This window comes from Bubalus kerabau, chromosome 11 (assembly GCF_029407905.1).
Source record: "Bubalus kerabau isolate K-KA32 ecotype Philippines breed swamp buffalo chromosome 11, PCC_UOA_SB_1v2, whole genome shotgun sequence".
NCBI classification, from domain to species: Eukaryota; Metazoa; Chordata; class Mammalia; order Artiodactyla; family Bovidae; genus Bubalus; species Bubalus kerabau.
The window spans coordinates 101,608,071-102,092,645 of NC_073634.1; the positions used below are offsets into that span (position 1 = coordinate 101,608,071).

General features: G+C 51.5%; 18 protein-coding genes, 3 long non-coding RNA genes, 4 other non-coding genes and 2 pseudogenes across 69 annotated transcripts; 18 read left to right on the forward strand and 9 right to left on the reverse strand.

Annotated features, from left to right (window-relative positions):
- Positions 1 to 2,172: 2,172 nt before the first annotated feature.
- Positions 2,173 to 6,993, forward strand: BBLN (bublin coiled coil protein). The gene is made up of 2 exons (XM_055541276.1): positions 2,173 to 2,443; positions 6,514 to 6,993. Exons 1-2 carry the CDS (start codon positions 2,365 to 2,367, stop codon positions 6,684 to 6,686), a joined length of 252 nt encoding a protein of 83 aa, XP_055397251.1. The 5' UTR covers positions 2,173 to 2,364; the 3' UTR covers positions 6,687 to 6,993.
- Positions 6,994 to 7,977: 984 nt separating this feature from the next.
- Positions 7,978 to 25,787, reverse strand: CIZ1 (CDKN1A interacting zinc finger protein 1). Of its 7 annotated transcripts, none has more exons than XM_055541269.1 (18): positions 25,645 to 25,787; positions 24,806 to 24,938; positions 24,462 to 24,577; positions 22,951 to 23,022; positions 20,715 to 20,944; positions 18,258 to 18,336; positions 17,942 to 18,050; positions 16,843 to 17,447; positions 16,470 to 16,582; positions 15,416 to 15,613; positions 14,545 to 14,669; positions 12,014 to 12,101; positions 11,403 to 11,516; positions 11,055 to 11,204; positions 10,012 to 10,123; positions 9,001 to 9,070; positions 8,692 to 8,813; positions 7,978 to 8,324 (listed from the first exon to the last, which is right to left on the reverse strand). In XM_055541269.1, exons 2-18 carry the CDS (start codon positions 24,931 to 24,933, stop codon positions 8,053 to 8,055), a joined length of 2,703 nt encoding a protein of 900 aa, XP_055397244.1. In that variant the 5' UTR covers positions 24,934 to 24,938; positions 25,645 to 25,787; the 3' UTR covers positions 7,978 to 8,052. The 7 variants fall into 7 exon arrangements, with proteins under 7 accessions (XP_055397244.1, XP_055397242.1, XP_055397243.1 ...); XM_055541267.1 differs by having other exon boundaries at positions 18,258 to 18,351; XM_055541268.1 differs by having other exon boundaries at positions 18,258 to 18,351; positions 25,671 to 25,776.
- A 10,107-nt stretch (positions 25,788 to 35,894) lies between these two features.
- On the forward strand, positions 35,895 to 79,414 carry DNM1 (dynamin 1). Of its 2 annotated transcripts, XM_055541283.1 has the most exons (20): positions 35,895 to 36,145; positions 50,189 to 50,262; positions 50,471 to 50,620; positions 50,958 to 51,161; positions 51,454 to 51,552; positions 51,658 to 51,818; positions 52,771 to 52,913; positions 53,050 to 53,185; positions 53,382 to 53,449; positions 54,575 to 54,713; positions 61,862 to 61,948; positions 63,907 to 63,977; positions 64,157 to 64,208; positions 66,708 to 66,821; positions 70,778 to 70,887; positions 71,793 to 71,904; positions 72,757 to 72,927; positions 74,203 to 74,444; positions 74,814 to 75,029; positions 78,143 to 79,414. In XM_055541283.1, the coding sequence occupies exons 1-20, from the start codon at positions 35,985 to 35,987 to the stop codon at positions 78,213 to 78,215; spliced, it is 2,583 nt and encodes an 860-aa protein (XP_055397258.1). In that variant the 5' UTR covers positions 35,895 to 35,984; the 3' UTR covers positions 78,216 to 79,414. The 2 variants fall into 2 exon arrangements, with proteins under 2 accessions (XP_055397258.1, XP_055397257.1); XM_055541282.1 differs by lacking the exon at positions 78,143 to 79,414 and having other exon boundaries at positions 74,814 to 75,033.
- A 592-nt stretch (positions 79,415 to 80,006) lies between these two features.
- GOLGA2 (golgin A2) lies at positions 80,007 to 96,766 on the reverse strand. 4 transcript variants are annotated; one of them, XM_055541277.1, is made up of 27 exons: positions 96,545 to 96,764; positions 94,892 to 95,014; positions 93,837 to 93,917; positions 90,696 to 90,812; positions 90,385 to 90,428; positions 90,219 to 90,282; positions 89,757 to 89,816; positions 89,487 to 89,567; positions 88,657 to 88,695; positions 88,097 to 88,159; positions 87,915 to 88,008; positions 87,718 to 87,824; positions 86,581 to 86,639; positions 86,149 to 86,290; positions 85,205 to 85,291; positions 84,995 to 85,102; positions 84,697 to 84,784; positions 84,007 to 84,344; positions 83,560 to 83,673; positions 82,684 to 82,929; positions 82,526 to 82,601; positions 82,185 to 82,273; positions 81,688 to 81,906; positions 81,492 to 81,594; positions 81,288 to 81,394; positions 81,061 to 81,214; positions 80,007 to 80,975 (listed from the first exon to the last, which is right to left on the reverse strand). In XM_055541277.1, exons 1-27 carry the CDS (start codon positions 96,623 to 96,625, stop codon positions 80,761 to 80,763), a joined length of 3,099 nt encoding a protein of 1,032 aa, XP_055397252.1. In that variant the 5' UTR covers positions 96,626 to 96,764; the 3' UTR covers positions 80,007 to 80,760. The 4 variants fall into 4 exon arrangements, with proteins under 4 accessions (XP_055397252.1, XP_055397255.1, XP_055397254.1 ...); XM_055541280.1 differs by lacking the exon at positions 89,487 to 89,567 and having other exon boundaries at positions 96,545 to 96,766; XM_055541279.1 differs by lacking the exon at positions 93,837 to 93,917 and having other exon boundaries at positions 96,545 to 96,763.
- Positions 91,847 to 92,883, forward strand: LOC129623602 (uncharacterized). The gene is made up of 3 exons (XR_008700601.1): positions 91,847 to 91,940; positions 92,589 to 92,678; positions 92,762 to 92,883. It is a non-coding gene; the product is annotated as an uncharacterized LOC129623602 (long non-coding RNA).
- A 172-nt stretch (positions 96,767 to 96,938) lies between the features above and the next one.
- Positions 96,939 to 103,221, forward strand: SWI5 (SWI5 homologous recombination repair protein; the record flags this gene model as incomplete). Its single annotated transcript, XM_055541776.1, has 8 exons — positions 96,939 to 97,082; positions 97,421 to 97,469; positions 97,661 to 97,758; positions 99,561 to 99,682; positions 100,755 to 100,849; positions 101,231 to 101,274; positions 101,840 to 101,877; positions 102,913 to 103,221. Coding segments are annotated over 8 exons (651 nt in total), but the record flags the coding sequence as incomplete, so codon positions are not given.
- A 17,306-nt stretch (positions 103,222 to 120,527) lies between these two features.
- Positions 120,528 to 132,153, reverse strand: TRUB2 (TruB pseudouridine synthase family member 2). Its single transcript, XM_055541284.1, has 8 exons — positions 131,995 to 132,153; positions 131,131 to 131,262; positions 127,659 to 127,733; positions 126,435 to 126,496; positions 125,040 to 125,121; positions 123,193 to 123,265; positions 122,198 to 122,334; positions 120,528 to 121,397 (listed from the first exon to the last, which is right to left on the reverse strand). The coding sequence occupies exons 1-8, from the start codon at positions 132,101 to 132,103 to the stop codon at positions 121,072 to 121,074; spliced, it is 996 nt and encodes a 331-aa protein (XP_055397259.1). The 5' UTR covers positions 132,104 to 132,153; the 3' UTR covers positions 120,528 to 121,071.
- On the forward strand, positions 131,997 to 146,345 carry COQ4 (coenzyme Q4). Of its 4 annotated transcripts, none has more exons than XM_055541289.1 (8): positions 131,997 to 132,330; positions 132,751 to 132,882; positions 134,211 to 134,307; positions 134,833 to 134,935; positions 142,780 to 142,839; positions 144,443 to 144,572; positions 145,172 to 145,265; positions 145,816 to 146,345. In XM_055541289.1, exons 2-8 carry the CDS (start codon positions 132,855 to 132,857, stop codon positions 145,985 to 145,987), a joined length of 684 nt encoding a protein of 227 aa, XP_055397264.1. In that variant the 5' UTR covers positions 131,997 to 132,330; positions 132,751 to 132,854; the 3' UTR covers positions 145,988 to 146,345. The 4 variants fall into 4 exon arrangements, with proteins under 4 accessions (XP_055397264.1, XP_055397263.1, XP_055397260.1 ...); XM_055541285.1 differs by lacking the exon at positions 131,997 to 132,330 and adding an exon at positions 132,460 to 132,665; XM_055541288.1 differs by lacking the exons at positions 131,997 to 132,330; positions 145,172 to 145,265; positions 145,816 to 146,345 and adding exons at positions 132,431 to 132,665; positions 144,962 to 145,155.
- Positions 146,346 to 155,838: 9,493 nt separating this feature from the next.
- TRNAW-CCA (transfer RNA tryptophan (anticodon CCA)) lies at positions 155,839 to 155,911 on the forward strand. Its single transcript has one exon. It is a non-coding gene; the product is annotated as a tRNA-Trp (tRNA).
- A 7,007-nt stretch (positions 155,912 to 162,918) lies between these two features.
- On the reverse strand, positions 162,919 to 163,009 carry TRNAR-UCU (transfer RNA arginine (anticodon UCU)). The gene is given in 2 exon segments: positions 162,919 to 162,954; positions 162,973 to 163,009. It is a non-coding gene; the product is annotated as a tRNA-Arg (tRNA).
- Positions 163,010 to 163,545: 536 nt separating this feature from the next.
- SLC27A4 (solute carrier family 27 member 4) lies at positions 163,546 to 177,875 on the forward strand. The gene is made up of 13 exons (XM_055539208.1): positions 163,546 to 163,674; positions 164,971 to 165,137; positions 166,699 to 167,093; positions 168,826 to 168,984; positions 170,370 to 170,439; positions 170,558 to 170,649; positions 171,707 to 171,816; positions 172,068 to 172,277; positions 172,453 to 172,579; positions 173,102 to 173,239; positions 173,376 to 173,540; positions 173,641 to 173,787; positions 177,587 to 177,875. Exons 2-13 carry the CDS (start codon positions 164,977 to 164,979, stop codon positions 177,742 to 177,744), a joined length of 1,932 nt encoding a protein of 643 aa, XP_055395183.1. The 5' UTR covers positions 163,546 to 163,674; positions 164,971 to 164,976; the 3' UTR covers positions 177,745 to 177,875.
- Positions 177,876 to 184,896: 7,021 nt separating this feature from the next.
- On the forward strand, positions 184,897 to 200,929 carry URM1 (ubiquitin related modifier 1). Of its 2 annotated transcripts, none has more exons than XM_055541290.1 (5): positions 184,897 to 184,999; positions 189,353 to 189,423; positions 197,620 to 197,701; positions 199,202 to 199,250; positions 199,620 to 200,929. In XM_055541290.1, the coding sequence occupies exons 1-5, from the start codon at positions 184,965 to 184,967 to the stop codon at positions 199,686 to 199,688; spliced, it is 306 nt and encodes a 101-aa protein (XP_055397265.1). In that variant the 5' UTR covers positions 184,897 to 184,964; the 3' UTR covers positions 199,689 to 200,929. The 2 variants fall into 2 exon arrangements, with proteins under 2 accessions (XP_055397265.1, XP_055397266.1); XM_055541291.1 differs by lacking the exon at positions 184,897 to 184,999 and adding an exon at positions 185,006 to 185,213.
- Positions 200,930 to 212,318: 11,389 nt separating this feature from the next.
- Positions 212,319 to 212,528, forward strand: LOC129623945 (small nucleolar RNA U3). The gene has a single exon (XR_008700691.1). It is a non-coding gene; the product is annotated as a small nucleolar RNA U3 (small nucleolar RNA).
- Positions 212,529 to 213,973: 1,445 nt separating this feature from the next.
- On the reverse strand, positions 213,974 to 214,046 carry TRNAW-CCA (transfer RNA tryptophan (anticodon CCA)). Its single transcript has one exon. It is a non-coding gene; the product is annotated as a tRNA-Trp (tRNA).
- A 9,024-nt stretch (positions 214,047 to 223,070) lies between these two features.
- On the forward strand, positions 223,071 to 234,875 carry CERCAM (cerebral endothelial cell adhesion molecule). Of its 2 annotated transcripts, XM_055541292.1 has the most exons (13): positions 223,071 to 223,311; positions 225,273 to 225,383; positions 225,533 to 225,650; positions 226,335 to 226,469; positions 226,607 to 226,811; positions 230,084 to 230,203; positions 230,520 to 230,596; positions 230,686 to 230,792; positions 231,866 to 231,998; positions 233,263 to 233,390; positions 233,573 to 233,776; positions 234,157 to 234,409; positions 234,681 to 234,875. In XM_055541292.1, exons 1-12 carry the CDS (start codon positions 223,115 to 223,117, stop codon positions 234,407 to 234,409), a joined length of 1,788 nt encoding a protein of 595 aa, XP_055397267.1. In that variant the 5' UTR covers positions 223,071 to 223,114; the 3' UTR covers positions 234,681 to 234,875. The 2 variants fall into 2 exon arrangements, with proteins under 2 accessions (XP_055397267.1, XP_055397268.1); XM_055541293.1 differs by lacking the exon at positions 225,273 to 225,383.
- LOC129623914 (uncharacterized) lies at positions 224,467 to 224,561 on the forward strand (annotated as a pseudogene).
- On the reverse strand, positions 230,728 to 232,256 carry LOC129623607 (uncharacterized). The gene is made up of 3 exons (XR_008700602.1): positions 232,157 to 232,256; positions 230,991 to 231,162; positions 230,728 to 230,861 (listed from the first exon to the last, which is right to left on the reverse strand). It is a non-coding gene; the product is annotated as an uncharacterized LOC129623607 (long non-coding RNA).
- A 3,965-nt stretch (positions 234,876 to 238,840) lies between the features above and the next one.
- Positions 238,841 to 239,280, forward strand: LOC129623873 (peptidyl-prolyl cis-trans isomerase A-like; annotated as a pseudogene).
- Positions 239,281 to 251,954: 12,674 nt separating this feature from the next.
- On the forward strand, positions 251,955 to 281,126 carry ODF2 (outer dense fiber of sperm tails 2). Of its 12 annotated transcripts, none has more exons than XM_055541297.1 (22): positions 252,024 to 252,133; positions 253,276 to 253,509; positions 254,846 to 254,936; positions 255,792 to 255,908; positions 256,120 to 256,245; positions 260,570 to 260,740; positions 261,621 to 261,781; positions 262,520 to 262,649; positions 263,182 to 263,313; positions 266,978 to 267,049; positions 268,103 to 268,174; positions 268,308 to 268,424; positions 269,036 to 269,221; positions 269,738 to 269,847; positions 271,181 to 271,316; positions 273,564 to 273,674; positions 273,834 to 273,938; positions 274,883 to 275,041; positions 276,369 to 276,469; positions 278,110 to 278,272; positions 278,695 to 278,820; positions 279,226 to 281,126. In XM_055541297.1, the coding sequence occupies exons 2-22, from the start codon at positions 253,478 to 253,480 to the stop codon at positions 279,412 to 279,414; spliced, it is 2,607 nt and encodes an 868-aa protein (XP_055397272.1). In that variant the 5' UTR covers positions 252,024 to 252,133; positions 253,276 to 253,477; the 3' UTR covers positions 279,415 to 281,126. The 12 variants fall into 12 exon arrangements, with proteins under 12 accessions (XP_055397269.1, XP_055397270.1, XP_055397271.1 ...); XM_055541300.1 differs by having other exon boundaries at positions 260,570 to 260,719; XM_055541299.1 differs by having other exon boundaries at positions 255,795 to 255,908.
- Positions 281,127 to 282,562: 1,436 nt separating this feature from the next.
- GLE1 (GLE1 RNA export mediator) lies at positions 282,563 to 308,251 on the forward strand. Its single transcript, XM_055541306.1, has 16 exons — positions 282,563 to 282,788; positions 286,135 to 286,356; positions 291,397 to 291,507; positions 293,738 to 293,886; positions 294,119 to 294,179; positions 294,362 to 294,616; positions 297,371 to 297,602; positions 298,235 to 298,347; positions 298,512 to 298,581; positions 302,389 to 302,531; positions 302,635 to 302,825; positions 303,378 to 303,507; positions 304,296 to 304,400; positions 305,520 to 305,602; positions 306,564 to 306,627; positions 307,889 to 308,251. The coding sequence occupies exons 1-16, from the start codon at positions 282,690 to 282,692 to the stop codon at positions 307,955 to 307,957; spliced, it is 2,097 nt and encodes a 698-aa protein (XP_055397281.1). The 5' UTR covers positions 282,563 to 282,689; the 3' UTR covers positions 307,958 to 308,251.
- A 9,857-nt stretch (positions 308,252 to 318,108) lies between these two features.
- Positions 318,109 to 376,326, forward strand: SPTAN1 (spectrin alpha, non-erythrocytic 1). 9 transcript variants are annotated; one of them, XM_055541309.1, is made up of 58 exons: positions 318,109 to 318,218; positions 328,661 to 328,900; positions 329,894 to 330,019; positions 333,705 to 333,845; positions 334,029 to 334,175; positions 335,478 to 335,611; positions 335,778 to 335,922; positions 336,005 to 336,159; positions 336,860 to 336,995; positions 338,655 to 338,756; positions 339,638 to 339,775; positions 340,272 to 340,382; positions 341,058 to 341,135; positions 341,244 to 341,399; positions 341,615 to 341,819; positions 342,323 to 342,504; positions 342,847 to 343,090; positions 343,261 to 343,383; positions 344,038 to 344,255; positions 344,972 to 345,064; positions 345,648 to 345,782; positions 346,856 to 347,004; positions 347,994 to 348,053; positions 349,163 to 349,361; positions 350,698 to 350,802; positions 351,225 to 351,248; positions 351,792 to 351,827; positions 353,899 to 353,946; positions 354,668 to 354,759; positions 355,064 to 355,208; positions 355,304 to 355,485; positions 356,080 to 356,179; positions 356,304 to 356,501; positions 356,605 to 356,751; positions 358,146 to 358,249; positions 358,355 to 358,517; positions 358,899 to 358,913; positions 360,522 to 360,653; positions 360,908 to 361,045; positions 361,936 to 362,040; positions 363,342 to 363,550; positions 364,620 to 364,740; positions 364,925 to 365,046; positions 365,458 to 365,590; positions 367,203 to 367,301; positions 368,888 to 369,047; positions 369,659 to 369,735; positions 370,330 to 370,539; positions 370,897 to 371,193; positions 371,676 to 371,788; positions 372,114 to 372,131; positions 373,228 to 373,290; positions 374,509 to 374,563; positions 374,985 to 375,181; positions 375,276 to 375,329; positions 375,414 to 375,560; positions 375,648 to 375,795; positions 376,099 to 376,326. In XM_055541309.1, the coding sequence occupies exons 2-58, from the start codon at positions 328,664 to 328,666 to the stop codon at positions 376,222 to 376,224; spliced, it is 7,497 nt and encodes a 2,498-aa protein (XP_055397284.1). In that variant the 5' UTR covers positions 318,109 to 318,218; positions 328,661 to 328,663; the 3' UTR covers positions 376,225 to 376,326. The 9 variants fall into 9 exon arrangements, with proteins under 9 accessions (XP_055397284.1, XP_055397282.1, XP_055397286.1 ...); XM_055541307.1 differs by lacking the exon at positions 318,109 to 318,218 and adding an exon at positions 320,956 to 321,003; XM_055541311.1 differs by lacking the exons at positions 318,109 to 318,218; positions 373,228 to 373,290 and adding an exon at positions 320,956 to 321,003.
- A 242-nt stretch (positions 376,327 to 376,568) lies between these two features.
- DYNC2I2 (dynein 2 intermediate chain 2) lies at positions 376,569 to 395,829 on the reverse strand. 2 transcript variants are annotated; one of them, XM_055541317.1, is made up of 9 exons: positions 395,618 to 395,829; positions 387,235 to 387,483; positions 379,879 to 379,988; positions 379,216 to 379,373; positions 378,598 to 378,707; positions 377,943 to 378,110; positions 377,508 to 377,740; positions 377,094 to 377,251; positions 376,569 to 376,881 (listed from the first exon to the last, which is right to left on the reverse strand). In XM_055541317.1, the coding sequence occupies exons 1-9, from the start codon at positions 395,801 to 395,803 to the stop codon at positions 376,634 to 376,636; spliced, it is 1,620 nt and encodes a 539-aa protein (XP_055397292.1). In that variant the 5' UTR covers positions 395,804 to 395,829; the 3' UTR covers positions 376,569 to 376,633. The 2 variants fall into 2 exon arrangements, with proteins under 2 accessions (XP_055397292.1, XP_055397293.1); XM_055541318.1 differs by having other exon boundaries at positions 376,748 to 376,881; positions 377,531 to 377,740.
- A 17,146-nt stretch (positions 395,830 to 412,975) lies between these two features.
- Positions 412,976 to 423,938, forward strand: SET (SET nuclear proto-oncogene). 2 transcript variants are annotated; one of them, XM_055541326.1, is made up of 8 exons: positions 412,976 to 413,170; positions 419,347 to 419,404; positions 420,037 to 420,179; positions 420,509 to 420,612; positions 420,713 to 420,826; positions 421,396 to 421,566; positions 421,662 to 421,808; positions 423,042 to 423,938. In XM_055541326.1, the coding sequence occupies exons 1-8, from the start codon at positions 413,053 to 413,055 to the stop codon at positions 423,063 to 423,065; spliced, it is 879 nt and encodes a 292-aa protein (XP_055397301.1). In that variant the 5' UTR covers positions 412,976 to 413,052; the 3' UTR covers positions 423,066 to 423,938. The 2 variants fall into 2 exon arrangements, with proteins under 2 accessions (XP_055397301.1, XP_055397302.1); XM_055541327.1 differs by lacking the exon at positions 412,976 to 413,170 and adding an exon at positions 417,457 to 417,910.
- Positions 423,939 to 428,009: 4,071 nt separating this feature from the next.
- On the forward strand, positions 428,010 to 441,706 carry PKN3 (protein kinase N3). Of its 6 annotated transcripts, none has more exons than XM_055541319.1 (22): positions 428,010 to 428,561; positions 430,849 to 431,089; positions 431,295 to 431,440; positions 432,585 to 432,696; positions 432,770 to 432,897; positions 433,920 to 434,103; positions 435,744 to 435,890; positions 435,977 to 436,086; positions 436,196 to 436,339; positions 436,766 to 436,841; positions 436,918 to 437,086; positions 437,283 to 437,385; positions 437,494 to 437,561; positions 437,880 to 437,943; positions 438,089 to 438,180; positions 438,611 to 438,787; positions 439,810 to 439,872; positions 440,015 to 440,091; positions 440,532 to 440,674; positions 440,763 to 440,870; positions 441,005 to 441,085; positions 441,191 to 441,706. In XM_055541319.1, exons 1-22 carry the CDS (start codon positions 428,538 to 428,540, stop codon positions 441,401 to 441,403), a joined length of 2,670 nt encoding a protein of 889 aa, XP_055397294.1. In that variant the 5' UTR covers positions 428,010 to 428,537; the 3' UTR covers positions 441,404 to 441,706. The 6 variants fall into 6 exon arrangements, with proteins under 6 accessions (XP_055397294.1, XP_055397300.1, XP_055397296.1 ...); XM_055541325.1 differs by having other exon boundaries at positions 441,005 to 441,041; XM_055541321.1 differs by having other exon boundaries at positions 440,776 to 440,870.
- ZDHHC12 (zinc finger DHHC-type palmitoyltransferase 12) lies at positions 441,642 to 445,162 on the reverse strand. 2 transcript variants are annotated; one of them, XM_055541328.1, is made up of 5 exons: positions 445,003 to 445,162; positions 443,211 to 443,347; positions 442,778 to 442,855; positions 442,443 to 442,609; positions 441,642 to 442,308 (listed from the first exon to the last, which is right to left on the reverse strand). In XM_055541328.1, exons 1-5 carry the CDS (start codon positions 445,100 to 445,102, stop codon positions 441,984 to 441,986), a joined length of 807 nt encoding a protein of 268 aa, XP_055397303.1. In that variant the 5' UTR covers positions 445,103 to 445,162; the 3' UTR covers positions 441,642 to 441,983. The 2 variants fall into 2 exon arrangements, with proteins under 2 accessions (XP_055397303.1, XP_055397304.1); XM_055541329.1 differs by having other exon boundaries at positions 442,085 to 442,286.
- A 128-nt stretch (positions 445,163 to 445,290) lies between these two features.
- On the forward strand, positions 445,291 to 457,867 carry LOC129623623 (uncharacterized). Of its 2 annotated transcripts, none has more exons than XR_008700603.1 (3): positions 445,291 to 445,635; positions 456,834 to 456,889; positions 457,241 to 457,867. It is a non-coding gene; the product is annotated as an uncharacterized LOC129623623 (long non-coding RNA). The 2 variants fall into 2 exon arrangements; XR_008700604.1 differs by lacking the exons at positions 456,834 to 456,889; positions 457,241 to 457,867 and adding exons at positions 453,905 to 454,011; positions 455,576 to 455,695.
- ZER1 (zyg-11 related cell cycle regulator) lies at positions 451,203 to 480,059 on the reverse strand. 2 transcript variants are annotated; one of them, XM_055541331.1, is made up of 16 exons: positions 479,846 to 480,059; positions 468,483 to 468,733; positions 467,065 to 467,215; positions 466,210 to 466,646; positions 465,769 to 465,945; positions 464,402 to 464,516; positions 464,110 to 464,256; positions 463,602 to 463,769; positions 460,123 to 460,338; positions 459,157 to 459,198; positions 458,878 to 458,997; positions 457,878 to 457,993; positions 457,059 to 457,247; positions 455,925 to 456,022; positions 453,195 to 453,297; positions 451,203 to 451,419 (listed from the first exon to the last, which is right to left on the reverse strand). In XM_055541331.1, the coding sequence occupies exons 2-16, from the start codon at positions 468,638 to 468,640 to the stop codon at positions 451,362 to 451,364; spliced, it is 2,295 nt and encodes a 764-aa protein (XP_055397306.1). In that variant the 5' UTR covers positions 468,641 to 468,733; positions 479,846 to 480,059; the 3' UTR covers positions 451,203 to 451,361. The 2 variants fall into 2 exon arrangements, with proteins under 2 accessions (XP_055397306.1, XP_055397305.1); XM_055541330.1 differs by having other exon boundaries at positions 463,596 to 463,769; positions 479,846 to 480,055.
- Positions 480,060 to 484,575: the final 4,516 nt, after the last annotated feature.

The following is a 484,575-nucleotide window of genomic DNA, read 5'->3' on the forward strand; positions in this document are numbered from 1 at the left end:
GGGAGTCCTGGGGTTGGGGAGAGAATTCTCTGGGGCTGGGTTGTCTCCCTGGAAAGAGGGGGTTGAATGCCTGGCAGAGGCGTGAGCAAGGCTGAGAAAGGAGGGCTGGGCACCTGCCTTTGGTTGACTGGTGAGACACCCTCCCAGCGACCATGGTATTTCACTAAAACAGAAGAGCCCTGTGTCCTCTGATGGGTACAGAAACACCTGCATCTGTGTGTGGCACACAAGTGGGCAGAGACACGGCAGAAACAGAGATCACATATGTGGACATGCTGATGCAATCCAAACACATGTATCCTTACAATCACAGGACACCCAAAGGAAAACACAGGCACATGTTTCCTCCCAGATGTGAAATCATACCTGGGATCACAGGGGCCCACTCTGTGTGTGAGTCCACAGACAAGGGGTGAAACACAAGGATACCCAGGCACAAGGAGCAGCAGACCTTCAGAGAGACATACAGGTTCCCAGAAACATGCCAACGCATGTAGGGATACACACCACACAGACATGGCAGGTGGATGGGAACGCTCATGCATGGGGCTTGTGCGGGGACACCTGATGGTACATGTCCACCCATCTGAGTGCCCAGTTCCCCAGGCACACTCCCAGCACCCTTCCGAAGCCAAGACTCTTCCCTCTCCAGTGGAAGAGGTGCCCAGGTGCTACCTGCCACCTGCTCCATCCATGGGCACAGTACCTTAAGAGAGGGCTGGGGAGTGTGGCCAGCAACAGGTGGTGGGGAGTAAGTGGAGGCCTGGCAGGCAGGGGAATGAGAGGAGGGATACCCAGCCCTTATAGTCAAGGAGGGTGAGCTGACCCGGGTGAGGGATTGTTCACTACAATTCTTCCCACCTGGTTCAGCATGGGCCTCGCCTCCACTCCACCTGGTTCAGGGAGAAGGTGGGGCTGCCATCGTGCAAGTCAGTGGTGGTGCTGACTTCAGGACATGACTGCATCTTCCACGTTCCTCAGGAGAAACAGCAAGGCAGCTTCCGGGACAGAGAGGATCCCTCCTTGTTATCATCAGGGAACACACCTGGGCCTGACCCCCACCTGAAGGATGGCCTTCTGGCAGGAACTACCAGTGTGAGACCAGAACCAGGCCTCGGAGCAGCTACAGTGACAGGAGTCCCAGTAAGTAAGCCCCTCTCCCCTGGATATGAGCCTGACTCAGCTGTGTCCTTGGCCAGGATCACACCGGTGGGGCCAGCTCAGGAGAGAGAATTTCTGGCTGGATGATTTGGGGCAGGGCTCCCTTTCCAAGCTGGTAAAAAGGGTAAGGTATCATGGCAGCTGGGCAGAGCTTATCTCGATGGCTTCCTTGACTGACAGCCACAAGCTGTACTCTGCTGACCATGACTCTCAAGGAGACTGTGAATGGATATCGTCCCTATACATTGTTGTTGTTGTTGTTCAGGCGCTCAGTCGTGTCCAACTCTTTGCAACCCCATGGACTGCAGTGTGCCAGGCTTCCCTGTCCTTCACCATTTCCTGGAGCTTGCTCAAACTCATATTGATCAAGTCGGTGACACCGTCCAACCATCTCGTCTTCTGTCTTCCCCTTCTCCTCCTGCTTTCAATCTGTCCCAGCATTAGGGTATTTTCCAATGAACCGGCTCTTTGCATCAGGTGGCCCAAGTATTGGAATTTCGGCTTCAGCATCAGTCCTTCCAATGAATATTCAAGGTTGATTTCCTTTAGGAGTGACTGGTTTGATCTCCTTGCTGTCCAAGGGACTCGCAAGTCTTCTCCAACACCACAGTTCGAAAGCATCAATTCTTCGGCGCTCAGCCTTCTTTATGGTTGAACTCTCATATCCATACATGACTACTGCAAAAATTATAGGCTCTATACATTGGGGCCTTAGAAACGCGTCTCAGGTTTCGCCCACGGGGAGGCGGCGGCTAGCTAGGGAAGAGTAGGGGTCCCAGCTGCCCTGCCTTCGTGCCAGGTCGCTCGCCCGAGGTGAAGGCCGAGCTTCCACCGCCTGTTTCTCTGGGGGTCACCCAGGATGGTCCAACTTGGCCGCCAGGACACGGGCGGGCCTGGGGAAACCGGCCAAAGTGGGCGGAGCTCGACTGTGAGGCAGAGTGTGGGCGGGGCTCTGTGGGGGCAGAGCCTTGCGCGCGGCCGGGGGCGGGGTTTTAGGGGCAGGGCACCGTGGAGGCGGAGCTCCAGCCTCCGGGCTCCGCCTTGGGGGCGGGTCCAGGCCGCCCCGGCGCGTTGTGCCGCGGCGTTCCACCCTTCCGGCTCGGAGTTCCATTCACCGCCTCCGCCTTCCGCCCCGCGCCGGCTGTCCGCGAGACCGTCGCCGCGTTCCATCTTCGCGCGGCCCTTGCGGCGCCCGAGCCCGCAATGTCGGGCCCCAACGGGGACCTGGGCACGCCGGTGGAGGCGGGCGCGGAAGGCGAGGAAGACGGCTTCGGGGAAGCAGGTGACTCGGAGTAGGGTAGGGTGGCGTGGGGGGAGCTGCTGAAGCTACGTTTGCTTTCTCGAGGGTGTCATTCTGGGAGGGGGAATCGGGGCCGGGAAGAAACTGCAGAGCCCTCCCATCCCCCGCCCCAGGGAGGGTCCGGAGCTGCAGGCGCTTTCCTGAAATTCGGGGCGAGCACCTGCGACCTGGCCCCTGGAAACCGCAGCCCTGGAGATCTGTGGTTAGCCGAGCCTGTTTTACAGATGAGGAAACTGAGGCCGCTTCAGGGATCACTCGCTTTGGGGGAGGGGGTGGATTAGGACCTGCTTCAGCCACCTCTTTCAGCCCCTGTGGAGATGGGGACTCCTAAGGGCGCTGAGCTGGGCGTGGACCCTCCTGGGTTAGCACGAGGGCTATCTGGGTGGGCGTGCCGCCCTGCTGAGTCAGCATCCCCAGCCACCTTTGCTGGTAGTGGTCTGGAGCCCTGGCGAATGTGACTTGCTTACCCATCATCCTGTTGCCTGCACAGCACTGCGCGGGGGAAGGGGTGGGGGTGGAGGTAGGAGGCTGGGGAGAGAGAAAGATCGGCTCCCTTCTCACCTTCTAGAGACTCAGTTTCCCCATCTGTAAAATAAGAATGGTTTAGTGTCCCCCCACATTGAGATGTATCAGGATTAAATGAGAAAACGAATGAAGAGTAGGCTCCAAGCATGCAAGTGTTCTGTAAATGGTTAGTCCCTTTAGTGTAATAAAGATTAGCGTATTAACTTAGAGGTCAGGACTTAGTAAATGCGGGGTAAGTATAGACTCTGCTTTTGGCTTTGTTTTGGGTACCAGCTTTATTGAGCGGTAATTCACACAGTATACAATTAACTCATTTAAATTGTACAATTCAATGGGTTTTAGGATATTCACAGAGTTGTGCACCCATCCATTGCCGGGGTCCAGCCCCGGCTGATCCAGGGTATTCGAAGCGGGGACGGCGTCGGCGACCTATTTAATTATTTATTCATCAAAGATATAAAGAGTAATAGAATGAGGATAGCTCAGTAGGAAAATTCAGTGGAGAAAAGAGGCTGAGTAGCTTGGTTTACGCGGGAGACCAATAAAACTTCAAGGCAAGAACTTTGCACCACTTACGTAGGCCGCAGGCGTCCTTCCGTTCTCCCGAAGGAGAGGAGACACTGAGGCCTCCCCGGTCGGATCTTAGAAGCCCAGGCATAATTAGCAAGCATGGTGGGTTCCGCGCTCCAGATGGAGACTCAGCCAGAATTTGAAAGAGAGAGTGACATGGGGAGACCAAGTTTCAGTGAACAAAGCCCGCACTTTATTTTCCAAAGTAGTTTTTATACCTTAAGTTATGCATAGAGGATAATGGGGGAAGGGGTAGAGTCATGCAGCAAGCCAGGCTTTCTTCCTGCAAACTTATCATATGCAAAAGTTCAGGTGATTGACATCATCTTGTGGCCCGGAGGCCTGTTAACATTTTAAGAAACTTATTTTTCTCTAAAGGTGATTATTCCAAAGTCAGGCACCAGCCTCCAAAAAAGCATTGGACAAAGCTGCATTTTACATTTCTATACACCCATTATATCAATCAATACACTGCCAAGGACACAGTAGGTAAGGAGTATGGAGACTTAGCAGCAAACATTGGCCCAACAAGTGAAAAACCCTTCACCAATACAATTTCTAATCAATCTTTTAACTACTCAAAGGAATCTGTGTTTAGGCAGTTTAGAACATCTCCTGCCTCTCACAGTTGGGAGGCTCTGAACAATCACATGTGGCCGGAAAAACCCATTCAGGCAGGCTAGAGGATTTCCAAAGGAGTTTGTAGGTTGAAACACTGTCACACCCAGGAATTATTAACTGGAGCTGTAAGCTAACTCTTTTTTTTTTCAAAGAGAGGTAGTGGGGGACAGCCCCCTGTAAAGTCAGAGGTGTAGGTGAAAGCACAAAGCAGAAAGTAGGTAGACTCTGGTTTGGGGGGTAGATGCTCGAGAATTTCCAGGGGGACTCCTGAGGCTCGATCCCGCCTTTGCGTATGCCGAGCCTCCTTCCTCATGACCTTTGTCATGGGCGGAGTTCCTCACGCTGGCTCCCGGCAGTGATAGAATTCCAGTTGAGCTATTCCAGATCCTGAAAGATGATGCTGTGGAAAGTGCTGCACTCAATATTCAATATGCACTCAATATGCAATATGCCGGCTCCCGGCAATCCATCAAGACCACAATAGTTGTAGAACACTTCCTCACTCAAGATCTACATTTTTATTAATAAAGAGGTAGAGTGAATGGGGTAAGCTGTGGGCTGCCAGGTTCCCCCCGGCCACTGCTGGTGAAGAGCAGCCAGGTGAGGTGCTGGGAGCTGTGATGGGGCATCGGGAAGGACCTCCCGGGAGTCATGTTGAGTGGAAGTTGGCAGATTGACAGGATTTAGGACATAGAGGAGGAGGGTGTCCTCAACGGAAGGCAAAGACTTGGAACTGAGAGGTACCCTTGACACTTGACTCAGACAAAGCCCAGCCCCAGGAGTGGAGACACCCACCTCCCCAGCCTCCTCTCCACTTGGGTCTCTTAACCAGAATATGAAATGTTGCTAATAGTGACCATCTACTAAGTGCTTGCTGTGGCCAGACCCTGAGTTCTTGATATATGTATTTGATGTCTCACAATAACCCACTTTGTCCCCTTTTCCCAGAAAAGTGCAGTAACTTGCTGGGATGGAGAGGAACTGGGACTGAAACCCAAGGGCCCCTGCTCCGCTAGCACCACCAACCAGCTGCAGGACCCTAGGCAGGTCTCTTCCTTCTTGGACCTCAGTTTCCCCATTTGTACCACAAGGGAGTTGGACTCTAAGATCCAACAGAGGCTTTCCAGGACTCTGTCCTCTGTGAGTTGGGACAACTCTGAGCAATGGGTACCCTTCCCCCAGAAGGCAGACACCTTTGCACCCTTATCCCAGACGCTCTTTTCTGACGCTGGCCATTCCCACACACCGCCAGCCACTTCCCCTTTGTCCCAAGCTGGCATCTGGGTGTATCTGAGTCATGGGCTGGCTCAGAACTGGGTCCCGCAGTGGGCACAGGCCCAGACCTTGGCTCCTAAGAGACACTGTGTTGCTGAGAGAGGCAGATCAGATGTGTCAGTGGAGGAGAGAGTGATGGTTTCTGATGGAGCCCAGGGAAGGCTTCTTGGAAGAAGAGGCTTTTGGAACTGGTCCTTGAATGGCTGTTGTGGTTGAAGCATTCAGGGTGGCAGGGTCAGTTGAGAAAAGGCAGAAGGCTGGAAAGTCAGGCTCCACTCATTCATCCATTCATTCAACAAACGCTCACCGTGTGACAGTGAGGGCACTGGGGGACGGCGGTGGAAACAAGCCCCCCTCTCGCGGAGCTCTCACTACAGGCTGGGGGAGACAGACCGGCACCTGATCACAGCAGTCGAGCTGGAGGTGAAGGCCATGGAGCTGTGAGAGCAAGGGGTCAGGAATAGAGGCCTGACCCAGGCTGGGGTCACATCCACGCTGACACTTGAAGGATGGGTGGGGCTCCTCCAGGAGAAGAGGAGGGAAGGAAGACAGAGGAGGACACAGCACACTCCAGGCAGAGGCCACAGCAGGTTCAAGGGGCCTGAGGTGGGCAAAGGCAGGTGTGAGAGAAGGGAGCAGGGCCTGGGAGTCTGCCAGGAGCCCTCTTCTGAGGGCAGGGGAGTCAAGCAGGGCTAGAGAGTAGGGTCTGCCTGAGGACAGAAACCTGGATTGCCCGACTCAGGCGCATGGGCTCTGGCCTCTAGGCAGTTGATGCAGGAAGTAGAGAGACTCGGCATCTGGCAGGACTTCCCAGGCTGGACACTGTCTGCCTGACCTCCCTATGACTACTCTAACCCTAGAAAAAGATGGCACACTAAGCTATTTCTCCAATGCCTTTCTTCTTTTGATATACACCCATTTTCCAGATGGTGACAGTGAGGCTCAAGGAGTAGGGACTTGCCTGAAGCCCTTTTAGAGACAGGCTGGCACACAGTGGTGGTGGGGAGGGTGCCTGGGAGCCCTGAGGAAATATGGGGCCTTGACTGTCTTTCCCCTTCCAGAATACGCTGCCATCAACTCCATGTTGGACCAGATCAACTCCTGTCTGGACCACCTGGAGGAGAAAAATGACCACCTCCATGCCCGCCTCCAAGAACTGCTTGAATCCAACCGGCAGACACGCCTTGAGTTCCAGCAGCAGCTTGGGGAGACCCCCAGCGATGCCAGCCCCTAGGCTCTGGGAGCCCCCCGCCAGGCCCCAGCCCTGCCTTGCTGGGCTGGGCTCTGGCCTGAACACTCACCACCTGGCTTAGATACTTTCTCAAGGGCTGGCCGACAGATCTCCTGGGGGTTCTGCCTGCCTAGGCCACCTTTCTGGTACTTCCTTTGGTGTGCCTAGGCCAGCCCCCACCTCCCAGCATCCCCTCCTGGAGCCAGGTGTGGGCCAGTGGCTCACCCACCATGCCTGCCTGTCCAACTCCTGGACACTCCCCACTCTGCCCAGGCCATGAGTGTCCACATTAAACGGGTCTCCAATACAACTGCGCCTCCTCTCTCTTCTGTATCCTGGGATGAGCACCCCAGTGGCCGCCAGAGATGACAGGGCAGTGGAGGCATTGATCACATGGGGCTGGGGTTCTTGGCCTTCTTGTATTTCTGGGCACAGAGGTGCAGGTGAGGTCAGGGCTTCCTCCCAACTGGATATGCTCCTGGCCAGAGGTTGCTCCCCCAGGCCAGCTGAGATAGCATTGGCCATGCTGTGTGACCCTGGGTGATGTGCTCAGCTTCCCTGGGCTCTAGGGCCTTTCACCAAGACAACCAACACCAAGACATGCTGTGCAGCCTTGGGTTCTGCCCTCTGGCTGTTGATTCTCAGTCTTGGTCCTTAGTCTCCCCATCTGGCCAGTCACAGGGCTGGTCTGGTTGTCTGTCTCTAAGGGTCCTTCCAGATGGGGAAGTAGAACTAAAGAGCTTGCTCAGCCAGGGCCCCACTCACTGATGATTCATCATAAGGTCTCCTGACAAGAAGGGTGGGGCCTCCACTAATGAACATGAACTTGGAGCCAGAGGGCCTGAGCAGTGAGGACCCCCCCACTCCCACACCAACTTTGGTAAGGTCCAGCTGGAGAGAGGCCAGGATGGGGGTCCAGAACTCAGGCTTGGGATCAAATCCTGGCCTGTCACCAGATGTATGACCTTTTCTGCAGGCACTGGACCTTGCTAGGCCTCAGTTTCTTCATCTGTAAATTGGGGATAACAACAAGACTTCCCTCCTGGGGACACTGTGAAGATTAAATGAGATCTTACTTAAAGGTAGTACTTTCCAAGGTTGGGTACATGCTTAAGAGGGAAACTGAGGCTCAGGAGGTGAAATACCTCATACTCCCAGAGTCCCTGGTGAGGGACCCTGTCTTCAGATTTCCAGTTGTGCCTCCTCACTACCTGCAGAGGCTGGGCGCCAGCTGGGAGCCGGCTGGGGGCCCCCCTTCCCCTATCCATGCAGACAGAAATGCTGGTGGAGACTATACAGGCCAAACTACCTTCCTTTATTGGATTTTCAGTAAAAATACCGACCATATCAAAGTCTCCACACAAGACTCCTAAAAAGCATAGCCGATTGGGACTGAGATGGGGCGGGCATGGGGTGCTTCCTCCATCAGGTTCTGAGGCGTCTGGAGCGCCGAGGCAGTGGGGGCCGAGGGGGTGTGGGCGTCACCTTGCTGGGGGTTTTGGCTGTGTCCTGGGTGCTGGGCTGGCTGGGTGCACGGCCGCCAGCGGTGAACAGAGCGGTCAGGGCGTTCCGGGCGTTGATGGCACACCGGCGGCTCAAGGGCCTGGCGGTGGGGCTGGGTTTCTTGGCCTTCTTGTATTTCTAGACACAGAGAGTGCAGGTGAGGTCCGGGCTTCCTCCCCACCTGGTGTGCTCCTGGCCACAGGCTGCTTCCCTGGCCCCACTGAGACAATGTTGGACATGCTGTGTGATCCTGTGTGACGTGCTCAGCCTCTCTGGGCAGACCTCTAGTGCTAATCCCTCAGCACCACCCGCTCCAGAACAATTGCAAAAAGACCTTGGCCCCAACCTGGTTTGGATTCCCTTTGTGGGTAGAGCCTCTTGTTGGGGGCTGTGCCCAGGGGCTGAGGCCAAGCCTAGAAGGGAGGTGGCCACTGGCTCTTCCCATCAGCTCGGACAGAGTCTGACCCCCCGGGCAGGGCGGAGCGGGGCGGGAGGCCGGACTCACCTGCAGGTTCTCGAAGTGGGCCAAGGACTTGCAGTGGGAGAGCTGCGCCCCCGAGTTGCTGTGGTAGAACTTGTGGCAGATGCGGCAGACATAGCCCATCACGGGCACCAGAAAGTCCACCCCTGAAGGACAGCAGGGTCTAAGCGCTCACATCCCCATGCCAGCTCGGTGCCTCCCCCCCACCTAGGGGCCTAGCCTCCCCTAATACCCTCCAGGTGCAGAAAGAGACCAGGACGAGGGGCCAGGCTACCTGGCCAGGATGCTGTGACTGGGACCCGAGGCCCGCCGCTCCTGCAGGTGGCGTCTTACCATATGCAGTGTTGGGGCTGTAGGTCTCCGAGCCTTTCCACTCCTCTATGGATATGTCTCTGGATCTCATCTGGAAACACACCAGTGTGGGCCCCAGTTGGTTCTGGCTTCCCTTAGTTTCCTCCTAAACACAGGCGGGGCCTGAACCCACCCATGCTCTGCAGTGCCAGCCCCTTGATTTCCAGGAGGAGGCTGTGGGTGGCATCCTCTAGGCCTTTGCCCATGCTGGTCCTGTCCCACAGAGTGCCCTTCCCAATCCATATTTTCCAGGTGCAGCTCAATCTGTCCCCTCCTCAGGGAAGCCCTCCTGTTCCCACAGTGGCCATAATCCACACCCAACACATCACACGTGGCACTTCATTGAATCCTCGTAACAACTGTCTATGGTTCACCCATTTCACATATGAGGAAACTAAAGCCCAGGCTCATTAACTCACTTGCCCAGGGTCACCCAGCTGGTTGATGGAGGAGTAGGGTAGTGAACCCCAAGCCCTGGTTAGCCTTTACCATGACCCCCCGCCAGCTCCTAGAGGCTGCAGAGACCACAGTCTCGGGCGGGGTGGGTTTCAAGTGATCACCTGCTTGACATGAGCCCCTTCCAGACAAGGCCATGCCAAGCAGTGCCCTCCACCACTTACCAGGCAAACAAACACAGCCTCTAAAAATGATGACCACCCCCAAGGCTGTGGCCCTTCCTTACAGTCTGAGTTGGGACTATTACTTCTAAGCAGAGAAAACGGAGGCTTAGAGAAACCAACGGGCTCACCCAGGGTCATGCCACTACTGATTTCTGAGCAGCAAAGCTGGCATCACCCCCAATTTGTTTAGGCCTGGAGGCCACGCCTGCAACCCTCCATCCACAGCCCCTCTGTGCATGCCCTCCTTGGCTGCCCCCTCACCACCCTGGACTGTGACTGGAAAGCTCTATGAGGACAGGGGCCAGGCCTTGGTCCTGGGTATTCCTGGTATCCAGGACCAGGGCCTGGCCCAGAACAGGTGCTCCAGAAACACCTGTCAAACTGAAAAGCTCCTCCAGCTCCTCACTCATGGGAGACAGCAGAGCTGATGTATTCCAAGCACAGGCTGTGGAGTCTCGCTTCCTCGCATCCAAATGGGTGAGAATCTGCCAGGAAAGTGCCTGGTTACACGCCTAGCATATAGTAAGCGCTCAACAAATGTTGACTGCGGGAGTTCCCTGGTACCCTAGCAGTTGGAATTCCAGGCATTCATTCCCATGGCTCAGGTTCAATCCCTGGTCAGGGAAATGAGATCCCACAAGCCATGTGGCATGCCAAAAAAAAAAAAAAAAAAGGTTGAGAGCTTCCCTAGTAGCTCAGTGATAAAAAATCCGCCTGCCAATGCAGGAGACATGGGTTTGATCCCCAGTCCAGGAAGATCCCACATGCCGAGGAGCAACTAAGCCTGCGTGCTACAACTACTGAAGCCCTAGCGCTCTAGAGCCTGTGCTCTGCAACTAGAGAAGCCACTCCAGTGAGATGCCTGTGCACCCAACTAGAGAGGAACCCCCACTCGTCACAACTAGAGAAAGCCCGTGCGGCAATGCAGACCCAGAACAGGCAAACATTAACAAATAAATAAAATTATTTTAAAAATTGGGCAATCTGGCAAGCTTTCTCTGTAAAGAACTTGATAATAGGTACTTAAAAAAAAATAAAGTTGACTGCTCTCGCCACCATCATCACCATCATCACCTTTCACGGACTTTCCCGTATGTACCACGTAGCTCCCCTCTCCATGTCTCTGCGATGCTATTCTCTTGGCCTAGGACGCCTTTCTCTTCCGCAACACAAGAAAAAATTTCAAGCAGGCTTTCAAGACCTTGCGTATTTCACCTGCCACCCTACCGTCGTCATCATGCATATTTACACATTGTCATGTTGAAGATAGTTCCTAATAATACTAGATTGAGGCATGTCTTTGTGCTTGCAAATGCCAGCACAGTGTCTCCTAGCCCCTGGGAGGTGGAGGGAGGTCTCTCCTGGTCTGGGAGTCCAGCCTCCAGCCTCCTTTCCACGCCCCCTCTCCCCAAGCACCTGCTTGCAGAATTCCTCCTCAGCCTCGATCTCTTCTTCCTCCTCGTCATCTTCCTCCTCTTCTTCATCGCCCTCAAAGCAGCCCACAGCGTCCACCGTGATGAAGTGGTCCTCGTCTTGGCCGGCTATATCCTTCTCCAATGTCTTCAGCTTCCCGGGGTGGGTAAGGGCTCAGGTCAGCTCTGGGCAGCCACAATGCGACACCCCAAGCACCTCACACCCCAGAGAGCTCCAATCCCTCCGGCCCTGCTATGAATTTGGACTGGAATACACCTCAACTTGCTCTGTAGCCTTGCCCAAGGCTCTATACTGCTCTGGGCCCCTGTCCTCTGAGGGAGCTGGGGTTACCTCATTGGCTTTGTCCTTGTGGCCCTGGGACTTCACGTGCTCCACAAATTTGCGGGGGGTCTTGAAGTAGCGGTTGCAAATGGTGCAGAAAGGTCGCAGGGATTGTTTGGCGAACTGAGGAATGGAAGGCAGGCCCAGTGGGTAGTGGGGGCGGGCAGTGTTCCCAGGTGCAGCTGGGCAGGGCCCAGCAAGACACCACCTCCCACCTGCAGGCCTCAGGTGTGCTACATCCAGTCTCAGGGTTAGGGTTAGAGTTAGGCCACTCTGCAATCAGCAGACTGTGCTCCACAGAACACAGGCAAACACAAGATGGGATGGCGGATGGCAACAGAGAGACCGGACAGTCAGAAGACAGACAGAGCAGGCGCCAGAGGACCCCATGAGCCCCGAGGCTGAATGTGGGGTGAGATGGTGCCTCGCCCACACTGGACAGATGGGGAAACTGAAGCCCAGAGAGGAAACATGACTGACTCATCACAAGCTACAGCCATGCAGGGACAAAGACTGACGTTTACTTTCTGCTTCCAACCTGGGCTACCTCCTCCCCAGCCCTGGGCCTGGAGACCACACACGGGGTGCCTTTACAGCCAGCGGCGGGGGCGCCCTGGTACCTTGTGGTCTTGTGTCCTGCGGTGCTGGATCAGGTCCCCCATGTAGTACAGCTGGCAGGTGTTGCACCAGCGCCTGGGTGGAGGCTCTCTGATGACAATCAAAACAAGTACGTGTGACACCGCATTCTTGTTGGAAAGACAGCCGCTCTTCCGGATGCTCCATAAAAGGAATGCAAGTCCAACAGAATCTGGTTTTTTTGGAACCTTAACAAATGGATTCTAGGGTTCGTCTAGAAGAATGCTTAAGAATAAGAGAGAAAACTTGGTGGGAGGGATGAGATTTAGAAGCACTGGGGACACCAGGAGGCCACCAGGACAGGTGACAGAGCTGAAAATATCTGGCCTTGAGAACTCTTTATCCTTCAGTTTGGACGCCCTGTCTTTCCCAGAGCTTGTCTGAGCCCTTCCCCAATTCCAGGACCTGTCTCCATGCCTGTTAAGTCAGGCCCCGCTCTGGGACCCCCAAAGTCCCACTGCCATAGCATTGCCCACAATGGATTGGGAGGACCTGATTCCCTCTCTGCCCTCACAGCACCCCGGCATCCCTGGGGTCTGGCAGGGGATCAGTTCAGAGCTTCTGACTGTGAGGGAAGGACAGACAGCCCAAAGGAAGGACGCCGCATTCTGGGCGGGCCGAGTCAGGATCCAGCAGTGTCAGGGCGCAGTGCAGCGCATCTTCTCCACCTGAAGCTTGTTTACAGCTTGGGCTACAGCTCTGCATTCTGTCGCAAGATCTATTTTTATATAGTCAAACTCATTCTGCATATGCAATTTTGGATCCTGTTTGGTCCTGACATTGCATCATGCATATGTTTCCACATTGTCAGCAATTCCCTGCCGTTGTCCTATATATTATTAGTTCTCCCACCAAGTGGAAGAACTGATCTAAGTCCCTAGTTTGGGATATTTTAGATCATTTCCAAGTAAATTTTTTCATCACTGCATGAACTCTGCAAGGAACATCTCTGTGTCACCTTTCTCCTGGCTTTATGCTAATTTGGCTCAAGTATAACTCCTAGGTTAGCAAGCCAGGGGAGGCTTAAGGGTGGAGAACATCCTACAAAGCCACGGGGAAGTTCCTCTCGAACTGAGACCAGCTAACAGAGACGCAGCCTTTGGAGAGAGCTCCCCGTCACTCAGGGAATGCAAGCAGAGGCCACCCAAGGGCCCTTCCTGTCCCCTCACCCCACCCAGGGAGCTGCAAGCTGTGACTCTCTGTAAAACCTCATGGCGGAGCCCCTGACCACTGACTCAGGGCCTATCCGACCAGGGAAAGGATCTGACTTGGCCTCCACAGGACTCGTTTCTTATTTTTTTAAGATTTTTTTTTGGGGGGGGGGGTTGTGAATCATTTTTCTAAAGTCTTTGTTAAATTTGTTACAATACTTCTTCTGTTTTATGTTTTGGTTTTTTGGCCACAAGGCACATGGGATCTTAGTTCCCCAACCGGGGATTGAACCCACACACTCTGCATTGGGAGGTGAAATCTTATCCACTGGGCCACCAGGGAAGTCTGCTGTTCTGGTTTTAATTCTGAACTAGCTGTTAACATCATGAAATTGGGAGATTCACATACAAATCAGTTTTTAGATGCTTCTGAGAAACCAGGAAATCTGGAGCTGAGTGGCAGCTGTTTGGTGAGACAGAGCCCATGTCCCTAGGATGGACTGAGCTAATGCCATCCTGTTTCTCTCACTGCTGAGGCCTCCCAACTTCTGCAGGCCTCAGTGGTTGCCCACTGAGCATCCCAAGAGCCAGTCCCAGCCTCTGGAGGGCTGACATTTCTAATGGAGCAAGCCCCTATGACTAAGAAAGGAGAAAACCCAGGGACGTTCTAGTCTCAGCCCATGAGATGAGCAGGTCCCGCCTGACCATCAGGCCCTGTGGTTGGAGGCAGCACATATGCCAGGGGAGTGGGGGGGTCTGTGCCACAGCCCAATTCCCTCCCACATAGGGGGTCAAACTGTTCCTGCCTGGATGGAGCCTTAAGAGACTGTCTAGGGGCTGCCCTGCTGGCCCAGGGATTAAGAATCCACCTACCAATGCAGGGGACACAGGTTCAATCTCTGATCCAGGAACGAAGATCCCACGGGCCATGGGACAACCAAGCCCACGAGCCACAACTACTGAAGCTGGCATGCTCTAGGGAATCTGCGCCCTGCAGTTTGAGAAGCCACTGCAACGAGAAGCCCGTACTCCACAGAGAGTAGCCCCACTTGCTGCAATTAGAGAAAGCCTGCACGCAGCAACAAAGACCTAGCACAGCCAGAAATAAATAAATACAAATTTTCTTTAAAAACATAGAGGCTGTCTAGTTCATGAGTTCCTGCCTTACACCCCTCGCCAGGCCATTTTACAGATAAGGAAAACTGAGGGCCCAGGCCACACAGTTAGTGAAGAAGTATTTGGGAGAGGGCGATCTTAATGCCTTAAGACCTTGTGGATGGTAGATCAGGGGTCCCCTCTGCCTGGGCTGGCTTGTGAGACCACCTCCCCTGCACCGTCCAGAGCCTCTGAGACCCCCCGCTCACTCGTCCTCTCTCTCCAGGACGTCCCGGGGCACAGGCAGCAGGGACAGCAGGTAGGCTTGGCTCATGTGCTGGATCTCGCCGAGCCGCTGCTCGTGCTGGGCTCCCGACATGTGTTCCTGGAACTCCTGCAGCAGGCGGGAGCGAGGAAGGGGCGTGAGGAGTGAGCCCCTGAACACTGGGGCTAGAGGAGGCCTCCAACCTGGGCTTCCTGGCCACCCCACTGCTGCTGGGAGGACCTTTCTCTTACGACCCTGTATGGGCCAGAGAAGGACAGTAAACTGGGGCCCAGAGTGAGCACACGCCAGCCAGAGCCTCTGCTCCCGCTGGAGACCATGAGCACCTCCGAGGTGAGGAGCAGTGTGATCAAATTCCAGGTCCCCGTGGCTCTGCTCAGGCCAGGCACAGAGGGGCAGCGCTAACAATAGTGACAGTAATCACACCAGTGTGATGCTGTTACTGAGGCTGCACGCGCTCTGGGCCAGCCCAGCGACTCAGGACTTCAATGTCAAGTTGCTGAATCCCCAGAACCCCTCTGGGAGGCAGTTTTTCTTTTTCTAGAGGTGGTTTCTAAAGGTTTCTTCTGATGCATGCAGAAACTGAGGCACCAATGCCTCAAAACCCTTGAATTCCACCTTCCAAAACCCACATAGTCAGTCAGGGCTGATTTGCACCAGGTCCACCCAACTTGGAAAGCCTGCCCCCTGGGCTGGTCCAGAGATGTTTTGTGATCTAAGGTACAGCTGCTGGAGGTGGGGCTTGGGGGCCCAAGTGGACACAGAGGCAGCCCTGGGAAAGGCAGGCTGGGCATCACATACAGGCCCCAAACCCTGCACCCGCCCCCGAGATCTCCCACCCCCACACCAGAGGGTACCTGCTGGCTACTGCAGCCGGCCTTGCAGATGTAGCAGAAGAACTGAAGGGCCTGCTTAGAGGGTGTGCTGGCCGCCGCAGGGGTGGCAGAGGTAGAGTCACTGGCCCGGGGACCGGGTGTGAGGGGTACGGTGCTAAAGGCCCGGCTGTCGCTGCTCTGCAGGATGGTGACCTTCAGGGATCCCCCGGCCCCCCACACCTGCACGGGGAGCAGGAGCAGAGCTACCACCAGCTGGGTGCTTATGGTGAGTCAGCCCTGTGCTAAACTTCTAGGAGCCCTCCTGACAGCCCATTTTACAGGCAGGAAAACTGAGGCTCTGAGCCATCAGGTGATCACCCAGGCTCGCTCAGCCAGGCAGCACCGCAGTCAGTATTCAAAAACCCAGGTCCCCCTCAGTTCTCCCTGCCTCCTGTGACAGATGGAGAAACGAAGATGCAAGGAAAGGAAGGGGGCTTTGCCACAGTTATACGGTAAGGTGCTCCAGGTGGCACCAGTGGTAAAGAACCCGCTTGCCAATGCAGGAGACATAAGAGATGCAGCTTCAGTCCCTGCGTCAAGATCCCCTGGAGGAGGGCATGGCTACCCACTCCAGCATTCTTGTCTGGGGAATCCTATGGACAGAGGAGCCTGGTGGGCTATAGTCCATACAGTCGCCAAGAGTTGGACAGGACTGAAGCGACTTAGCACACAGAACAAGTGGAAGGCAGAACTGGGCCCCAGGCCCCAGACACAGGCTTCCACACCACGCTCTCTCCGCTGGAGCAATGTAACTCATGTGGGGGCTCTAGTTTTGGGGTGAGCAAGCTGGAAGGGACCCTTATCACCAAAAGTGCCTCCAGACTGTCAGAGCAAAGGCACGTAAAGGCCCACATGAGAGCTGATGAACACTGTCAAACCCAATCTGGTCTGCCCGCAAACCCAGGAGGAGGGCTGCCGTCACATTTCACAGGAGGGGAAACACCAGGGGTCCCGGGAAGCGGGGGCATGCTGGGGCAGAAGGAGGCCATCCCACCACTGGGCGCACCATGTAGTCCTCATCAGCATCTCTACCCACCCCCAGCATCTCCCTCGCTCTTTTTTCACATTCTGCCACATCCAGGCCACCGGTCAGCTCCTCCTGGCTCTCCTCCAGGGCACCCCCTGGCTCTGGTGGGGCCTCCTCTGGGCCTGAAATGACAGAGGCGTGCTCCATTTCCCATGGTCCATCTCCCACCAGGGCCCTGAGGGATGTGGGCCTGAGAGCCACTTTCCCTGCCCACGGCCAGGACCTCAAAGCCTCCACTGCACATGGACCAGAACCCTGGATCCAAGCCCAACCCTCAGTAGCAGGCGGCACCCAGTCAGGGCTGGACAGTGCTGGGGGAGGAGCGGGGTCCCAGCAGAGCAAGTCCCATTACCGGGCCGGCTGGGAGTCACTGCTCACTTACCTGCTCTAGCTTCTACTGTATCAGGCAATGTTTCCAGTGCTGCAGAGCGAACCAGAACTGGGGCTTTCTCCGACGCTGGCACCGACGCCTGTGGCTGAGTCTGAGGCCGTCCCTGGGCCGGTTCCAGTGGCTGCACCGGTGATTGAACCAGAGGTTGCTTGGGTGGCTGCTCCGGCGGCTGGAGCCTCAGCTGTGCTTCCGCCTGGACCTGTGGGCACGTCTGCGTCTGTGCCTGCTTCTGCAGCAGTAGCTGCACGTGCCTGGGGGGCTGCGGCTGCGCCTGTCTCCGTGGCGCTGCCTCCTCCTGCGGCTGCCGCTGCACCTGCTGCGGTGCTAAGTGCTCTGGAGAGGTCTGCGTCTGTGCCTGCTTCTGTAGCTTTGGCTGCACCTGGGCATTTACGGGCAGCGTCTGTGGCTGGCTCTGTGGCTGCACCTGGGCTGTGATCTGCAGGACCCGGGGCTGAAATCGTGGCTGCACGTGGGCTTCCAGGGGCTCAGGCAGCAGCTCGGGTGTCTGTGTCTGCTTGGGTGCCATCATCCGGGTCTGCAGCTGGACCTCTGCCTGCAGTTGCCCTGGGGGCCCCTTCTCTGTGGGCTCCTCTGAGCTGGGAAGGGTCAGAAGATCATATTCATGTCTGCCAACTGGCCCCAGGGGCTCCCAAGAAAGGCCCTGACCTAGGCTCCAGTCCTGGCTCTGCTATGTACAAGCAAGCCCCTTAGACTCTCCAGGTCCCAGCTTCCTCTAAGCAAACTGATCACTTGCTCCCACCTCCCACAACTTGCTAGTATGTATTCAAGGCCCTGGAAGCCTGCCTACCCTCTGGCCATGCTCTGAGGTTCCAGGTACACATTTTCACCCCTCCACAATGGCCCCCTCACCTCACTGTGGCCCAGTCACAGTGAAGAAGCCAGAGTCCATTTGGCCAAGGGCCTTCCCGGGTAAGACGCAAAATTAGGTTTGACCTCCCCCCACGCCAGAAACCAAGGTCCTTGCCTTGTTCCCTTGAAGGATCTCACCCCACCTACCCCTACCCTTTGCCTTTGCAGGAATGAGGGTAGAGAACACCTGGGTACCAGACAGGTTTTCAGCCTCAGTTACCTCTTTGACTTTTTAGCTGGCGGCTCAGAGACTTCACAAGACTCAGGCTCAAGTGCTGGAGTGCATTTCTCCTTAGCGATGTCATCTGGGCACTGGGGAGGTTCTTGGTCTGGGATGGAGGGCAGGTGAGAGAATGCCATGCCAGGTGGAGCACGTATGAGCTCCCAGTTCCAGGACGTGGGGCCTGGGCTCACAATTCCCCCCACCCCCTGTAAGAGTCCTGCCTCCCAGATCTGCCTCCATGGCTGCTCCCCGCACCCACCTCCCCTCAACCCACATCCCTCTGAAGGACCAGCAGCTTCCCTCTCTCCCTCACCTTCGGGTGTTTCTGTTCGGGGCTCTGCGGCTTCTTCAGACCCCTCTGGGGGGTCTGACTTGTCCTCCACAGGCGTTGTCTGAGAAGAAGAATCCTACTTCCTTTCAGAAACCATTTCTGATATCTGCCACCCACCCCAGTAAATACCCCCTTGCCCAAGAGCAGCTCCAACATGTAGGCTCCAGGGGATGAAGGAGCCTGGCCCCAGAGCTGCCAAGGGAAGACCCTAAACACCCCGGGAATCACGTCCAGGAGTTCCATCTAGCTGCCAGCCTGTTAAGTAAATGCAGGTTTGGGCGACGCAATACTTCCTCCAGGTCCATGATGCTGCCCCCTGATTTCTTACCTTCTTCACGAAGCAGCCAGAAGGACCCTTCTCAAATGCAGACCTGATCATGCCTCTTGTCTCTTTCAGGCTGAGACCCTGCCATGACTTCCCATAGCCCTGGACTATTCCTTCCTTGCCCCAAGCCTGAAACTAACTCCCCTCCCCAGGCCCCTGCACAGTCTGGCCCCTACCTCAGGCCTGTTCCTCCAGCCTCAGCTCTCATGCCCCCTCTCCTCTCTGTGTCCATGGTGGCCTCTCTGGCTCCCCAAAGCCCTGGATCTTCTCCCACGGCCTCAAAGGCGCTTCTTGCAGGAAGCCCTCCTAACCCATAGTACAGGTTCCCGGGGGCCTTGGACTTCCATTTTGCGGCATTTCCCACAGCCATCATTCATCGGCTGGAGAATTATGTATATTAAGGTCTTGTCATCACTACCACCCTCCTCCCAGCCCAGAATCTCCAGGAGAGCTGGGCCAGATGCCTTCTCTGCCCCAGAGAGTCCTCTGCCGGGCCTTAACAGACATCTGCTAAGTGAACACAGTTCCAGATGGCTCCAGGGTACCCCAGGGAGCCCCAGGGGTCCACCTGCCGCTTCCCTCCCTCCTACTAAGCCCAAGGGACTAGCGGTGAGAGGAAACATGCAGCACTGCAGGGCTCCACGCCCTTCAGAAACTACCCAGCTCACCCTGCATGACACAGGCACTGGTCTGAGAGTCAGGAGGCCCGGACTCTGGGTCTGCCTGGACAGCTCTGCAGCCCAGGACAATCTCCACCCTCCTTTCTGAGCCTCTGGCTTCCCATATGTAAAATGGGGCAAGAAGGTAAACACTAGACAGGACCATGTTAGGACAGGCTCAACTGGAAGGTCAGAGGCTGTGACCCCTCTCTGGAGGGAAATGCCTCACCTCTGGATGTGGGTGGTGTCAGAGCCAGAAAAGGTGGGTGCTGCCCCCTCTCCCAATTGGGGTACTCTCAGGAATGTAGTGTGTATGAGGAGCTGTCTGGACATCCGGGGACAGGACAGACAAGGGAGCATATTATTTCCTCTGAAAACATCCTTGGTTCTTCCTGCTCAAGTCAGGGAGAGCTCACTAAAGGCTCAGAAACTTCAGCTGGCAACAGGGTAGAGTTTAGGATTTTATAACATTGTTTTACCCCAATCACTTTTGTTTTACTTCTATGCTTGGGGATTTATTCAGAGTTACTGTTACTGTGTTGCTTTTTTAAAAAAAATTTTTCAGATAGTGATTGTTCCTTTTTTAAATAAATGTAACAGAAAAGCAGTGTTCATTTAAAGCTATAATACCCCAGACAGTAGCCAGCAGGCACGTGCCTGACTTTCAAGCACTGGAATTGCAGCAAGCTGAGTCGAGATGTAAGAATAAAATATATACCAATTTTAAAGAATTAGTATTAAAAAAATAATCTCAAAAGAATATAAAATACCTTGTTCATTTTTTATATTGATTACATGTTGAAATGATCATTTTTAATATATTAGGTTAAATACAATATGTGAGTAAAATTAATTTTGCCTGTTTCTTTTTACTTTGTTACTGTGATTACCTGAAATTTTTATTTTTTTTTAATTTTTTTTAAAATTTAAATTTATTTATTTTAACTGGAGCTAATTACTTTTGAAACATGTATTCTATCATATAAGAAACGAATTGCCAGTCCAGGTTCGATGCAGGATACAGAAATTTTTTAATTACATGTGTGGCTCACATTTAATTTCCATGGGGCAGTGCTGATTTAAAGAAAGTTGGTAAAATATATCTACAATGAATACAGTATTATATGTCAATTACACCTCAGTCTTTTCAAAAAGAGAGAATTGTTAGCAAATAGTATTAGTAAATAATAGAAATGGTAAATAAAAAGGGAATGAATAGTTCGAGTGGTGTTCGGATATAGCAAAAATCACTTTGGGGTTCAGAAATATTTAAAGTTTTAGAAACACTAGACAAGTCTAACTCTCTCCCCTATCATTTTACTGATAAGGAAACTGAGGCACAGAGAGGGCTATGATCAGCCCCAAGGCCAGTGTGAGCTGGAGGGGGTACTGCTGGTGGGTCCCCAGATGTGTCCTCTCCCATCCACACCTGCTCCACACCCAGACACCACTCACCTTGCGATTGGGGGTCGTAGAGGAGGAGGTCCGGGCCTGTTTCTGGGGGGTTCGCCCTGAAAGGTTGAGCTGGGAGGGGTTGATGGGGACCCCGACGGGAGGAGGACCCAGCAGGGACTGCCGAGTGGCCTGAGGAAAGAATTGCTGGAGATTTGGGGTGGCCAGCTGTGGGGGTGTGAGGCTGGGGGGTGCCAGGTTGGGGGTGGCCAGGTTGTAGCCACGGAGGTTACCTGTGGGTGAAAGAGGGCAGAAGCGGGGTTACAACTGTGGTCGGGTGGTAAAGGTTAGGGTCAGGGGTCAGTGCCCCCAAGCATCATGGGGGCATCACGGATAACTTCAAAGGGGACCCTTCCCACCCAAGGGCAGCCAGAGGGGAAGAGATGAGAACCGAAGGCCCAGTCCCACCTGAAGCACTGGTGGGAGGGGGCTTTCAGGCTGGTTTTCTGCCCCAGCTTGTGAGGGAAGGGGCCCTTTTCCCTCCTCAAATGCCTCCCTAGTCAGTGGCTTGGGCACCCCCAGAAACTCTGCTCACCCCCAGGCATGCTTTAGGGTACACTTTCAGGTATATAAAAGATTCAGCACAAGATCCAAAGGGAGAACCAGCAAGATGACTGGTCTCTGGAATAACAAGATAACTCTCCTACCAACACCAGCTACCCATCATCAAAAGTCTCCTGGGGACCTCCCTGGAAGTCCAGGGGCTAAGACTCCACGTTCCCAATGCAGGGGGCCTGGGTTCCATCCCTGGTCAGGGAACTAGATCCCACAGGCCACAACTAAGACCTGGTGCTGCCAAATACATAAATAAATATTTTTTAAAAAAGGAAATGTCTTTTGGTGACTGGGCACTTGCTAAAAACAGCCTTAGTCACACCACCCAGCCACCATCAGGGTAACTATTATCCTCTCTACTGATGATAAACAGAGACACAAAGTGAAGGAGCGGCTTGTCCAGGATCTCCGGGAGTGGCACTGCTGTCCACTCACTGGCTCCCAGGTGGGACTCTTGGGGTCCTCCCGACTCCCCTCTCTCTTTACCCTCCCCCATATGAGCCAACACCATTTCTCTTAACCCTGACTCTTGCCCTCCTTCTCAGTCTAGCCTGACTCCCCTTCGGATCTCCACTCCTATCGCCCCTCTTCCTTCCAAAGCCGCTTCATCCCATGCGTGAATTTCAGCTACAGTCTTTGTACTGTGATACTTCTAAAAATCACATTCTGACTTTGCCCCTCCCTCTGCTGAACCCATCCATAGCTTCCTGATGCTCAGGAAGGAAGCCCACTCCTCACTCTGCAAGGTCCAGCCCTGCTCCCCTCGACCCCCTCTCTTGCAGTTCTCTCACACACACCCACTGTGCTCCAGCCACACGCTCCCATGCATGGGTCTGCCTCAAACAAGCCTGGGTCTGCCTGCCTCTGGGCCTTTGCACATGCTCTTCCTTCTGCTTGGAGTGTTCTGCCTCTGCATAACCAGTCATCCTTCATTCCCCCCTTTAGGTGATTCTCCTTTGAGAGGGCTTCTCAGACCCTCTCTCTGTCCCTAGAAACCCAGCTTCCCTGTTCCCAGGCCAGCTGCACAATTTCCTTGTCTGCTTCCCACTGTCCACCACTTAACCACCCTGGGAACTCCTTAAGGGCAGGCACTTCATCTGATTCAGAGCACTGGGGAAGTATCTGATCCAATAAAGGACAGTTTAAATCCTTGCCCCAGTGCTGGTATGGGAAACCCAGTGGTTACAGGCATGTATGGGTCAGATGTGCTGGGAGAAATGGTTCAAATGCAGGTTCCACAGTACAAGTTCTGTGACCCTGAGCAAATAAGTTTCCCTGTCTTAGCCTCAGTTCCCTCATCTGTAAAATGGGTATAGTAATAGTGCTTGACTCAATGTTTTATGAGGATTCAGTGAAATACACAAGTGTGCCTGGTATTTACTAAGCATTTTGTGAACATTAACTTAAACACATATACACGTATGTGCAAAGAGAACGCCAGCCAGCTCTTAAACAGTGAGATAAAAGATGGCACACTCTAAAAGAGAAATGGACAAAGAACATGGACAAGTCACAACATGAATTACAAACGTTCAGCAGACACAGAGAAATGTTCAAGCGCACTAAGAAATGTGACTAAAAGCACTACAAGAAATGTAAACTAAAGCGTTAGTGATATAGCTTTTTCGCCAAGCAAATTAGACTAGATGTATATACACATATATATTAGAAAAGAGTATAATACCCAGTGTTGCCGTGGGCATGGTGAAACTGGCACTGTCATACGTGGCTGGTGGCATTGCAAACTGGTCCAGTCCTTTGAGAAAGCAATTTGGCAATACTTATCAAGAACCATAAAACACGCATCCTCCCTGACCCAGTCATTCTACTTTTGAGAATCCATAATAAGAAAATATTCTCAAACATGATATTCACCCCATTATTTAAAGCAGCAAAAAAGAGAAAGAAAATAAGTAGAAGAAGGAAACAGCTGAGAAAGTTTAGGGACATAAGGGCACACACCTCCAGAGGAATATTAAACAGCTGTTAAAAATAATCTTTATAGAGACTGTCAAATCATATGGTAAATGAACATGCCATTCTGCTCAGTGAAAAACAAACAAAATACAGCTTTTCATGTATATCAGTAATCACAGTCATACATAAAGCCCCAATTCTGTGCCAGAAAAAAAATGGGAGGAGATATACCAACACTTTAATGGGTATTCTTTTTCTTTAGAAGTGAGTCTACATATGATTTGGATTTTCTTGTCCTCTTTTTAAAATATTTCTTTTGCTCTTTGAAGAGTGTGATTTTTAAAATGAGAAAGAAAAGAGTGAAAAAAAAATGTAAACGTTGTGGGTTTCCGTATGTGGTCTTATCTCTCTATCCATCCCTCTATAATTTATAAGCCGGCTCCTAGGATCATCCAGAGTGACAAGATCACATCTTCTGACCTGGCTGCATACCCTGCTGGGAGGCAGGATAGCCTGGTGTCTCAGAACAAAGCTCTGTAGTAAGACCTCTAATCAACACCTGGGCCTCAGTTTCTTCATCTGTAAAATGGGGCCATGAGTGTATCTCCCCTTAGGGTTGTCAGCAGAGTCAAGAAACTGGATTTGTAAGGGGCTCAGCATAGTGCTCAGCCCTGAAGGACCAGTCAGCATGTCACAGCTACCCTGTGGGAGGGGCTAGGTCTGAAGAAGAGCTGGCTCCATGTCTCTGGACCCCTGCCTCCTCCCACAGTGGCTGAAGTATTGGGAGCAGCATCATGGAAAGAAAAGCTGAAAGACTGCTCGCCACGTGGAGAAACCCGGGTGAGGGCACAGGCTTAATGCAGAGGGCTAGAGACACCTACTCAGAGATCCAGGGGTCAGGAGGCCCAGGCCTCCATCTAGCTCAGCCATTGCTGATGCTGTGTGACCCAGGGCGAATGACTTCCCTTCTCTGGACCTCAGTGTCCTCATCTGTCAAACAGGATGCAAAGGAGGGTGGTCAAAATAGATCTTTCTATCCATCGTATCATCTAATCTCTCAATGTCAGCAAAATATGTGCTGAGTAGCGCCCACAGAGCTAGCACTATGGCCAAGGGCACTCCTCTGTGATCAGACAGACCTGCATTCAGCTGAGCAACCTAGGGACTTCCACCTCCCAGAGCCTCAGTGTCCTCATCTGTAAACTGGGATATTGACAGTAGCTCCCTCTCAGAGTTGCTGTGTGGCTTGGATGAGATTCAATGAGCCCGCAGCCATACCTTGTAACTGCTGCAGAAGCAAAGCTCTCTGCAGCACAGAGCCGTTGAGGAGGGAGGTGGGGCTGGTCCCCTGGAGAGTCAGGAGCTGCTGCTGTGGCTGCTGCTGGGGGAGCCCCCTGTGTGTTGAGAGCGGGGGTCAGAGGGTCATGGGGAGAGGCAGACCCTCCCTCTCCCTCTTCTCTGACCCCCCTCCCCTCCATTCTCTGCCCCTCTCTACTGCAGAGAATCCCCTTGGGGTGGGAACTGATGACCTCCAGGGCTCAGACAGGGCTGCCCCTGGGCCAAAGGGCTGGAAAGGGGGCGACTCCAAGCAGAGTCACCCAGCCCTCCAGTGGGGAGCTCACCTGCTGACGGTCATGGGCAGTGGGGCCTGCGGTGGGGACTGCTGGAGCAGCTGCTGAAGCTGCAGCAACTGCTGCTGTTGAAGCTGCTGCTGCTGGAGCTGCTGGAACTGCTGCTGCTGGTTGAACATGGTGGCTGCGAGAAGGGAGGGAGTCAGGTCGATGGATCCCGGTCGCCCAGGCCCAGCCCGCGGCCCTCGCGCGCTGCAGACTGAGCTACACGGATACCCTCCCGGTTAGGCCCAGAGCGCGCCACGCGTGCGCTCCGTCCCTTCAATACTCCTCCAATCCCACCAGCCGCGAGGTTTAACCACCCTCCCGCCTACTGCCTCCAAATCATCCCAACAGTTCCTCCTCCAAAAGCCCAATCCCGCCCTCCGTCTCTCCACTCTCCACTCCGGTCCCTCCAGGAGCGGTGCCTGACACTGATACACCTCCCACCCCACCCTTTGGCCTTTCTTTAGGCCAATCACGTGCCGAACAAGCCAAGCCCCGGGCCATTCACACCCCTCTAATGCTCCCACCCCGTCCCGGGTGCGCGCGTTCCGTCAATAACATCACCCCACCCCCACCCTGCTGCCACCTTTGACTGTCTTACGCGAACAAAGTAGGAGGAAGGCTTCCCTCCACTCTAACCCAACCGCCGCCCCCGCCCCCATTCTACCAGCCTCTTCCTCTACCGACAGATCCAGCATCACATCCAAATGCGGCGTCCCCACCTGCCCACGAAGCCCTCAGTCTCCATCCGAGTGGCCCCTGGGTCCTCGGCCGTCCCCCCGAACAGTGCCCGGACCCGCGCACTTCGTCCCCGCCCCGGGAACCTCACTGCCACCTCCCCTCACCTGCTCTGCCGTCTCGTAGCCCTCACCGGCTCTGCCGTCTCGTAGCCCTCACCGGCAGGGCGGGGTGGGCCGGGCCGGGCAGCTCCGGCTCGAGGCTCCGCGGGTCCCCGTGTCTTCCCGCGGCTCCGCCCCGGCCTATCCACTCGGAGGGTCGGTCTGCGGGCCGGGCCAGGGCAGCGCCCCCTGGAGGACGGGAGGTCCAGGTCACGCTGCGGGGACGGCGGTGCGCGGTGGGGGTTGGGGGTGGGGGGAGACGGCTCACCCGGCAACGCGGCCGGCGGCGGGAGTGGTTCCAGGCTGCGAGCCGGCGCCGGGCACCGAGCAGACCTTCCGCATCAGGAAGGGAGGGCTCTGAGCCCCAGGTCTGTCTGTCGCCCAGAAGGGGGTCTGTCGTCTGGCGGGGACTTGGAGGGGGGCTTTGAGGAGGACTGTCCCCAACCGATCTCCCCGAAGACCCCACTGTCCCGCGATCCCGGGGGCCCCGCGTGGGGCTGGGGGTGGGAGGGGGTGAGGAGCCATCCGCTGTACATTTGGGGACCGAGACCCAGCGAGGGGACGCCCGGCACAAGAATTTGCCCTAGAAGGGGTGGTGGGGCCGGGGAGGGGTGCGGGTGGGGGCTCGGTTTGAAAGTGTTTTGTTTTTTTCTCGGGTTTGGCCGCGGAGCCGCGGAGGAGGGCAGAGTTCAAAGATTGAAAAAACGGCGCTCATCGTCCTGCTCTCAAAGACCCTTTAATTTCGCCTCTGTCCGGTGTCCCGGTGCCTCGCTCCTCGGTCCCTACACTGGGTCACAGTGTGCGGTTACTCGGGAGGGATCCTTTTTCTCTTTTCCGTAATACAAAGCCGACCACCGCTGTACCAGCCCTAGGCAACTCGCTCTTTGTATCCGGAGCAGACAGTGTGCCCCGCGGCGCACGCGGTGGGGCAAGGGACTGCAGGCCCGAGGTTGGCCCAGCGGAGACCGGAGGGGCAACCAGGCATCGCAATCACGTGGCCAGCGCTGCCCTAAAGCTAGGGACCCGCGCTACTACGGCCCCTGGGGCGGCAGCACAGGTGCCTAAACTCGGCCTGGATTTAGGCGCCAACAGGGCTGGACGTGGGTGGGACTAAAGGGGATGTCCCGCCTACGGGTGGAAGGGCGGCCCGGGCGCTTCGGACTTTGAAGCAGAGCCCGGTTTTATACCTGAAGGGCAGGAAGCGACAGCGTATTGTGTGACAGCATCACATCCGCCCAGATTCGGACACGGCTCGAGATTACCCCGGGCTTCCAACCAAGCAGATCTCGGCGCTAGCCGGGATTGAATTGGGGGTCCTCTGCCTCCTGGCTAGGCGACCCTGGCAGACGCGGGAGTCCTCTCTAAGCCTGTTTCTTCGTCTGTAAAATGAGTGGCCCCTCCCGGGGAGTGTGTGTGTCTGTATGATATTACATAATGTTTCGCACTGGCGTCTCGCACAGGGCGAGCTTAGCAAATGCCAAAGTAAAAATATATATACGGTTTAGTTCAGTTGCTCAGTCCTGTCTGACTCTTTGCGACCCCATAGACTGCAGCATGGCCAGGCCTCCCTGTCCATCACCAACTCCCAGAGCTTACTCAGAATCATGTCCATTGAGTCGGTGATGCCATCCAACCATCTCATCCTCTGTTGTCCTCTTCTCCTCCTGCCTTCAATCTTTCCCAGCATCAGGGTCTTTTCAAAGGAGTCAGTTCTTTGCATCAGGTGGCCAAAGTATTGGGGTTTCAGCTTCAGCATTAGTCCTTCCAATGAATATTTAGGACTGATTTCCTTTAGGATGGACTGTTTGGATCTCCTTGCTGTCCAACGGACTCTTAAGAGTCTTCTCCAACACCACAGTTCAAAAAATATATATATAAACCTGAAACTCATGCTGATGTTGGTGAAAATAGGGGCGCCAGCACTGGCTTCTTGTGTTGCTTCATCTTTCTGGGAAGTAATCTGCAAATTCTCTATCAAGACTCTTGAACATGTTCTGCCCCTTGACCTGGTAACTCCACTTGTAGGAATCTAGCCCAAGAAAATAATCAAAAACAAGTCTTTTTAAAAGCCAGCAGGTGCACAGAAACATCTATAATAGTGGCCAGAGAAATAACCAACTTTGGAGAATAGCTAAATAAATCACGGTGTCTGCCTCTTAAGGAATAGCACACAGCCTTCAGAAATTGCTATTTCAAATCCTGAAAGATGATGCTGTGAAAGTGCTGCACTCAATATGCCAGCAAATTTGGAAAACTCAGCAGTGGCCACAGGACTGGAAAAGGTCAGTTTTCATTCCAATCCCAAAGAAAGGCAATGCCAAAGAATGCTCAAACTACCACACAATTGCACTCATCTCACATGCTAGTAAAGTAATGCTCAAAATTCTCCAAGCCAGGCTTCAGCAATATGTGAGCTGTGAACTTCCTGATGTTCAAGCTGGTTTTAGAAAAGGCAGAGGAACCAGAGATCAAATTGCCAACATCCGCTGGATCATGGAAAAAGCAAGAGAGTTCCAGAAAAACATCTATTTCTGCTTTATTGACTATGCTAAAGCCTTTGACTGTGTGGATCACAAGAAACTGTGGGAAATTCTGAAAGAGATGGGAATACCAGACCACCTGATCTGCCTCTTGAGAAACCTGTATGCAGGTCAGGAAGCAACAGTTAGAACTGGACATGGAACAACAGACTGGTTCCAAATGGGAAAAGGAGTTCATCAAGGCTGTATATTGTCACCCTGCTTATTTAACTTATATGCAGAGTACGTCATGAGAAACACTGGACTGGAAGAAACACAAGCTGGAATCAAGATTGCTGGGAGAAGTATCAATCACCTCAGATATGCAGATGACACCACCCTTATGGCAGAAAGTGAAGAGGAACTAAAAAGCCTCTTGATGAAAGTGCAAGTGGAGAGTGAAAAAGTTGGCTTAAAGCTCAACATTCAGAAAACGAAGATCATGGCATCCGGTCCCATCACTTCATGGGAAATAGATGGGGAAACAGTGGAAACAGTGTCAGACTTTATTTTTTGGGCTCCAAAATCACTGCAGATGGTGACTGCAGCCATGACATTAAAAGACGCTTACTCCTTGGAAGGAAAGTTATGACCAACCTAGATAGCATACTCAAAAGCAGAAACATTACTTTGCCAACAAAGGTCCGTCTAGTCAAGGCTATGGTTTTTCCTGTGGTCATGTATGGATGTGAGAGTTGGACTGTGAAGAAGGCTGAGCGCCAAAGCATTGATGCTTTTGAACTGTGGTGTTGGAGAAGACTCTTGAGAGTCCCTTGGACTGCAAGGAGATCCAACCAGTCCATTCTGAAGGAGATCAGCCCTGAGATTTCTTTGGAAGGAATGATGCTAAAGCTGAAACTCCAGTACTTTGGCCACCTCATGCGAAGAGTTGACTCATTGGAAAAGACTCTGATGCTGGGAGGGATTGGGGGCAGGAGGAGAAGGGGACGACAGAGGATGAGATGGCTGGATGGCATCACTGACTCAATGGACGTGAGTCTGGGTGAACTCCGGGAGTTGGTGATGGACAGGGAGGCCTGGCGTGCTGCGATTCATGGGGTCACAAAGAGTCGGACACGACTGAGCGACTGAACTGAACTGAACTTTAGAAATTATGTCTTCAAAGGATATTTAAACACGATATGGTATGAAGTGAACTCAGCAGGTTACAAATCTGCATACACATTATGATCCCAGTTTTTGGAAAGAATAAATGTGTGTAGTGGGTTCATGGGGGCGGAGATTCACTTTCCTTTTTAAAAATAATTTGCTATGATCCGTTTGGATGACTCTTTCATGAGGAGGATGTGAACATTTTTTGGAATGTATGTGACCTTGCGCTGCCTCCCTGGAGATCAGAGAATGCTCTGAGGACACTGTTTGGGGCTAGACTCATGTTAATTGCTTTTTTTTTTTTTTTTTTTTTGCTGAACCTCGGGGCATGTGGGATCTAAGTTCCTAGACCCGCTCCAGTGGAAGCACCGATTCTTAACCACTGTACTGCCAGGGAAGTCCCTCGTGTTAATTCCTTTAAATCAACCCCTTGCAAGCAAAACCCCCCAATGAGGTATGTTCAGAGGGAGAAGAGAGGCCTCATCTCTGCATCCTAAATGAGGTCTGAGGATGTGGCATCACCTGGAGGCCTCATTCTTGCCTCCACGTTGAGATGTACCTTCACCATGAAATAGACTTGTACCCACGTGGCGCCATGTCCAGACCTATTTGCTCCAGGAATCTGTCTCTTCTCACGATGATATCATATAGTGTGATTATTATGGTGGTGGTGTAGTCGCTAAGTTGTGTCTGACTCTTGTCGCCCCATGGACTCTAGCCTGCCAGGCTCCTCTGTCCATGGGACTCTTCAGGCAAGAAGATTTCATCCATTTGTGCCTTTACCTACTACTAAGTGAGCTAAGGGGAGCAGAGAACAGAGGTAGGGAGCGGCAGGGTGGGCAGCCCCTTGTTGCTGCCCCTACCCTTCAGAGTGACCTGGGGCAGGGCCCCTCCCTACTTGGGATCTGAGTGTGGCCATCTCTGCTGGACAGGACTGACTTGTGTGTAACAGGCTCACCCAGCCCCCAGCCCCCAGCCCCCACTTACCAGATTCAGCCACAGTGGCAACCTTCTGTCCCCAGAGGAACCAAATCTCCCTCACAATCTCCCCTCTCCTCTCACTCATCACCAGGCTGATTCCTGTCCAGTCTTCACTGCTCCATTCAAACGTCACCTTCTCAGGAGGCCTTTCTTTTCTTTTAACTCCTTTTAAAATTTTTTATTTGTTTACTTTTGGCTATTCTGAGTCTTTGTTTCTGTGCAGGCTTTTCTGCAGTTGCAGGACGCGGGGGCTCCTCTCTCGTTGTGCTGCTCGGGCTTCTCCTTGCAGTGACTTCTCTTTTTGTAGAGCACACATTCTAGGGGGCGTGGGCTTCAGTAGCTGTGGCTCCCCGGCTCTAGAGCACAGGCTCAACAGTTGAGTGCACTGGCTTAGTTGCTCTGCAGCATGTGGGATCTTCCCAGATCAGGGATCGAACCCATGTCTCCTGCCCTAGCAGGTGGATTCTTTACCACTGAGCCACCAGGGAAGCCCAAGAGGCCTTTCTTGATTGTCAGATATACCCTCAAAGCTCTCTGTCCACATGGGGAATAACTGGACAATCTAGGGCTCACTGGGGCCTGAGATTCTCACAAGCTGAGCCATCCAGGGATAGAGTTGGCCCCCAATCCATGCCTCCAGACCTAGCTCTGTCTCTCCTGGACAAATCCTGGCGTGTCTACAATCCTTTAACCTTCCCACCAAGAGGTGACAGCCCAGGAATTCCCTGTTGGCCAAGTGGTTAAGACTCCACATTCCCAATGCAGGGAGCCCAGGTTCGATCCCTGCTCAGGGAACTAGATCCCACATGCTGCAGTTCAGAGTTCATATGCTGCAACTAAAGATCTCTCATACCACAACTAAGGCCCGGCACTGCTAAATGAATAAAATAAATTTTAAAAAAGAGAGGTGACATCCTTTGCTACCTTCATGAGGTTGAAGTTTCTTTAGACAGTACTGTGGTAATGATGATTATAATCACAGTAATCATGGCTCTAATTATTCACTGTTTCAGGCACTGTTCTCATATTTTCTCTGAATTATTACATCATTGAATCCTCCTCATATAACCCTATGAGATAGTTAATAGTCTTATCCCCTTTTTGCAGATGCAGAAACTGAGGGCCAGGTAGGTGAAATGACTTGTCCAAGGTCACTGGGTTAGATAGTGGTTGGGGTGGGATTTGAACACCGGGCGGTCTAGCAACGGAACTGTACCCTTGATCCTCAGTACACAAGAGTATGTGCCTTGTTCCAGACTTATGGGGAGTTCCTCATTGTAAGATGAGGCAGTGCAAGCACAGATGCCTGGACCACTGGTGCCCCAAAGCCCCTGGGAAATCTTGGTGCCCAGCCCCCAGCCACACGGAGAAAGGCACTATGTGGAGCCCCAGCCTGGCCCAGCTGGCTTCAGCAGTGACCTTGCCTGACACAGCCAGGTGTCTTGGCTTCATCCACCTGGACTACTTTCTTGTCTTTCTCTCCCCTGTGATCCACATTCTAGGAGGGTTCAACTTCTGCATCTTACTAACCTCTTCATCCCCTTATGTCTTGTTTGAGGCCTGGCATGAAGCACCTAATCAATACCTGTTGAAGAGGGACTTCCCTGGCGGTCCAGCGGCTAAGACTCCAAGCTCCCAATGCAGGGGGCCCAGCCTTGGTCCCTGGCCACGGAACTAGATCCCACATGCCACAACTAAAGATCCTGAATGCAGCAACTGAATAAAAAGATCACACCTGCAACGAAGATTGAAGACCCCACGTGCCACAGCTGAGACCTGGCACAGCCAAATATATAAGTAAACATTTTTTTTAAAAGCCTGTTGAAGAATGAATGAATCCAAAGGGCCGGACTCTGAGCAGACGTCATGACTAAATATAATGGCTGGGCTCAAGTGCTGCATAATAAAGCCACTGAGAAATTCAATACAGTCAGCATTTATTGAGCACCTGCTGTATGCCCAACAAAAACCCCATCAGAAGGGACTAGCATTTCATTTCATGTGCATTAAAAGCATGCAGATTACAACAGCTGGTGCAGTATAGGCTATAAACATGGAAGCCCAGAGTCTCACCAAGCTCCATTCACATCTTCACTCCATCATTTTCTGGCTTTGTGCCCTCAGCCACATTCTTCTCTGCGCCTCAGTTGCTTCATCTGTCAAGGAGAACTAATAGGAACTCCTCCCCCGTCCTGAGGGTTGACTCTCTCAGCCCGGTAATCTGGCCCAGGGAGAAATGCCCAATGAGTGTTCCTCTTGCTGATCTGCCAGTACAGTGGTGGTTACAGCTTCAAGGGCTCCAGAGAGAATTCTCCCTCGTTAGTGCTCAAAATAGAGGGTCAAAGCCATTTCTAAGACTCTCATTTAACTCATTGGCCTTCGGGACTCCCAGCTTCTCAGCACCTGGGAGAACCATCTGCAGTGTCCCTCCTTTGGTCCTCACCAAGCCCTGTGGGAATGAGTGTGTGTGTGTGTGTGTGTGTGTGTGTGTGTGTGTGCGCGCGCTCAGTCGCTCAGTCATGTCCGACTCTTTCTGACCTCATGGACTGTAGCTCTGCCAGGTTCCTCTGTCCATGGGATTTCCCAGGCAAGAATCCTGGAGTGGGTTGCCATTTCCTCCTCCAGGGCATCGTCTGACCCAGGGATTGAACCTTTGTCTCCTGCATCTTCTGCATTGGCAGGAGGTTTCCTTACCACTGAGCCACCTGGGAAGCCCCATGGGAATGAGGCCAGTGTAGATATCAGGTTCATTTCCTTTCTGATTACATACCTTTGCTTATGCTGATTCCTCTGCCCAGCAACCCTTCTCCGCACACACACCCCCAAGTGGCATTTTATCCCTCCATTCTTCAAGCCTGGCACAATCATTTTCACCGAACCCGAGAACAAAACCAAAGCACTACTAAACATCGGGAAATTATGCAGCTGCGAACAAGGAACTTGACCAATCTGTTCTTACACTGAGAGACCTCAAAGACTTACTGTTGCTAAAAAAAACAAGTTGCATATAATAATATATATTAGAGCTTCTCCAGCTCTGACGGGATTCCTGTGCACAGGAATCTCCGGGGCTCTTGATTCTTGTTAAATGCAGGTTGTGATCCAGCAGGTCATGAGTGAAGCATGAGATTGTGTATTTCTGACCAACTCAGGGTGATACCCAGGCTGCTCGTCTGGCATGGGTGATTCAGCAAGACAGGATTTATAGTATGATCCCATTTCTGTAAAAAACAAAATGAATATACATGGGATAAACCAGAGAATAAACTCTAAATAGTGGTTATCTCTGGGTGGAAGGATGATTAGAAGTTTTCAAATACTGTGTAAATTCTGATTAATACAATACGTTTCTCTACTGTAATTAGGAAAAACAAACCAGGCACAATGACGCCCCTCTAGGCAGAGTGTAACTGGCACCCTCTAAATAAATGAATGGCACCAATCCAGGCTTCATCTCTGCCCTCTCTGGTTCTCGGAGCATAACAACGGGCTCGCTGGGAGCAGCCACACAGGATGTGCAGTTCCACATCCACATCTAGTTCTCTGGAAGGTTGTGATCATCAGCATTCTCAAAGCAGTGGTTTAATAAGGGTCACCTGAGCCTCAGGCCAGGGCCATGCCCTTCACGGGCATTCCAGTCTATCATTATCCCCATTACCCAGATTAGATCACTGAGGCTCAAAGATATGGAGGAACCTGGATCACACAGCTCATCTAAGACCCAGGTCAGGCTCTTGGAATGGGATCCGCTTTTTCCTCTCTGCCCAGATGTTCCCCAGATGTCCACATGGGTTACTCCCGTACTTCCTTCAGGTCTGCTCAAATTTTTACCTTCCCAGAATCCTCCTCCAACCACTATATGCAAAACAGCAACACAGCCCCCACCTCCAGCTTCTCCAGCTTTCTTGTCTTCCAAAGTACTCATGACTATCTGACAGTCATATTCATTGGATCATTTGTACTTTGTCCTTCTTTTTCTACTAGACTATAAGCCACATGAAGGTAAAGGCTTCATCCATTTTGCTCCCTGCTTTATCTCTGAGGTCTAGCAAAGTTCCTGGCTTAATAAACATGTCTTAAATGAGTGAATGAACCACAGTCTCCAATTTACAGACTACTGATCTCGCAGCAGTGGCCCCCACTCGTTCACAGATGGTGACCTACTGACCCCCAGTAGAACAGGGCTGCTGTTGTTGCTCAGTCTCGAAGTCATGTCCAACTCTTTGCAACCTCATGGACTGTAGCTCTCCAGGCTCCTCTGTTCTCCAGGGTTCTCTCTCTGTTCTCTGTTCTCTCTTCCCTAGTCTCCTTGTGGGAAGTCCCAGTTAGGTTCCTTAAATGCAGAGGTGGACAGCTTGGCTTGGGGCCCCATGGTCTTTCTATGTGAAAAAAATAAATAGGGTAGGGTTTCAAGAGTCCTGGATTTGAGCCCTACTGTTTTACCACCATCCTGATGGTTTAGGGAGAAGACTTCACCTACCAGGACAAGACGTTCCAACTGTCCCAAGAAGGCCCTTCCAAGTGTCAGGGCCTTTGTACCTGCTGTTCATTTGGCCTGGCTAGCTGCTTCTCGGAGAAGGCAATGGCAACCCACTCCAGTACTCTTGCCTGGAAAATCCCATGGATGGAGGCGCCTGGTAGGCTGCAGTCCATGGGGTTGCTAAGAGTCGGACACTACTGAGCAACTTCACTTTCAATTTTCACTTTCATGCATTGGAGAAGGAAATGGCAACCCACTCCAGTGTTCTTGCCCGGAGAATCCCAGAGACAGTGGAGCCTGGTGGGCTGCCATCTATGGGGTCGCACAGAGTCGGACACGACTGAAGTGACTTAGCAGCAGCAGCAGCAGCTGCTTCTCATCATTCAGGTCTCTTCTCAACTGTCACCTCCACAGAGGTGGAGCAGCTAGCCAGGTTCTCCACAGAGAACCCTCCTAACCTGCCAGACTAAAGAGAACTCTTCATATGCTGTTTATTTCTCACGTCACTATTAGTATACACTATCTTCACTTGTACTGTTTCCTTTATCTGTTTATTCATTTACTGTCTGTCTCCACTGTAAGATCTATGAGGGTGGAGACCTGGTCTGTCTTGTTTACTGCTATATCTCTAACGCCTAGAACAGGATATGGCTTACAGTACGTGTTCAGTAAATATTTGTTAAATTAATGCTCTATATCTTTTCCTTCTAGAAACAGGGAGATTGAGGTCCAAAGGCGGGAAGGGAACTGCAGGAGATAAATTAGTGTTACACCCTAAAGTAGAAGGTAATGAAGCCGTGTGAAACTGAAGGTCAGAAGACTATGACCTTGGAGGAGGCCGTGCCTCCAAGCCTCAGTTTCCCCATCTGTAAGAGGGAGTGAGGCAGCCACGACTACTCTCCAAGGGGTCTGGTACTAAGGGCACCTAGGAGACCTTGCCCGTTTCCAGGAAAGATAACGTGCGGTGCAGCATCTGTGCCTCCCCCAGACACGGCTCGAGCGCCCCCTAAAAGCCGCAGAAGTTAAAAACTACAGTCCCCATAGCGCCACGGGCGGCGCCTGCGCACTGCTGCCGACCCGCGGCGCTGCGGGCGCCCCCTCGCGGCACCCCGGCGCAGCGCGGCGCTCCGATCCCCGAGGGGCGGGGGGACCCGCGGCGCAGAAAAGCGTCTGAGCGCGCTGCTGCATCCGCGGAGCCGAAGCCGGGAGCCCAAGCGGCGGCCGGATCGCAGCCTGCTGGGCCAGCCGCAGCCATGGGCAACCGTGGCATGGAGGATCTCATCCCGCTGGTCAACCGGCTGCAGGATGCCTTCTCCGCCATCGGCCAGAACGCGGACCTCGACCTGCCGCAGATCGCCGTGGTGGGCGGCCAGAGCGCCGGCAAGAGCTCGGTGCTCGAGAATTTCGTAGGCAGGTAGGAAGCGGCGCGCCCCTGGAACGCGGACTCCTCGCGCCCGGGTCCTCGGGATCTCGGGACCCGGCCCCGACGGCGCCGGGACCTCGGAGCCCCTGGCGCTGCACGGCGGACAGCGCGCCCCCCCCGCCGCCCCCACCTCCAGCCAGAAGGAGGAGGCGGCCCTCCCCCGCGACGAGAGCCCTTCGGGGGCGCAGCGCCCTCCACCCCCCTCACCCACGCTGGGCCGCAAACGTCAAGCCTGCGGCCGCGGGCTCACGCCCCCCTCCTCTGCTCCATCCTTTAGGAAGACAGCAGACCAGGGCAAAGGGCTGCTCCCCCACCCCGAACCCCCCATGGGTACCGAGGGGCCTGCATGACTCCCCTTGGTTCTGGGGGGGTCTCCTGAAGCGGGCAGCACCCCTGGGCCCGTGCCCCCAGGCTCTGTGGACAGCTCCCCCTCCTCTCATGGGGATTCCTGGACTGCGGTGGGGGGACTCCCCTCCCGTCGCCCCTGGGAGAGGACACGGCCCCTTGAGCATCGGGGACCAGATACAGTGTCCCCCGTCACACACACCTCTGCGGCTGCGGCCGCCATCCGTGCGCAGCGCGGAAGAGGGGGGAGGCGCGACTGCAGGATGAGGAAGAGGGGTGGGGGGAGCCAGCGCCTCTGAGCCTTCCCGGAGCCGCCGGCCCCTTGCCCTGCCGCCGCCCCTGAGTTGGGGGGGGGGGCGCCTGTCAGTGTCGTCCTCCCCGTGGCCTGGCAGAGGGATTGGAATGGAGGGAGAAGGCGGTGGAGTACAGAGATGACTAAGACAGGGAGGGAGGCGGGCTGGCGGGGAGGGGTGGGGGGAGCCATTTGCACGACCTAATCCCCCTCCTGCCTCGGATCCCACAAGGCGCCGGGAGGGCCAGGTGGCAAGGAGTCAGGGGCCACCACCAAGACAAAGAGCCCTGGGTTTAGGGAGACAGGCAGGGTCGTGACCACCCACCAGGCTCTCCCCAAGAAGGGGAGACAGAGATGGGCTTTCCGGGGGCTGAGAAGGAGAGAGAGGCCGGCGCTCTCCCGGGGGCGGGAGGGGGGGCGCTGGAGGCGGAGTTGGGGGGGCTGGGCAGACTGAGGGAGGAGGCAAGAGAATTGCCACTGACCTCCCCACTCTGTCATCTGCCTTCTTCACCTCCTTCAGAAACCCTAGCTTTCTTCCAATGACCTTCATAGGTAAAGAAGCGGATGACCTGTGCCAGAGAGGAAGGCAGGCAGAGAGGGCTTCCTCCTCCCCCCATCCCAGGGATGGCAGTTCTGGGCTGAGACATCCTGGGTCCCAAGCCATTTCTGCTGTGAAATCTCCAGCGAGTCACTGCCTTCTCTGAGCCTCAGTTTCCCCATCTCTAATATGGGCGATTAGACTGGATGGTCGTCCCCGCGCCTCAAATGACCTGGGAAGGCCCAGTGTTAGCCTCAGGGGTGAGAGAGAAGGATACTGCCCGGAACCATGTATCTGTGGGACGTGGGAGAGCCACTGTGGGGGCGGCTGGGCCCATCTGATCAGCGGGGGGGGCGCCGTCTGTCTCCCGGGGAAGGGCTTCCAGAGAACCTCTTTCCTGCTCATGTGACCCCACCTCCCCCCAGAGCTGCAGAGATGCAGACAAGAGACACAGAGACGGTCCCTGTCCCTATGGCCTGACAGTCAGAGCGAGGGGAGTGGGAGGACCCTGGAGGTAATACAGCCCCTGAGGCCGTCAGGCTTTAGATGACAGTCGTGGACATCCTGCACTTTTCAGGGTACAAACCACAGGCCTGCCTTTCCCCTCTCTGCTCACGCATGCTCTGTGCCTGCTGCGTGCTCTGGGCAGGGGGCACCAGAGGGCAGCTGACCTCAGCCACCGTCTGCTGGGCCCTTCCCCTGTGCCCCCTGCCAGGCTATATGGGACGGGTCACAAGAGCCCCGTGAGGCAGTTACTGTGATGACCACCCTGCAGGGGAGGAAACTGAGGCGCTGAGGTTAGAGGCACTGTCCAAGGTCACAGGGCCAAGAAGGACCGTGTCTGTCAGGCTCCAATCTGGGGCCTGCACCACCTCTAAGAGCCCAACTCAGCACTGAACACAGGGACGTGCAGGTGCATGGGCCCCCACTTTCCCCATCCGAGGAATGGGTCTACTGCCAGCTGCTGCCCTGCCTTCCTGAGACATGGGTGTGGGGCTCCAGAGAGTTCACAAGTGTAAAAGCCCCCTTTTATAGACTCGTGGAAGGGAGATATCGACGTTCAGTTAGGTTTGAGGCCTGTGTGGGCCAGGAGACCTAGCCGCTGCCCTCTCGGAGTCCACCATCCAGCCGAGAGAGGTACTGGGGGTAGACAGCACAGCAGGCCAGCCACAGCTGACTTCTGCAACTGTTAGCTTGTTGAGGGGTCAAATGAGATTCAGACTCTGCCCCCAGAGGCTTGGACCCTCTCACTGCCCTCCACAATCCAATAGCCTTTGACTGCGGCCCCGCGGGAGGATACTCGGTGTCCAGGTGCAGGTCTGGGGCAGAGTAGGGGCCTGGCATGCAGTGGCATGTGCGGGAATGCATCAGTTGATTCTCATAAAAGCTAGTGAGGAGACCAGGACTGGAGTGGGACACAGGTTCACTGGGGTCCCCACAGTCTGCCTCGCCATGGATCCCCACCTCTCCACCCTGGACCAGGTCCCCAGACCCGTGTGCATGGTAACAGCCGCCCTATCTCCTGGGGTTTCCCGGGAGTCAACCCCCCATGGAGAGGAAGTGGAAAATATATCAGAGGAAGCAGAGGCTGCTCCAGGCTTCCGGGCACCCAAGAGGGCCCTGTTGTAATCTCTGCAGTGGCGGTGGCCCAGGCAGCTGCCCAGGACCCTGGCAGGGCTGCTCTGGGTCTATGCTTTTTCTTTGTCTCCCTTTTACAGAAAGGAAGACTGAGGTTGATTCGTTCAGCCATCCAGCAGATGTACGTGAAGAAAACTGGGGGCCATAGTCAACGCTAGGAGTGAAAAGGGCCACTTTCCACAGGGAGGTCAGAGAAGGTGTCTGGGAATCCGTGGCGTCGGAGATGAGAACTGAGGGACAAGAAGTCATGTGACTATTTGGGGAGAAACATTCTAGGCTGACGGAACAGCACATGCAAAAGCCCTGGGGCAGTAATGAATTTGGTATCTTTGAAGAACAGAAAGGAAGCGCTGTGGCTGGTGTTTGGTGAGCAAGGTGAACACAGCATGGGAGAGGTAGACAGGGGCCTCAGATTAAGCTGAGGAGCTACGTTTGTTTTCATTATTATCAGAAGCTCTTAAGTAGTAGAATGACTTGAGCTGCTTCCAGCAAGTGTGTGACTTGGGAAGGGGGACAGAAAACAGGAGCAGAGGCTGCTGCGCTGGGCAAAGGGGGGCTGGACCGGGGCGTTAGCAGAGAGAAGGGGAGAACGGTGGAGTTCAGGATGTATTTTGGAGGATGGTCCCACAAAACCTGCTGGGGGATGAGATGTAGAAGGTGAGGAAAGAAGAATCCAGGATGACTTTAGCACCTCGACCCCAGTGGGCATTGGTACCATTAACGGAGTCTGGGAGGAGCAGGCTAGGGGTCGGGGGATAAGATCAGGAGCTTGGTTTTGAACTCATTGAGTCTGAGATGTCAGGTGGGCAGTGTGGTGATGCAAGTCGGAAGCTCAGAGGGAAGGCGGGCTGGAAATATAAATTTGGAAGAGATGGGATGTCAAGTCGTGAGTGTAGATGAGATCATCTCGGTGGTGAGCGCAGACAGTGGAGTGTGCGTGGGCCCCTGGACACCCCAGCACTTTGTGAGCAGATGTCTGGGGCCCCAGGTTTCCCTTCATCTGCCCCCAGCTGCGTGCCCCCTCCCCACTATACCCATCTGGCACCAAGTCAGGTGTCCTGGGACAGGCTTCCAGGCTCCGGCACCCCTGGCCTCACTCACTCGGAGGCCCAGGCATGCTGACTGTCGGGCACTGCCCATCTTCCCTCCTGTTTGGCCCCCCGGGCAGGCCAGGGCCAGCAGGGGTGTGGCAGAGGGGCTGAGTGCTCAGGCTCTGGAATCAGACCTGGGTTTGCAGCTTAGCTCTGGTACTTACACTCTGGGCAAACTTGGGCATGTTTTTTAAACCCTGCCCAGCTGCTATTTCCTCATCTGTAAAATGGGGATAATAATAGCACCTCCATCACGGGACTGTGGCGAGTGTTGACATCATGGCCATGAAGCACTCAGGGTCAGGTCTGGCCCAGAGGACGTGCCCATTCTGTTCCTGCCTGGGCATAGATCTCAGCTGGGAGGAGAGGCAAGGATGCAGGTGGGGCAGGGAGCCTGGTGAGTGAGCCTCTGCCCAGAGCCCAAAGGGTAGCCTGGGGGATAGGGTTTTGGTTTCCTCTGCTGACTCTGCCTACCCCAGCTCAGGCTTACTGAGTTGTTGGTCAGTCACTGAGTCGTGTCTAACTCTTTGCAACCCCATGGACTGACAGCAGCCTGCCAGGCTCCTCTGTCTATGGGATTTCCCAGGCAAGAATACTGGAGTGGGTTGCCATTTCCTTCTCCAGGGCATCTTCCCAACCCGGGGATCGAACCAGCATCTCCTATGGCTCCTGTGTTGGCAGGCAGATTTTTTACCCCTGAGCCAGCTGGGAAGCCTTTTGCTCAGGCCCCCTGCCTCCTGCCAATCCCCCGTCTCTGCATTCTGGTCCCAGCACAGACCTTGTGCCAGTCTCTGGCCTCTGAGAGCCCTTCTCTTGGTCAGCCCCAGCCCCTGCCATGGGGGACAGACCATTCTCCACTACTAGGATCTGTCTCTTCCTCTGAACACTTCAGGCTACATCCCATTTCCCAGATTCAGAGACTGAGGCCAAAGAGGATTAGGACATAATTGAGACATCGCAAGTAGAGGGGTGGAGGGAGCTGACATCTCCTTGGCATTTGCAGTGCGCCAGGCCCTGAGGATAGAGCTGTGAACAAGCCAGACCCATCCCTGTTCTCGGGGACTCACAGCTGAGTGGGACAGACAGAGGCTGCATTACACAAAGAGCTCTTATGTTGTGGGTTTGAAGAAGGGTACCAGGAGCCTGATGTTGTAGGGAGCAGGAGTCGTCAGGGGGACAGAGAAGGCATCTGAGCAGTTAGGTCTGTGCCTGAGCGAAAATAGGACTTGGTCAGGCAAAGGAGTGAACCACTCCAGGAGCAGGGTCCCCCCTGAGGAAAGGCCAGAGGTGGAACCCGGAGGAGAGAAGGGCAGTGAGGAGCAGAGATCGCAGTGAGATCAGGCTGGTCTGGGAGGCGCTTTGGGCCCTTCAGACACCCCGACCCAGAAAGTCCATGATGCTGTGCCCCTCCCTGCCCAGAGCATGCTCCTGGCACATGCCCTCAGCCAGACCTGTGTGCCCATCCCTGCCAGAGGACGTCTTCTCCAACCCCCTGCCCCACCCAGTGGCCCCAAGGAACTGGGAATGAAAGGTGACTCTGGCAGACAGCATCTGATCCCGGCATCAGGAGAATCGAGTTTCCCTGGCCTTGGCTGGGGTCGGAGGGTCAGAAACAGGGAGGGGACACAGGCCCGCCGATGCGGAGGGGTCAGGTGGGAGCAGAGGCTGCCAGTCACTGATGCGGCGTTACCAGGCCTGGAACAGGAGGCAGAAGTGGAGTCCACGTGCCGTATGTCTAAATATTCCAGTTATAAATCAAGCTAAGGAATTGCTAACTACAGTGTGTTCTGCCCTCCCACCTTGACAAACACACCTTCAAAACAACCTGGCAGGATGGTGTGGAATTTAGAATTTCAGACTCCTCAGTTCTGAGACGGGGTAGGGACTCCCCGGGCTGCCCTCATCTTCCAGCTCCATCAGCCTTAGCCTCGAGGTTGCCTCCTCACACTGAGGGCAGCCCGCAGGTGGGAAAGAACCTAGAGGTACACTTGAGACTGAGAGGAAGTTCCAGGGCACTTAAGTGTGGCCTAGGAGGGCTGCACAGGAGCCTCCCTGGTGGCTCAGCGGCAGAGAATCCACCTGCCAGTGCAGGAGATCCGGGTTTGATCCCTGGGTCAGGAAGATCCCCTGAAGGAGGAAATGGCAGCCCACTCCAGCATTCTTGCCTGGGAAATCCCATAGACAGAGAGCCTGGCGGGCCACAGCCCATGGGGTCGCAAAGAGTCAGGCTTGACTGAGCAACCGAAACAACAGCAACGAGGAGGGGTGCACAGGCTCCAGCTGGGCACCTTCCCTCCGTCCCTGGGAACCCCTTGCTTCGTGGGAAGGTGAGGCCAGGGATCCCAGCAAGGATGGGGCCCAAGGTCAGGGCCCCGAGCCCCCAGGTCCAAGGGCAGTGCTGCTTATCGTCCTCTTGGAACCAGCAACCTCTTAGTAGGAGGAGCATCATCCCCAGTTTCAAGTGGTGAAATGGCACAGAGAGGGTAAGGGACCTGCCTGAAGTCACAGAGCGGTGCATCGGAGGCAGGACAGGAACCAGCACGGGTCTTCTGTCTCCATGTGAATGTCCACCCTCTTCACCCCAACCCCCATGCCTGCCTCTCCATACACCTTGGCTTCTCCTCCTCTGCTCTCCTGGTTGTCTCTCGGGCACTCTTGCCCCCTTCCTGGACTGAACTCTGGCTAAGGAGTACCAACCGTTGGCAGCAGTCAGCTCTAGCAACTTGGAATTCCTATGTTGTTGTTCAGTCACCAAGTCGTGTCTGACTCTTTGCGAGCCCACAGACCACAGCACATCAGGCCTCCCTGTCCCTCACCATCTCCCAGAGTTTGCCCAAGCTCATGTCCGTTGAATCGGTGATGCCATCCAACCATCTCATCCTCTGTTGCCCTCCCAGTGCCCCAGCCGGAGGCCCCGGGGTCGGCTCCCAGCTCCTCTCGCATCCTCCCCATCCAATGCAGTCTACAGACCCTGTGGGTTCTGCCCGAGTCCATCCCTTCTGTACCTGGGCCATCATCACCTTTGTCCTACCCAACACCCAGGACAGACTCCTCTCTTTTTATTCTCCATCGGGCAGCTCGGAACTTTCTAGGGCTTCCCAATCCGATGCCTCTGCTTGAAGCCCTTCTTAGCTCCCTGCCCTCCAAGCAGGGCCTTATCTCCTGAGCTGGGCCCCTGAGGCTGGCCGTACCCAGCTGGGCTTCCCCTCCGGGGGCCACCTAAGTATCTTACAGCTCATGGGGAAATGGGCTATCCCTCTCCCTCACTCTCCTATTCTCTCTGCCAGGAAGGTGCCTCACCCCACTTCTGTCTTCTTCCTTCACTGGCTCAACCTCCAGATCTCACATCAGCCAACACCTCCTCTAGAATGCCTTCCCTGACCACCCTCGAGCCCGTGACCTTGGCATGTGGGGCAGGACTCAGTTTTCTCCCAGAATGAGGGACCACAGAGGAAGAAAGAGGCCCTTGACCTTGGGCTGAGAGCTCCTGGCAGAGGAGATCCAACCAAGGTTATTATGAACGTTTTACCTGTTTATCACTGTGCCACTCTTTTGTCCCCAATCTTAGCACAGGGAAATGAGGCCACCAGCCCAGAAGGGGAGAAACATCTCAGCAGGTGAATGCAGTGCTCCCTGGCACACGTAGGCACCAAGCCCAGGATGGGCACTCAGGTGACTCATGGCAGCACCAATGGGCAGTCTGCTAGTTAGATCCTTCTACAGTCAGGGTCTCGAGGCATCCCCTCATTGGCCATAGGAGGGAGCTGCTGGATTGTGTCCCACTTCACGGATGGGGAAACTGAGGTTCAGAGCAGGGAGATAATTTAGTGGAGCTGAGATCCTTCACCTCAGGCTGTTTGTGATAAGAAATAACAAGCCAGGGACTTCCCTGGTGGTCCAGTGGCTAAGACTCTGTGCTCCCAATGCAGGGGACTCGGGTTTGATCCCTGGTCAGGGGACTATATCCCACATGCCACAACTAAGAGTTTGCATGCTGCAACAAAGACCCAGCACAGCAAAATAAATGAAAGAAATGAGGATCCGAAAGTAACTCCATATTGAGCGACTTGGGAAAAGTCCACGCTGAACTGTTAGACAGACAGAGCTGCTACCCAAGTGTGGCTCAGAGCCCGGATCCATGAGGGGCACCTGACTTTGTCTCTCTGAGCCTGTTTATTCCCCTTCAAGTTGGGAAAACTGGCCACGCCAACCTCAAACGGCTGTTTGAGCATCAATCAAGAGGCTGCAGGTTTCTTCAACAACTTTATTAAGGTAGAATTTACATGCTGTAAGATTCGCCCATCTTTAGTGCACACTTCAACGATTTTTAGCATATTTGTGCAACCATCATCACAATCCAATTTTAGACCACTTCCATCACCCCCGAAAGAAACCTCGTGATGATGCAGATTTCAGAGCCCCCGGAAGCATCCTTGGCCAGCAATCAACAATCCATCAGGGTTTGCCTTGACTGTTCTTATAAGTGATAAAAACATTTACAATGCTGAGGCCCAGGTGTTGGGGGTGATGGTGGCTTTTTATTTTTTCAACATCTTATGTATTTTCCGAAAAAATATTTAATGAGAGAGCATATGATTTTTTTAAAGCAGGGGCAGAAGAAATCGTTTCCGTTTTGAAAGTATAAAGTCATCAACACTTGAAAGAAAGGGAGGGAGTGGGGAGGAAGACAGGGAGGGAGGAAGGAAAGAGGCAAAGAAGAATGGTAGGAGGGATGGAAGGATAAGGTGAAAAGCAAGACGGCATGTTTTCTTTAATATTGAAGAATGGTTGTTGTGGGGAGAGTGCCAGGCTTGGAATCCAGGGCCCAGGGCACCAGTCATACCCTGTCACCAACTCGCATTGTGAGCTGGACGACCCTCTTTCTTGTGCCTCAGTTTCCACATCTGTACAACGAGGGCGGTGATGGGAAAAATGGAGGAACTCCTTCCAATCATTCTTTCGGCCGACAAGGGTGTCCCGAGCGCCTGCTCCGTGCCAGGCTCCGAGCTGGGTGCTGGGAATACCATGGTAAATAGGGCCAACCCAGGCCCTGCTCTCAGGACATTAGAATACCAGGGGAAGTTAAGGCCAGGGCTGCCCTGAAATCTTCAAACCTCAGCTGAAAATTCATGGGCTGTGTGACATGGGCCAGCCCAGAGCCTCCTGGGGCGGCAGGAACAGAGAGGGACTTGTTGCCTGGGGGCAGTCTCACCTCCTCCCCACTGTATTTCTTGGCCCACCCACTCCCTGGCCTCCACCCTGGCTTCCTGCTTCAGAGGGCACCTCACAGTCTGCTGGGCCCCTTCCCTTCCACTTCCAAGGCAAGAGTGGGCTGGAAATATTCTGGCCTCCACCCACTCTTCTGGCCAGCCCCCAGGAAACCTATCGTCCTGGGAACTCAGGCTGTGTGCTCAGCTCCCTCAACAAGTTTTATTTCTCATCATTGCTACCATGCCTGAGTACAGACATTAAGTTATATAGGCCTCGCAGAAACCCATTTTACTGATAAGGAAACTGAGATTCAGAGATGTCTGATGATTTATCCATAGTCACACAGCTCAGACATCCAATGCCGGGCCTGTCTGACATCAGAGTCCAGGAAACGAGACTTACAAGGATGACCGCCGCTGGGCACACGCCAGCCCAAGCATGCTACTTTCTGGTGGTATTTGAGCTCAGCAGGACTTGGGAACCAGGGCCCCAGAGCAGTTGTCAGACTAGGAGTGGCAGCTCTGGGTATAATTCCTCCAGGCCTCTCTGGGGTGACAATGCCAGTTCAGATAGGCCGTATGTGGTGCCTGGAGGTGGTGAGATGTGTTTATTTCATCCTCCCTGTGCTTCAGGTTTGAAGGTACTTCTGCAGATGGCAAGGCAAGGCCTCCCCAGGAAACCACCATCTGTCCAAAATGAGTGGGAGGAGCTGGCATGTCCCCATCCACCCCTCCCACACGTCAGTCGAGGCTGGTGGGCCTGGCACACTTTTCTCTGAGCACCTGTTCTGTCCTCTCTTGGGCAAACCAGGAGCTGGGTGGGAGGTGCAGAGGTGGCTCTGGCGGGAGACCAGATCAGGCCCGAATCTCCAGTGCGAAGGCGTCAGGGGACACCTTCTTATTTTTTTAATATTTATTTATTTTTCTGCACCAGGTCTTAGTTGCAGCACAAGGGGGTCATCGTTTAGTTGCGGCGTGTGGGATCTAGTTCCCTGATTAAGGATCGAACCCAGGCCCCCTACCACTGGACCACCAGGGAAGTCCCCAGGAGGCACTTTAACTGAGGGTATGGGGCAGTCTGTCCAGGTGAAAGGAGGAAGCTGTGGAGTTGCTCAGCCATGCTTGCTCCTTCCAGGGTTGCCTGAGCCCCTACGATAGCCCATCCTGTGCCCAGCATGAGAATCCTGTGCCCAGCATGAGAATCCAGCGGCCAGTGAGGCACTGGGTCTGGATGTGGGAACAGCTGTGCTCATCACTGCCTGTCCAGGCATGAGCCTAGCTGAGAAGCAGGCTTCTGGGTCCTGGGCCCATCCCAGCCCATCCCTTCCATTGCTGTGCGGCCTCACAGCTCCCTGCCTGTCTCTGGGCCTCCATCCCACCCCCTGGACAATGACAGGGAATGAGATGTTCTCTGAAAACTCCTCTTCCTTGCGGTCCATCGTTTCCAGCCAACATTATGTGGTCAGGATCCTGAGATCCAATTCAGTGCCTGGAGGAGGTGAGGCAGACGGTTCTTCAGGATCTTGGATTCCTTGCTGAATTTTGGGAGGATTCTCCAAAGGAAGGGGGCTGAGGACAGGAGGCTCTCCTTGGCAGCCCCCTCCAGCTGCTGAGTGCCCACTGTGTTCCAGGCATGGGCTAAGGCTCTAGGAATCATTGTGCAGCCACGTGTGGTCATATATGATGCCTCTTTTAGATCATGTGGTTTACAACTGAGGACTCTGAGGTCCTGAGGGTGAAGCAACTGGCCCAGGGGCACCAGGCTGGGGAATGGCCAAGTCAAGACTCGAACCCAGGGCCTCTGCCTGGCGCTGGTTTCTCGTCACCGAGCCAGGAGCCTTAAACTTGATGGGAACATGGGGATTGTGTTTAGAATCCAGATGCCCTCCTCCCCTCCCCTGCGCCCCCCAACCCTGAAGATTCTAACCCAGCCTGTCTGAGGAACGTGCATTTGAACAAGCCACCCAGGGAATTCTGAGAGCCTGGGCCAGGGCCAAGATGGGGCCCCTCGCCACCTGGGCACCCATCCCCACCCCGGCCTGGGAAATCTGGGTCTGAGTAGGCACTGCTCCCACACATGCTCTGTGCTCTAATCTCTGCTTCCCATAAGCTGCTTGTCCTTTAAGTAGCCCTGGGAGGCAGCAACTCGGAACAGGCTGGCCCAGACCCCTGATCACCCCTCCAGCTGGGCTCTGGGTTCCCCACACCCTCTATGTGGCACCTCAGGGACCTCCACCCCTCAGGCCTGCCAGGGCCAAGTGGGTCCATCTGTGCAGGAAGGGGGTGAGGGGGGTGGTGCTCTCAGGCTAGAGCTCCAGGGAAGGTTCCTGTCTCTGCCTGGGGAGGGGCTCTTTGTGGGGAGTCCCATCCTTTCCAGCCTCGCCTGCAGTTTCCATGGCAACCACTGTTGCCATGGTATTGCTGGGTGAGGAGAAGGTGGGGAAGAAGGTAGACCCCAGGTCCCCATATCCTCCCCAGCCTCTGTGAGCCGAGATGCCCTATCTCTCCAGTCCTGGGGGGGCGGGTCCCAAGTACTAGAGGGTCACCCTTGCAAAGAAGTCAACGAGTAAGGGGTAAAGACAGAGACAGGAAGTCCCTCCCCCCCAAGTTAACCACCTCCCCCTCTGTGCTGCCTGGTGCTCCTCCATTCCAGCACATGTCACACTGCATCACATTATCTGTTTACTTGTCTGTCTCTCCCACCACGCTGTGAGTGCCTTGGGGTGGGAACCGTCTGACTCATCACCTCCTATCCCCCGGGCCCAGCACAGGGCCTGGCACAGAGCAGCTGCTCCCAAATATGTTCTACACTGAATTTAATTGAATTACATAAAAAGCCAAGTCTGGCTCCTCAGGTTTAGAGGGCAGCAGTTTGATGGGAAAGTTTCCAGGCTCTGGGGTCCGACAGCAGCGGGTTTGATTCCCCGGCTCTGCCATTCCTGACTGGGTGACTTTGAATGAGTCATTTCACCTCTCTGAGGCCTTGGTTACCTCATCCGTAAAGTTATCTTTTCCATATGAGAGCACTTTTTGAGGACTTGGGAATTCAGTTCGCTTTTATTATTTATTTTTGGTTCCATTGGGTTTTCACTGCTGCCCGCGGGCTTTCTCTAGCTGCAGTGATCAGGGCCTACTCTTCGTAGCAGCGCCCAGGCTTCTCACTGCGGTGGCTTCCCTTGTTGCAGAGCACAGGCTCTAGACACACAGGCTTCAGTAGTTGTGGCGCACTGGCTTAGTTGCTCTATGGCCTGTGGAATCTTCCCTGACCAGAGATCAAACCTGTATCTCCTGCCTGCATTGATAGATGGCTTCTTATCCACTGTACCACCAGGGAAGTCTCAGTGCCCATTTTTTTAATGTAATTTTCTGGCCATGCCACACGGCACGTGAGCTCTTTGTTCCCTGACAAGGAACTAAACCCGCGCTCCCTCAGTGCCATTTATTAAGCACCTCTTGTAATGGAAAAGTGTGAGCCCTGCCCTTCTGAACCTCACAGTCTTGCGCAAATGAAAAGCATTTGCCTGGCACCTAGAAATGATGGATAAATGCAGGATTTATCATGCTCCTTCCCCACAAAGTGGCTGACTCCTCCTCATTAGTCTCTGCTCTCCCCAGAGGTGGGGCAGGGTGAGGACAGAGAATGAAAGAGCCCTCCCCAGGGCCCCCAGATGAGGCCTTGAACCCAGAAGCCTGGGCGGATTCTGTTGTTCCGGGGACACTCTGCCCTTAACCTGAGGCACAGAAAGATTTGTGAGTCCAGGTCAGGCTCTGGGCTCGGGATAGGGCATCCAGGTTTCTGTTCTGGCTCTGTCCCAGCCCTATAGTATCTTGAGTGTATCCTTTCCCCTCCCTGGGCCTTCATGTGCCTCACCATGAAGGAGATCTCTGTGGCCCCTCAGCTCCCCTCTTTCCTGAATCCTGGCAATCCCGTGTTTCTAATCCCAGTAGCCTGATCCCTGAAGAAGCCTCCACCATCACCCTTGTGCTGGCTTGGGTGGGGCTGTGGGTGGACAGGTGGAGTGATGAAAAGAGCTGACAGGACAGAGAGAAGTGGCACCCTGAAGAGTTAGCCAGAAGGACTGCTGAGGCTGAAATTGACATAGCAGATGTCTGAGGAATAGAAATCAGGTCTACAGGCAGGAAGTGACTTTGGGACCCCCTCAGTCCAGTCATTCAAAGGGAGCTGGGTCTGCTGGGAGATGATGGGCAGAAAGCCTTCACCAGAGGGTCAAACAGATCTACTGCAGGGTCTAGTAGATACGGGCTGGGCAACATGAATATCTCTGAGCCTCAGTTTCCTCATCTGTAAAATGGGGATAATAATACTGTCTTCCTAGTGAGGCTATTGTGTAGAGTCCATGAAATATTGCCCACAAAGAGCCTGGCATGCGGTAGGCACTTAAGAAGCATGAGTCCTTTTCCTTGTTTTCCTTTTCCTGTTCCTCCTTCCCCTCATCCTCAACCCCAGCCAGATGGGGCCAGGAAAGGGGAAGTGAGATGCTGCCTTTCCCCACAGCGGAAAGGAGGGGACAAAGTGCAGCTCCGTTTCCTTGGCACCCACTCTGTGGCCACCGGACATTTGGGCATTGGGGTGGGGCACCTCATGCCTCAGTTTCTCCTGAGTTGAATGGCAGTGACTGAGTTGGGGCAGGGACTTCCTGTTGGCTCAGAACCAACACAGGGCAGACTGAGAGAGGTCTGAGGGTCAGTTCACACTCACAAATTCTGTGACCCAGAGGACTTGAGGGTGGTCTTTTCCACCTTTCTCAGCTGCCCTCTCCCCTTCATGAATCCCTTGGGCTCAGGTGTGGTGAGGCACTTCTGGGGAGCTTTGAGGCCCCCGGTGGCAGGACAGGCGTCCCTGGGACACAGGGAGCCTCCTCAGACCTTGACTCTCCTCTCACCCCCAATTCACTGCAGGGACTTCTTGCCCCGAGGATCTGGCATTGTCACGCGACGCCCCCTGGTCCTGCAGCTGGTCAATGCTACTACAGGTATGGGCTTCCCCTCTTTGGACCTCATTCCTCATCTGAACAGCAGGGATAAAAATGCCTAACGGAGAGGAGGCCTTGTTGTCGGGGGAGGAAGAAGGCAGTGTTGTGTGTGTGTGTGGGGGGGGGGTCTTTTCCCAGTGGGAGATGAGACCCAGATAAGCTTTGGTTATGATGCTTTCTCCCCCGCGCCCGGCTCCTTCTGGGGCAGAATATGCCGAGTTTCTGCACTGCAAGGGGAAGAAATTCACTGACTTCGAAGAGGTGCGCCTGGAGATTGAGGCTGAGACCGACCGGGTGACCGGCACTAACAAGGGAATCTCTCCAGTGCCCATCAACCTCCGCGTCTACTCGCCGCACGGTGAGATCTGACCCTGGCCCCGCCCCCGGCCTCTCAGCTCCCTCGCCGAGTCCCGCCCCTTGGGAAACCGTCTCCTTGGCCCCGCCCCTTATCTGACGCCTCAAGGGCTTCACTCCTCCGCGGGTCATATTCTGGGCCCCCAACCGAGCCGTGGCTCCGCCCACCTCTGGCCACGCCTCTAACGGGTCTCCGTTTTAGCCCTCCGCGATTCCCTAACCCCACCCACCTACGGCCACGCCCCCAAACACGTCCTCTCTAAGCCCGGCCCTGTTCCTTAATCCGCCCGCCTACGGCCACGCCCCTCGCCTTGAGCCCGCCCTCTCGCCGCCCTGTCCAGTGCTGAACCTGACCCTAGTGGACTTGCCTGGAATGACCAAGGTCCCGGTGGGGGACCAACCTCCTGACATCGAGTTCCAGATCCGGGACATGCTTATGCAGTTCGTCACCAAGGAGAACTGCCTCATCTTGGCCGTGTCCCCGGCCAACTCCGACCTGGCCAACTCTGATGCCCTCAAGGTCGCCAAGGAGGTGGACCCCCAGGGTAGGTTCCCGCAGGCGGCCGACACGCAGGGCCCCGGGGGTCTATTCACAGGGTAAGGGGGAGCCACTGGAGGGTCTAAGCGAATAGCAGTGGGATCATATTTATGCCTTAAAAGTCGTTTGGGCCACCGTGGAGAATGAATGGGGGGCGGGGCACAGGCAGGCAGTGAGTGAAGGAGGGAGAGGGCTGGGAGATAGAGGGAGTGTGGTGGGATCGGGAGTGCCTGGGGTCTTCTGTATGAGGGCGAGTGCAGGTGTAGACAGCCCTCTCCTGCCACATCCTCCCCACCCAGGTCAGCGCACCATCGGGGTCATCACTAAGCTGGACCTGATGGATGAGGGCACAGATGCCCGCGATGTTTTGGAAAACAAGCTGCTCCCGCTGCGCAGAGGTAGGTCGGCCATGCCCCTGACCCACATGATACCCCTTCCCTTTCACCTCCAGCCCCTCACTCCCTGCAAGGCTGAATGCCCCTTGACCTCCACCCCACCCACAGGCTACATTGGAGTCGTGAACCGAAGCCAGAAGGACATCGATGGTAAGAAAGATATCACAGCTGCCTTGGCTGCTGAACGCAAGTTCTTCCTCTCCCACCCTTCCTACCGCCACTTGGCTGACCGCATGGGCACGCCCTACCTGCAGAAGGTCCTCAACCAGGTAGGGGCTCAGGCCAGGATGAAGTCTGGGAAACCAGCCTGAGAACAGAGTCATTGAAGTGTATTTTGGGAGGGTTGCCCACTGTCCCACAGCGAGGTAGCACCCGAGCTTCGTTGCCCCTTCCCTGTCTGGGGCCAGGAAGGAGGGTGTCATTGACAAGGGCTTGGGCTTAGGGGCTAGGACTGGAGCATACTTGGCTGAAGACCTTGGTACCTTCTGAAATGGGGAGAGGCTGATCTGGGGACAGGTGATCCCAGGGGACTCCTTGGATATTTCTCTGCCTGGAATGGGGCTTCCAGAATCACTGAGGGGTGTGTGTGTGTGTGTTGACAGTAGGGAGGCAGTGTGACGTGGGGCAAAGTTGGGGTCCCTGGAGGCCATACACCTTGCTTCCAATCTCAGCTTCGCCTCATCCACCAAGACTTTCCAGCTCTCTGAGCTTCTATTTCTACATCTGTAAAATCGTGATAAGATCCATTTCTTACAGTCATTGTGCATTTCAGGGAGATACTGTGTGGGGTGACCTAACCAGAGTCCCAGAACTTGAGAATTACCTTAAGGGAGGCCTTAAACCTAGAGGGCACAAGGGGGCAGTCTTCCAGTCATCACTGCCCCTGATTTATTTCATCTGGTTCTTGTGGTGTCTAACACTATTGAATTAATCAAAACCAGGTGATTTCCAATAAAAATCTAAATTTCTGGCTTCTATTAAATATGGCATTATTGACTCATTAGTTCAATTAAAACACCTCTGTGAGCACCTACTGTGTGCCAGGCAACCTTCATTCCAGTGGGCAGGGCAGTGGTGGGCAGGGCAGTGGTGGGCAGGGCTGTGGCTCTGCACCTCACCACGTCCACACGGACCCCAGACATCCTGGTCCCTGCCTGGTCCTGTGGGCTTTCTGGGTCTCAGTGACCATGGTCTTCATGCTTTCCTCACCCCTACCCTCAGCAACTGACAAACCACATCCGGGACACGCTGCCAGGGCTGCGAAACAAACTCCAGAGCCAGCTGCTGTCCATCGAGAAGGAGGTGGAGGAGTACAAAAACTTCCGCCCTGATGACCCAGCACGGAAGACCAAGGCTCTGCTGCAGTGAGGCCCTCCCCAACCCCTGGCTCCCCACTGAGGAGCTGCCCCTCCCGCAGCCTCTCAGCACCACCAGGTCTCTCCCTGGGCTCCCTGCACTGGGTTGCTGCTGCCCCCTCAGGTGACACCACTCTCTCCCCAGGATGGTCCAGCAGTTTGCTGTAGACTTTGAGAAGCGCATCGAAGGCTCAGGGGACCAGATTGACACCTATGAACTGTCGGGGGGCGCCCGCATCAACCGGATCTTCCATGAGCGCTTCCCTTTCGAGTTGGTCAAGGTAGGCAGCCCCCTACCCTGGGGCAGGAGGGTTCACCTCCCTCCCACCCACTCACCTACCTAGAACTCTCTCACACGTATGTTGGCTGACTTCACTAGAGGCCCTGGTGCCAGTCCTGGGAGTGGGGTGGAGCCTGTCCTGACCTCCCAAGTACCAACAGAGGCGCTGACCAGCCATCTCTTGGTCTCCTACACAGATGGAGTTTGACGAGAAGGAACTCCGAAGAGAGATCAGCTATGCCATCAAGAATATCCATGGCATTAGGCACGTATGGGGACTGGGGAGGGAAGCCGAACCCTGGAAGGCAGAAAGGGTCTAGCGCAGAGGTAGAGGGAGTGATGGAGTGAGCTCCCCTCGGGAAGGATGAAGAGCCCTAGTGCTCAGTCTCCTCAACCCTGACTTTCTGGCTTCCAACTTGGACAGGCTCTGGCGAGGGGCACTGGATAGGAGACCCAGGCTACCCCAATACCTGCCGCCTGCTGCCTGCCTTTGCCTGTTCCTGGGTACAAGGCTTGGCGGCTAGAGTAGTTGGGTACAGCCCAAGGTACAGGTGGCAGGGGAAGCACCCTCTGGGCTTGGGTCCCCTGCCCATCCCCAAGGTGAGACAGCTCCCATCAGTCGTCTCCAGCACAAAGTTGCCCAAACCAATGGGTAGGGCCTGAGATAGGCTACCATGTGTTGGTCTGTGAACCTTTTGTGATGGAATGAGGCCTCTCAACCCTCCAGACCCTCCCATGATCCTGTTAGCCCAAAGTTGGCCCCATTCCGCCCTACTTCACTCCTTCCAGCCAACACCAAGGCCAATGGAGCAGGAAGGAAGACTGGGAAATAGACCGGTCCTTAAAATCTTAGCCTCTGCTCCAGGGATCCAGAGCTAAACTGGTCCTTCAACAAGAAAATTTAAAACACCCACTATGTGCCTAGGCAGTGAACCAGACCAAAATGTCGCTGCTTTCATGCAGGTTCCATTCCAAGGTTTGGCATGAATTTACAGACTGCATTGGCTAAAGCACAGCAAAAAAAAAAATCTCTCTCCTAGTCTTAAAATAAAATGCTTTCTTCCCAGTAAGGCTCTCAGAGACAACCCAGTTCAGCAGTTTTCAAACCATTTCTAGCCCCAGAACCTTTTGTAGGAACAGAATCTGAAGACAAAGCAGGACATATGCACCAACTATAAGCAAACCTCGTCTTACCCTGAAAAGCGTCAATTGAAAGACCTTCATTAGAGTCCCTCCTGCCCATTTTACAGATGGGAACACTGAAGCCCAGAGACGGGTAGTGGGAGGATCCCGAGGGCAGAGCTCAGGGGGCGGGATGCGGCTGTGGCCTGGTACTCCTGGCAGGAGCTGGCCTGTGACACTGTGCCCTTCTCCTGCTCCGGGCATTCAGAACCGGGCTCTTTACCCCAGACATGGCCTTTGAGACCATTGTGAAAAAGCAGGTGAAGAAGATCCGAGAACCTTGTCTCAAGTGTGTGGACATGGTTATCTCGGAGCTAATCAGCACCGTTAGACAGTGCACCAAGAAGGTAACTGGCGCCCGGCCAGCCCCTCCCACCTCTGCCCCGCCCTGCTCTGCTGCCAGGCGCTCCTTCCCCACCCCACCCCACTGCCCCCTAGTAGCATGTACAGACCTCAGCGGGGCGGGGGAGGCAGGCCACCGCAGTCCAGGAGAGCAGGACTCTCTGAGGGGGCTTCAACCAACCCCGGTCCCCAGGCTGGGGGAACCAAGGGATTAGACATTGGAAAGACAGATATGGTAGTGGTTATTTGCTCCGAGAGCCCACCAAGAGCTCCCCCAGCTCAGGGAGAAGAAGGGACTCAGTCCCCTTCCTGCTCCCAGAGGTGGGGTCATCTTTGGGGTCTCCAGGGAGGGGTCTCAGGGAAGTCTTGGCCCTGGAGACAGAAGAGGTACAGGACCTTCTTGGGTGCCGCCCAAGGGGCCTGGACAGCCAGAGGGATCCAGAGGACCCAGGTCAAGCAGGTACCCCAACTCCCTACCGTCCTTCATCTTCCCCATCTCACCCCCACTCTCACTCAGGACCCTCACTCAGGACCCTCACTCAGGACCTTCCCTGTCCCTTCCATCCACATCCAGCCTTCCAGGGACAGAATCCTCCTCCATCTGCCTCACAGAACCACTCAAGGAGGGCAGGGCAGGGCAGGGCAGGGAAAATGGTACCCATTTCACAGCAGGAAGACTGAGGCTCAGGAGATCAAGTGACTTGCCCAAGGTCATGTGAGCTCACAGGTGGCAGAGCTGTAACTCCGAGCCAAGGCTTTGGACTCCACCCCCCAGCCTCCCTTCCTCTCCCCTCCCCACAGCTGTCCTGGCCCCTCTCTATCACCATCTTCACTCTTTTCTGTCTTTCCTCTTCTCTCTCTGTCTTTCCAAACTGAGCTTCTCCAGACTCCACTGGAGGAGAGGCACAGGATGCCCCTTGAGGAGAAAGGGAAGGGCTGGAGTAGAGCAGGAAATAGAGAATGGAGACTAGGCATCTACACAGCAACTCTGGGAGGCGTCCTCTACCCCATAGTCTATGTAAATGGCGCCCCCTGGGGTTGTGCAGTGCACCGCCTGGGCGGCGGGCTGCCACGACCTTGGCAAATAGGGAACGGTGCTGGGCTTTGGAGGCGGGACGAAGCAAATAACGGAGGTTCTGGGAAACCTAGCATTGACCAGAATGGAGGTGAGTGGAGTCCGGGCCTGGGTCAGCTCCTCAGCAGGACCCCGGGCTGTGACAAAGACGGCGCTGGAAAAGAGAGAGGGGGCAGGCTTCAGGGTAGCTGAAGAGTCGCGGAGCCAAGCCCTGAGAAAGAATATGAACTCAGTAAGGGCCCTTGGATGGGGCCAGGGCTTGGTCCCTCAGACCCCTCCCATGCCCTCAGAGCCCTGGGGTGGGGGGGTGGCGCTTGGCAACACCCGGGAGGTGCCAGTCTGGGTGGTAAAAGGAGGGCCAGGCCCAGCGCTCACATTGTCTTCTCTCCTCTCTCTCTTTCTCTGTGTTGGTGTCTCTCTCTCTCTTCCCTCGTGCCCCTGCCATCCTCTGCCCCGCACCCTGGCTCCGCTTGGCCTTCACTCCCCTCCTTCTCCTCGCCCTCCCACCCCTGGCTGCACCCCATCCTGTCCCCGCTCCTCCTCCCGGGTGCAGGACGGGCCTCTTCACACCTGACCTCGCTTTTGAAGCCACAGTGAAAAAGCAGGTGCAGAAGCTTAAAGAGCCCAGTATCAAGTGTGTGGATATGGTAGTCAGTGAGCTCACGGCCACCATCAGAAAGTGTAGCGAAAAGGTATGATGGCCGCCTGGGAGGGGCTGGGCCTGGCCATGGCTTCCTCACGGCCAGGGCCTCCTGTGGTGGGCCGCAACCAGCTGCTGAGCAAGCCTGGCGACCTCTCAGCCACTCAGGTGGACCCAGGCCAGCCCGGGTGGCTCCTGGCTCTGAGATCCGGTGCCAGCTTCTAACCCTGGGTCTACAGTCCTCGTAATTCCTTCAGGTCCCCACCTCTGCCTAGCAGACTGCTCTCACCCAAGCACCCTCAGTGGTCCCTTTGACAACAATGATAATAAGGAGCTGGATGCTGTTTATTGAGCACCTACTGTGTGCTAAGCACTAGGCTAAGTGCCTGCCCTTGTTATCTGACCTCATCCTTCGAACAACCCCAAGCAGTGGATAGTCTTATCCCCATTTTACAGATGACAAAACCGAATCTCAGAAAAGAACAGCAGAATGGGATTCAGATTTACGGAGACCAGGGGAAGAGGTCTTGGATCAGGGCCTCCTGGGCCAGGGGAGCCATCCCAGTCCTTCAACACTAATTTGCCTAAAAGCATATTGGATTACTCCCTTGACTGCAATCCATACACGTTTGCCAGGGTCAGCCTCTTTTGAGTAGTCTCTGACCTTTCAGATGCCTTTTTCCTGTTTGTCTACTTCAGGGCATTTGGGGGATTTTTCACCAGATCATCTAAAGCAGTCCTTCCCAGAGGCCTGCATGAGTCCAGCCTTGCTTGTATTTGAGAAAGCTCCTATGCTGGGAGGTGGGGGAATTTTTGCCTTAACTTCATGTCTCAAGTAAGGTATAACAGTTTTTGTGGCTCGTACACAATTAGTCCTGTGCACCCCTTTCACAGTCCTGTCTCACTTTTGCTCACTTTTGTGCCAGATGGGAATGGATTAAGCAAATTAGTGTCCACTCAGTGCCTGATCCAGGTGGAATCAAATCTGAGCTGGATTCTCTATTGTAGAGTATATATCATGATATCTAAATCATGGTCCCACAACATCATGACTACTAAGCAATATGATCTTAACTTTCGTTAAACTAAAAAATACTGAGTTTTTTTTTTAATTTTTGGCTGCACCATGCATGTGAGATCTTAGTTCCCCAAACAGGGATCCAACCGAAGCCCCCTGCCATGGAGGCATGGAGTCTTAACCGTTAGACCACCAGGGAAGTCCCGTGCATTTATTTCAAGCTGCCTCAAATCTCCTTACGAAACAAGACAATATCTAATTTTTTTTTAATTTTGGTTTTTCCTAGTGAAAGTGATACATTCTCAAATAGAGAAAATATGGAAAACCCCTAAGAATAAAAAGGAGGCAACAACCCTCCCTTTCAAGAGAACCACACTGAGACTTTCATACATTTTCTGTAAAATACACTCCTCTTTTATTTATTTAGACTTAACTAGTTTATTTATTCTTTCAACTGTTTACTTTTATATTGGAGTATAGCCAATTCACAGTGTTGCAAGACTTTCAGGTGTGCAGCACAGCAACTCAGCCATACACGTATAAACTACATATAGAAAGTCCCCTCGCATCCAGGCTGCCACAACATGGTCCTTTAAAAAGAATGAGATTAGCAATATTGGTTTCATTCTGATCATACATGACTGTTACCAAAATATTCAAACTGCACAGAGAATGCAAAAGTCCCTGTAACCCCACAACCCTAGAGATAACTACTGGCAGCACTCCTTCCTTAACTAATTACACATATTCACCAGTTTTAACCAAAGAGATCACACTGACCACACTGATCCATGGGCTCTTCTTCTTTACTGAATAGTATGAACTGAAATCCTTGCAGTAGCTACATAAAGACTATGCCCTTGAACAACTGTACTGTATTCCAATGTAGAAATATGACATGATTTACATATTCAGTATCCTATTGACAGACACTTAGGTTGTCTCAATTTTTTGTTTTTCGTTTTACAAACAGTTCTGCAGTGAATAGCTTTATAAATGTATTTGCACATTTATCCTGTTGTTTCTTTATAGCAAATTTCTAGTATAGAACTAGCTAGCAATGGATGTAAGCATTCACACGTTTGGTAACTTCTGCAAGATTTGCCCTCCAAAAAGTTTTAACCAATTTATTCTTCCAAACTATTGTTTCTATACATAGACTTATGTACATTATTAGGTACTCACACTGTGAATATATTAGTATCCTGCTTTTTCTCCCAACATTTTGGTGGGTGTTATTACAAAGTCAATGTGAGCATTTCTAATGATTGCATAATATTCTGTTGAATTGATTTATTACTGTCATGGTTTATTTAACCATTTTCCTATTGATGAACGCTGAAATTGTTTCCTGTCTTTCAATATTATAAATACCCTGGCAATGAATATCTTTGTGTATAAGTAATTTTAATTTTCTTTCTCTAGGATTATTTCCTTAGGACAGATTCCTTGAAGACTGATTACTAGATATAGAAATTGTGAAACACTGCTGAATTGCATTCCAAAAAAGCAGTAATTAGGGTAAATTGTAATATGTTGGAAACAACCCAGATGTCCATCAAGAGGATATTGATTATAGTATTATACAATGAAAGACTAGTTGTTAAATGGGCAAGGGATATTTATTTCCATTCATATGTCCTTCTACAATGTACTGTGGGGGGAAAAGCAGGTTTCAGAAAATAATATATAGAATTTAGGGGGAAAGTAATATATATAAATGATAAATATACAAAAAGTAAAATACAATATAATAACCTACATAAATTATAAAGTTCTAAAGGCATAGTTATTAACCATTATTTTGAGAAGGCAAAGAACATAGGAATTTTTCTGTTTCTACTTCACAAACTTCAGTCATATTCAGATTTCTTATAGTGAGTTGGTAAGTTTTTGTAAGCAGGCAACTGATCAACAAAGACTTTAGAGAGGAAAGCTTGTAAATTATTTATTTTAAAAAATGTCCTTTGATTGATTTAATGCATAGTAGTTTTTTGGTTTACATAGTGAAATTCACCCATCTTCATCTTTTTTTTTTCCTCCCTAAGTCTTCCAAATTTAGCAACACCCTTCTGCTAATTATTCCTAGCCCTGCTGGGCTAAGCGTTTTCATCTCTGGATGAAATCTGGAGTTTACTGTCCAGCACAGGATGTGCTGCTCAGTCCTCTCAACAATGCCAAGAGGGAAGGTGCTATTATTACCCCATTTCACACATGGAAAAACTGAGGCTCAGAAGGGTCCAATCACTTTTCCAAGGACAGTCAGCAGGGCAGGGGGCTGGCTTTGAACCCAGAGCCATGTGGCTCCACGGCCTGCGTTCCTGACTCCTAAACAGTGGGCTCCAGGCTGACTGCCCCACTTAGCCAGAAACTGAGAGAGAAAAGATCCATTTTAAAAACTGGCTGAAAGTCCTGGAAATGCGCAGAGGCAGCCAGAATGGAAAAAGATGCTCAAAGGGAACAGAACTGCTCAAAGGGGCTGAGGCTGCCCTGTCACTTGCGACACATGGAAAACTTGACCAGTGTGGCATCCAGGAGGTTAGTGGGAGAGCTGGTCATGCTCTTTGGCAAACTGCTCCTCCTCCTCCCTCGCTGCCCCTACCCCAACCCCACCCTGGGAGGACGCACTTGGGACCATCTCAGAGGAGGCTTTTCTGGTGGCCGTGACTCAGTCTCGAAAAGGAGTGACAGCGCATCCTCGAGCTTTGTGGGGCAGCAGGGTCCACTGGACCCCTCCAGCCAGCATTTGTTTTTAAGCCCCTGGTCTCAGGCTGCCTCTCTCCCAGGTCCCCTGAGCTTGGCCACATGAGCCACACCCTTGGCACAGTCATGGGATGGTTGGGAGGATGTGGCATCTCTCAAGGCTGCTTCTCCTGGGCTGACATCCAGGACGCTGCTTTCTTCCCCACCCTCCTGCCTCTCCTGAAGACCTCACCCCATCTCCTTGGCCTCCTTCTTGCCCTCAGAATCCCTACTTGTGACCCAGGCACATTAACCTTCAACTCTCTTCCCACATAGGGGGATCCACCTGAGAGACCTGAGCCAGGCATAGGAAGAGGGACAAGGTGTGGGTCTAGTTTTGCCCGGCCTGAGCCCCGCCCAGCAGAGGAGCAGGTCCCTGGGAGTAGACTCCTGTCCTCAGCAGTGCAGCGAGTCCCCCTTTCTGAGGAGTTGCTGGTTCATGAGCCACAGGGCAAAGGAGCCCATGTCTGCTCACCTTGGCAAGGAGGGCAGAGACATCCATCCTTCATTCATTCACTCATTGCTTCAACATTGCCCTCTTTGAGCACCGTGGTGTGCCCAACCCTGCCTCTGCCTTCAGGGCAATTACAGTCCAGTTTGGTGAGGGAAGAGGGTGTGTGTTGCAGGGGGTGGGGGAGGGGACATAGAGGTTATCATAGTGAACTTTCTGGAAGAGGTGACATTCAACAGAATCTTGAAGGGGGAGTCCATCTGGGTTTTGTCCAGAGCCTGGCTGAGCTGGGGACAGAGTTCATAGGCCAAGGATTTGGAACAACTTCCCCTTTGGCCTCAGTTGATTAAAAACTAGGAGCGGAAGAAGGGTGCTGCTGAACTTCTATCCCAAAGGAGTGGGGCAGACACAGGCAGGCTGGCCAGCCAGCTTGGAGCCAGGCAAATGTGTCTGGGGGGGTGGTAGTGCCAGGCCAAGGCATGCAAAGGGAAGCAGAGTTGGGTGGATTCTACCATGAAGGCCTGGGGCCCAACCAGGCCCCCCGCAGGGTACTGCTCATGCTGCTGCCCCCCCCAACTCCGCATGCCGCCCCACCCCTCAAGCATGCCTGTGCCTCCTGCATGGCCCTTGTGTGACTGTTGGTTTTCCCCTACCTCCCCTCTCCCAGCTCTTACAAGGAGAATTGCCTGTCCCCAGCCTGACTCAGGAGGCCAGCTGGCACCTTGGGCCCTGCCCTCCCCAGATTCTCCCCGGATAGTAATCTGCAGGCTGTTACCTGCCTGGTTCCCCACTTGAGTGTGTCTGCAAGCCTTTGAGAAGGCAAAGCGTAGCCCTGAGGATGAGTGAACGTTTGGGGAGCTAATGTGCCCCCAAACAAAGGCCTCAATCGAATAGGTCTGTTTCCAAGATGGCTGCCAGCAAGATGGCTGCCGAGGAGCAGGCTGATTCCCAAGGCACTTGTGCGCATGGGAACTACCAGCCCCCATGAAGTTGCCCAGGTAGGCTAGTAAAGAGGGCCCAGACCCGGGAAGACCCTTGAATTGCCATTTGGCTCCCACGACTGAGGGAAAGGGGTGGCCGTGGCTTGGTGCCGTCAGCTTCCTGGGCCCCCAAGTCTTGGGCATTCGGTGTGTCCCTCCCACCCCACCCTGGATTCTGGTGGGCTTTGGGTGCCCCCTGCCCGTGCCCCCTGTGTACCTGGCTCTCTCCCCTGCCACCCTTTCTCAGCTCCAGCAGTACCCCCGGCTGCGGGAGGAGATGGAGCGCATTGTGACCACCCACATCCGGGAGCGCGAGGGTCGCACCAAGGAGCAGGTGAGCCCACTTGGCACTGCCCGCTCTTCCCTGGCCTTGAACTCCTGCCCCTGGGCTCACCTCCTTCTTCCCAGTTAGTCTCTTCTGTCTCAGTCTCTTGTATACGTTCTCTCCCCATATTAACTTTATGCTTCTCTCTTACTCTCTTTTATTGTGAGAAAAAAATACACATAACATAAATGTCACTGTTTTACCCACTTCAAATTGTGCAGTTCAGTGGTATTAAGGACATTCAGATTGCAACCATCACCACCATCCATGTCCAGAGCTTTTTCATCTTCCTAAAATGAAACTCTGCCCGCCTCCACCTTAAACAGTCCCTGGCAGTCCAGTGGTGTAGACTCTGCGCTCCCAATGCAGGGGGCTCAGGTTTGATTCCCAGTTGGGAAACCAAGATCCTGCATGCTGCATGGCGCAGCAAAAAAAAAAAACAAAAAAAAACACACAATGACTCCCATCCCACCCTCTTCCCAGCCCCTGGCAACCGCCATTTTCCTTTCTGTTTCTATGAATTTGACAAGTCTCGGTACCTCGTACAAATGGAAGCAAACAACAACTGTCATTGTGTGTCTGGCTTGCTTCACTCAGCGTGATGTTCTCAAGGTTCATCCATGTTGTAGCACGTGTCAGGATAACTCTCCTTTTTAAGGCTGAATCATATTCCATTGTTTGGGTAGACCACATTTTGCTTATCCATTTGAGTTGGGTTCCCCCCCCACCTTTGGGTTATTGTGAATAATGCTGCTATGAACATGGGTGCACAAATATCTCTTTGAGACCTTGCTTTCAATTCTTTGGAGTGTATTCCCAGAAATGGAATCGCTGGATCATATGGTAATTCTATGTTTAATTTTTTGAGGATCTGCCATAGAGTTTTCTACAGAAGCTGTTCCATTTTACAATCCTACCATCTGCTTCTCAACTTTCTATACTCTGGTCATCCCTATTTGGGCCTCTCTCTCTATTTCCTGTTTCTCTGGGTCCCCATACACCCCCTTATAGGCACCCTCCCTTCCTTTTATGTAGTCATCTGTCAAATACTCATTCATTCATTCAATAAGAGGCATGTCCACTGAGTGCTCCTCTGGGTTGAGAGGAACAGAAGTAAGCAGGCCCCCTTACAGCTCTCGCAGAGCTCACAGGTGAGTCCTTTTTCCTTGTCCATCTCCCTGTCATCCTTCCGTCTGTACTCACTTCTGGCTCCCAGTCCCCAGCCTCATCCTTATACACTCCTTCTCCACAATGGTGCTGTCCTCAGTCACTCACTTTTTTCAGTTTCAATTTTGGCTGTGCTGGATCTTTGTCGTGGCATGCACGGGCTTCCCTTGTTGAGCATGAGCTCTATGGCGCGTGGGCACAGTACTTAAGACACACAGGCTTTAGTTGCCCCACAGCATGTGGGATCTTAGTTCCCTGACCAGGGATCAAACCCACATCCCCTGCATTGGAAGGTAGATTCTTAACCACTAGACCATTGGGGAAGTCCCAAGTATATGCATTTTAATGTTGTCATATATTGCCAAACTGCCCTCCAAGAAGGTGATACACGTTTATACTTCCATCTATGGTATGTCTTCCTACAACTGTGCCCACATTGGTCCTAATATTTATTATTAATTTGAGAGGTCAAAAAGGGTCCCATTTTAATTTACATTTCTTTGTGAATAAGAGGGAGCATTTTTTACATATCCTTATTGGTTATCTACATTTCTTCTATGGATTACCCATTCAGGTTCTTTGACTATTTTGGTTTGTGTTTCTTGTCTTCCATTTATTGATTTCTAGGAACTCTTTATTTATTATGGATACTATTATGGATATCTTTGTTTATTATGGTTTATAGATTTATTTCTTATGGATTCTATATATGCTGCAAGTGTGCTTCTCCCAGATGTTCATGCATTTTAAAACTCTATGGTATCTTTTCCATTTGCCTTCTGACCTGTGTATCCTTGAAGGTCATGCTCCTCATCGATATTGAGCTGGCTTACATGAATACCAACCATGAGGACTTCATAGGCTTTGCCAAGTGAGTGCTCCTTGATCAGAGAAGGTGACAGTTTGTGTGACTGTGTGTGTGTGTGTGTGTGTGTATGTAGGGCCCAGGCCTGCTGGGGCAAGCCTCTGGGTCTGGTGCCCACTGAACAGTAGCAGTGAAGCTGGGCCTCTGGAGAGAGGTTCTGGGACTCTTCCTTCTCTCCTCATTAGTGCTCAGCAGAGAAGCAACCAGATGAACAAGAAGAAGGCTTCAGGGAACCAGGTGAGTGAACTCCAGTGCCCTAGCCGGAGGGATGGAGGGTGCCGGATGGACGCCAAGCTCTGAGAGCCCCCTCCCCCGAGGGGAAGGGTCCCACAGGGGCCAGGGAGACTGTCAGATGCCAGCCACAAGCCTCCCACTCTGCCTCAGTAACCCTCTCTCCTCTCTCCCGATGCTTCTCGTGGTTGCTATGGTTACCTCTTTGCAGGATGAGATTCTGGTGAGTACCAGGACTGGGGCTCTTGGTTTGTATAGTGAGGGGGGAGGAGGGGTCCCATTTGTAGCGGGGATGCTCAGGGGTCAAGAGGACACCTTTTGGTTTGAGCTGCTTGCACACAGCAACACATGAGTGTCCACACAGGCACTCAGACCAGAGGCAAGGCTTAGCCACACACAGAGTCCTACCAATCTGTCCTTTGGTGTGCATGAGCTAAGCATCTCCTTCATCTAGAGGGAGACCACATGGGCTGGAGTGGGCCAGAATGTTTGGCAGAGACCTGGCATTGAGTAGGAGCTCTTTAATATCTGTGAGATGGATGGATGGATGGATGAGAGAGAATGTTTTTAAGCTGGCATCCCTACCAGAGAGTTGAGAAAAGAGATGAATGAAATGTCAAGAAACCGGGGCCTCCTCACCTGCTCTGTCCTTCAGATCTCTGCTGAAACATCACTTCTCAGCCCCAGTTGTACCCCAAGCCATAGAGTCTGAGCTTTTCCAGAGGCCATAGTGTCTTTGTGATAATCTAGATGCTTGTGTGCTCACTGACATCATATTACTTCCCTCTTGAGCCCTCTAAGGGGAAGGGCTGGGTCTGTCTTGTTTACCAGTAAATCCTTGGCCCCCAGCGCAGTGCCTGGCACCCAGTAGGTGCTCATTAGAAGGAAGGAGTTCATGAATGCAATGTCCCAGGGCAATTCGATTCAGCAGACACTCACTGGGACCTACACTGTGCTGGCCCCCAGACAGGAGTCAGACTCTAGTCCTGCCCCTTGTAGGCTGGGCTTGCAGTCGGGCCCCAGGGGGAACAGGAGGTTCCCGGTGCCCAGGCTCTGGAAAGGGGTTTTGGATGAGCAGGGAGGAGCGCAGAGCTTCGGTGGCCGAGGGAGCACAAAGGCTGGGAGTCAAGGCGGGAGCAGGGCAGAGAGGTCTGCTGGTCAGATGCTGGAGATGGAGAGCCAGGGTACAGCATTCGGACTCAATTCCAAAGACAGTGACAAGACGCCGAGGGGGTCCTCTCCAGATGGGGACAGGGTGGGAGAGGGCTCATGGAGGCGCCTGGCTCTTTGTCCCTGTTAACCGCTAAGGCAGCTATTAGCTGTGATCTGCTGTGTGACTTGGGTTCTCCTCAGGCTTCTCAGGGAAGCCAGAGAGGGTCAAGCAGGCTTGACCCCAGAGGGCTTTCCTGCTAGCCTAAGTCTCCTCTGTCTTCTCTGGATGCTCAGGGGAGAAGCCAGGGAGGCCAGGGCTTGGGGGAGGGAGTGGAAGCAGCTCCCTCATCCCCTCAGTCTGGCCTGCCACCAGGGTCTAGTCGATGGCCCTGCCCTTGAACCAGGATCCACAGGCCCAGATCTGTGTTGATGGCTCAGTACGGTCCCAGGGCCAGCTGTTTCCTGCTGTGAAAAGAGACCTTTGCCCATTACTCTGGGTTTCCCCGGGGAAGAGGAGTCTAGACAATTTGTGCTCAGCAACCCCCCACTCCGGCCTCCCACTCTACCACCACCACCCCCCGTCTGGGACCTGGAGACAAAAACTCTTAGAATCCCACTGTGGCAGCCTTTGTGTATTCATGCCACAAATGTTTATTGATCACTTACTGTCTGCAGAGCACACTGACGAGTACTAGGATCACCAGTAGGAGAGAGTTCACAGTTTAGCAAGGCAGACGACACGAACTAATAATCACACACACACACAGATTCAAAATCCCAGTCACCATCGTAGACGAAAACTTCAGGGAATGATGAAAGATTATAATATGGGTTCTGATTATCCTGGGAGCCAGGGAGAGCCTGTCTGAGAATGTGACTTCTGAGCCTATATCCTGAGGATGGAGTCAGATTTGTCAGGCAAACAGGGAGAAGTGCCTTCTAGGCAGAGTCAACATCAGCATGTGCAAAGTCCCTGAGACAAGTCTTTGAATAAGCTGACTCTTAAGCTGAGAAGATATACTTTGGCTCATGTTGCCCAGTCAGCCACCTAAACTCAGCTTGCACACTTTTTAGTGCTGGGGAGCTCATCCCCTCCCAAGGCCACCAGTTGCCTACTCAGATGGCTCCGACTGTCAGAGGCTCTTTATCCTGAACTGACCTCTGTCTTGCACTCTGTTCACTTGTGGTTCAAACCAGGGCAGATCTGGCCCCTACCGTCCCTGACCAGCCAGGCCTCCAAGATCTGAGGGAGGGGTGGCCTTTTGAGTGTCTCTCTTTGCCTACCCCATCTTCCATGGGGAATCCTGGCCTCTGTCCAGTGACTTCCTGTCCCCCCACCACACCACCTTCCAGGTCATCCGGAAGGGCTGGCTGACCATCAACAACATCGGCATCATGAAGGGAGGCTCCAAGGAGTATTGGTTTGTGCTGACTGCCGAGAATCTGTCCTGGTACAAGGATGACGAGGTAAGTAAAGGGACACTTGTCATCAAGGGATTTGTCTGGTGGCCAGAGTCAGGCTTAGATCCTACCACAGGCTTGGAGTGGACTGGACCACCAAATAGGAGTATTTGGTATCTATTTCACTGACTGACTGACTTATTTTTGGCTGGGTCCAGTGCTAAGTTGCACTGCAAGGACTTCGTTGCCCCAGGGCTTGTGGAATCTTAGTTCCCCGACCAGAGATCAGACCCGTGTTCCCTGCCTTGGAAGGCGGATTCTTAACCACTGGACCACCAGGGAAGTCTCCCAACAGGGGCATTTAAAAATCCCACCAGAGAGCTTTGAGTGAAGGTGGGAAGTAAGGCCCATAAGCAGGCAGTTCTGGGGGCTCACCCAGGCAGGGTGGGGAAGATGGCTTGGCCGGATGGGGGAGCTTGGGGGCTGAGCACCCTGGAGAGGGTGGGCAGGGGTGCTGAGCATCCCTCTCTGACCCCACCAGCCCGCAGCCTTCCTGTTTTCTTGCTCCAGGGCGTGCCTGCTCCTCTGTGGCCCCCACAGGCCCATGACACACACAGTCCAGCTGCCAGACACAGTGTTAACCCCTGCACCCCAGTCCCCCAGGCCCCACAGTCCAAGCGAGATGCCCAGGGTGCCTCCAGCCGGAGGGTCCAAGACCAATGGGGCCCACAGAGGCGCCACACCGAACCTCTCCCTGCCCGCCAGGCATAGACCCCCCTGCCACTTCCCTCCCCTGCTGTTGGTCTCCTTTAAGAACCAGTCTATTTGGCTTCCACATCTGGATTCCAGAGGTGACCAAAGAGAGCAGGGAAGGCTGGGATGGAGTGGGGAGGGGGTGGGGGATGGCTTGTGGTAATGAACTCCAGCTGGCCAAGGAGTGGGGGAGGGGACCCTCTTCTTCCTGAGGGGGCCGTTGAAGGACAGCGGGGAGCAGAGCTTGGGGTGGTGGCCTGCGATTTTGGTCTCCAAGCCCCTCTCGGTGATCCCTGGCCCCCTCTGAGTTGCCCGAGGTAGGGCCCCCCTCCCCACCTTGGGCGGGCCCCCTCTGTCATCACTGGCAGGGGCGCCAAGCCATCTGGACCTCATTACCCCAACCCTGGCCTCTCCCAGAGCCCGGGGCCCCTTGAAGGGATGGAGCGTGAGGTGGCGGGGCATGCGGGGTGGGGGGCGGGGGGGTCGCTTCCTGCTCTGCCTCCCAGGGAGGCTCCCTAGATGTGTGCCGTGGATGGGGGCGTGCTGACTGCTGGCCCCCACAACTCCTGGTGCCCCTGTGCTGCGGTTCCTTACACAGGGCCGGGGGACATTGTGAGCTGGGGCTGAGGGCCAGCGACTGTCTACACTGTAGGGGAGAAAGAAGTGTATCTGAGAGGGCCCCCCCACCCCATCCTTGTACATGTGTACGTGGCAGGGTGTCTTTTGGGAGCTTTGTGTGTACATCTGAGTTGAGTCACATGTGATGCTGGCGCTGTCTGTGGGGGTGGGAGGGGGTGGGCAGAGAATGCCGGGAGGTGGGAGCCTGGTGGACGCAGCGTGTGGGTGTTTGACAGGAGAGCGTCTGGGTTATAAGCATCAGGGCATGTTTGGTATGTGAGGGTCTGCGTGTGCGTTTGGGGGCAGACCACGTGTGCCCGTGCTCAGCGTGTAAATGTCGGTGTGTATGTGCGGCGAGTGGGCTCCAGGAGCAAGGACGTGCGTGTGGCACGTTTGAGAATATGTATCGTATGTACTGGGGATGTAAGGATGGGAGAGGACCAGAGTTCCATTGTGAGTGGATGTGAGTGTGTGTCTGTGGGAGCTTGTGTGTGTGTGCACTTGTATGTGTGTGGGACATTGGATGTGCAATTTAAAACTTGAATGCAGGAATGTATGTTTCTGAGTTGGGGGTGGGTGTTGGTGCTGAGGTGAGGGTGCCTGTGTGTGTTGGATGTGAGTGGATTTTTTTTTTTTTGCACTAAAACTGCTGGGGTTACAGAGGTGGTCCAGACTGTGGGGAGGCTGATCTGTCCCCCTTCTCCACCCAGCCACCAGCCATCTGCTCTTCAGGACTTGGATGGCCCTCTGGGCAGACAGGCGGTCACCCACAGCCCAACCCTCACTGACCCCCCATCTTCTCAGTCTCCCTCCGCCACCCATCAGCACCCCCACCCCATCCCACAGCAGCGTGGCACCCCCCCACCCCCGCCTCCCTCGGTGCCTCCTCCCAGCCTCCACCCTGTGCCCCCCAAGCCCCCTGCCCCGGCTCCAGGCTCCGGTTGTGGGATGGCGGCCGGGGGTCGGTCCAGGTCTCCAGCGGCGGCGCCGAGGGTCTAACCCAGCCCAGCCTAACCAATGTGCAGACTACTGTACAATTTGGGAGTCCTGAACAGATAGTCTAAACACTGGGTAGACGGAGTGGAGGGGGTCCCACGATCCATCCAGGCAGCAGTGTCTGTCCGTCGGGTGTGAGTTCGGCCCCGTGTCCCGGAGATGCAAGGCCCCCCAGCCCAGCCCAACCAGTCCGGGGTCCCCTCTCTGCTCCGACTCCCCTTCTGCCTCTTTTGACGTGGCAGGGGCGAGCGGGAGCTGTGGCTGGGAAGGAGGGGCCTGGGGAGGGGGCCGGCCTGCGGGAAGGAGGAGGCTGCTCCTCACTGGATCCAACCCCAGGGCGGGTGGCGGCGGGGCCTCCCTCGAATGCTTCCAGATGTTCCCTGGCCGTGTGTGCGACTTCCTCCTCTCCTCCCCCAGCCGCCCTCCGAGGCTCCCAGCCACCCGCCTGGCATAAAGAGGGCTTTATGTGGCTGGTCGGTCCAGGCGGGTGGGTGGTGGGTGGGGGCAGGCAGAGGGAGGTGGGTAGGATGACACCAGGACGGGGAGCAGGGTCCTCTTAACCCAGCTCCCCTACCCCAGCCCGCCGCCCAAGATCCTGGGCGAGGCCGGAGTCCTCCAAACCCACACCGACACCTCGCCCCACCCGGGGGAATGGGTCCAGTGGAGTCGGGTGGGCTAATGGGGTACAGGCAGCAGACACCCTTCCCCTCCTCCCAGAGCCCCATCCCTGGGTACCTCCTCTGCAGACTCCGGAGCTCCTCCCTTCTGTCTGTAGGACAGAGCAGCCTACAGACACATGTGCACATAGGCCTGGCACCCGCATGCCACCCACAGATAAGCATAGCTCCTCCTAGACGATACAGATAAACCAGGTTCAGCCCATTATGTAAACGGTATGTACATGTCCCAGAGGCACATTCGTGCAAACACAGATATTTATAATTGCCGTGCACACCTAAAAACCTGTGCCCGCATACAAACATACTCACCCACACGGTCGGACTGGCACCTCCTCAGGCACCCTCATGCACACACAAGGACACACGGGCACAGGGACAATGGTGAGAGGGCACGTGCTCTGGCAGGCATGGATTTGCACAAACACAACCCCACACATTGCACACACTCACCACTCTAGGCTTGTGCTGTGTGTCTGTCTGATTGCTAACACATGGGTGGCTGTGGGGGGGGGCTGCTGAGCCAGCCCTTTGAAGACACCAGGCCCTGGTGGCCCCCCCCCTTTCCCTGTCTCTCCAGTCAGGAAATGAAGTCAGAGGCTTATCCAACGCAGGCCCCACTGGCCAGGCCGGGGGCGAGAGAGGCTGAGTGTGGGGGTCCCTGGCTGGGGCTGGCCTGGCTTGTATCCAGGGCTTGCTTGGGGCTGGATGTGGGAACCAAGCTCAGCCTCACTACCCCGGGCTCTTGAGCTCTGGCACGGATGCGGAGGTGGTGGGAAGGGCTTGAGCCAAGGTGTCCGGCAGGCCCAGAGCTCTGGGGCCAGGCTCTTACCAGATAGAGCCTGCACAGTTCTAGGGGGCTGGTGGTCCCTAGTCCCATTTGCCCACCCCAACCCCTTGCCCCAACGCAGAGCATCCTTACCGAGTGACGGGGGGGCAGAGAACAGCGCCTCACCATCACTCCTTGCTCTTCCTCAGGAGAAAGAGAAGAAGTACATGCTGTCCGTGGATAACCTGAAGTTGCGGGACGTGGAGAAGGGCTTCATGTCCAGCAAGCACATCTTTGCCCTCTTCAACACGGAGCAAAGGTGCCCACCTGCCCCCATGGGGCCCACAGATACAGAAGGGAGAGGGACCTGCCCCGAGCCCCCCAACAAGTCATTCATTTGACAAACATTTGTTGAGTTTCTCCTCTGTGCTAGACTCATGTCAAGATCTCATTCCTGGTCTGTGCTCCCCGCCCCCATTTCCTTTCTCCTTCCCACCTGACCTCCCTCCCTCTCCCCCTCTGTCTCTCCTTCCCTCCTTCCTCCCCTTCTGCAAGCACCTGGTTAGTAACTGCCCTGGGTAAGATACTGGCAGTACCAGGCCTCTCATCTCCCAACCCAGGGCTGACTCTAGGGGCCTTTCTCCCACTCAGAGATGTGGGTTCAATACAGCTGCCAAGAGGAGAAAGCCAGGGAGGGGGCAATGGCGCTTGCGATCTAAACCAAGGACTGCACTGTCATGGGTGCCCCTTTGATGAGGGCTCAGTCCCTTTCTAATAGAGTATTTTACTGCTTATTTCACTGAATTCTCACAATGACCCTAAAAGGCAGGACTTGTTACTATTTTTAACTTTTTATTAATTTATTTGGCTGTGCTGGGTCTTAGTTGCAACACACAAGATCTTCGATCTTGTGGCACACAAGTTCTCTAGTTGCAGCATGTGGATGTAGTTTCCTGACCAGGGATTGAACTTGGGCCCCTTGTATTGGGAGCATGGAGTCTTAACCACTGGACCACCAAGGAAGTCCCAGGAATTGTTATTATTAACCCATCTTCCAGATGAGAAAACTGAGGCTGGGAGAGAGGAAGGGACTTGCCGCAGCTGGGAAATAAGAAAGCCAGGACTGGCCCTGCAGGCATGATGACCCCTGTCCACGCGTGCCCTTAACTACCAAGGTGAATGGGCTTTGCCCTGTCTCCCCTCACCACCGGCCCCACCTTGCAGGAATGTCTACAAGGATTATCGGCAGCTGGAGCTGGCCTGCGAGACACAGGAGGAGGTGGATAGCTGGAAGGCCTCCTTTCTAAGGGCTGGCGTGTACCCTGAGCGTGTTGGGGTGAGTGGCAGGGGAGGTAAGGGAGGGGCAAGCTGCTTAAAATAAGGGGTCCTGTGGTGGGGCCACCCTCAGTGATGCCAGGTCGTGCCATATTTTCAAGATATTGGGCTCAGAAATAGCAGGAATCCTCCCCCGACCTGCCCCAGGGTGGGATCAGTTAAGCCTTCCTCCCATCCTTCTCCAGTGCCATTTTACATGACCCTTTCTCTGCTGCAGATGGCATTTCCTGTATCCCTTTCATATAATGGTGGTTTCTTGTGACTGCCCTCACTTTTCTCCCCTCTTTCACTGTGACAAAGTCAAGAGTTGCCTTCGAATTGGGGTGCAGTGCCCAGGTTGCTTACTCAGTCCCTCCTCTTTCCTCTGTGTGTGTGTCTGCTTCGGCTGTGCTCACTGGTGGCGGCGGCGGCGGTGGCAATGCTGATGTGGTGACCTCTGTGGCTTTGGTGTGGGCTTCCCAGGACAAAGAGAAAGTGAGTGTGCCCCTCCCTCACCCTCTGCCAGGCATCTCTAGCCTAGGGCCAGATCTGGTCAGGTCTTTAGAATCCGAAGGGACCTTGGAGATGTCCTTTTCCTAATTTACAGACTGGAAAAGTAAGGCAAATTCTAGGTACTAGAGTCAGAGCCAAGACGAGACTGAATGAGGGCCTGGGGTCCTGAGAGGCACCAGGGTGGGCACTCGTGCCCAGAGACCCAGAGCTATGGGGGAGCTGGTGTCTTTGTATATAGGCCAGCTGCATCTCTCTGTGCTCCAGCATTCTAGCCATCCTTGAAGGTGCTGGGACCCTGGGGATGCCTCGAACCTGGCTTTGAGGGCCCAGCCACCCTGATGCCCTCTGTTCTTAATTGCAGGCCAGTGAGACAGAGGAGAACGGCTCGGACAGCTTCATGCACTCCATGGACCCACAGCTGGAGCGGCAGGTGGAGACCATCCGGAACTTGGTGGATTCATACATGGCCATCGTCAACAAGACTGTCCGGGACCTCATGCCCAAGACGATCATGCATCTCATGATCAACAATGTGGGTTCACCACCATGTGGGGGGGCAGTAGGACCAGGGAAGTGGGTGGCTGGCTTGGCCTCAGGTAGACACAGGCCAGCCACGTGGGACTGAATCAGGAGGGAGGCAGGGGTCCATGCCAGAGCTGTCCGATAGAAACGTCGTGTGAGCTTCACATATTACTCTGTAGATTCACACAACCAAATTGTTCCAGACATGCTTAACATTTTCCAGAAAGGGCTCATAATCTGCATCTTTTGAGAACTCCCAGACCATGTTTTGAAATACATACCCCCCAGAACCACTTCTACCTGTAGCTTAATGAAAAAGCATGGCCCTAGGGGAATTAGAACTGAGTTGAAATCTTGGGTTTGCCACAAATTCCCTGTGTGATTCTAAGCAAACAACTACCCTCTCTGAGCCTATGTTTCCTTATTTGTAAAATATGGATAATAATGGAATTGAGAATTAAATGAGTATAAAGTGCATAACAACACAGTGCCCAGCATGTGCTAGGTGCTCAACGTATATTTAATGAATAAATGAGACACAAGCCAACGGCATAAAAAACCTCCACAAATATTCCAGAGCCTGGACCAGGTAACAATGAGGGATTTTTAAGAACGTTAACCCACCTCCTAAACACAGAGACTTGTATTTCACCCAGTCCTGGCCCACATTCACACCTGGTACTCAAGGGCTCAGAACATTTTAAACTGTCATCTTCCTTATTTTGGTCCAGTGGAACATACAAGTCTTTGGAAAGGGTGTAACTACCCATTTGGGGCTTCCCAGGTGGCATTAGTGGTAAAGAACCTGCCTGCCAATGTAGGAGACATAAGAGACGCAGGTTTGATCCCCCTGGAGGAGGGCATGGCAATCCACTCCAGTATTCTTGCCGGGAGAATCCCATGGACAAAAGAACCTGGTGGGCTACAGTCCATGGGGTCGCCAAAAGTCAGACACGACTGAAGCAACTTAGTACTCATTCACCTCATTTTACAGATGTGGAAACTGAGGCTGAATAAAGCGGAGTAATCATTCCTGATGCGTGATATTAATAGCCCTTGGGTGTCCCTCCTAGATCTATGACCTGAACAGTTCACTTTTCTTCTCTGGATCATCTGAGAAAAAGGGCAAGTGGGGGAGTGGGGGAAGCACGGGAGATCTCTAAGTTTAGGCAGTGGCAGAGCCCCATACCCGAGCTCCGATTCCTAGAAGGGCCGGGGAGGGGAGGGCAAATTGGTTGGTACAGGCCTCCGGGTCCAACCCTCTCCTCTCTTTGCCCACTCGCAGACCAAGGAATTCATCTTCTCGGAGCTGCTGGCCAACCTGTATTCGTGCGGGGACCAGAACACACTGATGGAGGAGTCGGCCGAGCAGGCACAGCGGCGTGACGAGATGCTGCGCATGTACCACGCACTGAAAGAGGCGCTCAGCATCATCGGCGACATCAACACAACCACTGTCAGCACGCCCATGCCCCCGCCTGTGGACGACTCCTGGCTGCAGGTGCAGAGCGTACCGACCGGACGCAGGTATCAGGGCCGGCTCCCACGGCCCCAAAGCCCCCCAGCCCGGGGCCCGCGGGAGGAGGGCCGGGACCGGGCAGTGGCGCGCCCGCGTCACCGGGGCGGCTCCCACCTGGAGCGAGGGGCGGAGCTTAGAGAGGGCGGGGCTTGTCGCGGGGCGGGGCTTGCCGTGGAGCGCTGGCTGCCGGGCGGGGTGGAGCAGGGAAGTTGGAGCCTCCAGGCGGGGGCGGGCTTAAACACCCGAGAGAACCCAGGGAAGAGCGGGGCGGGGGCTTGCGCGCATGGGCGTGGCCGGCACCAGGCTGGGGGCGGGGCCTCGGTATGAGGCAGAGCGGCTCATCTCTCTCCTGCTTGTCCTGTTTCTGTCGCCCGCAGGTCACCCACGTCCAGCCCCACGCCGCAGCGCCGAGCCCCTGCCGTGCCCCCAGCCCGGCCCGGGTCGCGGGGCCCTGCTCCTGGGCCTCCGCCTGCTGGGTCCGCCCTGGGGGGAGCGCCCCCCGTGCCCTCCAGGCCGGGGGCTTCCCCTGACCCCTTCGGTCCTCCCCCCCAGGTGCCCTCGCGCCCCAACCGCGCCCCGCCCGGGGTCCCCAGGTGAGTAGGGGCTGAAAGCGGTGGCAGAGATCGCCGGGCGGGCGAGGCCGGGAGGGAGGTGGGGCCGGATCCTGGAGCATCGGCCTGGGTCGCCAGAGCCGAGCCTCTCCGTCCAAGTCACTCGGACCGTGGGTGCCAGAGCCACCGGGGGTGTGGCCAAGGGCTGGCGGAGCCTGCCCCCAGGGAGCGCTGAGTCCCGCAGGTGGTCGTTTCTGGGAAGGGGGCCGTGGGGTTCATCCCACCTGCCCTCTTCTTTCCAGCACTTGCATGGCGCTTCCCTCCTTTTTCACTCTCTCTCCCCCACACTGCATCCCTTCTTTCCTTTCTAGCCGCTGTCCTTCGATTTCCATTCCATCCTTTACTGCTGTCTCCCAGCCCCTAGGGAGCCTACCTCAGGTCTGAGGATCTGAACCCAAATCCTATCTGGATGGGTAGATTTTGTTCACTTACACTCAGGGCTACCCTGGTGCCCCTACTTCCCCAGTCCTGAACCTTTGGACCTGTCCTTGAGGTTGTCCGGCCTCTGTCCCACAGGAAAAGAGGCCAGGTTGTGACTGTGTGACCAGTAAAGTGTGTGATATGTATGTGTGGGCGTGCACACGGGTGTGAGAGTGTAAGAATGGCACCCAGGCATGTGGTAGGGCATGGAGCAGCTGGGAAAGGGGTCTGGGAACCATGGGAGAGCCTGATGGTTTTCTTCCTTCCCCTTGCCTCTGGCCCCACCCAGCCTGGACCAAGGTGGTGGGTGTCAGAGCAGGAGTGGGTAAAGGCTGTTGATTCCCAGAAATTTCCAGGGAAAAGGATTCTGTGTCATCCCTTGCCTTTGCCTTCTTGACCCATGACCTTCTTTCAAGGAAGGTCACTCTGATATCTAACTCAGTCTGCCCTGTCTCCACTGGCCATGTTCTCTGAGGAAGAACTCATCAGACCAATAGCATCCATTTATGTTTCCAGATGGCTGGAGGGGAGGGCCATGGGTCTAACATCCATGGATCTAAAATGGAGCAGAGATGGGGCTTGCTCTGTGATGACCTGAGGGCCAAGGTGGAGGGGTTAAAGCAGGCAGCATGGTGGTGTTCAGGGACACTGGACTGGAGTAGGCCTTTAGGCAAGTCGCTTTCCCTTCCAGGGCCTCAGTTTCCCTTCTACGAAATGATATTTAACATTCTTCCTTCCCAGGGTTGGAGTCGGGATCAGGGGAGACAGTGACTATAGGTAGAGATACCACATTAACTGGAAAAGTGGCCATAGAAACTCTCTGCCAACTTCCAACCTGAGTTCAGATCCCTAAGGGTATTTGAGATGCCCAGGCCTGTGCTGAGGTGTGACATGAGAGCTGTAATATTTGGTACCTGCTACAACTATGGTCTGATTGACACATGGGAAGTCATGGCCTCAGGGAGAGAGCAGTCTGGGGAGCTTCAAGGCAGCTTGACTTCAGTGAGATCCCAGGGCTGATTGAGATAAGGTTCAGGTGGTGAGGAGCTGGGAGGGCTTTGGGATAAGGAGCAGCAGGTGGGCAAAGATTTAGTGTGGAATGCATTAAGAGCTGCTGGCCAGAGCAGAGTGCAGATAAAATGAGGAAGAATCGAAAAAGGTTGCTCTGGGTGGGGTGGAGCAGGTTGGAGAAACTTCAAAGTCCGCTGAAGAGGTTGTCTTGTTGGGATTCAATGCCGTGGGCAGTAGGGAGCCACATAAGGCTCTTGGGTGGAGATGTGAGAGCTGGACCCTAAGAAAGCAAGGCCTGTCCCCTCTGGAGCAACGCAGGTGGCCCTCTGAGCACGCCAGGCATGAGTGTGCAGGGAGCTGGTGCAAATTGCCTCCTGTGTGCGGGCAGGCGAGCAAGCTTCTGTGTTGTGACCGCAGCCCCGCGTGTGCTTCAGTGTGCCCAGTGGCTGCATGCCCCAGATCCACGCTGCACGTGCCGCCAGCCAGCAAGGTTGCTGGGCCTTGGTGGGGGGAGGGCGGTGTATGCGTGTTGTTTGTGGGCATGTGTGTCAGCGTGTGCATGCGGGGCCGTGGGGCCTCACCGCATGTGTGTGCACGCCCGGGCGTGTGCGTATGCGTGTCCCCCAGCCCCAGGCCCCGCCCCATCCGTGCGTGTGAACTGCCATGTTGATTTCGTGCTGTCTTTCAGAATCACTATCAGTGACCCCTGAGGAGCGTCAGCCACGGTAGGTACAGGCCTCTCCGCCTGCTGCATGAACGGTGTGTCTGCCCCCTGCCGCACCAGCTCCGCACTGCAGGGCGCACCTGGGACCTCAGAGGCAGGACCCCCCTCCCTCCGTCTCCCTTCCGCAGCTCCAGACTTACTCTTTCCTCTTCCTGTCCTTGCTGCCAGCTGGCTCTCTCACCTCCCTTCTCAGCGAGCCTCGGGACTCAGTGCCGCCGCCCACGAGCTCCTTGGCAAGAGCCTGGGGAGGTCCCGGGTCAGGCTCCGCACCCAAGCTGGCAGCCCCCCGTGGTGCCCTCTGGAGCCGCCAGAAAGAGCTCAGAGCTCATGGTTCACGGTGTCAGGAGCAGGGAGCTTGGTGAGGGTGGTGTGTAGGGCTGGACTCAGGTGGCAGAGAGGCCTTGGAACCTCACCCTGGGGTGCCACACTCCTTCCCCGACCTGAGTGAGCCCTGCTGCCCGGACGGGCAGCCGGCTCCCAGCCTGGGAGCTCTTCAGACCCGAAGAGCTTCAGGGCAGGGGCGGTCCAAGTCCCACCTCCTCAAGCATGCCAGCAGCTGAGCAGCAGTTGAGGGTGAAGGCTCTGACGGTCGAATGCTTTTGGAGGGCTCAGGTGTCCCATCCACACTGTCAGCCCAGAGCACACCTCACAGGCCAGGCAGGTCTCACAGCCCCTTCCCTGGCCTCCGTGGTCTCATCACTCCAGCGTCCTCCTCGGCCCCAGGTGGAGCATGCTAGGTAGCCCGCAGGCTCCCCCCAACCTGGACCTGTTGCTCCTAGAGGTGACCTACCCATTTCGGCCAAGGGGGTGACAGTGTCTGCGGACTTGGGCGAGTCGGCTTCTCCGAGTTCTGCCCCGGCTGGGCCCCCCCCAAACTCGCCCAGCGAACCACCTGCCGCTCTGCACCTGCGCTGACTCTCGCTCTTCTGCTTTTCCCCAGCAGGAAGGGCCCAGCCTCACCTACACGACCTGCGGTCCCCCGACCAGCCGAGGCTCCCCTCTTAGACTTATAAGCCTGTGGCCACTGGCATCCGGCCGCCTGCCCTCCCTGCCTCCCCAGGGTCCCTTCGGGGGACTCGTGGGCTTTCTGCCCACCCAGAGGGGCCTCTAGTGCTCCCTCCAGCCATGCTGTTAGCTTTAGCCTCCTGGTTCAGTGTTCTTTTTTTTTCCTGTCTTTCTCCATCAGGCCTGGGGGCTGTTGCGTGGGGCTCAGGGTCCCACACCCTCTGAGGCTAGGGATGGCCCCAGGCCAGTGGGTTGAAAGACATGGGGGAGAAGATCAGAGAAGAGGGATGTCAGAGGGGCTGAGCACGTGTCTGGAGCTGTGGGTGCACTGCCTGGTGTTGTGTGAGAGAATAGCGTGAGTGGCGGGCTGGGGGCTGCCCCCAGCTTTACCCCAGGCCCCCATGAAGCTCTGGCCCCTGCCCATCTCCAGTTTCTTCCCTTCCACCTTCCCTTTCTCGTCTCTCTCCTCTCTTCCAGAACCCTTGCCCATGCCCTCGTCTCCCCCCGCCACCTCCAGGCTTGGCTGCCTTTGCCTTACCAGCTTTCTCCTGCTTTTCTCTCTTCCATTCTCTCTTTGCTTTCTCTCCAACTGCCAGCCGATCGGGTCAGGCAAGTCCATCCCGTCCTGAGAGCCCCAGGCCCCCCTTCGACCTCTAACCAGATTCCTCCTATTCCTCGGAGACCTCCCTTTCCAAGCCTGCCCGGACGGCTGTTCTGTGACTTGACAGTGGCTACCCAGCCCCAGAGCCTCCCCTCCACCTGTGACTTAGTCTGTTGTAGTGGTGAGCTGACACATCCAGGCGTGATGTTGGTGAAATTTTGTGCCCCTCTGTGGTCTTGCTCCTGCCCCGTTCTATAAATATCTATAAATACTCATATATATATATATATACAAACGTATCTATGGCCAAGCCTCGCCTCTGGTGTCGGGAATCAATCACCGTGCTGTCCTTGAGGAGTCTTGCAGCCCAACTACAAGGGAACACCTGTCACCCTGACATCCCCCTCCAAAGCGTGCCACCTCCAATGAGCCCCAGTGTCATGCCCAGCCTGTGGGCAGCCAGCCCCCCTCTGCCATCCTCCCATCCCAACCCCCTCCTCGAGCGTGGGGGTACTGTGCTGGCAGCTGTATGGTTCTCTGACTGCTACCAGTCTTGCTGTCTCTCAGCTGAGAATAAAACCCATTTCTGGACGATGGGGAACAGCATGTCCTCTGCAGCCTTGTGTTTGCTGTGGTGCTTTGGGGGAGGTAAAGGTTTCAACATTGGGGTGAGGGATTGGGGGGGCCCAGCTGTTGATACGATGCTTTAAGATGTTGGGGGGCAGGGAAAGCCCCATCCTTTCCGAGGCCTACTGGGAAAGCACCTGGAGTCAGCTGATCCTGCGAACCCTGCTCTGGCCACCAGGGGGCCCGGGAGGAGAGGCACGGGCCAGCCAGGCACTGTGGAGGGACAGGGTGATGGAATGGACAACACTTGAGCCGGAAGTCAGCACTTGGTGCTGTGGCTCTCTGCTTCCCCTCCCTGACATCAGATCCAGCTTCTGAGTCACTCCGCTATTAAGGCAGGACGGCCCCTGAGAGCCCCTTGGGAGTCCCCCTGGGGTCCCCCAGGCTTCACCAGGCAGCAGTGGGTGACAGGCCTCAAAAGATCTCAGCCCCGCTGGACGTGCCCAGACACCCTGGAGATCGGCACAACCAGAAGCCTGCGCTCTGTTGGAAGGACCTGCTCCCTGTTCAGTGCTCATGGCACAGACCCCATGCCCAGTGACATAAAAAAGGCACACACCAGGACAAGCAGTATGGCTAAATTCATTTATTCAGAAATAAAAAGTGAAACGAAACAGGAGTCGAATCACCCGGGCACAAACCCGTCCCCGCCCTCCACCTTCTCTCTCTACCCTATACTATTAATAAATAAGTTTCCCCAGCCCCAAATATTTAATAGAAGTTCCTCCCCATTCACCAGCTCCAACCTCTGCTGAGATACCGGGGTGCTGCCCTACCTCCAGAATATACAAAATGTTACACAGTTACAGTATAAACACTGGGGAGGGAGCCCACTCCGCCACCAGCTTATGTCCTTGCCTAGCCTCAATTTGCCCAACTGTCCCAAGGCCTGTGAGAGTGCTGCCCAGTTGTCAAGCTGGGCAAGGAGGGGGCACTTGGCCCCAAAGTGCCTCTGAATAGAGGATGGATGAGCCCCTCTGAAAGGACTGCTTGGTAGGGGTAAGGAGGCCACCAGGGAGCCCCTGCTCCCCAGGAAGGCCCGCCTCTTAAATAAACTGCCTCTAACTGAGCCTCTGGCTCTTTGTTTCTCTGGAACTAGTAACAGTCCAGATATCAAGACACAGCCCTGGCCAAGATGGCAAGGGGTCTGCACCTGTTTGTCTCCCCTCATTGGATGGGGGGCTTATACCCCTTTCTTCAAGGGTTTCAGCGTGCTATTCTAGGGATGAGGGGGGGCCAGGAAGGAGGGACGGGGAGGCAGGGACAGGTGGGGGCAAAGCCCCCGGGCCCCACGTCTGTAGTCTCTGCCTGCCGGTGTCAGGCCACTAGATCACCATGATCTTCACTTCGTCATTGTCATCAGCTCGGTAGAAGAAGGGGATGCAAGGGTTGCTGCCCAAGCCTGGGTGCTCCTGGGGGTTTTGGATCTCACGCAGCAGCTGCATGATCTGTTGCGCAGTGGGGTTCTCAGGGGTGGTCTGGCCCGGCAGGGTCCCCTGCTGGGGCTCCACATTGTCGGCGAGGCTCACCTCTTGGAGACCTTTGGGGAGAGAGGGCGGCAGAGCTTAGAGTGGTGTGCCAGCTCGCCCCTGCCTGCCCACCAGTCCCCCAAAGGTGCTACTCACCACCCTCATTGTCAGCAGTGCCGGGCTCCTGGCAGGCGTGGGGCGCTGTAGTGGTCTCGCCAGCAGGGTTCTGGGCAGCCAGGAATTTGCCATACCATTCATTTCGTTCACTCACCAGGCATAAAACCAGTTCCTGGAGCTCCAACAGCTTCACCTGGAGGGAGAGGTACTCAGCAGCCCTGCCGCACCCCATCCTGGCTTGCAGAGACAGGCAGAAGGACCCCTACCTTCATCTCCTCCTTGTCCTGAGCCAGCCGGCTAATGTACTCCTCCTTCTCCTGATGCCGGGCCTTCAGCACCGCCCTCTGACTCTGATAGAGGGCGATATACTCTCCTGCGGGAGGTGGGGAGGGCAGACGGGCTCAGATGCGATGTGGCACTGCCCACATCCAGCCCCCCGCCCCCGCCCCGGGCCCGGCCTCCCCACTCACCTATAGTGTCCGTCTCTCCAGACAGCTGGATACAGCGATGCTCCAGCTCCTCCACCCGTTCCTTCAGATCCACTTTCTCCTGCATGAGCTCCGTAAAGCGGCCCTGAGGCCAGAAGGGCAGGGTCAGGGCTCAGCAGCGACCTGCCCACAGGGCCCCCCACCCTTCCTGGACCCCACTGGGGGGCAACTCACGCACCTGCAGCTTGTCCATGGCCACCTGGAGGGCCTGGTGGGCCTCCGCGGGCACACTGTCTCCCCCAGTCCTGGGGGCGGGGGCCTCTTTTTCCACCCCATCCTGGGCTGTGGCCGCCAGGTGACAGAGGCGCTGGCAGCGTAGCTTCTGCTCCTTCAGCTGCCTGCGTAGCCGGGCCTGCTCATCCTCAGCACTGGCCAAGGCCGAGTGGAAAAATTCCACCTGCGGGGGAGAGGGTACACATGCTTTTGTGGCAGACACGCAGGACCAGAGAGGGGTGGGCGGGCAGGCAGAGAGACACGCCCCTTCTCGGGGTCTCGGGGCGCACGCCTGTGGTTGGAGAATGACACACTGGCTGACCATGGCTCCCAGGGGAGGTTGGGGGATAACCAGAGATGGAGGGAGGAAACCGCAAAGGGTGTCTGAGAGGAACCGTTGGGGGTGGGGTGGGGTGGCGGTGGGGGGAATGAGACAGGCGAGGAGTGGGGAGGTCTGCTCACCAGGGCCTCTCGGCTCTCCAGCTCCTCCGGCACGCTCAGCTTAGGCCTCGGAGCCTCCTCATCCTGTTCCTCGCTCTCCAGTCCATCTCCTGTTGGGGACAGATAGAGGGTCTTCAGACCCCCCAATCACGGAGGCAGAGCAGGCCTGGAAGAAAGCTTGGAGCCCAGCTCTGCACCCAACCTCACTCTGCAGCCCTGGGCCGGCCAGTGGCCTGGGGGAAGGGGACCCGCAGTCCCCGTGGCCTCATGTAACTCAGAAATGAACAACCACTCAGTGCCATGCTGCCAGACGTCCCCCTGCTCCTCGGGCCAGTGTCCTCCCTCCAGGCCTCCCCACTGACCTTCCCCAGGCACAGCCATGAGGGTCAGCTGGGCCTGAAGCTGCTGGTTCTGCTGGTTGGCAGCTTCCAGGCGCTCCTAAGGGGCCAGGGAAGAGAGTGAGGAGGGACACAGGCCGCAGGCCTTCCCTCTCAGGGGCCCAGTGCTCCGACGCCCTCACCTGGGTCTCCTGTAACTCCTGGCGGGCCACCTCCATCGCCACCTTGCCTTGGACTTCCTCGTGCTGCAGCCGGTCCATGAGCTGGGTCTGCAGCAGCACCTGCTTGTGCAGCGTCTCCTTATCCGAGGCCAGCTGCTGGCAGGCAGCCATGTGCAGCTGGTAGGCGGCCACATAATACTGCAGGTGGTTCAGGTACTCGTCCCGCTGCTGCTGCAGATCTTGAACCTCCTGGCCCTTCACCTCCACCTGCGGGCAGACCCCGGGGGGTGAGGGCAGGGGGTGGCTTGCTTCCACAGTCTGAGCCCCTGGGCCGGGGAGGCCGGGCACAGACCCCTCGGTCGGAGACAGACACTGTGCAGGGCTTTGCTGGCTGCCTGGGCCCCGGCTTCCTCACCCAGAGCCCCGTGCCGCCTTCACCGAGCCTCACCCCTCATAGCAAGCTTCTTTCTATCTTAACTCGAGGCTGTGGATGAGTGGAAAAGCAGAACAGCTTTTCCAGCCAACAGCTGTGAGGTGCACACTTGAATGCCTGCGGCTTTCCCTGCAGGATTCTCCTTTAATCCCCAATGCTTCTAGGAGAAAAATACTAACTTCCTTTTAATATAAGGAAACTGAGCCTTAGAGATGCGAGGTTGGAATCCAGGGCTGAACCCAAGGAGCTAGCCACCGTATGTCTCTTTTCTCTAATTAGGGGCTTGATGCCTCTAGCAGGGACAAGGACCTACGGCATAGGGCTACCCAACTCTGAAAGTCAGAGGCCAGGGGGTAATCAGTCACAGGCTCTGAAGGACCCCAGGGTCACCTGTTCTGGCTGCCACCCACCCACCTGTCTGGGGGTGCCTGTCTCCTAGCCCTTCCTTTGGGGGCAGGGGTTACCGTCTCCTTCAGCTCCCCCAGCTTCTCCTGCAGCTGGCCCAGCTTCTTGGCCAGCTCCTTCTTGACGTGCTGCTCAGACTGTAGTGCACTGGTAACCTCCATGTTCTCATTGGACTGCACAGAGAGAAGGGCAGTGAGTGGCCACCCTATGCAGCTGGAGACTCCAGAACCTGGTGTCCACAGGGGAAGTGGAAGTGTGGAGCTCACAGAGCTCAGGTAAGTGTGGAGCCAGGTAGGAAAGATCACCCACCTTCACACCCTCCCACGTCCCTCCAAGCGGGGCTTTCTGGCTCCCAGGGTGCCTTTGTGGGCACCAGTCATGAAAGGTCCATAGCACCCATTTTACAGGTGGGAAAACCAAGGCCGCCAGAGGGGTTAAGTGTCTCACCCCACCCCTAAAGGGCTTGGCTAGGGAGGAGAGAGGGCTGGGCAGGCGGGGCTGCGCACCAGCCTGACGAATCCATTCTGCAGCTCGGCCAGCTGCTCCTTGAGCTCGCGGTTCTGGGAGAGCGCACGGCTGATGGTGGTGCGGTCGCTCTGCATGCTCTCCAGAATCTGCTTGCGCTCCTCCGCCTGCTCCCCCCAGCACTCGGCCTCCCGCTCCAGCTCCAGCAGCCGCTGCTCCTGCTCCTGATTCAGGTGACTCAGACTTTCGTTATCCTTCACCTGCGCCTGCAGCTGCCCAGCCAGGCTCTCTAGTTCCTTCTGGAGCCGCTCAGTCTCCGCCTGAAGCCGCTGTTCTGCCTCCGAGGGCCCTGCCGGGGGCTCCTGGGGCGGGGGCGCAGCTGAGGAAGGGAGCACACCATCAGGGTCTCTTGGCTGGGCCACGTCCAAAGCACCCTCTTCGGGGTCCACAGCTCCTAACTCGGCCTCCTTGCCCCCAATCTTGGCTTCCTGGCTCAATCTTTCAAGACACGTTCAGAGCTCTTTATGCTTCAGACCACAGTGGGCACACTTCACCCCTTTTTTTGCAGATGGGGACACTGAGGCTCAGAGAAGTTGCAAGCCTTGCCAACTGCTGGTACGGATCTCTTTCCCTGGGCCATGATGCCCTTCCATCCACCCACATCCAATCTCGGCCACCCTCACCAGCCCCAACACCGGCCTCCATCCCCAGGTCCCTGGGGCCCAGCTCACCAATCTGGTTCCTCAGTTCGGCCAAGCTGGTCTCCAGCTCCTGAGCCTGACACACGCTGTGCTCCTTTTCTTCCTTCAACTTGCTCATCTGCTCAAAGCACCAAGATGGGGGCAGGGGCGCACATGGAAGGAGAGGTCAAGTAAGGGCTGGGTGACCGTACCCCTGTCCACCCCCACCTCCAGATACACACATCCACCTCCAGCTATGCACAGCAAATGACATGATGCCCAGGAAGACCAAGTGACCTATCCAAGGTCGGGGGGGGGGGGGGGGCGGGAATTGAAGGTCACACCTCACCTGTCCCAACACCTGCTGCATCTTCTGCTGCCATATGGCATTCTCCTCCTTCAGATTTGTCACATACTGGTCTCTCTCTGCCTGCAGCTGCTTCAGCGAATCCTTCAGCTGCGAGAGGGGTGCAGAAGTTAGCAGGGGCTGTCACGGGGGGGCCTCACCTGCTCATGGTCACCTGGGGACTCCTGTACCCCTCCGTGTGTAAAGCCTCACCTGCTCCACGTGGGTCTCCAGCTGTGCCCTCTCCTCCAGGGCCTGCTGTAACTGCTGGCTGCTATCAGGGGCAGGTTGACTAGAAAACTGGATGGTGAAAAACAAGGTTAGATCGGGGGGCCCAGGCTGATCCATGCAACGCCCACCCCCAAAAGGTCAACATACAACTCAGGGTTATCCTTAATATTGTTAGTACCATGTCTACTTTATTTTCACTAAAAAATAGCTTTATTTTCACTAAATACTCAATGTGAGCAATTCTGATAGTAAGTGTTCAAAGTTCTCCCAACCTCCCCAATCCAGTGTGTATCCTTCTTGACCCTTTTCCACAGGTATGCAAACATGCTTCATTGATGCATAGTGCCAGGGATAGTATCATATATGGTTCTGCAACTTAATTTCACTTTGCTGAAAACAAGATAACTTTAAGTTTTTATAATGGTTACACAGTACTCCAATATATGAACGTGTCATACCCTTACAGGTGGCAGGAAGGCAGAAATTTGCTGGGCATGCCAAAACAATGAAGAAGAAACTGACCTGGGCACTCTGTCTACCTGGAGGCTTGGCATCCAAGAGGAAGGAAGCAGAAACTCACGGGCTGGCCTTACAACTATTGGTTTGGTCAGAAAGTTTGTTCAGGTTTTTCCATGCAATGTTATGGAAAAACTCGAAGGACCTTTTTGGCCAACCCAATATCATCCATAAAACAACGGTTTTCAATTAGGATGCTTTAAAAATATATATATATAAACAAATAAGCCATATCAGATTCCTGAGATCTGGGCAAGGTCCCACTTTTTCTCTTGTCTCTAGAGAAGTCTATGGCAGAACCAGAACAAGGATCCAAACTTTCTGGTTCCTGGTCGGAGGGCACCACAATGACCCCGAGAGGCCCTGGCCCTGCCAGGTGGGTCTCCCACACCCCAGGGCTTCAGCCCCACCTGCTGCAACAGCAGCTCCGACATCTCCAGCTTCTTCTGTAGCTCCTCCATGCCCAGCTGCATGGCTGACTTCTCTATCACCAGGAGCCGCAGCTTCTCCTCCAGCTCTGAGTTGTGCTGCTTCAGGTCCTCGTTGTTCTTACTGTGGCCAGAGGCGAGGGAGAGAGGTGTGAGTACTGAACAGAGAGGAACGCTCCCGTGATCCACCCACTACTCCTGCCATAAAAGTCGCTTTGGAAGGGACCCCAGCACCAGAAGTCTCAAGTGGCAGCCCAGAGAGAAGACACAAGCTGCCTGAGGCCATAGCAGGGGTTAGGGGCATGGCTGACCGACAGCCTGGCTCTGCACATGTCCAAACATGTACCCTCTTTCTCACCCCACTCCCTTGGATCTCCCCTACTTCCCAGTCCCCCCCATCACCCCCCATCCTACTTGTTCTTGTATAATTCCAGCTTGAGGGCATCTCGCTCTCTGGTTAATTCTTTGTTGTACTGCGAACACAGAAAGGCAAGGTCAAGAGAAGGCAGGCGGAAAATGCAGACCAACAACAGCAACAGAACAACTCCCAGCAACACGTCCTCACCTGGTGTGAGGCTTTACGTTTTTTCAAAGCACATCCAAGCTCATGCTCTCCTGTGGTTTTAGTAAGAACTTGGGAGGGTTGGAGAGGCAGGTGGGGCAGTCTGACTCTGGGCTGGCCACCGCTCTCACTGTTAGCAGCATCACATCTGAACCTTTTCTGAACACTTTCTTAGCCAGCGTTCCCATTTCCAACTCACAATCACCGTGGGAGGCAGCTACTATCTCCATTTTATCGGTGAATGCGGAATATTAGAGGTTAAGGGGCTCGCCTAAAATCACTTAGACCTGGGATTCTTCAACCTTGTTTTCTGCCCTGGGGTTGGGGAATGACTATGAGGGATGGATTAAATTGCATTGTAATCTTTTGTTCATTTTTTGAATGGATGGGACACTCACATAACCCCAAACTCAGAAGGTACAAAAGTGACAGGTCTCTAAGCTACCCTATTCCTCTCCCTTGGGCTTTCTAAAAATATTTATTTATTTGGCTGCGCTGGGTCTTAGTGGCAGCATGTGGGATCTAGTTCCCCCCTGCACTGGGAGCACAGTCTTAGCCTGTGGACCACCAGGGAAGTCCCTTCCTTGGGTTTTATATGAGTGCTTTCCAACATGTCATATATATTACACACATGTACTTCTCCCTTTTTAGTGTGGTCATGGACTAAAAATACTGATCTGAACCTTCACAGCCTGAACACCCAGCACCTGAGCCAGAGCCCATGTAGTTAAAGGCAGGGCTGGCTGGCACTCAGGCTCTGGGCTCATCTAGTGCTCGCTCTAGGTGGCACTCCCCCACCCCTCACCACAACTCGCCCATGGCAACCAACTCGTGTCCAGATCGCATTTCACAACCACCGAACTCTAAAGCAGCAAGAAACGGACAGTGCTGCCGTCTGGGCAGCCAGTCATTCCATCCTGCCGCAGAGACCTTTAGGCTCACAACCCTTCCACATGACCTCCAGGGGATGGGCAGGCTGCTGGGCTCACCCTGTCGGCCTGCTTCTGCTGCGTGGAGACGGCAGACAGCGTCCGCTCCAGCTCTCCTATGCGCTGCCTGGAAGACTGCAGGCGGTTAGCAAGATCCTCTGACTCCCCTAAAATGACAGCAGAGAGGGGAAGTCCAGAGAAGGAATCCCACCAAAGGCCTAGCCAGCCCAGGGGTAAAAGGGTGCCTAGATTCCCACCTGCTTTCTGCCTGGCTGCCTGCTGGGTGTGAGCCAGAGCTGTCTGTAACTCCGTCTTCTCTGACACCAAAATTCCAATAGTCTGAATGTGGACCTTTGGGAGAAAGGCCAAACGAGTGCTGAGAATGTGGAAAAGCAATGTTTCCTGGGGGCCACAAGGGACCCTGGAAGAGTCCGCTCACCTGGAGCTGTTCTCTCAGAGCCCCTTGTTCCTTTGCGAGCTTCTGCTCAAATTCCTTCTTTTCCTGCAGAAAGAGAGAAGAAACAACTCTTACTGGGAGGAGGCAAAAGTGAACGAGAAAAGGACATGTGCCCCGCCCGGGGATGCCACCACAGGCCCAGGACAGGCCTACCAATGAGAACAGATAACTGGCACCCCGGGAGTGGAAGACGGGCGAGGAGGGAAAGGGGGAAGCCCCCTATTCCTCCAGGCTGTAAGCAGCCAAGAGGAGAATGGTCCTCTACATCTGAATCCTCCCCCAAACCCATCAGCCATGGATTGTTTAGTCGCTAAGTCATGTCTGACTCTTTTGCGACCCCATGGACTGTAGCCCAAAAGGCTTCCTCTGTCCATGGGATTTCCCAGACAAGAACACTGGAGTGGGTTGCCATCTCCTTCTCCAGGGGATCTTCCTGACCCAGGGATTGAATCCTCATCTCCTGCATTGGCAGGTGGATTCTTTACCACTGAGCCACCAGGGAAGCCCCATTCGCCATGGAAGAAACAAAAAAATCGCATTACTTTTTCCAGCTGATCCAAAGTTTCCTGGTTCTCTTGTTTCTGCAGGGAGAGGCAAAGGAAGGTGACTGAGGTTGTCCTCCTCCCCCATGATCCTCAGACCAAGGAGGAGGGGCCACAGGCGGGGGCCAGGAAGGGGTTAGAAAGGGAGGGTTCACGGGGACATGAATGAACAAACGCTTCTCAAGCTAAGAGACTTTGAGCCTTGGCAGGTTTTGCTCATGGCTACAGCAGCAAGAGTCTGGATCTGATTCCCTTGAAGGGACAATGACATAAACCTCTAGAGATGGACTCTGAGAAGGTGAAGACCACCCTCTCTGCCAGCTCGCATTCAAGGAATGTTTGCTGAGCAAACACACCACAGGCCAGGTTCTGTTCTTAACACCGATATGACATGAATGAAAAGGACCTTGAAATCTTTTTTTGAGCTTAAAAGAGACCTTGGACACCCTCTGATTCTACCTCCTCAGGAAATTAAAGGCCAAGGAGGAGAGGTGACTTGTCCAAGGTTGAAGTGGGAACATATCAGGGGCCGGGTCAGGGCTGGAACACACCAGTCAAGCTAGTGCCTCCCCTACAGGCAACAGACCCATGGCAAGGTGGGGAGGACTCAAGCAGAGGTGCCTGGAGAACAGAGTAGGCAAGGATGGCAGCCACAGAGAGAGCCATGCTGCATGCCATGCTCCGGGGTCCCTCCAGCTGAGACCTAGGCCCCCCAGCACCCCCTTCTCCCTTGGCACCAGGGATCCCCAGCCCCTTTCTTCAAGAGCCCCAGGGTGAGACCGGAGCCCCATATTGGCAGCATGGATCAGGGGACAACACCGGACTCTTACCAATTCCTCTATCTTGCTACTGAGTTGTTTGTTTGTTAGATTGCTGGAGTCCAGGGCTACTGATAGTTCTTGGTACCGGCTCTGAGGCGCATGCAGAGAGGAGGAGGAGGAGGAGGTGGAGGGGTGGGGGAGAGGTAGAGAAAGCAATCATTAGGGTTGGGGGGTGTCTGGGCTGTCTCAGCTGGGTGGGGCACCCAGCCCCCGCCATGGGAGGAGGTGGGGGCAGGGCTGGCCTGCAGGGTCACTGGGCCACAGTGCAGGCCCACTTACCTCCAGATTCTTTATATTAGCAGGAGATGCTAGGCCCTCCCCATTGATGTAAGATGAAGACTAGGAGAGACGAAAGGGCTCACATGGAGATGTTCTCTGACCTCCTCCAGCACCTTGCCTTCCCCATCAACTGGCAACATTTCCTCTTCCTCCTAACTTGCCTCCTGCCCCTTAATCCCTCCCTGTGCCAATTTCTCCTGGTTCTTAGTTCCCCCTTGTCCCTCCCCTCCCAAAGAGCTCTCATCTGCAGGATCAAACGATGTAACCAATCTCATCATCCAACCCCTTCCTTTGCATGGCTTCAACGAGGAGACTCAGAGAAGTAATGATCAGCTAAACATTATCCAGCCAAGCTGCCCAGTCCCAGGATCTTCCCTTCCTCTGGGGAGTCTCTGCCTCAGTTTCTTTCTAGCATATTTTCCCTCCTACTCTAACCCATGCCAAGCTCCAGTTTTTGGGTACCTCGGACACAAGACCGTTGAGCTGCTGAGACAGCTGTCGCAGGCTCTCGGTGGATGAAAAGGATCTGGGGATGAACACAGCAGTCAGGGGTGCAGGAGGCTCGATGGGAAAGAGGGGGTCATGGGGCAGTGACCTAGGGACCGCTGCCCTCGTGGGAGACACTCACGTGCTTTCGTCAATGGGACCAGAACTGTTGTCGGCATCATGGTTCTGTTTGGGAAGAAACACAGGAATTGGTCATTCAGTTTTTAGTAGGAACCACCCCCAGGCACCAAGCTCATTCCAACCACCTTCCATCTCCCTGAAGCTTAAGGGGAGTCTGGTTTTGGGCTCCCCCATCCCAGTCCTCAGGAAGGGCACCTGGCTCACAGAGCCAAGATACCTGGAAAAAAAGGACGAAGTCCGCAGGAGGTCCAGTCCTCTGGGAAATAGGAGGGGGGCGAACACAGAGCTGGCCAAGGGGGAAGAGGCACAAACCTGAGTTGATGCCATGCTAGTGACACGGGGGGGACTAGCACTGGGGGAAGGGACACCGCCAGGCGACACGGTGTCATCAGCAGACGGTGTAACAGGAGCGGCGCGGTCTTTGGGCGCCTGTCACAGAACAGAGCAGGGGGTTAGGGGGCCGTGCAGGGCAAAGAGCGCCTCGCTGTCATGAGTGCAGGGGTGCAGAGCGGGCAGGACCGGTGCTGTGCAGTCGTGACAGTCACACGTGCGGAGAGCCACGCGGGGGTGTGGCTACGGCTCGCCTAGAACTCGGGCCATTCTGCCGCCTTCTGGGCCAAGGCTCAGGGCGAGGGCCATGAGGCCCGCTTCCTGAACATGGGGCATCATCCTCTGTGGAGCTCAGTCAGAGGCAGGGCCAGGCTGCCCTGTGGCAGCCGCAGCAGGTAAGAGGAAGGTGCGCCGGGTCAGGGAGAGGCAGACACTGCTTTTCCAGAGGGTCAGTCTGTGCCAGAGTGACCCTCCCCAGGGACCCTGCTGGGCAGAACGTGGCAGTGATAAAGGAAGAGAGCACCTGCCTCCTCCTCCTTGCTCTCCCTTCCATCCCTCCTCCCAACCACTGGGTGTGTCCTCGAGTCATGCCTTTTTTGGGAAAGAAGCCGCCAAACAAGAAGGCTCCTCCTGCTCCTGGAGGTGGAAAGAAAACTGGCCACTACCCCACCCCAAGCTCCTAGCTCCTAAACACCTACCCAACCGAGAACAGCTGAAAACCAGAGAGAAGACATCTACTCTTGGCCTCCTAGAGAAGAATCGTGGGTTTGAGGACCAGGGGCCACAGAGAAGTTCCCTCTTCCCCCACCCAGGTGGTTCCACCTGCTTGACCAGAGCCCCACTCAGCCTCTCTCCAGGCTCAGGCCTGACTGACACTGAGTCCAAGTTTCTGGCTCCTGAGAGCTAACGTTCAACAGGTGAGACTGAAGAAGACTGACCAGCTGAAGCTTGACCAGGGAAGAGCGCCAAGCAGCCAAGGCCTGGCCAGCCAAGGTGGATCTGGAAGGGAGAGGCTGCACCTCTCCTGAGGGAAAAGGCAGCCTACTCTCTGGATGCCGCAGCCCTGGCCTCTGAAAACTCAAATCTACTGCCCGCCTTAGAGCAAGCGCCACAGAGCCTGGGGAGCTGAAGAAGAATCAAACTGTCGGCATGGTAACTGTCCACACTGCGACCTCTGACCCCAGAACCTGGTGTTGCCTTGCCAACCTGTACTCCTGAATCTAATGGGTAAGAGCAGGGGTTCTGCAGCTGGCGAGGTGTGAGACTTCGGGGGTGGGGGGAGCACACTCTTAGCCATGGGCCCTGGGGAGCCCTGGGTCCCTCCTGGCATCTTGGCACCCAGGGATCCCTAGCATTAGAAACAAGAGAGCTCAGAAGGGGAAAAAAGGACTTGTCTGAAGACTGAAATATACAGAATATGACAATTTAGTGAACAACCAAGTTACTTCATAATTTTGAATCATAAAACTAAGTATGGAATTTCAAAAAACATTGTCCACTCCCCTCAAATGTCCTATTCCATTAAAAAAGAAAAAAAAAAACACTTTTTTCTATCCATTATTCCTCATTTCTGGAAATGTCATCAGCTCTGCCTAGGATACTGTAATCACAGGCCTAGTTTTTTTTTTTTTTTTTACTAGAGTAGAAAACTTAAGTGGGAAATGGTTACTGATATAAGAGAGGATTTTAAAACAACAAGAAAGGGAACTTCCCTGGTGGTCCAGTGGTTAAGACTCCATGCCTCCAATGCAAAGGACATGGGTTCAATAATCCCTGGTTGGGAACTAAGATCCCACAAGCTGTGCGGTGCAGCAAAAAAAAAGTATGACAAATAAAACACAAAGGGAACGTGGGGTTATGGGTCTTCATTTCCAGGACAGACGGATGCAGGCCAGGGCTTCGGGACTCCTGGAGGCCCATGTTCCCTCCCGAGGCCTCCCAGCATCTCCTCTGAGAGCCAACAGGGTGAGTCACAGCACCTGGACAGACCTGAGTGACTGGGTGTGAGCAGGCCTGATGACTGAAGACTCGCTCACCCCAGCCACCAGGGCCCTGGCCCCACCCCTCTCCCCCTGCCCATCTCCAGCAGGACCTGGCCCCCTTCCAGTCCTACTCCTCTGGCCTGGGAGATGTTCCCTGAGGAAGTTAATTAAGGAGGAAGTGCCAACATCATGTCTGGAGAAGGTCATCTCCTAGTCCACGTGCATCCCAGGCTCCCCTTCTTTCCGGAAAGTACTCTGTGAGATCATAGTCCTGGCAGTTACCTGTGACCACACCCTCTGCCTGGGTCCCCTACTCGCAATATGGATGAATGCTCCCCACTTCTAATCCTCAAACCAGCTTCAAATGCCACCCTCTCCAGCCTGGAATCCATTTAGAATGAACCTCTGCCTCCGTTGAGCATCTGGAATGCCGCCACGTCCTGGCTTGCTTCTTTCACCTGTTTTCTCCAGCACCTAGCACTAGCTGTCTGCTTTCAATGGCCCACTGAATACAGTTGTGTCCAGTGGATTTTTAAAAGAGAACAGGGGCAGAATGTCTTGATCACTCATGTGTTTGGGGAACCTCACATCCCTTACAGTGAGTTCTATTGAAAAAATAACCTCAATCCTTGTAACTATTATAAAGTAAGCTCCTTTTCTCTTAACTCTACATTCCCTACTGCCAAACCAAAAGGAACTGAGGAACTAAAAAAAAAAAATCACAAACTGCTTTGTGGTCTACTGGTCTTTTGGGGACAGATGCCCAGGGGGCAAGACTTGAAGGTATGGTTTTATTTAACCTCTACTAGTCTGAGAACACCACCGGGCATTCAAACTGAAGGCTCAAAGAGCCCTAATCCCACACACCTGCTCCAGAAACTATTCCCAAGTTACCTTTAACCTCCAAGGAGCATCTCACCTTCTCCAAGATGATAAAAGATGGTGGGGGCAGGGTAGGGGGGAGGCAAGGGGAAGAACCCAATCAACCAAGCAGGTGAAAAAGCAGACATGAACAGGCCAAGGGTTAATGACAGCAACATAAAATAAGCCAGAGACAAAGTCTCCCCCACAACAAAGACGCCTCAGGGCATGCAGAGCTGGGAGGGAGCAAGCCAGAGAGGGGGTCTTGGCACTGCCTCACCTTCCACTTGTCCAATGGGGGGATCGCTACCCCATTGGAGCGGTTAAGGTCGGACACCAGCACCTCCAGAATGTCCTGAATCTACAGGAGGCGAAAAGGGAAAAACAAGGGCAGGGGAGAAAGAGAAAAGTGGCTTAGAGAGGCAAGAGAGTCAAGGAAGGAAGGAAGACACTGGGTTGGGGCAATGGAATGCCGGAGAAGAGAGAAAGGGGTCAAAAGGGATCAATACCGGCCTGGGTCATTTTTCCAAGTAGCCACCTGCTGCCTTGCCGAAGGCAGAAATCAAGGGAAACAAACAGATGGAAAAGTCCCCTGAACCATGCAGTCACATAGCTCCTCAGATGAACAATGCAGCTCTTAAAAGCTTCTTAGACCATCAGGCCTAGACTCTTAAAAACCAGACTTCAGAAAAAGGGTCCACTTGAACAAAGTGGGGGGAGAGGGGCTACAGCTAAAAAATAAGCTTGAAAGACAACAATCTGATCCACCAGTATCATTTTACAGATGAGGAAACTGAGGCCCAGGGGAGGAAGTGATTTTCCCAGGGCCACCCAGCAAGCTGGTGGCAAAGATTGTCTTAAAACTCAGATGGTCTCCTAATCCAAGTGCCTGAGGCCGTCTCCTCAACACACTCCGGGGCTCTACTGGGGCCTCTAAATGGAAAGTCTGAGGGCAAGCAGCTGTTTTCACTGCCTGGCTTTCCCCATGAGGCTGGGGAAGATCACCAGAGCAGTTAAGTCAACTAGCAACTACGCTTTATTGAAAGTTTACTCTGCACCAGGCCCTATTTTAGGGGATTATTATAAAAACGACGACAATCTCATTTCAACTTCCTTGGTGTAAGACAGTATTACCCCAATTTTACTAATGTGGAAACAGAGATCTAACGAGCTTAAACAATTTGCCCAAAACCATATCCCTTGCAGAGGGAGAGGGAGAATTCAAACCCAAACTTCTTGGCCAATATCTGACATTTCTTCCACAATCTTAACCACTACCCTCTACTGTTGCCCCTTGAGAGCCTCATCCCCGGAAGGCAGTCAGGCAAGACTCACATCCTCAGGTGACGGACAATCACCAGAAGTGGTTGTCTCAGGGCTACTGCCATTCTTGATCTTTCTTTTTTTCTTAGCTCCTGCAGGAACACCAGGGCTGTTCTTCTGCTGATACTCCCTTAACTGTAAAAAGGAAAAGCAGTGAGGCTCATGAGAACTATACGCCCCCTGGATTCACATCCTACTTTGCAAAGTTTACAAAATACTCTTCGCCTTCTGATTTAACGCCCCAACAACCCTCCAAGGGCTGTCATCCTCAATGACTTGAAATGGACTGATGTTGTGGCTAGGAGCAAAAGGTGGCAATAAAAGGCAACAATGGAATTTAAACTCAGCCTTCTGACTCTGAGTTCTGGGATTACAACATCAATCCGCAGCTGCTAGGGGGCAAAATCAGCAGCAGAAGAGGAAAAGTAAACATTTAATCAGGCATCAGGGTCCCTTCTTCCATCTCTATTAGAGCTGCACATCAGTACATCTCAAAATTTTACATCAATGTATCGTAATGGCAGAAGGTAGAGAAGACACACACCCCTAGTGAATCTGGGAACGTAACAGAAAGAGGACAACCCAAACACATTTCAGAGAGAAGTCCATTATAATCATCCAGATCTATGCAAATGTCATCCCTAAGTATACTGAGTATAAAAGGCTTTTTCTCTCTCAAGAAAATCAAGCAAAACTGACCCATCAGTCCCATATTTATCCTGTGGCACTTGGGCTGCCCCACGTTGAGGTGATGACTTGTGAAAGATTCCCAGTTGTGAAGTTCAGGTTCCCTGGATGTGCTCCTCAGAGGAGCACTGAATGCTGAGTGACGGGCCCTCTGGTCTCAGAATCACAGAAAATTACAATGTGAAGTAAAAACTTCCGATTAAAAATGTGAAAGTCTCTCTGGATAGAGAGACCTGGGAGAAAACCAAACTAAACCAAACACCTCCCATGGCCACCCAGAGATACTGTCAATGTCTGGAGATCACTGGGGGAAGTGTAGGCTTTTTACACTATCAGCATCAAACGATGGGGGAACAAATCTAGAGGTGAGGGAGCCTGAAACCCAGGTCCCTCTGAAACCTAGGTCCCATAGCCCCCCGAGTCCCCTTTTTCAAGCTGCTGCCACGACCCAGAGAGACTGGAAAGGATGTGAACACAGTGGGAACTGGGTGGTAAAATTTAACACCGAGTTTTCTAGGCATTAATGACAGTTCCGAGGGGCATTATGACGTAGCCACATGGCACTCATCCCTAGCAACGTCCGAGTAGCCGCTCCGCGTTGAGGGGAGGGGGGCGGTTGGTGGGGGGAAAATGCAAAGGCCAGGACCGAGGTTTGCGGATTCCGGGAGTTAGGGAGACCAGGGAGCTGCGGAGGTCCGGTTCTGGGCGACAGGAGACGAAGGCCAAGCCTGGTGTGGGAAGCCATAGGGGTCACCGGCCCAAAGTCACCTGGGGGTGACGAGTGAAGGCGGCGGAGACTGGGCAGCCGGGGGGTGGAGAGGTGGGGGGGGCGGGACTGGCTGCGAAGACTTTGTTGGTCGGGGGGGCGCCAAGGGGCGCCGAGGGGCTCACCCCGTGTGCCTTGGAGGCAGCACAGAAACTCTGGCCATGGCCCGGCATTCGGAGGGGTCAGGGAGCCGCGAGCCCGCACATTTTTACCTTTTTCTTGGCCGCAGCCAATTTGCTCTGTCGGGTTTCTTCCGACATCCCGGGACGGGGCGGGGGAAGGGGGGGCCACATCAGCACGATCCCGTCAACCTCTGCGGAATCGCTTCCGGCAGCCACCGCGCCGCGGTGCCACTCAGCCAAGAGAAGGCGGTACCGGGGCGGTGCTAGGGGGCCGCGGCGTACGGGGGTGGCCTCAATTCTCTAGCCCCATTGGATAATAGAAAAGATACGGGGCGGAGACGCACGGCTAAAGCCGCCGCCTAGCCCGAAAGAGAGGGTGGAGTCACAAAAAAAACGCTAAAGGCGCAGCCGCAGAGTAAGCGGCCTCTGTCCTACCCAGCTCGCCGGAGAGGACTGAGCCGGCTCTCGCCAAGTGCATGCGTAGCTACGCTTTGTGACGTTCCTAGTCTCCGTCAGAGGATTCCAAGTACCTGGCAGACCTGAGGAGGCTCTTTTCCGTCCTCGCCCTGGACCCTCCTTCTCTGCAGCGCCCCCCGAGTCGGGGGCGCCGGACGCCAGGGCTGAGGAGGTGGGCGAGGAGCTGATAGCAGGGGGAAAGCACATCTTTTCCCAGTCCCTTTTCGTGACGCCCCTGTAGCTCTGCCTCAGACTTTCTCCCCTCAGAGATCACCTCCAGAGACGCGCCCCCCGCCCCGCCAATCCACGCCTCCAACACTCCTCCCTGTCAGAAACTCCCCCTTTTCCGAGAATCCCTACCCTGATCCCAGAACCATTCTCTGTCCCCTTCCCAACCGGATCCAGTCCCGGTTCATAGCTGTTCCTCCTCTGCACACCCCGACAGTACCCCTTTCCTCCCCAGGCGGCCTCTAGGTCCAATCAGACTTTTTCCCTCGGCTTCCTCTCCAGGATTCAACCAGGACTTTCCAAAAGTTGCGGCGGGGCCTTCCGATCCCCTGTGAGTATACCTGTGCCCCCTCCCTGCCCTCCACCCTGTATGCTGCTCCCAGCCCTTCCCTCCTTCCCTAGCAGCGGCTGACCCGCCCACCAGCCCTCTTCAGGGTCTTCCCCCCAGCTGACCTTATTCCACAGAGAAACTCCAGATCAATTCTCAGTCCTTCCGCATCATCTTTTCCTCCTGCCCGCCAGGCTTCAGAGAAGAAACAGCGTTCCTGTCCTTTGTCAGTGTTACCCCAGACCCTACAAAGGGGCTCTGTCTCTCCTCCTCCCTGACATCGCCACAAGTGGTTGGTTGGTTTTGTTCTTTTCACACCAGCCTCCTTCCCTCACCCATTCCACCTACGTGGAAACCACTCTCATTCCCTCAAACCCAGGTGCTCTCTCCTGCCCTACAGCACTTGCATATGCTGTCCCTTGTGTGGAATACTTTTTTCCAGCTTTTTGCCAAACTGATGCCTCCTCAGCCTTTGAAGTTGAGCTTCCTCGAAGGAGTCACAGCTCCACTTCAGGCTCAGGCCACTCGCTCTGTTAGGTGCCCCCTTAGCACACGGTACTTCAACTTCAAAACACTTTCCAGACTGCTGGTTAGTTGATTGGTTGTTTTTCCTTCATTCATTCATTGATGAATTCATTCGCAATAGTGCTTTCTATGTGCCAGGTCTGGGCTTCCCTGGTGGCTTAGACGGTAAGGAATCTACTTGCAGTGCAGGAGACCCAGGTTCGATTCCTGGGTTGGGAAGATTCCCCTGGAGAAAGGAATGGCTACCCACTCCGGTATTCTTTTTTTTTTTTTTTTTTCTTCCACTCCAGTATTCTTGCCTGGAGAATTCCATGGACAGAGGAGCCTGGCGGGCTACAGTCCATGGGGTCACAGAGTCTGACACTACTAAAGCGACTTACTTATGTGCTAGGTCCTATTGTAGACACAGGGCCATCAGCTGTGAAAAAACAGAGTCCCTGCCCTCATGGTGTTCACCCTCCAGTGGTATAAGGCCATCAGTGAAAATAATATTAATGAAATGTACAATTTGCCAGGTGGTGATAGATGTTAGAAAACATCAGGACAAGGGGTAGTGTGTGAGGTGGTTAGATGGGGTGGTCAGGGAAGGTCTTTCTGATGAAGTGTGACTGGTGAGCCCAGCTTTCCATGGAAATATCTGGAGGAAGAGCATCATTGTTGGGTGTTGTATGTCTGGGACTAGGCTCTATGTTCCATGAAGGCAGGGGGCCGGGCTTGACGTCTTCTCCACTGCCAAACCCCTGCAGCTTTTGGCAGTGCCTGGCAGCTAGTACTTACTCATGATTTGTTGACGGGTTAAAAACCCCAGTGTGGCCCCAACCAACATTTCCTGAAGATTGGCAGCATGTCAGGCACTGCCTTCGCAGCTTTTAGATGCAGAAAGGACAAAGATGAACTGTAGCCCCAAGGAAGCATTTTGTTACCCAATTAGATTTTTTTTGAATATTTATTTATTTATCTGGCTGCTCCAGGTCTTAGTTGCAGCATGTGGGTTCTAATTCCATGACCAGGGATCAAACCTGGGTTCCCTGTGTTGGGAGCATGGAGTCTTAGCCACTGGCCCACCAGGGAAATCCCCCATTGAGGTTATAATCATAGACTAGAGAGGAGAATCCAAGAGGTAGACCTGAAGTGGATTCACTAGGGTCAGATTGGGAACCAGGATGAGCCCTTTAGTTAAAGTTGGGTTTGGCTGAAAGTGAAAGGAAACCCTGAATAATGGTGGCTGAAACAGTCATCGGGGACCCATGCCTCTATCATCCAAGACACTGTTCAACTCCATCGTCCCTCCATTAGCAGGAAGGAAGAGGGCCACAGAAAGGTGTACCCTCTCCCTGGAAGGACAGTTCCCAGACATAGAATCCACTATTTCTGATTAAGTTCCGCTTGCCAGAACTTAGTTATAGGACCACATCTAATTCCAAGGGAAGCTGGGAAATGTAGTCTTATTCTGGGTAGAGGTTGTCTGTTACCATGCTGAAACAGGGAGTGGCTTTTGGGGGGACAATGTGGAGGTTCTGAATTGTAGATAATTGGTTAGTCTAGCTTCTGACTTTTTGTGCCACTCAGCGGCCATCTCCCAAACCTGGCCAGGCTGACAGGACCAGCAAGGATTCTCTACAGCTTGACATTCAGAAACTCAAGGAGAAGAAGGACATGTTGGACAAGGAGATCTCCCAACTATTATCAGAGTAAGTCTGGTTGGGTTCCTCAGTGTGCTTAGAATAACTTTTGTGTGTGTGTGTGGGCGGGGATCATACCATGTGGCTTGTGGGATCTAAGTTCCCCAACCAGGGTTTAAACCCAGGCCATAGCAGTGAAAGCACTGAGTCCTAATCACTGGACCACCCAGGAAGCTCTAGCAAACTTTTAACTAGTGCCCAGTAACTCATGGATGAGGATAAGAGGCTTGTGCAAGCTTCCTGATGGAAGTGAGTGGCAGATGAGATGATTAGATGAGATGATCTCATCTAATCAGATGAGATGATTAGATAGGATCACTGACTCGATATGGACATAAGTCTGAGCAAACTCAGGGAGATGGTGAAGGACAGGGAAGCCTGGCTTGCTGCAGTCCATGGGGTCTCAGAGAGTCCAACAGGACTTAGCAACTGAACAACAGCAATGGTAACTGAAACCTAGCTTAGCATAAAAACAGGACTGTGCCATTGGCATCCAGCAGCCTCAGCAGCTGCCTCAGGTAAGGTGTGGCCAGGCTCGGGAGGGCCAGGGGAACTGGGAACTGAAAAGGTATGGGTCTCCCACTCTCTGTCTGGAACCCACGGTCTCTGCCTCTGCTTCTGTCCACACGTGGGCCCTGCCCTCCCTCGGAAAGTGGGTTTTCAGTGCCAAGGGGACCCTGGCTCTTCCATACCTCCTGGGTTTTCCCACGCTTCTTGCTCCAGCCACAGGGCACAGACCAAGGAACCTTTGAATAGCCATGTTACACTTGAGGGGATTTGACTAACCACTCATGTGCCCATCTGTGAATCCCTAAGCTCTGACCAGGGTTACATAGTACCAGTAGTGCCTGGAGACCCCTCCCTAAGGATACAGGGAGAATTTGCCAGGAGTGAGACAGTGGGCAGATCCCCTGCCGTACCTTACGCTTCACGAGGGCGGGGTCTGTCTTGGCATTGCTGTGTTCCCAGTGCTGAGCACCCAGTAGGCCCTTACTGAGTAAGGGCCTTATTACCTCTGAAGCTGGGAGCTTTATCAGCTTTCTTAACGATTCTCTCTCTCTCTCCCCATTTCCCACCCCAGAGGCTACAGTGTAGATGAACTGGAAGACCACATCTCCCAGCTCCACGAGTATAATGACATCAAGGATGCGGCCCAGATGCTGCTGGGAAGACTAGGTGAGAGAGTCCCCATGGGCCAGGCTGGTAGGATTTTGCCCCTGGGTCTTCTGACTTACCATCCCTCGCCCACCCCCACCCCCAGTGTTCTCAGCTGCTGTGCTCCCGGAACGCCCCTGCCCTTCCTAGCAGAGCAGCTGTACGGCTCTTATTGAGTCCCTGGTGTTCTTTCCCTCATGTGTAGAGGCTGCTTTGGAGCTGCAGGCAGGTTGGAATCTGGGACTCGCCCGCCTGCCTGAGGACTAGGGTTCCTAGTGCCCCAGAGTCTACTAAGACCAATGGAGACCCCAGCCTTGCCTCAAGTGGCTGGCATGGTACAGAGGCGAAAGTACAAGGGTGACTCTTGGCTCAAAGGGGTATTTTGTTTTTCTTTGAGCAAAGTACCCACTATCCAGAGATCTGAGCCAGGGCACAGGCACCTGGAGGTAAGGAAATGTGTACGTGGCCTCGATCCCATCACCTGGCTTCCATTGTTGGACACGCTGATGTTTGACTGCCAGTGACCATCTGGGACAGTGCTCAGAGCTGGGCTGTCTGCCCACCGGCTGCCTCATTGGTAGCACTTGTCGCAGAATTCCCCGTCAACATCTGAGATTCCACAGCAGGAAGGGCTTCTCCGTATTTCACTGGGGAATGGGTCCCACAGGAGGGGAGGGAGAAAACGGAAAGAGGGAAAAAGAAGTGAAGAGAGGAGGATGATCTGAGCCCAAGAAGAATGGAATGTGGGGACTTCCCTGGTGGTCCAGTGGCTTAAGAGTCTACACTCCCAATGCAGGGGGACCAGGTTCGATCCCTGGTCAGAGAACCAGATCCCACATGCCACAACTAAGAGTTTGCAACTAAAGATCCCATGTTCTGCAAGTAAGACCTGGCACAGCCAAATATAAAAAAACGAAGAAAGGAATGCGAGGGGACTGTAGCCTAGAGGCCAAGGGGAGTAAGCTCTCGGTAGACAGAACCCAACTTGAGACCTGTCCCTCTGGGTTATAGGATCTGGAGCAGGCAGCCTACCGTCTTTCATTCATTCAGTGAGTATTTCCTGAGGACCTGCTCTGTGCTACTCCACTGGATATGGGGACACTTCGGTGAACCAGACATCTGAATGTCTCTATTCTCACGTGACTTATGTTTTGATGTTGGAGTTGGGAAGGGGAATAGTCACAAACTAAACAAACACAAATAAATGAATTATAAAATGCATGAAGTGCCATGAAGGAAACAAAGGTCAGAGATGGAAAATACTGAAGTGTTCACAGGGTGGTAGGTGGGGATGAAAGAAAGTGGTCAGGGCAGGCCTCTCAGGAGACAGACCCCTTTCCACGGGAGGAGAGACGAGTCTTTGAGGAAGCGGGAGGAATGGTATCACCAAATGGCAAGGGCAGAGACTTCCCTGGCGGTCCACCGGTTAGGACTTCACCTTCTCATGCAGGGGGTGCGGGTTCGATCCCTGGCCGGGGAGTTAAGATCCCACATGCCTCCAGGTCATAAAACAGAAACGATATTGTAACAAATTCAATAAAGACTTTTAAAATGTGCTGTGTGCTCTGCTTAGTTGCTTCAGTCACATCAAACTCTTTGTGACGTAAGCCCTCCGGGTTCCTCTGTCCATGGGATTCTCCAGGCAAGAATACTGGAAATCGCACCCATATCTCTTACATCTCCTGCATTGGCAAGTGGGTTCTTTACCACTAGTGGCACTTGGTCCACACTAAAAAAAAAAACCTTACAGTGGTCAGACATGCACACGGGCCAGCGTTTGCAGCTAGTCACAGACACACTGTCAGTGTAGATTTCCATTTGCAGCTGGTGACTCTTGTTGCTCTGTGTGGAGATAGGATTCTTGGGGAGCTTTGCCTCCTCTGCCAAGTGGGTGAGGGTTCAGTGAGTCCAGTTTGGAGTGAGTGGACAGGGCCCACAGTGGAGGAGCCTGGAAGGAATGGCAGGAAGATTATGTGGCCAACAAGGGAAACAGGAAAAAAGTCCAGGAGGAGGTCCTGGGTGGGCCAGGGCTTTGGCCATTCTCCCTCCCACTTGGCTCACTGGACATCCTTCCTTCCTTCCAGCTGTGATCCGAGGTGTCACCACCAAGGAGTTGTATCCAGAATTTGGCCTAGACATGAATGACTGAGCTCACAGCCCTTTGTCCACGGCCCACTGGGACAGGCAGATGCGGACATGAGAAGAAGCAGTGAAAGCCCAACCAGCGAACCCACAGGCTTTCCAGCAAGAAAACATCAAAAGCTCTTTTTCTAGAGAGCCCAAGCCGAGTCAGGAGGGAGCCCAGCTCCAAGGTTCCCGAAACATTCTAATGATACCTGTGTATGTGTATGTGTATCCTGTTTATAAATAAACATGAGCGATTTTGGTTCAAATCTCTATGATTCCCTCTCTTCTGATAGCCCCCTGATCCTAACCTGGAAAAAGAGAGCCTGCCGTATGTGATAACAGACTTCCACATGCCAGGGACTGTGCTAAGTGCTTTATATCCATTACTTCCAATGCTTCAATCCATCCTAAGAGGAATTAGTATTACTATCCCCATTTCACAGATGAGGAAATTGAGACTCAGAAAGGCACAGTGACTTACCTAAAGTTAGACACCCAGTAAGTGGCCACACAGAGATTTGAGCCCAAGTCTTAACTCTGAGGTTTCTAGTGTGCAACTCTGCCTTTGTGAGCTGGGAAATGAGCAGGTAAGAGCTGAGAGTGAAATAGCAACATTGGGAGGACTTCGTCCCTAATCCACAGAATTGGGGTTCCAGTCCCCAGTTGAAACCCTCTGCCAAGCGTGGGTGAGCCATGGTCGTTTCTTCATCGTGCGATGCTCACCATGAACAGCCATCAACTGGCAGAAATGCAACCTGAGTGTTGTGACCGCTCAGTGCAAACAAGAATAGCAGGATCTCACTATTAACTAGTTACCCTGGCTATTCCCACTGCCCGGTCCGTGCTGAACATTCTCAAGATTTCAGATGCGATAGCAGTGCTTAGGGACAGGCTGTCATGAGGTAAGTATAGTCTCTATCAATAAAAACCAGCCATGCAAGTCAGGTCTGGGTTTGAATTCCAGCTCTGCCCACTTACAAGCTGTGTGACCACAGGCAGCTAGCTTGGCCTCCATAAGTAGAAATGATAATAGTACTGTGTGCATCAGGGCAATTTGCCTCAGCTGCCTTAACAGTCAGACTCCCTTGTTAGTCACTCAGTCGTGTCCGACTCTGCAACCCCACGGGCTAGCCTGCCAGGCTCCTCTATCAGTGAGATTCTGACAAGAATACTGGAGTGGATAGCCATTCCCTTCTCCAAGGGGATCTTCCTGACCCAGGGATTGAACCTGGGTCTCCTGCATTGCAGGCAGATTCATTACTGTCTGAGCCACCAGACTCCTTGGCTGAATGTGATCAAGGTTCCTTTGTCTCACAAAGTCTGACAAGTGTCTGATAGCCCTCCTATATTTCAGAGCTTCACTGCTGGAATCCACAGTGGGGGTAAAGAGATGGAGACGACACATCAGCTCTGAACCGACTCACTCCCAAATGGGCAGACGTCACTTTTGCTCACAGACAAATGTTCCAGAGCTAGCTATGTGGTCTAAACTGACTGAAGGCACCTGGGAAATTAAACTGAGCACCCAGATATTTGATGGGGACTAGCCCACTCCAGTCAGAGAAGGCAATGGCACCCCACTCCAGTACTCTTGCCTGGAAAATCCCATGGACGGAGGAGCCTGGTAGGCTGCAGTCCATGGGGTCGCTAGGACTCAGACACGACTGAGCGACTTCACTTTCACTTTTCACTTTCATGCATTGGAGAAGGAAATGGCACCCCACTCCAGTGTTCTTGCCTGGAGAATCCCAGGGACAGGGGAGCCTGATGGGCTGCCGTCTATGGGGTCTTAGACTTAGCAGCAGCTGCTGCTGTTGGAGCCGCAAGTACTACCTCCAAAGAGTGCTTCAGGGATTTAATGAGCAATTGCCCTAGGACCCAGAGCCTGGGAAAGTGAGTCCAGCTCCCCTTTAATGCTGGACAGCAACTTGTCCTGCTCAGAGGACGGCATGACCCAGGCCCACACTCTGGTCCTGTTTCAGACTGCAGACAGGACGCTTGTCCTGCCTCTGTCTGAACAAAAAGGACCTGGGTCTCTGCCACACAGTGTTTATCTGCCAGCAGGAAGGAAGAAGCACTGACAGGGACTTCCCTGCTGGTCCAATGGCTAAGACTCTGTGTTCCCAATGCAGGGGACCCGGGTTTGATCCCTGCTTGGAGAACTAGGTCCCACGTGTGGCAACTAAGAGTTCGCTTGCCTCAGCTAAAGATCCCAAGTGCCACATACACTGCCACCGGCACAGCACTTACAGGACCATGTGTCCACACCCCACCACTTCTCACCTGCTTAGTTCTCAATCTAGCTCATGCTGACCTTTCTGTAGTTAATTGATCCTTTTATTTCTCTCACCTCATTTTGGTATCTAATTTCAAATCTTATAACAAGATACCTTTACCTCTTTCCTTTATACTAGTCATTTTGCTTAACTCTAAGGAGTACATCAAGGCTGTATATTGTCACCCTGCTTATTTAACTTCTATGCAGAGGACATCATGAGAAACGCTGGACTGGAAGAAGCACAAGCTGGAATCAAGATTGCCAGGAGAAATATCAATAACCTCAGATATGCAGATGACACCACCCTTATGGCAGAAAGTGAAGAGGAACTAAAAAGCCTCTTGATGAAAGTGAAAGTGGAGAGTGAAAAAGTTGGCTTAAAGCTCAACATTCAGAAAACGAAGGTCATGGCATCTGTTTCCATCAATTCATGGGAAATAGATGGGGAAACAGTGGAAACAGTGGCAGAGTTTATTTTTTTGGGCTCCAAAATCACTGCAGATGGTGACTGCAGCCATGAAATTAAAAGACGCTTACTCCTTGGAAGAAAAGTTATGACCAACCTGCTGCTGCTACTGCTGCTAAGTTGCTTCAGTCGTGTCCTACTCTGTGCGACCCCATAGACGGCAGCCCACCAGGCTCCCCCGTCCCTGGGATTCTCCAGGCAAGAACACTGGAGTGGGTTGCCATTTCCTTCTCCAATGCATGAAAGTGAAAAGTGAAAGTGAAGTCGCTCAGTCGTGTCCGACCCTCAGCGACCCCATGGACTGCAGCCTACCAGGCTCCTCCGTCCATGGGATTTTCCAGGCAAGAGTAGTGGAGTGGGGTGCCATTGCCTTCTCCGATGACCAACCTAGATAGCATATTAAAAAGCAGAGACATTACTTTGCCAACAAAGGTCCATCTAGTCAAGGCTATGGTGTTTCCAGTGGTCAAGTATGGATGTGAGAGTTGGACTGTGAAGAAAGCTGAGTGCCGAAGAATTGATGCTTTTGGACTGTGGTGTTGGAGAAGACTCTTCAGAGTCCTTTGGACTGCAAGGAGATCCAACCAGTCCATTCTGAAGGAGATCAGCCCTGGGTGTTCTTTGGAAGGAATGATGCTAAAGCTGAAACTCCAGTACTTTGGCCACCTCATGCGAAGAGTTGACTCATTGGAAAAGACTCTGATGCTGGGAGGGATTGGGGGCAGGAGGAGAAGGGGACGACAGAGGATGAGATGGCTGGATGGCACCACTGACTCGATGGATGTGAGTCTGAGTGAACTCTAGGAGTTGGTGATGGACAGGGAGGCCTGGAGTGCTGTGATTCATGGGGTCACAAAGAGTCGGACAAGACTGAGTGACTGAACTGAACTGAACTGAACTTTATCTTCAATTTCAAAAATTACTAGAAAGTAAGGACACTTCTCCCCAGTCCACTAAAACGCCTGCCTTTTCACATTTTGTCATGTTTTCTTTTGTGTATGTCTTCGTCAACTAGCTTGTGGGATCCTAATTTCCCAGCCAGCGATGAACCCTGGGCTCCTGGGCAGTGAGCACGCAAAGCCCTAACCACTGGGCCACCAGGGAATTCCCCGTCTCTTTGCAAATTATAGATCTCTAACAATTATGTGTTTGTTTTCTTTTTTTTTTTTTAAGACTGTACTTTGTTTGTTTGTCTTTGGCTGCACTGGGTCTTCGTTGCTGCTCATGGGCTTTCTCCAGTTGTAGTGGCTGGGCTTTGCATCGCGGTGGCTTCTCGTTGCAGAGCACGGGCTCTAGGCACATGGGTTCAGTAGTTGCGGCACACAGGCTGTTTCCCCAGGGCTTGTGGGATCTTCCCAGGTGAAGGATCAAACCTGTGTCCCCTGCGTTAGCAGGAGGATTCTCAACCACTGGACCACCAGGGAAGTCCTGTGTGCCTGTTTTCTGATGATTGCCCTGAGTTGTATTTCTTCTGGAAGGCAATATAAGGCACTGAGGTAGGTTCCAAGTTCTCCAGTTGAGAAGGACTACACTGCCAGTCCTCCAGAGACTTCTGCATTTGGGGCCAATTTTAAAGGCACCCTTGGAGGACGCTTGGAAAGTATAGCCCAGGTCCCTTTGAGTGAGGTCAGCGCTCCCAGGTGTCATGGTGGGAAGAGGCCTCAAGGGGGCAGTGTCTACTCAGAGATATGCCCAACTGCAGGGACGCTGCCTCTAGAAGGGCCCTGGCTGGGAAGGTCTGGTCCTACCAAGCCACTGGCCTCAGATCCTCAGAGTGCCCCACAGAGAAGAGGGGGTTCTCTGTGGCAGCACCCCCCCCCCCCCCGCCCCGAGTCTGAAGTGATCCCAACCGCCATCCCAGGCAGTAGGGAGCCAACTGGTGGTGGAATGCGGACAGTGATGGGTGCCATTGCTCAGGACGGGCCCAGATGGTGCTAGGGAACAGGCTGCAAAGGACAATTGACGCTGTGAGTGTGGAAATGTTGTTTGATCATCTCCAGTGTAAACCTTACCCCAAAACATTTGTCATTTGACATGTCCACTGGAGTTCAAAACACTAACAAAGGGCAATCTGTATTTTCATCCCTGAGGGCTGAAAGGGGTCATTTCCAGGCAGCCTGACCTCACCGATGCAGTGTCAACAAACAGGACACTTTGGGGAGGGGAGGAAGGCCAGATTGGGGCCCTCTTCTATGGGAGAATGGAGCCTGTGGGGCCCCAGGCTTGATGCTTGGAGCCAGTGTGATGAAAGTGCTGGTTACCGTCAGGCACATGGGTAGCCAATCAGGGGAAAGGTGACAACCACCACCCAAACCAGTCAGAAGCTGAAGGTTTCCCCAGAGCAGGGTTGACAGCAGTAACAACCTAACACTTCTGAAACCCTTTGGATCAGCTGGGAGATAAGAACTTGTCTCCAGCACCTCCCAACCAGACTGCCAGGAGGCGAGTGTCCGCATTTCCAAACTGAGGCTCCAAGGGGTGGAGCAACTTGCTCAAGGTCACAGATCCAAGAAGCAACCAAACTGTCTGGCTCCAAAGCCTAGCCGATGGTGGGCTGTCCTGCCTCCCAGCTGAGTCTCACCAAAGGTCACGCATTAATAGGAGTCAGAACTTGAATCCAGAACTCTGAGCCTTTAAGCCCAAGGTCTTAGCCACAGATCTCTGCTGCGCTTCTTGAAAGTTGTATCTGGGACTTCCCTGGTGGCGCAGTGAATAAGAATCCACCTGCCGAAGCAGGACACACGGGTTTGATCCCTGAGCCACAACTACTAAGCCTGAGCTCTAGGGCCCGTGAGTCACACACTGAAACCTGTGTGCCTAGAGCCTGTGCTCCGCAGCAAAAGAAGCCACCGCAACGAGAAGCCCTCGCGCCAAAACTAAAGACCGTGCAAAGCGACATAGACACAGCATAGCCATAAATAAATAAATATTTTTTTAAAAAAAAAGGTTATACCTGCCCAAGTGCTTCCCAGGTGGCGCTAGTAGAAAAGAACCTCCCTGCCAATGCAGGAGACTTAAGAGACATGAGTTCAATCCCTGAGTCAGGAAGATCCCCTGGAGGAGGGCATGGCAACCCACTCCATTATTCTTGCCTGGAGAATCCCATGGACAGAGAAGCCTGGTGGGCTACAGTCCACAGGGTTGTAAAAAGTCAGACACAACTGAAGCAACTCAGCACGCATGCATGTATCTGACCAAAGATCTGACCTAGAGGCCAGGCCAGTGACCAAAAATGAACAGCCTCACTCAGCCTTGAGTTTGGCGTTGGCCCCTCTGTCCTGATTCCTCTGAGTAGGAGGTTTTGCTCCTTTCCCAGAGAAGGGGAAGAGGTGGAAGCAGTGACAGATTTCCTCTTCTTGGGCTCTAAAATCACTGCACTGCCGATGGTAACCACAGTCATGAAATTAGAAGACGATTGTTTCTTGGCAGAAAAGCTATGACAAACCTAGACAGGGTGTTAAAAAGCAAAGACATCACTTTGCCAACAAAGGTCCGTCTCGTCAAAGCTATGGTTTTTCCAGTGGTCACGTATGGATGTGAGAGCTGAACCATAAAGAAAGCTGAGCACCGAAGAATTGATGCTTTCGAACTCTGGTGCTGGAGAAGACTCCTGAGAGTCCCTTGGACTACAAGGAGATCCAACCAGTCAATCTTTTTCTTTTAATTATTTATTTGTTATTTTTGGCCGTGTGGGGTCATCGTTACTATGCCAGCTCTTCTTTAGTTGCGGTGAGCTACTCTCTCGCTGTGGTGCGCAGGCTTCTTCTTGCAGTTGCTTCTCTTTGTGCAGAGCACTGGTTCTAGAGCACGCAGGCTTCAGCAGTTGCAGCCCATGGGCTCAGCAGTTGCAGCCCATGGGCTCAACAGTTGCACTTCTTGGGCTCTAGGGCACAGGCTAAACAGTTGTGGCACACAGGCTTAGTTGCTCCGTGGCATGTGAGATCTTTCTGTCTCAGGGATTGAACTCTTGTCTCCTGAATTGGCAGGCAGATTCTTTACTGCTAAGCCACCAGGGAAGCCCCAAACCAGTCAATCCTAAAGGAAATCAACCCTGAATGCTCATTGGGAGGACTGATACTAAAGCTGACGCTCCAGTAGTTTGGCCACCTGATGTAAACTGCCAACACATTGGAAAAGACCTTGATGCTAGGAAAGATTGAAGGCAGAAGAGGGCAACACAGGGTGAGATGGTTGGATAGCATCACCAATTCAGTGGACGTGAACTTGGGCTAACTCTGGGAGATGGTGAGGGACAGCGAGGCCTGTCATGCTGCAGTCCATGGGGTCGCAAGTAGTGGGACACAACTTAGCAACTGAACAACGATAATTTCCAAACCTCTGAGTGTCACAATTATCTGAGAGGGATTTTAAAGAAAAAGATTTGGGTCTCTAACCCCTCCTCGGGGACTGCACTTTGGCAGGCCAGGAACAGGGCTGTATTTTTTTTAACAAGCTCCCAAAGTGTTTCTGATATCTGAACTCCCCGGTTAGTGTACTTGGATAGTTGACAAGTTGCTTCTAACCACCACCAATGATGTCCAATCAAATGCTACCTCCAAACTGGCCATCTTCCAACTCATCTAGAGAGCCACTGGACCTTAAGAGCCAGCCCTGGATCAAAACCAGGTGAGATTATATCTGGCTTCTCCCCAGAGGCTTCTCATAGGCCCAACATTAGTTAGCTCTACTCCTGGGCTGGAGCTGACCTGCAGCTCCACCCTTCACCCTGGCACCAGCAGACCTGCCCAGCTGGTTTACCTGGGAGGAACTCGGCGGCCTGTTTTGCCATCTTAGGGATCTTCTGGCTTCTGATTTGCTAGGGGATCAGGAAGTACTGATAGGGTTGGGGTCAGCGAGAAGAAAGCTGGGCAACAGGGGTCAATCTGATCATGGGCTGCTTTGCAGACCCCTGAGGAGGCTAGAAGGCCCTGGGATAGCCTATCACCCCAACCATCACACCTGACCACCCACCTGATGCCTGCCTCTCTTAGTCAACCTCCACCGCCCTCACTTCATGGTGAGCCAGGTTTCACCCAGAGGGGAACTTCTTGGAGTGACTAATATCGGTCCCTCTGCCTAGCCAGCCCACCTCCAGATGAGTCCCATGCCTCCTGCTGAAGTGTTCAAAGCAGGGGGATCAGTTAGGGTCGGACAGGATATTGCAGAGGAAATCAGGTGATGATACAGTGGTGGAAACCGGGTTTTATTTGTTTTTATTCTGTGGCCAAACAGAGCTAATGCTCAGCAGGCCATGTCACGTATAGACAGATGTGGGAGGCTGGGCCAGTGGCTGAACACCCCAGGCTTCAGTTTCTACATCTATAAAGTAGGTAAAATAATACCTGCTGTGGCCACTTCACAAGTGATCACAGATATAAAAGCTGGTTTAATGACCATAATGAAATAGGCAAATATCAGCTCATTCTTACAATGATACATTTGTGTGTGCTAGGCATGTTCCTGGCTCCTCTGGGAAAGTAAGGTCCTTACAGCTCAAAGTGGGGCCTTAATGAGCTAACATTCTTGGTACAATAGTGGGGGGCAGGGGGAGTGAGCTGGGAAATGTAAAAAAACTCATATCTTGAAAACTGCAGTTATCTGGATATTGATGTTCATTCATTCAACAAGTAACATTGACTGAATATGCATTCACTGTCCACGGTGATTTTGGAACCCAAGAAAATAAAATCTGCCACTGTTTTCATTTTCCCCCCATCTATTGGCCATGAAGTGATGGGACTGCATGCCATGATCTTAGTTTTTTGAATGTGGAGTTTTAAGCCAGGTTTTTCACTCTCCTCTTTCACCTTCATCAAGCAGTTCTTTAGTTCCTCTTCACTTTCTGCCATTAGGGTAGAATCATATGCATATCTGAGGTTTTTGATATTTCTCCCAGCAATCTTGATTCCAGCTTGCGATTCATCCAGCCCAGCATTTCGCATGACGTACTCTACATATAAGTTAAATAACCAGTGTCACAATACATAAACTTCATGTACTCCGTTCCCAATTTTGAACCAGTCTGTTGTTCCATGTCTGGTTCTAACATAGTTGCTTCTTGCCCTGCATACAGGTTTCTCAGGAGGCTGGTAAGGTGGTCTGGTATTCCCATCTCTTTAAGAATTCTCCACAGTTTGCTGTGAGCCTCCCCTGGAGCAGGGAAAGGCTACCCACTCCAGTATTCTAGCCTGGGGAATTCCATGGGCTGTATAGTCCATGGGGTCGCAAAGTGTCGGACACGACTGAGCAACTTTCACTACTAATACACAGTCAAAGGGTTTAGCATACTCAATGAAGCAGAAGTAGATGTTTTTCTGGATAAGCAAAAGTCTCTTGCCTTTACTATGATCCAGCTGATGTTGGCAGTTTGATCTCCGGTTCCTCTGCCTTTTCTAAATCCAGCTCGTACACCTGGAAATTGTCTGTTCATATACTGTTGAAGCCTAGCTTGAAGGATTTTGAGCATTGCCTTGCCTTGTGAAATGAGTGCAATTGCGCAGTAGTTTGAACATTCTTTGGCATTGCCCTTCTTTTGGGATTGGAATGAAAACTGGGGGGTAAAATATACATAAGGTACTTATAAAATTAACCATTTTAACCATCATTAAGTGTACAATCTAGTGGCATTAAGTATTGGGCTGGCCAAAAAGTTTGTTCAGGTTTTTCCATTATGGAAATCCAATGCAACCCAACACATTCACAGTGTTGTGCGAATACCACTACTTTCTAGCTCTATAGTTTGTTTTTGTTGCTGTATGTGTGTGTGTGTGTGTGTGTGTGTGTGTGTGTGTGTTTTGCTGCCAAAACCCGGGATCAAACCAGGAACTATCTCTCTAACTTTTTAAAAAAAATTTTTATGTAACTGCACCGGATCTTAGTTGCAGCACACAGGATTGATTTTTTGTTTCGACATGTGGGATCTAGCTCCCTGACCAGGGATTGAACCCAGACCCCCTGCATTGGGAGCATAGAGGCTTAGCCACTGGACCACCCGGGAAGTCCCTCTCTATAGCTCTTTCTATCTTGCAAAACTGAAATTCTATACACATGAAACATGAACTCCCCACTTCCCAGCCCCTGGCAACCACCGTTCTATCTTCTGGCCCTTTGAATGTCTGCTTTAAGTACCTCATATAAATGGAATGGAACAGCACCTGTCTTCCTGTGATGGGTTTGTCTCACTTATAATACAATGATACCCATCATTAGCATAACGCCTTTAGGGTCCATCTATGCTGTGGCAGCTGTCACAGAGATCAAATCACCCAGTCAGTAAACAGGGCAAGTTGGGGTCCGCACCGAGGCCCCCCACCACCAAGGTCTAAGGCTGCAGCCCCTCCTCCCCATTGCACCCTAGTGGCCATGACCTCGACTGGCGACTGGCCAGCGCGGAGGCCGGCGGGCTTGTCAGTGACGTTGATGTTCTTGAGAGCCCACTCTGAGCATGGTAAGGACGATCTGGCACTTTCTTTGTCTTCAAAACAGTCTATTTCTTGAAATAAGAAACTCAATCATGTAACTTAAAATTTAAAGCCCAATTCCCAAATCTCCTGTTGCTTACATAGTTGGTACAATTTAACAATCGTTGTTAAGCGCTCTAAGGTTAGAGACATCGACTAAGGCAAATAAGGGACTTGGGGTGGTTTTCCTGGCAGACTGGGGCTACACATTGCCTGAATATTTGCCGTGACTCCAGGTTCTTTCTGCCCACCAAATCCTTCTATTGCCTTATGTACTGAGGTGCTCCTCTGTTGGATGCCTATTTATTTACAGTAGTTATATCTTCTTCTGGGATGGATCCCTGGATCATTATGTGGTGTTGTCTCTTGTAACAGTCTTTATTTTAAAGTCTATTTTGTCTGATGTAAGTATTGGTACTTTGGCTTTCTTTTAATTTCCATCTGCATGGAATACAACACAGAGATGCAGGAGGCATGCAGGCTAAACTGATGTCTTGAGTAACTATCTGTTCAGAAATGGGGGTGGGGGGCGGCAGGGTCCTACTGAGAGACAGATGCTCTGCTAGGCAGGAGGTCACTCCCTCCCTGGCAGCTTTCCTCACCTGCGAAGTGGAGGTAATCACAGTAACTTCCATACCATGTGAGACAGTCCCTGTAAGGGTCTTAGCACAGAGCCCAGCACACCAGAAGCCCCTAGGAAGTGATGCCATCATTGTCCCTTCAGGTTCACTGGTCTACTGATGCCAAACCTGCCCAGGCCCTGGGCTGGGCACTTCACCCTGGAAACAAATTATAGTGATGGTATCAGTCCAGCCATTAAGAAAAATAGAGTGGCCAGCTAGTTCTTCCCATCTGTAGGAGTCACTGGTGTAAATGCCAGAGGAAATGCCCCCAGCACTGGGGCCTCTTTGAAGGAACAAACACTGGTTGTGCTGACTCTTATCCCTGTGAAGTTAAATAAGTCACATGGAACCCAGGTTCAGATCTTCCATCCTGGCCCCGCAGCAGTTTCTGACTCAGAGGCAATTCTGATACAAAGGATCCAAGGCCCCAGTTTCTGAGAATGTGGAACACTGGAACATTCACCTTGAGTGTAAAGAACCCAAGGTGATTCTTATTCACAGGCTGTCAAGCTATTAGTCAGAGAAGGCAATGGCACCCCACTCCAGTACTCTTGCCTGGAAAATCCCATGGATGGAGGAAGGAGCCTGGTAGGGAGCAGTCCATGGGGTCGCTAAGAGTCGGACACGACTGAGCGACTTCACTTTCACTTTTCACTTTCATGCATTGGAGAAGGAAATGACAACCCACTCCAGTGTTCTTGCCTGGAGAATCCCAGGGACGGGGGAGCCTGGTGGGCTGCCGTCTATGGGGTCGCACAGAGTCGGACACGACTGAAGTGACTTAGCAGCAGCAGCAAGCTATCAGTGGGCACTGCATCTCCACCTGGGCCACTGTGGGCCCCAAATGTATCACACACCATTTGAACTGCACTGGCAGTTTTCTTGGCTGATGAGGGTGAAAGACAAGAGTGAAAAAGCTGGTTTAAAACTCAACATTCAAAAAACTAATATCACGGCATCCAGTCCCATCACTTCATGGCAAATAGATGGGGAAAAAGTGGAAACAGTGGCAGGTTTTCTCTTCTTGGGCTTCAAAATCACTGAGGATGGTAAATGCAGCCTCAGAAATAAAAGACGCTTGCTCCTTGGAAGAAAAATTATGAAAAACCTAGACAGTATATTAAAAAGCAGAAATATCACTTTGCAGACCAAGGTCCATATAGTCAAAGCTATGGTTTTTCCAGTAGTCATGTATGGATGTGAGAGTTGGACTGTGAAGAAGGCTGAGCGCCGAAGAATTGATGCTTTTGAACTGTGGTGTTGGAGAAGACTCTTGAGAGTCCCTTGGACTGCAAGGAGACCCAACCAGTCAAGCCTAAAGGAAATCAATCCTGAATATTTATTGGAAGGACTGATGCTGAAGCTGAAGCTCCAATACTTTGGCCACCTGATGTGATGAGCCAACTCACTGGGAAAGACCCTGATGCTGGGAAAGATTGAGGGCAAGAGAAGGGGGCAACAGAGGATGAGATGGTAGGATGGCATCACCAACTCACTGAACACGAGTTTGAGCAAGCTCCAGGAGATAGTGAAGGACAGGGAAGCCTGGCATGCTGCAGTCCATGGGGTCACAAAGAGTCAGACACGACTTAATGACTGAACAACAACTTCCAGGTTATTTCCTGAGTCAGCGGCTCACCCTGTTCAGCATTTTATTCAAAAGACTGCTCAGGCAGCCCTAGTTAACGTCACCAACTTCCCTTTCCTCATTTAGCATTTAGGCTGTCTTGTTTACTGATATACTCCTGGTGCCCATACCAGCGTGTGGCCAATAATATGTAGGCATCTAATGAGTATTTATTGAGTAAATGTTGAATAAACCACAGACCAGCTGGTGCAGTGGTAAAGAATCTGTGTGCCAAGCAGGAGACAAGGGTTCAATCCTGGAGTTAGGAAGACCCCCTGGAGGAGATGGTAACCCTTTGCAGTATTCTTGCCTGGAGAATCCCATGGACAGAGGAGCCTGGCGGGTTACAGTCCATGGGGTCACAGAGTCAGATACAACTGAGCAGCTGAGCACTGTTACCAAACTGGCTGAACCCAGGCCTTTGGGAAAGTTGCCACATCCTGGAATCACAGTTTGTACAATGGGAAGGAACAGCCCAAGAGGAGGGAAGAGGTCAGGGCTTTCCTCCCTGTGTCTCTGGGCACCCCCACGGAGTCTAGAGGAAGGAACATTCATACCTGACGGACAGACAGGGAGAGGCCCATGTTGTTATCGCTTAGTCACTCATTCGTGTCTGGACTGAGCAACTAAACAACCCCATAGACTGCAGCCCACCAGGATCCTCTGTCCACGGGATTCTCCAGGCAAGAATGCTGGAGTGGGCTGCCATTTCCTTCTCTAGGGGATCTTCCCAACCCAGGGATTGAACCCGTGTCTCCTGCACTGGCAGGCGGGTTCTTTACCCAGAGCCAACAGGGAGGGCCCAGAAAGGGCCACACCCTACTGCTGGATGAAAGAAGCCAATTGTGATAACTGTGTATATTGTAATTCCACTTTGTTACAAAATTAATCACTTGAGGGACTTCCCTGGCAGTCTAGCGGTTGAGACTTTGTGCTCCCAAGGCAGGGGGCATGGGTTCTATCCCTGGTTGGGGAACTAAGGTCTCTCATGTTGCACAGCCAAAGAAAACACAAAAGTAACCACTTCGGTTATTTATTCAGGTAATAGGTATACACTGAGCACATATACAAGTGAAAACTCCTGTTTCCTTTCTGTACACAGTACTTCTGACACCAAACGTGGAGGCTTTTCCATACCAAGCAATTCTGTAATTCCTGATGGACAGGACCGGGTGACTTACAATAGAACTCAGTTGACACTGCCTGCCTGGAGTCCCCCACACCATGCAGGTCAAGGGCGCAGTCCCAGCAGACTGCACCCCTCCGGACACTGCCCTCACGTCCTAGGCTGCCACTACACGCACTGCTGGCTGAAGCTGGGGATTCTCATGGCCTCCTCCCTAAGTTTGAAAGTTTGCTCAAACAGCTCACACATCTCAGAGAAACACTTAGGTTCACTAGTTTATTACAGAGGATACAACTCAGGAAGGACCAAATGGTGGAGGTCCGCAGGGCAAGCAAGCCATGTGGGAGGCGTGCTGGGCTTCCAAGCCCTCTTGGGCTGCTCCCCTTCCCCAGCACCCAGATGTGTTGGCAACTCAGCTCTCAAAACCCCATCCTTTGGGTTTTTTATGGTGTTTCTATTAAGTAGGCGGGTGTGGCTGAAAGGGGCTTGTTTTTGTTTATTTGGCTGTGTTGGGTCTTAGTTCTCAGGCTCTTTGCTGCGGCCTGAGGGCTTCTCTCTAGCTGTGGCGCATAGACTTAGTTGTCCCAAGGCAAGTGGGATTCTTAGTTCTTGGACCAGGGATCGAACCAGAGTTCCTTGCACTGGAAGCAGGGTCTTAACCACTGGAAAGTGAAATTCACTCAGTCGTGTCTGACTCTTTGGGACCCCATGGACTATACAGTCCATGGAATTCTCCAGGCCAGAATTCTGGAGTGGGTGCTGCTGCTGCTAAGTCGCTTCAGTCATGTCCGACTCTATGCGACCCCATAGACGGCAGCCCACCAGGTTCCCCCATCCCTGGGATTGTCCAGGCAAGAACACCGGAGTGGGTAGCCTTTCCCTTTTCCAGGGGATCTTCCCAACCCAGGGATCAAACTCAGGTCTCCTGCATTGCAAGCGGATTCTTTACTGACTGATTCACTAGGGAAGTTCTGAAAGGGGCTTGTTATAAGAAAAGATGCTTGCCACTCACCTTCTGGAGCTCTTTCAGGAACTGGGCATAAAACATACAACAGAAGATATTCAAGATGTTCTTTTCACCTTTATCGCTTAGGAAATTACAAGGGTTTTAGGAGCTCTGGCTAGAAGCTAGGGAGGAAGACCCAAAAATATACTTCTTTTTACATCACAGTATCACAATACATACTCAGTTCGTTTTTTTCCCTTTGGCTATGCTGGGTCTTCGTGGTCGCACAGATTTTTCTCTAGTTACGGCGAGGGGCTGCTAGTCTCTAGTTGTGGTGAATCCAGGCTTCTTGTTGAGGTGGCTTCTCTTACTGTAGAGGACAGGCCCTAGGGCACCCGGGCTTCAGTAGCTGCAGCGTGTGGGCTCAGTAATTGTGGCACATGGGCTTAGTTGCTCTGAAGCATATGGGATCCTCCCAGGCCAGGGATCGAACCCATGACACCTGCATTGGCAGGCAGAGTCTTTACCACTGAGCCACCAGGGAAGCCCAGGCACTCAGGTCCTTAAACAAAAAGTGCCTAAGCGCCTACCATGTGCCAGGCCTGGGACTTGGTTAGTAAACAACCCCACAAAAGCAGCAATAGCTCGAGAAGGGGCAGGATGGTGTGGCGGTCAGTAACGCTGACTCCGAACAGCACAGATGTGGTCTCGGGCTCGGGCCTCCCTTGTCAGGTGTCCTTTGGCTTGTTATTTGTCCCCTTCATGCCTCAGTTTCCTCATCTGTAAAACAGGGATTACTATAGTCTCTGAACTTCCCTGGTGGTCCAGTGGTGAAGAATCTGCCTGCCACTACAGGGGACGCAGGTTCGATCCCTGGTCCAGGAAGATTCCACATGCCATGGGGCACTAAGCCTCTGCACCGCAACTGCTGAAGCCCCCAAGCTCTAAGTCCCGACAGCCACAACTACTAAAGTCCATGCACTTACAGCCTGCGTTCCACAACAGGAGAAGCCACCGCAATGAGAAGCTGGTACACCACAATGAAGAGTAGCCCCGGCTCAGCGCAACTAAAGAAAGCCTGTGCGTAGCAATGAAGACTCAGCACAACCAGAAAATAATCACTTCAGTTCAGTCGCTCAGTCGTGTCTCTTTACAACCCCATGAACTGTAGCACACCAGGCTTCCCTGTCCATCACCAACTCCCAGAGCTTGCTCAAACTCATGTCCATCAAATCGGTGATGCCACCCAACCATCTCATCCTCTGTGGTCCCCTTCTCCTCCCGACCTCAATCTTTCCCAGCGTCAGGATCTTTTCAAATGAATCAGTTCTTTGCATCAGGTGGCCAAAGTATTGGAGTTTCAGCTTCAGCATCAGTCCTTCCAATGAATATTCAAGACTGATTTCCTTTAGGACTGACTGGTTGGATCTCCTTGCAGTCCAAGGGACTCTCAAGAGTCTTCTTTAATGCCACAGTTCGAAAGCATCAATTCTTTGGGGCTCAGCTTTATTTATAGTCCAACTCTCACATCCATACATGACTACTGGAAAAACCATAGGTTTGACTAGATGGACCTTTGTTGGCAAAGTAATGTCTCCGCTTTTTAATATGCTGTCTGGGTTGGTCATAGTTTTTCTTTCAAGGAGCGTCTTTTAATTTCATGGCTGCAGTCACTATCTGCAGTGATTTTGGAGTCCAAGAATAAAAAGTCTGTCGCTGTCTCCATTCCTTTAAGTAATAATTTTTTACCTGGCTGCACCAGTCTTAGTTACAGCACAGGGAAACTTCTAGCTGCAGTGTGCCAACTTTTAGTTGTGGAATGTGGGATCTAGTTGCTCTGAAGGAACCTGGGGTCCCTGCATTGGGAGTGTGGAATCTTAGTCACTGGACCACCAGGGAAGTCCCCAGATACACTTCTTATATACAGTGCAATAAAAACTTAAATTCTTATTTGGACCATGGAAGAGGAGCTGCTTGGTTAGTTACCAGGGGCATGTGGTATCTTAGTTCACAGAGCAGGGATCAAATACACGTCCCAGCTCCTCTTCCATGGTCCAGGGTCCCATGGAAGAGGCCCTGGAGGGGTCAGCTACAGTCCATGCCCCAGGGAGCCTCTCTGAGAGCCTCTGGGGCCCTGCGCCCTCGCCGCTTCCCTGGGCTGGCAGCGAGGAGTTTTGAACAGCCCTGGTCCTCAACGCTCCCATGAAGTTCTGGGGTAATGTTTATTAACCACAGCATAACACGTGCCCCAGTCAGCCACTGCTGTGGTGGTAACAGGGGTAGTGGAGGGGAAGAAGGGGCCTCCCCTGACCTCAGGGGGAGTTTTCTGGTTACAGGACAGCAGGGCTCTGAGAAGCACTGGGCCAGCCCAGGTGAGTATCTAACCACCTGTTATGAGTCAAGTCATGTCCCCGAAAAATTTACGTGTTAAAGTCCTAATCCCTGGGACCACAGAATACGACCTTGTTTTCATTCCTTTAAGAATGATTTCCTTCCAGGACTTCCCTGGCAGTCCAGTGGTTAAGACTCTATACTCCCAACAGAGGGAGCCCAAGTTTGATCCCTCTCTTGTTACAGAGCACAAGCTCAAGGACTCAGTCACTGTGGGGCTTAGCTACCCAGGGGCATGTGGTGTCTTAGTTCACAGAGCAGGAATCAAATCCACGTACCACGCACTGGCAGGCAGATTCTTAACCACCAGACCACCAAGGAAGTCCCAGGGCAGGAGTATTTTAAATGCTGATACATACCATCGAATTACTCCTGAAAGGTTACACAGTTGTGTATTCCTAGCAAGCGTATTCCCAGATGGCTCTGGTGGTAAAGAATCTGCCTGCCAACACAGGAGACGCTAGTTTCTGGCTTGGGAAGATCCCCTGGAGAAGGAAATGGCAACCCACTCATTTTCTTGCCTGGAAAATCCCATGGACAGAGCTAGCCCGGCAGGCTACAGTCTGTGGGTCACAAAGAGTCGGATATGACTGAAGCAACTTGGCACCAAGTGTATAAATCGCCCATCTTCTCACATCCTCCCCGATAATGGATGTTATCTTTTTCTTAATTTATTTGAAAGGCAAGGAAAAGTCATCTCATTTTCATCTGAATGTCTTTCATCATTAGAGTCTGAACATCATTTGAGGTTTACTAGCCATCTGGATTGCTTTTACAATACAAACACACAATTCACGTCATTTGATCAACTTTCTTGTCATGCTTTTCTTATTGTTTTGTAAGAACTCTTTATATATTATAAATATTATTGCTTAAACTTATAACAACTATTTTTTATCTGTCATTCATTTAGCATCTTTTCCTCTGTACAGAGTTTTTAACTGGGCCAAGTCTGTTGATCTTTTTTTTTCCTTTGGCAACACTACACAGCTTGCAGGATCTTAGTTCCCTGACTAGGGAACTCCCTGTTAATGGTTTCTCTTACAGCTTCAGGCTTTCTGTCATGTGCAAAAAAGCCCCTCCTGCTCTCGTGTTCTGCAGTTAGCAGTTCCAGCCACGAACAATTCTTATTTTTAGACACCCACTGTTCCACCAGCTCTTATTTTTAGACATCCACTGTTCCACCAGCTGCTGGCCTGTCAATGCCCCACGTGGCTCTCTGGCCCCAAGGCAGAGCGTGGCCTCTTGGAGTCCCAGGGCTGGCCTGGACCAGGGGGCTCCTGGGTGCCCAGCCAAGGCCTCAAGCTCTTCTCCAGCTCTGCCGCCACCCGGGGTGCTGCAGCCTGGATGGCATCCTGGATGTTCGGTAGGTCCCACTGGGTCCTCAGGAGGGCATCATCCAGGGTGAAGAAGCCGTCCCGTGTCCGCCGCACCTGGGTACACACAGCGGTGGTCTTCAGCTCCAGGCCGATTTCATGCACCAGCCTTCGCAGCTGCTTCTGTGTCTCATGCATGCACTGCACCTCTGCCAGGGACACACAGCAAGGTGGCGGTCAGGAGCACAGCCTCTGGTGTCACCGATCTAGGTCCACACCCCGGGAGCCCTCCTGGCTGTGTGATAACCTTAGCCAGACCCCTTCCTCCTCCAAGTGTAGCTCAGGGCAGGCCCTGAAAGTCTGTTAAGACAGGCAGAGTCTCAGGCCCCATCCAGACCTGCTCAATCAGAATCTGCCTTTTCAGAGGAACCCCCAGGTTGGGACTTTCCTTGTGGTCCAGTGGTTAGGACACCATGCTTCCACTGCAAGGGGCATGGGTTCAATCCCTAGTCAGTCAACTAAGATCTGGTAAGCCACATGGTGAAGCCAAAAAAAAAAAAAAAGGTGGTTGTTAGGAATCATTTCTGTAACACACTAAGCATCAGGAGAGTCTTGGTCAGCACTCAAGAAAGGAGCCCTTATTAACACAAGAAAGAAAGTGGTGAAGGAGCAGGTGCTGAGCTGGGTGGGATCAGGGTGGAGGGGAAAGTGGTGTCTGATGCCCCACAGTGACCTGAGACACTGGGCGGCTCTGGAGAGGAACCACTACATATAACCTCTGCTTGTTAAGGTCTGGCTTCAAAGGGGGACTTGGCAGGAGACATCTATCTGCTCTGTGAGCCGTGCGATCAGCCAAGTCCAGCTTCAGGCTGGGAAGGAAGAGGGCCCCTGCTGCCTCGACCAGCTGAGATCAGCGCTCACACATGCTGGCCTCTGCAAGGGTCTCCCACAGTGACTACATGAACTCGGGAGCCCCGTGGTGCTGTCCCAACTTCCTGGAGCAACTTACCTAAGAGGAATTCCGGAGGCACAAACTGGAGGCATCGGATGCCGGTGATCAGCATCGGGGACTTGTTCATGGGCCGGATCACGCCACTAACGGCCATCTCGTAGGCCTCCTGGGTCTGTAGGTCAAGGTTGGAGTATCTGGGGATCAGAAGGGGCCAGATCAGGCAGCTGACCGCCTACTCCAGCCCTGCCCCACTCATGCCTTTCCTGAAGCTCTTCATTCGCTTCCCACCTTCTCAGTCCCTCTAGCCACCTTCACAGCAGCCTCTTCCGGTGCCCTCCAATCCTGAACCGCAGGCTCTACCCCCGTTCAGTTGTACCTGCACTGACTACTTCCACCTGACTCTGTGCTGAGATGCTGTGGTCGCCTGGCTTTCTTCTGTTAGCTCATATATTCCCTATGAGCCCAGCCAGGGTCTCTTGTTCCCCTTGATCTCTCCAGGGGCTGGCCCATGCCCTGGCACAAGGAAACATTTCTGCACACCCTGAAAGGAGTGGGTGCTTGTGCCTGGTTTGGGGCTCAGAAAGGAAGATCCATGGAATCTGCCCCAGGGCAGGCAGAGCCTACAAGAGTCCTGTGGGTTAACTTCTTACCCTTCGAGCACTGCCCCACCCCCATCCCTGCCCACCCCCTCCCAGCACTTCCTAAAGGAAATCAACTCTGAATATTTGTTGGGAGGACTGATGCTGAAGCTGAAGCTCCAATACTTTGGCCACCTGATGCCAAGAGCCAACTCACTTGAAAAGACCCTGATGCTGGGAAAGACTGAAGGCAGGAGGAGAGGGGGGCAACAGAGGATGAGATGGTTGAATGGCATCAATGACTCAATGGACATGAGTTTGAGCAAACTCTGGGAGATGGTGAAGGACAGGGAAGCCTGGCATGCTGCTGTCCATGGCGTCATCAAGAGTTGGACACGACTTAGCCACTGAACAACCACCCAGCGCTTTCTTGAGGTCCCGCTTGCAGGGAGGTGTGGGCCAGGCCTCTCTTACGTCACCAGAGCCTTCTGATGGGAACCTTGGATCACAGCCAGGATGCGGTCCAACTTCTCTCTGGTCACGTGGTCTGGAAAAGCCAGGCAGTGGTAAGCACACAGGTGCCCACTGAGACAGCAAACTAGAAATTTCCTTCCCACAAATCAGCCCTGTCCTTGGAACCGAGAGGGGGTCCCACGCATCCTTAGGCCCCAGAGTTCCCATGTAGGGGGGTTGAGAGTCCTTTGAGAATCATATGAAAGCTCTGGACACTCTTCTCAGAAATATACACATGAACTCAATGTCTGGAGGACAAATTCAAGGGATTCACAGGCTCCAGGTTAAGAACGCTTTGTTCTTGGGACTTCCCTGATTGGTCTAGTCATTAAGACTCTGCTCTCCCAATGCAGGGGGCATGGGTTTGATCCCTGGTCAGGGAGCTAAGATCCGGCATGCCATGTGGCTCAGGGAAAAAAAAACCACACCATCCTCTCACCCCAAAAAAACCAACCAACCAAAAAAAAAAAAAATCCCACTTTTTTCTAGAAATGAGGCTCATAGTATGATATGACTTGCCTGCTCTTCTAAGCCAGGCCCCTTGAGCCCCAGTCCAAGGTTTTTCATGCCAGGCATCCCTGGAGGGAGGGTGCCACCTGTCCAAACACAGAAGTGGGTTGGCAAGAAGTGGGAGTGGCTCTGCATACTGGTCCCACCGAGGGATTCTAGGGAAGGCAGCAGCAAAGCCTAGGGATGCTCAAACCTGCGTGGGGCCGAGCCTGTGGGCCAGCTGGGACAGGCACCAACTTCTGACTCCACTGGCCAGAGCTCTGAGAGCAGGTGTAGGGACTAAAGATTGGCCAGCTGGGAAGGGCATGGGCCTCTCATCCCTCCTGTCTGGTTTCATTCGTGCTGTTGTCTCATCTGGAAGCTAGCAGCTTCCTCCTCCTGGCTCCTGACACTCTACCTGCTTCTCTTTCCTGGCACTTAGTTTTCCTGTGTGTTTACAATAGTTTTTAATGACTTAAGAATCTTCTTCCAGAAATTCAGACCAATACCAACAAACACCTCCCCTCCTCCAAATTCCAGCTTCCGCTCTCCCAAAAGCGTCAGCCTGGTAGCTGTCTTCAGAACATTTTGTTGGTAGTTGACACACACCTACAAGTACAAACACATAGCATTGCTTTGCTGTGTTTTTAATCTTCTCCAGAAGACGTAGCGGTGTGTCTGCTCTCCTTGCTAGACTGTGAGATCACTGATACTGGGGACCCCATCTGATCCACCATATGTGCGCCCCACAATGACTGGGGCATGTTGATGCTCAGAAACGTGTCAAACAAGCAAATGCAACAGATCCTACAGGACAGTTTAGAACATGGGGAGAGCAAGAAATGAAGAACAAGCCACCTATCCATCTACCCATCCATCCATCCATCCATCCATCACCCATCCAGTGATCCATCCAGCGCTTCCCACATCCCAGGCCCAGTGCCATGTGGGACCACAGGAGTGGAACTACACCATCCTGCTCTCGTGGGTGACATCCTGGTGGGAGACAGACATTAAAACCACTGATCATCAGCTGATGACTTCTGACAGTACACCTGGTCCAAGCCTGGGGGCTGGAGAAGCTTCCCTGGGGAGGTGACAGTTAAGCCAGGTGAGAAAGCGTGGGGAGGACAGGGCATTCTCGGAAGACAGAATCACGTGTCCATGCCCCCAGGAGCCAGCCCAGGCTTGGTGTGTCTGTGAGTGTTTGAGAGGGACCCTCACAGCCCACGTCGGGGTGAAGCATCAAGAAAGCAAGTGAAAGGGCGGGAGCACTCACTCTTCCTGCCCCCCCGCCCAGGACTCCCTTGGGCTCTTACCGTACGTCGTCTTCTCCACCAGCCGCCCGTCCTCACAGAAGTCGTCTGTGGCTTTGCCCAGGAGGCCGCGCACGGTGTAATCCTGGAGGACGGGGAGGCAAGGCATGGTCTAAGCCCTGCACAGAGGAAGGAGGTGTGGTCCAGCAGCTCAGACCCCCAGGGTGCTAGACTGAGGCTGGGGGTGGGGGGCGCTCAGGGAGCTTGGGCGCTCGGCCCCTGCCCAGCTGCCCCCTGGGGAAGGGCACCGGACTTTCCTGTGACAGCAAGCAGCATCGGCAGCCTGCACAGGGTGCCCAGAGCCACCCTGTGACCACCCCCAGCCTCCACGCCTCTCCACTTCCACCCAACCTGACACTGGAGCCTCCCAGGCCCCTCCCCGGAAACTGTCGGCTTCTCCCTTCCCTCCAAACATGATCTGTGCAGCTACCTGCCTCTGCCTCAGATGAGAGTAACGACAATGACAGCGAGGATGGCAGCGAGGACATCAACTGAGCACCCACCACGTGCGAGAGGCTGTGCTGGGCCCGTTACACACTGCCACTCATTTACTCTTCACAGTAAGCCCACGGAGGAGGTACTGTTTTCACTCCCATTTCAAAGATGAGGAAATGGACGCGCAGATGTTAAGTAATCCAGCCTAGGACACAGAGCTGGCTCCAACAGTGCTACAAGCTGCAGTCTCACGTGAAGCCGCTGGGCTCCACAGCCTCTGCTCTTAACCACGCACAGCCTGGGTCTCCTAACGTGGCATCTCTGCACACACTCGTGAAGCCAGACCCCACGGCTCAGCAGGGATGCAAGCTCCCTGACGCTGAGACAGTGGTATCCACTTCTCAGCGTTGCAGAGAGAATGCAGTGGTATCAAGATCAGGCTCTGGGGTCAGACAGACCCAGGTTCAAATCCCAGCTCTGCCTCCTTAGAGGCCATGTGAGGGAATTCCCTGGCAGTCCAATGGGTAGGACTCTGCACTTTCACCGCTGGGGCCAAGGGTTCAATCCCTGGTTGAGGAACTAAGATCCTGCAAGCCCAGTGGTGTGGCCAAAAAAATTTAAGAAATAAAGGCTGTGTGAGGCAGAACAAGTGTCATCTCCTCTTTGGGGCCTCATTCTTTCATCTGTAAAATGGGTTAACAGTAGATCCCATCTCACGGGGACGCTGTAAGGCATCCATGAGGGGGTCCACACATGGCTGGGCACAGAGCAGTCAGCATGGGACAACGCCAGCTGTCACGATGATGCTGTTGTTACAGCTTCCCCAGCACAAGACCTGCCCTGCCCCAAAATGCCGTCTGATGTCCGGGGTATCCCTCGTGGAATCCTCTCCACTTCAGAATCCTACCAGTGACCCCCAGGGAAAGGGCGGAGGAATAAGCAGGCAGTCCCCAGCCCCCGTACCTTGGTGAGGTGAGCGTTGTACATGTCAGTGAGGAGCCCGCGTCCGTGTCCCACGCCGAGCACTGAAAGGTACCCCAGCCTGATCTTACATTGGGCTCCCTCTTCCGGTTCCCCTGGGCTCTCCAACCCCCACCCCCTCCAGCAGAACACTCCCACGGCTGATGCGTGTGGCAGCCAGGGGGCAAGGAGAGCATCTTCTACTGGAAGCAAGGAAGCCTCTGGGCACGTGTATGAAAAGGCAGATTTCCGGGTCCCAACCACATATACTGACTCTGACTCAAAGTGGGAGTGGGAGTAGGGGGAGGGGTGGGGGTGGAGGGCTAGGATCCTTAGCAAGCTCCCTGGGGATCCTGACACTCAAAAGTAAGAGACCACCAGCCCAGTCACACAGACCTATACTCCCATCTGGGGATGGTTCTCAGCATGTCCTTTAACCTCCTGGGGTCTCAGGCTCCGCATCAGTAAAATGGGGATAAAATTACTGTCCGATCCCTGTGGGTGTTGTGATGACCGAGGCAATGAGCAGGAAGGAAGCGGTCAGCACAAAGGACAGGCCCAATAAGCGGGGGCATTGTGGCCACTCCCTGCCTTTCCTCGGGTCTGTTTCTCCCTCTGGCTGAAGGAAAGAATGACCCTCCATTCACTCCTGGAGAGGGTACCCCGGGAGGGGCACATGAGATCACGTCCGCCCGCCTGTGTCCCAGGAAGCAGGACAAGTTGCTGTGACTATTGTGCATGGAGGACGTGGCCACCGCCTGACCCTGGGGACACAGATGGCTCATGACTCAGGGCTTTGTGTGCCCAGTGACATCTAAAGCTCTGCCAGCGGGGCCAGGGCAGGCACTTAGCTACCCTACACAAGCAAGAGGCTTTCCCTCTCTGGTCCAGGGACTCACTCGCTACATGACCCAAGACAAATCATCTGTGCTCCTCGAGGCTTACTTTTCTTCCTAAAATCATACGGTATCTACCAAACAATGTTGTTATGGTGAATTCATGTGTACAAAGGGTTTCAAACCACATGTCACAGGCAAGAGTCACTTGATAAGGGTGAACGATCAGGACATCCCTCTTTCCACCAGTTGTCTTCCTAGAGATCAGACTTGGGAGGGATCAGGGGAAGAAGGCAGGAGTGGGAAGTGGCCGTCAGTTGAGAAGTGGACTGGGCTCCTCAGAGCTCCCCAGGCCTCTATCACTGTGCCCCAGGCTCACCACACCACCTACCAAGCACCCCAGACGCCTGGGAATCCAGCCGGTGTCCCACGCCAACCTTCAGGCTGGTGAATGCGAGTCCACGAACTGGAAAGAAACAAACAAGGTCTTTATCCAATGAACCCAGCCTCCAGAATGGCTTTAGGCCCACATGGCAATCTCATTCCTAGAATGTTGCCTCATGGAGCCCAAATCAGCATCAAGCTGGACTTTCAGGCTTCCCCACCAAGGAACCTGGGGTCCCAAACCATTCTTCAGTTTCCAGGGCCCAGAGAAAAGGCAACCCAAAAGGCCTGGTAAGTCTGCCTGTCACCATTCCCTCAATGAAGGGCTTTGAGTGCACTGGGAAGAACACTGGAATTAAGACTGGGGGGTTCCCTATCCAGCTCCTGTGGAAGGCGGGTTCTGGACAGTCTCCCAGTGAGAAAATGGAGGCTGCAGATTCCTGGGTCTGTGTGTTCACAGAGCCCAGAACTCACTAACTGCTCAGGAAATAACCCATTTCCCAAAAGAATGAATGACTCATCAAACTGATATAATTATGTACATGTTTTTGTACATAAATTATACTTCAAGAAAAGATGTCAAAAAAAAAAAATGAAGGATGCAGGAATGAGCTAGAAGCTTTTACATTTCTGAAGATCAAGAGGAACCTAGGGTAACAGTATGGGGTAGTTAAGAGCCTAATGAATCCAGGCTACATGATTTAACATTAGCCAACACTGAACTTCCATCTTATCATTTGTGAAATGGGACTAGGACCCAGTTCACAGGATTCAATGAGATGGTACTTGGGAAAAGCCTAACATAGTACCTAGTACAGAGTAGGCCCTCAACACATCATACTTGCTACTGCTGTTGTTATACTGTGGACTCACTGAATATTTCTGTCCAAGGGGTTTTGGAAATGGTGGAAAATTCTTAAAGAGATGAGAATACCAGACCACCTTACCTACCTCCTGAGAAACCTGTACGTAGGTCAAGAAGCAACAGTTACAACTGGACATGGAACAACAGACTGATTCCAAATTGGGAAAGGAGTACATTAAGGCTGTATATTGTAACCCTGCTTATTTAACTTATATGCAGAGTACATCATGTGAAATGCCGGGCTGGATGAATCATAAGCTGGAATCAAGACTGCCAGGAGAAATACCAATAACCTCAGATATGCAGATGACACCATCCTCATGGCAGAAAGCAGAGAAGAATTAAAGAGCTTCTTGATGAAAGTGAAAGAGGTGAGTGAAAAAGTTGGCTTAAAACTCAACATTCAGAACACTAAGATCATGGCATCTGGTCCCATCACTTCATGGCAAATAGATGGGGAAACAATGGAAATGGTGAGAGCCTTTATTTTTTTGAGCTCCAAAATCACTGCAGATGGTGACTGCAGCCATGAAATTAAAAGATGCTTGCTCACTGGAAGAAAAGCTATGACCAACCTAGACAGCATATTAAAAAGCAGAGACATTACTTTGCCAACAAAGGTCCCTTTAGTCAAAGCTATGGTTTTTCCAGTAGTTATGTATGGGTGGGAGAGTTGGACTTTAAAGAAAGCTGAGTGCCAAAGATTGATGCTTTTGAACTATGGTGTTTGAGAAGACTCTTCAGAGTCCTTTGGACTGCAAGGAGATCAAACCAATGAGTCCTAAAGGAAATCAGTCCTGAATATTCATTAGAAGGACTGATGGTGAAGCTGAAACTCCAGTACTTTGGCTACCTGATGCGAAGGACTGACTCACTAGAAAAGACCCTGATGCTGGGTAAGATTGAAGGCAGGAGGAGAAGGGGATGACAGAGGATGAGATGGTTGGGTGGCATCACCGACTGGATGGACATGAGTTTGAGCAAGCTCTGGGAGTTGGTGATGGACAGGGAAACCTGACCTGCTGCAGTCCATGGGGTCGCAAAGAGTTGGACACGACTGAGCAACTGAACTGAATACTGTTGACTCACTGAATATTTCTGTCAAAGCAGTTTTAGAGGTTCCTGGCCTCTAAGCTCCTTAGCCTTCCTATAGCCTCCCAAATATATACTTTAATTATATCTAATGATGGGGGCTCATTATTGGAACTAGTTTCACTGTTGGTTAGCTTCATTGACTATAAAATATCACTCTTCACAGACATAGAGAACAGATTTGTGGTTGTCAAAGGGGAAGGGAAGTAGGGGAATGATGAATTGCGAGTTTAGGATTAGCAGATGCAAACTATTTTATATAGAATGGGCTTCCCAGGTGGCACAGTGGGAAAGAATCCACCTGCCAATGCAACAGACACAAGAGATTCACACTTGATCCTGGCGTCTGGAAGACCCCCTGGAGAAGGAAATGGCAGCCCAGTCCAGTATTCTTGCCTGGAAAATTCCATGGACAGAGAAGCCTGGCTACAGTCCACGGGGTTGCAAAGAGTGGGACACAACTGAGCGACTGAGCGCGCGCACACACACACACACACATATGTAGAAAGGATAAATATCCTGTGATAAACCATAATGGAAAAGAATGTGAAATAGAATGTATACATACGTATAACTGAATCACTTTGCTGTACAGCACAGATTGACACAATATTGTAAATCAAATATCCTTCAATAAAATAAAAAAAAATTTTTTAAGTCACTCTTTCATAGGAGCTCCAAATTCTGTCCTTAGGACTTCTACCTGAGGGTCTCAATTTTTACCTGGAATCCCAGAATAATAAACGGGTCAGCAAACTACAGTCCACAGGTCAAATCCTCAAGTTTTGCTTTTTTACGGCCCACAAGTTAAAATGATAAGTGATTTTTAAAAAATGAAAAGAATACTATTTCATGATATATGAAAAATATATGAAATCCAAATGTCAGTATCCACAAGTAAGGGGCTTCCATGGTCAGTTCAGTTCAGTCGCTCAGTCATGTCCGACTCTTTGCGACCCCATGGACTCCAGCACACCAGGCCTCCCTGTCCATCACCAACTCCCAGAGTTTACTCTAACTCATGTCCATTCAGTCAGTGATGCCTGGTTTCCCTGGTGGCTCAGTGGTAAAGAATCCGGCCAATGCAGGAGATGCGGGTTCAATCCCCTTGAGAAGGAAATGGCAACGCATTCCAGGATTCTTGCCTGGGAAATCCTATGAACAGAGGAGCCTGGCAGGCTACAATTCACAAGGTCCCAAATGAATCAAACACAACTTAGAGAACACAACTTAGTGACTAAACAACAACAAATCCACAGGTAAAGTGTTACTGGAACACAGCCAGGCTCATTACACACTGTCGATAGCTGCTTCTGCACCACAACGACAGAAACCTGCAAAGCCTAAAACATTGACTATCTAGCCCTTTCCAGGAAATTCTGCCAATCTTTGGTCAAATACTTCATTGCCACTGTGGCCCGACATTGGTCTGGGACAGGAGGAGTCTGGCCGGGACACACTGACTTTGGGCAGGGATTTCCCGGGGAAGCGACACCCAGCCCCTGTCCCGAATGCGCATTACCCAGAGGATGGTCGATGAGTGTGGGCACACGGGTGGCTGTGAGGGTCAGCTCCTTCTCTTCGCTGCCTTCCACGGGTCCCAACAGGAAGCGAACACGCTGTTTAGGGGCAGGAGGCTTCCCAGCATTGAGACCTGAATACACATAAAGAACATCTCATCGATTCTGTTGTAGAAGACAGCTGAAAGCCCACGGTGCAGAGAAGAGCAGAAGTTAAGAAACAGACTTGGGTTCAAATCTTGACTTTCAGTTCAGTTCAGTCACTCAGTCCTGTCCGACTCTTTGTGACCCCATGAATTGCAGCACGCCAGGCCTCCCTGTCCATCACCAACTCCAGGAGTTCATTCAAACTCAGGTCCATCGAGTCGGTGATGCCATCCAGCCATCTCATCCTCTGTGGTCCCCTTCTCCTCTTGCCCCCAATCCCTCCCAGAATCAGAGTCTTTTCCAATGAGTGAACTCTTCGCATGAGGTGGCCAAAGTACTGGAGTTTCAGCTTTAGCATCAGTCCTTCCAAAGAACACCCAGGACTGATCTCCTTTAGAATGGACTGGTTGGATCTCCTTGCAGTCCAAGGGACTCTCAAGAGTCTTCTCCAACACCACAGTTCAAAAGCATCAATTCTTTGGCGCTCAGCTTTCTCGACTTTACCGCTTATTAATTACTTATGACCACTGACAGTACTGAATCTGTTTACCCATCTGAACACGGGAGAAAGCGAGGTACTGTGAACCGAAGAGACAATTAGGAAACGGCTCTGCCCAGACGACTGGGTCACACGATCTTATTTTGCAACAAGGATCAGAAGCTGAGATGGACTCCTGGGGAACGGGAGCGGGATCCTGGGTCTGGCTCGAGGCACTCACCTTTCAGAAGCTGCAGCTCCACGGTATCCCGTAGATGCTTCCATTTTAGCCCGGGGGGCTTGTAGACTGCGAAAAGCCCCTGCAGCCGAGCCAGGCCGGCGGACCCCATACCTGAAGCCCGCGAGACCGGAGCTCGCCGAACAGTTGAAAGCGGACGGAAGTGCTGTATGGTCCCGCCCCTAAATGTGCAATTACCAATGGGCGCCGCCATGTTTCACGGCCGGAAGAGGTTCGATTCTTATTGTCCTCGGGGGGAAAACGTACGAAGGAGAAGGACGTAGGGTCCGGTGCTGAACCCCAAACGTGGCGAGGCTTACTTGGAGACCTCTCTTGGAGGTGAGGTGAAATGAGGAGGATTTTATATCCGTGGGTGTAGGTGACAAAGGGGTTGCCTAGGTTTTCTCATGCTTAGTGAGAGACTTTTCCTGTCCGTGCTATTTTTCCCGCCCAAAAGGCCCTCCCCACTCAGCGTAGTAGGGCTCGAGTCCTTTTGACTTCTCCGGCGCGCCGTCGCCAGAGAAGTTTGAGGGCGGGTTGGGGGGGGTGGAGTCGGCCTTGCCCCGCTCATCCCCCACCAGGACGTCTGACGGTGCCCGCTGCCATGGCGACGCTGCTGCGCGGGGTCCTGCGCCCGCTCTGCGCCTTCCCGGGCAGTCCCGGCCCTCCTGCAGGCAAGCGGCCGGGGCCCGGGAAGGAGGGCCGGGGACGTGCCCCGCTCCGCTCTTTTGACCGCGCGGCTGTTTTCTTGCCCCGCAGGTGTTCCCTTCAGAGCCGTGAGCCATGGCGCCGGCCTGCTCTACCCCGAACACATCCCCACCTCCCTGCTGCAGAAGGTGCTGCTGGCCGCCGGCTCTGCCGGGATGGCGCTCTACGATCCCTATCGCCACGGTAAGGCAACCCGCGCCGCAGGTGCTTTATTGGGGGCAACTAGGGATCTGGAGTGATGCTGAAGCTCCAGTGCTTTGGCCACCTGATGCGAAGAGCCAACTCATTGGAAAAGACCCCGATGCTGGGAAAGATTGAAGGCAGGAAGAGAAGCGGGGCACAGAGGATGAGATGGTTGCATGGCATCACCGACTCAATGGACATGAGTTTGAGCAAACTGCAGGAGATAGTGAAGGACAGGTAAGGCTGGCCTGTTGCAGTCCATGAGGTCTCTAAGAGTCGGACAGGACTGAGCGACTGAACAACAACGGGGGTCCGGGGCCCGGTGTGCCCTTGCCTTGAAAGCCCGGCAGGTCCAGGCCATTGTCAGCCATTGTCAAAGCCTCCGCGTTTGCTTGGTTAACTGTAGATTAGACTAGGCCAGGGTACCCAAACCTGGCTGCAAGTCATAATCATCCGCAACATTCATAAAAATGTAGATGCCAGGGTCCCACCCTAAATTTACACAATTGGAATCTGCCAGGAGTGGGTAGGGGAGGATGGAAGGGAAGTGGGATCTGAGCTTCTGCCTTTTTAAACTGCTTCCTGGGAGATTCTGTTACCCAGACACACTAAGAACCTCTGGACTAGATAATTTATGAGCACCCATCAAATGATAACATCCAGTTAGCATTTGGGATCGTGCATGGCACATAATAAATGCTCGATAAATGTTTGCTGAATGTTTTAATGGGACACTTTGGGATCCTACAGTGTTTTCCTCATGCCCTCTAGGATTCTTAGACCTGAAAGCACTGTTATTCTTTCCAGTAAAAATGATAATGCTGACTGCTCACTGAGCCCTTATTTTACTTGTTCACTGTGTTAAGTGTTCTATATGTGTAACCTTCTTGACTTTTAACATTAACCCTAAAAGAAAGGTATTACCTGCACTTCACATATTAGGACACTGAAGATTGGAAACGTGAAGCAGTTTGCACACAGTCACCTACATAGTGATCAAAATGGGGCTCGAACCGAGCACTGTCTGATACCAGAGTCTATCCATCCACAGAGACGTGACATTCTGTCCTGATGATGGATGTGAAAGTGATTTATTAATTCTTTGGAACCTGGTGCTAGCTACAGCCACCTCACCCCATTAGACTGATAACAGGAATAACTGTAGCTGTACTGAGCTTTACTGGGTGTCAGGTGATTCACTGTTTAACTTGAATCTTCATAACTAAGAGCTAGATACTCTTATCATATATGAAATTAAGGTTTAGACCAGGTCAGATAATTTACCTAAGATCATAGCCTCCATTTGTCCCCATTTTTTTTCCTTTCAGACATGGTTGCAGTTCTGGGAGAGACCACAGGACGCCGTACCCTGAAGGTCCTCAGGGACCAGATGAAGAGAGATCCAGAGGGTGCCCAGATCCTGCAGTAGGTCCCAGCTCTGCCTGGGGGATTGAGGGCATTCTTTGGGGATTCTGATTTCTCTGGAATCACATGGTGTTCCTCTAGGGAACTCTTCTTGATACCATGGCCATGGATGGTTGCACAGGCTGGGCACTGCCCAGCTCCATGGCTGTCATTCACATAGACAACTCTGATGACCTCTGGACAGTGCAGTATGGTGGCCTCAGCCCTGTTCCAACAACAGGGCCCTTGTGCCTTCACTAACGTCCCATAGCATATGCTGCCTGTAACCCGCACCCCTGCAGTGCCCTGTGTGAATACCCAGATCACATCTGAGGCCTGTTTACCTAAGGCAGGAACCACAGCCTTAGCTTGTGGTAGTCTCTTCAGTCCCTGCCACTGGCCTGGCCAGTAGTAGAGGCTCCATTAGGACTTGACCCCGTTGCTGCCCTCTGCCCCTTCACCTCTCACACCCTTAATCTAGCTGGACCTTTCACCTGCCTTTGCTGGTGCCTTCCCAGTATCTGAGTCCTGCCTTCTGCTTCACAGGGAGCGTCCCCGGATCTCACTGTCCACTCTCGACATGGGCAAGCTCCGGAGTCTGCCCGAGGGCTCCTTTGGCTACGCGTATCTCCATTTCCTGGATGTGAATGTGAGTCTCCAGCTTCTGTGCATTTGGCAGTCACCAGGGGGGGCAGATGAATGGCACATGAGTAATGTCCTGAGGAACGAGGGGCCTGTGCTTCCACCATGGGCAGCACTGCCTTGCAGTCTCTTGTGCCAAGGCATTGGCATTTTCTGTGGTACAGGCACGTGGGCCAGGAACATTGCTCCAAGCAATTACACTGCCCTGCACTTACTAACCTCTACTGAGTGCCCCATGGCAGGTTCACATGTGATCTCACTGAATTCCACCCCAACAACTCGGCCACGATGAGGAAACTAAGGCTCAGAGAGGTTAAGCAACTTGCTGATTTCACAGGCCAGTATTAATGGAGGCAATATTCAAATCAGGATTATGCTCTTAACTATCACATTGTGTCCCCTGTTGTAGAGACAGTGTGCCACTTCGGTGTGACAAGTTGTGACACTCTCCAACCCCAGCCAGAGAGGACACGGACTAGGGGGTCAGGACCCCCAACTACTGAGGAACTCATTCATTTCTTCAGAATCAGTCATGCGCCATCCACTGATCCAAGTGTGGCAACTTAGACAAGGTCTTGCCCTCATGGAACTAATATTCTAGTGGGGGACGGGTAGACCATAAAGTAGTAAAAGAAGAAAACTTCAATATGAAAATTCAGGCAAAAATTTATTTAGTACTTAAAACATACCAGATGGGACTTTTCCCGTGGTCCAGTGGCTGCCTTCCAGTGGCTGCCTTCCAGTTCAGTGCCCGGTTAGGGAACTAAGATCCTGCATGCCTCACAGTGCAGCCAAAAGAAGAAAAATCACACCAGTGTCCTCAGCAGCTGGGACACAGTGAATCAAACCAGGAAAGCACCTGTCCTTTGGGGCTTCTGTTCTCGCAGGTGCTGCTGTGAGGACGCCAGTCTACCCAATAGAGGGCAAAGGTGGGGTCAGGGTGGCTGGTGGCCCCTTCCCACAGGGTGGTCATAGGAGGCCCTGCCGAAACACTGTGTACCTCAGACTAGGAAGTGAAAGAAAGTGAAGTTGCTCAGCCGTGTCCGACTCTTTGCGACCCCGTGGACTGTAGCTCACCAGGCTCCTCTGTCCATGGGATTCTCCGGGCAAGAATGCTGGAGCGGGGTGCCATTTCCTTCTCCAGGGGATCTTCCCAACCCAGGGATCGAACCCAGGTCTCCCGCATTGCAGGTGGACACTTTAACCTCTGAGCCACCAGGGAAGCACTCAGGCTAGGACTTGAACCCAGCCAAAACCCACAGTTGTGAAGCTCAGGTTCTTGATGTCTCATTACAGACAATTGAGAGGCAAAGTGGTAAGAAGTGGATTTATTCAGAGAGAAACTCACTTCACAGGCAGAGTGTGAGCCACCGCAGAAGGCGAGAGTGGTGGCCTCTAAATGTGGCAGACTTCGTTCTTTTACAGGCTGGATAATTTCATAGGCTAATGAGTGGGAGGATTATTGCAACCATTTTGGGGAAGGGGTGGAGATTTCCAGGAGGCTGAGGAGGAGTCAGTTCTGAGGAGAACTGGGGAAGAGCATTCTGAGTGGAGGAGCTGGCGAGTACCAGGCTATGTGTGTTTAGGACAAGGAAAACTGATCCATGTGGCCAGTATAGCTTCAGAGGAATGAGTTGTGGGGAGGCCCCCAGTAGGCTGGGAGGTCAGCCTAGCTCAGCCAGGCCCTGCACACCACAGGAAGTATTACCCCGAAACTGGGTTACCCCCAAAGCCATTTCTTGGTGGGTGTTGAGCCCGAAGATACAACCAAACCAAAGATCAGGAGAAGGAAGGATTTATTACTTGCAGTGTGTATCGGAGAAGGCAGTGGCAACCCACTCCAGTATTCTTGCCTAGAGAATCCCTTGGACAGAGGAGCTGGTGGGCTGCTGTCCATGGGGTCACACAGAATCGGACACAACTGAAGCGACTCAGCATGCATGCGTGCATGCATGGAGAAGACCAGGGATCTTTCCCAAAGCATTGTCTGTTAACAGCAAAACTGGGGAAACTTTAAGCTAACAGTATATTCATATTCATGAAGGGGCTTGTTGTAGTTCAGAATTCCATAGACAGAGGAGCCTGGTGGGTTACAGCCCAGTTCAGTTCAGTCGCTCAGTTGTGTCCGACTCTTTGCAACTCCATGGACTGCAGCACGCCAGGCTTCCCTGTCCATCACCAACTCCTAGAGCTTGCTTAAACTCATGTTTACTGAGTTGGTGATGCCATCCAACCATCTCCTCCTCTGTCATCCCTTTCTCCTCCTGCCTTCAATCATTCCCAGCACCAGGATCTTTTCTACTGAGTCAGCTCCTTGCATCAGGTGGCCAAAGGATTGGAGCTTCAGCTTCAGCATCAGTCCTTCCAATGAATATTCAGGACGGATTTCTTTGAGGATTGACTGGTTTGATCTCCTTGCAGTCCAAGGGACTCTCAAGAGTCTTCTCCAACACCACGGTTCAAAATCATAAATTCTTCGGTGCTCAGCTTTCTTTATGGTTCAACTCTCACACGCATAATCACTGGAAGAACCATAGCTTTGACTAGATGGACCTTTGTTGGCAAAGTAACGTCTCTGCTTTTAAGTATGCTGTCTAGGTTTATCATAGCTTTTCTTCCAAGGAGTAACCATCTTTTAATTTCATGGCTGCAGTCACCATCTGCAGTGATATTGGAGCCCAAGAAAATAAAAGTCTCACTTTTTCCATTGTTTCCCCATCTATTTGCCTTGAGGTGATGGGACCAGATGCCATGATCTTCATTTTCTGAATGTTGAATTTTAAGCCAGCTCTTTCACTCTCCTCTTTCACCTTCACCAAGAGGCTCTTTAGTTTCTCTTCGCTTTCTGCCATAATGGTGATGTCATCTGCATATCTGAGGTTATTGATATTTCTCCTGGCAATCTTGATTCCAGCTTCTGCTTCATCCAGCCTGGCATTTCACATGATGTACTCTGCATATACTCTTGCAAACTCTGGGAGTTGGTGATGGACAGGGAAGACTGGCATGCTACAGTCCTTGGGGTCACAGAGTCGAACATGAATGAGCAACTGAACTGAACTGTGCATATCAGTTAAATAAGCAGGGTGACAGTATACAGCCTTGACATACTCTTTTCCCAATTTTGTTGTTCCATGTCCAGTTCTAGCTGTTCTTTCTTGACCTGCATACAGATTTCTCAAGAGGCAGATAAGCTGGTCTGGTATTCCTATCTCTTGAAGAATTTTCGTTTGTTGTGATCTACACAGTCAAAGGCTTTAGCACAGTCAATGAAGCAGAGGTAGATATTTTTCTGAATTCTCTTGCTTTTTCTGTGATCCAACTGATGTTGCCAATTTGATCTCTGGTTCCTCTGCTTTTTCTAAATCCAGCTTGAACATCTGGAAGTTCTCAGTTCACATACTGTTGAAGCCTAGCTTGGAGAATTTTGAGCATTACTTTGCTAGCGTGTGAAATGAGTGCAATTGTGCAGTAGTTTGAACATCCTTTGGCATTGCCTTTCTTTGGGGTTGGAATGAAAACTGACCTTTTCTAGTCCTGTGGCCACTGCTGAGTTTTCCAAATTTGCTGGCATATTGAGTGCAGCACTTTCACAGCATCATCTTTCAGGATTTGAAATAGCTCAGCTGGAATTCCATCACCTCCACTAGCTTTGTTCATAGTGACGCTTCCTAAGGCCCACTTGACTTTGCATTCTAGGATGTCTGGCTCTAGGTGAGTGATCACACCATGGTAGTTATCTGGGTCATTAAGATTTTTTGTATAATTCTGTGTATTCTTGCCACCTCTTCTTGATATCTTCTACTTCTTTTAGTTCCATACTGTTTCTGTCCTTTATTGAGCCCATCTTTGCATGAAATGTTCCCTTGGTATCTCTAATTTTCTTGACAAGATCTCTCTAGTCTTTCCCATTCTATTGTTTCCTCTATTTCTTTGCATTGATCATTGAGCAAGTGATTCTCTCTCCTTGTTATTTTTTGGAACTCTGCATTCAAGTCGGTATATCTCTCCTTTTCCCCTTTGACTATCACTTCTCTTTTCTCAGCTATTTGTAAGGACTCCTCAGACAATCATTTTGCCTTTTTGCATTTCTTTTCCTTGGGGATTGTTTTGATCACTGCCCCCTGTATAGTGTCACGAACCTGTATCCATAGTTCTTCAGGCACTCTATCAGATCTTGAGCAGAGAATTCAGCATAGAATTGGGACAAAGGTCAACAGGGTCCAAGTCTTAGTTGATTGATATCAGGAGAGTCAGAGAAGGTCAACATCGTCATATCTTAGGTTTTAACTAGTCTGGAATCTTAGCATGTAGATACCACCCTCCACCTGGGTGGAGGCCTTAGTTCCTATAGAACAGTGTAAAGATACATATCAGATTGTTAATGTATATTCTTTGAGGTGGAACTGGGACTATTTTCTCATTGAACTGTTATCTCCTGATGGCTCAGACAGTAAGAAGTCTGCCTACAGTGTAGGAAAGCCAGATTCAATCCCTGGGTTGGGAAGATCCCCTGGAGAAGGAAATGGCAACCTACTCCAGTATTCTTGCCTGGAGAATCCCATGGACAGAGGAGCCTCAGATCAGATCAGTCTCTCAGTCGTGTCCCACTCTTTGAGACCCCATGAATCGCAGCACACCAGGCCTCCCTGTCCATCACCAACTCCCAGAGTTCACTCAGACTCACGTCCATCGAGTCAGTGATGCCATCCAGCCATCTCATCCTCTGTCGTCCCCTTCTCTTGCTCCCAATCCCTCCCAGCATCAGAGTCTTTTCCAATGAGTCAACTCGTCGCATGAGGTGGCCAAAGTACTGGAGTTTCAGCTTTAGCATCATTCCTTCCAAAGAAATCCCAGGGCTGATCTCCTTCACAATGGACTGGTTGGATCTCCTTGCAGTCCAAGGGACTCTCAAGAGTCTTCTCCAACACCACAGTTGAAAAGCATCAATTCTTCGACACTCAGCTTTCTTCACAGTCCAACTCTCACATCCATACATGACCACAGGAAAAACCATAGCCTTGACTAGACGGACCTTTGTTGGCAAAGTAATGTCTCTGCTTTTTAATATGCTATCTAGGTTGGTCATAACTTTTCTTCCAAGGAGTAAGCGTCTTTTAATTTCATGGCTGCAGTCACCATCTGCAGTGATTTTGGAGCCCAGAAAAATAAAGTCTGTCACTGTTTCCACTCTTTCCCCATCTATTTCCCATGAAGTAATGGGACCAAATGCCATGATCTTCGTTTTCTGAATGTTGAGCTTTAAGCCAACTTTTTCACTCTCCTCTTTCACTTTCATCAAGAGGCTTTTTAGTTCCTCTTCACTTTCTGCCATAAGGGTGGTGTCATCTGCATATCTGAGGTTATTGATATTTCTCCCGGCAATCTTGATTCCAGCTTGTGTTTCTTCCAGTCCAGCGTTTCTCATGATGTACTCTGCATAGAAGTTAAATAAGCAGGGTGACAATATACAGCCTTGACGTACTCCTTTTCCTATTTGGAACCAGTCTGTTGTTCCATGTCCAGTTCGAACTGTTGCTTCCTGACCTGCATACAGATTTCTCAAGAGGCAGGTCAGGTGGTCTGGTATTCCCATCTCTTTCAGAATTTTCCACGGTTTATTGTGATCCACACGGTCAAAAGCTTTGGCATAGACAATAAAGCAGAAATAGATGTTTTTCTGGAACTCTCTTGCTTTTTCCATGATCCAGCGGATGTTGGCAATTTGATCTCTGGTTCCTCTGCCTTTTCTAAAACCAGCTTGAACATCAGGAAGTTCACGGTTCACATATTGCTGAAGCCTGGCTTGCAGAATTTTGAGCATTACTTTACTAGCATGTGAGATGAGTGCAACTGTGTGGTAGTTTGAGCATTCTTTGGCATTGCCTTTCTTTGGGATTGGAATGAAAACTGACCTTTTCCAGTCCTGTGGCCACTGCTGAGTTTTCCAAATTTGCTGGTATATTGAGTGCAGCACTTTCACAGCATCATCTTTCAAGATTTGGAATAGCTCAACTGGAATTCTGTCACCTCCACTGGCTTTGTTCGTAGTGATACTTTCTAAGGCCCACTTGACTTCACATTCCAGGATGTCTGGCTCTAGGTGAGTGATCACACCATCGTGATTATCTGGGTCGTGAAGATCTTTTTTGTACAGTTCTGTGTATTCTTGCCACCTCTTCTTAATATCTTCTGCTTCTGTTAGGTCCGTACCATCTCTGTCCTTTATCGAGCCCATCTTTGCATGAAATGTTCCTTTGGTATCTCTGATTTTCTTGAAGAGATCTCTAGTCTTTCCCATTCTGTTGTTTTCCTCTATTTCTTTGCATTGATCGCTGAAGAAGGCTTTCTTATCTCTCCTTGCTATTCTTTGGAACTCTGCATTCAGATGTTTATATCTTTCCTTTTCTTATTTGCTTTTCGCTTCTCTTCTTTTCACAGCTATTTGTAAGTTCTCCCCAGCCTAGGGAGCTACAGTCTGTGGGGTCACAAAGAGTCGGACATGACTGAGCAACTAACACTTTCCCTTCTCTTTCATTGTTTCTTGACTGCTTTTCCTCTGTTCCTGCATCCCTTTATTCCTTTAAGATCATTAATTACTGAGACATTTTGAAGGGCAAGCATTGTGTCCAGGCTTAGATCCCAAGTTGACTTAGGTCAAAATGGCTTCTCTAATGAGAAGAATGTCATGCCTGGTTCTCTTTCTCCATGGGCCCCTTACCCTATCTGCTTAGAGACAAAGTCTGTATTTTGTAATAGAAGCAATAGGAAGTCATTGAAGTTTAGAGCCAGGTAGTAACATGATCTGCTTTATAAAAGGACCTTAGGATACAGCAGGGCAGAGTCCCTGTTCCTACCCTTCCCTGCTCCCCAGCACATCCACTTCTCATCAGAGCACCTGTGTCAGGTCGCCATCCAGTCCAGCTGCAGGAGCCAACCAGGCTGGAGGAGGTGAAAGAGTGAGCAAAGATTGCTCTCGAGCTGGGTTTTTCAACCTTGCCACTGTTGACTTTTGGGGCTGGAGAATTGTTTGTTGTAGGGCAGCGCTGTGCGTTGTAGGAAACATCCCTGGCTTCTACATACTAGATTCCAGTAGCACTTGCCCCACTAAGTTGTGACCACCTTAAATGGCTCCAGACACTGCAGCTATCCCCGGGTAGATGGTTGAGAACGTCTGCTTTAGATTATTGTCCCTGAGAAAATAATCATCTTCCTATCCTCTCCTGTACTGCTCCCTATTGCCCACGCCCCATTTTATACCATCACCCAGAAATTTCACCAAGATGCAAGTTTATTTCCTCAATGGGAAATCCACCAGGGTGACCTGCCCCAGGTGCCACCCAGAAAAGGATATTCTCCTGAAGCCCCCAGAGCCTTTTGTCCTATTGTTGTAGAGGGGATGGGACTGCCAAGGCCTCCCTGGGCACCTTGCTCAGCCACGGCCTTAAGTAACAGCCCTGGAGGTTGTGAGACGTCTCGAGTATGGAAACCTGGCAGCCCACAGGATGTAAGGGCCACCTTTGTCTCAGTGGGGGTGTAGACCAAAGGGCAAGGTCAGGCCACCTTCCCTGAGACTGGCTGCTAGCCTTTCTTTCCATCTTTAAAGCTCTGGGCAAATCACTTGACCTCTGAGCCTCAGACTCTTTATCTGAGGTAAGGAAACCTCATGTTTAACTTCCAGGGCACTTATATGGCTGATTAATAATGGATGTTAAGGCTTTGGAATCCAGCAGGCTGTGTTCGGAATCCTGACTCAGCCACTTGATTAGCTGTGTGATCTCTGACAAAGTTACTTTATCTCTCCTTTTTTTCTTATCTGTATCTGAGGCTGATAGCAATATCTCCTCCCAGGTGGCCTCAGGACGTGGCATGACAGTCTGTACAGAGGACTTCATACGGTGCTGGAACACAGTAGGTGCCAGCCGTCACTGACCACCTTCAGCTTCGCACAGCAGATAGAACTCTATAGAAGAAATTAGAACCAGGGACCCAATGAAGTCACAAACACAGACCGTGGCATTGGGCTAGCAGCCCCCAAAATAAAGACACCAAATCCCTTGACCTCTGGACAGGCTGAGCTCATGCTCTGAAACTAGGAAGACCTACTCTGCATGGTGCGGCTGAGAACTCGGAGAGGCAGTGGGCGGAAACAGAAGGACAGTTGCTATCCCTGCCTGGGGTCAGAAAGTGCCTGGGGCTGGCCTTTTACTCCTGCATTTACAGGAGGTTGATTCCCAGGCCTTGGAGACAGAACAAGAGAGCCCGGTCCTGGGCTGCTGACCAGCTGCTGCGGCTCTGTTGGCGGCGATAGCACGCACACCATGAAGGGAATTTAGAATCTGCTGCCATCAGATAAACAAAATAAAAACAGGTAGAATTACTTTTAATAACATATCTTGTTTTCGTGTGCTAAAATACCATTTCTGTATGTAATCGATACTATAAAATTATGAGATTTCACATTATTCTTGTCATGCTGAGTCTTGGAGCTCCAGTGTGTATTTCACACATGCAGCACATGTCAGTTGGCACTTGTCACATTCAAGCCTTGGTGGCTGCCACGATTGGCTGCTGTACCCGACAGTGCTGGTGTGAACGAGAGACATTAACGATCACGTGCACCAAACAGCACGACACAGTCATGTCAGGTGCCACAAAAAAGTACCAGGTGCTATAAGAGACCGTAACGTGGACCTGATCTGTCTGAAGGTCAGGGGTAGCCTCCTGCAGAAGGGACACTTAAGCCAGGTTGTAAAGGACAGGTAGGAATTGTCAAGGTGCAAGAGCACCCTAGGCTGGGAGCAGCTCATCTGAAGAAGTGGGGGCCTTGGGTGCTTCTTTGCTTCCCCCCTTCATTTTATTTCCAGTTGTGGTTCAAAAAAAAAAAAGCCACCACCATAAGATTTACTACGTTCACCGTCTCTAAATGGGCAGTTCAGTAGAGTGTGAAGTCTAGTCACACTGTTGTGAGACCAATCGCTGGGGCTTTTCATCTTGTGAAAACTGAAACTATATATATCAGTAAACACCTCCTGCTTCCCTCTTCCCGCCAGGGGTTTCTGAGATTCAGCAGGGGCTGTACATCCTGTGTGAGTTGGGGTAGACCAAGGGGGCGCCCCCTATATTCCCTGCCTGCAGACTCCCCTGTCAGCAGGTGCAGACAGACCTGAAGTCCGGAGATAGTTCTGGTGGGGTGTGAATTTAGTGGCGTGGTTGAGAGTCGAGGGGAGGCTGGAAAATTGGACCCCGGGAACCACGAGGAAGGGGTCTAGGGAGGGCTCGTGGTTGTCAGGGGGCTTCCCCAGTGGCTCAGACAGTAAAGAATCTGCCTGCAATGCAGGAGACCCGGGTTTGATCCCTAGGTCTGAAAGATTCCCCTGGAGAAGGAAATGGCAACCCACTCCAGTATTCTTGGCCTGGAAAATCCCATGGATGAAGAAGCCTGGCAGGCTACAGGCCATGGGGTCGCAAAGAGTCGGACACGACTGAGCAATTTCACTTTCATGATCATCAGAGGGTCTCCCCAGACACCCGCGCACCCACCCGCTTCGTGGACGATGAAGAGCTGGCATACGTGATCCAGCGGTACCGGGAGATCCATGACATGCTCCACACCCTGCTGGGCATGCCCACCAACATCCTGGGTGAGTGCTGGCCAACCGAAAGCCCCTGGATGCTTCCAGAGTGGGGGTGGGGCGGAGCATACCCAGTGAGGGGCCTGGGTGGGGCCGGGCCCTCCATTCAGCCTGTCTCCCGGTCTATCTGCAAGGCCAGGTCAGGGCACACCTGTTTCAGCTGCTCACCAGTTAGTTGACCTGGTGCCTCATTTTTCGCTTTACCCAAACATCATGGTGTATCTGGGCCACACATCCCCATCCTCCACCCCAGTGCCTCTGACAGCTCCTACACTGACGTGGCAGCGGCCAGACACCTGGGCTCCCCGCGCTCTGAAACCCTCAGCTGTTCCCGGAGGCCTGGACTCCTCAGCCTGGCTTTTGGAGTCCCGCATCCTGACCCCAAGCTTCCTTTCCAGCCCTTGCCTCCTCCTGCTCTTTCTTGGACCCTCTTCCCCCAACCCCAAGCCAAGTGCCCCAAGGACCAGCACAGGCCGGGACTGGGCACTGCTGACCCCCTCGGTAGAGATCGGAGCGGAGCAGATGCCTCACCATGTCCTGAGCATCACTGGCCTCTCCTCCCCCGGCCCATCCTCTCTTCTCACTCACTTCCCCACCCTGCCTGCCAGGGGAGATCGTGGTGAAATGGTTTGAGGCTGTCCAGACCGGCCTGCCCATGTGCGTCCTGAGTGCACTCTTTGGACCGATCCGACTCAACGCCCAGTAAGTTCTCAAGTGCTGAGGGGTCGGGGGAAGGTGCAGGGCTCCAGGAAATGGGAAGAGCCCCCAGCCTTTCTGAGCAGCCCCAGTGGATCTCAGGAAGCCAGGACGGGAGGGCTGGGGCAGAGCGTGAACGTGGCCCGGTGCAGGGGCTCCAGGATGAGGCCTCGTGAAGCCTGGACGCTTCATAGAACTTGAGGGTTTCTCGGGCCAGGCCCCAGTTATCAAGCGAGAACAGCTGGGTCAGGAAACCTGGGGCCGGGGGTGGGGGGTGCGGGTTCCTGGGGATGCAGTCTGGCATTAGTTTCTGGAGGTGGGGGAGCCCTCGATTTAAAGCTGGGCTTTGGTGTGTTCAAAATGTGTGGCTTTGAGCACAGGGCTTTTACCTCACTGAGCTTCTGCTTCCTCATCTGAAAAGTGGGGCTGGGAACTGCCTCCTCTTGTCTGTGTGCGGATTAACTGAGGACACGCCCGTCGGCTCAGGGCAGGTGGCGTGCCCCGCGCGCTCAGGACCCCGGGTCCTCTGTCTTCTCTCTCCTCTGTGGCCCCACAGGAGCCTGCAATTGCTGATCTCGGAGCTGATCCCATGGGCAGTTGAGAATGGCCGCAGAGCCCCATGTGTCCTCAACGTGTACTACGAGCGGCGCTGGGAACAGCCCCTGCAGGCTCTGCGGCAGGAGCTGGGCATCACGGAGCCACCCCTGCGTGTGGAGGGCCTGGTGTAGACCCCGAGTGCCTGAGGCCCCGCCCCACCCCCCGCTTCCCCCGGGGGTGGAGCACATCTGTGCCAGCACCCAGGTTCCTCTGTGAACTCTGACCCTTGGACGTCACTCATCATAATTTATCAGAGGGAGCAGCCAGTGGAGCTCCTGGGGGAGCCAGAAGTGAACCCCGAGTGCTCAGGGATTGCTCAAGTCCACAACCCATGTGCCCGACCCCTCCCTGCCTGCCAGCGTTCTCTGGGTGCCAGCCTGGGGGAGTCTTCACAGGGAGAAGGGCTGCCCTTGATTCCCAAGGCCTGAGGAAGAGGGAGGCAGAGGGGGAGGCGGGTCTCTGCTGTCTGAATAAAGTCTCCCATCAGGTCCCGAGTCTGCTTCTACCATCTCTTCCCAGTGCTACCCATGACCCTGGCAGGCTTGGACCTTCGAGCGCTGAGGGCAGACACTCCCTCCAGCCAGAGCTTCTGCTGCTTTTCCCTGCTCCTCTGGGATTCAAATTCCCCACTCCTCCTCCACCTTCTAGCAGAGGGACTTAGGGCCAATCCCTTCCGCTCTGTGGACCTGTTGCATCATCAGTAGAAGGGATTGAAGTGGCCCCCACCTCCCAGGGTTGCTCTGGGGGTTCATGAGGTGATGCCCAGAGAAGGGGCCCAAGCAGGAGCTCTTCTATTCTTGCTGTGTTCGCAGTGGGAGGAGGCAGCTGTGAGACTACAGGCTCCCTTTGGAGTAGCAGCCAGGCATTTTCCTCAAGTCAGAGCCAAGAAGTGTGGACAGGCAGGGTGAAGAGCATTGTCAGAAGGGTAGGTGGCCCTGTCTTGGGATTTACAGCCAGAAGGACTCCCAGAGTCTTTAGAAGTTTTGGAGGCCAGCTCCTCATTGTGTGGGTAGGGAGATGGAAGGCCCAGATGTAAGCAGGGAGGTGTCCGGAGAAAGCAGAACACAGGCCACACGGCCTGGCTGGTTCCGTGCTGCAGCCTCCCTGTAGATAATAAGGGCTGCGGTTTAGGGCCGTACCTCAGTGCGTTACCACGTCGACACCTCCAGCAACGCAAGGACAGAGGTGGTACCATCGCCTGTATTTCATTGAGACAGTAGGAGCGGAGATAGGGCTGGAGTCAGGGACTGTCCGGAGACCTGGCTGGCACAGCCACCCCAGTGCCTCAGCCTTCCTCACACCCATCATGTACCCAGTCCAGTGCTCCCAGAGGCAGAGGGAGGGTTTGGGAGGCTGGAGGCCTATGTTGAAACCATGGCCTTTTCAAGAGGGAAGCCTCATCCTAAGCGCTTTGAATTTCCACAGAAAGAGGGGCAGGTCGGGGTGAGCTCCCTGTAGCTCCAATACTTTGGCCACCTGATGCAAAGAGCCGACTCATTAGAAAAAGACCCTGATGCTGAGAAAGACTAATGGCAAAAGGAGAAGGGGCAAGTGGAGGATGAAACAGTTAGATAGCATCACTAACTCTTTCCAGACCTTCCAGCTGCTTCCCCGGGCCCCGAGCACCTCCACCCTGAGGTCTGGAAAAGTTGATGGTTGTAGGGGAAGGGCAGACCCTCAGATGGTCTCTGCCCAGCTAGCGAGCTCACCTACTCTGGCCACTCAGTGCCTGGTGACCCTGGGCCTTCACGACCCTCAAGAGATGGGCCCCCAGGCACCAGGGTGAGCTGGCGAGGGGGCCTGGTCTCGAGCTCATGGTGGGAAGAAAATGACAGTGGAATAGCTGCAACATCCTAAGCTCTTCCTGCAGCCCTGGAGGCCCGGAATCTTCCCTCCTTCGTCCGGATAAACCACGGTGGTGGTCTTCCTACCTTTGAGAACACCACGTCCTAGGTCATAACGTGGTCAGCTCCTTGTCATTCACACCGGTACTCAAACGTCACCTCCAAGGGGGCTTCCCAGACCACCCTGTCTGAAGTTGTCTCTTCACCCTCATGCCCTCTCATCAAGGATTTTCTTTACGGTGCTCACCACACCCGGGGATGACCTAGTTTGTTAGAGCTGGGTGCTCCCAGAGAGCAGTGACCTTTCTCTTCACTGTTGGGAACCACTGCCTGCCTGGCAGTTGGGGCTTGCTGCTTCGTGGCTGGAGTAATGGTGCTGAGCACCCCGCCGGCAAGATCTCATTCAGTCCCCACAACAACCGCATTTTGCAGTGAGGGTCTCAGGTCTGGGGAGTACCCTAAGGTCACACACAACAGACTTTCCATGATTATGAGTGTTTTATTTTTCTGAGAGATTTGAAGATTTTCTGGTGAGTGGTTCATTTGTATGTTTTTATTAGTAACCAATGTGAAAAATGTTCTCAGTTGCCTATAATGTAAAATAATGGAAATTTCTTAGAAGTATAATCAGTGTTATCTTTTTGAGCAGCAGTTTGGCAGTAACTATCAAAATTTTGAGTGTGTAAAGCTTTTGAAATGATATAACTTGCCAATGGGATTTTACGTCTTGTTCAGTTGCTAAGTTGTGTCCAACACTTTGGGACTCCATGGACTGCAGCACGCCAGGCTTCCCTGTCCTTCACTGTCGCCAGGAGTTTGCTCAAATTCATGTCTATTGAGTCAGTGATGCTATCTAACTGTTTCATCCTCTACTTGCCCCTTCTCCTTTTGCCATTAGTCTTTCTCAGCATCAGGGTCTTTTTCTAATGAGTCGTCTCTTTGCATCAGGTGGCCAAAGTATGGAGCTTCAGCTTTAGCACCAGTCCTTCCAATGAGTATTCAGGGTTGATTTCCCTTAGGATTGACTGGTTTGATCTTTCTGTCCAAGGGACTCTCAACAGTCTTTGCCAGCACCATAATTCAAAAGCATCCGCTCTTTGGCGCTCAGCCTTCTTTATGGTCCAACTCTCACATCCATACATGACTACTGGAAAAACCATAGTTTTGACTATAAGGACTTCTGTTGGCAAAGTGATATCTTTGCTTTTTAATATGCTGTCTAGGTTTGTCACAGACAAACCTTTCCTTCCAGTGAGCAAGTGTCTTTTAATTTCATGGCTCCAGTCACTGTCCACAGTGGTTTGTGAGCCCCAGAAAATAAAATCTCATTGCTTCCACTTTTCCCCCATCTGTTTGCTAAGAAGTGATGGGACCAGATGCCATGATCTTAGTTTTTTGAATGTTGAATTTTAAGCCAGGTTTTTTCACTCTCCTCTTTCACTCTTATCAAGAGGCTCTAGTTCCTCTTCGTTTTCTGCCATAAGGATGGTGTTATCTGCATATCTGAGGTTGTTTATATTTCTTCCAGCAATCTTGATTCCAGCTTGTGATTCATCCAGCCCAGGATTTTGAATGATGTACTCTGCATATAAGTTAAATGAACAGGAGGACAATATACAGCCTTGTTAGTAAATGAAGCAGAAGTATACGTTTTACTGTTCTCAAATTTGAGGCTTCCCAGGTGGCTCAGTGGTAAAGAATCCACTTGCCAATGCAGGAGACTTAAGAAACCCAGGTTTGCTCCCTGGGTTGGGAAGATCTCCTAGAGGAAGAAATGGCAACCCACTCCACTATTCTTGCCTGGAAAATTCCATGGACATAGGAGCCTGGCAGGCTACAGAGCTGGATGCGACTGAGCACTAGGGTCACACGGCTGGGGTGTGATGGAGCCTGTCCTGGGATGCGCAGGCCCTGCGTCCTCTCCCAGTAGCCAAGGGGGAAGCTCCCTTTCCCTCCATCTGTGTTTGGGGGGCACAGGCTCTTAAGACAGATCTGGCCCTGGCACCAACCAGCCCTGCACCCTTGTAGTAATCACATCACCCTTTGAACCTCTGTTTATCTCATCTGTAAAATGGGGAGAATACAGACCTATCCCACAACAGGACCATCATGCAAGTGTAATGCTTTAGCACAGAGTAAGAATTTAGCATGTGGAAGCTGTTATTTCCCATGAAGGCCCTTCGATGCCTCCTCTGAAGTCACTGTGTCCACAGTCCAGCCACAGGTACTTTGCACACACTCCAAGTAGGAGGACTTAACACAGCTACAAGGTCTTAATGCCAAATACAGCTGAACATCTATGGGGTAAGCACCTCTGTGCAGAGGCCAAATTACTCCACTCCCCAGTTCAGTTTAGTTCAGTCGCTGAGTCGTGTCCAGCTCTTTGCGACCCCATGAATTGCAGCATGCCAGGCCTCCCTGTCCATCACCAACTCCCGGAGTTCACTCAAACTCATGTCCATCAAGTCGGTGATGCCATCCAGCCATCTCATCCTCTGTCGTCCCCTTCTCCTCCTGCCCCCAATCACGTGAGCATCAGAGTCTTTTCCAATGAGTCAACTCTTCCCATGAGGTGGCCAAAGTTTTGGAGTTTCAGCTTTAGCATTAGTCCTTCCAATGAACACCCAGGACTGATCTCCTTTAAAATGGACTGGTTGGATCTCCTTGCAGTCCAAGGGACTCTCAAGAGTCTTCTCCAACACCACAGTTCAAAAGCATCAATTCTTCAGCACTCAGCTTTCTTCACAGTCCAACTCTCACATCCATACATGACCACAGGAAAAACCATAGCCTTGACTAGACGGACCTTTGTTGGCAAAGTAATGTCTCTGCTTTTCAATATGCTGCTAGGTTGGTCATAACTCTACTTCCAAGGAGTAGGCGTCTTTTAATTTCATTGCTGCAATCACCATCTGCAGTGATTTTGGAGCGCCCAAAATAAAATCTGACACTGTTTCCACTGTTTCTCCATCTATTTCCCATGAAGTGATGGGACCAGATGCCATAATCTTTGTTTTCTAAATGTTGAGCTTTAATCCAACTTTTTCACTCTCCTCTTTCACTTTCATCAAGATGCTTTTTAGTTCCTCTGCACTTTCTGCCATAAGGGTGGTGTCATCTGCATATCTGAGATTATTGATATTTCTCCCGCCAATCTTGATTCCAGCTTGTGCTTCTTCCACCCAGCGTTTCTCATGATGTACTCTGCATAGAAGTTAAATAAGCAGGGTGACAATATACAGCCTTGACGTACTCCTTTTCCTATTTGGAACCAGTCTGTTGTTCCCTGTCCAGTTCTAACTGTTGCTTCCAGACCTGCATATAGGTTTCCCAAGAAGCAGGTCAGGTGGTCTAGTATTCCCATCTCTTGAAGAATTTTCCACAGTTTATTGTGATCCACACAGTCAAAGGCTTTGGCATAGTCAATAAAGCAGAAATAGATGGTTTTTTTTGGAACTCTCTTGCTTTTTTGATGATCCAGTGGATGTTGGCAATTTGATCTCTGGTTCCTCTGCCTTTTCTAAAACCAGCTTGAACATCTGGAAGTTCACAGTTCATGTATTGCTGAAACCTGGCTTGCAGATTTTGAGCATTATTTTACTAGCATGTGAGATGAGTGCAATTGTGCAGTAGTTTGAATATTCTTTGGCATTGCCTTTCTTTGGGATTGGAATGAAAACTGACCATTTCCAGTCTTGTGGCCCCTGCTGAGTTTTCCAAATTTGCTGGCATATTGAGTGCAGCACTTTCACAGCATCATCTTTCAGGATTTGAAATAGCTCAACTGGAATTCCATCACCTCCACTAGCTTTGTTCGTAGTGATGCTTTCTAAGGCCCACTTGAATTCATATTCCAGGATGTCTGGCTCTAGGTCAGTGATCACACCATCATGATTATCTGGGTCATGAAGATCTTTTTTGTACAGTTCTTCTGTGTATTCTTGCCACCTCTTCCTAATATCTTCTGCTTCTGTTAGGTCCATACCATTTCTGTCCTTTATCAAGCCCATCTTTGCATGAAATGTTCCCTTGGTATCTCTAATTTTCTTGAAGAGATCTCTAGTCTTTCCCATTCTGTTGTTTTCCTCTATTTCTTTGCATTGATTGCTGAAGAAGGCTTTCTTATCTCTCCTTGCTATTCTTTGGAACTCTGCATTCAGATGCTTATATCTTTCCTTTTCTCCTTTGCTTTTCGCTTCTCTTCTTTTCACAGTTATTTGTAAGGCCTCCCCAGACAGCCATTTTATGTTTTTGCATTTCTTTTCCATGGGGATGGTCTTGATCCCTGTCTCCTGTACAATGTCACGAACCTCATTCCATAGTTCACCAGGCACTCTATCTATCAGATCTAGTCCCTTAAATCTATTTCTCACTTCCACTGTATAATCATAAGGGATTTGATTTAGGTCATACCTAAATGGTCTAGTGGTTTTCCCTCAGTTCAGTTCAGTTCAGTTCAGTTGCTCAGTCGTGTCCGACTCTTCGTGACCCCATGAATCACAGCACTCCAGGCCTCCCTGTCCATCACCAACTCCCAGAGTTCACCCAGACTCATGTCTATCGAGTCAGTGATGCCATCCAGCCATCTCATCCTCTGTCGTCCCCTTCTCCTCCTGCCCCCAATCCCTCCCAGCATCAGAGTCTTTTCCAATGAGTCAACTGTCCGCATGAGGTGGCCAAAGTACTGGAGTTTCAGCTTTAGCATCATTCCTTCCAAAGAAATCCCAGGGCTGATCTCCTTCAGAATGGACTGGTTGGATCTCCTTGCAGTCCAAGGGACTCTCAAGAGTCTTCTCCAACACCACAGTTCAAAAGCATCAATTCTTTGGTGCTCAGCTTTCTTCACAGTCCAACTCTCACATCCATACATGACCACAGGAAAAACCATAGCCTTGACTAGACGGACCTTTGTTGGCAAAGTAATGCCTCTGCTTTTTAATATGCTATCTAGGTTGGTCATAACTTTCCTTCCAAGGAGTAAGCGTCTTTTCATTTCATGGCTGTAATCACCATCTGCAGTGATTTTGGAGCCCCCAAAATTAAAGTCTGTCACTGTTTCCACTATTTCCCCATCTATTTCCCATGAAGTGATGGGACCGGATGCCATGATCTTCGTTTTCTGAATGTTGAGCTTTAAGCCAACTTTTTCACTCTCCTCTTTCACCTTCATCAAGAGGCTTTTAGTTCCTCTTCACTTTCTGCCATAAGGGTGGTGTCATCTGAGTATCTGAGGTTCTTGATATTTCTCCCAGCAATCTTGATTCCAGCTTGTGCTTCTTCCAGTCCAACATTTCTCATGATGTACTCTGCATAGAAGTTAAATAAGCAGGGTGACAATATGCAGCCTTGACATACTCCTTTTCCTATTTGGAACCAGTCTGTTGTTCCATGTCCAGTTCTAACTGTTGCTTCCTGACCTGCATACAGGCTTCTCAAGAGGCAGATCAGGTGGTCTGGTATTCCCATCTCTTTCAGAATTTCCCACAGTTTATTGTGATCCACACAGTCAAAGTCTTTGGCATAGTCAATAAAGCAGAAATAGATGTTTTTCTGGAACTCTCTTGCTTTTTCCACGATCCAGCAGATGTTGGCAATTTTATCTCTGGCTCCTCTGGCTTTTCTAAAACCAGCTTGAACATCTGGAAGTTCACGGTTCATGTATTGCTTAAGCCTGGCTTGGAGAATTTTGAGCATTACTTTACTAGCGTGTGAGATGAGTGCAATTGTGTGGTAGTGTGAGCATTCTTTGGCATTGCCTTTCTTTGGGATTGGAATGAAAACTGACCTTTTCCAGTCCTGTGGCCACTGCTGAGTTTTCCAAATTTGTTTCTACAATTTAAGTCTGAATTTGGCAATAAGGAGTTCATGATCTGAGCCACAATCAGCTTCCGGTCTTGTTTTTGCTGACTGTATAGAGCTTCTCCATCTTTGGCTGCAAAGAATATAATCAATCTGATTTCGGTGTTGACCACCTGGTGATGTCCATGTGTAGAGTCTTCTCTTGTGTTGTTGGAAGAGGGTGTTTGCTATGACCAGTGCATTTTCTTGGTAAAAATCTATTAGCCTTTGCCCTGCTTCATTTCGTATTCCAAGGCCAAATTTGCCTGTTACCCCAGGTGTTTCTTGACTTCCTACTTTTGCCTACCAGTCCCCTATAATGAAAAGGACATCTTTTTGGGGTGTTAGTTCTAAAAGGTCTTGTAGGTCTTCATAGAACCGTTCAACTTCAGCTTCTTCAGCATTACTGGTTGGGGCATAAGCTTGGATTACCATGATATTGAATGGTTTGCCTTGGAAACGAACAGAGATCATTCTGTTGTTTTTCAGATTGCATCCAAGTGAAAGAGGAGAGTGAAAATGTTGGCTTAAAGCTCAACATTCAGAAAATGAAGATCATGGCATCTGGTCCCATTACTTCATGGGAAATAGATGGAGAAACATTGGAAACAGTGTCAGACTTTATATTTTGGGGCTCCAAAATCACTGCAGATGGTGACTGCAGCCATGAAATTAAAAGACACTTACTCTTTGGAAGAAAAGTTATGACCAACCTACATAGCATATTGAAAAGCAGAGATATCACTTTGCCAACAAAGGTCCGTCTAGTCAAGGCTATGGTTTTTCCTGTGGTCATGTATGGATGTGAGAGTTGGACTGTGAAGAAAGCTGAGTGCTGAAGAATTGATGCTTTTGAACTGTGGTGTTGGAGAAGACTCTTGAGAGTCCCTTGGACTGCAAGGAGATCCAACCAGTCCATTCTAAAGGAGATCAGTCCTGGGTGTTCTTTGGAAGGAATGATGCTAAAGCTGAAACTCCAGTACTTTGGCCACCTCATGCGAAGAGTTGACTCATTGGAAAAGACTCTGATGCTGGGAGGGATTGGGGGCAGGAGGAGAAGGGGACGACAGAGGATGAGATGGCTGGATGGCATCACCGACTCGATGGACATGAGTTTGAGTGAACTCCGGGTGTTGGTGATGGACAGGGAGGCCTGGCGTGCTGCCATTCATGGGGTCACAAATAGTCGCACACGACTGAGTGACCGAACTGAACTGAACTGCATTTCAGACTCTTTTGTTGACCATGATGGCTACTCCATTTCTTCTAAGGGATTCCTGCCCACAGTAGTAGATATAATGGTCATCTGAGTTAAATTCACCCATTCCAGTCCATTTTAGTTTGCTGATTCCTAGAATGTCGACGTTCACTCTTGCCATCTCCTGTTTGACCACTTCCAATTTGCCTTGATTCATGGACCTGACATTCCAGGTTCTCATGTAATATTGACCTTTACAGCATCGGACCTTGCTTCTATCACCAGTCACATCCACAACCCAGTATTGTTTTTGCTTTGGCTCCATCCCTTCATTCTTTCTGGAGTTATTTCTCCACTGATCTGTAGCATATTGGGCACCTACTGACCTGGGGAGTTCCTTTTCCAGTATCCTATCATTTTGCCTTTTCATACTGTTCATGGGGTTCTCAAGGCAAGAATACTGAAGTGGTTTGCCATTCCCTTCTCCAGTGGACCACATTCTGTCAGACCTCTCCACCATGACCCACCCATCTTGGGTGGCCCCACAGGGCATGGCTTAGTTTCATTGAGTTAGACAAGGCTGTGGTCCGTGTGATTAGACTGACTAGTTTTCTGTGATTATGGTTTCAGTGTGTCTGCCCTCTGATGCCCTCTCGCAACACCTACCATCTTACTTGGATTTCTCTTACCTTGGATTTGGGGTATCTCCTCACGGCTGCTCCAGCAATGTGCAGCCGCTGCTCCTTACCTTGGACGAGGGGTATCTCCTCATGGCCACCCCTCCTGACCTTGAACATGAAGTAGCTCCTCTCGGCACTCCTGTGCCCATGCAGCTGCTGCTCCTTGAACATCGGGTTGCTTCTCTAGGCCACCACTCCTGACCTCAGACTCCAGCCCCCAGGGGAGGTTTAATTCCTTCACATGAGTTCTGATGTCCATCTCTGTTAAGTCTGGAGATTTAAGTGCTGATGTTAGTTCCCCAACACAGGGCAGATGGGGGTTCATGTCAGTGAAAAGGAGCCTGCTGTGAGATCAGCCTCAGTTCAGCAGGTCTTTCAAACCACAGCATCCAGCTTGCCCTTCTTAAGAACCCCCCAGAACTTCCCTGGTGGTCCATTGGTTAAGACTCTGTGCTCCAAATGCAGGGGACCTGGATTCGATCCCCAGTCAGGGAAGGAGATCCCACATGCTGCAACTAAGTGATCGCACGCCACAACTAAAGATCCTGTGTGTCGCCACTAAGTCCTGGCACAGTTTAAGTAGATAAATACATATTAAAAAAATAAAAACCATCAGTGGCTCTTCACTGCCCCAGTATAACCACCTCAGCCTAGCACACCAGGGTTTTTCCAGTTACTTCTCCCACTACGTGGCCCTCTTCTCCTCATGTAGCCTGGTGTACAATCCCACTAGTCTTCAGTCATGTCATCAAGGCCTTCTAAGTGTTTGCCAAATGCCAGCGTTAGGCAGTTAGACTAGGAAAAAGGAGTCCAGCATGGCGGTGGCTAAAAGACAAGAAAGGGAAAAGCCCGCGAAAATTGAACAAAGGAAGTTCTGAGGACCAGGGTGAGGACCTCAAGTAGAATAAACAGCACCTCTGGCTAGCCCAGTTTACATAGGGCAGGCCCAGGGAGAGGAAAAAACATATAAAAAGAGGAGCCAAAGGGCCGAGGGTCTCTCTCCAGCACACGCTCTCTCTCTCTTCTCTTTGGGTCTTTTGGGTCAGCATGCCCTCACACCTCAAGGATATATTTTCATTTTCTAAATAAAACTGCGCTGTAACACTGTCCGAGAGCTGTGATGCGCCGAGGGCTTTAACGTCTGTCACTTCAAATTTTTGTTGTGACAAGACAGAACCGAGGAAATTACACTCCCCTAACACCAGGGCTCCCTAGTCACTGAGACAGCGACACCCCAGCCTCATAGAATTGAGCAGCGGTGGCAGCTGAGGGCCTTGGACATGCCAGGCCTGTTCTGAGAGTTTGGCATGCATCAACTCACAGGATCCACACTCAGCCCGAGGCAGGACATAGGCAGAGACCGTGATGCCTCTAGTGCCATCCTACTGACAAGGACACACGGGAGGCTCCAGGGGGAGAGAAGACTTATCCACAACCTTATCCACACCCAGACCCACAGGTGTAAACATGATCACTGCCACATCAACCCCTGAGGTCCTATGCAAAGTGGGCGAGTGAGAATTTGGAGGAAGAGGTGGTGGTGTGACACATTGGTGTCACCTGGACACACTGGTGAAGCCAGAGCTGTACCTGGCCTGACGGGGGTGATGCCAGGGGACCTAGAGGAACAAGACAGTCTGCCCTAAAGTGGCTTATAGCCTATCTGGACACACCGAGGTGGGTACACGGAGATTATTTCTTCTCTGAATAGGTTGTCCCTCACCACGTGTGGAATAGCTGGTCCAGAGGGCAACTCAGGTGTGTCTGACTAGAAAGCAAAGAAGCTACATCACAGTAACGTGTGTGTGGTGGGTGTTGACTGAAGTAGAGTGAGCACATGGTGAGGGACAACCTTGTCTCATGTCTACCTGCACTGGGAGGCTGGTTCTTTACCACTAGTGCCCCTGGGCCAGGGCCTCCAATTCACTGTCTGTGTCATTCATTCAAGAAGCATTTATTTGAGCTTCTGTTATTCACTAAGACCTGTGGATACAATTAGAGGTAATCTTCAGGTACAGGTTTTGTATGTGCTTTGTGGTCAACAAGTCTGTAAGTTACAATAATAAAAATGTCAACTGCTAATTCAGATGCCCCCCGTGACGCTCCAAACCAACCGTCTGCGGTGAACACTATTAGCATGTCTTGATTTTTACATATAAGAAAAGGAAACTTTGAACATTCAACTGAGAAGCTGATCCAGGTCTGTTGGATGCCAAAGCCTAGGCCCATAACCACTACACCACACTGCCTCCCGAATGTCATACCCAAGGGGGAAGATGTGCTTTTATATACCTTGGTCCCTCAAAAGGATGCACCCTGTACTCTGAAAGAAATAGATCCAAGTACTTATCAGACCAAAATTTCATTAAAAACAAACAAACAAAAAAAGAAAACCTTGGCTATGCTGGGTCTCAGTTGCAGCATGCAGGATCTTCCTTGCACCATGCGAGATCTTATAGCATGCAGGTTTTAGTTCCCTGACAAGTAATCGAACTCAGGCCCTCTGCTTCAGGAGCTTGGAGTCTTAGCCACTAACTTACCAGGAAGATCAGTTCAGTTCAGTCGCTCAGTCGTGTCCGACTCTTTGTGACCCCATGAATCGAAGCACGCCAGGCCTCCCTGTCCATCACCAACTCCTGGAGTTCACGCAGACTCACGTCCATCGAGTCAGTGATGCCATCCAGCCATCTCATCCTCTGTCGTCCCCTTCTCCTCCTGCCCCCAATCCCTCCCAGCATCAGAGTCTTTTCCAATGAGTCAACTGTCTGCATGAGGTGGCCAAAGTACTGGAGTTTCAGCTTTAGCATCATTCCTTCCAAAGAAATCCCAGGGCTGATCTCCTTCAGAATGGACTGGTTGGATCTCCTTGCAGTCCAAGGGACTCTCAAGAGTCTTCTCCAACACCACAGTTCAAAAGCATCAATTCTTCGGCGCTCAGCCTTCTTCACAGTCCAACTCTCACATCCATACATGACCACAGGAAAAACCATAGCCTTGACTAGATGGACCTTTGTTGGCAAAGTGATGTCTCTGCTTTTTAATATGCTATCTAGGTTGGTCATAACTTTCCTTCCAAGGAGCAAGCGTCTTCTAATTTCATGGCTGCAGTCACCATCTGCAGTGATTTTGGAGCCCCAAAAAATAAAGTCTGTCACTGTTTCCACTGTTTCCCCATCTATTTCCCATGAAGTGATGGGACCGGATGCCATGATCTTCATTTTCTGAATGTTGAGCTTTAAGCCAACTTTTTCACTCTCCTCAAGAGGCTTTTTAGTTCCTCTTCACTTTCTGCCATAAGGGTGGTGTCATCTGCATATCTGAGATTATTGATATTTCTCCCAGCAATCTTGATTCCAGCTTGTGTTTCTTCCAGTCCAGCGTTTCTCATGATGTACTCTGCATAGAAGTTAAATAAGCAGGGTGACAATATACAGCCTTGACGTACTCCTTTTCCTATTTGGAACCAGTCTGTTGTTCCATGTCCAGTTCGAACTGTTGCTTCCTGACCTGCATACAGGTTTCCCAAGAAGCAGATCAGGTGCTCTGGTATTCCCACCTCTTTCAGAATTTTCCACAGTTTATTGTGATCCACACAGTCAAAGGCATTGGCATAGTCAATAAAGCAGAAATAGATGTTTTTCTGGAACTCTCTTGCTTTTTCCATGATCCAGCGGATGTTGGCAATTTGATCTCTGGTTCCTCTGCCTTTTCTAAAACCAGCTTGAACATCTGGAAGTTCACGGTTCACGTATTGCTGAAGGCTGGCTTGTAGAATTTTGAGCATTACTTTACTAGCATGTGAGATGAGTGCAATTGTGCGGTAGTTTGAGCATTCTTTGGCATTGCCTTTCTTTGGGATTGGAATGAAAACTGACCTTTTCCAGTCCTGTGGCCCCTGCTGAGTTTTCCAAATTTGCTGGCATATTGAGTGCAACACTTTCACAGCATCATCTTTCAGGATTTGAAATAGCTCAACTGGAATTCCATCACCTCCACTAGCTTTGTTCGTAGTGATGCTTTCTAAGGCCCACTTGACTTCATATTCCAGGATGTCTGGCTCTAGGTCAGTGATCACACCATCATGATTATCTGGGTCATGAAGATCTTTTTTGTACAGTTCTTCTGTGTATTCTTGCCACCTCTTCCTAATATCTTCTGCTTCTGTTAGGTCCATACCATTTCTGTCCTTTATCGAGCCCATCTTTGCATGAAATGTTCCCTTGGTATCTCTAATTTTCTTGAAGAGATCTCTAGTCTTTCCCATTCTGTTGTTTTCCTCTATTTCTTTGCATTGATCGCTGAAGAAGGCTGTCTTATCTCTCCTTGCTATTCTTTGGAACTCTGCATTCAGATGCTTATATCTTTCCTTTTCTCCTTTGCTTTTCGCTTCTCTTCTTTTCACAGCTATTTGTAAGGCCTCCCCAGACAGCCATTTTGTGTTTTTGCATTTCTTTTCCATGGGGATGGTCTTGATCCCTGTCTCCTGTACAATGTCACGAACCTCATTCCATAGTTCATCAGGCACTCTGTCTATCAGATCTAGGCCCTTAAATCTATTTCTCACTTCCACTGTATATTCATAAGGGATTTGATTTAGGTCATACCTGAATGGTCTAGTGGTTTTCCCTACTTTCTTCAATTTAAGCCGGAATTTGGCAATAGGAGTTCATGATCTGAGTCACAGTCAGCTCCTGGTCTTGTTTTTGCTGACTGTATAGAGCTTCTCCATCTTTGGCTGCAAAGAATATAATCAATCTGATGTTGGTGTTGACCATCTGGTGATGTCCATGTATAGAGTCTTCTCTTGTGTTGTTGGAAGAGGGTGTTTGTTATGACCAGTGCATTTTCTTGGCAAAACTCTATTAGTCTTTGCCCTGCTTCATTCCATATTCCAAGGCCAAATTTGCCTGTTACTCCAGGTGTTTCTTGACTTCCTACTTTTGCATTCCAGTCCCCTATAATGAAAAGGACATCTTTTTTGGGTGTTAGTTCTAAAAGGTCTTGTAGGTCTTCACAGAACCGTTCAACTTCAGCTTCTTCAGCATTACTGGTTGGGGCGTAGACTTGGATTACTGTGATATTGAATGGTTTGCCTTGGAAACAAACAGAGATCATTCTGTCGTTTTTGAGATTGCATCCAAGTACTGCATCTCCAAATTTCATTTCTAGTTTCTATAAACAGGCTCTGAAAATTGTCCCTCCTCACTTTTAAAGACTTGGACTGAATTAAGGGATTAAGGAGGGATCTATCTTTTTTAAGTTAAGAAAAAACTTTAGTTATTTTTAATTGAAGGATAATTGCTTTACAGTATTGTGTTGATTTCTGACAAACATCAACATGAATCAGCCATAAGTATACATGTGTCCCCTTCCTCTGGAACCTCGCTCCGGATTAAGGGATCTATTTAACGACAAGTGGCAATTGTGGATGCCCAACATGTTTCATTATCAAGGAGCCCAGTTTTGAGAGGTCCAGAGTGACACAAGGCGGGGAAGTTGGCAGGGGGCCCAGGGCTGGGCAGGTGCCACGACAAATGTGGTCATACTCTTCAGGGGCCAAAGATTTATAGAGGTCTCCAGGTCCGTGCCCTTTGTACTTACTACCAAGTATGCCAGGTTGCTTTCAAGGTAGTTAGTTTAGTCAGTTCAGTCGCTCAGTCGTGTCCGACTCTTTGTGACCCCATGAATCGAAGCACGCCAGGCCTCCCTGTCCATCACCAACTCCTGGAGTCCACTCAGACTCACGTCCATTGAGTTGGTGATGCCATCCAGCCATCTCATCCTCTGTCGTCCCCTTCTCCTCCTGCCCCCAATCCCTCCCAGCATCAGAGTCTTTTCCAATGAGTCAACTGTCTGCATGAGGTGGCCAAAGTACTGGAGTTTCAGCTTTAGCATCATTCCTTCCAAAGAAATCCCAGGGCTGATCTCCTTCAGAATGGACTGGTTGGATCTCCTTGCAGTCCAAGGGACTCTCAAGAGTCTTCTCCAACACCACAGTTCAAAAGCATCAATTCTTCGGCGCTCAGCCTTCTTCACAGTCCAACTCTCACATCCATACATGACCACAGGAAAAACCATAGCCTTGACTAGACGGACCTTTGTTGGCAAAGTGATGTCTCTGCTTTTCAATATGCTATCTAGGTTGGTCATAACTTTCCTTCCAAGGAGTAAGCGTCTTTTAATTTCATGGCTGCAGTCACCATCTGCAGTGATTTTGGAGCCCCCAAAAATAAAGTCTGACACTGTTTCCACTGTTTCCCCATCTATTTCCCATGAAGTGATGGGAACGGATGCCATGATCTTAGTTTTCTGAATGTTGAGTTTTAAGCCATCTCTTTCACTCTCCTCTTTCACTTTCATCAAGAGGCTTTTAGTTCCTCTTCACTTTCTGCCATAAGGGTGGTGTCATCTGCGTATCTGAGGTTATTGATATTTCTCCCGGCAATCTTGATTCCAGCTTGTGCTTCTTCCAGCCCAGCATTTCTTATGATATACTCTGCATAGAAGTTAAATAAGCAGGGTGACAATATACAGCCTTGACGTACTCCTTTTCCTATTTGGAACCAGTCTGTTGTTCCATGTCCAGTTCAAACTGTTGCTTCCTGACCTGCGTACAGGTTTCTCAAGAGGCAAATCAGGTGCTCTGGTATTCCCATCTCTTTCAGAATGTTCCACAGTTTATTGTGATCCACACAGTCAAAGGCTTTGGCATAGTCAATAAAGCAGAAATAGATGTTTTTCTGGAACTCTCTTGCTTTTTCTATGATCCAGTGGATGTTGGCAATTTGATCTCTGGTTCCTCTGCCTTTTCTAAAACCAGCTTGAACATCTGGAAGTTCACGGTACACATTGCTGAAGGCTGGCTTGTAGAATTTTGAGCATTTCTTGACTAGCGTGTGAGATGAGTGCAATTGTGCAGTAGTTGAGCATTCTTTGGCATTACCTTTCTTTGGGATTGGAATGAAAACTCCTTTTCCAGTTCTGTGGGCACTGCTGAGTTTTCCTAATTTGCTGGCATATTGAGTGCTTCAGGTAGCAAGGATAGCAAAGGGTTCCTACACAGCACTCCGGGCGCCAAGTTTATTACCGTCCCAGAAGCACTGGCGCTAGCCTGAGGTCTGCAGAAGCGTGGGGGGAGGTTTCTGAACCTTATGGCACTCAGTTCAGTCCACTTCAATCGCTCAGTCGTGTCCGACTCTTTGCGACCCCATGGACGGCAACACGCCAGGCCTCCCTGGCCATCACTACCTCCTGGAGTTTACTCAAACTCATGTCCATAGAGTTGGTGATGCCATCCAACAATCTCATCCTCTGTCATCCCCTTCTCCTCCCGCCTTCAATCTTTCCCAGGATCAGGGTCTTTTCAAATGAGTCATTTCTTCGCATCAGATGGCCAAAGTATTGGAGTTTTTCAGCTTCAGCTTCAGCATCAGTCCTTCCTTCTTATGGCACTGGAGGCCACAAAATATCCTAATGGAAGTGAGGAAAGAGCCGTCAAAATTCGACTCTGGTGGGACTCGAACCCACAACCTTTGAATAACCACACCCAGGCCGGCTAGAAGTCCAATGCGCTATCCATTGCGCCACAGAGCCGGTTGCTCGTCCTCCCCCGCGCCGGCATACCTCTGCCTGAAAACCCGCCCTTTTAGCGCCCTGCTAGGTGTGGCGCCGGGCCTTTGCCTCACTGTTTGTCAGTGTCTGGGCGCGGATTCCCGGAATCCCCGCCAGTGGTGCGGTGGGGGCGGTGGGGGGAGTTTTCCCCCCCTCGTCCGGGCGCCCACGAGTTGGGGGGAGTGGGGGTCCAGGAAGAGCCCTTCTGTCTCCTCCCGGCCTGGCGGGGGCGCGCGGCGCGCGAACTACAATCCCCAGCGTGCGGCGCTGCGCCGCGCCCGAGGCCGTCGCGCGCGTAGGGGGCGGGCTGAATCCGGCGGAGCCGGGCGCTCAGAGGCTGCGCGGCACCGGCCGGCTCTGCGGCTCGCTCGCTCGTGGGCAAGGCGCCGGAGGAGGTGTTGCCGGCCGGCGCAGCCGGTTTGGATGGCGGGAGGCGGGCGGAGGAGGAGCGCCGCGGGCGGGCGGAGCCGGGCGGCGGGCGGGGCCGGCCGAATGGCCCGGGCCAGCCGAGGCGCAAAGCCGGCAAAGCGCTGCTGAGAACCTGCTCCGCGCGCCCAGGAGTGGCTGATGCGCGCCGCGTTCCCTACTCTGCCACAGCCGGCGGGCCGTATCTGGACAAGGTGCCCCGCGGCGGGGGCTGACGCCAGGTGAGCACGGGCCAGAACAATGGGTCTCCGGGCGAGAGAATGCTCCCTGTCGAATCCGGGGGAGGTGGCAGTACCGGCTTGGGCTGGGGACGGGAGGGAAGGGGAAACGGGGCGCGCCCTACTGCTCTGTCTCCTTGCCGGGCGCTCTGTTACCCCGGCTTTTTAGGGGCCGGTGCGATCCGTAGTGACCCGGGATCGCGGCTCCGGGCGATCTGGGCATCCCATTCCTTCCTCGTCCACAACCCTGAGCCTTTCGGGACGGGTTCTTGCCTTCTGCCCTGACGGACTCTGGGAGACCACAGTTCTGGGGACCTTGGAGACCTTTGGCTTTGGAGTTGGAGGCGCTGGTGCAGTCCTCCTCCTGGTTTTTGCTTTTCGTGTGGAGGAGAGGGGAGATGGTCTAAGGGTCCAGACCATGTCTTCATCCTGGTTGGAGAATCTCAGGCTACCTCATAGCCGTGACCTTCAGCCCCTCCCCAGGATTAGGAGAGCCTGAAGGCAAACAGCCCAGTCTGCTGTCCCTTGAGCAAGTCTGAAAAGTGCTAGGAATAGAGTCCGAGAGCCCTAATCTCAGCCCTGCCAGCTGTTCCTCTTCCCTTAAGCCCCAGTTCCCGAAGAGTCATCAGAGTGGCTTGCTGAGTGTGTTTGTGGGGGTGCCTTCAAGGCCTTCTTTCTCTCAATACCTTTCTCCTCTGGGCGATCACCTCTCTGGCACCTCCAGGCTCTTACCTGTTTTCTCCATCGCCCCCTGTGGGCCAGCAGAGGCATGGTGCTCCCAGGCCTAAGGGCAGGGACTGAGCAAGGCCCCTTCCCAAGAAGCTGCCTCTCTGGGTGTTGTGGCTTGGCCTTATCATCCACAGAAACTCTCTAGGTCTTTGAGTGGGAAGTCAAGCCAGAAGTACTTAAGTCAATACCAAGCCATTTTGGTTGGGATCCTAGATGTCAGGCGAGTAGACTGTCCTCTGAGACCAATGGTCATTATACCCATTGCACAGAGGGGAAGACTAAGGACTAAAGTGGGAAAGGGACTTGTCCAAGATCATTCAGAGAGTCCTAGGCAGAGATGGGACTGGGAGGCTAGAACCAGGCTCTGACCCACAACCCAGCTCCTCACCTCAAGTCCAGGCCTCTAGCCTGACCCTTCCAGACTGTCCTGGGATGGGATCCAGTCCTCAGCTACCCTACTCCATCTGACCTCACTACACGTGACCATCTGAGACGATAGTGGCCTGGCTGCCCGGGCCAGGAGGTAGGGGACCCAGGCACTTGGGTCCACTGACTGCCTTGTGCCCACAGGCCACAATGCTGCTTGGGGCGTCTCTGTTGGGGGTGCTGCTGTTCTCCTGGCTGGTGCTGAAACTGCCCTGGACCCAAGTGGGGTTCTCCCTGTTCTTCCTCTACCTGGGGTCTGGCGGCTGGCGCTTCATCCGAATCTTTATCAAGACTGTCAGGCGTGATATCTTGTGAGTACTTGGAACAGCCCTTCCTGGGTCTCCTACACTCTTCTGGGTTTAATTTCCCCAAACCAGACCACATGGCCTTTACCAGCACAGAGCACCTGGGCCCCAAAGGAGCAGTCTTTGCTCCGCATCCTTCCCCTTGCAATAGTACATGGTACCTCCATTGCCACGGTCAAAGTGTCTTCCCAGGGTATCTCCCTAACCTGGTGCCCCTTGGCCTGGAGCAGACTTGGGGTCCTGGTCCATACACTGAACACCAGGCATGTTGAGGAGACCTCGGTAAGGGGTCCCGAGAAGATCCTGTAGCTTGTGAGAGAGTGAAGAGGAACCCTATGGGGAAGTCCCTGTCCTCCAGCTGGCACGGGTTCTGGAGCAGACCCTGAATCATGCCCACAAAGAACCTGCTCCACAAAGAAGGGCAGGTATGGTCCACAAGGAGGATATCCTGTAGAAACCCTGCCTGCCACCTGCTCTGCGCCAGACCTTGGGCTGACTCTGGGTGTGGGGTTGAGTGGACAGGGCAGTCCTGGACCTGGGACAGGCTCAGACTGGTCAGGGAGACTGGCAGGGGACACAGAAAACCTGCAGGCTAGCAGGGCCCTGCGAACAGAGCCCCTGGCAGTCTTGTCTTGCTCATGGTAGTGTCCCAGCAGTGTGACCTGCACCCAGAACAGGCAGCTCGGTGTTTGTCAATCTGAGCTGATTGCAAAAGGAGGTGTTGAGTGGCCACCGCAGGAAGGATGGTAGCAGCCCAGAGGTGTGGGGGCGTGAAGCAGAGAGACGGCTTCAGGCCTGGGCCCTGGGAAATCAGAGGAGGCCTCCGAGAGGAGAAGCAGGTATGCTTGAGAGTCACCTCCAGGAGGTGGAAGCAGGGGGTGCCAGTCGGAGGGCATGGCAGCAGCAAAGGCTGAGAGGCTGGGGAGCCAGGAGAGTTCAGGGGTCCGAGGTGGCAGGGCAAGGTAGGGGGATGTTGCCAAAAGCTTGTTGCACAAACATTTGTTGAACATCAATGCCCTGCCTGGCACCGACCGGGGTCCAGGAGCAAGATAGTGAGGCAGGACAGAGCCCCACCCTTGCCGGGCCCACAGGGAGGGAGACCGGACAAATTGCAAACTTGTCCTTTTTTACCAGAGTGGTGAGGGGGAGAGGGATGATCCGGGGGTGTGCCAGGTCCAAGACGAGGAGTTTGGACTTTGGCTTGGTCCCTGGAGTCTTGGAAGGCCATGACAGAGCCGCAGACTCCGAGCAGAGCTTAGAGGGCAATAGGGGTTGAACTCTGGAGTCAGAGGGGACTAAAGTACAAATGTCAGCACTGCCACGTCACCCCACCTTGAAGCCCAGGCCAAGTGCTGGGCACTGGTGTCTTCCTCTGTACCGGGTGGGGAGGAGTCGTCACCTGGGTGCCCGTGTTGTCGTGCATCATCAGTGAACCACTTCAGGTAACGCTGCCCCGCACACGGGTGCTGGGAAAGGGGGTGTCGCAAGCGATCAAACCAGGGTCTCGGGACCCCCTACTCCTAAGTCCGGCAGTCACGGCTCCTTTGCTCCTCCTCCCCTTCCCCAGCGGCGGCACCGTGCTCCTGAGGGTGAAGGCCAAGGTCCGACGGTACCTACGGGAGCGACGCACAGTGCCCATCCTGTTCGCCGCCACAGTCCAGCGCCACCCGGACAAGACAGCCCTGATCTTCGAGGGCACAGACACACACTGGACCTTCCGGCAGCTGGACGACTACTCAAACAGCGTGGCCAACTTCCTGCAGGCGCAGGGCCTGGCCTCGGGCGATGTGGTCGCCCTCTTCATGGAGAACCGCAACGAGTTTGTGGGTCTGTGGCTGGGCATGGCCAAGCTGGGCGTGGAGGCGGCGCTCATCAACACCAACCTCCGGCGGGATGCGTTGCTCCACTGCCTGACCTCCTCCCAGGCCCGGGCCCTCGTCTTCGGCAGCGAGATGGCCCCAGGTGAGCCCTAAAGTGGCAAGGGACAGGCAGGGAGTCCCATGGGACTGTCACAACCCACCTCCAGCCCCTGGGGGAGGCTGTGTGGCTCAGAGGTTAAGGGCATGAGCCCTTGGTGTGGGCTCTTCCCCCACAACGCCCGGGAGCCGGGAGACCCAGGGAGATGGCAGTCCTCTGCCGCAGTCTCCTCACCACAGCACCGTTTTCAGGGAGGTGCTTAACAGAGTGAAGCATTAACAAAGCAGCTGATGCTAGGTGAGCCCTCAGACACGATGGTAACCATTCTTGTGACTCACTTGGCTTCATCTCAATCAGTTCAGTCACTCAGTCAGTCTTGTCTGACTCTTTGCGACCCCATGGACTGCAGCACGCCAGGTCTCCCTGTCCATCACCAACTCCCAGAGCTTACTCAAACTCATGTCCATCGAGTCAGTGATGCCATCCAACCATCTCATCCTCTGTCATCCCCTTCTCCTCCCGCCTTCCATCTTTCCCAGCATCAGGGTCTTCCAGTGAGTTAGTTCTTCGCATCAGGTAGCCAAAGTATTGGAGCTTCAGCTTCAGCTTCAGTCCTTCCAATGAATATTCAGTACTGATTTCCTTTAGGATGGACTGGTTGGATCTCCTTGCAGTCCAAGGGACTCTCAAGAGTCTTTTCTAACACCACAGTTCAAAAACATCAGTTCTTTGGTGCTCAGCTTTCTTTATAGTCCAGCTCTCTCATCCATACATGGCCTCACCTACCTGCCCTGTAAAATGGGAGCAAGAAGCCGCTCCTTGCTGTGCCTCAGAGCTTATGTTGATTGGCTGCCGCGCTGGCACTGACCACGTGCTGAGCTCGGTGCTTCACAGAAGCAGCTCTAATCTTCACAAAGCCTGGTGAAAGCAGAGAGTGTCATCTTGGCTTTACAGAGAACGAGACCGAGGTTCAGAGTGGCGCGAGGCACTCACCCAGAGCCACACAGCTGTTAAGTGGGTGACAGAACCGAGATTTGACCTTGGGCTTGACCCCAGTGTGCCTATTCTCTCTCCCCACGCTGTTGTGACTAATGGGCTAATGTTGTGGGCTGATGGGCAGAAGAGGTTACAGAGATGCTGAAATGAGGAGAGGAAGGAGGCAGCAGAGAAAGAGTGAGAGGGTTGGAAGAAGTTAAGAGAAAGTATGGCTGAGTGGGCCAGGATCGGCCTGTGCTCCGGTTGCTGAGTATCTGGACATCTGTATTGCACAGGGGAGCCTGAGAGAAGGCCACCACCCTCTGAAGAGGCTGGAGGGCTGCCAGCCTCTGACCGCCCCCCGACTCCTCCCTCCTAACCAGTCCCCCACAGACTCGCATCATACAGTGGATAGAAGCGTAAACCTTGAGGTGAGGTAGAGCTGGCTTTGAACCCCAGATCTGGCACATTCTAGCTGTGACTCCCTGCTGTGCTTGGGGCCTCAGTGTTCCTATCTGTAAGATGGGCTGTTACTGGTACCTGTTTCCTGAGTTGTGTGAGCAGGAGCCTGCATGTAAAGAGCCTGCCACATGATCAGCCAGCAGCTCGCCGGAGCCCTTGCTTCTCTCAGCATCCTCCTTATAACAAGTCCCAAGCGCTTCACCCACCTCTCTGCCACACCCAGCCAGCATCCCCTGACACCATGCTCAGCCCCGACATGAGTAGAGGTCCCTGGAACACAGGGCCGGGGGAGGAAGGAGTGCCCTGGCCTGCCTGTGGATCTGTCTTGTTTCCCCTGCAGCTGTCCTTGAGATCCATGCCAACTTGGATCCCTCGCTCAACCTCTTCTGCTCCGGTCCCTGGGAGCCCAGCACGGTGCCCACCCACACGAAGCACCTGGACCCGCTCCTGGAAGATGCCCCCAAGCACCAGCCCAGCCGTCCCAACAAGGGCTTCGTAGGTGAGCCCCTCACCCCCACACAAGGGTTCAAAGATGGCCAAGAGACAGAGCGGGGGCCTCGGGGCCTGGGTTCTTCTGTAAACTTGCCACATGACCTGGAATGAGTCATGTCACATCCCTTTTCCATTCGGGGAAAATGAGCCACAGTCCCCAGCTTTTACTGTGAAGACTGGGTGAGCTGGCGTGTGTGAAAGTGGCAGGCAGTTCTTGAACAGCCTTCGCTGATGCCCGACGCATGCAGGAGCACATGAAGCCCGGGAGCCTGCCTTGTCCGAGTGTGGGCTGGGCTCAGGCCCTCGGCGAGCCCCTTTCATAGTCACCCAGCGCCCGTCCAGGGCAGACCCCTGTTGTGATCCTCCCCCTGCTCTGGGCTGCTTGCCCCCTGCCCCCTCCTCCAGGCAGCCTTCCAGACCCTCTCGCCTCTCTTCTTCTCCGCTCCACAAGCCTGCCTTGTGGACTTCACTGCTTGCCGCATGGCCTGGGGCCGGGGGTTTCACAGCCTGGGCCAAGTTCATGTCCCAGCTCTACTGTTTCCCTTGTGTGACCCTGAACACCTGAGCTGCTCTCTGAGCCTCGGTTCCCAGAGCCGTGAAATTGGGGATGGCAACTGAACCTATGCTTGAAGGCTGGAAAAGGTCCCATGGAGAGCTGGGGTCATTATCGTTTGACCTCTGCCATCAGTGGCTCTTGTGTGCTGGGTGCTTTTGTAAGCTCCTTGAGGGAAGGGCCTCTGGCTGGTTGAGTCTGGTGCCCAGCCTTGGGCTGACATGCCGTGGGCACCCTGTAACACGAGTTATTGCATAACATGTGGCATCACCCCGTGGCATGCCTGACCTCCTGGAACCTCCAGCCTGGTGGGACTGAGCCTCACACAGAGACCATGACGTGACTGTCCCTGGTCCTCAGATCTAGGGGGATAAAGACAGGGTTGCTGGTGCAAAAGCTGCCTCTGAGCCCCGCTGTCTGCAGCTGATACCTCCCACATAGCAGGCATCAGCTCCTCTGAGAAAGCCCTCCCTGGAGCTACCTCCCCTTCCTGGAGCCTGTGTCCAGTGCTGCCGCCAGGCTTTGGCAGGCCCTGTGCTTGCCAACACACAGTGCTCGCATTTCCAGTAGCCTCATCTTCCTGTCCCACTGGGCGGGCACCTCCCTCCTAGGCAAGGCCTGTGCTCATATTAGTCACTGATGTCACCCTGGCCCTGGCACAGAATGAGGGCTCAGAAGAGTGTGTTGAAGGAGCCAGCGCAGGTATTAGAGCAGGTAGTGATGTCTGGGGAGTAGGTGTGCCGGGAGTGGGTGTTAAGTGATACACACCTACCAATGTCTGACTCTGTGCCCAGCCTTGCACTGGCCCCTCTCACACCCGCTCCTGCCTGTTTCCTCAGATAAACTCTTCTACATCTACACGTCAGGCACCACCGGGCTGCCCAAAGCTGCCATCGTGGTGCACAGCAGGTAAGGAGACGGTGCCCTGGTGGGGAGACCTGGGGAGGTGGGACCTGGGGAGGTGGGGCCTGGGGCTCCTCTCCTGCCTTTCCAAGGGCCCATGGAGCCCTCAGCTCTGCCTTCCCAGGTATTACCGGATGGCTGCCCTGGTGTACTACGGCTTCCGCATGCGGCCCGACGACATCGTCTATGACTGCCTCCCCCTCTACCACTCTGCAGGTAGCCTGGGCCTGCCCCCTCGGTGCCCAGCTGCCCCTGAGCCTTCAGAGCCCTACCCCTCCTGGCAGGCTATACGTTGCAGTAGAAACATAACAAGCTTTGGAGTCAAATCTGGGTTCAAATCCAGATGTGGGCATTGACCTTGATGAGACTGGGCACACCAGCATAATTGGTGGGTGTGGTGGTGCCCCACAGGGCACCTGGGCTGGTCTGACCATTCAGTCCATTTCCATGGGTGTGGGCAGCCTGGCTGCTTGGTCTGGGGGCTTTCTAGAAAGACAGATGGACTAAATATAGTTCCTGCCCTTAAAGGTGCTTAGAGTTTAAGTGTGTGTTGGGGGCAGGCTGAATGATGAGAACCCTACCCTGAACTCTCAGGCAAGAAAGGGCATTGAGTGTGGAGAGGGGCAGGGAGCAAGGAGTTCAACTCAAGGAAGAGCCCAACTCCAGGAAGGCTTCCTAGAGGAAGGGCCCCCCAATACAGGCAGATGTGAAGCCAGGCAGGCTACCTCAGTTCCAGCTGGCTGAATGGCAGTGTTACAGCTTTGGGAAAAGGAGCTTGGGGCCAGCTCCAGAGGCTTCAGGGGACTGTCTGAGTAATGTGCACTTGAACCCGTAGGCACTGGGGAGCCATGGAAGGTGTCTGACTGGGGAGAGATGTGACCAGTTAGAGTTGGAGGGCAGGACAGGGGAAAGGGAGAGTCTTTGAGGGGATTGGACTATACAAGAGGAGGCTCTGGAGTATACGATATCTCTCCTTTGTCTGACGTACTTCACTCAGTACTGTATAGCCCCAGGGAACTCTGCTCAGTGTTACGTGGCAGCCTGGATGGGAGGGGAGTCTGGGGGAGAATGGTTACATATATTATGTATGGCTGAGTCCCTTCTCTCTTCACCTGAAACCATAACATTGTTGGTTAATCAGCTATACCCCAGTGCAAAATAAAGTTAAAAAAATAAAATGACATCTTTGGTGGCCAAAATAAACAAAAAGACGAGACTCTGGAAAGAAAGGGCTTCTGTCCCCCTGACCTCCGGGTCCCCCCTCTGCCTTCAGGAAACATCGTGGGAATAGGGCAGTGCCTGATCCACGGCATGACCGTGGTGATCCGGAAGAAGTTCTCGGCTTCCCGCTTCTGGGATGACTGTATCAAGTACAATTGCACGGTGAGTGAAAAGGGAAAGAGTGGAGCGCCCCGTGCCCCCCACCAGCTCTACTCAGGGATGCCCGTCTTTGAGCTGAAGGCAGCCAGCCGTTTACTCGGGGCAGCACTCCCATTGCTCAGATGGGGAGACTGAGGCCCAGAGAGGGAAGGGATCACGCAGCTGGCCCCGGGGATAGGAGGGGTGGGGGCTTGGGAGGGCAGCGAAGGCGGGGCAGCGTCCAGGGCCCAGACTCATGCCAGGTCCGCCCCCAGATCGTGCAGTACATCGGCGAACTGTGCCGCTACCTCCTGAACCAGCCACCCCGGGAGGCGGAGGGCCAGCACCGGGTGCGCATGGCGCTCGGCAATGGCCTCCGGCAGTGCATCTGGACCGACTTCTGTAGCCGCTTCCACATCCCCCAGGTGGCTGAGTTCTACGGGGCCACGGAGTGCAACTGCAGCCTGGGCAACTTCGACGGCCAGGTGCGGCCCAGGCTGGGGACGCAGCGGGCCCATGGGAGACACTGAGGTGGAGGGGAGGGCGGGCTTCCGGCATGGAGTGCGGTTGCGGGAGCCGGAACCCCGCTCGCAGCTCCCCAGGCTTTCCAGTTTGAGGCCCGTGGTGGGAGAGCCCGGGCCCAAGCCTTGGCCTTCGCAGGTGGGGGCCTGTGGCTTCAACAGCCGCATCCTGTCCTTCGTGTACCCCATCCGGCTGGTTCGCGTCAACGAGGACACCATGGAGCTGATCCGGGGCCCTGACGGCCTTTGCATTCCCTGCAAGCCAGGTCTGCCCGAGGGTTGCAACTCGGGGTCAGAGTGGGAGGGGCTGGCTTAGGAAGGGGACGGGGCGGGGATGGTTGGGTGAGTGAGGAGCCCCGTCCTGATCAGCGGCCAGATGTCAGCTCTTCTCTTAGGGCTGCATGGCATTTATTTCTTGATCCATCCATCCACTCAGTCACCATCCCATCCACCCATCAGCCCATTCGTGCACATTGGTGCTGTGGACCCTGGGCCCCGCCCGCCACAGCTCCCCAGCTCTGTGCCTGAGTCCCCTCCTGCAGGTTGTCCTGAGGAGGTGGTGTGGTACAGGATGCAGACCTCTGAGCAGAGCGGGACCTGGGGAGTGCTGGCTTTAGTCAGGCCGTCCACGTTGAGCTTGACCACCCTTTCATTTGTTCAGTGACCAAGTGTTACTGAGAAGCTCCCAGCCCTCGGGGCTCCCGGGCTGAGGGAGAAAGGGGGCATTGCTGGGGGTATTTTAGTATGGAGACCCCAGGGGGACCTGACCACGCCTCCCCTGGCCGCAGGTGAGCCGGGCCAGCTGGTGGGCGTCATCATCCAGCAAGACCCCCTGCGGCGCTTCGATGGCTACCTGAACCAGGGTGCCAACGACAAGAAGATTGCCGGGGATGTCTTCAAGAAGGGGGACCAGGCCTACCTCAGCGGTGGGTGGGCACCCCTCTGGAGGCCTTTGCTGCCCCCTGGGGAGGGGGGAAGGGATTGCAGGGCCCCACACTCAGAGAACACCTCCCCCCAACCAAGCCCCTGGGCCCCCCTGCCTCACACGACTCCTTTCTCTAGGTGATGTGCTGGTGATGGACGAGCTGGGCTACGTGTATTTCCGCGACCGCACGGGGGACACGTTCCGCTGGAAAGGCGAGAACGTGTCCACCACCGAGGTGGAGGGCACGCTCAGCCGCCTGCTGGACATGGCCGACGTGGCCGTGTACGGCGTCGAGGTGCCAGGTATCCCGAGAGGCGGGAGGGGCCGGGCGTGTGTGCGGAGCAGCCAGCGGGGCCGTGGCCAGCCAGCCACTCACCGTCCACTCTGCCGCCCCCCCCCCAGGGACCGAGGGCCGGGCCGGCATGGCTGCTGTGGCCAGCTCCTCTGGCAGCTGTGACCTGGAGCACTTAGCCCAGCTCCTGCAGAAGGAGCTGCCGCTGTACGCCCGCCCCATCTTCCTGCGCTTCCTGCCTGAGCTGCACAAGACAGGTCTGTCCCCCGACCCCCAGCTCCAAATCATGGGTGGGTGCCGGCCGAGGCCCCTTCCCGGGTCCTTCTAGGGAGATCAGCTGGCTGTTGTTCACCCTTCCCCACAGCCTTTCTGGGTGGTCGGCAACATGACCTAGCTGTGAGCTGACACTGCCTCCAGAGAGAGATGGTGTGTCCATTGTTAGTGGAACCAATACTGACTGAGTGTGGTAGTCTGCTCCAGGCACTGTGCTTGGGCCCTGGGGATAGAGACGACAAATCCAGCAGGACCTGTGTGCTTCCTGGGAGTTTCCAGAGCAGGAGGCAGCCACAGGATAAGCAATTGCTAAGATAAAAGAGTGGAATGCAGGTCAAACTGATAGGAAAGGGAACGTGACTTGGGGATGACTGGAAGGCTCCCCTGAGGATGCTCCAGTTCAGCGGGAGACCTAGTGAGAGAGAGAACTCTGTGGGGACGGGAGGCCCCCTGGGCTGTGGGAACAACCCGTGCTGAGTCCCTGAGGCAGGGAGGTGCTTGATTGCTAGGGGCCTGAAAGGAGGCCCCCGAAGCTGGGGCCAGTGAGGCGTGGGCAGCAGCGTGTGGTGGGATGGGAGGGCACGGGGGAGCCACAGGAGGGTTGGAGCAGGGTAGTGACCCAGTCAGACTCATGTCCTGCAAAGCCCGCCAATGTCCGAGGGGCTGCAGATGGCCCCGGGGGACGGGAAGATGAGAGAAGAGCAGGGTAAGCGGTGGGTCCAGACAGACAGCAAGCACCCCAAGGACCAGATGGCCACTGTGACTTCTGCATCCCGGAGGGACAGGGAGGCTGTCAGACCTTAGGCCTCAGACAGGCTTTGCTGCAGAACAAACAGCCCCCAAGCTTACTTAGGGCTCCAGACAGGTGTCTTAGTTGCTCACAATTTGTGAGTTGGCAATTTGGGGTGATGTTGAGCTGAGCGTTCTTCTGTTGGCCCCACCTAGCGTCGAATAGTGCCATCGACAGCTTCCCCGGCTATCCAGTGGTTAAGACTCCATCTTGCAGTGCAGGGGGTGTGTGGGTTCACATACACAGGATTAGATCCCTGATCAGGGAACTAAGGCCCCACATGCCTTGGGGTGTGGCCAAAAAACTAATTTTTTTTTAAGTTTTTAAAGAAATAGTGCCATTGGGTGTGAGGTGGCCTCCCTCATGTGGGGCTCCCAGCTGGTTGGCCCTGCAGTGGTGTCCACATACCTGTCTGCGGTGATGGTGGTGTTCTCTGACCACGCTCTCCAACACGGCAGCCGTCAGCCCCCAATAACTATTGAGCTCTTGAAGTGCAACTAGTGTGACGGGGAAACTGAATTTTAAATTTTGTTTAAATTTACATAGCCACACGTGGCCAGTGATGACCCACTTCAGTTCAGTCCAGTCGCTCAGTCGTGTCCGACTCTACAACCCCATGGATTGCAGCACGCCAGGCCTCCCTGTGCATCACCAACTCTCAGTTTATTCAGACTCATGTCCATTGAGTCGGTGATGCCATCCAACCGTCTCATCCTCTGTCATCCCCTTCTCCTCCCACGTTCAATCTTTCCCAGCATCAGGGTCTTTTCTAAGGAGTCAGTTCTTCACATCAGGTGGCCAAATCTTTTTATTTTATTTTATTTTTAAACTTTAGAATATTGTATTAGTTTTGCCAAATATCAAAATGAATCCGCCACAGGTGTACCTGTGTTCCCATCCTGAACCCTCTTCCCTCCTCCCTCCCCATACCCTCCCTCTGGGTCGTCCCAGTGCACCAGCCCCAAGCATCCGGTATCGTGCATCGAACCTGGACTGGTGACTCGTTTCATACATGATATTATACATGTTTCAATGTCATTCTCCCAAATCTCCCCACCCTCTCCCTCTCCCACAGAGTCCATAAGACTGATCTATACATCAGTGTCTCTTTTGCTGTCTCGTACACAGGGTTATTGTTATCATCTTTCTAAATTCCATATATATGCATTAGTATACTGTATTGGTGTTTTTCTTTCTGGCTTACTTCACTCTGTATAATAGGTTCCAGTTTCATCCACCTCATGAGAACTGATTCAAATGTATTCTTTTTAATGGCTGAGTAATACTCCATTGTGTTTATGTACCACAGCTTTCTTATCCACTCATCTGCTGATGGGCATCTAGGTTGCTTCCATGTCCTGGCTATTATAAACAGTGCTGTGATGAACATTGGGGTACACGTGTCTCTTTCCCTTCTGGTTTCCTCAGTGTGTATGCCCAGCAGTGGGATTGCTGGATCATAAGGCAGTTCTATTTCCAGTTTTTTAAGGAATCTCCACACTGTTCTCCATAGTGGCTGTACTAGTTTGCATTCCCACCAACAGTGTAAGAGGGTTCCCTTTTCTCCACACCCCCTCCAGCATTTATTGCTTGTAAACTTTTGGATCGCAGCCATTCTGACTGGCATGAAATGGTACCTCATAGTGGTTTTGATTTGCATTTCTCTGATAATGAGTGATGTTGAGCATCTTTTCATGTGTTTGTTAGCCATCTGTATGTAGTCATGTATGGATGTGAGAGTTGGACTATACAGAAAGCTGAGCACCGAAGAACTAATGTTTTGAACTGTGGTATTGGAGAAGACTCTTGAGAGTCCCTTGGACTGCAAGGAGATTGAACTAGTCCATCCTAAAGGAAATCAGTCCTGAATATTCATTGGAAGGACTCAGGACTGATTTCCTTTAGGATGGACTAGTTCAATCTCCTTGCAGTCCAAGGGACTCTCAAGAGTCTTCTCCAATACCACAGTTCAAAACATTAGTTCTTCGGTGCTCAGCTTTCTGTATAGTCCAACTCTCACATCCATACATGACTACTGGAAAAACCATAGCTTTGACTAGATGGACCTTGTCTAAGTGGCCTTTGCTGGGATGGTTCCCCTTTGTTCCACATGGCTTTCCATCCTTCAGAGGTCAGTCTGGTCTCAGGCGCCCCCAAGCGGGTAAGGATGGAAGCTTCAACACCCCTTAACTCACCCAGACCGCCCACAGTGTGGCTTCTGCCACATTCTCTGAGTCAGAGTAAGTTGTAAAACTAGTCTAAATTCAAGTAGGCGTTGAAAAAGACTCCAGCTCTTGGTGGGAGAATTGGCTGATGGACATGACAGAGGAGAAGCCAGGGCAGGAAGCTGTAGGCATTTCTGGTATCCATCATACCTGAGTTCAAATTCTTACTAGCTGTGTAACGTTGGCCCAGAGCTGTGCTTCTCTGAGCCTCAGTCTTCTCATCTGTCTAGTGGGGCTAATACTGTTGAGTGAAAGATACAGAATTTATTAAGGGGGAATATGGTAATTGAACTATTTCAGACATGCTGAAATCTTGTGCATCTCAGAATCCATAGGATATGGTTATGCCTGGCCCCCGGGGTTGAGGTGCAGATTACCTGAGATTACTTCTGTACCTGGGAGGTGCTCAGGTTAAAACAAGCCTTCAGGGAAGGCCTGTGTCCTGCCCTCAATCTGCTGTCACTCAAGCACGTGGCCCTGGACAAATAGCTTCCCTTCTTTGGGCCTCAGTTTCCCTTTTGCAAAGAGGGGTGGGTAACTCCACCCCCTCCCCTTTGCCAGGGCTGCTGAGGAGCGGTGCATACTGTAATGGATGAAGCCTTTGCAGACTGTAAAGGGCTGTGTCCCTCCTCCCACGATTCCCCTCACCTGTGTTCCCTCCAGCCCTCCTCCCTGCCCCTCCTCAACCCAGGTGGGCGGATTCTTGGAGCTCGGACCCCTGCCCCACACCCTCTGACCCTTCTCCCACTTGTCTTTTCCCTCCCTCAGGGACCTTCAAGCTACAGAAGACAGAACTGCGGAAGGAGGGCTTTGACCCAACAGTTGTAAAAGACCAGCTGTTCTACCTGGATGCCCGGAAGGGCCGCTACATCCCACTGGACCAAGAGGCCTACACTCGCATCCAGGCAGGCCAGGAGAAGCTGTGACTGGCCCCGAGTCCCTCTGAGGGCCAGCGGATACTGGATCTAGAGCCTCAGCTCCCACCCCGGAGGGGTCCTGGGTGAAGCCAGACCAAAGCAAGCAGAGCCTGGCACCACACACCCCGGGGTGCCAACACCTACCCCTCAAAACTGCCAAGGGACTCACTGCCACCTCCCTGCTCTGCCCTGAGGCTTTCTGTGAAAGCTTCAGATCCACTTTATGTCTTCGAGGCCATGTAGGGGTCTCTGGGCCTCAGGCTGAGACTCAGGTCAGGACAAGGGGAAATAGAGGGTCTCCAAGCACTTTGCAGAGAACAGGCAGCTTGTAAATGGGACCAGGGCAGAAGCCCCCAGACTCAGGAAGCCAGCACAATGGGCAGGGAGGGCCGGCGATTGGGCATCTGAAGAGGATCCAGGCCCTGGGCCCACGCAAGTGTTCCTCAGCCCTGCCAGGCAGAACGGGACCACCCTGCAGCAGGCAGCCTGGATGGGGCACCCCTCTCATCCTCTGAGTGGCTGCCTGGCTGTCCCTCAGGCAGCCTTTCTGTCTGCCAGTCTGTCCACATCTCCTCCTGGCCTGGCTGTGAGGGGAGAAGGGGTGTGGGGCACTCAGGGGCGAATAAACTCCGCCTTGCCTCCCCGAGCCTGTGTGCACACTCACCCCAGCCTGCTGGGACCCCAGCTCGTGCCCCATTCATCCTTCCCCTATTCCTTCGTTCATTTAGACCAAAGGATATGGCAGGTAAGATGCCATGGTCCCCACATCTCAGGTGAGGGGCAGTTCCCCCCTGAGCCCTGCAAGGTGTCACTTAGGAGCTTGTGGCCTTGGGCAAGTAACTGTCTCCTCTGTGAATCAGGAGGGTTCAGAGAGCCGAAGGGAGGCAGGCTGAGGAACGGGCCATTCAGAGCCACAGAAGGAGGAAGCCCTAGGCCAGCACAGGGTCCCAGCTCCACACTCCTGCTCATGGTGTTTCTTCTGCCAGGGCTGCACTTTCCCAAGGGGTTGGGGGCTCTCAGGGGACAGAGCAGGTGGTCTGGCCAGCCGGGTGGAGTCTGGGAAGGCTTCCTGGAGCCATCTTCCCAGAGCTGGTGAGTCTGGAGGGCCAGCTGTCCCCTGGAGCCCATCCCTGGAGTCACACCCAGGCTAGAAGTGCTCAGCCCAGTGGGAAGTGGGGGTGGGGGCTGGGGAGAGGAGACCGTTCACCCCAAGCCAGAGCTGCAGACAGGGCACGCACCCCAGGGTTTCATCTTCACTATTTAACCCTTACCACCATCCGTCACTTGACTGGGGTCACAGAGTGCACACTGGGGACTGCAATGCCAGCCCCATGCCCTTACCGCCTCCTCCTTGGTGCAGAAGGCAGCTTCCATGCCATGCATGCTTGTAGAGCCAACTGTGAGCCACACCCCAGGCCAGCAGCTGACTGGGTGATAGGTGGCCAGGATAAGTCTGGGGTACCTCCTGGGGTTGGAGGGTGACCTTTGAAAGACAGTGGAGTAATGGTGCCACTCTTGGGGGAAGTGAGGGGGCAGCAGAGCTGGAGTTGGCCCTTGGAGGGCGGTGATAACCTGGTGGGATTTGGGAGTGGCAGGCAAGGGTGCAGTGCCCAAGTATGACCAGCAGAGGGCACGTGGGTGCTGCAGAATCAGATCCAGCCCTTCACGCTCAGGCAAGGAAAGCGGGAAGGAGGGACAGAGTCCCCACTTGACCCCCAGGCAAGGGACCCAGCGCAGAGGACTCCGTGGTGGGCCTTTGATTGGGCTTCCAAGGGGCTGGATTTGACTGATGGTGAAGCTTTGTGTCTTTAACCTTCACCAATGGGAGGGCTCTCCGATGGGAAGGAGCCCCCAGGGGTGCCTGTTCCTTCCCTTTGGTTGAGCACAGTCACCAAGACCCAATATAGAGGAATGGTGGTCAAAAGCTCCTGCTCAGGCCTGCTCTCAAGTCCACTTACCAGGCTGAGCCTCAGTGTCCTCCCCTATAAATGATGGTCTAGGTGGGCTTCCCTGGTGGCTCAGTGGTTTAAGAACCCACCTGCCAATGCAGGAGACATGGGTGCGATCCGTGGGTCAGCAAGAGCCCCTAGAAAAAGAAGTGGCAACCCACTCCAGTATTCTTCCCTGGGAAATCCCATGGATGGAGGAGCCTGGCAGGCTACAGTCCATGAAGCTGCAAACAGTTGGACAAGACTGAGCAACTAAACACAACAGGAATCCCTGCCCCAGGACAGCTGTGGACATGTAATGCGATTGTGCTCGCAGATCTAGCCCAGGAACTGGTGCTGTTATCTTCCCGTGTTAAGATCCCAGCCTAGGCCTAAGTTTCCCACTTCCACACCAGCCCCTTTTCCCGAGCCCCTCCAAGAAGGGCTGGGGCTGGGGGGCCCCTGGGCCTCGCAGCTCCCCTGTCTGCCTCTGCTCACCCCAAACCAAGGCTGTACAGCATGGTGGTAGAGTGTTGAGCCCGGCTGCCTTCCAGACCATGGCTGAGTTGTCGCCCGTGCCGGTAGCAGGTGCCTGATACATGTTTGTGAGGTTAATTCACAAGAGTTATTGTATACTGGGCATTTCCTGACCTTTACATGGCGCTTCGACTTCCCAGTTGGTGACAGTTGGTAAAGAATCCACTTGCTCATGCAGGAGACACCCGAGACACAGGCTCGATCCCTGGGTCGGGAAGATCCCCTGGAGAAGGAAATGGCAACTCACTCCAGTCTTCTTTCCTGGAGACTCCCATGGACAGAGGAGCCTGGCGGTCTACACAGTTTACAAAGTACTGTGTCCACACATCTGTGGAGCAGATTCAAAAGGCCTCTGTGCCAGGGGCGGGGTTGGGGGTACACGGTGAGATCTGTCCTCAGGGAGCCCACTGTCTGGGGGCCGGGGAGAGGGGGCAGCCAGTCAGGAAGCCAAGGGCATGTGCTAAGCTGCACCCTAACCCCATGTCTTGGCCGGGGTAGGAGGTGAGGAAGCTGTGTTTCATGGCCACAGGCTTTTCAAGGAAGAGTCATTCAAGAAGAGGAGGGGGAAGAATGGCCCAGATAGAAGGGGCAGCGAAAGGTCTGGAGGTGAAGGGCGAGCAGCGCAGGTGAAAGAAGGGCCCGTGGGGCTGCAGGGGTGGGGCTGGGGAAGAGTCCAGGCAGGGTATGCAAAGTGAATCCGCTGCAGGCACTCCTTGCACACCTGGAGGACTGGGAGCTCTGCCAGGAAACCCTTCTATAAGCCCAAACGCACTCCTTTGACCTGCTAACAGCCGCCAGGAGTGGAGCGCTTCCTATGTGCTGGATGCGACGCCAGGCACTTGACCATCATCATTAAATCCGTAACACAAAGCAGCTATTTTATCCCCATTCCACAGATGAGGAATCTGAGGCTCAGAGAGGCTCCATCTCTCCAGACCACAGGGCCTGTGAATAACAGCGCTGGGAGGCACCGCCCTGCCCAGTCTCAGTATTCCCATCTGCAATCTGAGCCCAGGGAGGCTGCCAGAGGCCTGCCTTGAGCATCCCCGGAGGTCCTACCGCCCTTGGACAGGCAAGTGGCTGCCTAGGCCAGTGCTTGGCATATCACTTTCAATTCCTGGGAAGAAGGTTAAATACCGCCGAGGGGCCTATTGAGGCGCTGGCGGTAAGGGAAGGGGCGACCAAGCGACTTTCAAAGGAGCCTGAATGCGTGGCCAACCCCTCTGCTGGAGGAGGGGGGCCCCGCTTCCTCCCAGCCTAATGATATTCTGGGCTCAGCCCTCGTCTTTGGCGGCAGTTTAACCCGAGCCAGGGCGGATTCCTTTCTCACTGATCTCAGCTTGACACCCAATTAGCACAAGAATGGGAGGAGGAAGCCTGCGAGAGGCGCCTCCCAGCCTCCGGGGCGCACGAGGGAGCAGGCAGGGAGACAAAGGGCAGCGGGCAGGGGGGCGCCCGCGCCCTTGTCTCCCCCGCAGACCCCGCCTTTGTCTCCCTTTGGAGCTTCAGAAGGGATGCAGCCCAATGCCTGGCTGGCCGGCCTGCTGGAGGGACAGGAGTTGGGTCCACACCCCTCTTCTGCCTGGGTCCCAGAGGAAGGCATTTGGGTGAGCTGAGCCCAACAGGACGCGGTGAGGGTCAGGGGTCCCGAAGGCACGACAGCCTGGGGTTAAGGCCTGACATGTGGGGGTCCGTAAACGAGTCACCGGTTCTGAGCCTCAGTTTTTACATTTGAAAATGGAGGCTAACAGCCCCTGCGAGGAATCAAGCAGGTCATGCATGCGAAGCACCTGGCAGGTGCAGAGTCGGGGGTCATTACTCATTGAAAGAATACGTTAAAAAATGGTTGTTGCTATTGATTAGGCGGTTGAGAGGGGCTTCCCTGGTACCTCAGCTGGTGAAGAATCCGCCTGCAGTGCAGGAGACCCCGGTTCAATTCCTGGGTCGGGAAGACCCTCTGCAGACGAATTCTCCAGTATTCTTATCTGGAGAATCCCCAGGGACAGAGGAGGAGCCTGGCGGGCTACAATCCATGGGGTTGCAAAGACACAACTGAGCAACTTTCACTTCACTTCTCTTCAGGAGGTTGAGGCTTCCCCAGTAGCTCAGCAGTAAAGAATCGCCTGCAAAGTGGGAGATGCAGGTTCGAGCCCTGGGTTGGGAAGATCCCCTGAAGAAGGAAATGGCACCCCACTCCAGTAAAATCCCATGGACAGAGGAGCCTAGCAGGCTACAGTCCACAGGGTCAGAAAGCATAGGACAGGACTGAGGTCACAGGAGCACAAGAGGCTGAGGGCTTCCCAGGCGGCACAAGAATTTACCTCCCAGGTGGTGAAGAATCCCCCTGCCAATTTAGGACACCCAAGAGATGGGGGTTCGATCTCTGGGTTGGGAAGATCCCCTGAAGGAGGAAATGGCAACCCACTCCAGTATTCTTGCCTAGGAAATCCCATGGATAGAGGAGCCTGGCAGGGGTCTATAGGGTCCCAAGGAGTGCACACAACAGGAGGTTGAGTTAGGTAGGCTGGAGTCGGAGGAAGCACTTTCTAAGTATGAGAGCCAGGCATTCAGAGTGGGCTGACTTACCTAGAAGTGATGTGGGAAGGGTTTCCACTTCTCTGGGAAAAACGAACATCTCTGGCCTCCCTACCTGTCCTCTCCTGCCACCTCCACCTCCCATAATTTCCTGGGACTCGGGCTTAGATGTGACTTCCTTTGGGAAACCTTGCCTGACCCTGGGGCTGGACACAGGTCCCACGTTCGCCCTTCATAACAACTGATTGCACTGTGTGGTCCATTTTCACATGTGTCTTTTCCAAAATATCAGCCCCAGGAAAGCAGGGACCCCTTGGTTTTTTTTAAAAGTCCACCCTTGTGTTCCCAGTACCAGCCCTGGGCCTGGCACTTAATAGGTGTTCAATGAATGTTTGTCAAATGAATGAAGCTTTTCAAAAGCTCCTTAGCTCTCCCATGCCAGCTCAGCAGGCAGCAGTCTGCAGAGTTAGAAAATACTCAACTCTACATGGCCTAACTAAAGGTGGCATCAAATCAGAGGTCTTTACCTTGTTGGGAAAGAGAAGCCAGTGAATGACTGAGAAGGGAATTGATATGTGTTCTCTTATTCCTTCATTCATTAATTCAGCAAGCACTTACCAAACCCCTACAATGTATAAAGCTCCTTACCATGAGCTAAGGCTCTAAGGTGAATCAGGCAAGGTTTCTAGCCCTTGGAGGAGCCAATGAAATATCTTAGAATGTGTGTGTGTGTGTGTGTGTGTGTGTGTGTGTGTGTGTGTGTGTGTGAAGTGGCTCAGTGGTATTTGCACAGACGAGGAAACTGAGGCACAGATGTTAAAGGATTTAACCAAAGACGCACATGGCAAGTGGTGGGACATGGATGTAAAGCTGGCAGTTGAACTCTGAGCCCTTAGCGGTGACCACATCCTTACATCCACCCTTAACCACCAGGGTACACTACCTTAAGCTACCAACGATGAGTTCGGTTTTGGAAGTGTGGTTTAGCTGCCCTGGGCTTTTGTAACAGGTTCCAGTAGTCTCCCTATCGCCCTCCCTATTCCTTCCAGTTCTCACTGCAGCCAGGAAGAATGTTTTACTTATTTATTTATTTAGGCTACCCCCACGTAGTATGGGGGATCTTTGTTCTCTGAACAAGGATGAAACCTGCGCCCACTCCTGCGCCCCCTGCAGTGGTAGCACAGAATCTTAACCACTGGACCGCCAGGGAAGTCCCAGGAAGGACATTTTAAAACACAGTTCTAATAATGTCACACACACACACACACACACCCACCCCAAAATCCTTCCAAGGCCTACCACTGCTCTTAGGATAAGAGACTGAAATTCTTACCTGGCTCACAGTCATGATTTGGCCCCTGCCTACATGTCTAGCCTCATGTCCTATCAGGCCCTCTGCTCCCCAGTTTCTACCTTCTCTTGGTGCTTCAGCATGTCCTACTACCCAGAGTCTTTGCACTTTCCGTTCTCGGTGGAATGCTCCTAGCGGATTTTCTCTCCTCATATCCACCTACTTAGCTCGCCTCAGGCTTTAGAGCTCAGCCCAAGTCCAGTGCAGCCCATTTTCTTTCTGAAGTTCTTATGATGCCGGATCATTGTTCAGTTTGAGATATTACGCTTATTAGTATGTTTATTTGATTCGTTTCCCCTACGAGACTGTGAGTGCCCTAAAGACAGGAACCTTGCCGATCCGATTCACCACCGGCATCTTTTAGCACCGACCAAAATGTCAGGTACACGGAGGACGTGCAACAAACATCTGCTGAATGAATGAAATCTAAATCGACGGCGAAAGGGGGGTTGGATTGCGAGTCGATGGCTCAAGAGAGCTTATTTGGATGCCACTGATAATTCAAGACAAGTGGACGGGTTCGTCCAAGCGGTGTGCTGACAGAAGGTAATATGGTAACTAATGCAAGATAAACCGGAACGTGGCTCACGGTCACAGCGCAAAGATGCCAGGTCTCTCCTCCGCCGAGTTGTGGCTGATGTCAGTCGCTTCCGGCCCTAGCTGTTTAAGCGCCGTCCCGAAAAGAAACAGAACGACCAACCAAAACGCCCCTTAACAGGGCCCACGGTCCTCCGGCCTCAGCTTCCGGCTCCAAACCTTCCTCCAATAGCTGAGAAGGAGAGTTTCCTCGGCCCCGCCTCTTCCGTCCGCGGAAACCGGAAACGGGGGGGTAGAGCCGGAAGTTGAGGGGAGTTTCCTGTGAGCTCGGCTTCCTCAACATGGCAGCGCCCTTGTCAGTGGAGGTGGAATTCGGGTGAGTCACAGAGCTGGGGCGCCGTGGGGATGGATTGAAGTCGTCGGGCCCGGAACTCCCCTCCCTCTGCCTTGGGGCCTGTCACCACCGAATCGCCGAGGCCCCCGGCAACTTCCCTGAGCTACGCCATCCGCCTGGGAGAGCTTGAGGTTCGGTCTCCCTGGGCGACGAGGCCGTATGTCCGGGAATAGATGCGCATATCCGGGAGTTGTAGGTATGCTTCTGGCACTCCTCCATGCCCTGCGCCCTACGGGACTCAAAAGGTGTGACTTGTTCGCAGGCCTTCCGGCCTTGTTTGCCAGCTCCATTTTGGAGCAGGCCCGTGTGTCTGGCATTTGAGCTCCTAGGACCAAGACAGACCAACCTTTCCGAAGATTTGAGGGTGTTAAACCTGAACCCTTTCCGGTACATTTAGTAAACTTACTGAGTGCCTTCTGCAGGTTTTAAGTCAGGTGGGGATATGGGGCTAGGTAGCACAGTAGTGAAGACTAACCCTGACAGTACAGGGTTAGTGCGTGTACATAGTCACTCAATCGTGTCCGACCCTTTGGGACCACATAGACTGCAGCCCAGCAGACTCCTCTGTCCATGGGATTTTCCAGGCAAGAATACTGGACTGGGTTGCCACGTCCTTCTCAAGGCGATCTTCCTGATCCAGGGATCGAACCTGACTCTTGGGTCTCCTGCATTGGCAGGTAGATTCTTTACCTCTCTGCCACTGCAGAATGCTCAAGATAAAAAGTGCAGGATGGGGGAACACACGCTAATTACCAAAGAAACACAGACCAAGGAGGAAATCTCCTCAAGGCATTCTCTTCTACCTCTTACAGAAGGTTTTTCATGTGATTTCAGAGCTGGGGGGAAAGAAAAAAGTGCAAAGCTTAGAGAGAAGGCAGAGAAACAGATCTTAAGAGATGGACGGTATAATTTCTAGACTCAGGTGGAAAAGCTGGGACTAGATTTGTCTGTGTGTGTGAAGATAAACAAGCCAAGGCTTATGTGAAAGGGAAAGTCTGGGATGGGAATCGGAAACCTCTGCCTATAAATGCCTTTCCTTCTATTGGATGCCCCCAGTTTCTTTCATGGATTCCCTTCATTGCATAGTCCATTCACCAGTCATTTATTGAGTGCTTACCATGTGCCAGGCAGCGAGCCAGGCACAGAGGGTACAAAGATAAATAGAACTTTGTCCATGCCCTCCAGTGTTCAGCGTTGCTGTCCCTTACGAGGGGGTAGTCTCATGAATGTTAACTGCATTTTAATTGATGATATTGTCTGGCACCATGGATCCAATTAGAACTGTGCTAGTCTGGCCACCTGACTATTTTGCTTTATTGACCCTTTGCCCAGCTATATCCCCCATAGCCTGCAGGTTCCAGGAGGTCCCTGCTGTTTTGACAGGCCTCAGCAGAGCTGAAGACGGATAAGCTACAGATGACCAGTGTTGAGGCTTATCTACAGTTAGCTTGGCTTGGGCTTTCCAGGTGGCTCAGTGGTAAAGAATCCGCCTGTGAAGTTTTGATCCCTGGGTCAGGAAGATCCCTTGGAGAAGGAAATGGCAACCCACTCCAGTATTTCTTGCCTGGGAAATCCCATGGACAGAGGAGCCTGGCGGGCTATGGTCTTTGGGGTCGGAAAGTGTCAGACACGACTTAGTGACTAAACCACCACCACCACCCACAGCCGATTTACCTTTCATGTTCACTGAGTCAGACGTGGCATTTGTCTTCAGAAATGCCTTCTGTCTGCCAGGTCCTGTGCTGGCAGCAGTGGGGAAGTCATATGAGGAAGACGTGGTCCTTGCCCTCCAGGGCTTACAGACGTGCTGGAGTTCCTGTTTTCTGGCTCCACCATCTCGGTCTCCCTTACCCCAAGAGCAATAGTGAACACCAGCAAGGCAAGACAGGGTTCCCACCACCCACTGCCACAGGGTCCCATGAGAACTGCAGCTTCTTGGGAAGCAGGAATGCCCAATATGTAGGCTAAACCCAGAGTCCTTCTCTCTTTGTCTCTGTCAGTGCCTGTTTCTCCCCTTGGCCTTTCTTTAACTTTCTGTCTCTTAGCCCACTTCCTTCACCCTTTACCCTGAACTTAAGTAGATTTGCAGAGAAACCGGTTTGCCCATCAGGCTCTCCCTTTTGTCCCTGAGTGCCACCCTGATCCTTGAAGATTCCAAAGGGCTGGGCCTTTGCCTCTTTCCCGTGAGCAGCTGTGGCCCTGCAGCCCCACCGGTTCTCGTAGACACCCTGGAAGGCTGCTTTCCTTTCTCCCGCCTATCACTGACCGGGCCTGCCATCCTCGTCCTGCCAGAGCCGTTTCTCAGGTCACAGAGGATGCAGTGTAGGTGGTACAGGTGTGTGTGGTGCCACTGCAGCCCACAGAGGAGAGTCCCTCTTCCTTTTCCCTTTTTCTCTTCCTTGAGTCCAGGAGGTATTGGCAAAGGAAGGGAATGCCATTAGGGTCAGAGAAAAAGTGGGGAAATGGGCATGTTCACTCATTTCAGCAAATATTTCTTGAGTGTCTGCTGTGTACCAGGCCCTGTTTTAGGCAGAACTTGCATCCCCATAGGTAGAGGGGAAATGAACAAAAGTAAAATATATCAGATAAAAAGATGAAGGTAAACTTCAAAAAGTGAAGACCATTTGAAGAGTGTCTGTACCACTCACTGGTACCAACAGACACCTCCCACCAAGAGCTGGGAAGCGGAGGAAAGATGAGGTATCTTGGGTTGTGATGCCTTAATTGCGTTTGAGTCGCAAATCCTGTAGGACCTACGAGAGTTTGGCTTTGGTTTTCTTCTGGGACCAAATTGGTCCCCTTCTTGCCTCCCTGAGTCACTTCAGAGGCTGGGAGTGCACCTTCCTACCCTCCAAGTGTTCTGACCACAGAAATGCCAGCCCCTCCCTTGGGCGCTGGCAAACCCAGCAGTGACAGGTCAGTCGCTGAGCCAGACTGGTTCTTTATCCTCTTGTGAAGGGAAAACAGCGCTGGCCTCTGCGCCTGGCACCACCAGGTTTGGCCAATCTGGGTTGTTTGCTTGGGTGCCAGCGCTTCCAGTTCCCACTCCTCTGACCCCCCAACTCCTGTCGCCCCTTGCTTGTCGCCCTCCCCCACCCCAGCTGCTGCATGTGCCAGCCCCTACCCAAGAGAGAGTGGGGCTCTTGGAAGGGGATAAATGGAGGCTCTGTATGGGCTTGCAGCTGAAATGGCCCTGCGCGCGGCCACAGATGGGCCTCCTCTCCCCCTCCACATTTCTGCATCAACAAAGCGTGACCTTGTTTGGATGACAGTCGCCCCATGTTTCCCCCATGACAATGCGTGCCTTGCCTTTGCCTCCCAGTGGACCGTCTCAGGACACCTCTGTTCTCCGGCACTGGGGAAGGGTGGTGGGGTGGGAGTCATTGCACCCGTCTCAAGTCTGTTAAGGCTTCCCAGTTAAGGTCCACGTGAGGTCTGAGACGAGACGCTGGGGGAGGAGCAGCGTGGCGCTGGGAGAGCCCGAGTATCCGCACCAGGAGTCTGGCATCTGCACTTGGCGGAGCCTCTCTGCTGGCCCAGGCTCCCTTAGCCAGGTGTTGGGACCTAGAAGTGAGCCAGATTCTGCCCTCAAGGGGCTTCCTGACCTTCTGGGGAGTCAGTTGTTTCTGCCACAAACCAGTTAGAATTCAAATCCTAGTTCAGCCACTGCCTATCTGGCCTTGGACAAATCACTTAACTTCTCCTGGCCCCAGCTTGCTTCTCTGTTGGTCGGAGTTAATAATATTTGCCTCCCTCCTTCCTTCCCCAGGATTCCATGAAGGTGAAATGAGACGACGAATGTTTTTGTAAAGGGCAAGATTATTGCTAAGTCCAGTGGGGGTCTCTCACTCTCTTGCACTTTGGTTTGCCTACCAGGCCAGCAGCAGGGGTGGGGACAAGGCACAGGCAGGGGAATTTCAAAGTGTCACCTGGCCCTAGGAAAATACCCAGGGTCTCCGGTGTGCTGTGAGGTAGCTCCTCAACATGTTTGCAGACGGAAAGATTGAGGCTTGAGAAGATGTCATCCCATGCCTAGGGTCTCGCCAGTCAGGCCCGAGTGGGGCCTGGTCTCCACCTCAGGGCCTATGCTCTGCCCCTGTATGCTAAGCTACCTCTTGATTCAGAAAAGTCAAAGCAGAGTCTGAAAATTTGGGTACTTAAATGTTAAAAAACATTATTTCTGTCCTGCTTTACCATATCAAGAAGCCACATTTGAGAATTGATGGCTGATATCCAAGGTGTTCCTGAACGTTGGTCTGTGAATTTCCTGGGCACCTGGTGCCAGCCTCCTCAGCTTTCGGTCTCTGAGGCTCTTTCTCTGGCCCTCCTTTGCAGAGGCGGTGCGGAGCTCCTGTTCGACGGTGTGAAGAAGCATCAGGTCACCTTGCCTGGACAGGAGGAACCCTGTGAGTACGGGCTCTCTGAGCACCATTGAGCAGCAGCTGCTCCACAGGTCACTCAGCCTGGTCAAGTGAGAGTGGGTAGGATTTCCCGGGCCGTGGGGAGGAAGGGAGAGAGATCACCGGTTGTCTCCTCCGTACTTGCCAGAGTCAGCCAGCTTTGTAGGGAAGATATGGCATCGCTGCGTCCTTCCAAGCACAGGTTGTGTATTCAGGCTTGAGTTTGAATCCCCTTAGCACCTTCGGCTGGTCACCTCACCTTTCTGAGCTTCTGCGTTCTTATCTGTGAAAGGGGGAGATGGTAATCCCTATCTCTCAGGGTTGCTAAAAGGTGTCAGCCAGCCGTACCAGGCATCTCTGCCATCACTGGATGGCCGCAGAGGGGTGTCCTCACAAAGGAGATAACCTTTGTCAAGAATGGAACAATGCAGATGGACTTAAATGAATTTCAATGAGGAGAAAAGTGTCTAGCCAAGGAGGTTGGAGGGGAGAGGTTAACTAAGGGAGACAGAGGGTTTTTTCCATTTGTTCATTCAAATACCTGTTCGTCTTTTCTTTAGCAAACGCACCTGAGCACCTCCCATGCCGTAGACTATGTACCAGGCACTGGCAGACAGACCCTGCCTTCAGACTGGGGGAAGGGGGAGGAGGATTTCCAGAGGTCCAGCTGGCTAAATAGCAGCGTAGCCCAGAGGCAGGGGCTGGACACTGCCACTGTGGAGGGGCTTTGCAGCCCTAGCAAGAGCAGAACATTCAGGAGTGGCAGCCCATCTCACCTTGGGCTGAGATACTTCTGGGAAGAAGAGGAAGTCCGTTGTATGGGGAGCCAGGGGAATGAGGTTCCTGGAGGTGGGCAGTAGAGAAAGTCAAGTGAGGTTTGACAGGATTCTTCTGGAACTGGACATGCATCTGCCAGGTATCAGTTATTGCCCAGATTCACCCATTACCAAGGCTGTCTCTGACCCTCCCTTGGGGTTGAAGGGCAGTGGCATAGAGTGGGTCTCTGTGCCACCTTCAGAGGCTAGGGTACAGGGTGCTGCCCCGTGGAGCTGGGTGTGGGCATGAGGCTGAGGTTAAACGTCAGGACTGTGGAATTGTGTCCCTGATGGGGGAAGTTCCAAGATGATGTAGGTGATGGTTTCTTAGTTTGACAGATGGCTTTGCAGCCTTGGGAGGAAACAAGGGGCTGTCAGAAGCCTCTCAAAGATGCAGCCTTAAAGACTTATCAAGGACGTTATTAAAACATCACAAGTTAGGGTTTGTTTCCTCCTGCTTTTGCTCTGCATGAAGGTGCCCAAGTTTAATAATTCCAGTCCTTTTCATTTATTCATTGACTGAACGCTCACCAAGTGTCAGTCGTAGAAGAAAGTACTTTATTCTTTCCTGTGGTTGGCACCCGTGTTTTTGAACATGCACACATGTTTTACTTTGTGCCAGGCTTCCCAGGTGGCGCAGTGGTAAAGAATCTGCCTGCCAGTGCAGGAGGTGCAAGATATGTGGGTTCAATCCCTGGGTCGGAGATACCCTGGAGTAGGAAATGACAACCGACTCCAGTATTCTTGCCCGAAAAATTTTGTAAACAGAGGAGCCTGGACAGTCCAGGGGTTCACAAAGAGTTGGACACAACTGAGCGCATGCATACACTCTCTCACACGCACACACACACACACACACACACACACACGTGTTTTCCTTTGTGCCAATTTGATCTTAAGCAGAACTGATATGGTTCTTGCGCTAATGGAGCTAACAGAGGAACGGAAATGGAGCCAGGCAGTGAAGAAGTAAAGGCGCAGATGTATAACAGCACGAGTGGTCATCACTGGCATCAGAACAAAAGGGTGCTTTGAGTGAGACACCAGGGTGGCAAGGGAGGCCTCTTTAGAGCAGTGTCTTTGAGGGAATTCCCTGGTGCCCTAGTGGTTAGGAATCGGAACATTCAGTGCCATGGCCCAGGTTCAGTCCCTGGTCCAGGAACTGAGATCTCGCATGCTGCACGGCACTAAAAGAGAGAGAGAGAGAAGACTTTGAGGCGAAAGCCCTGAGGAATGGGAGGAAGCCAACCTAACAAATTGGAGGGAGAGCAGAGGTGCGTGTGGCCCATTCCAAGTAGAGAGGACGGTACTTGTGAAGCCCCCAGGCAGAAGGCCTCGTGGTGGTCAAGGACCTGAGGGAAGGCCAGTGTCCTCAGCACAGGTTGAGTTTGACAGGGTAGGCAGAACCCCAGTGTGTGGTACAAGTGATTGTCACAGATTCTTAGGTGGTAACTATCATTACTTCCACTTTAAAAAGTGGAACCCCCCCAAAAAAAAGTGGAAACCCAAACTCAGAAATGTCCAAGGTCTTACCCTTGACCATGTGCTTATGTCATTGACAGAGCTGGGGTTGAATCCGATGCTAGGGTCACCCCATCCTGCAGGGTGCCACTATCCCATCACCATTTATCCCAAGAGCTTCCCCGAATCACATCACATCTCAGACCTGCAGGATATTCTCCAGTTTTCACACTTTCATGCCTCCAACAGCTACTGATCTTAGTTTTCATAATGACCCCAGTAGATATTATCTATCGACAAGGAAACCAAACTTCACAGAGAGAGTGACCTGTCCAGAGTTACTCAAGCAGGGAAGCTGGCTAAGGCCTAGGTTTGTTTTTATTTTTATCTTTTGGCCATACTGCATGGCATGTGGAATCCTAGTTCCTCAACCGAGGATCAAACCCAAGGCCCCTCCATTGGAAACATGGAGTCTTAAACCAACGGACCACCAGGGAAGTCCCTAAGACCCAGGTTTTGGATCCCTCATCTACTGCCTCGGGGGCAGGTAGGGGGCTCTCCTCTCCTCTCTGGGATGAAATGAAAGGAAGCACGGGAGGCTAGCGGAAGTGGCCCACGTGCTTAGTTCTGGGCCCTTGGCCATGGGTCTCTACCTCTGGCTCCCACTTGGGCCCTGCTGTGCCCAGAGGCGTGGGTCACATCACAGCAGCAGAGCTGGTTGGCAGCTGCCAGGCCTCACCCTGGCACACAGAGCCCAACAGGAGGGCAGGGGCCTGGTGCCACGGGGAGAGCCTCACTCCTCCCCGAGCCCATGCCCAGATCTGCCGTCTGGCAGCCTTCCCAGCCCAGGGGCTGCCACTTGGCCAAGCAGGTCTTGGAGACTCCAGCAGAGAAAACAGCGGCCATAAGATTATGGATTGTGACAAGTCTCACAAACAAGGGGACTCCAGGGCCCTGGGTCCTGGGCCAGTGGAGAGCTTCCAACCCGGCCAACTTGGAATGAGAGGCTGGGAAAGGCCAAAGAGGGCGGGATGGCGAGACAGGCACCCTGGCAGCATGCACTGGCAAATTAGTTACTTCTGCGGGCCTCTTATCCCACCTGTAAAGCGGGAGGTTGGACTCGATTTAGTCTGTCTTGAGCTCATTATTGGGCTTCCCAGGTGGCTCATTGATAAAAAATCTGCCCGCCAGTGCAGGAGACGAGGGTTCAGTCCCTGGCTTGGGAAGATCCCCTGGAGAAGGAAATGGCACCCTACTCCAGTATTCTTACCGGGAAATCCCATGGACAGAGGAGACTGGCAGGCTGCTGTCCACAGGGTCGCAGAGTCGGACACGACCGAGTGCGAGCGCACACGAGTCGGTTATCAGTTTGACACCTGCAGTTTGGAAAAGTTGCTTCCAGATCTAAGCACATGGTTCTGGGAAGCAGGGTGCATTGATCCAGTGAGCGGCTGCCTGTGCAGGGAGGTGAGGGTTCTTAACAGCCACCTCCACTGAACAGGCCTTGAGTGGCTGAGTTTGGGAGGCACCCACCGGCTTTGGGGCCTGGCAACTGGGAGCTGGTTTTTAATGCATCAAGGATCCTTTCAACTCAAGGCTCGAAGACCAGGCTTGGTCAGGGGCCTGGAGCAAATCCCGAACCTCGATGGTCCCGGCATGGGCCTTACCTGCCCTGGTCCCAGGAGGAGACTCCGCCTCACCTTTCCCTGCTTCTCAGCCCCGCCTTTGTATTAAAGGGAGTCTGGCGCGGGAGGCAGGGGTGGCTTGGGCGCTCCCAGGCGCTTTAAACTGCTTAGCATGCATTTCACAGCCTCTCTGGGGCCAGCTGTTCCTTTCTCCGCTCTGGGGCCTGTTTGCTGATCCCCTCCCCACCACCCTCCTCTCCCCCTCACCCCTCCCAGTCCCTGTGCAAAATTGCTTTTGAAAAGATCCACTTTCTGCTTAATTAAACAATGAGGAGCTTCCCCTCGCACATCTGTAAACCTCCTTCTGAGGCCAGTTTAGCCCACAAACTGCTCCATTCTTACCTCCATTCACTTGTAAATGGACCCTCTGATGTTCCCTCTACCCTCTCTTCTCTTCTCCCCCCATCCCAGCTCTTTTTTCTCCCCTTTCAGCTGAGGCCTGGGGTAGACTCCCAGAGTCCTGTCCTGGAGCCTGGTGGACTTGGTGGGGACCAGAGCAGCTTAACCTGGGGGAGAGAAGACATAGGGGACCGCCTCTCCCGAGTCTGCACCGTTGGCGTGGTGGTCCCTAGGCCCAGCTAGGCTCTGTGGGTGGGAGGGACCGGAAGCCAGATTTCAGGCTGGGAGAAAATCTCCCCTTGGACGCCTGCAAGAAGAGGTTGGATGAGGGTCGGCTGTGAGACATCAGATGAGACCGGAAGTTCTGTTGACACCACTGAGAGTGGGGGGCACCACAGTGGGTGGTCGTTGTCCCCAGACAAGGACAAATCCACTGGGGCATGGGATTCTGGTGGGAGCCTCTGTAGGTCTAGGGGGTGTGCGTGGTGCCCTTTCCCAGCGGCCTTTAGGGGAAGGTTCTGGCAGCCCCCGGGATAAGGAATCCTGAATCACTGACATTCGTCTTGTCTGTTTGACACCATGCTAGGCCTGCCACTGGCATCAAGACCTGGGTTATTATCCCTCCCTTGTCCGAGGATGGCGCTGAGACTTAGGCGAAGTGACTTCTACCCAGGGCCGCCTAGCACACACCCCAGGGCCTTCCAGCTCCAGAACCCAGACTCATAAGCACTCCGCCATGAGAGCAGCAGCCCCGTCCCATCACTTGCTCTTCCCACAGTGGGCAGGCCAGGTCCCGAGGCCTTCTGCACGGGAAACCCGACATGGGGTTGTGCTCATCTCCCTGCCCTGGTGCTGCGTGCCCTCAGCGTATGAGTCCTTCCACTGGGGCTGTCCAGGGAGCCTCTGAGGAGTCTAAACATCTAAAGGGGGCAGCAAGGGAAACTGAAGGGTTCTTCCTCTGGCTGACTGAAGAATTACAGCATGGCCATGCCAGGCATAGTGCCAAGAGCTTTCCATGGATCATCTTATTTGAGCCTCACAACACCCCTCAGAGGCATTTTTACCATTCCCATTTTACAAAGAAGGAAGCTGAAGAGAGTTCCTTACCCATGGTCGTTTAACTAGGAAATGACAGTCAAACTCAGACCCATGTGCTCAGTAAATGTGTCCAGGGCGTTTTGTGTGCGAGGTTCTATGCTGTGTGCTAGGGCTCAGGCTCCCGAGGAGGGGGCCCTCTTCCCCAGCAGCCCCTCTTCAAGGCCCCTGCACGCCCTGCGCAGTCCAGCCAAGGCTGCCTCCCTGGCTGCATCTCATGCTGACCTTCCGGCCTTCTCAGTTCTATCACCTTGAACCTGCCAATTCCAGCCTGCCTCAGGTCTTCCCATATGTTCTTCCTTCTGCCCTAGCTTGCTCCCCCATCCCACCCGACTCATCCTTGGGGCCGCAGCTTCAAGGTGAACACCCTCAGAAAAACTCGTTCTGCTCCCACACAAAGGAGAGCGCATTTGTCACGACTAATGAAGTACCGTCCACCTCCCCTGCCAGACTGAGGCTCCACACGGGCAGGCTCTGTGTCCGCTTGTTCTCCGCCATCTCCGTGGCACCTGGCACATAGTAGCTGCTCAGTAAATATTTGTCTCCCGAGCGATTTCCTGAGATCGCCGGAGGGCAGCCACCATGGGAAGCCACGGAAGGCAGGAGGACGCAGAGAGGGAAGGTGACAGTGAGGTTCCCAGAGCCATCCCCAAGCCACCACCAGCCCCTGACTCTGCTTAACCCTTCCTCCTCCCCTGGGCGCCTTTGGAAGCCGACCATCTGGCTTGGAGGCTATTTGCATATTGTCTGGGCCTCAGCAAGCCTAGCAAGATGTCCCTGGGGGTGTGTTTCAGGCCAGGCCAAGTGGCCCTTGCTGCCTGCGAAGGGAGTCGGGAGTTCCACCTCTCCCCACCCCCAAATCCAGGCATGGGGGAACAATACGGGTGGTGATGCGGTGGCCTCACCATGGTAACAGGCTATCAAGAATGTGAGCAGGCCTGGGGGGTGCAGAGGAGGGAGGGAATGACCTCAGCAAAGAGGAGCATCATGATAAATGAGCCAGCACCCGCAGCAGACGCCCCCCCGGCCCAGCCCTCGGGGACACCATGACGCTGCCGTCACTGGGATGACCCCGACATGACCATTAGTCCTCCCCGCCGCTCTCAGCCTACGAGAGCAGAGCACAGGTCCTTCCTTAGAGGGAGCCAGGGCGGTGACCCAGGGAGTCCTGGTTCGGAACAGGCCGGCGGGGGCTGTGGAGGTGCAGCTGGTGGCCCTCAGGCCAGGCCCTGCCCAGGCCCTCTGAGCACCACGCACACAGTCAGAGCCCCGCCCGCGGGGGCTGGCTGACGGATGTGTCAGACCCCAGCAGCTCTATCGAGCGGCCACAAGATGTATGGGCTGGCGGCCTACCAGACAGTGCCAAGATGGAGGCCACGGGGAAACCTCTGAAACCCAGGCCTCGGGGAGGAACCCAGCCAGGAGTCGAAATGGACTACAGCTACTTGGAGGCAACACGCCCCATCCCTGCCCGCTCCAGGGACCCTGAGGATTCCAGTCGGCTTTGTTTAAAAGCAGGAATTAAAATGGAAAGGCGCAGTCTTAGCCCGTGGCCACTGCCCATGGCCCTGTGCTCTGCTGGCAGACGATCCAGGGGAGCTGGCACAGAGCAGAGTGAGCCAGGCCATCCAGGGTGTAGCCTGCCTGCCTCCTGAGGGGGTGGCAGGCAGGCCCGTAAGAGTGCCTTAAAACCCTGCCCAAGGCTGGTGCTGTGGGTGACACGCGCTGGGCCTAGCCTGGGGAGAGCCGGGCCCCTTCCTGACCCACAGCCTTTTCCTGGCCTGCATGCTAGGAGTCTGCCTCCAGTCAGGGAAACCAAGGCAGTGCGTGGGCCCTTCTCCATCTTAGCCCCTGAGCTTTGTCTTGGCACAGGCCCAGGACAGCAGTCCCCTCTGAGACTTTGACTCAGGAGGCGCATGGCTAACCTCCAGCCCCCTGCTGGGTTCCCAGAGACTAGTTGTCCTCTCAGGGAGAGAAAAGTCCTGCAGCCTCAGGGATGCTCTGCTTGAGGAGTGGATCATTGAGAGCCATAGCCTTCAAAGGGGTGATAGTGTGCGTGACCTGGGCCCTGACCCCCAGAAAAGGAGAGGTGGCCCTGGGGACATGTGGCCTCTAGCCTCCAGATGAGGTGCAGAGCTTGGTGGCTGCCCCAGAACCACACAGAGGCAGGTCTCAGTGTCCAGCCGAGCAGGAGAGGCTGTGTTGACCTTAGCCTCTCGCTTCCCCCTGGTAGCCGCCCCTGGCCTAGAGGGCTCTGCAAAGTGGGGAGCAGAGGGACTGTGATTTGTCAGCATCTCTGGCTGGTGAAGGATCCTTCTCCTTCTGCCAGAGGAAATTAACTGATGTTATCAGCTCAGCAATTGTTTTTCTTCCCTCACAAAGGGAAATATATGCAGACCTTCCCAGAGCAAAGCTGAATGCTCCCCATCTGGGACTGGCTGGGGAGATAGAGGTGGAGAGGCTCTCTGAGAAGCCTGCCCCTGGCAGTGTCAGACAATCTCCTAGGCCTCGTGAGTGGAGGTCTGTGTCTGCCCTTTCGGACGTGACTGTTCCGCCCACTATCCACCTTGAGTCCCCGTTACCTCTTCTTACAGCTTTCAGCAAGGCCAGGTGCCACTGCCTCTGAGAAGACCTCTCTGGTCTCTCCATTTCCTCACCTTGGAAACCACAAGTCCAGGCGCCATGGCAGCCAGGTCTAAAAGAGGCCCTCTGAGCCCCAAGGGCATGTCCTCCTGCTCCAGGCAGGGCCCTCAGGGCCAGAAGCACTTGAATTTGACGTTAGTTTTGTTCTGTGCCTTCCTCTGCAGGGGATATCCGCAGCCTCCTTGTCTGGATCAAGAAGAATTTGCTAAAAGAGCGGCCAGAGCTGTTCATCCAAGGAGACAGCGTGTGAGTCCCTTTCTCCCCTTCCCCAAGGAGGGCGGGCTGAGGGAAGGAGGTCTGAAGCCCTGGTTCAGACTCCGCCTCCTCCAGGCCCTCTCCCCTCGATCCTCTTCTTAGCCCTCCAAGGAAGGGCTGCTGCTGCCCAACTCTGTGGAAGTTTATTTCAGTTTTGTTGTTACTACATTGGACTGTTGGGTTTGTTTTTTTTTTCCCCCAAAAGTCCAGGTCAGGAGATTGGTAAATTTACCAAAAAACAACACACAAAAACTTAGATCCTGCCTTCTGGATGCCACAAACTTGCCAAAGAACCTTGCTCAAGTGACTTCCCTTCTCTGGGCTCAACGGTTCTCTCTGTACAGGTAGCACTGAGAAAAGATGATCCCCAAGGTCTCTCTCATCCTTTGACAGCCTGGGACAGACGGTGCCCTCCCAGTGATGGAAATGTTCTCTCTCTGTGCTATCCAGTGTGGTGGCTGCTAGGCGTTGAGGATATTGAAACCTCGAAATGTTGGTAGTGTGACTGAGGAACCAAGTGTTCAGTTTTACTTGAATGTAATTTAAATTGAAGTGTGCCTCATAGATTCCGGGCCGTACAATGCAGGTCTCGGGTTACAGGGGGTCACTGCACGCATGTGCACACACATGCATGTTTGTGCTCACTTGAGGACACCCCTCACCTGGCCCAAAGCTTCTGTGTCTGTCTCAGGCCCAGCTCAGCCTCCTGGGAAAGGATCCAGGTTCCGTGTGCCAAGAAGTCACTTTACCCCTACAACAGGGCCATCCTCATACTTCACAGAAGTGGGCAGGGCACCTGTGGCACTTGTTCCTCTGCGGAAGCAGAGGTTCACCAGCAGGCCCTGGGGGCTCAGGCTGCCATCCAGCCTGGAGCCCAGGTCATGGTCCAGCAGCTGTGGCAGCCACCCCCAAGGACAGCAGTGCTCTTTGGGTCCTTGCCAGCAGGAACCAGGTTAAGTAAGGTGCCTGTCCAGATGTCGGCCTACCCTGCCTTACTCCAGGGAGGGCGGCTCTCAGGCTGTCAGGGGCTCGGGGGCCACTGGCAGACTTCCCTGATTCAGAGCAGCCAAGATGGCCTCCTCCCCAGGATGCACATGCAGGAGGCCTGGGACAGTGAACTTAGACCCCTGGAAGGACAGGCTGCTGCCAGTGGTTCCCTGGCAGCTCCCACGTGACATCCTACTTCATCTTCCCCAGGGAGCTTGTGAGGAAGACACTTAGGATTTACCCTATTTTCAGATGAAGAAACTGATGCTCAGCGAAGCAATGCCCCAGATCTGGGAGGTGGCAGTGGAGTTCTCACATGTGTTCCATCTGGCCCTCAGACTTGCCTGTCACCTCCTCTCCCTGGGTGTTCTCTGACGGAACCCCCCAGAGCAAAGGCGCCCCTCCACCCCTTAGACTCTGCAGCCCAAACATCTAAGCTTCTGCCCCTGCTCTCGCCAGCTCCTGCCATTCACACCCTGCTACTCACCACCATCTTTCCCACAGGCGGCCAGGGATTCTGGTGCTGGTTAACGATGCCGACTGGGAACTGCTGGTCTGTACCTCGGGGAGCAGCCCTCCCTCAACCCCTCCCCAACCCACCGCTGTGGTAGGAAAGCCTTGGACCTCCCTCGCATCAGGCCCAGAGTGGCGGGGTCACCCTCTGTCCAAACCTGGTGTCCAGACGGCGGCTCCTCAAGCCTCCCACCCTGAGTGAGGAAGGCGTGGGTTGCTGGGGAAGTGGTGAGCTGCCCTCTATCCTGGAGGTTTGCTAGTTAGCAGATAGGGTACCCACTTCTTTCTGATAGATTCTGTCCTCCCCTCTCAAAGCAGCTAGCCCCCATGCCCCACTTCCCCTCTCAACACCCCGGGGAAAAACTGGAAAAGTGCCCTTGACGGTCTTCTTCTCTCTCTTCTGGACCAGGGTGAGCTGGACTACCAGCTTCAGGACCAAGACAGCGTCCTCTTCATCTCCACGCTGCATGGCGGCTAAGGGCCCCTCTCCCTGCCTGGACCCCCTTGGGGTCGGGAGAACAGAAGAATCAGACAATCCCCTGGGCCCTACTTCCAGATCTTCCTGTCCCCCTTGGCTGCTTTCTTCCCTACTCTGTCCCTTGAGCTCCCTCCAGGCAGGGAAAAGAGGCCAGGTGCTAAAAATGAGCCTTTCTCGGGCACGTGAGCAGGGGAAGGCAGGCGCCCGAGCCGGGCACTCCTCCTCCCAGCAGCTGAGGTGGGGGAGGGTACCCCTCCGCATGGCCGGAGTGGAGGGGGTCTGTGCGGCCAGGTGACCCAGCTGCTGTCCCTCCTGTGTCTCCCTGAGTGACTGCTGACAAGGCACTGCCGCTCCTGGGCTGCGGTGCCTTCCTGGGGAAGAGGAATGAACCTCACTAGCTGATGGCAGGCCCCTCCCCTCTCAAAGACAGGAGGAGCCTTCGCCTCAGTTTCCCCATCTGGACAGCAGAGGGCTCTGCCTGTCCCCCATTGATATAATTATGGAAACCCCAGCTGGGGTCCCCTATTCAGCACCGACTGCTCCCCACGCACACACACAGCAGCTGCTCCTCCAACCACACCCCTCCTCCTGCTCCCCCACCCACAGCCCTTGACCCTGGCCAGCCTCCCCCAACACAGGCCACCAGATGGGCTCCTGAAACCCTCCCCCCCACACACGGCAAAAGGCTGCCTGTGTGCAGCTCATTCCACTGGGAATGGAGAGCGGGAGGGTGTACGCTAGACCTTGGACTGGCAAATAGAGGCCTGGGGTGGGGGGTCAATGTGCCTCAGTTTCCTCCCTAACGACAATGGAATTTTTATAATATCTGAAAACTGAGGGGACTTCCCTGGTGGCTCAGACAGTAAAGAATCCACCTGCAATGCAGGAAATGTGGGTTCGATCCCTGGGTCTGGAAGATCCCCTGGAGAAGGAAATGGCAACCCTCTCCAGTACTCTTGCCTGGAGAATCCCTTGGACAGAGGAGCCTGGTGGGCTACAGTCCATGGGGTTGCAAGAGTCGGATACAACTGAGCAACTGACACACACACACAAATGAGATACTTGATGGTGCAAGGGCACACTTTCTCTACTCTCCCATCTCCTGCAGGAAGCAGGATGGGGCAGGCAGCACCTGGGAGGCAGGGTGACTCCCCCCACCCCCATCCCTTCTGGAAGTCTAGGGGCCTCAATGCCTGCAACAGCTGGCCTTGGGCAAATAAAAGACTAAGTTGTTTACTGGCCTTGCCTGGAACTTCATCCTTAGAAACCGAAACCGGTGGGACCCCACATTCCCCCAGTTGGCAGTCACTTCGCTGGTCCCACCCTCCCTGTCCTCACCCCAGGGCTTTCAGAACTGACCTTCACCCAAAAAAGAGCAGGAGTTGAAACCCAGACTATCCAGACACTGAGAAGGGATGATATGGTTGGGCCATCTGGAGAAGGGGTGGCAGGGCCAGTCTGTGCTGACCAGTCTGGGTCCCAGGACACTTCCCTACCCGTATGTCCGAGGCCAGGCTTTGTCCCACAAGCCGCAGCCAGCAGCCGCGGAATGGAGGAAGCATAGTTAAGACTGCTGAGCCCCACTTCCCAAGACCTGGAGAAAAAGCTTTGTTTGCTGGAGGGAGACCTCAAAAAAAAAAAAAAAAAATAGGGCATTAACATCATCCCGCCCCAAACATTGCTTTTCATTAAATGTTAATAATTTAAGGTGGAACTGCTCTCACTCTGCAGTGAGACGGAAGTGTCGAACAGTTGTCCTAGCAGTGCTGGGGGCTGTGCTCATTCTCAAGGCCTTGGGGACAGATGCCCCCCTGGCTGGTGAGCTCTCCGGCGCTGCTGCAGGTGGAGGAAGGCCCTCTGGGTGTGTGTGTGGGTGGGTGGGGGTAGCCATGTTGAGGTTATGGGTGCAAGGGAAGGCCAGCGTGGGTGCAGGTGCCCGTCAAGAGAGAGGATGTGTGACCAGCCGTTCTAGGTGCTGAGGTCAGGGTCTCCATGTTAGGCAGCAGGGCAAGGGACAGCCTCGCTTTAAGGATCAGCCTGTCCGGCTTCTTGTAACCTGGAAGGGAGGACTTCAGCCCCGCTGGGCTTTACGGTGCCCCATTATCCACTCCCTACCCCACCCCTCCCCACAGCATTCCAAGTCCTGGAAACTGGGTGAGAGGATTCCTTTCCTGCTTGCACTGGGGAGAGGAGGGGTAGAAACGGGCTAGCCCTTCCTCCCCAGTACCCGAATTAGTGCATTACTGCTGAGGAGTAGGGCAGGAAGACACGCTGCTGGGGAAAGCAGGTTCTCCACGCTAGGAGGGGTGCCCTGAAACTCGCCAGGGCCACACTCCACAGCATTTGGGGTCATTTTCCAGCTTGAGCACTTAAGGGTCAGGGATGGATGACCTGGGCTCAGACCCAACACCACCCAGCTGCCCCCCTGCCAAGGCAACTCCTGAACCCACTTTTGAGGAAATAAACAAATAAACCCCACTATCTCAGAAGATTTGTCTTTAATGAAAAGGATTCGTTTTCCAAGTTGTTTCCCAAGCCGAGGCGATTGCCCGGCTGGAGCGCATCGTTCTGGACGCTTCTCCGACTCCAGCAGCAGCCGGAGGAAGCTCTGGAGGAGCTGGCGGGAGGGGTCGGTTTATTGGAGATTTAGGGGTCGATTTAGGTTTGTTTTGGGGGTATTGGCAGGGGAAGCTAGGTTATAATCAATTCAAAACGAGTTAGCAAGCGCAGTCCGCCGGCATCTCCTTTCGCCCCCGACTTCCTGCGGCTCCGGCCGAGGACGAGCTCTCCGGACCACAATTGGGCCCCGCCGTGGCATGCCAGCTTCGTTCCCGGCCGAAATTTGAAAAAGGGGGGAGACGACGCTGTCGGCTGGAGGACCCCGCCAGCCAGGACTGGTCACCCGCAGAGGAGGAGGAGGACGACGACGACGACGACGAAGAGAGGAGGATGGCGGCGCTGGTGACAGGGACCGGCGTCCCTCCTTTGCGCTCCCGGCCGGGGCCGCGATGCTCGCGCTGGGGCCAGCCAGCCGCCACCCGAAGGGTCTTGCCTGCGCAGAGCTCGGTTCCCTGCGGCTCCCGCCCCTGTCGCTCCCAGAGCTCAGCCACAGATGTCCAGCCACAATTCTCGGTTGGCCGCAGACTCGTACAAGAATTGCGTTTGGACAATCAGTGGCGAAGCTCCTGAGTTCAGGGCCCCGGTCTCCTGCGGGGTTCCGCTTCGCTCCTGTAAAGCACCGGACCAGATCTCCGGAGCTGCGCGGACCTCGCAGACGCTCGGCGATCGCGGCCCATCCCGCGGTAAGGTGGACGAGCAAGCACGCGGATCCCGACCCTGCGTGGGGATACCCGTCGCCCCCGGCGTGCGTCTCCTTCGATCGCGGCCTGGGGTCCCTAGAGTAGCCCGCGCTGGGTCTCTGCGCCGCCCCAGGTCGGGGGAGCCTCCTGTGTCAGGCCTGGGGAACCCCGACTCCCCTCTCCCCGCCCCCAGCCTGGGCTCCCCGGGTTCGCTGGGAATCCGGAAAACGGGGGCCCGAGGCGGGGTCGCGTTTCCGAACCCGGGGTCCTGGCTGCTGCACCGTTGGGTCTCCCGCCCCCGCCCAGCCCCGCGCACGCACCGGCTCGGGCGCTTTCCCTCCCTGTGGCTGAGTCGCGGCCGGGGTGCCGGCGGTGGCAGCGGCGGCAGTGGCTGGGACGGCGGGGAGCGCTGGAATGCGCCGCCGGGTCACCTGCAGCGCCCGGGGAGCCGGGCTGGGAGCCGGCGGGCTGGCGAGGCGCAGGGCTGAGCCCGAGCGGGCGCCTCTGGCGGCTCGGGGCCGGGGCGGGCTTTTAGTGGGCCGCTCCAACAATACGGGCCTGGCGCGGAGAAAGGGGCTCGGCTGCAATTGGTACTGGATTTGAATAACGCCACGGGGCCATCAATGGTCATTGTGTCGGCGGGTAATGAATCTCCGCTGTCTCTCGGGCTGGCCAGGCAGCTGCAACCTGCGCTCAGGCAGCTCTTAAAGACATAGCGTGCCCCTCCCCGGGGGCCGCCCCCCTTCCCCGCACCGGCAGGACCCCTCGCCCTCCCACCCCCATCCTGCATCCTGGACTCCCAGTGCCCCGCCTGCTCCCTCGACTGAACCCTTTGCCCATCGCCCCCTCCCTCCTCCTGGGCCGGGCACCCGCATCTCGGCCCTGCACTCCCATGGACCTAACTTAGGCCCCTGACCTTGACTGAGATCCCCAAGAGTGCCCAGGGGACCCCAGAATCTTTGAAGGCTCAATCCTGCGCCACCCCCCCACCACACACACACAAACACATCTGCATTAAACCTGAGGCCTCAGGACCCCTCCTGCCTTAAGCTCCTGCCCCAGGGGCTTGGAGCTGGAGGGTGAGGGGAAACAGTATAGAGGTCAGAGGGTCACCCCCTTAAAAGGCTGTGCTGCCGGATAAGGGAGGGGAGATGCAGTCCCAAGCCCCCCTGGCTGAAGATACCATCTCCAGAGACCACACCCCCACTAGGGGTCTGGAGACTGCCCTCTCCCCAGCCAAGGACAAGGGCTTACTCCCAGGATACCTCCTGGCGGGCTCCTGGATATCTCAGCTCTGCCAGGGATGTGGGGGTGGGGTGGGGGAGCAGAAGGGCGTGAGAGGGGCGTGGAATCTATTCATTCTTGTCTGGTCATTGTCTTTTCCACTGGACAGCCACTCTGGTCCTGGAGGGCAGGGGCTCCATCTAGGTCTGATATGCGCCTACCCCAGCCCAGACCAGCCAGGTCTGATGCAGAGAAGGCTCTCAATCTACAGGGGGACATAGACCCAGTTCCTGACCCGCAGAGCTCACGCCTCGCCTCGCCATTCTTCCCTTTCCGCTCTCCATGTACTCCAGGGTTCCCCAGGCACCAAAGCAGCCTTGCCCCTGCTGCTGAAATCCTCTCCTCTGCCCACACTCCGTGGGCCACCACTCAACTGCAAGTCTCCGTCGGTCTGTGTTCTTCACTGGATCAGGAAGTAGGTCTTCCGGATCTTTTTGCATTGAGAGCCTAGTACCGTGCCCTGTCCCCAGACAATCACTGAATAGCCATCGCTGACTTCAACACGAACCCCATGAACTTCTTGGAATTTCATACGGAAGTTGAGAAAAAAGACTTCTGATGAGTAATACTCGAAGTTGAGGTTTTATAGAGAGGGAGCCCTGCTCACCAGGTCCTAACTCACTCCCTGGGAATGCTCCATCTGATAATAAAAACTGTGACAAGTGCCTTAAGTACCGAGCACTAAGCGCCTTGAAGGTAGGAGCCTGTTAACTCCTCACAACGACCCTGGGAAGTAGGCACTGTTGTCAGCCCCATATTACAGATGAAGAAACTGAGGTTGGTGGCTAGCTAAGTCCCTAGTCCCCAGTGGCAGGTGACAGAGCCAGAGCTGGAAGCCAACTCCCACCCTAGATTCCCACCCTTGATGTGAAATATGGATACCCAGAAGATACGGAGAGGACTTGCGTAAGTGCACACTCAGAACTGAAACCCAGGAGGCACCCTGTGTCTGTTTATAAATTATAATCCAGGCCCAGCCCCAGACCAGCCTGGCAGAAACACAACCTTGACAGAGAGAGCGAGAGGAGTCTCTACACGGGTGTCTGTCAGAGCTACTTAAAGCTGTCAGTCCCGGACAGAGGAGGGTCAGCTCCCCTCACCCTCAGGGAAAGGAAGGCGCCTTGAAGGGTCCTCCCGCCAGTCACTGAAGAGATATTTATAGCCTGCCTACTGTGTGCTAGGCGGGGACTCAGCCGTGGGCAGACATCCCCGGAGGAGATGCCCAGCAGAGGAAAGCGCCAGGAAAGGAGAGCCGTCCGGAGGAGAGGAGGGGCTGGCGAGGTGAAGGCGGGTGGGCGCTGAGGAGGAGGGAAGGGCACCTCCAAAGCCAACAGGCGAAAAAAGAACTTGGGGAGTTCTGGGAGGGAAAAAGCTCTGGCATGGCTGGAGCGCAAAGGGGAAGTGGCGTTAGAGCCAGGATTGACCCCCACAGGGCCCCGAAGGATGCTGGGAGGATCTGTGATTTTACCCTAAACGCAGTGGGGATCCTGGAAGGTCTGAGAAGTTCAGATTTACATATTTAAAGGTTTGCTGGCGCTGGAGTGTAGCAAGTAAGGGGGAGGGGAGGGGGGCGGAATATAGAAGCAAGCTGGCCTACAACGGAGACCAGTTAGGCTACTGGTGGTTTGCAGGTGAGAGCTGGTGGGGGAGCTGGGCTTAGGTGATGGCAAAGCAGAGCACCCGCGCCCCCCACCCCCAGTTCTTAACAGCAGTCCGGGTGACCTCAGGTTACTTGGCAATGAGTCACATTTAGGGAGCATTTGTACCATGTGTATGCCGGTACCTGGGAGGAGGGGGAAGGGGAAGATGAACAGAGTGACATTACCTGTCCAGAAGTATCTCCATCCAGTGGACAGACAGACAGGCACACAGAAAGGAACCAGCCCCAGTGAAAGGATGAGGGCCACAGGAAAACCCTTTAACTGAAGTTCTGGCAAAATCCTTTGCGACTGTACAGGACTAACTGATTCTCCCAGTAGGAAGGAGGTGAGCCGGTGTTTGGGAGAGGCAGCATCGCCTTGCACCTCCAGGCAAGTGAATTCCTACAGCCTGAACCTTAGTTGTTGCCTCTTTGAAATGGGGCCATCATGCCTGTTCTGCTTCCCTAGAGACGGTTAGATGGTCATGGTGTTGGGAAAGTCCATATACACCTTGCGTTTGCTTGCAGTCAGGTTTTGTCGTTATCTTCCAGCACACACACACACACGCACATTCACGTTCAGGCTCAAGGGCGCACGCAAATCTTCCGTCTCTGCTCTCTCCCTTCTCCCTTATTAAGAAAGACCAACTCTCAGGAAGAAGGTGGCCGAGCCACCCACACTGCCAGCTAGGCATGCCCTTCCTACCAGGACTGGCATCTGACCAAGGACTAGACCAGACACTGTGCCCGGCACAAAGGATATGCTCAAGTAATCGAATTGTTGAATGAATGGGTGAATGCTTTATAGGAGTCGTACTTCAGTGAATGGGTGGATGGACGGACAGATAGATGGATGAGAAAACAGACATTGGGACAGTTAATGGAAGATAAAGTGAATAAGGAATCCACTGTGGGTGCATAATATAGCCACTCAGCTGAGGTTCTAAGTGTGGGGCTGGAGGCACTGCCACGGGGGGCTCATTCAAGGGGGCTTCCTTCACGCTGCAGCTGTGATTCTGTGCTTCAGAGGCAGGCTCAGGACCAGAGTTTGGCGACAGGTGCATAGGAAGCAGCTGTGGCCACAGGTCAGTCAGGCTGCATCCCTGTTCCAGATATGTCCACCCCCGGAGTCCTGTCCCCGAATGCTCCCGTCAGTCCAGGTTTCACTGTGGCCTGGGAGAGAGAAAAGAGCCCAGTGATGACTCAGTGAGTCTCCCCAGCCTAGGCCCTTGCCGGCTCGGGGCTCCTACTGCCCCATCCGTGCGGAGTTCTCTAAGAGCAGCCAGTGTTCTTACATGGCGACAGGCTGAGTGGCCTGCCCTGGAAATGAATGGACAACCCGACACATCCCCAGTCTCAGAAGATGACACAGCCTGGCCACTGGCCCCACTCAGAGGGCACCCTCAGGGCCCCTCCACCCTGTGCAATAGATTGCAGTTTACGAAAGACGTTCTTCTCCATGAAACGAGCAGAGGCAGGAGAGAGAAACCTTCCACACTGAAGTAGCGACCTCCCCCACCTGCTTCATCCTCTCATGCTGTGCTGTTGTCTTTATTACACGTTGTCGTTGTCCTTCAGTCACTCAGTCGACTCTTTGGCGACCCCATGGACTGCAGCCCGCCAGGCTCCTCTGCCCATGGGATTTCCCAGGCAAGAATACTCAAGTGGGTTGCCAGTTCCTTCTCCAAGGGACCTTCCCAGATCAGGGATTGAACCCACATCTCCTGCACTGGCAGGTGGATTCTTTACCAGGGAAGCCCTTTATTACACGTAGCCCTCCCTGAAAGCCTGCTATTTACCCACTGTCGAATTTGTCTCTCCCCTAGAAAGTAAACCCTATGTGGACAGGGATCATGTCCTGTTCATTGCTCTGTCTCCAACTCCTAGAAGAATGCCTGACTCTTAGAAGGTGCTTTTATTAATTGCCAGGGTAAAGAGATAAATATTAATAGAGGGGTGGGCCAGATGTATGGGTTATTGTAATCTAGTTCAAAACAACCATATATTAAGTTCCAGGTGCTGGGCTAAACACTTCTTAAACATATTTATTTTTATTTATTTATTTGGGTGCACCAGGTCTTAGCTGCCACCTGTGGGATCTAGTTCCCTGACCAAGGATAGAACCTAGGCGCCCTGCATTGGGAGTGCACTCTTAGCCACTGGACCACCAGGGAAGTCCCCTGGGCCAAGCACTTCTCAAGGCTCACGGCTTTGTAAGGAACACTGTTAGCGTTCCCATTGTACACACCAGGAACCCGAGAACCAGACAAAGGAAGTGACTGCCCCCAGGTGCAGAGCCCAGGTTTAGAACCAAGTCTGCCTGTCAGCATAGGCCATGTTCTTAGCCAAGCCACCATCTGACACCCCTATTTCCCCAGAACCCGGTGATGTTGGAGCCACTGGAAGTTAAAAGTTGGGACTCAGACATATTGTCTGATTCCGTTTAAGGAAATATTCAGAATAGGCAGATCCATAGAGACAGAAAGCAAAAAGTGGTCACCTAGGGATGGAGAGAAGAGAAGTTGGGGGGAATAGGGAGTGAAAACTAATGGGTACGGGGTTTCTTTCTTGGGGTGATGTAAAGGTTTGAAAGTTGATTGTGGTGATGGTCACACAACTCTGAATACACTCAAAGCCATTACACTGTACATTTTGTGTTTTAAAACTATTTATTTATTTGGCTGTATCAGGTCTTAGTTGTGGCATGCGGCATCTTTCATCAGAGCACGCCCAGCCTTCTTTAGTTGGGGTGTGTGGGCTTCTCTCTAGTTGGGGTGCAGGCTCAGTTGCCCCATGACATGCGGGATCTTAGTTCCCCTACCAGGGATTGAACCTACATCCCCTGCATTGGAAGATGGATTCTTAATCCCTGGACCACCAAGGAAGTCCCCAAGTTGTACATTTTTAAATGGGCAAATTGTATGGTATGTGGGTTACATCACAATAAAGCTGGTGTTAAGAAAACGGTTGGGGCTCAGGAATCTTCACTTTCTGCCACTTCCCTGGGAAACACATCACATTCTCTCTGAGCCTCAGGTTCCTAAGCCGTTAAAAGGTGGAGGGGAATGAATGTCTCATGGGGTTAATGTGAGCATTAAATGAGATAATACACGTTATTATTCTCATTTTATCAAGGGGCAGAATTAGGCCAGGGAAGGGAAGTGACCTGGCCCAGGACGCAGAGCTGGTGGGTTACAGGTGAGGGCTCAGGCCTGGGCCACCGGGCTCCACCGCTTCTCCAGCGTTCTGTGGACTGGGTCCCCATTTGTGTCCCCGTCCACCTAGTCACCGCCACTCGCTTCCGCCTTCCCCTTTCTCTTGGGCTCTGAGGCTCTGTCTCCCCACTGCCCACACCCAGGAGCAGACCGAGGTAGCGAGGTCCCCCTAGAGCACAGCCCCCAGCCTACTCCCCTCCTGGGGCCATGATGCTGTCTTGCCTTTGCTTGTAATAAAGAAAATATCTCAGCTACCCTTCCACGGTTGCTTGGCAACCCCAAAGGGGGTGGAGGGGAGCAAAGGGGAGGAGGGAAGGGGGAGGACTCTGGAGCCAATCTGGAGACAAAGAGTAGGATTTGGGTGACATGGAGCCTGTTCTTAGTGCTAACCTGGCCTGGCCGGGGCGACGGGTGGGGGCGGGGGGCTTCCTCCCACCCCAGTGTCTCACACCAATAAATATGGATTAGGGAAATGGGCAGAGTTTTTCCCACGGGCCTGAAAGGCCACATCTGACCTTTCTACCCCCTTTATGTACCAACGTGACAGTCAGAGGGAGCAAAGAACGGGACCCCCCTGAGAATCCTCCCCCGTGGCCTTCTGACTTGGGGAAACTTTTCACCCTCCTCCCTCCCCCGGGGCCCCAGACCAGGTCACAGCACCCCCCCCCCCCCCCCGCCTCCCTGCCTGGGGCCCTGGGCCCAGGGATGAGGAAGAGGCTACTCTTCAGGTGGGAGTCAGGAGCTCCCAAGCCTTGAGGGCCCAGGGCCAGGCATGCGGCCCTGCGTCAGCCTGTCAAGGTGCTCCCCGCCTCCAGTGCCGTCCCCTGCTCCATTGCTCCAGCTCTGTGTGCGCCCCCCGCCCCACCCACCTCTGCCCCAGCCTCCTGTGTGAGGAGCCCTGCTCCCTGCCAGGCCCTCGTACAGCCCTGTCCCTCTTCTCTTCTTTCCTGACCTCACGTCACACCCCTCTTCCCCACCGCCTCGGCTCCATTTGGTTCCCCTCTTTTACTCTTCTCTGGGGTGGGCCCCCCTGCCCCAGTCCCCCCCAAATTCTGCAGTACGCCCCAAACCAGGAAGCCCTCGAGGAGGCTGACATTCCCGAGGGGAAGATGGCAGGAGGGGGTTGCAAACAGAGGAGGGTGGGGGCAGTGATCTCTCTCCCTGGTGCTCTGGCTCCCTGGCCACTGGCCGGGGGTGGAGAAAGGCCGCTCTGAATGGAGTCAGTGTGAAGACAGGAAAAACAAACACCTCAGCCTGAGCCCGTGCTGGCCTGCTGGGGCGGGGGCATGGAGGGGTGCGGGGGGCAGATGGGGCAGGGCCTGGGGCTCCTCTCAGCCTTGCTGCATCCACCCTCTCCAGGTTCTCAAGGGGCCATGGCTTCCTGGACCCCCAGCCCACAGTGTCCAGAGAAGGAGTGGGTTCAGGGACCGCAGACAAGCCCCCTAGGAGACACCTTTGCCCCAATCCTGCCCATCCCCATGGCCCAGCCCTCAGCCAGTGCCCTCCCTACCCGGCAGATGCCAGGAAAATCTGTGCCCAGGAAGGGTGGGCTGGCACCTGAAGGCCTGCCTGACCGGCCCTTCTCAGCAGCAGGAACTGGGTAGGGAAGTCACCTTGTGCCAGAGACGGCGGCTCCAGCAGTACCACCCGCCTCCAGGGCCGAGGGGACCCCAAGACAGATGCTCTGCCCCACAGGTGAGTGCTCCTCCCGCCCCCAAGCAGGCAGTGAGGGAGTGGGAGGCTGTCCTCGTTGGGGCTCCCAGGAGCCCCACGCATCCCCAGAAATCCGCGCCAGTTTCTGTCGGGCTGTCTCGCCCTCTGTCTGCGGTGCGCGTGGCACTGGTAGTTTGGTGAGAGGAGCCAAAGGGTGATTAGAGGAGCTGGAGCTGAAGTCTGCAGATGAAGGGAGGCAGAAGGGGCTGGAGTCTGGCAAGCAGGACTCTTGGATTCCAAGCCAACTTTTTGATTAGACCTGTGGAATCACAGAGGCTCCTGGGATGGTCTCCTCTGAACACTCTGGATCCTAAACGACCTTTGGGATGAGCTCAGAGAGGGGTAGCAACTCATCCTGGTGGCGGAGTTGGAACTCAAGCCCACCAGGCCCCCTGAGGACGCCAGGGGCAGTACCGTTTGTGCTGCGGATGCCGGCCATGCACAGGTCCCTGGCCGTCCCCCTCCACATACGGTTTGGTCCCTCTGGATTTTTCAGGGACAGCAGTGGGAGGGCAGACTGCAGACAGCACCTCCCAGGGCATCCTTCGCTTTCTGTCCTCTCTCCAGGCACCGTGCCCAGGGCCCAAGAGCCCCTGCCCAGGCATCAGAGAAGTCAGTCTCTTCTGATGGCCCCTCGGAAGCCATGGTTGGCCTCGGCTTTTCAGATCCCAGAATACAGGGCCTCCTTAGAGCTCAGGGTGTAACCATAGTGCCTCATGCTGTAATCAAAGCCCAACCACTCCCTGGAAAGCGAGGCCAACAGCTGCCTGCCTACCACAGGGTCCCCAAAGTGCCCACCTTGAGGTGTCCTGCCCTGTGTAGCAGACAGCCCTCACTGAGTCAGGGGCCATTCCAAAGCCTTGCTTGTACTTCGCTGAATGGTCTCCTTGAAGGTGGGTGCAGTTTTGCAGGCTGGAAAACCGAGGCGCAGAAAGTGGAAGTCACTTGTCTGTGGACACACTGCTAGGAAAAGTCAGAACTGGGATTCGAACTCACAGGCTGCCTCCAGCATCCTAAGCCTTTAAATGTCCCCCTATCCTGCCTCTAATTACTAGGAGGTCTCCACTAGAGGTCATTGTGTCCAATCCCCTGCATCTGGGTGTTTGGCCAAGCCAACCTCTGCTGACAGACAAGAATCAATCTAGTTTTTAAAGGCACCTGCTCCAAGGGTGGAATTCCCCCTGGGGGTAATCAGACATTTATTTATTCATAGCCTTCTGGCTGGGAGGAGAGGCCCTCCCACCCAGGACTCAGCAGGGTCCAGCTGCCTCTCGTTGTCCTTCTCTCCTTCCTTCCACAGTAGAATCTATAATCAGAGGGGAACCAGCCTTGCCTTGTATCTCGGCTCTGTAACCTCCACGCTGTGTGGCCTGGGACAAACAACTCAGCTTCTCTGAGCCTCAGTTATCAACTGCATACTAGGGTTAACGGTACACCCGCTTTGTGAGGTTGGTGAGGATTAAATGATCAAAGGGGATGAAAAACTCTCCTTTCAGGAATCCTGTCTATAGTTCATTACTAGAGAAGTTTCTCTGACCCTGTCAAACACCAGAAACCCCAAGGAAGAGGCTCTCCGTTCTCTCTCGAGTGTGCAACCTGCTCTGAGGGTTATTTCTGCAACTGCCACTGGCTGTTGATAATTCTCCTCTTCCTCTGGGTGAGTAAGAGGCAGAGGATGCTGCTGCATGGTCTCCATCATTTAAAAAAGAAAAAGAAGTGGTGGCTTAAGGTAGCAAGGGGTCAGTCAGTGATCTCAGTGCCTGGCTTCTGTGAAGCGCCCAGAATGAAGTGAGAAATCCTTTTCATGATCATCATCAAAGAGACCTCCTCTGTCTGCAGATCAGAGCCTCTTACTTTGAGCCTTATAGTTTAGCCACCTGGTTACAGAGAGAGAAACTGAGGCCCAGAGAGGAGAGGTACTCTCAGGAAAGCTCTCAGGTTCCCTCATTCCCAGTTGGATCCTCCATCCCTTTTCCTTCACTCCTGAGTCCTGCTCTGGCTTTCTATGCCCAGGGTCAGGCCCTGGTACCCAGTCCTGCCCAGGCAGGGCCCTGGAGAGGAGTGAACAGCGGTTGGAGGAGTAGGCGCAGAGGCCCTGCGCGTTCTCAGACCAGGCTCTTTGTCTGCCGCTTTGTGATGGTAAGCGCTGCTCCTAAATCAGGTCTGTGACACTGTTATTGTTGCCCAGGGCGCAGAGAGTCTAAACTTTTCCCCTGAGGTCAAGAATGTGGCCGGTCCCCAAGCTGCCCGGAGCAGGGGCCTGGGTGGCTGGGGGTGGGGCTGGGGCCTCACCCCAAGCTGGGGCGAGATGTTGGGGGGAGGGGGTCACCGGGAACAAAACGCTTTGAAATGCCTCCTCTCCATCACTGCCAACATTGTCCGCTGCCCGCGGGGGGCCTGGCACCGCCTTGCCGGGGCTCCGGCCCCCAGCCCTGGCCAGGCCCGGCCCGGCATCTGAAAATGGACAGAAGGTTATTGTCCCTCCTCACGGCCCTTTGTCTGTCCCAGTTCCAGATGTCTAGGCTGGGACCAGGGAGCTGACCCATGGTGGGCAGGGGGGAGGGGACAAAGGGGAAGAGCACGGGTCACTGCATCCTGAGGGGTCGTTCCCAGACCCTGGGATCCCACCCAGCATCGGCCCAGTCACCTTCTGGGCTGTCTCGGCCCTGGGATTGTCCCTGTTCCCTGGTCTCTCCTGCCCTTCCCGACAGGCCAGGTTCCGGCCTCAGGATGTGTTCAGAGCCGGGCACCTGGGGATTCCCACTGCTCTACCCCTGTAACTATGCGATGGGGACAACGGTGCACCCTCTCAAGCCTGCTGTGCCCGGGTGGGTATGAGTATCACTGGACCATGGTGCACGCATTCACAAGAAACGACAGAGCCCTCAAACATGCCAGCTCCGTGCTGGGCATGGGGGTGCACTATGGTGGGTGGACCATTCAGATCCTTCCAGATTGTGTTTATTCATTTATTTTTTAATATTTATTTTTATTTATTTATTTGACTGTGTTGGGTTTTAGTTGCAGTATGTGAGAATCCCAGGGACAGAGGAGCCTGTTGGGCGGCTGTCTATGGGGTCGCACAGAGTCGGACATGACTGAAGCGATTTAGCAGCAGCAGCATGTGGGATCTAGTTCCCTGACCAGGGATTGAACCTGGGTCCCCTGCATTGGGAGCATGGAGTCTTAGCCACTGGACCACCAGGGAAGTTCCCTATCTTATTTTTTTTAATATTTATTTATTGACTTTTAAAAAATTAATCTACTTTTGGCTGCGCTGGGTCTTCATTGCTGTGCAAGCTTTTGACTAGTTGCAGAAAGCAGGGGCTACTCTCTAGCTGTGGTGCGCGGACTTCCCATTGCAGTGGCTTTTCTTATTGTGGAGCTCGGGCTCCAGGGTGCACAGGCTCAGTAGTTGTGGTGCACAGGTTTTGTTGTTTGCTCCAAGGCATGTGGGGTCTTCCCGGATCAGAGATTGAACCCATGTCTCCTGTATTGGCAGGGCAGATCCTTTACCACTGAGCCACCAGGAAAGCCCTTATTGTTTATTTGGCTGCTCTGGGTCTTAGCTGCAGCATGTGGGATCTCGTCCTCTGCCCAGGGATCAAACCTGTGCCCCCTGCATTGAGAGAGTGGAACCTTAGCCACTGAACCGCCAGGCAAGTCCCCGGGTTGTGGTTTATAGTCATAATAGGAAGGAATAACATTTCCCACCCACTCTGTCTGTGTCTGTAAACCACTTTACCTGCTTTAGCTCATCCTTTTCACAAAAAATCAACAGTAGATACTGTTCGTATTTTCCAGCTTTGGATACGGAGATTCTGAGAGGTAAACTCCCTTGCCCAAACCCAGGCTGCTGGGAAGCAGGAAAGCTGGGATCTCAGCCCAGGCTGACCGCTGCCACCGAGAGGAATGATCCGCTAATAATACTTGGAAGGTGCTGAGCACAGAGCTTGGCATGGCTCCCGACTCAGCCCACGGAGCCGGTGGTGGTGTGATTCCACCCGTCAGCTTCCCATTTCACAGATGGCACTACTGAGGTTTAGACCAGAGAAAGAAAGCCTGGGGTGAGACGCTCAGGGAAGCTTAAACAGCAACCCACCAGGGCCAGCCGGAGGGGCAGTCAGCCTAGTTGGAGTTTCAAAGCCCAGTTCTGTGTGGGCTTGAGCTAGTGACTTAGCTTCACCGTGCCCTGGTGTTCTCATCTATAAAATTAAGATATTCCCTACTTTACAGGGTTGTTGTGAAAATTCAGTTTGATGATGCATTTCGAGCACTTAGCACAATGCCTGGCACACACAGCACACAGTTAATGAGAGCTATTCCCCTTATTATTCTGAATGGGGTAGCGTTTATCCTTTTGAACCCTCCTCTCACCTGGGGTCACCTGAGGACAAGGCCCTGTTGAGGGGAGGGGCTGCGGGTTGGGTTCGCAGTTGTTGAGTGGGGGTGGGGACAGTAATGCTTGGCCTGCTTAGGGGTCTCTAGAAGTGTGGCAGCAGGCTACTGCTGCAGGTTGTAGGTCGGAGGAAGGCCAGAGGGATCAGGCTGGGAGGGGCAGGGGCTGCCTGGGCCCAGAGGAGTTAACAGCTCCCAGGCCCTGGCCCAGCGGGGCTGCCACGCTGCAGTCCAGCCACAGCAACGCAGCAGGCAACGATCTTAGCAGAGGAGCCAGGGCGGCTTCGTGATGGGCAAAACAGCTGGCTGCCTGGGGAAAACAGCTGGCTGGGCCCCAGCCTCCTGAAGACCGGGGCAGAGCCTCAGAGGACAGCTCCACATCTGGGCTCCTGGGAGACGAGGGCCTGGCCAAGAGCAAGAGGGTGGTCCTTTGGGGTGGGGTGGGCGTTGGGTGGGACCCTTGGAGATGAGGGGCAGATTCCTGGAGCAAAGGCTGGAGCTATTCTAGGTCTAAGCAGAGTGGTGACTCCAGCTGGGATTTGGAGGGGGGGTCCTCAGTCTCCCCTCAAATAGGAAGGATGAGGGGCAGCAGAGCAGATGGGGGGCAAGACTGCGCTCGGCCCTGGGTCATCTTGGAACCCAGCTTGGAACCGGAGGTGGGAGGGAGCCCGGTGGGGGCTCCTGGACCCCCACCTGCCGAGCGGCATACCAGGATGAGGAGCCATGTGTGGGCCCCTCCTCCGGCTTGGAACCTGGGCTCCCTTGGCCACAAAGCAGGACAGGGGCCCAGAGAGCCCCCAACCCAGGAGACGTGAAGCTAGCAGCTGGTAAGAGCTCCATCCGTGCACCCCCTCTGCCGTGGGCTTCCCCTCCCCATCTACTTGGCTTCCAGGCTGTGAAGACCCCCAGCCCTGGGGCTCTGTCCAGGTCTTGGGGTACCTCTAGGCTGCCCCCACCCATTGGAAGGGAAACGGCACCTGAGACCTCACCTCACGGTAGGTTGGGCAAGGAAGGCAGAGGGTTAATGGGGGTGTGGCCAGGGTCCACCAGACCACAGCCACCTGCCAGGGTTCCTGACCCCCAAGTCCCATAGGCCAGAGACCCCTAATTTCTCTCTGACCTAAGGGTCTCCTCTTGCCCACCCTCTTAACCTCCAGGAAGAGGGGGTTGGCCCTCACCTTGGGTGTGCCAACCTCAGAGCCCCCTCTCTGATGAAGGCCACTCTGCAGAGCCTTTGCCAGTGGGCAGACCTTGGAGCTGAGGCTCCCAGAGGGAAGAAGAGGGTGCTGGGGAGGGGGATAGTCCTTCCAGGGTCTCTATTTCTGGAAGCCAGAGCGGAGCCTGAGGCACTGGCGCCACCGCCTGGCTTTGGCCAGAACTACCATAACTGAGGGATGGGGGTGAAGGTGCTAGTGGGGGGAGGAATCTAGAGCCCAGCTAGATGTTGGTCCAGGGTGGTCTGGGTCCTATTCAGCCAGATGGACCCAAACATTTTTTTCTAGGCATTACCCCAAGAGTGAGACCTTAGGCCCCATAGAATAGCAGCTTCAGTCTTGAGTCGGTACCAAAATCACCTGAAAGGCTTGTTGGTTTGTTTAACTTGAACTCCCAGAGGTTCTGATTCAGCGGGTATGGAGAGGTGCGGCTGCTGCTCAGTTGCTCAGTCGTGTCCAACTCTGAGACCCCTTGGACTGTAGTAGCCCGCCAGGCTCCTCTGTCCATGGGATTTTCCCTGCAAGAATACTGGAGTGGGTTGCCATTTCCTCCTCCAGGGGATCTTCCCAACCCAGGGATGGAACTGGCATCTCCCAAGTCTCCTGCATTCTTTACTGCTGAGCTACCAGGGAAGCCCAGGTATGGGGCGTGCATGCGTGTTCAGTCACTTCAGTCGTGTCTGACTCTTTGCGACCCCATGGACCATGGCCCGCCAGGCTCCTCTGTCCATGGGATTCTCCAGGCAAGAATACTGGAGTGGGTTGCCATTTCCTTCTCCAGTGATAAAGTATGAAGTGAGTGAAGTGAAGTCGCTCAGTCATGTCCAACTCTTTGCGACCCCATGGACTGTAGCCTACCAGGCTCCTCTGTCCATGGGATTTTCCAGGCAAGAGTACTGGAGTGGGTTGCCATTTCCTTCTCCACAGGTATGGGGAGGGAACTAGAAATTTGCATTTCTAACAGTTTCCAGGCGAGGCTGATGCTGGCTGGTCCAAGGACCATGCTTGGAGAATCACTGCTTTAGAGTTTCTGAGTTTGATGTCATATTACCTTTGAAGAGTATGTCCTATTTTTATATTATAAGGCAAAAAAAATACATATATATATATATGAGTGTCAGTAAGGGTACAGGCGCTTGATCAGCCCACCCTACTCAGTAACATCATATTTCTATCGAGAGCCTACCCAATGCCGGGCTAGCCCTGCTGTAGGGCTGGGATAAGTAGTGAGGAAGGCAGACGGGTCCTTGCCTCAGCACTCACAGCCAGGCAGGTCTGGCGTGTGATCTTTCCACCTGCAGGTCTGATAAAAGGCAGCTCACAACAAGGTCCAGAGCAGAACCTGGTTTCACATTCTACTGCCCCTGCATAGATCTTCTTCATTCAGTCCCAGCCCACATCACACCCTGTGAGTCACCTGACTCCTCCCTCCATTTCTCACGTCTAATCACTTATACATCTCAGCCCTGCCCATCATCAGCTCTCCTGGTAACATGCTTTCCCGGGCTTCCATCTTTGCCCCCAGAGTCCACCCTCTGAGCTGCAGCCAAAGCGATCTTTTTAAGACAAACCATGTTACTCCTCTGCTTACACTCTCCAATGTCTTCCTATTGCACTTAAAAAAAAAAAATCCAAAATCCCACCATAGCTTTAAGACCCTAAGTGGTCCCCACCTCTTACCACACTCCCCTTGCTCACTTTGCACTGACTGCCCTGGCCTCCTGGCTTGTTCCCACCACAGGGCCTTGGCCCCATGTCCATATGCAACAACTTCTCCCAGATCTCCTCCTGGCTGGCTCCCCTTATGCTCCGGAATGTCTTCACTGACCTGTCTACTCAGTGTTGCCTCCACCCTCGGATACTGTCTGTTCTCGTTAACTTGTTTTACTTCGTCCGTAGCATTTACTGTTCTCTGAAGTTATTTATTCATTTGTCAGTTTGCTCGTTTCCTGTCTGTCTTCCCTCATCGGAATGTGAGCACCCTAGGAACATAGACCGAACCTCTGTATCCCCAGTACCTAGAATTCTACCTGCATATGACTTGTGCTCGGTAAATATTTGCTGAGAGAACGGGACTATATAGGATGCAATGCAGTGGTAGGTCCCCAACATGACATCCGGGAAGGCTTTCCAGAGGGCTTGGAAGAGTTGACCAGAAAGAGAAAGATCAGTTCAAGCAGAAGAATTAAAAAAGAGACAGAGAGAATATGGGAAGGTCTTAAAGCACAGAGTGTTCTGGAACCTGTACATAGTCCAGTTTGGCTGGGGCAGGAGATAGGGGAGAGGAAGTCAGGGAAGATGGAGAAGCATCAGGCAGTCCATGAAGGGTCTCCTTGTTCCTGGAGGAATCTGAGCTCTATGCTGAGGGCATTGGCCGCCCCCAGTGGGTGTAACATCATGCCGATTAGAAAGGACCACTGAGGGAATTCCCTGGTGGTCCAACGGTTAGGACTTGGCTCTTTCACTGCAGAGCGAGGGACCCAGGTTCCATCCCTGGTTGGGGAATTAAGATCCCTCGTGTGAAGCCACTCAGTCGTGTCTGACTCTTTGTGACCCCATGGACTGTGCCCACCAGGCTCCTCTGTCTATGGGATTATACTGGAAAATTATACTGGAGTGGGTTGCCATTCCCTTCTCCAGGGGATCTTCCCAACCCAGGGATTGAACCTGGCTCTCCTGCGTTGCAGGCAGATTCTTTACTGTCTGAGCCACCAGGGAAGCCTCTCATGCTGTGCGGTGTGGCCAAATTTAAAAAAAAGAAAAAGAAAGGACCACTCAGTGCAGAACGGTTTCCAGGGAGAAGGCCTAGGGTAGGGGTGTGAGTACTGAGAGGTGCAGTGGCCTGGGGGAGTGGTGCTGATGCTCTGAGCCACAGGAGTGACCATGTGCAGGAGACACTGAGGTGGTCTGGCCATGATGAGAGTGTGGAGTGGGCGGAGAGAGAGGCACTTATCATCAGGTCCCCAAGTTGGAGGGAGGCCACTGGAGTGGGAGCTGGTTTGGAGGAAAGACTGGAGTTCTATTTTAGACAGATGGGTCCTGGTAGGAAGTGGAGAAGGCAGTGGCAACCGACTCCAGTACTCTTGCCTGGAGAATCCCATGGACGTGGGAGCCTGGTAGGCTGCAGTCCGTGGGGTCACTAAGAGTTGGATACGACTGAGCGACTTCACTTTCACTTTTCACTTTCATGCATTGGAGAAGGAAATGGCAACCCACTCCAGTGTTCTTGCCTGGAGAATCCCAGGGATGGGGGAGCCTGGTGGGCTGCCGTCTATGGGGTCACACAGAGTCAGACATGACTGAAGCGACTTAGCAGCAGCAGCAGCAGCAGGAAGGGGAGATACATGTCAGTTTTGCAGAAAGAAGGAGTGGTGTATGAGGTCAGGCGTCAGAGGGAGCCTTCTTGGATGAGGAGGAATTCCACTGGGGGAGGGGCCAGGAGGATGCAGGTCTTGGCAGCAGCAGTTTGGCTGGAGAAGCGTTGGTGTGTGTCAAGCAGGGAATGAAGGTGGAGAAGTGAGACCAGAAGCAAAGCATGGGTCACACCCCCTTTTCCAGAGGTTTGGAGGAAAGGAGAGAGATAGGGCTGCCACTGGGGGCCAGCAGGTGACTGTATTCATATTTTAAGTTGGGGGAACTTCAAGTCCTTTGGAATGTTGAAGGAAGGATCCAGAAGAGAGGAGTGTTGGTAATCCAGGAAGGGCAAAGGGATGGCTTTTTTTTGGAGTCCAAGGATGATTCTGAGAAAGGGGTGCTCTTCCGTGATAACAGGTGGTGAGAGAAGAGACTGGTTTGGCGGCAGGGGGTGGAAGGTTTGGAAACTGGAAATGAGAGTTCACAGGTGATGGTTTCTCTCTCTCTCTTTTATTTAAAAAGAATTATTATTTTTTTTTTTTTTGGATCATTGTTGCTGCGTGGGTTTTTCTCTCGTTGCAGTGAGCAGGGGCTCCTCTCTAGTTGCGGTGTACAGGCTTCTCATTGCAGTGGCTTCTCTCATTGCGGAGCACGGGCTCTAGGGCGTGCGGGCTTTGGTAGTTGCAGCTTGTGGGCTCCGCAGTTGTGGCTCCCAGGCTCTGGAGCACAGACTCCACAGTTGTGGCGCAAGGGCTTAGTTGGTCTGCGGCACGTGGGATCTTCCCAGATCAGGGATCGAACCTGTGTCTCCTGCATAGGCAGGAGGATTCTTTACCACTGAGCCACCAGGGAGGCCCCCCTCACTCTCTGAAAGATATTTATTTGGCTGCCTGGGGCCTTAGCTGCGACAGACACGCAGGCTTTTTGTTGTGGCTAGTTTTCTTTGTAGACCTAGTTTTGCCTGGAGGCATGTGGGATCCTAGACTCCACCAGGAATCAAGCCCAGGTCCCCTGCATTGGAAGGCGGACTGGTAACTCTGGACCACCAGGAAGTCCAAGGTGATGGCTTCTCTTTTCTCCAAGAAGGGCAGGGAGATTTTCACTGGGGTAGGGACAGGAGAGTGAGGGCATCAGAAGATCAAGCTGGTGAAATACCACTGGGGCGGCAGGGGGAGGGTGGGCAGGAGCCCAGGGAAACTGAATTGTTGGGCTCAGTGCAAGGCCAGTGGGGAGTGGAGATTGGGAGTGTGCCCCCAACGGAAGATGGCTATAGGGTTTTTCCAGGGAGGAGTGATGGGGGGAACCTGGGGCAAGGGAGTTAGCGACTGGATGGACCACTGTGGAAACTGGGGACAGAGGTGAAGTTTGGAGGGGTCAGTGCACTGGGAGAAGAAGGACGACTTGAGGTGAGGGAAGAATCAGGAAGCCCCTGTGACTAATAGCATAGGCAGAAGCTCTGGGATAACCCTGGGATGGGTGAAGCGGGGGACGCTGCTTTGCTTTAGAAGAGAGTATCCTAGGGACTTCCCCTGGCAGTCCAGTGGTTGGCTCCTTGCTTCCAATGCAGGGGGTGGTATGGTTTCAGTCCCTGGCTGTGGAACTAAGATTCCACACGCTTTGCAGCGCTGTTTGGCGGTGGGCTTCCCTTGTGGCTCAGCTGGTAAAGAATCCACTGGTAATGCAGGAGACCTGGGTTCGACCCCTGGGTTGGGAAGCTCCCCTGGAGAAGGGAAAGCCTGCTGCTGCTGCTGCTAAGTCGCTTCAGTCGTGTCCGACTCTGTGCGACCCCATAGATGGCAGCCCACCAGGCTCCCCCGTCTCTGGGATTCTCCAGGCAAGAACACTGGAGTGGGTTGCCATTTCCTTCTCCAATGCATGAATGTGAAAAGTGAAAGTGAAGTCACTCAGTCGTGTCCGACTCTTAGCGATCCCATGGATTGCAGCCTACCAGGCTCCTCCATCCTCCAGTATTCTGGCCTGCAGAATTCCATGGACTGTATAGTCCATGGGGTCGCAGAGTCGGACACGACTGAGCAACTTCCACTTTACTTCACTTCTAAGCCACCTCCAAGTCACTCAAGTTGGGGGTGGGGGATAGAAAGAAACAACCATGCAAGGGGAGGGACTCATTTGCCCATGATGTTTTGGGGAAGGGACCTCAGGCCTTCCATCGTGGGGCCACCTGGGTGAGGGGCTGAATGGAAGGAGAGCCTGTCTTCCAGCCCCAGGAATTCTTCTCCCCTGCCAGGCTCCATGCATAGAATTAAAGTGCATTCACGCACTCAAGGAATCCTTGCTAGATGGGCGCTGTTACAGCCCAATTCTACCCAGGAGGCCCTGAGGCTCAGGAGAAAAGTGACCTACCTGCCTGAGGTCGGTGGCAAAGGAGCTAGACCCCACCACTGGTGCCTCCAGGGCCCTCCTTTTCCCTAAGAGAGGCGGGAGACTCAGCAGGGGCCTCAGGACCCCGACTCTGACCAGACACCGGAGTCACCCTGCTTTGGAGGGGGGGTCTGGGACACCGTGAGGGGGCCGTGTGGTGTCCCCTGTTCTACACTCAGTCTAAGAGCAGGCTTTGCTCTCCTAAAGGCCCGGAGCGGTGCTGGTGCTGGTGCTGGTGACGGAGGCGAGGACGATGACCAGCGGGAGACGCCAGGCTCGGACCGCGGCGGGATGGCGCGCCCAGGTCAGGGGGACCACCCCACCTCCCCTCACCCCTTCGCGGGTCTGGCTCTGCGAAGTTCTGTCTCGGCCCGCTAGAGGGCGCCCGGGGGCGGGGCGGCGGAGGGGCCGGGAGCCCGAGAACCCAGGAAAGGGCCGTGGCGGTGTCGCCGGGTCCGCACGCAGCTCAGGACCGAGGGTCGGACGGATGGCCAGGCAGTACGGATTCAGGGGCGTTGAAGGAATCCGTGAAGCCGGATTCCGGGGATTGCACGCCCCAGAGGGGAGTCATAGTCGAGTATTCTGAGACGCCATGGAGGGCTCGGAAGCCGTCGCCCCACGACTCTCCAGCTGGGAAGAGGCTGCTCCCGGATCGCCTCTGGGGCGGGTGTCCGGGCCCTGGTCCTGCGATGCCCCGGGCCGAGAAGAGGACATCTGAGAATCTATGGATAGGGATGGGGAGGGGAGTGGGAGCCCATTCTTGGGAGGGGGTAGTACATACCCCCAACCCCACTCCTGGCCCGCCTCGGCCCCGCCCTGGGCTCAGGCCCCGCCCCGGGCCCCGCCCCGGGCCCAGCGGCACCGCCCACTCCCCTCGGCGCGGCCGGGAGCCCCGGGGGCCGCCGCCGCCGCCGCCCGAGCGCCCGCCATGCGCGCTGCCCCCGCCGCCCCGCTACTCCAGCTGCTGCTCCTGCTGGGGCCGCGGCCCGAGGCTGCGGGAGTCGCGGAGCCGCCGCTGCCCACTGTGGTCCTTGCCATCTTGGCCCGCAATGCCGAGCACTCACTGCCTCACTACCTGGGCGCGCTGGAGCGGCTGGACTACCCCAGGGCCAGGCTGGCCCTCTGGTGAGATAGACCCGGGCGTTGGCACCCACTCGGCATCTACCCCCCCCCCCCCCAAACCCCACCACCGACAGCCTGGGCTCCAGCTGGCCCCATCTGCTCCCTGCCCAGACACCACCCAGACAGGCCCCTCCCCTCGCAGACAGGCCCTCCAGCAACCCGAGCCCCCTGGCGGGTCCCCTTGTCCCCTTGGCCCTGCAGACTGACCTTGGAGGCCTTGGGTTGGCACAGGGACCCCCATCCCTCATTCTGGCCCCTGCTCCTCCTTCGGGACCTCCTCTAGGTGTAAGTTGGGCCCAGCCCCTCTTGCTCCAGCCCACCAGAGCTGAAACTTAAGCCTTGGGACCTGGGGTTGGCCTGATAGAGTGGAGCCAACAGGAGCAGCTGGCGTCCCCTGGGGCCCTATGTGGCAGAGTTCAGCAGGCCTGGGAGTTCCTGGGGAGCCCGTAGGGGTGCTGTCAGCCCTGGGCTCCATGCTGCTCTTTGGGGGGGTAGTGTCACACCCGCTTCCCCTTCCCCAGGCTGGTTCCAGCCTCTCTCAGAAGAGGGGCTGAGTCCTGCTGACCAAGGGCAAAGCCCCTTCCTGCCATCTCTCCCCCTAGGTGTCCGCACAGGGCCCTGGAATTAGAGGCCACAGTCTGTGGAAGCCAGAACAGGGAGGAGTCCCAAGCTGAGGTTGGGGATAAACTGAGAAAAGTGACCAAACTACCCTCCCCAACTCACCAGAATTGGGCTGGGGGTGGAGCTGTGGCCTGGGGAGGCCGCCCACAATTGCCAGTCCAGGAGTTTAGTCAGTTCCCACCCCCAAAAGACTTGACACGTAGTTAGTCTTCAGTTCTGGAGACTTGGCTTAAAGGGGCAGCATCACCGAAAACCTGGGCTCTTGGCTAAGGCCCCCTCGCCCAGCTCTGTCATGAGAGCTCCTTCGGAGAGGCTGTGCGAGGTGACCTTGGAGCTCAGACCTATCAGATCTTCTCAGGGATGCTCAGAGCGTGGTTTGGTTCTTATTACAACTTCCTGGTGGAGGGAAGCAGCAGCTCCTCTGTCCAGTCCTGACTCAGAGAGGGGAGTGGACTAACCTGAGGTCACACAGCAGGGAAGGAAGAAAACCAGGGAATATGGCAGGTGTGTTCCTCAAAGTTGAGGTTCTTCTCATCTTTCAAAATGCATTTGAGTGGCTGCAGACAGCCTCCTGGGGAGTGTGTGCAGCCTGTTGCCTATCCAGGTTGCCCTAAGGAGCCCTGGAGATAGCCCTTTCCAGTGGACATTCATGACTGGCATGCTGTCCCCAAATCTAGGCTTCAGACTGGTAAGTGTGGCGAAAAGCCCCAGGACACAGTGGCCAGGGTCCACACTGGCCAAGTCGTAATGCCTATCCATACCAAGCTTCTGAACAAGGAACATGTGACTGAGGCCCTCCGTAGGGCCAAGTTCAAGTTCCCTGGCCGCCAGTCGATCCACATCTCCAAGAAGTGGAGATTTACTAAGTTTAAGGCTGGTGAACTTGGAAACATGGTGGCAGAAAAACAGCTCATCCCGATGGCTCTGGGGTCAAAGACATCCTTCCTTCTGGACAAATGGCAGGTCTTGCACTCATGAGAGCCTTGGCGCTATCCCCTCCTTACTCATGCCCACCAATAAATCCTAGTTGCCTGTACAAAAAAAAAAAAAATGCATTTGAGTTCTGTCACCTCAGCCCCTGAGCTTGCCAGGATGGCTTTTAGTTACAGAGGGCAAACGTGAGCCCAGAGAGGGTCTGGACCTGCCTGGGGTCACACAGTGGAACACAGACCTATGATTGGGACCTGGCTGCCCACCTTCCTCTGTAGCACACCTACCTCCTCCGCTTCCAGGAGAGGCCAGTCCTGCAGGGGTTGGTGCCCCAGGGTCAAGGCTGCCTCAGGGTTTGGTCCTTTGGTGGCTGTGCCACCCCTCCCCCACACTTCTTCCTCCTGTGTCCCCAGGTGTGCCACAGACCACAATGTGGACAACACTACAGCGATGCTACGGGAGTGGCTGGCTGCTGTGGGCGATGACTATGCAGCTGTGGTCTGGAGGCCCGAGGGGGAGCCCAGGTGTGGCCTGAGGGCAAAGGTTCTGGGGAAGATGGGCAACAGGTGCAGCCCAGAGAGGGAAAGGGACAGTTCCGAGTCACAGCCTCCAGGCCAGGGCTCTGACCACATGCGCCTACCCCATGGAACATCTCATCTCTTTACCACCTCAGGTCCTACCCAGATGAAGAGGGCCCTAAGCACTGGACCAAAGAAAGGCATCAGTTCCTGATGGAGCTGAAACAAGAAGCCCTGACCTTTGCCAGGGACTGGGGGGCAGACTATATCCTGGTAAGAAAGCCTGGCCTACAACCGGGCTCCCCACAGGTGGTGGCACCTGTCTTTGACAGAAATCTGGGTGGAATTTAACCATCTGTAGCCTGGACCCTTCAGCTAGCAACCTGGATCGGAATCCAGATCAAGTATTGAACTGGGATCCCTTTGCTTGAGATCAGACTCTGTACTAAGCCTGGATCCCTGAGACAGAGCTCAAGGTGTACACTGAGACTCAATCCCAGAGTATAGAGTATAACTCAGTCTCAGAGTGTAGAGCCCAGAGTATTATCTGAGCCTAGTTCCCTGGACCAAAGATCAGGGTTGTTGTTGTTCAATCTGCTAAGGCTAAGTCATGTCTGATTCTTTGCGACCCCATGGACTGCAGCACGCCAGGCTTCCCCTGTTCAGAGGAGATCTGAGTAGGTCTTTGAATTTCCTTCCTAAGGCTTCAGATAAAGTTCTTAGATCAGCAACTCAGGCATAAAATCTCTGGACCCGGTCCCTGAGCCAGTGCTCCAGACTAGATCCTTGGTCCAGAAACAGATCTCCTGGTTTATAGGTTAGATCTCTCTGAGGGAACCCCATTGGATTGTGGGAGTTATCCTGGGTCCCTGAATATCTGGAGGGATCCCACTCAGTGAATCCTTGGGATGCTGCTGCCCAGACAAGAATGGGGCCTTGACATCCGCCTCCCCACAGTTTGCAGACACAGACAACATTCTGACCAACAACCAGACGCTGCGGCTTCTGATCGAGCAGGGGCTGCCCGTTGTGGCCCCGATGCTGGACTCTCAGACCTACTACTCCAATTTCTGGTGTGGAATCACCCCCCAGGTATGGCCAGGGACATGGGCCTCGGGAGGCTTGAGGTCTGGGAGGAGGGACATGGAGGGTAGCAAGCCCCAGCTGGGGAGCAGTGTGCTGGGGATGGAGGAGTGCCCTCTCACAGCCCGGGGCCACCCCTTCCCCAGGGCTACTACCGCCGCACCGCCGACTACTTTCCTACCAAGAACCGCCAGCGCCGGGGCTGCTTTCGCGTCCCCATGGTCCACTCCACCTTCCTGGTATCCCTGCGGGCTGAGGGGACGGCCCACCTGGCCTTCTACCCACCTCACCCCAACTATACCTGGCCCTTCGACGACATCATCGTCTTTGCCTACGCCTGTCAGGCTGCTGGTAAGGTCAACTTTTGTTGAGCCTTTTTTCAAGGTCTCTGGGCCTTTGCACATGCTGTTCCCTCTGCTCTGCATGCCCTTCCCCACTCCACAGTTTATCTTGCTAATTCCTAATTGTCCTTCGGGTCATAGGCTTTCTCGGGCCCACTGCCCCAGTAGGTTAGATGTCCTTCTTGCTGTGCCACCATGGCACTTGCATGTATTCCTTCATTAGGCAAATATTTATGGGACACCTACCAGTGCCAGGAGAAGGCAATGGCACCCCACTCCAGTACTCTTGCCTGGAAAATCCCATGGATGGAGGAGCCTAGAAGGCTGCAGTCCATGGGATCGCTGAGGGTCGGACAGGACTGAACGACTTCACTTTCACTTTTCACTTTCATGCATTGGAGAGGGAAATGGCAACCCACTCCAGTGTTCTTGCCTGGAGAATCCCAGGGACGGGGGAGCCTGGTGGGCTGCCGTCTATGGGGTCGCACAGAGTCGGACACGACTGAAGCAACTTAGCAGCAGCAGCAACCAGTGCCAAGGGCTTCCCAGGTGGCACTAGTGGTAAAGAACCCACCTGCCAATGCAGGAGACGGAAGAGACACAGATTCGATCCCTGAGTCGGGAAGATCCCCTGGAGGAGGGCATGGCCACCCATTCCAATATTCTTGCCTGGAGAATCCCAAGGACAGAAGAGCCTGGCGGGCTAAAGTCCATAGGGGTGTAAAGAGTCAGACACGACTGAGCAACTTAACACGCATGCACCAGGTGCCAGGCATCAGGGAGACAGTGGTGATAAAATCAGGTGGTCCTGGACTTCCTGGATCCTCCAGTCCAGTCAACCAAAGGATCACACAAATCAGTGTCAATCACAATGACAGGAAGAAGAGCTTCTTGATTATAGGCATTCTGGGAGCTTAGACTGGAGTTGACTTGGTCTCCAAGGAAGGCTTCCTGGAGGATGTAATCACTGGGACTGAGATCTAAAGTCTGGGCGGGCATTAACAAGGCAAACAGAGCAAGACAGAGCATTTCAAGCAACGGGACCAGCAGATGCAAAGGCCCTGTGGTGGCCGGGGACATAAAAAGGCAGGCAGCTAGAGCACAAAGAGGGGGCATAGTGCAGGCTGAGGCAGGAAAGGTGGGCAGGGGCCAGCTTGTGGGGACTTGATGGGCAAGCATCTGGCCATCAGCCTGTGAGTGTCAGGCAGCCATCAGAGAATCATCCAATTGGACTTGAACACTGAAAAAAAATCATTCTGCTGTGGGTAGTTATTTTTAAGATGAAAGTTACAAGGAAGTGTTTGGGTTTGGGGAATTCCCTGGTGGTCCAGTGGTTAGGACTCTATGCTTTCACTGTCGAGGGCACAGGTTCAGGCTCTGGTCAGGGAATTAAGATCCCGCAAGCCATGCAGCATGGCCAAAAAACAAAAAGAAAAGAAATGTTTGGATGTTTGGGTTTGGATCGGATAAACCGCAGTCCTGGGAAGAACTGAAGTTGAGAGCAAGACAGAGATGCTGCTGTTGACATAAGAACCTGGAGAAGGCGGCAGAGAATGTGGCTCACAGTGTGCACTCATGGGTGGCGAGAGAATGAAGGCTGTCCAGTGGGTGGGGAACTTTGCTCATGGTCAAGGTAAATCAGAAGTGACGATTCAGTCAGGAAATGCTGCACCTGGGCAAGCAGCGTGTGAGGACTGGCCAGGGAGAAGGGTGTCGTCATCATCATTTTGTGCACCAAGAGGTGACGTCTACAGTGCAAACGTGCAGGAAGAAAAAAGATCTTATCAAGTGCAAAACGTGAGTGAAGGTGAAACAAATACATGGATGAAAAATGAGAAGCAGCACAGATATTTTCTTTTTTTTTCCTTTTTCTTGCCACACTGGATGGCTCTTGAGATCTCACTTCCTCAACCAGGGACTGAACCCAGGCCACGACAGTGAAAGCACAGAACCTTCACCACTAGGCCGCCAGGGAACTCCCTGTTTCCTTATTTTTTCATTCCTGCCTCTACTTGGGGCTCAGCTGGTAAAGAATCTGCCTGCAATGTGGGAGACCTGGGTTTGAGCCCTGGGTTGGGAAGATCCCCTGGAGAAGGGAAAGGCTGCTCACTCCAGAATTCCATGGACTGTGTAGCTCTTGGGGTGGCAAAGAGTCGGACACGACTGAGCAACTTTGTTCACCTCTACTTGAGTGTCAGCCGCTGTTTACTGGTCAGTGGTTCAAAGGATTTTAGTGAATGATTTTGTAAAGTTTTTTATTTATATGCAGATATGCAATTTTTTTTTTTTTTAGCACCATATGTTTATTTATTTTTTGGCTGCATTGGGTCTTAGTTTTGGCTTGCAGGATCTTTTGTTGCAGCGTATGGGCTCAGTTGCCCCACGGCATTTGGGATCTAGTTCCCCAACCAGGGATCAAACCTGCATCCCCTGCACCGGAGGGTGGATTCCCAACCACTGGACAACCAAGGAAGTCCCGTGAACGGGGGTTTTGTCTCCATCATTCGTGCTTCCAGCCCCTGCACTCTGCTGGGCTGTGTACTCAGTGCTGGGCCTGGAGTGGACTTTTCAACAGACACCGTGTTATGAGCAAGCTCCGGGATGGACAGGGAGGCCTGGCGTGCTGCAGTTCACGGGGTTGCAAAGAGTTGGACACGACTGAGCGACTGAACTGAACTGACTGACTGACCGACTGACCTGCCCTGGAGTATTCACAGTCTGTAGAACACAAAGGCTAAATAAATGATTATAATAAAGATTACAAACACTGAAGGAATTAAAAAAAAAAAAAAGGCCACTCTGGTCGCCAGGTGAAGGACAGCGTGGCAGGGGCCGGAGAGGGGGAGGGGTTAAGTGTAGGGATCTGGGCCAGAGGTGATGGTGCTGGATTGGGTGAGCGGGATGGGCAGAGGCGGGTGAGATTTAGAGGGTGGAGCAAGGCCCCATGGCATCGGGTGGCCACAGCCAGATGGGAGTTTGCCTGCTTCTTCCTCACTTTAATCCTCTGAGGGCAGGGACGGTCTGTCTTGCTCACCACCATCGCCCCTGCCCCCAGCTGGTGCCCTGGAGGCATCTGTTGGATGAACATATACCATCCCGGCAGAAAGGTCCCTGAGATGTTGTTTGAGCCAAGCCCTATCTCCCTCCAACCCCACAGATGGGGACGCAGGCTCCCAGAGAGGACTCCTGTGGTGGGTACCGGTAGGACTGGGGCCCACACCTCCCGTCTGGGTTCCGAGAGCCCTGCCCTGCAGCCCACACTCACTCAGCCTCTCTCCGCAGGGGTCTCAGTCCACGTGTGCAATGAGCAGCGTTATGGGTACCTGAACGTGCCTGTGAAATCCCACCAGGGGCTGGAGGATGAGAGAGTCAACTTCATCCACCTGATCCTGGAAGCGCTGGGTGAGGCCGCCAGCCAGTGTTGTCCCTCCTCCCCATCACTCCCCGCTCCTCCCACGGGCCCCTTCTCCTTGGCCCCGGACCTGGCTGGGCAGGGGGCAGGGCTGGAGTCACAACTTCCCCTTCAAATCATTCCCTGACTCTGGGCAAGTCACTTTCCCCGCTGAGCTTCAGTCTGCCCCTCTGAACAGCAGAGGCAGGTGGAGTCTGTGATCTGCTGGGCGTCCTGCCAAGGGGCGGGAATGAGGAGGGCCTGGGACTCCAGGGTGCCACTGACTCTAGCCGGTGGGGACTCGTGACAGCGGGCTTTCCTCTGCAGTGGATGGGCCCCCCATGCGGGCCTCGGCTCATGTGTCCCGGCCCCCAAAGAGGCCCAGCAAGATGGGGTTTGATGAGGTGAGTCCTCCCGGCCTGCAGGACTGGGGTCAGGAGGCGGGCTCTCCCCTCCACCCGCAGCCTCCCCCCTGCCCCCCTGCCTCCTCCAGGTGTTTGTCATCAGCCTGGCCCGCCGGCCCGACCGCCGAGAGCGCATGCTGACTTCACTCTGGGAGATGGAGATCTCTGGGCGGGTGGTGGACGCCGTGGATGGCCGGTGAGGCTTCCGGGACGGGGACAGGGCCCTGTGCAGTGCAGGGGGCCCAGGGTGGCCCGTCTGGGCTCCCTGGGGGTGGGAAAAGCAGACGATGGGTTGATTTTCCTGTTCCAAGGAGTATTCAAAGAGAGCCTGAGTCATTGTGTCTCGGGGAGCCCAGGGCAGACAGAACAGGACAGGGGCCTTTCCTCAGCCTACCTGAGGGAGGAGGGTGCAGTGGTTAAGGCTTGGGGTCTGGAGCTCCTGGGCCTGGTCACCAGCTGTGTGGCCTCCGGCAAGTCCTCCCATCTCTCAGCCCTGCTGCGGAAATGGCGAGGAGCTGCCTTCCTCTTAGGGGTTTATAAGGGTTTAGTGAAGATTTCTCCAGGCCCTGACACACAGTAAGTATCCCAAAGTTTAATGGGGTCTTCATTCTGATTATCAGGTCTCTTCCTTTCCCTCCTGAACCTAGATCCCTGAAGGGTGGGGTGCGGGAGCAGGCCGCTCACAGTCCCCCATGTCCACTGCTGCTGGCTACATGTGCTCGTCTGCTGGACCGCAGAATGTCCAGCCTTTGCTTGGGCCCTTGCCTGAGAAGTGTCTGCCCTTCATCCTGGGTGTCTCCTCCTCAGACTGCCTGGCTCCCCTTAGGATGACCCACCCCGCCTGAGGCAGCTCCAGCCCCCTGGTCCAGTCATGATGATTTCAGACCGCATGAGGCAGTAATCAGGCCTCCTCCCTCCCAACTGGGAATCCCTGGTAGTTCAGCAATAAAGAATCCGCCTGCAATACAGGAGACCACTTGCAATACAGGAGTCTTGAGTTTGATCCCTGGGTCAGGAAGATCCCCTGGAGAAGGAAGTGGCAACCCACTCCATATTCTTGCCTGGGAAATCCCATGGGCAGAGGAGCCTGGCAAGCTACAGTCCAGGGGGTCACCAAGAGTGGGACATAACTTAGCAACTAAGCCAACACCACCTCCACCTCCTTCAAACCAGACTCCAGTGTGACGGTCCCCAACTTGCCCAGTACAGGCACCCCCAGGGGTGGGTCTCTGGTGAGCACCCCTGACCCCGTGACACTGTCTCCCTCAGGATGCTCAACAGCAGTGTCATGAGGACCCTCGGCGTGGACCTGCTTCCCGGCTACCAGGACCCCTACTCGGGCCGCACGCTGACCAAGGGCGAGGTGGGCTGCTTCCTCAGCCACTACTCCATCTGGGAGGAGGTGAGGACCCTGCCCCCTCGGCCTACACCCTTGGGGAAAGCAGGGCACCCCCTCCCACTCACGGCTCCATGCCAGCACTCATGTGACTGGTGGGTGACGGAGCACACTCATGAAGACCCGGGCGGCAGCTGTCAGCCTCCTGTGGGCGCGAGCCTTACCGTGCTGAGCCCGCGGTATGCACTGAGCGCCGGCTGTGTGCTGGGACGGCCTCTGCTCCAGGAACACAGAGGTGAACACGAAGAATGCAGCCACGCCCTCCTGGGGCAGAGGGAGGTACAGACAAATGGAGAAAGAACTGTTTGCCCTGGTCCGGGGAGGTACCGGCTGTGCGAGGGTGTGGACAGGCCTGGCCTCCGGTGGGGTCGGCTTGGGCCTCACTGTTGACGGGCAGGGAGAGGAGCCTTCTCAGCAGAAGAAGGCGGTGCAGGCCCAGACCCCTTGGCCAGGCAGCCTCGGCCTGAGGCTGGGGTGTGAGTGCCCAGGAGAGGGCACTGCTCGGACTTGGCCTGAGAGGACCAGGGATGGGGCCTCCGAGGGGCACCCCCTCCAGAAAGTGAAGCACAGACACCTTCCTTGTTTTCATTTTCTACTGTTGCCGAAATACGTTGTGTGTGAGCTGCTATTTCTATTTTTCTGAACTGAATGCTGCCTCTGAATGGATTGAAGGGTCATCATTTATTGAGCTGATTTCATGCTCTTCTCATACCTCCAAAAGTTACAGAAAGCATTTTTTTCTCAGGGTGCTGGGGGGGCTAGGCTCTCTCCCCAACCCCAGCCCAGCCTCACTTCCTTGAGGTGGTGGAAGTGAGGCTCAGGAGGCGGAAGTGAGGAGCCCGGCTCTGTAATGCAGCAGATGCGGGCTCAGAGCTGGGATCAGCCACGTCCGGGCTGGGTGTCCTTGGACTATCATGGGGTCACTTCCCGGTGTCTCCGTCTCCCTCCTGCCTCCCGAGGGTCCCTGGAGACAAGCCCTGAGATGAGGTCGTGCTCAGGACTGCAGCAAGTGTTCTGATTTCTCTCCTGATCTGCTTGGAGGGCAAGACTGGGAGCCTGGAGGCCCTTGAATACTAGAGCCAGGTGTTGGGGTTTCAATTCCCAGGCCGTGGGAAGCCCCAGCAGGCTTTGGAGCAGCTGAGCGACATAGCCAGGGCTGAGCAATTGGCCTGTAACTGAAGCCAGGAGTGTCTGTCAGCGTCAGCCAGGTGGGAGAGGACGACAGCCCAGGTCTAAAGAGCCACGCTCCCACCCCCACCTTGTGCCTCAGGTCGTCACCCGGGGCCTGGCCCAGGTCGTGGTATTTGAGGACGACGTACGCTTTGAGAGCAATTTCAAGGGGCGGCTGGAGCAGCTGATGGAGGAGGTGGAGGCGGAGAAACTTCCCTGGGACTTGATGTAGGCAGCCCGGGGCCCCAAGGGCCAGGGAGAAGGGTGGGCCTCCCGGGGTCTGCCTTTTCCTGCAGGAAGCCCTGGCCAGCCCTCGCCCCGCCCCGGGCTTGGCTCTGTAGATGGAGTTGGGGACAGGGAGGGCCCTGGGACATCAACAGTGACTCCTGGGACCCCTGGTGTCACTACAGCTACCTCGGCCGGAAGCAGGTGAACCCCGAGGAGGAGGCAGTTGTGGAGGGGCTGCCGCACCTGGTGGTGGCCGGCTACTCCTACTGGACACTGGCGTACGTCCTGAGCCTGGCGGGCGCCAGCAAGCTGCTGGCCTCCCAGCCGCTGCGCCGAATGCTGCCTGTGGATGAGTTCCTGCCCATCATGTTTGACCAGCACCCCAAGTGAGCCACAGGGCAGGGTCAGCCTGCCCTCAGAGCCCACCTCAGCAGGTAGTAAGTCCCCTCACTGGGCAGCTGGGGAGACTGAGGCTGGCAGGGCTGGGCCACTTCTGGTCACCAAGGAAGAGCCCAGCTTAGCCTTGGCATCGGCCCCACCTCTATGTGAATCCTGTGATGCCCTGTGGTTTCCAGGCAAGCGATTTTTCTATTCTGCACCTCAGTTTCCCCATCCGGAAAATGGGGATAAGAGAAATGCCACCTCAGGATTAGATAGGAAAGGCAGTCAGGTGCTTTGGGGGGTGAGGTGCCCGGCTCCAGGCTGGCATGGGTCTGGGGTGGGACAGTTCACCCCAGCCCCCCTGAGCCCCCCTCCCCCTTCCCAGTGAGCAGTACAAGGCACACTTCTGGCCACGGGACCTGCGGGCCTTCTCAGCCCGGCCCCTGCTCGCAGCCCCCACCCACTATGCGGGGGACTCCGAGTGGCTCAGCGACACCGAGACATCCTCGCCCTGGGACGATGACAGTGGCCGCCTCATCAGCTGGACCGGCTCCTACAAGACCCTGCGCGGCCCTCGCCTGGACCTGGCAGGCAGCAGCGGGCACAGCCTCCATCCCCACCCCCGGGATGAGCTCTAGGTGAGGGCGGGGCCTCGGTCTTCTCTCCGCATCTATGGCTGACTCTCTTTGGGTCTCAATTCCCCTTCTCAGCGTTCTCCTCTCCTCTCTTTCTTTCTGTGGCTTTGCCTCTGTTTGTTTCTTTGTGTCTGCCTTTCTCTACCTGCTCTCTCTCTCTCTAAGCCCATCTCCATCTCTCTGTCTCTGACTATCTCTGTCTGCATCTCTCTCCGTCTCTCTCTATTCAACTCTAATATTTTTTCTACTCCTCTTTCCTCTCCTGTCCCACCAGGGCTAGATGGTGACTCCAGAGGCACGCTCGGGAGCAGACCACAGCTGTCCAGGGGGCACAGCAAGAGCCGCTCCCAGGAACCACAGACCCAGTAGAGACCTGGCTGCCCCCTTGGGCATGGCCTCTCTGCCCTTTGGACCTGTCTTCCATCAGGAGAAACCACTGAGATGGGTCCCCTTCCGCCAATGCCACGTACCACAAGGGCAGGGCTCATAGGCCCTCTTCCTTGCCAATCTGATTCAGGGCCTCGGGTGGAGGGAGGAAGGGAGGCCCCACCCCCCCCAGCCTTCAGCGTCAAGCTGGGCAGACCCAGGAGGTGTGCCCCCGATGAGGACCCAGCTGCGGTGACCCCTCTGCCCCCTTCTACCTCGCCGTCAGCTCCCTACCCAGCTTATCAGCTGGGTCTCACCTGCCACCCTCTTGCCTGGCCAGTGGGAAGTGCAGGGAGATGGGAGGAGGCCCTAGCACACAGTTGGCCCTCAATAAAAGCTGGCTGGTGTTGCACTTTATACTTTTTAACTCCTGGCTGAGCCTCTTTGCGTGTCCTAAAAGGGCTGGGACGGGGGAGGCGTTCCCTATCTGTGGATGAGCAGGTGGAGAGACAGAGAGGAGAGGGCAGCCTCAGAGAGGAATCAGGTGATTTGGCATCACCTCCTTAGCCTGCTTATTGGTAATGGGGCAGTGGGAGCAGAAGTACCTCTTGGGCTGGGTGGGTAAGAAGGAGCCGGAACTGGAGCCCAGCCCACAGTGAGTACATACCCACTGCGGCTGGCGTGGTCATCGCTGGGCTCGCCTTGCTGGCCAGGGTGGGCCCAGGCCAGACCCAGGGCCGCCGGGGCCCCGCTCCCTGCCTTTGGACATTGCCCTGTTTAGTTGGAAGCCCTCTCCTGGAAGTGGCAGGGGAGGTCCAGGGCTCCCTTCCCGCCCTGACCAGTGTGGCCACCAGAGGGCGGCAGGTGGAGGAACCCGGACCTTGTGGTGCCAGGGCGCCCTCTGCTGGTTTGGTGCCAACAATGGGAAGGGCGCATATCATGCTTGAGTGCTAAGTAGCTTCAGTTGTGTCAGACGCTTTGCAACCCTGTGGATTTGTATAGCTCGCCAAGCTCCTCTGTCCATGGGATTCTCCAGGCAAGAATACTGGAGTGGGGTGCCGTGCCCTTCTCCAGGGTATCTTCCCTACCCTGGAATCGAACCTGGGTCTCCTGTGTCTCCTGCGTTGGCAGGTAGCTTCTTGACCACTAGCGCCACCTGGGAAACCCATGGAAGGGAGCCTGGGGCATCTGGAATCAGCCCATTGTCCTCTGGGTTACCCACAGCAGCTTCAGCTTGCGCTCTCCCGCTTGGAAACTGCTGGCCTTCCTCCCTGCCCACCCCTGTAGGGCCCAGGAGTGGAGACCCTGTAGGGTCTCTGGTGCCTGCACGCAGGCAGCCAGAAGGGATGGGGAGTGGCTCCTTGCCTTGGCCGCGGCCTCCACGAGTGCAGACCTCCCTCCGGCACTGCATTCTTCAGGTGTCCTTCTTCAGAGGAGCCCCTGCCCCCATACCCCGCCTTGGCTTGGTTTGTGTAAGCCCTCCTGGCAGAGTCAGTCAGGCGTCCTCTGGGGGCTGGGCTTTCCCTGTCAGTCCCAGGGATGAGAGCCCGCTGGCCTGGTTTTAGCCCCAGAGCCTGGCATGGCTCTGTGAAGGACTTAGGGCCAGAGCTGTGGAATCGATGCTTTGTTCATTCCAAGACCAGAAGCCATTGATTCTGGATGGCTATGACCTTGACTAAGTTGCTTCTCCTTTGCAGCTTCAGGCATCCCTTTCATTCATTAACATGAACTTTTTTTTTTTTTTTTTTTCCGGCTGCCCAGCTTGTGGGATCTTAGTTCCCCAGCCAGGAATTGAACCCGAGCCCTCAGCAGTGAAAGCTCGGCATCCTAATCACTGGACCACCAGGGAATTCCCTAAAGTGAACATTTATGGAGGACCCTCTGTGGGTCACGTTTAGGTTCTAGGGATACAGTGGTGAATACAAAGCTCCCAAAAAAATCACTGACCTTGTAGAGTTGACATTCTAGTGAGGGGGACAGACACAAACAGAGAAGTAAATATTGGAGGGTGGTTGAGTTCTACAGAACAAAATTAGGAAATACCAAGTATGATCGAGACATGAAGAACAAAGACGTGAAGAAAGGGGACAAGCTATGGGGATATAGGGAGGAAGACCATTCTAGGCCAAGGGGGAGCATCTGCAAAGGTCCTGAGGCAGGAGTGGGCTTCCCAGGTGGCTCAGATGGTAAAGAATCTGTCTGCAATGCAGGAGACCTGGGTTCGATCCCTGGGTTGGGAAGATCCCCTGCAGAAAGGAATGGCTACCCACTCCAGTATTCTGGCCTGGAGAACTCCATGGACAGAGGAGCCTGGTGGGCTACAGTCCATGGGGTTGCAAACAGTCGGACATGACTGAGCGAGTAACACTTCACTTTCACTGAGGCCAGGAGTGGGGCTGGCAGGTTTAAAAGACACCAAAGGGGTCAGTGTAGCTGGAACAGAATGAGCAAGGAGGAGCCAAGGCCTGGACGTGACGGAACCAAGGTTGGGGGCCAGAGCAGAAATGTCCTTGGCGGTCATTTTGGCTTTTATTCTGAAGTAACTTATATGCAGAGTACATCATAAGAAACGCTGGGCTGGATGAAGCACAAGCTGGAATCAAGATTGCTGGAAGAAATAGCCATAACCTCAGATATGCAGATGACACCACCCTTATGGCAGAAAGTGAAGAGGAACTAAAAAGCCTCTTGATGAAAATGAAAGAGGAGAGTGAAAAAGTTGCCTTAAGGCTCAACATTCAGAAAACGAAGATCATGGCATCTGGTCCCATCACTTCATGGCAAATAGACAGGAGAACAGTGGAAACAATGGCTGACTTTATTTTTGGGGGCTCCAAAATCACTGCAGATGGTGATTGCAGCCATGAAATTAAATGACGCTTACTCCTTAGAAGGAAAGTTATGACCAACCTAGACAGCATATTAAAAAGCAGAGACATTACTTTGTCAACAAAGGTTTGTCTAGTCAAGGCTTTTCCAGTAGTCATGTATGGATGTGAGAGTTGGATTATAAAGAAAGCTGAGCACTGAAGAATTGATGCTTTTGAACTGTGGTGTTGGAGAAGACTCTTGAGAGTCCGTTGAACTGTAAGGAGATCCAACCAGTCCATCCTAAAGGAAATCAGTCCTGGGTGTTCATTGGAAGGACTGATGTTGAACCTGAAACTCCAGTAATTTGGCCACCTCATGCGAAGAGCTGACTCACTTGAAAAGACCCTGATGCTGGGAAAGATTGAGGGCAGGAGGAGAAGGGGACGACAGAGGAGGAGATGGTTGGATGGCATCACCAACTCAATGGACATGGGTTTGGGTGGACTCCAGGAGTTGGTGATGGACAGGGAGGCCTAACATGCTGCGGTTCATGGGGTCGCAGAGTTGGACACGATTGAGCGACTGAACTGAACTGAAGGGGTTGAAAACCCCATGAACAGAGATGCCTGGCAGGCTGCAGTCCATGGGTTGCAAAGAGTCGGACACAGCTGAGTGACTAACACTAATGCAGCGAGCAGTCGGGGGGTTTGAGGCAGTGCACGTGTGTTCAATCACTGAGTTGTGTCCGAGTCTGCGACCCCACGGCCTGTAGCCCGCCAGGCTCCTCTGTCCATGGGATTTCCCAGACAGGGATACTGGAGCCGGTTGCCATCTCCTCCAGGCTGAGGCAGAGAATGATGCAATCTAATTTTTATTTTAATGTGAATACCCTGGCTCCTCTAATGAATTGTAGTTGGGTCCAGGGTAGAAATAGGGAGATGGGTTAGGAGGCCATCGTAACAATCCAGGGGAGACATGATGGTGCCTCAGACCAGGGTGTTTACCAGGGGTGGTGAGAGGCACCTCCAGCAGACACCTGTGGACCACAGCGGGGAGCCCCACACTGCCGAGTCTAGTCAGGGTCAACCCCACTGTGGTTCTTCCACGTTGTCAGCGAACCCTTGGGCTGCATCGCTTTCAAGCTGTTTGCAGTCAGTTTCAAAGACAGCAAAAAAAAAAAAAAAAAAAAATCTTGCGTGCTCAGAGCACTGGGTAGATACTGTTTGGTTACGAAGGTCCTGCTTTCACAGAATTCCAGGATTTATGTGTCATGGTGGTGACTTTCCAGACTATCATGGCACTGGTGGGGTCCAGCTACAGGAGAAATTTGATGAGACTTTCACCCTGTAGCACACGGGTCCTGGCATCGTGTCTGGGGCAAATGCTGGACCTGACGCAGCTGGTTCCCGGTTTCTCATCGGCACTGCCAAGGCTGCATGGCTGGATGGTGAGTGTGTGGTCTTTGGCAGGTGCAAAAGGGAGCGTGAAATGGTGTGGCAGGCGTGGAGGCTTCTGGTTCCAGGAACGGCAAGACCAGCACGAAGCTCACCGCTGCTGTCTGTGGACAACTTGAGTACACCTGGCTCGTGTTTTATCCTGAGCATCAGCCCTTTCCTTCTGTGACTCAGGAGAGCATTGCTCACCTATATCTGCTGGTGACAGCCTATGATCTTTGGGCTTTTGCTGCAGTTCCTTGAGTTTCATTATTTGTCTTTCCCTCCTCCAAGTCTAGCTGGATTCCAGAGTTAAGTTTATGATTAGGAAATAAAATCTAAACAACCACAAAGGAAAGAGACAGATTGAGCATGATGTCATGGTTTTGGAACTAGATTATTGGAAGACTGGTACTGCCATCAGCTGAAATGGAGAAAACTACAGAGTGAGGGGTGAAGAGCTGGATTGAAGCTGGTCTGGGGATCATTTATATCAATTTTTTTAAAAATTTTAAAGAAATAGGAATTTAGAAAGATGGTAACAATGACCCTATATGCGAGACAGCAAAAGAGACACAGATATAAAGAACAGACTTTTGGACTCTGTGGGAGAAGGTGAGGGTGGGATGATTTGAGAGAATAGCATTGAAACATGTATATTTCCATATGTGAAATAGATCAGCAGTCCAAGTTCGATGCATGAAACAGGGCACCCAAACCCGGTGCACTGGGACAACCCTGAGGGATGGGGAGGGAGGTGGGGGGGGATCAGGATGGGGGACACGTGTACACCCATGGCTGATTCATGTCAATGTATGGCCAAAACCACCACAATATTGTAATTAGCCTCCAATTAAAATAAATAATGTTTTAAAAACTTTAAAAATTGTTTTTTGCTGTGCGGGGGTCTTCATTGCTGTGAGGGCTTTTCTTTAGTTGCGCTGAGTGGGGGACTACTCTCTAGTTGAGGCGCACAGCTTTCTCATTGTGGTGGCCCCTCTTGTTGTGAGCACAGGCTCTAGGGTGCTCGGGCTTCTGTGGTTGTGGCTCCCGGGCTCTAGAGCACAGGCTCCGTAGTTGTGGTGCACGGGCTTAGTTGCTCTGATGCACGTGGGATCCTCTCGTATCAGGGATGGAACCCATGTCTCCTGCATTGGCAGGTGGGTTTTTTACCACTGAGCCACAAGGGAAGCCATTATTTTATTTTTTTTTTTTAATTTGATTTATTTTTGGCTGTGCTGGGTCTAATATCCCACATGTTGCACAATATGGCCAAAACAAGGAAAGTTTCACACACACGATTTCATATGATTCCATAACCCTTTTCTGTGGACAGAGGAGCCTGGCGAGCTACAGTCCATGGGGTCACAAAAAGTTGGACACAACTGAGAGACTAAGTGTGGGGGCTTCCCTGGTGGCTCAGATGGTAAAGAATATGCCTGCAATCCAGGACACCCAGGTTTGATCCCTGGGTCAAGAAGATCCCCTGGAGAAGGAAATGGCTACCCATTCCAGTATTCTTGCCTGGAGAATTCCATGCACAGAGGAGCCTGGTGGGCTACATTCCATGGCATTGCAAAGAGTCAGACATGACTGAGTGATTAACACTTTCACTTTTCCCCTCCCTCATCCCTGTATTGCCCCTTCCCCTTCCTTCTCCCTGCTAGTAACCTCTAGTTTGTTCTCTATGTCTGTGAGTCTGTTTCTTGTTTTATTCACTAGAAACCACAATCAGAGAAAACTAACCAATCTAATCACATAGATCACAGCCTTGTCTAACTATGAGCCATGCCATGTAGGGCCACCCAAGACGGACGGGTCACGGTGGAGAGTTCTGACAAAATGTGGTCCACTGGAGAAGAGAATGGCGAAACACTTCAGTATTCTTGCCTTTAGAACCCCATGAACAGTATGAAAAGGCAAAAAGGAAGGACACTGAAAGATGAACTCCCCAGGTCGGTAGGTGCCCAGTTTGCTACTGGAGATCAGTGGAGAAATAACTCCAGAAAGAATGAAGGGATGGAGCCAAAGCAAAAACAACACCCAGTTGTGGATGTGACTAGTGATGGACACAAGGTCCAATGCTGTAAATAGCAATATTGCCTAAGAACCTGGAATGTCAGGTCCATGAATCAAGGCAAACTGGAAGTGGTCAAAAAGGAGATGGCAAGAGTGAACATCAACATTTTAGGAGTCAGCAAACTAAAATGGACTGGAATGGGTGAATTTAACTCAGATGAACATTATATCTACTACTCTGGGCGAGAATCCCTTAGAAGAAATGGAGTAGCCATCATAGTCAACAAAAGAGTCCAAAATGCAGTACCTGGATGCAATCTCAAAAATGACAGAATGATCTCTATTCATTTCCAAGGCAAACCATTCAATATCACAGTAATCCAAGTCTATGCCCCGACCAGTAATGATGAAGAAGCTGAAGTTGAATGGTTCTATGAAGACTTACAAGACCTTTTAGAACTAACACCCAAAAAAGATGTCCTTTTCATTATAGGGGACTGGAATGCAAAAGTAGAAAGGCAAGAAACACCCAGAGTAACAGGCAAATTTGGCCGTGGAATACAGGATGAAGCAGGGCAAAGGCTAACAGAGTTTCGCCAAGAGAACACACTGGTCATAGCAAACACCCTCTTCCAACAACACAAGAGAAGACTCTACACATGGATATCACCAGATGGTCAACACCAAAATCAGATTGATTATATTCTTTGCAGCCAAAGATGGAGAAGCTCTGTACAGTCAGCAAAAACAAGACTGGAAGCTGACTGTGGCTTAGATTATGAACTCCTTATTGCCAAATTCAGACTTAAATTGAAGAAAGTAGGGAAAACCACTAAATCAAATCCCTCATGACAGCAAATTTGGAAAACTCAGCAGGGGCCACAGGACTAGAAAAGGTCAGTTTTCATTCCAATCCCTAAGAAAGGCAATGCCAAAGAATGCTCAAACTACCGCACAATTGCACTCATCTCACACGCTAGTAAAGTAATCCTCAAAATTCTCCACGCCAGGCTTCAGCAGTATGTGAACCGTGAACTTCCAGATGTTTAAGCTGGTTTTAGAAAAGGCAGAGGAACCAGAGATCAAATTGCCAACATCCGCTGGATCATGGAAAAAGCAAGAGAGTTCCAGAAAAACATCTACTTCTGCTTTATTGACTATGCCAAAGCCTTTGACTGTGTGGATCACGATAAACTGTGGAAGATTGTGAAAGAGATGGGAATACCAGACCACCTGACCTGCCTCTTGAGAAACCTGTATGCAGGTCAGGAAGCAACAGTTCAAACTGGACATAGAACAACAAACTGGTTCCAAATAGGAAAAGGAGTACGTCAAGGCTGTATATTGTCACCCTCCTTATTTAACTTACATGCAGAGTACATCATGAGAAACGCTGAGCTGGAAGAAGCACAAGCTGGAATCAAGATTGCCAGTCCAGTACCCTTGCCTGGAAAATCCCATGGATAGAGGAGCCTGGTAGGCTACAGTCCATGGGGTTGCAAAGAGTCTGACAGGACTGAGCGACGTCACTTTCACTTTCACTTTCCTCACCTCCTGCTCTTCTCTGTCTATAAAAGAAACTGGCATTCAGACCCAGATAAGATGATACGCTGGGGCACTAGCCTGCCATCTTCTAGGACACCTAGCTTTGCAAATAAAGTTGTATTCCTTGTTTCAGCAAAAAAAAAAAAAAAGATTGCCAGGAGAAATATCAATAACCTCAGATATGCAGATGACATCATCCTTATGGCAGAAGGTGGAGAAGAACTAAAAAGCCTCTTGATGAAAGTGAAAGAGTGAAAAAGTTGGCTTAAAGCTCAACATTCAGAAAACAAAGATCATGGCATCTGGTCCCATCACTTCATGGCAAATAGATGGGGAAACAATGGAAACAGTGACTGACTTTATTTTGGGGGGCTCCAAAATCACTGCAGATGGTGACTGCAGCCATGAAATTAAAAGACACTTACTTCTTGGAAGGAAAGTTATGACCAACCAACCTACACAGCATATTAAAAAGCAGAGACATTACTTTGCCAAGAAAGGTCTGTCTAATCAAGGCTATTGTTTTTCCAGTGGTCATGTATGGATGTGAGAGTTAGACTATAAAGAAAGCTGAGGGCAGAAGAATTGATGCTTTTGAACTGTGGTGTTGGAGAAGACTCTTGAGAGTCTCTTGGACTGCAAGGAGATTCAACCAGTCCATCCTAAAGGAAATCAGTCCTGATTTTCATTGGAAGGACTGATGCTGAAGCTGAAACTTCAATACTTTGGCCACCTGATGTGAAGAGCTGACTTATTTGAAAAGACCCTGATGCTGGGAAAGATTGAAGGTGGGAGGAGAAGGGGACGACAGAGGAGGAGATGGTTGGATGGCACCACTGACTCAATGGACATGAGTTTGAATAAACTCCGGGAGTTGGTTATGGACAGGGATGCCTAGCGTGCTGTAGTCCATGGGGTTGCAAAGAGTCGGATCCAACTGAGTGACTGAACTGAACTTGTATTTTTTTTAGATTCCACATATAAGTGATATCATACAGTATTTGTCTCTGTATATTGTGAAATATTTGGATAATATTTCACAAATGTAAACAGTCATGTCACCACTACTACACAGAAGATACGGAATATATACACGTGTCCCCCAAACCTCCCCTGTGCCTCTCTGCCATCAGTTCCCTTCTTCCACCCCAGTCCCTCAAAACCACTGATCTGTTAGCTGTCCCTGTGATTTTTTTTGCCTTTTCCAAACTGTCACCCAGATGGAATCATGCAGTGCCTGGCCTTTTGTGTCTGTCTTCTTTTACCCAGTTTTATTTGGAAGTTTTATACAAAACTGAGCTTTAAAATCTTCCCTAATACTTTATACTAGTTTCTAATCCTAATACATATTATGAAGAATGAATTTTGAAATTTTCACTAAGACTTTCAAACATCCCCCAATACCCACTAGACTACTCAGATGCTGTGTAAATATTTTGGTTTTCTGTGTGTGCCCAGCCATGAAAAAAGGCTGGGACACCTTGCCCCAAGGCACACTCACTGCTTGGTGGGTGCAAGGAAAGTGTGAGAAAGTGAGAGAGGGGATGGGGGCAGGGGGCAGGAACCGGGTCTCCTCCTCCTTCCTGGTGGACAATTTCTAATCGCTCTGCCTACCCAACCCATTACCCCCGACCCTACCCCAGGTCAGTACAACTGTGTGTAAACCAAGAGACAAGGGGCTTTGTTAAGCATAAAGGGCAGGAGCTTTGGGGCATTGGCTGTTTGCCAACTGTTTTGCCTGCTTAGGGAGCATTTTGTCTCCCTTCTGGTTTCTTAGCCAAATTGTAGATGCTGGAGAAGAGGGACTTCCCTGATGGTGCAGTGATTAGGACTCTGTGCTTTCACTGCTGAGGGCCCTGGTTCAGTCCCTGGTGGGGGAACTGGGATCCTGTAAACCATGGGGTGGCCAAAATAAAAAAATTAAAGGATGCTGGAGAAGAGCCCTTCCTGCAAACCTGCTAGCCACAGCATAGGCGCTGGGGGCAGAGAAATCTGGTTTGAGTTGTCTCAGCCAGCCCTTTCTAACTGTGACCAAGGGCAAGTGTCCTGACTTCTCTCTAGGTTCGGTTTTCTGCTCTGTAAAATGGGGTTACACTCAAGCCAGCCTCACCAAATATCTGGAGGATTCATTGAGCTAATGCAGGTGAGTGTGGCACCTGGCACACGGTGACACTCCAGACAACGTCAGAGAATCAGGATAGATATGAGCGGTCTGCCTGAGTCAGAGGAAAAAGTCAGATGGGGCGGGGGGTGGGGGGTGTCTCTAAGTAAGTAAGTGTTAGTCGCTCAGTTGTGCCTGACTCTTTGCGACCCCATAGACTGCAGCTCACCAGGCTCCTCTGTCCATGAGATTTTCCAGGCAAGGATACTGGAGTGGGTTGCCATTTCCTTCTCCAGGGGATCTTCCCAACCCAGGGATTGAACCCAGGTCTCCTGCACTGCAGGCAGATTCTTTACCAACTGAGATACAAGAGAAACTCCAATCTCTGGAAACAGGTAAATTCCAGTTTCACCTCTGCCACTTATGACTGGTCTCACCGACTCAATGGACATGAATTTGGGCAAATTCAAACTCAGGTCCGGGAGAAGGTGAGGTACAGGGAAGCCTGGCGTGCTGCAGTCCACGGGGTCGCAAAGTATCGGACACGACTTAGCAACTGAAAAACAATTATCTGTGGCCTTCAAGCCCGCTCCTTCTCCTCTCTTTGAAATGCCTGTTTCTCTTTATTAAAATGAAGAGGATGACTGGATTTGCCTTCCAACGTCCCTCCCTGATGGTCAAGCAAGTGGTTCTTAATCTCTACAGTGCATCCGAATTACCTGGAGAACTTGTTAACACAAGTTTGCTGCCTGGGAGAAATTTCTCTGCCTGCTCTGATCTATTCAGAACTTGAAATCTCTCAAATTAACCTGAAAGAAAAAGCCAGACCCCGTTTGGAGCACAGATTCCTTCTCTCCCAGGCAGTGTTTTGGTGGTTGCATCAGGGCCCTGGAGGAGGTGTTCTAGAATGGAGAGAGCTGGTAATTAGGCCCTTGGGCAAATGGAGAGCCCACTGCAGAGCCTGAGGACCCTTCAGGGAGCCTCACGCAGGGCTGGGGCCAGTGCTGGGGCTGACAGCTCCTCCTTCATCTGTGATTATTCCTAATGAGCCGGAAAAGCTCATGTTCATTGTTGAAATTTAGAGGAACAGAATGAGGAAACCAAAATTGTCAGTATTAACATTTTGAGATAGTACCTTCTGGGTTAAAAAAAAAAAACAACACTTTTTTTAACCTTTTATTACTTAAGCTGAGTTGTGGCTCCCTTAGTGTTTGTTTCATTATGCATCTTTTTTTTTTTTTTTTGCCATACTGCGCAGAATGTGGGAATTCTAATTCCCTGACCAGGGGTCAAACCTGGGCCCCTGTGGTGGAAGCTGGGAGTCCTAACTGCTGGACCACCAGGGAAGTCTTGATTTTTATTGTATATCTTTATATGGAACATACGTATTACGTTTGGGTTGGACTGTGTCCGTGAAAAGTTAATATGTTGAAGTCCTAGCCCCCAGTACCTCAGTATGCTACTTTATTTGGAAATTGAGTTGTTGTAGATGGAGCTAGTGAGGATGAAGTCATACTGGAAAAGGATGGGCCTCTAATCCACTACAGCTACTATCCTTATAAAATTGGGAAATTGAGACGCAGACAGGCACGCACGTGCAGAGGGCCATTGGTAGGCTGGATTCTGCTGCCTAGGAACTACCAAAGCCTAGGGTGAGCCCTGGACTAGATCCTTCCCAAGTGCCTTCAGAGGGAGTGTGGCCTTGCCAACCCTTTTTTTGTGTGTTAATTTTCTCATCTCTTTTCTTATTTTTGGCTGTGCTGGGTCTTCATCGCTGCTGGACGGCTTTCTCCAGGTTCGGTGAGCAGCGGCTACTCTTCCAGCCGGTTCGCTGGCTTCTCCTTGCAGTGTCTTCGCTTACTGCTGAGCATAGGCTCTAGTTGCACGGGCTTTAGCAGTTGCAGCATGTGGGCTCAGTTGCTCTGCAGCCCAGGAAATCTTCCCAGACTAGGGATCGAACCCATGTCCCCTACTTTGGCAGGCGGGTTCTTATCCACTGCATCACCAAGACAGTCCCTTGTCAACACCTTGACCTGACTTCTGGTCTTTGGAACAATTTGGCTCGGTTTAGTTTCTGTCGTTTTATTCACCTCGAGTGTGGTACTTTGTCACAGCAGCCCTAGCAAACTACATACCCCCTTTCGTTCATAAATTTTTAAAGAATATATAAGAATACTACAAGAAACATCCATGTATCCTCTACCCCAAACTTGCATTTTTTTTCCTCTGTGAATATATATCTACATCTCTCTTCAGCCTCCCAAATATATACATGGTCTTATATTGAACTTACTGTTCCTACAATATATTTTTTCAACCAATAGATCATGATTATTTTTCTCCAACAAGTTTTTGATCTGCTGATTTTTTTCTGACTAGAAACATATCCCTTTGCAAAAATACTTAAACATGATAGAAATTTACATCTTACAAGTGAAAATCTCTAACTCTACCTTCCAGAAATAATCAGTCCTGAGAGTTCAGTGTGTAGTCCTCCAGACTTTTTTTTACACGTATGTATCAACATGCTGCTGCTGCTGCTAAGTCGCTTCAGTCGTGTCCGACTCTGTGCGACCCCATAGATGGCAGCCCACCAGGCTCCCCCATCCCTGGGATTCTCCAGGCAAGAACACTGGAGTGGGTTGCCATTTCCTTCTCCAATGCATGAAAGTGAAAAAAGTAAATGTAAAGTTGCTTAGTCGTGTTCGATTCTTAGCAACCCCAGGGACTGCAGCCTACCAGGCTCCTCTGTCCATGGGATATTCCAGGCAAGAGTACTGGAGTGGGTTGCCATTTCCTTCTCCAGGGGATCTTCCCGACCCAGGGATGGAACCCAGGTCTCCTGCATTCCAGGCAGATGCTTTAGAACAATTGATCTGTCTTACTTTTAATGGCTCAGTCATCTTTCCTTGAATATATGTAATGTAATTTATCAAGTGTGCTTCCCAGGTGGCTCAGTGGTAAAGAACCCACCTGTCAATGCAGGAGATTTGAGATACTGGTTTGATCTCTGGGTTAGGAAGATCCCTAGTAGGAGGGCATGGCAACCCACTCCAGTATTCTTGCCTGGAGAATCCCATGGACAGAGGAGCCTGGTGGGCCACAATCCATAGGGTTGCAGAGAGTTGGATACAACTGAAGTGACTTAGCACTCATGCACAATTTATCAAGGAGCTAAAATTCTTCATCCTTTCACAAATATTAGTCATTTCAGTGAGACCTCAGGTTAGACAGATCTATGAGCTGGGATCCAGAATCTAGAAGTGCCCCATCCAACCCTACCCCAACTAGTCTGTATTCTCAACTGCACTGGACCAATCATTCTTTTTTATTTTTTAATCTTTATTTACTTGGCTGTACAGGTCTTAGTTGTGGCACACGGGATCTTCAGTCTTTATTGTGGTATGCAGGATCTTTAGTTGCAGCATGTGGGATCTAGTTCCTTGATCAGGGATCAAACCTGGGCCCCTTGCATTGGGAGAGTGAAATCTCAGCTACTGGACCACCAGGGAAGTCCCTGAATCAGTCATTCTTGCACCAGATTTTAGATAGAATATGCACAGGTGTACACTAGTCTTCCCAGGCGGCTCAGTGGTAAAAATTTTGCCTGCAATGCAGGAGAGCTGGGTTTGATCCCTGGGTTGGGAAGATCCCCTGGAGAAGGAAATGCAACTCACTGTAATATTCTTGCCTGGGAAATCCCATGGACAGAGGAGCCTGGTGGGCTACAGTCCATGGGGTTGCAAAAGAGTTGGACATGACTGAGCATGCACTGGGTAAATATATACTATCAATTACATTTTTTTTTAAATTCGGCTTTTGCTCTGAATCATACAAAGTTTCTTTTTCCAGAAGTCTGGACCACATGGAGCCCTTTTTTTGCCTAGTCTATAGGTGAGCTTGAGGGGACTCCTTTCTCCCTTTTCTCTGAGTAGTCTCTCACCTCTTGGGAAGGTAAAGAAGGGGGAGTTCAAGGAAAGTCATGTTAAAGACAACAAGGGCTGAAGGAGAATTTCTCTGAAATCTTCATATACCTCCATGGTTATTCCATTAAAATATATTCTCAAGTGTGTAATTTCTGGCTCAAAGAGGATGTTGGGTTTTAGGTTTTTGGTGTACAATGCTCAATCATCCTATCAAAAGGTTACATCAATTTTTAAACCTACCAGCGATGTATGGGACTGCTTGTTTCCCAACATCCTCATCAGTGTTGGGTGGTTCCCTTAAAAAAAAATAACAAAGTGGCTGGTGCTGACCAGGCTCTAAGTGGCTTGAATTCAGAAAATTCGATCCATCACTTCTTGTCCTTTTGGCTAAGATAAAGTGCAGATGACATCACTCTTATGGCAGAAAGTGAAGAGGAACTAGAAAGCCTCTTGATGAAAGTGAAAGAGGAGAGTGAAAAAGTTGGCTTAAAGCTCAACATTCAGAAAACGAAGATCATGGCATCTGGTCCCATCACTTCATGGGAAATAGATGGGGAAACAGTGGAAACAGTGTCAGACTTTGTTTTGGGGAGCTCCAGAATCACTGCAGATGGTGATTGCAGCCATGAAATTAAAAGACGCTTACTCCTTGGAAGGAAAGTTATGACCAACCTAGATAGCATATTGAAAAGCAGAGATAGTACTTTGCCAACAAAGGTCTGTCTAGTCAAGGCTATGGTTTTTCCAGTAGTCATGTATGGATGTGAGAGTTGGACTGTGAAGAAAGCTGAGCGCCGAAGAATTGATGCTTTTGAATTATGGTGTTGGAGAAGACTCTTGTGAGTCCCTTGGACTGCAAGGATATCCAACCAGGCCATCCTAAAGGAGACCAGTCCTGGGTGTTCATTGGAAGGACTGATGCTTAGGCCGAAACTCCAGTACTTTGGCCACCTCATGCGAAGAGTTGACACATTGGAAAAGACTAATGCTGGGAGGGATTGGGGGCAGGAGGAGAAGGGGACAACAGAGGATGAGATGGCTGGATGGCATCACTGACTCGATGGACGTGAGTCTGAGTGAACTCCGGGAGATGGTGATGGATAGGGAGGCCTGGCGTGCTGCGATCCATGGGGTCACAAAGAGTTGGACACGACTGAGCGACTGAACTGAACTGAAAGTGCATAAAACATGATCCAGATCCAAAGTGACATAGGGGAATTTCCTGGCAGTACAGTGGTTAGGACTCCTTGCTTCCACTGCAGGGGGCAGTGGGTTCGATGCCTGGTTGGGGAACTAAGAGTCTGCAAGCTGCATGGTGGAGCTAAAAAATATCAGAATCATTCGAATTCTATACCTGCATTTTTCAAATACCACAAAAGGGACAGATAGCCAGACCAGTTATACTTTAAAAGTCGCTCTTTTCTTCCCAACCACACGTCCTTCACACACTACAGGTGTCCCTGTTCCCCTGTCTTCAGCACCCCACCAATACCTCTCTGTTCCTCTTCTTGTGAGATTTTCCTCATCTTTCCTGTCATTCACCTCTAGCGCGTGTGTGTGCATGTGTGTATATTAAGGGGGTGAGCTCTCCACCCTTCTCTATCACAAAGGCCCCAAAGAACTGCACCAACTGAGATAGATTCTCCTAAGACGGTAGGTAGGGGACAAACCCACAGGCAGAATCCTCCAGTGGTTGGGGAGGAAGCATCCCATCTGGTCATGCTAAAGTGGTTGGCTGTGTGCTCCTTGAAGGCCAAGTGGGACATGTTAGTTTGGTGTCCCTTACACTGGCCTTAGCACGCAGTTAGGGACTTAATGTTCGTTCATTGAATGTGGGAGCACTGAGAATCGATCAACAGCTCTTGTGCTGGAGGTTGCAAGACACATTCCACAGAGATGTTTGACATAGGCCTGTAAACAAGGAGATTATCTTGGGCTGCTCAGAATGACGTCACCTCCTTTCAAGTCGGGGGATAAGGTGGTGGAAGTCAAAGGTGAGGGAAGGTGAAGAGAAGATGGAGGAAATTCCACTGGATGGCTTTTTTTTTTCCCTCTATGAAAAAGGAGAGTTGGTGTATGGGATGGGGAAGAGGCAAAGATTTAGAAAAGCCAGTGTGGTAAACACTTGCTGGACAGTGATAAAGGCTCAGCTGAGGGTGAAGGAAATGATTTGTGCGTTTGATCTTTGGGGAGACTCACTCAGGTGGTTGGATTAAGTAGTGATTGGGGCTCTATCACTTAACAGGGAGAAAATGAATGGATCAAGGGAGTGGATGGCTCCCTAACACCGAGGAATGACTACGCATTAGACAGTGGGGGTTGGGGGGGATGGCAGAAGTAGTAGTTTTGTTTGGACGGGGAGGGGACCTGGAACTTGAGATTTAGCGTGGACCGGTGTGTAGATCTTGGGCCTGCACGTCTGAGGTGCGGGCAAGGTTACGTAGATGAGGATGTTAAGGAACTGAGACCAGGCTGGCCCTGAGGATGTCCAAATCTTCCAGAATCCAGGGTGGTTCCATGAGCCACGTGACAGCAATCCCCCCACCCCGATTGGCTGACAGTGAAGCATAGTTGAGAAGATGGCGACTCAGCGAGAACTTCAGCGGAATAGGTCTGTACACACAGCGGGAGTATAGTGTGCAGGAGGGCGGTGAGGATCTAGGGGAATGCGCATCCCCTTCCTTCAGCCTGGACGAAGACAGATAGTGCAGGACGGCGAGAGAGTCTGGGTGGTGTGCAGAAGTGGGGGTCCATTTCTGCACTAACGGAGGGGGAGAATAGACAGGGCTGTATTTCCAGAAGCAGTGGGCAGCAGCTGCGGACACATGAACATATTTGGTGACCCCTCTCTGAGCCCAGACGGCAAAGCGTCTGCCTGTAATGCAGGAAGACCTGAGTTTGATCCCTGGGTAGGGAAGATCCCCTGGAGAAGGAAATGGCAACCCACTCCAGTCCTCTTGCCTGGAAAATTGTATGGATGGAGGAGCTGGTAGGCTCCAGTCCATGGGGCTCGCAAAGAGTCGGACAGGACTGAGCGACTTCACAGGTTCACTCTGAGCCCAGTGGCCCAATACGAACCAGAGAGAGCGGACTGGAATTTGGTTGCTACCCTGAGTGAGGGAAACCGAGGACGATAGGGTGAAAATGGCGGAGGCGGGGGGTTAAGCTCGGCCTTGAACGGCTAGACAAGCCGGGGCAGGGCCCGTCGGTGGCGTCGCGCGTCTCCATGGCGACGCGGCGCGGCGGCCGGAAGAGGGCGGGGCTTCTGCTGCGGCTGCTGCTGGCAAGGCATCTCTGTGACGCCGGGGGCTGGGCCTAAATGGCTAAACCCGAGAGGCTCCCGGGGGGGTTTGAACTGGCCAATGGGCGAGCTGCCGACCGGGTGTCGGAAAAGGAGGCGGAAGCGGGGAGGAGTCGCCGCCGGGGCCGGACTGCATCCGCCGCGGCGTCTCCATGGCACTGCCCTGGCCTCCGACTTCAACGACTTCATAAGGCGGCGTTTCTGGGCGCAGCCGTGTCGCTCCTGGTGAGAGGCCGCTGGGAGGCGGGACCCAGGCCGCTCCGGGTCGGGGTGGGGGGAGGGGGCGCTGTCCGTCGGGATCGCTTGGCCCCGCTGCCCAGACCCCCCGACCCACGCACCCAGGCCGCCCCCCGCCTGCACGCTTGTCCCTCTCCGGTCAGAATCTGGACAAGCACCCCCCGCCCCCGCCCCGCCCACCGGCGCGGGCCTTCTCCCGCTAACGGGCGGGTCTCTCCTCACCTGGCCACACCAGCAGGGCGCTCTGCCACCTCCTCCTCTGCTGCCCTCCGGCAGGGCTTCGCCCTCCTCTCTATGGGCAGAAACGGGGCCCTTCCAGCCCGCTGGTGGGTGGTCGTCCTTCCTCTCTCCACCGACGGAGACTGGGCTCGCACCCTCTTTTGCCCCGGCCGGTGGGCCCCGCCCCGTCCGCCTCGCCCTCCCTGGAGCGCCTCGGCCCGGCGGTTATTTGGGCCGGGCTCCTCGTAGGCAAGCGCTGTCCTCGGGGAACGCCTCTCGAGGCTTGCCTCCCTGGCTTGGAAGGGCCTCCCTGGTCCAGCGGGCCTCCCTACTGGGGAATCCTGCCCCCGGCTCCCTGCCATAACCCGGCGTCGAACCCGCTCTTAACTCGGATACTAAAATCCTAGCGGCCGCCGCTGCTGCGCCCCTGGAGTATTTTTTCCCTCGGCCGTCGGGGAGTTGCCCACTAGCTGCCCCCTTTGCCCCGCCCCGTCAGCCTCCGCTCCTCCCTCCTCCAAATGCTATTGGCCTCCTCGGGTGTCTATTCTGCCGGGAACGCCCCTTCTCCTAGGAGACTGTTGCCCTGGCCCCGCCCCGAATATCCCTCCAGCTCCCAGCGCCGGTTCCGGCCCTCTGGGGCCCACCTGGGGCCTAGCGGTTTTCTCCCAACTTCCTCGCAACGCTAGCCAGCATTTCAGGTTTCCACCACCCCCGCCGCTGGTGACCACCCCACCTTCCGTCTCGCTGGGGGGTCTGGGTGTGGTGGTCCTTTTCCCTCGAAGTTCCGCCCCCTGTTGTCCCTCCCTGGGGAGCGGAGCTCTCACCGCCCTTGTCCACCGGGTCGCTCAGCCTCTCTCCTATCTTCCTCCCCACCCCCACCCCCACCCCACCCCACCCCCCAACTTTGGCAGGACAGTTGCTGTGCGACTTGGACAGTAGAGGAGCGTCTCCCAAGTTTTCATCCAACAGCCACCCCTAAAGCTTCCACCCTCCTCCCCTGAGAGGACGTTTGATGCCGGGCCCCTGAGATTCTCATTGACAAGCCCCTCTGGGTCCCCCTGAGCCAGAGCCTGCTGACCCAATTGCCCACCTTTGCGGCTTTGATGCCTAACCATGTCTGCCTCATCCTCAGGCGGCTCCCCCAGGTACTGCCGTTGTGGGGGGCACCTCTGCCAACAGGGCAGGGAAACGTGGGCAGGGGCTCCCAGGCCGGGCTGGCTGAAGGATTCTTTTCTCAGCTTCCCTGTTTCTGTGTACTGAAGGCCTGGACCAAAACATTCAAAACTAATTTTTAGGAGGAAGGAGGAAATGCACTCACATGATACCCTCTCTGTCTCCCTCTGGCCCTCTCAGGTGCCCCAGTTCCTGGTAGCAAATAGGATCACCATTGTTATCACTGGAATACTAGGCTCAGATCTTTTTTGGAAGGAGGCTAGGTGTAAGTAAATAACCATGTAAGAAGTGGATGTTGCGGTTAGCCATATGTTGATGGAATCCAGGGAGTCTGATGGAAAGCCTACTGAGAAAGAGCTTTCCCACATCTATTGACTTTTAAGTGTTCACAAATAATCTGAGGAGGAGAAACAGCTGTCTACCCAGGTTTGGTAATTCCTTGGCTAGATGATTAGTAGGACTCTATTTTTTTTTCCTTTTTACCAAGGTGTGACATACATACAACAAAGTGTGTGTTAAAGTGCTTGAGAATTTTTCATTGCATTTTTATGTTGCGTTTTTTTCCCCAAAATAATGGAGGGTGAGGACAAGGTCGTATTTTGGGGATCTGTCTTTTAGGCAGTGGGATGGATCGCAAGTCCCTTCCTGTCTTGGAGTTCTTGGATGTACTGCTGCCAAAATTTGGAGATTAAATATTTGCTTTATTTGCATATTTGGTGAGGGGGCCATTTATGTATAAGATGTGGTATTACAAAAATTTTTAAAAATAATAACCCTACCTCTTAGGTGCTTAAAGGGTAGCAAGTGAAATATTTTAGGTAGTAATCATTTTTCATCCTCTTAGTTGAATATATGATGGTTAATTTTATGAGACTGAATCACAGAGACTATTCCAGAGCCTATGGCTCTGTCTTTTCTGGTCAATTGTTCACTGAGCATTGTTCCAGGCAGTATTCTGGGCACTTTGACCCTCATCCAGGCTACTATGTTGACTGTTAGCCACATGCTGTCTGCTTTTCATCTCCTGAAAGGATGACAGCTGGGCCTTTCAGTAAAAGGTCACAATACATGTGACGCAATGGCAGGCTAAAAAGCCAGCGCTGCTCATGCTCACTGCCCCATGTCTCCATCCTCCTGCCGGGCACACCATGAGTGTTTGGTGCTCGTGTCAAGGGAGCCAAGTAATTCCAGACTGGCTCTCCTAGCCGTGAACTCGTTAGCCATATGTAGTATATAGCTTCGGGAGAGCTAAGAAATAAAAGAGCCCTAGGTTTCTGCTTATAATCTGGTTCTTGTGCCTGGGTACAGGTTTCCATCGTGTGGAAAGAACGGAGTAACGAGTCTCACGCAGAAAAAGGTCTTGAGGACACCTTGTGGCGCACCCAGTGTTACCGTGACGGTAGGTGACATGCGCTCGGAGCAGCCCCTCCACCTGTGGCCCTGCCAGAAAAAAAACGCACGCTTCTGCTGGCACCCCGGTGGCCAGGCGCTCTGTTAAGTGCCTTCATACATAGACTGCTCATGGATCGATTTGGCTTTGCCTGTGGTAAGGCTGCCGGGTGTGAGGAGGTTGTCTTACTCTAATCTTTCTGGACAGATTTCAAAAATCATAAAAAAAAAAAATTTTCCAAAAGAAAAGAAGGGAAAAAATGTAAAAGAACTGGGACTGATAGGAGCTGCTGGTGGGCAAAGGGGTCTCTGTTTGGCCCTGCTTATGTTGTCTTTAGAATCTGTACAACCTTCTCATCTTGGCATTTCTTCCAGCTTTCTGTCTTGATCGTCTTTTACCTGCCTGCTGCTTGTTGTGCCTTGCACCCTAACCCTTCTGTATGTTTCCCATGCTAATCCGCATGCCCCGTTCAGAATTAGCGTGGCGGCCTCACCCACTTTCCAGCTGTGCTGTGCTGCGTCTCAGGAGGAGCCGTGCGTTCCAGCAGGCTTGCAAAGAGATGGAGCTCTGAGGACCCTGGGGCCTTGGGTTTAGGGCTCTTGTGTAGAACTTGCGGGTCGCTCAGCCCCTGTTCTTGGGTGGCCTTGGGTCTCCCCAGTGGTCTTCAGTTGGTATCTCTGCATGAGCCTGCTGAACGGCACACCCGCCTCGCTTCCCGCCTGCATGCCAGTAGTGCTGGTCGCTGTCCTGCTCGCTTGGTGGCTAGGCTTTCAGTGGCCCCCAGAGGCTGTGAGCTCGGTTTTTATGCCCAGTTTACTCATCCGCAGATCAACCTTTTTTGTGTTGTCCTCCCCCGCCTGCCAGAAGCGAACCATGAAGGACCGCTCTTCAACTCCCCCCTTACATGTTCACGTGGATGAGAACACCCCTGTCCACGTCCACATAAAAAAACTCTCCAAAACGTCAGCGACCAACAGCCAGGTAGGAGCATGCCAGGGGGGTGAGGCCAACGCACTCACTTTCAGAGGTCGGTCGCCTGGTTGGAAGGTAGGCAGGACAGTCACCCAGAAAAGGCAGCAGTAGCCTTGGTCAGAAGAGGCTCCCCTGCAGAGTTGGAAGTGGACGCCACTTGCAGAGTGACGCCACGGCCAGCTAGGTAGGGAAGTGACCCTGGGTTTGTCCCTTTCCACAGAAATCTCATAAGCGCGGAATGAAAGGGGACACCGTGAATGTGCGGCGGAGTGTCCGGGTGAAAACCAAGGTACCTTGGATGCCCCCTGGAAAATCATCCGCCCGGCATGTGGGATGCAAATGGGAGGTAGGCTCATTCTTGTTCAGGCTTTTCTTCTCGGACTGGTCAGGTTCTAGCAGGCCTCATGCTCGGTACTGTTCAGGGTTGGCTGTAGCTCTCAGAGACGTCCCAGTGGGTCCCACTTACTGAGTGCCTTGCTAAACCCTGAAAGTACGAGAATCTTCTCGAGTTCTTCCAACACCGTAACGTGGTAGCTGCACCCGCTCTCCCAAGGTGCAGATGAGAACCCAAGGCTCAGAGAGGTGAAGTGTCACAGAGGGAGTGGCAGAGCTGGAGGTAGGGCTCAGGGTGTCTCGTTCTAGAGGTGGTACCCGGAGCTTCTCTGATTTGTATGTGAGGAGCTAATACTGTGCCAGTGTCTGAAGCAGACTTGACAAATGTAAACCAGAATGTACACATCCAGGAAGGCATCTTCTCTTTTGTGGTCACCCACATAAGAGACCATGCACTTACTCCGTAGATAGTATCAGAACCACTGGAATAGGGACTTGCCTGGTGGTGCAGTGGTTAAGACTCAGCCCTCCCAATGCACAGGTGCTATCCCTGGTCAGGGAACTAAGATCCCACATGCCGCGTGGAGTGGCCAGAAACTTAAAAAAAACATACATTGGAACAATCTCCTGAGGAATAATTGCCTTCAGTATTAGTTGCCAAGGTACCAGGAGAACTGTTGTCTCTTTTTGGCCATGCCTCAACACGTTTTGCTTGTCCGTCCATCCTTCTGTGCAGTAATTCATGCATTTCTTGAGACATTGCTGTGCACTGGGGTTTCAGCTGCAAACTGGCAGCTCTGCCCTCTACGCTTACATTCTGGTCAATTGCAGTGAAGAAACCCAACCATAAGACAAGGCCTATGGCTGTGTTTTAGACCGAAGTCTCATGATTGAGACAATTAAAGGCCTTGAGACTGCAGTCGGCCAACCATATCCGCCGGTTCTGTGTCTGTGGAGTCAACCTTCCAGAGATAAAAAACAAAAATCCAGAAAGTTCCAAAAAGCAAAACTTGAATTTGCTGTGTGCAGCAACTATTTACATAGCATTTCCATTGTATCAAGTATTATAAATAATCTAGAGAGAATTTAAAGTGTACAGGAGGATGCGCCTAGGTTACATGCAAATACTACACCATTTTAAATAAGGGACTTGAGCACCCTCAGATTTCAGTATCCATGAGGGTCTTGAAACCAATCCCTGTGGATACCGAGGGATGACTATATCTTAAGAGGATGAGGCCTGCTCTATTTTGAAAGATTTATTCTTTTTATGAGAGCTTATTACTTTTAAAATTAGAAATAATCATAATTACTTTGAAGTTTAGAGTCATAATTCATGCTCTTGACTCCCTGATTCTTTAATCCCTAAGAGACAAAGGGAGTTTGGTATTCTCGGGAGTACATGAAAAGTTTTCTGACATATCTCCAAGGAAGATTGGAATTAAAATGATTTCTAAGATTTTTACCATGTGTGCCTCACTAGCAATCAGTGAAATGGAAATTAGAACCAACTACATTTTCGAAAAAATAACAAGCTGTCATTTTTGTTGAGTGGAAAGAAGTTGAAAAGATTCAGAATATCTCTGTTGACAAGCATATGGGGGTATCACCAAATCTTTTTAGATAGTTTTTGAGTGAATGGTTTGGCAGCATTTATCTAAACATGGATTCTATAGTTCTGCACTTGGGAATTGATGCTCAAAAAGTCACAGAAGAGCACAGGAATCTGTGTGTAACAGGATGTTTGCTGAAGCGTTGTTTGTATTAGGGAAAAATTAGACGCCATCTAACTGTTTGTTAGGAGGGTATTGGTTAAAGTTAAGATGCATCCATATAATGAAAGGCCACACAACCACTGCTAGATCGAGGTGGATGTCTCTATAAGCACCAAGCAGCACAGCATGGAGAGTGTGGCCCTGTTTGTGCAGAAAAGGACATCTGTGTGTCCACATGTGTATGAATATGTTTGTATGTACAAACATTTTCTGGGAGGTAATACTAGAAGTAGTAAGCAGTGATTACCTCTGGGTGTGGGAGGCTTTACTGCTTTATCTTTTTGTGGTCTGCCTAAATGTCTTTTTCACATAATATATTTTATAGTTTAAAGCACTTTTTAAATTTTTAGTGAAGAGACTTAGGTAGTTTTTTGAAATACAAATATCAAAAGTCATGCCACTGTGGAAATGGACTTCCTGTCGACATGGGTTACTAGGAGCTGTGGTCCCCTCTGGAAAGCTCAGTGCCTCTTCCAGGCCTGGGGCCACAGAATCCTGGAAATGGAGGGGCCCAGAGACGTGCCCGACCATCTCTTGAGCAGTAGCTGTCTCTCATGCTGTCCTCTCGGACTAGCTCCTCTCCACTTTTCAGTGGCCTTCCATGTTCCCAGCAGGCCTCAGCCCACCCTTTCCATTATCGACAAGAGAGAAAAGACCTTAGGAGGAGGAAGTTTGTGGTGGAGCTGGACATGGACTCCAGTAGCTGCTGTGTGATGTGGGGATTCTCGTTTGATTTTTTTTTTTTAATTCTTGTTTGATTTTTAAAACCTCTTCTGGTACCTAAGATATCTTTGGGAGAAAGCACGTCTGGGTTTTTTTTTCCTCTGTTATTAAGCAAGTCATCTGTTTTTATGATGGAAAGTTGAAAATACCATAAGAGAGACAATCACTTGTCGTTCGAGCACGCACGTCAGAAGCGTGCTGCTTGTTGGCTTTTTACAAACTGTGTATCTGTCACCTCCAGAGACAGCATCACCAGCTTCCCCAGAAGGTCCTCTCTGGTCCTGTTCTTCTTGCTCCCACCCCTGAACGAAACCAGTGAAACTGTTACTATTTTGGTGCATTTATTATCACTTTTTCTGATGCAGAGTTTTTTCTTTTTTTTAATTATAATCATACTATCTATATATTTTCCTATTGTCCTCCTTTTATAGATTAAGAATAACTTTTTTTCTTATAAAAGCAATGCACAGTCATTGTTGAAAAGTCAGAAAATCAAAATCAGCCCAGGGAAGAAAGTAAAAAAGACCTGTAATTCCACCACCCTGAGAAGACCCCTGTAACTTTAGGTGCCAGCTTTCCGGATCTTTTTTTGTGAATATACTCGTTCTTCTGATTTTTGTAGCAGTGGGATTATATTTTACTTATTGAACAACCTTTTTCTCCTCATATTTTGACTATATTTACATTGTTCATTATTTTTTTAAGGCCTTATTCCATTGTGTGTACATTTGTGTACTGTGAAGTTTTTAACCTGTACTATCTTCTTGTATGTTTATCTATATCCTAACTTGAATTTAAATATTGATTCATATTCTTAGTTATTCTTGATAAATCCCTCAAAATACAGTGTATTGGGATACAGAGCATATACATTTTAAAATTGCACCCTATGTGTCTTACTTGTTTGACATGACCAGCTACACGCTTGTAAAACACATCCTTTTATTCCTGATAGCCATCATCTTGCCCTAGAAATTGGCACAGAAGTTTAACCACCTTAGCTTAAGAGAAGCAAAAAACTGCAAATAGAAATAGCAATAACTTAAGGCACTGGAATAAATGTATAGAATGAGAAAGTCAAAAAAGTTCAATGTATCAAAACCCCATGGAAATGCTGGCCCCTAGATTAGAATTTCTTTTTGAAGTCTCAAAGGTCTTACTCAGCTTTACATAAACTTCTCCGAGGGGCACACGCATTTTTTAAAAATATTTTTTTCTGTTGATATATTTAAGCAAATATTTTCCAGACACACTATTTTAACCCTAAATTAGTCTGTATGCTTTTCTAATACCATTTTCTCCATGCCAAAATAACAATGATTAATCCTGAAAACTTCATTTCTATTTTTTTTTCCCCAACTTCATATATTAATCATATAGTGTTGGGTCAAAATTCAGATCTCCACTTGTCCTTAAAATACCTGTTAGAGAAGCTTTGTGTGCCTTTGCAGTTATCCACTATCATGTAGTCATATTCATTTAAAAAACTTGCCATATTTCATGTCTACCCGGGGTGTTTGAGAGTATCTCCTGCCCCAGACTCTTGCCAGCTTTGGGAATCACCGTTTTTGCCAATTTGTTATGTCCTTCATTTTAAACTTGACACTGTAACACAGGCTTTTTATTTCTATATTAGAAGAGCTTCAGAAACATCATTTAAACGAGGGTAGGTAATGAGATAACGTTCCGCCAAGAAGGTTGCTGTGTCCTTTCCTCCGGGTCCCCGTGGTTGCCCTTGAGCGGTTTTAGCTCTTCCTGCCCAGCGGACAGTCGGGGCTGGTGGGACCAGTGGCTGCAGTTCTGCCTTGTGAGCGCGTGTTTCTCCCTCCTCTACATCAGAATCCGCCTCACTGCCTGGAGATCACGCCACCATCTTCAGAAAAGCTGGTCTCCGTGATGCGGTTAAGTGACCTCTCTACAGAAGATGATGACTCCGGCCACTGTAAAATGAACCGTTACGATAAGAAGATTGACAGTTTAATGAACGCGGTTGGTTGTCTCAAGTCTGAGGTGAGGGAGGTAGGGGCTGGACTGTCTAGTGTCCCGAGGCCACTGGAGACTGTCAGGTGGGGTCATGGTGGACACCCCCTTCCAGCTGCCTCTGCAGGCCTCCCAGGGTTTCAGAGGCCCTTGTGGGGGCAGTCAGGGCAACCTGGGATTCCTCTCCATCAAGCATTTAGCCCGGGCCTGGCCCTGACCTTGCCAGGGGCTCTGTATGGATGGCCTGGTTTGATTTTTTTTTTTTTTGCAACAGTAAATGAAGTCGATGGTATTATTGTCCCTGTTTTGGAGATGAAATGACTGCAACTCTAGGGCCTCTGTTTTCCATTTTTATGCAGAAGTTTAAAAAAAAGAAGCAATGCCCCAGAGAGGCGAAGGAAGTTTGTCCTCAGTTTCTGGGCTGTGTCTTTGCGGGGACGTGGCAGTGGACTCCAGGCTGTGGCTGCCGGTGGGGCCTGTGTCCTTAGTCGCCCCCTACACCCAGGACCCACGGGCCCTCCCCAGAGAACCTGGGGCTGGTGGCTGCCTGGCAACAGGCCCGCCTTCCTCCACAGCCTGCGGGGCAGGGCCCTTTTGGTGACACCTCCTCTGGTGGTGTGCCAGCCGAACCACCGTTTGTATCCTGGCTCCGTGCCCGAGCAGAAAGTCGCCCAGGCACCGCCCCCTCCATTTCCTCAGTTTCGAGATGAGAGGAACAGTGACTGCCCAGGGTCCTTGTGACGCCTGACTGAGCCGCGCCCAGAGGACCCCCACCCCCACCCCCCACCCCCCACCATGACACTTGAGCGCTCAGTCCGAGGTGCCCTGCCTTGGTCCCGAGCGACAGGCCTCGAGATGCGGGGAGGGGCTGCCTCCCCTCAGTGGGCCCTGGCTGCATGCCCCCACACAGGTCAAGATGCAGAAGGGAGAGCGCCAGATGGCCAAAAGGTTCCTGGAGGAGCGGAAGGAGGAGCTGGAGGAGGTGGCCCAAGAGCTGGCCGAGACCGAGCACGAGAACACGGTGCTGCGGCACAACATCGAGCGCATCAAGGAGGAGAAGGACTACACCATGTGAGCGGCCCTGCCCCGGGCGCTGGCCCGCACGCCGGCCCGGTCCCCGGGCCAGCAAGGTCACTAATGCACTCCTGGTTCCCCGCAGAGTGCAGTGGGGGAGGGTATCGGGGAGACCTTTCTGAAGGAAAAAAACAGGAGTCCCACAGGACAGCTAGGAGCCAGCAGGTGGGTGCAGGGGCAGAAGACACGGCTGGTCGCAGGATCATGTCCCAGGAAGGCCCCAAGGTGGGAAGAGTCTGTGACTGAGAAGTGAAAACAGCAGGCCAGAGCGAGGGGAACAGGGTGCACCAAGGGCAGGGCTGCCACAGAGGTTGGCAGGGGCTCTCGGTGCCCACTTGGAGGCATTTGCATTGAGGGCGCTTGGGAGCCACTGAAGGGTGTTGGAAGCAAGGGAGCAGTGTGACCAGATGCGGGGAGAGTGGAGGGGAGAGCTCAGAAGTGGATCTGAAGGTGGTGGCTAGGTGGCCTTGGCAGTGGCCGGGGGCTGCGGTGACACTGGTTTCTGAGAGACAAGCAGGTGGCAGCACGTCACCCGGTGTGGAGGCCCTGCTCTGGTGACCGCATTTCCTTCCAGAAGGCCACGCAGGCCTGAAGGGCCATCCCTGCCCCCCTCCCCCACTCCTGTGCCCTGACCAGGAGATGAGGCTCTCAGGGCATTGTGAGGCGAGCCTCGGAGCGTCAGGTGGGCAGGGCCCTGGGTGGCGGCTCACGGGGTCCTGTTCTTTCTGGCCCCAGGCTGCAGAAAAAACACCTCCAGCAGGAGAAGGAGTGCCTCATGTCCAAGCTGGTGGAGGCTGAAATGGACGGGGCTGCTGCTGCCAAACAAGTCATTGCCCTGAAGGATACCATCGGGAAACTGAAATCGGTAAGCGGCCGCCAGAGCCGCCCAACCCGGGGCTGGGCCCAGAGAGGGGCCACGCAGTCATCATGCTGACTTTATGACATCTTCAGGCCAGTGCAGGACACTCTTAACTCCTCAGCACCCCCTCCCCTCTTCTCACTTTTGGGGCCTGACCCTCGAAGATGACCTTTGGTAGGTGGGGCCTCCGAGGAGATGTCATCATGGGTCTCCTGGGATCACAGTAAATCCAGGCATCTGTCTGATTCCTGCAAGTATCAGGCACCAAGTGTATCGTCCAGGAAGTGCACCTCTTCCAGGAAGCCTGCCGTAACTGCGCTCGCCCACACTGAGCGCTCCGGCCCCTTCTCCACCTGGCACTGTCGGCAGGCTCAGCTCCAGCCCATCCCTCCTGGTCTTCCTCCAGCAGCTGCCTTTGCCCAGCTCTTCTTGCCCAGGCTTCCTGGCACCAGGGACTCCTAAGTTCCCCATGGAAACTCCTTGTGCCAGCTCTTCCATTCTCCCCCTGTGCCTGGCAAGACTGCCTCCTGTCTTCCAGGAGAAACAGATGACCTGCTCGGACATCAACACCCTAACGAGGCAGAAGGAACTTCTCCTGCAGAAGCTGAGCACATTTGAAGAGACCAACCGCACTCTCCGAGACCTGCTGAGGGAACAACACTGCAAAGAGGTGAGCGGCAGCCCCCGCCCCACCCAGGCTCCCATGCAGAACCTGGGCCCTTCCAGCCCTGCAGGCTCCTGTCTTTAAAAAGAAAATATTCTCAGTGCCTGCCTGACCTGAGGGGTCATAGGAAAATTGGCTGAAATCAATCACATGAAATGCCGGGCGTCTGGTAAACAGGCTGGCTTCCTTTTTGAAGTGGGCCTGGCAGTACAAAAAGGACCTTGGAAGTCAGAAGGGCAGCGGGGAGTCAGGGAGGGGATTTAGCCCATCCCAGGGTTCATGTGGCAAAGCAGGCATGGGAGGAGACCTGAGTTTTAGGAAAGTAGGAGGCTTAATGGCTGGCAGATACATTGTATGATATCACTTTGTTTTCTTAAAAAAAAAAATGATCTTTGAAATATATTTTATGTTAGCAAATGATTCTGAAAAGATTGACAGTATAAACAGCTCTCTTCCCATTTGGTTCAACCCAAAGGGGTACCTGGAGTCTCAAAATGCCAGTCCTGACGAGATGGTATTTTTCTTAGATTTTGTTGGTTTGCTTCTTTAGGGTTGTTTTTTTTTTTTTTTTTTTTTTGCTGCCTCGTGCAGTCTGTGGGATCCTAGACCCCTGACCAGGGATCAAACCCATACCCCCTGCTGTGGAAGCTCAAAGTCCCAACCACTGAACTGCCAGGGAATTCCCTATTTTTCTTAGTTTACCATCTTTTTTTAAGAAGCAGTGTCAACTTCCTTTGTTTTTATTTAGAAAATTAGCGTTTAAAATGATAGTGTACCTGCTATCCAACTTTCCAAACAAAACCTTGTCCACATGGCTGAATCCCTCTAGGTCTCCTTTGTCAATAACCTCGTCTCCCTCCCATCAGCGGGGAACTTTATCTGCGATCCGATAGTTTTTCTCTTGGGTATGCATCCTCAGGCAACCTATGGTATAGTTTAGCATGTTCTCAAACTTGACATAAATGATATTGTTCCATATGTATTCTTCTGAGTTTGCTTTTTTCAGTCAATGTTTTTATGAGATCTATCCATTTTTAAACTTGAAACCTAAGGTGGTTCATTTTCCCTGCTCTATTCTGTTTTATGACAGTACCACAACTTATTTACTCACCCTTCCGTTGATGGAGACAATTTTTAGTTGTTTGCGTTCACAAGCAGTGAGTGTTATTTTGCACACTCGTCTGGACTATTCCTGGTGTACAGGAAACATGAGAGTTTCCAGAATATATTTCTATGACTTTTACTAGCTACAGCTAAATTATCCTCTTAAAATATTTCTGTCTCATTTCTGGTTCACTGTTCATGGGGCGTGATTTTTAACCTCTCTGGGCCTCAGTTTTCCCACCTATAAAATGGGAATAGCATCTTTCACATGGGGTGGTAAGAGATTTAGAGATGTTACCTGGATGAGGATTGTGCATACTCCCGGCACACGGTGGGTGCTTGATAAATGGTGGCTGATGCTACTGCTTGTCCTGGGACTGGAGGGGCTTTCAGAAAACCTCTTCCTACCAATTTTTTTCCTTTTTTGCCTTCTTACCTTCTATTATACCAGCCTGGAAGCCCAAATTCTCCAGTTGGAGGTGAAGGGTCAGCTAATTTAAACTCCCACCATAGCAGGTGTCCCCAGTTCTATCTCGGCGCTCACCTCCTCCTGCCTGTGTGGCCCTCGGGACTGCACCCCCATCTCAGTGCTTCCTGGGGAGTGCTCAGAGCGGTGAGGGCAGTGTTCTGGCTCTGGAGTCCTTTGGCTTCGGGCCCAGCTCTGCCGTTTCCGACTGTGTGATCTCAGGCAGCTGACTTCACTTCTCCCAGCCTCAGTCTCTTGGTCCATGAAATGGGTGTGGTGACTGTGCCTGGCTTCATAGGGTGGGGGATTTGCTGTGGTCACGTGTTAGTCTGTGTAGCGTCCCCCGGAGGCTCAGAGGGCGTCATGGCCTATCCTACAGTGATCAGCTGCAGGCTTTGGATCCCCGGTCCAGGCTTTTGTCCTGTGTTCTTTGTCTCTTGTTGCTGGAGAAACCACAGTGCTGTCTTCTTTCAGTTCCTGGGTCCTCGGGAAATTTTGGGACTGGGGAGCCTTTTCTCATGGTCCATGAGGGTGAACTGAGGGACTGAAACGGAAAGAGGAGTGAGCCTTCTGCTAGGGGTACTTTGTTCAGGTGCCCGGGAGGAAGAAGAGAGATGGTTCACAAAGACACAGCCCAGTGCAAAAGTGGGCAAGGGTGTGAGCAGGCAGTCTGGGGAAGGGGAAGCCTAAGTGGCTAAATAAGCATGAGAGTTATTTAGTAATTAGGGAAGTGCGAATTAACAGAAGGGTTCATGCTGGCAAGACTGGCAAGAGGTAGAGGCTGGCTGCTACCTGGTGTGCTCACGTCCTGCTTGAAGCCGTGTAAGTCAGTGCAGGCATCTTGCAGGGCGTGTCAGCTGTCACAAATCACAAACCTTCTGGCCCAGCCATTCTTACTCTTTGTGTCAGTCCTGGGGAGACACCATGGTATATGCTCAACGTGTCTATTGCTGCAGTATTTACAGTTGCAAAACCTGGTATTTATAGTTGCAAAACCCAGGAGCCACCTTATTGCCCAAAAGTTATGGGGAGAGGTTAGAAATACCACTGCAAAAAAAAAAAAGAAACAACAACAACAAAAAAGAAATACCACTGCATTTTAGAGACAGAAAGCAGATTATAGAGGTTGGGGAATTCCCTGATGGTCTAGTGGTTAGGACTTGGCACTTTTCACTGCTGGGGCCCGGGTTCAGTCCCTGGTCGAGGAACTAAGATCCTGCAAGTTGTGTGGCATGCCACCCCACCCCACCCCTACACACAGAAGAACAGATCGGGGGTTGCTGGGGGCAGGGAGGAAGAGAAAATGGAGACTGCTTGACAGGTGCGGGTTTCCTTTTAGGTGATGAAAAAATTCTGAAACTAGAGAGTAGTGGGTCTTCCCTGGTGGCTCAGACAGTAAAGAATCCTCCTGCAATGTAGGAGATCTGGGTTTGAGATCTGGCTTGGGAAGATCCCCTGGAGGAGGGCATGGCCACTCCAGTATTCTTGCCTGTAGAATTCCATGGACAGAGGAGCCTGGCAGGCTGCAGTCCATAGGGTCGCGAAGAATCGGACACGACTGAGCGAATAATACTTTCACTTTTCTCTTTCAGATGGTAGTGATGGTTACTCAACATTGTAAATGTACCATACGCCACTGAATTTTACACTTGAAAATGGTGGCAAAGTTTGTTACATTTTACCAAATATACCAAAAACTATTGAATTGTACCTTTTAAATGGATGACCTATATCTGAATTTCTATCTCAATAAAGATGTTTTCTAAAAATCCAGTTGTAGACAGAATTACAGTATGGTATAATTTTGGTAAAATTACACATTAATCCCTCCCCACCCCTCACCTCCCAAAAGCTGGTTCTCTAGGTGTAGCTCTGTGTAAGTGCAGAGAGGAAGGATGGGCAGGACAGTCACCAAACTCGCCACTGTAGGGCTGGGTTTGGAGGTGGGGATAAGGGGTTCATTAAGTATTTTATGATGAGTATATAATTCATTACTTCCCTCATGAGAAATGTAATTTTCAGGAAAGGAATAGGATCTAGAGGAAGTAGACCTCTCAGTTTATTGGTTAACAAGTTGGCTTTTCCCGTCTTCCCTTCAAGGATTCTGAAAGAATGATGGAGCAACAAGGGACACTACTGAAACGGCTGGCGGAGGCGGACTCTGAGAAAGCGGTAACACACAGCGCCCCCTGCCTGCCAGAGCGGGTATAGGCGACAGCATAGAGGTGCTGAGCGGCTGCCGAAGGGCTGGAGCCCTACTCTGATTTTTTGGGGGGTCTTAGTTTCAAATCTGTAAAAAATATGAAGCAGATATTCCCATCCCTCCTTCTCCACCGGGCTTGTCTAGCTGCTCACTTGAGAGCTTGAATCACCAAGTTGGACGCTAGCCTGAGGGATGGTGATGATGGTGATGGATTTGTAAGCCTTCAGTTTGTTCTCTGCATTTCCTCATTTGTATTACGGTGTAGACTTGTTGACCCCCAAATTCCAGTTCTCCCAAGGAATCTCTGCCAAGGCAGCACCTTCCAAAGTCTGTTCCATGGAACCTTGAGTTCCTCAAGTGTTAGTGGGTATAAGAAACAAAAGAGGGGGGAGTGATACATGGCCAAATAAATATGGGAAAATACTGACCAGCCTGAATGGCTCATTCAACAAGCTGCTTAACTTCAAGACTTTGTGGAGCGTTAGATACATTAATGTCTGTTGTGAGGTTCTGAGAGAGAAATAGAGACCATGATTCCCAAGGTTTGGCCATGGTGCCTGGCTGAATATCACTAGGATTCGGCAGTCATGGTAATGATGCCTAAACATGCATTCCCAGCTCGAGAGCCTTGTCAAATTATGATACATCAGAAAATGGAAATACTAAGGTGCTTTATCAAAAGATACATGTTTAATCACACTATGGTAAACATGGTTATACAGCAAAATATGTGTTTGGCTTTTTAATCTGTGTTAACAGTGGTTATCTCTGGGTGGGAGATTGCAGGCATTCCTTAGTGCTTTTTTGTTGTGTCAGTATTTCCAACAGTTAACATTATTTTAAATTGTTATAAAAAAAAATTGTGATACAGATGTTAGGTGCTTCCTGCCCAGATCTCTGTGATATGGGCCAGTGTCTTTGGGACTTGAGCCCAGTGGCCAGGCACTCACAGGAGTTTTGTCCTCCCTGGGCCGAGCCTCCTCTCCCTTCCCAGGGAGCTCATGACAGTGTGTTCTCCCCAGCGCCTGCTATTACTGCTGCAAGACAAAGACAAGGAGGTGGAAGAGCTCCTCCAGGAAATACAATGTGAGAAGGTACCATCCCCGACAGTCGCTCCTGCGTATGGGCCGGGAGAGTGTGCTCTCCCAGGTCATGGGTAGAGTGCGCTCTGGAATCGCAGAGCTGGGTTCAAATCCTGGCTCTGTCACTTTCTCTGTCTCTCCAAAGGCTCAAGCAAAGACAGCATCTGAGCTTTCCAAGTCCATGGAGACCATGCGGGGGCATTTGCAAGCACAGCTTCGGTGCAAAGAGGCAGAGAACAGTCGCCTGTGTATGCAGATCAAGGTACCTGCTTGGCCCCACCAATGGGAAAGGGAGAGGGCGGGGCCTGGCAGTCCAGGGCCCATGGCCTGGCCAAGGTGCTTACGTTCAGGATTTGCCCCCAAAGGTTTAGGGGGTGCTGCTGCCAAAGCACTCTGAGCCAGTGGCAAGGGATACTCTGGGCCAGGGGCAAGAGCAGGGGTTTGGGTGTTCTTCCCTGCAGTGACCAGTTGGGTGCCATGCTTCTGAGCCAGTCACTTAATCCCTTAGGCCTCCAGTTCTCCTAACTACCCATGGGGTGGGTAGAGGGTTGGAGGGAGCTGACGTCTTTGAGCCAGGGACCCTCTAAGGTCACAGCTCTGCTGAGTAACTGAGGAATATCTCTGACTACTGTACTGGGAGTTCAGGAAAGGATGCCAGAAGAGTTCTATCTTAACACTAAGAACCAGAGGGTTCCGTAATGGGGGAGGTGCTGTGGGGAACTGGGCAGGGCCCTCACATCTCTGGTCTGCATTGCCTCCCACACAGTTGACCTGATTTCTCTCTTCCTCATTCCTCCCCGCCCCACCTCACCCTCCCCCGGACTTTTTGTCTCTCTCCTCTGTCTCTCCTCCACCGTTGTCCCTGTCTCCCAGAACCTGGAGCGCAGCGGGAACCAACACAAGGCGGAAGTAGAGGCCATCATGGAGCAGCTGAAGGAACTGAAGCAGAAGGGAGAACGAGACAAAGAGTCCTTGAAGAAAGCCATCCGAGCCCAAAAAGAGAGAGCCGAGAAGAGCGAGGAGTATGCTGAGCAGCTGCATGTGCAACTTGCCGACAAGGTAGCGGCCTCCCCGAGGAGGGCAGGCCAATAAGGAAGGGAAGGAGGGGTGGGGCGGTGGATAGGCGAGGAGCGGATGGGCAGGTGGAGGTGAAAAGCTCAAGAGAGGTGGATGGGCGGGCAAATGGAGAAATAGATGGCAGTGGAGAGGGTGAATGAGCTGGGAGGATGGGTGGCTGGCTGGAGGAAGAGGCAGTCAGGGAGTTAACAGCTAAAAGGGTGGTGATGGGGAGGGCGGCTGGCTGGAGACAAGTGGAGGGTTTGTGGGACATTCTAACCGCATCAGTATCACGGGTGGGAGTGATGGTTATGGATTTGCAGTCAGGGTGCGTGTGATGCTGGAAACGGAAAAGTAGCATCTGGCTCCTGCTTTAGTCTCAGTGCTTCTAGAAAGGAATTACAGGAGGGGGGTTTATGTTATCAGGGTGAGGGGTGTGGCCTGGGCTGACCCTCGGCTCCCTTGGCCTCAGTGCTGACACCTGACCGACGGACCCTGTCTACTGTCCCCTATTCCCAGGATCTTTATGTCGCTGAAGCTTTATCCACTCTGGAGTCATGGAGGAGCCGCTATAACCAAGTTGTAAAAGACAAAGGAGACCTTGAGCTGGAAATTATTGTCCTGAACGAGTATGTCTGTGTGAGGAGAGGGCATGGGGCCGATTGGAGGAGGGGGTGAGCCGGTGCATGGTGCCAGGCATCCTGAGGCAGCTCGTGTGAGCCACACGGGTACCATCTGGTCTCCTCTGGTCCAGGGCGGCATTGTTCCAGCCCTGTCCCAGGGTCCTACCCGCTGGTGGGCACTATGGAGGGGCCTTCTCTGCTCAAACCTGGGCCAGAGTGGGGCCCTAACCTGCACAGCAGGGAAACAGGCCCAGCCTCAGTGGTGTCCTCCTTCCAGTTCTTGGGGGACAGCGCAGCTGGTTTCTGCCTTCACCCTGTCTTCTCTCAGCTTCTCTTTGTCTGCCAGTCAGTAGGTCAGAGGTACAGCCTGGGAGTAGGGGGCAAAAGTGGCCTTAAGTTGAAGGTGACTGAACACACCTTCCTCGTCACTGGTGAACTATCAACAGTGACCGTTCTCCGGCTCAGCCAAATTCATGTGTTCATTCATTTGTTTATTGAGCAGCTACTATGTACCAGGCTGTGTATTGACCTTTAAGGTTACAGCAGTTAAAAAACAAATGCATTGCCTTCCCCATGGCGTTAACCCTGTACTGCACTTATGCCAGGCACTGCCCTTGGGATTCTCCAGCTAGTGGGAGAAAATGGATAGTTAAGGCAGAAGGATCTGAGGTACAGATGAAAGGGATCACGGAAGACATGTCATGAGGTGGGATGTCTGAACTGGGTTTTTCAAGTTGAGCGGGCGTTTGCTGGTGAAGCAATAGAATGCGTTTGCTTGGGCCCAGTTAGTACTTGCAAAACATTTGCTGAATGGCAAACTATAATTTCTCAATACTCAAAAAAAAAGGAGCCGTGTGCCTTTTTACTGCTTTGTGGCACCTGCCCTCACCTAGGGGAGATGGAGCCCCAGTGCGATGTGTGTGTGAGGGAGATGGATGCCTGGGGTGCCCCTGACCTCTGAGCCTGGGAGTTCTGTCCTGACTTCAGTTCCTGATGGGCTAAGAGATCAGGAAGTGCTGTGGGAAGGGACTGCACCTGTGGCCCTTGTCTTCAGTGTCAGCCTTGTGGGACGATTAGAACAGAGAAGGCTTCTGGGAGGTGGGTGGTAAGGGATGTAGACCTTCAAGGCTATTATATGAAAGCGGGCTACCTGGGGACGCCATGGGCGCCAGTGCGGGGGCAGCTGCTCCCAGTGGAGACTGGGAGCAGGCCGGGTGCCAAGGAGAGGAGGGACATGGGTGCCCTGAGAAGGAACCCCAGGCCCCACTCCACACAAAGACGCAGGCTGCTCATAGCCCGTGGGGTTGATTGTGTCTGCTTTCGCTTTGTGACCTTCCAGCCGGGTGACAGATCTCGTAAACCAGCAACAGACCTTGGAGGAGAAGATGCGGGAAGACCGGGACAGCCTGGTGGAGAGACTACATCGGCAGACCGCCGAGTATTCCGCGTTCAAACTAGAGAACGAGAGGCTGAAGGTGGGTCGTGAGAGCCAGGCCAGGGACATTCGGGGAGAGAGCAAACGGCTGGGCACTCCTGGTTGGGCCCAGAGATGACCGCCAGGACCTCCCAAGGGCCTGGAGGCAGCAGTGGGCTAAGAGGGCTTCCTCTGGAGTCGGGGAGACCCGGATTCAAGTCCTGACCAAACCTTGTAGAGTTGGAGGACCCGAACAGGATGTCTGCCTCGCTGTCGCCGCAGTTTCCTTAGGGGGAGGAAGTGAGGTCCTGCGTGGAGGGTGAGGCGGGTGAAGTGCCCCACCTGACATTCAGCCCGTGCGTGTGAGGAGGATCTGACCTCCTGGCGCAGTGCTGGGACCATCCACTTGCATTCACTCTCACTGTAACCTCCCAATAATGTGATAATTACTCTACTTTCTAGAATAAGGAGACTGCTTAGAGCGAGTTTAAGTTTCTTGCCAAGAGTCTGCCCTTGGAAGTATTGGGAGTTCAGATTTGAACTTCAATCTGACTCTGGGGCTGTAACCACTAGCTTTTAACCACTCACTTTACACCCTCCAGCAACCTGGTGGTGAGAGGCAGCGAACAGAGGTTGACATTGCAGAGCCAGGTTTGATCTTGCTTTTTAACTGATCTGGGCAATAGTGTCTTTTTTTTTTTTTACTGATTTTTGTTAAGATAGATAGATTTAAGGAAGTATAATACAGAAAGGTACACAAAACAGACGTACTTTGTCCACCAGTCACCCTGATGGGACCTTAAAGCCAGCCACCCCGGTGACCTCACCTAGTTACAAACACCCGCTGCTAACGGAACGGTTATCCTGACTCTGTCACTCCGGATGAGTTGGCCTGGTTTTGCACTCTGAGCCTGGCCCTTGTGGCTTTTCCTCGGCATCTGTTTGTGGAAGTTATCCACGTCATGTGTGCTGGTGCATCCGTCTCTGTGCCGTGCATCGTGCCATTGCAGGAATTATACCACGACACGCTTGTCCATTCTGCTGCCAATGCACGTCCGGTGGTACAGCTTCCTATACCTTGAAGTAGAAATGCTCGGTCAGTAGGTGGTACGTTGACCTTCGGTAGGTGTCAGCGAACAACAGTAAAGCTGGGTGTACAGGTTTCCACGCTTATCAGGGGCGTCTGAGAAACATGCTCCGTGTCTCCTCAGCAGCACTTGGTGTTGTCCGTCTTTTTCATTTTAAAAAGGTGGGAGAGCACTCGTGTGTCATTGTTGCCGTGCAAGTGTTGGACAAGTGACAGACAACCCCACGTCTGACAGTTAACTGGGGTATGATTTGAAGGCCGGTATGTCTGTGTGGTGAAATAGTGTGGCTCTTCAAAATGTTTGTAGAAGTATATTTTCCCAGACATTAATTACAAAGGTAATCATAATTACAAAGGTAAAATATGCTTATATGAAAGTTGAAAACATCACAGAAATGTGGTGGCAGAACTGAAGGTCTCTGTGAACTGTATATGTACATTTATTCCAGTTTTTTTACCCTGATATTAACCTGCATATTCAAACATATGCACATTCATCCTTCCATCTGTTATTCTGCAGCTTGATTTTCCCACTCAACCACATTTCATGGATATCTTTTTTTTCTTTTGCTTTCTTTCTTTTGAATGAGTGCTTATTATTTTATTGAGATACCATGACTTTATTTCGTCCCATCTGCTAAGGTGAGCATTTATTGATGAGAGAAGTAGTTCTCAACATACTTGTTAATTGAAGAGTTTGTTGCAAAGCACTGGATATAATATAATCCCATGCTTACTGGAAAAAATAAAATATCTACACAGCTATCAATATATAGCCATATACTAAGGAATCATGATTTGTTTTTCTGGGTTTTATCTCCATTTTCTTTCATGATAATGTGTTGCCTTTTTCTCATTTTTTTCTTTATTTTGGTCATGCCATGAGGCATTCCTAAAAATCAAATCCTAGCTCCCAGGAGTGAAAGTGCTGAATCCTAACCATGGGACCGCCAAGGAATTCCCAATAATGCATTGCTTTTGTGATTAGAACAGAAAAACATGGGAATCTCTTACTTTCATCTGTCTTCACTTGAGTTGGTCATATTGGGAGCCCTGCCCTGGTGCCTGTCTGAGGAAACCTGCTGGTAGGGGTCGAGTAGGTGGGGCTTCCCTTTGCCAGCCCCTCAGAGTAAGAGTCAGGGCTTGGTTTGGCCACCTGCTCCGGGACGTTTCCTGCTGGTTACCCATGAGCTGGTTAACCTTGATCTGGTTCCCTTCCAGGCTAGCTTCGCCCCAATGGAGGACAAGCTCAACCAGGCGCACATCGAGGTCCAGCAGCTGAAGGCATCGGTTAAGAACTACGAGGGAATGATTGACAACTATAAGAGTCAGGTAGGCTGTCCGGTGCCAGCGGCCCTGCCAGGGCAGCAGCGCCTCCTGCTATGGAGAGAGGTTCACCCCAAGGCCTCCCCCCAAAAAGGTGTTTTTTGGTTTTTTTTCCACCAAAACTTGGCTCTACCCAAGATGGCCCAATGCTTTGTTGGTCCCCAGGTGATGAAGACCAGACTGGAGGCTGATGAAGTGGCTGCCCAGCTGGAACGCTGTGACAAAGAGAACAAGATCCTTAAAGATGAGATGAACAAAGAGATTGAAGCGGTATTGCTCCCTGTGCTCGCCTTCTTCCCCTCCCCAGTCCCAGGCCTGCAGTCTGTCCCTCCTGTCTGTCCTTGACGCTCTCCGATGTGCTTCTCATCTCTTCTTTCTCTCTCCTGCTTCCTCATTATTCCTCTTTCTCATCCTGGTTTTCCTTAAAAAAAAAATTTCCCCTGCTTGGAACATTCAGGTGGATTCAGATCCACAGATCTGGCAGGCCTTAGGTGTACCTGTTGCATGCCTTCTTTGTGATGTTTTAATTTTGTGCCAACCAAAAAATTGCCTCCTGTCCCCTTCCCTACAAAAAAGCATTATTATTCTAGAGACAGCTTGGCTGTCTGGAAGCAAAGAGATCATCTTAATAGTGACCTTGGAGACAGATTGAGTCCAGGCTCAGCCAGTACCTGGCTGCATATCCTTGGACACGTCACTGCCCCTCTGCAGTCCTCAGGCTCCTCCTTAATACAAGGATGGGTGAAGACCAGATAGGTGATAGCTTTCTCTCTGACCCAGAGTGTCGTGACTGCCTTCCTAGGAGCTTTTGGGTTACACTAGACTTGAATCCTGGCTCTGCCAGTTCCTAACCGAGTGACCTTGGGCAAGTGATCCTTTGATCCTCAGAGTCTTTAGGTGGGGCCAGCAGCACCTACTGTGTAAGTTGTATGAATTCAGGGAATAATGCCTGGGTCCTGGAGTTTGTTACATGGTCACCATTATTCTTCAGTGAGTAAAGGAGCAGCAGGCTGCAGTCACCAAGTGGCCAAATGCGTCCCCCCAGCGAACACCTAAGATGTTTTCAGTGGCCTGCCGGGTGCACTTCTGCCCGTGGGCCTTGCAGGACCCTTTCCAGGGGCCTGAGGGCGGCCTTGCCACACTCCCAAGGATTCTGTTTGGCTGCTGCAGCCACCAGGCCCTTCCCAACCGTGGGCTCCTCTCTCCCACTCCAGGCACGGAGGCAGTTCCAGTCCCAGCTGGCTGACCTGCAGCAGCTGCCCGATATCCTTAAGATCACAGAGGCTAAACTGGCTGAGTGCCAGGACCAGCTGCAGGGCTATGAGCGGAAGAACATTGACCTCACAGCCATCATATCAGACCTGCGCAGCCGGGTAAGGGACTGGCAGAAAGGGTCCCATGAACTGGCCCGAGCAGGGGCCCGCTTACCAAGATGAGCTGCACGCGCGCCGCCCCCCCCCAAGGGAGGACCACTTCCTTTTTCTTGGCTGCCGCTTTTTGAAAGGAGTGAGCTATCATCAGTGCTGTGAAATAAAAGTCTGGTGTGCCAAATGCCTTGTGTTTGCACAAAGTGATTGTAGTTATAGGAGCTGCCGGGCCCTCCTGCTCTCGCCGCTCCCCGAGTGCTCCAAGTCTCCGCCGGCCTTGCCCTTCAACGCTCTGCTGCTGTCCTCAAGCCTCATGCCACCAGTGGACACCAAGCCATAGGTTTTCTTTGTCTCCGTCTTTCTCTTGCTTTAGCTGCCTTTCCCTAGTCTGAATAGACCCCTTGCCTGAGCTTCTGTCCCAACAGAGGGCTGCTTTTCTCCCAGAGGCAATGTGCCTTTGGGTGCCTGGAACCAAGCCGGCAAGGTCTAAGAAATGGTACGCTTCTCATCTGCACTGTGACCTTGGGCGAGACCCTTCCCCTGTCTACACCTGCGTCCTTGCAGTAACGGTGGAAGTAGCTGCCATTTTTTGAGCACAGGCTCTGTGCTCCGGCATTCTCTCATTTAATTCTCCCAGTAACTTTGCAAAGGGTCTTATTTTCCCCATTTCACAAAAAGCAGCCAAGGGCAGAGAGCGGGAGAAGTCATTTCCTGAGGTCACAGGTCACACTCTCCTGAACTAATGCTTCTCAACAGGGACTGAAAACCAGCCGGCTCTGTCTGGTTCCCAAGCCCATGTTCTCAGTACTTTAAATCACCTGCCTACTCTTGAACCTGAGTATTCTCAGGGCCTTTCAGGCCTGGATGTCTGAGTCTTCTGGATAACTTCTCAAACCTGCCAGTCTGAAGGACTTGATAGATTTCCTATGGCCTTGCTTGCACTGGTCCCCAGTTAAGGAGAATGACATCAGCAGTCCCACCAACATCCTTGGTAAAGCTCAGTAGTGGGTTGCGTGGACCAGTTAGGCCTGCTGTCTGCTTCTGCCTTACGTCTCCCCAGATCCTACTGACTGGCCTCTCCTGAACCAGAATATGTCATCATGGCTATTCAGGATCGAAGCTGGCTTCTCTCAGCATGGGAGAGCCTTCGATCTCGGGGGTCGGGCCTAACCTGTCCCCACTCTCCTCTCTCCTCCAGGTTGTGCGTTGAGACTTGGATGCCTGCTGAGGGCAGCGTGCCTCTCTCCTGGGTGTGGATGACAGGTCACAGGGATAAGGGAGGGCTGTACCTGGAGGTTCTTTTGTAAACCAGTCTGTGTTCCTGTCATTTTAGATCGAACACCAGGGGGACAAGCTGGAGATGGCGAGAGAGAAACATCAGGCTTCCCAGAAGGAAAATAAACAGCTGAGTCTGAAGGTGGATGAACTGGAGAGGTTAGAGGCACTTGGTCCAATCTCTGTCCTCTTCCTAGGACCTGAGACTTTTCAGCCACTTAGCTGCTTTGGGCTCAGTGTGCAGAAATGTTTGAGGGACTCGAGGCCCTGGAAGGTACTAGGCAGACCTCAGAGGAAAAGCTGTTTCCACTGCAGTGGTAAGCATTGTGGGAGAGAGGAAGGTGGTCTCTGGCCAGGGGGGATGCTCCATGACAGTGTGATCAAGATCAGACCACCCAATGGTGGTCCAGTGGTTAAGACTCTGAGCTTCACTGCAGGGAACCTGGGTTTGATACCTGCTCGGGGAACTAAGATCCTGCATGCTTCATAGTGTGGCCAAGAAGTAAAAAGAAAAATTAAGAAAAGGATCAGACCACCCATAGGCACCACCTATCAAAAAGGCATGCTTCATCCAAGCAAACCAGCAGGGCCAGGTGCTGCAGTGGGAGACACTCCTCCGCATTCTGCTCTTTATTCCTGGTCACCCTTCCCAAGACCTTTCTGATCTATTCCGTTACTTATGGTCTATTGGAGGCAGTCAGGAAAAGAGTTCACGTTTTGGAATCAGAATCTTTGGCCTTTGATCACAACTTGGCCACTTTACCTGCATTGTGATCTTGAGCAAATCATTTCATCCTTTTGAACCTCATCACCCTGTTTACTCATCTTGAGAAAGGGAGCAAGGTAGGGAGAAGTCCAGTTCTTGGGGTTGTTGTGTATCTTCCTCGAGATAATCCTCAAAGGGCTTAGCACGTTACCTGGTGTGCAAAATCATGCTGTATAGAATAGTATATATGAGTTGGTATTACCCCCATTTTAGATACAAGGAAACTGAGCTTGGGGAGAGGTTAGGTGACTTGCCCAAGAGCACATAGCTGGTGACTCGCAAAGTTGTGGCTTAGACTGTCTTTGTCCAGAGCATTTAGTGTCCATAACATGAGGGCTGGAGCCCTCGTTTCAGTGATGAAAGACTTGGGGAATCCGAGGAGGCTGCAATTGGCCCAGGTGGCTCACACAGCCTGCCAGCAGGGACTTTAAGCAAGTGGTCTCCCCTGGGCTCCACCTTTACTCTGCTGGCCTCAAAGATGCAGCTGCAAGGTTGCAGGACTTACAGAACTCCTGAGATTGGAAGGTGTTCTGGAAGGGCAGCGGGGACCATGTGTGCACTCGAGATGGTCACTGCTGCCCCACGGCTGGGTCACAGATGATGCTGAGTGCTCCAGCTGAAGTCCCTTTGCTGAGGGTGGCAGCAGTGAAGAAGGGGGGGGCGGGTTTTGGTGACAGACCTACCAGCTGTGGTGACCTTGAGCCAATGACTTCACCTCTCTGTGGCACAGTTGCTTCATTTGTAAAGTGGGGATCAGAATGGAACCCACATTCCTGAGCTGCAAGCTGCCATATTACATGTGATGATACATGTACGCAGCACAGCCCACAGTCAGTCTGTGCTTGCTTCTCCCACTCTCCATACAGCTCCTTGCCGTCATGATGATCAGCAGATTTCTTTGATTTATTCCTGTTATTCCCTGGAGATGCTTGGTGTGATGTGAACCCCGGTCCAGCGTGGCTGGCAGCCCCCAGCCGTGTGGAACAGGACGCATAGTGGGGCGAGCAGACTCTGACTGAGTGCTTCCACCTAGGAAACTGGAGGCGACCAGTGCCCAGAATATCGAGTTCCTACAGGTGATTGCCAAGAGGGAGGAGGCAATCCACCAGTCCCAGCTGCGACTGGAGGAGAAAACACGGGAATGCGGAACCCTGGCGAGGCAGTTGGAGAGCGCCATTGAAGACGCCAGGAGGCAGGTCAGTCTCACATCTGTTGTTAAGCAGCTCTGCGTCTTTGGGCACATCGCTTAACTTCTCTGAGCCTATCTCCGCATCTGAAAAATGGGCATATCGTAGTAGTACCTGCCCCCACAGATTCATCATGAAGATCAAATGAGCAATGATTGTAAAGAACTTGGCACTGGATTCACAACTGCTCCTGTCATTGCTGCCAGAGTGGGCCTCAGACAGGTGTTCCACATCTGAGGTGGTAACTCATGGAGCGTTGGCAAAGGGCAGGTGAAGCAGGCTTGCAGAAGTTGTCTCCGTAGCTAGCTCCCGCCCTGAGGCTGCAGAGAATTCTCCACAGTGAGACTGGTCAGTGGGAGTGGTCCAGCCTCTTCCTTACCAGGTGTCCCCATGTCAGGTAAGCCAGCCCCACCTCTGTGCTTTCTGGGTAGGTGGAACAAACCAAGGAGCTCGCAGCCTCCAAGGAGCGAGCAGCCCAGAACAAAATCCTGGACCTTGAGACCCAGCTGAGCAGGACCAAGACTGAGCTCAGCCAGCTGCGGCGGAGCCGGGACGATGTGAGTCTGTCTGGGGGTAGGGGGGGTGGTAGCAGACAAGAAGGGTATGGGTTGAAGGTTGAGCTTCCTGGCGCCCGCAGGGCACTGTGTTCTGTTCTTTTTATGAATATGACATGGTTTTATTTTCCTCCCATCACTTTCCCGTCCCTTCAGGATATTCCAGGCCCCTCCCCTTGTTTATTACCAGCTTTGTTAAGAGGGCATTTACCATAAAACCCTCTCATTCAGATTGTACAATTCAGTGGTTTTGAGTACATTCTGAGTTGTGCAGTTATCACCACAATCCAGGTTGAGAATATTTTCAGAAAGAAAGCGACCCATTAGCAGCCCTCATCCCCTGGCCTCTAGGGGTGGTCTGTTCTGGGCGTTCCACACACTTGGGCCCCGGCCCGTTCCTCCTCTCAGGCTGATCGCCGCTACCAGAGCCGCCTGCAGGACCTGAAAGACCGCCTGGAGCAGTCGGAGAGCACCAACCGCAGCATGCAGAACTACGTCCAGTTCCTCAAGTCGTCCTACGCCAACGTGTTTGGGGACGGTCCCTACGCTTCCTACCTGACCAGCTCTCCCATCCGCTCTCGGTCTCCTCCCGCCTAAGCCACTGCTCTTGGGCTAGGGGCTCAGATGGATGCCGCGGCAATGGAGGTGTCGCTAAGCCATATCTGGAAAGCCTGTTGGTTTTCCTCTCTCTGCCTGAGATGAAGTATGATCAGGATCTTGTCTTAGCTACTAACTCCAGAAAAGTGCCTCGAGCAGCAGGGGATAGAGCTGAACCCACTTAGTTCTCTCCTCTCCGATAGCATCACCTGATGGAAAGTTCTAATTACCCCAACAGGCCTTAAAGCTACTACTATTAGGGTCAGGTTTTAACTCACTGTGATTGGCTCATTCCTTTCTCAGGAGAATATTTGGCCTGGACTTTCCCTCCAGACCGTTTTCCAGCTCTCTTCTATTTTAGGACTCTCTTGGGTTTTCCCTGACCCTAACCAGCAGGAGCTGCTAGGCAGAGGTCCTCACTGCGCCTCACCTTCTCGTGCTGCTTTCCTCATTGCATGGGTACGGTGTCCTCTCTAAGGTGCTCCCCTCCCACTTGTGGCCAAGTTTCCTCAAGGCCGCTTGCCCTCGCGCACTTCCCTACAGACGCTCGAGGGTTTATGTTTTACAAGTTCGCCTTGTAAAAGTACAATCCCAGTCTCGTTGATTTTTTTCCTAGCTAGGTTTGTGTCTGTGGAATGCATTTATTCTTGAAATGTATATGTTTTACAAAAGCTTTTATAATCAATATTTAAGTTTCCACGGGATAGTCTCCTTTACCCACATGATCCCTCTTCTAAAAATGATTCAGTAAGACGCTGCAGAAGAGCCAGTAAACATATTTTCAGGACATGGCACATGGAACATTAGGCTCTTTGATTCTGACTGGGTCGGCGCTTTCTCCTCTGCGTGCTTTCGCTTTATGATCCTGTGAAAGGGCCGGAGGAGATACATGGCAAGGTGCTGCTCAGTGTGTGAGGGCAGATGGCTTTAGCTCTTAGGAGGAAGATGGGCTGTGTCTGTCTTGCTATTTTTTAAATGTTAATTGCTTTCTGAAAGATGATGGGCTATTTTTGTCCTCCTCACATGTTCCTGTATTTAAAAGAACAACATATTCAGAGAGAACACACTTGGTGTTCTGTGCTGAATCCTAACCTTTCCATTCTAGATGGTAATTGTCCTCTGGGTGATCCAGTCTGGTTCCCTCTCAGCCACTCTAACCCAGGTCCGAACCTCTGGAGAATTCCCCTGTGTCCCCAAAAGCAATGGTCCCACACAGGCATCTGGATTGCACTCCCAGAACCGCACCCCCCGCCCCATCCCGCCCCAGTTTTGGAGACATTTGTAGTTTACAGCTTTCAATGATTTGTTTTTGTTAGTTTTGTTCTTAAATTTTATCTTCAGCTTTTAATTTTGCCAAGGAAGGTCCCTGAAATTACTACTACCAGCTACCATTGCCATAAAACCAAGCCTATTTTCACATCTTTAACATAGACTTGAATTTTCATACAATGTATGAAAGATCTTCCTAAGAAAAGACAGTTGACAAACTTACACCAATGTGCATACACTTCTGTATAACTCATCATTATTATCATCAAGCTAATGATAGCCCTTCAGTGTAGGATTCTGCTATCTGCGATGATGCTGTGGGAACTCTCTTTGGTTTCGTGGCTGGGATTCTCCTAACAATGTTTGGTTTTTCTTTGTAAAATATTGTATTACAAAAAGTCCAGAGATTTTGTGAAAATGAAAAATGTTTATATTGCTTCAAACTCGAGAGTTTTCCTTTCTGCCTCAAACTGAGACCCCATGAAATGGGCAAAAGGGTCAAAAGTTAGTGTCCTAGTTAAAGCTGGCCTCAGCAATGATGAGCTTTTCATTTATCGAGATAGATATAATTCACTCTTTTAAAGTGCATAATTCAGTAGTTTTTAATATATTCAAAGTTGTGTGATCCCCACCTTTGTCTTAATTCGCCAACATTTTCATCACACCCAAATGGAACTTCTCCTGAGAAGCCTGTATGCACAGCAAGATGTAACAGAACTGGACATGGAACAATAGACTCATTCAAAGTTGGGAAAGAAGTACATCTAGGCTGTATATTGTCACTCTGCTTATTTAACTTCTACACAGAGTATATCATGCTAAGTGCCGGGCTGGATGGTTCACAAGCTGGAATCAAGATAGCCAGGAGAAATATCAACAATCTCAGATATGTAGATGACACCACCCTTATGGTAGAAATTGAAGAGGAACTAAAGAGTCTCTTGATGAAGGTGTAAGAGGAGAGTAAAAAAGCTGTCTTAAAATTCAACATTGAAAAAACTAAGATCACGGCATCCAGTCCTATCAGTTGATGGCAAATAGATGGGGAAAAAGTTCAAACAGTGACAGGTTTTATTTTCTTGGGCTCCAAAATCACTGAGGACTGTGACTGTAGCCATGAAATTAAAAAATGCTTGCTCATTGGAAGAAAAGCTATGACAAACCTAGACAGCATATTAAAAAGCAGAGACATCACTTTGCTGACAAAGGTCCATCTTAGTCAAAACTATGGTTTTTCCAGTAGTCATGTATGGATGTGAGAGTTGGACTATAAAGAAAGCTGAGCGCTGACGAGTTGATGCTTTTGAACTGTGGTGTTGGAGAAGACTCTTGAGAGTCCCTTGGACTGCAAGGAGATCAAACCAGTTAGTCCTAAAGGAAATCAACCCTGAATATTCCTTGGAAAGACTGATGCTGAAACTGAAGCTCCAATACTTTGGCCACCTGATGCGAAGAGCCAACTCATTGGAAAGGACCCTGTTGCTGGGAAACATTGAGGGCAGGAGGAGAACGGGGCAAGAGGATGAGACGGTTGGATGGCAGGCTGAAGCTTAATGCCCTGACTTGGGATGGAACCCAAGCCTCCCCGGCAGTGGAACCCAAGCCTCCCCGGCAGTGGAAGGGCACAGTCAACCCCTGGAACTGCCAGACTGTCTTCCACAGGAGCTGCCTCATCTAAGAGTCCCACTGGTAGTGTATGAGGATTCCAACTTGACAACCTCATCAAACCTATTCACTTTTCTGTAACTTATAAGGCCCACCCAACCGAAGCTCCCAGGTCTAAACCCATGGCAGGAAGCAGGAGCCACGGGCCAAGTCCTGTGCGCAGGCGCATGGGTGGCGGGCTTGGTGCGAGAGGCGGGGCCACGCAGCCATGGGGGCGGAGTTGAACTGTGCTCCTGCCTGTGCGCCCCGGAAGCGGAAGCTAGGACCTGTTTCCGGGCGGCTGATTCGAGGATTTGTTTTGTCACAAGCGGGGCGTCTAAAGATCTGTAGCTGGGCAGGCCATGCCTTCTGAGGGTCGCTGCTGGGAAACTCTGCAGGCTCTGCGCAGTTCCGACAAAGGTCGCCTCTGCTACGACCGCGACTGGCTGCTGCGGGGTGAGGTGAGCAGTGGCCCCTAAGCGGGCGGCGGTCCCACCCGCCGCTCGTCCGGGGCCTCTGCCCTTCCTTAGCCTTTGGCAAGCCCTCCTCCGAGGAGGCCCTGCGTTCTTTGTCACAACACGCGTCCGCTTCTTGATTCCTGTGTGTGCGTCGCCGTGTCCTAGAGTTTGTTTCTCTCCACTATTCTAGCTTCTCAGGAGCTCCCCTTCAGAAATGCTCTTCTCTGAAGGCTTCATTGCTCCCCGCTGCCGAAGTTAGGCGCCTCCGCTCTGGTTGTCAAAGCAGCCCTGGCCTCTCAGGGTCAGTTTATTACTGCGCGTCTCTTGTGTTGGGAGATCCAGATTGAGCGGTGAGCGGTTGGTGGTGGTGGTTGTTCAGTCGCTCACTCGTGCCTGACTCTTGGCGACTGCAGCACGCCAGGCTTCCCTGTCCTTCACTATCTCCCGGAGCTTGCTCAGACTCATGTCCATTGAGTCAGTGATGCCATCCAACCGTCTCTTTCTCTGTGGCGCGCGCCCTTCTCCTCTTACCCTGACCAAATTTTTAGATGGCATCGGGCACACCTGAAAACAGTGGGGGCGTGGTCGCTGCATCTAAGATGTGCTAAACCGTGTAATAGACCGCGCAGGTGGGGAATGTCGCGATATTTAAGGCATAGCCTTTTCCCGCGTTGCTCGTAATCTAGCTACAGATATGAAGTCTCTTCAAACGGAAATATATAGCACTTATAAAGCATTTCTCTGTCTTTGACAGTTTTAAAGAGTATATATACCTTACATTCTATAGGATGAATTCCATCATGAGTCTGTTTGATGAATTCCATCAGTCTGTTCGATGTCGACTCGGGTTATGCATTCTTGGCACGAATAACGCAGAAATGATGAGGTGTTCTCAGTAACTTAAATCCGTAGCACATAATTGCTTCAGCCCATCCCAGCACTGGTGATGCTAACACTTATCAGTTGATCACAATGGTATCTGCTAGATATTTCCACTTAAAATTCATCATTTTTCCTAATACTAATGTACATAATTCGTATTTTGTCAAACCTCCACTCTTAGCGTTTTTTGGTGACTTCTCTCTTAATCAACCTTTTCTGTGATGTGCCCAAATGGTGTTAAGAGCCAATTTTATATCTTTATTTTTTAATTGCCAGTTTATATCTCTTAGGCTCATTTTGCTCATTTTCTTGTCGGGGTTTTGCCAGTATTGTGTAAGTTCTTTATGTATTAGGGGTAATATTACTTTATCTGAGTCATACATTGCATTTTTTTTTTCTAGTTAGTTAAAATTTATTCCTGTTTTATGGTGTTTTTTGTATGTGTGGTTTTATTTTTACATTTGAAGCATTGCTTCTGGAATTAATTTTGGTGTAAAGAATGAGGAGGAAGTTGTTGACTCAAATTCAACATCCATTCATGACAAAAATCCATTCTTACCAAAGTGTGTATAGAAGGAACCTATTTTAACATAATAAAAGCTACTTATGACATACTCACATGCCAGCACAATACTCCATAGTTGTAAAAAGCTGAAAAACTTCCTACTAAAATCTGGAACGAGACAGCGAGGCCTATTCTCACCACTTCTGTCCAGTATAGTATTGTAAGTCTTAGCCACAGCAGTCAGACAAGAAAAAATAAAAAGGTATCCAAATTGGAAGGGAAGAGGTAAAATTGTCATTATATACAGCTGCCATGATACTGTATGTAAAAAACCCTAAAGACTCCACACAAGAACTGCTTGAACTGATAAATAAATTTAGCAGGGGAGCAGGATACAAGATTAACACTCAGAAATCTGTTGCATTTCTTTACACTAACAATGAAATATCAGAAACGTAAAGTAAACAAAAAAACACCTTTTGAAATGGGATCCAAAAATAAAGGTACTAGGGATGTAAGATACAATTTGATGCCTGTAGCTAACACAGCTATACCATATATAAGAAAGTTAAGAGAGTACATGTTGAGAGTCCTTTTTTCTTTTGATTTTACCTATATGAGAAGATGGGCTTTCCAGATGGCACTAGTGGTAAAGAACCCGCCTGCCAGTGCAGATGTAAGAGATGTGGGAATCAATCTCTGGGTTGGGAAGATCTCCTGGAGGAGGACACAGCAGCCCACTCCAGTATTCTTGAGAATCCCATGGACAGGGGAACCTGCCAGGCTACAGTCCATAGAGTCACAAAGAGTTGCACACAACTGAACCGACTTGGCATGTGTGCACACATGTGATAAGATGCATGTTAGCTGAACCTATTTAATCATTTTATAATCTATGTAAATCAAACCATCATGTTTACACCTTACACTTTTATAGTGACGTATGTCTGTTTTTCAATAAAACTGAAAAAAAATTGAATCTTACATAGAATTCACAGCACTTTTAAATGACTAATATTCACTGAGTGTTTATGCCATCTGTTCAGTTCAGTCGCTCAGTCGTGTCCGACTCTTTGCGACCCCATGAATCGCAGCACGCCAGGCCTCCCTGTCCATCACCAACTCCCAGAGTTCACTCAGACTCATGTCGTGTGTATGCCATAGTTTACTTCAAAATTCCTCATACATTCTTCTCCATTCCAACGTTTTAGGTTGCTTTCAGGTCTACTTTAATGACCATCTTTGTGAATTGTTCCTTTTTCTGCAGTTAGGATGGTTTAGTCTGATACTCTAAAAAGATAGTAGTCAAGATCATTATCAAGAAACTATTGTACTTTCTTTTCATCTCTGATTGTTAATACAGTTACTTTGGGTCTTGGTATGTATGTATATTGGAGAAGGCAATGGCACTGCACTCCAGTACTCTTGCCTGGAAAATCCATGGATGGAGGAGCCTGGTAGGCTGCAATCCATGGGGTCGCTACGAGTCGGACACAACTGAGCGACTTCACTTTCACTTTTTACTTTCATGCATTGGAGAAGGAAATGGCAACCCACTCCAGTATTCTTGCCTGGAGAATCCCAGGGACAGAGGAGTCTAATGGGCTGCTGTCTATGGGGTCGCACAGAGTCAGACATGACTGAAGCGACTTAGCAGCAGCAGCAGCATATGTGTGTGTATATATATATATATATATATATACACACACATACATATGTATGTATATATACATATGCTGCTGCTAAGTCGCTATGAATGTATATGTGTATATATATGTATATATTAATGTATGTATATTAATGTATGTGTATGTATATATTAATGTATGTATATATTAATGCTTATTAGGACTTCTTAGGTTTTCAGTAAAGCATATAGTGGATTATAAGGACAAAATTATTTTTTGGTTTCTTAGATCAGTTAACATGCAAGTTGGACTTAACTTTTATCTTGTCTCCTAGGATGTTTTACAAGAATGTATGTCTCTTCCTAAGCTGTCTTCGTACTCTGGATGGGTAGTAGATCATGTCCTGCCCCACATACAAAAGAACGCACCTCCCTCTGAGACGTCAGCATCCTCTGTGTCTACTTCAGCCCTCGACCAACCTTCATCTGTTCCCAGATCTCCTCTCAGAAACCCTGCCTACTCACCGGTCTCCTCAGCAACATCAGATGGAACCAGGGTAAGGTTTTTACTCAGCTTAGGACAGAAGACAATGGTGGCTGCAAAGTTGGAGTGTCTAACTTATAATACCATTGTCGTGCTACAATGACTTTACTCTGAGAAAGTAATGATTGCTTCTTCTTCATGGAGCTATCTGTAGGAACAGTGTTTACCACATCTTTTTATGAAGACCAGAGAGAGAAATTCCTCTCTTAATACCAAGAATAGTGGTTAATTTCTTGAGCAGTTGGATTGTTTTTTCTCATAAGCATTACATTTGTTTAACTCTTAAGGTCTCCCTTTTTGTTGTTGCCTGCTGAAAGACTGAGAATGAATTTTATACTTGCTCTTAGATTTACATACCTTATCACTGGTTCCAAATGAGTTGGTACCTTTTTGGTTCGATTTTGTTCCTGCCTTTGTTTCTCTTACTTGTTGTTATTGTTGTCCAGTCACTGAGTTGTGTCCGACTCGGCAGTCCCATGAACTGTAGCATGCCAGGCTTCCCTGTCCTTCACTATCTCCTGGAGTTTGGTAAGACTCACATCCATTGAGCTGATGCTGCCATCTAACCATCTCATCCTCTGTCACCTCCATTGAGGGCAAGAGGAGAAGGGGGCAACAGACGGTGAGATAGTTCTCCCACTTAAAAACAAATTGTTATTGATGCTCTGCTGTGCTTTGCTCTTCTCTTTCTTCCTGTTTCCAGAGTTAGTTTGTATAAGTACAGATATGTAAGAACATATGTATTTTCTTTTTGGTAATTATATTTTTTTAAATTAATCTGTTGACTGTGTGGCATGTGGCCTGTGGGATCTTAGTTTTCTGACCACGGATCAAACACTTGCCCCCTACATTGGGAGCACAGAGTCTTAACCACTGGGTGGTCAGAGAGGCTCCCATGTATACTTCTTTTTCTTTATTTCTGTTTTTTTTTTTCTTTATTTTTAAACAAAGTTGCTAGAATATACTATTGTGAATCTTGTTTGTTTTCATTGGTTTCTGTGTTTCCACTTGACAATATATCTTTCTTTCTTTTTTTTTTTTTTAATATTTTATTTTTAAACTTTACATAATTGTATTAGTTTTTTGACAATATATCTTACAGATGATTCGTTTCTGTCTCTATCTCTATATATCTGCATCATTCTGTTTAATATGTTTTCTGATTGTTAATTTGTGCTTGTTATATTTTATGTTCTTTATAAGCTGCATTAAATCCTTTCTGGATCAAAGTAAGATATAGGAAGTAGTATTTGGCCTAAGAATGTAAAGAAGAAAAGCCTTCTAAACTAAAATAATGCATTATAGCATTATTTTGCTTTTTCAAGGTTTTTGTGTCAGCAGAATAAGACTAGGCAACTCTTTAGAAAGGTAGAGATTACTTTTTTCATGTTTGGGTTCCAAAAGACAAAGTCCTTTTTGTTCATACTCACTGAAAATTTTTGGTTACTGAAAGCATTGCATCAAAAGGAAGAAGTTAAATCTCCCTGTGATCTCATCATTTCAGTCAACAGTTACTCCTTTCCAGTCTCATAAGCCTGCATCCGTATACCTTTGCATAATTAAATTGTATGTGTACTTTCATGTTCTAATTTTCCTTCCTGACTTTACTTTGTTTGCTAACTATTTGAATTATTTGTTCATGTTATTTCCACCTTTGTAAATATCTACTTACAGGATATGTAATATCCTGTAATTTATTGAACTATTCCTTTATTATTTAGCATTTTTGTTTTTCCATTTCATTGCTTTTAAAAATACTTCTCTGAAAAACTTTGTGCAGAGAGATCTTTCTCTTTTTAATCTTAAAGTATATCTTCTAGCTGTCTTAAATGCCCGAATAACAGGCATCAAAGATAAAAGGGTGCAAACATATTTTTTTAATTAGCAAAATATTCATGACATAAAATTTACCATTTAACCATTTTTAATGTCACAGTTCAGTGGCATTAAGCACATTCATAGTGTTGTATAACCATCACCACTATTCATCTCCAGAACTTTTTCATCATCCCAAACTAAGAATACTCATTAATCAGTAACTCCTGATTTCCTCCCATCCCCAGTCTCTAAAAACCATCATGAATTTGACAGTTCTACATACTTGATTTAAGTGGAATCATATATGTCATTTTGTGACTGGTTTATTTCCCTTAGCATACTGTCTTCAGGGGTTCATCCATGTTGTAGCATGTGCTAGAATTTCCTTCCTTTTAAGGCTGAATAGTATTCCACTGTATTCACCTGTCACTGAACATTTGGATTGCTTCCACCTTTTGGCTGTTGGTGACTAGTGCTGCTATGAACATGCATGGACATCTATTAGTTTGAGTAGCTGTTTTCAGTTCTCTGGGGTATGTACCCAGAAGTGGAATTGATGGATCATGCGGTAGTTCTGTGTTTAAATTTTTGAGGACCCATCATATTGTTTTCCGCAGCAAGTGTACCGTTTTATATTCCTACTAGCAGCGCACAAGGGTTTCAGTTCTGCATACCTTTGCTAATATTTGTTATTTACTGTTGGTTTTTTTTCCTCCCCCACAGTGGCCGTCCTAGTGGGTAAGAAGTATATCTCCTATGGTGTTGATTTGCATTTCCTTAATGATTAGTGATGTGGTGCATATTTTCATGTTCTTATTAGCCATTTGTATAACTTCTTTGGGGAAATGTCTTTGTGAGAGTTATTTGCAATAAGTAACAATTTATTGTACAGTAAATAATAATCCTAAAAAGTAATATAGGACAGAGATGGTTATTCATATTATGAAAGACTGCATGATTCCATACATAAGAAGTTTACTTTTTAGTTTGTATTTTGCACCTCATCTTTAAAAATACTAGGCTTTAAATCTAGCAATTGAACATCATAGGTGCAAAAATGAACTTCAACCTAAACCTCATAACTTACATTAAAATTAACTCAAAATGTAAAACTATGAGAATTTAGGATAAAAAAACATTATCAGAGCCTAGGGCCAGTTGAAGGGTTTTTAGATTTGACACTAAAAACTAAATCCATAAAAGGAAAAATTAATACATTGGACCTCATCAAATAAAAAACCTTGGGACTTTCCTGATGGTCCAGTGACTAAAACTCCTCACAGCCCCACAGAGGGGCTGGGTTTGATCCCTGGTCAGGGAACTAGATCCCGCATGCTGCAAGACTCTGCGCAGCCAAATAAATAAGTAAATGTTTTTTTAAAAATTCTCAGTAGAAAAATAATATACTTGTGACTGGAAGAAAATAGTTGCAAATCACATGTCTGACAAAGGTTTATATATCTAGAATATATTTTTAAAACTCTCAAAGGTTAAACAGAAACTTTCTAACCTTCAATTAGAAAGTGACCAAAAGATATGAACAGACATTTTCACCTGAGACGATACACAGATGACAAAATAAGTGCACAGAAATATGTTCAGTCACTAGGCATTAACGGAATGCAAATTAAAACTGGGATGAAGGCTTCCAGTGCAGGGACGCAGGTTTGATCCCTGGTTGGGGAATTAAGATCCTACGTGGAGCAGCCAAAAGAAAAAAGATTATGTGCCATGTGGTTCCATTTATTTAAGGTTGTTGAAATACAGTCATTATAGAGTTGGAGAACGGGTAGGAGATGTAAAGGTGTGGCACCAGGGATCTCTGTGGTGAACAGTTCTGACCTTTATAATCGTTGTTATACATGAGATAAAATGGCATAAAACTACACACACCCAAATGAATTCCTGTCAGAACTGGTGAAATCTGAACAAGTTATGTGACTTGTACCATCAGTTTACTGTTTTTGATATTTTATTGCATTTATGAAAGACGTTACTATTTGAGGAAACTGGGTAAATATAGAGTGCGTGAGCCTCCCTGTACATTTTTTGCAGTTTCCAATGAGTTGTAATTATTTCAAGATTAAAAAAAAGTTTCTGTGAGCAGCTTCTCAGAGGCAGCAGTTTCCAGTTCTGATCGTGCCAGTATTGTGGCATACCCTCAGACAGGCATCTGAGGGAAAGATGCCTCTCTCCCTACAGTTTCTTCCCTTTTCCCTCAGTTTCTTCATCTGTAAATCTGGTACTGGACTAAATTGTTGAGGGCCTCTCCAGGTATAAAAATCCATAATTCTTAAGGTTTAAGTAAAGTTTTGGATGGCTTTAAATAACAAATTGTATCATTAGGAATTTCTGGTATTTAAGTAACAGAAAACCTAGTTTAGCTTAAATGAAACAAAGGGGTCAGGGGAGAAATTTAATAGTTCATATAACCAGGAAGTCTAGGAATGTGGAATCAGTTTGATCTGGAGGATCTATTTTCTGCTTGTCTCTCCTTGATATTATTTCTGACTTGATCCAGTGACTCAAACACGGGGCTTTGCTTCTCTTCTCTCAGTTCTGTGTAACTTCTTGATTTCATCTTTCAGATAGACTGTGTGGCAGGATGTCTGTTGATAGCCCTAGACAGATACCTGCTTAGGTTAGCGTTCCCAGAAGAAGAGAAAGCCCTCCAAAATACCTCCATTGGAAAAGTTCAGAAGTTGTAAAGCAGTCATCAATCAATTAAAAATAAATAAATATAATTATATATATAAAAAAGAAAAGTTCAGAGGTAGACTCTGGCTTAAGTCATAAGCCTCATTCCTGAAGTAGACACTGGGTACAGAGGGATAGAGTACTTTGATTGATGGGCTGATCTTATGGCTACTGACCCCTGAGGCTAGGGGCCATGGATGAACTAGGAATGTGGGCTGGGGTTTCTCTGTCCAATCCACCCCAGCAAAAATGGACACTTATTAGAAAAGAAAGGGGAATACGCTAGGCATATCAAAATAAAGAAGCAAGCAGAAAAAAATAACACAAAAAAACTGTCCAAAGCAAAAACACACACTTAATTTGCTAAGGAGAACAATTAGAATAAGGTCAATATCATGAAAAGCACCTTGGTTCTAACCTAAATTGTTTTGTTGTTATTGGTTGCTGATTGTAAGCAGGGATGTGGCTTTTGTTCAGACAGAATAATACCAACTTGACCATCTTAAAAGCTTAATTTTTCCGTCTTCTGTCTATACAGGACAAACGTGAGTCTCCACATACAGAGCCTATGGTACTTCAGTCCCCCCGGGGGATGAAAGTGGAAGGCTGCATCCGAATGTATGAGCTGGTGCACAGAATGAAAGGAGCAGTAAGTAACCTGTGAAGTAAGGCAGGCTTGACATTGACCCTAGGGAGCCACATTCAAATGCAGTTCCTCAGGGACTAAGAATGTCCACCACATGCTGATCACCGTGTGATCACAGTGCCCCACCTACTAGTGGCTTCATCTCAGTTAGGGGGATGGTTACAATGTAACAGTCACGGGTAAGCTCTCTCAAGTCAAAGCTGGTTTCAGGTCCTAGCTTTTCTATTTTACCTGTGACCCTAGGAAGATAACTGAGACTTTCCTGGCTTCCATTTACTTTTCCAAAATTTGAAGATGATCTGCATTGTCAGATAAGGTTATACTGAGAAGATGGACCTTAACAGCTTCTTGAAAAAAGGATAACACTATTTTAATGTTTATTTAACTTTATTATTTTTTTAATTTCTGTTTGGTACTAGGGTATAGCCGATTAACAATGGTGTGATACTTTCAGGTGACTACTTTTTTCATTAGAAAAACAATGCATGCTTTTGTAAAAATTTTTACAGATAGGTGAGTTTATAAAGTGAAATTCTAGCATCTACCCTCATCTGTTTATTCATGGAATCACCAAATATTTATTGAGCGCTTTTGTTCTCAGTTCAGTTCAGTTTGGTTGCTCAGTCGTGTCCGACTCTTTGTGACCCCATGGATCGCAGCACCCCAGGCCTCCCTGTCCATCACCAACTCCCGGAGTTCACCCAAACTCATGTGCATCAAGTTGGTGATGCCATCCAGCCACCTCATCCTCTGTCGTCCCCTTCTCCTCCTGCCCCCAATCCCTCCCAGCATCAGAGTCTTTTCCAATGAGTCAGCTCTTCGCATCAGGTGGCCAAAATATTGGAGTTTCAGCTTCAGCATCTGTCCTTCCAATGAATACCCAGGACTGATCTCCTTTAGAATGTAGGTCTAGATAAAACAATGAACAAAGGAGACACAATCCATATCCTCATAGAGTTTATTTGCTGGAGGGAGGGGCAGAAGTAAGCAAGAGAAATGAGTGAACTATAGTTAGAAGGCTATTATAGTCTGAGTAAGAGAGAGCAACACTCACTAAGCCGTCACTTTGACACTGGATGAAAAAGGGTGATGAGTGCTTAGATTCAAGGATGTAGCCGTGGAGACGGTGGGGGATGGTTAGAGGGAGACAGAGAGTGTGTGTGTTCGGGTTTTCTCAGCTCTGCTCTGTCAGTCATCACTTGTCCATGGTCTTTCTGTCTTCCAGACCTAAGTAGAGAGTTTTTCACTGTTGATAATCCCCCTCGTGTTGCAAAATAAGTTTCAAAATAGAATACCTTGATATCTTTTAACAGTATGTTTTGATATATCTCCATGCCTATATATATATATATAGTATGTCATTCTCTTTAAAGAACACAGAGTATTCTCTAGGATGACCTACTATACTTATTTCCTTGTTGATTTAAATTGTTTCAAATTCATTATCAACAGGGCTGTAATGAACATTTTTATGCATATATCATTGCACACATAGGCAAGTATATCCTCAGGACAAGTTCGTAAAATGGAACAAGTGTCAGAGGATATGTATACTTTAAATTTTGATAGTTAAAATGTCTAATTGCCCTTAAAAGTCAAATGTGAGTACTCTTGTAATAATAAATGAAATACCTGGTACCTTTAGGTACATAAGAAAGGGATGTTCCTAAGTGAAGATGGAGGAAAAGAATCTAGGCAGAGATAATAACTTATGGAAAGGAGTGAGATAGGAATAGCATAGTTACAGAATTAGAATACGAATTTCTGTAGATGACCCTGAAGCCCTCATCAGAATACACAGGATGGAAATTCCCTGGCAGTCCGGTTGTTCGGACACCCTGCCTTCACTGCTGAGAACCCAGGTTTGATCCCTGGTGGGAGAGCTAAGATCCCACAAGCCACAGGGCATGGCCAAAAAAAAAAAATGCACAGGTTGGAAAGTTAAAAGTGCAGGGCTATTTGATAATATATTGGTAAAATCCCGTCCATTCTTGCTTATGCTGGAGTGACAGGAACAGTATGGAGCAAACTGGAAAAGCTTTCCACAACAGCTGAATTTAAAGATTGACCCAAAGGGGACAGGTGACTCAAGCAAAGATTTTGAGAAGTAGGAAGATGATTCCATGCCCCGGAGTATCTTTGATGGGGTTAAGGCCTGATGGGAGGGCATCTCACAGGGGTAGATGAGCAGGGTATAATGGAGCTCCAGAGAGCAGGTACTGACCCTTTGCAGGAGGGCTTGAGGCAGTGGCAGGAGGAGCAGGAGAAGAAGGTGCGGGCCCTTTCTGAGATGGCATCTGAACAGCTGAAGCGGTTTGATGAACGAAAGGAACTGAAGCATCATAAAGAATTCCAGGACTTACGGGAAGTAATGGAGAAGAGGTAAGTCTCCCTGAATTACAAGGGGAATGTCAGCATGGTCAACCAGAGCTCTTTCCCAACATAAAACCCAGAGGGAAGAATCTGAGTCCTTACATGCCAAAATAAAATAGCCAGAGAAGCTTATAACCTAGAAAAAGGATCAACCTTGGAAAGATGACCAATGCAAATCAAAGAGAGGCAGAACAATTTTAGGAAGCGTCCCTGACTCTTCCTCCCTCCATATTTCGTTCAGCTCCAGAGAAGCCCTGGGGCAGCAAGAGAAGCTGAAAGCCGAGCATCGTCACAGAGCGAAGGTCAGCGCCTGGGAGAATCCGTGTGGGTGTTCACTGTCTGGCAGTCATAGATGACCCGCCCCTGTCTTGCCACTCTGTGGCTGACTTGGGGCCCATCTGTGAGAACAGGCAGTCCACGTGGGACTGGAGGAATGTAGAAGGAGAAGTCCAGGAGCCCCTTAACTTGACAGCCCTTTCTGTAGATTCTCAACCTGAAGCTGCGGGAAGCGGAGCAGCAGCGCCTGAAGCAAGAGGAGCAGGAGCGGCTCCGGAAGGAAGAAGGCCAGGCCCGCCTGCGCGGCCTCTACGCCCTGCAGGAGGAGGTGCTGCACCTCAGCCAGCAGCTGGACGCCTCGGACCAGCACAGGGACCTGCTCCAGGTCGACCTGTCTGCCTTCCGGACCCGAGGCAACCAGCTGTGCAGTCTTGTCTCAGGGATCATCCGGGCCACTTCTGAGGTGAGGGGGCTTCAAGAACATTCTCTCTCCTGTCTTTGAAATGAAGAGCTTTTAAAGCAAAATGGTTTTGTGATTTAAAAATATCACCTGCTTATTATCACTTGTCACCCTCTTACCTGGAGACAACCACAGTTAGCATTTATTTCTTCTCTGACAGAGTGTGTGTGTGTGTGTGTGTGTGTGTGTGTGTGTAAGTGAGAGATTCCCCACCCTAATTGGGCTTCTGTAGATAGAGAGTTTCTTACCTTAGGTTAAAAAAATATTTGTTTTGTCTAATTGCAGAACACTTTAGTTCATTAATATATACTGGACACCTGCCATGTTTATGATAAAAGTTAAAACCTTACAGAAATGTATGTTGCTTTTTCCAGTTAACATGACATTTTGAAAGCATAATTACTATAATCGTGCCACATACTTTGGTGTTTTTAAGGCAGTGTTAAAAACTGCAGCTATGGACACGTAATAGGTATTCAGTAAATATAAGTAACCTATCCCTTCTCTAGTGGATCTTCCCGACCCAGGAATTAAACCAGGGTCTCCTGCATTGCAGGCAGATTCTTTACGAACTGAACTATCAGGGAAGCCCAAATATTTGAACAGATGAAATCACATAACTTCCAACATAACCATACCAAATTTATTGAAAACACTTATTGTTGAACTGTTAACATCTCTAAGTTGTACCAGTTCATACTTTTATGAATTGTATGCTCTTTGTCCTTAGTTCATATCTCTATGAGAGTTTGTGTTTTAAAAAAATCAACTTGTATGAATTCTAAATATTAAGAACTTTAAGCACTGGGAATTCCCTAGTGGTCCAGTGGTTGGGACTCTGCTTTCACTGCCAAGGGCCCAGGTTCAGGCCCTCGGTGGGGAGCTAAGATCCCACAGGGTGCATGGCGTGGCTAAGAAAAAGAAAGAGCTTTAAGCATTCATCACATTTAAGGCAGAAGTTTATTGTTACCTTTCATATCTCTCTTTGGGGTTTTTGTTTGTCCTCCTTTTTGAAAAATATCAGACCTACATAGAAGTGGAGAGAACAGCATAATGTACATTGGGCACCCATTCCCCAGCTTCCACAAGAATCCATACATGACAGTCTCATTTTGTCTATGGTGCCACCTGCACCCCTTCCCTCAGACGGTTTTACAGTAAATCTCAGGCATTCTGCTTCATCTGGAAAGTTCTTTAGTATGTATCTCTGAAAGCTAAAACTCTGTATTAACATAACCAAAACGCTAATATCATACCTAAAAAACTAATAATTTCTTCAGTATGATCAAATGTCTAGTCAGTGTTCAAATCTCTCCAGTTATCTCAATAATTTTTTTTATAACTGATTGGAAAATTAGCATCCATACTCAGTTCAACTTTTTGGTGTGCTGTGTCTGTTACTTAATTAAGTCTTTTAATCTCAAGACTGCCCCTCCCTTCTCTCTCTCTATTTTCTTTTGCCATTGTTTAAGAATCTGATTGTTGTGAATAGAATCTTCTGCATTCTGAAAATTTCAGTGCAATTGCTAACCCTAACCCTTTGGTGTATTTTTATATGTTCTTTTATTCCCTGTATTTCTGTGAATTTGTAACTTTCTCTAGGGCAGAGCTAACAGATTTTCTGTGATGATGGAAACGTTCATATCTGTGCCATGCAGTAACTACACATGGCCATTGAGCACTTGAAATGTGACTGGTGTGACTGAAGAACTGTATCTTAATTTTTAGAAAGTTTTCAATTTAAATGTAAAGAGCCATGTGTGGCTACGTGTGCTGCCTTCCTGGACAGCATAGTCTAGAGGCTTGATCGGGTCACATTTGATTTTCCCCACAGCAGTACTTCATAGTTGGGGGTGTGTTTGTTAATGAATCACAGCAGGAGGCATAGAGTACTGACGGTCTTTCCGCCTGTGATGTTATTAAGGTCAACTGGTGGTTTCAGATACTGTCAGGGTTATTTTCCAGTTTAAAGATTTCAGTGAGTCTTTAGCTAATGATTTAGTAGCCATTGCTGATCCTTACTCATACTTGTTATTTCATTAGAGGTGGTAAATTTTAAGTTTTTCTATCATTTTTCTGTATTTTTTAGCTAGAATTCTACTACAAAGAAAATTTCCCCATAAACTTTCTTAAGTACAGTCTATATAGGGAAGGAAGGATAAATATTTGAGTCTTTCCTTTGATCAGTCTTCAGAGTATAGAGTTGCTATCCTAGCATTTTCCCACAGTGACTTGAGGTTTTGTTTTGTTTTGTTTTTTTACTATCATAGAACATGGGAACTTGATATACTTGATGTATAATGTCATCTATCGTAGTTTGTCGTTCAAATTGTGTATGGGAACACCTTCACGTTGGCTTCTCCGTCCCTTGGACATGGCCCCAGTAGTAGCTGTTGCAGCAGAAAACAAGCAAGGTGTTTTCTACCTCATCTTGAACATTTTCTTCTCCATATCTAAAATTGCGTGTTTCTTCACGAAGCCGTATCACTTATTAGTGGGAAAAGGTATTAGAAAACACAGGCTGGTTCCCAGTGCTGGTGAGAGCATTGAAAGCTCTCCCCTTCGGTACTGTGGATGTGATGGGAAATCAGTATTACCTTTAAGAGGACAGGAAAGCAGTAGGTATCAACATGTTGACCGTGGGTACTTCCTTGGCACAATTCCAGTTTAGAAATACATGGATTTGTGTGATGCATGATTCAGCACCTCAGGTGCTCAGGAAATAACCACTGAGCTCTGCTTCTGTCACCGTGACAGAACGGCTTTCCCACAGTAGAGGACCAAGCTGCGGCTGAGGGAGCGCTACAGGAAATGCGCGACCTCCTCTCAAACTTGCATCAGGAGATCCGTAGGGCCTGTGAGGAGAAGAGGAGGCGGGATGAAGAGGAGGCCCGGATAAAGCAGCAAGAGTCACAGATGCAGCAGAGGCCGGAGGCCCACAAAGAGTTGCCCGTTCCCAACCAGGGCCCAGGGGCGAAGCCGAACGAAGGTGGGTCTTGGCGTGGAAATGGTCCTTTAATGTGATGTGTAATTCAGAATGTGAAAAGAAGTGAGAACATGTTTTGAATACTGTATTAAGCTACAGGATAATTTATCAGAACTTTCACATAATGTAAGATTCGGTACTTTTAATGATTTCCATTCAGTTTTGATTGATGTGGAGCCTGGCTTCAGATTCCAACACTTGCCATGAGGACTTGAAATTCTCTATAATCCTAGTAGATACATTATTTCACATTGCTGCTACTGAGTATTTTAAATAAGTGTGTACAGAATATATGTTTAAACACGAGGGAATTGATACAGCATAATGGTTGAGAATGCTGCTTTTGGAGTCAGATCTGTGGGAATCTAGTTTTTCTACTTCCTGGCATTGTATCTTTGCTGAATTACCTAACCTTTCCATGCCTGTTTCCTTATCTATAAAATGAAGATGATAGAATGTACCTTATAGGATTATTATGACAGTGAAAGCAGTTAATACATATATAATTAGAACAGTACCTGACTCATATTAAATGTTCAGTAAATTCTACTTAAGTTCATTAGAACAGTACCTGGCTCATATTAAGTGTTCAGTCAATTCTCCTTTTATGGAAGCATCTTTCTTTCATTCCTCAGATCTCCAGGTGAAGGTGCAAGACAGTACAATGCAGTGGTACCAGCAGCTGCAGGAGGCCTCCAGTCAGTGTGTGCTGGCCTTCGAGGGCCTGAGCAACAGCAAAGACAGTCAGGTAGGAGGGAAGGAGTTGGGCATTCTCTGGGCCTGATGGTGCCCCCCCACAGCCTCATGTCCCCAGGAAATGTAGCTCACCTGTCACATCACATCCCTAATCCTAATGGCATGTACTCAGCTCTTCAAAACACTGTTGGCCTTCTCGCTACTTTCCTCTGGCAGGCCAAAAAGATCAAGATGGACCTCCAGAAGGCTGCCACTATTCCAGTGAGCCAGATCTCTACCATTGCAGGTTGGTCAGAGAGCTAAGAACATGGCCCTTCACCTCATTGTACCAGTGTTTATTGAGATTCCAAATCCACTTGTCTGTAAGGTTCCTATAAATAGATTATGTCTGAGCAAATGTTGACTGTTGGATCAGGTGTATAAGCTATGTGCCTTGGCTGGTTTACTCTCTGCGTGTAGAAGGTAATCATTATGTGTTTGTTGACTCTTTTTTCTTTTTAAATAAGTTGTGTACTAGTAGTAAATTATTTAGGAAGACTCTTAGCTACGATTGGAAGTTACTGTGGAAAGCACCCCTTAGGGAGCCTAGGATGTGACTTGCATTCTTTGCTTTTGTCCTACAACATTAGCTTTTCCAGACTCGAAACCTGCTTGTTAATACATGAGAATGCTGAGAATGCCTACTCAGTTTCTCCAGAGACTGAGATTTAGAGAGGAAGAACCACACAGGGGAAAGACCCCTCTTCTTTAGAAACAGAGGTTCATTTTCACAGAGCTCAGATGTGGAAGCCTCCACAGTATAGACTGCGCTGCCAAGTGGCTGGGGAGCTTGTGCAGCTGGGAAGCTGCTCTGACTTAACCTCTATCCAGGTTCCCTTGATTAACTTGTTACCTAAGAAGTGTGGCGGAGAAGGCAATGGCACCCCACTCCAGTACTCTTGCCTGGAAAATCCCATGGACGGAGGAGCCTGGTGTGCTGCAGTCCATGGGGTCGCTAAGAGTCGGACATGACTGAGTGACTTCACTTTCACTTTTCCCTTTCATGCATTGGAGAAGGAAATGGCAACCCACTCCAGTGTTCTTGCCTGGAGAATCCCAGGGACGGGGGAGCCTGGTGGGCTGCCGTCTGTGGGGTCACACAGAGTCAGACACGACTGAAGTGATGTAGCATAGCGTAGCATAGCATAAGAAGTGTGGAAAGTTGCACTTCTTGCCTTTGAGAGGCTCTGTGACTGAACTTACATATCACTTTGCTGCCTGAAATTCCTTCTGAAACAAAACAAGGTCTAAATAAGTAAATATGTATCACTTTCTAGAATTGAAAGTGCCATTTCCTTTAATAGCCATGGCATTGAGGGGCAAGGTTGACCAGACAGTTGTCGCACACCTTCGCTGGTCTGCTCAGGTTCGTCCTCGGTCTTTCCCCCTCAGTTGACCACAGGCACCCCTGCCTCCTCCTTCATCTGGAAAACTGAGACATCAGGTGTAAGATCCTCAGGTTCCCCCCTCAACCCCCCAACCACCCCCCCCCCCCCCCCGCAGTAATACACAGCTGTATTTACCTGCTTTGAAACCATCCTGTTTCAAAGAATGCAGTACCCTTCCGGCCCACACTTCCCCTTCCGCTCGGCCCTGAACGAGCCTCGGCAGCCTTGTTATTATCCCCTCCTATCTCTCTCAAGAGAGAGCTCTTCTGTTTTCTACAAAATGGCTTTCTTTACATGCTCCTTTCCCTTTAAACATGCTTGTCACTCACATTCTAAAACCTGTTTCTTTTGATTTTGTGTTTTCTCAGTCTTTTCTAATCTTCATGTTACCCTTTGGCCCTGTTGACTGTTCCCTTCTCTATCACTTCTAGTCCTCTGGCTTCTGAGGCAACATTAATTTCCAGCTTCTCCTCCTCCCTCCCCCTCTCTCTCTCGTGGGCTCCTCAGTCTCCTGCCCCCACCTGGCTGGTATGTGTGCTTTCACCCTGCAGTTCTCATTCTAAGATCCCCCTGGCTTCAAACTTCACCTCTGCAACATGACACCCAGCTCAGTCTCCGGGTCATTCCTTTCCTCTGAGCTTCGGGTTACCTTGCTCCAGCTACCTGCCGGGCATCTCTGCCTAGGTATCTCTCAGCTTCCTCAGGTTTAGCATGTTCCGAGCTGGCCTCTCATCGTCCTACTCTCGCCCAGCTTTTTTCTGGTTTGCTCTAAGTAACCAGTAGTAACACCTTATCTACTCAGTCACCTTAACTGAACCCGGGAGTCATCCCCATGACTGCTTCCTCTGGTTCACTGTCTGTATCTGATTAGGCTCTGGTTTTGCTGTTCTTCGGAGAAGGCAATGGCACCCCACTCCAGTACTCTTGCCTGGAAAATCCCATGGACGGAGGAGCCTGGTGTGCTGCAGTCCATGGGGTCGCTAAGAGTCGGACATGACTGAGCGACTTCACTTTCACTTTTCCCTTTCATGCATTGGAGAAGGAAATGGCAACCCACTCCAGTGTTCTTGCCTGGAGAATCCCAGGGACGGGGGAGCCTGGTGGGCTGCCGTCTATGGGGTCGCACAGAGTCGGACACGACTGAAGCGACTTAGCAGCAGCAGCAGTTGCTGTTCTTGATTTTCCTACCTACTTCACAACTGTGTCCCTTTGTTTCCATCAGTATCATAAGCTCTGTGAGAGCTTACAGCCCAGTCAGACACAGACATTCTGCAGAGTTAGTGCTCAGTAAGTGTGGAGTGACTGAGAAAGAGGTGACCTAATTCCTGCCTCTTTAAGGTGCATGTCCATGAGTAGTCAAATGTGGAGCAGAATTTAAAGACAGATATGGTGCCATTGTGGCATATGGGATGTGGGAGGCCATGTCAGGCACTGGGCTGGGATCTGATTTTCCTAATTCGAGGGGCACAGGGAGAGGGACTGAATGGGGATTTGGCCAGTGGGGCCCTCTGAAACCATCAGTAAAGAAATAGTAGGGTTATAGGTTGGCAGGAACGTGAGCTGAGTAAATTTGATGGAAACATACATATTTTAACATCTCAGGTTAGAGTCTCTGCTTCTGTTTTCAGGGAATTGTTGGCCTTGAAATTTCTATGACATCTCATTATTTAACTCTTGGTTTCTTCCTTTTTTTCTTAATTCCTAAGAAAGGTGCCACCCCTCTTCCCTGTTTTTTCAGTGAAACTGAATCAGTGGTCTAGGGAGGATATTTCTGAGATTTTTAAACGTTTCTTAAAATGATTATGAACTTAGTGCAGGATATTAGGAACTTGGCAGGTAAATTGGAGATGCTGTATTCATTCAAACATTAATTTTAAATAATAAAAACTAATTCATATCTGCTTAAGCCAAAAAAAAGGAAAGGAAGGAGAAATAGGTAGAGTGAGGAGTTTGTCCTAAAGATAAATCAGTTTCCTACGGCAGGAGTGGGGCTGGATCTCAGGAGCCAGAAATGTTGGGACCCTTTTCTCTCTTCTCTTAGGCTTCCCTCTGCCCACCTCATTCTCCTTTTGTGGACGGCTGTTCTTTGGTCCGCATGACAGCACCACTGCTTACATGTGTGTCACAGGACTGGCCGATTCGGGAGTTGACTCAGTCAACTGGCTGATTAGCTCAGCTTAACTCGTCTTGATCTAGCTAGCCAGTGTAGAAGGTGGGGCACACAGGATCTATAATATGAATGTAATAATAGCTTCTATGGAGGAAGGTAGGTCCAAGAGAAGGAGGGGGAGCCACTGTGAATTGGAGATCCTTTAGAAGGTTTTCCCTGGAGTTACAAGTGACTCCTTTAGGCACATCAGCCACACCTGTCGCATCTAGAACAATTCAACACTTATTTCTATACTATTCATCTCTGATGTGTCAGTTTCAGAATTAGTTCATTCTACCAATGACAAATTCCTTCAAAATAATACCACACCCTATGTACTTTCAGATCCTCCACAACATGTATTTGATTGTCATATGTTTCTGCATCTGTATTTTGGCTTTAGGCTCTGAACTTCTGTAGGGCTGGGTTTATACAGAGGCTTTGTTATTGCAGTGATGAAAAAAATAGATTGACTGCAGTTGTATCTTATCACTGACTCTATCTCTGTCATACCCAGGCTCGAAGCTGAAGGAGATCTTTGACAAGATCCACAGCTTACTTTCTGGAAAACCTGTTCAGTCTGGCGGGCGCTCCGTGTCTGTCACACTTAATCCACAGGGCCTGGACTTTGTCCAGTACAAACTGGCAGAGAAATTTGTGGTGAGAAACCCTGTTGCCAAAGGTATGGGAAGAAGAGGCTGGTGCCTAACCTTTAAGCCTTTCTTGAATATTAACTTAAAGTCTCCCCTCTCTGTGCTCCCAGAAACAAGGGGAGGAGGAAGTGGCCTCCCATCACGAAGCAGCATTCCCCATCGCGGTTGTGGCGTCCGGGATCTGGGAGCTCCACCCCAGAGTAGGGGCCCTCATCCTGGCTCACCTGCACAAGAAGTGTCCTTACTCTGTTCCTTTCTATCCAGCATTCAAAGAGGGAATGGCTTTGGAAGACTATCAGAGGTGAAGTGTTCTCCTTACTGTCCCCAGGTGATGAATGGAAGAGAGAGAGACTTGAGATTCATTTCCCCTCCTCAGAGCATCTCTTATGTACCTTGAACATTCTGTCAGAGAATACAGTGTCTTTCATGCAAACTGGGTGGCTTTTAGAATTTGTGGATTTAAGTATCAATAATCAATATAGTACAGCGGAAAGAATTCTGGATTTAGAATCCAGGGATCTTAGAATTTTACCCTTGTTTTGACTATTAATAGATTTTCAAAACTGGGGAGTTTTTTCATCTCCTTAAAGATTGTTTTTCATTGTTTGTAAATGGGGGTAATAATATTCATTACCTTCTGGGAATTTACCTCTCAAGGTTTATATGTTGCAGATTTGACAATGGATGTGAGTGTTTTGTAAGCAAAATTATATCTACCAATGTAGTCGTGTGTAATAATGTATTAATAATAATTTTAGATGTAATGGTATGTTGTTACTTTTAGCCATAAATAGTAATGGATTGGTCACCCTCACTTTGACTCTATCACATTGAATTTTTTCTTACCACATAGGATGCTTGGCTACCAAGTGAAGGATTCCAAAGTAGAGCAGCAGGACAACTTTCTCAAGCGCATGTCTGGGATGATCCGCCTCTATGCCGCCATCATCCAGCTCCGGTGGCCATATGGAAACCGACAAGAGGTAGCAGAGAAGGGTTACTATGGATAATGAGCGGTCGGACCAGGGTCTATGTTAGTATATCTTACCTGAAGGAAATACCGACCTTTCAGAGGAACAGTCCCATCATGTGACAAGTTAAAGAATAGTGCTGCTTCGTAGGTATTCTTTAGAGAAGTGGGTAGGAAACTTTTGGATCATCAGAGTCATTTGTTCAGAGACTAATTGATGCCTTAGAGACCAATTACATACCAAGGTTACATACCTTACTTCACAGAGGGACAGACGGAGGCTTAGCAAGTTGTAATGATACACACTTGTCAATGTCAGAGCCACAGCAGAGGGCCAGGGCTTTGACCTGCCTGCCTAGTTCATTTTGCAAGGAATGGAGATTAGAGAGATGGAGAAGTTAGTGGACTTGGAAACCCAAAGAGAAAGGAATATAAGCTGACTGAATCTAGGAACTTGTTACTGTGCACCTGCTATGTCCTAGGTGTTGTGCTAAAGGTACCAGGAATAATTAATAAAATGTCACTATAAGATAACTGTTTATAAGAGTAACTAGGATTCCTGAAACTGAGGCTGACAGCTGTGTGTTGAAGGAATCCAATGAAGAATGTGTGGGTCCCAGTGTGTTGCAATATTTAAAAACAGAATTTGTTTGGCCTCTGTTGTTTCTGCCCTGTGGCATGTGCTTAGGTTAGGTGATCAGGGGGTTCATGTCCCCTTGGTAATGGCTGGGTGATAACGTTGGCAATTTAGAACTCTTAATAAAATGAGATTAAATCCTGACCAAGCCTCTCTGCTCCCAGACTCACCCTCATGGCTTAAATCATGGTTGGCGCTGGTTGGCACAGATCTTAAACATGGAGCCCCTGTCAGATGTGACGGCCACCCTCCTCTTTGACTTCTTAGAGGTACGTAGTACAATAATCACACAAGAGAACGCCAGTGGGCCGCTGTATGACATGACGAATAAACAAATAGAGACTAATGGTGAACACCATTAGGGGCCAGTGTTACAAATTTTTCCCCAAGCTCCAAGAGAAAGCTAGCTTTGGATTTTTCTTCCCAGTGTACTTTCCTTTCTCTGTGTGGATGTCTTGTCATTATAAAGAACAGAAAACTGTACATCCCAGTACAGATGAAAAGGAATTTGCTTTGGGGATATAGAAGTGACTCACTTGGAGAATGGGGGCTAGGATGCATAGTTGAACCCCACCAGGGCCTGGAACCAGGAACTGGGATGTCGCCAGGGACCAAGGGAGCCCCTCTCTGGGACTGCATGGTCTTCTCATGTTTGATCCTCCTGCAGGTTGCCTCTGCTTGCTCTGCAGGCCACCCTTCTCTGCTTCTCGGCACACAGTGGAGAAGATGCTCCTGGGCTGTATCCCTCAGCCTCAGTGTGGTCACCCAGTGTAGTGGGACTAGTGCCCATCAGTGGGATTGCTAATAGACAGGAGAGAGAGTAAGTTTAACCAGCTTGGGTCAGGTACCTGTCTCATCTAGAAGGCTGTGTACAGTCCTGTCTGCCCATAAGGGGCCCCCACTATAGGGTATGAATAAGGGTTTCTGTGAAAAAGAGACGGTTCTTAAAGAATAAATGCTTGGAGCACATGCCGTAACATATCTGAGACCACTTGGGCCATAATGCCAACAGTTTCTACTCACCTGACAGCTCCTGCAGTCACAGTAAATGAACATTGATCCTGAGTCATTGAAAACATGGGGTATTCCTTCTACCTTGATTACCAAGGTTGGGAAGTAATGCTATTCCTTTAAAATCAATAGTAAATTAAGTTTGAGTCACAACCTCTCAAACACCTGGCTACCTGGCGGTCTGGTTAAATGTGGAGGTATTACCATACATGAGAATGCTTCAGAAGAAAGTTGGATTTTAATTCCCTTGCTTAGCTGGCTGAATGGCATTGCGGCTGAAATTCTTGATAGGAAAGAGAGGCAAAGGGCTGATTATCCTTTATGACTGAGTGTGCGTTTTCATTCCCTGCTCTGGTGGTGCGCACCTTCCCCTCTAGGTGTGTGGGAATGCCCTCATGAAGCAGTACCAGGTCCAGTTCTGGAAGATGATACTTCTCATCAAAGAGGACTACTTCCCCAGGTATTAGACTTGTTGAGTAGACACCAGAGAATTTGGTAGGTAAAAACTCATGAAATCAGATGCCTGTGGCTGCTGTCACATGCTGTTTCTTTTTTAAAAATTTTATTTTATTTGTTTTGGCTGCACTGAGTCTTTGTTGCTGTGCTCAGGCCTTCTCTAGTTGTTCTGATGGGGTCTCCTTTATTGTGGGGTGCGGGTTTATTGCAGAGATGGCTTCTCGTTGTGGAGCATGGGCTCTAAGGGCATGAGCTTAGCTGCTCCACAGCATGTCGAATCTTTCCAGATCAGGGATCAAACCCCTGTCCCCTGCATTGGCAGGCAGACTCTTATCCATTGTACCACCAGGGAAGTTCAGATACTGTTTCTGACTCAGTCAGAAGCACTTGTGTTGAGTGAGACATCTTCAGCTCCCGTCCTTCTCCTCTCTGTTATTTGAATAAACACTTTTGAACTCTACTAAGTCTCTCTTAAATATTATTGACTAAAAAAAAAAAAATTAGGAAGATCTTGGATTCAGATCCCATTTAAAACTCTCTTGTTTTCCAAACTCCCCCAGATAATCTGGGATGGTGACAACATGCAGTCATGAAGGAAGCCAAGGAGTCAAACCCGCTCAGTAAATCAGTTGGTGAAACTGATTGATTAGCCAGTTTGCTTGACTCTTTTGGGGGATTCAACTTCAAGCCCTTTCTCATCCCTCTCAACTCACTGAAGGGAGAAAGGCATTGGCGACACCCATCTCACCTGATGATAGAGACCTTGAGAAGCAACAGTGCTCTCTTCTCCTTTACCCCTTTGAAATAAAGTGCTGAGACCATTTAGTAGAGTGACAGCATCCTAAGTCTAAAAGACATCTCTGGGAATCATTTGTTCTGCCACTTCCTCCAGATCAGCAGGTCCCTAACCCCTCTCCAAAAGATATGTGTGAACCATAGGTACTGTCTTCTTTCTCTCCTTATAGGATTGAAGCCATCACAAGCTCAGGGCAGATGGGTTCCTTCATACGCCTCAAGCAGTTCTTGGAGGTAAGGTGCCCTTAGACCAGCATATCCCAAGCTGTTGTCAGCCTCCAGTGTCTGTGTCTGACAAGTCTTGGACCTCCCCTCCAGACTGATTGCAGTCTCTTACCCTTGATTTTTCTGAACCCTACTTTTTTTTGGCCGTGCCATGCGGCTTGTAGGATCTTCACTCCCCGACCGGGGCTTGAACCCAGACCCTCGGCATTGCAGCACCGAGTTCTAACCTCTAGGCCACCAGGAAACCACCCCCCCTTACTTTTTGTCCATCATTCCCTCTTTACCTTAAGGGCTGCCATTTCATTATTTTACTGTGTGTCACTGTCCATACTGCCTGTGCAGAATAAAATACATGTAAAATATATTTAATGAATCTTAGCTCACTGATAACTTTTTTTTGCATTTTGGCCAAGGTTCTTTTCTCAGTCTCAGGTCTAGGGAACTGGTCACTTTTCTTCATGAGAACAGACTGTACTTTGAGTTAGACTCCTTTCCTTTTTCCATGTGCCAAAAAAGTTGAAGAGGTAAATTCTGACAAATCATTGAGAACTCTGTGGTACATCTACCAAGACAACCTGCTGACGTCCAGTCTCCAGTAGCTCAGTTGGATAAACAGCACTAGTGAACCGCGAGGCCAGGGTGTGGAGACGAGGGTGGGGCAGACGCAAGGGCAGCCTGACCTTTGCCCTCCACTCCAGCTGATGCAGGAGAGGTCTTACCACAGCCTTTTCCTTTTAAACTAAGTGTTATCGGAGTGTGGTTAATTTACAGTGTTGTGTGGGTTTCTGTTGCATAGCAGAGTGAATCAGTTATACATATATCCACTCTTTTTTAGACTCTTTTCCCATATAGGTCATTACACAGTATTGAGTAGAGTTCCATATGCTATACAGAAGGTTCTTATTAACTATTTCATATTTAGTAGTGTGTATATGTCAGTCCCAATCTCCCAATTTATCCCCCTCCCCTTTCCCCCTTGGTAACCACAGTTTTCTACATCTATGACTCTAATTTCCGTTTTGTAATCAGTTCATTTGCACAATTTTTTTAGATTCCACATGTAAGTAATATATGATATTTATCTTTGTCTGACTTCCGTCAGTATGACAATCTCTAGATCCATTTATGTTGCTGTAAATGGCATGATTTTGTTCTTTTTTATGGCTAATATTCCACTATGTATTACGTACCACATCCTTCTTTAACTGTCAAGCGTTGGAAGCAGTGTTATCAGAGAGTCATCTGGTTTTCTTTATCTTTGCCTGACCAGAAATGTCTGCAGCACAGGGAGATTCCTGTCCCCAAGGGCTTCCTGACTGCCTCCTTCTGGCGTTCCTGATGTCACTCCAGCACCTACCATTACCATTTTGTTGCTGAGGGGCAATAATAAAGCAACTGAAGACAGCTGTACCTGCGAGAAGTCATGTCAATGTGTGTTTTGTGTATTTGTACCTTGTGACGAAGAGAGGAGATTTCCATGGGCCACAAATCTAAGAGGTCCCTTAATAGATCTGGTGACTCCTTAAAGAAGTCCGCATGACCGAGTAAACAAAGTTGGCCTTTCTCATTTTTATGGAAAATAAGAAAAAAAAAATTATGAGAATAAAAGGTTAATACTTGATCTTACCCTTTATTTCCTTTGTCTCTTAAGTGTCTTTCAGAAATTAGGTTAATACCTTGACTGTTTCACTCTGAGCTGAAGCGACCCACTGCTTTCACTCCCCTACACCCAACCCCTTCCTGCATGTTGCCCCTTTTCACAATTTCTGGAATGAACAAAGACTTGAGGTCCCTTGTAAAGCAGCACTTGATAGTTGAGGCCCAAATCTTCACATGCAGGCCTGGGTTATGGTTGTTCTGCCTTAGTCAGCTTGTGAAGTATTTATAAATTCAGAAGAAATGCCTGATGTAGACATGGACTAAGTCCCAAATTGCATCAGAGATAGCTTAGTGTCTGGGATTAGGACTGTTAACACATGTTATACTGAACCACGAAGAAATATTTATCCTCTTACTTTGGAATTTGGTTCCTGGATGACTCGGGATGCACGAACCAAACTTTGTTTCTCAGTTTGAATTAAGATGGGCTGAGATGGGGCTTGCAGCATTGTACTTGAGCTGAGCATCTGTAAGCAATGAATCAGGGCCTTATAATTCTTTACGTGTTCTGAGCAATGGATGACGACAGATTTGCCTGACTAAAGCCACTACAAAAATCCGGAGTCTGGCTGTTCAGATAAGAGTGAGATTTGCTCTATGAAAAGACTCCTTCATTCTGCAGAGGCGGCGGCCATGAATCTGTTCCTCTGTTCTAAATGTTGTATGTGGGGGTGTGTTTGTGAGGGGGTTCCCTGGTAATCTTGAACAGCTTGAAGCGACCCATTCTGTGAATTACTGACTATGGTGCCAAAATATAAATAATAAAGCTTGGTTTTTAAAAAAGGCCTGTTGCTGTATCTAGTTGGTTCAGTATGATCAGTTTTGTGTACCTGGAGCTGTGTAAATCATTAAGGGCATGGTGGTATCTCAGTCTGGGTATAGAGGAGTATGTTCCCCCCCACTTTTTTTTTTTTTTTTTGGTCTTCTTGACCTTCACCTTGGGAAAACTGCTTTTTTTCTGTTTTTGGAATTATATGCCAATAACTGACCCTGTTTTATCCAGCAGATGGGGAAGTATTTTTTGATGTGGACACAGTGGACTGAATACTAGGAGTCGGGAGACTTGGACTCAATTCACTGTTATGTCCGTGACCTTGAGTAGGTCATTCACCCTCTCTGAACCTCAGTATCCCTACCTGTGAAGCACAAGAATTGGGACCAGTCACCAGATGAGTAGTTTTCAAACTGTGCTTCATAGCAGTGCCTTAGGGCCGAGCCTCCCTGTGTGTCAGGGCATGTGGATCTCATGGCCACTTGTACTTCCTCTCTACTTGTGCTTGACAACTGGCAGTTTTCTGTGCATAATGACAGAACAACTTAGGAGCCACTGACAGGGAATAGGACTGAGCATATGAAGGCTTTGTGCAAATTTTTAAGACTTTCCTTCAAGATTCTACTGCCATCTGCTGGAAAACTGTCCTATTAACAATGAAAATCAATACCAGGAGGTAAGCAGTGCCTCTTAATGGAGTTAAGCAACTCACATTTGCAGTCTTGAGTGGAACTAATGGGCCCACATGGAACTCGGGGGTTCTCTCCGCCACAGCATTTTTGCTTTATGTGCTATATATATTGGAGTTCTTTGGAAGATTATACACAGCAAAGTTTTGCTCTGCTAAAAATGAAATTATGAAAGGTCACTGGACAAAATGATCTCTTAAGTTCTTTTCCACTTTAAATTTGTACCACTCTGTAGAAAACACCTCTTACAGTATTAGAATCTTCCTTCTCTAGACATGTTTAACAGCCTTGCAAGTGTCATTTGATGCTTGGTATTCCTGTTGGGTTCTTGATGGTAAACCAAGAAAGGAGAGCATCAGGGAGGCCAGGTTTTTGATGCTCACTGATAGGGTTGCCTCCAGAGGTAAAGATTGCTGGCTGATAGCAGCAACTTCTGGTGGGTAGTTGCATCAGATTCCTTCGAGTTAGAACACCCAGGACTGCATTCTGTTTTTAAATTCAAGTACTCACTTGCCTGCTTGCTTCCTTTCAAGTTTGACCTCATTTCTTAGGCTGAGTGCCCGTATTTTTGTCTTATCATTGTCCTACATCATTTTAAAGTAAATTTGATAGTGAACTGAAAATTCCAAAGGCAGAGAAATCCAGAACATGCCTTGGTTTGAAGAACGGAGCTGTTCTGGAGACTGCCCACCCGGCACTGCGGGCTTTTTCCCACTTGTCCAGCTTCCTATGCTGAAGGCAGTAACATGATTACATGTGGATCTCTTCTACCTCTGCCAGGAAAAGCAAAAGAGCCACAGAGCTTCACACAGGGGCCTTATCAGGCCTGGCCATTCACTTCCCTTTTCTCTGTGCCACCGAATGAATCCCTGTGCATTCATTCAGTTTCCTGTGGACCTGCGGAAAGCAGATGAGAGCCACGGTCTCCCAGAAGCACCCATTATAGAAGAATTCCTCATCTAGTTTACAACCAGGCTCCATTTTTTTAAAAAAACATCAGGCTCTAGAGATGATGTATTCAAGAAGTGTTTTCCTTTTATCTTCTTCAGGATGTTTACCCTAAGTAGAGTACATGATCCTGGATTGGAACCTGGTTCAGAAAAAGATCTGTGTGTTTGTCTTGTACAGGACATGGGGACAGTTGGCAAAACTTGAATAGAGTCTATATGTTAGATAATAGTAGTATGTTGAGACCTAGCTGCTGGCAGTTCAGTGGTTAAGACTATGCTTCCCCTGCAGTGGTTCAATGCAAGTTCAATCCCTGGTTAGGGAACTAAGATCCTGCATGCCTCATAGTGCAGGGGGAAAAAAAAAAGATAATAGTATTATGTCAATGTTAATTTCCATTTCATTGTATTGTGGTTATAATAATGAAAGTACTTGTTCTTAATGTACTTGTGGCTAAGTAGACATGATGTCCTCAATTTATTCTCAAGTAAATTCAGGTGGAAAATACATATCTACAAATATGTGTAAGAATAATAGAGCAAGTATGATCGAATGTTAACATATTGATAAATCTGGGTGAAAGGTGTATGGGATTTCTCTCTATTATTGTAACTTTTCTACAAAGTTGAAATTATTTCAAAATTAAAAGATAATCCTCAGGGTTCCCCTGGTGGTAAAGAATCTGCCTGCCAATGCAGGAAGTGCAAGAGACATGGGTTCGATCCCTGGATAGGGAAGATCCCCTGGAGTAGGAAATGGCAACCTGCTCCAGTATTCTTGCCTGGAAGATTCCACAGACAGAGGAACCTGGCGGGCTACAGTCCATGGGGTTGTAAAGAGTCAGAGGTGAGTGAGCAACCGAGCACATTAAAGTCCAACAGCCACACCTGCTGAGACCACCTGCCACAACTACTGAAGCCTGTGGGTCCTAGAGCCTTGCTCTACAACAAAAGAAGCCACCACAGCTGTGGGATGAGAAACCCGTGTACCTCATCCCCACAACCAGAGAAAGCCCATGCACAGCAGCGAAGACCCAGCACAGCGAAAAATACATTTTAAAAAAATGTTAAAGATAATCCTCTCCCCTCCTTAAAAACAACAACAACAAATCAGGCCTACAATTCTGATGAGGTGACAGATTGAACCCTGAAAACAGGATGGTGATGCCAAAGGTGACGGTGAAGGCAGCAACCTATACCACCCGTGGAAAGTTGAGTCTAAACCAGATTTTGCAAATGCTGCCTTCTTAAACTGAAATAGGTGACGTGGTGGGTAGAGTTTTAATTCAGTGGAGAATGATTTATGTACTTGCAGTGCTTGATGGTTTGAGCTAAAAGTGACAATAGCATTGAAGATAGCTCCATTTCATTTAGGGCAGCTTTTTCCAGGAAGTTTTTCTGGAGGATCCTCAAAAAGAGTGGAAGTCAACGAAGTTCGGCAGCTAGCTGTGTTGAAGGTAAACTCGGTGAAGTACTAGATGAAGTAAGAATGGTAGGGTGTCGATGCTGGTTGAAGCTGAGTGATAGGCAGATGGAAGTGCATTGTACTATTACAAGTCCTAGGTTTATCTTTGAAATCTGGGTGTCAGAAAAGAAGGACATGCTAATTTAAGGGGGAAATTATGAGCAAAAGTGTGACATTGGAAGAATAAATAACTTGTTTCAGAAGTGGCTAACCTCAGGTCTGGAGAAGAACATTAGGAAATTATGCTGTGGAAAGGTACATTGGCACATGTCTGTGGGGGCTCCAGAATATTAAAATAGTCTGGGTGATTCTGTAGGCAGCGGGGAGCTACTAGAATTTTTGAGAAGGTTTCATATAGTTTAAAAAATGAATTCTGTGTGTTTAGGATGAAGAGGAAGGAGAGAGACACTCATGGGACTGAAGGTCCCATGAGGGACTTCCCTTGGTGGCCCAGTGGTTAAGACTGCATTTCCAATGCAGAGGGCACAGGTTCAATCCCTGGTGAGGGAACTAAATCCCACAAGACTTGCAGTATGGCCAAAAAGTAAAAAATAAAAATATCCCATTAGAGTACATATGAGAAATAAGCAAACTGGATCAGGAATATGTGCCAGAGAGGGAGGGGCTCACCTCCCTGCCGCCTCCTACCATCCTGTTAAGCAAACCAACCTGTCAAGTCCATGCTCCCAGCAGGTATCAGTCCTGTTCTCTAATCTGGCCCCGGATTAAAGAGGAAGTCATCATAGAATAACGTAACATTAACAGTTCAAAATTTAACATGAAATTTACAGTGTAAACCTTTTTTTTTTTTTTGGTGTAATCCATTTTCAAGTGTACAATTCTGTGGTATCAGGCACACTCAGACTGTTGTGTTAACCATCAACACCATCCATCTCCAGAACTTTCTCATCTTGCAAAAGCCACTCTGCCCCTTGCTCCCCATTCTCCCCTGCCCGCAGCTCTGGCGACCCCTGCTCTGTCTCTGTGAATTCAACTGTTCCAGAGTTCTTCTGAAAGTGGCATCATACAGTATTTGTCCTTTTGTGTCTGGTTTCTTCCACTTAGCAGAACGTCTTCAAGGTTCTTCCTTCCAGTCACTGTTTTGAAGAGTTGTGCTATTCCTTGCCAGCTCTGACTCTGCAGAATCTCATCTGGGAAGAATACAGTCCACTTGCCAGTGTGACTTTCCACTCAGTTCCCTTCTTGGGGGGAAAAAGAGTAGCGCTTGCCTGTTAACTTTCCCGTGTGTGTGTGTGTGTGTGTGTGTGTGTTAGAGAGAGAGAGAGAGAGAGAGAGAGATTCCCCAGGGAACATGGGCAGGTAACTTGCCATGGCCAAAGCAAGTGAAAATGTCTATCATTACAGGCTTCCCTGGTGGCTCAGTGGTACAGAATCCACCTGCCAATGCAGGAGACAAGGGCTCTATCCCTGATCCAGGAAGATCCCACATGCTGCGGAGCAACCAAGTGCACCCCACTGTGCACCCCAGCTATTGGGCCTATGCTCTAGAGCCTGGGTCAAAGTGAAAGTGAAAGTCACTCAGTTGTGTCCGACTCTTTGCGATCCCATTGACTATACAGTCCATGGAATTCTCCAGGCCAAGATACTGGAGTGGGTAGTTATTCCCTTCTCCAGGGGATTGTCCCAACCCAGGGACTGAACCCAGAACCTGCATTCTTTACCAACTGAGCCACCAGGGAACCCAAAGAATACTGGAGTAGGTAGCCTATCCCTTCTCCAAAGGATCTTCCTGACCCAGGAATTGAACCTCGGTCTCCTTGCATTGCGGTCTCGGTTCATTGCATTGCATATGACCTCAGATACGCAGATGATACCACCTTTATGGCAGAAAGCAAAGAACTAAAGAGTCTCTTGATGAAAGTGAAAGAGGAGAGTGAAAAAGTTGGCTTACACTCAACATTCAGAAAACTAAGATCATGGCATCCAGTCCCATCACTTCATGGCAAATAGATGAGGAAACAGTGGAAACAGTGAGAGACTTTATTTTGGGGGGCTCCAAAATCACTGCAGATGGTGACCGCAGCCATGAAAATTAAAAGACGCTTGCTCCTTGGAAGAAAAGCTATGACCAACCTAGACAGCATATTAAAAAACCAGAGACATTACTTTGCTAACAGAGGTCCGTCTAATCAAAGCTATGGTTTTTCCAGTAGTCATGTATGGATGTGAGAGTTGAACTATAAAGAAACCTGAGCGTCAAAGAATTGATGCTTTTGAACTGTGGTGTTGGAGAAGACTCTTGAGAGTCCCTTGGACTGCAAGGAGATCCAACCAGTCCATCTTAAAGGAAATCAGTCCTGACTATTCATTGAAAGGACGGATGCTGAAGCTGAAACTCCAATCTTTGGCCACCTGATGCATAAAACCGACTCATTGGAAAAGACCCTGATGCTGGGAAAGATTGAAGGTGGGAGGAGAAGGGGACAACAGAGGATGAGATGGTTGGATGGCATCACCGACGCGATGGACATGAGTTTGAGTAGGCTCTGGGGGCCTGGTGTGCTGCAGTCCACGGGGTCGCGAAGAGCTGGACACGACTGAGTGACTGACTGAACTGAACTCCTGCATTGTAGGCAGATTCTTTACCAGCTGAGCTACCAGAGAAGGCCCCTGTGCTAGAGCCTGGGAGCCACAGTTAAATGCAGGGTTTTTGTTGCTGTGCAGGCTTTTCTCTAGTTGTGGTGAACAGGGGCTGCTCTCTAGTTGCCGTGTGTGGGCTTCCCTTTGCAGTGATTTCTCTTTATGTGGAGCACAGGCTCTAGGGCACACGAGCTTCAGTAGTTGCAGCACATGAGCTCATTAGTTGTGGCTCCTGGGCTCTAGCACACAGGCTCAAATGTTGTGGCCACTGGCTTAGTTGCTCCATGGCATGTGAGATCTGATCAGGGTATGGAACCCGTCTCCTGCATCGGCAGGCAGATTCTCTACCACTGAGCCTCCAGGGAAGCCCCTTAAATAAAATTATCTTAAAAAAAACATCATTACAGTTAGTGTGTTTCCCAATAGTTGACCTCTTGAATGACATGAAAAGGTTTTGAGACTACGTAAACGCCTAAGGGCACATATCAGTTCAGTCAGTTCAGTCGTTCAGTCATGTCCGACTCTTTGCGACCCCATCTGCCAGGCTTCCCTGTCCATCACCAACTCCCAGAGCTTGCTCAAACTCACGTCCATCGAGTCAGTGATGCCATCCAACCATCTCCTCCTCTGTCGTCCCCTTCTCCTCCCACCTTCAATCTTTCCCAGCATCAGGGTCTTTTCAAATGAGTCAGCTCTTTGAATGAGGTGGCCAAAGGATTGGAGTTTCAGCTTCAGCATCAGTCCTTCCAGTGAATGTTCAGGACTGATATCCTTTAGGATGGACTGGTTGGATCTCCTTGCAGTCCAAGGGACTCTCAAGAGTCTTTTCCAACTCTACAGTTCAAAAGCATCAAAAGGGCACATATCAAAGCTTTCTAAAACTGCTAGAATAGAAAAAGGAACTTGGAGGAGTGCCCAGGTGGCGAACTGGTTAGGATTCTGGGCTTTCACCACTGTGGCCTGGGGTCAATCCCTGGTCCCTGGTTGTGGAACTGAGAACCCACAAGTTGTGCAGTGCAGTAAAAAACAAAAAGAAAACAGAGAAGAAAGAAAAAGGAGTTTGGATTCAGTCATCCCCCACTCTCCTCTCACTGACTTTTCAAGAGGCTGGGATGGACATGACTGGATTGGTTACAGAGCTGCTATGCTGTTCTTTTATTTTTGTTCTGAATGAGCATCTCTCAGAAAACAAAGAGGGCCAGTATCTGCTTTATCATCTCCCTCCCCACACCTAGCAGAGTGTTAGGCATGTGGGGAAACTGGTGGGAGGTGAGGGAGGCCGACAATAGAACACGGGCTTTTTCAACTTCTTGTTTCCAGAGCTAGTGCCAGATGCCGACCAGGGCAGACGAGTGGGTGGGCACTGCAGAGGGCTGGAGAGGCTGGGTTTGGGCCATGGCTCAGATCAGACAAAGGATCAACGAGAAAGATTTTCGTTTCTGTATCAAGCTCTCTCTGAAGGTCTCAAATCTGTTTTGCATCTGGTAAATGCAGCCAACTGCCCCCCCACCCCCATCACTAAGAAGCCAGAATGATTTAAAAGAAAAATCTTTCCTTTTTTTTTTTTTTTTTTTTTTTAAACAGCTTCTGTCCATGGCCTTGAGACTCGTTCTTTGCTGGAGCAGGAGGTCTTGGGAATTTTGGAGAGCCATGATTGTGTTAGCCATTTTGCACCCAGACTTGAGTACTCAATTAAACATTTTGCTGCTACCCACTGGAGGAAAGGCCTTGGACGCCATCAGCTGTTCCCAGAAATGCACACCCCAGGGAGGAGTTACCCTGGCCTGTTTTCTCTGCATGGAGGATTGCAGGAAATGCCTCTCGGCCTCCTACGTTTTTCCTCCAGATTCTGTAAAGCTGCTTTTGGGGTGTGGCCACTCCTTTTCTTTTCTCTGCACTCTGGGGGAGTGAGGGAATAGGGGAGTTTTTCTTCATGATCAGGGCTCAAGCCAGAGCAGCTTAGAAACTTGATTGCAAATCCCAGTTACAGGGAAGAAGCCAAAACTACTGAGGACCAAGAAGGTCAGGGTTGGGCCCCGGGCCCAAGTCCTGGTGCAGTGCCTACTGTCTTTATATTTATTTAAAGGGGACGGTGCTTAGTAACCAGCAGGCAGAGGCCTTCCAGAGTTGCAGAGCTCCTGGTCTGCCTGACTGCACAGGAATGATCTGGGTGTTACTCTCTATGGCTGAGGCCCAGCTGTCGCCAGGAATGGGGGTGGGGAAAGGGCTTCCTAATCGAGGGCTTCTAGTTACAGAGCCAGGCCCTTAAACTGCTAAGACTGTAAGGAACAGAAATTCCACAAATCCTCTCTTTTTCTTTTCAGCATCCTAGCATCCACTATCACAATGCCTCCCTTTCCTATGGCAAAGCGCACTGTTTAAGAAGGTTCTGACTGCCTTCTGACTGCCTTCAGATTCAAATCCTTGCTTTTCCTCTTGCTAGCTGCCTGACCCAGGGCAAGAGACCCAGCTTCCATATCAGAGTGCTCTTTTGAGGAAATAATACTTGAATCATAAAATTATTGCAAAAAGATTTTTTAAAAAGGTAACACACTTGAAATGTTCAGCATAGTGCCTGGTACATGAAGGAAAGTCAGTTGTGGCAATTAGAGTCTTAATGTCTTTGTAAATAGAACTCATGCATCCTATTCTACTGGCGAACTGTCAGAAAGCTCTTGATGTAAGAATATACAAAGTCATTAACTCTTCAAATCTCAGAATGACGGGTGTAAACTGCATCCTTGCCCCTGCCTCACCAGAGAGAAAGCTGACTTGATTGAGTCCCGGGCACAAGTCTTCTCCTAGGGAAAGGGCACAGGAAGAAGAGAAGCACACGGGTGATCTCACCCTTTGGGACTGGGTGTTTTTCCGGCTGGGGCGCGCAGCATCCCCAGGCCGACTGCAGCAATGGCCCTGCCCCGCCCTTCACTGCAGTCCTGGAAGGGCTCCCAGGGGCGGAGGGATGGGGGTGCAGAAGATTTTCTGCAGGGCGGGGAGGGGCAGGTCTGGAGGATGCTAGCTGCGGGGAGGGCGGTGCGGTTGGAGCACCTCCACCATCCCGGGCGGAGGCAGCGACCTCCACTGCACCACCAACCCCTACCCGTGGCGAGCGCGCTCCTTGCCCATCCTCCCGCCGCCCTGCATCGCCGCTTCGGCTCCGTCCGGGTGCGCTCGGCCCTTTCCGCCGGTGATCGGGCGGCGAGCCGGCGGGAGCTCCGCCCCCTTTGCTCCGCCGGCGCAGCCCGCCCCCCGCCCCTCGCGCCGCGCCCGGGCTCTTCCCCCGCGCTCGCGCCCGCCCGCCGCAGGAACGCGCGCGGCCGCCTATAAAAGGGGCGGGGCGCGCGCATCGCCGCCACTACCCGCTGCGGAAGGGAACGGCGAGGAGCCGAGGCCGCCGAGCCCCGTCAGTTCCCCCAGCACCCCCGCCCCCGGCCCGACGCACCCACTGCCCTCACCCCCAGGAGCCGGTGAGACAGGGGAGCGGGCGAACCCGGGGAGGGAGCGGGGCCCGAGGGCGGCCGACCGCTGAGGGGGGAGCGGGACAGCCCCTGAGACGGGGCGGGGCCGGCGCGCGGACAGGTGAGCCTGGCCGGCCTCGCAGCTCTCTCTCAAGTGGGGCGGGGAGCCGAGCGAGCCGGCGGCGACCGGCTGGCGGCGCGTGGGCTGCGAAGGAGTCTCGGGGCCGAGTCTGGGCGCCGGCCGCTGGCCGCTGGAATGTCATTGACTGGGCGGAGGGGGCGGCGAGGCCGCCGAGTCCCTCCTCCCCCGCACCCCACCCCACCCCCGCCCCGCAAGCCTGACTGCGGCCCCGCCCGGCCCCATCCGGCAGCCGCAGGTGGGGCGGGGGCTGTGTGGCCCCGATCGTTTCGTTTCTCCCATCTTCCTCCCGTCAGAACGCTCCCCCGCCACCGCCCCCAGTCCCTTCCCTTGGTGGGGAGCGACTTCAGCAGCTCCTTTTCCCTGCTCTCCGCCAGCAATGTTTACCCAGCCCTGGAAGGAGGAAAAGCTGGGAGTAAAGGGCTCTTTGACCTTAATTGCATCCTCTGTGTCCGTTCTTTGGCCTTCTGTGGACGCCGAAGGGTCCAGGACTGGCCATCTCCTTTTCTTTCCTGTAATAAACATATCTTCCTTCCCCAACCGTGATTTGCGTGTAGATAGCAGGAAAATGCGGCGCTTGACTTTGTATGAGACCCAAATCAAATAATTTAAAAGCTTTAAGAGTCCCCCCCCCCCACCCCCCCGCCTCTTGCCGAGAGACCAAGTCTTTTGAGTCGAGGACATAATATTATTTGTATAAAATTCTGCAGCCTTGCCGGTGTTGAATGACGGAGCAGCCTTTTGTTTGAAGGACGTTCCTGCGAATTTGGTTTAGACGCTTCCCAAAGAAAATTGCTTTGAAAAGTCTCTTTGATGTACTGGGATAGAATGTATTTTAAACAAAGGGCTTGTTAAAGTTAAGGGTTGAATGTGTTTTAAATTAAATGGCTCAGAAAGCTGGGTTGAGATGGTGCAACACCTTGTCAAATCTCTTTTATATAATAGATCCTAAACTACGTAGGCCCTTTGTTCTGTCTTCCTCATGTTATTTTAGAAGAACTTACCATGATGGCTGTCATGGAAGAAGAGAAGAGAGAGCATATGAAATATTTTCATAATGTGTTGAGAAATGGCGTCGTCATAGCAATTGGACTTAACTAAAACAGAATATCAAAGATGGAAGGGTGGGGGTGTCTGCAGCCAGGAAACAGAAAATCTGAAGAACAGCAGTGGGAGCACTCAGCTGTATGAAACCATGGAGCCAAGGTTCCAGCTCATCAAACTAGTCATGTATTTTCCCTTTTGTTTGCAGCTAATGTCAGTTTTTTGAAAGGTCAGATTGAAGTCCAAGTTTTAGAAATGTGCAGCAGGAAAATAAAAATGTGCTGCAGGAAAGGCCTCTGCAGGAAATTAGCTATAAGCCTTTTTTAGTAACTGGGCCAGTATTACTCCCAGGGACCCTCAAAGTGTGTTAGCTGTTATCCAGGGACCTAGATGGAGAGCCAGTGGATTCGCTCTCTGCTGGACAGGTGTGAGGCAGGCCTGCAGTAAACCATCAGCCGGGTAACATTCTTTGATATGTTTTTGGTCTTTGGCAGGGTGTTTGTAGTAATCTAATAATTAGAGAAACCTGATACGTCACAGGCTCAGAATATGAGCTTGTCAAGCTATCTGATGAGCAGGTTTAGGTGGGGAGGACTGGTTTTTAAGTATATCTTTGGGGTCCCTGGCCTAGAATTTCCTCTGCTCTTCCTTTACCTGCCTTCTTCCCATGGTGGGGGCTGCCGACTGCAGATGCTGAGAAGTGGGTGTCAGGAATAGTCCACAGTCCTGGCATTGCTGAACCTGCGCTAAGGACAGTGGGCGCAAGGCCGGCCTTGTAATCTATCCTTCGTGGGCTATGCGAGGACTCTGCTAGTCATGCGCCGGCTCTGCTGCGGTCCATCAGCTGTGGTCAGAGGAGGTAGCAGAATGCAGTGTCCTGATGGCAAATGCTGACTCCAGGAATGCGGGGGAGGCATGCAGAGTGAGCACTTGGGGCCAGTGGACCCGAACAGCTGCACTTGTACCTCTTTTGCATGTTCCTTTCAAAGGGGCTTTGAACAGGAAGTAGTGTTTTGTGAAGGAAGTGTCCCAGTAAACTAGGCCCAGGTTAGATTTCTGTAGCTTGAGTTCTCTCTCGTTTCTAATGATTTCACAAAGTTATACTGTTTTATGACTGAAGGGAAAGGAAGACAGAAATCATCTAATACTGGCAATCCCAGCTCATTTATCGGGATGTGGGTTGGGCAGGAGGGCATGTCTAGTGTTAAAAAGGATATTCAGTATTATTCAGGATTATTTGAAAAGGGGGGAGACTGAGACCCAGAAGAGGGTATGACTTGGCCAAGGCAGCACCTCTGCTAATACCAGGGAACCTTGGTTCTTTCTCAGGGTTTTTTAAGGGTTTTTAAGTCCCTAATGGGCTTTAGGGTTTTTAAGTTTTTAAGTCACTAGTGGGATTTAGAAGCTCTGTAGAATGAAAAGGGCGCTGGGAGGATATCTGAAATTTGATTTGTACCTGTATTCATGTATCTTTCAGGATCTGTGTTCTTCGTTTTGAAATCACTGTGTTCAGTTTGCCCTTAGAAGCTTGTTATCTTGCTCTCCCTGCTCCCTCTTTAGACACCACATTCTTCCATCATGCTGTCATCGTTTCGTAAACGCAGAGTCCAGGTATTTGAGCAGCATGCAGGAGATGTGTTACTTTTTCGGTTTGGCCTGGCTTGCAGTGAAGACCATATGTCGCAGAGGTTGAATGATCCTAAGAGAGGGGGCGGAAAAAATCCCTGCCTGCATGACCTTTCTGTTAAGCACATTGCATAGGATATGGGCTTTTGTTTTTTTTCTCTGCTGTTACTTGAACAAAAGTCTTAGTAGATTTATTCTCAAATTTGCAAAGCTTTTTGTTTTTTTACCTTCCTCTCATTAAGGCATGAATGTATTAATTTCTTACCACTCTACTAGTGTTTGCATGTAGTGTTTGCTCATTTTTAAAATTTTAATTATGGTTCTTTATTAATTACTTGGTTCTTAAGAACCAAGGGACTAAACGCATTACCTTAGATATTTAGAAAGTATAATCTGAAAACATGTAAAAATAGTGTTTTTCAGTTTGACAAATATTGTAAACTTGGGTTTGTTCCCTGTTGCCATTGACTTACTTTTTTCGCCACAATTCTTACAATGAAATGGAGCTTGCATTATCATGTTTAAAAAACTCACTATGTTTTTATACACATACAGTATTTGAGTGTTTGCTAAATTGGACCTTTTTCCAAAAGAAAAGTGCTTAAAATTAGTGTCTTGATATCCCATAAGCCGAACTCTAAACTCTGCAAATTTCCTGTGATTATGGGTGATAAATCCAAGGCAAGCCCTTTTATAAATCAGACTGGATAATTAAGCAAGGTTTATAAAAATGGGCACATGATACCTTTTTCCTATTTTGAATCTCACTAACAATATTTTGCACTTAAATACCTCTCATCTGAATTTTACAGGTTATAAAAGGTAAGTAGCAGCAAGGTAGTGTTTGAGGCATTCAGAAGTAAGTTTTCTCAACCATGTTTCTGGATTTTGATGCAGTGCAGTATGAATGAATCTTTTGCTGCTTTAAGCTGAATCCCTGCTCACCTCTGCAGAATCCTTCTAACAAGTTCAAATGAATTAACCAAGCTGAAGGCTGACGTGCAGATCTACAATCCTGATTCGAATGTGGTTTAAGCAAAAATATTTCTGGCTTTCCCATGGTTGAAATTAAGTTATGTGCTAGTTACCTCTCTGCTTACCCTCAGGCCTACCACTAAAATCTGTAGCTGAGCTGGTTTTGAGTCAGTTCACTTAATCTGAGAATCAATTAGCATCAAATTTTATGGGTGCTGGCACTAATTAATTCTTTGGTGCTTTGTTCTGGAGGAGCTCTTCCACATCCATGGATGTCGTTCTCCTGCTTTGGAAATGTGCTGGCTTTCTAAGCCAGGGAGAAAGGGCATTGTTGGTTCTGCACCTTTGGGCTCTGACTAAGCAACAAACACAAAACCGATGGATGCTTCCTCTGACCTTTTGCTCTGGGTGATGTTTATGAATTTTCCTGTAGAACCAAATGCTCTCCTCATTCTGTTAGTCCCGAAAACCCCTTTGCCTGTGTAAAAAAAAAACAAAACAGTGTATCTGGTGTCCTGCCTGGGGTCTGAATTCATTCTGCACTGCTCCAAACGCCCCTGTCCTCAGGGCAAGCTCAGCTGGCTAAGATGTTCAGTTCACTAAGATGTCCGCAGTCCCCACCCTGTTTCCAAATAGTGACTCCTCTGGCTTTGGACACAATTGTATTCTCTTCTGAGGTTCCATAGAGAAACTCTCCTGACTGGATTCTTCCACTCTCTGAGATCGCGTGAAGGTGTCCTAAGCTGCTGTTTCACTGCAGGTACCCAGTGTGCAGGGTTCAAAGCGTTTGACCTTTGGTTTGAAAGTCCCTGCAGTCTTTTCCATTGCTTAACAGTATCCTTCCCTCCCACTTCTTCTCCCCACTCTCCAGGGACAGACCCCTCCCCTCACACCATGGTTTTGTAGCCTCTGTGGATTAGGATAAGGCTTTACAGAATTCCCTAGGTACCAAGGAGTGCCTCAAATAGCTGTCTGTGGGTGATCATCAGGAAGACAAAGATAGGAATTAATGGCCAGCTTCTTTTGTAGGGATCATTTCCAATTGATAATGTGTATTAAGTTGGTGTTGGTTATGAGGAATCCTTCTCATGCATGGCTTTAAATTGAACTAGAACTTTCTAGCCAAGATTCACATCTTTAGACACCCACTTTCTTCCCAGAGATCTAGCAGTGTTGTACGAATGCTGACAAGTCCTTTTGATTTATTATAATAGAGGACATAGTTGTAATTCCTGTGTTATCCCCTGTGCTCAATTCACATTACTTGCTGAATGATGCAGCTAACACTCTTGCTGCATTGCAGCATTTAAAAATAGCCAGTCTTCTCTAATAATTAGTTGCCAAAATCTGACCTTTTTTCCTTCAGTTACCTTAAATGGGAAGCTGTCCTTACACAGAGAATACATCCAGCCGTTCACTTCCCCTCCTTCATTCTCCACAAACATAGACCTGATTGACAAAATCAGAGTCCTTCTGGTGCTTTGAGATAAGCAGTCGGTTGATCACTGTCCTGGAATTTGGCCCCTTTGCGGTTTTTAGGCAGTTAGTGGAGTCTGTAGGTAGGTCTGTATGGTTGGAGATTGGTGTGTGTGTGTGTGTGTGTGTTTTAATGGCACATTTCCCAAAGTCTTCCTTTCTAGCTTTCAAAAGGTGTTAATCCCATTAAGGCTGGGAACAGCTCAGAGCTTTCTCTGTGGAGTCATCTTATCAGTCAGCTGCGAATTTCTGGCTGGGGGCGGAGTCCTTGCAGTGTGTGCAGCACGCTGGCTGACGGCAGAAAATTCCACCAACTCTCAGAGTTTTGGGCCAGAGGTCGTACGTAGTGCCTTTGAGTGGCAATAGTTTGTTGTTGATACGAAATTTGTTCTGGTGTTCAATGTAGTCTGTGGAAATGGCCTTCTTAGGAGCCAGAGAAACTGGAACTTGTATGGGGACAGCTCCCTGTCAGGCGAAGGAGTAGCAGGAGCTGCCGCGAACCTGTCTTTGGTGTCTGGTGTGATTACAGCAGAGGGCGAGCACGGCTGGCTTGCAGATGCCCGGCTGCCTGGAGACTTGGCAGAGCTCCCACCTCCTGACGTCAGCTGATCTACTGCAGGAAAGAAAAGTCCATTATTGCCTGACCAGAGCACTTGGTATAGAATTGACTTGTTCTACTTCACTGGGGTGACAAAGAGGGCCTTTTAGGTTGGTTAATTTCAGCAGGGCCTCGCTGGACTGTCTCCCTGGATTGGTAGGGTCAGATGGGCAAGTGCAACCCATGCAGGGGGGCTTGCTCAGGGGGACCCTTTGCAGTATTATGTTGGGCGTTCTTTTATTCATTGTAAAGGGCTGCTTCAAATGTGAGCAGAGATTTCCATGACAGCTAAGGGAAGTGCAGTGAATCCTCTGATAAGGGGTGGCAGGACAGACACCAGAGACTGGGCATCTTGCAGAAAGGCACCCACAGGGGAGTTGTAGTCACAGGCGTAACTACCAGTACATGCCTTGGAAACTTTATAAGCAATCAAAGTAGACACACAGTTTCCTGCTGTTTCTCCATCTTAACTGTTTCCGGAGAGATGAGAACAGAGCAAGTATATAAATTATTCTTAACCCTAATTGTTTACTAACTTTAAGAAGACTGAATCTTGAGACTTTGCTGGCAGTCCAGTGGTTAAGATTTCACCGTCCAGTACAGGGGGTGTAGGTTTAATCCCTGGTCAGGGAGCTAGGATCCCACATACCTCGTGGCCAAAAAAAAAAACAAAGCATAAAACAGAAGCAATTTTGTAACAAATTCAGTAAAGACATTAAAACTGGCCCTCATTAAAAAAAAAAAACACAACTTTTAAAGGAAAGGCTCAATCTCAAAAAAAGTAATTTTGATTTTTTATAAAATAATTCATATATCCTCCTTCCTTTTTCCTCCCCTTAGGTGGGGATGGACAAGATAAGCGGTAGTAAAAGGAATTAAAAAGTAACGGCATCAGCTCTGATCACGTTAGAATCCCTGTTTCTAGCATGCTGTTCTGGGAACCAGAGCATCCTGGGTCACCCTAGCTCCACCACTTGCTTATTACATGACCTTCTTTCTCCTGATCACTTAATAATGAAGTGATAGCAGCTTCTTTATTTCCAAATTCAGTGTGTAATTGACTTTCTAAATAGGTGCCAAGTTCTGTGGTCAGAGAGTAAGATAAGGTCTTTTTTTAATATAGTTCCTTAGGAACTCTCAATTCCCCAGTTCTTGTGGTTAGTCACTCAGTCATGTCCAACTCTTTGTGACCCCGTGGGCTGCAGCCTGCTAGGCTCCTCTGTCCATGGGGATTCTCCAGGCAAGAATGCTATAGTAGGTTGCCATGCCCTCCTCCAGGGGATCTTCCCAACCCAGGGATTGAACCCAGGTCTCAGGCACTGCAGGCGTATTCTTTACCATCTGAGCCACCTGGGAATTCCCTAGAGAACTTACCAAAACACAGGGGGAAAACAGTAATCACACGGCAGAATGGGACATGGTGATGCTCTAAGAGGGGGAGAGGGAGTGAGGGTGTCTGCTTCAGGACTGCAGAGAGGACAAGCTGCCTGAGGCTTGGAGGGATTGAATGGTATTAACTGATCAGGTTGGGGGCGGGGGGGTGGAGAACATTTGAGAGGGAGCTTTCTGCTCAGGGAATTGGACCCACCCAGGGTTGATGAGAGAGTCTGATGCAAGATCTGCCTGGAGCAGAAAACACAGGTGAATGAGTGAAGTGTTTACATTCTAGTAAATGTGGCGGACGCGGTAGTGATTCTTGTCAAGATCCGTGTCGGAAGTCAGCCTTCTCCCAAAGAAGCTGATGATCTAGGGCTGCAGCGTGAGCGAGCACCGCCCTGCTCTGAACAGATGTTTAGTTTGCCCAGACCACCCTCAGTTTTTGGTATGAAGGACTCTTGAAGCCTGTTTTCAGAATAGAAACTACTGTTTCAGACATGGGCTATCTATTCATGATACAGAACTGTGCCTTTAAAAAAATTTTTTTTTTAATTAAACTTTATTTTGTACTGGGGTATAGCCAGTTAACAATGTGATAGTTTCAGGTGAACAGTGAGGGGACTCAGCCATACACGTGTCCATTCTCCCCCAAACCCCTCCCATCCAGGCTGCCACATTACGTTGAGCAGTTCCCTTACCATACGGCAGGTCCTTGTTGGTTATCCACTTTAAGCACAGCACAGTGTACACGTCCATCCCAAACTCCCTAACTCTCCCTTCCCCCATCCCCTCCCACCAGCAACCAGATGCTCAAAACTGCCTTCTCGAACCAGATTTCCTAAGGTCCCACCCTGCCAAGGTGAAGGGTGCAGCTGTCCTGGGTGTGGGCCGCCCACGCTCAGTCATTCAGGTCTGGTCATTAAGTTGACACCCCGTGGTGTAGCTTCAGTCAGCATGTTCTAGCAGTTCATTCAGTCACAGAATCTAGCTGTTAACCTGAACAATATGGAAAATGAAACCCAGGTGGACTGCTGAGCTCTCTCTTTATTTTCACCAGTGAACTCGGGGCTGCTGCTCCAGGAGCACTCAGCAAACATTTGTTCATGACCTCTGTCTGCTAGGAATCAGGACACAACAGATACTGCATTGCTCAGTCTTAATTATACCGCGGGAAGTATGTGTAAGTGCCGTGTAAATCTACAGAGAAGTGTGATTAAATCTGAGAAGGAGGGAGGGAAGAAGCGAGTGCAGCTTCGTAAGGAGGCGAGATCCTGCAGCAGCTCATTTCAGCTCGTACTGACCTGAAGGGGAGTTATCTGGACAGAGGAAAGACAGAACATTCTGGCAAAGGAAGCCTGAGCAACCAGCCTGGAGTCTTTAGAGAGGATAATGTGTTTGGGAGGAGGGTATTTCTCTGTGCCAAGAGGGAGGGCGGGGGCCGTGGGTGAGACCTACCAGTCAGGTGTGTTGGGTCAGGTTGGAAGGTCCAGCTAAAGTTTAAGATGGGTTCTTTCCTCTCTGAGACGGAGCCAGGAAAGGTTTCAAAACGTGGAAATGACGTGGCAAAGAATCTGTTTCTCTTCACAGTCAAACAAATAAATAAATTGGACTTTGTGGTAGGAAAATAACAACAAAAATAACTGGTTGCTCTGTGGAGAGGAACTTGAAAGGAATGGCGGGTGATAAGGCTGAAGTGCCATCGTATTCTTTTCCCTCAGAAGACAGGTCTCCTCACAAAAAGATAGTCCTCAGAGTTGGCTGGGTGCATGCCCGTGCTTTTCTCGAAACCTCTTGAAGCTGCTTTAATCTCTCAAGAGCTGGAAACTGCCCAGAGCTCAGCAGTGCTGTTTAGCTCCCAGCAGTGGGGGCAGGGAGTGGAAGCGCACAGGGGCCTCTGTACCCAATCCTTGACCCACTAATCCTTTCCTGTTGGCTGGGCGAGGCGAACAGATCATGGGAAGAGCTCTCAAATGTTTCTCAGGCAGCACAATTTTTCTGTCTTGTGTAAATTATGCAAAAACAACTGGAGAGACCATAAAGCTTATTTGGTCTTTTTTTTTTTTTTTAAAACACCAAGTCACAGACTCTTCTCTGTAGAATATAAAGTTAGAAGGGTCTTGGGACCATCTCACTATCACCTGGCATTTTTAGTCGTTCTAGGAAATTGGGCTCAGGGCGGGAAGGCCGCTCAGACGAGGTCATGTGCTACTGACAGGCATACTTGCTCATTGTTGTTAGTCTGCACCTGTTTCCTTCTGGGCGTCCTTCCTTGGTTAGAGGATAAAATAGCTAATTCCTGAGATGAGCAAGTACTGTTTTCTGCCACAAATAGGTCAGGTTTTCTTTTTGACGTTAAAGTTTGGTGAAACTGTCTGGAAATCCGAGTTTAAAGTTGAGGTGGAGTGAGTGCTGTGGGGAAGTACCACCTACTCAATTGGCCTGAGTTTGTGGTTAACTGGAGCAGGTAAGAGTCAGGTAGGACAAATTTTTCATCTTTCTTGTTTTTAATATATAATGTGATTTTTAATTTTGTGCACTCAGAGGAAGTAAAGCCCGTTCGTTGCCCAGGCTCTTGGCACCCCTATGAAGACTTGTAGGATTGATTTTTTTTGCGGTAACTGAGAAATCCACTACTTTAGGTAAATTCTATTGCTTTGTGATGTTAAAGACTCACTTTATTTTTTTTAAGGGGACTTATTGTTTTATTTTTTAACACCGAAAAAAGACTGTTACTTTATAATCATTTCCCTTTTCTTCACTGAGTAACAGGCTGAGATGGAGAAAGATGGAAAAGCTGAGTTAAGAGTAAATGTTCTCTAATCTTCACACCATGAAATGCACAGGCTCAGATGAAAGGATTGTTGAGTGAATTTCTCAGTAATTCTTTGAGCTCTAAAGTTGGTGTTTCCTTTGAATTCTCAAAGCTCTGTAGAATTGACAGCACAGATCATAGTTCTTTCCTTCACATCTCTCACCTGGTCTCTTTTTTGCAGTGCTGGTGAAGTGTCCTATGAGGGACCCACATGGGCAGCTGTTCTTTACGAAGCATGGGGTCTGGGCTTCACCATTAAATCCTGAGAAGTGACGGCCTGCAATTCATTTATCTGCTCAGGCCCTCAGAATTCTTTATTTCCTTCCAAGAGGCTAATTCCATTAAATCTCCATTCAGTCTATTTTGGTGTCTTGCGCTTAACTCAGGGCTTGCTGCCTTTTCAGAAAATGGACCCAAGCGGGGTCAAAGTGCTGGAGACAGCAGAAGACATCCAGGAGAGGCGGCAGCAGGTCCTGGACAGATACCACCGCTTCAAGGAGCTCTCGACCCTGAGGCGCCAGAAGCTTGAAGACTCCTACCGATTCCAGTTTTTCCAAAGAGATGCTGAGGAGCTGGAGAAATGGATTCAGGAGAAGCTTCAGATTGCCTCGGATGAGAATTACAAAGACCCAACCAACCTGCAGGTACGTCTGAGATGCGAGCTCAAATGTCATTACTCAAAATTTGTACAAAGATAGGTACTGAGTTATGACCTTGAGAGATTGAGTGGCAGGGAGAACGTAGGCCAGACATCAGGAAGGACTGACTCACGATTCTGAAAAGCCTTTAGTGATTGTATCAGCGAGCATGAATGTGGAATCCTGCAGGTTCTAATTTCTCTTGTGGGGATGTTTTAAGCTGATGGTTCTCAGTCCACTGCTTGGCAACCATTGGTGATCCTTCAGTTTTTTTTCAGGAAAGATCTGGGTTGATCTCTTGGAGTATGTGTTTTTGAGACAGGTATGCTAACTCAGTGTTGTTGCTGGTGAAAGTTTATAAAGCTGTTTTTTGAAAAAAAGACAAAGCCTTTCTTCTCGTTCATTTTGGTGAGAGACTTCTTTTTAGTAAGTGGCGCAGTGGTTGTGCCCATGGTTCTTTTATTATGCCAGAGTCATCTGAGAAGAGAAAATGATGAACGCTGGTGAAGGGGCAGGCCCTGCCCAGCTCTGCATGTGATTAAACAGAGGTACTGAGAAATGGAATGTAGTGAATCAAGTCAGTCAAAGAGTATGGCTGCTAAAACAAGCTAAAAAAAGTGTCATGTAATGAATGAATGTGAGTGGCTTAGTCCAGGATAAACAGTACCTGCCAAGAAAAAGCTCTCAGTATGGTTCTGTACTTCTGAGAGGGATTGGATGTCCATAAAGGCTAGTTTCCTGATAGAGAAGCAAATGAGGATATTCTGTAGCATCTTGCTGTCTGCCAAGTTGCGGTCCTCAGTGCCAGGCTTCAGGGGGCAGGTGTAGATGCAGGCATAATTTTGCGTAATTGAGGTGGTAGGGGATGGGTGGGATGCTGCGTGAGGGTCCATCATGAGAGGCAGTGGGATGCAGGCGGGGAGGAATAGTCGTGGGGGGGGGACGGGGGGGCGGGAGGGAGCAGAAGGGTGTGCCGCTTACTTCACGATTCCCCGGCAGGGCAAGCTGCAGAAGCATCAAGCCTTTGAAGCTGAGGTGCAGGCCAACTCGGGCGCCATCGTGAAGCTGGATGAGACTGGTAACCTGATGATCTCAGAAGGGCACTTCGCATCCGAAACCATCCGGGTGAGTTGGGGCCCTCCTGGCGTGATGGCCTGCCTCTGTCTGGCTGGTGGATGGGTGTGGGTTAATGCTTACCCATATGTTTGGGTTCCTGAGGAGATAGATTTTCCTAGTTTCTTAAAGGAATTTGTGAAGTACCCTAATGGAGCTCCCTGTAGCCTGCCTTTGTAATACAAAGACTCAGTATGCCTGTAAAGAAGCATGCGTGTGCTCGATGAGGAAGTTAATGTTCTCCTTATAGAACAAACAAGGATGCAGGTAGACTGTGAAGAAGAGTGATCACTGGAGAGAAGAACATATTGGTGAATTTAGGGATTAGGACACAAAGATGAGTGCGATCAATCACAGACACCGTCAGGTTCTGTGTCAGGAAGCTCTCTCTGGATCTTGGTGCCTTGCCCCAGGAGGATTTACTGAGGTCTGGTCAGCAAGCCTGTTAAAGGTCCGGCTGTGAGGAATGACCTCACAGTGTGCTACCTGTTGGTCGGTGACCCTGGCTGTGTAACTGACTATGAAGCAGGAGTCCTCAGACTCTGTCTGACTTGTTTGGGTGCCATGCGTTGGGTTTGGGGCCATAATTAGTTTTTCTCTGTTTTGTTTTGACAATTCCAATGCCAAGGTATTAAGGGAAAACAAGGCTTTTTAGGGTGAGGTATGCAGACTTAGTTTCTCATGACTGGATGCTGTCTTCTGTCTTTGATTTCTTTCTTATCTACGTGTTTTGTTCTTTATTATCCTAAGTCTCATTCCATTGAGGGACCAGCCTTTTCAGTCCTTGATGTGTCAAGGCAGTCCCAAAGACTGAGATGGAAGCTACATTCTTAAGCCCCAGCTAGAAATATTCCTTCCTCTGCCGTTCCCTGAGTGAGATCCACGGTGGAACATCCACAGGGACGTCATTCCCTTAGGATCTCGTCTAGTGGTTTTTAGCAGTAAATACTTGTAGTGTCTCTTTTGCTCTCATATACTGTGCAGTCTCTTATTGAAGACTTGCAATTAGTCTTATATTGTTAATAATAAACTGTTAACTAGGAATGATTGTAAATAGGAAGTAAATTCTAATTGCCGTATGACCAATCATTTAATTACTACATTGAACCCATTTGGGCAGTGTAATACATGTCTCTGCAATTAAATACAAAGACATAGGACTTCCCTAGTGGTCCAGTGGTCAAGACTGCTCTTCCACTTCAGGGGGCCACGGGTTCAGACCTTGGTTGGGGAACTAAGGTCCTGCATGCCACATGGCACAGCCATATCTGCCCATTTCCCCACTCTTGTGTATAGTCTTACTGTAAATGAAATCAGCCAGAGTGAATGGGGCTGCTCTGGGCTAGTTTAATCAGGTTACAGGGAACGTGAGATACAGATGACGTGTTTGGCTTTAGTAATCAGTCCGAGGGCAGGAGACCCAGAGCTCCCTTCAGTCCCCTCTTCCCTCTTAAGAGATCTTATTAAAGCAGCATTAGAAAGCACTAGCTACTCTTTGTTGAGAAGCTGTGAGCAGCCATTTAGGTGCAAACACTTCACCAGGACTTTTACATCCATTATCTCTAATCTTCAAGGGAAGCTTGCGAGGGAACCGTAGCCTAGAAGGGTAGGAACAGAGGCTTAGAAGTTTGAGTGACTTGCCTAGGTTCCCACAGCTAACAGGTGACAGAACCAGTGTTTCAATCTCCGGTCACAATTACTCGCTTTATTTTCCCAGCCCATGTTTCACTCCTACCTTCTTTCCGTAATTTCTCCTGACTGCCCCTCAGAGCTGCTCCTGCTTGCTCAGGCCTCTGTTGAGAAACCCACCTGAGTCAGCCAGGAATTCCGCTCCACCCCGCCAGCTGTCGGCGCGTTTCCCCACGCACCTGCCGCCCTGCCCGCTCCCGCTCTCACACGCCAGTGAGCTTCTGAAACTGGCCTCTGTCAGACCTGCAGTGTTGACACGATGAGACACACAGCAGTGGGAAAGCTGCTTAGTCCTGAAACAGGCCTGGCCCCGGTTTTCCCTGGAGGGTGTGGCAGCGAGAGATGTGAGGGACTGACAGCTGACTTGTAGGGAAGGATTTTTGGAGCCTTCTGTGACCCCATTTTGAGTGAAGTGAGGGTTTCCTGGGTGGTCCAGTGATTAAGACTCCGCGCTTCCACTGCTGAGGGCACAGGTTCAGTTCCTGGTCGGGGAACTAAGATCCCACATGCCGTGCAGTGAGGCCAAAAGTTAATGAAGAAATTTTTTTTTCCCCTGAGCAAAAGGTTCTCATAGAATCCCAATGTTCATGCACCCAGATCCCACAGTCATCCCACTTGGTAATTGGTCTGGCCCGGTAACTCAGTAGCCTAGTTTGGGCAGTCAGTGTTAACATAGAGGAAGGTGGGTGGTGTGTGAAGGACCATGTCCTGGATAACCTGTCTGTCACCGGTTTAGACTTTCACACCATACCGGACGGCATGGCGCCCCATAGTGACTGCCACCCACATTGGCTCCCACATCCGAGTAGGTGGATATGGACTTGCCGTTGGTTGCCTTGCCCCTGCTTGCCTGGGAATGCCCGTCACTTCCTTCGCTTTGGTGGACTCTGGTTTAACCATTGGCAATGAAAGTGACTGTCGTGGTGGAAGTTGAATTGTGTGAGCATTTATTTTCCTCCCACTGTTTTCTCCTTTCAAATGAACCACCCGTACTTGTTTCTAAGAGAATCCACCCACGTCGACTCGCCTGTGGCTTTCACTCTTTCAGTTTGTGGGGAGTGGCGTCTCGACGATGGGTGGACCCCAGGCCTCTCTCCTGGCGGGGTGTGTGTGTGTGTCACTCGTTTCTGTCTGTGTGACCCAGAAACTCCCAGTATCTTGGGTAGGCATAATCAGCACCCTGAAATTGGGTTAGAATGCCAGAACACATCGCCTAAGCATGAACTGATGATAATTGCCCCAGTTCCCGACGAGTCCTTACTAGGGCTGTGCTATGAGAACCCAAGATGCTGGGAAGGGACTGTTTGGACCTGTGGCTGCCACCTGGGTGCAGCTTGCTGTCAGCCTTTCTTGGGATGAACTGTGTACCACACGCTGTATCTTCTCACAGAAGCACCAAAACAACTTAGGCCACGAATCCTCTTTGAACGTTGATTGTGTTTCAGGATGCCATCTTTTTTCCTTTGTACTAAGGCCTCTTCACTTGTGCCTTGTAATTATTTCTTTACACGTATGATGCCTTCAGGACCTCTTGTTCTTTCCACTTTACCTCTGTGAATTCAGGACACACCCTTCAGTGATTCCTGCTGCTGTTCCTCGATGACACCTCATCTTTCCCTCCCCAAGTCTTCTGACCTAGAAATCCCACTGTCATAACTTAACAATTAATAAGAACTAAAAACATTACCTAAAGACTTACCAATAATATATCAATAATAATTGGTAATTATAAGATAATAGTTAAGTTCTTTGGAGTAAACTAGAATACACATACTTACAAAAGGTCAGTTGTTTGATAGGTCAACTTTAAGACCTACCAAAACACTGTGAAGTATGCGTGTTTACGTCTTCTCAGTTCAGTTTACCATTTCCCTTCAGCGTAGGCATTATCTTGAAAAAGACTGGTTCAGAGCTCTGGGAGGTGTCTAGCTGGTTGGAGCTCCGTGGAGGAGCCAGGTCCCCCAGACGTGGCTCTCATGTGGGGGGTGTGGGGCTCTTTAACCTCCAGACTCGTCTGATGGAGCTGCACCGCCAGTGGGAATTGCTCCTGGAGAAGATGCGGGAGAAAGGCATCAAGCTGCTGCAGGCCCAGAAGCTGGTGCAGTACTTGCGGGAGTGTGAGGACGTGATGGACTGGATCAATGACAAGGTACGTTTGAGCAGGAGGGAGATGCCATGACCCTGACCTCCTAACTAGGAGAGGAGCACGCAGTAAACTGCACGACCCTGAAGTGGCTGCAGCCCCTCCGGCACCCATTTCATAATGGGTTTTGGGAGCCACTGTGCCCGAGTGTGTCTTGGTGACTCTGGCTCTGCTGTGGTCCCCAAACAGGAAGCCATTGTGACGTCTGAGGAGCTGGGCCAGGACCTGGAGCATGTGGAGGTGTTACAGAAGAAATTCGAAGAGTTTCAGACAGACATGGCTGCCCACGAAGAGAGAGTCAATGAAGTGAACCAGTTCGCTGCCAAGCTCATTCAGGTAAATGGGAAAGTGCTGCGTGTTCTCATAGCAGCGTTATGGTAACTGCCTTTACATTAATATTAATGTGATACAACTTCATTAATTTTTCCAGAAGGAAAATTTTGATTAGGTGCCTGGTTTCTGGGTGAGCAGGTTTTGATAAAGCATGTCTGAGTCCTGTTTAGATCTCAGTAAGGCAGCAGTATTGCTCACTCCTACGTTAGAATACACTTTTCAACTTGTGGCTGTGGGCAGGAAGGGCAGAGTTCATTTGATCTCTTTACTCCGCCCATTTTCAGGTAGAGCTTGGTGAAGCTTTTATGGGCTGTTGAAGTTGGGCATCAGGGTTTCTCAGACTAGGGTGTGGTGGCGAAAGTTGAAGAGGGTTGGCAGGAGTCCACCGCCACCTCAATACTCTTTTTGAGTCGGAGCTTCCCTGGACTCCTGGGAGCGGGGGAGCCCTGTAATGAAACAAGGCTCTCCCCTGGGAGCTCTGCAGCCAGAGGGGAGTGGGACCACCTATCGCTGCTGATTTATCATTGCCCACCCTGCATGGCTCCAGAGATGTCCAGTACAGTGACCACAGGAGTTTTTGCTTTAGGGAAAACTTGATTTGGGGGATGGGGGTGCACACTTGAAACCTGTAGATCCTTCAGGACTGGCATTTGTTTCCTCTTGGCTCAGTGATGAGAGGAGAACCAGCATTCCTCAGACATAACCTCGCCTTCCACATGACAGGATCATGGGATCCTCAGGATCCTGGGCCATCCCTGGGTCGTGCCAAGGAGAGCAGGCGGGCCAAACCCCAGATCCCACAGGGGGTCCCACAGCCCAGGAGTGCTTTGCCTTATCACTTTACCTGTTATTTAAACAAGACACAATGTGGTTAGTGAGGAAGGAGACTTTGAAAGGAGTGTCTCCAGTGTGAAGTCAGGAACAGATCTGAAAGCCATGTTTCTGGGCAGGCGTGCTTCTCGGTAGCCTGATGACAGCGGACACCCTGAACTTGGGGCGAGCAGTCGTTCGTGAGGCGCCCAGGCAGGCGCCGCTGCAGGATGTCAGTGCAGGGGCTGCTACAGACGTCCAGAACTGCTCTGGAGAAGCACCACATGGCTCCTGGGCGCAGACAAGGGCTCTCGCCTTTTTATAGAACAAGAAATGAAGCTCCCGTGGAAGGAGCTTCCCTCCATTCCACACAAAAAGCCAGTGATTCTTCAGAACAGTCAGGATTGCTGAGGCAGACATGTCAGGGAGCCAAGGCCAGGTGAGCAGTGACGGGGCCACAGGTGCCGGTCTGAGTGTCTGCCCTTCCTGGCCCAGGAGCAGCACCCTGAGGAGGAGCTGATCAAGACAAAGCAGGACGAGGTGAATGCGGCCTGGCAGCGGCTGAAGGGCCTGGCCCTCCAGCGGCAGGGGAAGCTGTTCGGGGCAGCTGAGGTCCAACGCTTTAACAGGTACCAAGCTGAGGGGGCTTGCAGGAATGGGGTCTCCCGGCCGGGCGTGGTGAAGCCTACGGGGAGTTGAAGAAAGTGTGGGGCTGACTGGGTCTCGGCCCTGTGTGGCATCCCAGTCCCGGATGGATGACGTAGCTACAGACAAACGGGTGCCTCTGTGTTGTAGGGATGTGGACGAGACCATCAGCTGGATTAAGGAGAAGGAACAGTTAATGGCCTCTGATGACTTTGGCCGGGACCTGGCCAGCGTCCAGGCTTTACTTCGGAAACACGAGGGTTTGGAGAGAGATCTTGCTGCCTTGGAGGACAAGGTGGGTTTGGAAGGCAGCTGTTTCTGTGACTGAGTTACTCGCCAGGGTCGGAAGAGCAGCCCTGACGAGCGTGTGTCTCCAGGTCAAAGCCCTGTGTGCCGAGGCTGACCGCCTGCAGCAGTCCCACCCTCTGAGTGCCACCCAGATCCAGGTGAAGCGAGAGGAGCTGATCACCAACTGGGAGCAGATCCGCACCCTGGCCGCGGAGAGACACGCACGTCTCAACGATTCCTACAGGTAGAAGCACTCCTCCAGGGCTCCACAGCCTGTACTGTGAAGTTTTTGTTTTAGAGTTGAGGTCAGAATTGATGGTTAGTTCTCTGTAACAAGGAGAACGTGTTACAGCTTTGGTATAGCTTCATAGCTTTCCTCTAGTAAGAAGATGCAGAAGACTTTTTCTTACTATATTTGTCATATATTTCCTTGTTGTATATTAATGTATTTCTATATTATATTTAGAGACGTGACAACTTTGTAGTGTTTGTATATAAATGCACAGTATTGATAACTTTGTAAATGTCTTTTTTCCAGTCCGTATCACTTTGTTAGAACCAATATAAGTGGAAATACCTATTAGCAATAAGTATTTAGCAATCTGAGCATCATGTAAAATATTCTGTTAAAATTGAGTAAATCAGAAATTGAAAGGGAAATAGTATTTCTTACTAGTAACTAGGAGTTGAATTTGGGAATCACAAGGAAGTTGAACATAAGGGACAAGCTCAGGGAATTACAGTGATGGACAGAGCCTAAATTCTGAAGGATTGATTTCAGTCGTCTTTTGCTAGTCTAGATTGGAAGAGTCCTCCCTTTCCCAGGGCTAGAGTTTGTATAACTTGTTAGACTCTTGAGGACATAGAATTTGGAGCTCTGGGGTGGCATCTTCCACCCGGGGCCTCCCCTGGAGACCTCTGCTTATGGACCTTTGGTTTCCCAGGCTTCAGCGCTTCCTTGCCGACTTCCGAGACCTCACCAGCTGGGTCACTGAGATGAAAGCCCTCATCAACGCAGATGAACTTGCCAACGATGTGGCCGGAGCCGAAGCCCTGCTGGATAGGCATCAGGAGCACAAGGTAGTGTTTCCAGGATCTTCCAGAAGTAAAGCCGTGAGCTTATAGTGTGTGGCTGTAGCTCTGTTACTTCCAGCCTGGAGTGGCTGAAACCTTGCTCACAGGTAGCTCTCACCATGGGGATTGGGGCTGGTTTTGCCTTTGGAGTCTTGCTTTTTCTGCTTCTAATAGATGGTTGCTGCTGCTGCTAAGTCGCTTCAGTCATGTCCGACTCTGTGCGACCCCATAGACGGCAGCTCACCAGGCTCCCCTGTCCCTGGGATTCTCCAGGCAAGAACACTGGAGTGGGTTGCCATTTCCTTCTCCAGTGCGTGAAAGTGAAAAGTGAAAGTGAAGTCGCTCAGTCGTGTCTGACTCTTAGCGACCCCATGGACTGCAGCCTACCAGGTTCCTCCATCCATGGGATTTTCCAGGCAAGAGTACTGGAGTGGGGTGCCATTGCCTTCTCCGAATAGATGGTTACTCTCCTGATATGTAACTCATTTAACCATGATTCATAAAATCAAAGGGCCAAGCTCTAGCAGGGTGGAGATGCTGCTGTTTTGCATATGTATCCTGTGCCATCTTGAAAAATCTTTAAATGCTGAACTTCGTGGTTGGTTTGAGTAAATCTAAACTTCATAATCTGCTCTTTTTCCAAAGTATGTCCATGGGAAATTAGTTTTATGAGATCTTAACAGGCTTTATACCTTAAGAAAAGGGTTTTCTGTGGCTAAGTAATTTTGGAAAACACTGTTAAGGTTTGAAAAATTATTACTATAAATCTTCTGAGGTGCTAGATATAAAAAATCAATATACAAAAGTCAGACAGTCCCCTCTGGACTAGCAGCAGTTAAAAGCGTAATTTTTAAAAATACTAATTATCGCATGAGAAAATATAAAGTCCTTGGGAATCTAACAAAAGTTGTTTAAGACATGTGTGCAGAAAGCTGTACAGTTTTGAGGAAAGGGGAGAAACAGAATAAAGGGGTGGGCATGGTGGAATGATTGCTTGTAGAGGCGCAAATTCTCCCCAGGATGTATGTATGCAGTGCAGTTCCAGGCAGAAGCCCAGAGGCCTTTGTGTCTGAGATGAAACATGCTGATTTTAAAATAAAATTGGAAGGGATTTCCCTGTGGTCCAGTGGCTAAGATTCCTCACTCCCAGTGCAGGGGGCCTGTGTGCAGCCCCTGGTCAGGGAGCTAGATCCTACCTGCCACAGCCAAAAGTACACATGCCACATCCAAGACCCACTAGAGCCACATAAATAAATGTGAAAGTAATTTAATTTGGAAGGAAAAAAAAATTAAAACCAGCTGAGACAATTATGAAGAACAGAGGAGGGACTCTTCCTACCAGTTATTATAAAATCATAAGTTTATCTGGCACAAGGAGACCTGAAATAGACCAGTGGAACAGATGATGGAGAGCTCGGGCCCTGTAGATATGTGGACACTTGATGGTTTGACAGATGGCACGAAAAGCCAGTAGGAAGCAGACTTGTTAGTAAGCTGTGCTCTCCGGTGTGGTTACCTGGGCTGATACTAGCAAACCTGGCGTCCTCTTTGGTTTGTCCTCATTCTAGATGTGATATTCCTGATTTGAATGGTTATACAAAATTCAACAACTTACTCTTTGTTACAAAGTGGTGGACATAAATTGTCCCTTTTCCCCCCCATTAGGGTGAAATTGACGCACATGAAGATAGCTTTAAATCTGCAGATGAGTCTGGACAGGCCCTGCTTGCAGCTGGTCACTACGCCTCAGATGAAGTGAGGGAGAAGGTATGAGAGGAGAAAGGGTCTTTTAATAAAAGTCTCTGAAAGCTGTTATCCATCCTTAAATATCCAGATGTTGCATTCGCCACAGTGTCAGAGAAAATTTAACGCAGGAGATTCTGCCTGGAAGTTAAGGAGCAGCAAACACTTCGAGAGATTTAAAAAGGAGATGCATGGTGATTGATTAAAGAAAGTTCCATTTGTGTGGGCCACATGCAACACATTTCCTACGACTTTGCAGAGAGCTGATTCCTGCATTGGTAGCTAGAGTTGAGAGGAAACATTAAATTATGTGTATGTGTATATAATTCCAAAGTTTCAAAGTATCTTTGTAAAGATACCTGAGGTACATTAAATAATGATTTTTATGTTTTTAATACTATATAGACCAGGAAGAGACATTTTAAAGACACACTTTATTGTCGTTAACTTTACAGCCTTCAAATTAGGTCTTAGGCATTGATGAATCTAGTGAGTGTGTTCTGAGGAGAACCCACTCAGTTGACACCTCTCACCTAAGAGTCCCTGCTCCTCCTATGCTGCCTCACTTTTACATACGTGCCCTTTTTCTTCCACCAGAGGTTTATTTGTCATGTCTACCTAACATTATATGTGATAATATGGCAATAAATTATTAATAATTCTAGGTTCATTCAAACAGGGCCAACTCTTAGGTTTAGCATGACCATGCAAACCCTCAGGATCTGTGGTGTGCGTGTGTGTGTGTGTGTGTGTGACTTGGCTGACACGTGCAAGTGAATGCTATCCTTCTTGTGCAAGTCAGAACCAAGGCCTGAAGGTTAGCAGAGGATTAGAAATGCCGGGAGCCTCTGTGTCTGACGTTCCCCTCCCCTCCCCTGTTCCCCACCCCACCACTGCCGCCCTAGCTGACCGTCCTGTCCGAGGAGCGGGCCGCGCTGCTGGAGCTCTGGGAGCTGCGACGGCAGCAGTATGAGCAGTGCATGGACCTGCAGCTCTTCTACCGTGACACGGAGCAGGTGGACAACTGGATGAGCAAGCAGGAGGTGAGTGGGGTAGGCAGCTGGCCACCTGTGCCGTGCTGTTCCGCTGGCCCGTTCGGTGCGGGTTTAGTTCTGCGTCATGCGGAGGGAGGCGTTGCCGGCTTCCATGGCCCCTATCAACACCATTCCTATTGCTGAGACTGAAGGGCCCTCAGGAAAGGATCCAGTTTTTCAGAGGACTGTGATGGTATAAAGTTTTTTGTTAGATTTTCTTTTCCCTTAAAATTTTGCATTTTGTGTGAATTAAATCTACTAGAGGTAATGAAAGCTATTGGAGCAAAGTTTCAGTAGAGGGTAGAACGAGGGTTTCATGCTCTTGCTGGATTGGTTTTAAGTGAATCTGGAAGGACCTCTGGCTTCCAGGGGAGACCTGAGAGTTTCATGGCCATAGTCATTGTTCCCCTCCTTTCTGTATTGTGGCCTCAGCAGCCTTTGCTTTCTAGCCCTGAGAGGTGAAGGGCGTCGGACATTATGTCAACACTGTGTTTCCTCCTGTAAGGCGTTCCTGTTGAACGAAGACCTGGGCGATTCCTTGGATAGTGTGGAAGCGCTTCTCAAGAAGCACGAAGACTTTGAGAAGTCCCTCAGCGCCCAGGAGGAGAAGATCACAGTAAGACACCTTCCTGGCGTCCATGCCGTCACGTGATCCTTAGTGTCAGCGGAGGTCTCTTGTTCTGAGAGGCTTCCGAGCAGAGTCAGAGAAGTCTCCGGGTGCTTACACCCTCGAGAGGGTGATCAGCCACCTTGCTGGAGACACAGCACAGCTTTTAGAATGAAATTGTTCTCTTGATGTAAACCTCCAGGTTGAGATTTCCTCCCTGTTAAAGTAGTTAAGAACTAAGGTAAAAGGTTTTTTCCCCATTGAGCACTGATCTTGGAAGTAGGAATTGAGGAGTTACCGTGATTATGATGCTCAGCTTCCACTGCAGGTGGTATGGATTTGATTCCTGGTCAGGGAAGTAAGATCCTGCATGCTATGTGGTTTGGCTGAAAAAAAGACTTAGGAATTGAAAGGCTGGTAACCTGTGTCTGACCCCGTCAGATCCTGCCCCGACATTAACTGCAGCCAGCGTCTGCAGTCCTGAGTGAAGCTAGCATTACTGAGCCATCTGACTGAGGACGTCAAGTAAAAACTCGGAAGTGAATGGATAAAGGTTGTCATAGCAAACCTCAGAGTGAAGTCCTTGACATGGTCTAGAGCGTTTTGTGCTGTGTTCTGCACTCCCCTCTGTGGGCCGAGCTGTGATGAGCCCTCACCAGTGACAAACCCTCTTCTTCCTCCTAGGCCTTAGATGAGTTTGCCACCAAGCTGATTCAGAACAACCACTACGCGATGGAAGATGTGGCCACCCGGCGAGACGCAGTGAGTGCACAACTTCCTCACTAGCCTCCTTTCCATCCATGGGTGTCCCTCCCAAGGCAGGTCAGTTAGGTGTGAGAGTGGAGACTCACAGGGGGCCTTGCTTTCCAGCTGCTGAGCCGTCGCAACGCCCTGCATGAGAGAGCCATGTACCGCCGTGCTCAGCTTGCAGATTCCTTCCACTTGCAGCAGTTTTTCCGTGACTCTGATGAGCTCAAGAGTTGGGTCAACGAGAAGATGAAAACAGCTACAGATGAAGCTTATAAAGTAAGATCCTGTCAGCAGTGTCATGTAGCCCTTGGTCTGTAAGCCAGACACCACGCTTACAAATAGATGTAGCTAAAGAAAGAGATTGGAAATTTCAAAAACACACTACGGAATGTAAGCTGGCGGTTTCATACGTCCCCTGGGAAGATACATGCGAGTGCAGTGCAGCGTAACTTGCTGTCCTGTGGTTCGAGAGAGAACCTCTTTCTTGGCAGGACCCATCCAACCTACAAGGGAAAGTGCAGAAGCACCAGGCCTTTGAGGCCGAGCTCTCGGCAAACCAGAGCCGCATTGATGCCCTGGAGAAAGCCGGGCAGAAGCTGATCGACGTCGACCACTATGCCAAGGACGAGGTGGCGGCTCGGATGAATGAGGTCATCAGTCTGTGGAAGAAGCTGCTGGAGGCCACGGAGCTGAAAGGTGAGGGGAAGCATGCACGGGGTTGTGGTAGGTTTAGAGAGTTAAATGCTCGTCCCTGGTTTAAGTACTTGGACCACCTAGGCGAGCTGCACCAGGTGACTGGGCACTGGGGCTCACTTCCTGAGGGAGTCAGCTGCGTGGGTGCCTAATGATGTGCAGGGTTGGCGGATGTGACTGTGTGTACTGGCTGGTGGGGGAACCTGAGAGAGGAGGGGCTGATTCGGTCAGTGGGCCTGGTTGGCTGGGGCCTCGTCACTAGAAGAGGTCTGCTGTGAGCCGAGGGCAGCTAACCATTCGTCAGCTCTTAACCCATGGGGCTCATTCCAGCTCCGCATTTGGAAGGCAGAGCCAAGCTTGCAGTTTTTCTTCACCTTGTGATAGACGTGAAGCCATCACTGAAACCCTGCCCCGCCGTGGTCCTTCCGAGAGGTGCCACTGTTTACGAGCAGCGCTGGCAGAAGGGTGATACTCACTCACAGACTCAACCTTGCTTCCTTGAGCAGGCATAAAGCTCCGCGAGGCTAACCAGCAGCAGCAGTTTAACCGCAATGTTGAGGACATCGAGCTGTGGCTGTATGAAGTGGAAGGTCATCTGGCCTCGGACGACTACGGCAAAGACCTCACCAATGTCCAGAACCTCCAGAAGAAGCACGCCCTGCTGGAGGCTGACGTGGCAGCTCACCAGGTACGGGCCCTGGACGTGGATGTGGGGCCATGGGCGCGGGAGCAAGAGGGGCCGGTCAGCCAAGGCCAGTCAGTTCGGGGGGTATGAAGTGTGTCGATGCCTTAGAGAATCGTGGATGCACCGCTTGCTTCTGTTCAGGTTGGTCTGCTTGCCCTTGGAGCTTCCTGGGAGCCCCAAATGGGGAAAGGGCGGCTGGAAGTGCACTCAGGGAAACAACTGTGTGCATTTTCTCAGTGTGTGAGCAAACCACACCTGAGGCAATGACGTCAGCCAAGAGATGTCCAGAACACACTTGGCCGGCCCCGGGCCAGGCTTTCAACACTCTGTCCTTCCCGTCTCCAGGATCGCATCGATGGCATCACTATCCAAGCCCGCCAGTTCCAGGACGCGGGCCACTTTGATGCTGAAAACATCAAGAAGAAGCAGGAGGCCCTGGTAGCTCGCTACGAGGCGCTCAAGGAGCCCATGGTTGCCCGGAAGCAGAAGCTGGCTGATTCCCTGCGGTTGCAGCAGCTCTTCCGTGACGTCGAGGATGAGGAGACGTGGATTCGGGAGAAAGAACCCATTGCCGCCTCCACCAACAGAGGTCAGCCTGCCTCTGTCAGACGGAAGTCCAGTTAGGAAAGGGAGGGGGACCCGTGTCCGAATGAGCAAAGTCAAGTTTCAGTTGAACTGGGTTTTTAAGTGAAACCGTGGGGAAAGCTGAGAGTGATGGGGTTGACTTTTCTCTTGACTCGGGAGTGGTTTCTCTTTCAGGCAAAGATTTAATTGGAGTCCAGAACCTGCTAAAGAAACACCAAGCGCTACAAGCAGAAATTGCTGGCCACGAGCCCCGCATCAAAGCAGTCACACAGAAGGGGAATGCCATGGTGGAGGAGGGTGAGTGTCATCAGGAAGTGGCTTTGTTCTCGTTTGTCGTTTCGCCCACTGAGTGCACGGTCCCGGGTCAGGCTGGGCTAGGGGTTGAAGAGTGTCCCCCCATCTCCTGACTGTGACTCTGACTAGTCCATAACCTTTCTGAACCTGAACTCACCCCCCAGCCGCCAGCTTCTCAACTTCTCCCACAGTTGAGAAGACTGCTGCTGCTGCTAGGTCGCTTCAGTCGTGTCCGACTCTGTGCGACCCCAGAGACGGCAGCCCACCAGGCTCCCCCGTGCCTGGGATTCTCCAGGCAAGAACACTAGAGTGGGTTGCCATTTCCTTCTCCTGTTGAGAAGACTGAGGTCAAATACTGAGGAGCCTGAGACAGTGCCCAGCACTCAACGAGTCTCCATGATGGAGAGTAGGCGGGGGCTGTGGGTCTTATTGTTTGTTTATGATGACATCACTAATGCCAAATAGGGCATCTGCTTAGAGTCTAGACAGACAGCGTGGTCTGAGGAGATCTGTTAAAGGGTTGGAACCTGGGCCTCATATAAAACTGGGAACATGAAGGGACCTGGCTCCCTGGACAGAGTCGCAGAGGCTGTGAGTGCTCAGAGGACCTTGTTTGTCCCCATGTTTCTCACTGTCCTTCCCCTGCCCGCCCTACAGGCCATTTTGCTGCCGAGGACGTGAAGGCCAAGCTCCATGAGCTGAACCAGAAGTGGGAGTCGCTGAAGTCCAAGGCCTCCCAGCGGCGGCAGGACCTGGAGGACTCGCTGCAGGCCCAGCAGTACTTTGCCGATGCCAACGAGGCTGAGTCCTGGATGCGGGAGAAGGAGCCCATCGTGGGCAGCACTGACTATGGCAAAGATGAGGACTCGGCCGAGGTGATGCTTACTGGGGGTACCAGGCTCGGGCTGGGGCCGGTTAGGAGAATGACCACGCGTGCAGGTCTCATGGCTTTTAAGGTGTTCCAGCATCTTCCGCTTTCCTCTGGTAATTCTATTATGCTCGCAAAAGAGAAGAGGCAGCCTTGGTCTTTCACTCTTAGCCGTGACCATGTCTCCGTTCTTCATTTTTTCTGTATACATATGTGTACATAAGCACAGTTTTTTGTTAGTCATCTTTTTTGAATGGAATTATTAAATTTTATTCGTGAAGGTCTAGATGTAGCCGTGTGCCTGCCTTTTCTTGCCTCTTCACATAAACCGTCATGAGCTGAGTATTGACCCAACCTGATAGGATTTGGAGAAGTAGGAAGCACCGAGGGTGGTGGGAAGGGGGTTTCTGGAGGAGGGTGGCATGTGCCCAGCTGCCACTTACCAGGAGTGTTCAATTCTCAGGATGGGTGGTGGATCACTACGTGTGATGATGTTCTTTATGACTCCTCATCTGTTTCAAGGATTGCATCATTAAGTATGGATGAAAAGATAATAGAAAACGTAATATTTTGTCCACGTTAAGTGTTTATCATATAAAGGGAGAGAGAGTGATCAAGTCGCCGGGTAGCTAAACAGATTTCAGAGGCAGATGGCGTGTTGGGGAGGCAGAGGGGCTGCTCTGGCTCCTTGCTCAGGGTCGCCTTGTGTGCCTTGGATTTCAGGCTCTGCTAAAGAAGCACGAGGCATTGATGTCGGATCTCAGCGCCTATGGCAGCAGCATCCAGGCCCTGCGAGAGCAGGCCCAGTCGTGCCGGGTAAGCGAGGCTTTTCCTGTCAGCAATTGCGAGATCCCAGGGGTTGGGTGGGGGCCAGGGAGCAGGGAGGCCAGAAGACCCAGATGCTGACAGCAGGTGGCATGATCATAGGTGACATTCTTTTATTTATGTGTTTTTAGCTGTGTTGGTTCTTCATTGCTTCATGGGCTTTCTCTAGTTGCAGAAAGCGGGGGCTGCTCTTCTCTGTGGTGCACAGTCTCTAGGGCATGTGGGCTCAGTAGTTGGGGTACCCAGGCTCAACAGTTGAGTGCACAGGCTTAGGTTTTCCAAGGCATGTGGGATCTTCCTGGACCAGAGATCAAACCTGTGTCTCCTGCATTGGCAGGCGGATTCTTAACCACTGACCCACCAGGGAAGCGCCTGTAGGTGACTTTCCTGTGACCTTAAAGGTCCCAGACCGCTGAGCTTCCTGAATCAGATCTTGTTGGTAGCTTCAGAGGAGAACTGTCACCAGCGTGTGTTTGGTGAATGTGGGTCTCCTGCTGAGGTTAGATCTGCAGTGGCTGAGACGGCACTCTGGAGACATCCCGTAACTGTGTTTGCCCTTCCTTTGGATTTTTAGCAACAAGTGGCCCCCATGGATGACGAGACTGGGAAGGAGCTGGTCTTGGCGCTCTATGACTATCAGGAGAAGAGTCCCCGAGAGGTTACCATGAAGAAAGGAGACATTCTCACCTTACTCAACAGCACCAACAAGGTAAGCACAGAGGATGACTGGGGGTGGTTTCCATGTATTAGGTGTCTTGGGAGCTTGTCTTTCCAGGATGAGGCTGGTTTAAAACTTGAAGTTACTAGAATTTCCAGGTCAGTCTGCCATGTCGTGTGGGTTTACTGTTTTGCCTGTGATTGAGATGACCAGTCTGTTTCCATATATACCTGAGAGCTAGGGTAGTGACTCGTACTCTCAAGGAGAGCTTTTTCATCATGGACCACTTCCAAGTGGAATTTTTTTCTCTTTTGAGCCAAAGTCTGCTTCTCTGTCACTGGTACCTGTTGGTTCTAGACTGAAGGGCCCCACAGCAGAGGGTTGAAGACAGGCTCCAGCATCACCCTGTAGGCTCCGCCTTCTCATCTTCTCCAAGTTCAGTGCTGCCTGGTTCATCAGTCTTTCTTCCTTAACGTATTCTGATTGACCATGGCCTTGGAATGAGGCCATCATCTGAAGAGCCCCCCAAGATCCTGCCCCCTGTCTTGGTGTAGGCTGGAGAAGTGTTAGGCACCTCCTGTTCCCAGCCACTCAGCTCACCTGGTTGTGGGACTTTGAGGAAACCCTGGCCAGTGTTGTTCTGCTGACTCTAAACCTAAGCTAACTGCCTGGTCTGACTCTGGTTTACTCAGGAGCAGCCTCCCCTAGTAGAAGCTGTGGTCATGGCAGACTGTGTGTCTGTGTTGGCCCCACAGAAGCCACTGGTCATAGGCAATCACGGGGGGCTTCGGAGGTCCCAGAGCATCTGAGGTTTTATTAAATTTCCTGAAGTATGGCTAGAGGCTGCCGTGTTAGCACAATCCTGGGGCATCTGTACAAAAGAGAAGGTGGCCTTCCTGCTCCAGTGAAGTCATGGCTGCCTCGCTTATGACCCTCCCCATACACGGCAGGTCACGAGGGGACCGAAATTCCCATCTTCACACCAGATGACTTTGGTACCGTCACTGGACCCTCATGACGTGACTAGAGCTCTTCATGTGTGCACGCGTGTGTGCACGGACCTCCTTGGGTTCTCCCTCCGTCGGGAGGAATTTGCCATGAAGACAGTCTCTTTTTCCCTGTAGGACTGGTGGAAAGTGGAAGTGAACGACCGGCAGGGCTTCGTGCCGGCTGCCTACGTGAAGAAGCTGGACCCCGCGCAGTCGGCCTCCCGGGAGAACCTCCTGGAAGAGCAGGGCAGCATCGCGCTGCGGCAGGAGCAGATCGACAGCCAGTAAGGACCTCGCGGGCGGTGGCAGAGGGCCGGTGGAGGTCTGCGCCTGCGCCGTGCGTTTGTGAGGGGCTGCGGTGGAGGCCTCCCTGAGCTGAGGCTCCAGGGCGGGGGCTCTCCCGGTGCCCATCTGCGCTCGAAGGTGTACTCTCCCCCCGTCCCCACGGCATAGCTTACCCACACAGCTCCGATCCTAGGAACCTACGATCCCTTTTTTATCCTCTGGTTTGTTGTTTTCCCTGCATTTGCCAGTTGCTTTTCCTAAACAACGTTTGCTAATTATCACCATCTGGATCTTTGTTCTCCAGTTCAGGAGGTGCGTTTCTCTACCATGGTTTTGTGCTCTAAGAGTGGAGTGTATGTTTTAGGAAATGGCTCTGCACTCTTTCCTGTGGCTAAGCTCCCTTAAAGACACGCACCCCTCTTTTAGGGTACATCTTGCACCACTAATGAGATCTAAAGCTCTGGACACCTGGGTGATAGCCGGGAAGTACACTCTGACGAGAGGCTGGAATGGTAGAACTTTTTTGACCCTGTTGATCCCTGCAGAGGTCAGTTTTTATACACTTACCGATGCTTTCTGTTACTGCTAAGAATGAGAGGTTTTGGCCTGGATCATAAATATGAGAGCAAAAAAGTGGACCAGATCACTGACTCCAGTTGCGTGTCAGCCCTCAGGAAAACCTCTAACTCCGGGCAGTCACTGTACCCTGGCCTGGCTCTGTGAAGCGACCAGTGTCTCTAGCCAAGGAATGTTTACTGCCTTAAGCACAAAGGTGAACTAACTCTCTCATGTCATTGGATTTGATTTTCTTGCTCTTTCCTTACTGTGACTTCATTCCCTGCCTAGCCTGCTTCCAAGAGCTCTCGAATGACTCCATCATTTCCCCCTTGAAGCGTCCACCGTCCTGGCCCCCATCGGAGCCGCTACCTCACACCCCGTGGATTAACCCACTAATCCATGCGTGCTTTTGCTGTGCCCCCCTGTGCAGGACGCGCGTAACTAAGGAGGCTGGCAGCGTGTCTCTGCGTATGAAACAGGTGGAAGAACTGTGAGTAGGCCGGAAGCCCTGCCGAGCACCACCCACCGCCCCTGTCCATCCTCCCTTCCCTGCTTCTCTTGAAGGCGCTCACTGGTCAAGGAAGGCGAGGTGGCGGGAGGGCCTGTCTCTGGCAGCAGCTTTGGCTCACGAGGGAAGGGGTTCGGGTGAAGCCGTGTCAGCTGTGGCCGCTTCTCTCGTTGGTGCTTCTGTGCAGCCGTGTGTTCAGAGCCTGGTCAGTTTGCCTGCTGTTAGCTTTCTTACTGGACTAGCCACTGTCAGCAGACCGCGCGGCCGGAACCCTAGTGCTCCTCTGTTGGCAGGAAACCAAATGCCTCTTAAAGTCTCTGGTTCTTGGTAACACGTTCCTGTTTTATTTCACTTTTGGAGACTTAGATTCTATTCTAGATCTTTTTTTAACTTTCAACTCAGTTGTATTAAGTTTGCTATTTTCACATCTGCAAGGATACCAGGAGTTCAGCCTTTTGTATTTTGGTTCCCAAGGGTTCGAGTGTTGTTGGATTCTTCATAAGAAACCCTCAGCTAATGAATTGTGCTTTATGTGATTTCTCCTTCCAAAGTGGCCAAAACTTCCTGAGAAATAAGTATATTAACATTAGAAACAGTAGGAATTCCCTACTGTTCCAGAGATACTAACACCCTGAATGAGGCTGTTGTAAAGCTCAGCGTGCCTTCCCCCACCACCTGGGGCCTGCTGGCAGAATCATACGACAGGAGAACAGGCCCTCTGCATACACCACGCCCAGCAAGTCCATCTCTCATCGGGCAGCTGTGGTCGCATGGAGCCTGTGTTGTGCTGAACGCTTGGTTTTGGTCATCTGTGGTTGTGGTGTTGTCAGTGCACACGCGGCCCCAGGGCTGAGTGTGCCGGGCCGTCCCCGCCACCCCATTGTGAACGGTGCAGTGTGTGCTTGTCCCGGAGGCTGTCCGTGGGTCCTCGGGGCCTGTGTCTTCACCTGCTGTCTGATACTCTGCCACCACAGCGTCATCCTTATCAACCCACAGCCTTGGACCGCCTCTCGAAGACAGAGGTGGTCTGCCTCCATAGGAAGTTAACCCACCTCCCCTCCCTCCCTCGTCACCCTCTTGAATTACTTCAGGTACCATTCTCTGCTGGAACTGGGAGAGAAGCGTAAAGGCATGTTGGAGAAGAGCTGTAAGAAGTTCATGTTGTTCCGTGAAGCGAACGAGCTACAGCAGTGGATCAATGAGAAAGAAGCAGCCCTGACAAGTGAGGAGGTTGGTGCGGACTTGGAGCAGGTTGAAGTGCTGCAGAAGAAGTTTGACGACTTCCAGAAGGTATGGGAGGTCTTGCAGCTGAGCGGAAAATTGTTCAAAGATTTGGATCTCTTGACATATGACTGTGGATTTCTGGAATGAAAATTACAGAGATTATATTCCTCTGTCTCTGTAGCCATTTTTAAGCAAGTTTAATCATAACTTTTCTTGCACCAGTTTAGTTCTGAGAAGACATCAATACATGCAGTTTTCTTTACATGTTGTTTTAAGAACTTTCCTAATCTATCATACAAAAATGTGTAAAAGTAGTTTTCCTCATTAGGGTTAAATTCACATAACATTGGGCTTCTCTAGTGGCTCAGTTGGTAAAGAATGTGCCTGCAACACAGGAGACCCAGGTTCAATCCCTGTGTTGGGAAGATCCCCTGGAGAAGGGAATGACGACTCACTCCAGTATTCTTTCTTGGAGAATGCCATGGGTAGAGGAGCCTGGTGGGCTACAGTCCATGGAGTCGCAAAGAGGCAGATATGACTGAGCGACTTTCATGTAACATACAGTTAACTATTTTAAAGGATGTAATTCAGAAGCATTTGGTTCGTTCACAGTGTCTATTTCGAAAGGAGACCACAGACCCATGAAGCAGCCTCTCCTTTCCCCCCTCCCCGCCTCCACACCAACACCTGGCAAACACCAAGCTGCTTTTTGTCTCTGGATGTATGTGTCCTGGACATTTCACATAAATGGAAGCACATATTGTGTTACTCTGTGGCTAGGGGCTTCACAGAAGGTTTTGAAAGTCTTGTCATTGTAGATGGATCAGTGATCTAGTGTTTATTGGCTAATGCTCTGTGGTGTGTATATATATACCACATATTGTGTATCCATTCCTCCAGTTTAAAAATACTCTTGTGGGACTTCCCTGGCCGGCCAGTGGTTAAGACTGTGCTTCCAGTGCAAAGGGTAGGGGTTTGATCCCTGATCAGCAGCGTTCCAGATGCCTGCGTACTATGGCCAAGAGGCATATATATATATTCTTAGGACCAGTTCAGTTGGGTAGGAGGGTGCCTCGTGGCAAGCTCTAAAATTTCATCACATTTTTAATATGTGTCCTCTCCCCCACAAAGGAAGGTTTTTAAAAAATCTCCAGCCAGAATAGTTTTTCATTAACTGCAGTTCGTTTAGTAAGTAAGAGACAGGTTATTTCCAATGCCATGTGGTTTTCTTACTTTTTCAGTAGCAGCAAGCAGGATTTTCTAATTTAGGTCATTGTTAAGGAGTAGAAAAACTACTTACGGGATACCTGTCAGATAGAAATTGATGTAGTTCATGAGTATCTGTGGTCCTCCTTTGGATTGCTGTTGTGAGTTCTAGTTACATTGTCTTTGTTCTTTGAAGGATCTCAAGGCCAATGAGTCACGGCTGAAGGACATTAACAAGGTGGCTGAAGACCTGGAGTCGGAAGGTCTGATGGCGGAGGAGGTGCAGGCCGTGCAGCAGCAGGTGGGGGTCTGGCTCCCGCATGGAGCCCGCTTGGGAGCAGCTTGGCCCCGGCCTGTGTTGTAGCCCAGCTCGCGTGCCCCGTAGTGCACGGTTTGGCCAGGGTGCAGGTTCTCCGTGTGACCTGCACTGTCTTGTTTACCTTCGACGGGAGGGAAAAACAGGTCTCCTTCTTAGGCCCCTTAAGTATCATGGTAGTTATTGAATCTTTTTTAAGCCTTAACTGGTAATAAATTCATGCAGTTCCTTAAATGAAAGGTTCTGTGTAAAAACACTTGGTCGCCTTGTAGACTTTAATAGCTCCTCTGGCCAGTCACGTTGCCTGTCTCTCTCTAATCTCTCCCGTGCCTCCAGTTTGACTTGACAGTGGCAGGTGTTACTGATGTTTCCTCTAATAACGTGATTGTTTCCTTCTCTGTTTGTAGGAGGTGTATGGCGCGATGCCCAGGGTAAGTGTCAGGTGCCCCGTCTATAACTTGAACTTGAGGATTAACTCTTGGGAAGGGTATACAGTCAAGAGTCCCATAAAGATTTCTGTTCTTGAACCTCTAGAGATGCATTTTGTGTGTAAAAGCCTGTGCAAAAGAAATAAGTTGATTTCTGTTTGTCATTCTCCAAAAATCAAAAAGTTTTTCTCTGTGTGGTTTCTTAGAACTTTTCTGCCAGCAGTTAACTTAGGTTTATTTATCCCTTTTCAAAGAATCCTCTGAGAATGATACAAAGAGAAGCAGGAAATTTTATTAAATTTCCTCATTCTCTCCATCTCTCCTACTGCATTTTAAAAAAAGAGAGAGACTTTTTCACTCCTGTTTGCTTCATTTCCCTCAGTCAGCCCTGCAATTTGCTGCCAGCCAGTGATAAGTTCTGACTCGCAGTGGGGAACACTGTTCTGATTTCTCTGAACTTCCCATCGTTCAGAGGAAAAGCTGATGCAGCTTTGTTTTGTGCTCAGTTTCTTGGCTGCCTAAATTCTTCCCTTTTTCTTCAAACAGGATGAATCGGATTCCAAGACAGCCTCCCCTTGGAAGGTAAGAGTTTGTCTGCAAATTGTTAATTCCAGAGGTTTTCCAGGACCAGAAATGCTTCATGTCCTTTTCTAGTGTGCCTGTTTCTGAGTAGTTAGGCTTGTCTGAGTGTGGTCATTTCTGGCCTTGTGTGGCCTGGTGTCTTTCTGACCCTGGTGTTAATATTCTTTGAATTGGTCACGTCTTGAAATGAGATGCTTAATAACATAGAAGCAGCATGTCTTCCTGTAGACGCTCAGCACAAGTTTAGGTAGGGGTTGAGCTTGTCACACACTGTCTCTGCCAGAGTGTACAGTTGGCCATCTGTGTTTGGATTCAACCAACCAGCAATTGAAAATGCTGGCATTTGATCCATGGTTGGTTGAATCCAAGGATTCAGAACCTGAGCACACAGGGCGTCAGCTCTGAGGGACTTGAGCATCCATGAATTTTAGTACCTTGGGGGGTCCTGGGACCCTTTCCCCTTAAGAACCAAGGATATGGGGATGACTGCAGTTTGCAGAGGTCACACTGCATAGTGAGGCATGGTTCCACCGGTAGGACTGCAGCTCAAAAGGAAATGACATGAAGATGAAAACGGGAGAAGAGTTTGTTTTCAACATCCGCCTGACCGCTTTCTCCTGGTGCCTAAGAAAGGCTTGATGGAAAGTCCATGTCCTGAGGCGAGATGTTTACAAGCTGCAGTAGACGTTGTTCCACAGAGACTGGGATGGTGCTTAGCCAAGGTGGACGTAACTCTGACCAGCAGGACCAAGGGAGTGTTCTCATGTGTAGTGCTTATAGCTGTGATTATGGAACTAGCTGCTCAATGCCAATTGGAGCATCTTTCCTCCTGACTCAGCTCTTCGGGAATACGTCCCTTAAGTTATAGACAAGCTGGAAAAAGCAGGTTTCTTCATGAAGTCATATCTTCCTAAAATATAAAGAAAGCATGAAAACCTAGCAACAGGCTCTCTCACCAGTCCCTCGTTTGGTACTTCGCAGCCCTGTCACCTGGCTTGTCGTGGGGACCTAGGTTGAACGGGATTTGTTTCTTTGGCCTCCTTATCTCCCCAGGCTCTGACCATTCTGCTTATTAAATAGACTGTAAATTGCTTGGAAAGATGCATGTTTCCTTTTATTCCACTTTCTCCTTTTTTCTCTGTCTTAATTTCCTTACATAACAAAATTTAGTCATTGGTGTCATGAATGGGCAGCATCCTTATCTATTTGACATCTGGCAGTTTGCCAGAGTTTTTTCTGGTAACAGATATTTTTTCAGAAATACATGTCAGATGATTTGATAAACACCAGTACTTCCTGATTCTGAAAAGAATGGGAAACAATGGCTGGCTGCTTTCTGACCCCTATACACACCCACACTGGTTGAAAACATCGTCTGGGTGTGTCCCTGGAACATTCCAGGAGCCCGACTTCCCTACATACACACTCGGCTCCTTTTTGTTATGTACTTGAGGATTACAGGCCTCACATGCCTGCCATGTAGGGTTTCTTTCTGATTAAACCAGGTCAGCTCTGAGAGCCAAGGGGCACGATTTTTAAAAGGGACATTGATGAGAGGAAGCTAATTCATCAGTGATTTTTCTTCTCATCCAGTAAGGTTGTTTCCCTTAGTTCAAGGGGCCACTGTTAGAAGGAGTAACAATCCAGTAACCATAAATAGAAATGAAATTATTGGTGCACTTGAGTGTTTAAATAGTCTCAGCTGGCAGCATTTCTTCCATTGAGTGTGTTTTCTGGACTCTTCTCCTATAGTAGGAACAAGAAAAAGACACAGTCAGTAGTCTTTGAGCCGCTTTTTTCTGTCCAGTGAACTTTTAATTGTGGGTTCCACTGTTCTTTCACTCTTCATGTAAAATTAACCATTGAGTTGGATGTGATTGTGCACTTGGGTTTCTGCCTGACTTTCTCCTTGTTGGTACTTTCTTGCTGCTCTGTTCAGAAATTTGACAATATTCTTTTACAATCATTTGGTGGACAATTGGGCCCTAATTAATGGCACTTGCATCTCAGATTTCTCTTGTAATCAGCAGACACGTGATTAGTTTGCTCTTCTGCTTCCCTCCCCACATAGTCTGCTCGCCTGATGGTTCACACCGTGGCCACCTTTAATTCCATCAAGGTAAGACGCCAGGACAGCTGCCCCGGCGCTGCCTGGCCCCCGTCCTCCTGGCCCGCTCCCGTCTTCGGCCCTTGTCCTCACGAGCTGTGTGGGCTGTAGCAGCCGTCACTCTCGTGGCTCCAAGGGTGTCCTGGTCACTGTTGTTCTCTGTGTGCGGCAGGAGCCATGATAGGCTCACCCAGTTCTGCTGGTGCCTCCCGGAGGGCTGGGAGCTGTGGGGAGCGTGTTATCCGGAAGGCAGTGAAGGCCTCTCCTGACTCCTTTTTGGGCCCCAGGCCAGTTTGTCCTCTGAGGACAGGGTCCTACAGCCATGCTGTGGTCAGGCTGCTTCCCCCGCCCCGGTGGTGCCGCCAAGATCAGTCTGGGGCGGCAGACGTGGGACTCTGTCCACTCGGCAGTTGTTCCGAAGCTGATGCTGTGAGGCAGGCACCAGGCTAGGCACTGAGATGAGGACAGATCAGCCTTCTCTTTCCTGCTGCTTCCACGGCCATTCCAAGCCGGGTGCTGGCAGAGTGTTTGCACCGTGGAGTCTGGCGAGCTGTGGCCAGATCTGACTTTCTGGACTTTGGCTATCACCGTGTGCTCACCGATTGAACTGGGAAGGTCGGAACCAGGAAGTCCTCGGTGCCCCAGGCTTTCCTTTCTTGTGAAGCCACCAGGGCTCTGGTTCTGCCCTTTTCCTGGAGTCGGGTGTGGGCTGATGCCTCCTGTCCTCCGGCAGGAGCTCAACGAGCGCTGGCGGTCCCTGCAGCAGCTGGCTGAGGAGCGGAGCCAACTCCTGGGCAGTGCCCACGAAGTGCAGCGGTTCCACAGGTGAGGGGTGGCTCCATGGGTAGGAGTGGTCCTGCGGCGGTGGGGAGTGGGCTCCATAGGTGAGGGGCAGCCCGGGCTGGCAGGAGAAGGAGCCGGCGACGATCAGGTTCACCTCGGCTGGATCTTCTCCGTGCTGGTGCTCTGGCACTTGATGGATGCTCAGTCAGTACTGCTGAGCGGGTGGACATGTGCTCCATGCCATTTAGAGTGCAGTTGGTGGGCCGCTGACACGTGCCAGTGAAACACCGGGGTCAAGGCAGCCATACTCTGCACTCATGAATGTGAACATGTGTCTTACCTACAGAGATGCTGACGAAACCAAAGAGTGGATCGAAGAGAAGAACCAGGCTCTAAACACAGACAACTATGGCCACGACCTGGCCAGTGTCCAGGCCCTGCAGCGCAAGCACGAGGGCTTCGAGAGGGACCTCGCGGCCCTTGGTGACAAGGTGAGAGGCGGCGCACGGATGCAGAGCTGGCTTTCCCCGATTCTGCCGGAGGCCACGCTCCCCGCTTCCCCACCTCTCACCTCTTTCTTCCCCAGGTGAACTCGCTCGGGGAGACAGCCGAGCGCCTGATCCAGTCCCACCCCGAGTCGGCAGAGGACCTGCAGGAGAAGTGCACCGAGCTGAACCAGGCATGGAGCAGCCTGGGCAAGCGTGCCGACCAGCGCAAGGCCAAGCTGGGCGACTCCCACGACCTGCAGCGCTTCCTCAGCGACTTCCGGTGAGAAGCCAGGCTCGGGCCAGAGGCCTTTCTAGCTGGATGAAATACATGCGTAGACTGAACACATCTCAGGTTTGATCCTGGGAATTACTTGGTGGTCCAGTGGTTAGGACCTGGTGCTTTCACTGGTGAGGGCCCAGGTTCAATTCCTGGTCAGGGAACTGAGATCCTGAGATCTTATATACCTGTTTGTTCTTTCTGTGAGGACTTCTTGATTTTTTAAAGTTATTAACTCAGTAAGACAAGAGGCTTCGGAATAATTTACTCAGAGCTCTGCTGCTGCTGCTGCTGCTAAGTCGCTTGAGTCATGTCCGACTCTATGCAACCCGATAGACGGCAGCCCACCAGGCTCCCCCGTCCCTGGGATTCTCCAAGAACACTGGAGTGGGTTGCCATTTCCTTCTCCAGTGCATGAGAGTGAAAAGTGAAAGTGAAGTCGCTCAGTCATGTCCAACTCAGAGCTCTAGCCCCATTCAATAGATTAATCCCAAATAACTTTCTGAGACAAGACTTAGGGAGTCCTCTCTTTTCCTGGGCAGAAGGCCCGCTTGCCAGGGAATGTAATAGCCATTCCTCTGTGGCTCTGGTTTCCAGGGACCTCATGTCTTGGATCAATGGAATCCGAGGTCTGGTGTCCTCAGATGAGCTAGCCAAGGATGTCACCGGAGCTGAGGCCCTGCTGGAGCGACACCAGGTGGGTTGGCCTGCTGAGCAGCACATACATGGTGACCCTGCCAGGCCAGGAGGGCTTCAGTGGTTGACGCGAGAGTGGGCAGCTCCTCCTGCCAGTTACCTAATCCCTCCCCTCCTCTTGGCAGGAACACCGGACAGAAATTGATGCCAGAGCTGGCACTTTCCAGGCATTTGAGCAGTTTGGGCAGCAGCTGTTGGCTCATGGGCACTATGCCAGCCCCGAGATCAAGGAGAAGCTCGATGTTCTAGACCAGGAGCGCGCAGACCTTGAGAAGGCCTGGGTCCAGCGCAGGATGATGCTGGATCAGTGCCTTGAATTGCAGGTACCTGCTCTGGATGGTAGCTTCCTGTTTGCCACAGGATTTCAGACCAGGTGTTTTGTGCCAGAGGCTCCTTGTCTCCTCACATCCCTCTCCCCTTCTTTAGCTGTTCCATCGGGATTGCGAGCAGGCCGAGAACTGGATGGCTGCCCGAGAGGCCTTCCTGAACACAGAAGACAAAGGGGACTCGCTAGACAGTGTGGAGGCTCTGATCAAAAAACACGAGGACTTTGACAAAGCAATTAATGTCCAGGTAGGGGCTTCCCCAGTGGCTCGGCGGTAAAGAATTCACCTGCTGTGCAGGAGACTGGTTTGACCCCTGGGTCGGGAAGATCCTCCAGAGGAGGAAGTGGCAACCCACTGCAGTATTCTTGTCTGGAAAATCCCACAGACAGAGGGGTCTGGTGGGCTACAGTCCATGGGGTCGTAAAGAGTCAGACCCAACTAAGCAACTAGACAAGAGCAAGAAGGCCTTTGTACCTTAGATCCTGTAGCTGGGTTTTCCCAGATTGATGTCTTCTGTCTCTGTTGGCATATTCTCTTTGCCTGCTCTCAGTGATTAGAACAAAAGATAGTTTCTGTTTGCTTAACTCGGCTGGAGAGCTTTGGCAACTTCCTCGAATTAGAATACTTGGTGGTGGGAATTCCCTGGTGGCGCAGTGGATAGGAATCTGCCTGTGAATGCAGAGGACGTGTGTTCACTCCCTGGTCTGGAAGATTCTTCACGCCGTGGAGCAGCTAAGCCCACGAGTTGCAGTTACTGAGCCTATGGCCTATGTGCCACAGCTGCTGAAGCCCGAGCGCCTAGAGTCTTGTGCTCTGCGACAAGAGAAGGGACTGCAGTGAGAATCCCACACACGACTAGAGAAAACCCACGTGTAGCAGCAAAGACCCAGCACAGCCAGAAGAAAGACGTGAATAAAGCACGTGGTGGTGACTGCACAGGAAGCAGTGTAGACCCCACTGGGTCTAGTGCAAACCTGTGCAGTCGAGAAAAAGTGACATACGTAAATAGTTTTTTTAAACTTTATATGTAAATTCTGGCACTTTAAAGATTTTGAGAACAGATGCCACAGGGGAAATTTTTTTATAGTGAAAGGGAAGAAAAGCAAATTTGTGGGTAGGTAAGTGCATATATGAAGATGAACCAGAAAGTTACAAAAGTCTTTGGCTTATAAACCATTTTGTTGAAAATCTGATGATCTTTTTCTGTGAAGCCTAAATTTTTTTGGCAACTCCTTGAGTCATGTAGGATCTTAGTTCCTCTACCAGGGGTTGAACCTGTGCCCTCTGCATTGGAAACATAGAGTCTTAACCATGGGACCACCCAGGAATTAATTCCCTGTGAAGCCCAATTTCCCTTTTCCAGTGGACTACGTCTCATAGGTGATGAAGCCTAGTTTCGTTTGTGATGTCTGCTGGTGTTCAAACCCCGGCCCCACCCCAGCATGACCTGGCACCTTCTTGAGTTAAACTCTACTCTAATAATGATTGAAATCAAGCTTTCCTCTGGCTTTTTACACTCCTGCTTCTAAAGTGTCGGTGTATTCTGATCCCATCACCAGCTAGTCACCCAAAATAACCGTTCTCTTCTCGGACCTGCAGTCATCTTGCCTGCCCTGACCTCACGATTCTCTTTGCCGACAGGAGGAGAAGATTGCTGCCCTGCAGTCCTTTGCCGACCAGCTCATCGCTGGCGGCCACTACGCCAAAGGTGACATCTCCAGCCGGCGCAATGAGGTTCTGGACAGGTGGGTGGTCAGTGCAGCTGACGGGTCCTGCTGCACTTGTGTGAGAGCCCCGGCCTGACTACCTCCTTGGGGTGCTCACCTTTGCTCTCGGTTCCACCTTCTCAGGTGGCGCCGTCTAAAAGCTCAGATGATTGAGAAGAGGTCAAAGCTGGGAGAATCACAGACCCTCCAGCAGTTCAGCCGGGATGTAGATGAGATTGAAGCTTGGATCAGTGAAAAATTACAGACTGCAAGTGATGAGTCATATAAGGACCCCACCAACATCCAGGTGAGCTGAACCCACAAGGTGTGTGTCTCCGAAGTAGCCTGTGCTCCTGAGTAGCTCTTGCTAAAAATAAGGCATCTTTAGAAGGGAGAGTTATCTCTAGGTACCTCCTCCTACCCACAGTAATGCCAAGATAAGTGTTTTAGTAAGTGAACCGGTGGGAAGACTTCCCCTAAATGATGAGAGCCAATTAAGAAGCTGCTTCCGTCACTTGACGCTGCTGAGGCGGTGCCTGCGTTAGAGCCTGTAGAAAAGGCCCCCTTAAAACCGCTGTTTCCAAATGCTGACCTTCCCAGGGGAAGTATGACAGTTTCTGTTGAATAGGTGATGTTGCATATTCACATCAGTGTACTGAACTCTTGTTATTTTAATCTGTTTTTGTAGCTTTCCAAGCTGCTGGTAAGTTTTATGTTTTCTTAAAGAGTTTTAGTTAAATGAGCTCCAGTGTCTGTGCTCTTGTGTATAGATTCTCATAATCGTGATCACAGTCTGCTGGTGTCTTCTTCATCCATGCTTTTTGTTTCTAATCATCCATCACACTCCATCCAAGTGTCCCTGTGGGATGTGGCTTTCTCTGTTGTAATTAGCCTGAGCCCTTCCCTTTCTCCTCCCTCCCCATGCCCGGCTCATCACTTAGGCAGGTTCTGTACAGTGTTTGATTTGGGGGGCAGCAGTGAACTGCTTTCTTTCCAAAGATGCACTGTTTTAAAACGAAACTACTTTTCTCCAAGTTTGGGCTCTTCTTGCTGTGGACTCAGGGCTCTCGGTGGATGGGGGCAGGGCCAGCTGGGAGAGTTTCGTTGCCCACGTGACCTTTTGTCCAGAAGTGCTGGTCACTGGAGAGGGACAGTGAGAGGTCCACAAAGTAGCAGGTGATAATGCTTCTAAGTCTACGAGAAGCCTGGTTTGAGAGGTTAAGATCAAAGTGGACATCACCAAAGGGGCAGTGAAAGGCTTTATAGTCAAAATGTAGCTTAGAAGTGGCTTAAATGGATGGGAATTGAGCCAAAGAGCAATCAGGAAAAGAGGGGACCTGGGCTTTTGTCAGGGTGTGTGGGCATCTGAGACCTTTTTTGTTCTGTATTTGGGCTCGAGTGTTAGAGTATGTGGCCAGGCTGCTTTATGTTGGCACTGCATTTCACCAGCCATGTGCCTCCATCTTCTGACAGTTGCTGCCCCTGAAATGAAACATTTGATGCAGAATCCTTCCCCAGTTGCACTGCTTTTTTCCTTTTATTTTTTCCCTGGATATCATCCTCACCCGAGACCCTGTGTTTCTCACCCAGAGCTGTCCCACAGCTGTGTCCTTTTGGTTGTCTCCTGTGGTGCCCCTGCAGCTTGTATCTCGATGGGGTTTTAAGTTCACTGTCAGGCCCCTGCCCCTCAGATGCCCATCATTCTTCCAGCCCTCTTTTCTAGCAAAATGAAGCTCTTACCTACAGTCAAGCCTGGATTTTGATAAATCCAGGAGTTTTGAATGATGACCACTGCCGAAGGAGAAGCTGGGAAAGCCCAGTTCTATGGCAGCTTCAGGGTTCTCTCTGGATGGTGGGGCAGGCTCACCCTCATATGCCTGGTGTCATGGGGACTGCCACCCTAGGTGATGAGAGGCCAGATGTGTTGTTCCTTATTGCTTCTGTTCCCTAAGGAGGAAGCCATGCATAGGAATTGATGCACAGGTAGATTAAGAACTACAATTGGCCATTGCCACTTCCTGCAAAAGTGTTGGAAAGCGTCTGCTTGTAGAATTTCACTCTGATTCAGGAGTTGAGTGAGCTCACCTGCTCCTGAGCTGGTGCCTTTCCTCTCTCTGAACTCCCACCAGACTGACTCCAGAAGCGTTTCTCACAGATTCTGTGACTGCCTTCTAGAATAGCGTTGCTGCCTGCTCCTAGTTCTCTTAAGTTCGCTACCACTCCTTTCTGAGAACCCCTTATTCCTGAAGACACTGCCTCGCAGGACCTGGTTTTGAAAGCTAGTGGGGGGGTTTGTTTTTGGTGTTTTCAGAGCAAGCATCAGAAGCACCAGGCCTTCGAGGCAGAACTGCACGCCAATGCGGACCGGATCCGCGGGGTCATCGACATGGGCAACTCCCTCATTGACCGCGGGGCCTGTGCCGGCAGCGAGGATGCCGTCAAGGTATGGTCCCCAGCTCCTCTCCTCCTGGCCCGGAAAGAAGAGGTGCTGGACTTCACTGTCAGCATTAGAGTCCACTTGATGGTGACTCTGAAACTCAATCTTAGGAAAATACCCAGGTGTCAGTCTGTGCTGCTGATGGGTGCTAGCGAGAGCAGCGCCTGTGAGCCTCATCATCAGCCTCGCTGAGGAGGGCTTCCCAAGAGGGCGCTGGCTGTGGGGCTGCCTGTCTCTGACGACTTGCTTCTCTCGCCTAGGCCCGGCTGGCCGCCTTAGCTGACCAGTGGCAGTTCCTGGTGCAGAAGTCGGCTGAGAAGAGCCAGAAGCTGAAAGAAGCCAACAAGCAGCAGAACTTCAACACTGGCATCAAGGACTTCGACTTCTGGCTCTCTGAGGTGATACCAGGCTCTCTCCCACCAAGGGGGTTCTGAGGTGACGCTGCGGTGCCCTTTCCACCAGGGGGGTCTGAGGTGACGCTGCGGCTCCCTTCCCCCCAGGGGCTTCTGTGAACAGGCAGGGCTCTCGCCGACATCCCCTTTAATAGGAACCTTCCTTGTCAGGTGTGAGCTGTGTGCTCCGGTGGGTTTCTAAGCAGAGGGAGGGAATGTGTAGAGAAGAGAGAGCTTATCTGTGTGGGATGTGGATCTGGATCACTTGTCTCCGCAAAGAATGCGCATAGGAGGAGGTGGTAGGGTTTGTGTGCAGGCCGCTCCCCCAAGCCTGCACCCAGGTGGAAATAGGACAGTGAAGGAAGGGCCAGGAAGCTGGAGTTAGTCATAGTCTCTGTAGACAGTGTAGAGAGGATAGAAAGCCTAAAAAGAAAATTTTAGAGACCACTGTTCTATATACATCTGGTCCACACTTATTTCCATGAGTTTTTGTGTAGCCGTGGCTCTGTGTGTATTTGAGCCCATGAGTAATTTATCGTTGGTATGTATTGGTAGTGCTATTTCAAGTCATGAAAAACTCTTTGTGAACGTTTGAATAACTGCCTCAGACCATCACGGAGTGAGGGCATAATTAAAGCGTTCCCGTGCCGTTCCTGTGCTGTCGGGCACACCGATGCTTTCTGCCCAAGGGAGGTTCCCGCTAGGAAAGTGGGGCTGCTGTGTGTTCCACCACTATGCCACAGTGAAGGCAGCTGGCGTGTTCACACTCATGGGCCCTTGAGTCTGTGCCTGACAGACAGGGAAGGCGTGGGCAGTGGGGCTGGTCACACCAAGTCAGAGCAGCAGCGTGTGGACAGACGTTTGCAGCCAACAGTGATCTCCCCTTTCACTCCCAGGTGGAAGCCCTGCTGGCCTCTGAGGATTATGGCAAAGACCTGGCTTCTGTGAACAACTTGCTAAAAAAACATCAGCTGCTGGAGGCAGATATCTCTGCCCACGAGGTGAGCAGAGTGGTGCCCAGGCAACGGTCTGGGGCATTATACATGCAAAAGTGAGAAATTATGCATAAGAAATGTTACTTATATTAACTTGTGATGGGTTTATTTTAACCGGGTTAATACATTTTTCTCAGTTATCTTACTTTGCTACAATTCATAGACCTTATTTGGACTTCACAGTTTTTGTATGCATTCAGTTTTGTTTCTGTGAGTGTATGCACATAGTTCCACGCAGTTGTATTAAGTATGTGGATCTGCGTCACTACCACCAAATTCAAGATACAGACCTTGTTCTGTGAGTGCGAAGGCTCCTGGCACCCGCTGATCTGTTCACTGTCTCTAGTTCATCATTAGAGAGTGTCATGTAAATGAAAATATACAGTAGGCAACGTGCTGAGATTTTTTTGACTTAAACATTTTTTTAAATGTAACCGTTTAATTTTTAATGGCAAATGTTGACATGTAAAATCTGTATAAACTGTCCTACGAGCTGTCAGAAGTAGTTTAGAGTATAAAATGGCTCTGAGACTCAGGGATGAACATTGCTGTCCTTCCCTGAATGCACCAGGTCCTTTAGAGTCAGTCTCAAGGGGGAAAAGGTCTTCAGGTATCTGAAAGTTGTCAGGCTCTTGGAGGTGGATGCCAATTGTCCAGAATTCTAATTTTCTCAGGAAAGTTTGAATTTTATCATTAGCAATAAACTCAGTTTTCTTTAAAGTGACAGGTTCACTTTATTCATCCGCAATAAAGTATTTGTCACTCCCAAAGTTAAGAATGACCATAGTTTATTGGCCGTTCTTCCGAGTGAAAATGATGGTCTGTGAAAGAAGTGGCCAGTTCAGCTCGGAACGTGCTTCTCCTCTGGACGGTCATGGACTTCAGCACCCACAGAAGTACTTCGTGTGGGTTCCCCGTTTTATCAGATAGGATATGAAAATGGCACGCACTCGAAGGTGGATATGTAATAAAGTTAACATCTTGGCTTCCTTTTAAGGATGTGCTTAAGTGAAGGAGCGGTTTTCTGAAAGGTGGCGGCAGTGAGGACCAGATCTCTGCCCGCGGCTGCCGCTGGCGTGAGCGGCGGCGCCTCTGCTGTGGGCTTTGCACCATCAGTGCAAATGCTCCCGCAGTGAAAGAGAAGAAAAAGGCCGATGTTTTTTATTGTTATGAAAATAGTTTTGATCGCTTAGAGCCCCAGGGGTCCACACCCCTAAACCAGCCCCTCAGTGAAGAAGTTCTGATTCACAAGCACATGCTCTTGGGAGACCCAGATTTCTGACCCTCTGCCGTGTCCCTGACCCCAGGACCGCCTGAAGGACCTCAACAGCCAGGCGGACAGCCTGATGACCAGCAGCGCCTTCGACACCTCCCAGGTGAAGGACAAGCGGGACACCATCAACGGCCGTTTCCAGAAGATCAAGAGCATGGCCGCCTCGCGGCGAGCTAGGCTGAATGAATCCCACCGCCTGCACCAGTTTTTCCGGGACATGGATGATGAGGAGTCCTGGATCAAGTACGTGCTCCCACTCGGTGTCCCCAGAGCCTTAGGAACCCTGGGGTTCATTCTCTCCTGGACCCTGGTGGCGAGGCGGACATGGGTCAGATTCTGGGCCCAGCTCGGCCCAGCCTTGCCACACACCTGTGGTGGGACGTCTCCGCTTCCCCTCCTGGTGATGGTGATGGCGACCAGCACAGACTCCCTGTGGGAGTGTGTGTGATGGCGCCCGGTGCTTGTCTAGACCCTGAGGTGACTGGGAACGCTAGTGAGGTCCACCTGGGGAAGACTGCTGCTTGGGGTAAGGGAAATTTGCTATGGTTTGTTTTTATCATCCCACCCCCAGAATTCTAGTGCACTTTTTTCAGATGAAAGAGCATGTAAACAGACCATTTTTAAGGACAGATTGTGATTGTTGATTGTCAGTCGCTTTGTCATGTCCGACTCTTCGTGACGCCATGGACTGCAGCACGCCAGGCATCCCTGTCCTTCACCAGCTTCTGGAGTTTGCTCAAACTCATGTCCATTGAGTTGGTGATGGCTGCCAACCATCTCATTCTTTGCTACCTGATTCTCTTTTTGCCAAGATCCTCTCAATTCCTCACTTCCTTAAAAAGCTATTTATGGGACTTCCCTGGTAGTCCAGCAGTTAAGACTTGGCGCTTCCACTTCAGGGGGTGCAGTTTTCATCCATGGTCTGGGATCGAAGATCCCACGTGCCACACAATGAGGCCAAAATTAAAAAAAAAAAGAGTTGTTTTAAAAAAGCTGTTTCTAGTCGCATCATCCCATGGCGCCACCTGCGGCAGGTGTATGTTTGATAAGGTGGGATTGATGGGGCGTCTGCAGTGGCTCCTCCTGTTCTCCTGCAGCCCTTGCAGAGCCGCTCACAGTGGGTGCTCCTTGACGTGTGCATGGACTCTGTGCATTGGGAAGTGGAGGCTTTGTTCCCTAGAAGAGTGGCACAGACGCTCCTGAAGGGGTGGGTAGGCGCAGGAAGGAGACCGTGGGATCTGTGAACGTCACAGCTCTGTGACCACGCAGCTCCAATTGACACGGAGGCTGACTGCCTACCTGTGTTGTCCAGGGAGAAGAAGCTGCTGGTGAGCTCGGAGGACTACGGCCGTGACCTGACGGGTGTCCAGAACCTGAGGAAGAAGCATAAACGGCTGGAAGCAGAGCTTGCTGCCCACGAGCCGGCCATTCAGGTGAGAGGGTGCCTCCTGGCTGAATGGGCCTAGATAAGCTCGTCTCACTGAGGTCTCTGCAGTGTTTATGGCCCCTTGTCCCAGAGAGCAGTGGGGAAAGTCTGAATTGGATTTTGAGACCCTTTCCTGGAAGCATGAAGAAGCAGGTGCGACCACTGTGAGTCTAATTGCTCTCGCCCGTCAGGGTGTCCTGGACACTGGAAAGAAGCTGTCTGATGACAACACCATCGGGAAGGAGGAGATTCAGCAGCGCCTGGCACAGTTTGTGGAGCACTGGAAGGAGCTGAAGCAGCTGGCAGCCGCCCGGTGAGTGGCTGGGGGCACAGTGGGTGGGGCTTGCTCAGGGCTCTGGGCGCGCCAGCCCTTCGGGACCTCTTCCCGGTGAGTGGCTGGGGGCACAGTGGGTGGGGCTTGCTCAGGGCTCTGGGCGCGCCAGCCCTTGGGGACCTCTTCCCGGGGGTGCTCGGTGCCACAGTCACCCTGCTTCAGAAGCATCTCTGACAGCCCCAGGCTGAGCTGGTCCCCTTACGTGTAGTCCCGAGCTGGACCCCACATGTGGTTCTAGAGCTTCCTGTTTGATCAGCACTGGCTGTTTCACGTTAAGAGGAGGAGAAGGGCTTGAATGAACCATTTATGACTCACACAGCACTCATGTTTTTAAGCGTCCAAGTTAGAGGAGCTTATGGCTGATTTTTTTTAACTATTACCTGCAATTAGGGGCCAGCGGCTAGAAGAATCTTTGGAATATCAGCAGTTTGTAGCCAATGTGGAGGAGGAGGAAGCCTGGATCAATGAGAAGATGACCCTGGTGGCCAGTGAAGATTATGGAGACACTCTTGCTGCCATCCAGGTCAGAGACCGGGGCTGCTGCCCGCTGACCACCCTTTTCGCCTGCTTGCTCAGTGGCCATGCTTTTACCAGGAGAGCATTCAGGGCTGTCAGGCAAGGTCTCCTTGGTGACTCTCAGTCCTCAGGAGCCCGTGTCAGAGACGCTTGCCTTTGTGTAAACAGAATTGGGGTGACTCTGTCTGCCTCGATTCATGGGGTTCTTGGAAGGAACCCTGTTGTCAGCCCAGCAGTATCGCTGGTATCATCACCACAGGTTGCCAGGACCTCTTCAGTGTCCTGTGACTGCCTTAACAATCACCACAAGCTAGGTGGCTTTAAAAACTACAGGAGCTTGTTTTGTCTTAGTTTGGGGAGCCAGAGGTCCAGGATCAAGGTGTCAGTAGGGCCTGCTGTTCCACTTTGCTGCCTCCTCCAGCTCCAGGAGCTCGGCTTGTAGCAGTGGAGCTCCACCTCTGTCCTGCTCTCCCAGGGCTGCTGGTCTTCCTTCTGTGTTTTCCATGGCGTTCTCTCTGGGTGTGTCCATATTCGGATTCCCCTCTTCTCATACATGTGGGACATCAGTCATACTGGATTAGGGCCACCCGGACACCCACGTCTTAACTCAGTCGCATCTGCAAAGACCTCGTTTCCACATTCCTGGGTGCTGGGTTAGGACTTGGTATCTTGAGCACACATTTCAACCCACAACACACCTCCTCAGTACATTGGTTAGCTATTGCTGTGGAACAACACTAAAGAGAACAGTTTCTTTCCCATGAATCTGAATTGATGGGCATTTTCTCAGCTGCTCTCCCTGGGACTGCTCACACAGCTGCACTGAGGCAGGGGGTCACTGGGCTGAGAAGTCCATGGTGACGTCATTCATGTGGCTCTGACTGGGACATCTCAGTGGCCTCTCACTGTCCAACAAGGTTAGATCAGCTTCTGTGGGCGGTGGTAATGGAGGCCAAGGCTGCAGGGACTTTAAGGCCTGGCCTGTGGGACAGAGCAGCCCGGCTTCCCTCTTCATAAGAGGAGTGGCACTTTGTAGTTGAGTGTTCCTCCATCTGTGCCCCCAGTTGTGGAAGCAGAGTTATGCATTCCTGATTGTTGAAGGGGCACCTGAGCCATGCTCCTGCCAGCGGGAATCCTCCCAGATGGTCGGGGGATGCAGGTAGATGGGAGAGGCAGGCAGTGGTCTCCTGTCTTCTGCATTGCTGAGTCTCCTGAAAGCCAACACAAGGGGCGCTGTCTCCAGTGCTTCAGCTGTGTGGAGGGAAAGACGAGACTTTGAAGGTTCCCCAGGAGACATGCTTGAGTTAAATCTTAGGGCAGGCATCACTGTACAGTTGGTGCTTATCTGAAGGTTCCTCCGTGTCCATTCTGTGGTCTCCAGGGAACAGAAGGCCTGTGCTGGTTGACAGAGCTTCACCTCTTCAGAAAGGCCTTCCCTGGCCCACCCACCTCTAGTCATGCTTAACACTTGATGATTTCCAGCTTATTCTGTATCCATTGTCGTCTTTGCCCCAGCTGACTGGGGTCCCTGTGAGGGCACCCCCAGTCCTGCTCCTCTGTGGTCCTGCCCACCGCCTGTGCCAGGCTCTCAGGAGTTGGCCTGGCTGCTCCCACTGCAGGGCTTGCTGAAGAAGCACGAAGCCTTCGAGACGGACTTCACTGTGCACAAGGACCGAGTGAACGACGTCTGCACCAACGGGCAGGACCTGGTGAAGAAGGTGAGCCTGGCTTCTTCCCAATAGCGGCTGCATCCCTGCACTCCATGAGTAACTGCACAGCCCTCCTTCTTTTTTTGTTCATATTTATTTATTTGGCTTTGCTGGGTTTCAGTGGCGGCATACAGGCTCTCAGTTGCAGCGTATGGGATCTAGTCCCCTGACCAGGGGGCCCCCTGCATTGGGAGCTTAGTCTTAGACACTGGACCACCAGGGAAATCCCCTCCTCTTCTGCAGTCAACAAGTAAAGCTGACTCTGTAGCACTTGAATTTTTCTGCCTTAATTAGGCAAAACAGTAGCCCTGCTGGTCCTTCTGGGACACTGGCGTTGCCATGGGGCTGCTCTTCTAGTTTCTTCTCCAGGAATTCAGCTCTTTATAGAGCTGGTAGAACACACAGGTCGTCACCCCTAAAGCCCCCGCCAGAGATGGCCCCAGCTGACACCTCCGGGTCAGACCCACCCCCCTCCCAGACTCTCCTCGTGCAGAGCCACCCACAAAGTTAAATGGCACCTGTTGGTGTACATCAGAGGGTAAAACCCGGCTGCTCTCCAGGACATTAGACAAACGCATCTGTTAAAACTCAAGGTTCATTGCATTCAAACAGCCTTTTAGGGTGAAAGCAAAAAATAAGGGAGATGTCTTGGTACTTCCTCAGCAGCAGTGAAGTGAGGTCACTCCCAGGTTGAAATCCGGGCTAAATGCAGTGCCTTCAGTCTGTCATGAGCTCTGCAAGACAGATGACTTCTACCAACTCTGATTGCCTATCACAAACATGTCATGAGTGAATAAGATTCCCCATCACAGAACTTGCCCTGGCGATCAGATGAGAGGTTTGCTCCTGGCGTTTGCTCCACAGGTGGTAACAGTGTAGTTAAAATCCATGTTTGCTGAGGAGCTTTACTTTTTGCCCTCATGGGCAGATAACCTGATAGAGGCTAATTTCAGATACAGACCAGTGTCCACAAAGACAAGGCGCGTGCAGGACTCGCCACACTCGTGCGCCCACACCAGCGTTCTCTGTCCTTTAAGCCTGTAAGATGGCGCTCTCCAGTGTTCTTTGATCTCCTGGCAAAGAGCCTGGTGCACTGTTCCCAACAACAGTCTTCATTTGCTCCCTGAGTTTCTTTTTAAATCTTACGCTGACTTAACAGTTCATGTTTTCACATACAGTTCTAACCAAGACTGAATCAAAGTGATTGGAACTTAATACATTTTAATATCCACAGTGTGAAAATATTGTTCTGAGACATTGTTTTTATAGGATATACATAGTAGCCAATAAGTCATAATTATTTTGGCTTTTTCTCATTTTTTGCTATCAAAAATAATACGAGTGAGTACCTCATTGTGACCAAACATTTTATCACATCCGCATTATTACTTGGAGGAGTGGCATTGCTAGTGCTCATCTCTGTAAGACTCTTACTCTGTGGTGTTCTCAGAAAAGCCTCCGCGCATCCTCGGGGCGGGGGGCAGAGGGGGCGCGGCCCGTCTGAGCAGCTGCGAGCCTGCCGGGCAGCGGGGAGTGCAGATCAGGTCACCACGGCAGGGGCAGGACTGACGGCGGCTGCCTTCTCCGTGTCCTAGAACAATCACCATGAGGAGAACATCTCTTCCAAGATGAAGGGCTTGAATGGGAAAGTGTCAGACTTGGAGAAGGCTGCCTCCCAGAGGAAGGCAAAGCTCGACGAGAACTCGGCCTTCCTCCAGTTCAACTGGAAAGCCGATGTGGTGGAGTCCTGGATCGGTAAGCGTAGCCTCGGTGCCGCCGGAATCTCGTTCCCTCCTGAGCAAATGATCTTCTTCTGTGGAGAAGAAACCGGCGGGATGTGGGCATACCAGAGACCCTCTCCCCTGGGCAGACCACTAGTAACAGCAGGAGACAGGGTCCTGAGGCAGAGAGCCAGGCCTCAGCGATGCCCCGGGCCAGTGTGGGGTTAACAAAACGAAGGTCCTGGGCGTCGCAGTACAAGGGCCACACCAGCAGGACCAGCCTGCATCAGCACTGCCCCCTGAACTACGTGGGTCCAGAGTGTGTGGTCCAGCCCCCTGGCGAGGGGACCTGCGCTGATATCAGGACCCACGTGACCCTGGTAATTGCTGTCTCATAAGTAGCAACTTAACCACATCCAGCACAGGCTGGAGGAGGGACCTCTTCATCAGGGATGTAGAGGAGGGGCCTGGATGCAGGAGGGAGCCAGCTCAGGTGTGTTCAGAGACTGCTGTTAATAGTACTGGAATTTAAATGTAAGCAAGACAATAGATGCCTGGGTGTTCTTGTCTTTTGGTTTGTTGTTGTTTTTAATTTATTTCTTAAATTGAGATGGGGTGGTTGATTACTCTTGCTTGGTTTTCCAGGTGAAAAGGAGAATAGCTTGAAGACAGATGATTATGGTCGAGATCTGTCTTCTGTCCAAACTCTCCTCACCAAACAGGTCAGTCACAGCTATTTGACTGATGATTGGATTTTACTCACATAGTATTCCCTGGTGAGTGAATGATGGTCAGCATGTTTTTTTTGACTGTGTTATGTTAGGCCCTGGGAATGATTGGTGAGAGCCTGGTCCTCAGGACGCTCTCAGATGAGGCCTCTGAGCTGCAGCCTGTTGGGTGCTAACAGAGCTGAGCACCGCAGGGGGTGGGCCTCACCCAAGCAGTGTCTGCCTTGGTTTCCAGCAGGTGAGGGTTGATTGGAGCATCTCCCCAGAGGAGACAACATCTAAGCTAGATCACGGAGGGTGATTTGAGAATGGTCAAGGGAGAGCCAGGTGGGCATTCTTGGCAGAGGTAGTGGGGCGAGTCCACGCTTGTGCATCAGCCCCAGGCTAAAAGCGGGGATGAGGGGGAGCTGCCACAGGACTTGTGGTCTGAGGCCACAAGTGGCCACAGAGGCAGAAAAGTGGCCAGGTTTGACCCAGTGTCAGGGGAAGGTGGGGACTTGAGGCTGCCATCCCAGCCAGGGCGCTGGACAGAGCGCAGTTGTCTCTCTCGCCCCCATGCGGTGCCTGCCTTCTCACCCCTCCTTCCAGGAAACCTTCGATGCTGGCCTGCAGGCCTTCCAGCAGGAGGGCATCGCGAACATCACTGCCCTCAAAGATCAGCTGCTGGCCGCCAAGCATGTCCAGTCCAAGGCCATCGAGGCCCGCCATGCTGCCCTCATGAAGAGGTGGAGCCAGCTCCTGGCCAACTCGGCCACCCGGAAGAAGAAGCTGCTGGAGGCACAGAGTCATTTCCGCAAGGTAAGCGCGGCCCTGGCCAGCTCTGCACACATGGACGGCAAACCCAGCTCTGCTCAGAGGCGTGGGATCAACATAAATCAGCCAGGTGGGGCCCTTGTCTTCATGAGGTTGCTGTTCTGGAAGCACCTGGGACACTGAGCTTGCACATCCCAGAGAGGGGAACATGGGAGAAAGGTGGAGGCCCCTCAGCAGTGGGAGACGGGAGGCAGACTGCCAAGCGAGCGAGCCCGATGCCCTGGGAACGAGCCCTGGCTTTCTGGGCCCCACACTGCCGCCTGCCATTCGCCCACCAAGGATGGTCCCTACGGCCCCGCACCGCACCTGCAGCTGTGCTCACTCGGTCACCTCTGCCTTCAGGTGGAGGATCTCTTCCTGACCTTTGCCAAAAAGGCTTCAGCCTTCAACAGCTGGTTTGAAAATGCAGAGGAGGACTTAACAGACCCGGTGCGCTGCAACTCTCTGGAAGAGATCAAGGCCTTGAGAGAGGCCCACGACGCCTTCCGCTCCTCGCTGAGCTCGGCCCAGGCCGACTTCAACCAGCTGGCTGAGCTGGACCGCCAGATCAAGAGCTTCCGCGTGGCCTCCAACCCCTACACCTGGTTCACCATGGAGGCCCTGGAGGAGACCTGGAGAAACCTACAGAAGATCATCAAGGTGCTTCCCCACAGGAGGGCCAGGCCCTGGCGGGGAAGCCCTTCCTCTGTGAGGAGCAAGCAGTCGGGGACAAGTCACTGTGTGTGGGTCCCCTCGCCCCACCCTGAGTCTGTGGTGCTGCAGGATGCCTCCCAGACGCCTTCTGTGCTGTCTTTGGGCTGAGGTTAATAGCTCGTCCTCCCTGGGCCCCCAAGGGCGTGGATCTTGTGTCCACCTTCAGAAAACTACTTCCTGTTTGTATCAGATGCTAAGACAAGCTGGCAGTTGCGGAGCCTGGGCCTGTCTGTGAAGGGGCGTGGTGACATGCCTCTGCCCCCTTGTTCAGTCGCTCAGCTGTGTCCAACTCTTTGCGACCCCGTGGAGTGCAGCATGCCCAGCCTCCCTGTACTTCATCGTCTCCCAGAGTTTACTCGAACTCCTGCCCATTGAATTGATGATGCCATCCAACCATCTCATCCTCTGCTTGCCTCCTTGGTCCTCAGGAAAGGGAGCTGGAGCTGCAGAAGGAGCAGCGACGGCAGGAGGAGAATGACAAGCTGCGCCAGGAGTTCGCACAGCACGCCAACGCCTTCCACCAGTGGATCCAGGAGACCAGGTGCGGCCCCACCGCTGGGAGCGCGGTCCTGGGCTCCGGGTGCCCAGGCCTGGGGTCAGGAGCCTGGCCTGGTCTGGCTGCAGCCAGAGGGGTGGGCAGACTGAGGAGCATTCGCCAGGAAACTGTTCCCGAGACGAGTCGCTGGTCCTGGATTGGGTGGGACAGCGTGGCCGCCCCGCACGGTGACAGAGGTGCAGAGTCGAGTCGACGCGGTACTGATGATCTGGTTTTGTCTCTCTCTCTCTTGTGTCTGCCTCTGCCCCTTGCGATCACTGCTGTCCGGACACCGCCCTGTCTTGTGGCTGCTTGGATCCCGCCTCCACAGAACGTACCTCCTCGATGGGTTAATATTGACTTCCTATTTCTGTGGGCTTGTGGTGTGGTGGTGTCTCATGTGCTTGTTCCTCTGCCCTTCGTCCCGTCGTGGCCTGGCTTGCAGAGGATCCCGGGATGGGCCCTCCCGTCCTGGGCGGGCTGCACGTTCCCCCACCCCGCCCCCTCCTGGCACCCACACCCCCGCCCCTGATGGCCTGCAGTCTGGGAAGGGGAGCCACTCCCACATTCCTTTCAGGTTCCAAAGGTTCCTTTAGGGAGAGAGACTAGGCCAAAGGCCAGACCGGGAGAGTGCCCATGCTCATTCAGCTGTGGGGATTACCCTGGACTTTTCTGCCTTTTTGGCCCATGTCTGATGGGACCATATTTAGTCCCACGAAGGTCAGGGGCATGAGACAGGACGACAGTGTTGAGGGGGCTCGGGCTGGCGTGTAAGTCCCCCTGTGCACTGTCCCCTGAGGGCTGAGGCTATCTTTCGCCTTCAAAGGAAGCGTAAGGGCCCAGGGTTTCTGAGTGATGGGGGAAAGGGCTTGGGAGGAGCCCTGAGAGGCATAGGGCCGTCCTGCCCAGCCCTGGGGGGGCCTCCTCTCCAGGCCGGGGCCTCTGCCCGGATCAGGCACGTTTGCATTGTCTCCCAGGACCATGGTGGCTTAGACTAGCGCTCCAGAGGCCCAGCAGGCAGGTCCATCAGGTGTTAGAGGAGGCAGCAGGAGGAGGTGCCCACTGATGAGAACCAGCTGAAGGCAGAGCAGGGGGGGAATTAGGGACCCCAGGTTCAGCTGGAGCTCGTGTGCTGCCCCGGTGTCGCTCTCCCCGCCCATTGCCCGTGGCTGTGTCTGCTGGTCTTGGTCTTTGTGTCCACAAGGTGCCGTGCTCCCCTTACCGTGTGGCTCCTCCTGGCCCTGTCCCGTCTTGCTCGGTCCCCTCGTGACCTGCCCGCCTGCAAGGCCGCCTGCCCTCCCAGGCCGACCATCGGCTCGGGTCCCTGCCGGGGCACCAGGTGGCCCTGCCTGTGCACTGCCAGCTTGGGCCTTGTGGGGTGTGTCTCGGTATGCTCTTGCCTCCCTTCCTTTGGTGTATTCATTTGGTTTCTTTTCTTTGAATAGCATAGCGTATCGTCGGGTCATTCGTGTCTATCAGTATGAAGTTGGGGATGATCTGTCTGGAAGGTTTTTCTCCTCTTATTTCTCTTCTTACCTCACTGTGGTTTTACCAATGCACTCTTGACTTCCCCAGGCGGCTCTGCTTTCTGACTAACCCACCGCCCGCGGCCGCGTGGGCAGGAGGGGTCTGTCCTCCCACTGCACCAGCACCCAGCCTCCTGCCCCCAGGTCCCGGGGGTGTGCTTTTCCCGGGGGGACATGGCGTGACTGTGAGTCTGACCTGCTGGGGTAGGAGGAAGCCTGGTGCCTTGCCTTGCTAGAGCACTTTGAACTTGGGGCAATTTCAGAGCTAACGCTGGCTCGCTGGGTGTTAAAAGGGTAGGTGGGGGCCAATGTGGGTACAGGGGAGGCTGGGCAAGACCCCATGAAGGACACGCACACAGTGTGACTCGTCCCTGCACGTAACCTCGTTTGTCTTTGTTCACTGGTGGCCTCTGTGACCTCACACTGTTATGTCGGGAAGATAGAGGCTCCCCAGAGGCCCCTCGCTCTTCAGAACTTGGCCTTGGAAGGAGCCTCTGGTGCTGTGTCTCTAGATGACAGAACCTGAACCTGGGGTTTAGTCACAGCCACCCCTCCTTTGGGCAGAATGAGAACAGTTTTCAAAATCAATCTGGCCACAATCTCCTCGGCATCCCAGTTTCCACGTCGAGGGGCCCTGTGACCACATCCCTGTTGCTGTCACTTCCCTGGAGCGTGGGTCCCCTCCTCGGGGACCTGAGACCCGGGGACCCCTGGGTGGCTGTCAGCTCGCCGGCCTCCCCTCCGCCCTCAGGCCTCCTGTCGGGGCGGGGCGGTGAGTGCAGGTGCCCTGCTCCCTGTGGCTGCAGCCCCACTCTGTCCCAGGGGAGCTTCAAGTCGGCTCCTCAGGTACCCTTCGAGGGCCCGGCTTGGCTCAGGCATCAGGTCACAGCCTGGCTGGGCCTGAGGAGCCAGCTGCCTGTGAAAGCGTCCTGGCCGGGGAGCAGAGGGCAGGCCGGGTGGGGTTCAGCCCGCCTCAGCTGCAGGTGAATGCCAGCTCAGGCCACAGCCTCCGAGCCCTGAAACTGGAGTAGCTGTACCTGCCCTCCCTGGCTCCCAGGGCTGCTAAGAAAAGATAGCCAATAGTAGATAGGTCTTGTTCCCTCAGTAAAAGGAATTTGAGAGTGCAGGTCCTTTAATCTGAGAAGAGTTCACTTCGCACTCGCGATCAGGCCTCTCGCCTCACTGCGCGTCTGTGTTTAGGTCCTGCATGGTGGAAGAATCCGGGACCCTCGAGTCACAGCTTGAAGCTACCAAAGTAAGTGCCCCTTCCGCCCACCCCTGCCAGCAGGCCTCCTTGGCTGCAGGTCAGGGACGAGGTGGTCTGCTTGGATGCCCCCCTTCTCCCTTGCCTTAAAGCAGCCCAGGACCGCTGTCACTTTAGAGGCTGCTGCCTGGAGCCCTGCTTGGACAGGAAGAGGCTCGTTGAGTCCTCAGTGTATCCTGTTGCCCTGGCAGGTCAACCCAATCAGTGCTTCTCACGCTGAAGGCTCTTCCTTTGTTGAGGCTGTAGGGTTTTAGCCTCACCCCATCCCTCCTTTCCCCTTGCAGGCAGCCCTACAGGCCTCAGGCTGGGGTGCTGAGACTGAGGAGGGCTGTTAAGGAGGCGTTTGAGCCCAGGGACCGAGGCAAGAACCCCTGAACCCCTGTCCCACGTGTCTTTGCCCTTCGCCCCACAGCGCAAACACCAGGAGATTCGAGCTATGAGAAGTCAGCTCAAGAAGATTGAAGACCTGGGGGCGGCCATGGAGGAAGCGCTGATCCTGGACAACAAGTACACGGAGCACAGCACTGTGGGCCTGGCCCAGCAGTGGGACCAGCTCGACCAGTTGGGCATGCGCATGCAGCACAACCTGGAGCAGCAGATCCAGGCCAGGTACCTGCGGCTGCCCTGGGCGGGGGCCGGGGGACACGTGCTGCCAGCTGCCTGGGCTGGAGGACCCGGTGCCTGACCCTGTTCCTCCTTCCAGGAACACGACAGGAGTAACTGAGGAGGCCCTCAAAGAATTCAGCATGATGTTCAAGTGAGTATCCCCGCGCCCTCCCCGGTGGGGGAGGTGGGCTCAGCAGCAGGGCCTCTGAGCTGAGGCCTCGGCTTTCTGCCACAGACACTTCGACAAGGACAAGTCCGGCCGGCTGAACCACCAGGAGTTCAAATCCTGTCTGCGCTCCCTGGGCTATGACCTGCCCATGGTGGAGGAAGGGGAGCCCGACCCTGAGTTTGAGGCCATCCTGGACACTGTGGATCCTAACAGGTGAGCGTGAGGGAAGGAGCAGAAGTGGCTCTGCCCAAGGCTCCTGCTGCACCCTCCCTACTCACTACACCTTGCCCACCACCCCAGGGACGGCCATGTCTCCCTGCAAGAGTACATGGCCTTTATGATCAGCCGCGAGACCGAGAACGTCAAGTCCAGCGAGGAGATTGAGAGTGCCTTCCGGGCCCTGAGCTCCGAAGGGAAGCCTTATGTGACCAAGGAGGAGCTGTACCAGGTCTGGAGCTGCTTCTGGGGCCGGGGGATGGGTGTGTCCTTTGAAAGGCAAAAGCCCAGGCAAGGCTGGCCCTGAGCTTTGGGGCAGAGCTGTCTAGAGTTGCAGCCCCCAGTCTTGAGCCTCAGCTGCTTGTGTGCAGACCCTCTTACCTGTTTTCAAGTGAAACTCAGCCCAGGCCAAAGGCCACTAATGGCAGAGATCCAGAAGCTCGGGCACGGATGTTTCTGAAGTTGGGCCCACTGCCCCCACAGCACAGTTGGTGTGGCTGGTCGGGGCTTGGCTGACGTGCACCTTTCCCTCCAGAACCTGACTCGGGAACAAGCCGACTACTGCGTCTCCCACATGAAGCCCTACGTGGATGGCAAGGGCCGCGAACTCCCCACTGCTTTTGACTACGTCGAGTTTACCCGCTCGCTCTTCGTGAACTGATCCTCTGCTCCTAGGTTAGCCTGGCCCACACTGCTTGCCCTACCGTCGCCTTGCTGCATGTCAACTCCTCTCTGTGCTCTTAAGAAAAATACTCCAGACAGTGTTGCTCTCCAGTGTAACCTTAACTTGCTTAGCTTGGTTTAAGATTTAGTAGAAAACGGTGCTTCAGTAACCGGCTTTAGGTCCAGTCGCCATTGCCATGTTGCTGTGGGGACCCAATTCTTGTCTCAAGGCCGGCTGCCCCATTCCGACTACAGAAAAATCTGAGCAGCCAGCTAGTTCCCCTCTTGTTCGCCCTCCCTCAGTTTTCATGTAAAAGACAAATAAATGACTTGACTCCCCCAAAAGCTTGTCACGTCTTCATTCAGCTTCCGTCAGAAACACACAGCGTAGAGGTAGCGTCCCCACCTCAGCTGGCCTCAGCTGCCACCTCCGAGGCCAGCTGGTCCAGGAGCTCTGTCTCCCGGGCTCCCTGTTCAGTGAACTCGCTGCTCAGCTGCCACACCTTTACCGTGCCCTTGGCATCACCAGCAGCCAGGAGGTGAGTCTGCTGGCAGTTGAATTCAAGACAGTAGACAGGGCTTTCATCCTCGGTTTGCTTGACTGAAACTGTGGGCTTCTGCGAGCTTTTCTGGAGATCAAACAGCTGCACATCACCTTCAGGGAGAGTCGTGGGGTGAGACAGAACCAGAGCCGCAGCCTCTGAGCCTCTTCGGTTCCCAAATACGTGAGAAGGCTGTGACTCAGTGCAGCTCTCCGTCCCACGTGAGGGAAGGCACCCTTGCCCACAGCCTCCCCAGCCCACAGCTGCAGGGACGCGCTGGGCTCATGTCCCTTCAGTGGATCCAAGCCTGGGGCCGGTGCCTTACCTTCCCCAGAAGCAGCCGCAAACACCAGGGGGCGCACCGGGGACCAGCGCACAGCAAACAGGTACTTGTGGGAGAGCTGCAGTGAGGTCAGGGGCTGGGCCTGCAGCATGGAGTACAGGTGGACGTGGCCGTCTGTCCCTGCACTCAGGAAGAGATTCCTAGATGGGACACAGGGCAGGCGAGGGGTGAGCGCTGGGGGTCCAGGTGTGGCTGGGGCCTTTCCGCCGGACTCCTAGTGGGCTGGTGGGCTCCCGAAAATAAGGAGCCGATTCCCTGGAGCCAACCACAGGAGCTCTGGGTACTGGAGCTCAGTGGGGAAGGCCCAGGGCAGACTGCAGGTTCTTCAGGCAGTTCTGAGTCCTAGTGGGACTCCCCCGCCCTCCCTGTGCCAGAGGCCCTGTGGGCCCTCCCTACCTGTGGAAGGGGGAGCAGCTCACAGAGTAGATGGGGCCGCCGTGGGGGGCGAAGGTGAACTGCGCTGGGGCCCGCAGGGGCACAGAGCTGGGCATCCGTGTGACAGCGGCCTCCTCTGCCGTCAGGGAGCACTTGAGCAGGAAGCCGCCTTCTGTGCCCAGCACGAAAAGGCTGGGGTCAAAGCTGGAGAAAGCCACCGCTGTGGTGCCCACCTCAGTCTCCCCACGGGAAGGCTGCGGAGGAAAACAACAGCAGGGAAGAGCGGGGAGGAGTCTGCTCGGTGTCCCCAAGGAGCCCGGGGCACGTGCATGACCACTGTGGCCCTCGGGGACTCCCACCAACCCGCCCGCCCCCAAGGCGCACTGGCTCGGGGGTCCCACGGCCCAGCGCTGCCCTGTGGGCCTATGTACGGGCTGGCAGCCTCACCCCTTGTACCTTCTTCAGCTTGGTGTTCCTGGGGAGCTGCTGCACGGCCAGGGCGAAGCCTGCGCTCAGCTGCAGCCGGCCGGCCCCGACCCCCTGCCAGAGCAGCACCTTCCCGTCAGCGGCCACGCTCAGCACCTGGAAGCGGTGGTTGTGCCGGGGCTCTGGGAGCCAGACCACCTGGGCGACCGGGAGAGGAGCCAGGTCACGAGAGGATACCTGCCCCACCTCCCGGCAAGGCCAGCTGTCAGCCTCCACACGACCTTCCCCTTCTCTTCCAGGAAGAAAAAAAAAAAAGGGAAACTTCTTGCAGAGGCTTGGGAGCCACCTGACCCACCAGGGGGCAGACCCAGAGGGTTCCGAGGTGCACCCAAGTCCCGGCAGAAAACCAGGACAACAGGGGCTCCATGGAGACGGCCGGGGCTCCATGGAGGCAGCCAGCGGCCCAGGGGGCTCCCTCTGGGGGTGAGTGTGACTCCGGACCCAGGAGCTCCAAGAATGCCAGAGACAGCTGGCCAAGCGCTGACTCCCTGGTGACCTTCCTCCTGGATGGTGGCCAGTGGGCACCCCCTCCCCTGCTCCGCGCTGTGGAGCAGACGCCCAGACGGCAAGGCCCGGCTCCGGAGGAGGTTACCTCCTGCCCCGCCCGGCAGGCCGCTGCCCTGACCTGGTACACGGGGTCCGTGTGGGTGTCGTCCGTCAGGCCCGTGCGCCAGACCAGTGGGTCCTCGGGGCGGCTCATGTCCCACACCAGCACCTCGCCACTGTACAGTCCACCTGGAGGCCAAGCGGGTGTGGGGAGCCGCCCACAGCCAACAGCCCCGCTTTGGGGATGGGCACCCACCCCCTCCTGCCCACTGCGCTAGGATGTGGGGCTGCTTCCTCAAAAAGAGTCCTGGTCCCCAGGCTGCCCGCTCTATCCAGCGGTGCCCACCCCGGGAAGCTCCCCCACCACCAGGCTGCTCTACCCTGCCCGCACCCGCCGTTCCTCCAGCTTCACCTGCCCCCTTTCCCAGCGTGCACATCACTATGGTCAGCGCCCCGAGACTGCCTGCTTTGCCCAGCCTCACGTCCTGACCAGGCTGTACCTCCGTGTGGCCCGCACCGCCCAAGACTCAGCTGAGGACCTGCCTCCTCCTCCATGCCCAGTGCCCCGACCCGAGCCCAGGGCTCAGGACACCCCGCGGTCCCTGCTTCTGGCCATGACCAGGGGCTGAGGGCCAAATGCAGGGCCTCGGCCGCCTGCTGCGGGATGCAGAGCAGAGACACAGGCTGGAAGGCTCACCTGCCACGAGGGACGGCCGCGTGGGGTGGAAGGCCAGGCACATGGCAGCGCTGGGCACCTCCACCACCGCCGACGGCTGCTGGGGGCTCAGGCCTCGCCGGTCCAAGTTCCAGGCACACACGAAGGACCTCAGCGTGCTCCAGTCCCCGTCATCCAGCCTGCGGGGACACACCCGTACTAGCTCAGCCCATGGCCTGGGCTCCATCCCAACCCGCACCACCCCAGCCCACCTTGCTCCTACTGCCTGACCCACTTCACCCCAACACAGATGAGTCTCTGTCCCATCACACATAGACACTGTGCTGGGTACCCAAGTGCCAGAGGCGCCTATATGGCACCCCAAGGTCATGACTTTCCCCAGAAAAGGGTTTCCAGGAACCAGGCACAGGGCCACATGTGGCAGGGGGAGGAAGCTGGGCATGTCTGACGCAGGCTGGGAGAGACGAGGCAGGCCCAGGGCTCACAGCCCGCTGCTGATAGTGGGCACTGGGAGAACCTTCCTTGACTTTTCCTGCCAACCCAAGGCTCGGGCAGCCTTGAGAAGGAAGATTCCCAGAAAGGGCAAGCTCTGGGCCCACCACTCTCTCTGCAGATGGGGAGACGGGTTCAGATGAGGGTCTCAGGGCCTCCTATCGCCCCACACACACCCCTGCTGCCACTCACCGGCCATAGGCGCAGGCCACCACAGAGCCAGTGGAGTTCCAGGAGACACCAGTCACGTGGAGACCCTGTCCTTGGGCTGGGGGGTAGCTCAGTGTATGCAGGCAGGTCACCTGCAAGAGACAAACCATCCCCAACTCCGAATCCCAAAGCCACCCAGCAGGGTAGCAAAAAGCAGACACAGGTGTGGGGCTCCCGATTCCGATAAGGATTCAAGTCCACTGCCCAGCCCGGGGACAGTGTGGAGCCTGCATCCCATCATTCCCCCTAACAGGATGCTTCCAGAAGGAAGAGCCTTGGGAACTGACACGGACACCAGGCTCCAGGTCAGAGCTGGACCCTGTACTCACGTCTGTTCCACACAAAATCTCCAAAGCCTTGGCTCCTGGAGTGGCACAGGGGTGATGGCTGCCCAACAATGTGAGTATCCTGGATGCCACATAACGGCACAGGTGAAAAATGGTCACGGGAGTGCATTTCATGTTAGGTGCATCTCAGTCAGTTCAGTCCAGTCGCTCAGTCATGTCCGACTCTTTGCGACCCCATTAATCGAAGCACGCCAGGCCTCCCCGTCCATCACCAACTCCCGGAGTTCACCCAGACTCACGTCCATCGAGTCAGTGATGCCATCCAGCCACCTCATCCTCTGTCGTCCCCTTCTCCTCCTGCCCCCAATCCCTCCCAGCATCAGAGTCTTTTCCAATGAGTCAACTCTTCGCATGAGGTGGCCAAAGTACTGGAGTTTCAGCTTTAGCATCATTCCTTCCAAAGAAATCCCAGGGCTGATCTCCTTCAGAATGAACTGGTTGGATCTCCTTGCAGTCCAAGGGACTCAAGAGTCTTCTCCAACACCGCAGTTCAAAAGCATCAATTATTCAGTGCTCAGCTTTCTTCACAGTCCAACTCTCACATCCATACATGACCACAGGAAAAACCATAGCCTTGACTAGACGGACCTTTGTTGGCAAAGTGATGTCTGTGCTTTTCAATATGCTATCTAGGTTGGTCATAACTTTTCTTCCAAGGAGTAAGCGTCTTTCAATTTCATGGCTGCAGTCACCATCTGCAGTGATTGTGGAGCCCAAAAAACTTAAGTCTGACACTGTTTCCACTGTTTCCCCATCTATTTCCCATGAAGTGATGGGACCGGATGCCATGATCTTAGTTTTCTGAATGTTGAGTTTTAAGCCAACTTTTTCACTTTCCGCTTTCACTTTCATCAAGAGGCTTTTTAGTTCCTCTTCACTTTCTGCCATAAGGGTGGTGTCATCTGCATATCTGAGGTTATTGATATTTCTCCCAGCAATCTTGAATCCAGCTTGTGCTTTTTCCAGTCCAGCGTTTCTCATGATGTACTCTGCATGTAAGTTAAATAAGCAGGGTGACAATATACAGCCTTGACGTACTCCTTTTCCTATTTGGAACCAGTCTGTTGTTCCATGTCCAGTTCTAACTGTTGCTTCCTGACCTGCATACAGATTTCTCAAGAGGCAGATCAGGTGGTCTGGTATTCCCATCTCTCTCAGAATTTTCCACAGTTTATTGTGATCCACACAGTCAAAGGCTTTGGCATAGTCAATAAAGTAGAAATAGATGTTTTCTGGAACTCTCTTGCTTTTTCCATGATCCAGAGGATGTTGGCAATTTGATCTCTGGTTCCTCTGCCTTTTCTAAAACCAGTTTGAACATCTGGAAGCTCACGGTTCACATATTCCTGAAGCCTGGCTTGGAGAATTTTGAGCATTACTTTACTAGCGTGTGAGATGAGTGCAATTGTGTGGTAGTTTGAGCATTCTTTGGCATTGCCTTTTGGGTTTGGAATGAAAACTGACCTTTTCCAGTCCTGTGGCCACTGCTGAGTTTTCCAAATTTGCTGGCATATTGAGTGCAGCACCTTCACAGCATCATCTTTCAGGGTGTGAAACAGCTCAACTGGAATTCCATCACCTCCACTAGCTTTGTTCGTAGTGATGCTTTCTAAGGCCCACCTGACTTCACATTCCAGGATATTTGGCTCTAGGTGAGTGATCACACCATCATGATTATCTTGGTCGTGAAGATCTTTTTTGTACAGTTCTTCTGTGTATTCTTGCCATCTCTTCATATCTCAACACACACTTTTTTTTAAAGCTCAGGCACCCTGTGGCTCAGCCCACAGCTGTCAGCAGCAGCTAACAAGAAGGCCAGCACTCCTGGCCACGGTGAGGGTCTGGTACACTTTCCAGGGGCTACTCCGCACCACAGGCCAAAACTCCTGCACAAAGTCTCATCCTTCTTGATCTCATAACCCCAAATAGAGAAACCATCCAATGGAAAAAATCCGAACTCTGTCAGAAGCTGCACTGTGCGCCTCTGGTGAGAATGCAGAATGTGCAGGCGTCGTGGGAAACAGCCCAGCAGTTCCGCAAAATGCTGAGTTACCACATGGACCGGCAATTCCACTCCGAGGGACATCCCAAGAGAACTGAAACAAGCACGCCGACACGAGCACTTGTACACAAGTGGTCACAGCATCATTGACGATAGCCAAAACCTCCAGCGACTGACGGACAAGTGTAGTATATCCCCACCACGGGCAACGATTCAGCCGTGGAAAGGAATGACATCCCAAAAGATGCTACGACACAAGGACCCTTGACAACACTCTGCTAAGCAGACACAGTTATATAATCATATGTTATATGAGTCCATTACGTTGAGATGTCCAGAAGAGACAAATCTACAGACAGAAAGGGGGTGAGCAGCTGCCAGGAGCTGTGGGGGAAATGGGGAGTGGCTGCTAGTGGATATGAATTTTTTGGGGGGAAGTGATGAAAATATCCTAAAATGGATTATGGCAAAGCTTACATCTCTCTGTGCTGTGCGCTTTGTCGCTTAGTCATGTCCGACTCTTTGTGACCCCATGGATTGCAGCCCTCCAGGCTCCTCTGTCCATAGGGGTTCTCCAGGCAAGAACACTGGAGTGGGTTGCCATGCCCTCCTCCAAGGGATATTCCCATCCCAGGGATCGAACCCAGGTCTCCCACATTGCAGGCGGACTCTACCGTCTAAGCCACCAGGGAAGCCCCTATTGGAAACATATTAAAACCCACTTCACACTTTAAATGATTTATATGGGTGAATTATATGGGTTGTAAACTACATCTCAATAAATTTGTTGGGTTTTTTTCCTTTTAATTTTTTGGTTGTGCCACTCGGATCTTAGTTTCCCACCTGGGGGTTGAACCTGTGCCCCCTGCAGTGGAAGCATGGTGTCTTCACCCCTGGACCACCAGGGAAGTCCTCAACAAATCTGTCCTTTTAAAACAAAGCCATGCAGTGGGGCCAGGAGGCAGAGGGGGCATGAGAAAAACTCTCAGGGTTCTGGTTCCACGACTGTTTGTGCTGTGTGAAAATTATGGGCCTGAACACTTGTGATCTGTGCCTGTGTTTACTCACATTTTATGAATTCAATAAAAGTTTGTATTAAAAAATAAACTGTAAGCATTATGTATCATAACAGCATTTATAACTGCAACGATCAGTACCCTTTAAAATCTAAAGATGAGAAGGCAGAGGGACAGAAAGATGGGCTGCTCCGCGCCTTCACTGGTGGGTGTCTGCCAAGACCCAACACAGCACACAGCACGCATACACCTGCGTGCAAAGCATCCCTCAACAAACCTGGCTCCATGCAAGTGTATGGGGAAACATCACACAGCAGTTTAAAAAGGACAAGAGTCTATAATGGAAAGGAATCTGAAAACAAAAAGCATGTATATTTATATACATATTATACATATATATACAACTGAATATATGTATAAAACTGAGTATATTTATGTACATGGGCTTCCCTGGTGGCTCATATGGTAAAGAATCTGCCTACAAGGCAGGAGACCCTGGGTTTGATCCCTGGAGAAGGGAATGGCTACCCACTCCAATATTCTTGCCTGGAGAATTCCATGGACAGAGGAGCCTGGCAGGCTACACTCCATGGGGTCACAGAGAGTCGGATATGACTAAGCGACTAACACTTTCACTATACACACACACACACACACACACACACAGAAAACTTGAATCGCTTTGCTGTACATCTGAAGCTATATAACATTAACTATACTTTGATTTTTTTTTTTGGCCACACCAAATGGCATGTGGGATCTTAGTTCCCCTACCTGGGATCCAACCCACATCCCCTGCAGTGGAAACACAGAGCCTTAACCAGTGGACCACCATGGAAATCCCTAACTATACTTCATTTTTAAAAAAATTATAATAGGGAATTCCTTGGTGCTCCAGTGTTTAGGACTCCACGCTTCCACTGCTGGGGGCCCAGGTTCAATTCCTGGTTGGGGAACTGAGATCCCACAAGCTATACCACATGGCCAAATAAATGAATAAAATAAAAATGGTAATAAATGAATAAAAAGGACGCAGGTGAAGTCTATGTAGCAGCCTGACAACAACAGAGCAGGCTTTGCTTCTGAAGAGACCCCAAGACCGGCCACAGTGCACCCGCTCTGAGCCACACGTGCACACAAGCGCCAGCCAGGACAAGGCAAAGGGTCAGAGGTTCCAGGGGTGCCCCCAGGTGGCCTCGTCCCCATCTCTCATTCCGAAGTGTTCGGCCAAGTCGTCACTGATTTTCCAGTTGTGAAGGCGCAGTACTCCACTGGGAGCAGTGGCTCAGCCTTTCCGGGGCTACGACAGCCAAGGACAGCAGGGAAATGTCAAGGCCAACACCCTGACAGCTGGAGTAGAGACAGAAGAGCCTGATGCCTCAGCCAACGCAGTGATTCCACTGGGAGGAAGAATCAAGAAATCCAAGCAAAAGAAAACCAAAGTGAGAGAGACAGCCTCGCTTCAGCTCTGCCACACAGCTGCAAAACTGGAAAGGGCTACTCCTCTGCCCAGCACCCAAGAAGGAAAGCAGCTTCAGGGCCGCCAGAGGCCCACACGCCCCACGGCCACCCAGGGGGTGCTGCCTAACCCCCCGCCTGCCACTGCTTCCGGAAGATATGCTTCTAGAAGCAACGCTGTGCTGGGATGTCCACCAAGGGGGACCCCAGGAAGGCTGCCTGTCTGCTCAGTGGCACGTCACACAGGTTCTGGGGTGTCTGGGGGCCTCCCCTACACGAACTGACAGGGAAAGCTCTGCTGAGCATGAAGGCCGCAGCCTGTACAGTGGTCTCCACTTTGGTCTAAGACGCTCTTGATGGCAAAGGTAGCAGCCGCAGCGCGGTGTGCCAGTGTCGAATGGGAAAGGCCTTTGAACCAGCGTTCCCACTCGCAGTGCATGTTCCGTATTTTTGCAATGACCGTTTGTTAAAATGAACGTGTAGTGCTTTTGTAATCAGAAGAGAGTATTTATCTTTCCTGTTTTGCAAATCTATTTTTAATCGGAGGATAACTACAAAATTGTGACGGTTTCTGCCATGTACCAATATGAATCAGGCATAGGCATATATATGTCCCCCTTCTCTTTTTTTTTTAATTTATTTTTATTTATTTAGCTACACTAGATCTTAGCTGTGGTATGTGGCATCTAGTTCCCTGATCGGGGATGGAACCTGGCACCCTGCATTGGGAGCACGGAGTCTTAGCCACTGGACCACCGGGAAGTCCCTGTCCTCTCCCTCTTGAACCTCCCTCCCCATCTCACCCCTTCAGGTTGTCACAGAGCGCCTCTGGGTTCCCACTGGCTGTCTGTTTTACATATGGTAACGTGAATGTTTCAGTGTTACTCTCCCAAATCATCCCACCCTCTTTCCTCCCGCTGTGTCCAAAAGTCTGTCCTTTATGTCTGCGTCTCCTTTGCTGCCCTACGAAGAGGACCATCACACCATGTGTATTTTCTAAAGGAGGAGAGTAATATACAGGTGGACCAAACCAGCGCACAGAAAAGTGGAAAAGCCTTAACAATTAAGAACAAGCCCTTGGGACTTCCCTGGTGGTCCAGTGGCTAAGACTTCGCGCTCCCAATGCAGGGGGTCCTGGTTTGATCCCTGGTCAGGGAACTAGATCCCACACACTGCGACTAAGACTCAGACACATACAAAAAAAATAAATAAATAACCAACAGCTCTCCTTCTTTGAATGCAACTGTAAAGGGGGCAGGTGAGCCCAGATTTTAACATTCATGACCTTCTTCTTGTGCTCCACTTAAAAAGATAAAGACGAGTCCATACTTACTGTGGCCTTGGCAACTGTTTTTCAGAAGGATTTTGAGGATTTCTCTCAAACAAATCCACTCTCCCAAACCTATCAACGATTTGGTGGGAACAGGGCAGCTGTATATCCAGAAACAGAAGAGGAAGGGCGGGAGAGAAGGGCTATGACCTCTGAATACAGAACTACTCGTCTCCATTTCTCGAGGAAGAAAACAATGCATAAGAAAAGCCTTTACTGCTCAGTCAGCAGCCTGTCCACAGGCAACAGCAGGGTGGAGCAGAAGTCAAGGGCCCGCCTTCCTTCAGAGGCTTCCTGATCTCAAAGCAGTGACTCCAACTGGACATTTGCGTTTACAGGGCTCTGAGCTCTGCCTCAAGACCAGAAAAGGCTTGGCAATGCAGAAGTCACTAGAGCGCAAAAGTGAAACCAGAGAGACTGGGACTCAAACTCCAGCTTAGCCAGTTACAGCTGTGTGACTGCAGACAAGTCCCTTAGCCTCTCTGAATCTCATCTATAAAATAGAGATCGTAGGAATTCCCTGGCAGTCCTGCGCTTTCGCTGCCAAGGGCCCTGAGTTAGACTCCTGGTCAGGGAACTAAGATTCTACAGGCTGTTCAGCGTGGACAAAAAATAAATATAAGATGGAGATCAGGAAAGAACTAGCTGTCTAGAAGGATCAACGAGTTGGCACAGAGCGTGCCTGGGGAACCAGAGCTGAGTGATCAAGGAAATAAGACCCAGAGTCAGACTGTCCAGCCTCAAACCCTGCCTCTACTGCCTACTAGCAGTGAATGGAAGTAACAAGGCACCACCAAGGGTAGCAGGGAAGCCCAGCGACTTCTTAGCTTAATATCTGGAAAAAAGAGCTTGGTGAACGCTGTTATGGTTGTTATTGGTGTTCCTATTATTTGGTGGGCCGGGGCTTCCCAGGTGGCATTACTGGTGAAGAACCTGCCTGCCAATGCAGGAGATGCTGGTTCGATCCCTGAGTGGGGAAGATCCCCTGGAAGAGGGCAGGGCCACTGACTCCAGTACTCTTGCCTGGAGAATCCCATGGACAGAGGGGCCTGGCGAGACCATCTATAGGTTCGCAAAGAGTCAGACACAACTGAAGTGACTTGGCATGCACGCTGTTAAGAAGGACTTAAAATGAGCTAGAGCCACAACCCAAGGCATCCCAGGCCCATACCAGCCCATCCCTACCGTTTGCTGCTGCTCGGCCCAGTTCACCTCGAAGCCGTCAAACGCATGGCTCTGCCAATTCTTGTTCAGCTCTCGGGTAACCATGGCCTCCACTTTCCGGAGAAAGGCCGCGAGCTGGGGGCCGTTGTACCGAGGCACAGATGGCAGGCTGACCGGCTCGGGGGCCTCGGTCTGCACCTCAGCATCCACATGCTTCCGGGCCTGCACGGATGCTTCAGCCGTGGCAATGCTGGCCGTCTGGCAACTTTTCTGGAGAACGAGATTGAAACGCAGTCACCAGCCAGCTCTCCTCACAGTACCACTGCCCAGGCACTCACCCACCCGCAGCTGCTGTTTATCCTTGGGCAACAGGACCACTCCTCACTCTGTCTGCCTGACGACCGTCCCCTTCCTCCAGCCCATCTTCCTTGGGAGGAACCCAATTGGTGTGGTGTGGGTGGGGATGACCCACAGGGAGTAACCCTGTCCAGCCAGAGAAACCCACTCACGTGGTGTCAACAGGCAGTGGGAAAACTTCAAGGTCATGAGTAGAAGAGAGTCACTTTTCTTATTACAAATATACCTCCTAGGGACTTCCTGATGATCCAGTGGCTAAGACTCCATGCTCCCAAGGCAGGCGGCCCCGGGTTCAATCCCTGGTCAGGGAACTAGGTCCCACATGCCTCGGTGAAGAGTTCACATGCCACAAAGACCCAGCACAGCCAGATAAAAAGAAATTAAATATATATATACACCTTCTATTAACAGATCTCCTTGACTACTGATTATAAAACATACCAATTATTTAGTAACAGCTCTTCAGGAGGAAACTGTATTAAGTATACACATCAGTTGTGAGACACACCCCTTTTAACACCTGTTAATGTAGAGGTTGAAGAGACATGTTCTAAATTGAGGACACACAGAGCCACATAGAGAGAGGACAGAGGTCTGGGGCGCTGTGTGGCTGGAGGCCGAGCCCCTCGCTGCCTGGGCAGTGACCACCACCAGCTAACATGGAGCGCACGGCCCCTCATTCCACCCTCCCGACACACCTGAGCTGCACACCTGACTCCACAGTGGAAGAGGACCTCAGAGACCACGCTAGATGGGTGGGCTCCCTGAGCAGGGTCCAACCACCAGGAGGCTGGCTAAGGGACAACCTGCTGCCTCCTCCCCATCAACAGAGCTTCTGATTCACTGGTCTAGGATGGGGTCTTTGCTAACAAGCCCCCAGGTAATGCCACAGGGTGGGTACTCAGATCCCATCTGTATGCTTCCTGCGGCCACACCCCAGGGCCCAGAGTCCATCACCTCTGCCCTCAAGGTGCAGACAGCACTCACGTCGCCCCCCACCCCCGCCTTGATCTGAGGACCTGGGTCTCACTTGGGGCAGCAGGACACCCCTCTCTCCCTCCATTGACCGCAGCCCTCTCCAGCGGGGCACCTTCCAAGGTGTCCCGTGATCAAAGGACGCATGCGTGTCTGCGGGGAGCGCTTGGCAGGAGGCAGCCTGCTCCCCAGCTGCCACTTCTCTCCACCCTGCCACCCGTCTCCAGTTCCTTGTCCCCCATTTAGCTGAGCAGAGGGACAGACGTCACATCAGGGAAGGAGACACAGCCTCCTCCCTTTCTGGAGGACACGGCCAACCTTTACCAAACGAGGGCTCCTATACGACTGAGGTTCCTGTCACCCACGAGAGGCTCTCCTCGTGTGGCCGCTTGCCAGGCGCCTGCACCTACAGGACAGCAACAGGGCCCCGACCCCCATTCTCCCCGTTTGGGCCTGAGCACCAGGCGAGTGTTAAGAGCGCCCAAAGAAAGGGGGCTGGCCCCACAGTGGGGCAGCTGGGGAGGACAGGGTGAGACAGGGCTCCTCGCCAGGGGCTGAGAAATGCTGCCAGTATGAACACGGCTCCCAGAAGTCCCCCTTCCCAGTCTTTCCATGTCCTTCCCTTTCTGAGTCCTGTACACACACCTGATGATACTTCGGCGTGATGGGAGCTGAGATGGTTCCTGACCTAATTCAGCACCTCTTTATCAGCACACCAACAAAATGTGATGCGCTATGAGACATTCTGATGTTAACTAGCAGAAACTGTACCATGGGAATATCTTGGATACAATGTTGATGGGAATTCCCTGGTGGTCTAGTGGTTAAGAATCCACCATACAGTGCAGGGAGCACCGGTTCGATCCCTGGCCGGGGAAGATTCCACCTGCCTCCGGCAATTAAGCCCACCACAACAACTGAACTCATGCACAGCAACTACTGAAGCCCATGAGCCCAGAACCCACGCTCCACAAGAGAAGCCACCACAATGACAAGGCTGTGCTTCACAACGAGAGAGTGGCCCCTGCTCGCCTCGACTAGAGAAGCCCGTGAGCAGCAACCAAGGCCCAGCACAGCCAAAGTTTAATAAATAAACAAAACTGATGGGACTTCCCTGGTGGTCCGGTGGTTAGGACTTGGCGCCGTCACTGCGGGGGCCCGGGTTCCATTCCTGGTCAGGGAACTAAGGCCCTGCAAGCCTCGCAGCACAGCAAAAAAAAACGAGTGGATTTTGTGATGCAACATGAACGTTTACGTTTCTCCTGTCTCACTCACATGAGACCTCCAAGAGTGTGGGGGTAACTGAACCCAGAACCAATATCAAAGTACTTCAGGGTATGACCTCCTTCTACTTGACCTTGCCTCGAGTATATCAGGGTGGTGGTGGTTTAGTTGCTAAGTTGTGTCCAACTGTGCGACCCCATGCCAGGATCCTCTGTCCATGGGATTCTCCAAGCCAGAATACTGGAGTGGATTGCCATTTCTGTCTCCAGGGAATCTTCCCAACCCAGGAATTGAACCCAGGTCTCCTGCACTGCAGGCAGATTCTTTACCAACTGAGCTATGAGGGAAGTCCGGATAGCAGGGTGGCAAACAGTTACTCAAAGGGTGACCTGGAGCTGAGAGTCAACCAATGAAGACGGCAATGATCAACATTTTCACTGAAGCTGGGAGGCCCTGTTATGCCTCAACACCTTTGACTTATAATTAGTGCCAGCTACTCTGGTGTTGTCTTCACATGTGTCTTGAAAAAAAAAAAATGTTTAGTATCAAAACTATTAGCAAACTCCAAAAGGTTGAGCACCACAAATCTAATTCCTGAAAACCTGTGAGAGGCCAAACCTCAGGGTAAAAACAAACACATCCAGCAGGGGGTGTCATCTGGTACAGAACCCAGACGGAGGAAGCAGCCCCGGGGCCAGGGAGAGGGAGGAGCCGACAGGCTGGCAAGCTTAACTCAAAGCAGGAGGGGAGAAATCCGGCAGAATCAGGCTGTGGATGACAGGACACAGAAAAGGATCCCATTCAGTATTTCCCGGAGGCCTCTGGGATATGCAAAAGTACACAAGACCCACTCCCAGCCCTCTGGGAGCTCACAGGCCAGAGACAGACCTGAATGCCCCAAAATGAATGCATCTGCTGATAAAGTTCTAGAACTAAATGGTAGCGATGGCTGCATGTTGTGAAGGTATTTAACATCACTGAACTGTACACTTTAATATGGTAAAATGTGTATGCATCTTACCACAAGGAAAGAATGCACCCTATATCCTTTTTTTTCTCACCCTACGGCATCTGGGGCCTTAGTTCCCTGACCACAGATCGCACCTGTGCCCCCTGTGTTGGTAGAACAGAGTCTTAATCACTGGACCACTAGGGAAGTCCCCCACTCTACATTCTGACAGGATTCAAATAGGCTTCAGAAAGGTAACGCTGTTGAAAAGGAGAGTGGATTATATTAATGGCTCTCAAGTTTTGCCACATATGACAATAACCTGAGGAGCTTTTATAAAACCAGATTCCCAGGTCACACCACATACCAATTAAACCAGAATCCCTGGAAGTAGGGACCAGATATTCATATTTTTCAAGACTCCCCAGGGCATTCCAGTGCCAGCCAAGTTTGAAAAAGCAGAGACCAGGATCGAAGCGATTAGGAGCCCTTCATCTCAAACACTTAGACGTGAGCCCCTCCAAACCTGAACAGTACTGGGCATCAGTCTCAAACTGTTTTCTTATTAGCAGTTTCATTTAATCCCACATAAGTATTCTAACAAGACCCACTTTGCAGATTACTTGACTGGCCCAAGGCCAAGTCCCCAAAGAGTCCCCATGCACTCAAAGCCAGGTCTGAATCCAAAGTCAAGGACCCTGTCCCTCTTAGAGATAAAGCAGTAAAAGTTAAATCAAGCCAAAGATCACTAATACTTCAACGACAACCAAAAATCCATCACTGGAACATAAAATTGCACTCCAGTACTGCATCACTACATGGGCCAAGCAAAGAACCACGTTTGGCTTTTCCAAAAGAACTTGCAAAAAAAAAAAAAAGAAGCTGCATATAAAAATTTAGCTAAGGGCCTCTATAACAATCTAGAAGGGTAGGATGGGGAGGGAGATGGGAGGCGAGGGAGGTTCAGGAGGGAGGGAGGTTCAGGAGGAAGGGGACATGGGTGTACCTATGGCTGATTCTTAAAGGTATCTGACAGGAAACAACAAAATTCTGTAAAGCAATTAACCTTCAATTAAAACATAAATAAAAAAAATTTTTTAATTTAGCTAAAACACTCATCACAGGGTTCTGATAAGAGAAAAATTGGAAACAATCCATCAAAAGGGACTGGTTAAATAAAATGAAGTTACAGTAAATGAGTGAAAAAGTGGGTCTACAAAATACCATGCACAGTGTGATTTCGTTTTTTTAAAAAAAAAAAAAAAATGGAGGAACACAGACAAAACAGAGAGGGAGCAGGTATAAAACAAACTGCCGGAAAATGAGATGGGGTGGTTTTTATTTCCAATTTTTCCTTATCCAGATGTTTTCCTAAATTTTGGATACAAGGACTTCCCTGGTGGTCCTTCCCTCTGAGCTCCCAGTACAGGGTGCTCAGGTTCAATCCCTGGTCAGGGAACTAGATTCCACATGCCACAGCTCGAGTTCACATGTCGTGACTAAACAACATCTGGCGTGCCACAACTAAGACCCAGCACATCCAAATTAAGAAATATTTAAAATAAATAATCAAATAAATTTTGGACACAGAAACTTTTATAAAGAGAAACAAGTTAATCTGGAAAATTAACTCTTTCTTTGGACCCCTTCAACAGTCTTAGAATCTTTATTCTGGCCATGCCAGGCAGGTTGCAGAATCTTAGTTCCCTGACCAGGGATCAAGTCCGCATCCTCTGCAGTGGAAAGGCAGAGTCTTAACCACTGGAGCACCAGGGAACTCCCAATACTCTTAAGACTTAATTAAGAATCCCCTTCAATAAAACTTCCCTGATAGCTCAGTTGGTAAAGAATCTGCTACCAATGCAGGAGACCCCAGTTTAATTCTTGGGTCAGGAAGATCCCTGGAGAAGGGATAGGCTACCCACTCCAGTATTCTTGGGCTTCCCTTGTGGTTCAGCCGGTAAAGAATCCGCCCGCAATGTGGGAGACCTGGGTTCAACCCCTGGGTTGGGAAGATCCCCTGGAGAAGGGAAAGGCTAGCCACTCCAGTATTCTGGCCTGGGGGATTCCATGGACTGTATAGTCCATGGGGTCACAAAGAGTCAGACACGACTGAGTGACTTTCACACACACACTTCAATAAAACAGCAGAGATTGATTCAAATGCACCCCTTATGATGAAAACTTTTATACCTCAAGTATTAGAATCAGTTCTTGGAGCCCTACTGGTTCAAATTATAGGTACAAGGAAATAAGCCTCAATCTCATTCTTTGTTTTAATAAAAAAAAGTAAAAAGTTTGACGGAGTCAGTGGTTCCCAATATGAACTCTTTTAAAATCTGAATCTTTGGCAAATAAGAGCTATTTCAAGTATTTTTAAAAGCCAGTGAATCTGAATTACACATTTACCTTCAATAAAGATGAACAGAAATAACTAAAATACCCACTGCCTTTGCTTTTTTTTTTTGCCATACCACACAGCATGTGGAACTTCCCTGACCAGGGGTCAAACCCGTGCCCCCTGCATTGGAAGCAAGGAGTCTTAACCACTAGGGCACTGGGGAAGTCCTGCCTTTGCTTTTTAACTACAATCTTTTCTATCCAGTATGATGAAGTGGGAAGTGCTCCGAAGCCAGATCAAATCTGGCTTGAGACCTGCAGACTGCTGGCCTGAGGCAAGAAACTTGTCCTCAAGTTCAGTTTAGTCACTCAGTCGGGTCCGACTCTTTGCCACCCCATGGAGTGCAGCATGCCAGGCTTCCCTGTCCATCACCAACTCCCTGAGCTTGCTCAAACTCATGTCTATCGAGTTAGTGATGCCATCCAACCATTTCATCCTGAAGAGTTAATCAAGAGTTACGACTTTAAGGATTCCCTGGTGTTTCAGTGTTTTAATAAGACTCCGAGCTTCTACTGTAAGGGGCTCAAGTTGTGATCCCACATGCTGTGTGGTACAGCCAAACATAAAATTTTAAAAAAGGAGAGAGGGTACGACTTCATGGAAATCTCACCGGTACTGGTGTTGGTGAGGAAATCATCTTCTGCAGGACCTCTCATTGGTGTGGAAAGCAAAGCCTCAGTTTCCTCTGTGGGAAAAATGCAGTCCCCTTCCAATGCTCATTTTCACTGAGGGAAAGCTAACATCCTTAAAATGATCTGCAAGCCCTATACTCGATCTGCCTCTCCTTACCCTCTCCGACCTCACCTGTGACCATCCTTGCCTGCTCATTCCTTTCCAGCCCCACCTGCCTCCTCACACACACCAGCTTTGCTTCGACCGCAGGACCTTGGTGCTCCCCGGGCTGTTCCACCTCAAATAACCTTGACTAACTCTCACTGCTCCAAGTCTTTGCTGGAACATCACCCTCTCAATAAGGGTTCAGTTCAGTTCAGTCGCTCAGTCGTGTCCGACTCTTTGCGACCCCATGAATCGAAGCACGCCAGGGCTCCCTGTCCATCACCAACTCCCAGAGTTCACTCAGACTCACGTCCATTGAGTCAGTGATGCCATCCAGCCATCTCATCCTCTGTCGTCCCCTTCTCCTCCTGCCCCCAATCCCTCCCAGCATCAGAGTCTTTTCCAATGAGTCAACTCTTCACATGAGGTGGCCAAAGTACTGGAGTTTCAGCTTTAGCATCATTCCCTCCAAAGAAATCCCAGGGCTGATCTCCTTCAGAATGGACTGGTTGGATCTCCTTGCAATCCAAGGGACTCACAAGAGTCTTCTCCAACACCACAGTTCAAAACCATCAGTTCTTCAGTGCTCAGCTTTCTTCACAGTCCAACTCTCACATCCATACATGACCACTGGAAAAACCATAGCCTTGACTAGATGGACCTTTGTTGCCAAAGTGATGTCTCTGCTTTTGAATACGCTATTTATGTTGGTCATAACTTTTCTTCCAAGGAGTAAGCGTCTTTTAATTTCATGGCTGCAGTCACCATCTGCAGTGATTGTGAAGCCCAAAAAAATAAAGTCTGTCACTGTTTCCACTGTTTCCCCATCTATTTCCCAAGAAGTGATGGGACCAGATGCCATGATCTCCCTTTTCTGAATGTTGAGTTTTAAGCCAACTTTTTCACTCTCCTCTTGCACCTTCATCAAGAGGCTTTTTAGTTCCTCTTCACTTTCTGCCATAAGGGTGGTGTCATCTGCATATCTGAGGTTATTGATATTTCTCCCGGCAATCTTGATTCCAGCTTGTGCTTCTTCCAGTCCAGCGTTTCTCATGATGTACTCCGCATAGAAGTTAAATAAGCAGGGTGACAATATACAGCCTTGACGTACTCCTTTTCCTATTTGGAACCACTGCAAACAACCCTTTCTCTCCCCAACCCAATCTTTCTAATCCCTCACCCTTTTTCTTTCACCCATGGAGCTATTCACCTCTAACACACTGTGTATTTACTTCTTATCTGCACTGTTTACCTTCTGTCCCCTGCAGGCGAGCGCCTCCTATAAGCTCAGGAGGGAGCTCACCCACTGATGACTGAGGAATCCCCAGGGACACAGCGGTGCTCGAAGTCCACACAGACAGACCCCTCAGGAGCCCTGCCCCCGTTTCAGACAACCTCGTTTGTGTGCTTTGGATTAAACGCCGTACTAGAAAACGTATCTCGACCTTAAGATGCAGTTTGGTCTTTTTTTTTTTTTTTTTTTTAAGTAAAAGTTTGAAATGCCTAAAAACTGCAGTTCACACAAAATCCTTCAAAACCTGGAGTCTTTAGAGTCTTTAAAAACCCTTTTGGTTGCTACTCAAAGACCAGGGAAATTGAGACGTGAGTACCCCCAAGGGTTAGTTTCTGTGGGTTACAATATAAAAATAACCTGGCCCGGCTGCCACGCGACGTCCCTCGCCCTCCCGCCGCGTCACCCCGAGGCGCGCCCGCGCCCTCACCGTCTCCCCGCGGATGCCCTGGACGCCCCTCCATTGCGAGGGCACGGACGCCACGCCCAGGGTCTCGTCCTGAAGCGGCCCGGGCCGCTCGGGGCCCTCGGTGCTCGCAGTCCCGCTTGTCGCCAGCGCCTCAGCTCCCGCGCTTCCCGCCAGGCCGAGCTGCCAGGGCTGAGCGCTGGTTGCCATGGAGACCGTTCCGCCAGCCCCACCCCACCCCCAACCTCCCCGCCTCGCGCCGACGCAGTCCGCCGCGACCTTCGCCCCCGCGCCTCCAGAGCGGAAGGCTGGGGCGATGAGGCTATCGGCGCCATTTTTCAGTTTGTCAGAGTGGACGCTCCGACACCCGAGAAGAAGAGATAAATTATTCTTTTCCTATGATGCGACAATCATTGCCAGTTTTTGGATTCTCCAACCGCAGAGGGAGCACGCCTGGGGCTTTCGCGGCTACTCTGGGTGGGGAGGGAAGTACGGAAGCGAGGCACCCGTGCCAAGCTCAAAGATGGCGCCGAGCGGCCCGGCGCAGAAGAGAGGGCGGGAGCCTGCTGCCGCGGCGGGCTTTAGAGTTGTGGGGTCTGGGGGTGCCGAGCTGGCGGAGTAGCCGAGCGCTCCAGGAGAGTCCCACTTGGCGGCCACCTCGAAGCCAAGTGTTCGGTCTCTGAGCTTCGGTTTCTGCCTCAATAGAATGGCGATTTTAAATATCCATATATGGATCCAGAGTGGGGTTGAGTAGTTGGAAGGCCCAAATGAAGTCGAACGTAGAAAAAATGCAATTTAAACCGAAGTTAAAGACTCGAACAACTACCAGTTATTGAGTGTCTACCGTATATGTTGATCTTAATAAATCCTTAAAATAACTTTATGAGAAATCAAATGTTATATGTCGCTTGAGGGTGCGGATTGTCCAAAAAAATAATTTACCCAGCTCACCCATAAAGTCCACATCACATTTGTCCAAGACCCCACAGACCCTTGCTTGGCCCGAAGACCCGGTTCTGAGCTTCTTGGCAAGAATCCTCTGGCCAGGTCCTCTGGGCTGCTTTCTTCCTGTCCCTGAACTCTCAGAGTGATGGAAACCCGCCCAATCAGAGGCTCCCCTGCACCGCCTCACGACTGAGTGCTCATTAGGACTCAGTTCAAGTCAAGGCCATGAGGCCCGATTAGCGACACTGGAGAGACATAATGCAATAGAAATTTCTTCCTAGAAAAAAAGTAGAACCAGACAAAATTCTCCTTGTAAGGCCCTTTCAACACTAGAAAAGTTTGCAAGCATCACCAGGGATGCAAAACTCATGTTCAAAAAGAAAGGCTGTGAGGGTCAGGAGGCTTGGATATGAAGACTAAACACCGCTATGTCCTGTTTTCAGACTTGACACCTCTTTGCACTTTGGTTTCCCAGCTATATAAATAGATAAAATAAAGTTGAAGCTAGTAGAATCTGCTTTATCGTAGTAAGGAAGGAGACTATTTCCAGAAGAGGAGGGTGGGACTTCCCTGGTGGTCCAGTGGCTAAGACTCTGTGCTCCCAATACAGGGACCAGGGTTTGATCCCTGGTCAGGGAACTAGGTCCCACCTGCCACAACTATAAGATCCCACATGCCACAGCTAAGACCCGGTGCAGTCAAATAAATAAAAAAAAATATTTTTAAGAAGAAAAGAAGGGTGACCCAAGGTATTAAACACCCCAAACAACTTCAGTAGAGTAGTGGGAACAAAAACCAGCCTGCAGAGGGTTTAGGAATGGAGAAAGTAGAGAAGGTAATGGACATTATTGGGAAGTTCAACATAGGAAGTAGGTGTGAGTGTAAATTGGTAAAACCTAATTGGAGGGTAACTTGACCTTTAAGTGTGGCTCCTCTTTAATCTAGAAATCCTACTTCTGGTAATTTTTCTTGAATTAACAATTACAGATTCACACAGATGTTGAGAGCCAAGGATATTCAGCAATTATTCATTCACAGTAGAATTATAGCAAGATCCTGCAGCCAGCCTAAATTTCCAAGCAAAGTCATGGCACACAACAGGTATTCACTAAATATTGAGAAAGAATGGACAGTGAGCCTTTAGTTAAGTGTGCTAGGTGGAATACAGTCTCAGGCGGCCATTAAGAGTGTTGCTGCTGCTGCTGCTGCTAAGTCACTTCAGTCGTGTCCGACTCTGTGTGACCCCATAGACAGCAGCCCACTAGGCTCCCCCCAAATGTGGCAAAATGTTTGCAGCATAATAAGGTTCTTATAAAATGCAATTTATATACATTGTTTCCAGGTGATGGAAGTGGTAAAGAACAGCCAGGCAATGCATTAGACATAAAAGAAACAGGTTTGATCCCTGGGTTGGGAAGACCCCCTGGAGAAGGAAATGGAAACCTGCTCCAGTATTCTTGCCTGGAGAATCCCATGGACAGAGGATTGTGGCAGATCATAGGGTCACACACAGTTGGACCCGACTGAAGTGACTTAGCATGCATCCTGGTTTTGTAACAATATGTTTCTTACAAAAAACCAGAGCTATAGATTCAAATATTGATAAGAGTTGCCTCTGGGTAATTAAAGTTTTTCTCTCTTTGTAGGGTTAAAGTTTTATGTGGTTTATTTGTGAAAAGAAAAGAGAGAATAAATGAACAGAGAGACGCTTAGCTGTGCTTGTGAGAGTATTATACCTTGAATGAGCAGGACAGTTTGAAACCGTTTACCTCAGACTGGGACTTGAACCCATGTGCTGAAACTTAAACTGAGCCCAAATCCCACAGTCTTCCAACTGAGATCACAGACCTGGTTTCAGGACCTAATGAAGCTCAGGTTCTTGATGTCTCATCTCAGAAAGAATTCAGTGAGAGAAAGTGATAGGTAAGAAGTGGATTTATTCAGAGAGAAACACACTGTGCAGACAAGAGTATGGGCCATCGCAGAGGCTGAGTACAGAGGCCCGGAAAGATGGCGTGGTTAATTTTTATGGGCTGGGTAATTTCATGGGCTAATGAGTGGGAGGAATATTCCAACTATTTGGGGGAAGGGGTGGAGATTTCCAGGAATTGGGCCACTGCCCACTTTTTGGTCTTTTACAGTGCCTTGAAACTGTCATGGCACCTCTGGGTGTGTCATTTAGCTTGCTGACTGAGGATCAAGGTCTGCCATCTTGGACCCATTTGATTCTAATCGGTTTATGGTTTGTCCTGGGGTGACATCATTCTTTCAAAAGTTGTGCCCTGCCCCCTTCCCTCCTGTTTCAAGTTGGGGAAACATTTCCAAGATGAGAGAGTCTTGAGCAGCTTATGTGCTAGAAAGGAGGGTACTCAAATGAAGAGCAGGACTCACTGGAGGAGGGAGAAGAAGGAGCTGTGGGATAGCAGGGATACCTGCATTATTTCTCAGCCCCCTTTCCCCCATCCTGAAGCTACAGGCTCTCTGGCCACACTCCCTGTTACCCTGACAGCCATTCAAACTCCTCCACCGACCTCTGCCTCCCTGTCCCTTCCCTTTACCTGGAGCACTCCTCCCTGCTCTCCTGTTTACCTCAGGACCAGATGCCAAGCCCATTGCTAACTCTCAGGGCACTGAGCTTCTCCACTCTGGAGCACTCCTCAAAACTGGAATTTAGTAACAAGGTAGTAGTCATGTCCTTGCCCCAGTAGTTCCGCTCCCCCGTCATGGGGACCGTAGCTGTCCCCAGAGCCCAGCACAGTGCCTGGAACACACAGTAAAAACGAACTGAATGAATGTCTAACCATCAGTAAGGACAGTTTCCAGCCTTATACATAGGACAGAGCCTCCCGCTCTTTTTTTTTTTCTGACTTGCAGCTTTTGGGATCTTTGTTCCTCAAACAGGGGTCAGCAGCGGAAACACGGTGTCCTACCCACTGGACCACCAGGGAATTCCTGAACACAGTGTGTGCTAAGTCGCTTCAGTAGAGTCTGACTCTTTGAGACCCAGTGGACTGTAGCCCGCCAGGCTCCTCTGCCCATGGGATTCTCCAGGCAAGAATACTAGAGTGGGTTGCCACGCCCTCCTCCATGGGATCTTCCCCACCCAAGGATCTTATGTATCCTGCACTGACAGGCAGATTCTTGACCACTGGCACCACCTGGCAAGCCTGAGGTCAGAGACCCTTCTAAATCTCCACTAGGCCTCACCCTGCCTACCGGATTGTTAAGGAAGCCTCCTGCTTCCTATCTCTACTTCTTGGTGTCAAAAAAAAGTTCAGTAACTGTGTGTCCAGAAAATGAAGTCGCTCAGTCATGTCCGACTCTTTGCGACCCCGTGGACTGTAGCCTACCACGCTCCTCCATCCATGGGATTTTCCAGGCAAGAATACTGGAGTGGGTTGCCATTTCCTTCTCCAGGGGATCTTCCCAACCCAGGGATCAAACCCTGGGTCGCCCGCATTGTAGGCAGATGGTTTACCATCTGAGTCACCAGGGAAGTCCTTGTGTGTTCAGAGAATGTTTAAATACATTCAAGGAGGCAAAAACTCAAAAAAGAAGCCATCCCCACTTTAAAACCCTGGTGGCAATTATTTTAGGAACTTTCAGTTCTTTTTAGTAAAATAACTCGAATTTTGAGTGTCTATACCGTGCTCCAAGGATGAAACAACTAATTACATAATAATAACACCTCCTGGAGTATGGAGTTCTCAACATGCACTGTAAGCACTTTGCATGAATTCTCACAACATCCTCATAGACCAGGTATTGTTACAATCCACATTTCACAGATACAGGGAAGAATGAACGCTCAGAGACCTTTGTGACTTACCCACGGTCGTGCATAGCTGGCAAAGTGGAGGTTGGACTAAAACCCAGAACTGCCTGATCCTTTCTTTAGGCAGCCCTATGCTCCTTTCTTTAAACCACTCCATGCCTCAATTTTCTTATTTATAAAATCGAGATGCTAGGCCTATCCCATTGGGTTGAAATAGGACTCGATGAGTTAACACTCGGAAAGCAAGCACACAAAGCCGCGCCTAGTATGTTATCAGTATTTATCAGTACTCTTTAATTATTACCATTATTATTACCACCAAGCCATAAGGGATCAAAGAGACCACACAGAGGGAGACTGGGCCTTAAAAGATGGGAAAGATTAGTCCTGTGTCACAGTGTAGGTTCTCAGTGTACACACGCACACATACACACATACACAACTGGTCATCTAAATAAGTGCCATCTGTCACCAAGTTGACATCTATTATGTGCTAGGCACCATGCTAGGTTCTGAGGTCTACGATGGTTTCTGCCCTCTACAAGCTTACAGCACAAGAGAGACGATCGTATAATAAAACCTTGCATCCACTCGGGGTGATGGCCAGGGATGTGTGACCAGCAGAGGGCCTCTGCAGTTTGGGATCAGAAAGAACCTTTGGGAGGTGAGGGCTTCTAGGCCAAGGTCTGAAGAAAAAGAAGTCAGTGTGGCAATGACAACTTGAAGGTGAAAATAGGAGTAGAAAGAGGGAGGCGGGGGAAAGAAAGAGAGAGGGAGTCTTCCAAGCAGAAGAAAGAACTCAGTACAGAAGTCTCAAGGGCGACAGAGAATCTGGTGCCTTGATGCTGCAGGTGGACAGGGGCCAGGTCATGAAGATGCTAAAGGGACATGAGGTTTGGACTTTATCACTAGATCACCAGGAAACCAGTGATGGATTTTTAGCAAGGGAGTGACTTAATTGGATTTATATATTTTAATAAGATGCTTGGCGGCAGAATGGATTGTGAACAACTAGATGCCCTTAGACCAGGACAGCCCTACTAATTCTTTATCTCTAAGCTGGGCTCTGGGATTTCCCAGGTCATTCTTTTGTGCTCTGAAATTTAAGAGTCACTTCTTCAAGAAGAATTCCAGAACTATTTAGAGTAAAAGCGGTACCAGAGAAAGAAGAACAGCTTGGAAGAGGAAAATCCCATGCAGTTCTAGGCAGTAGGCATTACCTCAAAGTTACATGGCAGGCTTCCCAGCTCAGTCCTGGGAGGCCTTTACCAGCCCAGGTAAGGGCTTCATTACTTCCTCCACTCATTCATTCATCAAATACTTATCCTACACCCCCTGAGAGTCAGACACTGTGCTCCAGAGTAGCCAACACCACCAGTTCCAGTTCTCTTGGAATATACACTCTGAGCTTTGACACAGAAGTGATTACGGGGCGGAAAGCACTTGGAAGAAGCCTAAGGTCATACCACTGGGGTGATGGAGAGTGGGGTGGGAAGGAAGTGGTGATAAAAGCCCCAACCCCAGGCCTTACACATGAAGAGCACAAATAACTAGTTATTCAACAAATATTAATTGAATGACTACCATAAGCCAAGGACCAGAAGGAAATCAAAACAAGGGAGGGAAACAGAGAAGGATAAGGGTGCATCCCTTGGACTGCAAGGAGATTAAACCAGTCAATCCTAAAGGAAATCAGTCTTGACTATTCATCAAGGACTGTGAAGCTGAAGCTGAAGCTGAAGCTCCAATCCTTTGGCCACCCGATTTGAAGGACTGACTCATTGGAAAAGACCCTGATGCTAGGAAAGATTGAAGGCAGGAGGAGAAGGGGACAACAGAAGATGAAACGGTTGGATGACATCACCGACTCGATGGACATGAGTTTGAGCAAGCTCTAGGAGTTGGTGATGGATAGGGAAGCCTGGCATGCTGTAGTCCACGGGATTGCAAAGAGTCAGACACCACTGAGCTACTGAACTAAACTGAACCGAGTTTTACCCAAGACAGACAAGGGAAGGCCTTTAGGAGGAGGTGACATTTGAGAAGTCAATTCAATCCCCCCAGGCTGCCCCTCCTTCTGCCCCTTGGCCTTTGCTTCCTCCCAGCACAGGCTCCATCCCACCCCCATGGGAAAGGCCTGCCTCAAAGGTGGACTAAGACAAAGGAGCCTTAATAAACTCATTAAAACAGCTTTGTCAGAGCTGGAGTTGGAGAGCTGGAAGGAAGGGAAGGACAATAGGGTAAAATTCCCGCCCCTTCCCCAGCTGGGGGCCCAGGAGGATAAATCCTCCTCCTGGTACTCAAAAGCATTGCTATAGGTTCAGCCCCATCCTGGAGCAGCCATCCGTCCACTCAAGATCAAACAAGGCGTTGCTTTCTCTTTGGACCTGCTGTGTGGGAGCCCCTACACTAGCCCAGTTAAGGATGATTATTAGAATGTCATGGAGGAGAGTTTGGCATCTGGCATTGGGGTTTAAAACCTTGGCTTATTCTACAGTTGCTGTGTGACTTTGTGTGCTTCCTGCCCTTCTCTGATGCTCAGTTTCCTTTCTCTTAGCTCTGCAAATGTTTTTGTTTCCTAGCTCTGCAAAGTGCTGGCTCTTTTTTTTTTTTTTTTTTAATTTGGCCAAACTGCATGGCTTTCAGGATCTTAGTTCCCCATCCAGAGACTGAACTCCACACCCAGTCCTAACCACTGGACTGCCAAGGAATTCTTTTTATTTTTTAAATCTGAGATTGAAGATTTTTCTTCTTAGACCAAGCTTCCCTGAAGACCTGATTGAAAGTCTTTCCTTGTTATTCTCCGTTGCAATCTTGTTTGACTGCTTTCTTGGCAGCATTCTTAATTCAGTATTACACATTGACTGTTTCCTCCTTTGCAATGTCTCCCTACTCTATTACACGCTGAGAACTCTGTCTCCTTGGCCTCCAGTTTACCTGTGCCAGGCCAGTGCTCACCCATGGTAGGCAGGTCATCAGTGTATGTGCCCACCTTGCATACACATAAGGGGCTTCCCTTATAGCTCGGTTGATAAAAAATCTGCCCGCAATGCGGGAGACCCTGGTTCGATTCCTGGGATGGGAAGATCCTCTGGAGAAGGGATAGGCTACAAACCTCAGTATTCTTGGGCTTCCCTAGTGGCTCAACTGGTAAAGAATCCGCCTCCAATGTGGGAGACCTGGGTTCGATCCCTAGGTTTGGGAAGATCCCCTGGAGAAGGGAAAGGCTACCCACTCCAGTATTATGGTCTGGAGACTTCCATGGACTGTACAGTCCATGGGGTCCCAAAGAGTTGGACTCGACTGAGTGACTTTCATTTCACTTCACTGCATACACAGAATGTGGGATGATTAAAATACTGGCCACATCTGGTTATTGTGAGGCTACAGGGCATCTGGCACCTGAAAGAGCTTAATAAAAGGTAGCTGTAATTAAAGTACCTGGTTCTGAGCATGCTTTTTGTGTTTGGGGGCTGGTGTGACCCCACAGAGGGAGACTGAAAGTAAAGCAAGTGAATATTCACTATTCCAAATGTTACAGTTTGCATTATACAGATTACAAACAAACAGCTGCGGTTCAGAAATAAAGAATGATTTGCTGTGCAGCTGAGTATATAGATTTGTTTTGTTTTTAGAAAGCAAACCAGAACTCAATACATGAAGTGCCCTTTAATCAGTTACCTTGTCAGGTTATCAGGTATGTATTTATTCTGGGACTAGAGTTTAATTCCGTGTGATAACAGTTTCTTTTGGAACAATCTTTTTAGTTTGATGGCCCTCAAAAATAAAAATATCCTCTGTCCCTTGAAGATGGATTTGATTTTGGGAGTCCAGAGTTATTCAGAGACAAAATAAATGATTAAATTAGGATTTAAAAGGTTGATCTTTTTTGATTTATAAAATGGGTTGTGAACACGACTTTTGTTCCAGTTCATTTAAAAGAATAAACCCATGAGAATGCCCTCAAATTTTCCGAAAATTGAAGCAAAATGAAAGAAGCCAGTTTCACTACATATTAAGAAATAAAGTAAAGCCAGACATATTTATTTATATGAAATACCCAGAAAAGGCAAATTTATAGAGACACAAAGTGGTTGCCTGGAGCTGGGGGTGAGAATGGCATGAAGTTTCTTTTTGGGGTGATGGAAATGTTCTAAAATCAGATTGTGGTAATGTTCACACAGCTTTGTGAATTTACCAACAATCATTGAATCGTATGCTTAAAATGAGGAAAGTATATGGCATATAAATTATACCTAAATGAAACTATTTTAAAAAGAGAGAAAATAAAATAATAACACAGAATGTGGAATTGTTCCTGGGATAATCACAGCATGCATGCATGCTAAGTCACTTCAGTCATGTCAGACTCTTTGTGACCCCATGGACTGTAGCCTGCCAGGCTCCTCTGTCCATGGGATTCTCCAAGCAAGAATACTGGAGTGGTTTGCCATGCCCTTCTCCAGGGGATTTTTCCGACCCAAGGATCAAACCCACGTCTCTTATGTCTCCTGCATTGGCAGGTGGATTCTTTACCACTAGTGCCACCTGCGAAGCCCTGGGATAATGATAGGTATCAATTTAACTGAACAGCAAGTCCAGAAACAGACTTAAGTATATGTTTAATGTATGTCAAAAGCAATATTTCAGAACGGAGTAGACGACTTAAATTGCTCAGTAAACTGTGCTTGAACACATGCACTTCACTAGTCTATGAGTTTTGTTTTTTCAAAATATTTATTTACTTTGTTGCATGCAAGAGACCCCGGTTTGATTCCTGGGTCAGGAAGATCCACTGGAGAAGGGATAGGCTACCCACTGTAGTATGCTTGGGCTTCCCTGGTGGCTAGCTGGTAAAGAATCTGCCTGCAATGCGGGAGACCTGGGTTCGATCCCTGGGTTGAGAAGATCCCCTGGAGTAGGGAACTGCTACCCACTCCACTATTCTGGCCTGGAAAATTCCATGGACTGCATAGTCCATGGGTCGCAAAGAGCTGGACACGACTGAGCCACTTTTACCTTCACCAGGTCTTAGTTGCGGCATGTGAAATCTTTAGTTGCAACATGTGGGATCTAGCTCCCCAACCAAGGATCAAACCCAGGCCCCCTGCATTGGGAGGGGAGAGTTTTAGCCACTTGATCACAGGGGAAGTCCCTCGTCTATGAGATTTGAATGATGGAACTATATTGTTTTCATTTGTGCAACTATAAGGCCTAGCTTAGTGCCCGACCACATATAATATCCATTCCTCAAAAGGCTGAGCTGTAAATTCCTTGCAGTTTTCAAAATCTTAGGCAAGGGAATTCTCATCTTCTAAAGAAAAGATTCCTTGCAAATACTGTCCCCAAACCAAAGCTTCTCTATCTAAAATGTACATCCAGGCCTCCTTGGTGGTCCAGCGGTTAAGAATCTTCCTGCCAATGCAGGGGATATGAGTTTGATCCCTGGGTTGGCATGATCCCACAAGCCATGGCGCAAGAAGGCCCATGGGCCACAACTACTGAGCCCATGCTCTAAAGCCGACGAGCCGCAACTACTGAAGCTTATGCCCTGCAACAAGAGAAGCCACCGAAAAGAAGCCGGTGCACCGCCGCTAGAGAGCAGCCCCTGCTCACAACTAGAGAAAGCCTGTGGGCGGCAATGAAGACCTGAAACTACATCCGTTCTGCTTGGAACTCATTCTTCTTGTTTTTAAACTCCAACAATTTTATTGAGATATACTTCACATACCATAGGCTTCCCTGGTTGGCTCAGACAGTAAAGCTTCTGTCTGCAACGTGGGAGACCTGGGTTCGATCCCTGGGTGGGGAAGATTCCCTAGAGAAGGAAATGGCAACCCACTCCAGTACTCTTGCCTGGAAAATTCCATGGACAGAGGAGCCTGGTAGGCTACAGTCCATGGGGTTACAAAGAGTAGGACACGACTGAGCGACTTTTCTTTCTTTCCTTCACATACCATATGTCAGTTGTTTAAAATGTATGGTTCGGTGATTTTTAGTATATTCACAGAATTGTGTAATCAACACAACTAATTTTAAGACATTTCATCATCCTGAAAAGAAATCCCATACCACCCACTCAATTATTGCTGATCCAGCTTACATCTCACCTTCTCTGATTTCTGCCAGTAGATTTGTTTGCTTTGTTTTCTCTAGTCCTATAGAACTATGTTCATATCTGTTATAGTTTTTGATATGAACTAGATCTCATTCAGGACACAGGCATGTCTTAATCAGCTGTGAGTTTTGTATGTTCAATATAGAAAACAGAGACCCTGTTACTACCCACAAGTCCTACAAGACCAGAGCCTCTAATACTATCTGAGCTCAGCAGCCATCATGTACCCCATTTCAGTGACCCGACCTCCTTGCTTCTCCTGGAAGGACTTAGTCTTTTTCGTTTCTCTGTCTAGAATGCCCTTTCTCCGAAGGTCACAAAGGCTGCTACTCACTTCTTTGAGGTCTTTCCCCAAATGCCAGCTCATTAGAAAGGCTTTACCTTATTATCTGTACTTGTCCATAGAACTTTTCATAATCATTGCTGCCTGGCATATATTAGCCATTCAATAAATACTGACTGATTGAATGAATGAATACGGTTCCATGTAAGCAAATTTCTTTTAAATATGTAAATTCCAGTATTTCTTTTGTCAACATTATGAATTGTATTATCAGTTCTATTGAAAACAAAAGTGATATGTAAACAGTTATTTGGGTAAAATTAAACCTTATGAACCTCAGTTACTCAGTGAGAGATGGCTTATGTCCCATCCATTCTTACATTTGCCATCACTCTTAACTGGAGCTTTCTCATAAAAAGACTAAATCAGTATATATTGACTAAAATTGTAATTTGAAAAGATATATGCACACCTATGTTCACAGCAGCATTATTATGGTAGCCAAGACATGGAAGCAACCTAAATGTCCATCATTAGATGAATAAAGAAGATGTGGTATATATATATATATATATATATATATACACAATGAAATACTACCCAGCCATTAAAAAAAGAATGAAATAGTGCCATTTGCAGCAAGCTGGATGGACCCAGAAATTACCATACTAAAGTGAAGTGAGTCAGAAAGAGAAAGACAAATATCATATGAAATCACTTATATGTGGAATCTAAAATATGACACAGGGAACTCCCTGGAGGTCCCAGTGGTTAGAACTCAGCAATTCCACTGCTGGGGGCCCCAGAGAGGGTGGCACAAACTCCCTGGTTGGGAAACTAAGAGCCTGTAAGTCACGCAGTGAGGTCAATTAATTAATTAAATATAAATAAAATAAAATACGACACAAATGAACTTATTAACAAAACAGACTCACAGACCACCAGGGAAGGCCTCTTAATTTTCTAAGTTTTAATACAAATACTACTGTTAACTTTTTGTATTTTGGGTACACCACATGAGACCTTAGTTCCGAGCCAGGATCAAAGCCAGCCCCACCCCCGCCTCCCACCTGGACCCTGGGAGTGAAAGCCCTGAGCCCTAACCATTGGACCACCAGGGAGTTCCCTACTATTAACTTTTTAATAAATGCTCAGGAGCCAGAGCACAGTGAGAAGGCAATGAAAGAGGTATCAAATGACCTTCAGGCCTTGGCACTCATTTAAGACAAAATACTGCCTTAATCCCTGTCTCCTTTGTGTAGTATGACAAGAAATTTAGCAGGAAACAACCATCTACCATCTCATAGACAACCCGTGGTGTGTTCTGGGCTCACCTGGCAATCGCGCTCTGGGTGGTAACCCATTTGCATCACATTAAGGCCAGCATTGGTGCAGAGGAATCAGAAAGACACTGGTTTTTTTGGTTGTTGGTTTTTTTTTTTTTCCCACAGTGATGGCAAGACCATTCAATGGTGTAAGAATGTTGTTGTTGACTTGTTAAGTCATGTCTAACTCCTTTCGACCCCCTGAACTGTAGCCTGCCAGGCTCCTCTGTCTATGGGATTTCCCAGGCAAGAATACTAGAATGGGTTATCATTTCCTTCTCCAGGGGATCTTCCTGACCCAGGGATCAAACCTTCATCTCCCCCATTGGCTGGTGGATTCTTTACCACTGAGCCACCAGGGAAGCCCAAGACACTGATTTGTTTGTTTATTATTATTATTCCCATGCCACAAGGCATGATCTTAGTTTTCTGATCAGCCTGTGCACCCTGCATTGCAAGCACAGAGTCTTAACCACTGGACCACCAAGGAAATCCAGAAAGATATTTGTTTGAATCCTGACTCTACTAACCCTGTTCCTTTGGTTTTTGGACAAGATTCTTTGAGTGTCAAGTTTTCATTTGGTTTGACTCTCCCATCTATAAAACAAGGACATAATACTGTCCTAGAAAGGTTGATTGGAGAAGGCAATGGCACCCCACTCCAGTACTCTTGCCTGGAAAATCCCATGGATGGAGGAGCCTGGTAGGCTGCAGTCCATGGGGTGGCTAAGAGTCAGACACGACTGAGCGACTTCACTTTCACTTTTTCACTTTCATGCTTTGGAGAAGGAAATGGCAACCCACTCCAGTGTTCTTGCCTGGAGAATCCCAGGGGCAGGAGAGCCTGGTGGGCTGACGTCTATGGGATCACACAGAGTCGGACATGACTGAAATGACTTAGCAGTAGCAGTAGAAAGGTTGATAGGGAGGGTTTAAAAGAATAATGCTATTGAAATCCTCTCATAAAGCTATGGGTATTAGGGGTGTTTTGGAAAATTCTGGTTCCCAGAGGCAGCCTGGCCTCAGGGTTATGGAACATCATGATCCTGTCAACTTTTGGGTGGGGCAGAGGGAGGCCTTTGCCTTGCCACCTTTTCTGCAGCCAGTTCTGGAGCAGAGGTACACGTTGCCTAGTAACACCTCTGGGAATCCAGGAAGTTCAAGTTTTGGAAGCTGCAGAGGAAAGGAAAGGTGGGGTCTTGCATGTTTGAATTTAAACTCACTAGTACCAAGTAGGTGCTGTACTTAGATGATTTAAGTGCCTCCAAGTACCAGAGCTCAGGTAATCTTTTGTTTTGCTTTAATGTGATACATACATAGGGGTTTCCCTGGTGGCTCAGTGGTAAAGAATCCACCTGCCAATTCATGAGATGCAGGTTTCATCCTGGGTTGGGAAGATTCTCCTGGAGAAGGAAATGGCAACCCACTCCAGTATTCTTGCCTGGGAAATCCCATGGACAGAGGAGCCTGGCAGGCTATAGTTTATGGGGTGGCAAAAGAGTCAGACATGACTTAGTGACTAAACAACATAGATACAGAAGGTTCAAAATGTACAACAGGGTGAAGAGCGAAACATCTCCCTGCATCCCTGTCCTTTCATTTCTTACCACCCAGTTCCCTCCCCAGGGATGACCAAGTTATCATGGTCACAGAAGTCCTTTAAGAGCTATTACAGGTATACAGGCAAATAAGTGAATGTGTATTTTTTTCCTACCCTCCCTTTTACGCAAATGGTAACATACTACCTACTTGGTAGGACTTTGTTATTTCACTTCACCACCTCCATTTGGTTCCACAGTTGCAGCTCACTCCACTGTATGGGTTACCCCTTTTGGTTCCCTGAAGCCAAAAGAAGTTATCAGGTTGTTTCCAATCTTTCACTTTTATGATGTTGCAATGAATTGCCTGGCACAGGTGCAATCTCATTTACCTATAAGATAAATACCTAGGAGGAGAATTTCTGGGTCAAGGGTATGTACGTCTGCACTTTTGATAGTTACTCTGATGGTTAGATTGCCCTCCAAAGGGACTGTATCTGTTTAAGGGGTGATTTTCCAGGTAAGGTGTTTTTAAACTTTTGGATCTCAGATTGGAGGGTTAAAAGAAAAAAGGAACCTCAAGATAGCTGGCATCTATATGGGTCTCAAGGAGAAGGCAATGGCAATCCACTCCAGTGTTCTTGCCTGGAGAATCCCAGGGACGGTGGAGCCTGATGGGCTGCCATCTATGGGGTCACACAGAGTTGGACACGACTGAAGCGACTTAGAAGCAGCAGCAGCAGCATATGGGTCTCAAGAAGCTCCTTTTGCTACTCCTAGTTGACCCCTTTGTTCTTTGTTTCTAAAAACTGAGCCAGTGCAGAATCCTGTTAGTACACACCCTCTGGCTGCTACAAGCAAGGGATTTAGGGTTTGCTCCTCAACTTTCAGAACTGTCCTTTGCTGATACTTCCAGTAATCTGCAGGTAGGGTGTCTGTCCTCTCTTCTTGCACACATCCTGCTCCTTCTCCACTGCTCTGACCATCCAGCCACCTATTCTGTGGCTTGGGGGTTAGCTAACTCCCAGTTTCATCAAAAGAGAGTTTGTTTCCCACAGTTTTTTTTTTAGGACAATTTCTTTGGTAAAAACAGGGGAAAAAATGACTGACTGTCCTTATATTGAAAATCCTAAAACAAAAATGTAGTATTATTATCACCCATTTTACAGGTGTGGACACTGACACTTAGGCTGATTAAGAAAGTGAATCTCTCTGAGAAAGTGACCCCAGAACTGTGGTTCCCACCATCATTCAGTTATTCCACTCATGACCTTAAGTGAATCCCTTCTGTCAGGTCTCAGTTTGCCCACCTGTGAAACCAACACACTTGAGACTTCCAAAATGTCTTAGAAGAAGCCCAAAGTTCCCCAGAAGCTGTCAGAGAAGGCGAGCAAGAGATGGTGATGGTGGTATGCAGTCTTTCACCAGAAAACAGCTCAGCTTTTTATCCGTATTGACATCACTGATTTATATTGATTTGTTAAAAAGGGTAATTAATTGGTGAAAAAAAGGAAAAAAATTTGCACTATCTCAGAGGTTGGAAACTCATGGCTCATAGGCTGCAAGTGGCCTGATAACAGGCTTTATTTGGTCCACAAAGTTTTTTTTAATATATATTTATTTATTTGGCTGTGCTGAGTCTTGGTTGAGGCATGTGGGATCTAGCTCCCTGATTAAGGATTGAACATGGGCCCCCTGCATTGGGAAGGCAGAGTCTTAGCCACTAGACCACCAGGGAGTGCCACAAAGTATGTTTTAAAAAGTTTAACTAAAAAAAAAGTTTAATTAGAGGATGAGATGGTTGGATGGTATCACCAACTCAAGGGACATGAGTTTGACTAAACTCCAGGAGATAATGAAAGACAGGAAAGCCTGGTGTGCTGCAGTCCATGGAGTCAAGAAGAGTTAGACATGACTTAGAGATTGAACAAACAAAACAAAAAGAATAGAGATTTCATATAAAAATGTGTATCTCTGCCTGATGTTGAGAAGATTCAGAGATATGGCAGCTTAGGGTTCACAAACCAAGCACATTGGTGTAGCAAACCCCGGATCCAAAACTGGATCTCCAGGAAGGACTCTATAAGGCCCTAAATGCCCACTTCGGATGATATCCCTCCCCAGGACGAAGGTAACCACGTTCAAACTTCTAATAGCACAGATCTGTTTCGCCCATTTTTCTGCTTTACGTAAGTGGAATTACACAGCCTGTCCTATTTCGTGCCTTGTGCCTTTACTCAACATTCTGTCTGCAGGCTGCATTCTCATTATGGATGTAGCTGTAGTTCATTTGCTTTCATAGTTTTAACACATTCCATTGCACTTATCTCACAACCTATTTATTTGGCTGTTGGTAGACACCTGTATCCTTTCCAGATCTTGACTGTTATGAATCTCGCTGCTTGTGCACATTCTTGTACACATTTATCATGCATATTGGTGCACACAGGTATGCACTTCTGTTGGGCATGCAGCCAGCTGTACATGGTTTTCCAGAGTGGTTGTATCAACCTATCTTTCTTCAACTGGTGCTTCCTTACTCAGTTATTATCTGACAAGCTCTGAAAGGCATTGGGTTTGGGGACTCCCAGACAAGATGCCTTCTACAGGTTCTTTTAACTTTTTTTCCCCCCTAGTTAATCTATTGATTTGACTGTGCTGGGTCTTAGTTGCGGCACTCAGGATCATTAATTGTGACATGCCAACCCTTACTTGAGGCCTGTGGGAGCTAGTTCCCTGAACAGGGATCGAACCTGGGCTTCCTTGCATTGGGAGCATGGAGTGGTAGCCACTGGACCACCAGGGAAGTCCCAACAGGTTCTTCAAACTCTTAATCTTCTAATCATATCTGAAAGGATGGATGGCTGCGCCCAGTTGTCTCAAGGATAACTGCTTTTGCTCTTCCTTTGTAATTTTTGACTGGATTCCTTCAACATTCATTTATTTCTCCAAGCTGAGATCTAACTACCGGGGAAGTAGTTAGCCAGACATGGGAGTGGGAGTGGAGAGACTGAAGAATGTTACAGGCTGAGGTAAGGCAAGAGCACGCTGAAATCCTCCAGAGGCCAGAGGAAAAAAAGAGGACAGGTCCAAGTTCTCAGTGAGGGCAGTGCTGCCTCCAGAGAAGATCTGAGAAAGGACCGGGGGATGGGTCATTGGGGTTTCAAATCGAGACCAAGAGGGTCCTAGAAAGAAGAGAACTGCTCCCTGCAGTTCTCCGAGGAAAACACCTTCCCCACCCACCCAAGGCCTAGAAAGCCCTGGGAGAGAAAAGAGAAAGGAAAAGAAGTTGATTTTGATTGGAGGGTGGGTAGTAGAGGCGGGGGAGTGGGGTGTGTCCCACTGTCTTGTAAATATCCCCTCCAGGCACATTCCCAGCATATTTAAACCTCTGTCACCTGGGAGAGCTTCAGTTCTCTGAGCTCGCAGTTCCTCTCTCTTCCCCTGGCAGGATTCTTGGCTTTTTTCCCCCAGCATGGCCCCCAAACACCAGTCTTCTCTTCCACCCCAAGCGAAGAAACTGAAGAAGGCCAGGCCGACTCCTGCCTCCAGGCCAGACGAGGCATCTGCTTCTTCAAACTTGCCGAAGGAAGGTATGTCCCAGTGCCACGTTTTACTGATTTAAGGGATTTGCAAGGATTGACTTCTAGGTGATTTCCCCCCGCCCCTCAAACCTTTGGAGTTGTGACTGCGAACTCCCCTGAAGGGTTTTCAGCATGGGGCACATGGGTTAGGTTTACGATTAGAAAGAACCAGAAGGGGTGAAAAGTGGGAGTCCTGGAGCACATGTGAGTTCAGTCCTGGCACTAACCCTACACCTATGTTCCTGCCCGCAAACTCTTCCCTTTGGTTTCTTAGTTAAAAGGCACCAGCAGCCAGCCTGAGGCTGAGTGGAAATGTAGGTGACCCCTCTCCTCTCCTTCATGGCTATCAGATCCATCCACCTCTCTTTCCTGCTGTGGCCGCCAGCCCAAAACTCTGGCCGGGATTACTGCTACCTCTTCCTCATCTTGCTTCCGGCTTCCTCCTCCTCCCTTCCAGCCACTGCGAAGCCAATCACGTGACTCCCAGGCCTTCCTATTGCCCTGGAGGTATGGACTAAGACTTCCGGGGCGCTGCCCACCTGGTCTCTGAGGACCTCTCCTGGTTCAGGCTCTCAGCACCTTTACCCTCTTTTCACCTCCTGGGGCTCTTCTCACCTTGGGGCCTGGAAAACCCACAGTCCTCTGCCTGGGTCACGCCCCTCTCCCTACCTGTGCATTCCTTCTGCTTCTGCAGTTTCCTACTGAAAAGTCACCTTTGGGGCTCTTCTTCTTTGAGCCACAGCTGCTAGGTGGCCCCTAGCAGGAGCCCCCATCTGACCCTGCAGCACCCAGAGTCACCCCAGTCTGGCCTTGACATTCTAATTGTTGGTTTCATGGTCTGCCCCACCCCCGCATTAACCCTTAACTTGGAGGGGAGGGCTGTGTTTTGCAGACACACGGCTTGGAGTAGAGCACAAAGTGCATTGTTCTGTTGATGAGGCCTCCCTGATAGGTTAGGGGTGTGGTGGAGCGTTCTGGGGGCGGGGTTGGAGGGGAGTGGGGGTGGGTTTGGATAGGTCCTAGAAGGCAGGAAAGCACTGCCCCAGGAAGTGACAGCAGGCTGGCTCAGTGCAGAGGGGAGGGACTTGGAGCCGGTGAATCTTCTTAATTTGCTGACCTGACTGAGGTCCAGCTTTGCTTGTGGAAGGAGCACTGGATAATGAGTCCTCATTGCAGAACTCCTGTGGGTTTGTTGGGTGATGTGGCAAGTTTAAATTTAAGGAGTCTCTGTCAATCCCCTTCCAAATGAGATGCAAAGACCTCCTGCCCAGCTGATTATACCCCGATGTGGTCAAGCTGGACAGCCAGGGTTTGCAGCCTGGCTGTGTCCAGCTGTGTGACCTTGTTGGGCAAGTGACATAAGCGTGCTTCTTTCCTCTTCTGTAAAATGGACTCAACAGTATGTGAGGCTTGCTGTGAGGCCGAAGTGGAAGTGAAAACAGCAATTGGCTCATGATCAGTGCTCTTGAGACGGATAGTAAATTCCTTCCCACTTGTGAGCAGCAAAATGTGGATGAGTCCTTCTGGTCGCCTTCTGTTTAGCTTCTTGGGAGAATTAACAGGACCAGAAGGGATGGCAAGGTGTAAGCACAGTCCCCTAAGGTGGTTCATCCTGGGACACCGCTGTCTTGTGGGGCATGCCAGCATCGCCCTGTTCCGATCTTTAAGTTGTGGGCTTCTCCTCCTTCAGAGAAAGCTGGGAAGGAGAGGTGAGAAGAATTCTGAGAGTGAGGTGAGAGGCCAAGGAGGGAATGCAGAGCTCCTAATGGTGAAGGGGGCGAGACCACGGAGAATAATTCACAGTGGGTGAATTATCTCTTGGTGTGTCCATGCCACTCCCTTGTTTACTGAAACTCTTGCCGTTTTTTGCTTTCTCTTTCTCTTCTACTTCCTAGTGTGTGCTCTTTGAATTCATCTTGAGGAGTGCTGTGGGAAAGGTCAGGAAGAACGGGATGGTCCTAAGGGCTGGGATGGAAACCTTGAAAGCCCACTGCCTAATCAGAAAGCTTTGGAAGACTCCCTGGAGCCACTGCCCACACAGGAGAAACACCAGTAGATCTGGTACTCAGGAGATGCTCTGGGTCATGGGTACCAAGCAGTGAGAGCAGGCTTAGTTGTATGGAAGCAGTACCCTTTAGCACGGTGTTTTTCAGATCTTTTCATCCCACTTGTGGGTTATGAAATCATTTTAGTTGATCGTGACCTGCATTTAAAGAAAATAAAATAGATTAAAAGAGTCATCACACTCAGTGAGGGTAAGCATTGTTTTGTCTGTAGGTGTGTTTGTGTGTGTGTGTGTGCGTGCGTGCACACATGCATGCTCAGTTGTGTCCAAATCTTCGCAGTCCCTTAGACTGTAGCCCGCCGGGCTTCTCAGTTCATTGCATTTCCCAGGAAAGAATACTGGAATGGGTTGCCATTTCCTTCTTCAGGGAATCTTCCTGACCCAGGGATTGAACCCACGTCTCCTGCTTGACAGGTGGATTCTTTACCACTGAGCCACCTGGGAAAGCCCACATCTTACTGTAGTTTGTGTCAAAAACTCTGTCCTTAGGGCAGGGGTTTTGTTCTTCATTAGCCTCGGTTCTGCCACATATATCAAAAAAGCTGAGTTCACCCGTGAAATGAGGCTATTAATACCTATCTTGTATTTTGTGAAGATTAAAAAAGAAGGAAATGCATATACTTATTACAATCTGTGGCCCATGCTACATGCTTCAGCAGTGCACTGGAGCCTGGTATTTCTTTCCAGCTCTATTCAGTGGCATCAAAGTGGTAGCAGGAAATTTGCCTTGGTGAGAGTATTTATACACTGCTGACGTCAGCCAATGCTACAATCAGAGTTTTTTGGTGTGTTTTTTTTCTCTTCTGGGAGCTGCCTGTCAAAGTTTCCCAGCTTCTTATTGGTGCTAATAATTCTTTCCTTAAAAAGCGTCCAACTGGGACAGGTTTGGATTGAGCTAATTGAGAATAATAGGGTTTGGAGGAGAAAGATTTCTCCTAATTTCTGGGTTTTGGGGAAAGTCCCAAGACGACGTCTGTTTTCTCTACCCATGGACGGTCCGCCATTTAACATTTATCAGTCACCCACCAATGGATGTGCTTGAACATTAAAGACACTGCTTGAGCTTTAAGAGCTGATAGTAAAATGTGACTCCTGGGAGGCAAATAATCCAACTCCTGGTTTTGGTTACAAATACCCAAAGAGATTTCAGGCCTTCTGTGGTCCAAGTTTTGGGGCCCTGCTGGACAGAGTAGAGCCTTGAGTAGTTCATGTACATTACTTGGAAAGCACATAGTTGAAATAGAAGTGCCCTGGCCTTCGTGTTTCAGGGCTTGATCTCTAAAGCAGGCCTTGTTGATCCTCTCTGACACAGTGAAATTAAATTTAAAATGAACACTTTCGACCCCATCTTTCAGTTGTTCGGCCTCAATGAGACGCAGGCGCAGTTAGCTGGGATTTGCACTTAGCGCTGTCCGATTTCTCTTAAGCTCTGTGAATTGCATACTGAATCGGGCCAAAAGGACCCAGAGACGAATGTGGCCACTCCATGCCTTTGGAGGACTTCCACTTTGTTAGTCTTCTGTGAAGTTTATAATTTCCTAGCAGAAATAGGTTATTCATAGAGTGCAAACGACTTGCCCAGGTGTACACAGCCTGCTGGGCAGAGCTGAGACTAAGAACCAGGAAAAGGCCCTGTGCCCTGTGGACTAGGCAGCTTCGGGCTTTGCCAATGGCAAGCCTGATTCCGAAGGCAGCTTCCCCGTCTCGTAAATAGGATGGAGGTGCCGCCTTGCTTCACCCGCGAAGAGGGGCGCCCCAGTGAACCCGGGGTTGATATATTTCTAGGCCAGATATACTGAAGCAAGGGTACTCCGAGGCCTGCCCTTTTTTGGTGGGGGTGTCTGCGGACACTCCCCTCCCCGCGTACCCCCGGCGGAGGAGGGAAGCCGCTTCAGCCACCACGCGACGGCACCCGCCCGGGAGCCTGCGCGCAGCCCGGCGAGGTCCCGCCCCTCGGGCCGCCGCGCGCCCGTAGCGCGCAAATGTCCCGGGTCGGGCTGGAGAAGGGGAAAGCGGGGGAGGGGAGCGCGGCGCAGGGGGGCCGGGCCCCGTACGTCGCGGCGTTCCTTCCTCCCGCCTCTTCGCCAAGCCCAGTGTCTCCTCGCTGCCGCTCCGCCCCCCTGGGTCCCGGCGCCCTCAGCCAATGACGAGGCGGCGCGAGCCTCTTCGGCCGGGGGCGGGGCGTGCGCGCGAGGCCTGGCGCGCCTGCGCCCTGCCGCCCGCCCCTCGCCGTGAGGAGGAGGAGGTGGAGGAGGAGGCGGCTGGGAGAGATCGAGCAGCGAGCTGGAGCGCGGAGCGTGAGTGAGGGAGCCTAGCCGCCTGCCCGCCCGCCACCGCCGCCGCCGCCTCTCCTCCGTAAGCAGGAGCCCGGGCCGGGGCCCGGCACGCCGCCCGCCCCCCACCACAGCCCCTCCCTCGTCGTCAGGCCGCGAGGGCAGCGCGCGCGAGCCCAGGGGGAGGGACAGCGAGCGAGCGAAAGAGCGCCGGGAGGAGGCGGCCGGACCGAGCGAGCGCCCGCGCGTGTGGCGTGAGGGGAAGCCGCTGCCCGCCCCCCCCTTCGCCTTCCCTTCTTTCCCCCTCCCCGCTCCCCCCCCGACCGCGGAGCAGCACCATGTCGGCGCCGGCGGCCAAAGTCAGTAAAAAGGAGCTCAACTCCAACCACGACGGGGCCGACGAGACCTCAGGTGAGGAGCAGGCGAGGCGGGGGCCGGCCCGCGCCGCCATCTTCGCCGTCCGCCCGGCCGCAGGCCGCCGGCGGGGCCCGGGGCGCGCGGGGCGGGGGGTGGGGGGGCCCCAGCCGGGCGGACGGGCCGGCGCGCGCCTCGGCGCCCTTTTTTTTTTTTTATTTTTTTTATTTTGTGCGCGCGAGGCCCGGGGCCGGGTGGCGCCGCGGCGGCGAACAGCGCTGCGAGGCGGGGGCGCTGCGGCCTGCTCGGCGCGGGCGGAGGAGACCCCCCCTTCCTCTCCCCCCCCTCCCTCACTCTCCTCCCCCTCCCTCCCTCCCGAGAAGCCTCTCTTTATTGTGCTCCGCCATGATGCCTCGCTCCCATCAGCCGCCGCCGCCGCCGCCACATGGTGCGGCCGGACGCGGCCCCGCGCCCGGGCCTTCGCGCGGCTATCCCCCGCCACCCCGCCGGCCCCTCCGCGCCCAGCCCTGCGGGCGGCGCCCCCCGCACCCCCATCCCGGAGGCCGGCCCCGGCTCGGCCCTTGGCCTCGAGTTGGGGCGGGGTGGGGGCGCGGGGAAGCACGCGGCCGGTGGCGCCGCGGCCACGGGGCCGCTCGGAGGATGCTCTGGCCGGCCTCGGGCCGTCCCCCACGTGGGGTGGCCAACCCCGTGGCGGCAGCGCGCTGAGAAACCCGGCGCGGCGGCCCCGGGGTGTCGGAGGAGGGTCTTTACAATGGCTCGTTGGCAGAATCTCCTGGCCTTGTCCGTGAAGGCTTTTCTCGGCAGGGGGGCTACACCTACCCGGGCTGGTTGCCGGAAATGAACCGCGCGAACCGGCCCCTTCACGCCCACTTAGCTTTGTAGGTTTTGCGGTCTTCACCCGACAAAAGGGCACCTTTCCCTTAGCACACCCCCCACCCCCCACTTTGCTTCTCTCGGTTCTTTGGCTCAGTTTCTGACTGCATGCTTGCTCGTTGTAAGTGCTCCAAAGTCGTGTGGGGCTGCCTCTGAGATCAGCCCGCCTGAAAATGGGGTTGGAAGATAAACTGGAGTGTTTACAGTGTTGGGGTAGTTTTAAGGCCTTCCCCGTCTTGTAGGCATGTCTGATGTCTTAACAGTAATCGATACTGAGCAATATTTTCGATGTTATAAAAGGTACTTCCAACATGGAGATAGGTGGTGTCCTAATTTTTGATATTGTTGGTTTCCGTATTCTAGCTACTCTTTCGTAGTCTTAACAGTATGATTTGTGAGCACTCTTCTAATTGAAAAGTAGTTTGTCAACTGCACGCATGAACACGTGGAGAGCATGCCTTGTAGTAGTAGGCAGGTTTTTTTTTTAAAGGAGCTTTATTGATAAAACTCACGTCACAGACTGTTAACATCAGGAAGGAAAACTAGTTAAATTTATCTTCAAATTTAGTATTGAGTCTTCATGCACCTTTTTCTTGCAGAAAAAGAACAGCAAGAAGCAATTGAACATATTGATGAAGTACAAAATGAAATAGACAGGTAAAGTTTTTCTCAGTTTACTTTGAAGTTTTCTGACCTGATTATGTTTTGGTAATCATTGAAACTATGGTCAAGTAAATCTGTATCTATTGGCTAAGTGAAGATGACTATAACTGGGAAATATTAGGATTCAGTGTTATTTTTTCTGTGATATATTTGTAGGTCACCAAAAAGTTGGTAATGAAAGTACATTGACCTTGTATAAAGATTGGGATTGCTTTCATAGGGTGAGGAATTGTTGCAGTGTGTGGACTTGTGATAGTGTAGTATTTTAGCATTAGTGTTGCTCTTACTTGCCTAATAACTGTTACTTGATTGGCAGCTTTTTCTTCTTGAGAGAAACAATTGAGATTAGCCTAGTAATGGAGTTAGATAAAGTATAAAATATTACCAAAATGCTGTTTTGGCACTTTAAGAACTGTCAGTTACTGAGTGCCTGTTGGCAAAGCTTATTAGATTGCCATCTCAATTTTGAGTTGAGTCTCTGACTGCAAAAATTTAGGTGATTTGGTTATTACAAATATGTACTTTGCATTGTTCTAAGGCTAACAAGAGTCAATAATTTTAATCTCAGCCGTTTTTGTATTTGTTAAGTACCATCGTTGGTCAGTGTGTCTTTTCATTTGCTTCAGACTTAATGAACAAGCCAGTGAGGAGATTTTGAAAGTAGAACAGAAATATAACAAACTCCGCCAACCATTTTTTCAGAAGAGGTCAGAATTGATCGCCAAAATCCCAAATTTTTGGGTAACAACATTTGTTAACCATCCACAAGGTATGTGATAGCAGGGCATTATTGAAGGATATGGGATGTCAACTTGTTGTAAAGGGGAGGGATCTTGGTTGAGGACTTGATCCCGCATGTTGGTTACCTGCAGAGGTTGAAACAGGGAGAGGCTTGCAATTAATGCCTTGTGTTTAGAAGAGATCATATGCTAATGTAGGGTTGTGTTTAATTACTTGATAAAAGATGATGGTAGCTCTGACTCTGAGCCATTTGGTTATTCAGTTAATAGTGGATTTATGAAACCAAATTTGGGCAATCTTAAAAGGGATCGCTGAGTTGTACGTTTGTATAATCACTTGGTCTCCTTGCGGGTCTAGTGTCTGCACTGCTTGGGGAGGAGGATGAAGAGGCGCTGCATTATTTGACAAGAGTTGAAGTGACAGAATTTGAAGACATTAAATCAGGTTACAGAATAGATTTTGTAAGTATCTGTAACTCATTTGTCACTATGGAAATTAACTTGAGCTTTGCTTAGAAGGGCTATTTGTACTGACTTCTAATTCTCTTATTGTTTATTGTAGTATTTTGATGAAAACCCTTACTTCGAAAATAAAATTCTCTCCAAAGAATTTCATCTGAATGAGAGTGGTGATCCATCTTCAAAGTCCACTGAAATCAAATGGAAATCTGGAAAGGTATTTGAGGACTTGGGCATTAATATTTTGTATAGTTTGATTTAGTTGAACCATTTTACTAATACTTGGTATTTTGATGATGTGTTAAATGCAGATCCTTAAAAAAGATTTGTGTTAAGGCCAGATACAATAGCTTATGGTCTTATAAGTTAATGGAGCAAGTTTTTATAGACATGGACTTAAATCATTTTGAATTTTACATTGGTGGCTTTGTTTCCGAAGACCTATTTTTGTCTGCATTTAAGTAGTAAATATAAATATTTTAAATTATACTGTCTCAAGATACTGGTTGTTGAAGTAGAACTAATTTTATATGTATTAAAAAACCAAATCTAGACACTAACTTTCAAGAAAAGGTGGCATACAAATTTGACAGCATTCTTTGCAGACTTAAAATCCTAAGGTTTCTTCTCTTTATTAACTGTACTTTTTATAATTTCAGATGAGAATAATAGTGTGGATCATATAATGTCCAGATTTTGCTCTGCTTTTGGGTTAAAACTTTATTTAAGTTGTAGAGATGAGGTATAGAGAGCCTATATATCATAAGTTCTTCCGTCTTCATTTAGGATTTGACGAAACGATCAAGTCAAACACAGAATAAAGCCAGCAGGAAGAGACAGCATGAGGAACCAGAAAGCTTCTTCACCTGGTTTACTGATCATTCTGATGCAGGTGCAGATGAGTTAGGAGAGGTCATCAAAGATGATATTTGGCCAAATCCATTACAGTACTACTTGGTGAGTTGAGAATGTTCTTTTATTCAAGGTTTTACTTGTTCCATTTGTTTGAAAGTGAGTTTGAAAGGTAACCTTCGGTCTTGGTTTTTCCCTAGGTTCCTGACATGGATGATGAGGAAGGGGAAGGAGAAGAGGATGACGACGACGACGAAGAGGAAGAAGGATTGGAAGACATTGATGAAGAAGGGGATGAGGATGAAGGTGAAGAAGATGAAGATGATGATGAGGGGGAGGAAGGAGAGGTAAAAAGATTTGGTTAAATCCAAACAGATAATCAAAAAATTCACCGTGTTACTTTGGAGATTACATATATTGTGTAGTGAAACTGATTCAACTAGTTGTGGGAAGATTTGTAGAAAGGATAGGCTGTTTTGTCCAGGATTGAAGGAAATTTTGGTAAGTTTATTATATCATTGATGTAATTGGTTCTACTTTTGTGGTTAGTTTTTATGACTAGTCAGTTATGTCATTCCCTAGCCAGTACTCAGTGTAAGCACTGTGGACATTGCAGCTGCCCAAACTCTGACAAATCTCCCAAATAACAAAAATAGGCATGTTTTGGACAAGCTATTATTAAATTCTTTGAGTCAAATTGAGATAGATTAGGTTTTGGTTTGATTACTTTGCTGAAAGATGTCTGATTTGATTAGTGTTGGAAGTTAATACATCTGAAACATCACTAGGTCTTTCAAGAATCAGATTGGGATGCAGATTGGGAAATTCTCTGGTCCAGTGGGTAGGATTCAGCCCTCTCACTGCTAGGGTGTGGGTTTGATCCCTGGTCAAGAAACAGATCCTAAAAAAAAAAAAAAAAAACAGATCCTGTGAGCTTCGTGGCTTGAGGGGGAAAAAGTAGTTCATGCAGACTGGTGTATAGTTGGCCCTTCATATCAGTTGTATCTGTCCGTTCCTGTTCTTCAGATTCAACCAACAGCTGACTTTTTTCTTTTAATTCTCGAAAGTTCCAAAAAGCAGAACTTGAATTTGCTGAGTGTTGGCAACTATTTATGTTGTATTCACAACCATTTACAGTGTACTATTACAATTAATCTGGGATAATTTAAAGTACATGGGGGAATGTGAGTAGGTTGCATGAAAGTACTGTGCCCTTTTATTTAAGAGACTTGAGCATTCAGAGGGTTGTGTTGTTTTGTTTTGAAAATTTGTATTGGCTCTGCTGAGCTGTATGTGGGATCTGAGCTCCCCAGCCAGGGATTGAACCTGTGCTTCTTGCAATGGAAGCATGGAGTCTTAACCACTGAACTACCAGGGAAGTACCCCTGAGGATTTTTGTCGGTGGAGGAGGTTCTGAACCATCCCTCACACATACCAAGGGACCACTGTGGAGGTTCATAAAATTCATTTCAGCTGGCATGTCATTATGTTCTGTGGGGTCCATCATGGTCCATATGAATATTGGGGACTGACCTTAGAATTAATCCTAAAGATTAACTGCCTGCTTTTTTTTCTTACAGGAAGATGAAGGAGAAGATGACTAATGGAACACTGATGGATTCCAACCTTTTTTAATTTTCTCCAGTCCCTGGGAGCAAGTTGCAGTCTTTTTTTTTTTTTTTTTTTTTTCCTCCTCTTGTGCTCAGTCGCCCTGTTTTTGAGGTCTCTTTTCTCCTTTATACCATGGTTCACAACTTATTTGGGGGGGAAATACCTTGAGCAGAATTCAGTGGGACAAGAATCTCTACCCCTTTCTGTTCCAAATTCATTTTTATCCCTTCCTGTCTCAACAAAAACTATGGAATCAACACCACCATGCTCTGTGGGAAAAAAAGAAAAACCTTCTGCTCCCTTAGCTCTGCTGGAAGCTGGAGGGTGCTAGGCCCCTGTGTAGTAGTGCATAGAATTCTAGCTTTTTTCCTCCTTTCTCTGTATATTGGGCTCAGAGATTACACTGTGTCTCTATGTGAATATGGACAGTTAGCATTTACCAACATGTATCTGTCTACTTTCTCTTGTTTAAAAAAAGAAAAAAAAAAAACTTAAAAAAATGGGGTTATAGAAGGTCAGCAGAGGGTGGGTTTGAGATGTTTGGGTGGGTTAAGTGGGCATTTTGACAACATGGCTTCTCCTTTGGCATGTTTAATTGTGATGTTTAACGGACATCCTTGCAGTTTAAGATGACACTTTTAAAATAAAATTCTCTCCTAATGATGACTTGAGCCCTGCCACTCGATGGGAGAATCAGCAGAACCTGTAGGATCTTATTTGCAATTGACATTCTCTATTGTAATTTTGTTCCTGTTTATTTTTAAATTTTTCTTTTTGTTTCACTGGAAAGGAAAGATGATGCTCAGTTTTAAACGTTAAAAGTGTACAAGTTGCTTTGTTACAATAAAACTAAATGTGTACACAAAGGATTTGATGCTTTTCTCTCAGATAAACTTAATAATATGACTTTCCAAGTTTGACTTGTGTAATGTTATTGTCAAACTTTTTGTCACCCTATCTTCGTATTTTTTGATACGCACTTTGCAGGATGACCTCAGGGCTATATTGATTGAGTAAAGGGATTTGAATCAATGTATTAATGTCTCCATAGCTGGGAACCCATCATGGGTACAATTTGCCATTAGTTTCTGAAATTTTTCACATCATTGAGGATACCAGATTGCTGAAAACTCGGTTCTGAATGTGTTGTATCTTTGATTTGTATCTCAAATCATCATTTCAAAGTACGGGCTTTTATTTACTTAGATATTAATAGTGCCTGCCACCACCATCAGACAGACCTGGTGCTCCTCTGCCGAGTTAACACAGGGCAATTGTTCGCATGTCTTCACTGGCGCTGTAAGATGTGGCCGAGAAGACAGGCTTTCAGAGTAAGAAGTCCATGTTGGTGGTAAGAAACTCAGGTTAGGAGTACTTTTATCTCAAAGTACCAGCTTTTTAGCATATAGCTCTCCAATGAGACCTGTCTGTGTGAATCCGAAGGAGATGATGGACTGCTCTATCTGCTAAATGCCATTGTGCATAAATCACATTTTGAGAAGCTACCTAATGCATAAGCTTTTTAATGCTGTAAAATATAGTAGCTAAAATTAAATGCCACTTAGCTTTTTCAGAGATGAATTAATGGACAGCCGGGTCAAATTCAAAGCTTTTTGATGTATAAAAACTTTATAAATGGGACTACTCCATCAGTAGGCAAAGTGTAACAAAAGCCTGTCTAGATGGATAGTGTGTAATTTCTGCACAGGTCTCTGTAGCAAATACATCACTGTATACCGGTCAGGAATCTTGCTCCAATAAAGGAACATAAAGATTTTTTTTGACTGGGGTCATTCTCCTTGTTTCATAGAGAAATGTTACTACTTACTTTCGGATTTAGATGATAAGCCAGTTTTTCTGCTTTGTTTTTATTTGTGTTCATTGTGACTGGGAAATGGGGAGAACTGCCCCTTCAAGTAGCTCAGTAAGTATAGCATAGGTCCATACAACTACATGGAAAGGTATGTTTGGAAGTCGTGGGCAAATTACTTGAAATGTAGTCAATTCCTGAGGGGATTCAGTCTTCAATTTTGAGGTCTCAACATTTGAAGGGCTTTTTGCTACAGAAAAAACAGTAGTCACTTGAAACAATATTTATAAAGTAATAATTATGTTTCACAAAGTGACATCTTAACCAAAACTTGTTTTTGTATGCTGGTGCTGTTAGGTCATTTAATGAAACTACTATGTTCTGGGGAATGTGCTCACAAGGTAGGACCCCTTACAGGAAATTTCGTCCCGATTAGACTGAGACTACCCTTTAGATTACCTTATTCCCAGTGAGGGAGTGCTAGGCTGTGAGAAGGCAGAAGGGGCAAATTTGGTTTACTGGAAAAACGGCTGCAAAGTAGTCTGCGTTCCCAACTGCAAGCAGAGTTTTGGGGCGGGCCCTTAGGTATGTTTCGAAAACTACCAGGTGAGTGGCTTAAAGCTCCTTCCATACCAGGACATCTAAACAAAAGGGGAATAGTGCCTGTTTCGGTAGTTTCTCTGGGGCATCTACTTGCCAAGCTGTGCTATAGTTCTGCTTATGAGGAGAGCTTAATGCTACATGAATTGGGATATAGAGCTTATGTGTTTTACATTTTAAAATTTCAAGGATTCTCTGCAGTCGAGGTGGTCTGACCGCCATGACAGGTACTTAGGATTTCAAGCAAGTGACTCTGAAATGCAGTTTGTAACCCTAACCTAAATGTCTTTGGCTGACAAGTTTGCTTTAACATCTGTCCTGCTTCACAACTGTGTTAGCTGTTTGCAGGCTTCGGATGAATGTATAATCGTGTTTGTGAATTAATTTAGTAATCTTTATCATTACTGTTTCATGGTTTGACTTGAGCTCATAAACAGATTTGGTTTTTCTGCCTTTTTTGTTAGATTTTGCTATAAACCGTTTCTAGTTATTGCAAGAATGGAATTCTTTGGGGGGGGAAATGAAGATGTTCAGGATTTCTTGAAAATTGAGACAAACTCGTTAGGAGACAAATAGCAAATTATTTCAGTTTAAAAGGACAACAGCTTATTTTGATAAGTCTCCCTCACCATAGCAAAAGTCTATTCTCTTTTGTATGCGTGGCTGTATTTAATGGAGATTTACAAGTTCTGTTTTTAATGAATCTTGAGGGGAAAGGGACTACAGTTTTGTGATGAGAAGAATAGGAAGTGGAGGGTGTGTGCCAACTTGATTAGTTAGTGACATTGCATACTCAGATGCAAATCTAAGGGAGGCAAGTCTAAATGTAGGTGGAGTGATGTCTGCCATACCCAGAAGGAAAAAGAGGTATGAAAGGGGTAGATGTAGATGTTCACTTTTGCAGCCTGCTGGGACAGTTCCTTTCAAGTTGATGTTACACAACTTTAATGGTTCATTAGCCAGAGTTGGTTTGGGCTGTTCACTATCCTCTGGATGTTAAATGTGAACTTCAGTTTTTCTAAGAATTAATGATTTTGTGAAACACCATCACCCATCAGACATCTACATAAGATGCAGCTCTCTCTCCATACTTCGCCATCAGCTGAGGGCTGTAGGTTTGTCCAGCCTGGGGTTCCTTCGGAAAGGTGGATGTATTCTACTTTGGAACCCTTTTTCCCCTTAGTGGCCACAAAGCAATGAAACACTTGAACGCAAACTTGAAAAATCATTGAGCTCTTCTACATAATTCAGGTGCTGTCGTAACCTCTCAGTTATTTGTTAGCATCAACATTCAGCTAAGGGCACCTCAATAAACCCCACCTGAAAGAGTCTACCATGTACCTCCTAGCGTACTAGGTGTTAAATGTCTAGCCTTCAACAACTCTGGTTTGTATATATGTAAAAGTGTCACTTGTCTCTGATTATGAAGTCATCATTTCCCCCTCTGAACCATGTTGCCTTTGCATATGTTGGTGTAATTTGGTTGATTTCCCATTGCAGGACTATCCCGGGATTGTCCACATTATGCCACATTTCACTTTTCATTCACTGTGAAGGAATTGGTCAAAGAGGAACTGACGTGGTTTCTCCTGTCATTGGAGGGTACCTCTTCAAAGTCAGCAAATAAGCCACCTTCAGTATTTGACCCTTATTCGTTTCTGGCCCCGTGGAGGAGGCTCCTTCCAGTGAAGTCGTGGCAAAAGGTGCTGGTGAGCATAGGATGACAGGAATTGGCTGAACAACCCTATGTTATTCAGTCCCTCAGTCGTGTCCGACTGCCTGTGACTCCATGGACTGCAGCACTCCTGCTTCCCTGTCCTTCACTATCTCCTGGAGTTTGCTTAAACTGAGTCAGTGATGCTGTCTAACCATTTCATCCTCTGCTGCCCTCCTTTCCTTTTGCCTTCAATCTTTCCCAGCATCAGGGTCTTTACCATTGAGTCAGCTCTTCCTGTCAGGTGGCCAAAGTATTGGAGCTACAACCTTAGCGTTGCTCAGTCTGGCTGGCTGGCTCTTTGTGACCCCATGGACTGTAGCCTGGCTTAGCGATTAAACCTCCACCTCCTCCAGACTGTAGCCTGTCAGGCTCCTCTGTCCATGGGTTTTTTCCAGGCAAGAATACTGGAGTGGGTTGCCATTCCCTTCTCCAGACAATCCTAGACTAGTGGGCAATAAAGAACCAGGGTCCCCTAGAAAGCCATTGTCAGAATACCTAGCTCAGCCTATTTTCCTGAGATGGTGTTTTTTTTTTCTCCTCAAGGTTTAAATGTGTATTCTGTCTAGATGAGTGCTTTGGAGCAAAGGCTGAATGAACAGCACTGGCTGAACCAGAGTTCCAGTCTAGTCAAATGATGGAGGGGGTGGGGGGGGTAGGTCCTGAGAGATTTTGGATTCATTCCTAATTTGGTATCGATTGGGTAAGGCTTTATTTTCCCACATATACATTTTTACAGTGTCTAGCGACAGGGCCAAGACTTCTTAGGGGGCGACAGGTATGATATTAGCCCATTTTACACCAATGACATGGGAGAGAAGGAGAGATTTCTTCGGGCGGGAGCCAGGTCGTGGCGGGGTTCCGAGGAAGAGGAGGCTGACCCGGCCCGGAGTGGACCGGCCACACAGGCCTTGCCCCGAGGCCGGCAGGCGGCGCTGTCCGCACCTGGGCCTGCCCCTTTGGCTGCTGCGACCCGGCGGCGACTGGAGAACCCCCGGCCCGGGAAATGTCCCTTTCTGGCCTTGTATCCCGGGGCGGGGCCCAGTGTCGCACGGGAGCGGGAACCTCGGCCCCAGATGAGGCGCCCTGAGTTCCAAATTCCGCGGGGACGTCGGATCCGGGGCCTCGGGGTCTGCAGTGGGGCTCGATCCCGCGCTGCCGAGGGGCGGCGCTGATCCCCGGCTCCTGTTAGGGCCAGCGGAGCTCGGGAGGGGGCGCCGGATTCCGCGTCTCCGGCGCGACTTCCCGGGAAGTTTCAAGTTGGAAAGCCCTGGCGGCGGGGGCCGGGGCTTCCGGAACCGGAGTGGTCGAGAGGAGGGGCCGAGCAGCGGGAGCGGCGCCATGGAGGAGGGGGCGCAGCGGCAGGTGAACGGCGCCCGGAAAGGACGGGCTGTGGGCGTGGGCCAGGGTGGGGGGTGGATTCGGGGGGGTGCTCGTTCACTGCCCCGGGCTCCGGCCGCGCCCCCCAGACCCCTTCCCGTGTCCCTTCCCAGTCCCCTGCCTTGGGCCCCCTACACCTCCACAGAGCAGATCTGAGTCCTGGGGGGGATGGGGGGGTGTAAGTGGTTTCTGCCCCCCCTGGAAATGTCCCCAAATTACCTCCCAGTGACTCAGAGCCTCCGTCGGGCCAGCCCATGAGCACATCTGAATCCGCAGTCAGGGCCACCAAGGGTGGGCCCGAGAGTTTCCTTAAAATCTATTCTACCAGGTAGGACTCTAAGGTCGATGAGCACCCGCTGGGACCGCAAAGGGGGCGGGTGCAGGCACACGGGGACTACTTCTCGGGGCGGGGGGGAAGAGAAGCATGTGATCAGCAGGCGGAGGACGCCGACCCCGCGTAGTTTGTGGGGTTCCTCCCGGAGTACACAGGCGGGGTTGGGGGGACCCCCGGGGGAGGGACATAGTCCAGCGGCCCGGGCGGGAACCTCCGGGTGCACGGAGGCTTCCAGCCCAAATGGCGAGGGGGCGGGGTTCCAGCAGTAGGTTCCCTGGGCCCTGGGACTAAGGCTGTGTGTTTCGTTATTGGGGGCCAGCGGGGTGGGGGTGGAGGGGAGGTGTCGAGGCAAAGGGGGATGGGGACGTCTGTGTACAAGATCGGGCCCCAGACGCCCAGCGGAAAAGGAGAGGTGTGTGCGCACTTGGCGGGATTCCAGCCCGGAGCCGGCAGGACCGCGGGCTCCGCTCGGCTCACGGGTGAAGTGTTCTTCAGAAGACTCCTTGAGTGCCCCCACCCCTTGGGCAACTCTCAGGACTGTGTCTGCCCCCTCCTTCCCTCCCCCTTCCTCCGGAGGTCCCTCGGCCTGTTCCCGCCGTGGCTTGTACACATTTTCCGATTTCCTGTTAATCTCCGCCCAGCAGCGGCAGCTGGGTGACTCAGGACCCCGGTGCCGGGCCCCCAGCTCCATGAGATCTTTGTTTGCTCAGGCCTTTGGCTCTGGCCCTCTGGCCTAAGGCCCTCAAAGGATTTCCTGAGGCCCGCCCCTGCCCTCTGACAGCCGGGCCAGCAGGCAGGAGGAGGCCTGGGGTGGGGGTCCTTGAGACTAGGGTGGCCACCCCTTCCACTGGGCGCGGGAGATGGAGCGCCGAGAGGTAAGATGGAAGATCTCAGAGAGTCCTTGGGGTGGGGGTGTCATGAGTTACCCTGGGCTGAAGTCAGCTTTGGCACTGGTTGGTTTGAAATGGCCTCTGGGAAAGAGATTTTCCTCTTCTTGCTCCCACTTGGGGTGAAGTGGTGAGAGAGCCTTCCACTTCCTCCCAAGAGCTGAGCTGCACTGGGAGTGGGCCCCTGGAGACCTCCTCAGCCCCACTGGGCCTCTACTTTGCCACCTGAGGGGTCAGACCCTCAAGGGAGCAGCCCTGGCTTCTTCTACTCAGGCCACGGAATGCCCTGTCTGTCTGACCTCGGGGGGGTCCCTTCTCAGTGCCGAGCCTCTTTTTTTTTTAAGTTATTTTAAAATATTTTGGTTGTTCTGGGTCTTTGTTGCGGCACATGGGTTTTTCTCTTGTTGTGGGCTCTCTAGTCGTGGAGTGCGGGCTTAGTTGCCCTGCAGCATATGGGATCTCAGTTCTGTGACCAGGGATTGAACCTGAGTCACCTGCATTGGAAGGCGGATTCTTAACCACTGGACTACCAGGGAAGTCCCCTGGGTCTCTTTTCTGGCCATCAGACCTTAGTGTGGATCCTAGACTTGAGAGCAGCCTGACTACGTGTGGCTGGCAGGGAAAGACTGGGGCCCAAGAGCCAGTGCCTCTCCATCTCTGTGTTTCGGCCTTGGGCAATTATGTCACCTCTCTGTGTCTGTTTCCTCATCTGTAAAATGGGGCTGATAACTGCACCTACCTCACGGGCTTGCTCTCAGGTTCGACAGGTTCATATCTGCACAGGTCTTAGAACAGAACACCCTATAAATGTTAACAGTTTTTTTTTTCCTCTTCCCTTCTCTCTGATGGCAGACGACAGGAGTGTGGGCTGGATAAATAGCCTTGGGGCATCCATCTGGCTTAGGGATACTCGCTCTGAGGTCAGAGTGGCACCCTGTGGGTCAGTCAGTCCTAGGTGCCATCCACACCTGCTTCTCTCCCCGCTCCTTCTGTGATGAGCGGAGGCTTTGGAGGTGGGGCCCAGAGGCCTGATCCCTCTGCCTTCTGACAGCCTGGGGCAGGCCATCAGCCCCTGGAGGATGAGAAAGAGGTGATCCGCCGGGCCATCCAGAAGGAGCTGAAGATCAAGGAGGGTGTGGAAAACCTGCGGCGGGTGGCCACAGACCGCCGCCAGCTGGGCCACGTGCAGCAGCTGCTGCGGTCGTCCAACCGCCGCCTGGAGCAGCTGCATGGGGAGCTGCGGGAGCTTCATGCCCGTATCCTGCTGCCCGGGCCTGGGCTGGGCCCGGCTGGTGAGTGAGGAGCATGAGGAGGCCCCTCGGGACGGGAAGTGCCAAGTTGACCCAGCTCCTTGATCTTGGCTCTGACCTACTCTCAGAGCTTCTCTTGAGAGAGCCCTTCCCAAGAGGGCTGGAGAGGAGCGAGCGAGGCATTGGAGGGTGGGGAGGGCTCTCGGCTCTGGGGGAGGCGTTCATGTGCCCCACACTCTGCACACAGAGCCCGCGGCCTCAGGACCTCGGCCGCTGGCCGAGCAGGCAAGGGCCCGGCACCTGGAAGCTCTACAGAGGCAGCTGCAGGTGGAGCTGAAGGTCAAGCAGGGGGCTGAGAACATGACCCACACCTACGCCAGCGGCACTCCCAAGGTAAGGCCCCCTGGGGGGAAGAGATTGTGTTCTCAGATTATTCCAGAAGGTAGTGATCCAGCCCCTAATCTGATAGGGAAATGCAGCCTAGCCATTGATCCTGTAAGGGAGATACTCTACCCTTAGTCTGATGGGGGAGGCAGGCCCCAAATCTCATCTTGACTCCAATCCTTTGTCTAACAAAGAAGGCAAAACAGCAGGGTGATGGGAAATCCCAGCCCAACCCCAACTCTAGTAGGGAAGTCCCAGCTCCTGTCCCAACTCCCAGCATGATGTGGAAATGGAGGCTTGACCTGAGCCCTTCCTTGTCTAGTCTGATGAGGGAGGCTCTGTTGCAGAGCTAGTCTAAAAAGGGAGGCTTGGAAGCTTCCTGGTTAAAACTGCACTTCTAATGCAAGGGGTGCGGGTTCGATCCCTAGTCGGGGAACTGAGATGCTCACATGCCATGTGGCCTGGGCCCCCCAACATAATAATAAATAAATAATTTTTAAAAATAAAATATAAAAAATATTAAAAAGCAAAGACCTTACTTTGCCAACAAAGGTCCGTCTAGTCAAGGCTATGGTTTTTCCAGTAGTCATGTATGGATGTGAGAGTTGGACTATAAAGAAAGCTGAACTCTGAAGAAATGATGCTTTTGAACTGTGGTGTTGGAGAAGACTCTTGAGAGTCCCTTGAACTGCAAGGAGTTCCAAGCAGTCCATCTTAAAGGAAACCAAGCCTGAATATTCACTGGAAGGACTGATGCTGAAGCTGAAACTCCAATATTTTGGCCACCTGATGCGAAGAATTGACTCATTGGAAAAGACCTTGATGCTGTGAAAGATTGAAGGCGGGAGGAGAAGGGGACAACAGAGGAAGAGATGGCTGGATGGCATCACCGACTCAATGGACAGGAGTTTGGGTAAACTCCGGGAGTTGGCGATGGACAGGGAGGCCTGGAGTGCTGCAGTCCATGGGGTCACAAAGAGTTGGACACGACTGAGCGACTGAACTGAGCTGAACTGGCTGTAGTTATCTGGTCTACTGAGGGAGGCTTAGCTTCAACTCAGACTGATGGAGGAGGCTTGGTCCAGTCCCCAGTCTGACCAGGAAGGCTCTGGCCTAGTCCTGGCCCGATGGGGTATGTGTTGCAACCCTATAGGAGAGGAAGCTGCTGGCGGCCGCCCAGCAGATGCTCCAGGACAGCCAGCTGAAGGTGGCCCTGCTGCGAATGAAGATCAGTAGCCTGGAGGCCAGCGGGTCCCCTGAGCCAGGTGAGGCCTGGCCAAGGGGGCTGGGCAGGGCGGAGCAGGGCAGGGACCTGAGGCTGACCCCTCCTCCTCCCAGGTCCTGAGCTGATGGTAGAGGAACTACGGCACCGTCTACGCATCGAGGCTGCTGTGGCTGAGGGCGCCAAGAACGTGGTGAAGCTGCTCGGTAGCCGGCGAACGCAGGACCGCAAGGTGCTGGCCGAGGTCAGACCGTGCTTCCTGTCTGACTGGTACCACCCTTTGTAGTGGCCGTGATACCGCTCGATGGGTATCATGGACCACGTGAGCAATGGCCATGAGGGAACAGGAGGCACATTCTTTTTATACATATAATTTTCCTTCTTTCTTTCTTTTTGGCTCTGCTGAGTCTTTTGTTGCTGCTTGGGCTTTTCTGTAGTGGTGAGCGGGGGCTACTCTCTAGTTGCGGTTTGTAGGCTTCTCACTGTGGTGGCTTCTCTTGTTGCAGAGCACAGGCTGCAGGGCACAAGGATTCAGGGCTCAGTAGTTGTGGCTCTCGGGCTCTAGAGCACAGGCTCTATAACTGTGGTGCGTGGCTTAGTTGCCCCAAGGCATGTGGAATCTTCCCAGACCAGGGATCGAACCCATGTCTCCTGCACTGGCAGGCAAATTCTTTACCACTCAGCCGCCAGGGAAGCCCAGAAGACACATTCTTGTCTAGATCAGGGGTCTCCAACTTCCAGGCCGCGGACTGGTACCTCCTGTCAGATCAGCGGCAGCATTAGATTAGAAGTAAAGTGCACAAAAATGTTGTTTAGCCGCTCAGTCGTGTCTGACTCTTTGCGACCACATGGACTGCAGCATGTCAGGCCTCCCTGTCCTTCACCATCTCCCGGAGCTTGCTCAAACTCATGTCCATCGAGTCAGTGATGCCATCCAACCATCTCGTCCTCTGTTGTCCTCTTCTCCTCCTGCCCTCAATCTTTCCCAGCATCAGGGTCTTTTCTAATGATTCGGCTCTTCGCATCAGGTGGCCAAAGTATTGGAGCTTCAGCTTCACAAAAATGTCATGCGCTTGAATTGTCCTAAAACCATCCCTCCCACCTCCAGTCCGTGGAAAAATTGTCTTCCACAAAACCAGTCCCAGGTGTCAAAAAGGTTGGGGACCACTAGTCTAGACCTCATCCAGAGTGTCTCTGGGTGGCCTGAGCCACCGCCCCTGCCATTACCCCAGGGCCCTGTATCCCCTGCCCCTATGCCTCCTGCAGGCTCAGGCCCAGCTCCAGGAGTCCTGCCAGAAACTGGACCTCCTGCGGCTGGCCTTGGAGCAGCTGCTGGAGAGACTGCCTCCTGCCCACCCTCTGCGCGGCAGAGTGGCCCGGGAGCTGCGGACTGCTGCGTCTGGGAACCCGCAGCCTTCAGGGACGCTTGTGAAGCCCACCGCCATGACAGGTACCTGGGAGCCCATCCTACTTCAAAGCTCTCCTTCCCTTCCAGGGAGGAGCCTGGAACTCAGTGGGGAAGAATTTTGGAGAAGATTTCCAATCCTGGCTTCACCATCCCTTAGCTGTGTGACCTTGGGCGACTGATACCCCGTCTCCAGATCTCAGTTTATCACTCTGTCAAATGGGGGTGGTAACAGCTCCTACTTCATAGGACTGGTGTGACAATTCAGTGAGTTGTTGCATGTGAAGTGCTTGAATTTTCACACCAACCCTATGAAGTAGGTGATGTTATCACCCCCATTTGACAGAGTGATAAACTGAGGTCTGGAGAAGGGGTGTTAGTCACCCAAGGTCACACAGCTAAGGGATGGTGAAGCCAGGATTGAAAATCTTCTCCAAAATTCTGCCTCAGTGTGTTTCAATGAGGAACCATGAGAGTGTTAGGCTGGACTTGACAGTGTTAGGGAGCTCACAGCCCTGGAGACCTTGGTACCCAGTTCTGGGCAGTTTTCACTATTAGAAAGTTCTTCCTTATCCCAAGTGGATCCGACACTATGGAAGCCCTGAGCTTCCCACCTGGGACCCAGTGCCAACTAGAGGGCCCAGCCCCTGCCTGCACAGAGCTGGTACAGAATAGATAGGCCTCGTCCCATTGTGAGCAGAGCTGAAGGGGAAAAGTACAGGGACTGCACGGGCCCCCTCACCTGGCCTTGGGGAACCAAGGAATGCTTCTTGGAGGGGGAGGCATGTCCTTGAAGGGCTTATGGGAGTTGACCAAGTCAACAAGTTGGGAAAGGTGAGGGCAAGGTCTTATTTGTTGTTCCCTTGCTAAGCCCTGTCTGAGTCTTTGTAACTGCATGGACTACAGCACACCAGGCCTCCCTGTCCCTCACTATTTCCCAGAGTTTTTCCAAGTTTGTGTTTGTTGGTGATGCTATCCAACCAACTCTAGGGCTTGTTAAAAGGCCTAAAATTCAGGTACTTGAAGCTACCCCATAAGCTGTCTTCCAGCTAAACACCCACATTCCTCCAGTCATTCTTTCTAGGATGACCTTCCCATCCTGAGCACTGCCTCGGTTTACAAGGTCTATGGGAGTATAACCCTCCAGGCCCCGACTCCCTAAATGGTGCTCTTCGGCCCCATGTGTGGCCTCAAGAGCTGCTAGAGTCCTACTGCTTCCTCTACCCTTGGAGGGACAAATCTCTACTGAACCTCAGAATGAACCCACTTGGTTGGCAAAACACACGGGTACCCACGGCAGGAAGTGGGGCTGAGTTGGCACTCCTTTCCACTGAATGGATGGGGAAACAGGCCCTGGGAAGAGGTGGCTGGCCAGGCACCCTGCTCCTCTGGGGCTCTCGAACCTGGCATGGTGCTCCCTAGGCCCAGAGCCCTGGCAGCATGCGGACTGAGGTCTGAGTCTGACTCCTCTGCCTCTGTGTCCCTGCTTCTTCCCACACATAGAGGGCTGGCAGGAGGGGAGGACCAGTTGGTCGGCCCCCAGGGTGTCCCCCAGGTGGCTGCTGAGGCCTAAGGCGAGCAGGCTCTTGGTTTGCTACCTCCGTGAGAAGGCAGCATTCCTGGGGTCCCAGCGACCCCTTGGAGGATGGTGTCCGATGATGGCCCCTCACTACGCTCCCCAACAGGGACGCTGCAGGTCCGCCTCCTGGGCTGTGAGCAGCTGCTGATAGCGGTGCCTGGACGTTCCCCTGCGGCCGCGCTGGCCGGGAGCCCCTCCCAAGGCTGGCTTCGGAGCAGAGCCAAGCAGCAGCGTGGGGGAGGCGAGCTGGCCAGTGAGTAGGGGGCCCGGGGAGCTGGGGAACGCGAAGGTCCCCCCACCACCGCTGGCCTGCTCTGAGCCCCGCCTCTGGCCTTGCAGGTGAGGTGCTGGCTGTGTTGAAGGTGGACAATCGCGTTGTGGGCCAGACAGGCTGGGGGCCTGTGGCCAAGCAGTCCTGGGACCAGAACTTTGTCATCGCCCTGGAGCGGGTGAGGCTGCCCTTGTGTGGATGGGGGTGATCGTGGCAGCAGGGTGGAAAGCTGGATGGGTAGTGGCTGGTGCCAGGCTCCCCCGACTCAGTTTGGCCTCCCTGTGTAGGCCCGGGAGCTGGAGATCGGGGTCCACTGGCGGGACTGGAGGCAGCTGTGCGGCGTGGCCTTCCTGAGGCTGGAGGACTTCCTGGACAATGCCTGTCACCAGCTGTCCCTCAGCCTGGTGCCACAGGGACTGCTCTTCGCCCAGGTGCCTCCCGGCCCCTGCCTTCTGACCTCACGGGCCCCTGGCTCTGTTAGTGCGAGAGGGGCCTTGGAGACTGTGCTCCCCCACCAACCCATAGCTAGGAGTGGAAATTGAGGCCCTGAGGGAGGAGCTCTCCAGGGATGAAAGATTCCCAGCCGCTCTCTGAGGACTTCACAGGAGAGGAACGGCCTCTCCTTGTCCTGACCGCCCCACCGCATGCACGACCCTGGACAAGTCCCTTTCTTCTCCAGGCCTCAGTTCCCCTCCTGGTACCAGTGAGGATGCTGAATCCATTCTCTCTGAATCCCTGTAGCTCTTGCATCTGTTGACAACGGGCTCAGGCTGGGATCCTGGAGGCCGAGGAGGTGCCCAGGGCAGGTTGGCAGGTGGGAGGGGACTGGTCTTCAGCCCTGCCCCCTGCCCCCACAGGTGACCTTCTGTGACCCTGTCATTGAGAGGAGGCCCCGACTGCAGAGGCAGAAACGCATTTTCTCAAAACGCAGAGGTATGGAAGGCTGGCGAACAGGGAACAGGGCTGGGCCCCTCCAGAGACCTCGAGACTGAGGCCGCTTTTGCCCCAGGTCAGGACTTCCTGAGGGCTTCCCAGATGAACCTCAGCATGGCGGCCTGGGGGCGCTTGGTCATGAGCCTGCTGCCGCCCTGCAGCTCCCCAAGCACCATCAGCCCCCCCAAAACGTGCTCCCAGACCCCAGCCACACCCCAGCGGGCCACCAATCCCGACTCGCCCAGGTGAGGAGCCTTGCTCACCCCAGGCTGCCTGCTTCCCTGCAGTGTCACCTCTCTCCAGACGCAGATGGTGCCTGCCCCATGGCTCACCCTCTGATCTGTCTGTCTGTCTCGCGTGGCTGTGTGTCCACCCCCGCCCTCCCTGCCCGCCACTGTTCCAGCTGTCTGTGCCCAGTATATGTCTGCTTCTATCCCACAGTAACTTCCCACCCAAGAAGACCCCCTTGCGAGAAGAGATCCAACCCCCACCCAAGCCCCCTCGCCTCTACTTGGCCCAGGAGCCAACCCCCGAAGAGATGCCGGTGAGGGGCAGCAGGGCAGGGTTGGTCACCCTGGGCGCTGCCCAGGTCGGGTGGCAAGGCTGGAGGGAAGGAAGCCTTGCTCTGCCTTGAGACCCTCTCCCCTTGCAGCGCACCAAACGCCCCCACATGGAGCCCAGGATTCGACTCGAGCCGCCTCTGCCAGCCCCGGCTACCAGGTACCCCGGCGGGCTCACCTCGGTGTTTGAGACATTTTATCCACTCATCTGGGTATTTGCATGTCAGATGTTCACATCTCACCCTGGGCTCCTTGGCTTGCTCTCAGGTTCTCACTCGCTGAACCCACATTATTGAGCTCAGCCTGCCTGCCAGACCCCAGGAAACTGCAGTCCCGGGAACCCTGCCCCACCCCGGGCTCTGCAGCTCCCCACTAGAGGGGGACCACCCAGGATTGAACACAGGGGGTTTGGAGCAACTCCTGGTGGAGGCCCAGCCCTTCCTTGTTCTGGGGGCTTCCTGTACCGTCTCTCTTGCAGGAAACCCCCCCGGCTTCAGGACTTCCGCTGCTTGGCCGTGCTGGGCCGGGGCCACTTTGGGAAGGTAAGGGGCTGAAGAGGTGCAGCGGAAGCGGGTGGGCAACCCCCAGCACATTTGCTAGAGGGCTCTGGGCTCTGGGGGGCAGTGGGCAGGGGAAGCAGGCTCCTGTACTGCCCACCTGGAGCCCAAACCTCTCTCTGGTCCCCAGGTCCTCTTGGTCCAGTTCAAGGGGACGGGGCAATACTATGCCATCAAAGCACTGAAGAAGCAGGAGGTGCTGAGCCGGGACGAGATTGAGAGGTGTGTGTTGAGGTTGGGGGTCTCCCAGCACCCCGGTGTCTGGAGAGAACTCAGGACTGCAGGCCTGGGCTGTGCTGGTGGCTCCAGAAGGCAGCTGAATGCTGCTGGGGCTTCGAAGAAGTGACCCTGTGGGGCCAGCCAGGCCTGGGCTCTTTTATTAGCAACTGCAGTTGTGAACTGTGTGCCCTTGGGCAGGTCTCCTCTCTGTGCACCTCAGGTTCCTCATCTGTGAAATGGGAACAGGGTGGGGGTACAAGTTCGAGCCCTGTGCCAGCCCCAGGTACATATGAACCGTCACTCTACCTGCTTGGCAGTTTTAAGAGCCAGTGACCCAGGGGAGTTGTGTGGGTGACAGGGCACAGCCAGGGGAGGTCTTAGTTCCCTTTTGGGTTCCCTCCTTGCCTGTAAAACCCACGCCCTACTCTTGCAGCCTGTACTGTGAGAAGCGAATCCTCGAGGCTGTGGGCTGCACAGGGCATCCATTCCTGCTTCCCCTGCTCGCCTGCTTCCAGACCTCCAGCCATGCCTGCTTCGTCACCGAGTTCGCGCCTGGCGGTGACCTCATGATGCAGATCCATGAGGACGTCTTCCCTGAGCCCCAGGCCCGGTGGGTCCCCCTCTCACCTCTTCCTGCCAGCTTTCCCTGGGCCCTCTGTCCCTGGCGGCCCCTTCATCCTGCTTCCTCTAGGGTGCCCATCAGCCAAAGAGCACGTGCAGTCAGGGAGGTCCCGGTTCACATCTTGGTTATCAAGCCCTCACAGCCTTTGTGACCTCAGATCTCAGTGTATATGGCGGTGAACTGGGAATAATGATAACTGCTTTATAGGCTTGGTGCATCAGACATAACATTTAAAATTGCAGCGCCTAGGGACTGGTGAGCAGTAAGGGACTGACAGATGGCGTTGTTATGTCTTGCCCACCAGAGTGTGGACTCTGGAGCCCAGATTCACGTGTCAGCCCTGTGACCCAGGGTGGGTTGTTTACCAGGAGTCTCAGATCCTTTTAAAAAAATAGTCATGATGAGGCTTCCCTGGGTGGTCTAATGCTTAAGAACCCGCCTGTGAGTGCAGGGGACACAGGTTCGATTCCTTGTCCAGGAAGATCTCACATGTCTCAGAGCAACTACCGAGCCCAAGGGCTGCAACTACTGAAGCCCGCACACCTTGAGCCCATGCTCTGTAGCTGAACCTATGAAACAGTTATCATTACCTGCAATTCACCGCAATGAGAAACCCAGGCACCACAGTGAAGAGTAGCCCCTGCTCACTGCAACTAGAGGAAGCCCGTGCACAGCGACGAAGACCCAGCACAGTCAAAAAAAAATGCATAACATTTTTTAAAAATTAAAAAAAAAATAGGCATGAGGGGACCAACGGAGGCTGCCAGGAGAATGCCAGGATGGGCATGTGGACATTTGGTGTCATTCCTGGCACAATCTAAGGGCCTGGGAAGGGTAGGCTGTTATCAGGAGGAGCACCACCCCTGCCCCATGAGGCTCCTCCCAGCCTCTCGCCCACATCTGACGCTGGCAGGGATATCGGGGGTCCCCAGGCCATGGCCACCCTGGTGCCTCCCTGCCCTGTCTCCCACAGTCCTGGGCCTGAACTCCCCCCTGCACCAACCCTCCAGGTTCTATCTGGCCTGTGTGGTCCTGGGGCTGCAGTTCTTACACGAGCAGAAGATCATTTACAGGTAACTTGCCCCCAGGATGCTGGGGGAGTAGGCAAGGGGGTCAGGGGCTGCCCTCCTCCTGGGCTGCTATGAGGCGGGGCTGCTGTTCCCTGGGCCTCGGCACTTCTCAGCTCCTTCGGGGTCTGCCCTGCCTTGCCCTCAGAGACCTTAAGTTGGATAATCTTCTCCTGGACGCCCAGGGTTTCCTGAAGATCGCGGACTTTGGGCTTTGTAAGGAAGGTGGGTGCCTCCCATTTAAGAGCCTGTGTCCTCCCGCCTTGCTCGCTCCACCGAGGCCAGCAGGGTGGCAAACGAGTGGCATCTTCCAGAAAATGTGCCTCCCAGCCCTCCTTCCAGGGACCAGCTAGATGCATTGGCTTGTCCTTCCCCGTCCTAAAAACTTGGAAAGACCCCCTTGGCCTCAGCCGGAGGGAGAGCCTGGGCTAGGAGAGGGCACTGGGTTCTGCTTTCTGCATGGCCCTGGCACACAGGCTTTGCTGAGACTCATGTTCCTCATCTATCAGGTGGCATAAAAACCGTTCCCACCTCCAAGGATGCGGGGCAGGGCTTGGCACGAGGTTCCTTGCATGGGGTCCTAAGGGTTGGTGGTTGATTCTTACAACCAGAGGTTCTTGTGGCTGCCACAGCATGCTGGCATCAGTGTGGGTGTTGGTTGGCAGGGATCGGCTTCGGGGACCGGACGAGCACCTTCTGCGGCACCCCGGAGTTTCTGGCCCCCGAGGTGCTGACTCAGGAGGCCTACACGCGGGCTGTGGACTGGTGGGGACTGGGCGTGCTGCTCTATGAGATGCTGGTGGGCGAGGTGAGTGTTGGATGGGGAGAGCTTCTGGGGCCCCCAGGTTGGGTGGAGGTGGGGGGGTGGCGCTCCCTGCTGAGCCCCCTCCCTGCAGTGCCCATTTCCAGGGGACACCGAGGAGGAGGTGTTTGACTGCATCGTCAATGCGGAAGCCCCATACCCCCGCTTTCTGTCAGTGCAAGGCCTCGAGCTTATTCAGAAGGTAATTGCTGCAGGGTCCTGGGCTGGGCCAGAGAGCTACTCGTGGCTCTCCGGACTCCCTACCCGAGAGGTTGGGGGCAGGCGGGCAGTGCCTGGGGCTGAGCGCCCTGAATGAACCCCTGTCCTCGCCCCCAGCTCCTCCAGAAGTGCCCTGAGAAGCGCCTGGGGGCAGGCGAGCGAGATGCTGAGGAAATCAAGACCCAGCCGTTCTTCAGGGTGAGCGGTTGTGCCATGGTGGTCCCAGTGCCTGGCGCAGAGGGAGGGGTCGAGGGCCCACGGGGGCTGCTGTTCCCATCATCTGAGGTATGCCTTTGCCCCCAGACCACCGACTGGCAGGCTCTGCTCGCCCGCGCCGTCCAGCCCCCCTTTGTGCCCACCCTCTGCGGCCCCACAGACCTGCGCTACTTCGAGGGCGAGTTCACGGGGCTGCCGCCTGCCCTGACCCCACCTGACCCCCGCAGTCCCCTCACCGCCCGCCAGCAGGCTGCCTTCCGGGACTTTGACTTCGTGTCTGAGAGATTCCTGGAGCCCTGAGGGCCTCCCGGCCTCTCCACCCCCTGCCCGCTCCCCCACCCCGGATGGTTTGAGCCTCTGCTTTGCCCACCTGTCTGCCCACCTGGGCACCCTGGGATTGATGGGCCCTTGGGGCTCGAGGTGGTGGACATGGGGCTGCTGTTGTGGGCACTGCTCAGTCACCGGGGAGTGCTGCCCGCCCCCTTCTCCCAGCCTCCTCTCCCCTGCCTGCTGCGAGACCTAGACCAGAAAGCGTGGCACAGTGAGGAATGGTTTGTTTTTAATACTTGACTTGCTTTATGGTTCATTAAATTTATAAAACTGTGCAGTGGACGCAGCCTGGCTGGGGGGGTGGGATGGAGATGTCCGAAGCCCAGGTCTCTCTTTGTGCCTGAGCCTCCACCATGGGTCCTCTTCCTTTTCTTCTGCCTGGGGAGGTCAGAGCTGCCCACCGAGGCTGGGTATAGTCCCTCGGCTCTACTCTGAGGCCTGGAAGGAGTGGGCAGGAGTGAGGAGCCCCAGGCCCTTGGAGGGTCGACCCCTCTGGGTTCAGCCTCTCTGGTTTTCAGGCACAAGATGGTGGCCCCGGCTTCCAGCGACCCTAAACAGCTTGGCTACTGCCTTCCTCCTCCTCATCCTCGGCCCAGAGGGTCTCCCAGGACCCCGAGGGCCATCCACAGAAGAAGTGGGCCAGGTTGCGGGTCAGGCCACGGTCGAAGGGGTTGCCAGGGCGCTGGCGGAGGTAGGCGATGCGGTGGGAGGAGATGAACTCCCAGGTGGTGGTGTTGCTGGCCACCAGGTAGAGGTGCGAGGCCAGGAGCAGGCCGGCCACCAGGGAGAAGAGCGACAACAGCAGGAAGGTGGCGAACAGGAGCCCGCTGGACCGCAGCCAGAGCCCCCAGGGCTGGAAGAAGCGGAGGCCAGACCTGCAACAAGGATCCAGAGCTGGGGGCGGGGTCGCCCGAGGCAACGGCCGTTTGGGAGAGGGTCCAAGGCCCCTGAAGAGGGAGCCTGGGGGGTTCTGGTCCTCCCCCACACCCAGGGCACCAGGGAAACCCACCATGCCAGGTACAGGGCCCACAGAAGCACCACCAGTTGCAGCGCCAGGTAGGCCACGAAGAGCGGGTGGTTGCGCTCGCCCACACAGTTCTCCATCCAGGGGCAGTGGTGGTCATAGCGGCGGACACAGCGGCGGCACTCACGGCAGTGCCGAGCCCGCAGGGGTTGCTGTGGGCACAGAGGGAGTTGGGCCTCAACACCGGCTCCCCTCTAGGCCCAGCAATGAGGGCGGGAGGTCAGGGCTGGCATCTGGGAGGGCTTCCTGGAGGAGGGGGGTGAGGCCAAAGAGTCTAGGCCTTGCCCGAGTCCTCCCACGGAGGTGCCCGCATCACCCACCAGCACCGTGCAGTATCTGCAGCGCCGAAGGGGGATGGCCTGAGGAACCATGGCTGTCTGCTCTTCCTTGGCCTCCTCCTGAAAAACGGGGGACAGAGGATGAGATGGGGGTCCCTTGGGAGGCAGATGAGACTTGTGGGTATCTCCCTTGGGGGCCAGCTTAGCTCTGGGTGTGCACATTTGGGGGCCCATCCCATGCGTCATCGAGGTGGTAGAGTGGGGCAGGGTGCCCTGGACTGCGAGGTTGTGTGATTTTTGCCAGTTACTTCCCCTCTGGACCTTGGCAATTTTCTCATTGTAGGACGGGGCCCTAGGTCTGGCAAGACAATTCCCTGGGATTCCCTAGGAAAGCTCTCAGCTAGGTCTAGCATGAGACTCCCTGGAGTCTTGAGTTCCCTGGTGGAGGGAGGAGGGCTTTGGGCCTCCTAGTTACCTGGGGCTGAGGCAGGGCATTCACGTAGCCCGGGTCCATGAGTGACACGGTCAGGTAAAGCAGCAGGGAGGCCAGCACGAGCAGCAGGAAGGTGAGGGGCAGGAGCAGCTCCCCCTGCTCTTCCCACTGCCGAAGTGCTGGAGAGGCCAGAGGGGAGAGTGAGGCCAGGACCATGGCCCGGCGTGGCGGGGGAGGGTGCAACTGGAGGCGGGAAGTGTGTCCCTGGCTGAACAAAGGCCTGGAAATGGGGTTTGATGAATGGTCGGGTGTGGCCACTTCATAGGGTGCAGGAGGGAGAAGTTCAGGTTTGGGAGAAGAGAAAAAAAGCAGTTAATCTACACTATCTCTGGAGGGCAGTAGGGAACCATGGAAGCTTACAGGGTCAGATATTTTTCTGAACTGCTTCCCAGGTGGCGCTAACAATAAAGAAGCCTCCTGCCAATGCAGGAGAGATAAGAGACTCGAGTTCCATCCCTGGGTTGGGAAGATCCCCTGGAGGAGGGAATGGCAATCCACTCCAGTATTCTTGCCTGGAGAATCCCATGGACAGAGGGGCCTGGTGGGCTACAGCCCATGGGTTTGCACAGTCAGACATGACTGAAGCGACTTAGCATGCAAGTTTCTGAAAGCCTTCTTAGTGCTAAAGTAAAGATGGATCAGAGGGGAGGCCTATCCAGGACACAGAGAGGAGCATGTCTGGGCAAGGGTAATGGCAGGGGGGGTTGGCCAGATTGGAGGTAAGGGGTGATGGGACCAGACTTGGCTGGATATGGGGTACAGGGAGGAGGACTCTGGCTCTGAGATGGGAAGAGGCTGGCCAGGTCAGAGATACACAAGAAACAGAGATAGAGAAGGGTGTGGCTGGAAGGTTGGAATGCTGTAGGGGAGCCCAGGCCACCTCCAGGGTCCAGCCCATGGAGGTGACTGAAGGTTTGGGGGAAAGGGGTGGAGGGCTGAGCAGGGAGAGGCAGGAGACAGCCAGCCAGATATCAGAGTGTGGACAACTCAGGTGCCCCTTGACTGTAAAAGGGAGTGGAGAAGAAAAGGAGGTTGAGTGGGGGGTTTCTCTCAGGTGGGGAGACTGAGCAGGTTTTTAGGCTAAGGGGTGAAGCCAGTGGAGGAGACTCAGGTCTTGGGAGGAAAGTGAGAATGCCCCTGGTCCAGGAGTTTAGGCTGTAGCGAGGAGGAAGGGGTGGGGCTTGTGGTGGTGGTAGTGAGGAAGGGCAAAAGCCTGTGCTGAAGGTGCCCTGTGGCAGGTAAAGAGGGGGAAGGAGGGAAGTGGGTGGGTGGAATGAATGAGCGCTCACAGGGATGAGAACAAGAGGGACAGGCTGCTCCCCTATGCCATGTCCTCTTGCCTGAAGGTGGGGAGCCCGGACTTGGGGCAGCTAGGGCCACGCAGGGATGGGGTGGGCGGGATGCCAGCCCTTCATCTAGCTGATCCTCGGAATCTTGGAGTCAATTCCTGGGAAGGGTCGGGCGGGTCCCAGGATCAGGGAAGACGGGGTCTCGAGCGGGTCGTCGGATCAGGTGGGCACCGGGTGGGTCCTGGGACAGACAAGGGTATCTGGCAGGGATCAGGAAGATTCTGGGATTAATTAGAGATCAACTGGGTATTAGGCGGAAAGCAGGTGGCTCTTGGAATGAGAGGTGGGAGAGGGCCTCTGGCGCGGGAGGAGTCGGGGAAATCCCAGGATCTCCGAGGGGTTCGACAAGGGACTCAGTGAGACCCAAACATCTGAGGAATCACGCGGGATCGGGTGGGTCCGGGGTCGCGAGGGTTCCGGCTCACCGGTATCATGCAGGAAGAGTACCAACGTGATCCCCCAGGTCAGCACAGTATGCCCGGTCCGCACCAGGACCCCAGGGGTGAGGAGCGCCCAGGGCGCCATCGCCTCGGCCCCGGGCCCCACCCGGAAGAAGCGCTCAGAGGGGCGGGCCCTCCGAGGAACAGGGCCCGTGGCCACCCGGAGATTGGCGGATACGGGCTGTGGGCGTGGCCGGATCGGGCCAGGGAGGCCGCCTATTGGGCGACAGCTGCGGTTTAGTAGGTCCTCGAGCCAACAGGTGCCTGAAGAAGCTGAGGGCGGGGCCGGCGCGCGCGCAGCCGGTAACTCCCCCTACTCCATCCTCCACCCCCCCGACCTGAGCATTCAGGTAACTTTCAAAAACCGAGCTCCCGTTGCGAGTCCCGATCCAGTCCCGCTGGAGTTCCACCACCCGTCCCCAGGCCACAGCCTCACGCACGCGTCCAGGAAGATCCAAGTGTTGTGACTCCAGGTTCGGCAGAATTGCGCCCGCTTCGGAGATGAGATGCTCGAAGCCTCAAGAGAGGCAGGACTAGCCCAAAGTGACTCCGGGGTGATAACTTTACCTCCGTCTATTCATTTTCAGATTTTGCAGACGGGATGAGAGCAGAGTGGAGGTACGTGGTAGCAGATTCTGGCTATGAGGGGCCCGACTGGGTCACAGCCCTAAATCCCAGCACTTCCCCTTCCTACCTGTGTGCTCTTGGGCAAGTTACAAAACCACGCGGAGTTCTGTTTCTGTCTATATGATGGAGATGATAATTGTACCCCTCCTCAGGTGGTTGGAGGACTAAATATTGGAAATAGTGTCTAGTACAGGACTGACTGGTCGCCTCAGCTCTAAACCAGCACCTACACCCAATGACTTGCCCAACCTAGGGTTTCAGGCTAATCTATGTAAAGTGAAAGTAAAGTCACTCAGTCGTGTCCGACTCTTTGCAGCCACATGGACTGTAGCCTACCAGGCTTCTCTGTCCATGGGATTCTCCAGGCAAGAATACTGGAGTGGTACCATAAAGCCTAGTCATTCACTACTTACATTCCTTTACTGTGTTCCCAGGGCCTTCCCCTTCCAGCTCTGCCTTTCCTTCTTTTCCTCCCACTGATACCAACATCCACCTTCCTCCATCAGATTAGTGCCCTCCTGGCTCCGCAATATACTCTTATGACATTTGTTGTTTTTGTCAGCTCAACATCCCTTTTTCTGTTGGAGAACTGACTCCTGTGTGGATCTGGAAGAACTATGTCCCTCACTTATAGGGTGGTGGGAGAGAGACTGTGGGCCTGTGACTAGAAAGCAAACAGGGTCCTCATCTCATTATCCCCAGTGATTGGACCTAAGTGGTGGGCATGTGACTTGGCAGGGTCAATCAGAATCATTCCATGAGAGTATGCTATAGATGCGGAGAGAGAAAGGGGCATTCTTTTGGATCTCAAGCATGAGAAATAGGATATAATGGCAATTGGCAGCCAGTTTTATGCTATGTGGTGAGAGATTCTGGGAGAAGAGGAGGCCAACTATAAAGACATGTAGAGATAACCAGCACTGAAGTAGGGAGTGAGAAACAGTCTTTTTTTTTTTTTTTAAAGCTATTTATTTATTTGGGTGTGCCAGGTCTTAGCTGTGGCATGGAGGATCTTTAGTTGCAGCGTGAGGCATTTTTAGTTGCAGCATGTGGGGTCTAGTTCCCTGACCCCATGTGGGATCTTCTCGGACCAGGGATCAAACCAATGTTCCCTGCATTGGCAGGGGATTGAGCTCAGGCCCCCTTCACTGGTCGTGCAGTCTTAGCCACTCGACCACCAGGGAAGTCTGGAGAGATAGTTTTAAAAACATGGTCTGAGCCCCTATATCTGACTGTTACTAAAGCTGATCTTAATACTAGATTCCCAGATGCATTAATGAATGAAATTCCTCTTACCTTTGACTAACTTAGGTAAGTGTTTGAGTGTCTGTCACTTGCAGCTTTGTCTTAATTACTGCAATGGTTGCATGGCTTAGTGTGCCAAGTGGGGACATCTACTAATTATGGGGCTTCCCTGGTGGCTCAGTGCTAAAGAATCTGCCTGCCAGTGCAGGGGACACTGGTTTGATCCTTGGTCCAAGAAGATCCCACATGCCTTGAGGCAGCTGAGCCTGTGAGACATAACTACTAAGCCTGTGCTCTAGAGCCCGAGACCCTACTACTGAGCCCGCATGTTACAACTCCTGAAGCCTGCATGCCACAGAGCCGTGCTCCGCAGTGGAAAGCCCGCACGTGGCAACAAAGAGTAGCCCCCACTCACTGCAGTGAGAAAGAGGAAGCCCACACACAGCAATGAAGACCCAGCACAAACAAAAATAAATACATTTTAAAAAAGAAAGAATCCTGAGGATTCCATGAGTCAGCCGCTATGCTGGTGTCAAAGATTAAAATAAGATTGGACATTAGTTAAATTTGTAAGGACAGATTTTACGCAGTAAAATACTAAAATACCGCAATAGTATTTTACAATACTATTGCGGTAGGGAAGAGGATCCAACAAGAACTGAATGTAACTTTGATTTGTACAGAGGTGATTGAGTATTTTAAAGGGAGAATGAGGGAGTAGAGATGGCGAAGGGCAGGGGCTTGATGAGACTCAGGGAAGTGAAGACTTTCAAAGAGCCGGTCAGGGTAAATGCTCATTAAGCCAACTGTGTCTGCTAGCTGGCAGCAACTGAAGTTAGGCTTCTGTCCTCTCTTGGAGACTGGGAGACAAAGGCCTGATCCTTCCTGATGATTACATTTTAAAGAGATGGCTTTCAGGTCCTTGAGAAAGATGCTGCTGAGTTATAGGAGGTACAGATACACCTCAGAGGGACAGAGGAAGCATTCACAACTTTAAGCTGTTTTTAGTAAATGCTCTAAGAAAGGCTGTTCAGATGTTAAACAGCAAATTCTTTTTTTTTTTTTTTAATATAATTTTATTTTTAAAATTTTTTGCTATGCTGAGCCTTGGTTGCTGCATGGACTTTTCTCTAGTTGTGGTAAGCAGAGGCTGTTCTAGTTGTGGTGTGCAGGCTTCTCATTGCGGTGGCTTCTCTTGTTGCAGAGCACAGGCTCTGGAGCATGGACTTCAGTAATTGTGGCACGTGGGCCCAGTAGCTGCGGCTCCTAGGCCCTAGAGCACAGGCTCAGTAGTTGTGCGGGCTTAGTTTCTCCGTGGCACATGAGATCTTCCTGGATTGGGGATCCATCCTGTGTTTCCTCCATTGGTGGGCAGATTCTTTACCACTGAATCACAAGAGAAGCCCCAAACAGTAAATTCTTTTGGCAGCCTGGAGGTTTCTTGGGCAGGCGCTTTAACGGGGGCGGGGCGGGGAGGGGGGGCAGTCAGGTAGGGTCATCTTCCAGGTGTTAGACCCAGGGCTGTTAGAAACTCTAGGTGTGAAGTCAGAGGAGGGAGTGGATGAAATCCCTGGAGCTGAAGAGTTTGTAGTTTTCATAGGCCGAGGTTGAGGCCTGGTGGAGAAGAGGGCATGGAGCTGGCTCCAGTCTGGTCTAGCAGAGACTCTCTCACCCACTTGGCACGTGTGGCAACAGGTCCACCTGATCTGGGACAAGCGCCTGGACTGTTCTTGGGGAAGAGCTCTCCACCGTTGGGTGCGGCCTCAGTACTACCTCGGGGGCATGGAGAGCACTGCTGAGAGTTACTCTGGGACAAAGAGCGGGTGTAAACGCGGACTCTACTGGGCAAAGCCCACTCACCTCATGATTTGGCCCTGGCTCCTTTGTCCCCTCCTGTTGGCGCCCCTGATCCTTCCCTCTGCTGCAGCCACAGGGGCTGCTTCATGGTTCTCCCTGAAAGGCCCTTCTCCTGGCAGAGGCCCTCTGTCTAGGACCCGCCCCCCTCCCCTTTTCCTGGCCCTCTACAGCCAGGCCTGGCAGCCCTGTCTTCCTGCTGGATTCAGCTCGAAGGTCTCCCCTTGTGAGAAGCCTCCCCTGCGCGCACCGGGACACTGTCCCTTGCCTGCAGTCCTGCTGGCCCACCCAAGGGGCCTGCTCTGTGTTCCCTTCTCCCCACTTCTCACACACCATCATCATCTCGTATTTAACATTGGAGGCAGGGACCCTGTTGGTCTGTGGCCAGCTGGACCCTCAGTGTCTGGGCACAGTGCTGTGGAGAGACTGCAGAGGAAAAGCAGGTGTTCCAGCCCCATCTGCTACTGCCGAAGAATGAATGCTTTTGAACTGTGGTGTTGGGAGAAGACTCTTGAGAGCCCTTTGGGCTGCAAGGAGATCCAACCAGTCCATCCTAAAGGAAATCAGTACTGAATATTCATTGGAAGGACTGATGCTGAAGCTGAAACTCCAATACTTTGGCCCCCTGATGCGACTCATTTGAAAAGACCCTGATGCTGGGAAAGATTGAAGGCAGGAGGAGATGGGGACGACAGAGGATGAGATGGTTGGATGGCATCACCAACTCAATGGACATGAGTTTGAGTAAATTCCGGGAGTTGGTGATGGACATGGAGGCCTGGCATGCTGCGGTCCAAGGGGTCGCGAAGAGTCGGACATGACTGAGCGACTGAACTGACCAAACTGCCACCTGTCCCCTTGGGCCGGGCCCACAAACTGACCCAATGCACCCTCCCGTCACTGCTCTCACCCTCCAGGCCCAGCGCCCAAGCCAGCCCAGGCCCCCTCTCCATGGCCCCATCCCTTACACAAAAAAAAGACACTCCGCTCTTCTCCACTTTGCACAAAAATGTATTTCTGTGACATCCCAAAGTACAGACATTTACCCGGGCCCCGGCTGGTAAAGCGATGCGATGTGAGCTCTGCCTGGGGTCTGGCACAGGCCATGTGAGCATGGAAGGAAGGGCAGATGGGGCCCGTGTGCTGAGCAGAGGGGCCACAGGGCAGCTGGCCTTTCCCAGGGCTAGGGTGTGGGGGGAAGACCCCAGGGGAAGAAGGCCGGGTGCCTCTCCCCTGGGCTGCTCATCCCACCTGTTCTGTCTGGAGGCAGGAATGCCAGGAGAATCGGGAGCACAGGCCCAGGGAAGGAGGGACGAAAAGCCACCCCTTAAGGGCCGTCTACAGTCGGCTCTGCTCCCCAGCCCCTTGTTCCAGACGGGGCCTCCTCCCTGCTGTCGGTGCCATGAGAAGCAACTCGGAGTGACGTCAAGGGAGGACCACAAGTTGTTTTTAGATACATTTGTGTGTCTCACACACTTCTCTGAAACCCAGTGCAGAGGTTTCCAAGGGGAAGCCTGGGGGCAAGGTGGGAGCGGGTAGATGCTGGTCTGGAGGTGTCTGCCTGTGGCCGCCAGGGAAGGCTGGCGTGTGGACCCCCCTGCCCGCGGGAGAGGTGTGGGCTCCTCTGGGCCACGGGGCAGGCAGGGGCGAGTGAGGCAGGCTCAGTTCTGCTGGTGGGGTGCCTGGGCACCATGGGGGCTGCAGGCCGATGAGGGGTGGGGAGTGAGAGAGCAAGCCCCTGGCCCCCGGAGCTGTTGGCTTCCAGGGCAGGAGGTGGGTGGTGGGGTGCGCAGGTTCCGGGTATGTTTGGTGGAAGGGGCAGTGGAGCCTGCCCGGATTCTGACCAGCCCTGGGCTGGGGCCTTCCACAGCCTGGGGCCTGGTGGGAGACTAGGACGCAGCCTCCATAGCAGCGTGGCCTCAGGCAGGCCTGGCCAGAGGGCAGCAGAGCCACTGGGCGCCTTGAAGGCCCTCTGGGGCTGGGACTGCCTGGACCGAGGCAGGTACGGCTCACTTCCTCACCCCAGAGGCCCACAGCCGGGAGCACCAAGGCATTGGGGAGACCCAGTGGGGTTAGTTTTTAATCCCCAAACCCCATCAGCTGCACCGAGGAACCTAGACGGCATTCTCGGGCTTCGGTGGGTGGGTTAGGAGGCTGGAGTGGGCTCTCGGGAGCCCCACTGCCTCTCTGAACGGGAAGCGAGGCCAGGGTTGGAGATTACAGGGCACGGGCCGGACACTCACAATATTAGAGGCATTTAGTCTGGCAGGGGTGGGAGTGAGTGTGGCAGCGATGAAGGCTTTGAAAGTAGGGGCTTGAGGATGGCCAGGGAAGCTGCAAGGACTCAGGGGGTTATTTCTTTTGTTTTTGTACAGAAATCATACACACAAAACTTCACACTTCCTAACCAAAAAAAAAAATAATATATATATATATATATATAATATATATATCTCACTAATGTTAAGGAAAAGCGTCGGTTGTGCAAAAGTTCCCCTGTGTCCCTTCGTCCAGTGGGAGGCTCCCCGGGGCGTGGGGATCTGCCAGCTGGGCAGCTTGAGCACGCTTCCTCTCGACCTCGTGGTCCAGAGCAGTGGCGGGCCATGGGGGCGGAGGCCTTATCTGGACGTGTCCATGTTCTCCTCTTTAAAGTTACTGCAGTGCTCAATAACCTTGCTGGAGACAATGGGAGAAAGAGGATTGGAGGGTGGGCTTGCACTGGGGTGGGCTCAGCCCCTCCCAGCTGATCAGGTTGCTGGATTTGTTGGCAAGTGTTAACCAACATGCTCACACTGAATGAGATGATGTGTGCTGAGTGGCTGGCAGAGTGGCTGGTGTGTTTGGGGTACCCAGGAAATGGTACTTGTGGCCACGAATACCTTCAGCCCCCTGTCCTCCCCCTCATACCTCCCCAGGCCTCCTTCCCATGCCTCAGCAGCAGGGCATCTGTGGTTAGGGGCTTCCTTGAATCAGCTCAGGCCTGACCCCCAAAACCTCCTGATCTTTTTCAGCAATGTCGTCCTTCACTTTTTCCCTGCCCACCCAGGCCTTTTTCTTCCCCTGAGTCTACTGGTGGTCCCCAAACTGGCTGCACATGAGGTTCACCCAGAGATCCTGACCCAGGAGGATCTGGGCAGGTCTGGGTAGGGCGAGGGCAGCTGTCCTTGCCCAAGTACAGGGGCTCCACACCCTGCAGGGGCAGGTCCCAGTGCAGTGCTGGGAACCACCCCTCATCCTCAGACCTCCAGTGTCTCTCCCACTCTATCTGGCCTTGGGAACTGCTGTCAGGTGTCACCCTGAACCCTGGACAGCCTTCCCACTCACACTAAGCCTCTGGCTTGGTGGGGGGAGTGGTGTTCACTGCAGCCTCTTTGTGCCAAAGAGGCGCCACACTGCCTTTTAGGAGTTAAGGGACGCCTGGGGTGGGACAGGACTTGTGGACTTCTCCTTGTGGAGCTCAGGTACACAGCTCAGGTCCTACAAAGATTTCAAAGTGGGTGGGGTAGGTTACAGGTCAATCTTAGCCAGTGCTTCTCAAATCTCCTGGAAGCTCTGTTGACAATGCATATTCCCAGGCCCACTGCCCAGACCCACTGGAAAAGAAAATCTGGGGTAGGGCCTGTACATTTTTAACAATCTTTTTAGGTGATCCTTTGGGGAGATTAAGTTGGAGAACCACTCATTTTACCATTCACAAACTCAGACAAATCTGTCAATTAAATGTTTAAGCAGTGCCTTTTGCCAAAAATAACTGCAGAAACAGCCAGTGAGTCCTTCTCTGGGGAGACTCTCAACTCCAGGCGCCGCCCCCCAACCCCACCATGACACTTTCTATTCTACACTGTCTTTAGAACCGGGGTAAACTTAACTACGTCCCCTTCTAGAAGGGATCCTGGAGGAAGCACGGTTGTCACTGATGATCGCGATACACAGCGCCCCTAAGGGTCTTTTCTCGTGCACTGATGGCCGTGAGATTCCAGTAGATGATAGTTTAGACCCGGAAGTGAAAGCCACAGTGCAGTGGAAGGCCTGTGTCCAGGACCTGCACATTCAGAAACTTGTGCATTCTGCCCAATCTTAGAACGCATTTTACCACACTGTGTCCTTTCTTTAGTTGGAATGTCTTTGGCCAAAAATAAGGACAAATTCTGACCTGACTTGCTAATGCCCAGGGATGAGAGGACGGGATTTTTTGGGAATAAAGGAAAACAAAACTTACAAATGCGGGCAACGACGCTGTTCAGAGCTTGATCATCTAGTTTCTGGCCACGTGGTGGCCATTACGACACTCAGGGAGGCCCCAGCTGGACATCAGTATGCTGTCTGCCTCCACTCTCAGCTCTGAGTCGCCCCTGGGAATGTTAGCCATTCCCAACCACGAAAGGGCCCAGCTGTGTGCCCTTGGCTCCCCCAAGTCTAGGCTCCAGGCAGAAACACTGCCAGTCTCTCACCGGGCCATTTCCTTGGTCTCCTGCCGTGCGGTCGCCATCTTGATCATGTCCCTCAGGAGGGGCATCCCACCTTCTTTGATCAGCAGAGGGCAGTACTTGTCCGCTGTGGGGGGGGGTGAGGGCAGACAGCACGTGATCAGGGTGGGACTTCTATCAGCCTGTGGCCCCGAAACCCTCTCCTGCTCTGAGGACGGCCCCCCCAGGACAGGGGATGAAGACGTGGGCCTGAGTGAGGGCGCGGCTGCAGGAGCCATGTTGGCCCGGCCCCAAGGCCAAGTTCCTGAGGCCACCTGGGGGAAGTGAGGGGTGAATCCCTTGGGAAAGGCTCTTCCCTTCGCTTCGTGGTGGCATTTCCCCCCAAATGTCACCCACTCCAGCCCCTTCTATTCTCTGAGAAGTGTTTGTAAAAACAAGGACTTCCTAAGCACTGCCCCTGGGGTGTCTTGATTCAACAGATCCAGGAACCTGTATTTATGTGCACTTTTAACAAAATATCTCCAGGGGATTCTGGGACCCCGGGCGGAAACTACCAGGCCTGCCCACCACAAAGCTTCACGGTTCACTCCCACAAAGAACATTCTAGGGCTCGGGATCCAGGGCTGTATAGACACTTCAGGGAGAATATGGGCATTTCAGTGGCTTCTAGCAGTTGTACAGTATAGTATGGTACACTGGAACTATTTTTTATCATCTCCATTTAATGATGAAAGAGCTGAGGTGCAGAGAAATGAAGTAGCCCGCTCAAAGTCGCTCGAGAGGCCTGTCTGAGAGAGTCCTGGCTCAGAGCTCTTCCCACCTGCCACGCTGCCTCTCTGAGGTAAGGTGCCACTTTTTAGTAAGACTAACCTCAAGGAATAATAAAAAAATTGGCTGAGCTGGTATGTGCCAAGTGCTCTTCTCGGCATTTTACATGTCTTATTTCACAGCAATCCTATGAGGTAAGTACTATTATTAGCCCATTTTAAATATGGGGAAAATGAGGCCCAGAGAGGTCGAGAAACCTGCTCAAAGTAGCACAGGCAGTCTTCCCCCAGGGCCTGCCTTTTTTTTTTTTTCTGGTTTGTTTATAAATGTTTATTAAAATGGAAAGCTGTTTGCTCATCTCTCCTGTGAGCATCCATCCAGCTGCCTTCACCTGGCAAGGCACGCAACTGCTGCTGCCATAAATGCTTTTGGAATCTTCAGAATAACAACGTATCTGCTTTTGCTTTAAAAAAGTCCTTGTTCCATGCCTTGCAAGCCAACCCTTCTCTTTCAGTTCAGTTCAGTTCAGTTGCTCAGTCGTGTCCGACTCTTTGCGACCCCATGAATCGCAGCACGCCAGGCCTCCCTGTCCATCACCAACTCCCGGAGTTCACCCAGACTCACGTCCATCGAGTCAGTGATGCCATCCAGCCATCTCATCTTCTGTTGTCCCCTTCTCTTCCCACCCCCAATCCCTCCCAGCATCAGAGTCTTTTCCAATGAGTCAACTCTTCGCATGAGGTGGCCAAAATACTGGAGTTTCAGCTTTAGCATCATTCCTTCCAAAGAAATCCCAGGGCTGATCTCCTTCAGAATGGACTGGTTGGATCTCCTTGCAGTCCAAGGGACTCTCAAGAGTCTTCTCCAACACCACAGTTCAAAAGCATCCATTCTTCAGCATTCAGCCTTCTTCACAGTCCAACTCTCACATCCATACATGACCACAGGAAAAACCATAGCCTTGACTAGACGGACCTTTGTTGGCAAAGTAATGTCTCTGCTTAACCCTTCTCTTTACACCTTTATATAAAAGGTCTCCCAAATGTTCACTCCAAACAAGCTACCCATGGATAAACACATATATGCAGGAACAAAACAAGTTGGTCTGGACACATCAAAGTTTCAAGTCTACCCCCTTCAACTTCCACCTAATTCTGCGGAGGGCCTGCACTCTCATCCCCTCTGCCTGCCAGTTAACAGGACTGAGTGGTATCCAGGCACCAGGGCTCAACACTTTCCACTGGTTCTCTTTTCCCATCAACCTTATGAAATAGGCATTATTACCTCCATTTTACAGAGGAGAAAATCAAGGCCCAGAGATTAAACTCCCTGCCCAAGATCACATAGCTAGCAAAGCAGAGCACTAGGGGCAAGCCTGGCCTGCCATCAGAGTCTCTTAGTGCTATTCCCTCCTTCTCCTCTCCCCGAAAGGCACTGAGCACAGGACTCGGTCCAGGCTCTTCTCAGGGAGGGCGGGACTCTCTTGGAGAAAATAAGTGAGAGTTGTTCTCAAGTTCTCTCCTGTCCTCTCAGATGTCTGTTTCCTCAGGGGTTAGTTCTGGTTTGGGTTGGTCTTACCCTGCCTTACAGAAGGCACAGAGATTTTTATTTTCTATTTTTTTGGTTGCGTGGTGCAGCAGGCAAGATCTGTTTCCTGACCAGGGATTGAACCTGTGCCCCCTGCAGTGGAGGCATGGAGTCTTAACCACTGGACCACCAGGGAAGTTGCAGCATGGAGATTTCTGACTATTCACTCATCTGAAGCAGGAAATAGTAAGAAAGCTGAGTGTGTGGGGTCTCTGGATGGGCTGGCTCGTCTGCCAGGCCTGCTTCTGCCGATGAGGCAAGAGTGAGCCATTGCTGCTGGGTGTCCCACTGATGCCAGAAAGAGGTGACGGGGGTGGCGCAGACACTGACGCCGGCTCTCACTGCGCTCCCACCCGGATCATCGTGGATGAGGGAGCCAAGGGCCGGGCGGGTACTCACGGTAGACAGACACCAGGTTGTAGAGGGCCCAGGTGGCCCAGTGCTGGCTGACAGGCGAGATGCCCTGGGGAAGGAGGCGGAGAATTGGCTCAAATGACCTGCAGGAAGAAAAATCAAGGTCACTTTTGATGCTGGGCATTGGCAGGGTGCACTGGGGGCTCCTCCTCGCTGAAGGGTCTCATAATGAGCAGGCCAGCAGGATGGAAGGGACACGGTTGGAGACAGGCATATGGTCCTTCAGCCCACTTCAGGCTCCACAAGGAGAGCTCCCTTGTGAGAGAGGTCATGAGCATGAGGGAGGGAGGAGGAACACAGATCAGGTGGCGCGGAGATGGTGGCAGGGTGGAGAGCCCAAACCTGGGCCGTAGGGGTGGAGGACACTGGGAAGAGAAGAGATTGCGACCGCACTTCCCATCATGGCCTTCCACACGCCATCTGCAAGCGTGGTCCAAAAGCTTTCAAGATGTACGTGCGACCTCCATCAACCCCTCCCCAGGGGGAAGGGGAAGTGATTCCACTTCCTCTCTCCTCTGAATGGACGGTAATTGGAGCATGGGCAAAGCCACGAGCACGAGCCTGTTTCTCCCGATATGGGTTTTCAGCTTCAGTGTCAATCACTATGCCATGGTCCGGGTGCATATAGAAGTGACTCAGTTATACAATAGGGAAGGAGACCCGTAGCTGCGACTGGAAATTCAATCACGTGATAATAAGACTTGATGCCAGCTGGACGGAGGTGGTTAAATCTGCGCACAGAAAACTGCTGGAAGGAGAGACGCCGGAATGTTAGGGGGATGCTCTTTTCAGGAATGAATGGTTTCTGTTTGTTTCCTGTTGTTTATGTATTTTCTCCTTTTTGTTTTTCCCTCTCTCACAACTGAACATGGATCGAACATCTGTGAATGGCAGGCTTAGTGTACACAGGTGCTGGTGTGAGGAAAAAGGCACCAAGCTGAAGAGGTGAGGTATGCGCCTTTACGCACACACCTCATGGACCGCATGTGGGCTCTCCATGGACCACACGTCAGTTAGAAAGACCCAACTCAGGACTAGAAGGGCAAGTAGTGCCGATCGGGCCTCCTCAGGAGGGAGCGTCCTGTCCCAGCACTGACCCCGCGTCCACAGCCCCCGCACCTGTAATTGATGTTTCTCCGTGAGTTGATGTCCCAGCTCTGGATGGCTGCCCACATGCGCTCCTCCACCTCCTCCCGCTGGGGTTCACAGATGCCCCAGGCTTCGGGCCCATCAAACATGATGTGGGAGAGGACGCCGCAGGCGTTGTAGGAAACCTCAATTCCATCTGCCTTGCTCTCCAGCAGGTTGCTACCAAGAACGGAGAAAAATGGAGTCCTGATCCCCAAGGCCCACTTCAGATACAGGCTGCTGACTCCAACTCATAGATTAGATGCCAGAGAGACTATTGGTTTCTTTATCACTTATTATCCACACCGAGATAGCATTTTTTTTTTTTTTTTTTTTTTTGGCTGTGCTGCACACTTTGTGGGATCTTAGTTTCCTGTCCAGGGCTTGAACCCGGGCCCTTGACAGTGAAAGTGCTGAGTCTTAACCACTCAACCGCCAAGGAATTTCCCATGACTTCTTTTTCATTAAAAAAAATTTTTTTTTGGCCATGCTGTGTGGTATGCAGTATCTTAGTTCCCTGAAACAGGGATCAAACCCACACCCCCTGCATTGGAAGTGTGGAGTTCTAACCACTGGACCCCTAGGGAAGCCTCCCCCAAATGACTTGTAAAGGGAATCTGAGGTCATTTAAGATATCGCTACAAGGGGACCATTTATGGCGGGTTCAAGGGATAAGAAACCACACCATGCAGTGAAGGTGACATTCCTAACAGAAACCTAAACTGACAGCAGTTGCTACAATTGAGCACTGATCAGAGCTCTGAGCATCCTGGCAGCCAAGGCGAAAAGGGAAAGGAGCAAAGTACCAACCTGAAGACACTGATGAACTGGGATGTCATTAGCTGGGGCCGTAGCTCCTTCACCTCTGCCACATTCCCCAAGAGTCCCAGCATATTCCGATGCAGCTCCTGCTTCTCCGGGAACTCCTGGCAAGATAAGAGCCATTGGGGTCAGAGCAGTGAGTACCTGATTTGTGTCTGATGCTGGTGACCTGGAAGCTTTATGAGCACCCGTCCAGCCATTTCTGCTGGACAAAGAGAGGGTGCAATATGCTGCCCTCCTACCTCGTGGTACACCTAGGACAGTGCTGCGTATACACTACAAGGGATTGATGTGGTGGGGCTCCATGCCACAGACTCAAAGGCTGAGTGTGCAGAGCCGACCTATAAAATTATGAATGGAACAAAATGATTCTATTTATCAAAACTCAAAATATTAAGCTTCAGGGAATCCTTTTGGAAACTAGAGCAAGAAAATAAAGAATGAGTTTTAGGATGAAGAGGTCATCCTACTGGACAGAATTCTGTCCAGCTGACACCCCAGTGGACTCCGGTCACACCTGGGCAGTTGGAGTGACCACGCTGAGAGAGATCGCTTTGGGTTTTTCCTTGGAGTGTGTGATGTGTGTTAAGTCACTTCAGTTGTGTCTGACTCTGTAACCCCATGGACTGTAGCCCGCCAGGCTCCTCTGTCCATGGAATTCTCCAGGCAATACTGGAATGGGTGCCATTTCCTCCTCTAGTGGATCTTCACAACCCAGGGATCAAATTCATTTCTTTTATGTCTCCTACATTGGCAGGCAGGTTCTTTACCACCAGCACCACCTGGGAATTCCCTTGGAGGGAGGGCTCTAAGAGAGGCCCAGCCAGGCCGTCTGGGTCAGGGAAGACCTCCACAGCATATCCTGGGCTGGTGGGTCTGAGTGGGCCCCCACTGCCCTTCCATGGGAACCACGGGGAGAGGGTAGCTGGGGAACCTGGGGACAGAGGAGAGGCCGAATGGGGTCCGGCTGCTGCTGGAGAGGCGTTACCTTCAGGCAGTCCAGGAACAGCTTCATGCCGTTGAAGTTGAGGAACATCTCACAGTTGTCGGGCGTCTCGTCTGTGATGTTCCACAGGGCGCTCCAGGAGAACTCCATCACCTGGTCGCACTGAAGCGGGGAGAGGGCTCAGCACAGGTGTGCCAGGACGGGCCCACAGGCACCCGATGAGGGGGGGTTCCCTGGACAGAGGCACATACCCCCCAGGGCAAACCAGTCCCCTCTCAGCCGAGGGGAGGGGGCGGGTGGCTCCACGAAGATTTGACTTACTATCTTGTCCAGCAGCTTCTTCTGAATCAGCTTCAGCATGGTCTGTGGGCAGAGAACAGAACTTGAGGGGGGACAGGGGGACCAGGGCTTCAAGAGCTACTGTGTCCTCCCAGAGCCAAGATGGAGGAAAGGGTCAGTTACTCCATTCCTGTTAGTATCCTGACGAGACCACATCCGCCTCTCTAGGCACTACCCTGGTGGCCCAGTGGTTGGGAATCCGCCTTCCAAAGCAGGAGATGTGGGTTCGATCCCTGGTTGAGGAACTAAGATCCCATATGCTGCAGGGCAACTAAGCCCGAGCACCACAACTACTGAGCCTGCCGCAGCTAGGAACCGACACAGCCAAATACATAAATATTAAAACAAAAAACAAAAAAAACCTGTCTCTCTATTTGGGAGGCTGTTCAAAGAAGTGCAACCCACAGACCTGGTACTTAGCATTAGGAGGCCTGGCTCAATCTTGACCCGCCCAGCTTTGGGCACCTCCCACCCTGTGGACTTCAGCTTCCCCAGTGATGATTGAAAGGAGACTAGAGGTGCCTCCCTCATTCTTCCCTTCCCTTCTCCAGAAAATATTGATTATCTCCCCCATTGTGTGCTGGGCCCTGTGCTAGGAAGTGCTGGGTCAGGATGATGGAAGGATGTAGCATGGTGTCTTTCCCCATGGAGCTCACACCCAGGGAGGAGGCTGACGTTAAACAGCTAGTCCCTCAGATACTTCTTTAATCCCAGCTGGGAAGACTTAACAGGGGCACCTGGTCTGAGCAGGCAGGAGTACAGTGGGACCTCCCGGGACAGTGGAGAGGCTGGGAGAGAATGACAGAGAGTTCTAGGTGGAGGAAATCTAGGGTCAGAAGCAATGTTCACTGCTAGGATGTGAATCCCAAATCCACCCTTTCAGCAGCGGGGCTCTGGAAGAGACAGGGAGGGGAGGAGGGAAGGGCAGCCCCCCTCCGCCGCACGCACCACAACAAAGCCCATCTTGCCCACGGCCTCCTTGTGGTCGTTGTCCACCTGGCAGACCAGGGCGTTGCACAGGTGCACGGCGATGCGCTGGATCGACTCATCCTGCCGCGTGGGGTTGAGGATGCTGAGCAGGAGCTCGTTGACGCGGCGGTACTGGAACTCCAGCTCCTCCGGGATGCTGAAGTTGCAGAGCGTCAGGCAGCAGTTCCGCTGGACCTGGGTGAGGCCAGGAGACAAGCGGAGCACAGTCAGGGCTGGCCCTGGAAGCTGGACCCGAGAGTCTCTCTAGAAGTGTGGGATCATCCAGAGCTGTGGCAGTCCAGGAAGGCTTTCTGGAAGAGGAGAGAGACTAAGAGGCCATTTATTTAACATTAAAGAAAAAAGTGAACTATAATATACAGAGTGGGGGGTGTAAAATACCAAGGTATAGTTTTGCAAATAATTATTAAGCAAATGAACTTTTCAGCAACCATGGAACCACCATCTGGGTCAGGAAAAAGGACACTGCCAGCAGCCAGAAGTCCCTGTGTGTCCCTTCCTGATCATAAGCCCTCCCTGCGAGATGGCCCTATCCTGGTCGTTCCATACGAAAGATTCTCTAGCAACTTGTAGCTTCTTGTCCCACCGCAGCTTTCTGAGATCAACCACGTTGTCGTTAGTAGGTGAAATGCGTTTCTCTTTTTTTCATTTGCAGTGTAGAATCCCAATTGCTTCATCCAGCCCACTGCTGGTGGACATTTGGGTAGACTTCGGTGTTTGGCTACTTCATGGCAGCCACGTGTATGGGCTCCTCCAGGGCCACCCACAAGTTGGGTGGAGCTTCTGGGCGACAAGGTGTGCATGTCTTCAGCTTTACCAGGTAACTCCAGAATGTTCTCACAGTGGCTGTACCAGTTTACACTCCCACCAGCAGCACAGGAAAGTTCCGATTGCTTCACCTCCTTGATTTCTTTTTGTGTTATCTGTGGGTTATTTTTTTTATTTTCATAGTATTCTCAGCACATTTTCCTCATAATTTAACTTCCCACCATCCTTTCTCCTTAGATACTGGAAGTTCACCACACTTCATTACTTATGTAAATTAGAGAATATTACCAACCCGGGTTTGATCCCTGGATTGGGAAGACCCCCTGGAGAAGGGAATGGCGATTCACTCCAGTATTCTTGCCTGGAGAATTCCATGGACAGAGGAGCCTGGTGGGCTATAGTCCACTGTGTTGCAAAGAGTCGGACATGACTGAGCGACTAACACTGCCGAACCCTTGTTAACTCTGTCCTTCCCCCCATGATATACACACATTTTTTGGGAAAAAATTATTTTAAATTATAGAAGCAATACTTACTCACTGTGAAACATTCAAATAACATTATCTGAGCAGAAAGTGAAAGTCCCTCACTTTATTCTTCAGAAGTAATCCCTTTGTGCACCAAAAGTTTGGTGTACAACCATTAAGATTTCTCTACCATGGAAACAGAAATATGGGGAGGGGAAGGGTGAAAGAGGTTTTATCCACGTTGGTGCAGAACGTCTCTTTACTTGTCCACCCACAGGGTCATCCCTGTTTCCATGTTAGGATGTACAGATTGACCATCACATCCCATAATGTGAGTGGATCTAACACTACTTTGCAGGGCCAGGCCCCTATTGTTGAAAGCTTTTGGTTTCCTCTGACTTCTATGTATCAAAAAGGGTGAATGTATATATATTTTTCCTTTATGAGTATCTCTTAACTGTGGAATACCTAGGCCAAAAGGTAAGTGCGCTTACAGTTTTGGCAGGTTCTGCCAGTTGCCCCATGAAGAGGCTGTCCGATTCATACCTCACCCGTGGAAAGCGGGAATGTGTTCTTCCCCTGGCCTTCGTCAATGGGTATCATCAATCTCCCCAGTCAAAAAGTGGTTTTTTATTAATTTCTATTTCTTTGAATGAGTTTATTAATTTGAAAATCTTCAACTAGCATTCTTTTTTCTTTAAAAAAAAGAAAAAGACACCCCTGGGACCTCCCTGGTGATCCAGTGGTTAATCTGTGCTTCCAATGCAGAGGACACAGGTTCAGTCCCTGGTTGAGGAACTGAGATTCCACATGCTGCATAGCACGGCCAAGGGGGAAAAAAAAACAACCCTTTTACCTGATGATAAAATCTATCTCAACAAAGGAAAAAGTCTGGAGTTGGGAGTCAGTGGGAAAGGGGGCCTCCTCACTCCTGCAGAGGCTGCATCCCCACCAGAGCCTTTCTGGAGGACAATGCAAGAATATATACCAAATGCTTTAAAAATACACAGACCCACTGCTCCAGCCATTCTCCTTTTAGACAAGTCTTATAACAAGCATGGCTTACATGTATTCAGCAAAGCCTAATTTGAAAGTGCAAAACATGGCGACTTCCCTGGTGGTCCAGTGGGTAAGACTCTGAGTTTCCAATGCAGGGGACCTGGGTTCAATCCCTGGTCAGGGAACTAAATCCCGCATACCGCAAATGAGATCCCACTTAATCACAACTAAGAGCTGGCATGTTCGAATTTAAAAAAAAAGAAATAGCAAAACGTTAACAGCAACCTAAAATGTTCAACCGTGCGGCTGACTCAGTCAGTGCAGCCCACGAACTCAGGGGAGCCCCTCCGACTACTCCGTGGGGATGGGGCTTGGCCACGGCCTCCAAGTCCCCAGCAGAGTCAGCACCAGGGCAGCCTCTCCCTGGGGGAGGCGCTGCGCACGTGCTGACATCAACAGTTGGGAAGCTGAACTGTTAAAACCAGCTGCCCCGGGGGAGGAGCGCCAGGATTGGCACTTTCACTTTCTAGTTAGTCTGAGACATTTTCTGTTACTTAAATTTGTTTTCTAAGCATTAGGGAGCTCACTTTTTGTCATCAGAAAAGAAACATGACTTTTCAAATTTTGTTGTAAAGCGTTTGTTGATATGGGAGATATTCATATTCACAAGATGCTGCTGAAATGAAAATCCATGTTATAAGACATACAGGGTGGTCCTGTTTACTCAATAATTACGCATAGACTAAAAGCCAGAAGGATGTTAATGGTGGCTATCTCTGTGTGCTGAAATTATGGCTTTTTTCCCCCTCCTTTATACCCATAATTGTAATTTTTCTCCAGTAAAAACTTGATTACTTTTATAACAAAAGCAGCTATTGGAAAAAAAAAAAAAAAAAAAACACCCACCCAGCAGAGCATTACTGGGAAGAAGAGTGAAGGAACAAGCAGGAGCAAAGGCCCAGGGCCCCTGGGGGAGGGCGGGGTGGGAGACAGACTCGGGTGAGGCCAGGTCAGGGGGTCCTGAATGCCCGGTCCCAGAGGCTGGGAGTGATGCCCCGGGAAAGGGAGTTGGGAGGGGAGCGGGACAGAGCCAGGAGAGAAAGGGGGAGAGCAAGCATGGCATCCCAGGGATCGGCAAGCCTGCTGGCAAGGCCGGGACACAGGGCGAGGGGCCAGAGCGGGCAGCGGGCAGGGGCTCACCGTCACCTCCTGGTAGGATTCCATGCCATTCAGCACCACCTGGATGACCTGCCGGCGCAGCTTGACGCTCTGCTCTGAGCGGTACTCGGAATTGGTCAGGTAGAAAAGGGCGGCGCTGCCGGTCACCTGGATGTTCTTGTCATACTTGTGGCACTTGAGGGCCGTGATGACCAGCTGTACCGAGACAGGGCACGGGCCGGGGGTTGGCCAGGCCTGCTGCGTGTATGCAGGGACAGGCCTGGGGTGGGGTGCGGGGGCTTGGACAGGTCCTCTGGGGCAGGGCTCAGCCCGATCCTGCTCCCTGAGGGCAGGAGTTGGGGGTGGGGGGCAGAAACTGGGGTCGGCCATGGTCCTGGGACAGGGTCAGGGCTGGGCCAAGGGAGGCGCTGAGAGATGGGGTTGGGGTTCGGGGGGTAGGATGGCCAATATCCTGGGAAGGAGGAGGGGGATGGTTGAGGAGATGGGGGAGAATGAACTGGAGACCCTCGGAAGGCCCTCCAGGGTTGGTGCTGACCTTCAGGGCCCGCAGAAGTTGGTTGCAGCGTTCGATGCGTGCGATGTCGAAAAGCAGGTTGATGGCCCGTGAAGTGATCTCCGGCCGGTGCTCCGTGTAGGCCTCGATGGCGTTCAGCACCTGCTCCTCGTTTTTGTCACCACTCACCTGGAGATGGAGGATGCTCAAAACATCCCAGAAGTGGCCGAGGGGCGGGATGTCCGATCCTAATTCCATCTCTAATCCCAGGACAGACACCCCCTCCCTTGTCCTGGGGCGCCCTGGTCCTCCCCTCCCCGTGCCCCCCTCTCACTTTGTAGGCCGGAATGTGCGTCAGGCGGCACAGGGAGGTCTCGAAGAGCCCAAGGAACTGCAGTGGCCTCTTCAGGGCCCGGAAAGGCATGATGCTGCTCTTGGAAGGCTCGATGCTGAGGGGAGAGGGTGCTGGCATCAGTGGCGTGGGGCCTGCGGCTGCCCTGGATTCAGCACAAAGGAGAGCCTCTCCCTGGGGGTGGTGAAGCACATTTCCTTGGGACCCTCTGCTAGGCCCTCTAGCCTTGTCTATTTTTTCATTTTAAAGGCATAGGGGACTTCCCTGGTGGTCTACTGGTTAAGATTCTGCGCTTCCACTGCAGGGGGCACGGGTTTGATCCCTTGTCAGGGAACTAAGATCCCCCATGTCTCATGGTGTGGTCAAAAAAAAAAAAAGGCAGGAGACAGACATAGACCCCACCTCTTGATGGGAGGGTGACAAGGTCACATTGTAGAGAACATGTGGGATGGGAGATAACTGTTGCAGCCAATCCTGCTTGCCGTTCCAGGGAGGGTGTGTCACCTTTAGGTTCCCGCAACAGCCATGAATGGACATGCCCATCAACCAAACTCCATTCCAGTCTAGGTTGGGGGGTGGGCTTAAGACCAACGACAGTAACGGGGGACATATGTATACATATAGTGATTCACTTTGTTGTATAGCAGAAACTAACCCAACATTTTAAAGCAATTATACTACAATTAAAAAAAACACCAGGGTCTTCCCTAGTGATCCAGTGGTTAAGAATCTGCCTTGCAGTGCAGGGGAGATAGGTTTGATCCCTGGTTGGGGAACTAAGATCCCACACGCCCAGATGCTGCAACTAAGACCCAACACAGCCAGATAAGTAAATAAATATTAAAAAAAAAAAAAAAAGACCAAAGACAGCTAGAGGGGATTCTGAATCAGCTCTCTCACCCGACCAACCCCGGGGTCCAGCCTGTCAGGAGTAACACCTAATGAGTGGTGGGAACGGCGGCCTCCCGTGAACACCACCACACGGCTCAGCCCATCTGAGTGCGGCAACCTCCCAGTCGCTCCCCGTGCTCGTACCTCCAGCCTCTGCACATGCTGTTCCCTCTGCCAGAGCGCCGTGGTAAACGTCTTCTGGCAAACTCAAGAGTGAGCTTTCGGCACAGCCTGGATGCCATGCCTCCTCCTCCTTCCTTCTGATCCTCGGGGCCACTCAGGAGCCCCGTGTTGCCCCTACCGCAGCCCCCGTGATAACCTGCCTATCCCCACTAGCTCATACCCACGCGAGAGGGCCTGATTTATTTCTTCCTCGTCATCACAGCGCTTGGCAGAGGGGCACCTGGTCAATGTTGTTGGATGGCACCCGCTCGCAAAGAGGGCAGGTGGGGCCCCACCTGGTCTGTCCTGCTTCCTCGTCCATCTTGGAGATGCTGCAGTTCTCCAGGATCATGTGGCCGGAGATGTCCAAGGACATCAGGTTCCCCAGCTTCTGCACGAAGAGGCTCAGCACCTTGCGAGTCAGCTTGAACTTGTAGTAGCTGGAGAGGCGGTCTCGGGAGATGTCCAGGTGTCTGGAGGTTGGGGCAGGGTGGGGGTCACGGGTCAGGAGCTGGACGCAGACCTGGGCTGCCTCGTAAACTCCTGCTGCTTCAGTCCGAGGTCCCTGCTACAGCCGACCCAGGCATCCTGAACAGCCCTGATCCAGCCGGAACAAGGGGCATAAAGCACAGGACTGTCTCTTCTAGCCCCATGTGCTGCCTGGCTGGGGGCTCAGGAACCTTCCGGGACTGCCGACCCCCACCTCCCTGCGGCAACCCCGCGACCTCGGAGCTCACCGCAGCTTGTGCAGCTGGATGATGACGCGGATGTGGTCGTCCGACAGGTCCATGTTGTAGAGCACGAGGGACACCAGGCTGTCTTTCCACTGGGTGAGGAAGGCCGCATCGCTCGTCTGGATGCCCGAGAGGTCCAAGGCAGCCAGTGAGTTGAGGGGCCGCAGCAGGGACTCCACGGGGACCCCGTCGATCATGCGGCCCAGGTTGAGGAAGCGCAGGCGGCTGAAGCCCTCGAAGGTGAAGTCCTTGACCAGCACCTGGCAGGTGGGGTTGACAAGGCACTCGTCTTCACAGCCCCCGGGGTTCTCCTCCTCGTAGAAGATGTTGGCGCAGCCGAAGAGGCTCAGGGATACCAGGGTGTGGCTGAAGCTCCTTAGAGTCTGCAGGCTCTTGGCGGACAGCTTCTCACAGTTGGTCAGGTACAGCTCCACCAGGTCCTGGCGGCGGGTACAGCCCCGTCATCACCTCCGCCCATGCCTACCCTGGCCCTGGGCCACAGGTGGGATTGGGGAGGGGTCTGCACAGTAGGAAGACCCTGGCGGCTCAGTGGTAAGATGCCTGCAGAGCAGGAGCTGCAGGAGATGAGGGTTCGATCCCTAGGTCAGGAAGATCCCCTGGAGGAGGGCATGACTACCCACTCCAGTATTCTTGCCTGGAGAATCCCATGGACAGAGAAGTCTGGCAGGCTACAGTCCATGGGATCACAAAGAGTTGGACTTAGTGAGTACACATGCATGCACTGCACAATAGGAAGGGCGCTGGTGGGGCCTTGGGATTCCTGCTCCGACTCCCTGCCTGCCTGTCTCAGGGCGGCCTCCCGCGGCCGTGCCTGGGGCCTGAATGACCAGGTCTCACCTGCTTGCGAATGGCCTCCAAGTCCTGGTCTTGCACCAGGTCCTCACGGAGGTGGATGCGGGTGAGGCGGGTGCTGCGGGGGTCGGAGAAGAGGCTGAAGAAGCTCTCGTGTGGTTCAAAGTTGCAGGCAGCGTTGACCAGCTCCACGTACCTGGGAGTGAAGGAAGCCTGGTTCAGGGGAGGGCCCCTCGCACTCCCTTCAAGGCCCAGCACAAGCGTCCCCCGCCAAGACTTCCCTGATCATCCTAGCAACAACCTCCGTCTCCTCCTCCTCATGGTACCTGGTTGGATCCTGAGCACCTGACCAGTGAGCCCCAGGACCCAGGAGTCCAAAAGTAACTGGGGATGAAGGGCCTCTTATCACTGGTAATCCCAAGCTCTTCCCCCCAAACTGTAGACACTTCTGTAACAAACACACACATCCACACTCCCTGTCTTCTTTAAGCCAGCTTCTGATTCCTTGATCAGCCCCTTTCAGGACCCCATCCAACAGCAAGACTGAGCCGAGGGGTCTGGAGCTCTGAGCTGGGAACAGGGCAAGCACTCAGTAATAGTTCTGCTGAGATACCAGTGGAAGCAAGAATCCTGGCCTGGTGGGAAAAGCTGTGGAGTCAAACACTCTAGAATCTAAATCCTGGGTTGGATGTTCACTACCTGGGCAACTTCACACAAGTAGCTGAACTTCTCCAGACCTCAGTGCCTTTACCTGTAAAATGAACGCAACTCTGGCCTGCACAGTGTCTAATCTAGTGCCCAATCTACATTACATACTGAGAACATTTTTTACGAGCTGGGCTCTTGGGTCACACACAGGTTCCCACTTTTATAGGCAACTTTCTGGGCTAACTGTTTCCCTCTGGGGAACCTGGACCAAACCCCGAGCAGTCAGGCATGGATATTACTCTTCTAGGAGTCTCTACTAGCGTGGAGTTCCTTGGAGAAGCCACAGAGAGCATTTCCAAATGATCTCATCCCTGTTCAGGGGTCAAGCAGTCAGGCACTGGTGCGTAAACATGTAATATGTGTTCAGGTTCACACAGAGACATGTGTGCACAGGCACATGTACACACACACATGCCTGGACACGTGCACACACACCCAGGACAGCAAGCAACTCCTTCACTTACATAAGAAGTTTCTACAGCCTCTTAATCCAAACCGGCAGTTTCACACTCAAACCTGCCCTGTACACCAGAAACCCACGTGTGGGCACACACATTCTTTTACATGCACACCCCACCACACACATACCAACATGTGCAATAACAACTTGATGGATACGGACAGGATCCAGTGCTCTCCTGCACCCACGGATAGCCACGTGCGTGCACACCCCCAGGGTCGCACGCAGGGCTCCCAACCTCTCCACACACACCCATGCCGGGCTCGGGCCCCGCCCCAGCCCCGCGCCTGCTCACTCGTTGACGAGCCGGTCACAGATCTCGCTGGGCAGGAAGATGTCTGGATGCAGCCGCAGGGTCTCCTTGTCCAGCAGGCAGCCCAACGTGCCGTCCAGGTTGCGCAGGCAGAAGTCGGTGCAGAGGGCCATCAGGGACTCGGGGGTGTCGGACGCCATGCTGGGGGCCAGCAGGTGGGCCACACCGGGACGGGGCCCCCAGGGGCAACGGTGACGCCCTGATACTCACAGGATCATTGGCAGAGCTGTGGCCTGGGGAAGGGGAAAGAAGCTAAGCGAGCCACGGGCAAGGGCCAGGGCCCCAGCTGCCCTAGGTCCGTCCACTCTCTGAGTAGTAAAGCTGAGGTGCCTGGAAGGCACATATAAATTGAGCAGTTTAGGGACTTCCCTGGTGGTTCAGTGACTGAGAATTTGTCCTCCAATGCAGGGGACATGGGTTCGATCCCTGGTCAGGGAACTAAGATCCCATAAGCTGTGGAGCAACTGAGCCCGTGTGCCACACAACTGAGCCTATGCTCTAGAGGTCACAACAAGAGAGAGGCCCGCACGCCAACACGAAGACCCAACGCAGCCAAATAAATAAGCAAAAATTAAAAACAAAAAAACAAATTTAGCTGCTTAGCAGGGTCAGGGCCCAGGACTCCTGCCTCCTCCCTCCCCTGCCCCCCTGCCCCGCCCCGCTCTGATGCGCTACCATCTGCCCATGATTTGACCTGTGCAAAGAGCAGGGGGCCTTGTTGGAGCATCTCTGTGACTTCCCAAAGTCTGTGGGCTGAAGTCCGTGTTGGGGATCCAGCGCTTGGGTGGAGCTGACAGGGGCTTTTGCTAACTGCTACACTGGGGTGTCTGCTACTGTGTCACCTACCGTGTCTAGAGCTGTCACGGTGGGGACACTTAGCGTTGCCAGGGTTTAACAGACAGGGCATCACTGCATCTCACCGGAAACGATTCGGAATGAGGGCTCCTCCCGGGGGGGAAATGAAGATACATGACCACAGAGAAGCTGTTCATTAATGTTCAGAGTGGTATGATCCCGAAGCGTCAAAAATGGAAACAACTCAAATGCCCATCAACTGACGAATGGATAGACAAACACGGTATAACCATGCCATGGAATTACTCAGCGCTGACGGGAGCGAGGTGCTGACGCACGCACAACACTGCACCCCGAAAACGTTCCGCTAAGTCAAAGAAACCAATCACAAAAGGCCACCTAAGGTATGAGTGCATGTGCATGAAATGTTTGGCCAAACTGGCAAACCCACAGAGGCACGGGTAGATCGGCAGTTGCCTGAGGCTAGAAGGCTGGGGGCTGGTGCAGGGAAACAGGGAGTGACTGCTAAGGGCTGTGGATTTCTTTTTAGGGGTGAAGAAAAATGTTCTAAAATTGACCCTCGTGACAGTTGCACAACTCTGTGAATAGACCCGAAACCCACTGAATGATTTGCTTTAAACAGATGAACTGGATGGCATGGGAATTACAGCTCAATAAAACTTATTAAAAAAGCAAGGTCGCGTCAGAGAAACACAAAGGCTATATGATATCACTTACATGTGGAATTTAAAAAATAGAATGAACTAGTGAACATAACAAAAGAGAAACAGACTCACAGACATAGAGAACAGACTAGTGGTTACCAGTGGGGAGAGGGAAGGGCAGGGACGAGATGGGGTTAGGCGTGTAAGAGGTAGAAACTATCAGGTGTAAAACAGTGTATAAGGATACATTGCTCCAATGTAGGGAAGATAGCCAATATTTCACAGTAACTCTAAATGGAGTGTAACCTTTAACAATTGTGAATGAGTATGTTATACACCCGAACATACAACAGTGTACATTAACTATACCTCAATTAAAAAAAAAAGTGGGGACTTTCCTGGATGTCCAGTGGTTAGGACTCCATGCCTTCACTGCTAAGGCCCCAGGGTTTAATCCCTGGTCAGGGAACTAAGATCCCACAAGCTGTGTAGTGTGGCAAAAAAATAAAATAAAATAAAAATGAGGTACAGTTAGGGAGTTTGGGATGGACATGTACACACTGTTATATTTAAGATGGATAATCGACAAGAACCTACTGCATAGCACAGGGACCTCTGCTCAATGTTATGTGGCAGCCTGGATGGGAGGGGAGTTTGGGAGACAATGCATACATGTATATGTACAGCTGAGTCCCTTTGCTATCCACCTGAAATTATCACAACATTTTTAATTGGCTACAGTCCAAAATAAAGTAAAAAGCGTAATAAAAAAAAAATGGAATGAAGTCTCCGAGAATCTTCATGATCTTGAGGTAGGTAAAGTTTTCTTAAAAGGACTCATAAGATAAAAATGATAAACTGATATGCACTGAAGTGAAGAACCTTTATTCATACATACACAAAAATTAATTTGAGATGGACCACAGACCTGTATCTGTATGTGAAAGGTAAAACAAACAGACTTCTAGAAGAAAACACAGAAGTATATCTTTATGATTTTAGAGTAGGCAATAATTTCTTAAGTAGGTCACACACACAAAACACCCATAAAGAGAAACTGACAAATTGGACTGCCTCAAAACTAAGACTCTTTTCATCCAAAGGCACCATTAAGAGACAGGAAAGACAACTCACAAACCAGAAGGTGTTTCCAATAATATATCCAACAAAAGACGTGTATTCAGAATGTATAAAAACTTCTACAGATCAGGACACAGAATCCAATTAAAAAAAACAGGCAAAGGACTTGGACAGGCATTTCATAAAGGATAAAGAAACAAAGAGTAAACATAAGGAAAAGGAAAACCACAATGAGATACCATTTTGCAGCCATCAGAACAGCTCCATTGGAAACAACAAAACAGGCAACACCGAGCCTGAGCGAAGCTATGGAACAAGAGGAGGCCACCCACACTGCTGGTGGGCGTGTGAACCGCTGTGAGCTTCGAGTGTAACTATGTGAGACGCTATTACAGCTGAACACACACACACACACGTTCAGTGTTCAGCAGCTCCACTCCCAGGTATACAGCCACCAGCAAGGCATGGAAATGTTCATGGAGAGACAGACAGAATGTCTACCGCAGCACTATTCCTAACAGGACAGAAGCTGAACGTCCAAACATGAGAATGAAGATTATGGTCGACTCACCAATGGAACACTACACAGCAATGAGAACGCACCGCCTCTCCACAGCCTGGATGAGCCTCACATTGCTGAGCGAAAGGGGCTAGACGCAGAAGAGTGTATACTCATACACTGAGTGAATCCACTTATCTTTAACTTCCTTATGTTAAAAAACAAGATAATTAATTAATTATCTGGTGGTCCAGTGGTTAGGAATTAATTCCCTGGTGGTCCAGTGGTTAGGACTCCACACTTCCACTGCAGGGGGCCCGGGTTCCATCCCTGGTTGGGGAACTAAGGTCCTGAATGCCATGTGACATGGCCAAAAGAAAAAAAAAAATTTTTTTTAAAGAAGGAAAATCTAATCTGTGGTAGCCGAAGTCAGGACTGTGGTTTTTCTGGGGGTTTGGCTGGGTGCTGAGAAGCTTCTAGTCCCTTATCTGAGTGCTGGGCATACAGGTGTGTGCACTTCGTCAATATTCAGAGAGCTGTCTATTACGACGTCTGCACTTCTAAAAATGTATATTGCTGGGTGGGGGTATAAAAAAAATAAAATAAAATAAAAATGTATATTGCAGTTCAACAAAAAAGAAAATGGCCTGGACACCAAAGAGGTCCACGTTTAAAAGGGATTCGGGATCCGGGTAAGTGATATTCCGACTGACTATGCATCTTCAGCTACCATAAGTGGCTAAGAGAGAATGAAAACTGAACCTTCAACTCCAAGTGGAGTGAACAAGACAGGAAACAATCAACCATTTATAGACCCAAGGACAGTCAAGAATTAGTCCCAAACCATTTTCCTATGACAGTCTATGTCAGAAAGGGGGAGAAAGGAACTTCCCTGGTGGTCCAATGCCTAGGACTCTGAGATCCCAATGCAGGGGGCCCTGGTTTAATCCCTGGCCAAGGAACTAGATCCCATACGACGCAACTAAAAATCCTACATGCTGCAAGGAAGATGGAAGATTTTGTGTGTCGCAACTAAGACTCAGAGCAGCCAAATAAACAAAGATCAAAAAGAAGCAGGAGCGGGGAAATAAGCGAAATGAATCTATGGTGTTAGACATCAGGGTGGTGATTACCTTTGCAGGAGGCAGTAATCAGAAAGTGGCAGGGGTCTCTGGGTGGGCTGGGATAGGTGTGTACACTTGCGGAAATTCAAACTGTCTGCTCAGGCTCTGTGCGTCTGTCCTAGTCTATAGTATCCTTCAATAGTTTTTGCTTTATTTTTTTCAAGTGAAGGCTCTGTGGTTAGACAGAGCCATGTTTCAATTCAGTTCCACAGTTCACTTGTAAATTATTTAACCTCTCTGGTCCTCAGTTTCCTCATCTGGAAAATGGGGACAACAATCCCCACTTCACAAGATTGTTGGGGAAAACACCTCATCTCAGGCGTGACACAACTCAGTGCACAAGTGGTTATGACCCCACCTTACAGAAGAGGAAACTCAGGCTCAGAGAGAGGGAGTGTCCAGACTGGGACAGGAACCTCATCTTTTGGACAGCTCTGCAGGAGGTGAGGCCCCGGCATCAGCCCTGGCTTCTTGGAGCCTCTGCATCCACATTTGAGGCTTCTAGGCTGCTCGGGAAACCGAGTGGGTGGCCGCAGAACATTGAGGCCTTTGGAATGGCCAGCTTTAAGTTCTGGCCCCACTGGTGACTGTGCTCTAAGAGCTCTGGAGCCAGGCCAGCCCAGCTTCCAGCCTCAGCCCCACTCATTGGGGGCTGCGGAACTTGGGCCAGTGTCTTCACTTCTCTGTGCCTCGGTTTCTTCTCTATGACAGAGAACACCATGTGCAGATAACAGGGCAATATAGAAAGGGCTTAGCGTGGTACCTAGCACATAGTAACTGCTCACTAAAAGCTTTCACATCACCATCACCCCTGGCACCCCTTTCTCCTGCCTCACGGGCCCTGGTCACTAGTGCAGGGTCTGCTCCCCCAGCTCCAGGCCCCTGCTCCTCAGGCCTGGGTCTCCTGCCACCAGGCTCACTGTGCCAGCTGTTCTACCGGTGCCGTGACACCTTGAGGAAAAGCACAATAAACAGGCAGCCTGGGCCCTGCCTTCCCTTGCTTGCGCTCACTTGAGAGTGAGCGCAAGGGCAGCAGCCTCTTGCCCGGGAAGCTGGGCCCAGCGTGCGCACCGCTGGCAGGGCCATGCGTCCTGCTGGAAACTGCCGAGTTCATCTCTTCAGTCACTCAAGGCCTCCAGAAGTGGAACCAGCTCTGCAGCCTGCTCGCCACCTCCGACTCCCTGCTCCAGTCACACTGGCCTCCTGGCAATGGGCCAGAGGCACAGGGTCACCTTCAGACCTTCAGTCATCCACTTTCTCCCCTAAACCCCGTTCCCAACCCCCAAAACACATTCCTGCCCCTCCTCCAGGAAGCATCTCCCAACCGCTCCAGCCCACACTACCTTTGAACTCTTTACTCAGCTGATGTCTCCAAACCCTCAGGCCTTAGTGTTGCTTCCTCCGGGAAGCCTTCCCTGACCTGCCCAGGGTTCTCAAGCTGGCTGCCCCACGGGCCCTACCACAATTAACATTTTGAACTGATGCTGGTTTAACGATCCAGCTTCCCTGCCAGCCAGCCAGCTGCTTGAGGGCAGGAACCAGGCTGTCTCTTCTGGCCCTATCCCTGTACTTGGCCCAGGGTTACTGTCTATCAGGCAGGTCTTGGTCTTCGTGGAGCACATTGGTTCTAGAGGGAGACAGACACCCCCACCTAAGAAGCACACAAACCCATGCCACTGGGCCCCATGCTCTGAAGGAGAGGGTGGTACCTGGGGCTCTGGGTGCCCGAGCCCCAGGGGACCTGCCCTGGGCTGGGGAGTCAGGGCAGGCGTCCTTGGAAGTGACATTTCAGCAGCGACCCAAAAGATGAGTCATAGTTCACTCTGGTGGCAGGGAGAGAAGGGAAAGGCATTCCAGGAAGAAGGATAAGATGCTCCCAGACTGAAAGGGCAGAGGGTGTGGGGCCCTGGCACCACAGTCTCGATTCCACGACTCCGGGCCGCATGCCCCATGTGGGCACGACACGTGTGTTGTAGGGTTTCAGCACAAGCAGGGAACCTGGGGGGCAAGGCATATTCTCAGATGCTCCCCGCCCACTGTGCCCAGGACAGTGTCAGCACCCAGGGGGCAGAGCTGAACCCTCCCCACTCTGAACGGGAGAGCTGCAGGGGGTTTGCCCTTTCTGCAGGACAAGCCCAGTCACCCAGGTAGCTGCTCGGCCCTAACCTTGCTCCTCACCTGTAAGAAACACCAGTTTTTCAGCCGCCAAGATGAACCAAGTGCCTTCAAAAGATAACCGGCCAGATGGCACGGATCTGGCAACCAGCTTTTGGCAGTGCCAGCCCTGCTGCTGGGGGCGGGGATGAACTGGAGGAAGAATGGGCCGTCCATCTCAGCACAGAGGCTGAGACACCTGGGGGCCCCCCCTACTTGTACCCCTTCAGGCCAGAGGTGGACATCTCTACCCACCCCATGACTAGCCCCTCGGGCTTTGCATTCTCATGGTGGGCACTGGCCATTTGGGATTCTGGCAACTGGAGATGGAGAGAACCCTGATTATAACAGAACGAGCACACAGCAGAAGAACCCTGCGTCTTCCTCCATCCCGTCTCTTGCCTGCATCTGACAGGAGCTATGACATCCAGTGGGGTGGGGGGCAGTGGGGAGCGAACAGTAACAGCCACCTCCAAGTTGGCTGCTTCCAGTCTAAGCTCCTTACGGCTTTATTTCATATAGTTGCTAACTTAACCAACAAACCACTTTCTCTAGGATCCTGTGCTTGTGGCTAATTCATCACTTGTGTAATAATTTGTCTAACGACTCCTCCCCCAGCCCGGGCTGGGCCGCGAGGATTCAGGAGGAGAGGAATCCTCTCCGCTTCCACCCTCCTGGGTCCTTGGGGCCTGGCCTGTGCCTGGCACATAACCGAATAAAGGTTTGCTTCTGCCCCAGTTGGCACATTAAAACACCCTGAGGTAGAGATTGTTACTCTGTATTCCAATGAAGACACTGAGGCTTGTCTAAAGTCACACAACTAACAAGAGTGGGGTGCAATCCAAACCTAAACCAAACCCATGCTTCTCACCAAGCCATCCAGTCTCCTGTCCATCCAATGGAAGGGGAAGGGAATCTGGGATCCAGAGGAGGGCGCATGGGACCCCGCCAGTGTCCTGACACCCAGTCGACAGAGGCTGGGGGAGCCAGAAGCACTAAGCGGTGCCCACCCTGTGAAATATTAACCCAGGAGCTACAGGGAAAACCCAAACAAATATCCTATTTACAGAGGCTGGAAGCTTTCCAGGAGGGACCGGATCACAGGCCAGATAGAGGAGGTGGGAGGCTGCTGTGGAGGGGGTCAGGGCAGGTGCTGGGGGCAGGGGTGCAGGCGAGGATCTGAGGGCATACCAGTGGGTCTCTGACCTGCAGAGACTAATCTGCAGGGTGGGTGACATTAGGAAGATGTGGAAATGGAAAGCGCATCACCCCTCACCAGTGTACAAAGAGGCAGAGTGGCCTCGGGGACACGGGTTCCATGCTTGCAATCAAACAGTGATCACAGTCATACTGAGCACCGTATTCCGAGGACCCTGCTAAGTACTCCACACATGTTAACTCATTTAATTCTCCCAACAACTACATGAGGCAGGAGTTATAATCGACCACTTACAGATGAGGCAGCTGAGACTCAGTGGTGAACTGGCCACAGACTATGTATACATACACAGGTCCGTGTGTACATATCAGTATGTATACATGTATTCATTACTCTGAGACCCAGAATTTTGTGCTTTCCATGCATGTGTTCATTGAAGCCACATATAACCTACAAGGACCTATGATTTTGTTTTCCAGATGAAGAAACTATGGTTCAAAGATGTGTGATGATGTGCCCCTCCAGGAGGAGCTTGGGTCTCTCCATCACTATGCTGTAGGCAGGAACCATTTCTTCAAGCCTCAGCTCCCCGTTCTGTAGCATAAGCCTTTGCCTCCTTACAACCTGGACTGTCCTTGGGCACTGAGCATAGATGATCAGGCATCACTGGTAACTATCCTACGGGCATATATTATTTTTTGACCACAGGACTAGAAGCTTCCTGAAGAAGGGACCCAGTGTAACTCATGGGGTCTCCATGACACAGTAACCATGTGACTGGTTGGTTGCGGGTGAAGGAGCCTCAGCTCCATGAGGTCCCCAAGCAATGTTCACCAGCTTCAATATTCATCAGGGTCCTTATCTGTCCACGAGTTGCCAACAGCACCTACCACATGGGTTTGCTGAGGAGACATGATGAAATAATGGCAAGAAGGTGGTAACCAATAATTATGGAGGGATTTCCCAAGACTAATGCTTGGAGAGATCCTTATGCCCATTTCTGAAGCTGGAAAAATTAGCGTCAGTGATTGAACCAGTCACAGGATATTGGTCTCAAAGTAAATGCTCCAACACGGGTCTCTGAACTTGCATTTCAAGAGTCAAGAGCAGCTGAGGTACTGAAGTCCTATGCCCCAAAGCGAAGCCTACAGAATCATGGTGGTGCTAATGGCAAGAGCTGTTCTTACCTCGTAGGGGACATTACGTGCACTAAGTGAAGGTCGCTCAGTCGTGTCTGATACTTTGCGACCCCATGAACTACACAGTCCACGGGATTCTCCAGGCCAGAATACTGGAGTGGGTAGCCATTCCCTTCTCTAGGGGATCTTCCCAACTCAGGGATTGAACCCAGGTCTCCCGCATTGCAGGAGGATCCTTTACCAGCCAAGCCACAAGGGAAGCCCGTTGGAGTGCGCTGAATTCTTTTAAAACCTGTGTCTCGTTTCATTCTCCCAACAGCACAGAGCTAGAATAGACACAGAAAAATGGAGGCCCAGGCAGGGGATAGGACTTGTCCAAGTTCACGCAGTGAACCAGCTGCAGAGCTGGCCTTGACCCCAGCTCCCTAGATGACTGGTCCAAGGTTCTACCCACAGCAACTGGCTCCAGCAGCCCAGCTCTCAGAGTCAGTGTGTTATGACTTTTCATTTTCAAATCCTCTGGCCCAGCTGCCCTGCCCAGCTTATGAACCCAAGCTTATGAACCGGGCTTGGGGGTTGAGGAGAGAGAGCAACCACTACTGTTCCACGCCTTATCAGGCAGGCTGCAAACATCTCAGCCTCTGCTGGGCACATCTAGGATCAACAGTCTCCATCAGCCACACACACCCCAACCACATGCCAACATACACTGCTTCCCGTGACCCGTCTCCATGTCATATCTATTTCAACACCATCATTTGGCCTATATTACATGGAAAAATGGGGATTTGCTGGGCCTTTAAAAAAAAAAAGAGCCCCCATAACCTCCCACTGGTGTCAGAAAAGCCAGGATCCAGCTTCTATGACAGTGATGTGCAACCACTGTTCCCACTGAGGGGTGACAACAAGTTTCCACTTTGTCTCCCCCACTGTTCTCCAGAATCCTACAAGTTCAGAGAGGCAGCCAAGAGCTAGTGACATCATCAGCTGGTGCTAAAAAGAAAGGCTTTGAGACAGACACATGCAAACATTTCCTCACCATCGTCATTGCCCTCAGCATACCTGCAAGACTTACTGAGGGCTTAATATGCACCAAATAGTGCACCAAGCACTTTAGTACATGACCTCTCATTTAGCCCAACAATCCTATGCTATAGATGAGGACAGAGAGGTGGGAAAAGGTCCTTCGTCCAGTTCTCATAACCAGCAAGCAAGTGCTATGACCAGATTTAAATACAGTGCTCTACTTCCACCTTTTTTAAAATTTATTCCATCAATGGTCATTGCCAAGATGGAGAAAGAGTACTTACAATGCCAGGCAGAGTACAACGGCCATCTGTCACCTAGAACAAATCTGTATTTTCTCTGACCACCAGACACTTCAAATTAGTGCAGTTCTGAAAGGTGTCCCATTAGACACCCTTATGACCGTACATCACATGAACAGCCCCTGACACCCTCCCCACCAATGTCTCGTCCATACTCTTATCTGATTTCCTTGTCAATCACTCTTCCCCTCCTTCACTCTGCTCCAGCCCTACTGTCCTCCTGCTATGTCATAAAACCATCAGATTTTCTACCTCAGGACCTTTGCACTTGCTCCCTCCCTCCCTTTAGATCTCTGCTCAGACATCACCTTATTAGAGCCCTTCTCTGGATCACCCTCTATAAAAAGGGCAAACCCAGTATCCGACCCTTTCCATGGCCCTTCCTGCTCTATTTTCCTCCACCCTACATATATTTTTCTCCATCTTACATAACTTTCTGATTTGCTGAATGAACGAGTGAACTGAAACAGAGAGACTTCTTTACCAACTGGCAACCACCTCCTGCACTCAAGTGTATGACCCTTTTCAAAACTGTCCTCAATACTCATTCTAACCAGCTTGAATCCTGAAGAGAAACACTGTTTCTAAGGAAGACCATATGGGGGGGATTTTTCCATGGGGGCATCAGACATTCCCTCTCTGATTTAAAAATCAAACACCGTGCTTACTGGCACAAAGACTGGCAATCTTGGACACCTTGGGCCCCAACGCAGCCAAGTCAAGTTCCACCCACAGAGCTGTAAGCCAGCAGTCAGTTTCACTTTCAACTCACCTATGGGGCTCCCTCGGCACTTAGGCTTACAATACTACACCATCCCTTTCCCACCCTGTTGGATTCCAACGACCCCATTCGTGTCATCCCTGAGTTTTCAAGCACTGCTTTGGGGGAACTCAAGCTCATCCAACAGGTAGGAGGGGCAGAGGCTGGTTCTTCCAGCCCTGCATCTATCCCCCATTTTGTAGGGGCCATGGACAGGGCGTCATTTTCTTTCTGGACGAAGGGTGCTCAGGTTTTTAAAGGCACGTTTCTCAGACCTGGCAGCAGGGGTAGACCAGGGAGTTCTCCCACACCTCCGGCTCAGATGGACCTTTGCAAATGATTGCAGCGGCGATGGTGAGGCACCGGAGGCAGGAGGAGAAAGGGGTAGGACGCAGATCTATCCCTTGGCCCCGGGAACGAACGGGGTGTGCTTTCCTCGGCGAGGAGGCGCAGAGGATGCGGCCCGGGGAGAATTCCGAGCCAGAGCTTCTGCGGAGGCAGGAGATCTCGCCACGCTAGGGCCGGGGTCTGGGGAAGACCGGGGGTCGGCGGGGCGGAGCTTGGGAATCCCAGGGACCGGATCCCCGGGCGGGATGGGGGTCGCGCCGTGGCGCGGGGAGGGGGGGACCCCGAGGCCGTTACCTTGCCCTTAGGGCTGCGGGCGGGGCAGAGGGCCGCCGGGCGCTGACTCCGGGGCCCGGCCCCACCCCCGATCCGGCTCCTACGGCTCGGAGCCTGCAGCCGCCGCCGCCTCCGCTGTCAACAAACCCCAGGCGCGTCACTTCCGGGGCCGCCCCTTAGCAACAGCGAACGGGTTCCCCGGACCGATTCCCGCGGCGAACACGGGCGGCGGCGGCCGAAAGTTCCGGGGCCCCGTGTCGCCTCCTCTCCCGGACACCGGCCGGGTAAGTGGGTAGTAGAGGAGGGGAGCGGTGGTTGGTCCCTGCTCCAGTCCGTCCTCCGGGCGCTCCTTACGGGCGCTCGCTGGGCTGGGGCGCTGATGGGGGGGGAACCGGCTCGGTGACACCGGCTTCCGGCGGCGCTCTGACCTGAGGTTCCCCGGAGCCCGGGAATGGTTAAGGGAGGACCGACTCCACCTTCCTCGTCAGCACCGACGAGGCGCCTCCTGCGCCTGCCCCTCGGTCCAGCGCCCTATAGGACGTCTCTCCCTGGCTTCTCCGCAGGTAGCTCACTCCCACGCGTCCAAAAGCACTCACGGTCTTCTTCCCGAACGCGGTGCTACTTCTCCAGTTAGTTAATTAAGCCCTCCAGGCGCCTCGGCTATCACCTTGGGCAATGGGGAGTGGGCTTTGGCCCCTGCCGTTTTCCTCAGCTCCTTGCCCAAGTCGTCAGATCCTATAAGGATCTCTCAGACCAGCCCCTCTCCTTCTCCAGTAGGGCCAGTCTCTGTCCACTATCGTTTCGCCTCTGGATTTCTGCAACAGCCTCCTGATGGAACCCCCTGCTCCTTCCCCTCAGGCTCTCCATAGTTCCATAGTGAATGTTTCCAAAACTAATAAATCTGATCAGGGCACTTCCTTGCTTAATAACCCTTAACATAGACAAAGGTGATCGGCATCCCTGTCTCTATATCCACTCTTTCCCCTTTCTTGCCACCTCCGCCCCCATCCTTTCATTTCTCCAATCCAGACACCTTAAAACACTTTTGGTTCTTTTAATGATCTATCCCGTGTGTGTGTCTGTGTGTGTGTATGTTAGTCGCTCAGTCATGTCCGACTCTGCGTCCTCATGGACTGAAGCCCTCCAGGCTCCTCTGTTCATGGGATTCTCCAAGCAAGAATACTGGAGTGGATTGCCATTCTCTTCTCCAGGGGATTTTCCCAACCCAGGGATCCAACCCAGGTCTCCTGCATTGCAGGCGGATTCTTGACCATCTGAGCCATTTGTTCCCTACTAATCACTTTTCTTGCTCCCATCTATATCCAGCACACACCTATTGTCCTTCTTGTCTCAGCTTTGATGCTGCTTTCTTGAGAAATCCTTTCTGACATGATGCCCCCCGCAATTTTGATAACTAATTTTGTGGATGTTTTTCTTCCGCACAGCATCTTTTAGTCTTTGACCATGTATCAGTATGTTTGTGCAATTTTGAATCCTTTAAAAAGTGTTTTGATTTTGAATTATCAAACAAGATATGCTTAGGACTTCCCTGGCAGTCCGTGTGTTAAGACTCCAAGCTCACAATGCAGTGGGCATGGGTTTGATCCCTGGTTGGAGAAATAAGTTCCCATATACTGTTTCAGTTCAGTCACTCAGTTGTGTCTGCATCTTTGCGACCCCATGAACCGCAGTACACCAGGCCTCCCTGTCCATCACCAACTCCTGGAGTCCACCCAAACCCATGTCCATTGAGTCGGTGATGCCATCCAACGATCTCATCCTCTGTCGTCCCCTTCTCCTCCTGCCCCCAATGCCTCCCAGCATCAGGGTCTTTTACAAGTGAGTCAGCTCTTCGCATCAGGTGGCTAAAGTATTGAGCTTCAGCTTCAATATCAGTCCTTCCAATGAACACCCAGGACTGATCTCCTTTAGGATGGACTGGTTGGATCTCCTTGCAGTCCAAGGGGCTCTCAGGAGTCTTCTCCAATACCACAAAAGCATCAGTTATTCAACTCTCACATCCATACATGACTACTGGAAAAACCATAGCCTTGAATAGACGGACCTTTGTTGGCAAAGTAATGTCTCTGCTTTTGAATATGCTGTCTAGGTTGGTCATAACTTTCCTTCCAAGGAGTAAGCGTCTTTTAATTTCATTGCTGCAGTCACCATCTGCAGTGATTTTGAAGCCCCCCAAAATAAAGTCTGACACTGTTTCCCCATCTATTTGCCATGAAGTGATGGGACCGGATGCCATGATCTTCATTTTCTGAATGTTGAGCTTTAAGCCAACTTTTTCACTCTTGTCTTTCACTTTCATCAAGAGGCTCTAGTTCTTCTTCACTTTCTGCCATAAGGGTGGTGTCATCTGCATATCTGAGGTTATTGATATTTCTCCTAGCAGTCTTGATTCCAGCTTGTGCTTCTTCCAGCCCAGCGTTTCTCATGATATACTCTGCATGTAAGTTAAATAAGCAGGGTGACAATATACAGCCTTGACATACTTCTTTTCCTATTTGGAACCAGTCTGTTGTTCCATGTCCAGTTCTAACTGTTGCTTCCTGACCTGCATATAGGTTTCTCAAGAGGCAGGTCAGGTGGTCTGGTATGCCCATCTCTTTCAGAATTTTCCACAGTTTATTGTGATCCACACAGTCAAAGGCTTTGGCATAGTCAATAAAGCAGAAATAGATGTTTTTCTGGAACTCTCTTGCTCTTTCAATGATCCAGAGGATGTTGGCAATTTGATCTCTGGTTCGTCTGCCTTTTCTAAAACCATCTCGAACATCTGGAAGTTCACGGTTCACATATTGCTGAAGCCTGGCTTGGAGAATTTTGAGCATTACTTTCCTAGTGTGTGAGGTGAGTGCAATTGTGCGGTACTTAGGGCATTCTTTGGCTCATGAACAGTATGAAAAGGCAAAAAGATAGGACACTGAAAGTTGAACTCCCCAGGTCGGTAGGTGCCCAATATGCTACTGGAGAAAGTAGATTAGTGGTTGCCTTAGGACTGAGGGGTGGGGGAAATAGGAATTAATGCTAATGGGTACAGGGTTTCTTTGGGGTGATGAAAATGGTCTAAAATTAGATGGTGATAATCATTGTGTGGTTGATAGATGATAGTTGTACATGTACAGCTCTGTGGTTAGAAAGAAAAACAATGAATAGAGTGAAAAACAGTGAATTATTCACTTTATTTTTTTTTTTTAATTTATTTATTTGACTATGCCGGGTCTTAGTTGTGGCATGCGGAATCTTTAGTTGCCTCGTGTGGGATCTTTAGTCACGGCATGCTAACTCTTGGTTGGGACATGTGGGATCTAGTTCCCTATCTGGGCCCCCTGCATTGGAAGCACGGAGTCTTAGCCACCTGGCCACCAGGGAAGTCCCAAACTGGTCACTTCAAATGTATGCTCTAAATGTGAATTATATCCCAATAAAGGTGTTAAAACGCATTAATAAACGTGTATATGTTAACTCATAATGCAGGATGGATTTCATGATCATATTATGAAATGATCATGTTATGCAAATTGTTCTGTGACATATTTTTAATCACTTTTTATGTCAGATCATATAGTCCTGTTTAGTTCTTTTGAATAGTTGCATTGTATTCCAGTAATTCCAGCACAGTTTTCTTATTGGTGGAATTTGGTTGACAAAAAAATCTCTCATAAATTCTACCATACTTTTAAGCAGTAAATAATAGCACATGATTCCAACTCTATACAACTTCCATAAAACTGAAGACAAGGGAAAACATTCCTGCTCATTTCATGAGTCCATCATTACTCTGATACCAAAGATAAAGACATGATGAATATAAAACTACAGCCCAATATCCTTTGTGAGTATAGATGCAAATATTTTAACAGAATTTTCAGCAGAATAAATACAGAATAAATTGAATTCTTAGCAGAATAAACTGCTATAGTTTGTGGTAATTTGTTACATAAATCCTAGGAACCTAATATAATCGTCTGTTTGTATAGAAAATTCTGTGGGACCTACAAAAAAGCTTCTCAAACTAATGATTGGGTTCAGCAAGATTTCAGGATATGAGTCAAGAAAAGCAAACAATAATAATGTATTATTTGAGATTAATTTTATCATTATAAATAATAATGCAAACAAAAAGCAATTTGATTTCTGTATTCCCGTAACACATAGTTTGAAATTTAAAAAACTACCATTTGCAATAGCATCAAAAAATACCTAGAATTACCTAGGACTTCCCTGATAGCTCAGTTGGTGAAGAATCCACCTGCAATTCAGGAGACCCTGGTTCAATTCCTGGGTGGGGAAGATCTGCTGGAGAAGGGATAGGCTACCCAGTCTAGTATTCCTAGGCTTCCCTGGTGGCTCAGCTGGTAAAGAATCCTCCTGCAATTCGGGAGACCTGGGTTTGATCCCTGGGTTGGGAAGATCCTCTGGAGAAGGCAAAGGCTACTCACTTCAGTGTTCTGGCCTGGAGAATGTCATGGACTGCATAGTCCATGGGGTTGCAAAGAGTTGGACACGACTGAGTGACTTTCACTTTCAGGAATAAATCTGAGCTTCCCAGGTGGCGCTAGTGGTAAATAACCTGCCTGCCAATGCAGGAGACATAACTAAGAGGCAGGTTCAATCCTTGGATCAGGAAAATCCCCTGGAGGAAGGCATGGCAACACACTCCAGGATTTTTGCCTGGAGAATCCCATGGGGAGAGGAGCCTGGTAGGCTATGTCCATGGGGTCACAAGAGTCAGACAT

What these genes read in the sequence shown, in the direction of transcription:
- BBLN (XM_055541276.1), top strand. Translation starts at nt 2,365, where the DNA reads ATGTCGGGCCCCAACGGGGACCTGGGCACGCCGGTGGAGGCGGGCGCG. An exon ending in AGACGGCTTCGGGGAAGCAG is followed by an intron (nt 2,444 to 6,513) that starts GTGACTCGGAGT and finishes TTCCCCTTCCAG; the next exon opens with AATACGCTGCCATCAACTCC.
- CIZ1 (XM_055541267.1), bottom strand. Translation starts at nt 24,933, where the DNA reads ATGTTCAACCAGCAGCAGCAGTTCCAGCAGCTCCAGCAGCAGCAGCTT. An exon ending in CCGGCTGCAGTAGCCAGCAG is followed by an intron (nt 14,670 to 15,415) that starts GTACCCTCTGGT and finishes CGCCTGCTGCAG; the next exon opens with GAGTTCCAGGAACACATGTC. An exon ending in ACAAGGACAAAGCCAATGAG is followed by an intron (nt 11,205 to 11,402) that starts GTAACCCCAGCT and finishes CACCCCGGGAAG; the next exon opens with CTGAAGACATTGGAGAAGGA.
- DNM1 (XM_055541283.1), top strand. Translation starts at nt 35,985, where the DNA reads ATGGGCAACCGTGGCATGGAGGATCTCATCCCGCTGGTCAACCGGCTG. An exon ending in AGGGTCGCACCAAGGAGCAG is followed by an intron (nt 61,949 to 63,906) that starts GTGAGCCCACTT and finishes GTATCCTTGAAG; the next exon opens with GTCATGCTCCTCATCGATAT. An exon ending in AGAAGGCTTCAGGGAACCAG is followed by an intron (nt 64,209 to 66,707) that starts GTGAGTGAACTC and finishes ACCACCTTCCAG; the next exon opens with GTCATCCGGAAGGGCTGGCT.
- GOLGA2 (XM_055541277.1), bottom strand. Translation starts at nt 96,625, where the DNA reads ATGTGGCCCCCCCTTCCCCCGCCCCGTCCCGGGATGTCGGAAGAAACC. An exon ending in TGGAGACCCACGTGGAGCAG is followed by an intron (nt 85,103 to 85,204) that starts GTGAGGCTTTAC and finishes CCCCTCTCGCAG; the next exon opens with CTGAAGGATTCGCTGAAGCA. An exon ending in TGGAGAGACGGACACTATAG is followed by an intron (nt 81,395 to 81,491) that starts GTGAGTGGGGAG and finishes CACCTCCCGCAG; the next exon opens with GAGAGTATATCGCCCTCTAT.
- TRUB2 (XM_055541284.1), bottom strand. Translation starts at nt 132,103, where the DNA reads ATGGGGTCCGCCGGCCTGGCTCGGCTGCAGGGGCTTTTCGCAGTCTAC. An exon ending in CCAGGCGTCTGGGGTGCTTG is followed by an intron (nt 126,497 to 127,658) that starts GTAGGTGGTGTG and finishes GGTACCTTTCAG; the next exon opens with TGCTCGGCGTGGGACACGGA. An exon ending in CATCAGAAGGCTCTGGTGAC is followed by an intron (nt 122,335 to 123,192) that starts GTAAGAGAGGCC and finishes TCTGATCCCCAG; the next exon opens with ATACTCCAACCTTGACCTAC.
- COQ4 (XM_055541285.1), top strand. Translation starts at nt 132,596, where the DNA reads ATGGCGACGCTGCTGCGCGGGGTCCTGCGCCCGCTCTGCGCCTTCCCG. An exon ending in CTACGATCCCTATCGCCACG is followed by an intron (nt 132,883 to 134,210) that starts GTAAGGCAACCC and finishes TTTTCCTTTCAG; the next exon opens with ACATGGTTGCAGTTCTGGGA. An exon ending in TCCATTTCCTGGATGTGAAT is followed by an intron (nt 134,936 to 142,779) that starts GTGAGTCTCCAG and finishes ATCTCCTCCCAG; the next exon opens with GTGGCCTCAGGACGTGGCAT.
- SLC27A4 (XM_055539208.1), top strand. Translation starts at nt 164,977, where the DNA reads ATGCTGCTTGGGGCGTCTCTGTTGGGGGTGCTGCTGTTCTCCTGGCTG. An exon ending in TCCCAACAAGGGCTTCGTAG is followed by an intron (nt 168,985 to 170,369) that starts GTGAGCCCCTCA and finishes CTGTTTCCTCAG; the next exon opens with ATAAACTCTTCTACATCTAC. An exon ending in TGGGCAACTTCGACGGCCAG is followed by an intron (nt 172,278 to 172,452) that starts GTGCGGCCCAGG and finishes TGGCCTTCGCAG; the next exon opens with GTGGGGGCCTGTGGCTTCAA.
- URM1 (XM_055541290.1), top strand. Translation starts at nt 184,965, where the DNA reads ATGGCAGCGCCCTTGTCAGTGGAGGTGGAATTCGG. An exon ending in TCAGTGGAGGTGGAATTCGG is followed by an intron (nt 185,000 to 189,352) that starts GTGAGTCACAGA and finishes CCTCCTTTGCAG; the next exon opens with AGGCGGTGCGGAGCTCCTGT. An exon ending in TTCATCCAAGGAGACAGCGT is followed by an intron (nt 197,702 to 199,201) that starts GTGAGTCCCTTT and finishes TCTTTCCCACAG; the next exon opens with GCGGCCAGGGATTCTGGTGC.
- CERCAM (XM_055541292.1), top strand. Translation starts at nt 223,115, where the DNA reads ATGCGCGCTGCCCCCGCCGCCCCGCTACTCCAGCTGCTGCTCCTGCTG. An exon ending in AGGCCCGAGGGGGAGCCCAG is followed by an intron (nt 225,384 to 225,532) that starts GTGTGGCCTGAG and finishes TTACCACCTCAG; the next exon opens with GTCCTACCCAGATGAAGAGG. An exon ending in GGTGTGGAATCACCCCCCAG is followed by an intron (nt 226,470 to 226,606) that starts GTATGGCCAGGG and finishes CCCCTTCCCCAG; the next exon opens with GGCTACTACCGCCGCACCGC.
- ODF2 (XM_055541294.1), top strand. Translation starts at nt 251,970, where the DNA reads ATGGGCGAGCTGCCGACCGGGTGTCGGAAAAGGAGGCGGAAGCGGGGA. An exon ending in GAAATTATTGTCCTGAACGA is followed by an intron (nt 269,848 to 271,180) that starts GTATGTCTGTGT and finishes GTGACCTTCCAG; the next exon opens with CCGGGTGACAGATCTCGTAA. An exon ending in TGAACAAAGAGATTGAAGCG is followed by an intron (nt 273,939 to 274,882) that starts GTATTGCTCCCT and finishes CTCCCACTCCAG; the next exon opens with GCACGGAGGCAGTTCCAGTC.
- GLE1 (XM_055541306.1), top strand. Translation starts at nt 282,690, where the DNA reads ATGCCTTCTGAGGGTCGCTGCTGGGAAACTCTGCAGGCTCTGCGCAGT. An exon ending in GCTTTGGAAGACTATCAGAG is followed by an intron (nt 302,826 to 303,377) that starts GTGAAGTGTTCT and finishes CTTACCACATAG; the next exon opens with GATGCTTGGCTACCAAGTGA. An exon ending in TCCTCTTTGACTTCTTAGAG is followed by an intron (nt 304,401 to 305,519) that starts GTACGTAGTACA and finishes CTTCCCCTCTAG; the next exon opens with GTGTGTGGGAATGCCCTCAT.
- SPTAN1 (XM_055541307.1), top strand. Translation starts at nt 320,971, where the DNA reads ATGCTGTCATCGTTTCGTAAACGCAGAGTCCAG. An exon ending in AAACTCTCCTCACCAAACAG is followed by an intron (nt 369,736 to 370,329) that starts GTCAGTCACAGC and finishes CCCTCCTTCCAG; the next exon opens with GAAACCTTCGATGCTGGCCT. An exon ending in CCAAGGAGGAGCTGTACCAG is followed by an intron (nt 375,796 to 376,098) that starts GTCTGGAGCTGC and finishes CTTTCCCTCCAG; the next exon opens with AACCTGACTCGGGAACAAGC.
- DYNC2I2 (XM_055541317.1), bottom strand. Translation starts at nt 395,803, where the DNA reads ATGGCAACCAGCGCTCAGCCCTGGCAGCTCGGCCTGGCGGGAAGCGCG. An exon ending in AGGGCATCCGCGGGGAGACG is followed by an intron (nt 387,484 to 395,617) that starts GTGAGGGCGCGG and finishes CTCGTTCTCCAG; the next exon opens with AAAAGTTGCCAGACGGCCAG. An exon ending in GTGGCCTGCGCCTATGGCCG is followed by an intron (nt 379,374 to 379,878) that starts GTGAGTGGCAGC and finishes GTGTCCCCGCAG; the next exon opens with GCTGGATGACGGGGACTGGA.
- SET (XM_055541326.1), top strand. Translation starts at nt 413,053, where the DNA reads ATGGCCCCCAAACACCAGTCTTCTCTTCCACCCCAAGCGAAGAAACTG. An exon ending in ATTTGTTAACCATCCACAAG is followed by an intron (nt 420,180 to 420,508) that starts GTATGTGATAGC and finishes TTGCGGGTCTAG; the next exon opens with TGTCTGCACTGCTTGGGGAG. An exon ending in ATCCATTACAGTACTACTTG is followed by an intron (nt 421,567 to 421,661) that starts GTGAGTTGAGAA and finishes GTTTTTCCCTAG; the next exon opens with GTTCCTGACATGGATGATGA.
- PKN3 (XM_055541319.1), top strand. Translation starts at nt 428,538, where the DNA reads ATGGAGGAGGGGGCGCAGCGGCAG. An exon ending in CTGCCAGCCCCGGCTACCAG is followed by an intron (nt 437,562 to 437,879) that starts GTACCCCGGCGG and finishes TCTCTCTTGCAG; the next exon opens with GAAACCCCCCCGGCTTCAGG. An exon ending in ATGAGATGCTGGTGGGCGAG is followed by an intron (nt 440,675 to 440,762) that starts GTGAGTGTTGGA and finishes CCCTCCCTGCAG; the next exon opens with TGCCCATTTCCAGGGGACAC.
- ZDHHC12 (XM_055541328.1), bottom strand. Translation starts at nt 445,102, where the DNA reads ATGGCGCCCTGGGCGCTCCTCACCCCTGGGGTCCTGGTGCGGACCGGG. An exon ending in GCAGATACTGCACGGTGCTG is followed by an intron (nt 442,610 to 442,777) that starts GTGGGTGATGCG and finishes CTGTGCCCACAG; the next exon opens with CAACCCCTGCGGGCTCGGCA. An exon ending in TGGGCCCTGTACCTGGCATG is followed by an intron (nt 442,309 to 442,442) that starts GTGGGTTTCCCT and finishes TCCTTGTTGCAG; the next exon opens with GTCTGGCCTCCGCTTCTTCC.
- ZER1 (XM_055541330.1), bottom strand. Translation starts at nt 468,640, where the DNA reads ATGGCGTCCGACACCCCCGAGTCCCTGATGGCCCTCTGCACCGACTTC. An exon ending in AGAAGCTGCTGGACAAGATA is followed by an intron (nt 458,998 to 459,156) that starts GTAAGTCAAATC and finishes TCCCCGCTTCAG; the next exon opens with TGCGACCAGGTGATGGAGTT. An exon ending in CAACCTGGTGTCTGTCTACC is followed by an intron (nt 453,298 to 455,924) that starts GTGAGTACCCGC and finishes CCCCCCCCACAG; the next exon opens with CGGACAAGTACTGCCCTCTG.